The following is a 576,716-nucleotide window of genomic DNA, read 5'->3' as shown; positions in this document are numbered from 1 at the left end:
GTGTCAGCTATTCTGGTATAGCAACAGAAAGTAGACCAGACACTTATTTGAAAACATTTGATCATTTTTATAAAGCCCTTTTTGACGTATATCTATATATCTATATCTATATTAACATATTGCCAGAATGCTAGCATTAGGATTTGGACGTCTCTGGGGGCCATGTTCAGTTTACTATGCTATTATTCCTGTTTCTGTTACTGTTACTACCATGGGATAAAATATGATTGTATACCATGAACTAGACACCATGCTAACTGCTTTCCTTTCTTTTTCTCAATTTGTCTGCAAGCCAAGTATTAAGCTGTGGAAAGAACTTCCTTGGACAGGCTTGTGACTAAGCTGATGTTCTCTGATAAATGACAATAATTTATCATAAAACTGAGTAACGATTGACGCAACTCTGCATTACCATTCCTAGTACTGACTTGTACATGCCTACAAGTTAAACTTTAGAAAAATGTCATAAAACCTATAGTCTTATGGTTAGGAATTGCATTTAGAAAAAATCCAGCAGCGTTTACAAGTGGTTAGAACAAAGGCATATAGCTACTGGGTTCAAGTAGTTTCAGTCATTGAGGCCAATGCTAATAGGTTTATGGTTCCTACCCCTAAATGAAAGCTAACTGTATCCAGCTTATAAAGTGTATGACTTGAACCCTTGAACACGATACTGTAAAATGTATAACCTAACCTTTGCCAGGGATGGTGGCATACAACTGTAATCCAGTACTTGGGAGGCTGAGACAGGAGATGGCAGGTTTGAGGACAGCCTCACCGAGTAGTAAGACTCTCATTAGCCTAGCAAGGCCCTGTGTCAAAAATAAAAATAAAATAAGGCTAGGAGTGTATCTTGGAGGTAGAATACCCCTGGGTTCCATCCCAGCGCGCGCACACACACACACACACACACGCTGGGGTAGTGGCGCACGCTTGTAATCCCAGTACTTGGGAGGCTGAGACAGAAGGATTGTGGTTTGCGGACAGCCTCAGCTACTTAGTGAGGCCCTTCACAACTCAATGAAACCCTATTTCAAAATAAGGAATAAAAATAGGGCTGGGGGTGTAGCTTGAAGGTAGAATGCCTCTGGATTCCATCCCTAGAACTGCAAAAAAAAAAAAAAAAAAAAAAAAAAAAAGCATAATCTTGTTCAAGTGGGACTGTCAGAAAAGTCCGGGTTAATGACTAGACCAAAAATCTATCACTGCTGTTCAGAAAGCTAAATGGCACCTATTTAGTATACTTTTTGGTATTGGGGACTGAACCCAGGGGTATTCCACTTCTGAGCTACACTCCTAGCACCTTTTACTTTGGAACAAAATCTTGCTAAATTGATGGAGCTGACTTTGAACCTGCAATCCTCCTGTCTTGGTCCCCCAAGTGCTGAGATTATACGTGGATGTCACCAGGCCCAGCCTACTGCATTCTTGTCGTTAACTGTTTAAGGCCACACCTCACGTGCTGCAAACACTCCCAAGGACAGCTCTGCTGTATCTAACACAGGACCCACAAAATGACCACTTGGTATCTAAGACTGCTAAGGATTAGAAGGGTTAGACTCTTGAACACTTGGTTGAGCCTATGAGCTATTATAACTTAATCAGGGCTATTTTAAGAGGGGATATCATTAAGATATGTTTAGTTTTAAAACTTAAACTTGAATACAGAAATACTTTGGCCCAGCAGTTCACAGCCTAATTGAACTCCAGTAGTATATGAAAATTATCACAGGAACTCATTAATCCATTTGAACACTGCTTTCTTTCTTTGTTTCTTTGTTTTTCTTTCTTGTGGTACTGAGGGTAGAACCCAGGGGCTTTTCTACCTCCGGGCTATATTCCAAGACCTTTTTTTATACTTTATTTGGAAACAGGGTCTCACTAAGTTGCTGAGAGCCTAAGTAGCTGAGGCTGGCTTCTAACCTGTGTGACCCTTCTGTCTCAGCCTCCCAAGCACTGGGATTACAAGTATGTGCCACCATACCCGGCTTAAGCACTGATTCCTGTAGACTAAGAATAACCCACAAACCCTACCAAATATAGATATATATGACAGTGAAGAGTAATAGGTTTGATTTAAAAGAATCACTTAATTCACTATGTTTTTGGTCATTCTGTGTTTTATTATTAGGTACTAACTACTGTCATGCTGGTCTATGAAATTCTGACATACCTAACATGGTCAAGCCCTGCTCCATTAGCTTGAAGAATTTAGTAAGTGCTTATGAAACATTTGTGCGTGTGGTACTGGGGATTGAACACAGGGCTTCTGAGCTACGTTCCATCCTATTTTTTTTTTTTTAACATGAAATAGGGTCTCACTAGTTGTTAAGGCTGGCTTTGAACCTGAGATTGTCCTGTCTCAGCCTCCTAAGTACTAGGATTGCAGGTGTGCATCACCACACCTTGCACTCATGGGACGCATCTAACACACAAACACTTCTGTTCATGTAGGATTAAAGCTCCGAAAGAGCTGCTGGCAGTTTTATACATGAGTTAAGTCTCCCCAAAGATATGTGAAGACTTCATTAGTCGGTGTTGAATTGCTGTGACCAAAATACCTGACAAGAAAAACTTAAGAGGAGGAAAGGCTTAGCTCCTGGTATCAAAGGCCCAGTCCACGGTCAGCTCCAAGGAAGAAAGATGACAGAAAGGCTACTCAGCTCACAGCAGCTGAGAAGCAGAGAAAATGACAGGGGTCAAGGAAAGACATAGTGCTCAAGGCCACCCCCCAGTGACCCACTCCCCCAGCCATGCCCCACCTCTGAACTTTGCTGCACAGTGGATTAGGCTGTGTGTGTGTGTGTGTGTGTGTGTGTGTGTGTGTGTGTGTGTGTGTTATACTGGGAATAGAACCCAGGGGCATTCTACCTCCAAGCGACACCCCCAGCCCCATTTTTAATTCTTCATTTTGAAACAGGGTCTCACTGAGTTGCAAAGGGCCTACGTTAGCTGAGGTTGGCTTCGAACCTGCACAATCCTCCTGTCTCAGCCTCCCAAATGCTGGGATTACAAGTGTGTGCCACCACACCCAGCTGGGATTAAGTTTTCAACACATGAGCCTTTTGGGAGTCATTCTAGATGGAAAGTATAACAAGGACTTAGGCAATAAAAATAAAACTAATTAGTTAATAATGCTGATGAAACCTTCCAGTAATGATAGCCTACAAGTAACTAAGGTCAGCAACCTAAATGTAAAAAGCAAGCACTGCTACATTTCACATTTAACTTGGTTATAATAAGAGTATGTAAATCAAGCCAGGCATGGTGGCAAACTCTTGTAATCTCATGGTTCACAGACAGCCTCAGCTACTTAGTAAGGCCCTTTGAGAGAGAGAGAGAGAGAGAGAGAGAGAGAGAGAGAGAGAGAGAGAGAGAGAGAGAGAGGCTGTAAATCAATAAAGTGGGTGGTCATTTCTGAAACTCAACACTTATCTGGCTTTTAATTTGTAAATACTAAGTTATTTATATAGTACTTTTCAAAAATTTTTTGCACAATAGGGTCTCAAAGATGGAACATTACTATCGTTCTTTTTAAGGAATTTATTTAGCTAGGTGTGGTGGCACATGCTTGTAATCCCAGCGCTTGGGAGGCTGAGACAGGAGGATCGCACAGGTTAGAACCCAGCCTCAGCTACTGAGTGAGGATCTCAGCAACTGAGACCTTGGTTCCAAATAAAATAAAAAATAAGTCTGGGAGAATAGCCCGGAGGTAGAAAAGCCCCTGGGTTCCACCCCTAGTACCACAAAATAAAATAAAATATAATAAAATCTATTTCAAAGATGAGAAAACTAACCATGTGAAAGATTTATCTAAGATTATGGTATAGTTACAAAAGCTTAAGTTATTGAAAGCTCACTGTAAAAAAATGAGTATGGGTTATGTTCTTTAAAAGTGCCATGCAAAATGTACTTTGACTCCTGGATTCCAAGTAAGGAAAACCAGAAACATTTCTATTATATTTGGTACTAGGGATTGAACCTAGAAACATTCTACCTCCAAGATATGACCCCAGCTCAATTTTATTTATTTGGAAAAAGGGTCTCACTAGGTTTCTGAGTGCCTCACTAGTTGTCCAGGCTGGCTTTCAATCTGTGATTTTTCTAAACCTCCCAAGTTCGGGGATTATAAACATGTGCCACTATGCCTGGCCTAGCCAGAAACATTTATCGTCATCTTAAACAACCCAAAAACTCTACTTTGATTTAATCAAGCAATACAGCATCATGACTATATAGTATTAAACTGACAATATGGTATTAAGTGTTGAATACTGTCATTTTCAGATATTGCAAAATAAGAAATTCCCTTTTAAGGGTTGGCATTTCAAGCTGGGAAGAGTAGTACATGCCTGTAGTCCCAGTACTTAGGAGGCAAGAGGAGGATCACACGTTCAAGGCCAGCACGTGGTAACTTTGCCCCCAATTCAAAACAAAAAGGGCTAGGGATATAGCTCAGAGGTAGAATGCCCTTAGGTTCAATACTTAATACACAAGCACACGTACACACACACAATTTCAACTTTGAAACATGGTCTCATTAAGTTGCAGAGGGCCTAGGCAGCTGAAGTTGGCCTTGAACCTGTGATCTGAAGTACTGGGATTACAAGTGTGCACTATCATACCTGTCTTTAATGATTTTTATAACTAAATAATCATTTTACTTAATTAAACAAACAGGTCACAGAAGACAGAGTCAGGTTTTAGATCCTTAATTCTAAGAGACATACTATTTATAAACTGCACACACTCAAAGAAATATTAACTGGAAAGTAAATTCCAGCTTTCTGATATAGCATAAATTACAACTATGATGGTAGGAAGAACTTTAGTAACTTTTAAGTCTATAGAATCCTACAAAGGTTAGTATCATAGGAATTTAGAAGTCATTATTCTGGGCGGTAAGAACAGTCAGAAGTACTCACATGTACCAGTCAGATGACTTTTAGCTGGCTGAAATCTAAGGTGGTGTGACACGAGTCTGCAATTCCTTTTTATATTTTCTTCACATGGTTGAAGGAGGCACTGGCTCTTGTTTTTCTCTATAGCTACTTTCTCATATAAAACTTGTTCTTACCCTGTGTGGTGGTACATGCCTATAATCCTAATACTTGAGAAGCTGAGGAGGACTGCAAGTTTGAGGACAGTCTCTGCAACTTAGGGAGGCCCTGTTTCACAATAAAAAATAGAGCTGGGAGGTACACCTCAGAGCTAATATATCCCTGGGCTCAATCCCCAGAATAGACCAAAACCAAACAAAAATCCCCAAACCTGTCCCCTTATCCCAAACTCTTACCTGCAAAACAAAAATATTCATTCTTCTCATATGACTTAGAGTTGCCTACTACCTAATACACTCGGTGGAGCTGCATGCTCTGGAGAGGCCTGTTCATTTGGCCATCCAAGCACATTCAACCAGCTAACAAACCAACCAACCAACCAGCACTTACAGATCATCAACTAGGAAGATAATTCAGTTTTACAATAATGAAGACAAAACTACAAAGTTAAAGAATTACCATAACTTTTATTTTTGCTTAGTTTTATTAAAAAAATAAATATGTCATAAAGCTTTTCTTTAAGGGAGGAAAAAAGGTTTCATAAAATCAAATAAGCAATGGTAAGGTGTCTTAACTTGAAAAAAATTGGGGATCACTGGTTTACAAGTTTTAACTGAGTGAAAGGACAACTGCCACAGTTGCCTGTTTCATGCCAATGGCAGCAAACAACAGGATCAACCAGGGCAAAATAAATAACCGTGTGGAAGCCCTGCTCAAACAGACAAACTCACTGAGACATCAGTATAGTTATTATTTTGCTTTAAACAACACAGACGTTCCTGAAAAGTTTTGGGTAAATAAACACAAACATACTAGGAGAGCTTGGTATCTGAAGGAATTCTGTGGTGAAACCTTTTGTGAACAATCACTTCCACATTAGTAAATCCAGGTATCCAGTGAAACATACCTAGCTGCTACCTCTTTGAACTGAGGCAATAGCATTTTCTCCTAACGGTGCTCAGCTGGGCCAGTGGCACAATTTCCAAGTTTGTGTTTCCATTAAATGAGTAGTGTAAGGTAGGGAGTCGGCCAGGAGACCCAGCTGTACCTGGCAAAGCAGACACAGGGCTGGGAGTATAACTGGAACAATGATTTCGACTCAACAAATCCTTTTGAAAATCTACCTTGTGCAAAACACATACTTAACCTAATCAATTTGGTTGTGATGTACTTTCTTTCTCTCAACCCTTCAGTCACGGGCTAGGTCTAGAAACCCAATAATCCTCAAGACTGGCTTTAACCAAATTAGCTGCCCAACTCCTTCAAACCAAGGTGGATCACAATAGAAGAGACTGAGTTTTCCAATGCTCAAGTTAAACAGCATAAAGAATCGTGTTTGATAACTAGTTAATGAAAAAATTTGCTGGTGACAAAAACTTTCAAAAAAAAAAAACCTCTTTAAACTTCTAGACAAAACTCTGGATTCTCAGATAAACTCTACAGAACAGTTGAAGTCACTGATGGTCTCTGGTTGGGTGATGTATTTCAGTCCTGCTGACTGAAATAATTTTTCACCTACCAAAATTCCATGTACTTATACTACATCAAAGCAGTGATGCTTTGGATAGAAAATGAGCACGGTAGTATCAGTTCCAGTGAGTTTTATCAGTGTAAGTAAATAAGACTCATTTTGTTCACAGCCTCTATGTGATTTGGCTAAACTTCTACCAGACCCAAGCAGTATTTAGTTAGGCTGTTTGGTTTCTTTTCTTTTTTTCAAACACTTCTAATAATATTGCTGCCTATATGTACAAGTGTGAATGAAGAATATGCAATCTTTAGTCTTTTCCACACTGAGTACATTAACAACAATTAGTAGTAAATAATTAAAGAATAAGTGGTCATTTTTAAAATTTTTCTTAAAAAAAAAAAGATTACACTTTCTAAGCACTTAAAAAAATGGGTCTAAAAAGTGCCCTATTACTGCCCAATGCTGTTCCCCACCCAGTCCCACCCATTCAAAACCTGCTACAAATGCTGGATTGTGTTCATATCAAATAATTTAGCAGTACCAAGATTTTTCAAATGGAAACAGTGTTACTGACTTCTTCATACTGGATAACAAAATAAGGGTAACTCTGGTCATCATTAAAAATGACAAATATCTGAGGCTCAAAGAAATTATCCACACAAGAGTCATAGAGATCACTGGTGACGCTGCCAGGATTGACAGGAGGGGGCCTTCTCATGCCATGACTGCCCATTGTGTATCTGCCCGTCAGGACTTTGGCCAAAAACATGAAATGGACTCCTTTGGAGGACTTCTTAGAAAAGTTATGAGAGTAGCTTGCCTTCTTTGCAAAATAACTGCCTTGTCCAAACATTGTAGCATGCTTTCCACAGACTCGAGGGTCAAAGTTGTGCTTGCAGATTCCATCTACCACATCCTGGGATGTTCCATGAAATAAATGTCTCTCATTTATTATTCTGTCACGGCCAAACATTTTCCTGTTCATATATTCCTTTTTCCTAATGCAAAAGTGGATAGGGAATTCAGAAGAAGGAAATAAATCAATTTAGTAAGCATGATGTAGTCATAAACTTCTTTTTATGGCTTCAAGGGGGAAGAAATATTAAAACAGGTGCCACAGCAAAATGCCATCAAAAATCATATTAAAAGCTTAAACTTATCTTTTCCATTCTTTCCTTCCTTCTCCACCAACTTACTCACTTTTCTCTGCCATTCCAAATCTAGTTCTATTTTACCTCCTCAGGATCCTGTCCTTTCCTAATTTCTCCAATCTGCATGTTTCTTTATTCTGATATTCCTCAAATCTGCATGTATTCCCTTTGTACTACATTAATTTGTTGATTTGAGGGGCAGCAGAGTAGAAAGAATAACACTGGCACTAGACTGCCCACATTCAAATTCTAGCTTCATTATCCTTTTTTTTTGCAGTAATGGAGACGAAACCCAGTTGAATTCTACCTCCAAGCTACATCCTCAGCCTGAGTTTTTATTCTTTATTTTAAAACAGGGTCTCACTGAGTTGCAAAGGACCTAAGTGTTAGCTAACGCTGTCCGTGAACGGCAATCCTCCTGTCTCAAGTCTCCCAAATGCTGGGATTACAAGTGTGTGCCACCATACCCAGCTAGCTTCATTATCTTATTAGCTGCATGATCAATGCCAAGTTAACAAGCTTTTCTATGACTCACTCTTAGACTTTATTTATTTATTTATTTATTTATTTATTTATTTATTTATTTATTTATTTACTGTACTAGGGATGGAACCCAGGGGCATTCTACTTCTGAGCTACACTCCCAGTCCTATTTTTATTCTTTATTTTGAAACAGGGTCACACTAAGTTGTGGGAGGGCCTAAGTAGTTGAGGCAGGTCATGAACCCAGATCCTCCAGTCTCAGCCTCCCAAATGCTGGGATTACAAAGCATGCACCACCACACCCGGTTAATTTAGACTTTATTTAAAAAATAAAAGGGCTGGGGTATAGCTTGGATATAGAAATGCCCTTAGGTTCAATATCCAGTACAAAAAAAAAAAAAAAAGGGAGCAGCAAATTGTAATAATTCTATTTGTATGTTTGTAATGAGGACTATATATATATGAGATAATATATGCAAGTATTTATTATGTTCTACATTTGACATTAGCTACATTAAGATAAACTCTCCTGGAATGTTTCACATCTCTGACTCACCTTTTATATTTCTCCCAAAGAAACTGGTTTTGTACTCTCAGTATTTGCAAAATTCTATATTTAAACTCAGGCACAGTCTTATGGAAAAGATTGTAAATGATTCGGTAACTTTTATCCTCTGCAGATACAGGCACTTGGATGAAGTCCTGAGATGGGTGCATATAAATCCAAGTTTCAGGGTAAAAGTTTGCTGAGGTGACTCCATCGGGGCAGATGATTTGTGACGATGAACTTGCTTCAAGAGGTGGAGGAGCCTGAGTGGGAACCCCACCGAGTGTCCTAAAATAGAGAAGGAACATTAGTGTAAAACACTCAGAAATAAGTATGTTTCACATTAAAGTACTCTACAACACTATAAAAGTCTAACTTTCACAACTTAAACACTTGTTTAGAAAACAGTATTTTTTGAGAAAAATAAATCTTACAGCAAAACTGCCTATATAGATAACCTATTATTAGCTTCTTCCTGGCCTCCTCCCTGTGGAGAAACTCTGGAATGCACTGCTGCAAGGCAAACAAGCAAGAGCCAATTTACAAATATCTTTACTTCTGAATCCTCCTGGAGTTCTCTTGTTTATACAGGTAAAGAATCTTTGTTTTAGGGGAGCAAAGATAATATGTATGCTTTCTTCAGAGAAAAGATAATATATATGCTTTCTTCAAACTGCTGATACTAAGAAGAAAACATATTATCATTAAAGGCTGTGTGGGATGGGAAACAGTTGGGCAGGTGGAGAAAAGAGAGCTTATTTCTGTATAAGAAACAAAAATTCTGAAGTAGAATTTGAACACTGACAGATACTCGCTATTTCCTTCATTTTCTAAGACCACAAGTAATAGAATCATCAATTCTATTCAAATGTTATAGCTTGGTATGATTAAGATGGAGCTAATTACTATAACCTCTAGATACCAGAATGCATATTGCTGAACCTTAGATTCAATTTACTTTGAAAGATGAGCTTAGAGAAGCAGCAGCTTTGGCAAGTTACTTCTTAGCCTGATTAAATATTTAAAGTTAATATTTTTTATCTGTGTTCAAAACAGAGAAAAGGAGCTGGGCACAGCGGCGCCTGCCTGTAATCCCAGTATTTGGGAGGCTGACTGAGACAAGAGAATTAGGGTTGAGGCCAGCCTTGGCAACTTAGTAAGATCTTCAACAACTCAGCAAGACCCTGTTTCAAAGTAAAAAATTAAAAGGGCTGGAGTGTAACTTGGAGGTTGGATGTCCCTGAGTTCAATCAGCAGTACTGAGAGGGAAAAAAAAAAAAAAGAAAGAAAGAAAAAGAAAAAGAAAAAGAAAAAGGGAAGAAGTAGAGAATAAGGAAATCCTAACCCTGAGACCCAGTTTCAGAGCCAGGGCAGTGTAACACTCATCATCAGCACAGAGTGGTCACAAAGAACCAACGCTGTCTGCCAAGATGGATTAAGAAATTTCAATTTTCAACAGTTTTGTGACATAGAGGTTACAACTGTGTGTGACCATGCATCTAACTTCTAAAGAGTATATCCTATTATCACCCTCTCTATAAAATTATAGTCACCTAATACTAAGTACATACCAGGAGGTAGGCATTTTATACACAGTTTTGCTATTACTCATAATAGCTTTGCAAGATGGCTTGGTTGTCCTCATTTTACAAATAAAAAAACTGAGGTTCAGAGAAGTTGAGTAGTTTGACCTAGCATAGCTGGCAAAGAACAGAGACAGGATTTGTGGGGTTTGTTTGTTTTTTTTTGTGGTACTGGGGATGGAACCCAGGGTCCTTCTACCTCTGAGCTACACTCCTAGACCTATTTTATATTTTTATTTGGAAACAGGGTCTTACTGAGGTGCTGAGAGCCTCACTACATACCTAAGGCTGGCTTTAAACCCATGCAATCCTCCTGTCTCAGCCTCCCAAGTACTGGGATTACAAGCATGTACCACCACACCCACCACAGAGACAGGATTTGAAGTACAGTTTCTAAATTCATATTCTTTCCACTTCTATATACTTCAAAATTTGTACTTTAAAAAAGGCTAAAAATGATAGGTGGGATACGAGGATCCCAACTCTAGTTTGCCTTACTTTTACTATTAGTATCACTACTACTACTTAAACTACTTCATCACAGTCTGTTTTTAAACAAGAGATGGCTTGTTAAGCTTAAAGCTATAGAGGCCTGATTGCTTTCTCTCTTAAGTAGTTGTGCCTTCGATTTAATGTGCCACGGAGTCCCTTTGTGAGACAGAGTTCTGAGTGAGTAGATCTAAGGGTTGCTAAATACCCCAGGTGTGTGAATTTCAAGTGCAGGTTTAAAGTGGTGCTGTTTTCTCCAACCTGTATGACAGAAGGCATACAGTTCTTAGCCTCTGGGGCATTTTCTCAGAGCCTTGACAGATTCCTTTGGAGCCTTAGTACAGGTACATTTTTTCTGTACAATGGCATTTTTACTGGAATATTTTTCTGAAGAGAAGTCACACTGCTATATTCAGATTTTCAAAGGTCTGTAACTCCTTAAAAAGCCACTGCTATTCTAAAAGAATAACAGGAAAGCATAGAATATAAGTCCTTTATTTTTAGCCCCTCCCTCTATTCCTGCTTTGCAAAGAGGTTAGGTCCCAGCCCCACCAGGTGTTCCATTATTGTCAAGGGTTGAAGTTACCAACAAAGGTTTCTGGGTTGAGGAAGGAAGGGAAGATTCTGCCCAAGACCAGCTTTACAGTCTCACCCTAAACTGAAAACCTAACACTGACAAGAATAAAAAAATAAGGCTGGGGGCATAGCTCTGGCAGTAGAATGCCCCTGTGTTCAACCCCCAGTTAGGCAAAGAGAGAGAGAGAGACAGACAGACAGAGATAGATGAAACCCAGGGGGCATTCTACTTCTGAGACACCTCCAGTCCTATTTTTGATTCTTTATTTTTAAACAGGGTCTCACTGAGTTGTAAAGGGCCTCATTAAGTGGCTGAGGCTGCCCACGAACCCAGATCCTCCTGCCTCAGCTTCTCAAATGCTGGGATTACAAGGGAGCACCACCTCGCTCGGCAAAAGATAATATCTTAATCAGATTAAAACAGATGCATATCCATGTGTCTGATGGGCTTCTACATTCTAACTGCCAAGGGCTTATAAAAATTATATAACTCTAAGCTAAGTTGCAAATTTGCCTTTACTTTCTAGAAATGTTGTTTATATTTGCTCATAGTATTTCCATGATATACCACATGCTTCACAATCCTGTGAAGCATTCTCTAGGCAAAGTCCCAGGGTATGGAGTTGGTCCTCCAGGACCTCTGAAAAATGGATTTTTAGAATCCATGGTCACTTTTCACCACTCTCCTTCTTTCCCTTTACCATTTTAAGAGATGTTTCCTAAACCAATTTCAGTAATGAATAAAAATTAGTTTGTTTTGGCCGGGTGTGGTGGCGCACGCTTGTAATCTCAGCATTTGCGAAGCTGAGACAGAAGGATTGCGATTCGTGGACAGCCTCAGCTACTTAGTGAGGCCCTTTACAACTCAGTGAGACCCTGTTTCAAAATAAAGAATAAAAATAGGGCTGGAGGTGTCGCTCAGAGGTAAAATGTCCGAGTTTCACCCCCAAGTATCCCACCCACCCACACACACAGAGTTCATTTTATCCTTTTGGAAGAGAAGAAACTGTTAGGCCTTCTTATCACTTTTCAGATGCAAGAAATTGGAACCCCAACCCCCAGATGTGAGATTTGTAATTTATGCAACCTTGGCTCAAGTATTAAATTATTAAAGAATAAGTTCCTTTAAAGGAAAAAAAACAGCCATATTAAAAAGTGACAGAGGAGCCAGGTGTGGGGGACACACTTGTAATCCCAGCATTCAGGAGGCTGAGACAGGAGGATCACGGTTCGCGGACAGCCTCAGCTATTTAGTGAGGCCCTCCGCAACTTAGTGAGACCATGTTTCAAAATAAAGAAAACAAAAATTAGGGAAGGGGGTATAGCTTGGAGGTAGAATGCCCTTGGGTTCAATCCCCAGACCTGCCCCACCCCCCAAAAAAATTAAACAGGGGTTGGGGTAGAGCCTGGAGGTAGAAGCCTCTGGATTCCATCCCTACTACCACCTAAAAAAAAAAAAGAAAGAAAAAAAGAAAAAAATGCATTCTTAGAAGTATAGTAGATGTTTGTTTTATAAGAAATACCTTACTTAGAAAATGAGACTGCATATTATTTGAAAAGGTAAATTTTCCAACTGAAATCCACTCGAAGAAGAAAGAATGGAGACCATCACCTTGCAAGACTCTGGCCAATTGCCCTGACTGTTTATCTGGGCTGGAAAAGTCTTGAAACAGGGAAGGGTCTGTCTTGGAAAAAGATTTTCATGCAGAAGAAAATTCAGTCATTCATCTAGGGTACAAATGCAAACTCTATGCCTCATTCCAAACATAATTACTTTTAGTTGTAGAAAAATGTTACCTCTGCTTCTCAGTTAAAGAAAATCCAACAGGATATTTATTCTCTTAGGGTTGAGTTATTTGTAGCTTATTTGATTTATTGAAGAATTTAATAAAAAACAAATAATTCAGAATTTCATATTCTAGAGGTAATAACCAAGATTGTGTGTGTGTGTGGGGGGGTGCTGGAGTGTGGGGACTAAACCAGGAGTGTTCTAGCTCTGGTTACATCTCCTGCCCTTTTTCATTGTGAAACAGGGTCTAGCTAAGTTGTTGAGTAGTGGCAATGAACCTGTGGATCCTCCTGTCTCCATCTCCCAAGGACTAAGATTACAGGCGTATGCCACCAGGCCCGGTCCAATTTAGTCTTTTAATTTAAAATCCTACTGCCTGAGCATTCAGAAATACATTTACATAAAATTAGAGTAAAGATAAGACTTTGCAATGAACACTTACTGTAAATATGGAAGCAGTATAAAACAGGAACGGAAGAGAGGCCTTCTTTTTATTTCTCTCCTAAAGAATGAGTTGTGAAGAATGTAGTGGTTGTTCCACATCATAAATCGGACCTCTTTCAGACCTCGAGAGTTGGCTTCTTCAATCAATCGAATAACAGACTACAGAGCAGAAAACAGAAGATAAACAAAGGTTAATAAACAACTGTCATGAAAAATGAAAACATAACTTAAGGAAAAAGAAGGTTAACCTCACTATTTACAGAGGAATTTTGATAAAACTACAGTGACTCAAATTAATTCCCTTTATATGTAGGATTGTTTTCCCTTCAGTGCAGAGTAGAATGGTGCTTCCTGTTCAGAAGAACAAGGATATCCACTTATAAAAAATATGTGACTCAGCGAACTACTCTATTATATATATGTATGTATGTATGCACATATGTATGTATACATACATATATATACACACACACACTGTGTGTGTGTGTGTGTGTGTGTGTGTGTGTGTGTGTGTGTGTGTTACTGGGGGTGGAACCCAGGGGCTTTCTACCTCCAGGCTATACTCCCAGACCTATTTTATACTTTATTTGGAAACAGGGTCTCACTAAGTTGCTGAGAGCCTCACCAAGTAGCTGAGGCTGACCTTGAACCTGTGCGATCCTCCTGTCTCAGCTTCCCAAGCTCTCCTCTATTGTATTTTTAACCTAACCCTCCAGACTTTTCTGGTTTTTATTTTTTCCTTTTCTTTTCTTCCTTTATATTAGGATTAAACCCAGAGGCATTCTGCCTTCAAGCTATACCCTCAGTCCTTTTTATTTTAAAACAGGTCTTGTTAAGTTGTGGAGAGTCTCTTAAGTTGCCGAGGCTGGACTTGAACCCACAATGCCTGTCTTAGCCTCTCAAGTACTGGGATTACAGAAGTGCACCACTGTGTCTTGACTTCTGGTTTACATTTCTTAATAGAATTTTCAGAGGGTAAGTTAAAGATGTAGTGTAGAAAGTTCAAAACAATTAAGTTTTAAACCTCTGAGAGGAAAATACAAGGATAGTCCAAATTTTCTGAGAATAATTTTAAACAGCTCTCTTTCTGTTTGGAAGGTATACACTAGTGCTTACTTAAAAGAAAGAGAAAGCTGAACATGGTGACCCACACTTGTAATTGAGATGCTGAGATAGGAGGATTGCAAGTTCGTGGCCAGTATCAACTACTTCATGAGGACTTTGGCAACTTAAGTTTGTCCCTCTTTCAAAATAAAGAATAAAAAACAGGGTTGGAGGTGTAACCTGGAGGTGGAATGTCTCCAAGTTCAATACCCAGTACCATACAATCACAAAGTAAAAAAATTTTAGTTCAATAGTGTGTTTTATAGCAGTTAACATACTAGATCATATTCTTTTGGTAATGTCTTTAAAAAGACACTAGATAAGTTAGATATATTCTGCCCTTTTGTGATATTTAATCAAGTTGAAGAAGTAAGATCTTTGGAATGTGAAATTAATCTCCAAAGTCCATTTCAGGATGTTTGACTCCAATCTGTCACTCACAGGCAATGTAAAGCATCATCATTTACAAACTGCTTTGTAACACTGATAAGCTAGTTTCACCACCTTAGACTAAGGGTGTATGTGCACAAAGGACAAAATCCTAAATAAATGATTTGCCTGACCTCAGCTTAATAAACAGTTTCAAATACTTCTTCTGAGGATCTGAGGCTGATTTTTCCATTAAGTTTCTGAAATGCTAAGTATAAACACATGATCCAACCTCCATAAGCTTAGGAGCCAGACAAAGCCAAAAGTTAACACTAGTTCTCGTCTCATGAAGCTTATTCTAAACGTGGCACTGAGCCTAACTGCTTCATTTCTATAGTATAAGACTCTGGGGAAAGCCTTTTAGTGTTCTGATAATAGTGGTATTATATTTATGGATTTCAGATTAATGAAATACATTCTCAGAAAAATAAAGAAAGCAAAGTTTCACCTGTATCAGCAAGACTCACTTTTATATCCATTAAGTCCTTTAATTATGATTTGTAGTTCTCCCTAGTCATTTCTAAAAGGAAGAATAATAGAGCACAGAAATATAAAAAATTTAAATGTATGTTTAAATAAAGAACATGTAAATACCTCAGGATACTCTCTCCATCCAAAGTGGTCTCTACAGAAGTATTTCCAAACTGTGTGGTAAACAGAGTTGACATTGCTAGAGGGTGGTGTGGATAGCCTTCGTAGTTGGTCGAATTCAGTTGTTTCATACACATTCATGGCATTCAAATCTGCCCAAAATTCGTGTCCTCTAAAAAGACCCAAAAAAACCCCTGCTAAATAAAACTATTCAAACATCTCATTAGATATTAAAAATAACCTAGTAGAGCCTGTTGCTGAATTTTCAAAACTTGCTTCACTTGGAATAAAAGAAGATTGGTTATTTCCTCAGCACCCATTCCCTACATACCTTTCTTAACAAGAGCAACATTTCCAGGTCATAATGTTAATAAAAGAATTGATATGAACTCAATGGTATTACTGGAACTAACCAATATAATCCCACCTTCTCTTTTGCAGTGGGATGAGCCAAACCCTGGTTTTGGCTTATCAGAAAGTCAGTGGCAAGATGAAGCTGATTTAGAAACCAGACAGAGAAACAAATTTCTCAAACCAGTGTAATAGTGTATGTACACTGGTAATCTCAGTACTTGGGAGACTGAGACAGAAGGATCACAGGTTTGAGGCCAGCCTCAGTACAACTAAGCAAGGCCCTGTCTCCAATAGATACACAGATAGACAGACAGACAGACATATAGATAGGACTGGGGGTGTAGCTCAGAGGTAGAATGCCCTTGGGTACAATTTCCAATATGGAAAAAAAAAAAAAAGAAATTTCTATTGACACAGGCTTTGTTCAGGGTTACCTGGGACAATATAGAAAAATGCACTGTGCTTGGGAGGCAGAGACAGGAGGATCGCACAGGTTCGAAGCCAGCCATGCTGGTTTAAGAGACTCTGTTTCCAAAAATTAAAAAGTATAAAATAGGGCTGGGAGTATAGCCCGGAGGTAAAAGGGTTTCCAGGAACCCCAGCACCACAAATAAATAAATAAATAAATAAATAAATAAATAAATAAATAAATGAAAAATGCAGTTGCCAGATGAAAGGCATGAAAAAAGAAAAGAAAAATGAAATGACTCCAGATGAAGTCAGTACTCCTAATCCATTCAACATCAATACTATGTTTGATCTTCTGAGTGGAAAAAAATATTGGATTACTATGAGGAGTACGAGAATTTTTTTTTTTGGTCATTTTGCTATCTGGTCTATGGCTGCTGAATCAACCCCTTAAAAGCATCTCCATATTGTTGGTGGGGGGAAATGTCCTACTATGCAAACCAGACTCATTTAAAAACTTAACTTGAGCCCGGCGTGGTGGCATACGCTTGCAATCCCAGGATTCGGGAAGCTAAGAAAGAGGATCATGGTTTGTGGGCAGCCTCAGCTACTTAGTGAGGCCCTTTGCAACTCAGTGAGACCCTGTTTCAAAATAAAGAATAAAAAATAGGGCTGGGGGTGCCGTATCCACAATACCACGAAAAAAAATCAACTTAATTTGTAATGTGGTCTAAGTAAAACAAGTATGCTTACTTTTTTTTTTGTGTGTGTGGTACTGGGGGTGGAACCCAGAAGGCTTTCTACTTCCGGGCTATACTCCCAGACCCATTTTATATTTTAATTGGAAAGAGGGTCTCACTTAAGTTGCTGAGAGCCTCACTAAGTAGCTGAGGCTGGCTTCGAACCTGCGCGATCCTCCTGTCTCAGCCTCCCAAGCGCGGGGATTACAAGCATGCGCCACCACGCCCGGCTAGTATGCTTACTTTTTAATGAAACTTTATCATCTAATATTTGAAATACTTAAAACATCATTCGAAGTAACTGGCAAAATGTCCACTTTTCTCTTCTTTCAAGTCCTTTTATATGTATGTTTGAAACCTTCCTTAATATAAAAAATTAAATACATCAAAAAATAATATCATAGATGTCAGCAGAACTAAGTTCCTGAATATCTTCCTTCATACTTTCCCATTTCTACTGTACATTTCTAAAAGATGTCTAAAAATTATAAGACATTCCAGATCCAGTGGCATTCAGAACAACTGGTACATATGAAATTCAGGTGTTGAGCCAGATTTTTTCCAATAATTAACTTATTTCCTTGCTGTAAATTAGGATTCTGAAAAGGATATTAATTTTTATTTATTTGTCTTGTTGGTACAGCATTTTCCAAACTATGTTCTTGGTAATCCTGACTCAAGGACAGTTAATAAATATTTTGTACAGGAAAAACTCTATGGTCAAATGTTTGAAAAATTCAGGTTAAATACAGGCTAAATAATGTACTTAGTGTAGTCTCTTCTTAGTCCCTTTAATAAGGCTAAGGAAGATGGTGAAGTAGTTTCATGAGGGTTAGAAGAGTATCCTTCCAAACCCAGGACAATGTTCTCCCTTTCCTCCATGAATACCTATTAACAGCTGACAAATGTCAAGGAAAATCCACTTTTCATACTCCATCCTAACGTTAGTAATTTGTGAATCAGGTTCTTTTATTTTTTTTAATCATTTCAAGCCATAACCCATTGGTGCCAAGAAGGAAGTAACTTGTTAAAAGTAGTGCATTATTTAAAAAATTCCTAAAGATTTCCCCCCGAGCCCCAATTTCTTGCTTAGAAAGAGTACTAAATAATAGGATGTGATCTTAAAAGCAACATATAATTTTAATGAAGCATGAAATAGGAATTACAAAAGATATAGTTTAAAATCACATCTAGTCACTGTTTTGTTTTAAATAAATAGTAATTTAAAAGAAAAATGTTAGCCGGGCGTTGTGGGCACGCTTGTAATCCCTGCACTTGGGAGGCTGAGACAGGAGGATCGCACAGGTTCGAAGCCAGCCTCAGCTGTTTAGTGAGGCTTTCAGCAACTTAGTGAGACCCTGTTTCCAAATAAAATATAAAATAGGACTGGGAGAATAGCCCGGAGGTAGAAAGCCTCTGGGTTCCACCCCCAGTACCACCAAAAATAAATAAATAAATAAATAAGGTAATTCTTTTTAAAAAATAAAAATAAATAAAAGAAAAATGTTTCTGGGAAATCCTAAAAAAAAAATCAACTCTAAAATTGATATTCCAAGACCGAAATTAAACTATCAAGTTGCCTTAATAATCTTCATTTAACTTAAGGAGAATCTTATGTTGTAACTGATTAGAGAAATACAAACCTTTCTTCTTCTTACGACCATTTCAAGTATCTAAATTTAAGCTTACTTTCCAGCAACCATTTGCAATTTTGAGTTTATAAATTCTCAGTATTTCCTTTAAAGAGTTCTTAAACAGCAACTATTATGCTACTGTACAGAAAACAGCCAATGCTTTATGCTATTTAAGTGTCAGATTTTAATATGGACACCATTCTAGCAATTTCTGGGTAAGCCTGTATTATTGAAACTTCACAGATAACAATTTGCATGAGAAAGACATCTACAACTGCAGCTTCTGCTACATTCTCTGCATTTTAGTCCTTTGGGCATTATGAAATTTCTGTGACAAATTCTAATTTACTGCATTCAACTGTTCTTTGGATTGATGTATCGAAGTACTGTTTTAGCTGTATTTGATTTTCAATATGTTTCTCTAGACTTGACAGAGACAAAACAAATTTGAAAAACATTAAATTATCTTTTTATAAAATTAATCTTACCACCTGCTCTCTCTTAAACAGGGAATACTTTAAAAATTCAAAGCCAAGATTTTTTCCTCCACAATTTGCATTAGTATAAATGTGTGCAATTGAGTTGCCAAATGTTCAACATCCACTGTCCTTCTATATCAAACTATTGTTTATTATCAGAAAACAGTAATGAGTCATCTATCTGTGGTAATGATGAGCTGAATTAGGCAACAGGCAAAGAATGAAACATATTCAAAAAAGGAATAATAAATACAATGTAAAACCAAAGAAGAGTTCATTTGCCTATCTAAATTCATCAACAACAAATACTTTCAGGAACTGATAGGACAGAGTATAGATCTGCAACATTATGGAAGAGAAGGTGGTTATTGGTGTCCAGGAATAGATAAAGGACAGGAAAAGAAAGAGGCTTTATCAATCCAAACAGCTTTGTATAAGTTTAAATATTAGGAAACACCAACGGTGAGTAAAGGGTTGTGTGAGAAAAAAGAACTCTCTCTCCCAGCACTTTTGTTTCTCACAAGAGAGCAGCTCAGATACTGAGAAGGAAACCTAAACAGGATACATAAGAGATGAGGAAATGTGAGCTCGGGTATAATGGACAACGTGGGAGATGTCAGGCCAGGAGCTGAGAAGTCAGTCTCACACCCTTAAGGTATAAGGGTGGGAATTTAGAGTATTTAGTGTGGTGGCGCACGCTTGTAATCCCAGCATTCCGGAGCTTGAGACAGCAGGATTGCAACTTGTGGACAACCTGAGCTACTTAGTGAGGCCCTCTGCAACTTACTGAGAACCTGTTTCAAAATAAAGAGTAAAAAATAGGGCAGGGGGTATAGCTCAGAGGTCAAATGCCTCTGGGTTCCATCCCCAGACCCGCCAAAAAAAAAAAAAAAAAAAAAAAAAAAAGTCTCTGTGAAAGCAATAATTCTGGTGGATAAGAATCCTATTTGGCTTAAAGGCATCCCTATTGAGAGATGTCCAGAAAGGAGTATGGAGATAGTTACTACATAGTGGGATTTAGCTTTTACTTAATTTATCATGTGGCTAAATAAATCAGTATTGTTTAACCCAAGATATATATAACCCTATGAGTCACAGAAAAAGAAAATCTTATCAACAGGTTGCTAATTTTTGTTATAAGGGGAAGAACAAACTGCTGAAATATTATCAATTGTTTTTACATGATTCATCAAAAAAAAACCACATACAACTGTAACAATCCAAATAAAAAAATACCCATTCTCATAATTTATATTTTATTTAACAACGATTCTTCTGTTACTCAATAAGTATCTTCACATACTAATTATGCCAACATTTTCTTCTTTTTTTTAGTACTGGGGGTTCAAAGGAGGGATATTCCAAGCCATAGCCCCATTCCTTATTTTGAAACAGTCTTACTAAATTGCTGAGCTGCCTCCAACCCTCCTGTCTCCGCCTCCCAAGTACTAGGATTACAGGCAAACACTATCTTGCTCAGCCCTGGCCAACGCAACCATTGCACAGGGTGACAGAACCCACATTAAGTCAGAAAGTATGCCTCAAACATTATTTCTTTTATATAATACTTTAGATTCAAAAAGAACGTAAAACAGCTGGCATGAGAATAAAAACCAATGAATAGGTGTTGGATAAAAGAGAAATTAGTATACAATTGCCTGCTCATAAAGATGGGTTCTTGGGTTTATGCATTTGGGAACTTGGTGACAAGCATAACTGTCTTAGGCAATTTTTCTCAATTTATAAAGTATTTAAAGTATTTGAAATCAAGAAGGAAATGTGGCAATTTTTTTTTTTTTTTTGGTGGGTTTGGAGATGGAACCCAGAGACATTTGACCTCCAAGCTATACCCCTGCCCTATTTTTTATTCTTTATTTTCAAACAGGGTCTCACTAAGTAGCTGAGGCTGTCCATGAACCATGATCCTCTGGTCTCAGCCTCCCAAATGCTGGGATTACAAGCCTGCGCCACCACTCCTGGCTTGTGGCAATTTTTAAAAGACAAAAGTAAACTGGGCACATGCTTGTAATCCCTGTGACTTCAGAGGTTGAGACTGGAGGATCGCACAGGTTCGAAGCCAGCCTCAGATACTTAGTGGCTCTCAGCAACTTAGTGAGACCCTGTTTCAAAATAAAAAATAAAAAATAGGGCAGCGGGTATAGCTCGGAGGTAGAAAGCCTCTAGATTCCACCCCCAGTACCAATAAATAAATAAATAAATAAATAAATAAATAAATAAGTTAAAAATAAAATAAAAGGCCAAAATAATCTTAAGTAGACACACTGACTGGGCACTGGGCTAAGCACTGGAGATTAGAAGAGGAAAAAGGCAAAATACCACAGAGCACTTGCCTTGTGGGAAGAGCAAACCTTGAATGTGAAATATGGCATAAAGGTGGTCCAGGAACAACTCAGAAGCAAATGGCTTACTTCTTTTGGGAAAAAGTGTCAGGAAGGGTGGTCAAGGGTACCCCGAGTGGATAAAATGTGTACCAGGTTCAGTCACAACCACCAGGCAGGCAATCGGAGGCAAAGCAACACAGGTAGAATGACTAACGTGCAGAAGTCAACTAAGCAAGGCACGAGGAGAGTGCAAGAGAAGCACATGCAGTTCAGAAGCACATGCAGTGCGTGTGGGAGGTCAGGGTGTGTGTTTGTATGAGGGAGGTGATAAGAGATAAGGCTGAAAGAGAGAGGTTGGCTGGGGCCAGATAAGGAAAAGCTTTGAATGCTGAGTTAAGAGGCTAGGACTTGATTTCTGGGGGGCAGGAAAAACTACTGGTGGATTTCCAACAAGGTCCAGACTGTCTTTTAATAAAGGTCACTGCAATGGTGGTGGTATGAAGACTAATTTATTTTGGGCAGGGAAGGAAAGGGAGGTGAGAGGGGGGCAGAGATGCAGTCATCTGTGGGTACTTATTAGCATATTAATATTATTCTGTAGCCGGGCGTAGTGGTGCACACTTGTAATCCAATCCCAGCATTTGGGAGGCTGAAACAAGAGGATCTTGGTTTGCAGACAGCCTCTACTACTACTTAGTGAGGCCCTTTCCAACTCAGACCCTATTTTAAAATAAAGAATAAAAATAGTTGGGCATGATGGCGCACGCTTGTAATCCCCGCACTTGGGAGGCGGAGACAGGAGGATCAAACAGGTTCGAAGCCTGGCTTAAGAGACCCTGTTTCCAATATTCCAATATATATATATATATATTTATGTAAAATAGGTCTGGGAGTATAGCCCGGAGGTAGAAGGGTTTCCAGGAACCCCAGAACCACCAAAAAAATAAAAATAAATAAATAAAAATTCTGTGTTGAGCTATTTATAGATATTAGAATTGCACATGAGAAAGTCAAGATATGGTGGTGTATGTCTGTCATTTCAGTACTTGGGAAGCTGATAGGTGGGTTGAAGGTCAAGGCCAGCCTCATCAATTTAACGAGACCCTGCCTCAAAAAAAAAAAATAATAAATAAAATAGGGCTGCAGGCATAGCTCAGAAGTAGAATAATCCTGGGTTCAGATTCCAAAATAGTAACTACACCTGGGACAAATGATGATACCTAAGAAGGCAACAAAAGGGATGATTTTAAAGGCATTTAAGAGTTAGGATCAAACTGTATTAAGAACAAGTACATGTGGAGAAGAGAGTGCGGAGTCCAGGATGTGTCCCATGTTTTTGATCTGGATGACTGGAGAATGGTGGTGTTAAATAAGACAGGAATAACGTGTTTCAGTGGGAAGATGATGTAAATAAAATATAGAACTCAGACTTTGGCAAAGGTCAAATAAGTATAAAAATTTTTGAACACCACTCTGGTTAGGGTTTTTTTTTTTTTTTTTTTTTTTTTTTGGTGGTACTGGGGGTGGAACCCAGAGGCTTTCTACCTCCAGGCTATACTCCCAGAGCTATTTTATATTTTATTTGGAAACAGGGTCTCACTAAGTTGCTGAGAGCCTCACTAAGTAGCTGAGGCTGGCTTTGAACCTGCGCGATCCTCCTGTCTCGGCCTCCCAAGCGCGGGGATTACAAGCGTGCGCCACCACGCCTGGCTGGTTAGGTTGTGTGTGTGTGTGTATGTGTGTGTGTGTGTTACTGAGGGTGGAACCCAGGGGATTTTCTACCTCCAGGCTATACTCCCAGAGCTATTTTATATTTTATTTGGAAACAGGGTGTCACTAAGTTGCTGAGAGCCTCACTAAGTAGCTGAAGCTGGCTTCGAACCTGTGCGATCCTCCTGTCTCAGCCTCCCAAGTGCAGAGATTACAAGTATGCACCACCACGCCTGGCTCACAGTAGTTAGTTTTAACCAGACTGGTTAGACTTTGGAATCTTGGCTTCCAGCCTGTAAGAGTTAACTGGTTTTTACAAGGATAAACCTGTGACCTCAAACTATTAACACCCACCATAATAAACCAGACTAACTAATCAGGATTAGTAGGCCCTCTTATTTTATGACAATGATATAAGGTGAAAATGTCTCCCCAAATTGAGGGTCATGGTGATAGAATCAAATGCTATAGCTGGGTGTGGTAGTGCATACCTGTAATCCCAGTATTTGGGAGGCTGAGGCAGGAGGGTCACAGGTTTGCAGATAGAGTCCATAAAAACTGAGAAGGCAAGGAGTAAGACTCATCAACCCAGCGAGACCCTGCTTCAAAATAAAGGCTGGAGGTGTAGCTCAGAGGTAGAATGCCTTTGGGCATTGCTCTGTAAACAAACACGCGGCGCAGTTTGGAGGATATTTAGATTCTTCTGCTTTTTGCTACTGGCTTAAAACAGGCTTGACAGATGGGATATGATTGCTGCTACTAAAGAAATTTCATAGACACACAAAAAATAGGTGTATTGTGATACCTGATTCCAGAACTCATTAGGTAATGCTGGAATATCTAGCAGCTTATATTTCCCTTCAAATATGTAACAAGGTAATGAGAATCAAAGCTCATAAATACTCATAAGCTAAAATTGGGAGTTTACATTATCAATCCATATGGGCAGACTGAGAACCAAGTACGGACTCTGAATTAAATTTGACCCCCTCTAAGGAAACACTTAAGTCAACACAGGGTGAAAAGTCTTAGATTATTCTATATAAAACTATTAACATAAAACTTGAGTCATAGCCAGGCCTGGTGGCACACGCTTGTAATTCCAGTGCTTGGGAGGCTGAGACAGGAGGATCACAAATTCATAGGGCAGCCTCAGCTCCTTAGTGAGGGCCCACAACATAGTGAGACTGTTTAAAAAATAAAGAAGCCGGGTGTGGTGGCCCACGCTTGTAATCCCCGCGCTTGGGAGGCAGAGACAGGAGGATCGTGCAGGTTCGAAGTCAGCTGTGCTGGCTTAGGAGACCTTGTTTCCAAATAAAAAGATATAAAATAGGTCTGGGAATGTAGTCCAGAGGTAGAAGGGCTTCCGGGAACCCCAGTACCACCACCAAAAAAAAAATAAATAAATAAATAAAATAATAATAATAAAAAAAGGCTGGGGGTGTAGCTCGGTGGTAGAATGCCCCTGGGTTCCATCCCTAGTACCGCAAAACAACAACCCCAAGTACTTGAATCATAAATTTATCTAATGGTTCTAAATATCTAAAAAAATTTGGGGGGTAGGTAATATTATATTGCTCCATTTTAAGATATAATGCATTTTGGAGTATCAACTCTTTTTTTCTGTGTGTGGTGCTAGAGATTGAAGCCAGAGCACTCTACCTCTGAAATACATCCCCAGCTCTATTTTTTATTTATTTGTTTGTTTGTTTATTTATTTATTATAGCACTGAGGACTGAACCCAGGGGCATTCTACCTCTGAACTATACCCCAAACCTATTTTTTATTCTTTATTTTGAAACAGGGTCTCACTAAGTTGAGAAGGGCCTTGCAAGTTGCTAAGGCTAGCCTGGAACCTGTGATTCTCCCATCTCAGCCTTGCAAGTATGGGGATTACAAGCATTCACCACCATGTCCAGCTTCTATTATATTTTTTACTTATGGTTTCATATGTTGCTGAGAGCCTCACTGAGTTGCTGAGGTTGGATCTGAATCTGATCCTCCTGTCTCAGTCTCCAAAGTACTGGGATTATAGGTGTGCGTCACCATGCCAGTCCTCAGTATCAATTCTTAAACTGGCATGGTGGCACCTACTTGTAATTACAGTACTTGGGAGGCTGAGACAGGAGGATCACAGGTTTGAGGCCAGCCTCAGAAACTAAAGAAACCCTGTTTCAAAATAAAAAGTGCTGGGGTACACATGTAGCTTGAAGGAATAATGTTCCTGGCTTCAACCCTAGAACAAATATTAAAACAAAATTTGTTATTAGACAAAATTCTGGTTGTGTGTCCTATTGCTCTAGACCCTCCTAAGACATCCTGGAAACAGGTGAACTTCTGAGAAGTTGAGTGAGACACTGCCTGGAATCACACTTATCTGCAAGCCAAACTTCATGTCTGATTTACAAGATGTCAGACATTTAATCTGTGATCTTAAAGTCATTCTAGAGCAGGAGAGTGAAATAAAAAAGAGAGAAAAAGAGAAAGAGAAAAGGAAGGCAAGTAAGTTTCCTAAATGAGAGAATATCCTGATTTTAAGCTTTTGTAACTATATATTCTCCAGAAGAAGTAGGGAACTACACACAAACATTAACAGCTCATTTTCAAAATGCTTTGCTATAGATATAGCCACTTAAATTCACCTAAATGTTTTGCTAAACCTCTAATAAATAAGATCATATGTTGAGACCTTTACCCCACCCTCCACCAATGCAACCATTAAAAGCAAATCAAAGCCAGGTGTGGTGGCGCACACCTTGTAATCCCAGCATTCGGGAGGCTGAGACCAGAGGATCGCGGTTCGCGGACAGCCTCAGCTACTTAAGTGAGGCCCTCTGCAACTCAGTGAGACCCTGTTTCAAAATAGAGAATAAAACATAGGGCAGGGGGTGTAACTTGGAAGTCAAATGCCCCTGGGTTCCATCCCCAGAATCACACACACACACACACAAAAAGCAAATCAAAATATCCACTTAAGGAAAGGAACCTAACAAAATATTGGTTAAGTTGGCTTTTTTTTTATACAAAACTATAAATTAAAACACACACACACACACACCCTTTCTAATAAGATCTGGATAGGCATAAACTCTTGGATTTGGATAAGCATAAACACAAATGAAAGTTACACTCAGGAGATCAAAAGATCTCACTGCTATCTATTTATGGAGGCATGGGATTAAATTTTGTACCATGACGATACCAGAGATGTTATACAACCATAACTTTGATCCAAGTTCAATCATATGTCCTGAGATTAGTAGATGGTAACTATAAGCAAAAGACATACTTCTCAACTGTGGACTAATGAGGAAGTAAAAGTTCTACAAAAAAATACTGGAAAAAAAAAGTTTTTTTGAAAATTGTGCTTTAAAAGTCTGTACCACTCCTTGTACTATCTTAAATTATGCAATTATACTTTTTAAAAAATTGAGTAAATATTTCGTTAAGTACTTTAAGCATTTTTGTTAAATAGACAAACATGTCTCCCATGTACTCAAGGAATACTGGTTAAATTTTTTTTTTTTTTCGGTCCTGGGGATGGAACCAAGGGGCATTCTACCTGAGCTACACCCCCAGCCCTAATTTTTATTCTTTATTTTTTGAAACGGTCTCGGTGAGTTGCAAAGGGCCTCATTAAGTAGCTGAGGCTGTCCACGAAACAGAATAATTCAATGAATTATTTAAAGACTAAGATAAATTTGTTTATAAAACTTTCTGACATGAACATAAAAACAATAGTATATGTAAAATACAACAATATGTAAATGATAAAAATGCTCAAACTAAGTTATTTTTAAATAACATTAAGCAATTAACTCATTTGCACACTAAATTAAAAATACTAATAATTAAATACTAATTATAATTACTGTAAAATATCCTTTAATAATCTTTAGTAAGATACAATCTATTGGCTTAGTTTATTTCTAGTTTGCTATTTAAATTATAAATGGCTCCTTTAGCCAGGCGTGGTGGCGTATGCTTGTAATCCCAGCATTTGGGAGGCTGAGACTAGAGGATCACGGTTCACAGACGGCCTCAGCTACTTAGTGAGGTCCTCCACAACTTAGTTAGACCCTGTTTCAAAATAAAGAATAAAAAATTGGGCAGGGGGTGTAGCTCGGGGGTCAAATACCTCTGGGTTACATACCCAGACCCACAAAAAAAAAAAAAAAAAGAAAAGAAAAAAAAAGGGCTCCTTTAAAAATACTTTTATTCAGAATTTTCTCTTATTTAGTAGGCTTGTCTCCCCCCCCCAATTAATCTAATAAAATTAACTGATGAATAAAAGAACTAGAAATATACTCACCAATGGCATTTTTAAAGTATTTGGTACTAAGAACCCAGAGATGAATTAACAGCATTCAGCAGACTACAGATATGATATATACAAACCAACTATATGGAGAAGTCACTGTTAAAATTATTTTTGTGTATATGTGTGTGGTACTAGGGATTGAACCCAGTGGGGTTCTACCTCTAAGCTCCACCCTGCTTTTTCTTTTTTTGGTGGTACTAGGGGTGGAACCCAGAGGCGTTCTACTTCTGGGCTATATTCCCAGAGCTATTTTATATTTTATTTGGAAACAGGGTCTCACTAAGTTGCTGAGAGCCTCACTAAGTAGCTGAGGCTGGCTTTGAACTTGTGCGATCCTCCTGTCTCAGCCTCCCAAGTGCAGGGATTACAAGCATGCGCCACCACAACCGGCTTATTCTTTATTTTGAAACAGGGTCTAAGTTGCAGAGGGCCTCACTAAGTAGCTGAGGCTGGCCACAAACCTGCAATCTTCCTGTTTTATCCTCCCATATACTGGGATTACAGGCATGCATCAACATAACTAATTAAAAAATTCAATTTTATTAGTTAATTTAACTTTTTTTTGTGTGTGTGGTACTGGGGTGGAACCCAGGGGCTTCTCTACCTCTGTGCTATACTCCCAGACCTACTTTATACTTTATTTGGAAACGGTCTAAGTAGCTGAGAGCCTCACTAAGTAGCTGAGGCTGGCTTCAAACCTGTGTGATCCTCCTGTCTCAGCCTCCCAAGCGCTGGGATTACAAGATTGAGCTACCGTGCCCCGCTGTTAATCTAACATTTTAAAAGATAATAAATTAATTGTAGAACACTTTTACATAATGCTGTCTGGCAGCATTTGGATAAACCAAATGTCAGCAAGCAAGTAATGTTCCTTCTATTTCACATATTCTACCCAGATTCAAGAATGTCTTTTATTAAGATAAGTAATTAAATCCTGAAAGGCAAACTTAATATTTCTTGAGAACTTATTTTTATTCTCTCAATGCCTGGAAATGAAAGAGCTAAGCAGGTGACAGAAATCAAAGATGAAAAGCAGCAGGGAACTATTCGGGAAATTTTGTGTTGTTTGCCCTTTCCATACCCTGATCAGCTTCAGGAGCTGCAATAAAGATCCTGAAAGTACAAGCACTACCGTAAGCAAAGTTCACCTTTGGGCTACCACTCTTGCCATTCTTCACTGACTATTCAGTGCTGGCCAAAATTTAGAGCAAAGGACTCCATGGCTATACTGTCAGAGGAGAAGGGATAGTTTAAGAATTCCTTAATTACTTCAGAAAGGAAAAACAAAAAAACAAAAAGATTATGTAATACAGAGAAATTCCTGTTTAGTGTAACCCAAACAAAACATATTTGCTTTGTTATGAGAAGTTTTATTTCAATCAACACAACCCAAAACCTTCCTTAGGCTCAGGAGCAACAGCACCCAAAACTGAAGACTTCTGTTTGCATTAAAACATATTTACAGCTGGTGCGGCGGTGCACACCTGGAATCCCAGTACTTGAGAGGCTGAGACAGGAGGATTGCAGGTTTGAAGCCGACCTCACAAATTAGTAAAACCTTATCTCAAAAATAAGAACTAGTAAGTGCTGGTAGTATATCTCAGAGACAGAATGTCCCAGCAGTTCAACTCCCCAGTACCACAAATACAAAGAAAAAAAACAGAAATTTCAAGCAATTTAGTCGCGAGAGATTCTAATACACTCCTTACGCAACTTTTTATGGTACACATATCTGAAAGTTACTGGTTTCTATAGAAAATAAAAGGGAACAGTCATTCTAACATTCTCACTCCAGAGCTTATCTTTTCACTGTGATGACTACGCAAAGTTTCTTTTAGTGAGTGTTACCAGTAAGTAAATAACATACAAGCAGACAAAGATTGAATAGACAAACACATTTTGTTGTAATGAAAACAAAACTGTTTTGTTAACTCGTCTATGCTTGTCTTAGCAACACTAACTGACTGGGTCAGCAAGGAAAACTGGAAGTTTCACACTTGACAACCTGAAGAGTATTACTACCATCAACTCTCAAACTTTGAGTTCCTGATCAAAGTTTGGTTACATCAAGTCTGCAATACTATCTTCTGCACAGACTATTATTCTCAAAGTTTATTTCAGAACCTTTCACCTATAATTTCAAATTCCCCTACAAGAAGAAAATATCTTTATTAACGTTATCCTTATTAAAAATACGTTCAAGCCGGGTGTGGTGGCACACGCTTGTAATCCCCGCGCTTGGGAGGCGGAGACAGGAGGATTACGCTGGTTCGAAGCCAGCCATGCTGGCTTAAGAGACCCTGTTTTAAAGATATAAAATAGGTCTGGGAGTGTAGCCCGGAGGTAGAAGGGCTTCCAGGAACCCCAGTACCACCAAAAAAAAAAAGATAATTGATGTAAAAATACGTTCAACCAGGCGTGGTAGTGCATGCTTGTAATCCTGATACTTGGGAGGCTGAGACAGGAGGATCCTGGTTCATGGCCAGCCTCAGCTACTTAGAGAAACCCTTTAACTTGGTGAGACCCTGTTTCAAAATAAATAAAAAATTGGGCTGAGAGTGTAGCTCAGAGGTAGAATGCCCCTGGGTTCAATTCCTAGCAACACACACACACACACACACACACACACACACATGCTGCATTCAGCTTTATTTCTGAATTAAGTTTAACACCTGAAGGAAGAAATTTAAATTGGAGTCTGAATACGGTATAATTCCTGCCCCCTAGAAAAGCATTACTGTAAATAATCTAAATACACAGACAACTATATTATAATGTAAGAGCAAGCAATACTTAGTTTTGTTCAAAAAATTTCTTTATATGTAAAGGGTTTTTTGCTCCTATAAATACTGAACTTTAGATATATTCTATTTCTGTGTACTTATGTGTGTTTTTGGTGTTGCAAAGAATAATTTAACCTGAGATTTTAGAATGTTACCTATCAATTTCATATACAGAATGAAACAGAAAACCTTAATCTACAGCCTTCTGATGTCTTTCAAAGATACAAAATCACAACACAATTACCTTAAGACTCTCAGACTTTTAAAGAGAAACCACTACTTTTACAAGTGCCATTTGAGCCAGCCTTTCAGGAAGTTGTGCCAGAATAATTATATATATATATAACTTAAAACTTATATTTATTTTTTTCATTTGTACAAGTGATACATATACATGTACTTAGTTTTCCTTTCACAACTCACAAATAGGAGAACGGTAATTTTTAAAGTTTGCTGACCTAGGTTAAGAGGACCTGTCTTCCTAGTTTCAAAGGACTTGTCTTCCTAGTTTCAATGCAATTCTGAATAATCACCATCAAATAATGCAATATCTAGTGTTATCAAATCAAGAAACAAAAAGCCATAGGAAAAGTGTCACAGTCTCAAATAGCTGGATTTTAATAGCATGACTTGAGTAGTCAATGTTTCTATGTGCTACATACTGCTTCATCCTTTAGAAACAGCCCCTAAGCCTGGAATATGCTAAGGATCACTGACCATGATCATAAATGCACTGAATTTATAAATCTACCTTTGCTTTATGGTAGCATGTAAATACAGACTCTATAAAGTCTAGTTAATAAGAGATAGGGAACAGACTTTTGGAGCACAGCAGAGTTAATCAGTTAAAAGTAGCGTTATTTGTAAGCCTGATAGGTGCAGAATGAAGTTCTTACTGTTTTTAATGTTGACTGGAGTTACTAATGTTCCTTTTTTTTCTTCCTATTTACAATAAAAAGCTTTGGACTCAACTCAATGATAAAATACATAATGTGTCATGCAATTATTTTTAGGAATTGCCTGATACCTTATAGCTACTTCTTCTGATTTAAAAATTATTCATCTTTGATTTTTTGCAAGGTTCATTTTCATTACCACACAGCAGGAAAAGACTGGCCCCAACCTGAAGCCAGGTGACAGCTGCTTCAAAAGTCTAATCTGCTTATTGATGAAAAGCCAGAAAGGGAATAAATGAATGATTGCTATTGATTCCCATGATAGCTCTACACAGACCCAGTAACTTCTCTAGATTAGTATAGATAGAAGCCAATTAGTTTTATTTCATATGTAAATAGCAGCATAAAGAGGTACAAAAAATAATTCACGGGATTGCTTTATCCTAAAACACAAGGCACACATTTTGAAAGTCACTTCAAACACAGTTCTTGCTTATGGAGCTCTTTCTCTTAGGCAAGAATTTTTTAAATAAATTGAAACCCATACAGCTGTGTATATTCAAGAAATACCAAAAAGTCACAAGGCAGAGTAAGTTTCAGCTGTTCTCATCTCCCCGTGTTATCAATAACACATAATGAGTTAGTTCATACATCATCACAGCTGTGCAGGCCTGAGCTAACTTGGCTAATTTAACTATTCTAGTAGAATTCAGTCAGAAGCCTGCTTTAGTTTTACTCTGCAAGTCATATGGACTCTGATAATATATGCTTTCCATTATAATTAATATGTACTTCTCTTTGTCTTTTCACAGTTTCTGTGAAGTTATCTAATGATATTGCTCCTTGGACAACTTAATTTTTCTTTTGTGGTGGTAGGGATTGTACCCAGGGCCATTCTACCTCCAAGTTCTATCCCCAGTCTGTTTTTTTAATTATAAGGCTTTTAATTTTTTTAATTTAATAAGGCTGGCAGTGAACCTGTGATCCTCCTGTCTCAGCATCCCAAATACTGGGATTACAGGCATGCCCCATCATGCCTGGATGAACAGACAGATGGAGGGACGGGGGAGACTGAGACTCCTAAGTGTAACTAGCAAACAAAACGACTCAGCAACTAAGGCTCTGGCAACATTCTAGGCTTAACAAGTAAAACTCCCTCTTTTATTAGTAAGCATTAATTAAAAAAAAAAAAGAACTCTGCCCTCTGAAAAAAATTAACCACAGGTTGAGGGTTTGCGATTTTCTTTACCTCACCCTCTTTTGGCAAATCCAGAATTAAGAGTAATCACTTGTCATAATTTTAACACCAAATGACCTCCAAAATACTGTTTGTAGTTGTCCATTTCTTCTTGACAGGTGGTCATAACTAGAAGATATTCTGGCATGCTTTAAAATAAATGTAATGTAGAGCCAATGGTGATTTGGGTTGCTAGAGACAGATTTGCACTGCCCCCACAATTTCAATTATTCACCACAGCATTCTAGTTAGCAAGGCTTTCTCTAAACTTTTTATTTCTGCCACCCAATATCATCTTCTACTAAGGTAAACTGTTAAGACTGCGCCTTCTGTTTGTGTATGTTTTTTACTGGGGACTGAACCCAGGGGTGTTCTACCTCTAAGCTAAACCCCCAGACCCATTTTATTTTTTATTTTGAAACAGGGTCGCACAAACTTATGATCCTCCTGTCTCAGCCTCCCAAAGTATTGTGATTATAAGTGTGTGCCACCATGCCCAGCTAGACACTTTTTTTTTTTTTTTGTGGGTCTGAGGATGGAACTCAGGGGCATTAGATCTCCAGCAGGGTTTCACTAAGTTGCAGAGGGCCTCACTAAGTAGCTGAGGCTGTCAGCGAACCGTGATCTTCCAGTCTCAGCCTCTCAAATACTGGGATGACAAGCGTGCACCACCACGCCTGGCTGACTGTGTATTCTTAATAACAAAAATACAATATTCAGTGTTGCTTTCTCAATGGCATATTTGGATTTGGAAAATTTTCCAAGGCCCATCCCATTTACAAAAGAAGCCTCAGCATCAAGACGAGGGAGTTTATACATACAACTAATTTCCAGTTGATGCTGGCAATAAACATCTACGGTTGTACAAAAATAGACTGGAAAAGTAAAGGGGACTGTATCATAATTTCATTACAATGAACTAAAATACCATTTATTATTGCTGAAAAGTATCTTGAATGAAGAGCTGAGAAGGGAATTATGAATGTATCTAGTTCAATTTCATTTCCAATTTCACTCATGACAACAAAATGAACATGATGCATCTAATTTAGATTAACTTAGATGTTAAATTCTCACACATTTGCAGAGCAAAATGAAAAATTTATCTGTATAGTTTCAAACTATGAACTAGAGAACCAGAACTATGATCTTTCTCCAAGTTCCACATAATGAAAATACCATGAGTATAGATATAAGTCATTTACCAAGTCATACAAAATACTGAAAACAAGTAGAATAAACAAATGCCATTCACTATCCCCAAATCCAAAGACTACTGTGTCTGACTTGGGCATATACACAGCTGAGCATACACTTCCTGGTTATGTGCAATGTGCACAGATAGACCAGATTTACAGGCCTGACCACAAAGATTAATAGCTTTAGCCAAATAATGTGGTAACCATGTGAACCTGGGCTGCTCCAGCTTGTTTGTGAATCTCTCAGCAAGGCTCAACATGCCGTTATCTGCATCTTGTTGCCAGGAAACACAACATCGCTTTGGAATACAAGGAAAACCAGGTTGCAATGACCACAGGTCAACTTCCTAAATACCTAATTTTTGACATTTTTTTTTATAATATTACAGTTCTCTTGAAGTTTACTGAGAATTGCACTTTGCTAGTAATCAATAGTTCAGACCTTTTTATTTTATCAGAGTAGGACCACTTACAATATAGTAGCAACAATATTATTATAGTAGTAACTCACTCATATCTCATTTTTCCTCTTGTGTCAGATGTTAGTTTACCTCATTTAAAATGATTTGGAAATCATGCACCCAATTCAACTACTTTATAACTAATTCAACAATCATGCATATGGAATAGACATATCCACATCTATGTCTATTCTTCAGCAAAATAATCTTACCAAAGAATAAAATACTCAGTATGCTTCTAAGAATTCCTGGATCTTCTGGGATCAAAATGACTGTCTGGCCTTGTTCATGGTAACAGAATGTAATGTGGTAGACAATAATCCTGCTAGTTTCTTCCTGACCAATTCAAACAGATAGAAACTTAATGTACCAAGATGCTCTTACTCAGTAGACTGGAAATTTGCTTCGTAAGAGTGAAGTGGGAGGTCACTATTCTGTAGAGTTTTGCAATCTGGAGATGGAATGATTAGACTGGCTTTAAGAGTATATAAATTAATTACCCTTCACATAGCAATTAGAATTGCTAGCTCAGGGGCAACAGAGATTTTGGACAATATTTTATTAGAAACATTTCTAAGAAAAAATGAGAAATAGTTTTCTCTTTCAATGCTGGCTTTAAGGAATAAGTTTAAAGAACTCAGCTTTACTATAAGATTTTTATACCCAAACAAGGTAGAATCTCGAATATATTTTATCATCAATATAAAGCACTTATAGTAAGAAAAATTACATTTTTGATATAGCCTTACTTTTATCCCAAGGAGTCTTTATAGTCCTTTGAACTTGGGCTTTAAACTATGCCATCTTGTTCCATACTTCCCTTTTGAAACATGACAAATAAGTTTCCAGTCACATGACAAATAAGTTGCTAAAAAGATACAAGGACTTGGTACTGTATAAATATTGAAATACTAAAAAGAAACCACTTATCCAATACTAAGTGAAAGTAAAAGTTAAAAAACAAATAAACAAACAAGGTTTCTATAATATCAACAATGCCCTGGCACCATGTCAGAATACAGAAGCATCAAAACTAACAGAACTAGACAACTTGTAAATGGTTTATTGCCACCATCTGTTGATTCCCCAGACACCTGGACACTTGGTAAATTAACTTTTCTATGGACAAAGATGACTCTAAGGAAGTTTTCTTCTTGGACTGGCTGGGACACTCAGTATATTTTATCCCCATATGGATCATGCCTCATGCCTACAGCAGGGCACTCATTATTTATAATGCTATCAGGTTGCCTTGATGGTCTTCAAAGTCAGGTAGGATGGCTGGAAGTGCTATATAATTTTAATCCTTACTCTTGGTCATATGCAAAGAGCTACTAACATAGAAATATAAGATCAATACTTACTAAATGGCCATTTTTGCATTATTAACTTTACATGTGGCAAATAGCATTTCACTCATTTTAAATAAAGTTCAATTAAAGAAGAATTCAGATATGAAAATATCAGTTCCCTGGTAGTGAATATTGTTTGGACAGTCATACTTTCCATTCCCAGTATGAATTACATATACATAACATCATGTGTACCAAAACTCAAGAATAGTTTTTATGTAAGTGAAATATTTCCATTAACATAAATCCTCCCTTTACTCATTGTGAAGACTCTTCCAGAATTAAAAAAGAAAAAGAGAAAACCACCTGAATTGTGAAACAATGATTTATAAGGCAAACTTAATTGTAGAATGCTTTAAGGAAACTAACAGAAGAGTTAATATGTTTTAGCATGATTCACAACTACAAGAACTTCTATTTTTTTTGGTTGTACTGGGGGTGGAACACAGGCTTTTTTACCTCCGGGTTATACTCCCAGACCTATTTTATATTTTATTTGGAAACAGGGTCTCCTTTTTTATTTATTTATTTATTTTTCGTGATACTGGGGTTCCTGGAAACCCTTCTACCTCCGGGTTACACTCCCAGATTTATTTTTATATTTTTTTAAATTTGAAAACAGGGTCTCTTAAGCCAGAGAGGCTGGCTTCGAACCATCGCGATCCTCCTGTCTCTGCCTCCAGAGTGCAGGGATTACAAGCGTGCGCCACCATGCCCGGCTCAGGGTCTCCTTCTGAGAGCCTCACTAAGTAGCTGAGGCTGGCTTCAAACCTGTGCGATCCCTCTGTCTCAGCCTCCCAAGCACTGGGATTACAAGTGTGCGCCACACACACACAGTCTACAAGAACTTTTGAATCATTCACAGAAAAAGTTTTTATACCATTTAAAGTGAAAAAGGGTCAGAAAAATCTCCAAAATGATTTTCCTTTAAAAAAAAAATAGCAGCTACTCAACATGCAAAATTTTTAAATTGGACAGACTAGGTATTATAAGATTCACCACAGACTTTCAAAAATAAGTTCTGTTGATTCTCAATATTCAATGTATGTGTCACTTAATCATATATACATTAAGCAGAATGACGGCTGGACTGTTCAAATCATAAAACCTTCATGCATGGGTTAAATAACTTGCATCCACAGACTGTAAAAATCAGGATAGCATAAAGCCAAAGAAATAACAGAGAAGAATAAAACCGGTTACTACTGAAGGAAATGAGTACTAAGTTTTTAGTCTTGTTACCTCCTTTAGATCATTTCATAATAGTTTTATAAGATTTATAATACATACCCATACTTCATTCTCATTCTATCATTTTCTGGGTTACAATAAAATCTTTCCAAGTGCTCCTGAGAATCATTGGATACACTCTGCCACTTCTGAGTAGTTGTCCTCTTGATCTGCCAATGATATGGCAAGACCGTGTGATGCTTCAAACAATCCCTGCCATAAATACAAGTGCCTTGCAGGAAGTCCATGCAAATTTCTATTCCATTCTCTTGGTGAGTGTGGTACTGTAGCTGGGTTACTAGCTCAAAAACAAGGTCAAGAGAAGCTTCCTCACTTTTGTCCTGGAAGAGCTCAGTACTCAACTTATCGCTAGTGTCCAAAATGTACTGAATTGTAAAACTGTTGTCTTGGAAAACCCCTGGAATATAATCCATGACTTTGTCTATGCAGTCAGGACTAGTAGGAATATCACTTGAAACTGGATGCAAAAGGTCAGTCTGGAAGTGCCCTGCTGTAGAATCTGCTACTGTTCCACTGATGGTTTCTGGTGGAAAGCTGTGATCCTGGATTGGAACCACTTGTTCTGGAGCATCAGTGGAAGGATGGGCTTCTGTTATTTGGTCTCCAACATTTGTCCCATCAGGAATCAGGACAGATACATTGTTTTCTGGTGGACATGATGGATTAATTTCCAGGGGTTTTTTCACCATAGGTTCATGTAAGCTGTTTTCATCTCCATTCTGGTCTCTAGACCCAAAAACTCCATCAAGGGAGCCTGATTCTAGCAAAGTGTTTAATATTGGCCTCAACGACCTCAGGGCTCCAGTTCCCAATCTCTTCTGATCCTGCTTTTTCTTAAAACAAGTCTTTAATGGAGAAATCTTCTCAGAAAGTCTCATTTGGCATGAAAAGTCACCAGGAGGAGAGTGAGGCTGCACTACACAGTCTGGCTCAGGTCTGGTAGTTTCCATTTCCATGTTGTAATTTAGCTCCAAACAGTCTTCAGACTCTAAAAATCCTACAAGGAAAGGAAAAAACATGAACATTTACAAACTGAATTGCATTCATTCACTAAAATGTTTTGTGTTAGCCTGGGACTAAGTTGCTGGAATCACTTCTTTTGAGCTATATTTAGCCTTTAGAGATCAATTTTAACTTCTACTGAAATATGATTACTCAAAAAAACCAATGCTATTTAAAAAGCTAAGACAGGTAAAAGATGAGAGTGACTTTTGATAGGTCACTGGCAATTACTTGTGGACTTCAATATAGTTTGTAATTCTGTTGGGGTATGAATTTTTGTTGTAAGGCTAGAGTGGGGCAGGACATAGGAGGAAGAAATAATTCCGTCTAGATGACAGCAAGGAAACCACATCTCAATTCAACTTTGTGGTTCTTTTCACTGTTTAATGTATCATATGTCTTGGGAGTTGGCAAAACTCTGTGTGTGTGTGTGTGTGTGTGTGTGTGTGTGTGTGTGTTTGTGTGTTACTGGGGATTGAACCAGGCGCATTCTATCTCTAAGCTACGCCCCCAGCCTTATACTATTTTTTGAAATTTGAAACAGGGCCTCAGTTAAGTTGCAGTGGCTGGCTTCAAACCTGCAACCTTCCTGTCTCCAGGCTCTCAATTACTGGGATTATAGGCATGCAACAAAATGCTGGGTAAAATCTAGTTTCTTTGTGGGAGGGGGAAAAAAAGTTCATTAAAAGATAAATTTCAAAGTTAAATCATTGAGTGAATTGGGGATGAGAGGACATACACAGGAAACAGGGGCTCTCAACTAAAATGTTTTATGGGAGAAGGCCAGAAGCCTGTTAAGCATTTCCATATTCAGAAAGTTCCAATATTCTTTTGCAACTGCCCCCCCCAAAATTACTACTTCTGATAGAATACAAGTGTTTAACTTTCATAAAAACCACTGCATATTGTTAGAAACCAAGCACAACTCCACAGTAGAGAAAAAGCCTTCTAGTCACTGTCTTCAGAAAATTTACACACGTGCATTTTAAAAAACGATTATAGAAAGTAGCGCAAGAATATAAAACACACCAAATTTCCAGAATGAATGATTAAAAAAGTGCTTTTTTGCAAAAATCACACCCCTTATAAAAACTGAAATCTGAAAACCTACTGAGATTGTGCCAGGTGAGAAAGGGTGATGATGAACAATGAATTCTCTTTTCCCTGTCCAATGAGCTGAAAGAGATCTTTTGATGCAGGGACCCATAATTTAATCAAGTATGCATCCTAGGTGTTCAGCACAGCACCTAGCAAAACGCACACAGTGGGTTTTCCAGAAATATCTTATTGGCTATCTTACTGAAAGAAAGGCTTAAATTAAATGCTTAGTGCTTGCCTGTTTGTGGGTCAAAAACAAAAGAAACAGAAAACATTCTCAAGAAAAAGGACCGCTCAAGATCTAACTGGAGCAATTTATACATCTGTAAAAAGAAAACAGTCCAACTGGGGGGAAAAAAAAAACATCACAAAGCATGGTATAGAAAGAAGCGTTAGCGTTAAGTACAAAAGGAAAAAGGTGGAAGAAGGAGAGTTCGGTGTGAGCTGGCATTGTTAGGGAAAGCTTCACGAAGAAGGAGGGATCTGACACGAGACATAAATCAACTGGAAAGCAGCCAAGCCGGGCGTTATTATTCATCACTCGGTGCTCTTGCCTCAAGGCACAATTGGCACGGATTGTGGTATTCCCTCTCCGCCACACCAACCCGGGCTGGGCCTCCCCCAACGCACGCACACACTAACCACTCCTTTCGCTCCCCATCCTGGCAGAACAGACACCGGGCCAGCTGTATTTACACACACACTCACACGCACGCACGCCTGAGAGGCTTGCCCTCCGTCGAACTCGGAAACAAAACTGGGGAGAAGCCGCAGACAGAGCCGGGCCGGGGAGCCGCGAGAAGCGAGTTCCTCAGTTAGTTGGCACGACCGCGCGCGGCGGCCGCAAGGGCACTGCCCGCGCCCGCGCCGGGTCCGAGCGGCGCCTCCTGCCGGCCGCCCGGCCGCCCGCGCTCCCGCCCCGGGACGTCCCGCCTGGCCGCAGCCGCTCGCCCGCCGCGCGCCGCCCCCCGGCCCCGAGGACCCGGGGCCGCCGAGTGTGGACACCTGCCGGACGCGAGGCGACCAGCACTGCGGGACCCCGCGCACCGGGAGCCCGAACAACCGCCCTCGGCGCCGCCATCCCGGCCGCGTCCCGCAGCGCGGGCGCCCGCGCCTTACCTCAGCGGCGCGGGGACGTCCTGCCTCGGCGTGCTGCGGGCGTCCGGGCTCGGCGGGGCGGCGTCGGGGTCGGGGTCTAGGGGCCGCGGGCCGGGGACGCGGCCGGCCGCGCACGGGCCATCCCGCCGACTAGCGCAGGACGCCGCAGCGCAGGACGCCCGGCTCGCTCGCTGTCACCTCGAGCTCTGCTTTAAGTGGCTTCCGGTCCCTCCTCCCGGAGACGGGGGCGGGGCGTGGAGGGGGCGGGCCCGGAGGTGGGCGGGGCCGGGCGGGGCCCAGGCCGGCGCTCGAGGTGCCCGGAAGGCCGAGGGCCCGCGCCTGCGCACTCGCTCGCTCCCTCGCAGGCTCGCGGGGAGGCGGTGTGGGGCCAAGAGCTCTCCTGCAGTAGCTCTATGGGTCTGGAGCTCCGGGTCTCCGGCTGGCGCCCAGCGTGCTACACCTGCTGGCGGGTGGACTGAGGGTCCCGTGGGTCCCAAGACTCGTGCACAACTCTTCCCAGACAGACGGCTGCGTTCCTTCGGGTTCATACGGGGTTCACACGGGCCATGAATTGAGGAGGAAGCGGCCGCCAGGCGGGGCACCTGCTCCTTGGACGCGGTGCAACCCCAGCACCAGCCCAGCTACGGAGCAGACAGTTGAAGAGCGTCCACCTGCATTTTGAAGCTCGCAGACCCCAGGGCGACTGCCCAGCCTCGGTCAGCGCCTGTCCTCGGACGTGGCAAACTGAGGTTCCTGCTGCCCAACTCTGCTTGCGGTGTGAGGCTGCTCTGTTTTCCGGGACTGTAAAATCCTTGCTGTTCTAACTTCATGTGTTCAGTGGGTTTTCAGTTGTGACCAAACAAACACTATTAAATCCTGATAATCCCTACATCTGAAACAAGTAATCCAAACTCCCTAATAACTCCAGACATGAAAACCTGGGAAGACAGAAGCTAAGAAGAGGTAGCTATGGTTCCCAACCTTTATTACATTGTTATAACCAGATTCAGTGTGACATCTCAGCAGGCTTCTCATTTCAGATGGCTTCAGGGCAGGGAATGAAACTAAAGTGGGACTGTTATGGGCGGAATTCAGAGGTCAATAGGCAAAAGCCAAGCAATTAGGTTTAAAACCATATTAACCCAGGTGTGGTGACGTGCGCCTGTAATCCCAGTATTTGAGATGCTGAGACAGGAGGATCGCAGATTCCAGGCCAGCCTCAGCAACCAAGTGAAATCCTGGTTCAAAATAAAAGAAGGCTGGGTAGCTCAGAGGTGGAAGGCTCCTGGGGTTTCATCCCAAGTAATGCATAAAGGAGGGAGGGAGGGGGAGGAGGAAGAGAAAGCTAGGAATTCTGGAGCAAGAAGACTGTTGGCTTTGTTTCTTGTTTTGTTTTCTGCATGGCTTCTCTACCTTCTCATAGCATGATACTCTTAGGGATACAGGAGGGGGCATTCCAAGAGAACAAGCCTCAACATGCAGCCTTTATTTTGCATCATACTTACTGCTCCACTGAAGCAAATCACGAACCCAGATTGCATCAGGATGTGTGTGTTGGGGGAAGGCAGTATACCAGTCTTGGACATCAGGAGGTATGGGATCACTTATATTAGCGCAGATTACCTTAACCCAATTAGGAATAATTAAAAGTTATTCCAGAACCTGCACAGTGATGTGTGCCTGTAGTCCAAGCTACTGGAGAGACTGAGGCCAGAGAATCTATTGAGCCTAGGCATTCAAGGCCAACCTGGGGGAAAACAATCTAGAATGTAGCCTTTTGGGCTTCTAACTTAAAATCTTTCTTCCTCAGGCCCCAAACTCACTTTTTTTTTTTTTTTTTTTTTTTTACACTCCCAACCCTATCTACTCCCCTAGAGGCAACTGAAAACTCTAGTTCCTCAACCTACTACTGCTTTCTGAAAAGTCAATTGCCTCAAAGTGAAAAACGGCCCCAGGTTCTGGACTCAAAACTTGGATTTCAAGCATGACCTGTGAGAAATAAGGGAATAAGATATTTTATGGAAACAGAAACTGACAGATTAATTGGCCAAGGGGATGATCGGGTGTGGTGGCACGCATTTGTAATCCCAGGACGTGGCGTTCCTGGTATAATTATCCAGCAGGATTTGATGTGTGACCTGGATCAGTGACTACTGTGTCTTTCCCCATGTTTCCCTTTTCTGAATGAGAGTTTTATCAACATCCTCTTCCTTGTTTATGCAAACTTATTAGGTAGTAGTGAGGCAGATAACTTTTCTTTAAATATTGTTTATTGCCGGGTGTGGTGGCACATGCTTGTAATCCCAGTACTTGGGAAGCTGAGAGAAGAGGATGGCAGGTTTGCAGCCAGCCTCAGCTACTTAGTGAGGCCCTCAACAACTTAGAGAGACCCTGTTTCTGTTTCCAAATAAAATATAAAATAGGTCTGGGAGTATAACCTGGAGGTAGAAAAGCCTGGGTTCCACCCCTAGTACCACGGGAAAAAAGAAAAAGAAATAAGATGGCAAAATTTTATTTCCAAGTACTGTTTTTGCTGCTAATTTATATTATTCTTATCACTAGATTTGCCTTAGTATAACTGAACGGTTTATTAGAATGATCTCAATGAACAATTTATTTAATTTTGCATATTGTGGTCCTGGGGATTGAACCCAGGGACATTCTGCCTCCGAGCTACACCCCCAGCTCTAATTTTTATTCTTTATTTTGAAACAGGGTCTCACTGAGTGGCAAAGGGCCTCACTAAGGAGTTGTGGCTGTCTGCAAACTGAGATCCTCCTGTCTCAGCCTCCCAAATGCTGGGATTACAAGCATGTGCCAACACACTCGTCTTATTTTCATTTTGAAACAGGGTTTCACTAGGTTGATGAGACTCTTACTACTTGCTTAGGCTGTCCTTGAATCTGTAATTTCCCGTTTTAGCCTCCAAAGTACTGGAATTATAGGTTTGCATTACCACGCCCAGGAAAGTTTTTGTTGCTGTTCTTAGCTTAGTTGTTTTTTGTTGTTGTTGTTTTGTCTTTTTGTAACTGGGGATTGAACCCAGAGTGCTGCACTTAAAGGTACAGCTTTGCCACTGAGCTACATCCTATCCCCTCGATGAACAGTTTAGTCATTTGATAGCCAAGACTTCTGTCTTGAATTTTCAAGTGACACAAGGCCTCAACTTTTCCTTTTATTTAACAGTAAATGTTATCAAGTATCAATATCAATATTGCTTTCTGTTTTCACAATTATTAGTAGTAGCTAATTTCCCAGCATCCTTCTGCTGGAAAGATAATTATTTTTGGTTACCACACCAAAAAGAAAACAGAGACCATCATGACTAAGCACTGTGAGAGACATAAGATTTGAAAACAAATTACGACTTTTAGCGTGGCTGGACTGAGACCATGTGGAGAATACGGACAACTTGCATAGATGGTGGGCAGCAACTCCTTATCTGAGAGTACTAAATTCAAGCTATAATGTTTTGTATGACTGTGGGCTTTAGCGTAATTAATTAATTAATTAATTTGGTGGTACTGGGATTCCTGGAAACCCTTCTACCTCCGGGCTACACTCCCAGACCTATTTTATATTTTTTATTTGGAAACAGGGTCTCTCAAGCCAGCGAGGCTGGTTTCAAACCAGCACGATCCTCCTGTCTCTGCCTCCCAAGCGCGGGGATTACAACCATGCGCCACTACGGTCGGCAGGGCAATTTATTCTTTACTCAAAAAAGTTCATTTATGCATGTAGCTAATATATCTAAAGTAGAAGAAAAGTCAAACTGTTATTATCTAGGCAATTAATTTGCTATTGTTTTTATTTATTTATTTATTTATTTTGGTGGTACTGGGGGTAGAACTCAGAGGCTTTCTACCTCTGGGCTATACTCCCAGACCTATTTTATACTTTATTTGGAGACAGGTTCTCACTAAGTTGCTGAGAGCCTCACTAAGTAGCTGAGGCTGGCTTCGAACCTGTGCAATCCTCCTGTCTCAGCCTCCCAAGTGCTGGGTTTACAAGCATGCGCCACCACTTCCAGCTTTGGAATATTCAGTTTGAAGACCACTTCCACCTTTTAAAACTACTGGTCAGGTATAATTTCCTCTCTCTTGAAACTCTTTTTTTCTCTATTTATGGTGAGGGACAGAGTGCCTCTATCTGGAAATGATGAGGATAGAAAGCGGAGTAGAAAGTGAAACAGATAAAATATGAATAGGATAAATTATGCTGGCTGTGGCGGCACATGCTTGTAATCCCAGAGCTTGGCAGGCTGAGACAGGAGGATCCCACAGGTTCGAAGCCAGCCTCAGCTACTTAGTGAGGCTCTCAGCAACTTAGTGAGACCCTGTTTCCAAATAAAATATAAAAAAGGTCTGGGAGTGTAGCCTGGAAGTAGAAAACCCCCTGTGTTCCACCCCCAGTACCACACACACACAAAATATATATGAATAGGATAAGTTATAGAATGCTTAAGCAAGTTCACAGACTATTCTGGTTATGTGAGATTTACATTTGTAAATTGCCTAATCATCTGCCGAATGGCTTATTTTCATAAGATCGAGAAAGTCAAATGTGGTCTTTAATTTCCTCCTGTTTGGGGCTGATTGTGTTCTTCTCACTACACATATTCAAAGTGCTGTCTGTATAAGTGGTTTGAGAAAATTCCCTCAGAGAAGTCCCCAGATGTTTTTCCTCAATTGATTCAACACACACATCAGGTATATATGTGCCAGGCACTAATTATGTAATGGTCACTAAAACAGTCTCTGTCCTCGGTCAGTTTATTATAATGAAGTTTGTGAACAGACCAGACTACACAAAGTCACCTGGAAAGCCTGGGACAGATTCCCTAGCCCCACCCTAAACCTCAGGAACCAGAATCTCAGAGAGCAAGGCCAGGAATTCTGCTCTTTGAAATTCCCTAGATACTGGTACTTTAAGAACTCAAGTGTCTTTTAGAATGCTTTAGGGTAGGGAGGGGGCAGCCTAGGGGTGTGGCCAAACAGGAAAACAAATACACGGTGGTGGTAAGTGTCTTACTAGAGGTTCACCTGGAGGTGGTAAGAACTTGGAGGGAGCAGGGCATCGTAGCCCACGCGTGTAATCCCAGTACTTGAGAGGCTGAGACAGGAGGATCACACAGGTTGGAAGCCAGCCTCACCTACTTAGGCTCTCAGCAACTTAGCGAGACCCCGTTTCTTTTAAAATATAAGATAGGTATGGGAGTGTATTTCAGAGGTAGAAAGCCCCTGGGTTCCATCCCCCAGAACTACCAGAAAAAAAAAAGAAAAAAAATATATATTTCCCTCCATATATATATATACATATATATATGGAGGAAGAAGTCAAGCCAAATTATCAGAAGGGAGGATTACCAGCTTCAGATCTTAAGTATCTAGAAATATGATTCCTTAGAATATTAGGACACTCCATTGTTTTTATTTGAAGTATATCTTAATCCAACACAAACTAATAACAAGAAACCCTCTTTTTTTTTAAAAGTGAATTCCCAAGTAATATTAAAGATCTTGAAAATCACATGCAGAGATCACCTCTTCTACTTGTGTGAGTTTATCCTAAGGATACAGCTTAGATTATGTGTATGATTTTGGCTACATGACTAATAAGTAGGGTCTGAATGTCCCTTTTCACTCAGTCCTATCCAGTTTTCTGTGGGACAGCTTTCCTTTCTCCACTTTTTATATTGTCATGAGACATTCTGGGTCATAAATAGTTTGTTTTACTGTGTAGCCTCAGCAAGCCAATACTCTCTATCTTTGTAATAAAGACTTTTTTTTTTCCAGCACAGTAATAGAATTTAGAAATTGAATTCCTTGGTAGCCGTGGCCAGCCACACTGCTCAGGCTCTTGTACACAGGTTAAGTTTTCATGTGATGTCCAAACTCAGTGTGGCAAGTCTGGCAGAGTGGCGAGATCTTTCTGATGCCCACCGCCTGTTATCTCTGACTTCTCCACCGAGAATTAGCATCGAACCATAGGTTTTTTCAGCCGGGGCGTGGTGGTGCAATCCCAGCATTCGGGAGGCTGAGACTGGAGGAAGATCGCGGTTTGTAGACAGGCTCAGCTACTTAGTGAGGCCCTCTGCAACTCAGTGAGACCCTGTTTCAAAATAAAGAATAAAAAATAGGACAGGGGGTATAGCTCAGAGGTTGAATGCTTCTGGGTTTTATCCCCAGAACCCCCCCACCCCCCAAAATAGGTTTTTCAGTGTGGTGTGCACGTGGGTGTACACTGTATATCTGGTTCCAGTCTCTGTGTAAGACTAATCAAGAGTTTCTCAGGTGAGGCCCATACATAGGGACTGTATCTTTTTATTTTTGTTTATCTGCCTCCTAGTAGGGCACAGGTGATCAATGGCTCTGTTTATTCATTCACACATATTTACTGAACATTTGTGTTCTAGGCACGATTTTTCCTCTGTTGCAATGCTGGGGATTGAACCCATGTTCTATGTATTTCTTTTTTTCTTTTTTTTTTTTTTTGGTGGTACTAGGGTTCCTGGAAGCCCTTCTACCTCCGGGCTACACTCCCAGACCTATTTTTACATTTTTATTTGGAAACAGGGTCTCTTAAGCCAGCGCACGCGGCTGGCTTTGAACCTGCGCGATCCTCCTGTCTCTGCCTCCCAAGCGCGGGGATTATAAACGTGCGCCACCACGCCCGGCTCCTGTATTTCTAAATGTCGGAAACATGGCACAGAAAAAAGGAAAAGGTCAATTCTTCCCAACGTTCTTTTAATTTTTTTTTTTTTTTAAATTTGGTAGTACTGGGGATGGAACCCAGGGGCATTCTACCTCCTAGCTATACTTCCAGCCCTACTTTTTTGTTCTTTATTTTGAAACAGGGTCTCATTGAGTTGCGAAGGGCCTCACTAAGTAGCCGAGGCTCTCCGAGAACCAGTATCCTCCTGTCTCAGCCTCCCGAATGCTGAGATTACAAACATGAGCCACCATGCCAGGCTTTCTTGCCAACATTCTAAAGGGGGGACAGGGGCCGTAGATGGTGACAAAAGCTATAGAAATAAAACATTGTGAGGGCAGGACAACCACATACTTAAACAAAAACACACTGAGAACAATAGTCACAGTTATGTTAGAACAGTGCAGATAAAGACAAAACTGTCCTAAATCCTACATAAGGTCAACATTAGTGAGATCTATGGGAAAGGGAAGCTTAGTAAGCAATTGGGTAAGAAGACTAGAGTTAGGGGAAACGTTAGAGCTGCTTGTTACCATAACCAGAACTGTTTCTGTTTCTAAACCTACATAGCAAACACATTGGTTCCTCCATTTGACATGTAGGTCAATAAGGAGGGCTGGTCGGACAAGTGGCACACACTGTAATCCCAGTACTTGGTAGGCTGAGACCAGAGGATTAAAGGTTCGAGGACAGCCTTGGCAACCTTGCGAGGCTATTCCAAAATAAAAAATAGAAAGGGATCAGGAATGGTGGTGCATGCCTATAATCCCAGTATTTTGGAGACGAGATAAGAGAATCACAGGCTCAAGGCCAGCCTCAGCAACTTAGTGAGATCCTATTTCCAAAAAAGTTAAAGTTGGGGGTGTAGCTCAGAGGTAGAATGCCCTTAGGTTCTATCCCGAGCAACAACAATAACAACAACAAAAAAAAAAAAAAAAAAAGAAAGAAAAGAAAAGAAAGGAAAAGAAAATAGAAAGAAAAGAAAAGAAAATAGAAGGGCTTAATGTGTCTTTGTGTGTGGTACTGGGATAGAACCCAGAGGCATTTGACCTTCAAGCTATACCCCCAGCCCTATTTTTTATTCTTTATTTTGAAACAGAGTCTCACTGAGTTGCAAAAGGCCTCACTAAGTAGCTGAGGCTGTCCTTGAACCACCATCCTTGAACCACCAACGGGCCAGTCTCAATCTCCCAAATGCTGGGATTACAAGCATGCACCACCACGCCCCGATAAATGTGCGTCCTTTAAAGGAAGAGTAGTGGGCTGTGTTGTATATTTGCATAAGAAGGAGATGTAGTCTCCTAAAACCTGGAAGTGAGGCGAGTTGTTCCTGTGTGTTGTTATTCTGTAACTGAAAGCAGGGCATTCACCTCTTGGTGAGTACAAAGCCAAGGAGCACAACCAACAGTTGAAAATAAAGCAAGGTGCGGGGCGTGGTGGCGCCCACTTGTAATCTCAGCATTTGGGAGACTGAGTCAGGAGAATCGAGGTTCAGGGTTCGTGGTTCCTGGACAGCCACAGCTATTTAGTGAGGCCCTTTGCAATTCAATGAGACCCTGTTTCAAAATAAAAAAATAATAATAATTAAAAAGGGCTAGGGGTGTACCTCGGAGGTAGAATGCCACTGGGTACCTCAAAAAAAAAAAAAAAAAAAAAAGCAAGGTTTATTACTTGCTGCAAATAAGGAGCACACCGGGGTTAATTCCCACAGCAGTTTCTCTATGAGCAAACAAAGCAAAGGCCTTTTATTAGGGAAACTTGTGCGTATTCAAACAGGAAGGGCATGGCATCACGCCTAGAAGAACACGCTCTGTTCAAAGTCGTGTCTCTCTGCACCGCATGTTCAAAAAATGGCATGTGGGATTGCCTCGAGGTGGAGAATTTTAGTATTATAACAAGCAAAGTTTACTCATAGTTCCCATAAAGGGGTGGGCAAAAGTGAATCAGGCTAGTTTCTTGTTAAGCTTCTCTTGAGAGTTTTATCTGAGACAAATGCCCATGTTAGAGGCACATTTAAAGGGGCAACAGCTCTTACCCAGCAGAGATGATTGTTTCTGAATATACCTGCCTAGAAGCTAGCAATTTTATATTTCTCAGGTACAAGCAAACAGTAATCCCCATAAACATGAGCTGATTTAAAGTTCCCATTACCTGCCAGGCGTGGTGGCGCACGCTTGTAATCCAGCATTTGGAGGCTGAGACAGGAGGATCACGATTCACTGGCCAGCCTCAGCTACTTATCCCTTGCAATTCGAAGAGACCCTGTTTCAAAATAAAGAATTAAAAAAAGGGCTGGGGGCATAGCTTGGAGGTAGAATGTCCTTGGGTCCCATCTCAGTACTGCCAAAAAAAAAAAAAAAAAAAAAAAATCATTACCTAACTGACTTGACAGCCCCCTTCAGGAAGCTGACTGAACAAGAAATGACTGAGAGGGTAAAGAAGCCAGACAGTTGACATTTGTATGCTATGTAGGTTAAAAAGAAAGAAAATCAGCCAGGTCAAGCATATTGAAATATGAAAATAAAAAACTGATGCAGACTTAGGTGAGTTTCTAGTATGTAAGCTAAATCTGGCTTTAAAACAAAAACTTATAGTATCGATTCGAGTTCCCATTATTTACTGGCTTCTTGCCTGTGGGCTTTAAAAGAAGCAGCTGTCTCTTATTTTCAAATGCAAAACAGATGGAAATGTACTGTACAGGGGAAGTCTATAATAATCAAAAGAAAATATCTGCTATTTATTGTATGCATTATCTTGACTTCATCACCTGCCTGAGAAACTTTGGTTTTTTTTTTTTTTTTTTTTTTTTTCATTTTCTTAAGAGCTAGCTAAATTTGAAGTCAAGGTTCAGTAAGTAGGGCATGGTGGTGCACACTTGTAATCCCAGTGCTTGGGAAGTTGAGACAGGAGGATCATGGGTTTGCAGACAGCTACAGCAATTTAGTGAGGCCCTCTTCAACTTAATGAGAATCTGTTTCAAAATAAAAAATAAAATAAGCCTGGGGGTGTAGCTCCGAGGTAGGATGCCCCTGGGTTCAGTCTCTAGTAACACACACACACACACACACACACACACACACACACGGATAAGGATCCAAATTGCTCTTTCTCCATGATCGGTGAATATGTTGACATTGACACTAAGGTAATCCTTTAGTTAGAAAGGTTTGTAAAGTTACTAAAAATAATTTTTCTTTGGTTAAAAACAGCTCTCTCAAGCCAGGTGTTGTGGCACATGCTTATAATCCCAGTACTTGGGATGGTCACTGAAAGTGATGCCAGGCTTTAGGTTGGGAGCCAAGGACTATATTGGGAGTAGACATAAACCAGAAACCAACCCTCCCAGAGCGAATGCTTCTCCTTCAGCCCCCCTCAGGTGCTCCCACTGGGTTGGTATAGGTTACTCAGGATTGCCATTGGCCTTAGCCTTTTGCCAAAAGCAAATGTGAATACTCTTTGGAGCAAGGTAATATTCTTTCAGACCTCAAACTATTTCTACAGTTATCCAAATGCAACATTTGGTATTCAATGAAGAATAACCTAGCCCGGGCGTGGTGGCGCACACTCGTAATCCCAGTATTCGGGAGGCTGAGACCAGAGGATCGCGGTTCGCAGACAGCCTCAGCTACTTAGCAAGGCCCTCTGCAACTCAGTGAGACCTGGTTTTAAAATAAAGAATAAAAAATAGGGCAGGGGGTTTAGCTCGGAGGTCAAATGCCCAAACCCGTAAAAAAAAAAAAAAACAACTTAGTAAACATTCACAAAATGACATAGAAGCCAAATCGAGGTCCTCCTACTGGGCAAAAAGAGGGCAATTTGAGTGACAGAATAATTATGGTAATTTATTTATAAAATACCAAATCAGAAGGAAATTCATGAGTCTACAAAAATACTCAGAAAGGGAGAGAAGGCACAGAAGATAAAAAGCTTTTCTTTAGAGAAGAATGTCAGCTGATAAATGTGGACAGATTCATAGAACTAGAAAATCATTTTGCAACCACAAAATAATTGATAAGAAAAGGATTATCAATGAATGCTAATACTTCTAGGTGAAAGGCTGGAAAATATTAATATAGTCTCCAAGTATATCCTTATACAGAGCTTATTAGTAACAGAGAAAGATGATCTGACACACTATATTAAATGATTGAACTTAAACAATTGAACTAAGACAATTATGTGCCTTCTGATATTAATGAACAGGAGAACAAATCATTATTGATCTAGTATTGTTGCCAAGATTATTTAATCTAAATCTAATTATGAAAGAGCAATCAGACAAATCCAAATAGTAGGACATTTTACAGAACTCTATAAAAAATACCAATGTTATGAAAGAGGGAAAAAAGGCAATGGAATTATTCTAGATTAAGAAAACCAAAGGCTATGTCTAATCTCTATTTAATACTGGATATTTAAGAATGCATAATGGATGTTATTCAGACAATTGGAAAATTTGCATATGTACTGAATATTAGATATGATGTGAATGTTAAATTTCTTGAGCAGGAGAGAGGTATTCAGATTATGTAGAAGAATGTCCTTGCTTTTTAAAGAGAGATATACCTGATGAAATATTTAAAGGATGAAGCATCATTTTATCCATAGACTTTCAAATGGCTCAGTAATGTTATATCTTTATATACATATGCATATATATTCATACATATGTATATAGCCCTCACTTTGCCCAAGTATAGAAATCACATTGTAATATAGGATAATAAAAATAACCATGCAAAGAGAAACTGTGCAAAGTAATATTAATAATTGATGGGAAAAGTTACAATTGTTCTGTGACCCTAAAACCTTTGCCAAAACATTAACAACTCTCTTATCTTTAGTTATAAATGTAGAAAAATGAAAAAATAAAATTAATTTTTATTTAATACACCATCATTTAAAGTACTGGAAATGTTGAGGACGTGTTTAATTTCTTTGTGTAAAGCTTACCATGAGTAGTTTGAACAGTGATGCTTCTGATCATAAAACCTCCCATATGGTTCAAGCATCTTTCCTATGCCTTCACAGATTGTCATACTCCTTTCTAAGTTTGGATTAACTTGCACTATTTTATTTTTTGCACTTTCAATGTTGTGAAATATCTCTAAAGAGTTCTTTTAATTCTATCACCCCGTCTATGTTTGCTGATGTCACTTCCTCTAGGCATCTTTATTCTTCTTGTGACAACCAGTGTCCTCATTAATGCTGTAAATCCACTTTCATATTTAGAGTCTTCTTTTCTTTCCTTTTCTTATCTTTTTTGCAGTACTGGAGATGGAACCCAGGGACATTCTGCCTCCAAGCTACATCCCCCAGTTCTATTTTTTTTTTTTAAAACAGGGTCTCACTGAGTTGCGAAGGGCATTGCTAAGTAGCTGAGGCTGTCCGCAAAACGCTATCCTCCGGTCTCAGCCTCCTGAATGCTGGGATTACAAGCGTGCACCACCACGCCCGGCCATTTTTTTTCCCTTTTCTTTTCACTCCAGTTCTCTCATTCATCAATTAATTCATTCTTTTATTTTCCTCTTTCTTTTCTCTTCCTTTTGTCGTGGTATTGGGTATTGAACGTAAGGGCATTCTAACTCTGTGCTATACCCCAGCTCTTTTAATTTTTTATTTTCAAAAAGAGTCTTGCTAAATTGCTGAGGCTGGGCTAGAACTTGCAGTCCCATCAAAGCTTTTCAAGTACTGGGATTACAGGCATGTGCCACCATACATGACATATTTATAGTCATTTCACTGATGATATGCCAACATGTCCTCAAGTAGCTATTTATTTTATAACACCATTTATATTTGGACTTTACTTATAGCATTTTTTGTTTTTTTTTCTGCACATTCATCTTTTTTTGGTAAATTTCCTGTTTCAAATACTTCTGTTTATAAATATCACATGACAGCCAGGTGTGGTGGCAAACATTTATAATCCCAGTACTTGGGGGGCTGAGACAGGAGGATCACATTTTTATAGCCAACCTCAGCAACTTAGTGAAGCCCTCTGCAACTTAGTGAGACCCTGTTTCAAACAAAAAAAAGTAGGGTTAGGAGTATAGCTCTGAGGTAGAATGCCCATGAGTTCAATCCATAGTACCAGGAAAAAAAATCACATGATATGATTTTAATCACTGGGAGACACAAAGCAACACAACTATATGCTTTGCAGTCTGTGCATGAACTGAATAACAGAGGTGCAGTGACCAGTCACTGACAAACTTTGAAAGATGTAACTGGTCATGTCACTGACCATAATATGTATTCATTAATTACGTAGTGATTTGCAGTCAGAAGTTCTAGCAGCAAAGTTTGTACTTGATACAATTACAATTAGCATAGACTGGTGACTGAAATTTGAATTATGTTGATGAATACTCAGTCCCAGCCAACACTCAGTCACTGCTATGACCCAATAAGCCTGACCACACAATTTAGAGGAAGGAATATTTATTTGCTCACTGTTTTTAGAGATTTCAAGGTTCAGTCCATGTCAGGCCGGTCTGTGGAACCCAAGGCTTAGTGGCGGTAAGCAGAGAGAGGGAGAGAACAAGACTCTGCTCTCACATTATGGAGGTTGGAAGCAGAGAAGGAAGGAGAGAACCATATTTAATCCCCAGTGCTACAACCCCAAAGACTCCTTCTTAGCAACCAACCCCTGCTTCCAATATTGATGTCTTGTTTCCATGAAGGTTAGGGGGACATTCTAAATCTAAACCATTATATATAGAAATGTGTGTTACTCTTGATAAAAGGCTTGTAGTGCCTATTGTACTATTCTTGCATATTTTCTATAAATTTTAAATTTATCATAATAAAAGTTGGGGGTTTAAGGAGGAAGCAGATCATGAGATAAAAGAATGCAACAAAATATTTAGAGAAACAACAGACAATGAAAACAGACCAACAGGGAATTCAGAGACTAGTAAATGCTATGGATTCCAACTGCCTGGGCTTAAATCTCACTTTACTCACTAGCCATATGAACTTTGACATGTTTTGTATTCTCTCTGAATCTGTTTCTTTCTTTTTCTTTTTCTTTTTCTTTTTTTTTTTTTTTGTGTGTGGTATTGGGGATGGAACCCAGGGGCATTCTACCTCTGAGTGACATCCCCAGCCCTATTTTTTATTCTTTCTTTCTTTCTTTCTTTATTTATTTATTTATTTATTTATCTATTTTGGTGGAGCTGAGGTTCCTGGAAACCCTTCTACCTCCCAGACCTATTTTATATTTTTATTTGGAAACAGGGTCTCTTAAGCCAGCAAGGCTGGCTTCGAACCAGCGCAATCCTCCTGTCTCCGTCTCCCAAGTGCGGGGATTACAAGGGTGCACCACCATGCCCGGCTTTATTCTTTATTTTGAAACAGGGTCTCACTAAGTTGCAAAGGGCCTCATTAAATAGCCGAGGCTGGCTGCAAACCGTGATCCTCCTGTCTCACCCTCTCAAATGCTGGGATTACAAGTGTATGCTACCATGCCTGGCTGAATCGCTTTCTTTTAAAAAAAGTAGTGGTAATTATATTTTGTATCTCAAAGGATAAAAATAGAAAATTAGATAAATTTCACATATGATGAAGCACTTAGAACAGAAGTAATTTCATTGTAAATGCAAGCCATTACATGTTTGTTAATAAGGGGAGATTTTAATGTTTTTATATACTGATAGAAATAGAGAATAGAGAAGCAAAAGATAGAAGGAATAATTAATAGTGTATGGTTAAGAAAGTGGGGGAGAGGGATGGGATCTAAGAGAGAGATAGAGGAGTTTGTCTTACACTAAATATTTACCATTTTTATTTTAAGAGGAGAGAAAGAGACTAGGGTGGGCACAGGTGTGGGCAGGATGGTACAGTGCAAGGGAGGAGGAGTTAACAGTATAATGACATATATTCTTCCAATAAATAATAGATGAGATATTTTCTGAGAGTCAGAAACACAATAGCAGATTACACGTTGAGAAGAAAGTGGAAGGCTTGAAATGGCCTTTGCAGACTGTAAACAATGGCAGCGTTGAGGGCCCAGAGTGAGTGACCTTAAACTTATGGTCTTATCAACCTGCTCTGTAGTGTTTCTTAGTTGCTGTGCTCAGCGCCTTGGTGTAGGTGTGGAAGAACATGGGCTGTTGAGTCCATCAAACTTAAGGTTTATCCAGACTGATATGAGGAAAAACAAAGAGACAGAAAATTATGGCATCGGCACAAGTATTACTGAAAGTGTGAACTGTGCCATCTAATCTGCGAGGGAATTTAAAAAGGCAGGAGAGGGTTGGTCATGAGAGAGAAGGTAAAAGGGGCCATAGATGGGAAAAGGGTCCTCCGGAGTTCATGGTAAAGGTCCTTGTGGGAAATGTTTAATAAGTAAGTTAGCCATTTTTTAAAGTGGAGAGCAATGTACCTTGAGCACAGGATGGTTAGTTGGGGCTCTTTCTATTTTAGTTTTGGCCAAGGCTGTAAAGCCAGAGAGAAAACAGCAGGTTAAAAGTGAAGACTGTACTGCTCATGCAACATGCAAAGGGAGCGTGAGACTGGTTAATCCATTCCCCACCTGCACTACAGCTGAAACTTTTTTTTTAAGAATGATTAGAGTGCCTTGGTTTTTTCGCCTTCTCTCCTAAAATCAAGTGAAAAGGATGCTTCAAGGGAAGTACTTGAAGAACTCTGGAATTACCTCCAGAGTATGAAGAGCATTAAGGACTGGCAGGACTAGCTCTGAGTTAATCATAAAGGCAAGAGGTGCCCAGAGCCACCTTCACACCGGCCAGCAGAGGCCGGGCAGGTGAGGGCTAGGCCTCCAGAGGAGCCCGCCTGGAGCTATTTCAGAGTCCAGAACCAGCCTGAGGGAGAACATGGCCATAGGGGAGGGAGAGGCACCAGATGGCAAGGGGCTGACAAGGACATTAAAGTGGCCAGCAAGGAAAACATTGCTTCCATCATGGATGTCCAGTTGGGTGTTCCAAGTGGGATTATCTCCCCAAAATGCACAAAAACACCCAATGAGAGAAAGAGTAAGCAGTGGGATTCTGCAGTAACAGAAGCAGACATAAGAGATGGTATCTATGCCCCATCAAGTGAGACCTAAACGATCTCACCCAAGAGGACGTGGAGGTAGTCAGGTTTGTGTGATGGAGAGGATAGAGCAAGAAGAGGAAAGAGAAGCAGCCCTCTGTATTGCCCTCCCTCCTCAGGCATTCCCAGCCTGCTTTCTATGCAAGGTGGGGGTGGAGTTCAAATTTTATGATGAGTGAGGTTCAAATTTTATTGAGCATTTTAATTACTGAGTAGAGACTATTCTTATGGTTGAGAGTTACCAGGGGAAATTTTTACAGCCTTCTGTAAATATTTTCATTCGGATGCTCTGCAGGTACATGAAGTTTACTGCACCTAAAAACTTAAGTCTATCCTCCTAGCGCCACCTTCTTTCCCCAAACCTATCTCCTCTTGAATTTCCTTTCTGTGTACACTCCTAAACTTCTGAGGAGAGTTGTCTGCTTATGTGGCCTCAGAGCACTCACCTCTCCCGTGTCCTCCAGTTTGCCTCCAGTGTCCTTCCTATTCCTGGGTAAGGCCTCTAGTGACCCAGGTGGTAACTGACCCAACAGTCCCTCAACTCACCCTCAGGCTCATTTCTCAGCAGCATTCAGGCGGCACGTCCCTCAATGGCCCAGTCTCCTCTCTCCACCTCTGTATATTACACACATTATTTTTCCTTTTTTATTTCCTTACAACCTCCTCTTTTCAACCAATCTCTGAAATATGAAGTTCCTCTGACACATCTTTAAATACTATGTTGCCGGGGGTGGTGGCGCACACTTGTAATCCCCGCTCTTGGGAGGCGGAGACAGGAGGATCGCGCAGATTCGAAGCCAGCCGCGCTGGCTTAAGAGACCCTGTTTTGAAATAAAAATATAAAATAGGTCTGGGAGTGTAGCCCGGAGGTAGAAGGGCTTCTAGGAACCCCAGTACCACCACCAAAAAAAAAAAAAAAAAAAAAAAATGCTATCCGTGTATGCTGATGGACCGTATCTCTAAATAGGCTCCAGACTTGTCAATGTGATTACGAACCTGACCTCTCGTCTGCTTGTTGTCTCTGCGCATCTCAAACCTAACCTACCCTCGACAAAACTCTTCAAAGTCTTCAAAGCTTCCATCCTTATCTGGAATTTCCAAGTTTTTCTAGCTCAGTAAGTGGCTCTCCAATTTACTCAAGTCAGAAACCTTTTTTCTCTCATCTCCTACCTCAACCGTCTGTAAGTCCTACAGTTGTCTACAATAAATCTCAAATCTATCTACATCTCTTTGAGCCCCTTCCACTAGATTCTGCAATGGCCTTCATACAGATGGCTCTGATCTCTACCAAGAGCAGGAGTAAGTCAGTCTTTTTTTTTTTTTTTGGTGGTACCAGGGATGGAACCCAGGGGCATTCTACTTCCGAGCTACATTCCCAGCCTTAATTTTTTTCTTTATTTTGAAGCAGGGTCTCACTGAACTGCAGAGGGTCTCACTAAGTAGCTGAGGCGGGCCATCTACTTGTGATCCTCCTGTCTCAGCCTCCCAGGTATTGAGATTACAAACTAGCGCCACCCCGCCCAGCTTGAGAGTAAATCTTTAAGACTGTGTCCCATGAGGTCACACATGGATTGGCTTCTGCTATCACTCTAAGCTCATCTTATTCTGTTCTCTTCTTTGCCCACAGAATTTAAACCTAATGTCCTTTCAGTTTCTGGGACCAGCCCAGCTCTTTCCCACCTCAGGGCTTTGAGTAAACTGTTCCCTTTTCTTTGAACACTCTCTGGCTCTTGCTTTTAGCCTCATCTGATTACACTTGACACTTAGTACAGGAATTGGCATATAGTAGTATTTGTTGAGTGAGTGTAACAAATACACCTGACTGGAAAAGTCTGTCAACAACCCCCTGCACAGCAAGAAGGACAATCACTATATACCAGAAAATCCCTGTTAGAAAAACAGGTTTTTGTGGATACTGAAGACTGGTGTTCCCTTCCCTTCAGGAGCCTTTATCCCATTGGGCAAATTAAAAAAAATATTAAAAGAACAATATTTATTTATTTACTTTGTGCAGTACTGGGGATTGAACCCAGGGAGATTTTACCTCCGAGCCACACACCCCCCAGCCCTATTTTTTTTATTCTTCATTTTGAAACAGGGTCTCACTGAGTTGGAGAGGGCCTCACTAAATAGCTGAGGCTGGCCACCAACTGTGATCCTCCTATCTCTGCCTCTCAAATGCTGGGATTACAAGCATGCGCCACCACGTCTGGATAAAAAAAAACAATATTTAGATAGCAGGAGGACAATGTAAATGCTTGCAGAAAAATGAATAATACAAATCATGAATAAATATTAAATATTTAGGCAGAAGTGGTATAGAATAGGAAGCAGGACAAATTGCCAAATGATTTGACTATGGTTCCCAACATTTTTATTATGCTTATTTTATTATGCTTTGCTCACCAGGAAACCAGATGTGAAAAAAAACAAAAATTAAAAAAAAAACCATGTGTCTAAGCCGGGTAGAGGCCCCTGGGTTCAATCCCCAGGACTACAAAAATAAAATAAGATAAAGAATAAAAAAAGGGCTGAAGGTGTAGCACAGAGGTAGAAAGCCCCTGGGTTTCATCCTTAGTATTGCAAAAAACAGGAAACAAAAAAAACCCAAAACATGTATCTACTAAACAAATTGCATTTACTAAGAAATAACTTGCCATTTTAACCATATGTAATTCACATATAGACATATCTATACCATTTAATTAAGATATTTAATTAACATGTTATAAAAATGCGAGCCCAAATTGGAGCCAGGTAGACTTGCTTGTCTTGATAGAATTTTCACTGGGCTTTTTGAAATATTAAAAATTTTACCAGTTTTCAACCGGTATTGCATTCAAAACTTTAGCCAGTGATTTATCTTTTTTCCTTTATGAACATCTTCTCATGGCCTTTTGCAAATTAGTTCCTATGAGTGTATTGGAGGAACTATGTTATCATAGCGGTATTTTGTGTGTGTATGTGTGTTTTTTTTTGTTTGTTTTGTTTTTTTTTTTTTGGTGGTACTGGGGTTCCTGGAAGCCCTTCTATCTCCGGGCTACACTCCCAGACCTATTTTATATTTTTACTTGGAAACATAGTCTCTTAAGCCAGTGCTGCTGGCTTCAAACCTGTCTCCGCCTCCCAAGCGCGGGGATTACAAGCGTGCGCACCACCACACCGGGCAACATCATAGTGGTATTTTGAAAATAAGGTAATTGAGGTTCTGATGGTCTAACAGGAGTAAAAATACAAGCCTGGTATGGTGGCGCACGCTTGTAATCCCAGCATTTGGGAGGGTGAGACAGGAGGATCTGGTTCGCAGACAGCCTTAGCTACTTAGTGAGGCCCTGTGCAACTCAGAGAGACCCTGTTTCAATATAAAGAATAAAAAAGAAAAATAGGGCTGGGGGAGTAGCTTGGAGGTAGAATGCTCCTAAGTTTCATCCCCAGTACCGCAAAAAAAAAAAAAAAAAGAGTATAAATATAGGGGGAGTGGTGGCAAATGCCTGTAATCCTAGTACTTGGGAGATTGGGAGGCTAAGATAGGAGGATTGCAGGTTCAAGGACAGCCTCTGCAATGTAGCGAGATGCTCTGCAACTTAATGAGAACCTATTTTAAAAAAACATAGAGCTGGAGGTGGTGGCGCATGCTTGTAATCCCCGCGCTTGGGAGGCAGAGACAGGAGGATCTTGCGGGTTTGAAGCCAGCCGCGCACGCTGGCTTAGGAGACCTTGTTTCCAAATAAAAATGTAAAAATAGGTCTGGGAGTGTAGCCTGCAGGTAGAAGGGCTTCCAGGAACCCCAGTACCACCTAAATAAATAAATAAATAAATAAATAATAGAGCCGGGCGTGGTGGCGAACGTTTGTAATCCCGCTTGGGAGGCTGAGACTGGAGGATCACGTAGGTTCGAAGCCAGCCTCAGCTGTCTTAAGAGACCCTGTTTCCAAATAAAATATAAAATAAGTCTGGGAGTGTAGCCCGGAGGTAGAAGGCCCCTGGGTTCCATTCCCAGTACCACCAAAAAAAAAAAAAAAAAAAAGAAAAAGAAAAAAAAATAGAGCTGGAGGTGTAGCTTGGAGGTAGAATGCCCATGGGTTTAATCCCCAACACCACAAACACACACACAAAGAGTGAAAATACAAAGCAGATAGCTCTGTCATGGAAGATGCTCTCATGGAATCTAACACGCCTCCTCTCCTCTCAAGGGATTGTCATGTAGCAGTAGAGGGAGAAATGAAGAGGAAAGAAACGAACTAAACTTTTTAATGAAACTACTGGGTATCCTTTCATCCTGCCTATATGATAGAAGGTAATACTACATACTAGTCAAAACTAATTTAACCACAAAATTCTCAGTTCTTCCTCTGTACTGGTTATATAATTTTAATCACTTAAGACACCAGACGTTGTCGAGAAGTAATTTTGTCAAGGGAGAGAGAAATATGTAAATATTTTATGTACATAGAACGAACACTAATCCATGTGCTTTAAAAATGCCTGAAATAATCAAACTAATGATACTTTTCAAGCTGTCACTTGGAGAGTGTTTCCTAAAAACTGACCATTACAAACAAAATCAGTGTTTCTATAAAGGTATTCAAGATATGCAAGCAATTAGTGTTGAATACGTGCTAAAGAAGAGGGGTGCTAATCACATAGTTATTGAGAAACTTAACACCGGAACTTGAGAGATTTCAATTCATAATTTTGCTTACAGGTGCAGAATCTTTTATATTTTTATAGCTTCTGTGTGGGAAGCAAGCTGTAGTGGAGTTGGTGGCGGTTTTATCTTACTAGACAGATGCTTGATAGATCAAGCGTTTGGGGTACGTAATACATCTCAAGAGGGATCTAAATTTCACTTTCTTTTTCCTGTCAAAATGTTCACAAACTAGCCAGGCGTGGTGGCGCACTTGTAATCCCAGCATTCGGGAGGCTGAGACCGGAGGATCGCGGTTCGCGGACAGCCTCAGCTACTTAGTGAGGCCCTCTGCAACTCAGTGAGACCCGGTTTCAAAATAAAGAATAAAAAATAGGGCAGGGGCTGTAGCTCGGATGTCGAATGCCCCTGGGTTCCATCCCCAGACCCGCCCAAAACAAAAAAAAAAAAAAAGTTCACTAACACCCCCGTCTTAGGATCATAAGGGATTTCGCAAATGAGTATTATTTCCCTTCACATTTTAACCACAGACAAGGCCACACTACACTGACTTTCCTGAGGTTATATGATCTCCACAAAGCAGCAAGATCCCCCTCCTCCAATGAGGTATAAACAAACTTTTAATTTTGTTGTGGTAAAATATGTATAACATAAAAGATACCATCTTAGTCATTTTAAGTAGACAATTCAGTGGCATTAGTAACATTTACAATAGTGTGCAACCCCTACCACTAGTTCTAGAATGTTCCCAATATTCCAAACAGAAAATGTCACCAGGCCCATTATTTGGAAATGGTCCCCTTTCTTCACTGTTCACTCCTAATCATCTCACATTGTTTATCTGTTTTCAAGCATGGGATTATATACATGGGGGATCCTGGATAAACATTTGTTAAATGGATAAACTATTTAATGAACAAACACTTATTCAATATGTTCCAGCCACCAAGTGTGTGTGTGTGTGTGTGTGTGTGTGTGTGTGTGTGTGTGTGTAACCCAGGGGCATTCTACCTCTGAGCTAAACTCCCAGCCCAATTTTTTATTCTTTATTTTGAAACCAGGTCTCACTGAGTTGCGGAGGGCCTCACTAAGTAGCTGAGGCTGTCCGCGAACCGCGATCCTCCGGCCTCAGCCTCCCAAATGCTGGGATCACAAGCGTGCACCACCACGCTGGCTCTCACAAAGTGAAATGGGGTTTCTTGAGAAGAAACACGGCGTTTCCTATGGTTGATGGTGTTGTTCACGCATCAAATCTTTATTGATTTGCCGTCTACTTGTTCTACCTATTTTTTTTTTTTTTGAGAAATACTGAAATCTGTCACTTACAGTTGTTGATTTGTCTCTCCTTGCAGTTCAGGGGGTTTTCATTCTGTGGATTTTGAAGCTCTGCCGTTACGGGTGATCAAGCACCCTCCCCTCTGGCTGCTCAGAAGTCACCCGTCTTCCAGGCCTGTGTGAGAAGTAGGGATCACATGGCTTAAACTTCCTAGTAATTCTATGATGAGGCTTCTTTGCAATTTTGCCCTGTGTCTTTTATCATTCAGCAGCAGTCTCAAGACTAACCGTACCCAGTTTTCTGAATCTTTTTTTCTTTATGGTACTCTCCTTTTTGGAAATACTCTTCCAGCTTCAGCTGCCACCACCTCCTGAAATTCTAACCTCTGTCTCTCCAGCTCAGCAAACCTGGTGGCTTAGCCTGGTCATGCCACACCCATCAACATCTGGAAGGTGGCAGGTGAGAAGGTGGGAGCTCTGGAGAGCTCATCTCATTCGTCTCCCTTCCCTTAGAGCTCAGAGCCCACGGCTACCTGTTGCCCAGGGAGGGCTCATGAGTAAGAGTTCAGCCTCACTAAATGGTAAAAGTGGTGCACATTAAACAACAGTAAGGGCAATTTTACACTTTTTTTTGGGGGGGGGGACTGGGGATGGAACCCAGGGGCATTTTACCTCCGAGCTACACTCTCAGCCCTACTTTTTTATTTTTTATTTTGAAACAGGGTCTCACTGTGTTGCAAAGGGCCTCACTAAGTAGCTGAGGCTGTCCGAGAACCGCCATCCTCCTGTCTCAGCCTCCCAATGCCGGGATTACAAACCTGCACCACCACACTCAACTAATTTTACAGATATTGAAGAGGCACACCAAGCTTGCTTTAAATGTTAATCTAAAGTCAGGCGTGGTCGTGCACGCTTGTAATCCTGGCATTCCGGAGGCTGAGATAGGAGGAGGATGGGCTTCTTGAAGACAGCCTCAGCTACTTAGTGAGGCTCTCGGCAACTTAGCTAGACCCTGTTTCCAAATAAAATATAAAATAGGTCTGGGAGTATAGCCTGGAGGTAGAAGGCCTCTGGGTTCCATCCCCAGTACCACAAAATAAATAAATAAATAAATAAATAAATAAATAAATAAATAAATATAAAAAATAGGGTTGGGGGTGTAGTTCATACCCCTGGGCTGCATCCCCTGTACTGCAAAAAAAAAAAAAAAAAAAAAGTTAATCTATTTCATCCTTTTTGTTTTTGTTTTCAGTGGGCTGTTTTTAAAGTGCTGGTGTTACTCTTTGTAGAGAACATTTGTTGTAACATATAACAAAGTCCGGGGAGTTCAACGTTGCAGTTCTGGAGCTTATTTCTCCAGAAAAATAGGCCCCCAGCAGGTTCCAGCATCCTAGGGGTGTGATGCACGTTCTGGATCAATCTCCAGTGGAGAAGATGGAAGTCTGTGGAGGGGTCCCTCAAAGACTCCAGTTACTAGGTAAAATAGAAATGGTTTTACTTTCACACTTTGGCCATGTAACCTACCTCTCAGAATGAATTCTGACAATCTTTTTTTTCTTTTCTTTTCTTTTTTTTTTTTTTTTTTCAGTACTGGGGATGAAACCCAGGGGCATTCTATCTCTAAGCTACACCCCCTAGCCCTATTTTTTATTCTTTATTTTGAAACAGGGTCTCACTGAGTTGCAAAGGGCTTCACTAAGTAGCTGAGGCTGGCCCTGAACCTGGATCCTTCTGTCTCATCCTCCCGAATGCTGGGATTACAAGCGTGCATCACCACGCCCAGCTTTTTTATTTTTTTAAATTCTGACAATCTATAGGAAAAAAATAAAAAACTAACAAAGCAAAGATTCACTGCAGCATTATTTGTTGTGTGGTAGACAATGAGATAATAATTAAGATATGATGGAGCCACTAAATCTAAATTATAGGGACCATATGATGGTGTGGAATATGCTTCTGAGTTGGTAGTAATTAAAAGTAGCAGAAAGCAGTCTCTGCAACTATTCACAACGGCTAGAAGGAAGCAGACAAAAAGTTTAACCTGCTGAGGTGACAAGATTGTAGGCAAGACTTTTTTTCCACAAAGGTTTACTGTGTAATAGATATAGAATATTTATGTAATAAAAATTCTACTTTTAGAGTGGAGAAGAAATAGGACGTTGTGACCTTTTTCTATTCTGCATCTCATTGGAGGCTCCAGCCTTTCATTAAAATGCAAAAGGCAAATCATCTTCATGTTTGGAATTTTCTGATAAATTTATTATTAGAAGCTTAAACTGAATATAATTGGTATTCATTATGGAAGGATCTATGTGCAGATAGGTAGCTTTTATATTAATCTAGTAAACTTGGAAGACCACAGGGAGGAAGGCATGCCAATCATAGTGTATACTCATTAAGTTTTTAAAATTATAGGATATTATGCAGGGCATTTGAAAAGTCAGGAAGCATAAGAGAAACTGATATTATACAATTATGATATTCATATTTTTAAAACACTCAATATATTTTGTTTTCAACTACATTTCAGGTGAGGATAGCTTATTTATTTATTTATTTATTTATTTATTGTACTGGGGATGCAACCCAGGGGCCTTCTACCTCCGAGCTACACCTCCAGACCTGTTTTATATTTTATTTGGAAACAGGGGCTCACTTAAGTTGCCAACAGCCTCACTAAGCTGCTGAAGTGGGTTTTGAACCCGGATCATCCTGTCTCAGCCCTCCCAAGACTGAGATTCCAAGCGTACACCACCACACCTGGCGAAAGAGCTAATTTTTTTTGTTTTTTTGTAATGGGAAGAAAGCCAGGCACATTATGCCTCCAAGCTACACCCTCAGCCTAATTTTTTATTCTTTATTTTGAAACAGGGTCTCACTGAGTTGCAGAGGGCCTCACTAAATAGCTGAGGCTATCTGTGAACCGCGATCCTTCTGTCTCAGCCTCCCAACTGCTGGAATTACAAGTGTGTGCCCCGGCTTTTGAAATAGCTACGTTTAAAAGAGTGCATTTAGAAGCCAGGCGTGGTGGTGCACACTTGTAATCCCAGTCCTTGGGAGGCGGAAACAGGAGGATCACGGTTTGAGGACAGCCTCAGCTACTTGGTGAGGCCCTCCACAACTTAGTAAGATCCTGTTTCAAAATAAAGAATAAAAAATAGGAGTGGGGGAATGTTGCTCGGAGGTAAAATGCCCCTGGTTTCCATCCCCAGTACTGGGGAAAAAAAAAAAAAAAAAGAATAAAGAGTAGGGCTGGAGGTGTAGCTCAGTACTGCTAAAAAAAAAAAAAGTGCTTACATTTAGTTGTTAATTTGAAAAAGGTATAAATGAACAATCTAATCTATGTTTTCAGGCTTTTGGATCCTTTTAGTGTTCTTATTTTACTTTTTCACATTAACAATTGGATGTATTGCATTTTATTTAGAGATATTTTGCCTGAAAAGAGGTCTGGGGGTTGAAGGAAAAACACTCGGCAGATTAAGCATTGTATCTGCCTCGACAAATAGAAAAGCCAGAATCTAGTCTTACATGCTGGGGTGGGGGTGGGGGGTTGAAAGGGTCGAGCAGGGAAGGAGGAGGAGAGGAGGAAGAAGAGGAAGAGGAGAGGAGGAATAGGAGGAAGAGGAGAGGAGGAAGAGGAAGAGGAGGAGGAATGGGAAGAGGAGGAGAAAGAAGAAGAGGAGGAGGAGAAAGAGGAGGAGAAAGAGGAAGAGGAGGAGGAAGAGGAGAAATAGGAGGAAGAAGAGGAAGAGGAGGAAGGGGAAGAGGAGGAGGAATGGGAAGGGGAGGAAGGGGAAGAGGAGGAGGAGGAGGAAGAGGAGAAATAGGAGGAGGAAGAGGAAGAGGGGGAAGGGGAAGAGGAGGAGGAAAAAGAGGAAGAGGAGGAAGAAGAGGAGGGGGAAGAGGAGGAGGAAGAGGAGGAGGAGCTACTGTTGTTCTAGTCACTCTGTGGCTGTCCTGAGTGGGGAAAGCTAGGTGTCAGCATTAGTTCTGGAATGAGTTTCGGGCTCTCTGATAGATGGGATGGGTTGGGGCAGTGGGCAGGTGGCAGTAAAACAATCATGTGCCCTCCAGTTTCTCTGAGAACAGCTTTCTTAGTTTTTCCGTGTGTGTGTGTGTGTGTGTGTGTGTGTGTGTGTGTGTGTGTGTGTGTTGTGGGAGTGGTAGCAGAGGCAGGGGCGTGAGGAAGGAGAACAATTTAGGATAATGAGGCTGTTCAGTGTGGGAGCACACAGCAGAAAATATTCTGGTGCCGGAGAGAAAGAACAGGAAGGGCTGGTGTGTGTGTGTGTGTGTGTGTGTGTGTGTGTGTGTGTGTGTGTGTGTGATGTATGAGTTTCTCTTTTTAGATCCTTTCATTCAGGAGGCATCTCCCTGGAGACGGGAAATGGTAGGAGTCCCCTGGGGGTGCTGTCAGCTCCTTGGGGAGCTCCTGGGGAAAGCCACAAGAACTAGAAAAAGGAAACAGCCAGCTCCGGGGGCAGAGGCAGGCCTGGGAGGAGACCCTGGCCTGAACAGTGGAGAAGTTCCCTGACCTGATTCCCCCCCTCCTTACCTCACTGCCTGCTTAGGAAGGATAGCTGAGGATGCTCCTCACACAGCGTTCCTGTTCACCACCTTTGCTTTTGGCAAATCCACAGCCCCTCAGCCTCCAAACAGGGCCCTCCTGGGATGCCGCCATGGGTGGGGAGCTGATAGGGTCCCTCCCAGGGGCATTAGAAATCCTACCTCTGGTCAAAAACTCCACCTATTCCTTTGGTCCTCTCCCAGAAGACAGAGGTAGCCTGTGGGGTTGAAATGCCGCCCATGCATTAGCAGCTGCCTTTGCTACTTTTTTTCACTGCAAGTATGAAGTAATCCATCTGTGCTTTGGTTTCTGTGGACCTATTTATATCACTTGCTGGAGCAGGTATGCTCTGCGTTGATAAAAACAAAGCCCTAATAAACATTTGGAACACACACTTTTTCTTTAAAGGCTATTATTGTATAGCCTCTGGAAATGCCGCTTATTTACTACAAGAAACTTTTTTTTTTTTTTTCTGAAATTCTGTGCCAGGCTCAGAAACACTGTATTGGTGTTTTCCTAAACTTGGTCCTGTAATTGCTGTTACAGTTAATATCACGATTTTAACAGGCCATCGGTTTTTAAGGCAGATTTCTGGCTAGCATTTAATGTGTTTTGCCTTTGTTGTATTTATTTTTATAATAAACTTCTGTTTGTGGCCACGGATATGGGTTTTCCCTTTGTGTTGTGATAAAGTACTTTAAAAATAAATGGAGTCAGAAATAAAAGGTCTGGTTTAATAAAAAAAAAAGTTGCAATGCTATATACAAATGGTAGTAAAAGCAGAACCGAAAATGTGGAGAGCCCAGCTTGCACTTATCATACATCATCTTGATAAAGTTTTCAAAACAAACTCTTCAAAAGTGGTACTTCTAGCCGGGCATGGTGGCGCACGCTTGTAATCCCAGCATTCCGGAGGCTGAGACAGGAGGATGGTGGTTCGCAGCCGCTACTTAGTGATGGCTACTTAGTGAGGCCCTTTGCAACTCAGTGAGACCCTGTTTCAAAATAAAGAATAAAGCCGGATGTGGTGGCGCACCCTTGTAATCCTTGCTCTTGGGAGGCGGAGACAGGAGGATCGCGCAGGTTCCAAGCCAGTTGCGCTGTCTTAAGAGACCCTGTTTCCACATAAAAAAAAGTATAAAATAGGTCTGGGAGCGTAGCCCGGAGGTAGAAGGGCTTCCAGGAACCTCAGTACCATCAAAAAAAAAAGAATAAAAAATTGGGCTGGGGGTGTCACTCGGAGGTAGAATGCTCCTGGATTCCATCCCCAGTAATCCCTCCAAAAAAAAAAAAAAAAAGAAAGAAAAGAAAAGAAAAAAAGTGGCACTTCTCACTTCTACAGAGAATAACCAGATTTGTTTATTTTTGTTTTTAAATAGTTTTCACAGACCTGTTGCTTTTGTAAATATAATAAAAATGAATTACTACAAAATTATCCTGTGCTTGGGCCTAAGAGCAACTGTGGTTATAAAGTTTTTATGAGAGCCAGGCGTGGTGGTGCATGCTTGTAATCCCAGCATTTGAGAGTCTGAGACAGGAGGGTCGTGGTTCATGGACAGCCTCAGCTACTACTTAGTGAGGCCCTTTGCAACTCAGTGAGACCGAGACCCTGTTTCAAAATAAAGAATAAAAAATAGGGCTGGGGTGTAGCTCGGAGATAGAATGCCCCTGGGTTCCATCCCCAGTACCAGTACCACAAAATAAAATAAAGTTGTTATGAAAACATTTCCTTCCTCCCTCACTCCCTCCCTTCCCTCCCTCTTTCTTTCTCTCTCTCTTTCTCTTTATTCTTTCTTTCTTTCTTTCTTTCTTTCTTTCTTTCTTTCTTTCTTTCTTTCTTTCTTTCTTTCTTTCTTTCTTTCTTTCTTTCTTTCCTTCTTTCCTTTCTTTCCTTTCTTTCCTTTCTTTCTTCCTTCTACCGGGGATGGAACCTAGGGGCATTCTACCTCTGAGCTACACCCCTGGCCCTATTTTTTAGTCTTTTTAGTTTTTGAAACAGGGTGTCACTGAGTTGCAAAGGGCCTCGCTAAGTAGCTGAGACTGTCCCTGAATGTGATTCTCTGGTCTCTGCCTCCCGAATGCTGCTGGGATTACAAGGGTGCACCACCTTGCCCGGCTGAAAAAGTTTCTAAATGCTTAATTTGTTTCTGCCCTTATCTTGCCACAGACCTCCAACAACCTCCAGGCCCCATCACATTTTGAAGACTGAGCAGCCTGATGAAAACCAGGACACCCTTCACGGTGATTTCATTTTGAGTGACACCTAGACATTCTCTCATTTCTCATTTACTGAACAGAGTACCTACTATGTGCAATATATTACACGAAGCCCCAGGAGAGGGGATAGCAAAGAGTAAACAGACAATAAGGGATAATATGTGAGTTATAAAAGAGAAAAAATAGAAAAATTTAAAAACCCCGAGAAATTTATAATGTAATACAAGATATATATTGCAAGATATATGTTGCAAAACAAAAGCTTGATACTAACCCTGAGTGAGATTCTAAATATATTAGAAGTTTAATAAGATAGAAACAGTGCTTGCTCTGTCCCACCCCCGTGCATCTCTCTTTCCTAAGGCCTCCGTGAGCCATCTGCAAGTCAAGTGGGTGCTGCTGTCCCTGGATTAAGCAGGAGAGAATGGTTCATTAGCCAGGAATGTCAGGAGTGCTAGGATCCCTCTGAGAGAGGCCTTTAACACCCCTCATGACACGGAACTAACCCAGGAAGTTTTGTTTTCTGATTTTTCACAGGCCCATCAAAAAGGCAAATAGGACCATAAGAATTCATGATTCATGTTAGCCAGAATTTGCAACTGTAAATTAAGAAGATAGCACTTCTATGATTCTTCCTCTTCCTGGGTTGTCTCTGACTACAAATGCTCTTTTTTTGGGTCTTTTTTGTAGTTTTTTTTTCTTCTAACACTATTATTATTATTATTATTATTATTATTATTATTATTATTATTGTGTGGGGGTCTGGGATGGAACCCAGGGGCATTCAAACTCCAAGCTACACCCCCAGCCCTATTTTTTATTCTTTATTTTGAAACAGGGTGTCACTGAGTTGCAGAGGATCCACTAAGTAGCTGAGGCTATCCGCAAACCACAATCCTCTGGTCTCAGCCTCCCAAATGCTGGGATTACAAACGTGCGCCACCACACCCAGTTAACACGTATTAATTGTGCAAATTAACGGAGCCCACTATGACCTTTCCATACACGCATATATTGTGCATTGAACTTGACGTTTTCCCTTCTGCCTCTCTTTCCCCCTCTCTCTCCTCCCCCCAGCCCCTTTGACATCCTTAATGGTCTTTAATTTTACTTCATTTATTTATTTGTCTAGTTTCTACATAGGAGAGAATGCATGGGACACTTCTCTTTCTGTGCCTTTCTGTACCGTCCGTTTTCCTATAAATCACAGGATCTCGTGCTGGGCGTGGTGGCGCACGCTTGTAATCCCCGCGCTTGGGAGGCAGAGACAGGAGGATCGCGCAGGTTCGAAGCTAGCCCCACGCGCTGGCTTAGGAGACCCTGTTTCCAAATAAAAATGCAAAAATAGGTCTGGGAGTGTAGCCCGGAGGTAGAAGGGCTTCCAGGAACCCCAGTACCACCAAAAAAAAAAAAAAAATCACAGGATCTCATGCTTCTTGGCGACTGAATAACATACTTCATTGCGTCTGTATACCGCATTTTTTTTCTCCATTCGTCTGTGGATGGGCACCTAGGTTCACTCCACATTTTGGCTCCTGTGAGTAATATTGCAATAAACATGGAAACGTGGGTGTGACTTTTGTATGTTGACTTTATTTCCTTCAGATAAATACCCGGATGCGTTATAGCAAGATCATACGGTGGTTCTATTTTATTTTATTTTCCTCCATACTACTACCCATGGTGTTGTACCACTGCTGATCCACCAGCAGTGGAGATGGGGTTTTCCACTCTGCATCCTTGCCAGCATTTGTTATTATTATTATTATTTAAAGATAGCCATTCTAACTGGGGTGAGATGGAATTTCAATGTAGTTTTGATCTGCATCTTCTTGATGACTAAAGATATCGAGCATCTCTTTATATATTTATTGGCCATTTGTCCTTTTTCTTTTGAGAAGTATCGATTCCGGTCATTGGCTCTTTTTATATTAGGATATTTGTTTCTCGGTTATGTTTTTCAAGTTCTTTTAAATTTTGATGTAATCCGACTTGCCAATTCTTGCTTTTGTTTTCTGAGCTTTTGGAGTCCTATCCAGGAAATCATGCAGTTGGTCTTAGTGAACAAATCTGCACATTTGAACCAGGCTGGAAGTTCCCCAGGCTCTTGTGCTCTTCAGAGAACAAAGGTTCCTGGAGTTGACTCGAAATGGAACTACCTGCGGATGAGTGTGAAGTAGAAGACAAGCTACTGGGCCTTGGAAATGGTTCATGAGCTGAACTCTGGAAAATAATGAGACTATTGAAAAATTTTTTGAATTTAAAGGAAATTTGTGTGCGACAGGAAGTATTATTTGGGTTATGAAACAAAAGGAAGGTCTGATGCAAATTTACCTGCAAGAAATGAGTAATTTGGTAGAAGGTATTAAAACATTTGTATGCAAAGTTAATAAAATGTGAACAGACTTCAAAGGGGTGACAAGGTCAGTTGTCAAATTCATTTATTCATTCCCTCCAAAAAATATCTGTTGAGTGCCTACTGTATGCTAGGTGCTGGGTAAATGTCGCAGATCAACGCAAAAGGCCCCCAAAGGAGCAACAAAACCTTTCTGCTTACATAGAAGACCAAGAAAGCCAAGTTAATTAAATATATAGCAAATTAAACGCCAACACCTGCATTAGTTTTGATGCCATCTGACCACAGAGAAAAAGAAAGAGGGTCTGGGATGTAAGGTAGTGTGCAGAGAGATTTCTATTTTAATAAGGGGTCTGGCAAAGCCTCACTGAGAGGTTCTATTAAAGAAAAGTCAGAAAGGAGTACAGAGAGTAAACCTGGTGGTACGGGGAAGAACCTAGGCAGAGGGCAGGGCACTAACAGTGACCCTGAGGGAGGGACAGGCCTAGAGGGTTCCAGGAACAAACAAAAGGCCGGGGTGAAGGAAGAACAAAGAGCCAGTGAGAAGCTGTAGGAAATGAGCTCAGGGAGTCCCACAGGGATCAAGAGATGTGAGAAAGTCCTTGTAGGTCACCGTGGGGACTTTGGCTTTGTGTAGAGTGGGATGGGTAGCCACGGGGGGGATTTTGAGAAGCAGAAGGATAATGCCCTTACATTTTAAGCGAATTGCTGGCTGCTGGACTGAGAATGGACTTGGAGAAGCAGGAGTAAACAAGGAAACCAGTGAGAGGCTAATGCCACAAGTGAGCAGGAGTCATGGCAGCAGCGAGGGGGTGGGGAGTGGAGAGGACACTAGTCCTACAGGGGTCTGCTCTTTTTAACCCCCCTCCTGCCCCCAGCTTCAGTCAGCCTATAAGCATACGTGCATCAGGCTCCAGAGCACAAGAGGTACTCCATAAAGATCTAAGGGATGAAAGACTGAGCACAGCACACCTCCCCTACTAGAAGAGGAGAAGACTTTGGGCTGTGTGTTGGGTGGTGAGAGCTCAGTTTGAGCCATGTTGAGTTGGAGATAATTCATCAGTAAATCAAAAGGAATAGTATCAAAACCATGACATTTACCAAGAGAACACCAAGAGAACCAGCGCAAAGAGGAATAAGAAGAGGGTCCAGGCCGGAGAGCTGGGGTCCGCCAACGTGCCCGTGCTGTGGACGCGCTAGCAAGACAGCAAAGGGCAGAGTCAGGTGGGATGGCAAAGGGCAAGGTCAGAGATAAGGCATACGTGTTGTTCTAGAATGTGCGTGAGCATCTCTATGAACGCTGCGCGGGGCCCAATAAGCTGAAGGCTAAGAAGGAGCTTGGACTGAGCAGCACAGAGGGCCTGGAGGCTTTGACAAGAGGGCTTTGGTGGAGGGAAGGCTTTGGTGGTGGACAGCCTGATGGGAGCAGCCTCTACCCAGGGCAGGAGCTGGGCAGCCCAAACCAGAGGCAACCCTTCCCAAGAGTTTTGATAGAAGAGAAGGACGAAGAGTAAAATCAAGACAGATTTATTTGTCCCAAGTTCTGTGGGCTGGTGAGAAAGATGGAAAGAGAAAAAAGGATGCCGCAGAACAAAGGAGAATGACTGGTGAAGTGTCCTTGGCCAGCCCAGATTAACCGAGGAGCAGTAGCATCTAGAGCGCACCCAAGAGGGGTTTGGCTCTTTGCAAGATTTATACAGAGTAGCAATGAAGAAGGCTGGCTTTGGAAGCATTATGTTGGCGGGTGGTAGATGTGTTGGTGGCAGCTTGCTGAAATTCTCTTCTGATTGTTTTCTTTTTCTCAGGGGAGTAGGAATCAAGGTTCTCAGCCTACTCTGGGGACCGGAGGTTTGAAGAGAGAGGGGAGCGGTGACACCTTCTAGGAGGGGACAGACGTAAAAGGGCCCGAGACGTGGTGCAGCTTCTCAGGAGGTAGTAAGGGCGACCTTGAGGTTCACGGGCATGGTTTGTGTCGCGTTCTGCTGTTTGCAAAGTATCGTATCACCTCATCTGTGTCCTACCTGAGAGGAAGGCAGGACAGGAGTTATTGGCTCCTCTTTACGGATGAGGAAATCCGTGCTCCGAGAGAGATGCCACGACTTGCCAAGGTCACCTAACTGGTTCGTGAGGAGCAGTGTGACCCGGTTCCTGTGACACTTGGTTCAGTTATTTCACTCTCTGTGCTGCCCAGGGGCTGCCGATGGTATGGGAGCAGAGATAAAAGATTGTTCTGAGTCAGGGAGTGGCTGGGATTTCAGGTGAAGAGGAACAGGCAAGGTGTGTCCTGTGGGCCAGGAACTGGGGAAAAAACTTGTAAGGAGTGTTTGATAGAGATGGAGTAGACCAATTTGGTTGATTATCGAAGGCAGAGAGAGAGAAAGAAAGAAAGAGAGCCAATATTTAAAAACTCAGAAAACTTTCCCTGAAAATCCAGATCTCTAGTGTCTGCTGAATAAAGGACATCACCCAGAATTTCTCGTGGCCGTGGCTGGCTTGCTTCTTCTTTAAACAGGACATTTGCTTCTGTTTGCTAGCCTTCGGCACTCCTTGCTGTTATATAGGGCCCGTGTTAAACACTTCCATTACTTTCTCAGCCCTTCTAAAATGTTTCAGTCCTGGTCCAATTTTAGCAACACGATGGCTAAATCTGGATCATAGGTCATATGGCTGAATCATAGCTCCAAGCTGAGGAATGTGGTCTTCATAGGAAATAGAGTCTTTAATAATTTTTGAGCAGAGCAGTTAAGGTTTAAAACGGATCTTTCTCAAAGAACTCTGACTTTTGTCTTTTTGTTTTTGGGTCCTGAGGATTGAACCTGAGGGTATTCTACCTCTGAGCTATACTCCTAGTCCTATTCTATTCTGTTATTTTATTAATGCTTTTTTTTTTTTTTGCAGGTCTAGGGATGGATCCCAGAGACATTCAACCTTCAAGCTACACCCCCTGTTCTATTTATTTTTTATTTTAAAACAGGGTCTTAGTAAGTTGCGGAGGGCCTCACTAAGTAGCTTGAGGCTGTCTGCGAACCACCATCCTCCAGTCTCAGCCTCCCAAATGCTGGGATTACAAGCATGTGCCACTATGCCTGGCTCATTAATTTTTTTTGTGTGTGTGTGTGGTACTGGGGATGGAACCCAAGGGGATTCTACCTCTGAGCTACACCCCCAGGCCTATTTTTATTCTTTATTTTGAAACAGGGTCTCACTGGGTGGCAAAGGGCCTCACTAAGTAGTAGCTGAGGCTGTCCTCGAACCACAGTCTTCTTGTCTCAGCCTCCCAAGTGCTGGGATTACAAGAGTATGCCACCATGCCTGGCTATTGTTTTGTTTTGAAACAAGATCTTGCTAGGTCACTGAAAATCCCACTAAATTTCAGAGGCTGGCCTTGAACCTGCAATCCTCCTGCCTCAGTCTCCCACATACTGGGATTACAGGTGTTTACCACCACACCTGGCTTGATTCTGAGTTTTATTTGAAGCTGGAAATGAAATGAGGAGACCAGAAGCAGAAGGCTGGTTGAGGTGACTGCAGATCTCATTGCCAGCAACATAAACTGAATGGATCCCCCCCAAATTTAGACACTGAAACTTAGTTTCCAGTATGATGGTATTAAGAGCTGGGCTTTTTAGAGGTGATCACATCCTGAAGGTAGGACCCTCACGAATAGGATTGCAGCCTTACAAGAGAGGTTGAAGGGAGCATCCTGGGCCTCTCACCCTTCTGCCTCAGCCCTGCAAAGACACAGCACTGACTCCCTCTGAAAGAGGCCGAGACAGGCCCTTGTTAGACACCAGACCCGGACCTCACAGCCTTCAGAACTGGGAGAAATAAATTTCCAGGCTTTATAAATTTTCCAGTCTCAGGTATTTTATCGCAGAAGCACAGACAGACTGTGGCACCTGGGCAGGAGGGAGCTGGGGCCTCCGGCCGTTGTAGAGAGTAAGGGGCCGGGCTGCCTCTTAGACAGTAAGATGGGTGCAGGGGCTAGCAGGAGGCAAACCTGAATTGGAAATGCATGGTCCTCTGGTGAGGTCGGTACAGGCTCAGTGCCATGAAAGGCATTTGAGGTAGAGAAACAAGGGAGGGAGCCCTAGACAGGGCACATAGCAGAAAGGGATCCACCAGAGAGGCTGAGCTGGCTCAGGCCCAGTGGTATACACCTGTATACCCACTGTCCCAGTACTTGGGAGGCCAAGACAGAAGGATCCCAGGTTTAAAACCAGCCTCAACGACTTAGCAAGGCTCTTAGCAACCTAGTGAGACCCTGTTTTCAAATAAAAAATAAAACAGGACTGGGTGGGGGTGCTGGCACATGCTTGTAATCTCAACATTTGGGAGGCTGAGACGGAAGGATCACGGTTCACTGCTAGCCTCAGTTACTTAGGCCCTTTGCAACTCAGTGAAACCCTGTTTCAAAATTAAAAAAAAAAAATAGGGCTAGGGATGTAGCTCAGAGGTAGAATGCCCCCGGGTTTCATCCCCAGTACTAAAAGAGAGAGAAAAAAAAATAGGGCTAGGAGTATAGCCCAGAGGTAGAATGGATTCAACCCCTGGCAACACCTCACCCCCCCACACACAAAAAAAGAGGACGAGCTGGTTCTGGCCTGGCATGTAAAGGTTGACCTGGGTCATCCCTGTGAAATGAAAACAGTGAGACCATGGGTACGGACATTTAGAAAGAAGATTCAGCAGGACCCTGGTGACCAAGAGAAAGGGTGTCTGAGGGAGAAAGGAAAAAATAATTCTAAGGCTTCTAACTTGGAAGTAATATAAATAATGGTGTTTTTATTAGGCAAGTGAAGAGAGAGAAGATGTATGTGTGTATGTGTGTGGGGGGTACTGAAGACTGAACTCAAGGACAGTCTACCTCTGAGTTATACCCCCAGCCCTATTTTTTATTTTCATTTTGAAACAAGGTCTCGCTAGGTTGATGAGAATCTTACTTCTTGCCGATGCTGTCCTTGAACCTACGATCCTCCTATCTCAGCCTCCCACATACTGGGATTACAGGCGTGCTCCACCACGCCTGGCTAGAAAGATGTCTTTAAGTATCTGAGATACGAGGGAGGTACCATCAGGAAGGTGAGTTTAAGGTGGGACTGAGGGCGAAAGCTAGAGTGGGATACTGTCTACACAGAGGTGAACGATGACGGCGGAAGAAGCGGAGGAAGACTGGGAGCTGGAGAGTAAATCCTTGCGCACATTTATACTTTGGGAGTCCTTGAGAGTGTCAGAGCAACGATCCGAGATGGAGGAAGAGACACAGTTAGCTCCATGCTGGTCAGGCGCAAGGGGAGATCTTCACTTAGGTTACAGCCTGCAAAGACCAGAGCAAATGAGAAAGGGGAACCCTGAGGAGGGTGTTCTCCCCAGAGAAGATGCCCTCATTCATTCATTCATTCATCCCACAAACATTTACCCATAACCTGACCCTTACCCAGCCCCCGAACAAACTGTGATACACAAAACCAAGACCCTATCTGTGTGGAGCTTGTCTTTTGTCTGTACTGGAGACGACAAGACGCTGCACAAATGTTGATTGTGGTCGAAGCTATAAATAAAAATGAAGCAGGGTGAGTGGGTAGAGAGAGGCAGAGGGGTCCAGAAAGTCCTCTCTGAGGAGGTGGCATTTAAACAGAGTCCTGAAGGAAGGAAGGGAGTGGGTTATGGCTTTCTGGGGGAGAGCATTCCAGGCAGAGGGGAGAGCAAGGGCCAGGCTGAATCTGGCACATGCTCGCTGGGCGTGGAAAGTGCAGGGCTGGAGAGCTGGGGGAGGGGAGACAGGGCCCGGTCAGAAAGCCTCCCCCCCCCCTCTGGGAGATGCTGAGGGCTTCAGGGGTCCATCAGAGGGCTGAAGTCACACACTGATGTTCTGCTGCTTCTGCCTTTAAGGGACCACTCAGGCTGATGTGTGCTTCAGACTGTTTCTGGGTTTCAGGGAGGGGAAGGAGCACCAGCCAGCAGCGGGAGGGTCCAGCAGTAGTGGAGGGAAGAGATGGAGCTTTGGAGCTTCAGCATGGGGAAAAGAGAGAATGAAGCCATCCAAGCAAGACCTTGCAGAGGCTACCCAGAGCCAGAGGAGGAGGGAAACTGCTACACAAAGGGGTAAAATCCCACACTCGGGCTGTTTACAAGCGCCAAGTACCAAGAAGACAATTGCCCTGGCCTTCATTTAGGCCACTTTTGTTTCTTTCTTGCAGATCCCTGTGGAATGGCTGCTGATATCAGAGGGAGGTGAAGCGGTCAATGCCGAAAGAAGGCTCTCTGGGGGAGGAAACTTTTTTTTTTTGGTGGTACTGGAGGTGGAACCCAGGGGCTTTCTACCTCCGGGTTATACTCCCAGACCTGTTTTTTTTTTTTTTTTTTTTTTTTTTTTCGGGTCTGAAGATGGAACAACCCAGGGACATTCGACCAGGGGCATTCTACAGCCCCTGCCCTATTTTTTATTCTTTATTTTGAAACCAGGTCTCACTGAGTTGCAGAGGGCCTCACTAAGTAGCTGAGGCTGTCCACGAACTGCAATCCTCTGTTCTCAGCCTCCCAAATGCTGGGATTACAAGCGTGTACCACCACGGCTGGCTGACCTGTTTTATTTTTTATTTTTATTTTTTTTTGTGGTACTGGGGTTCCTGGAAGCCTTTGTACCTCTGGGCTACACTCCCAGACCTATTTTATACTTTTTTATTTGGAAACAGGGTCTCTTAAGCTAGCGCAGCTGGCTGGCTTTGAACTTGGGTGATCCTCCTGTCTCCGCCTCCCAAGTGCAGGGATTACAAGCGTGCGCCACCACGCCCGGCTGTCCTGTTTTATATTTTATATGGAAACAGGGTCTCATTAAGTTGCTGAGAGCCTCACTAAGTAGCTGAGGCTGCCTTCAAACCTGTGTGATCCTCCTGTCTCAGCCTCCCAAGCGTGGGGATTACAAGAGTGCGCCACCACGCCCGGCTGGGAGAGGCAACTTGATTTTGTGTTTCCTGTCTGTGACAAAGTGTGGATCTCTGCAGACTTCAGGCTGAGGTGTAGAACGGAAGGTTCCTTACTTCACAGTAATTGCAATTTTAAGAGACACCTCAAACCGGGCATGTTGGCCCACGTTTGGTATCCCAGCATTTGGGAGGCTGAGATGGGAGGATTGAGGTTCTCAGACAGCCTCAGTTACTACTTAGTGAGGCCCTTTGCAACTCAGTGAGAACTTGTTTCAAAATAAAGAATAAAAAATAGGACTTGGGGCATATCTTAGAGGTAGAATGCCCCTGGGGTCCAGCTCCAGGACAGAAAAAAAAAAAAAAAGACACCCTTCTCCTGGACTCTGGTCGTGGAGATGCGGTGGCCCTGCAGGCCTCACTCTTTCCTACTCTCCACACTAGGTACCTTGATCCATTTGGCTGTCCAGTCGGCACACTGGTGCTAAGTCAGGGCTCAAAGCACTGTTTGGATCATGTCAGGGCTCTTTTCAAAACCCTTCAGGGCATGCCGCTTCTGCTCGGACCCAGCCTACCTGCACGTCCTGTTGGTTTCCTCCTTGTTTTGGAACCAGCCAGGGTGGCACTGCTTGCTTTTCTCTAAACAGGCATCACCTTTTCTATGTTTGTCTTTGCTTCTGCACTTCCCCACTCTCCTTCCAGTCCTTCTCTGCCTGTAGAAGACCTCCTTGCCCTTTGAGACCCGGCTCTAATACCACTTCCTCCATAAAATCCTTCAAGAGTGATCATCCTCCTTAAAATCCATCTATAACCTGCACTGTTTTCAGGGCCCTTGGCTAGATTGTTTTTGCATTGGGGTCATCTGTGTGTTGGCCTGACTCTCTCCTCCCTCCCCACGGTAGACTGATGCCGCACGAGAGCAAAGCCTCCCTTTCCTTCTTGCTTGTATCATCCGAGGTCCTTAGCACAGGCCTTGAACATCTCAGGCAGCCAACAAACACTAAATCCATTGGGTTGCTTTCCAGATGAGACAGACAAGAGTTCTGAAAGAAATCAGAATGTGGGAAGAGAGACTTGTGCTCGTGAATGCCGGAATGTGCCGCCGGTATAAGCAGAGGGGCAGCCAGGGAGATGGTCAGGGCGTGGGGGCAGCCAGTCACGTGGGCCAGGCCACGAAGGAGGCACAGCTGGAGGCACAGCACCGCAAGGTCACCCTCCCACAGGTGGCCCCCAGCCTAGATGTGCTGCTCAGGGGCCCCCAGACTGCAGAAGTTCTGGGCACCGCTCCTACTTGAGACAGTCTACTCTCTTCCTGCTGTCTGTGCCTCCATCTGCTTGGGGAGCCCCTCGCCAGTCATTTATATCTGACAGCGGCTGAGCAGAACATCTGGCTCCTCCACTCTCTAAATCCTCGCGCTATTCCCTGGCTTTGCGGGTCTCTGTCCACCAGCCCAGCGTTCCTTCCCCTTTGCTTCTTCATACTCTTTAACTGTTGGTCACCGTGAAATCACCCCAAGTCTGTGACCTGCACCTAACTCTCAACATAACTTGGCAAGCTAGACTCTCAATCCCCAAGCAAACATTTCAGCTGTTAGAGCATGAAAGGACTGTTACAATGACTTCATTCATTTGCCCTCCAACTAGGCTGAGGTGCAGAATCAGCTGCATAGCGTTTCAACACCCACCTTTGGAATCCTGATCGAGTGGGTTGTGCTGAGACCCAGAATCTGGATTTTTTTTAATTTTAATTTTTTTATGTGTGGTACTGAGGAGGAACCCAGGGCCTTGTACTTGCTAGGCAAGCACTCTACCCCTGTTCTCTCTTTTTTTTTTTTCATTTTGAGATAGCATCTCACAAAGTAACTATGCGCTAGCCTTGACCCTGTGATCCTCCTGTTTTAATCCTGTAATAACTAGGATTACAAGTGTACGCCATTGTGCCTGGCGGGAATCTGGATTTTAACACACTCCTGGGTGGTTCTTACACAGCCTTGGATTGCTTATATATATAATCTCTGCACTCAACTTAGGGATGTGGACTCAGAGGTCAGAGCACCCAGTGGCTAGCGCAAGGTCAGGCTGCTGGTGTTACTTTCCTTAACCCTTCACAAGGTAAGTGATTTCATATGGTCCTCCAGCGCCCTAGGAGGCTGGCGTCTCTAGAGAGTCACCCTCATTTTCTAGAAGAAGGAAAGGAGCTACAGAGCAGGCAAGCATTCTACTTGTCTCAGGGCTTGCTGGCAGTGGACAGAACAGAACTCCTGCCCAGATTTCTTGAGCCCCACTCCTGCCATGTATTCACTGAAAAAAAGAAATGAAGGTCCAAAGCTGGACGTGGTGGTGCACACTTGTAATCCCAGTACTTGGGAGGCTGAGACAGGAAGATCGCTATTCGCAGACAGCGTCAGCTACTTAGTGAAGCTCTTTGCAACTCAGTGAGACCCTGCTTCAAAATAAGGAATAAAAAATAGGAATGAGTGTATAGCTCAGAGATAAATGGCCCTGGGTTCCATCCCCAGTACTACAAAAAATATAGAATAAAAAATAGGGCTGGGAGTGTAGCTCAGAAGTAGAATGCCCCTGGGTTCAATCCCCAGTTCTGAAAAAAAAAAAAAAAAAAAGAAGGTCCTGAGTGCCCAAGTAGGAGGTGGAGGTACTCTGAACCAAAGACACTCTGAACCAAACTCCAGTTAGGTGTGACTCTCCACTGTTTGCTGTAGGCTAAAGGAAATGAGCCGTGTGCAAAGGCTCTTTCTCAAGAACACTCTTGTTTCAAGACTTACAAGCTTTATAATAACTGCTTAAGATTTTTAAATAGATTTTTAATCACGAAAATGTTCAAATATACAAAATAAAAAACAACAGAATAACCCCATTTGCCCAAATTTTAGAAGAGCAATCCTATTTACCCTAATAGAAAACCTCTACTTATTCAATATCCAGATTCAATAATGATCACAATTTTGCTGCATTTTACTTCGCCCGGTTATTATTATTATTATTATTATTATTATTATTATTAATTTGGCTGAAGTTCTTGAATTTAAAGATCTAAAACAAACCCGGAGCCAGACATGGTGGCGTACACTGGTAATCCCAGGGTTTGCGGACAGCGGCTGAAACAGAGGATACAGTTTTTGGGCCAGCCTCAACTACTTAGTGAGGCCCTGCACAACTTAGTGAGACCCTGTTTCCAAATAAAGACTCAAAAATAGGGCTAGGGAGCCGGGCGTGGTGGTGCACGCTTGTAATCCCAGCATTTGGGAGGCTGAGACTGGAGGATCGCGGTTCATGGACAGCCTCAGCTACTTAGTGAGGCCCTCCGCAACTTAGTGCGACCCTGTTTCAAAAATAAAGAATAAAAAAAATAGGGCAGGGGACGTAGCTTAGAGGTCAAAGGCCCCTGGGTTTCATCCCCAAACCTGCCAAAAAAAAAAAAAAAAAGAAAGAAAGAAGAAAGAAGAAAGAAAGAAAGAAAGAAAGAAAGAAAGAAAGAAAGAAAGAAAGAAAGAAAGAAAGAAAATGGGCTTAGGGGTGTAGCTTGAAGGCAGAATGCCCCTAGGTTCCATCCCCAGTACTGCAAAACATAAAATAAATCCAAGCATCATGTCATCTCTTGCCTCTTCAGGATGCATGTTGGTGGGTAAAGTGCTGTGTCTTTGCAAGAGGAGCCCTGAGCCACCTCTCTCCCCACCCTGCCCAGGAACAAAGGTCTGTGTGGCACACTCTGGCCCCGGTATGGGTTCTCCATCATCCTGCTGGCAGACAGATTTCAGGACCCATCCATGCCCTCGGACACCCTGGAGTACTGATTTAATCCAGTTTCAGTTTGCCAGTTGCTAAACAGTATCACTGTGCTGTCAGTAGCTCCTCCTCCTCCTCCTTCTTCTTTTCTGGTACTAGGAATTGAACTTAGGGGCATTCTACTTCCCAGCCCTTTATTTTGTTTTTGTTTTTATTTTATTTATTTATCTGTTTGTGTGTGTGTGTGTGTGTGTGTGTGTGTGTATGTATGTGTGTGTTTGTGTGTCTGTGTGAGACTGAGAAGAACTAAACTCAGGGGCATTCTACTTCTGAGCTATACCCCTAGCCTTTTCTTTCTTTTTTTTTTTTTGCAGTACTGGGGATGGAACCCAGGGGCATTCTACCTTTGAGCTACACCCCCTAATTTTTATTCGTTATTTTGGTGGTACTGGGGGTGGAAACCAGGGGCTTTTCTACCTTCGGGCTATACTCCCCGACCTATTTTATATTTTATTTGGAAACAGGGTCTCACTAAGTTGCTGAGAGCCTCACTAAGTAGCTGAGACTGGCTTTGAACCTGCACGATCCTCCTGTCTCAGCCTCCCAAGTGCAGGGATTACAAGTGTGTGCCACCACGCCCGACTCTTTTATTCGTTATTTTGAAACAGGGTCTCACTGAGTTGCAAAGGGCCTCACTAAGTAGCTGAGGCTGTCCTCAAACTGTGATCCTCCTGTCTCAGCCTCCCAAATGCTGGGATTACAAGCATGCGCCACTACACCTGGCTATTCTTTATTTTTTGAAATAGGGTCTCACTAAGTTGAGGAAGGCCTCACTAAGTAGCTGAGGCTAGTCCGAAGCCAGATCCTCCTGTCTCAGCCTCTCACATACTGGGATTACAAGGGTGCACCAACATGCTCAGCTTTTTTATTTAATTTAATTTATTTATTAATTTATTTGTTTATTTATTTATTTGGTGGTACTGGGGGTGGAACCCAGAGACTTTCTACCTCTGGGCTATACTTCCAGACCTATTTTTTATATTTTTTATTTGGAAACAGGGTCTCACTAAGTTGCTGAGAGCCTCACTAAGTAGCTGAGGCTTGCTTTGAACTTGTGCGATCCTCCTGTCTCAGCCTCCCAGGCGCAGGGATTACAAGCGTGCGCCACCACGCCTGGCTTCCTTTATTCTATTTTTGTTTGTATTCTATTATACTTATTTGTTTGTTTGTTCATTTATTTATTTATTCTGTGACATTATGGATTGAACTCAGGGGTATTTCACCTTTGAGCTACACCCTTAGCCCTATTTTATTTTTTTGCTTTGAAATGGGATCTCACAGCCGGGCGAGGTGGCACAAGCTTGTAATCCCAGGCTAGGACAGGAGAATAGCGCAGGTTCGAAGCCAGCCTCAGCTACTTAGAGAGGGTGTCAAAAACATAGTGAGACCCTGTTTCCAAATAAAATATAAAATAGGTCTGGGAGTATAGCCCAGAAGTAGAAGGCCCCTGGGTTCCATCCCCAGTGCCCCCCCCACCCACACAATAGGATCTCACTATTACAGGTTCAGCCTTTTGTTTTCAAACAGGGACTCCATAGGTTGCTGAGCGTCTCATGTCGTCCTTAAACACTGCGATCCTCCTATCTCCGCCTCCCAAGTGTGCCTCCACACCTGGCTCTCACAGGTCTTTAAAGACTGCCACACAAGGAATTAGGGAAGCAGCCCCCAAACAGCAGTTCCTGATTCCCAGCTCACAGTGGGTCGGCAGGTGATCTCCTCTTCACGGTAAGATACAGACTGTAAGTAAGATACAGACTTCTCTTCCTGTGGCCGCACAACTGAAACGCAGTCACTGATGGAAGAAGGAGCGGCCACAGTGTTGAACATGCAGCAGGCAAGAAAGGGTGGTTATTATATAGGATGCTAAACCTTTGCCCGCTGCAGGGTGCCTGCTGGTTGCATTGTGCTGGGATGCCACCTCTGCAGGAAGGAGGGTGTGGGGAGGCCCCGCTGTGGCTCCCTTCACTCCGTGCCACCAGCCATTCCCATCACTACTACAACAGTACAGTCAAATGCTAGAGCTGGGGACCCCAGTGTTAAACAGGTTCCTCTACAGCCTATGACCTGTTGGTCGGTATTGCCTCAACGCCATGTGTAGAAACCTCTAAGTCGGCCTGGCCAGCACCCCTACCTCCTTGCCTGCTAGGGAGATGTTCTTAGGATGCTCCAGAAGAACAAGCCATGCAGAGTCTTGAGATTCATTCTGCTGACACATTACTGAAAGGTTGAAAATAGAGTTAGGGAGTTTAGGAGGGAGGTAAAAACACCACCCAAGTTATCAGAGACCGCTGCTTTATTCGGACCCAATCCAGCACCCTCCGGGGAGTCACCTGGCCGTGGGAGAAGGGACCGACAGGCCACGCGTCTGGAGAGATGCGTATAGTTCTGATTGGCAGGCTGAGTCACATGGTGGATTAGAGGCACCGATGTTTTATAGGCATGGCGATTCTCTCGCGACATCTGTTGTCTCGCGATCTCAAGAATGTCTTGCGACACCTGTAGTCTCCCGATATCTCCGTTTCCGGCTTCCGGGGTTCTGCCTCCTGTTCTCGCTGCAAGATCACATGGGGGAGGGGAGGGACACGACTTGTCAATTACCAACCTTGGGTGTTTCCCACTCATATTTCTGGGACAGTGCATATGTGTCCTAAAATGCTTTTGGGAAACAGGAATTGCCAAGCCTGGTTTTCACAAACAGCTACTAGTCTCCACTTTTAGTTCAAGTACTGGACTACTTCTTAGCTCCATGAAGACATTAGTCCTGGACTCTGCCACCAACAGCCTGAGATCTGATACCCCCTGAGTCACCTAATTGGATTCTTCTCCCAGGACCACATTTCTACCTTCATGTGGGTAAACTGGGACTGAGACAATCAGTGCAATAGTTATTTTTTAATGCAGAAGGGAATTGATGTCATTTGACACCTAGATGCATACCCCAAATTGAAAATAAACTACAGGTAGCACCATTTATAGAGTTTACGCTATGTCTTTAATGATGCTAGAACCACCACTGAAAAAAACCACACAACCAAAAAATTTATTTGATTAGGCAATTATTATTATTATTATTATTTTCAAAGGATTGTTCAACTAGGATTTCTACCATGTCACGACAAAGAACAAGTACTACTTGTTAAATTTACCTTATGTGGCTCAGGGTACAGACTGAGGTGAGGTCAAATGAGGTACTTAGGACTCACTCTCGGGGCCATGCAACTTTCAGTCACACAACCCTGACAGTGAGCACTTCCTTAAGTTTTGTCCCTTAGTCTCAAACACAATGTAGACCGGGGCCAGCTAAGGACATAATAGTCACCTTGTTAAATTGAAGTCTGGGAGATTACAATTCAGTCCATTTGGGGTGAGGCTCAGGAGTCCTTTTAGAAAGCTCCCCCAGGCAATCCTGATATTCAGCCAGGTAGGAGATCCACTAACATAGTATTTAGAAAACTACACTTAAAAAGTGACCCTGTCTAAAATTTAGCCTGCTTACCTCTAAGAAAAAGTATTGAGTTAAATTCTGAGTTTTCCCCATGTAAAAGGTATTTTAGAATTTTGATCTGTGTTAGAATTGTGCTTAGCTGTTAGCAATATAAAATCCTATCAATGGCTTAGGCAAATAGGATTTTAAGTCTGGGCATAGGTTACTGCTGGTATTGGTCTGCATCTCTGTGATTCTCTTATAAGACTTTCCTCAAGTGTGTTTGCCTCAGGGCTGCCTAATGGCAGCTGTAGTTCCAGGGATCATCTAAGATCACAAAGGAAGACTGTCAGGGAAGAAGAATTAGAAGCAACTGCCACTCATCTCTGTCTTCTGGAATCAAGAGAGTAAAAGCCTTCCCAGAAACCACCTCTTCCCAGTGGACCTCTGGTAAGTCTCATCGGCTGACTGGGTCACATGGTCCCTGCTGTTGCAAGGGAGGCTGGGAAATCAGGAAACTGCCTTATCACCATGGTTTAGACTGGTGTTTTCAGACTAGCAAGTACTGGAGTTCCCTGGAGAGCGTGTTAAGACAGAGCGTGCTAAGACACAGGTTGCTGGGACCCACCCCTAGAGAGGCTGATTCAATAGAACTGTATTAGGACCCGAAAATGTGTATTACTTAAAGCTTCCAATTGACGCCGCTGGTCTCAGGAAAACAATTTGAGAACACTGACTCCCATTAATGCTGTTCCACCCAGGTGATGCATCAGAAATATCTGGAGAGCATTTTATTTTTCTCATTTTATTTATTTATCTTTTTAGTATTGGTGCGTTGTAGTCTCTTATCATAAATAATGAAGTTCAGCCGGGCGTGGTGGTGCACGCTTGTAATCCTAGTATTCGGGAGGCTGAGACCAGAGGATCGTGGTTCGCAGACAGCCTCAGCTACTTAGTGGGGCCCTCCACAACTTAGTGAGACGCTGTTTCAAAATAAAGAATAAAAATAGGGCAGGGGGTGTAGCTCGGAGGTCGAATGCCCCTGAGTTCCATCCCCAGACCCACAAAATAAATAAATAAATAAGTAAATAAATGAATAAATAAATAATGAGGTTCAGAATACATGCACACAGCACTTCCCGTAGCTTCCTCTGCATTCCTTCTTCTCCATGCATGATATCCAGATTAGCACTGATAATTTCATGTCTGAAATTATCAGTAGCTGAGCCAGCCTCAGCTACTGAGCGAGGCTCTCGGCAACTGAGTGAGACCCAGTTTCCAAATAAAGTATAAAATAGGTCTGGGAGTATAGCCCGGAGGTAGAAAAGCCCCTGGGTTCCACCCCCACTACCATAAAAAAAAAACAAGAACTCGATTGTGTGTACTTCACATAATTTTGTAATCCATTCATCTGTTGATGGAAAGCAAGGTTGGTTCCATGATTTGGCTACTGTGAATTGTGTTGTTATAAACATGGCTACGCATGTATCACTATAGTATTCTGATTGCAATTTCTTTGGAAAAGATACCCACGAGTGGTATAGCTGGATTGTATAGTAGTTCAATTCCCAGTTTTCTTTCTTTCTTTCTTTCTTTCTTTCTTTCTTTCTTTCTTTCTTTCTTTCTTTCTTTTTTTCTTTCTTTTTTTTTTTGGTGGTACTGGGGTTCCTGGAAGCCCTTCTACCTCTGGGCTACACTCCCAGACCTATTTTATATTTTTGAAACACGGTCTCCTAAGCCAGCGCGGCTGGCTTCGAACCTGCGCGATCCTCCTGTCTCCGCCGTGGTGGTGCACACCGTGGTGGCGCACGCTTGTAATCCCCGTGTTTTGGAGGCGCGGGGATTACAAGCGTGCGCCAACACGCCCGGCTAATTCCCAGTTTTCTGAGGAAAATTCACACTGATCTCCATAGCAGCTGAACTAATTTGCAATCCTACCAACAGTGTATAAGAGTTCCTATTTCCCCATATCCTCCCCAGTGGTGTGTGTGTGTGTGTGTGTGTGTGTGTGTGTGTGTGTGTGTGTTACTGTGTATGTGGTGTGTGGTTCTGGGGATTGAACTGAAAGGCATCTACCTCCAAGCTACACTCCAAACTCTATTTTGTTATTTTGAAACAGGACTTTACTAGGTTGATTGCTGAGGCTGTCCTTGAACCTGTGATCCTCCTATCGCACCCTCCAAAGTACTGTAATGTCCACCACCACACCCAGCATTTTTGTACTCTTGATGGTTGCCATTCTAATTGGGGTTAGTTGGAATCTTAGCATAGTTTTGATTCACATCTCCCTGATTGCTAATGATGTTGAACATTTTAAAAAATATATTTATTGGTCATTTGTAATTCTCTTCTCGTGAAATATCTATTTAGTTCAATTGCCAATTTATTGATTGGCTTTTTTTTAGTGTTAAATCTTTTAAGTTCTTTGTATATTCTAGATATTAATCCTCAATCAGAGGAGTGACTGGCAGAGATCTCCCATTCTATTCTATAGGATTGTTCTTTAGATTCTCTTTTTTTTTTTCTCTTTTTTTTTGTGGTATTGGTGATGGAACCGAGGGGCATTCTACTTCCAAGCTGCACCCCTAGCCCTATTTTTTATTCTTTTGTTTTGTTTTGTTTTGTTTTGTTTTGTTGTGGGTCTGGGGATGGAACCCAGGGCCATTCGAACTCCGAGCTACACCCCTTGCCCTATGTTTTATTCTTTATTTTGAAACCGGGTCTCACTGAGTTGTAGAGGGCCTCACTAAGTGGCTAAGGCTGTCCAAGAACCGCGATCCTCCTGTCTCAGCCTCCCAAATGCTGGATTACGAGCGTGAGCCACCACGCCAACTTCGCTCTTTAGACTCCTGATGATTTCCTTTGTTGCACAAAGAAAATTTTTTAGTTTGATGCCATTCCATTTATTCGTATTTCAATTTCCTGCGCTTAGTGATCTTGTTGAGGAAGTTTCTACAAGTGCCTATATGTTAGAGCACTGGTCCTGGGCCCTCCTGTAGTAATTTTAAAGCCTTTGGTCTAATTTCGAGGTCTTTGATCCATATTTAGTTAACTCTTGTGCAGGGTGAGAGGTTGAGGTTTAATTTAATTTAATTTAATTTTTTTTTTTTTTTTTTTTTTTACAAATAGTTAACCTGTTTCCCCAACACCATTTATTGAAAAGGCTGTCTTTTCTCCAGCATATATTTTTGGCACCTTTTCCAAAAATCAGCTGGTTGTAAGTATGTGGATTTATTTCTGTATCTTCTATTCAGTTCCATTGGTCTATATGTCTGTTTTTATGCCAGTTCCATGCTGTTTTCATTACTATAGCTTTGTAGTATAGTATCTTTGAAGTCAGGTATTGATCATGATGCCTCCCACATGGTTCTTATTGCTAAGAATGGCTTGGCTATTTTGGGTCTTTTGTTTTTCCATATGAATTTTAGGACTGATGTTTCTAGTTCTGTGAAAAATTACATTGGTGTTTTGATAGGGATTACACTGACTGTGTAGATCACTTTGGTAGAATGGCCATTTTGATAATAATTCTTTTTTTTTTTTTGTACTGGGGATGGAACCCAGGGGCATTCTACCTCTGAGCTACACCCTCAGTCGTAGTTTTTATTCTTTATTTTGAAACAGGGTCTCACTAAGTTGCGGAGGGCCTCACTAAGTAGCTAAGGCTGGCCACGAACCTGCAACTCTCCTGTCTCAGCCTCCCAAGTACTGGGGTTATAAGTGTACACGCACCACCATGTCCGACTTTGATAATATTTATTCTGCCTACCCAAGAGCATGGGAGGTCCTTCCATTTCCCAGGATCTTAATTTTCTTTCTTTGTATTTTATAATTTTCATTGGAGAGGTCTTTTACCTGTTTGGTTAGATTGATTCTTAGGTATTTTATTTTTTGAGTTCCTGCTCTTAGATGTTCTGAGTTAATTTGTCAATGGGGCCCAGACATCCTTATGGAAAAAAAGCTCTAACAGCTTACTTGTTGATGGGAACCACTGTTTTAGACCAATCACGATCCTGTGTCTGGGGCTGTTGCAAATTCTGTTAGTAGGGAGTAAAAAGGAAGGATAATAGGTCTGCAGCAAGATTGTTATTCCCAAACTTCTCTAAATTTTTAAAACACTTGGGAATCTTTTATTTATTTATTTATTTATTTATTGTACTGGGGCTGAAACCCAGGGGCTTTTCTACCTCCAGGCTATACTCCTGGACCTTTTTTATACTTATTTGTGAACAGGGTCTAACTAAGTTGCTGAGAGCCTCACTCAGTAGAGGCTGGCTTCAAACCTCTGTGATCCTCCTGTTCAACCTCCCAAGCGCGGGGATTACAAGTGTGCGCCACCACGCCCGACAGGAATCTTTTTATTTTTTATGGTACTAGGGGTTAAACCCAGAGGCATTCTATTTTTGAGCTACACTCCCAGCCCAATTTTATTTCTTATTTGGAAATAGAGTCTTGCTAGGTTAATGAGAGTCTCACTGCATGCTAAATCTGTCCTTGAACCTGTGGACCTGTGATCCTCCTGTCTCAGCCTCCCAAGTACTGAGATTACAGGCACGCATCACCATGCCCAGCCGGAATCTTTTAAGAATTTTCAAATTTAGTACATGTCCCAGACAATTCAATCACAGTCTCCAGGGGTGGGGCAGAGGCATTATTAGTCTTTGAGGCTCCCCAGGTAATTCCAATGTTCAGGTCACACTTGCGAAGCCCGGAGTTAGGAGAAGAGTGTCATGAAAATGATACATTTGAAAAGCATTTTTAAAAAGGAAGATGTGAAGTGATGTTACTTTGATTAGAAATGAGGAATCTGAAGATCTATGTAATTATCGTTTTCAAGTATGTGAGAATAATTCACAAAGAGCGCTGTTTCCCTCTGTGCTGAAGGACAGCAAGAACAAAACGGGACCAACCCAGGCAGAGCCCTTGGGTTAGATGCAAAGAGGAATTTCCTAGCTGCAAATTGTTATAAGGCGACGCAGTGTGGTAAAGACTGTGCAATCCTGTCATTTAAGAGCCATAAAAATAGTGTAGATTTGCATCTGTTAGAATGTGTAATGTCATTCTTTCTGAAGGTGAAGAGGTGGATGAAATGACCTGTCTAGCTCTCTTCTTTGAAAATTTCCTATTTTACTCCACTTTATTTTACATCTCAACTTAAAAGACAGACCTCTGCATTAACAATTCAAAGAAAACATAACCTTTGCCTGCTAAGCCGCTTGAATAGATAAAATATCTGACAGCGAGTAATAGATTGAGATGCCGGGAGCTCAAACTGCTTAGATCTCTAAAAGTCCATTTTGAGCTTCTGGATGACAAGCATATTGCCAAATAGAGAGAGCCATTCACATTTGATTCGAATAGGTTCCTGTGTTTGAAATATAAATGCTGTGCTTAAGGATGAAGTCTGTGTTTGAGCCCTGCCCTACCCCCAAACCAGAATAGCTGTTTTCATACCACATAAGAAAAACACGTGTGTTGTGCGTTTAAATATTAGCTACCATTTAACTGTGTTCTCCTTTGTGCATGAAAAGGTCACTGGCGACTAGGAGTAGTACATTCCCTCTGAATTATCTTTATTGTCTTTTGCAAGGCTGGTAATAGACTTAGCTGCGCCATACCTAACCTCATTAACAGGAATGTCTGGGGTGAAGGGTCGATTCCTGCCCTCAGGAACTCAGATCAGAGGGGTCCTTGGCTTCCGTGGCAGAAAAGAATTTCAGCACATGTTAGAGACAAAGACAAAAGTTTATTTAGAAAAGTGGAGGATTCCCATTCAAGGGAGAACACAGGTCATCTCAAGAGAACAATGCCTTTGGGTCTCACAGATCTTTTTCATAGGGACCCCGCGAGAGTGTGGGTAGGGGTGCACAGCAGGAATGGTGGTCTGGATTTCCTCAGAATCCTCAGGGTCCTGACATCCAATCAGTGGATGGCGCCTGAGTTTGCCCAAGTGTCAGACCTTCTTTAAGGATCCTTTGTTTACCAAACATCTTAGAAACTTTTGGTAGAGAGATAGGCCTTTAGGATTAAAAGTGAGGGCCTTTTGGGGATGTTTGCCTACAGAAAAAATAGACCTTATAGGGTAAAGTTAAGGATCATCATGAACTTTTTAGTCTCCTAGTTGCAGTCTCTTTTCCTTGTTTGTCTCCTTTCTACCTAATACTTTTATTTCTCTTATCCTACCTCAGTAACGCACATTAGTACAACCGCTAGGGTTTCAGTTGCTGAGGAAATAATAGGGGTTCGTCAACAAAGCGAACCACACTTGTGGATTTAGGCTGAAGATTCCATAAAGGAATTAAGAGAAGGTTTAGAAATATTTCTCCCCTTCAGTCCAGCGGCTCCCAAACTTTGCCACACATAAGAATCACTTTGAGGACCAAAAACATACCTTGGTAAAAAGATAGTCTCTTCAACAAATGGTGTTGGCAAAACTGGCTAACCATATTCAAGAAAATGGAAATAAACCCCACTTTCTCACCCTGCACAAGACTCAATTCAAGACAAATCAAAGACCTGGAAATCAGACCAGAGACCTTGCAGCTCCTTGAAGAGGGCATAGGTCCTACACTTCAACAGATAGGCACGGGTAAAAAACTTTCTCAACAAGACCCCAAAGGCACAAGAAATTAAAGGGAGGATCAATACATGGGATTGCATGAAACTGAAGAGCCTCTGTGCAGCAAAGGAAACTATCAAGAACCTCAACAGAGAGCCAACAAAATGGGAGAAAATTTTGGCAACTATTCCTCATATAATGGACTAATATCTAGAATATCTAGAGAACTCAAGAAACTCACCCCTAAGAAAATAAATAACCCAACCAAAAATGGAAAAATGAACTAAATAGACTTAACAAAAGAAGAAATTCAAATGGTCAATAAATGTATGAAAAAAATGTTCAACATCATCATCAATCAGAGAGATGCAAATCAAACTACCCTGAGATTTTACCTAACTCCAACTACAATGGTAATCATTAAAAACACAAACAACAACAAATGTTGGCAAGGATGTGGAGAAGTGGGAGCTCTAATACATTGCTGGTGGGACTGCAAATTAGTGCAACCATTTTGGAAAATAGTATGGAGGATATTCTGAAGAATGAAAACAAACCTACCCTATGATCCAGCAATACCACTTCTGGGTGTCTAATCCAAAGAATGGAAGCCAAACTACCAAACTAATGTATGCATATCTATGTTCATAGCGGCACAATTCACAATTGCCAAATTGTGAAACCAGCCAAGATGTTTATCAACAGATGAATGGATTACAAAACTATGGGATATATACACAATGGAATTTTATTCAGCCATAAAGAAGAACAAAATTCCATCACTTATAGGGAAATAGATGGAACTGGAGAACATTATGCTAAGTGAGATTAGTCAGTCATAAAAAATAAAAAATCGCTGTCCTACCTAATATTCAGAAGCTAGGGAGAAAAAGGGTCATAGGAGAAACTCTAGGTAAGTAGGATCACAGGACAAAGTTTAGATAAAGAAAGAGAAATCATAGATGAGCAAATAAGGCAACCTAACTTATTTAGGGGGATGGGAAGGGGGAAGAAGGAAATTCCCTAATGTACATGATGTATGTTCATAAACATATTAAAGTCAATCACTAAGCCAAACATGAGAAGGAGGGAGAAGAGAGGGAATGGGATAGGAATTGGGGAAGGGCTAAATGAGTGATGTGTGCATGTATGCCTCTACCATTCTGTACACCATTAAGATGTACGACTACAATGCACTAATAAAAAGCTTAAAAAAATCACTTTGATGTTAATTAAATCAGAATGATTGAATATGGAAACCAGGCATTCATATTTTAAAAGACCTCCCCAGATGATTCTTTTTTTTTTTTGGTGGTACTAGGGGTGGAACCCAGAGGCTTTCTACCTCCAGGCTATACCCCCAGACCTTTTTTATATTTTATTTGGAAACAGGGTCTCACTAAATTGCTGAGAGCCTCACTAAGTAGCTGAGGCTGGCTTCGAATCTGTGTGATCTTCCTGTCTCAGACTCCCAAGGGTGGGGATTACAAGCGTGTGCCACCACGCCCGGCTTCAGATGATTCTAATGTGCAGCAAAGTTTGAGAATCACTGCCTTGGTCACTTTCATTATGGGATGTAGAATCTCTTATAGAAAAAAATTTCTCTTAGGTTTCACATGCAAAAGTAAGTGTAGGAATAAGGAAAATTTCCTGCTTGTTGACTGTGATAAAGATTAACTGTCCTTGAATATTCACCCTGCTTCGTAATTCCTCCGTCATAAGAGAACCTTTAATGCTTAGCTGGCTACACAGCTGTGCAGAATAAAAACTACTCTTCCTAGGCTCCTTTGCAGTAGGGCACGGCCATATGTCTTAATTCTAGTTTGTGGGATTAAGCGAAAGCGGCACATTTTCCTGGATGATGCCCAAAGGAACAGTGTGTATACTTCTTCCCTTCCACCTTCTTGCTGGCCGGCATGCAAACGTAGTAGATGAAGCTCATTGGGCAATTGGACAATGAGAGGATTTTGGGAGGATGAAAACCATAGAAAAAGAAAAGAAACAATGTAGAACTGGGTGTGGTGGCGCATGTCTGGAATTCCAGTACTTGGAGGGCTAAGATCAGAGAATTGCAGGTTCGAGATCAGCCTTAGCAAATGGGCCAGACCCTGTTTCAAAACAAACCAAACAGCCAGGCTTGGTGGCACATACTTGTGATCCCAGTACTTGGGAGGCTGAGACAGGAGGATCACAAGTTAACAGCCAGCCTCAGCTACTTAGTGAGACCTGTTTCAAAATAAAAAATAAAATTAGGGCTGAGGGCATAGCTCGGAGGTAGAATGCCCTTGAGTTCATTCCCAGTACACAAAATACACACACAGTAGGAGGAACCTGGTTTCCAGGTCTGAGCTTGATAACAGCCTTCCACTGACTGTTGTGAGTATCATAAATGGATGAAACAAAGCTGGGTGTGGTGTCCTATGCTTGTAATCCCTGTAATCCCAGCGCTCAGGAGGCTGAGACAGGAGGCTTGCACAGGTTCGAAGCCAGCCTCAGCTACTTAGTGAGGCTCTCAGCAACTTAGTGAGGCTCTCAGCAACTTAGTGAGACCCTGTTTCCAAATAAAGTTGAAAAAAGAGGTCTGGGAGTATAGCCCAGAGGTAGAAAAGCCCTTAGGTTCCACCCCCAGTAACACACACACACACACACACACACACACACACACACACACACTGGGTGAAACAGTGTTTATGGTATTGTTTCTGTTCATTACATTTTGAACCTAATTTAGTGTGTGTGTGGGAGGGTTACTGGGGATTGAATCTAGGGGCATTCTACCTCTGAGCTCCACCTCAACTTGATTTTCTATCTTTTATTATTTATTTATTTATTTGTTTTTTTGTGTGTGGTACTAGGGGTGGAACCCAGGGGCCTTCTACTTCAGGGCTACACCCTCAGCTCTATTTTATACTTTATTTGGAAACAGGGTCTCACTAAGTAGCTGAGGTTGGCTTTGAACCTGTGCTATCCTCCTGTCTCAGCCTTCCAAGCGCTGGGATTACAAGCGTGCACCACCACGCCCAGCTCCGATTTTATATTCTTTATTTTGAAACAGGAACTCACAAAGTTGCAGAGGGCCCCACAAAGTGGCTGAGGTTGGCCTCGAATCTGTGATATCCTCCTTTCTTAGCCTCCCAAAGACTGGGATTATGAATGTGTGCCATAATGTGTGACATTTGATCCTAATTCTAAAGAAAACAAGAAGTAAAATTTTATAAACTACTTCATATAGTAAAAGGATATTGACTGAGAGTCAAGACCTAGATTTTAGGCCTCCAGTCACTACATGCTAAGAGCAAGGCCCAGGGCATGTGTCTAACCTCTGTCTTTAGCCTCTTCCTTTATCAAGCTCCATTTCTAACACCTGGTGGTCTTGAGTCTTTCCTGTTGAAGTAATACATCCTCAGAAGGGTTCTGGCATTAGCCTGTACTCTCTGAACTGGCAAAAGCCTGATGAAATACCCTCAGGAGCATCCCATCCTGCTGGGCCAGAGAAAGGCCTCATATTGCATTGAATTCTAAGAACCACATTCTATCTTCTCTGAAGAACCCTGCAAAGAGACAGTGGGTGCGCTCTGTCGGTTTCAATCGGAGCCTCTGGTTCAGACTATGTCCTTCCTTGCTGATGGGTGTGAGCGAGAACAATAAAACACTTTTCAAGTTGTTGCCTTTCAAAATTACCTTCCTAACACCATAACAAAAACAAAACACACAAACAAATGGTCCCAATGATAGATCAACTCAAAACAAATGTAAGTGTAGGAGGGGAAAGGCATTTGTTCCTAACTTGCACCTCGCTGATGGGAAAGTCAAGGCCGCAGGTCTAGATAGCTTGCCCACAGTTCTGCTTTCAGTGGTACTGATGCGGGACTCCCCTTCCTCAACCAATGTAACACGTTGAGGCCTCTGATTTTTCAACCTAATCCCTACATCTTTTCACCCAGATTTCACATTGTGAGGGGGAAGATGACACCTCATACACACCATAGTTTCTTTGGATTCAGTGAAACAACCTGTCAAATTAAACCACAAGCACGTACTGAACAAGTCACATCTCAATACGCCACCTTTACCTGAGAGAATAACTCTGATCACACAGAAGGCTGATGTTTCCACAATCTTTTGTTGGAAAGTTGGCAGGCCTCTGGCTCAGGATCTGGCTCTTTTCCTGTCCCTAGGCTCATTTCATTGGCAGTTGCTACTGCTGCCCACTCCACAAACTCCTCTTGCTTCTTTACAACCACATCTGACCCATCAGGAGATCAGCCACTCCTGACCAGGGTCATCACCACCATCCTGGTCCAAGCCGCCACTACATTTCCTCTCTCCTGGATCACTGCCATGGCTTCCCAACCAGCCCCTTGATTTCCTGAGTCTGATCTCCATATACCAGGCAAAGTCATGCTTTGAAACATGAGCAGATAATGCCATGCTGCCCTGGAACCCCAGTGGTTTTCCATAAACACCAGAGCCCATGGGTGACCTCTGTGGCACTCTCAGCGCTCTCTCTCTCTCTCTCTCTCTCTCTCTCTGCTACTGGGGATGGAACCCAGGGGCATCTACCTCTGAGTTATACTCCCAGTCTTATTTTTATTTTTTAGTTTGAAACAGGGTCTCACTAAGTTGCTGAGCCCTGCTCATGAAGTTGCTGAGGTTGGGTTTGAACCTGCAATCCTCCTGTCTCAGCCTCCCAAATATCAGGATTACAGGTGTGTACCACCATGCCCACTCGTCGTGCTCATTCTGCTCCTGCTGTAGTGGTGTTCTTGTGAAGACCCTTGAGCCCCTCAGTGCATGCACCTCAGGGTACCTCAGGGCCTTTGTTATAACTGGTCCTTCTGCCAGAAATATATTCCTTTGGCAGAAAATTCTGAAACATGCAGTTTTGTAGATCCTGGATAAGGAATCGCAAATATAAAGCTAGATGCCAGGACATAAAGGGGCCCCTGAAAGTTGGGGTCCTTGAAATGTAAATTTCACTCACTTCATAGTAAACTCTCCTCCTTTCTTCTCTCATGTGCTTGGTATATTCCCTCCTTCAAAGCTTGATCGATTGTGTGTGTGTGTGCGCACGCGCATGTTACTGGATGTTGAATCCAGAGGCATTCTGTCTTCAAGCTACACCGCCAGCCCCATTTTATTTTTTATTTGAAAACAGGGTCTTGTTAGGTTGCTGAGAGTCTCACTATTTGCTGAGGCTGTTCTTGAACCCATGATCCTCCTGTTTCAGTCTCCCAAGTACTGGAATTTCAGGCACGCACTACCATACCCAGCTTCAAATCTTGATTTTCATCTTTTCTTTCTAATTGCTGTGGCCTTTATACAAATCTGCAACCTGTTCTTCCTTACCTTGGCTTTTCCCCTCCATTGACGCTTAACCATCTTCTAACATACTATGTAATTAGCTTGTATAATTTATCTCCACAAACTTTTTTGAAATATAAGTTCCAGGATTCAGGCCCTCTCTCAGGCCTAGCACAAAGCAAGTATTCAAAGTATTCAATAAAAAGTTGTATAAAGGAGATATATATATATATATATATATATATATATATATATATATGTGTGTGTGTGTGTGTGTGTGTGTGTGTGTGTACATAACACACACACACACACACACACACACACACACACACACACCCCACTTTCTCTCTCTCTTTTTCTCTCCCTCTCTGTCTTCCATGAGTAGATTTAAGGTGTGTCCGCCAGTTGCTATGGGGAAGGCTGTGTCCGGGTTGTAGGTCTTTTCTGGAGCCAGCAGAGAGGCTGGCTCAAGAGAACATTGTAGGAGTGGGGCAGAGTAGTGTTGTAAACTAGGAGGGAAGGAGGGAGAGACTCTTCTGAAGTTACATTTTGTTCTTACCTCCCACAAGTTGGCTTGCTCATATCTTTCCATTACAGAGAGTAGGCCTTTTTTTTTTTTTCCTCCCAACACTTCACTGAACAAGTGTCGGAGGATACTTGAAGTTTCCTGGAATTGAGTCATCCCATACAATTTCAAATATTTTAAGTATGAAATGAAAGAAAAACTCCAGCTCCTTTCTTATGGTTCTACCACACTCCTTTGGAAACAATAGAAGAGGAAGGGCAGTCAGCCTGGGGAAGGAGGCTGAGCCCAAGGCAACAGGTGAGCCCCAAGGTCCCAGGGCTCTCCCCACAGGCTTGCCTCATGCAAGGAGCAGCCTGTGGCCTGCACGGATCCTGTCCTGGCCGCAGCAGGCACTGTTGATTCATGTTACTGTATTTTCTTTTTAAGGCTACCATGGGACATCCTGGCTATTCTTTAAATAAACAATCTTATTTAATCTGAATTTATCTGAAAAAATATTATAAGGGAAAATTTGAATACCCATAAGCCTGTGGCCCTATTGTGGCAACAACTAAAGATATACATTTAATAATGACTTGTGTATTTGATATAAGTGAAATTTTTGGTCTTCTAGCACAGGGCTCTCATCTTGCAGAAAGTGGAAGTATAAGATATGTATGAAGATGTGTTTCAGGATCCAGCTGTGAGTAATAGGGTCCTACAAATAGCTAAGATAATAATATCTTAGATAAGATAGAACTTTCTTGTAAAAGAGACCTCTAGAAGCCAGCCCAGGTATAGCTCCCACTTCAAGGCCATCAGGGACCGCAGGCCTCCAGCTCCCCGTCTATTGTTCTTGGGCTGACAGTGAGATCTGCTGGAGCTTCCCACACTAAGCAGCTGGCCAATGAGAGAGGGCGGGAGAAGTGTGTGCCCCTTCCCTAAGGACTATGCCTGCCACATCTACATTTGCATCTTTTTGTCTTCTTATATCTGATTGGTCAGAACTTTGCCATAGGTCCACATTCAGCTGCAAGGGAAGCTGGGAAAGATACATTTTACAGCTGAGTCTATTGCACCCAGAGGAAATTTAAGTTTTGTTATAAATAAGGAAGAGTAGGATCATTATTGGGAAGCCATCTGCAGTCTGTTTCTTCTTCCTTTCTGTATTGATCAGGGTTCACTAGAGTAAAAGAACTCACAGAACACATATGTGGTAAAAGGGTATCTATCAAATCAGTTTACAGTCCAAAGCGGTGTAGTCTCGGGTTTTTGACTGCTTGAGGAGAGCTGGAGGAACCAGCAGCTGGTTCCTTGGTTAAGTGGTCCAAGAGTTGGAATCTCAGAAGCAGAGCTGATTCAGTCCCAGTCCAGGATGGAAAGGGCAGGAAAACTCTTCAGACAAACTATGGTGAAGGTTCAGTTGGAAGAGCTGATGGCCGATGGCTCAGAAAAGAGCAGGAGCACCTTCTTCAGGAAGAACCACACAGTCTTTTATCCAGGTCCTGTGCCCGCCAGGACCATGCTACATCGGGGTGGGATTTCCCTTTCAGTCTGCTCTTCCTAAGCCAGTCATCTCTTCAACATACCCAAAGTCACATCATCTTAGGTCTTTCATGATCTAGTCACGATGACAATTCAGACTAACCATCGCACATTTTAACTCTGAGCCTGTGGTTCATAACTGAGTACCTCTGATACTCTAAACACTATATAAGAAAGTTTATTTATATATTATCGGATTCAATCTTACATAGTCAATAAAATGCCACAAGATGAGAATCAATGGGCAGCTAGAATTATTAAACTAAGTAGGGTGAAATAACAGCTCAGGAAATGGGCTCAAAACGTGATTCATTTTCAACCACAGTTATCTCAGCCGATCTACAAAGGTAAGCAAATAAAAACTCGGAAAGGTCTTTAAAATTTTGTTGTACTTTCAGATAGTGACATCTTTATGTAAATTATTTAGTATCAAGTTTTTTATTATTGTGCTTGTTTATATTGTGAATTTTATAAAGATAGACATGTAAGAAAATATGATTAAGCCAGGCATGGTGGCCCACGCTTGTAATCCTAGCATTTGGGAGGCTGAGACAGAAGGATCGCTGTTCAAGGACAGCCTCAACTACTTAGGCCCTCTGCAACTTAGTGAGACCCTGTTTCAAAATAAAGAATAAAAAATAGGACTGAAGGTGTCGTTCGGAGGTAGCCCCTGGGTTCCATCCCCAGTACCACACACACAAAAAAGAAAATATGATTAAATTCTTAAATCTGATCTATTAAAGAATTATTTAAATTCTCAGAAAGATACTATTTAAAATATATATAGTTTTATTAAATGTTTAAAGTGTTTCAGAGAATAAGCTAAAGTAAATGCATAATTATGGTTTGAAAAGTCTAAAGGAATTTGGTTGATTATGTAGGAGATATTGACTGTTAAAAAAATTCCCACTCATTACATTTATGAATGAACTGAGCCTTACTTAATGATTGTTACAGAACAAGTGAAAGGTGTTACAATTAATTGATGAAAATATGTTATTTAGTATGCATTATGCTTAATGGCTTAAGTAAATAAGCTTTTAACATAAAAACCTGTAATAGAATATATACTAACTAAAAACCCAGATAATTGAGATTATTTCTTTGCACACACGAAGTATATTCTGTCATTAAAATACACACACACACACACACACACACACACACACACACACTGGGCGTGGTGGTGCACGCTTGTAATTCCCCCCACTTGGGAGGCTGCTAAGACAGGAGGATCCCACAGGTTTGAAGCCAGCCTCAGTTACTTAGTGAGACTCTTTTCAAATAAAATATAAAATAGGTCTGGGAGTATAGCGTGGAAGCAAAAGCCCCTGGGTTCCACCCCTAGTACCACACACACACACACACACACACACACACACACACACACGTGTGTGTGTGTGTGCATATTTTTCCTAGATGTTACAAAGAAAGTGAGGTACCAAGTAGTTAAGTAATTTGCCTCGTGTCCACATGGGTCCCACAGCTGGGATTCAGATTGAGACAGAACTCCCCCTTCTCTCAGGTAAGGCTGCAGTTCTATTTCTAGGAGGGGCTCCAGGCACTCCTGGTTCAGGCAAGCTGTCTCTCACTCTGGCTAGAGTCAAGGTAACCTCGCTCAAGACCTCTACCATTAGAACCTCAAACACCCCACGTGGATGTGACAGAAACCAATGCCATATTTGTGTTGTTTTTCAATCAACTTGTTTTAATTAAAAATCACCATATATACATATAAAGAATTCAACTAAAAACTCAGCAAGTACATCTGTGAACAGTAAGTTCTAATTCTCTTCCCACTTTAAATCTCTGCAATTCTTCTCTGCAGAGGCAGCCACAGTAAATAATTTCCAAAAATAGTGCATCTTTCCAGAAATAGTTCATGCACATACTAAGACATTCATAGCCATGCATACATACTCCTTCCTTTTAAATGTCTGTTGCCTGTTCTGCTAGTTGAATATATATATGTGTGTGTGTGTGTGTGTGTGTGTGTGTGTGTGTGTGTATTTTTTTTTTTTACCATGAGTACATATTGTCTTTCAAAAACAAATAGATAATTTGCCCAATTCACACAGTTGGGTGGGGAAGCATCTTTCTAACTCTGTTCCTTATATCACAAGACACAAACTGCTCAAGGTGATTGTCTCGGCACACCCAGACCCACACCGCTCTAGGGACTGCTTGCTGATAATGTCAATCCTGAGCTGCAGGCGTTGTAACTGGGGGCTTGTGCCTGGATGTGCCTTCCAGTCCTTTACGTGTGATCATCCCTCCTCCTCTCTGGTGCCCTGTTCTCCGCACACAGTTGGATCAGCAATGAAGGCTGAGGCAACAGTGACTCATTTCAGGTTTTCAGACCTTTCTGAGGTGAGTTTGCTTAAGCTCTTTTGCAATAATAGTTGTGTAATAACTTTGAAGAGTGTGAAGCCCTGGAACCAGGCTTGAAAACCAGGAAGCCAAGAAATTCCTGTTAAAGATCAGTGGGAGAACCTGGAATTAGCAAGAAAGTTCAGGAAAATGGTGGTCATGCGAGGATCTCAGAAATTTCCAGTTTCCTGGACAGTAGCAATAACCAGTTAGGCTGGTAAATGTGGGTACCGCGTTTTGAGCATCAACCTCCCACTTCCATCAATTCTGCTATATCCCAGAACGATTCCACCATTATTTGCTTATTATTTTCCTTTCGATATCATTCTTCTTTAAGTTAAATGTATTAGGCGCTTGTCCACACAACAGTCAGAATGACCTTTTAGAAGGGCAGGTCAGATCTCACTACCCTCTGCTCTAGCTGCTTCTTGTCTGATTTAGAATAAAGCTGTGTCTGCATGGATCTGTGTGATCTGAGCCCTCCACGTGTCCTCTTTGCCCGACTCCTAGACTTTCCATCTCCTCTGGCTTGGCTTCACCCACTTTGACCTCCTTGCTGTGAAGCCAGCGCGCCGAGCTCATTGGCAGCACAGAATCCTGGTACTCACTGTCAGCTCTACCTGAAAGGCTGCCCCTCTCCATGGATAGCCTCGTGTCTTACTATGTGTTTAACACATTCAGAGCTCTACTCAAATATCTCTTTCTCAGAGTGGACCATCTGACAAGCCTACTGTTACATGACCCCCATCCACTCTTTTTCTAAGAAGTCATTACAATATTATATTGTAGAAGTCATTACAATATTATATAGTTAGTAATTCCTTTAATTATTATGTTTCCCTGACTAAGATATGAACCTTAGGAGATTTGGAGCTCTACTTATTTAGTTCAATCCTATATTCCTAGAATTTAGCATAGAGCCTAGCACCTAGGAAGTACTAATAAATAACTGTTGAGGGCCAGGTGTGGTGGTGCACACTTGTAATCCCAGCGCTCGGGAGGCGGAGACAGGAGGATCGCAGTTTGTGGCCAGCCTCATCTACTTGATGAGAGGCCCTTTGCAACTCAGTGAGACCCTGTTTCAAAATAAAGAATAAAAAAATAGCATTTGGAATGTGGCTCAAAGGTATAATGCTTCAGGTTTCACCCCCAGTATCACAAAACAACAACAACAACAACAGAAAAACATTGTTGAGTGGATGGATAGACATAAGGAAGATTTCATTGCCTAATAACAGTGTACTCTACTCTCTAACTAGAGAGGCTTTACAAATAAAGAGAATAAAGCCGGGCGTGGTGGCGCATGCTTGTAATCCCAGCGCTTGGGAGGCTTGGGAGGCTGAGACAGGAGGATCGCACAGGTTCGAAGCCAGCCTCAACTACTTAGTGAGGCTCTCAGCAACTTAGTGAGACCCTGTTTCCAAAGAAAATATAAAATATATCTTATATTTTTCAGGGAATATAGCCTGGAGATAGAAAAGCCCCTGGATTCCACCCCCAGTACCACCAAAACAAACAAACAAACAAACAAACAAACAAACAAACAACAACAAAAAAAGAGAATAAATTGATTAGTCAATAAAAGTTATAGAAAAAGCTAACTAGTCTTTTTGGGGATAAAAAGAATATAACCACTCAGCACAATTATACAATTAATTAATTATGCCAAAATGCATTAAAATGCAAATAATTTGGAGAAAATCACCTCTTTTTATATTGAGGGTGGAACTAGGCATGCTAGGTAAGAGCTTTACAATTCCACTGAGCCATACCTCCAGCCCAAGAGAATAATCTTTCTTTTCTTTTTCTTTTTCTTTTTTTTTTTTTTTGTGTGTGATACTAGGGATGGAACCCAGGGGCATTCTACCTTTGAGCTATACCCCCAGCCCTATTTTTTATTCTTTATTTTGAAACAGGGTCTCACTGAGTTGCAAATGGCCATACTAAGTAGCTGAGGCTGTCCATGAACCACGATCCTCCTGTCTCAGCCTCCCAAAATGTGAGATTACAAGCATGCGCCACCACGCCTAGCTTAGAAAATCACTATTTATTTATTTATTTATTTATTTATTTATTTATTTATTGGTACTGAGAATGGAACCCAGGGTCTTTCCTACCTCTGGGGTATACTCCTAGATCTATTTTATACTTTATTTGGAAATAGGGTCTCACTCAATTGCTGAGAGCCTCACTAAGTAGCTGAGGCTGGCTTCAAACCTGTGACATTCTCCTGTCTCAGCCTCCCAAGTGCTGGGATTACAAGCGTGCGCCACCACACCCGGCAGAAAATCACTTTTAAAAACACCTAAAAGTATAGTTGAGTTTTCTTTTGATTTTTCACTGAGAAAGAAATTTCTTCTTTTCTTTTATTTTTTATTTTTTGAGGTACTGGGGGTGGAAACTAGAGGCTTTCTACCTCCGGGCTATACTACCAGACCTTTTTTATATTTTATTTGGAAACAGGGTCTCACTAAGTTGCTGAAAGCCTCACTAAGTAGATGAAAGCTAGCTTCGAACCTTTGTGATCCTCCTTTCTCAGTCTCAGAAATTCCTAATCTAAAGAAGAAAACTGTTATAAGATAGTGCTGGGCTCCGTGGTACTGCCTGTAATCCCAGTACTTAAGAGACTGAGATAGGAAGATTGCAGGTTCAAGGCCAGCCTCAGCAACTTAGCAATACCCTGTTTCAAAGTAAAAAGCTCAGAGGTGGAATGGCGCTGGGTTCAATCCCCAGTACCCAAAATAAAAAACAAAATAGAAAAAGCAAGAAACAAAGTACTGCTATACAAATAACATGGCTGTCTCTCTCAGATGCTTTGTGTTAAGTGAAAAATGCCAGACTCAAAAAGCTATATTCTATGTGATTATAATTATATAACCATATGGCAAAACCATATGGACAGAAGATTGAGCTGAAGGTGGGAGAAGGGTTAACTGTAAAGGGCACAGTGAGGTTTTCTGCAGGGAATGGAATATTATGTATTTTAACTGTGATGCTGCTTGACTATATGCATTTGTGAAAATTCATAAAACTTTGTATTAAAAAGAATGAAAAAAAAATTTTTTTGTGGTACTAAGGACTGAGCCCAGGGGCATTGTACCTCTGAGCTATATCCCCAGCCCTATTTTTATTTTTATTTGAAACAGGATCTCACTACTTGCTGAGGTTGTCTTGGAAACTGGGCTCTTCCTGTCTCAGCTTCCCAAGTATTGGGATTACAAGTGTGCACCACCATGCATTGCAAAAGGGTCATGAAAATACCACAATAAACTGGACTTTTAAAAAAATAAATTAAAAAGTAAGAAAACTGGAAAATTGTTTAAAACAATCATGACAAATGATTCATATTGTTAATACATAAATAGTGCAAAAATTGATAAGATAAACACTTGCTTGTTTGTTTTGGAAGTACTGGAGATTGAACCCAAGAGCATTCTATCTCCAAGCTACACCCCCAGCCCTATTTTTTTAATTTTTTGTGGTCCTGGGGGTGGAACCCAGGGCTTTTCTATCTCTGGGCTATACTCCCAGACCTATTTTATACTTTACTTGGAATCAGGGTCTCACTAAGTAGCTGAGAGCCTCACTAAGAAGCTGAGGCTGGCTTTGAACCTGCGTGATCCTCCTGTCTCAGCCTCCCAAGCGCGGTGATTACAAGTGTGTGCCACCACGCCTGACTAGTGTTTTTATTTTTAAAACAGTGCCTCACTGAGTTGTGAAGGGCCTCGCTAAGTATCTGAGTCTATCCTTGAACTTGCGATCCTCTGAATGCTCCTGGGATTACAAGTGTGTGCCACCATGCCTGGCCGCCCAACCCAATTTTTTATTTATTGGAAACAGGGTCTCACTAGGTTTCTGAGAGCCTCTGTGTTGCTGAGGCTGGCTTTGAACCTGTGATCCTCCCGTCTCAGCCTCCCAAGCGCTGGGATTACAAGTGTTCACCACCACGCCCGACTCCAGCCCTATTTTTTAATCTTTATTTTGAAACAGGGTCTCACTGATTTGCAGAGGGCCTTACTAAGCATCTGAGGCTGGCTGTGAAACCTGAGATCCTCCTGTCTCAGCCTCCAGAATGCTGGGATTACAAGTGTGCGCCACCATGTCCGGCTCCGCTTCTCACCTTTAAATGTGGTTATTAGAAAATATAAAGTCACACATACATGGCTCCCTTGTTTGTAATATGGTCAACAAAGCTTTAAAATGTATTTTCAGCCTAGCCTTTGAACTTCATTTCCTCTTTCCTGTTTGCATATGAATAAATAATATAGATCCTCCCTTCACCCCCAAGATAAGATAAAACGCTATTCATCTCAGGATGAATAATTCCTCTGGCAGCAGTATCTTTTGTCTGTTGCAATTTATGGTTAAGTGCTCTTCGCCATTAAGCAGGATTCACATGCTGCCAATCTGTGAAGCTGCGTTAACCAGTGATCCCATTTGGCTGCTGCACAGGAGTCACATAGGCGCCCCAACTGAGTGGGCATTTCTTTTCCCCGTGGATCCAGAGGCGGCTCCACCCGTTATCATCAACCTCTGGCTTTCTCTGCCTTCCTATCTCACCGTGCATGTGGCGGTGCTTTTCTATTCCCGGTCACTTTGTAGTCATAAAATGGCTGCTTCACCTCCAGCCATAAATCTGCATTCTACCTAGGGAGGTAAAAAAGAAAGGAGCAAGGAGAAAGGGAGACTGTTATAATCAGAAAGCAAAAATTTGCAGAAATCTTCAGCAGACTTTCACTCGTATCTCATTGGCTAGTACTGTGTCAGATGTTATCCGGGTTGGCCACAGAGAGATTAAGATATAATTTTTTTTGGGGGGGGGTTTGCTGTTGTTTGTGGTTCTTGTTAACTTTTTTTTTTGCTACACACAACGCTGCAAGGATATATTAGTAAGGAAAAGGAGTTCCTAGTAATGCCTGCCACAACTTTGATTTTCTTTATCAAAATTTATTTCCCCTGGACAGTGCTGGATATTCACTGAAAATTGTTACTATTTTTGCTTCCCCCTCCCCAGCATCCAAAGGGACTTTGTTTCTCCTATAAACACAGTTTTTTTTTTATTTCTGGCAAGGAATATAATAGTTTATCACATTTTGGATTTTCTTAATTATATTACATTCCATTCTTGCCTCAGGGGTCTATTCGTTTATTGCACACAACGCCTGGAGTCTAAAAGCTTTGCAGAGCCTGAATTTTTGAGAACCTGAAAAAAAAAATCTGGTTCTAAATACACAAAGAGAACAGTGATATAAAAATTAATTAAATATTTAGTTAAGTGTCTACAAAACATATAGTTTGCTGCACTAATGATTATATTTAGTATTCACAAAATGTTATTTTATTAGAAATATATTTATAGATTATGGGATCACTTTCTTGAGTATGCACAATGTATGCAGAAACCTTAGCTAATCAATAATTAAGTGATTTATTCCTAGTTTTAGTGGAGATCTTTCAGGCCTCCCCATATCCTTTCCAGTCAGATTATCCCTCTAGCCCATAACAGTTCCTATACTTCTAGGCTAATGAGTTGAGAATGGACAAGTTTGAGCCATTCTCAATAAAGCATGAATAGAAGTGGTCTGGCCTCCTTGTCCCTTGTAGATATCAGTAAAGAAAAATATGGCTATATATCTAATTTTATGCATACATATTTATATATGCATATATTTACGTACGTACATATATAATATATAAAATATATATGCATATATTAATGGACAGTATACGGTTGTACATACAGTTGTACAGTTGTACAGTATAGAGTTGGATAGTTGCACATGTACAGTTGTACAGTGTACATTGTACCATTGTACAGTTGTACAGTGGGACAGTTGGAAAGTTGGACAGTAGTACAGTGTACAGTTGTACAGTGTACAGTTGTACAGTAGGACATGTGTACAGTTGTACAGTTGTACATACAGTTGTACATTTGGACAGTTGTACAGTTGTACATACAGTTGTACATACAGTTGTACATACAGTTGTACAGTTGTACAGTATACAGTTGTACAGTTGTGCAGTTGGACAGTTGGATCAGACAATTGTAAATAGAGTTGTACAGTTGTATAGTGTACAGTATACCAGTATACAGTTGTATAGTGTACAGTGTACCAGGGTACAGTTGTACAGTGTACACTATACAGTTGTACAGTTGGACAGTGTATACTTATACAGTTGCACAGTGTACAGTGTACAGTGTACAGTTGGACAGTTGTACATTTGTACAGTTGTACATTCAATTGTACACTTGGACATTTGTATAGTTGTACATACAGTTATACAGTTACATATTTGTACAGTTGTACATATAGTTGTACAGTGTACAGTTGGACAATTGTACAGTTGTACATACAGTTGTACAGTTGTACAGTTGGACGGTGTGCAGTTGGACAGTTGGATCAGATAATTGTACATAGAGTTGTACAGTTGTACAGTGTACAGTTGTAATACAGTTGTACACTTGTACATTTGTACAGTTGTACAGATCTACAGTGTACAGCTGTACAGTTGGACACTTGGAAAGTGTACAGTTGGACACTTGGACAGTTGTACAGTGTACAGTTGGAGAGTTGGACAGTTGGACAGTGTACAGTTGTACATACAGTTGTACAGTTGTATAGATCTACAGTGTACAGTTGTACAGTTGGACACTTGTACAGTGTACAGTTGGACACTTGGCAGTTGTACAGTGTACAGTTGGACAGTTGGACAATTGGACAGTATACAGTTGTACATACAGTTGTACAGTTGTATAGATCTACAGTGTACAGTTGTACAGTTGGACACTTGTACAGTGTACAGTTGAACAGTGTACAGTTGTACATACAGTTGCACAGTTGTAAAGTTGTACAGTGTACAGTTAGATATTTTTAGAATTGTACAGTTGTACAGTTGTACATATAGTTGTACATACAGTTGAAGAGTGTACATTTGTACAGTTGTACAGTGTACAGTTGTAGTCATACATTTAGACAGTTGTTCAGTGTAGAGTTGTACATTTGTACAGTGTAGAGTTTTACAGTTGTACAGTTGGACATTTGTACAGTTGTACAGTGTACACTTGTACAGTATAGAGTTGGACAGTTGGACAGATGGACAGTTGTACAGTTGTACAGTGTACAGTTATAGATTTGTACATACAGTTGTACATACAGTTGTACAGTGTACAGTTGGACAGCCATACATTTGGACAGTTGTACAGTGTAGAGTTGTACATTTGGACAGTTGTACAGTGTAGTTGTACATTTGGACAGTTGTACATACAATTGTACAGTTGTACAGTTGCACGGTGTACAGTTGTATAGTTGTACAGTATACAATTGTACAGTTGGACTGTTGGACAGTTGTACAGCCATACATTTGGACAGTTGTACAGTTTAGAGTTGTACATTTGGACAGTGTAGAGTTGTACATTTGGACAGGTGTACAGTGTAGTTGGACAGTTGTACAGTTGTACATACAATTGTACAGTTGTACAGTTGCACAGTGTACAGTTTGACAGTTGGACAGTGTACAGTTGTACAGTTATACATGTGTACAGTTGTATAGTAGTACATACAGTTGTACATTTGGACAGTTGTACATACAGTTGGACAGTTGCACATTTGTACAATTGTACATACAGTTGGGCAGTTATACAATGTACAGTTGTACATACAATTGTACAATTGTGCAGTTGGACAGTTGGACAGTTGCACAGTATAAAGTTGTACAGTTGCACAGTTGTACATTTGGAAAGTTGTACAGTTGTGCATATAGTTGTACAATTGTACAGTTGTACAGTTGCACAGTGTATAGTTGTATAGTTGTACAGTTGTATAGTTGCACAGTGTAAAGTTGTATAGTTGCACAGTTGTACAGTATACAGTTGTACAGTTGTAACTTGTACAATTGAACATTTGGACAGTTTGACAGATGTACACACAGTTGCACATTTGTACAGTTGTACATACAGTTGTACAGTTGTATAGTTGGACAGTTTTACAGTTGGACAGTTGGATTAGACAGTTGTACAGTTGTACATTCAGTTGTACAGTTATACAGTTGTACAGTTGTAGTTGGACATTTGTACAGTTGGACAGTGTACATTTGTACAATTGTACAGTGTAGGGTTGAACCAGTTGTACAGTTGTATAGTTGTACAGTGTACAGTTCTACAGTGTACAGTTGTACAGTTGTACAGTTGTACATTTTTATAGTTGTACAGTTGTATACTTGGACATTTGGACAGTTGTACAGTGTACAGTTGTATAGTATACAGTTATACAGTGTAGAGTTGTACAGTTGTAAAGTATACAATTGGACAATTGGATAGTTGGACAGTTGGACAGTGTACAGTTGGAGAGTGTACAGCTGGACAGTTGTACAGTTGGACAGTGGACAGTTGTACAGTTGGACAGTGTACAGTTTTACAGTTGTACAGTGTAAAGTTGTAGTTGTACAGTTGTACAGTTGTAGTTGTACAGTTGTACAGCTGTATAGTTGTACAGTGGTACTGTTGGATACTTGTACAGTGTACAGTTAAACAGTTGGACATTTGGACAGTTGGACAGTGTACATTTGTACAATTTTACAGTGTAGGGTTGAACCAGTTGTACAACTGAGTAGTTGTACAGTGTACAGTTCTACAGTGTACAGTTGTACAGTTGGATTTGGATAGGTTTACAGTTGTACAATTGAACATTTGAACATTTGGACAGTGTACAATTGTAGAATTATACAGTTGTACAGTTGTACAGTAGACAGTTGGACAGTTATACAGTGTACAGTTGTAGAGTTGGACAGTTGGACAATGTACAGTTGTACAGTGTACAGTTGTACAATTATAGAGTTGTACAGTTGTACAGTTGTACAATTATAGAGTTGTACAGTTGTACACAGAGTTGTACAGTTGTGCAGTGTACAATTGTACAGTTGTACAGTGTACAGTTGGACAGTTGTACTGTTTTACAGTTGTATAGTGTACAGTGGGACATTTGTACATTTGTACAGTTGGACAGTGTACAGTTGTACAGTTGGACATTTGGACAGTTGGACATTTGGACAGTTGGACAGTGTACAGTTGTACAGTTGGACATTTGTACAGTTGGACAGTTCTACAGTTGGACTTTTGTACAGTTGTACAGTGTACAATTGTAGAGTTGTAGCGTATACAGTTGTACAGTTGTACAGTAGTACAGTGTACAGTTGTAAAGTTGTACAGTGAAAATCTGGACAATTTTACAATTGAACAGTTGGACAGTGTACAGTTGTATAGTTGTACAGTTGTACATTTGGATAGTATACAGTTGGACAGTTGGACAGTGTAGAGTTGGACAGTTGGACAGTGTCAGTTGTTCAGTTGTACATTTGTAGTTATACCTTTGGACAGTTGGACAGTGTACAGTTGGACATTTGGATAGTTGTACAGTGTACAGTTGTACTGTTGGACAGTGGGACACTTGGACAGTGTACAGTTATACATACAGTTGTAAAGTTGTACAGTATACAGTTGTACTTTGGACATTTATACACTTGGATAGTTGGGCAGTGTACAGTTGTACATTTTTACAGTGTACAGTTTTGCAGTTGTACTGTTGTACAGTTGGACAGTGTACAGTTGTACAATTATACAGTGAAGAGTGGTACAGTGTACAGTTTACAGCTCTACTTTTGGACAGTTGTATAGTTGTACAGTTGTACAGTTGCACATTTGTACAGTTGTCCAGTTCGCTAGTTGGATAGTTGTACAGTGTACAATTGGACAGTTGGACAGTAGTAGAGTGTCCAGTTATACAGTTGTACAGTTGTACAGTTGGTCAGTTGGACACTGTATAGTTGGACAGTTGGACAGTGTACAATTGGACAGTTGTACATTCAATTGTACAGTGTACAGTTGGACATTTGTACATTTGTATAGTGTACCATTGTACAGTGTACCATTGTACAGGTTACAGTTGTACAGTATGCAGTTGTACAATTGTACAGTGTACAGGTATATGGTTGTACAGTGTACAGTTGTAAAGTTGTACATATAGTTGTACAATTGTATAGTTGCAAGTGTACAGTTGTATAGTGTACCATTGTAAAGTTGTAGTTTTACAGTGTACACTTGTACAGTTGGACAGTTTGACAGTGTACACTTGTACAGTTGTACAGTGTAGTTGTTCAGTTGTACAGTTGGACAGTGTACAGTTGGACAGTTGGACAGTTGTTCAGTTGTACAGTTGGACACTGTACAGTTGTACAGTATACAGTTGTGCAGTTGTACAGTTTTACGGTTATACATTATACAGTTATACAGTGTACAGTTGTACAGTTGTACATACAGTTGTACAATTGTACATTTGTACAGTGTACAATTGTACATACAGTTGTACAATTGTACATTTGTACAGTGTACAGTTGTACAGTTGTGCAATTGTACAGTTGGACAGTTACACAGTGTATAGTTTCACAGTTGTACAGTATACAGTGTACAGTTGGGCAGTTGCACATTTGTACAGTTGTACATTTGTATATACAGTTGTACATTTGGACAGTTGTACAGTTGTACATACAGTTGGACAATTGCACATTTGTACAGTTTTATATACAGTTGTACAGGTGGACAGGTGGACAGTTGGATAGTGTGCAGTTGTATAATTGGACAGTTGTACAGTTGTACAGCTGGACAGTTGTTCAGTTGTACAGTTGGACACAGAGTTGTACAATTAGACAGTTGTACAGTGTCCAGTTGTACAGTGTCCAGTTGTACATCTGGACAATTGTACATTGTACTGTTGTACATTGTACTGTTGTACAGTATACAGTTGAACCGTTGGCAGTTGGACAGTTGTACAGTGTACAGTTGTATAGTTGTACATACAGTTGTACAGTGTACAGTTTGACAGTTGTACATATAGCTGTACAGTTGGACAGTTGCACAGTGTACAGTTGTACAGTGGACAGTTGGACAGTTGGACTGTGTACAGTTTGAATCAGGGCCATAACCTCAGATCAAGATCCATGGAAGGATGAATAATTTGAAGGGCATTTACTGGGTGGTGACTTGGGCAGGTGGAATGTGGCTAGAGGTGTTGGGTCGCTGGAGGTGTGACCTTGGGGACTATATCTGTCTCTGGTCCCTTCCTGTCTCTGCCTCTCTGTCTCTGTGTCTGTCTGTCTTTCTCTCTCTCTGCTTTTGGGCATCATTATGTGAGGATGTTTTATCTCTACCACATGCCCTGTGTCTGCAGTTTCTGCCTTGGAGCCAGTAGACCATAGAGTGAAACCTCTGATACCTCCAAAACCATGAGCTTCAATAAATCTTTACTCCTCTAAGTCATGCTTGTCAGGTATTTTGGTTAGAGCAATGGAAATGTAGACTAAAACAGCAGTATCTTCATAAGCTGTCTCTTCATATGCAAAAGAATGAATTTAGACCTTTACCTTACACCACATGCAAAAATTCACTCAAAATGCATTAAAGACCTAAATGAAAACCTTAAACTCCTAGAAAAAAAAAAAAAAACCCAAGGGGAAAACCTCAGAACATTGGATTTGGCAATAATTTCAGGGATATGACACCAGAAACAAAGGCAAAAAAAAAAAAAAAAAAAAGTAGGCAAAGAGGGCTAGGCCGTAATTGAAAACTTCTGCACGCAAAGGAAGATGATAGTGGTAGAAGGTAATCTATGGAGTGGGATAAAAATTTGCAAATTTTATAGATGATAAAAGATTAATATCTGGAATGTATACAAAACATTTTACAACTCAAACAACAATAACAAACCTCACAAATAATCTATATTTTTAAGAGGGCAGAAGACCAGGCACAGTGGTGCACACCTGTAATCCCAGTACTTGGAAGGCCAAGACAGGAGTACCACAGGCTTGAGGCCAGCCTCAGCAACTTAGTGAAGCCCTGTTTCAAATGAATAAAGTTGATCTGGACTTGTAGCTCAGAGCTAGAATTTGTCTGGGTTCAATCCCCAGTGCATGCACGTGCGCGTGCGCGCGCGCGCACACACACACACACACACACACACACACACACACACACACGGCAGATAATTTGAATATACAGTTCTCCAAAGAAGATATACAAATGGCCAACAAAGATATGCAAAGTTGCTCAATATCACTAAGCATAAGATAAACACAAATTAAACCAGAGTGAGTTATGACTTCACACCTGTCAGAGTGACCACTATCAAAACAACAACATAAGTGCTTGTGAGGATGCAGAGAAATCGGAACCCTTGCACACTGTTGATGAGAATGTAAAATTGTGCAGCTGTTATGAAAAACGTGGAAGTTACTACAAATAAATTAAAAAGAGAATCATTGTTAGGTCATGGTGGCACATACTTGTAATTCTAGTACTTGGGAGGCTGAGACAGGAGGATTGCAGGTTCACGGCAAATGGCTCAGCAACTTAGTGAGGCCCTGTTTCAAAATATAGAATAAAATAGGGCTGGGAGTATAGCTTAGAGGCAGAATGCCCCATGATTCAAGCCTCATTCACACACACACACACACACACACACACACACACACACACACACCCATAGTATGATCCAGCCGTTCTGCTTCTGGGTACAGATTCAAAAGAATGCAAAGCAGGGTCTCAGAGAAATATTTGCATATCCGTCACTGTACCATTCATTAGAGCCAAGAGGTGTAAGCAACCCAAACCAAATGTCCACTGACAGATTAATGGATAAAGAAAACATGGTATATAAGGCAATGTTACGCTGCCTCTAAAAAGAAGGAAATTTGTCATCTGCTGCAAAAGGGCTAAAACTTGAGGACATTATACTAAGAGAAATAAGCCAGTCTCCAAAGGACAAAATAGTGTGTGATTGTACTCCTGTGAAGTACCTACACTAGACAAAATCATAGAAACTGAAAGCTGAAAGGAGATTGTCAAAGGCCGGTGTGTGTGTGTGTGTGTGTGTGTGTGTGTGTGTGTGTGTGAATGTTTAGTGGGCGTAGTTTCAGTTTTGCAAGATGAAAGAGTTCTAAAGATCAGTTGCACAACAATGTAAATATACTTAACAGCACTGAACTATATACACTTAAAATGGTTAAATTGCGAAAATTAATGTTACACTTTCTATTTCGATGAAATTAATAGAAAACACAACTATGGTTTATTCTAGTTTGAAAGCATACATGTATATGTATATATGCAATTATTGGCAGTGTACACACAGAATTATTAAAACAAAATACTTGGATTATGGAAAATATTTCCCCCTTCTTTTATTTCTTACAAATTTAAATAGAACTGGAATGTTTATGCATTAAGTACTGAGAAAGGTCTCCATATCTGGGGGAGGGAGGGGGTGTCAAATGTGGGGCTTGTTTTGGCCCCAGCAGGCTAGCAGCAATCAATAGTATGGGCAAACTTTGACCCAGAACCAGCTGCCGCCCTGGGGGCTGTCCCTCCAGGAGCAGAGATCTCTTACTGTACAAAGGAGCAGGGTTCTGTTTATTCTCAGAGATTGGCATCCTGCCTGCCCCTCCCTTGCTGGTTGTGTAGGGAAAGTTCTCTATTTTGTACTTTCCTCCGGCGCTATGGGGAACAAATCACATCCTCTGGCGGGAAGCAGAGGCCCTGGCCGGGGAAGCTCAGAGGGCCCAGCCTTGAAACTGAATCATGAGCAGGCTGCGGCCAAGTCATGTGAACACGGAGCCCTGGGGTTACTAAGCACAGGCAGCCGTGCTCGCCCTGTGTCCCTGGTGAAGTGTTTCAGCCCCAGCAACAAGCTGTACGGTCGGTCGGTTGTGTGGAAACAGCTCTTTTCCTTGCTGTTCCCCGGGCTGAGCACGCACCCTGCCTCTGGTGATAGCCTGGTAATTACCTCGTGATCAGCATGCCCCAGAGTGCTGGTGTTTCCCTCACCCCATCCCTTCTGGGAGGAGTAACTGAGACTGGGTGCGGTCTGAATCAGGCGCCGGACAGTCATTCAGAGAGGGGCCTTGCACTTGGCTTGCAGTTGAAAGCTTTCCGGAATTGTTTAATGACCATTTTCCCTCTACTGCTGTCTCCTGCAATTTTCCTCACGCAGAGCTGAGGCCGAAAAGCCAGTCATGACATTCCCGGAGTGGTCAGGAATGGTTTGGGTGGATCTGAGTTTTCCTCCCTCCCAGAGGCCCATCCCCACCCTGCCCAGCGCATACCAGCTGTGGCAGGGTGCTGAGGAGAGGAGGCCCCTAAGATAGAGGGACTTGGAGACTGGACAGGAAAGCCAACAGCTGCCTCGGGATGCACAGAAGCTCTCAGAAGTGAAAACATGTGGCCTTCTTTCTCCTTGGGCCTTGGAAAACCAAGTGATAAAATAGCAGAGTAGCACAAGTGAAATATCCCCTTGAGCACTATCGAGTGTAATATTAATTGCAGATTCTGGGAAGAGTCAGTTTGATTTTCAATGACTTCTTGCTTACAAAAAAAAAAAAAAAAGATAATACATGGAAGCAATGAAACAGATTAAGTAAGTCCTCGTGTAGGAAAAGTCCAAGCTCCCATGTGCTTTCTGTTGTTTTTAAGCCTCTTGACTGTGCTTAAGATTAAGGTTCTAATCTAGTTTCCATAATTGGACATTGTTACAACCGACCTCTATTAGTGATTAGGAAGACCGTGTAAATGTCAGATCAGTAGTATAGAAATTAAGTACAGATTTGCCCTACGGCAACTTTTCTTTTATTGTTGTTAATAGTACGGTGAGCAGTCAAGAAATGATTGTTCAAAATCTAATTATGCAAATGGAATCTGTCGCTGTGTGATTCGAAAGGATTGCTTTGTAGAAAAGTAAATCTGTAGTCATCTATAGCAAATATTTACTTCATTTCCAGTCTCCTACCTGGCCAGAGACTTCACAGAATGAAGATGACTCTCAGTCAAAGCAAACTTGTGAGTGACAGCGCTATGGAGGTTTCTGACTACCTCCCGTCCACCCAGCTGTTGAAGGAGGGATTCCCTGCCCTGAATACTACAAGATGACTGAACACACTGCACCCAACACTGGATAGATGAGAATGAAGGAAGTTTATTTGCCATGTACATGCAGCCTGGGGGCAGGATACTGCATACCACATGGGGTCACATGGGGGTTGCACTCAGAGGCTAGTGGTTCAGCATGGACCATGGAAAGTGGTTCTTGTAACCAGAGGTGGGGGCGTGAACCCTGCTTCCCATGGTAGGATGAAACTAGCTAGCAGGGAAATGCCTTTCCCAGTGGGGAGGGGTCATGTCTGGCAAGAGCAAATAACTCACAGCTAGGCTTTTGGGGCTCCAAATTACAGAAGCTAGCCAGGCGTGGTGACGCACGCTTGTAATCCCAGTACTTGGGAGGCTGAGGCGAGGATCTCAGGTTCGTGGTCGGCCTCAGCTACTTGTGAGGCCCTCTGTAACTTAGTGAGACCCAGTTTCAAAATAAAGGAAAAAAGTCGAGTTCGGGGGTAGCTCAGAGGTAGAATGCCCCTGGGTTCGATCTCAGTACTACAAAAAAAAGGAAGGAAGGAAGGAAGGAAAGAGACAGACAGAGAGAAAGGAAAAAGAGAGAAAGAAAAGAGAAAGAAAGAAAAAAGAAAGGAAGGAAGGAAAGAAGGAAGGAGGGAAGGAAGGAAGGAAGGAAGGAAGGAAGGAAGCTGGCTTGATATCTTAGCATTTCATGGATCCCCAAAAGCTTAGCTAGCAAGGCCTCAGAAGTCCCAGGGAGTTGAGCCAGATCCCTGAGGACATGAGACACCGGCTCAGCCACTGTCTATACTGCCCATCCACACTCAGGAGGCCTGCACGTGCCCACGGTGTCCAGGGTCTCAGGCTGCCTGCGAACATCTAGTCCCAAACCAAGGCCAGGCCCAGGCTGCAGCTCCAGCTTCCATTCTGGCTCCTAGAGGTGCCTAGGTCCTCACAAAGTCTCCTGTGTTCGTCAGCTTTCTGACACTATAACTAATACCGGACATAACCAACTTATAAAGAAAAGAGGTTTGCGTTGGCTCATGAGTTAGAGGTTTCAGTCCACGACTTACTGTGCCAGCTGCTTTGGGCCTGTGGAAAGGCAGCAGATCTTGGTGTTGTGGAGCTGCTAACCTCTTGGCTGAAATGTAAGAGCGAGCAGGGAGGGGCCTGGGGATACACTCTACCCTATAATGACAGGCCCCTAGTGATGACGGAAAGACCTCCAAATATGCCTCTCATTGTAAAGTTCCACCATCTCTCCAAGATGCAAAGCTGGAGACCCAGCCTTTAACACACAGCCTTCAGGGAACATTCTGGATCCACAATTTAGTGCCTCCATTAGAAAAGACTTCTATCTGCCCAGGACAGGCAAAAAGGAGGAGTATGGCCCCAGTGTAGCCTTGGGCTATTTGTACTGAATCAGGAAAAGAAGAGAAGGGGTGGCCTGATTTTTTGTTTGTTTGTTTGTTTGTTTTTAAGTTTCAGATGCTGTCAGATTGTTTTTATTTTATTTATTTATTTATTTTTGCAGTACTGAGGATTGAACTCAGGGCCTTCTACCTCCGAGCTATACCCCTAGCCCTATTTTTTTTTTTTTTTTTTTTTAGTACTGGGGATGGGACCCAGAGGCTTTCTACCTCCGGGCTATACTCCCAGACCTTTTTTATATTTTATTTGGAAACAGGGTCTCACTAAGTTGCTGAAAGCCTCACTAAGTAGCTGAGGCTGGATTTGAACCCGTGCGATCCTCCTGTCTCAGCCTTCCAAGCGCGGGGATTATAAGCGTGCGCCACCACGCTCGGCTACCTAGCCCTATTTTTTATTCTTTGTTTTGAAACAGAGTCTCACTAAGGTGCACAGGGCCTCACTAACTAGCTGAGGTTGGCCATGAACCTGAGATTCTCCTGTCTCAGCCTCCCAAGTACTGGGATTAAAAGCGTGTGCCACAGCTGGGTGTGGTGGCGCATGCTTGTAATCCCCGTGCTTGGGAGGTGGAGACAGGAGAATCGCGCAGGTTCGAAGCCAGCCACGCGCTGGCTTAGGAGACCCCCGTTTCCAAATAAAAATGTAAAAATAGATCTGGGAGTATAGCCCGGAGGTAGAAGGACTTCCAGGAACCCCAGTACCGCCACCAAAAAAAAAAAAAAAAAAAAAAAAAAAAGCGTGTGCCACCACGCCTGGTCTGATTCTTGACTGCACAGAACCTGAATTCTCCGGGCTGGGTCGGGAGTGGGGAAGGGAAGGCAAACTAGGATATATGTGGCTCTGGGGCTAAATGTTAGTGCAGGGGGACGCATACGCTCACACAGGAAATTAGCTGCAGTCATCAGGGCAGACAGATTTCACAGAAAACATGGTGCTTGGCTAGAGCTTTAAGGATGGGTTAGATGCATGCTCATGGAAACCAGTTCTGATTGGGAGAGACAAGCATTTGAGGAGGGAAATAAACTAAGAAAATTCTTACTTATGTTTAAAGACTGTCCAATTCATTTGTTCAGTATATACATGTTAAGGGTTTGCATGGATACGGGCTGTCAAGGATATTGGTAAGAGAGACATTGCGGAGGTGTGTGTCTTCTGGTGGGTGCTGGTTGGATAGTCTGGTCTAAGTTGGAGATGAGCTATGGGCAGCAGCAGTCCCAAGAGGGGCTCAAATGTGCACGAAATCTTCAAGGAAGTGGAACAATTCCAGAGATACAATAGAAAGGATGAAACTATATTTAATTTGTGATTTTAATTGTTGAAAACATTTTAAATGGACCACACTTTTGATATTCTCCTCAGCAGGCATTTTTAATGTACCAGAACCCTTAAAAAAAAAAAAGAAGTACCCTTTGTGTTCCTGAACCCCTGTGGTACTGCTATCCACGGGCTGGCTGCTCTCAGGGCTCACCTCAGATGCTCCTCAGTGCATGCTGAGTGCTTCCATCCTTTGCTCCTGGGCGCTTCAGCTTGTTCTGTCCTGTAGACTTAGTGCTCAGTGCTCCTTGGTACTTAATACTTCAGCCAAAAGAGTTGGTCCAGTGTGTACAGCAGACACAGAGAGAAAAATGAGCCTCTATATTACTGAAGGGCGCGCTATGTTCTTTCCAGGACAGGGTGGTCATTTTCAGTCTGTCCAGCACAAGTGTGTACCCCTGAAGATATTTATCAGAGACTTGTTTCACCTCTTGTTCTTGGCAACCAAAGCACCCAGACGCATGCCAACATGTCCTCGGGTTTGTTCTAATTTTGTATCCCAAATGGCCTCCGAGAGTAAAGATAAAGGTGTATTCTTTGGCTCCTGGAAATTCATTATGACTTAATTGCTTCTTCTGTAATGAATTGCTGCTTAATACTAGTATTTATTTGAGATACACCAAATACTTTAGCTTGTAGACTATAAAGAGAAAGAAATTTCACTGTATCATTAGGAATCAACAGTAATAAAAAAACAAAGGAAAACTTTAAAGAGAAGAGAGAAGAAAAAAATATTTCTCAGATACAATTATCCCAATTGACAGCAACTAAACCCAAAAGCTATAATATAAAATGGTTAAAATTCCCATGGCAAGAAATGAACTTGTCCCAAAATAAATGACTGTACAGACAAGCCCAAAGCATTCTAGCACAACCAAATTAATAGTTTGGTATTCTGGGGGTAGATGTGCATAAACATCACATTAGCCATTCTGAGAACTGTTTGCAGAGTTTAAAGGCAACTGTGACTACTTTCATGATGACCCATGGACAGTGTGAGTCTCAGATCTGGACATCAGGAAATCTTTAAGTGCGTGCTAGATCAGTTAGGAGAGAATTGTGCTGACCCTAGAAGCGATTATGAGTTCAGTTGACACCTCAGAAGGAAAATGAAATCTTCAAAGCTTGTTAATGACTCACTAAGGCATACAGTGTTCTGGACAGGGGTCACTGGTCTGCACATTCTCACAGGAGGTGTGACGTCTCAAAAGTGTTCTTTCAGACTGGAGATGATTCGGGAAATGAGTATGTGAGAATCATAAGACTAAGACAAATCACCTATTACATATTGAAGAAATTCTGATAACATTTCTGAACTGTGGCTTTCTTTGGCTCTCTGAGTTGCTCTGGAATGGTAATTTGTACCCAAAACCTACCAAGTAGCTCTATCCTAAAGGTCTAGAAGATATAAGCCTTAGATATAGCACAAAAACATGGGATTAGCAGGTACTAGAGGTACCAGATGTTGAAGCGACACAGACTTACCACCAGTCTAGTTTTGGCCCTAGGTCTATCGGCCAAATACTGCTTTGTTCTCTGTGATAGTTTGGATCTTGTGTGTCCCCCAAAGCTCATGTGTTGGAAGCCTGGTCCTCAGTCCAGCCATATGCAAAGGTGGGGCTTTGGGGAAGCAACTGGACTTCTCCAAGAGGGCTCTGAGCTCATCAATGAATTAATAATTTGGTGGCCTTATTGGGATCTGGTGGAAATGGTAGAATGTGGGACCTAGTTGAAGGAGTAGCTCTTTGGCAGAGTGCCCTTGGGAACTATATTTTGTCCCTAGTTTGTTCTCTCTCTCTCTCTCCTTCTCAGCTGCCATGAGCCGAGCAACTCTTCCCTACCACACGGTTCTGCCATGATGTTCTGTTTCGCTACAGGCCAGGGGCAATGAAGCTGGCTGACTGAAGACTGAAACCACTGAATCTGTGAGCCAAAAGAAACCCTTCCTTTAAGTTTTTTTTCCCCCTTCAGGTATTTTCTCCAAGGTACAAAGAGTAGACTAGCACTCTCCATTTTGGCTAGATGAGCATTTGATGGGGAGATTCTTGCCCCTTGACCCACTCTACCCAGGACTAGAAAGTGCTATAGATTTCGTCTTTTTCTCTCACTCATAAAAATGTGTTCTGTGGGACTTTAAGCAGCTATAGAGAGAGGAATTTTGACACCCAATATTGTAGAGGGTTTGACTCAAAACCTGGGATGGGGGGCAGTCTCCTGAAGCCTCAGGGGACTCATACCTGGTTCTGAGTCTGACCTTTGGCCCCACAGCCTCAGCAGCCTGGACTGGGAGGGAGATGGGGAAGAGAGACCTGGAGCCATCATGTCCTCAAGACTCAGATAGAAAATCAGCACCCATTTATTTATTTAGAGTGAGAAGACCCTCAGATTCAGGTGAGCACATTTCATATATTTTTTAAATGGTTCTCTAATATTTATGTAGCCTTTCTTCCAAGGAACTATGAATACATTTAAATAACGACTTGCCACAACACCCTTGTTTTTTTTTTTTTTTTTTTTTTTTTTTTTTTTTTTTTTTTTGGGTTAGACAATGCTCAGTAGAGCCTTTTATTTTAGGGAAGATAACATTTTAACTGACAGTGTTTTCCAATAATAGCCAATACAGAAGTTTTGGTTCCTGTAAATACTATTCATATATACTACACAGAAACTACAATCTATAATCTAAAAGATTCCTAGAAACATATCTATCACCATTAAAATATTTATTGATATTTTATTCCCCTTTGGCTGTAAAATATTGCTGTACAAGGGAGAGCAATTTAGTTATAGCAATGATTTAATATATTTTATAATAATGCAAGAAATTATGAATGCTATAAAGCTTCATAAATGGTCTTCCAAGTCAAGAATAACATAACCTACATATACAGAGATTTTTCTAGAGCTTCTTACTTAAATTTATATTTTTATAAAGTTTTATAATTCATCATGTTATTACTAGTGAGATAATTATTCCAAGTTCTAAAAAATAAAATATTTTGTTAAGGAAATTATTTCAATCTCTAGTACATAAACATCTAAGCTTATTTTTCCAAATTCTATGAAAATATTAAAGCCATAATATTAATGGGATTCTAGATGAACTAAAAACTGAATATTCATCACATTTCAGATTATTAGAAAAACTTAGGTATATCAGATTATTGAAAAGAAATGTATTATTTTTAAGGACATACGTGATTACTTTGAACAGAGAATAAAGGAATGTTATTTTCTCTATTAGCAATCATCATTGAGATATTACAAGACACTCAGTATTGAATATTCAAAAACAGCATCCTAGTGTGTAATGCTAATCAATGTGAAGCAAAACACAAATTTTCCATGATTTAACATAATAAAAGGATATACAATTATTATATATGTAATATCTATCATGTATAATATACACTCTATTATATACATTAAATTTATAATTATATATAATTATTATTTTTTACTAGTGAGAAGTCTAAAGCTATGTTTCTAATCTGCAGGAGGCACACCTCTCCTAGAGGTAATTTAGAGAACCACCTTCGTCCAGCACTTAAGTTGTCATTGTTATATACATCAAGCTAGGGGAAAGGAAAAAAACACAGAAAGTAAGTTGAAAGTTGACACAGATGAGGCTTTGAAAATGTATATGTCACTTCTACTTACACCCAATGTTATAATGTGCACTCAACTAAAACAAAGGATGAGAAATATTATTCAGCCATGGGCTCAGAAAGTAGAAAGGAAAAGGTTTGATGAATAGCTAGATATTCTCTGCCATGAAGATTAATATGACAGTTTACCTTAAGTTTAAGAAACTTACAATCTATCTTGACAAATTGTCAGATAAGTAGATATATTTTGATTTAACTTTAATAAATATGTTTAGAAAAATAATAAAAGAACATTCAACTTTTTGTGTGCAGTTTGGAAGGTTGGTAGTGGAGGAGTGTACGAGAAAGAGTTTATAGAGAGTTTCTTGAACTCAGTTTTGATAAAACATTAAATTTTCACCAATTGGACAATAGACTTTCAAATCATAGAAGAAAAAAATAAATATTATGGTAAATGAATTATTCATTATGATACATAAAATGGTTTATATTCTTGGAATATATAAACAACACTCTGCCTTCAATTAGTTTTTGTCAGAAAATAAAATTGTTATTTTGCTTTAATTTGGAGATGAATTTAGTTAACATATTTATTTGTTACTTTAAAAGAATATTCTTTTTTTTTTTTTTTTTTTTTTTTTTTTTTTTTTTTTTTTTTTTTTTTTTTTAGTAAACATCTTTGAACATAAATATTTACTCAAGTTAACTAAGTCAGATGTAGTAGCATATGGTTTACTTAAGGTTGCTGAAATTATGTGTAAAAGAGGTATATGAAATAAAATTTTGATGATATTCTGAAGCCAAAATGATAGATTTCTGACCAAATTTTACAAATTTACAATTTTCCAATTTTACAAATTTTACAATTTTAGCTCTTCCTCCTTCTCCTCCTCTTCCTTCTCCTCCTCCTCTTCCTCCTCCTCCTCCTCCTTCTTCTTCCTCTTCTTCTCCTTCCTCTTCCTTCTTCTTCTTCCTTCTCCTCCTTCTCCTTCTCCTTCTCCTTCTTCTCATTCTTCTTGGTACTTGGAATTGAAACCAGGGTCAGTCTATCTCCAAGCCACACACTAGATCTTTTTATGTTTTTATTTTGAAAAAGTGGATCACTAAGTTGCTGAGAATGGCCTTGAACTTGTGACTCTCCTGTCTCAATTAATCTTCTTTTTTTTTTTTTTTTTTTTTTTTTTTTTTTTTTTTAATTTAATAACTGTTTTATTTATTTTTTTTTTAATTTTATTTTATTTTATTTTTTTTTTATTTTTTTTTAACAATTTTTTTTATTGAACATAAATAGTATACATTTACACTATATTTGGTGCCCTCTCCCCCCGCCCCCGTTTTCTCCCCCCCCCCACCAATGGTTGGCCAGGTTAACCATGTCTTATTCATAATTTTACACATGTTCAGGTGAAGATGCTCCTTAATCAAGATCGGCCTTTCTCCTCTCCTATCTTTCCATTAAAACTTAGCTAGTATTTCCCCTCTAATATCTGGGGTCCTACTGGTATCCTTTGTGTTTTCTAGTTTGGGCATATTAGAGGAAACATGTGTATCTTCTCCTTCTGTGCTTGGCTGATCTCACTTAACATGTTGCTTTCCAGGGCTTTCCATCTTCTTGCAAATGATAAAATTTTGTTCTTCTTTATGGCTGAATAGAATTCCATTGTGTGTATTTCCCACAGTTTTGCTATCCATTCATCTGTTGATGGTGATCTGGGTTGGATCCATATTTTGGCTGTTACAAATTGTGCTGCTATGAACATAGGTATGCATATGTTGCTGTATTTCTCTGAATTCAACCCTTTTGGAAAGATACCCAGGAGTGGTATAGCTGGATCATATGGTGGATCTATTCCCACCTTTCTTAGGAATCTCCACACAGATCTCCATAGTGGCTGAACTAGTTTGCACTCCCACCAACAGTGTAAAAGAGTTCCTCTTTCCCCACATCCTCGCCAGCATTTGTTGTTGTTTGATTTCTTTATGCTTGCTACTCTCACTGGGGTTAGATGGAATCTCAGTGTAGTTTTGATTTGCATCTCCCTGATGGCCAGTGATGAAGAACATCTTTTCATGTATCTATTAGCCCTTTGTATCTCTTCTTTTGTGAAGTGTCTATTTAGTTCATTTGCCCATTTCTTGATTGGGTTGTTTGTTTTGTTGGTGTAGAGCCTTTTGAGCTCTTTGTATACTCTGGATATTAGCCCCCTATCAGAATGGTGGCTGGTAAAGATCCTTTCCCATTCTGTAGGCTTCCTCTTTAGGTTATTGATAGTTTCCTTTGATGAGAAGAAACTTTTTAGTTTAATGTTATCCCACTTGTTTATTCTTGCTTTAATTTCCTGAGCTTTGGAGGTTTTGTTGAGAAAGTTACTGCCTGTGCCAATATGTTGTAGTGTTGAACCTATGTTCTCCTCTACTAACTTCACCGTCTCAGGTCTAATTTCTAAGTCTTTGATCCATCTTGAATTGATTCCTGTGTTAGGTGAGATATAGGGGTTTAGCTTCATCTTTTTACAAATGGCTAGCCAGTTCTCCCAGCACCACTTGTTGAAAAGGCTGTCTTTTCTCCAGCGTATGTGTTTGGCCCCTTTGTCAAAGATTAATTGACTAAAGATGTGTGGGTTTGTTTCTGTATCTTCTATTCTAATCCACTGGTCAGTATATCTGTTTTTGTGCCAGTACCATGCTGTTTTTACTACTATTGCTCTATAGTATAGTTTGAAGTCTGGGATTGTAATGCCTCCTGCGTGTTTCTTGTTATTGAGAATTGCTTTGGCTATTCTAGGTCTTTTCTTTCTCCATATGAAGTTCATGATTGATTTTTCTAGGTCTCTGAAGAATGTCACTGGTATTTTAATGGGAATTGCATTGAACCTATAGATCAGTTTTGGCAGAATGGCCATTTTGATGATATTTATTCTGCCTATCCATGAGCACGGGAGATCTTTCCATCTTCCAAGGTCTTCTTCTATTTCTTTTTTTAATGTTTTATAGTTTTTGTTGTAGAGGTCTTTTACATCTTGGGTTAGGTTTATTCCTAGGTATTTTATTGGTTTTGAGGTTATAGTGAATGGAATTGTTGTTTTTGTTTCCTTCATTGTGGATTCGTTGTTGGCATAAAGAAAGGCCACTGATTTCTTTAGGTTGATTTTGTAACCTGCGACTTTGCCGAATTTGTCGATCAGCTCCAGAAGTCTTTTGGTTGAGTTCTTTGGGTCTTCCAGGTAAAGGATCATGTCATCTGCGAATAAGGATAATTTCACTTCCTCTCTTCCTATGTGGATTCCTTTGATTTCCTTCTCTTGTCTGATTGCTGCAGCAAGAGTCTCAAGGACTATATTGAAAAGGAGAGGTGAAAGTGGGCATCCTTGTCTTGTTCCTGACTGTAGCGGAAATTCTTGCAGTTTTTCCCCATTCAATATAATGTTGGCTTTGGGTTTGCAGTATATTGCCTTGATGATGTTGAAGTACTTTCCTTCTATCCCAATTTTTTGCAGTGTTTTTAACATAAATGGGTGTTGGATTTTGTCGAATGCTTTTTCAGCATCTATTGCTATGATGATGTGGTTTTTGTTCTTGGTTCTATTTATGTGGTGAATAACATGTATTGATTTGCGTATGTTGAACCAGCCTTGTTTTTCTGGGCTGAAACCGACTTGGTCGTGATGAATTATTCTCTTGATATAGTTTTGAATGCGTATAGCTAGTATTTTGTTTAGAATTTTTGCATCTATGTTCATTAAGGATATTGGTCTGTAGTTTTCCTTTCTTGAGGTATCTTTATTTGGTTTGGGGATTAATGTGATACTGGCCTCATAGAAGGAATTTGGAAGAGTTCCATCTCTTTCAATTTCCCGGAACGTGTTATGAAGTATTGGTGTTAGTTGTTCACTGAAGGTTTTGTAGAATTCAGCTGGGAACCCATCTGGGCCTGGGCTTTTCTTTGGTGGAAGAATTTTTATTGCCGTTTCTATTTCTTTGGTTGTTATTGGTTGGTTTAGGCTTGCTATGTCCTCTTGGTTGAGTGTAGGAAGGTTAACTGTGTTTAGAAATCTGTCAATTTCATCCAGGTTTTCAAATCTATTGGAGTATAAATTTTTAAAGTAGTTTCTGATAATGTTTTGAATTTCTTCACTATCAGTGGTGATATCTCCTTTTTCATTTCTAATTTTGGTAATTTGAGTTGATTCTCTTTTTCTTTTGGTTAGGTTGGCCAGGGGTTTATCAATTCTATTAATCTTTTCAAAGAACCAGCTTTTTGTTTTATTGATTCTTTGAATTGTTTTTTTGTTCTCTATTTCATTTATTTCTGCTCTAATTTTGATGATTTCTCGTCTTCTGCTGGCTTTGGGAATGGATTGTTGCAGAATTTCTAGATCCTTGAGTTGTTTCATTAGGTTCTTTACTTGGTGGTTCTCCATCCTTTTTATGTGGGCACTCAATGCGATAAACTTTCCTCTTAGTACTGCCTTCATGGTGTCCCATAGGTTTTGGTGGGTTGTGTCTCTGTTTTCGTTTGTTTCCATAAATTTCTTTATTTCTTCCCTAATTTCTGCTCTTACCCATTCGTCATTTAGTAGTGTATCATTCATTCTCCATGAATTTGAATACTTTCTTTCGAGTTTCCTGTTGTTGATTTCTACTTTTATTCCATTGTGGTCTGAAAAGATGCATGGGATTATATTACATTTTTTGAATTTGCTGGTATTTTCTTTGTGTCCCAGGATGTGATCTATTTTGGAGAAGGTTCCATGGGCTGCTGAGAAGAAAGTGTATTCTGTAGTTCCTGGTTGAAATACTCTGAAAACGTCTATTAGGTCCATTTGGTTTATGGTTTCCTTTAGTTCTAAAGCATCTTTACTCATCTTTTGCCTCGAAGATCGATCCAGTGGTGTGAGAGGCGTATTAAAGTCTCCCAGAATTATTGTGTTTGGGTCTACTTGGGATCTTATGTCCAGAAGGGTTTGTTTTACGAATGTGGTTGCACCCACATTTGGGGCATAAATATTTACTATCATTATATCTTCTTGGTGTATTGTTCCTTTTAATAAAAGGAAGTGCCCTGATTTGTCTCTTTTGATGTGTTTTATTTTAAAGTCTGTTTTGTTGGATATCAGGGTTGCTACCCCTGCTCTTTTTCGGTCACTGGTGGCATGGTATATCTTTTTCCATCCTTTCACCTTCAACCTGTGAATGTCTTTGGCTGTGAGGTGAGTTTCTTGCAGACAGCATATGTTTGGATTATGTTTCCTAATCCACATTGCCAGTCTATGTCTTTTGATTGGTGAGTTAAGTCCTTTGACATTAAGTGATATTATTGAAATATGCTTTTTGTTTTCTGTCATTTTGTGTTCTGTCTACTCTTGGGTGTTGTGATCTTTCTTCTTTACTTAAATGGCCCACTTATTAACTTCCTCGCTTCTCTGATTCTGGAGTCTGCTTCTTTTTTCTTCCTTATGATTTATTTCTTTAAGAATTTTCTCTAGTGTTGGCTTTGAATTCATGAATTTTTTGAGATTCTGTTTATCCTGAAAGACTTTGACTTCCCCATTGATCTTGAATAGTAGTTTTGCTGGGTAGATTAATTTGGGCTGGAAGTTATGTTCTTCCAGGGTCTGAATCACGTCATACCAGTCTCTCCTAGCATTCCTGACCTGGGTTGTATAGTCTGGGGTGATTCTTATTGTTTTGCCTCTATATGTCACCTGTCCTTTTGTTCTCACTGCTTTTAAGATTCCTTCCTTGGCCTCTATGCTGGTCAATTTGGTTATTATGTGGCGTGGAGTGGTTTTTCTTTGGTCCTGTCTCAGTGGAGTTCTGTATGCCTCCTGTACTTGAAGATTCAAGTCTCTTTCCATATTTGGAAAATTCTCTGAGATTATTTCCTTGAAGATATTACATATGCCCTTGGTCTGTACCTCTATCCCTTCCTCAATGCCTATTATCCGTAAATTAGGGCGCTTCATATTATCCCATAATTGCTGGATGTTTAGGTTTTGTTGCTGTAAAGATTTCTGTATATCGCTGACTGTGTTTTCGGTTTGGGATGTACTGTCTTCTAATATTGATATTCTGTTTTCCATTTCATCTAATCTTCCAGAGTTTCTTTCTATTGCTGTCTTCATTTCACTTATTGCCTCTTTCATTTCATTCCAGACCTCTTTCTGATTCTTTTTTAGTGTTTCTATTTCACCTTTAACCTCCTCTATACTTGTTTTAAAACCTTTCATCATATTGAACAACAAGATTCTGAACTCCCCTTCTTGCATTTCTAGTAGGTCAGTATTCGTGATTTCTGCTGTCTCTTCATAACTCCTGGTTCTCATATTTATAGTGTTCTCTGTCCTGTTTTTCTGATTTCTACCCATCGTTCGTGAGTAATGTGTTTAGTCAAATCTTAATATTAGGAGTTTAGGAGTATCGGCCAGTCAGCAGAGCCTTTCCAGTGTTGAAAGTGGGTGATGTGGGAGGAGCTGGGGTGATGGGTAAAGGAGTCAGATTAGGTGGAGGATATGTTAGGTTGAGAAGGACTTTAAGTATGATAAAGTAATAACTTGCTATGAATGAGAGAGAGTTAACTACTAGGACTCTTGTTGTTAGTAGAGTAGTTATGGATATAAAAAATACTTTGAGTTTTAAACCATGAGGTATATTATGGGGAAAAGTTTTGGGGGAGAAATGTATGTAGGTTAGTGTGGGAAGGTTTGTAAATAGGGATGCTGGTAGGAGCAGACAGACATAAAAAAAAAAAAAAAAAAAAAAAAAAAAAAGAATCCCCTCAAGATACCAAGACTATTATGTAATCCAAGAAAAAGGAAGGTAAACCAATCAAAGGAGGAGAATGAAAGAAAAGGAAGGAAAAGGGAAGAAAGAGGAAAAAGGAAGAGGAATAAAATAAAAGGAACTAGCAGCCGTGTGAAATAAAAAAATAAGGCATACTATCCAATGTATATATATATAAAACAACAAGTTAAAGTAAGAGAAGTTTGGATTAAAAGAAGAAAAAAAAAGAAAAAAAAAGAAAACAGCAATAACCATACTAAAACAAAAGCACTTTAAAAGCAAAAGAAAACATAACATCCACATTAAAAGTAAAACAAACAGTCCTACTTATTTACGCATATGGGGTCAGGTCCATATAATATGTGTGTATCTGATTGCTTGGTAGCTTTCAGGATACCGTCCAATGTCTCTTAGTTTTCTTTGTACTCTATTTTTATCTTCTTAAGTCACTCTGGGTGTTTGGACACCTTTTTCTCCTTTAGCTGCTTTAGGTTTATGTGTCCGGGTGTCTGGTTTCACTGTTATTTGATTCTGTACAGTTCACAGATTCTGCGAAATTCTAACCTGTGGTCAGCACATCTGCACTCACCACCCTCGCCTCCAGCCTGTGCTTCCCTACAGCAGGGGTGGAGAGTGACTAAAGTGTAATTGGCACTTCCCCCTGAGGTCCTGAGCAGATTTTGTGGCCCGATGGATTTTCTTGTGTCTCTGGAAATTCCAGCTGGGCTAGCCAGGTGTGGTCCCAAGATGTGCCCTGGGCAAATGAATGCTGGTTCCTGGGTGGCCACACTTACTGCCAGAGCTCTGCCTATTCCAAGAGTGCAGGCTGGATGCCCTGTTAATACTGGACCCTAGTGAGAGTGGGTGCAGCTGTCTATTGCTGCTGGTATGTTCTTCCAAGGTGTATTGAGCTGTGTTCTCACTTAGAACTAAGCATCTGGCTACCAGGAGGTTGGGAATACCCCGCGGTGGGCCAGGAGTGTAGGGTAGGTGCTCAAGGGTCCAGTGTGCGGTGTCCAGCAATGGTCTCTGCGTCCCGCGGGACGTAGAGGCTGGGGGTGCCCCAAGGAGATTTCCGGGTCTCCCAGTGCTTTTGCAGCCTGGAGGGTAGGCTCTGGCAAGGTGGCAGGGGTTAGCCACAGAAGCAGGCTCCAATTTAGGAGGGCAGTGTACAGGCACTGATTACTAGTAGGGGACAGGCAGGATGCGCGAGGAGAGTGCTCTGAGGCTTGAGCCCGTGGTGGGGGTTTGAGACTGCGACTCCGCACACGCTAGGACCCCAGTTACTAGGGCGCCCTCAGGTACCTGTCTTGGTGCAGGAATCCGTGTGAGTCTCTGTGCCGATGTGATCCGGTCGCTGGTGGACAGACAGAGTTCTGGTGGGTGCTGCTCGCTGCTTAGGATGCGGTCCTAAGTCCGTTTTTATTCCCGGATTATCTTGCCGTGGAAATATCGGGCAGGCAGCTCCTTGGACAGCTGCCAAAGCAGCCCGCGGCTCAGCGTTCCGGTCCGCGGTCAGATTGTATCTGACAACACCCTTGTAAATAGATTGTTGGAACTTACAAGTGAAGAAATTGGGACAAAAGAAAGAATGAAGGGTAATCAAGGCAAACTTGTCAGGAAAACAAAACAAAACTCAAAACAAAAAAGTTTTAATTTCTGCACTGCTTGACCCCAGGAAAATAAGTGGAGGTAGGATTGTCAAATGGTTAGGGCTGCAGACTCAGGAGCCCTGGGTTCAAGTATGTCACCATGTCTTTGGTTCAAGTATGTCACCACGTCTCAGGCAGGGTACAATGCCTCTCGGTGCCTCTGCTCTGCCACCTAAGATGGGAAGTAATAGTAGTTAAATGAGCTGACAGAGGCAGAGCGCCTTGGACAATGCTGGCGCTTAGCAGGCAATTAGGAAGTGCCAGCTGTTATTATTGTTCTGAGCTCCATAAATTGTCATTTTCCTCATTCTCAGAAAATGAGATCACAGTTAAGCATTGCTAACTAGTCAGGGCTCAGCTTGACGCTGTGGAGATAAAGCCGGCGCTGGGGCTCCCGGGAGGATGAGGCCTTTCCAGAATCAGTGCTGGTAGTACTCAACACATGTTAAGCTACAAGGAGATCAGAAAAATAAGACCACATAGTAGTCCAGTCATCCCAAGGCAGTGGGACACCTTTACAAACACGTTGCGTTAGAGACGCCAGGCTGCTCATCTGTTTTTCTTCTTAGCATCCATCCAAGAAGGAGCATGAGGTATTATGAAGGCTGAGTCCTCTTCTGAGATGTTGCTAAAAAAAAGTTAGGAATCCAAGACTGCTAATTAAAATGAATTCTACTTATGTGTATATATTCGGTCCTAATGAGTGGAGAAATGGCAATGAAATGATTAGAGAGTGAAAATATTTTCTCCGAGTAAAAACAAAAGCTGGAGAGGCTGTACACTCTCACATGCTTCTCTTCAACTGTGGCTGAATAGAAAGGAATCAGCTTCCAGTCCGGTGAGATGGGAAATCAGAACAGAGGCTTCCGTGTGATTGGCTCCTGCCATCCAGGCAGGGCAGGCTGAACACCTGTGAGTAACAGACGCCAGGTGTGGGAGGCCTTGAAAGAGAAGCCACAAGAGCATTTCCACATGAGTCCAGCGCAGAAGAGAAGCACAAGAGACCATGAGAGGACTTGGATTTCGAGCCAGAGTAACGCAAATATGCGAAGCCCGGGGTGAGGGTCACAAGAGCCAAGCTGTATCCTAATCGCTTATTCTTCCAAGATCCCACTTAACGAATAATGTGTGCGGATGAGTGTGTTCAGATTCCGCTCTTTTGATGGAGATGATTGTCTTGAGAAAGAGAGAGATGAAAGAGATATGGAGGAAGTCTGAATGCTTCAGTGTTTGGGATTTTCAAAAACACAAGCGGCCCAGCAGGACTTCCTGCAGAAGCAAATCCCAGACTGCTTGTCATTGGACCCAGTTTTAAACAGCATGAAGAGGTTGGGCACTGGGTCTTCTAGGACTGGAGATCGTAGTCTGAGGATCTGCTGATTAAAACCTACCTGCAAACACATTTTTGATGATCCACACTGGGTTAATTTATTTATTTATTTTTTTGCGGGACTGGGGATGGAACCCAGGGGCATTCTACCTCCAAGCTACACCCCCTGCCCTATTTTTTATTCTTTGTTTTGAAACAGGGTCTCACTGAGTTGCAGGGGGCCACACTAAATAGCTGAGGCTGTCCCCAGATGGTGATCCTCCAGTCTCAGCCTCACGAATGCTGGGATTACAAGTGTGCGCCACCATGCCCGGTGTCCACACAGGGTTTAAACATATTTTTGAACTCCAGCTCTCTAAAACGAAGGAGGGGGGGGAGAAAGAGAGAGAGAGAGAGAGAGAGAGAGAGAGAGAGAGAGAGAGAGAGAATGTGTGTATTACTGGGGATGGAACCCAGGGGCTTTCTACCCCCAGGCTACAATCCCAGACCTATTTTATATTTTATTTGGAAACAGGGTCTCACTAAGTTGCTGAGAGCCTCACTAAGTAGCTGAGGCTGGCTTCAAACCTGAGTGATCCTCCTGTCTTAGCCTCCCAAGTGCTGGGATTATAAATCTGCACTACCACGCCCAGCTAAAACGAAGATTTAAAAAAATTTTTAATTTCTGAGCTGGGCATGGTGGCGCAAGCTTGTAATCCCAGCATTCAGGAGGCTGAGACAGGAGGATCATGGTTCACAGACAGCCTCAGCTACTTAGTGAGGCCCTTTGCAATTCAGTGAGACCCTGTTTCAAAAAAAATAAAAAGACTAAAAAATAGGGCTGGGGGTGTAGCTTGGAGGTACAATGGCCCTGGGTTCCATCCACAGTACTGCAAAAAATAAAAAAAATAAAAAAATTCAATTTCTGGCTTCTGACAGTCTGGCAATTTGTACCAAGAGTTGGCAGTACTGAGGAGAAGTACTGTCTGGCCCCTCTGCGGTCAGCACAGCCCTGCTGGCTCTGCTCCACGCACCTGCATTCCCCAAGGGCTCTTGCTTGTCTAGGACCTGAGGGCTCAGGCTTGCCCGAGTTACTCATGTTGGTGGAAGCATCTTGGTGGTGGGGAATAATAAGACCTCTGGGATATCTCTTTCAGTGAGAAAGAGAGAAAGAAAAAGGAGAAGAAGGAGGAAGAGGAAAAGAAAGGGAGAAAAAGAAAAAAGAAAGAGAAAGACGTTGAAGGCAGAGGTGAGGCAGATAGGAGTAATATGGAATCTCTCGAGGAATGTTCATGGGCAGGTTTTTGCTCACACAGCTATAAGGGTGTACACATCTGGTTATGTACCGACATCCTGAACTTTGCCAAGGCCGAGGACCCAGTCTCATTGATCACCGTGCTCCCAGTTCAGCAAAGTGCATGGCATAAAGTTGTTGCCTAATAAATATTTAAAGAGTGAATAAAAGGTCAGATGACTGGAATGTTCTCCACCTTCAAACTGAGCATGAGAAAGTACTTGCTGTTATAAAAAGAGTAATTCGGTTTCCTGGATCCGTCTCTCCTCAGTACAAACCCAAACCTCATTCATTCGTTCTACTGATCTTTTTGGCTCTAGGAACCTTCAGCATCGACCACCAATAAACTGGAGAGGAAAATTAGTGGGCCACCTCTGGAGTCCTCCCAACACATAAAACAAGCTTCAGAAGAAACGAGCCAAGGATCTATCCACTGACAACCAGCTGCACACCTGGAGGAGTACCAGGGACAGTCACCTGCATCTCTGAACAACAAGGAGTATATAAATAAGCTCACACCTGGCTTCCACACGCTCAGTGAATAATTCTGTGTGAAGCAGGTGCTTTGACTGCAAAGGGAGCTCTTGCAACGTTCCAAGGCACTTACTCAGCCAGATTTTCCCAAGCATCCTGATGAGAACAACTACAAATATCAGCTGTTCATAAATCCTGCTATAAAGCAGGATTCCAAACTCAGTCACCTCCAGGGCCCGGGAAGTCAACAGAGGCATCTACTCCTGGTGCACGCAACTAGAGCTGATGTAGGAATCAGGGGCCTGTGTTGCCAGGTCTTTCAGCTTTTCAAGAGAAGCCAGAATTGCAGATGTATATAGACATTTCACAATTAAACAAAACAAAACAGGCTGAATAGATCAGCTGACAGAGTCCAGAGCTCTCAAGTTTTTGACATCTTCTCTTCGTTTCAGCCAGGTAGGGAATAGGGGTCCCCTGTGAAGGCATCTCTGTGCTCTAGGACCTGCAGCAGAAGACTCTCTCCACTCCCCCCATGATGAAGGGCCCTGGAAATCCCCGAAAAGAAGCCCTGATTTTTGTTGATCTTGGGTTTATTTTTATTTTTTGTTTATTTACTTTTTTTGCAATACTGGTGATGGAACCCAGGGACATTCTACCTCTGAGCTACACCCCCAGTCCTGTTTTTTCTTCTTTATTTTGAAACAGGGTCACGCTGAGTTGCAAAGGGCTTCACTAAGTAGCTGAGGCTGTCCATGAACCACGATCCTCCAGTCTCAGCCTCCCAAATGCTGAGATTATAAGCGTTGCCACCACGCCTGGCTTTGGGTTTCTTTCTTTCTTTCTTTCTTTCTTTCTTTCCTTCCTTCCTTCCTTCCTTCCTTCCTTCCTTCCTTCCTTTCTTTCTTTCTTTCTTTCTTTCTTTCTTTCTTTCTTTCTCTTTCTTTCCTTCCTTCCTTCCTTCCTTCCTTCCTTCCTTCCTTCCTCCCTTCCTTCCTTCCTTCTTTAATTTTTTTTCTTTCTTTTGCAGTACTGGGGATGGAACCAGGGGCATTCTACACCCCCAGCCCTATTTTTTAGTCCTTTTTTTATCTTTGAAACAGGGTCTCACTGAGTTGCGAAGGGTCTCATTAAGTAGTAGCTGAGGCTGTCTATGAACAGCGATTCTTACGTCTCTGCTTCCCGAATGCTGGGATTACAAGCTTGCACCACCACGCCCAGCGGGTTTATTCTTAAATAGGCATTTTGGAATCTTTACAAAAACAGGCACCATGTAAATGTAAAACAGTGAACTCACAGTGTCCACGTGGCAGTGACTGAGAGCCTTAGCACGGACCCCTGCAGCAGTCGAGTCTGCCGTATATACTCATCTATGTGTGTGTACATGTGCGTGAGCATGCCTATGCATTTTTTTTTTACCACTAGCTAATTGATATTTGTTTTAAGAATGCTTTTTTATTTCTAATTGGGTTTAAGCAGACTTTTTTCATCACGACCATGGGATGGAAAGGCATACTTTGCCCAGAGCTATTTTGTTTTGAGTGTGAGGAAATGAGAAAACTTTTCAGCCTTTGATCCCTGGACCAGATTATTTTCTGTCTCACAGTGAGGTCACAGACAGGACATGGGAAGGGAACAAATGCTGAGAACCTGCCCTGGCCTAAACCGAGACGGTTGAGGCCCCTCTGGCTCCTTGTCTTTTATTTCTTAATAATAATGGAAATAAGGACAAGGTTATTATCTCTTTCATTCTCTTGCATGTTATGCTTTGTGGAGGGGGGGGGAACTGGGACTAAAAGTCACAGTTTGAAATTTTCATTGATAAAATGGAGATATTAGTAGCTAACTTGCAGGAATTCTGTGGACACTAATTTTTTGGGAACAGTAACATCTATAAAACACCTGGAAGAGTGCCCGGTGTATAAAAGAACTCAAAAGGTCCTAGGTGGTATTATCACTAATATTTTCTACTCTCATTTATGCTCTGTCACCTTGATACTCCAAGTGTGACTGGGATCAGCAGTGCCAGTGTCTCTGGCTGCTTGCTGGAAATACAACAGCTCAGATGTCCTGAAAGACATTCTTCCCAGATGTACTGAATCCAAATAGGCATTATAGCAAGATCCTGGGGGACTCAGGTGCCTAGTCACTCTGGACATACACTGCTGTATAAAATATACTTTGTACTTAGATATTTTCATATTTTAAATGTTCTTAAATATAATCTACTGTTCCAAAATTTGAATTATTTTGTACCATCTGTATAGTATTTCCTACATCTGTGTTTCATCCACACCATTATTTACTTAATATGTATTTTGAATATTCTTCATTTAAAAAGAAAAACTTGTTTGTTCTGAAAAGAAAACAACATTGTGGGTTTTAAAGCCTAGCTATATTTGTGTCCACTATACTTTGAAATAAATAACAAACTCATTAAGTTAAAGATGTAACTTGTATACCATTGACTCATCTGGGTGTCAGTGTGATACGCACACTATCTTTGAGGCCACTCTCCCAGGAGACTCTCTGTTTACAAGGAGTTTGTGCCGAGTTATTCAACAAAGCAAAGACTCTTTCTGCAAGCTGAATGATCATGACTTGGTTTTTCTATTTTCTCAGTTCAAACCCAAACTATGTGATGTAACAGAAAAGATTTTACCAGTATCACAGACCAGATGTTAACTTCCTAGCACAGAGTCAACCCAGTTACTTTCCTTCCTTTTTCCTTTTTTTTTTTTTTTTTTTTTTTTTTGTGGTTCTGGGGATGGAACCCAGGGGTTTTCTACCTCCGGGCTACACTACCAGACCTATTTTATATTTTATTTGGAAACAGGGTCTCACTAAGTTGCTGAGAGCCTCACTAAGTAGCTGAGGCTGGCCTCGAACCTGGATCCTCCTGTCTCAGCCTCCTAAGTACTGGGTTTACAAGTGTGCGCCACCACGCCCAGCTCCTTCCTGTTTTCTTAACTTCCATCTATATCTATTGAACAATGGCTACATGCCAGGCCTTGTGCTCAGCAGGAGAGGTGGAGTTGAGAGAGACAGTGCCCCTTCTTGGTCTGCTGCAATGGGCTCTATGCTTTCAACACACGAGCTTTTCTGGTGAACACTCCAGACCCGAATCACAACACCAAAGGATTTGCAAGGGGAAGAGGAAAGGGCATACTAAAATGGAAATAGGGCCAGGGCAAAGCTGCAGACCAAGCGTTAGACAAATCTCCCAGAGTTCCGCTTTACATGTGATGTCAAACAGATGGATATCTCCCTCATTAGGTCATTTAGAACAAAAACTCTAACATACATGTTTGTATGTGAGAATGGTACATCTGCATGTTCAAAGAAACACATAAAGGAGTCAAGGCCAAGTAGTTGCTGCAATTACGCTCCTAGTTATACATCCAAGAGAAATAAAAGTACATTTCTACACAAAAGAAATTGTTCACAAGTGTCCATAGCATCATTTTTTATCATAGCCCCAAAGTGGAAACAACCCAAGGGTCCATCAGCTGATGAATAAATAAATAAAATATACATCATTTGGCAATAAAAACAAATGGAGAGTTAGCTGGGCACCATGGAGCACTCTTGTAATCCCATCTAATTTGGAGGTTAAGGCAGGAGGATCAAAAGTTTGAGGCCAGTCTGGGCAGCTTGCTTAGATTGTCTCAAAATAAAATAATAGCCGGATGTGGTGGCGCACGCTTGTAATCCCAGCATTTGGGAGGCTGAGACTGGAGGATCGTGGTTCGCAGACAGCCTCAGCTATTTAGTGAGGCCCTCTGCAACTCAGTGATACCTGGTTTCAAAAAAAAAAATAGGGCAGGGGGTGTAGCTTTGAGGTAGAATGCCCCTGGGTTCCATCCCCAGACCCACACACAAAAAATAAATAAAATAAGCAGGTATGGTGGCACACACTTGCAATCCCAGTACCTGGGAGGCTGAGAAAGGAGGATTGCAGGTTCAAAGCCAGCCTCAGCAACATAGCAAGGCTCTCAGAAACCTAGTGAGATCCTGTTTCCAAATAAAGAAAAAAAAAATTGGGCTGAGAGGCTGGGCATGGTGGTGCACGCTTGCAATCCCAGCATTCAGGAGGCAGAGATGTGGGATCACAGTTGAGGACAGCCTCAGCTACTTAGTGAGGCCCTTTGCAACTCAGTGAGACCATGTTTCAAAAATAAAAAGACTAAAAAATAGAGCTGGGGGTGTAGCTCAGAGGTATAAAGGCCCTGGGTTCCATCCCCAGTACCGCAAAAAAAAAAAAAAAAAAAAAAAGGGAAAAAAAAAGGAAAAAAAAAAACGGGCTGGGTGTGTAGCTTGGAGGTAGAATGCCTCTAGGTTCAATCCCTAGTACCAAAAAATAATTAATTAATTAAGTAAGTAAGTAAGTAAATAAATAAATAACATAAAAGGCCTGGTGATATAACTCAGGGGTAGAGTGCTTGCCTACTATGTGTGAGGCCCTGGGTTCAATCCCTAAACATGTCCCCCAAAGAATATTGATACATGCTACAAATATGAATGAATACTGAAATGCTCTGTTAAATAAAAGAAGCGGGTAAAAGGGCACATATTGTAATATTGTTCAATCTATAGCACAAGAAAAAAGTTCTGAAATTGATTATGGTTATGGCTGTACATCTCCCTGAATAGACAAAAAACCTTTGAATTTTACACTGTAAATACCTGCATTGTGTAGTATGTTAGTTACATCTCAATAAACCTTTTTTTAGGTGGGGGTTACTGGGGATTGAACCCAGAGGCATTCTATTTCTGAGCTACATGCCCTGACTTTCTTTTATTTATTATGCAACGGGATCTAGCTAAGTTGCTGAGAGTTTCACTCAGTTGCCAAGGCTGACTTTGAACCTGCGATCCTCCTATCTCAGCATCCCAAGTCCTGGTATTACAGGTATACACCATGATACCTAGCAAGGCTATTTTTTGAACAGTGGTAGATAACATTCTTATAGCACAGTTCTAAATGCTAACTTATTTGTTTCAGTACCCAGTGAGATAGGTACCATGTCAAGAAGTAAAGCTACTATACTCTGGCAATCCCCAGAAGAGATGGCCCATGGCCACATAGCCAGTCAGGGTCAGGGCTGTGAGGGAGACCAGGGGCTAGCTGTGGCACATACATACTTGGTTTTCACCCTGCACTGTCAAACCTTGGAGGCTTTTAAAAGCTTCAGTTTTAGATTAGATGAACCTGGTTTTAGATCTCAGCCTGGTAACTTATGAGCCAAGTGGTCCTGGGGAAGCCACTGAACTCGGGTTTCTCATTTGTTCAATGGAGATAATAATAATGCACAGTTTAGATGTCCGGTGAGATCTTCTCATATGAAATGCGGGCACTGGTGGGAGAACTGAAAAGCACGCACAAACCAAAGCAGCAGGCAGCCGAACACCGGGGTGATGCGAAGTGTCTGCTCGTTGCTTCTGCGAGCAGGATTTTGTTTTCCATCTGGAAAAGGCCTAGTAAGCCAGGGTCTGGCATGCTGCCTTTTACATAACATAACTTAAAGTTTTAAATGATGATAAAAATATTTGCCACACGCACTAAGCATTGGAGGTGTTGAGGATCTGTTTTTTTGTTATATGAAAATAAGCAAAGTGTGGGATGGAGAAAGAAATGTGTCACTTCCCCAGTGCTGGCCTGTAAGGACAGAGTGACCTTCCACAGGAAGAAAAATGCCAGTAATTTCCAAACTAATCTAATTTTAAGTTTCTGGGCTTTTTTTCTTTCTTCATGTAGAGACATACTTATTCTTGGATGAAAAATTAAAAAACAAACAAACCAAAAAACCCTCTGCGGCATGAGTGATTAATGAAGTCATGTCTTTCTGGCAAATGTACCCTGCACCGGGCCACAGAGCTCATTTGCAAAGGCAGGGTAGCCAGTCAAAGTCAAAGCCACTGAGCTTCTCTGAGTATCCGGAATATTTCTTTGAGCACAGTTTGTGACCAGAATTATTATTTTTAAAATTTTGGCATTGGTGCATTTGGCTATGGTGTGATTCAGTCCATTCTTTCATCTCCTATGACTTTCCTCCTGGCTCTCGGTGAACCTGCTCTGACTTGCCACAGCGGGACACATACCACCTTCCCTTCTGTTGTCCGGGTCACCTTTGAGTCCTCCCCCCTCCCCCCTCCCCCCTCCCCCCGCAGGCTTCCTCCAAAGGTATCTTTAATCTTTTCACTCTTTGTTCTTAGCCACTCTTCACCCAAGCCGGGGCCTGGACTACCACTGTAGTCTTTTACATCATTCCTTCGCTTCTACCCTGCTTCCCTACAGCCAATTCTGCAGAGCAACTGGAGGAATCTTTAGTAAAAAGATCAGTCAGGTCCATCTCCTGCCTAAAAGCTATCTTTGGTAGAAATCCAAATGTACAACTTGAATATAAAATGATGTTAAACATCATTAAGCGTCAGGGTAGGTCAAATTAAAGTTACAACGAGATACTACAAAACACCCGCAGAATGGCTAATATTGAAAGCACTAAACACCAACAGTATCAAATGTTGGTGAGGATGGAGAAAAACTAGAGCTTGTATACACTGCTAGTGGAAGGGAATATATACTGAGTTTGGGACAATACTTGGCAATAGCTAATAAAGCTAAATACATGCTTACTCTAACCCAGGGATTCTACTCCTGGGTATATACCCAATGTTTGTGTAATGTCCGTGTTCAACAAAAGATGCTGAAGCATATTTGCACTGGGGGTGTAGGATGTGTACTTAGCATGCGTGAGGCTCTCAGTCTCCAGGACAGCAACAGCAATAACAGCAATAGGAGGAGGAGGGGGAGGAGGGGGAGGAGGAAGAGAGGAAAAAGGAGGAGGAGGAAAGGAGAAAAGAAGGAGACGGAAGGAAGGAAGGAAGGAAGGAAGGAAGGAAGGATGGAAAGTCTTTATAATAGACAATGACTGACAACAATCCAAATCTCTGTCAATGGTACAATACATAAATACATAACAAAATTCAACAAGCAATACAAAGAGTGAACTATCACAAATACAAAAACATGAATGAATCACCAAGCTGCTGTAAGTGTGTACTGTGTGGCCCTGTTTATAAATGTTCAAGCACAGGGAAACTAATGGGCAGGGGTAGAGGCCCAAATCCTGGGACTTTACCTTTGCTAAGGACTGGCGAGATGGAGAAGGGATGGGAGGGGCATTCTGAGGTGTGGAAGAGTTCTGTATCTTGAACAGGGCTGTGCGGGTGATTCACGAATAGTGGGTGTGCACGTGTGTGTGTGTGTCACGTTGTACACTTTTGTGCACGTTACAATATACACGTCTTACTTCAGTTACAAAAGTCAAGGGTGCCTGTGCACTTGCAGTAGAGCCTCTCACCCTATCACACCAGTTCCCCCGGCCTGTCCTCGTCTCACACTGGCTTCCTCCTTGTTCTTTATGTTCTCTGACACAGGGCTGCCCTTCTGGCCTCAGGCACACATGCCACTCTCTATCCAGTACCCCATTTTACTTCCTTGAAAGCTTCTACCATCAATTTAAATGATCGTATTTGATTCCTTAGTTATCTCCTGATTTCCCCCTTCAGAATGTGGCTTGTGGTTGTAGAGACCTTGTCTGTTTTATTCACTCTATCCCCAGTACCCAGGATTGGGCAACAGTGGGACTCAGATATTTGTTCTATAAGTTCATGGTATCTTCAAATATTTATTGAAATGAATGCTTCTGAGTGTTCATAATATATTGAAATCCAGAACTGCATCTCAGATGAAAGTATAGCTATTATGGCCATTCTGTAAATATCCTACCTAGCAAATATGTTTATTAACTTTCTTTATAAATACTTATTAAGCATTCACTACAAGCAAGGTATTAGTTTAGCCAGTTTTTTTCTGGGGAGGGAGGATAATGAAGGAGAATTAAAAACATAAAAGAGGGGAGTAGTAACCATGTCTGAAAGTTGGCCCGGGAGCGGAGGAAGGTCACTACTTCCTGTGAGACTGAGAGAGAGGCATGCGTGGGGATGGTGATAAGTTTGTTGGTGAAGAAGTGGAAAACTTTGAGAGTTCTTCTATTTCCTCTGAAGCAGAGTAAGTTGGGGGCTGGAGAAATGTCAGCGTCCTGGCTGCTTCTGCTCCGGCCACCGTTCTTCAGCGTGTGGCACCTACCCAGCCCACGCCAGCGGGAGACTTCAGGACTCAGCAGCGAGACCATGAACCAGGGAGCTGGCGGTCTTGTAAGATGTGATCAGTGGCAAGATGATGGGGGTCAGGAAGGAGGGCGAAGGCTGTGGAGTCTGCAGGAATCCGAGAGACAGCGGAAGAGCGAGAGGCTTTCGTGTATCAGCCAGGCTGAGATGGCAGAGTGTCGCCTTCTTTGCAAGCACAGATTAAAAACGTTTTGATCCAAAATCTAGACAGTCATAACCTGGGCCTTGGGAGAAAGCAGAGAGTCAGGTGGGAAGGTGTGTTGTTCTGAATGTCTTATTCGGGAGGAGGCTGGCAATTAACTACTGGCTTTGTTAGAAAATATAAATTTAAGTCTTTAGAACCACCAAGCGACTAGAAATAGAGTGTGTAGCCGGGTGTGGTGGCGCACGCTTGTAATCCCAGCATTCGGGAGGCTGAGACCGGAGGATCGCAGTTCACCGACAGCCTCAGCTACTTAGTGAGGCCCTCTGCAACTCAGTGAGACCCGGTTTCAAAATAAAGAATAAAAAATAGGGCAGGGGTGTAGCTCGGAGGTCGAATGCCCCTGGGTTCCATCCCCAGACCCGCAAAAAAAAAAAAAAAAAAAAAAAAAAAAGAAATAGAGTGTGTAACTTACAAACTTGTTGAAAATGAAAAGGATTTAGAAGAACTCAACAATCCAAAAGAAGACAGAAAGGGAAAGGGGGGAGAACAAATTCGTAAATAGGGAATCTAAAATGTCAGTATTAAGCCGGGCTTGGTGGTACATGCTTGTAATCCTAGTATTCAGGAGGCGGAGACCAGAGGATCGCGGTTCGTGGACAGCCTCAGCTACTTAGCAAGTTCCTTGTCCACTACCTTGCAAGTTAGTGGGACCCTGTTTCAAAAATAAAGAATAGAGCCAGGCGTGGTGGCGCACCCTTGGAATCCTAGCACTTTTAAGGCTGAGACAGAAGGATCGCACAGGTTCAAAGCTAGGCTTGGCTACTTAGTGAGGCTCTCAGCAACTTAGTGAGACCCTGTTTCCAAATAAAGTATATAAAAAAAAATAGGTCTGAGAGTATATCCCAGAGGTAGAAAAGCTCCAAGCTCCTGGGTTCTACCCTCAGAACCTCCCCCCCCAAAAAAAAACAAATAAATAAAAAGAAAGAAAGAACAGAGCCGGGCATGGTGGTACACACTTGTAATCCCAGCATTTGGGAGGCTGAGACTGGAGGATAGCGGTTCATGGACAGGCTCGGCTACTTAGTGAGGCCCTCTGCAACTTAGTGAGACCCTGTTTCAAAATAAAGAATAAAAAATAGGGCAGGGGGAGTAGCTCGGAGGTCGAATGCCCCTGGGTTTCATCCCCAGACACACACACACACACACACACACACACACACACACACACACACACAGAATAAAAACAAAATTAGGGCTGGAGGTGTCACTCAGAGGTAGAATGCCCCTGGTTCCATCCCCAGTACTGCAATAAAAAAAAAAAAAATGTCAGCACTAAACCGAGCATGGTGGCACCTGCTTGTAATCCCAGCATTCGGGAGGCTGAGAAAGGGGGATCACAGTTTGCGGCCAGCTACTTAGTGAGGCCCTTTGCAACTCAGTGAGACCTTGTTTCAAAATAAAGAATAAAAAAATAGGGCTGGGGGTGTAGCTTGGAGATAAAATGCTCCTGGGTTCCATCTCCAGTACCACAAAAAAAAAAAATTAAACTATTTTTGGAAAGGACTTTTTACAGATAATAAAACTAGTTACCACCACAGGACAACCATAAATATGTTTGCCCTTAGAAACAGCTTTGGTGGGAACCCTGGGGACTGGCCCATTCAGTGCTATTCCAATCTTCTGTCAACAGAGGTGAAGGCTATGTTTCCAGTTTCCCAGGCAGCAAGATGCCCTACGTGGTGAGTTTCTGCCTAGCAGAAATTGGGAGACAAAAGCAAATGTGGTGTGTGTGGTGGTGACCAGAAGGTCCTCCGGTGGTAGGAAGGGAGGGGCTTCTCGTCTCTGCTGATGCCTGCTACAGGGGATCTGGAGTCCTGGGCCCAGTCCTGGAGGGCTGGGTGGCAGGCAGGGGCTGGCTGTGGGGTGTCTGTAGGATATTGCTTGTTTGTGAAGCTCATAGTCTGGGTATTGTTTAAGCTTGGTTGCCTAGCCTTGCAGGATTTGTGCCAGCTACCTTGAACTCTATAATAATCCTTTTCTGCTTAGGCAAGTGGGTGTGTATCATCATATGTTACGATATGTGCTGTGCTGGCTCTATAAGCTTGCATGGGATTCTGAGATGGATTGGAGAAATCCTTACAGGCTTCCTACAGAGGGCGATGGGTGCAGTGTGAGCTGAAATATGTGTTGGAATCATGCTGGGGGAGGAGCAGAAGGGAGAAGGAGCAGATTGTGCAAAGTGGGGGCTAGGAGACGCAGAAATCAGATTCAGAATGTCCCTGGCACGGGGAGATAAATGCATAACGATGCTGTAGTGGCATGGGGGAATCACAGAGGCCTTGCATGCCCACCTGCACAATGGTGTTTTGTCTGCTCAGGACCTTGGCTCTGTCTCCTCTGATCTGCCCGTTTCCCAGCTTCAGGCACACACATTTCTCCAATCAGATGATTCTGCTGAGATAGCCAATCACGGTGTCCTCCTCCTTGATGACTGGGCCGTCTCCTACTCTAGGTCTGACCGCTCACCACTCATGGTAGCTATTCCCATGACCATGGTGACTTGTCTAACATGAGCATGTGAGTCAATCCAGGTCTTTTAGAGTCCTTTCTGGGAATATTATTATTTTTTTATTTTTGCAGTACTGGGTATTGAACCCAGGGGCATTCTACCTCCAAGCTATACCCCCAGCCCTATTTTTTTATTATTTGGAAATAGGGTCTCACTAAGTTGTGGAGGGCCTCAGTAGCTGAGGCTGGCTTTGAACATGTGTGATCCTCCTGTCTCAGCCTCTCAAGTACTGGGATTACAAGAGTGTGCCACCATTTCTGACTCTTTATGGGGATTTTAAAATCTAGGATTAGGCTGGGCATGGTGGCACATGCTTGTAATCCCAGATCTTGGGAGGCTGAGACAAGAGGATCGCACAGGTTTGAAGCCAGCCTCAGCTACTTAGTGAGGCTTTCAGCAATTTAGTGAGACCCTGTTTCCAAGTAAAGTATAAAATAGGTCTGGGAGCATATAGCCTGGTGGTAGAAAAGCCCCTGGGTTCCACCCCCAGTACCACACACACACACACACACACACACACACACACACACACACACACACCCAGGATTAGCCAGGTGTAGTTGCACTTGCCTGTAATCCCAGTACTTGGTAGGATGAAACAGGAGGATCACAGGTTCAAGAACAATCACAGCAAGTAGTAAGACTTCCATCAACCAAATGAGACCCTGTTTCAAAATAAAAGTAAAATAGGGCTGGGGGGTTGTAGCTCAGAGGTAGAATGCCCCTGGGTTTAATCCCTGTATCACATACTAAATAAATAAATAAATAAATAAAAATAAAACCCAGCACTAACTGGGTATCGTGATGTATAACTGTAATCTCAGTGCTTGGGAGGCTGAGACAGGAAGAACTCAGTTTCACGGACAACCTCAGTAACTAGTGAGACTCTTGTCAAACTATCATGATGCCATTTTAAAAACAAACAAATAAGTAAACAAAAACAAATAGGGCTGGGCATGGTGGTGCATACCCTTAACTCCAGTACTTGAGAGGCCGAGACAGGAAGATAGCAGTTTTGAGGACAGTCTTGGCAACATTACTGAGACTCTCAGCAACCTAGTGAGACCATGTTTCAAAAACTAAACTAAAATAAAATAGAACTAGAGGTGTATCTTATAGGTAGAATGCCCCTGGGTTCAATCTCCAGTACAATAAAAATGATAACTTAGATAAAATAGGGTCAGAGGTATAGCTCAGAGGTAGAACTCCCCTGGGTTCAATCCCTAGCACCCGCCCACACACATACACACAAAATCCAGGATTTGTTTGCAGGGATGCAGATTATGTTGGTCACTTTCTGCCCCCATTTAAAGAGGAAGCCTCTGTGGTGAAAGATAATTAAGTCAAGTTAAAAATAAAAAGGAGGCAGGGCGTGGTGGCTCACGTTTGTAATCCCAGCGTTTGGGAGGCTGAAACCGGAGGGAGGATCGTGGTTCTCAGACAGCCTCAGCTACTTAGTGAGGCCCTCTGCAACTTGATGAAACCCTGTTTCAAAATGAAGAATAAAAAATAGGGCAGGGGGTATAGCTCGGAGGTCAACTGCCCCTGGGTTCCATCTCTAGAACCACGAAAAAAAGGGAGGAAATGAGAGATGAGAGATGAAAGAACAGAGGAAAAAAATAAGCAGAGAGAGAGAGAGAGAGAGAGAGAGAGAGAGAGAGAGAGAGGAAGGAAGGAAGGAAAAAAGGAAAGAAGGAGGGAAGGGAGGGAAGGAGGGAGGGAGACTGAATTTGAGTAAGGAGAAATTGCAGGAGGCAGGCCCTGATCTCTTCTCAGCTGCCCCAGCTCTTCTAGCCCTATGTCATGCTGACCGAAGCCTGACCAGTACCCCCACTTATAATCAAGTTGCTTATATAATTTGTTTATACATATCTGAGTCAATGTTTTTCCTCCTCTCCTTCTTTTGTTCGCTTTGGTTCGCATTAAATATTCCATTGAATTTAAATATCTGTATTTATTTAGCCATTCGGTTACTTCTGATACATCAAGCACCTTGGTTGGGATCTGGCCGAGGAAGCGAGGAGGGAGGTGGAGACGGGACTTGCTGGCTCCAGGAATGATATGAAGAAGGAACCGGGAGAGAATGCTCTCAGCACACCACAGGATTCATAAATAACCCAGTTTGGCTGCAGCTGAAACCTAGTGGGAAGAGAAATAGCTGCACAAATAGTCTCTACTCCCAGCACGCTCGTGGGAGGGTACCTGAGAATGAAATGAGGTGTGTGCAGATGCGTGAGAATTATTGCTAAAAAAAGAATTGAGAAGTTGTCATGCACAAAATCTTGGGACAGCCACACGCAAACTCCAGCATGCTCTGCTAAGAGCTACATATGAGAGGTGCGGGGAAGACTCACCATCCCCACAGCCAGCTGGACCAGCTCTCCAGACCTCAGCGTGAAGGAAGCTACAGAAAATCACCCTGAGGTGCTACTGGCAGATTGGAGAGGTGGGAGAACTGAATTTTATTTTATTTTATTTATTTATTGTTTTGTTTTGTTTTTTTGGTGGTACTGGGGGTAGAACCCAGAGGCCTTCTACCTCTGGGCTATACTCCCAGACCTATTTTATATTTTTATTTGGAAACAGGGTCTCGCTAAGTTGCTGAAAGCCTCACTAAGTAGCTGAGGCTGACTTCAAACCTGTGCAATCCTCATGTCTCAGCCTCCTGAGCGCGGGGATTACAAGTGTGCGCCAACACGCCCGGCTCGAGAACTGAAGAACTGAATTTTATACAACTGCCAATTTTTTTCTTTTTCTTTTTCTTTTTCTTTTTCTTTTTCTTTTTCTTTTTCTTTTTCTTTTTCTTTTTCTTTTTCTTTTTCTTTTTCTTTTCTTCTTCCTTTTCTTTTTCTTTTACTTTTTCTTTTCATTTCATTTCTTTTCCTTTCCTTTCCTTTCCTTTCTTTCTTCTCTCTCTTTCTCTCTCTCTCTCTCTCTCTCTCTCTCTCTCTCTCTCTCTCTCTCTCTCTTTCTTTCTTTCATTGTTTTTGGTGTTTCTAGGGATGGAACCCTGGGGCATTCTGCCTCTGAGCGACACCGCCAGCCTGATTTTTAATTCTTTATTTTGAAACTGGGTCTCACTGAGTTGCAGAGAGCCTCACTAAATAATAGCTGAGGCTGTCCTTGAAACAGGATCCTCCTGTTTTAGCCTCCCAAATGCTGGGATTACAAGCCTGCTCCACCACGCCCAACCTCCTCTGGTTTTCTGAGGAGAGATTTTCCTGGTCCCTCATCTCAGATTTTATAGACGTAAAGGAGGCATCACAATCAATGAAGTAAAGCTTTATTTAATAAATAATATTGAGACAAGTGTTTGCATGTTTAGGAAAGAAAGAAGTACATCCTTGTCTTTCTGTGCATTATAGAAAATGCAACAAATCACACTATAAAAGATTAGAGGACAAGCCGGGCGTGGTGGCACACGTTTGTATTCCCAGTACTTGGGAGGCTGAGACAGGAGGATCGCACAGGTTCAAAGCCAGCCTCAGCTAATTAGTGAGACCTTGAGACCCTGTTTAAAGAGACTTTGTAGTGCCGGGCGTGGTGGCGCACGCTTGTAATCCCCATGCTTGGGAGGTGGAGACAGGAGGATCGCGCAGGTTCGAAGCCAGCCACGCGCGCTGGCTTAGGAGACCCTGTTTCCAAATAAAAATGTAAAAATAAGTCTGGGAGTGTAGCCCGGAGGTAGAAGGGCTTTCAGGAACCCCAGTACCACCAAAAAAAAAAAAAAAAAAAAAAAAAAGAGAGAGAGAGACTTTGTAGTGAGAGGCAGTTAGTTAAAGGGTAAGAGGGTGCTTTCTAAGTTTTTTTGGAAGAAATTGTTATTATTATTTCTTTTTCTTTTTTTTTTTTTTTGCGGGTCTGAGGATGGAACCCAGAGGCATTTGACTTCTGAGCTACACCCCCTGCCCTATTTTTTATTCTTTATTTTGAAACAGAGTCTCACTAAGTTGCAGAGGGCCTCACTAAGTATTGTTGGAAGAAATTAAAAAATGGAAAGATGAATACGCTTGACCACAAAGACATTATAAATTGCTGGAGGTGTCTAAGTAAGTAACAGGCTAGTTAAGTTCTCAGTGAACTTAGAAAAAAATTTTGCAGTACTACAAAACACAAGAGGTTATTAGCTTCAATGCTCATGTGAATAAATGAAAATCAGGCAGAATACAATTTCTGAGCATTTATGTCAGGTACGTGTCGGATATTTTGCAAACATCTAGGTGGACAACTCCAGGTGACAGGGGACGAAGCTGAGGGCTGGGGGTATGTAGGTGCTCCCTGGTAATGGACCTGCTTGGCCTATGGGATACCCGTTCCTTTTGGCCCACCTCAGCCAGAGTCATAACAAGACCTTGATTTCCTTCAGGCAGCTACACGGTATCCTCAATGGCCCTGTGTCAGGGAAGCTGTCTCCTCCTCAAGGCAGCAGGTGGGTCCTAAACGATCTCTGTGCGACATGTCAGTGTGAGATGGAAGATGAGGTTCCAGTGATTGGGTTTAGGAATGAACACGCGGCAAAGTCTGGCTCATGAAATGAGAAGGAGAAATTGTGCAAGGGGCTTTTGAGCAGTGATTTGGCAGTCATATAAACACACAGCATGCCAGGCGTGGTGGCGCACGCTTGTAATCCCCGCGCTTGGGAGGCGGAGACAGGAGGATCGTGCAGGTTCGAAGCCAGCCGTGCTGGCGTAAGAGACCCTGTTTCAAAAATATAAAATAGGTCTGAGAGTGTAGCCCGGAAGAAGGGCTTCCAGGAACCCCAGTACCACCAAAAAAATAAATAAATTTAAAAAAAATAAATAAACACACAGCAGCTCTCCTGCTACTGCGAACAGCTCCTGTGTATGGATTTAATGCCTGGAAGAGTCTTGGACATCTCAGGATTACATGGGTAGGGGGGAGCCACGCCACCTCCAGGAAGAAGACCCAAACCTTAATCATACTCCCCTGCCCTAGGAGGCTGTAGATGGGGCTTCAAGTTAGAGGAGGCCGCACATTTCCTTACTAGTCCTGTGAAGATGGAGTGCTCCATTACCCACACTCCCAAAGGCCCAACAGAGCAAATGGATTGAAGACCAGAGACTTGAACCCACAGAGCACACAATTCTAAATGGGAACGAATAGTGATTGACACATGGGAAAAATGTTCAACCTCGTTAAGTAAGCAAAGAAAGGTAAATCAAGCAAGATTGAGACCCCACTTCAAAAACACACATACAAACTAGTACATAAAGAGACAAACAAGAATAACAACTTCAGACACACACACACGCACACACACACACACACGCACACACACACTCACACACAGAGCCAGGCATGGTGGTGCACGCTTGTAATCCCAGTACTTGGGATGTTGAGACAGGAGGATCACAGGTTTTCCGCCAGCGTCAGCTACTTAATGAGGCTCTCTGCAACTTAGTGAGACCCAGTTTCAAAAAAAGAATAAAAACAGGGCTGGGGGTATAGCTTGGATATGGAATTCCCCTGAGTTCAATCTCCATTACTTCAAAAACAAAAACAACACTATTACATAAACAAAGTTCTTCTTTTTTTTTTTTTAGTGGTAAGTTCTTTCATGCTTTGATGACATTTGAGAATGTCAACTCTTGTGGTGCTTTAAAAACACCAGCAGAGCTGGGCGTGGTGGCACACACTTGTAATCACAGTGCTTAGGAGGCTGAGACAGGGGGATCATAAATTCATGGCCAGCCTCAGCTGCTTCATGAGGACCTCTGCAACTCAGTGAGACCCTGTTTCAAAATAGAGAATAAAAAATAGGTCTGGGAGTGTAGCTTGGAAGTAGAATGTCCTTGGGTTCCATCCCCAGTACTGCAATAATAATAATAATAATAATAATAATAATAATAATATAATAATAATAATAATAAATAAAAACACCAGCAGAAGCCGGGTGTTTTGTAGTATGCTTGTAATCCTGGTACTTGGGAGGCTGAGACAGGAGTATCATAGGTTCACAGCTAGCCTCAGCTGCTTAGCGAGGCCCTCTGCAACTTAGTGAGACCCTGTTTCAAAATAAAGAATAAAAAAATAGGTCTGGGAGTGTAGCTCAGTGGTAGAACGCCCCTGGGTTCAATCTCCAGTACCACTAAATAAATAAGTAAATAAATAAAAATAAAATAAAATAAAAGCACCAGCATTAGCTGCAATTTACTGACTTGCAGAGCACTCAGTCTGTGGCAAGCACTGTGCAAAGCCAGTGAGTGGATTTAACCATTAGTCCGGTGAAACAGATGTGGTTATTTTCAGTTTAAAGACAAGGTTTAGAGAGACCCACCGGCCTGCTGAGGTCTCACAGAGCCCCACCACTCTAGAGGTGAACAGAATGCATGTCCTGTGTGCTGATGGAATAGGGGCACAAAAAAATTTTAGAAAAAGTTTTAATAGAATTTGGAATTGTACATCCAAAAAGTAAATAAATAAAAACTTTAATCATAGGGAAGCATCCAACATCAGCCTTCCCTACAACACACTTTTGGCTGGCTGTTGTATTTATTTTGGCAGAGGTGGGTGGCACCACACTCTCTGATCATTGCTGAGGGCTTCTGAGGTCTCCCACAGCCTATGAAGTCAGAATTCAATGTGATTAGACTCCAAAGCCTGTACCCATAACAGACCACAGGGATGCAACTTACAAAGAAATTCAACAGGTTAAACCAATGACCTAAAAAACATTTATATTTTTAATCTATTAAACTAAATATCATGACACATTGAAAAAGCTCTAGGAATAAATGCAGAGTTCTTTACAATAGTAAAAAATTTGAAATTAATACAAATGTTTAACTATAGGGACCTTGTTAATTAAATAATATGATGTAACCATTAAAAATAATTTTTATGGAGACATTATAATAAAGTAGGAAACTGATTATATTATGCAATGTCAAGTGGAAAAATTGACACATAAAATAATCTATTAAGAGCCAGGCGTGGTGGTGCACGCTTGTAATCCCCGCGTTTGGGAGGCGGAGACAGGAGGATGGCGCAGGTTCGAAGCCAACTGCGCTGGTGTAAGAGACCCTGTTTCAAAAATATAAAATAGGTCTGGGAGTTTAGCCCGGAGGTAGAAGGGCTTCCAGGAACCCCAGTACCACCAAAAATAAAATAAAATAAAATAAAAAATAATCTATTAAAAGTAGTCAGGCCGGCCATGGTGGCGTACGTTTGCAATCCCAGTGCTTGGGAGGTTGAGACAGGAGGATCACATAGGTTCAAAGCCAGCCTCAGCTACTTAGTGAGGCTCTCAGCAGCTTAGTGAGAACCTGTTTCCAAATAAAGTATAAATGAGGCCAGAATTGGAGCCAGCGAGGCCGGGACTGGAGCCTTTGAGGCTGGGATCAGAGCCTGCCTCACGGTGAGGCCTGGACCGGGGTCTGCCCCACAGCAAAGGGCCAGCAGGTCCCTGTAACTGCGGTCAGGAAGCACTAGAAGCTGCTGCTGCTTCACATCATCTCTCTGCAGCTTTCCAGATCCAAGTGACCTCTATTAAAAAAATTGGTTGTGAATGAATCATCTCATCAAAGTTACTCACCTTCTGGCTTTCCGGATTTCAGTAAGTGGGAATCTGTGGAAAATAGAGGAAGGACTTCCAAGGAAGAAAAAAACTATAATTGATCGGATGTGGAGAAATAGAAGCTCTAATACATTATTGGTGGGATTGCAAATTAATGCAACCACTTTGGAAAACAGCATGGAAGATTCTCAGAAGAATGATAACGAGCTTACCATATGATCCAGCAATACCACTTCTGGGTATCTACCCAAAATAATAAAAAACCAAAATACCAAACAAATGCATGAGTAGCCATGTTCATAGCTGCACAGTTCACCACTGTCAAACTATGGAACCAGCCAAGATGTCCTTCAACAGATGAGGGGATTACAAAACTATGGGATACGTACACAATGGAATTTTATCCATCAATAAAGGAGAACAAAATTATGGCATTTACAGGGAAATGTCACAATAAATAAGAAATCAGATGCTTCCCTAATATGTGAAAACTAGGGAGAAATGGGTAACAGGAGGAACTCTAGATGAAGAAGGGACCCTATAGAGGAGCAATGAAGGTGACCTATCTGAGGGGATGTGAGGGGAGAAGAGGGAAACTCTTTAAAGCACATGATGTACTTAAAAATATCAAAGTCAATTATGAAACCAAGCATGGGAAGGAGGGAGAGGGAGGGAAGGGAATAGGGATTGGGTAAGGGCTAATTGGGTTATGTGTGCTTGTATATCTTCACAAGTTTCTTACCCCCATTAAGATGTATGACTACAATGCACCAATAAAAATTATTTTTAAAAATAAAGTATAAAATAGGTCTGGTAATATAGCCCGGAAGTAGAAAAGCCCCTGCGTTCTACCCCCAGTACCACACACACACACACACACACACACACACACACACACACACACAAAAAAAAAAAAAAAGTAGTCAGGCCTAGCTGGGTGTGGTGGCACATGCTTGTAATCCCAGTACTCGGGAGCCTGAGACAGGAGGATTGTGATTTGTGGCCAGCCTCAGCTACTTAGTGAGGCTCTTTGTATCTCAATGAGACCCTTTTTCAAAATAAAGAATAAAAAAATAGTGCTGGGCGTGTAGCTCAGAGGCAGAATGCCCCTGGTTTCCATTCCCAGTACCATAAAAACAAAACATAGCCAGGCCTGTGAAATAGAAAAAATTTAAGCATGCAGAAAAAAGTGCAGAGAAGAAACACACTTTAAAATATCAACGGGAATCAGGCGTGGTGGTACACACTTGTAATCCTAGCATTCAGGAGGCTGAGACAGGAGGATTGTGGTTTGAGGACAGCCTTAGCTACTTAATGAGGCATCTGCAACTCAGTGAGGCCCTGCTTCAAAATAAAGAATAAAAATAGGGCAGGGGGTGTAGCTCAGAGGTTGAATGCCCCTAGGTTCCAACCATAGACCCGCTAAATAAATAAATAAATAATAAAACAAAATATCAACAGGGACTAGATTTTGGTAGTAATGATTTTCTTTAATTGCTTATATTTTCTTTCTTTTTTTTCTTGTGGTACTGGGGATGGAACCCAGGGGCATTCTATCTCAGAGCTATACCCCCAGCCCTATTTTTTATTCTTTATTTTGAAACAGGGTCTTACTAAGTTGCGGAGGGCCTCACTAAGTAGCTGAGGCTAGTCGCGAGCCTGGATCCTCCTGTCTCAGTCTCCCAAATGCTGGGATTACAAACATGTGCCATCACTCCTGACTTAATCTCTTATATTTTCTGTACTGTTTTCCTGTTATGAGTAGTACTTTGAGAGTAGAAATAATCCTAAAAGTCTTTATTTTAAAAATGGCATGAAGGTCTTGGGAGGGGTCTTTATTGAGATGATAGAAGTTACTGGGGATGGATAGGTTTCCACATGAAGATGCAAGACTGTGATTCCTCCATGTTTAAACAAGGGCTGAGAGCAAGGGGCTGAACATAGCACCCCCCACACCACCGAAGTCTGGCATCACGCCCCACTGTGAGCTCATGCTATCCAATAGCTGGTTCAGGAAGCGTGGCCATCATAGACTTGCTCAAAATTTATACACACATGAAGCATTTGGGTAGATTTTATAGGATTCTAGGTCACTAAACCCAGAAATATCCATGTGGGTACAGAACTCTCTGAAGCTCTAAGGAGCTCAGTAACAAAAGAAAGTATTATAATGGAATAAGCCTATAAAGTTCATTATGATGGCTTATTAAAGTGCATGTCCTCTTCTTGGTCTACATTGCCCCATGGCCTCTCCTGGGTATCTTTCAGTCATCTCCAAAATACACATGTTCACCTGGTCTGGTCAGGTCCTCTGTCTGTCCTTTTCTCTGTACCCTTCCTTCCCTGAACAATCTCACCTACTCTATTAGTAGTTCCTAATATCCTCTATTGTATCAATCCCTCTGTATTGCAATCCCTCTTTTACAGCCCCTAAAATGACTTGGAAATAGGTTCAATATAAACATTTTCATTTGTCTTCATTTTTGAGTAACAGATGGCTCTTGGCAATAATAATCAATGAACCTGCTTTTAAAATGAGGTCCTTTGGTGACCTTTCATCAACCTGTCTGGAAAGTGATAATTTAGTGTGTGTGTGCGTGCGTGCGTGTGTGTGTGTGTGTGTGTGTGTGTGTGTGTGATGCTGGGGATTGAACCCAGGGGCATTCTACCTCCAAGCTACACCCCCAGCCCTATTTTTAATTCTTTTTTTCTTAAACAGAGTCTCACTAAGTTGTGGAGGGCCTCACTAAGTAGCAGAGGCTGGCCATGAACCTGTGATACTCCTGTCTCAGCCTCCCAAGTACCAGGATTACAAGCGTGTGCTACCATGCCTGGCATAATTTAGTCTTAAGATAATGCCAATTGTCTCTTGTGTTCACTGTGCTTCTCCTGAAGAAATTTCAATAGTTTTAGCAGTTTTCAAGTCCACATAGTCCTTCCAAAAGTTCTTGGAGAAATGCCACATGCTGAAGAAGGTACGTGAAGGACCCAGCTACTCCATGCTTCCCAGAGGAGGGATGGGGTGACCTCCGCTGAGTAGGAATCCACCCCCAGGATGAATGCAGGTATAAATGGCTGAGTAACTTGAACTTTACAAGTAAACCTTGCTTTTCATCATAAATGGCTTGTATCACCTTTGAGAATCAAGACACTCCATTGTCATCCCATCAGAAGATCTGTTCCATAGTCTGGCAGCCACTTCTTTCTCTTTCCCTCTGTTAGAATCACTCTTAACTCTTTTAGCAGTTTTTTTCTCAGATGTGCAAGCTGTTAGGTATGGTTCCATCCCTTAGTCCTGCCCTTATTGTGCTTGTCCAGAAGACAGATGGTCATTTTAGCTTAACCAATATTTTTAATACTTTTTTTTTTTTTTTGCGGTGCTGGGAATGGAACTCAGGGGCATTCTACCTCCAAGCTACACCCTCAGCCCTATTTTTTATACTCTTTCTTTTGAAACAGGCTACTGAATTGCAAAGGGCCTCACTAAATAGCTGAGGCTGTCCACGAACTGTGAGCCTCCTGTCTCAGCCTCCCAAATGCTGAGACTGTATGTTCAACCAATATTTTTGGGTGTCAACTATGTAAAAAAAAAAAAAAAAAAAAAGCTGTGCTGGGCCCTAAGGTGTGTGAGATAAATGAGACAAGATCTTCAAAAGAATTCTGAGCCAGGCATGGTGGCGCATGCTTGTAATCCCAGTGCTTGGGAGGCTGAGACAGGAGGATCGCACAGGTTCGAAGCCAGCCTCAGCTACTTAGTGAGGCTCTCGGCAATTTAGTGAGACCCTGTTTCTAAATAAAGTATAAAATAGGTCTGGGAGTATAGCCCGGAGGTAGAAAAGCCCCTGGGTTCCACTCCCAGTACCACCAAAAAAAAAAAAAAAAAAAAAAAGCAATTCTGCCTCTTTCCTCTGGTTTCAAGTCTGCCTCCAGCTCTCAGCCATTAATGCCAAACACACTGCTCTGTGGCTAGAGTTCAGGGTCAAAACCGGTAAGGGCGGGTGCTGGCAAGTTCTCTTCCCAATTTTTATTGCAACTTTAACTCACCAGTATAAAGTTAGGTAGTAAAAACAAAAACAAACCTGAACTCAAGATTTAACATTCCAAATGTTCCCCAGCTATTCCATCCTGATAGATCAGATATTCCCTTAGATCAGATATTCCCTACCTGCTTCCTTTCCATTTAGCAGCCTCCTCAGGCAGTAACACGACTTAAAGCCACATAAATCATTATTTTCACTTGACAATGGGCTTTCTGGGTTGTGAAGTTAAAAAGACGGAGACGCCTCACGAGCAGAACTAGCCTATTGTTATTTGTTTCCTCTTTATGGCCACTCTGAAAGTTTGATGATAATTCTTCATTATTATCAAATGCTGACGTTGATCTTAGCCTTTAGACATAATTTTTGTTTCAAGTTGCAAACAATGAGGACCAGACACTGTTCTGCATTCATTAATAGCCTTGGGTTTTCCTCCACCCAGTGAAAGCACCTAATCCACAGAAAATGCACAGGGCCAGTGCTGTCCACTGTAATTGTGGGGAGGGTCCATGGAGCAAATACCCAGCCCATCCAGAGCCATGAACTCCTACTCCTCACCACAGCTGTGCCATCTGCAGCGTGAGGCTGGACCCACTCTGAGCTCTCACCACCTCCTCTAGAACATCAATGGGCTGAGTTGAAAGCACACTCGTTCCCTATGCAAAGAGCTGGCTACATATGGCTCCCAACAGCTTCCGAGGCGTGCAAAATGTGCAGATGGCCAACGCACAATGAAGCCAGGGTTGATGCTGAGACGAATGATTAACCCTGGGGATTCATAAAAGCCACATGAGGTTTCTATGGAAAAACAGCCTCTCTTAGAACTGGTAACCAGAACTGATGTTAGACTTGAGAAACTGTGGTTTAGTAGAAGTTAATGGCTCTTAGAACTTTACTTTAAAAATAATTATTCTCGTTGAAAACAAACATCTGAAAACTGACCAAATTGTAGCCGGCATATTAACACTAATATCAATCTTTTCTCCAAGGCTCCTGCCACACCTGGACCACGTCGTCCCCAGCTGATGTGGTACAAGAAAACTAGAGACTGAGCCTCCTTAATGAACAGCTACATGAGTCTTTTTAAGGAAGGAAAAAAATAGGTAGAATTTAAGAATAAGAACTATACAATAAGTTAGAATACATTTTCAAATACTTAATATGTCCACTATATATATATATATATATATATATATATATATATATACACACACACAATAGATTTTGCAACACATATTACCAGACCTTTTTTTTTTAAAATAAGATTATTGACTTCAGACCAATTTATAGGATTAAGATGCTTAGCTTTTTGAAGCATATATAGATCTAAACGCTGTTCAGATTTTGAATCAGAATTCTCCATGTGAAGATACAAAGCTGATGGGATGGGCATCTGAGGGTGCTTATCCAGGGGAATACTGTGTTACTTGAGCAATTGGGTATCAGTTGAAGTAGGAGACTGAGGGTCCACGGAGGTAACTGAGGTGCTGGGGAGGTAGCTGAGGATGCAGTCTCTAGGTAAGCCATCCAGACTTTCTGGGAGGCAGTAGTGTTTGGACAGCAGTAGACGCCGAGAGAATGGAGGAGATGTCCAAAGAGACTGCAGGGAAGGAAGGGTGAGGTTGATTCCTAGGTGTGGCCCCTAGGAAGATAGAGGGGCATAAGGATGCTAAGAAGCTAGGAGGGAGCTGCATGGGGGTCTAGGACCAACAGTGCCATGTCACACCAGCACTGAAAGAGTTTTTCAGTGATTTGGAGGCATCGGGGGCCAGTGGAGAGGGGAGAGGAATGAAGCCAGCCGTGAGAAAGAAGGCACAAGTCCAGTCTGACAGTGAAGGACAACGGATGGGGGACTGAAGGAATGATTAGGTCAGATCAGTGTTTCCTAGTCCTGGCTGTACCTTAGACTCACTTGAGGAGCTTTTCTGGCGATGGTAACGATGATGATACTGATGATTGGCACCTGGGTCCCACTGTGGAGATTCCGCTTTGACTTCATGAGACGCAGCCTGGGCAGCACAGATGTTTTAAGCTCTCCTCAGGTGATCCTAATGAGTAGACAGATCTGGGGCCAACTGGGATAGGAAGACTCTATTTTTGTGATACTGGGGTGGGGGTGGAACCCAGGGGCTTTCTACCTCCGGGCTATACCCCCAGCCCTATTTTTCTTTTATAATTTATTTGGAAACAGGGTCTCGCTAAGTTTGCTGAGAGCCTCACTAAGTAGCTGAGGCTGACTTCGAACCTGGGCCATCCTCCTGTCTCAGCCTCTCAAGCGCTGGTATTACAAGCATGCACTACCATGCCCAGCTTGAAGACTCTCTTTTTTTTCTTTCTTTTCTTTTCTTTTCTTTTCTTTCTTTTCTTTTCTTTTTTTTTTTTTTGTGGTACTGGGGTTCCTGGAAACCCTTCTACTTTCGGACAACAATCCCAGACCTATTTTTATACTTTTTTTTTGGAAACAGGGTCTCTTAAGCCAGCGCGGGTGGCTTCGAACCTGCGGGATCCTCCTGTCTCTGCCTCCCAAGCGCGGGGATTACAAGCGTGCGCCACCATGCTTGGCTCGATGACTCTTTCTTTTAAAGGTGAAGAGTGGATTGAGCTATTTGCTATCTGCTGAAGAACAGGCCTGGGAGGAGTGGCAGCTGAACGTCAGTGAAGGCAAAGGCTGAAGTAATGGATGTGATGGCCCCCTGGGACTGAGGCCAGGACCTAGTCAGCCCAGGTGGAGGATGAGCCTTGGGCAGAGGAGGAGACTGCCCCTGTGGCAGGACAAAGGGGGCACAGGGACCTATGGAGCCAGGACTGAGTTCCCTGGCAAGAAGCCATGTTCCAGGGCACCCTTGTGAATCAGCTAGATAATAGAGAGGGAAGGGAGGGGGGTGAGGAGGACCAGACCTCTGCAAGGCTAAGTGCTTGGTTTAGTTAGAGACCCTGCTCAGGTGATGTTGGCAGAGTGCAAAGCTGATGGTTCTCTGAGTTTCTTTACTCACGAACTTTACATTTTTCATGTAATGTTGTTAGGAGGAGTCAAAGCTGAAAAACTCAAGACCCTGGGAAGCACTGGGCTTGGTTGGGGGGTGTTGGCAAATTAATCAGTGAAATCCCTTCTAAATAGTTACATTCTCTAACTCTATGAAAAATGAACAAAGAAAAGCCTTTGATAGAAAAACTGATGTCTATAATAAAATATTCTACATACATGTATGTGTGTATGGTAATGGGCATTGAACCCAGGGGCATTCTACCACTGAGCAACCTCCCCAGACCTATTTTATTATTTTATTTTATTGTGGTACTAGGAATTGAACCCAGGGGTATTCTACCTCTAAGCTACACTCCCACCCCTACTTTTTATTTTGAAACAGGTTCTCACTAAGTTGTAGAGGGCCTCACTAAGTAGCTGAGGCCAGTGAACCTGTGATTCTTGTGTCTCAGCTTCCCAAGTATGGAGATTATAAGCATGGGCCACCACTCCTGGCTTGTTATTTATTTATTTATTTATTTATTTATTTATTTATTTATTTATTATGTGTTTATTTACTTGTGGTACTGGGGATTGAACCCAGGGGCATTGTACCTCCAAGCTACACCCAGGCCTATTTTTTTTTTTAAAGAGTCTCACTAAGAGAGTCTTACTTGCGGAGGGCCTCACTTAGTAGCTGAAGCCAATTATTTTATTTTTTGAAACAGGGTCTTACTAAGTTGCTGAAGGTCTTGCTAAATTGTTGAGGCTGGCCTCGCTTGTAACTTTGCCATAGTTGCCCCAGGGCAATCTGTGGCTGTACCCTGACGTTATTCTCAAACTTAGACCTCCTATCTCTACTCCCAGGAATCTAGCCAAAGATATAATCAGAGGTGTAGACAAATATTTATATTGCTACACTTATAATTGTGGACAAAACCAAACAAATAGATGCACTATGAATGTCATCATATCAAGAAGTGGTTAAACATTTTCCCCCTCTGTGATATTGGGGGATTGAACCCAGGGGCATTCTACCTTCAAGCTAAACCTCATCCCTATTCTTTATTCTTTATTTTGTTTTTTGTTTTATTATTATTATTATTATTATTATTATTATTAGTGGTACTGGGAGTGGAACCCAGAGGCTTTCTACATCCAGGCTATACCCCCACACCTATTTTTTATATTTTATTTGGAAACAGGGTCTCACTAGGTTGCTGAGAGCCTCACTAAGTAGCTGAGGCTGTCTTCGAACCTGTGCGTTCCTCCTGTCTCGGCCTCCCAAGCGCGGGGATTACAAGCATGCACCACCATGCCCGGCTTATTCTTTATTTTGAAACAGTCTCACTAAGGTGCAGAAGGCCTCACTAAGTAGCTGAAGCTGGCTGTGAACCTGCGATTCTCCTGTCTCAGCCTCTCAAACACTAGAATTACAAGCGTGTGGCACCATGCCTGGTGTAGTTAAACATTTGTGATTGAAGTTATTTGATGACATATTACACATCTGCTAGAATTTAAGTAGCAAAAAACATTTAATGACAAAATATTTCTAGTTTAGTTTTAAATAAAATCACACACACATGGGCATTTGGTCACCCTTTAGTAGTAGAAACATAGCTGTTTATCTTTCTGCATTTTATCATGAATATATGCTTATTTTCCAATCACAAGAAATATGATTGTAAAATAAATGAAAAATGAAAGTTAGTTTTTAGCAGAGGAACAGACACAAAAGGCTGGCAGTAAAGAAAGTGGTCACCAGCAGGATGATGGTTTGTAAACTAAGGTGTATTTATAGGGCTCCTCTCCACTGAGAGCCTGTTATAGTTAGATATAAAATGTCTGCTCAAGAAGCTGGGTGTGGTAGCACACGCTTGTAATCCCAGCATTCAGGAGGCTGAGACCGGAGAATCGCAGTTTGCGGACAGCCTCAGCTACTTAGTGAAGCCTTTTGCAACTCAGTGAGACCCTGTCTGCTCAAGAGATAATTTATTAATGTTTGGAGATGATGTCATTGGGATCTTATAAACAGATAAATCCATTGTAATGGATTTACCTGAGTGGTACCTGGTAGGCCAGTAGGGCATGGCTGAAGGAGGTGGTCCCTGGGGTGCATCCTTGGGGATTATATTTGGTTCCTCCTCTCTCTCTCTTGCTTCTGCCTCCATAATGTGAGCACAGCCCATGTGCTCACTCTTTCTCCACTTCCTGCCGCCATGCCCTGAGATTTGTGGTCGCAGGCCACACGTGGACTGAACCTAAAACTGTAAGAAAAGAAATCTTCTTTCCTCTAGATTTACGTGGTCAGTCTTTTAGATTGTAGCTGTAAGAATGTTAACAGATACAAAGCCACATCTGGCTCCTGATCCTGGCTCCTTTGTACTGGAATGCCCCTGGTTGCCAGGCCCTGGAGTCAGCTCTGGCTCATTTCGCCCCCCTCTCAGGACCCTGCTGCCTGTGGGGATGTATCCACTGGCCTCCTGACTGTTTTAACTGGATTCTGCTGCTGTTTCTTACTTGTTTGGAGACTCTCCTGCTCCACAGTTCATAAAAGCTGACCTTCCTGCATCACAAAGGGTGTGGCCCCAGACACCAGCTTTGCTCATCAAACACTGTCCTCCTGACCACCAGGCTGCTTCTGCTTGGGCAACCAGAGTCCTCACTGGTCATTTTTTTTTTGGGGGGGGGCCATCAAGGAAAATACTATCTCAAGCTAGGCATGGTGGTCCTTGTTTGTAATCCCAGACTTGGAAGGCTGAGACAGGAGGGTTGCAGGTTCGAAGCCAGCCTCAGCAGCTTAGTGAGGCTCTCAGCAACTTAGTGAGACCTTGTTTCCAAATAAAATATAAGATAGGTTTGGGAGTGTAACCTGGAGGTAGAAGGCCCCTGGGTTCCATCCCCAGTACCACACACACACACAGAAAGAAAAAGAAAAGAAAAGAAAAATACCACCTCCTTTCTTGAGACCAAGAGCTGTAAGGAAATTATAAGCTGATACATCATGCAGCCAACTTGCACTCAAGGACAGTATTCACATTGTCTGCACGGAGCGAGAAGGCTTCCAACACAGGCGGAGGCCCCTGAGAGGTGACCAGCAGCAAATGTTAGAGATGCAGCTGGAGCCTCTGGATTCTGCAGCCAGGAGCCACCGTTTATTTATTTCTCCTCTTTTTGCCCTTTCTTTTTGACCTCTTATCTCTATTAAAATATTTTTTTTCTGTTGGTCATTTTTTCTTAAATCTACTTAGGAAGGGGTTTTCTGTCACTTGTGATTGAGGGAGTTCTGACTCTAATGGTTACCTTCCCTTGGACTTGGTAGCCTGGGTTTCAGAAGGAAACATTTGTTTTTATATGCCAAGCAAGGCTGGACTCCAGAGACACTCTTGACTTAGGGGTGTAGCTTTTGATTGAACTTTTTTTTCCATCTGTGTCTGAATAGTTTCTGTTCTTATTAACTGGAAATTTCTCTCCTCCTTACCAAATAAGGGAGTGAGATCAGACATATATCATTTAATATCTTACAGGCACTAGTAATTAAATTTGAAAGCATTTTAAGTGACATGGGAAAATATGCATAATATATGACCTCAATTATTTTAAGTATCTAATAGTCAATCATAGAAAAATACTAGAAGAAAATATATAAAAATATTCACAGTGGTTATATCTGAACAATAGGATTATGGGTGATTTATACATTACAGTCTCTAATTTTATAAATGGACACAATTATTTTGTGATTAGAATATAATAAGTTTTTAAAGTAAATACACAGGTTATGATACATTGGTCTAAAAGCCAATTTTGTAGACATCAAAAAAAATGTTTTAGAGATTTTTAGTGACAATGAGAAATGCTCATCATAGAATCATTGGAAAAGTACTCAAAGCTATATATGGCACTGGTTATAGATGTATACATAGATATATGGGACTGACTATAAAAAATTCAAAATATTAACAGAAATTATCTCTGGGTTGTGAGAGCACAGTTAATTTCTGTTTTCTTCTTTGTATATGTTTATGTTTTCCAACTCTGAGAGTCAGAATTTTTTTGTGTGTGTGGTACTGAGGATGAAACCCAGAGGCTTTCCACCTCCGAGCTATACTCCCAGACCTATTTTTATATTTTTATTTGGAAACAGGGTCTCACTAAGTTGTTGAGAGCCTCAAGGACAGTATTCACATTGTCTGCACGGAGCGAGAAGGCTTCCAACACACCTATGTGATCCTCCTGTCTCAGCCTCCCAAGCATGGGGATTTCAAGCGTGTGCCACCATGCCTGGCTAGAAATCTTTTATAATTAAAATTCTATCGGTCAGAGTTCTCCAGAGAAACAAAACAGATAGGATACAATTAATTGATAGGACTAATTAATTGTGGGAATTGTCTCATTTGATTTTGGAAGCCGCAAAGTCCCACAGTCTGCTTTCTACTCAATATAGGACCAGGAAAGTTGGTAACGTAGCTCTTGTCCAAGCTCCAAAACCCCAGAACCAGAAAGGCCAACAATGTAAGGCCCAGCCCAAGCTTGAGGCCATAGCCAGAGTTGCTAAGTACAGGTTTGCTCTTCCTCAACCTTTTGTTTTATTAGGGCCCTTGACAAATTGGCCCTCCTTGTTCCTGGCATTGATAAGAGTAGGTCTGGGATGTGTGTGTGTGTGTGTGTGTGTGTGTGTGTGTGTGTGTTACTGGGGATTGAAGCCAGGGGCATTCTATCTCTGAGCTACACCCCCAGCCCTATTTTTTTTTTTTTGAAACAAGATCTTGCTAAAGTGCTGAGAACCTCGCTAAATTGCTGAGGCTGGCTGCAAACCTACAACTCTCCTGTCTCAGCCTCTCAAGTACTAGGATTACAAGTGTGTTCCACCATGTTCGACTTGTATCTTCTTTACTCTGTTGATTCAAATGCTAATCTCTTCCAGAAACATCTACACAGACACACCAAGAAATAATATTTTACCAGCTATCTGGGCATACTTTAGTTCACTCAAGTTGACATATGAAGTTAATCATCATAATAATGAAATGTTACTCTGGCGGAGATTAGGTCTTAACTCTTCCTTCTCCTACCTCTCTGATAAGAGGATGCTGAATACCTTTCATTCTTTCCACAGGCCAGGAGCTAAAAGCCCCTCTGTCTTTGCTTGAGGAAGTAGTATATGGGGGCTGCTGATACTGGATAGAGACTAAGGCCTTTTGAACTTTCACCAGAGATAACTCTGTCTTCCTGCAACCAAGTTCCCCAATTTAGCTGCACGCACACACACACATTTATTTATTTACAAAGAATTAAAGCAGAATTTCTCAGAAAGGGAGGAACTAAGCCTGGGAATGTAGCAAAAGAAAAAATATTTACATAACATATTTTGGCTATAAACCAAACCATGTGTCTTTTACTTTGCTAAGCGTTTTGCATACATTTTCTCAATAAATCTTTACAAAATCCTTGTAAAAGAGGTTTTCACCATTTCCTCTAACTTCTATAAGTTAGCAAAGTGGAGCCTTAGAAAGACCTAATAACTACCAACCTCATACAACTAATAAGTGGTCGACCTGAAATTTGAGTCAAGGCATTCTACTCACAGGTCTATGGTTTATCTCACATGTTCTTATAACAAGTTGTGATTATATACATTGATTTTTCTATTAACTGCTGTGCTTTCTTAGTTGAGAATTGGTGAAACCCTTGCAAAGAGTGGCTAAGGGAAGAGTCTCAGTTCCTTTTCGTGGATGATCATCAGTGTAACACTCATATTTGATAGACAATCGAATTAAGACATTTTTGGATCAAAAATTAAAAAAAATAACTTTAGCTGGGCGTGGTGGCGCACACTTGTAATCCCAGCATTTGGGAGTCTGAGACCAGAGGATCGCGGTTCATGGACAGCCTCAGCTACTTAGTGAGGCCCTCTGCAACTCAGTGAGACCCTCTTTCAAAATAAAGAATACAAAATAGGGCTGGGGGTGTAGCTCGGAGGTTGAATGTCCCTGGGTTCCATCCCCAGACCCGTAAAAAAAAAAAAAAAAACAAAACAAAAAATAAACCTTAGTAAAAGTTGTACTTATCTGTGCCTGATTGGAACTTGGAATTTATATAGTATTGTTCGGTCATGTGTGGTTTCAAGTACTTCTTCTACCAGCTACTGCATAAATCTGAGTGATGTTTATCCATTGATATAAATGTATTTTTATATTTCGTACACCCTAGTGTGCTTGCTGTAAAGCTCTGGGTCTATTTTCCTGTTTCCTCTCATTTTGTTCTTCATGGTTTGTACCTTCATAGCTTTTGTTGTTTAGGGGGCAACACTGAAGTTTAAGATTTACCTGGAAAAGTTATCTCTGTTTTTTCATAATTATTGCCAGTGTGGTACTACTTTGTGGGGCCTCTGGAGTCCCCAGGGTTTAACCTCCTGACCATTCGGTTCTGCATGAGTGGTGAGTCCATCCCAAGAAGCCGGGACGGGCCAGAGAGTCAGCAGGGGCCAGAGAGGAGCCCTTGGGCAGAAGGAGATCCCGGGGTTCCCCTGGGAGCTAAGGGCTGAAGACAAGTAAAGTGGTGAGAAACGGAGAAAGAAGGCCAGATGTGGCAGTTTAGGGGCCACATCTGGAGCATCAGAAGAGATGCAGGGGTGCAGTTCAGGTTGCAATATGGTCAGGAATGAGTAGGAAGCGGGCCTGGGAAGCCCCTTCCTTCCTTCCTTCCTTCCTTTCCTTCCTTCCTTCCTTCCTTCCTTTCCTTCCTTCCTTCCTTCCCTCCCTCCCTCCCTCCCTCCCTCCCTCCCTCCCTCCCTCCTTCCTTCCTTCCTTCCTTCCTTCCTTCCTTCCTTCCTTCCTTCCTTCCTCTCTTTCCCTTTCTTTCTTTCTTTCTTTCTTTCTTTCTTTCTTTCTTTCTTTCTTTCTTTCTTTCTTTCATTTTGCAGTAATAGGGTTGGAACCCAGGGACATTCTACCTCCAAGCTACATCCCCAGCCTTATTTTTTATTCTTTATTTTGAAACAAGGCCTCATTGAGTTGCAAGGGACCTCACTAAGTAGCTGAGGCTGTCTGTGAACTGTGATCCTACTGGAATGGAACCCAGTGGCATTTGACCTCTGAGCTACACCCCCTGCCCTGTTTTTTAATCTTTATTTTGAAACAGGGTCTCATTAAGTTGCGGAGAGCCTCACTAAGTAGCTGAGGCTGTCTGCGAACCTCGATCCTCCAGTCTCAGCCTCCCGAATGCTGGGATTACAAGTGTGCGCCACCACGCCTGGCTCACACAGCTATTCTTGTGTCAGATTAGACAGACAGATATTTCTTTTTTTATTTTTTAAATTTATTTATATTATTTTATTTTTTATTGAAAGTAAATGTTATACATTTAATCTGTATTTGGTGCCCTTCCCCCTCATTTTCCCTTCCCCCCTCATTTTCCCTCCCCCCCCTCCCGACTATTAATACCCAGGGTAACCTTGCTATATTCATACTTTTACACCTATTCGGAAGTAGCCCTTCATTAATCAAGTTCAGCCTCCTCCCTCTCCTTGCTTTCCATTCAAACTTTGCTGAGATTTCCCTTCCATTATCTGACAGCCAGATATTTCTGATTCCAAAGACCTCTATGCTCTCTGCATAGGAGACAGAAGAGGGAAATAAATAAAGGAAACTATAGAAAGGGCCTAGAGAAAGCAGTTGGAGTTGGAATGAAAAATATGAGTTAGTGAGACAAAGAAACATATCTTGCTCAGATGCAAAGAAGAGGGAATAAGAAAATAATGTAAAAGGGACTAGAATTTAATGTCATTTGATTTCCTGGGTACAGATAGCCTAGGCAGCGGACACAGGTGTCCAGTAAGTTTCCTAGATCACCGGTGACTCTGTTGGTCTCTATTGGTGTCACAGTGATGGAAGCACAGCCTCCTCTTTTCTGTTCCCTTCTTGTGTCTGGTTTTGAGCATTCCCCAAGTGTGTCCTAGCATGATTTTCAAATCATTCCCTCCATGACTATGAACCTGCACACACTCTTCCTCCCCTCTGGAGGTCCTTTCCTTACTTGTGAGCATAGAGATGACCCTGCTAGTTAGAGCCGGGCAAGTGAAACGAATACTTAGATTTAATAAATTTCACTGAAAAATCTGGACATATGCGTTTTATCCACTAGGTTATTGTTAGAGAACGTTGACTAGGGTGTGTGAAATAGAGGAATTTAAAAATAGAGTCCTAAAAGATGAGCAACAAATTACAACTGGTTTTTGCATCACTGAAGCCATTCCAATTGAAATTCGTGACCTACTTTTTTTTACGCTCTGTTGCCATAGCGCTTGGGTTAAATGTGTAACAAAAGAAAATTGATTTCTGGTGTAAATCTTAATTTTTACTGTGCCCTGCGGTGCTGCATGAATGATACATGTGTGGTAAATCTCACATTGGGAAGGTTCCAGGGGGAGTCTTGAGAGTTAAAGTATTATGGCCTCTATCAGTGGTTATTAAGAGAATATATTTTCCAAGATATGTATCATTTTCTAAAGAAGAAAGTGACTTTATGGATGTCTTTAGGCTCAGAGGAAACAGGCTCTTCTGACTGCTTCAGAAGCAGTTCCCAGTCTACGTGGGTCACATCAGTATTTCCTAAAAAGGAAAACAATATTTGTCAAGGAGAATGTAAGCTTCAAGTTCAAAGACAAATGCTTGTCCCCCAAATGTTTTAATGCCTCATCTGGCTTAAAATACAACTCCACGGTAAAGTGCACATTTGCAATTTTCAAGACCTTATCTTCATAAAAAATAACCTATGGAGTGGTGGGTAGGCAAATGGGGAGTTGAGAGGGGGCCTGACCCAAACTAAGAGCCAAAGTTCCCCAGCATTCCCTGCAAAAGAAAACATTTCTTTCTGAAATAGGAAGGTTTTTTTCATTGTACCTTACTTTCCCCCTCCCCCCGGTATGTATTTAAGTATCCTTAAACCTGAGAGTGTATGAAAGCAGATTAAACCCCAGGCCTGTTGTGTTTGCCTACACAGTATTTGGCATTGATTCTATTTGTCAATCTGTCTAAATTTATTTATGGCAGTTTGAGTGTCTTTGGAAAAGTGACCTTATTAGCTGTACTGCCCTCCCCCAGCGCCTCATGTCCTAAATCTGGCACAATTCTCTCACCCAGGTTACTTGTCTGACATTTGCTTTTGTTTCCTTTGCTTTTAATGTTTTAGGAGAGGGGCAATATATAAATTGATGAATTATGTTGAGTATAGTTTTTTTTTTTTTTTTTTTTTTTTTGGTGGTACTGGGGTTCCTGGAAGCCCATCTATCTCCGAACTACACTCCCAGACCTATTTTATTTTTGGAAACAGGGTCTCCTAAGCCAGCACGGCTGGCTTCGAACCTGCGCGATCCTCCTGTCTCTGCCTCCCAAGCGCGGGGATTACAAGCATGCGCCACCACGTCCGGCCGAGTATAGTTATTAATTTACATATTCATTTGTATGTAGAACTGGTTTATATTATTTATCTTAGTATATTTCAAATCTGTTTTGTTTTCATTTTTGAGACAGGTGTTTGCTTTATTGTAGGTGATGGGGTCTCTCTCAGGCCTACAGAAAGAAATGACGAGACCCCGGGGCTTTAATTTCCACCTTCTTTTTTTTTTTGTGATACTGGGGGCTTTTCTACCTCTGGGCTACAGCCCCAGCCCTATTTTATAATTTATTTAGAAACAAGGTCTCATTAAGGTGCTGAGAGCCTCACTCAGTAGCTGAGACTGGCTTTGAACCTGTGCGATCCTCCTGTCTCAGCCTCCCAAGCACTGGGATTACAAGTGTGCGCCACCACGCCCGGCTTTAATTTCCACCTTCTAACTTATGGCTGCTAGGGAATTACGGTTTATGCTTTGCACCTATTCTCAGCTTGTTTGACTGTTTCTGCACGTCTCTTTGTCTCTTTCTGGGGTTTTCCATTCAAATTCTCTGACACAGAAAGTGCAGTGGGCAGAGCCTAGGCCTGCGAGCTGAGGTTTGCCTCTGGGGTGGACACAGGGTCCTGTCTGTACAAGGCTGCTCTACTAGGAGCTGCAGCATGGCCTGGCGCTGCCTGGCTGCTTGCTGTAATGGAGTCTCCTTGGAATCAGAGACTCCATCCTCTGCTGCAGAGGTGACCAGAACTCATTTCCAGCTAAGAGCACATTTCCTGGTGTTATATTGCCTGTCTTTGCAGCTTGACTCCACTACTTACCAGCTGTGGGAGCTTAAGAGAGCTACTTTATTAATCTATGCTTCAGGTTCTTTATCTGATAAACGAGGATACTAATAGCACATGCTTCAGTGGGTTGCGATAAGGATGAGATCAGACATTCATGAGAAGGACTCAGTGCAGAGCTGGACATTTAACAAGGAATCAGTAAGTGTTGGTTATTATAATCTTTTTTTTTTTTTTTTTTTTTTTGCGGGTCTGGGGATGGAACCCAGGGGCATTTGACCATGAGCTGCACCCCCTGCCCTATTTTTCTTTTTTTTGTTCTTTATTTTGAAACAGGGTCTCACTAAGTTGTAGAGGGCCTCACTAAGTAGCTGAGGCTGTCCGCAAACCACAATCCTCTGGTCACAGCCTCCCAAATGCTGGAATTACAAGCGTGCGCCACCACGTCTGGCTAGTTATTATAATCTTAATAATCATGATCGCTATTTGGTTACTTACAAGGGTCTAATATAGTACCTTTTATGTAATAGCTTCTCAATAAATACTAGCAGGATAAATATATGAACTAATAAAATAATCACACATTACTGTCTGAAAAATGTAGTTTGAGTGAGTGAATCATCTCTCAGGTGATAACTGAATAGATTATATCTAGAGTCTAATGTAAGTTGTTCATCTTTCAAAATTATTTCCATAATGAGATTTGCATCTCAAATGGTATTTAAAACGGAGGAACTAATTTTTTTCCCCATCCTTAGAGTATCCCTGGATGGCCCATCCAATTTTCTTTACAAGGTCCCAGTGAAAAACTGACAGTGGCTTTCTTTATTGGCTAGGCAACTTTCAGTTTCTGCCATAGAAAAGCATATTAATTCTTTTTTTAATATATTTTTATTGGTGCATTGTAGTCAAACATCTCAATGGAATACAAGACTTGGGAGGATATACAAGCACATATCATCCAATTAGCCTTTATCCAATCCCCATCCCATTCCCTCCCCCTCCCTCGTTCCCATGCTTGATTTAGTGATTGACTTTGATGTACTTTAGAGAGTTTCCATCTTCCCCCCTCCCAACCCCTCTGATAGGTAACCTTAATTGCTCCTCTATATGGCCTTCTTCAAGTAAAGTTCCTCCTATTGCTCATTTCTCCCTGGTTTTCACATATTAGGGAAAGCATCTGATTTTTTATTTTTTTTGTGACATTTTCCTGTGGATGCCACCCTTCAGGCTCCATCCTTGCCTCAAAGGCCCTGGCATCAGCCTTGCTGCATGGCAGGCTCCAATACTGGACTTGCTGGCCCTGCCACCAGCCTTGACGCTCAGCAGGCTCCAATCCTGGCCTCCAAGGTACCAGCACCAGCCTCACATTACAGCAGGCTCTAATCCTGGCCTCACAGGCCTCGGCACTGGTCTCACCACTTGGCAAGCTCCAATCCTGGCCTCGAAGGCCCTGGCACCAGCCTTGCCTCACAGCAGGCTCCATCCCAGCCTCACAGGCCCTGGCACCAGCCTTGCCGCTTGGCAGGCTCCGATCCTGGCTTGCAGGCCCCCACACCGGCCTCACTGCTCAGCAGTCTCTGGTCCCAGCCTTGCGGGCCCCAGCACCGGCCTCACTGCTTGGCAGACTCCAATCCTGGCCTCGAAGTTACCAGCACTGGCTTTACCTCATGGCAGGCTCCAATCTCGGACTTGCAGGCCCTGGCACCACCACTTGGTAGTCTCCTATCCCAGCCTTGGAGGCCCTAGCACTGGCCTTAGTGTGTGGCGGGCTCCAGTCTCTGTTACTTTGGGCAGGTCATCTACAGATGTTCCCTTTTTTATTCCATTTTTTTTTTAAAGTAGGAGAAAACAGTACATGTCTTTTGCAAAAGCTGAAAGCCCAAATACCTAGTGGCAATGAATTTTGTCTCCCCTCTGAGGGCAGAAGTGCGGGCTCTGCTGCTCCAAGTGCACCCCAGCCTCCAACGCTGTGCAGAGGAGCTTGGCAGCCATGAGCACTGATGTCTCCGGGAATGTGCAGGGTGGCAGTCCGACCCCGCTATGCAGGGGCTCCCTCTTATATGCCCCAAACACTTTTCCCACGTAGCATGTTGTCCAGAATTCCCAAGCATGTGGGGCAGGGGCAGTCTACTTTTGAGGAGATTTTCTCAAAAGTTCAAGGTGGATTGGACTGGATCTGTCTGCCCCTCCTAGACACTGGTCACCGCCACTACCCCCACGCTGCCACCATCAACGCCATCTCAGTTCTCTCCCAAACACCTTTCCCACACAGCATGTTGTCCAGAATCCCCAAGCACGTGTGGCAGTAGCAGTCTACCTTTGGGGAGATTTCTTCAAAAGTTCAAGGTGGATTGGATTGAAACTCTGCCTCTCCCAAATACTGGCCCCTGCCACCACTGCTGCTGCTGACACCGCCATCCCAATTCTCCCCTGAGCACCTTCCTTACATAGTATGTTGTCCAGAGTTACTAAGCAGGTGTAGCAGGAGCAGTCCACCTTTGGGAAGATTTCTTCAAAAGTTCAAGGTGGATTGGATAGAATTTGTCTGCCTCTCCCTAATACTGGCCACCACTGCTGCCATCTTGGCCCCTCTTCAATATTTTTTTAATAAAAGAAAACAGTACATGTCTTTTGCAGAGGTTGTGAGCCCAAACACTCAGCAGCAATGGATTCTATCTCCCCTCCAAGAGCAGAGGCCCACAGCCTCACTGTGTAGAGCAAGATCTGCTGTTCTGAGTGCACCACAGCCCCCTGCGCAGCGTAGAGGAGCGCAGCAGCCAGGAGCAATGAGTCCCCCGGGGTGCGCAGTTGGGCATCCCACCTGGCACTGCTGGGCTCCCTCCAACATGTCCCAAACATTTTTCTTACAGAGTATGTTGTTAAGAATTACCGAGCATGCATGGCTGAAGCAGTCTACTCGCTAATCTCTTCTGGGATGTTCTTCCAAAAATCACTTTTCTTGCATGGCGGGCACCTCGCTGTCATCTTGCCTCTAATTCCGCCATTATCCACTCTCTCTCCTATATTCTAGATAGGAAGTCATGACTGGAAATGTGTCCATTTGTTGTTCTGATCAGATATTAAACCAAAATCTGTTGTCCAGGGCTTCTCAAAGGAATGCTTGTCCTATTTGGCGGCCACCATCTTGCCCCACCCCCATATTAATTCTTAACTTGACAGAACTATTTCCACAAAGCCATCAGCAGTATATTTGATTTTTTTCTTAAAAAAAAATAATCCTGATGATTTTTATCCCTTTTAGTATTATAGTTTCCCAATTTTTATCTGTTTATATCTCTGGCTTATAAATATTCAGAAGGTAATCTAGTTATAGAGATAGATCTAAAAAGTTGTTTATGAATTGGTTATAGAGAGAAGGAAAATAAGAAATAAGTATTGAATCCTAGCATCTTAGCCAAAGCAAATGAGTGAAAAAGGATGAGATTTATTAAGAAAGGAAAAACTAGGAAAGAAGAATGTTAAAAGAGAATTAAGGGATTCTTCTCCCATCCTTCCTCAACATATAATAAAAGAAAAAGCTTTATTTATTTTTTCTTTTTTGGTACTGGAAATGGAACCCAGGGATGTTCTATCTCTGAGCTATACCCCCAGCCCTGTTGTTTTTTTTAAATTCTTTTTTTTAATTCTTTATTTTTGAAACAGGGTCTCACTGAGTTGCAAAGGGGCCTCACTAAGTAGCTGAGGCTGTCTGAGAACCATGATCCTCTGGCCTCCACCTCTCCAATGCTGGGATTACAGGTGTGCGCCACCACACTTGTAATAAAAAACAGCCACCGTTTTTATTCATTATTTTGAAACAAGGTCTCACTAAGTTGCAGAAGGCCTCACTAAGTAACCGAAGCTGTCTGTGAACCTTCTTGTCTCAGCCTCCCAAGTATTGGAATTACAAATGTGCACTACCACGCCAAGCTAAGAAAAAACATTTTTACATCAAAATAAAAAAAACCCCGACAAATCAGATATTTTATCTTATTTTTTGTGGTGCTGGAGATGGAACCCAGAGGCTTTCTACCTTTGGGCTACACTCCCAGACCTATTTTCTATTTTATTTGCAAACAGGGTCTCACTAAGTTGCTGAGAGCCTCACTGAGTAGCTGAGGCTGGCATCGAACCTGCACAATCCTCCTGTCTCAGCCTCCCAAGTACTGGGATTACAAGCAGGCGCCCCCACGCCTGGCTCAAATCAGATATTTTAAAATAAATATAAATATTTTTGTTTCCTGAAAAATATACAATTTGAATCCTTATTTTGTGGTAAATTAGTGAAAATGTCTGACATTTAGGAATATTTGCTATAGATAATGGATTTATGTTTCGGAAAAAGTCATTCTGGTCCCACTGTAGAGAATACATTGAAAAAGACTGAAAGGAGAAAACTCAATTAGGATGGAAGCTATGCAGGGCGATTAAAATTTGGATGGGTGAAGGAGAAAGATATCTACAATTGATAGGGACGCCAAAAGCTGAGGAAATTTTGCCTGATGGGGTGTTCTTGGTAAATGCAGAAAAAGGAAGCATGTGTTGAGAATGATGTGGCTGAGTCTTTTTTTTTTCTTAAGGAAAAAGTGATAATTTTATGAATCCAAAATGTCATCTAGCTATCTCAATAGGTATATTCAATCTTTCTGAGCTTCCAGCCTAGCCCACTAAGTTGCAAAGGGGCCTCACTAAGCAGCTGAGGCTGTCGAGAACCATGATCCTCCGGCCTCCATCTCCCCAATCCTAGGATTAAGTGTGTGCTACCACACTTGTAATAAAAAAAAAAAAGTAGGATTATCTTTGCTTAGTGTTTTACTAAGCATGGCTTTGGAGGCCACACTACTCTAAAGGTTTAGTTAAAATAGCAGCAATTTCTCAACACATTAGACGCGTTAAAAACTATCCTCACTGTGAGATCCTCCTGAGGATCTCATGAGAGCCTCAAAAGCAAGAGTGCTGTTTTTATCACAAAGGTGACACCGTGCCCCAGACTAATGTTGCCCTCCCCTTCTCCATTTCCTGGGACAATGGTATGCCTGGAGCGGGATTATTGAAGGTATGTAGTGAAACAGTGGATGCGTGCAACTTCTCCCTGTTCTCCTGCAGTGTCCCCCAACACACACACTGCTGCACCTCCTCAATCCTCCTGCAGTGGTCCTGGTCACTGCTGCATCTCCTCCTCATCCTCCTGCAGAGCCTGCCCTGGGTACCGATGCTTCTCCTCTCTGTCCTCCTGCAGTAGCCTCCCCCATGTGCCTCCTCCTCATCCTCCAGTAGTGATCCCTGAAACTGCTGCACCTCCTCCCTGGCCTCCTGCATTGCTCTTCCTGGACACTGCTGCGCCTCTCCCCCATCCTATTGCAGTGCTCCCCTGGATACCAATTCACCTCCTCCCTTTCCTCCTGCAGTGCTTCCCCTGGACACTGTTGTACGTCCTCCTGCTCCTCTTGCAGTGTTCGCCCTGAGCACCACGGCATCTTCGTTCCCATCCTCCTGCAATGCTCCCTCTGCATATCGCTGCATCTCCTCCTGATCCTCCTCCCGGTCCTCTTGCAATGCTTCCCTGGCACCGCCGCACCTCCCTCTCGTCTTTCTGCAGTACCCTCAGGCACACGGAGGGTACTGACCATAAACTCCTTCAATTAATGAGTGTTACAAAATATTTTTTTTATTTTGGAATTCTGGAGAGCTCAAACGCGTAAATCTGTGTTAAATTGTGAAATGGGACGTCAATAAAGTTTTTTGATTAAAAAAAAAAAAACAACCCAGCTACTAAAACTACAAATCCCTCCTTCTTTACCCTCGCAGTACGGATCACGTGGCTGCCGGGAACACGGAAGTCTAGCACGCTGACCAATCACGCGGGGAGCCAGCGCGGGGTCGGCCAATCCCGGGGCGCGTTCTGCAGGGCCCGCCTCCGCGCTGCGCTGACGGACGCCAGCGGGTGGGGCGGCTCTCGCCAGCGCGTCCGCCGCCTGCAGCTCTCTCCTCTCCGCCATGGCTCCCAAGGGCGGCTCTAAGCAGCAGTCGGAGGAGGACTTGCTGTTGCAGGACTTCAGCCGCAACCTCTCGGCCAAGTCCTCCGCGCTCTTCTTCGGGAACGCCTTCATCGTGTCCGCCATCCCCATCTGTGAGCGCCGGGCGGGACGTGGCGGGACATGGCGGGTCTGCCCGGGAGGGGCGCTGGGCCGGCGGCGGCCTCGGGGCCGGGTCCAGGCTGGCGGCGGCGCTGGCGGGAGCTCTGGCCCTGCTTGGCAGGCCGTATCCCGGGACAGAATTCTGGTTCCAGGGTGGCGGGGACACCCGGGGGGCTTCTGGTTCATCGTGGCCTATTCTGGGATGGCGCCCAGGTCCTCATGCAGACAGGGTCAGGGACGGCGGGGTGGCAGCTCGTGCGGCGGCGGAGCGGGTCTGCCGTCCTTTTCCACACCGCCTTCGTTTGCGGTTTAGAGAACAAACTTTATTGTAGGTGTAAACGAGGTGAGGCCCACCGCGTCACAGTCGCCGAATCAGGGCTGTATCCCTCCGTGAGGCTCTTGCGGCCCAGCATCTTAGTCCTGTTTGCAAGAAGATGGAGGCTAGACCGGTGCCAGGGGTCAGCGACCCACCTTGCTTAGGCTATAATAATGCCCTGAGAGCATTTTTAGAATTCACGTATGAATGGGAAAGTGCAGCTATGGCCAGAGTCGTTTTTAGAGCTCAGGGTTCCCGAAGTTGACTCTCCAGGCCCCTAAACTCCTGCACGGTTGGTTGTTGGGCAGTCAAATCCAAGTGTATTTTCTTTTTCGGATTTATAAAACCCAGCCGGCTTTTAACCTGCTGTGGAGCCTGGTAGTTGACTGGCGGGACAAAGCCCTGCCTTGACTTCGGGTTACCGCCACGTCAGCAAATGAACTAATGGCATGGGTTTGCACGTGGCTTTTTGAAATGACCTATGTTTTGCATAACAGCCCCCCCCCAAGAATGAAATTTGTGATTTACTTGAGCCAGAGTTTATTTTCACTTTAGAAGAGGCAGAAATCTCATCTCAACTAGTAATAGGAAGGCTGAGTCTTCTGAAACGGGAGAATTCTGACCAAGACTTTTTACTGGCTATCGACCTGTAAAGATCCTGAGGTACTAGATGCTGCGTTGAACCAGTGGTTTAGCTATAATTAATTCAGCAGGCATTTGTGATGGAGTAGTAATGCTTTTTTTCTTTTTTTAATCCCGCCCCACTTTTATCTTCATTCAGGGCTCTATTGGCGAATATGGCATATGGATCTTATTCAGTCCGCTGTTCTGTATAGTGTGATGACCCTAGTAAGCACTTACTTGGTAGCCTTTGCGTACAAGAATGTAAAGTTTGTTCTCAAGCACAAGTAAGTATATTCAAGTGAAAATATGTATGTTTTTATAGTAGGATGGCTTCCTAAAAATTGGTTGTTCTTGTTACTTTCAATAAGCACTACTTTGAAATGTGTGTATATATATATATATATATATATATTTTGGGGGAAGGAAGGCACCTTGATTCTTGGGAAGAATTGTTAACTATCTGAAGCAGAGACAATGATTCACCTTATACCACAATGGAAGTCGATTTTGAGGATTGGAATGAGAATATTTAAGCACTGCCTTAGTCATGGGGTTCATCAGAGAAAAAACATGGAAACTAACATTTCAGAAGCCCAATGGAGGTCCTTCAGGAATTTGCTCTGAGCCATTATTTACTATTTCTGGAAACAAAGAAATGGTCTTTATTATTATTATTATTAAACTTTGCCATTTTCAGTGCTAATTATGTTTTTGTTATAAGTGTATTAAATGTAAAGAACTACCATATTTCCTCTTATTTTAAAGTTAATTATTATGAAACATGTATTATTTTGGGTACAAGGGATTGAACCCAGGTACAGTCTACCTCCAAGCTATATCACCAGCCCTACTTTTTATTCTTTATTTTGAAACAGTGTCTCACTAAGTTGCTGAGGGCCTCACTAGATAGTTGAGGCTGGTACAAATACAGGTACTAACCTGTGATCCTCCTGTCTCAGCCTCCCAAGTACTGGGATTACAAGCATGTGCCACCACACCCAGCTACATACTACTACTACTACTACTACTATTGTTATTATTATTGCTGTATTGAGGATGGAACCCAGAAACATTATACTTCTCAAGTTACACCTTCAGCCCTGTTTTTAATTCTTTCTTTTGAAACAGGGTCTCACTGAGTTGCAAAGGGTCTCGCTAAGTAGTAGCTGAGACTATCCTCAACTGCGATCCTCCTGTCTCAGCCTCCCAAGTACTGGGATTACAGGTGTGTGCCACCATGCCTACTTGGAAATACTTTCTTCAGAGGCAATTGGAATTTTTCTGAGACTTGAATTGCCAGCACTGCTTTGCATATGCATTATCATTGCCTTTCCATAGGATCTACTCTAGTTTGGACACTACTCATGCTTACATTAGCAGTTTCTCTCTAGGCTACCCCACTGTGCACTGCCTAAGGTGTGTTAATTTGTAATTTTACATCATCCAGGTTTATCCCTGTGTCACAGGGTGCAGAGTGTGTTCTTTCTTACCTGACATGCTTTTTGTTGTGCCATCTTCTAAGCTCATCAGGCCTTCTTTCTAATATATAACCAGCCAGATTCTTTTAGTCTCTTGGAGTTCAGGTCTTTGCTTTCTTTCTCCCTTCATCTTTCAGAACTGGGCCTTAGCTCTTCTGACTTAGCCTTCACATCATCCTTTGAATGTGTTTTGCGACTCCTCCCACTTAGGAATGTCTCCCTCCCCCTAGACCTAGGAAACTTTTCCAGAGAAATCCTTCCTGCCTTTGAGCATTCCTTTCCCTTCCTCATCCCTGTGTTAGGCTACTAGTGGTGACAAGCAATAGCAATATATTGAGATGATCTCATTTATTATTAAGCTGAAAGTGGTCTCGGCAGCTTCTCTGCTGTCATTGGATGCACAAGAGTTCAGGTTTCATGGCTGCACTTCTGATAGACCAGCAGAACAATGAGGTCAACTCCGTTGTCTTTCTGTTTAGCAGTTTCTTTACCAGCTGCCATTCCAGGATCCAGCCCATCTCGAGAAGCCCTCAGGAGCGAGATCTTCTACGACCTGACCTTTATGGTCCCCTGAGAACTCAGCTCCTTTGGGATTTACCATTTTAACTTGTTCTACACACCATTTTCGTTCATCTCCTTGCAGTCAAAATCACACTCTTTTTACCCTCTTGTTATTACCTTAGGTTTCTTAAGGGCCATAGCTGTTGTCTTGATTTTATACTCTTTACAATAGTTCATGTTACATTCCAATCAGTAAAGTTGCAGTGACCTACTAGACTTTCAGGGTGAAAATTTTTTGGTCATACTTTTGGTTTGCTAGATGTTGCCTCTGACATTAAAGTTCCTGCAGATTTGCAAGATCGTAAGGCTCAAAGGCCCAGTGGAATGCTGTGGAGGTAGAGGAAGATGGCTTCAGAGGCTATAGTCTGGATCCAGAGCAGCTCTGCAGGTCTTAAAAGACATGATCTTAAATGTGTATTTTGCTCATGTAGACTTCAGATGCCTGAGCTGGAAAATAGAGATCCTGATGGTACCTCAGAGGGTGGGAAGGATTGTGATCACAACACAGTATCTGATGGTCAATACATGTTTATGTGAAGGTTGGAGAGGAGAGGCCTTAGGAATTGTTTTTAAAGGATTGCATGATTTAAACAGTGTTTCCAAGATGTTTTAAGAAATTGAGTGTATAGTATTTTTAAATTTTGAAAAAATTCTGACTGATGTAAAAAATAAGAATTACATAGCTGATGTTATGGGTTATCTCAGGTGGCTGGGTGCTAGGCCACTGGGGTGACCTTTATCTTGTTTTAAAATGTGCAGCAGTCAATGAGGTTTATTTCGAAGAGCCCTAAGACAGAGGGGAGGGCTCTCTCTGTGAGTTCAGTAATCCCGTAGTGTGGTTATTGTGCTTTGGGTAGGTAATTATAGAGTTCTAGACCTAGAAGAGAAATGACTTAGTTATCTGTTTACGGGTCTTTCAGGAAGATTTGTCATGTAGACAGTTGATTGATTGTCCTGAAGATGCTTAGAGAAAAGTAACTTTTTTTTCCCCCCGGTACTGAGGATGGAACTCAGGTGCATTCTACCTCCGAGCTACACCCCCAGCCCTATTTTTTATTCTTTATTATTTTGAAACAGGGTCTCACTGAGTTGCAGAGGGCCTCACTACTAAGTAGCTGAGGCTGGCCGTGAACCTGATCCTTCTGTCACAGCCTCCCAAATGCTGGGATTACAAGCGTGCGTCACCATGCCCAGCTTCCTATTTTTTATTCTTTATTTTGAAACAGGGTCTCACTGAGTTGCAGAGGGATGCACTAAGTAGCTGAGGCTGCCCTTGAACCTCAATCTTTCTGTCTCAGCCTCCCAAATGCTGGGATTACAAGCTTGTGCTATCACGCCGAGCTGAGAAAAGTAACTTTTGAGGAAAGCATATCCCTGCATCCTGGCACCCTGACAGCTGTGCATGCACTTTTGATGTTTGGCCAGGAAGCTTCAGTTCTTGAGTGCAAGAGCTGGAGATGGTGATGTAGATAAAAGCAGCTGCAGTTGTGCTTCCTTGTGTTCCAGAGCTCTTGTGGTTGTATCAGTATGGAAATTGACTGCCTTGAATGATGTTGGGTTTTCTTTTGTGGAACCCATCCTGATTTCTCACAGGTTTCCTTGTACACTGACCAGAGCTAAATAGAGCATAGTCGTGAGAGACTAATTGCTTGCAGGTTTCTGTGGTGGGGCTGGTAGGTAATTATAGGTAGGTCAGTTACTACTTTTTCTTGCATATTTACAACAAACTAGTTGCTTTTATGTTATGAAAATATGAAAAATATACTGTGTTGAATTTAAATGTCATGGTGTATGGATGGCTTTTTATATTTCATCATAGTTTAATTTTATCCTCTTTCACTGAAAACCCTGTCTAATGAAATTCAGCTATAGGTGTGTGTGTGTGTGTGTGTGTGTGGTGCTGGAGCGATTGAACCCAGGGACATTCTGCCCTCAGGCTAAACTCCCTGGCCTGTTTTATTTTTTATTTGGAAACAGGATAAGTTTTAATAAGTTTCTGAGGCTGGCTCCGAACCTGCAATCCTCTTGTTTCAGCCTGCAGCCTACCAAACACTGGGATTACAGGCGTGCACCACTATGCCCTGCTAGCTGTAGATTTTTTTTTTTTTTTTTTTTTTTTGCAGTACTTGAGATGGAACCCAGGGGCATTCTGCCTCTGAACTACACCTCTAGCCCTATTTTTTATTCTTTATTTTGAAACAGGGTCTCACTGAGTTGCAAAGGGCCTCACTGAGAGGCTGAGGCTGTCCTTGAACTTCATTCCTCCTGTCTCAGCCTCCCAAATGCTGGGATTACAAGCGGGCACCACCATGCGCGGCTTAGCTGTACATTTTTGGATGAGTGAACATTTAATTTTTTTCTGGATCTGACTTAGTACTGAAGAGTCTGATCTGAGTACTTGAGTAACACTTGAATCTTTTTGGCTGATTCCATATTAACTTTTGGTGCAAACCTGTAAATGAGTGATTGATTTAAAAGTGGTATGGTAAGTCTCTGACCATATTGTGTTATTTGTTTTAATGAAATCCCTTTTGGAGTAGAGTTGAAAGTAACTTTTAGGATATTACAGCTGTTATTTCTTCTTTATTAAATCAAAATTTCTTTCCTATAGTTTACTTGGAATTGAAATCATGTCATTAATTGGTGCTTTATGAACTTTGTTGAATAGTTAAATTATAGGTTAAAAGTAGTTATAATGATTTTAATAATTATGCTAATAGCATTTGACATTTCTATTCATATTCAATACATAACTTTGGGAAATTCTCTCCTTTAAGCAGAAATCAGAGCACATAACTAATAAACCACCTTTTGGGAGTTCAGTAACTAGTAAATCACATCTTAGAAGTCTCTTGAGCTCCTCTTGGCTAGTACAGTGTAATAAACTTGGAACTTTCTGTCCAGTTTATTTTCTTGAATTGTAAAGTACCATTCAGTTGCCGGTGCAAAATATGAGAACAGTGTGTTTTTGGGAGAGGGTGACACCTCCTCTGGAGCCCATGGAAATGTTTTTCTTCTTTTCTTTCCAGAGTAGCGCAGAAGAGGGAGGATGCTGTTTCCAAAGAAGTGACTCGAAAGCTCTCTGAGGCTGATAACAGAAAGATGTCTCGGAAGGAGAAGGATGAAAGGTTTGCCTCCTTAGTGGTAACTGTAAAAGGATGGGGGAGTCCTTTGGAAAAATAAGCTTTTAGCTTCTGCTTAGGGAATGTAGATAATGAAATTGAGTAATGGAAATAATAATAGCTGACTGTATAGAGTTTTTATTACCACCAGATACTCTTCTTTGAGCTGTACACAGTTGATTTCTTCTTTTAAAGAAAGAGGGTAGGTGTGCTGTTATCTCCACTGTACACTTGAGGAAACTAAGGTACAGAAAACTGAGGGAACTTGCCCAAGGTTGTAGATTAGCACATGGTGATCCATGATAATGCTGGCAGTCAGACTTAAACGTCTGTACACACATTGTTCTTCTGAAAAGTTTGTACCCACATTGTTCTTCTGAAACTTGGGAGGTCTTGGAGCTTTGTCCTGTCAAGTCTCTGCCTATTGATACCTGTGTGACCTTGAGCATGTCACCTAATTCCTCTCAGCCTGAGGGTTTACTTTGTTTTACATGTTAGCATTTCTGGGTGGGACTTTTTTTTTTTTTTTTTTTTTTGCTGTACTGGAGATGGAACCCAGGGGCAGTCTATCTCCCTATTTTTTATTCTTTCTTTTGAAACAAGGTCTCACTGAGTTGTCAAAGGCCTCACTAAGTAACTAAGGTTGTCCATCTAAACGTGATCCTTCTGTCTCAGCCTCCCAAATGCTGGGATTACAAGCATGTGCCACCAGGCCTGGCTCTCTGCGTGGGATATTTCTGACCCTAAGTTTCCAAAGGGACATCCAGTTAGTTGGGAAGTAGGTGCATTGTTTGGGGAAAAAAGAAGGAACTGAGGTTATCTTTTCTTGCCTGGTTCTATTTTTTTTTTAGCCTCACTTTCCTTTTTATTTTCTGTCATCTATACTTAGAAGGCTTATTAAAGAATCTTACAGTTTAGGTGCTTTTTACCACTTTTTTTTTTTAACCACTCTTTCCAGAAAGACTTTTGTGAAGACATATAAAATTAAAACAAAATAAGATATAAGATCAGAATCCATCCTATAGGAAGCAAAGGCATTTGAACAAACACCTTGGAGTTAGTTTTTTTTAAAAGCCTTTGAGTGCTAAACTTAAAGTTCCTCAGCATGTGGGGAAGCATCTGAGGTCACACAGCTTTCATTGTCTGATGAGAAGCACTGTGTAAGCCCTTCTGAAAAGAAACTTTCCTGGCACTGAATCTTGGAAGGACTTTATCAAGTGCATCCTTATTTAAGGGACACTGAGTAACTTAATGAACAATGTCTTCTCCAGTGGGTTTGGAAAGGCTCCAAAACACAGATGAAATGATGATCTCCTGTGGGTCCTTTATAGAACTAAAGGCACAGTGTTGAAGTCATGACAACGGAGGCCTTTTTGCAGGGAGCAGCTGTACTGAGGTCTGCTTGCAAAGCTTTCTGATTGCATATTTTTGCATAGAAACAGGTTAGAGACTCTAGAACACTCTTTAAACAAATCTTTTTGATGAATTACGTTGTTTGGAACTGTGTGTCTCAAACTGTGTGTCTCAAACTTGGGTAACTACATATCATAGTTACCCAAATTTCAAAATGCTTGTAGGTTTCAGTTGATGAGCATATTGTGAATGACAAGTGCATCTCATCTGCCCACTGCAGACTTGCCTGGTTTGGTCTGGCCTTTGTTCTTGATCTGGAGACAAGTCTCAGCATCTCTCTCAGTGTGGTGTTCAGGGAATCATTACTAGTGGATCAGACTTGGGGTTAGATGTCATTTGCCGAGTCAGGTATTTCCCTTTTTTTTTTTTTGGTACTGGAGATTGAATCCAGGGGCATTTTTTTTTTCTTTAACTACTGAGCTATATCCTCAGCTCAATTTTTATATTTACATATTTATTTACTTATTTATTGTGGTACTAGGGCTGGAACCTGGGGCCTTCTGCCTCCGGGCTATGCTCCCAGACCTATTTTATATTTTTATTTGGAAATGGGGTCTCACTGAGGTGCCAAGACTCTTACGTAGCTAAGGCTGGCTTCAAACCCATGGTTTCCTGTCTCAGCCTTACAAGTACAAATGTGCGCCACCACGTGGGCTGGGTCAGCTATTTCAAAGTAGTATGAGGGAGTTCATGGATGTAAATTGAGACAGACACAAGGTTATAGCATTTCTCTTTTTGTCATCAGTGGAAATTTGTGCTGTTAGTATTTCTTTCACAAAAACCATAGTGTATAGTTTTACCCAGGTCTGTATTCATGATTGACCCAGATGACTGGGTCCAGAGACTCACTAACATTTGGCAAGTTTACGTCTCTGAGAAGTTCCTTCCAAGAGCTTGACCTAAGGAAAGGCTAAGCAGCTCTTTGCTTAAATGTATATCTTTCAAAGCTTCACCTACAGTCATTTGGAGTATATACTCCATGCTACTTTGAAAGTCCTTTAAAACACCCATTGACCCAAGAATGCAAATAAGCAGAGAGCTGGCGATTTATTACATTTGTTCCAGAGTGTGAATGTCATTATTTTTATTTACTGATAGTCTGTCATTTAGCATTATCTGATTGTGACAGTTGCTGTTTGTTCTCAGCCTTTTCCTTGTAGGAACCTCTCCCTGGGAGATGGCTCCTTGGGAAGTGTTGTCCCAAGCTAGATTTCTGTGTATGAAGCTTTAGTAGACTCATTGGCAGTGAGGGGACTTGGGAGTTCAAAGTAACCAGCAGATGGGTGGACCAGAAAAAGTTCTGCAGGCTGTCAGACAGTCCTGACTTGTGTACACCCATGTAACCCACATGGCTATATTGGAAGCTAGGGTAACCTGATGGGTTGGGCCTTTTTTCAAGACTATTTTGAAAATCTGATTCAGGACGTGGCAGAAGGCAGTTGGGGAGAAGTGCTGTGTTGGTGGGAGGGTTATTTCATCAGCAGGGTAAAGGCATGCTAGTTGCTTACTCAAGGAACCTGTTTTCACTGAGTGTCTGCCAGAGTTAAGAACATACAATGGGTCTGAGGGTTTCCACCATTGAATGGTGTTGAGATTGTGCCTCTTACTGATTGTGCCTCTTACTGTGCTTGATTTCTTTTGTTAATATAGGAATGATAAAATACGTGGGGCATGCTGGTGTATGTGTGTAATTTTGTAATTTGCGAGACTGAGACTGGAGGTTCACAGGTTTGAGGTCAGCCTCTGCAATTTAGTGAGACTCTTTTTCAAAAAGGAAAAAAGGACGGGGCTAGGGGTGTAGCTCAGAGATAGGATGCCCTTGGTTCAATCTCTAGTACCCAAAAAGGTAAACTATATTTCCTCTACTTTCAAGTCATACAAATTTTTGAATTTACATTTTAATGACTTTGAAATCACATGGAGTTTTCCAGGTGATGGCTGCAGTTAATGTAATGCCCTTCCCTTCTCCCAAACTTAATTAGAAGCCTAAGTTAGAATCGAGGAAAAAGGGCATGTATGTTAGAGACTACAGACTTTTTTATCTTGAGGATAAGGTGATAGTGCCCTACATTCATCCGTTCCAGACAACCTTGTCGACCTTGAATTAGAATACTTGATGAAGAAAGTGTGTCAGTTACGATGACGATGACTGTGGTGTGTTCTGTCCTGAGTGTGGGGTGGGAGGGGACAGTAGTCATCTGACTGTAGACAAGGATATCTATTTTGGAGACAAAGCATCTTTAGTAGTGGCTTTTAATCTTACTAATGATTCACAGTAAAAATAATATAGCTGGCCTTTTGCTCAAATAACTCATATATTCATACATGCAAATGTTTCACAAAATAATAATTACCCTAATGAATATGGTATAGTCTTCATATTTTTCTGTTCTTCCTGTTTCATTAAAGAAAAACGTGCTGGTTTCAGCCCCACTCAGTTATTTCTTCTGGGCATTTGATCCACTGAGTTCATTTCATATTCCACTAAAGTGTCACAACTTACCCTTTAAAAACTGCTTTACGAAGTTAATTAAGCAAGAGGAATAAAGTCAGCCTTATTCAGAGGCACACTGGAAATTCCCTCTTGTCTGTGTGAAAAGATAATAAAAAAGGCTGATAAGTTTAAAAAAAGATAAAATATAAAAAATAAAATGTTAGTACAAGTAAAACAGAATAAAAAGAAAAAAGGGTTTATGAGAGTTAAAAATTCTCGTAAAGGTCATGCAGATTTATTGCTTTGAGTATAGACCGTCAGCTGTGGCTTGCTTCAGTGAGACCACAATTGGTTGTGTTGCTGGTTGCTTGTTAAGGTGTGAAATTGAAGGCTGAGCTTCTTTGGCCGTAGCCAGGGTGCAGCCAGAGACACTACTGAGGGTCATCAGGTTCCTGGCGATCCAGATCGAGTTTTAGGTGAGGACCTGCTGAAAGGTGCCTGTTCGGCTGCCGGTGAACTCATGGCAGTTGCAGTCGACCCTCCCTCTGTAGCCCTGGCCACCTGGGAAGGTGGCACATACCCAGCAACTGTTCTTTCTCAGCACCAGTAAGGGGAGCAAAATAACTTAGAGTGGAAGAAAGGGGATAATGCCGACGAGGTCAGTGTCAGAAATGAGTTCTCGTCCTTGAGCACCTGAGGAAAAACTTACTTGCAATGAAAAGTTAACCTACATACATTGGGTTACCTACATGTGGAATATAAAGTTATGTATCATATTCATAAGTTTGACTTGTTTCTGTGTCACTAGAATCTTGTGGAAGAAGAATGAAGTCGCTGATTATGAAGCTACAACGTTTTCCATCTTCTATAACAACACTCTGTTCCTGGTCTTGGTCATTGTTGCCTCCTTCTTTATACTGAAGAACTTCAACCCCACAGTGTATCCTTTTGTAGGTTGGTTCGCCTTATTGGAAGCCTAGAAACAGGTGTTGGCTTTGTTTTGACTTGTGTGAGTTCTTTAGTGGAATCAATCCAATAAAAAGCACTGACTTTAGGTAAGTTTTTGGACACGAAGAAAGTAGTTTTGTTTTATTTATTTGTTTGTTTGTTTGTTTATTTATTTGGTGGTACAGGAGTGGAACCCAGGTGCTTTCTACCTCCGGGGTATACTCCTAGACCTATTTTATATTTTATTTGGAAACAGGGTCTCACTAAGTTGCTGAGAGCCTCACTGAGTAGCTGAGGCTGGCTTTGAACCTGTGTGGTCCTTGGCAGGGGTTATAAGCTTGTGCAACCACACCCAACTTAAGAAAACATTTTTTTTTTTTTTTTTTTTTTTTTTTGGTACTGAGGGTGGAACCCAGAGGCTTTCTACCTCCGGGCTATACTCCCAGACCTATTTTTTGTTGTTGTTGTTGTTTTTTTTTTTTTTTGGTGGCACTGGGGTTCCTGGAAGCCCTTCTACCTCTGGGCTACACTCCCAGACCTATATTTACATTTTTATTTGGAAACAGGGTCTCCTAAGCCAGCACGCGTGGCTGGCTTCGAACCTGCGCGATTCTCCTCTGCGTCTCTGCCTCCCAAGTGCAGGGATTACAAGCGTGTGCCACCACGCCTGGCGCCCAGACCTATTTTTAAAATATTTTTTATTTGGAAACAGGGTCTCACTAAGTTGCTGAGAGCCTCACTAAGTAGCTGAGGCTGGCTTCGAACCTGTGTGATCCTCCTGTCTCAGCCTTCCAAGCGCAGGGATTACAAGCATGCGCCACCATGCCCGGCTAAGAAAACAGTTTTGGTTTAAAAATCTTTGTTTGTAAATTATGACTTTATGATAAGTAACAAATATTATAAAGCAGTCTTCTGTTATGTATGTGATTATATATACCTGCCTACTTAAAAAAGTTCCAAGGAGGCAAAACAAACTTGCCTTTGATAGCTCCTGGCATAAGCCCATATGCTGCTGTTATTTTGGGGCTCTGGGGTTGGGTGGGTGGCCACTGTAAATAGGCACAGTTCATATAATATCTTCATAGTGTGTCAAGCTGCTTTTAAATTGAGCTTTTGGGCAAAGTCATCGTCTCTTGTTAAGGTAGTGTTTTAAAGCTGTTATCCAGCAGCGTGCAGCTCAGCCCTTAACAGGTCGGGATTATGAGTATCAGCGCTCTCCAGCTGGTGTCTTTGGGAATGCTGGCGTGGTAGGCTGAGAACAAGAACAGCTGTGCACTTTCAGAACCTCCTTGCTCTAGGAGCCAGCTGTAGCAGGAGCCTGCTCCTTTGCTGTTGGGGACCAGGACAGGGCTCCCTGCATGCTCTTATATCATCTCTTCTCTTGAAGGCTCAAGTGTTTTAGGTTTGTCTCAAGTGTTTTGCTTTTAAAACAGGAATATAGTTCCTGTGAATATTTTTTATTCTTTGTAGCCTCCTGCTTTGTAAATTATGTGTAGGAACAGTGGGACCGCTGCACATCACTGTGATTATACTGTCAGAAAGGAAACTATATTCCAGAGAGATGGGTTCTTTAAGTTTCATTGAAAAATAATTATAGTTTTTCCTTAACATTAAATTCTCACAGGAACTACATTTTGTCCATCAGCGCTTCGTCAGGACTTATCGCCCTCCTGTCCACGGGTTCCAAGTAGACCGTGTCAGCTCAGCCCCCCAGCAGTGTGTGCTGGGTGGCCCGTGGCGTATGGAAAAGAAGCAGGGTGGTCAGGAGTGGGAAACACACAAGACGTTTTTATAGTCTGGAGTTTGAGGGTTTAAAAAATGCAACAGAACATAATTCAGTGTTTGTTTATTGGCTCTTTTTGACAGATTGTTGAAATTAAATGAATTGAAAGGGAAACTCAGAGTACCAGGACATTTATTAAAAGACAAGAAGTCTCGCAATGTGCTATAATCACAAGAGGAGAAAATAACTTGTTTCCTTGATCTGTCAGAGGTCACAGTAACCTGGGCTGAGCTGTTATTATTTATAATAGTAGCAAGAAGTTAATAACTGGTTCTCTTTGTTCCAAGCACAATATTACAACTTTTTTTTTTAACCATAAATATCAGAATGAATCTTCTTCCTGGGTGATTGAACAGAAGCCTTGTGTTTACAAGCCTCTGAACTTGTGATTTGTAATAACTCAAAAGTTAAAACTGTGGTTTCTCCAACTTGGTGAAAAGAAACTTGTGGAAAGTTTTTATTTTTTTTTTCCCTTTAAAAGAAGAAAGACAGCCAAGGTATTGACCTAAAAATAGTGCCTAGGCCTGTGAGAGCTGGGCTGTGGGGTCAAAGCACACACTGCTTAGCTGTGTGGCGGTGGCCCTGGGTGGCTGGAAGGTCAGCTTGACCTGCCGTGTTGGCTCGACTTGTCACTGGACCCAGTATTTTCCTTGTCCAGTGTCTCCTGCCACTGGAAGAAAAGTGAGAGAGGAAACCTCTTCTGGGTATTGGCATATAAAAAACGAATGTAATTTTGTGAACTCAGTTCTGGAATTCTAAGAACTCTGAGGAATTTGTAGCGGTTTAAGTGCTTGTCAGCACTTTTCCATTAGGTCTTTCATAAAGTTGGGTCTTTAGTTCACAGGTTCCTATCGATTGTGAACAAAATAGTGATCTCTTCAGCTCGTGGAGGTCCAGCTGAGAGCAGTCTCGCATCTTAGTATCTGTACCAGTGTGTGTACAGAGTGAATTTTCAGTTTGTACCATGACTGAAAAGGTTTGGGGAGCTCTTCATTATCACTTATGACATCTGGTTCATATTCTTACTAGATTTTGACTACATCTGATATTTCTTAAAAAGAGTACCTCAAAGGAAACATATTCCTAATCTTAAGCCAGGCGTGGTGGTGCATGCCTGTAATCTCAGCTACACTGGAGCCAGTTTGAAACCAGCCTGAGCAACTTAGACCTTGTTTCAAAATAAAATAAAAAGGGCTGGAGATGTGGCTCAGTGTTAGAGCAAAAAAGTGGTATTACTGTAACTATGTAAAGAGGTATTCAGCAGGAGTTGAGTTTCTACTTCCACACAGTTGGATGTGATGGTGGGCAGCGTCTGAGACCTTGAAAGGAAGATGGGGCAGGAGCCCGTTTGTACAGTGCCCCAGATCATGTCTGCAGTTGAGGATCACTTCTCTTTACTGCATATAGAAGTATGCAGTTCTTTGCTGTCTTGTTAGAGTGTCATGTGGAGTGAAAAGTCAGAAGAGATTCGTTGCCAAGTGCACAATTAGGTAACACATAAGAGGTTTGTTTTTCTTTCTTTTTTTCTGTACTATTGATTTAAAAACAGGTGTTTGGCTGGTGGCATGGAGTTTGTACATTTACTTATCCGATGAAATGATTACTGTTTGTGACCAGAACTGGGCCAAACGCTTGCTCAGTGGCTGGTAAGCACTTGCCTCTAGATGGCAGGGCCCGTCTGGATGGGAAGAAGCTGCCACCATTCTCAGTACAGTACAGTGTGGATTTCAGCCTCATATTCCTAATAGACTGTTTGAATCAGACCAGAGTTGGCAGGAAAGCGATTGTACAGCATTTTTCGGTCTCAGATATTTCTTACGCATTCTGTTTTTAGTACCAACAATACTCTGGGTTTTTATACTACTAGATGATTTCTGCACATGAGATTATATATTTATAGTTCATCTGTTTGCATTAAGGACGTACTGTACCAGTACTTTACTCCTGGGAAATGCAGAACCTTTCTCCCAGTGTTCTCCCCCTCATCAAAAAGAGCTGTGTTGCACATGGAATTATGGGCTAACTCAGACTTAGGCAGTAAAAAATTGCCGTAGAAGTTTCATCTTAAAAAGATTCTATATCCAGTTAGTAGAATAAAAGGGATTCTGTTGTAATTGGAATTCAAAGTTTACATTCCTGTTTTTACACTCATGATAGGTATTTATAACTAAATAAAATTTCTGGATTGAAGTTTACAGGTTGTCCTATTTGGTGTACTATTGCAGTTTGACAGGATAATTTTAAACAAAGTTTGAAGTTAACTGAAATAATGGATGTTGAATTTATATTCAAAATTCTTAAAAGTTTTGCTTAACAAGTGTGATTAAATTTGCTTTTTAAAATCTGAGTTTTCTCTAGACTCCTTTATGAGAACCATATGCATGAGTACATCGTCTTTATTACTTTCTCTTCTGTCAGTGGTCATTTTAATTTCCCACAGTCAGCTGCGTTTTCGTGGTTGCTGATTGGATGTCGGAGGCACGGACAGGCTGGTGCAGGTCGTCTGGTGCTCGCCGTGCCTCCTGCCACTCTTTGTTTTCGTGTGCCTGTCAGTCGATAAGGAAGGATGCTGTCATACACCCATCTACATGTCTGGGAAAAAGCAGTTTACAGATACATCTGCTTGGGCAGGAGGGCTGCCTCCAACCTCTGTGGACTCCCAGGCAGGGTCGTTAACAGAAGATTGGGATGATCTTTTGACTAGTTGCTTCGATTTTCAGGAAGGTGGTTAGAGTCCAACCTCTCATTGGCCTTCATGAGTTTTCACTGAATTTTGATTTTTTTTTCTCTTGCCCAATCCTTGAATTTGCATTCGTACTCAAGTCCTTTAACTTAAAAATTCTCAAAATTCATAAAATTACTTCTGCATAAAACTTTAAAGTTTAAAAGAAAAAAATTCTTAAAGAAGCATTGGTTTAGAAACAGTCTGGGTTCTGAGCTATTTCTGTTGTCAGTGAGTGTGTGGGTTTGGGCAGGATCATTCTCCTGGCCCACTCTTTGGTCAAAGATGTGTCTCCACAGATGGCAACTTCCCTTGAACCTGGGCCATCTGCCGCTTGACTTTTGGCACTGCAGTATGAAGATGAAGTGTTGGTTCTTGAAATGGGAAGCCCACACAAAGTTTCTAGTTTGCATATTTCCTGCCAGAGATTTCAGTATAGGGATGGCTGTTACCCAGGACACTGTAACTCTTCAGAGTATGTTCTCTGCCAGGGGATTCTTTCCAGAAGACAAAAGAAAAATCAGAGGGCATGGGATTTTTTTCTGAAGGATATAATTGTGAAACGTACTGTCTGCTTTATTTACCTTAGCAGATGATTTTTGTGTGTGTATAAACCAATAGGCTTGTTATTGGTGTTGGGTCTGCAGTGTCTTCTAAGTATGCCTGAGTGTTTTAACCTTAGTGCAGAGTGTTCTAAGATCCCAGTAAGAAAGTAACTAATGCTGTTCTCCATTTGTAAGCGTAACCCATAGGGTACAGGCAGTCATAGCCTTTTTGATGACTGCTATTTCTGTAAGGAATTCAGTGTGGCTTAGCTGTCAGCATAACTTACTTAAGTGATTGCCTATTTCATGGTGACATTTTATATCTGTGAAGAACATCTACATATCTTTTATAATTAAAACTCAGATAAATATCTTGAGTTGCACAAAATGCTTTTATTACTCTAAGCAAATCAGTTAAGTTGCATTTCCCATTAGACAGCACCTCGGCTCATTTATACATACAGTAGTTCACTGGATTTAATACACAGTGGACAACTGAAAAAATAATCCATTTCCATTGTTAGTCTGATATTTATGGACTCACACACACAAAAAAACCTCAAATTTCCTATTAGACTATAGGTAGTGGAATAAAAGAAATATTTCTTGGTATCTCCCTCTAGCATTTTACGATTTAGAATTGAATAGTGAAACATCTGGAAATAGCTTTTGAAGATACTTTTTTTCTGTAACTCTTAGCAATTTCTATATGGAGAACTTATTGACATGGTAGTTAAATTTAGAATTTTAACTAAATAGAGTTAAAGGACCACCCTCGTCCCTGCAAAAAGAAAAACCATGTTTTCTCCATTTTCACAGACACCCACATAGTACATTCTTGGGTTTTCCTCAAGTGGGATGTTACAGAGGGCAGGGCTAGCGGTGCCTCAGATTCGAGTGAGCCACCAAGGCTGAGCCCCTTTAATCCATGCAGCGCTTTCATGCATATAGTATAACGCATATAGTATGATTATAGAATTAGGGACTTCTTGAGCACTTTGCTTTTCCCTGGGCTGAGAAGTTCACCCAGTGTATTCTGAGTAGGAACATTTTTCACAAAGCCTTTGATTTGCTTTGCTTTCATATTTGTAACTTCTCAGAGATACCAAGCAGTACATTGTAAAATCCCAGTACCAAACTGGACATTTGCCTTTCTGGGCATTTTACAGGTTTACTTCTAAAACTAAGCAGGTGTATATTTATTTCTAAAGCCCAAATATTTAAACTCAGAGATTGTACCTACAAGCAATTGAAAGTATAAAATAGGTTTTAGTAAAGTGTGTAAAAAATGAAGAGTGAATTGCAGATACATTTTATTTAAAGCCAGATTCTCATAGCAGTGTATCCTTCCCTCATAAATTAGCCATAATGTCTCTAGTTACAGTCTTCCGTTTACCATCTTCTACATATATAAGTGGACATAGCATTAGAATCTTAATGGACCTGAATAAATTGTAGCACAAGGCCAACCAACAGTAAGTACTTAAAAGGTCATGAAAGCAAATACCTAGGAATACTATTTTTGTTCAGTGACAAGTGAAGTACAGCTTGGTAATATGAATGCAAAGTGAGGAAAACAAAGTCAAATCGTTTCTGCTTATTCTCCCAAGCAAGACTTCTGAGTGAAGATATCCTACTGTTTCTTATGCAATCCGTATTGCATCTGGATTTTGTTCTTTTGAAAAAATAAATCTGTACAACCTTCTCTTAAGTTACCAAATGCCCGAAGGTAATACATCTTAAGCCCCGCTCTCTTTCCATTGCACAAGCATGAGGCGTATGGAGCAAGGTAAGGATAAGGGACTCCAGTCCAAGATAAGAAAATAGAACAGATTCTGGTTGTGAGTTTTCAGATGTGCTTGCAACTCAGGTGCGCAGTGGTAGCGACAGCAGACACCTCGGAGGATCCAGGGACACTAGAGGTGGAGCAGCAGGCTGCGACGTGACCGGAGGCTAGTGACACTTTCCATACGGGGTATGGAGCGCTATTTACCCATGCAGCTTCTGTGGCTCATGCATTGCTTTATGATCTGTAGTCCTTTTTGCTGTAGGGCTTGTTACGCAGTATGTTATCAATCTCGTTTACCACATGGGATGTCATCTTTGGGAGGACCTGGGGTGGGGGAAAAACAAAGGATGTGGTTCTCTTGAGCATTTTTTTTTTTTGTGAGCAGTCTTCAGCAGTCATTTACACTCACATAGGTTCACAACCATAGGGGGTGTCGGCCCCTCACCGGCCCACAAGCTCTTTGACACCAAGGATGTTACTATCAGAATAAACCAAGGCAGAAGTGGAGGCTCAGAAATTTAGAGCAGCTCTTTAGTAGAAATAGAATTTGAGCCACATAGGTAATTTAAAATTGTGTGTGTGTGCCGGGCCTGGTGGCGCATGCTTGTAATCCCCGCGCTCGGGAGGCGGAGACAGGAGGATCGTGCAAGTTAAGAGACCCTGTTTCCAAGTAAAAATATGAAAAATAGGTCTGGGAGTGTAGCCCGGAGGTAGAAGGGTTTCCAGGAACTCCAGTACCACCAATATATATATATATATATATATATATATATATATATATATATATATATACACATATATATATATATATATATATATATATGTGTGTGTGTGTGTGTGTGTGTGTGTGTGTGTGTGTGTGTGTGTGTGTGTATCCTGCTAGAACCCAGGAGCATTCTACCCTTAAGCTACTTCCCCAGCCTTGATGTATGTATATACTGGGGATGGACCCCAGGGAAAGCCACACCCCTAGCCCTTTTCTTTCTTTTCTTCCTTTCCTTCCTATCTTACTATTTTTCTTCCTTTTCTTCTTTTCCAGGTCTGGGGATGGAACCCAGGGGCATTCAACCTTCAAGCTACACCTCCTGCCCTATTTCTATTATTATTTATTTATTTGCAGTACTGGAGATGGAACCCAGGGGCATTTGACCTCTGAGCTACACCCCCAGCCCTATTTTTTTATTCTTTATTTTGTAACAGGGTCTCACTAAGTTACGGAGGACCTCACTAAGTAGCTGAGGCTGTCTGCAAGCCGCATCTTCCTGTCTCAGCCTCCCAAATGCTGGGATTGCAAACATGCGCCACCATGCCCAGCTTATTCTTTATTTTTATATTATTTTAGGTTTTTTTTTTCTTTTTTTTTGTGGTACTGAGGGTGGAACCCAGAGGCTTTCTACCTCCGAGCTATCCTCCCAGACCCATTTTATATTTTATCTGGAAACAGGGTCTCACTGAGTTGCTGAGAGCCTCACTAAGTAGCTGAGGCTGGCTTCGAACCTGTGCGATCCTCCCGTCTCAGCCTCCCAAGCGTAGGGATTACAAGCGTGTACCACCACGCCCGGCTTTATTCTTTATTTTGAAACAGGGTCTCATTAAGTTGGGGAGGGCCTCAATAAGTAGCTGAGGCTGTCCGCAAACCGTGATCTTCCAGTCTTAGCCTCCCGAATGCTGGGATTACAATTGTGCACCACCACGCCTGGCTATTCTTTATTTAGAAACAGGGTCTCACTGAGTTGCAAAGGGTCTCACTAAGTAGCTAAGGCTGTTTGTGAACTGCGATCTTACTGTCTCAGCCTCCCAAATGCTGGGATTATATGCGTGTGCCACCATGCTTGGCTTTTATTTTTATTTGGAAACGGTGTCTCACTAAGTTCCTGAGAACTTCCCTAAATTGCTGAGACTGCCTTTGAATCTGCAAACCTCCCGTCTCATCCAAGTACTGATGTTGCAGGTATGGTGTGGCGGCGCACTCTTGTAATCCCAGCATTTGGGAGGCTGAGACAGGATTGCGGTTTCTTGGACAGCCTCAGCTATTTAGTGCGGCCCTTTGCAACTCAGTGAGACCCTGTTTCAAAATAAAGAATAAGAAATAGGGCTGGAGCTGTAGCTTGGAGGTAGAATGCCCCTGGGTTCCATCCCCAGTACTGTGGAAAAAAAAAAAAAGATTTGGGGGCATCTCTGGATCCTCTTTGTTGAGGGCTGGGATAGAGGTCTTGGGGGGCTGTGCATGAATCTGCTTGTTGAAGCTGTGGGAAAAAATCTCACCCAGAGCCTGCACTGCCTGAAGAGGGCCAAGGGAACAGAGCATGCCCCGAGACACGGACAGAGACTGACTTTCTCTGTTTGTCTGACCCTGTGTGGAGGCCGTGGTGGAGTGCAGTTATGACGACCAGTTCTGGGGTTTCAGCCTCGCCCTTCCTTTGCTGCAACCCCACTGGCCAAGGTGACCCTGTCTTCTCAGCGCTATCCTCAGAAGCCTTGGGGTTTGGCAGAATGCTGGAACTTTTGGTTCTGGTTAGTGTTTTGCTGTCCAGAGCTGAAGGAGGAGTTTGGTTTGCCTCTGGCCCTGTGGTCTCACGGGCTCTGCACAGCCGTAGTGTTCTTTTAAAAAATCAGATTGCGACAGTGAGGCTGAAACTTAGACACTGGATTTCTTGGGAGTCTTGTAAGTACAGTGGGCCAGCTGTTTGGAGAGAAAACATTCTTCATTCTTTACCCCATACCACATGTCAAGTAGAAAAGAGATATACACATTTAAAATATTTATACTATAAAATAATCTGTATGGAACATGAAAAAATATATAGCTATAGTACTGGAAGGCCAACATTTTCAAGAGCAGCCATATTTTTCCAAAGTTTTATATGAATCACTCGGTTTCTAAAGTGTTGGTGACAATTTTTCAGCATTTTGAGCTACTGTGTAGATGAACAGACTCCCCTCCCTGTGAGACTTTGGTGTTACATTGCCTAAAGGATTGGGAGTGAGGGTGGTCTGGTAGTGTCTGTGGGGTGGGGAAGGCCACCCTGGATAGAGACCACCTTGGATCTGAACCTGGGGAGGGAGCAGGGTTTTCCTGGACCAGGGTGATGGTTACTCTGGAGGCAGAGGATGGATCACTATTAACCCTGGGAATCTGAGCTGTTCCTGGAGATTAGGGTTCCAGGGAGAGAGGTGTGTGGGGCGCAGGGGAGGGAGAAAGAGAAGGAGTTTGAGGCTGCTGGTGGGGGGCGATTCTATTCCAGGGGAAGTGGCAGGTGGGGGCCTGTGCAGGCTTGGTGAGCTGTGGTTTCTCCCCACTCTCCTATCTGTTAAGGCTCTGGCTTACAAGCACCCTCCAGCCTTTGTGGGTTTGAGGTGCGTTCCATCCCAGCCTACCAGAAGTTTTCTTTCATACACCTAGCATCTAGCAGTCCATGCTTTCTATCTATCCTGCAGCCAGTCCCACCTCAGCCACCTGGTCTACATCTCCACATCTAGGCCCAGCTGGTCCAGGACACATGCCCCCACGTTGGCGCATGTCAGCTGGGCGTGGTGTGGCACACGCTTGTCATCCCAGTACTTGGGAGGCTGAGACCGGAGGATTGCAGGTTCGCGGCCAGCCTCGCTGCTTAGTGAGAACCTCCATAACTTGGTCAGATCCTGTTTCAAAATAATAAAATAGGGCTGGGGGAGTAGCTCTGGTGGTAGAAGGCCCTGGGTCTTTAAAATTAAAAAAAAAAAAAAAAAAGGGAAGCATGTCCTTCTTCTTAAAACCCCACAAAGGATTCCTGCCCCAGAGTATGAACTGGCCCCTATGTCCAGGCAGGACATGCCCTGCCCTCTGCTGCCCACACACTGGCCACACTGGCCCGAGATGGGCCAGGTGAAGATAGCCAGCTTCACCCCAGCTCAGGGCCTTCGAGCTGCCTGTCCCTGGGCTTCTCACAGGCTTTCACAAAGCATGCAGATGAAGGCGAAGGTCTCCAATCAGCCTCCCAGAGGGGCCTTTTGCAAGGACATTTACAGTAGGCTGGCCTGTTTCTCAATTGTATTACACCATCCTACTTATTGACTTAATAGCTCTTTTCATAGTCTGAAGTGTGTTTCTTGGAACATAAGCCACTTGGAGGTGGGCAGCATCCTTCCTGAGTGCTGTGGCAAGGCTGGGCTGGGTACAGCAGGCCTGTGAGGGTGTCAGGAGCTAGATCTCTCCGTTCCCTCTGAGTCAGCCTGCGAGCAGTTTGAGGGAAGGGCCCTGTTCTTGCTATCATAGTGCTCCTGCTGCCAGCCTGGTGCCGCAGGGAATACGTGCTCTGTAAGAACTAATGGAATTGAAGTCACTGTACTGAACTTTAGTTCTTTAGTGTACAAACTGTTCCCCGTTCGTTCAGCATCGCGCAGCCTTATCTTTTCCCTGTCCATAACCAAAGATAAGAGAGGTTAGGGCGTCTCCTAAGAGGGGGCAATCTTCATGATGAGACAGGGACCCCAAAGAACCCAGGAGGAACTGTGGGCCTGGAGGGATTTTGGAAGCAGAGAGATGAAGTTGATTATCCTGCTCTATAGCTCTAAAAAAGCAGTGGTGGGACAGGCGGCCTATACCATCTATTCCCGGGCATATTCTGGGCTACTTTTTAAAAGGGTACTTAAACACTCTAATCAAGCTTGTCCCTTTGGGGAGAAGCAGCAGGATAATGCTTGTGCTACAGGAATAGGTAGTTAGGGAGAAGCTTGGATACAGTTCTGTTTCTCAGTGAGCAGGAGAGATACATCCCCTGCCTGTTTTAGCAGTAGTGGCCATAGCCAGAGAAGTGAGCAGGCTCATTTCTGGGCCTGCAGCAAGGCCCAGGGTGGGGCAGGCTCAGGACTGCCATGTGGCTTTTGGGGGGGGGGGCAGTCATAACACACCAACCTCACCCCTTCCCCAGGAGGCCAGGAACATCCCCTGTCGCCTACCTTCCCTTCCTTCCTGCCCCCTCTGCATTATTTGTGTGCAGAGGATGGCTGCAGCCTGTATCCATGCCTGGACCCCACACAGGGCACCCTTCCACAGCTGGGACAGGCAAGGGAGGGGGATGGGCCTCCTCAGTTTGCTCCTTGGGAGATGTGATCCTGGAAGTCCCAAGTAGCATTTAAAGCTCTTTTCTCTTAAAACGTGGAAACATTCATTCAGCCGATGTTTCTTCAGTAATAACTAAGGGCCATGTAGTATTGCTGGGAACTGGAAAGTCAATGGAGAAACGAGAGACACAGGCCTGACTTCAGCGGGGTGCCAGTCTAGCAGGAGACAGGCAGGCAGAACACATTCATTCTCCTCAGTGTTAGGATGGGGAAGGGAAACAAGCTGCTGTGAGATCAGAAAGGAGGGGCTTGGCACACAGTAGGTCTCCAGGAAACATCCGAGGAAGGCGCAGATGGATGATGTGTGCCATGTCCTGTGACTTATATTTCACAAAGGCCATTCAGCCAGCTATTCTGGGAAGGCCTGGGAGCTGTTGCCAGGTGTAACATTGGAACGCACCGTCCCCCAGAAACGAGGCAGGCTGAGAACAGAGCTTTGGGAACATGACCTGTTTGTTACTAAGCAGAACACAGCCCTGGTCTGTAACTGTGAACATGTTCTGCTGCTTCTCGGGGCCTCAGTGTCAACCCCACCACTGGGATGAAGGTGGAAGAGACAGGAATCTGCTGGAGACATCCGCAGAGACCTTGACATTCCCTGGAGTTTTGGGAAAGGGCCATAGCACTTGCCTGAATGGCACCGAGGTTTTCAATGAGTTGCTCAGGAGTGGACGATCCCAGGAGCACGGAACTCACGCCCTCGTTTCTCAGGCACCATGCTGGGAAGAGAGAAGAGCCCCGGTCAGGGTGTCAAAGCACTTGTGATTATTGACTAAGTTTACAGGCACCAGCAACAGCTATGTTTGTGGCATCTAAGATGCATTAACTCTTTTAGCCAGGCGTGGTGGTCTCTTGTAATCCCCGTACTGGGAGGCTGAGATAGGAAGATCGCAGGTTGAAAGCCAGCCTCAATAACTAAGGGAGGCTGCCAGTAACTTAGTGAGACCCTGTTTCCAAATGATAAAAAGGGCTGGGGTGTAGCTCAGAGGTAGAATTCCCCTAAGTTCAACCCCTGGTATCGTGTGTGTGTGTGTGTGTGTGTGTGTGTGTGTGTGTGTGTGTGTGTGTGCGCGCGCCTGTGCGTGTAGGTGGTGTTCTCAGGGATTACAAATCTGAGCATTTGAACATTTGGACTCTGGTCTTAGGGCTCTGGTGCCTTTCTCATGAGGCTCTGCCGTAAGTACTGGGTGTTCAGTTCCACTGCCTCCCCGAGGAACACATTCTCTCCTGGATTTCCATCCTATTCATGGTCTTGCTTTTTTTCTCTGTTGCTTAAAGTCCTCTAGAAACCAGTGTCTGGTTCCTTCATCCCATTTACCAGCCAAGTTCTCTGAATCTCCTGGGTTGATTATCTAAATCACTCCCTCACCAACCCTTAAATCTTACCCCCCCCCCACTCTTCCCTCTTTCTGCTCTGGGTACAAAATAAGATAAAAAGAAAAAAAAAAACCTAAAACCCTTATTGAGGTAGAATTTGCATACCAAAAATTTATGTAATTTTTAAGTGTATGTTACTTTTTAGTAAATCACTTTTTGTGTGTGTGTGGTACTCGGGATGGAACCCAGGAGACATTCTACCTCCGAGCTACACCCCCAGCCCTATTTTTATTCTTTATTTTGAAACAGGGTCTCACTGAGTTGCAAAGGGCCTCACTAAGTAGCTGAGGCTGTCCGTTAACCGCAATCCTCCTGTCTCAGCTTCCTAAATGCTGGGATTATAAGTGTGCGCCACCACGCCTGGCTTCTACCATCACTTTTTAGTGTGCAACCATCACCATTTCTGTGTGTGTGTGACTGAGAATTGAGCCCTGGGGCATTCTACCTCCAAGCTACACCCCCAGCCCTATTTTTATTTTTATTTTGAAGCAGGGTCTCACTAGGTTGATGAGAGTCTCACTACTTGCTGAGATCCTCCTCGAACATGTGAACCTCCTGTCTCTCTCTACCACTGAGATCATAATTTTTAATTCAGTTCTAGAACATTTCTATCACCCCAGTGAGAACTCTCCTGCCCATAAGTAGTTGTGTTCTATCCCTACTCCAGCCCCGCATGACCACTAATTGACATTTGGCCTCTAGATTTTTCTGGACATTGTCTAAGTAGAATCATACAAACTGTGGTCTTTTGTGCTGGCTTCTTTCACTGAACTCACATATATTCTCTAGTTTCTTCTATGTCTTTGTGTGTGTGTGTGTGTGTGTGTGTGTGTGTGTATGTGTGTGTTTGTGTGTGTGTGTGTGTGTGTGAGAGAGAGAGAGAGAGATTTTTTTATTGCTGAGTAGCATGCACATAGTAGGCACTTACTAGACGTTTATTGAATTAACACAGGCAAGGATGATCACTGGATGTCTCTGGCACCTCTTCAGCCCTGTTTGTCAAGGTCCCGCTGTCTTTCAACTGCTACCCTTGAATGCCCTGGCCTTTTAAGGCAATCGCTAAATCTTTTTGCATGAGCAAAATACGTGCTCTATAAAGGCACTGACCCAGTGATCCAGGCTTTTTTGTTGTTGTTGTTATATTATCTCCTGCTTTGCACCTAGGATTTTTTGGCCCTAGTGGGAGTTCTGAATGTAATAAGGGGATCTGGGCAAATTACTGCCCATACCTGATGGCAGTAGCAGCTGGTTCCCTCAGGGGCTGCAGGGCGCAGGACCCAGCGGGCAGAGCTGGGCAGCTCTGTGGTGACACGTGCTGTGATTCTGGATAATCAGCATCCTTAGCATCTAGAGGGCCTGCCCTCTCCACCGCAGGTGCTGGCTGGGTGCAGGTGCTGCTTGGGAGCCAGCACACGACAGGCTCAGGCAAGCACTCTCCTCCCCAGATCAAAGCTAATGTGGCTGAAAATCATTTCCCTTTTGGTTCTGAGAGTTGTGTGGTTAAAAACAAAACTACTTGTTTATAAAGAAAGTAGAAAAAATGATAGGCAAGAAAGACATCTAGGGGTATCAAGGGAAGAAAGAAAAAAACACGTTTTAATTTAAACTCCCACTCAGTACAGAGGATGTTTAGTGTATATCTAACATCCAGGGAAAGTCTAAATTTTGTGAAGATTTCCTCTATTTTCCTATCTCTTTCAGAGCTAAATTTAATACCGTTGGTTGTCCCTTGATCTTCACAGGGGATAGGTTCCACCCCACCCCCACCCTCAGAATTTCCCAATCCCAGACACTGGAGTCTCTTATAGAAAGTGACCTGGCATTTGCTCGCGGATGCTCCTGTGCACTTGACGTCGTCTCTAGATTGCTTTTACATAACACAGTGTAAATGAGTAGTTGAATCTGGGATCTGGAGAGCTGACCAGACTCAACTCCTGTTACCACCTAAAAACAGATCTATGACTGTGTTGAAAATGTGTTTCTCTTTGTGCATGTTCCTCTGACCACACGTGGTGGCCAGGAGGGAGTGGGGAGGATTTCAAGTCCACGAAATGTCTAATTCTTTGCCAAAAAAGAAGACGTCGTCATCGTCATTACAGTGAGCACCCTCACACTCTTTGCTTTACATATATTATTTCCTTTTACTCAGATTGTGTGTGTGTGTGTGTGTGTGTGTGTGTGTGTGTGTGTGTGTTACTGGGGGTGGAACCCAGGGGCTTTCTACCTCCGGGCTATACTCCCAGACCTATTTTATACTTTATTTGGAAACAGGGTCTCACTAAGTTGCTGAGAGCCTCAGTAAGTAGCTGAGGCTGGTTTCAAACCTGTGCGATCCTCCTGTCTCAGCCTCCCAAATGCGGGGATTACAAGCGTGCGCCACCACGCCCGGCAAAGATGGAAATTTAAAAAAATATATTTTTGCGGTACTGGGGATGGAACTCGGGCATTCTACCTCTGAGCTACACCCCAACCCTATTTTTTATTCTTTATTTTGAAACAAGGTCTCACTGAATTGCAAAGGGCCTAAGTAGCTGAGGCTGTCCGCGAAATGTGATCCTCTGGTCTCAGCCTCCCAAATGCTGGGATTACAAGCGTGTGCCACCATGCCTGGCTCTCAGTAAGGTTTTAAGATATGTTATTATATCCATTTTACAGATGATGATATTGATACCAGGTTAAGTAATTTGCCTATGGTCAAATAGCTAATGCGTTTAAGCTGTAGTGTTGCTAACTAATCACAATCCATGATTTTTTTTCTTTTTTTTTTTTTTGGTGGTATTGGGGTTCCTGGAAGCCCTTCTACCTCCGGGCTACACTCCCAGACCTATTTTTACAGTTTTATTTGGAAACAGGGTCTCCTAAGCCAGTGCGTGCGGCTGGCTTCGAACCTGCGCGTTCCTCCTGTCTCTGCCTCCCAAGCGCGGGGATTACAAGCGTGCGCCACCACGCCCGGCTACAATCCATGATTTTTAAAGAAATGAATAAAGCAACAGTCACAAATATTTCGAGGCATATGATACCTCCTCCCTGTGCTTCCACCTCATTTCCATTTTTCTGTTACTGTATCAAGGGAAGCTGTGTATGGCTTTACATTTTTCTCACTTCCATCCTCAAAAGGGTCAAACTACCAACAGGTATCTTATTAACTTACTTTATTGGCATAAGTCTTATCATGAGCTTTCATCTCATTGGGTCACTATATCTGATCTGCTCCAATTCCTTAATCCATAGGGTTTTATTTTCTGGAACCAACACCCATTTTATTCCTGTCTTAGTTACTTTGTGAGCTCTAGCAAATCCTCCACTGCCGGCTAAGATAGGGCTGCTAACAGCAGGGTTGTTTTGATGACTTGAGGAGATAAGACAAGGAGTCTGAAGTATTTATCACACTTGTAAGGGAACTGAAAATCTAAATGCTTTTCTGTCCAATGTAGCCATTAACCACTTGTGGCTGTTGAGCATGTGAGATGTGATGTGTCTACCTCAACTGAAATATGCTGTTAGTGTAAAATTCATTTTTGAAGAGAATATAAATAAATAAAGAGTTTTAAAAAAATCTCAAATTTTATGTTTATCACTTGCTGAAGTAATATTTGGGGTATTAAATAAAATTCATTACTAAAATAAATCTCACCTGTAATTTATTATTAAAATAAATCTTGCCGGGCGTGGTGGCTCATGCTTGTAATCCCCACGCTTGGGAGGCTAAGACAGGAGGATCGCACAGGTTCGAAGCCAGCCTCAGCTACTTAGTGAGGCTCTCAGCAACTTAGTGAAACCCTGTTTCCAAACAAAAAATAGAGAATAGATCTGGGAGTATAGCCCAGATGTAGAAACCCTCTGGCTTCCACCCCAGTACCACAAAAATTTTAAAAAAATATATAAAAATAAATCTCACCTGTTTCCTTTTTCCTTTTTTTTTTTTTTTTCTGGTACTGGGGTTCCTGGAAGCCCTTCTACCTCTGGGCTACACTCCCAGACCTATTTTATATCTTTTTATTTGGAAACAGGGTCTCCTAAGCCAGCGTGGCTGACATTGAACCTGCGCAATCCTCCTATCTCTGCCTCTCAAGCACGGGGATTACAAGCGTGCGCCACCAAGCCCGGCACCTTTTTACGTATCTAAATATAGCTGCTAGAAAATTTGAAATTAAGTGTATGGCCCATATTTTCCTCTCACTGGAGCGTGCCAGGCAGAACATGTGGTTTTCGGTTGTTTCCTGTGACCATGACCTTTCATGAGAACAGCAATTTCATGGACCTCAGCAGGTTTCCAGGCTGAACCACTCCTCTAGGATTGCCTCTCCATGTGGCAGCAGCTTGGCCTTTGTCACAGGCCTGTTTATTTCTCAACCTCTACCAACCCTGGCTTGGCTTCAACGGGGAAGGACGTGCTAGCCAGGAGAAATGAGTGTCTACTGGGTTCACCTCTTGTGAAGCTGTGTGTGGCTTTACAGACATGTTCCCGTTTAAACCAAGTAATCAGGGAGAGGGGAAAGAAGTAAGGAAAAGTGTCTTAGCACACAGAAAATTCTGGGGAACCTTGACTAACTCACTTCATGTTGTATTTGCTGGGAGTTTATGCTTCTGAGATCAGCCTGCCCCTACAACAGACATTTTATCATGACAGGGTGTGGACTCACAAAAAGTGGATTTTTTTTATGATCTCAGAAAAAGCATCCCCACCCTAAGTGACGTCCTTACCCACGGCCAGCTGAGGTAGTGTGCATCCCAGCCGCTCTGCGATGGGGGACAGGTCCTTTAGCTTGTTCTGCTGTTTCCTTCCTTCCTCACTCACGATTCTTTCCTTTAGCCACTGGTAGCACTGGGGATAAGAGTAACAAGGACATTAATGTCATTGTCTGATAGGGGAGCAATGGAGGATTGTTCAGTAAGGCATAAGACCCTCCACGCGAATTCCTGGGTCGTCTTGACTCTGACCTGTAAGTTTCACAGTGATACAGATGCTTATGTCTTCCAAGGAAATGTCCTGGTCTTGCTCTTTGTGTATTGATTCAGGACAGATTGATTTTGACCAACTGTTACCATTCAAACTGAGCAGTATGCACAAAAGTTCTTTTTTTTTTTTTTTGGTACTAGGGGTGGAACCCAGGGGCTTTTTACCTCCGGGCTATACTCCCAGACCTATTTTATATTTTGGAAACAGGGTCTCACTAAGTTGCTGAGAGCCTCACTAAGTAGCTAAGGCTGGCTTCGAACCTGTGCGATCCTCCTGTCTCAGCCTCCCAAGTGCGGGGATTACAAGCATGCACCACCACGCCCGGCTTTTGCACAAAAGTTCTTAAGACTAACATTGACAGAGAAACAATTGCATCCTAGTTGGCTAAGTGGAAGAAATGTTTCTTACTAGAATAACCTAGCTTTAGAATGTAGTTTTAAAAATTTTACATTTTACCAAGGTCATTTCTTTTTGTTAAGAAATTGGGTGGCATGCTTCCTGCTCCAAGAAAACCATTGTCTTACATTTTGTTCTCTCTCTTGACTGCAGTCCACTCCTAATCCCTTCTCATTGTAGAGATTTATTATTGTTTCTTGTACTTCCTAGCGGCAGAGTAGTATTAACCAACCGATAGATATCAAGTACATCAGGAACAATTTCTAACATTTTCAGCTGGATGAAGACCTTTTGAAATATGTATTACCTATTGTATAACTATTAAAACTTAAAAAGCAAAGAAATTCAAGATAAACCTATTCTTTAAAAGCTATGGGAAGAAGAAGCTGGGTGTGGAACCTGAGAGGCTGAGACAAGAGGATCACAGATTTGAGTTTAGCCTCTGCAACTCAATGAGAGGCCCTGTTTCTAAATAAAAAATAAAAAAGGTGAAGAGTAAAGCTCAGAGGTAGAATGCCCCTGGGTTCAACCTCCAGTATCATAACCAACAAACCCTGTGAGAAGAGGCTGACCCTGATCTGTAGACTGTAAAGTGAGCCTAAGTCCTTAAATATAAACAGTCTTTGAGAATTCTCAGTACCCTACTTTCTGGAAGTCTCTTATTATGAAATAGGGAATAGTAGTCTCTTGCATACAAAGCCACCACTAAGTAGCAACACCCCAAGGAAAGGAATATTTGTAAGAATGCTAGTCTTTTGTGAAAATAATAAAAACCTGTGATTCTGTGTGACAACATGGATGTTGTTGCATGCATTTGTGACACAGCTGCCAGCACTGACCTCTACCTCGCCAGAGGCAACTGAGAGCTCTGCCTTTGCAGGCAGCAATCAGCACCCCACCCACAGGATAAAGGAGAGAATTTCCAAAGCAAAGGGTAACCACATTATGTTTTGTTGTGATTTTTGGAATAATTTTGCAGATGTGAAAAAGAGAAGGGCGAGCTGCCCCAGTTTTTCCGCCTCCTAGATCTCAAAGGCTTTGGGTCTGGCTCCTCGCTTGGGAGTTGGCTTGGAGAAATGGCCAAGAGTTTTCCCAACCTCAGCTCTTGCAAGCGTTGGCTTCTACCAGAGGAAGGGTGGCCCAGAGCATCTCTCCAGGAGTGATGGCTGGTGCCAGTGATGATGTGTGATGCTTAGGAACAATGAGCAGGCGAGCCGGCTGGGCAGCCTTCCTGGACCAGGGCCCTACTTGCCAGCTTATTTTGTGTCCTCGATGGGAAAAACATCATCCGTCCTCTCTTAAGTTTCATAACATCTTTCCAGGGATCAGTACCTGAATGTTACTCAAACAGAAAGGCAAAAAAAAAATTGGAATCTGATAGACGAGTGCTTTTCAACAATGGCTTTTCATTGTGACTAGACCGGTTTCTGAGGTTTCAATATATGCACATAGAGAAAGGTTGCTTTATTTACCAATCTTATTAAACTCTTATTTTTGAAATATCGGATTGTTAAGAAAAGGGGAACACCGGGAGAGCCCATTGCTGAGGACCTGGTCGACCCAAGTCAGACAGGGCCCGGAGGACCTGTGCCATGATGGGTGCCATCTGCAAGTGGTGCCTTGGTTCTGACCAGGGGGGTTGGGTGGATGGGCAGAGGAACGGCAGAACCAAGAAGAAGGGAAGGCTGAGGATGAGGACTGGTCCATCAGGCACGACAAGTACATGAGACATCTGTAGAGATGTTGAGTAGACTCAGAGGAGCGGTGCTGTGCACTTAGTGTAGTCAGAGCCTATGACACGGATTCAGCAGTCATGGTGCCCGAAGAGGCTGCCTGGGACATCCCCCTGGACACTACCACTTTCTCAAGGAGCCCTGGATGAGTTGTTTTTTTTTATCCTTCAATTGTTGTTCAATGCTTACACAAAATATTAGCATCTTCTTTTATTGATAAAAGCCAAATGTGAAATATGAACCATTTTAATGTTCTATTTTGGGAGAAGTGAAAGGTGCCAGCCATCTCTCTTCCGCTATTAGCATCCTCACTCATTCCTATGGCCACCCTGATATTTGTGTTTTTTATTTTTTATTTTTGCTTTTATTTTTTTGCTTTGGTAGCTCTACTCAAGTGGCTTTCCTGAGTGCCACACATATCACTCAGGTTGATACTTTAGAGCTCTGAGTCCATAGAGCTCCTAAAAATTATACTTTGTGATCTGCCGTCTTTCATTTATTGAGAGCTCTTAATGTTTCTTGTTAAGGCTGTGCCGGGAGATGGCAAGTTGATTTTATGAAAACAGAAATATTTCCCAAGTTACTTTTGGGCTTAGCCACCTTCAAACATTATGTATGGGCTTTTTTTTTTTTCTTTCTCTTTTTGTTAGTGCGTTTGTGAAAACTTTTTCAGCTATTTGCAGTCTTTTCCTCCAAAGGACAATGGAGGTTAGACAATCATACACTCCAAATATAGTACGGTTACATCCTTTAAAGATCTGGGTTTAGAGTAGGACAAAGATTGTCTTTTGGGGAGATAATTCACTGAGAGTCAGGAGACCTGGGTTCTTGTTTTGACTTTATCTGTTATGATTGCATGGCCTTAAGTTACTACTTAATGTCTTTAAGCATCAATTTCTGCATCTGGAAAAGTTCTACTCTCATATATAATTAAGGTGAGAGCAGATACCCAGCATCGATGGAAGTACTTTGAGTTTTCAGAAAGCCTGTGAAAGAACAGATCGATTATCCCCACTCTATGAGGGGTCGGCTTGGGCTTTTTAAACTTTATGATGGTATGAGAATAGACTCAAGACAACCTTCTGTTTTTCACATTCAGTATGATATTTTATAAATCACACGAGATATTTAACACTTGAGTAAAAAGTAGGCTTTGTATGAGATGATTTTGCACAACTGGCTAATCTAAGTGTTTTGATCACATTTAAGGTAGGCTGGGTTGAAGTATGGTGCTTGGGAGGCTACAGGTATTAAATGCATTTTGAGGCTTAGGAGAGGTTCAGTTTCAAATGGGCTCACCAGGACGTAACTCCACTGTGAGTCAGCAGCATTCCTACAGCAATTTAGCTGCGATAGATTGAAGCCATTCATATCCATGTTCTTTGTGAGGATAAAAGAAGAGGAATGAAAACACCCTGGTTCTTGGCACACAGAAGGTGCTCAGTAAAGTCACAATTCTTAATGTTTTCTTTTCTTCTTCACTACCTTCTCTTTTTCTATGTTCTTCCCTAAGGTGCTTTTAGTTTTTCTCAGCTGACTTGTTTTAGGTTTGGCTCAGAATAATCTTCAGTTTTGGGGAGCAAAACCTATTTAATATTCTGGGATAATTTTGTTCCATGATCATACAAAACTATTAACAGGGTCTTATCATCAGCTTTAAGAGGGATTTATATTGTGTTACATTAGAGAGCAAACAAGCTAAAAGTTTAGTTTACAGGCAGAAAGGACAAGGAACAAGCCAGGCCCTGAGCAGGTTTAGTTTAGGGAGGCCCGTGGAGGCTGCAGTTCCACTGACTATGGAGTTAGTAGTTCAGGATTGACTCAAACCATTGTCCTGTGAACCGAGTGCTGACATCAGACATGCGCTTCCTCTTAGGAGGCCTTTGGCTTGTCTGAATTGTTAAGATGTCTGTATTCTCTCTCCCTTGACAATACAGGGTAATTTGTGATTCTAATGGTACTACACATTCTCTTAAGTTTTTAAACAAGAGACATGTTGTTACTAATAAGGAAAGATGTTTGGAGTGTTCTCCAATAAATTAATCATCAAGATGTCCTGGAGGTAGTTTGTTTCTATGGTCTCCAATACCTTTATGCTTCAGAGCAGAATTTAAGCTACAAGACTCAAAAGTCAGTGCCCATCTCTACAAATGCCTGTCAGAGTCACCGCGGTAGAGGCTTTGCACTGAACCTGTCCCTGAGGCCCTCCCTCCTTCCCCCGGCCCTCAAACCACATGCAGCCACAGCTGCTTGCCGCATGGACTGGGTCTCTGTGGCTCAAATTTTGTTTTGTTAAGGAAAAGAAAATTAGGTCCAAAATTGAAAGAGAATTTAAAATTTTGTCAGTTTCAAACAAGGAATGAAATGCTTTCTTGAACAGGAATAAGTAACAATATAGGGATTTGAGAACTCCAAGTCCAACCAGGTTGCTGGACACTCCAGTTCCCAGAAGAGAATTCTCTGTGCAGGCAGATGATGAAGAGACTTTGGAGAAGCTGCCAGAGGCCATGGCCTGGCCAGGCCACCGTGTGCGGAGCTGGGGAGCCGCACACTGTCCTGGAGCAGTCTGCCCATTTCCCCCTTTCCATCCCTCCCAAGATTCTTCCAGAAGTTGAAAAATACCTTCAGCGAGGCCCTGGAGCTCTCAGGCACTCCATTTCCATATTTTCCTGAGATGATTCCACAGGCCAGTGGAGACCACGTCATGGCACCAACTCCTGCAGAAGGAGGACACAGGGGAGTTGCCGTGCAGACCCGGATCAACAGTGTGTGGTGTTCAGCTAGAACTTGGTTGGTAATAGGGAAAAGCTGGCCACAGAAGGCGGCGAATACCAGCATACATCTTCCCATTACAATTTGTGTCTCATTCTTTTATAAACCAATTAAGCCTGCACTGTTCGTTCTTGGGAGTGAGCCATTTAAACAAGCTTAAAAATGTGGCTTATGGCTTATCCATGATCTTTTGATGCTCATGGACAGAGAGGTCAGCCCTTCTACTTGCACAAACATTCAGTGCTTCCAGTACTTGGGAGGCTAAGATAGGAGGATGGCAGGTTTGTAGTCAGCCTCAGCAAGTTAGCAAGGCCCACAGTAACTTAGTCAGACCCTGCTGCAAAAATAAAAAAATAAAATAGGGCTACGGGTATAGCTCCAAGGTAGAATGCCTCTGTGTTCAATCCCCAATAACACACACACACACACACACACACACACACACACACACACACGTGAACAATGCCTACCACAGAGTGAATGCTCAGTAGGTGAAAGCAGTAAGAATGATTATTATTACTGTTGTTAATTTTTATCTCTTTTTCCTTACCCAGCATTTTCTTGCATTTTTTAGGAAAAAAGTTCTCTCTGGAAACATTTTTGGTATACAAGCCTGAAAATGTGGATGATGATGATGATGATGATGATGATGATGACGATGATTTGTGGGTCTGGGGATGGAACCCAGGGGCATTCAACCTCCGAGCTACACCCCCTGCCTTATTTTTTATTCTTTATTTTGAAACCAGGTCTCACTGAGTTGCGGAGGGCCTTACTAAGTAGCTGAGGCTGTCCGTGAACCGCAATCCTCCAGTCTCAGCCTCCCGAATGCTGGGATTACAAGCGTGCGCCATCACTCCCGGCTTTTATTCACGTTTTTCTGATGTACAAATTTCTTGTGTTTATATTGTACATATGTGTATTTTATCCCCTCTTTGAAAGCATTACTTCCACACAAACATGGATGGCCTGGCCGGTTAGTTGTTGAGTTCCCTATCTCTAATTCAGTGCCAGGTGTAGTGGGGGATTTATATAGGTGTGTATATCTATAAATTTTTGGAAAGGCGATTATAGAAAATGCACTCAAAGATGCAAGCTAGGGCTAGAGCAAGCACCCTGAAAAAGTGAGTTTGTCTATTTATTGGTTCTTTCTTTCATTGTTCATACATATTTTGAACACTTACTGAGCTCGGCGGAGCTGCCAGTCACAATGTACAACCCTCCGTGACCTTTCATCAGTGATACCCTGTAGACTAAATTTGATTTGTTTTAAGCTCTGGGATGCATGGCTCTTATAATCCCTATATTAATTAGAAGCATTTAGGAAAGCATTTTACTAACACTTTTTTTTCCGAATCACTGATTCTCCCATTGTTAAAAACACTCGCTAGATGCAATTTTGAAGATTACCTATTTTATGGTAGAGCTCTGGCAGTTGGACTTCCACCTTCTCTCTCTGGAATAGATGGTACTCAGCTTGTTCACAGACTGGCGGGATCATATTGAACTGCCTTGCTACAGAATAGGCTTCCTAGGGAGAAATGAGATTGCAACTGAATTTATACTGATGAGCATGAAGGCCTCGCTGTGATTCATTTGCATGTGAAATGTTCATTTCAGTGAGGTCAGTACAAACCCAGGCACGTGCGTGGGATGCCAAGTAATGAGCAAAGTGTGACTGTCAGCTTCACTCAGCACCATCCTGAATGTGGGGAATCATTATTATTCTTTGGGAGGATTTAAACCATGTCCAGTCCAAGGCAAATTAAATGTGAATTGTGGACTATCATAAAGAAAATGTAGTTCAACCATTTTTAGGCTCCTAAAAGGATAAAATTTAGAATAAATATAAAGGGATATTTAATTAGTGTATTATAAACAGAATTATCATTAATATAGTCTTTTTTAAATAAGAAAACTAGAGTATTCTGTTTATACAGCTCATTAGCTGGGAAATTCACTCCTGCCATCAAAGAATGGGCTAAAATCCAATTCCCACTGGAGACCTTATCTCTCTCTGTTGTATTCGGAACTGATGAGATCCAGCCCCCAATTTCCACCTCACTGATGATAGAATCAATCATATACTTCCAGTGCCATAGTGATTGTGGGAGGAGTTTGCAAAAGATCTCGCAACCTACACATGGCATCTGAAAAACAGCAGTAGGTTACGGGGGGCCCATTTGAAAGCAGACGCTAACTTACCATGATCTCCATGGCACTCCACCTCGAGGTACCCCAGTACATCGCCATGCCTTGGTTTATCACATGTGTCATGGCTCGAACAATTTCTGTGGAAGCCAAACAGCACTTCATGAGTTTTTCTACCTTTCAAAGTGATACGGGATTTACTCGTTTGATAACCACGATTATCTCCACCTTGGTGTCAACATAATAGTCTAACGTGCAATATTGGTGGTTTACAGGTTGACCAGACTTCTGGATAAACTGATATTCCATTTTCAGTCTGCAGCAACAATATACTAAACGGTATTAAAAGTATTTCTGGTACTTGTATTGCTTGCTGGTTCTGGGTCTGATAAAAGAACACATGATGAATCTTTTTCTGAACCCAAGTACCTTGCTCACTAAAGTGAGAAGTGAGGGAGAGCATTTGTTTTGACTTTGCAGAATGTAAGGTCGTTGAGGATGAAGGCCCGTCCTTCTCTGTCTGTTGGATTTGCAGGGCCTCACACCGAGTAGCTGTTTAATACAGATGACTCACTAACAATGTGTTTAGCAGAAAGATAAACATATTAAATGCTGAACAAACAGCTGAAGCCACACAGGCTCCGTAGCTGCAGCAACACGCCCTGTCCTTGACCACTCTGAGCCACATTTTGTTCTAAGACACCCTTGTAACTGATTTTGCCAGGGCCTGCTGGCAGCCCACCCTGCTTGCTCATCAGCCTCTTTCAGCTTGACATCACATTTCCTAAACAGGAAAACAAATCCCCTCCCAGGGGGGTGGAGCCTGGCTGATCCTCTCTGGCCCCAGCCAGATGTGATACAGAACTAGGAACATGCAGGGCCTCCAGTTCAACTGAGGGAAAATTACAGGCAGGGGTTGGATTTCTTCTACAAAGCAAGTCAGCTGGACTCCCAGGGTGCCAGGTCATTTGACATTCTCGAGGGGTCACCAGCCTTGGGCTTCTCTCTGTCCAGGTCATACCAGTAGGTTAAAATATCCTTCAGAAGAACTGAATCTTTGTCTTAAAGTAGAGTTGGGGAAGGTTTATTCTTGTTTTTATTTCTCATGAGCCAACACTATCACAAATGATGAGGGACAGAATCTGGAATGAGAAGGCTGGTGTCAGGCTCTCAGTTTCTTTGTTGTTTGGCTTATGGCAGCTATTTTAAGTTGTCTTTGTTTTCTTTGTTTGGGAGATGGGAATGCTTTCATTCATTATTGTCTGCCCAACAGAAGTAGAATTTGGTTTATAAGCTAAATATTTTCCTTCTTGGAAAAAAACTCCTAAATATCAGGTTATATACAGAAAACTAAACTATGAAGTTTCTTTTCTCTTTGTGAAACAAATGTGATTAAAAAAAAGTTGTAAGAAAAAAATTTTTTTTTCTCTTGACATACAGATGGACACATGCCTCTGATAGGCCTTTCTGGAAGCTGAAAATTATTATTTGAATCATTTCCCCATCTTGTGGCACCAGGTCCCTTTCTCTTTGCAAACTGTTTCATTCAGAGCTGGAAGTTCATCTCATCAATAGGATTTATTAGGTATCTGCTGTTGTGGGTTCTGAAGATGCTGTGGTAAGCCAAACATGTTGGTAAACACCAAAGAAGGCCAGAGAGAATACATAGGACTCGGGATGCTCCCCTTGTTTCTGGCTCTGAAGTCAAGTAAGAAGGGTGGGGAGCACTGTACAGTGGCTTGTCCACATGAGTCCCTGAAGGCCGTGGCCAGGGCAGTGGAGGTGGAGTTGCAGTGTGACCCTTCCTGCACCTTCACTCACTTTTTCAACACACTTGTAGAAAAAAAAAATCCAGTATTTGCCGGGTACTGTGCCAGTTGCTGGGGTCATCGCAAGCAAAGCAGACACAGAGTTCCCAGATTCAGGGAGTTCAGAGTCGAATGGGAAAGAAGGGGAAGTCAATAAGTAATCACAAAATGGGAAGTGCTGTAAAGAAAACAAAAGAGGGCTCACACAGGAATGGAAGGGAAGACCTTGCTGGTGGTCAGGGCCAGTAAGGTCTCACCGAGCAGTTATGTTTGGGCATTAAAAGGAGCCAGTCATGTGAAGAACACCGGGAGAGAAGTTTAGGAAGATGGACCAGCACATGCAGAGGTCTTAGGAAGAGCTTAGTGAATTCCAGCAACTGGGAGGAAGCCATGTAGCAGGCGCCTAGTAAGGAGGACAAAGGTATGAGGTAAAGTCGGTAGAAGGTGACCATGTTGTTTGTATGTTATTCAGTGTCTAATGTTTTGTAGACAAAGGAATGACATATCCTATTATATACTTAAACAGAAATGAGCAAGGGTGAGGATAAGGTTCCTTCTACTGGGACTGAGAAAAAGCCCTTCACCTTGGGTGATGGAGAACCTTACCCATAAACCATTTCACCTTGGGTGATGGAGAACCTTACCCATAAACCATTTCACCTTGGGTGATGGAGAACCTCACCCATAAACCATTTCACCTTGGGTGATGGAGAACCTCACCCATAAACCATTTCACCTTGGGTGATGGAGAACCTCACCCATAAACCATTTCACCTTGGGTGATGGAGAACCTTACCCATAAACCATTTCACCTTGGGTGATGGAGAACCTTACCCATGAACCACCACATGGGCAGATACTATCTTCAAACATCTCAAAGGAGCCAGGTGTAAAAGCTTAAGGGGCTTTCCAGCTTTGGAACAGGAGCGGAGCACTATGCCCATGTGTTTCATGTAGGTACCAATGGGAAATATTCCAATATGGCAGAAGCAGCAGAGCCTCACTGAGCTGTGGTACAGACTAGCAATAAATGCCCCAGATACGTAAAACCCGAGGGGGAAGGTTTTCAGATCAACTCTAAAACTCACCACGTGGAAGATGCTGCTGCCATTTCTACTCTTCAAATGGACCGCTCCCATCCAAGGACTAAGCAGGCCTGACCCTGCTTAGCTTCCGAACTCAGACGAGATGGGGTGCGTTCAGGGTAGTAAATGGACTCGCCCTCTGGAGCATATTCTCTTCTTCTAACACAGTCTCCTCTCTTAAATCTGTCCAGTCACTTTTATGCTTATCCTGTCTGGGTCTCTTGAAGGTAATCTTTCTTTCGGAAGACAGGAACCTAGGAAACCCCTGCTCGGTTACAATCTTATCCCAGCTTACATTTCTGAACACCAGTTCTGCCTGTGCTGTGGAGAAGCCATAGTGAAGGGGAGGCAGGGAGATCCGGAAGGAACCTCAGTGTTCCAGCAAGAGGAGGGGAGGACTTGGCATAGGATGATGGTAGCAGAGACAGAGACTGAGTGTGGCGAGTTAGAGATGAGGAAGGATCAAGTCCACCTCCCAGTTGTCTGGCCATTACAGAGATGAGGGAGGAACAGGATTTTACAGGATCATCAAGGGTCTTCATTTGACGTGAGAAAAATGGAGATGCCTCTGAGATGCTAGAGGAGAGAGATCTGGTTCATACAGTTGTATACATGGGGTGGGGAGCAATGTGGGTGGGATGTGGTATATATACTACTGCCAGTCTGTATTGGATTGTATTCATGGTGATGGATGAACCTACCTAAGGGAAGTCTGTAGAGAAAAAGGAGAAGAGGTCTCTCTGCGAGCGGGAGTGGGGGGTGTTACAGGGTAGAGAGAGAGGACAATGTGCCTCCTGCTGGGAAATCAGGAGCCAGAGGGAGGGACATTTCAGAGTCAAGAACAGAGGGTGCTTCAGGAAGGAGCGTGGCCACAGGGTGAAATGCTGCAAACATCCAAGTCAGAGGGATGCAAGCCGAGCATCCACTGGGTATGGCCAGACACAGGGAGGTGGCTGCAGCCTGGGAGGGGAGCGGTTCTGGTGTCAGTGCGGTGGGCCAAGGCCAGGCTGGAGCGATGGCAGAATGGTGGGTCAGGGGGCTTCAGAGATCAGAGTTGCCAGTGAAGAGCAGGGCAGTGGTTGGCGGGGTGTTTGGGATCAACGGAGATCTCATCTTTATTGTAGAGATGAGAGACGAGAGAGTACACCTGTGCGCCTTAGGGGTGACTTGGAAAGAAGAAGTCATGACAAAGGGGCCACGAGGAAGGTGAGGAGGGCTCCACAGGAGGAGCCCGAGGAGGGCAAAGTGCCCAACTCGGACTCTAGAACCCATCGTGGGAGACCCGGGGGCTCGCGATGGTGTCCAGGCTCCTTAAGTGTGACCAGGTGAAAGGAGACGGCGGGAGGGTGAGGTGCAGGCCCCAGCCCTCCCCAGGGCCCTTCGTCCTTACTGCTCGTTTGTCTTTTGACTCTACCGAGAAGCTTGGTGGATTAGGAAAGCTCTTGTCCTCGGAGAGGCTGCAGCTGGAAGTTCATATTGTCCCCAGACTAAAATTTAATTTCATTCATATTAAATTAGCTCTTTTTTCCCCCTCTCTATTTTTCATATCAGAGGAAAATTCCCTGATTGTTTAGCTAGCTAACAGGAGACAGTCATGCTGATAGCTGAGGTGGCTTTTTACATGCTTCTAATATGTCAGGACACTAGAGGGCGGCATTGTTGAAAGAAAAACCAACAGGGCCTAGATAATAACACTGTGCCACAGAACTGCGTTTTTTTTTTTAAAAGTATCTCAGACAGAGCAACAATTCTGCGTGCACAAGAAACGTTAGAGACATCATTTAGCGCACCGCATTCACGGGTCTCTGCGAAAAGACACGCAGACCAACGTAGTTAAATCCGCGACCTCAGGACCTAACCTGAGCCCCTGCCCAGACTCCCCACTCTAACAGAAGGCTCAGCCCGGAGGGTACCCAGCCCCGCCTCACCCTAGCAACACCTGTGGTGGGTGTGGGCTTTAGAAACCAGCCATGTTGAGCTCACGGTTGTTCTGTTGTGTCAGAGTCTTGGGGTGAGGCCCCAGCCTTTGTATTCAGAAACAGCCGAGATGATTCTCGTGTATAGCCAGAGTTGGGAGTTGGAGTTTCGAACCACCACGCTTGTTTACAGCAATGGCCTCGCAGTGCAGCCCCCAGGGCCGCACCTGGGCTCTTGTTACAAATGCAAATCCTATAGTCCCACTACAGACCTAGCAGACTACAAATTCTGGGTGTGGGACCTGGCAGTCTGTGCTTTAACCAGGCCTCCTGCAATTCTGATACACCCTCAAGTTTGAGAACCACCTTTTTACACCCTCCGCAAGTGAGCCATTCCAGGGTAAACTTCCTCCTCTACTTCCTCTTCTGCCTTCATCTGACCTAATGCTTCCCACTTGACGGTAACCTTTACTTTGGTTATTTGCCTTAGTACTTGTGCAGTCACTATGATACGCGCACACACATATGTACACACACTTCCGAATGGATCAGAAAGCCCTAGGGAACCTGATAAAAATACAGAGGTCTGGGTCCTAGCCTCCTTCAGTGACCTGGGATGAGGCCTTTAAATTATTATTTTTATTAATTTTTAGTTCTCAATCTCAAAAGTTTGACGAAAGCTGTCAAAGCTATGTAAAGACTGCTACATTCTCCTTCTGCACTCTTTTCCAGGTTGAATCCTCATTCTCTAACCCTGTGACGCCCCCCAGGGCCACAGGCAGCTGCTGTCTGTTTCCTGAGTCCTCGGCGTACAGCGTGCCCTGGGTAGAGGCCATAAGTCAGTGTGCTTCTCTGGGTCCTCCATTCCCGTCCGTACAGTGAGGGCGGGATCGAGCCAATGAAATTCCTTCAAAGCCTGATGGGAGATGATGTGTGTAGATCCTTGTGAATCCGAAAGAGTAGCACAGCCTGGGTCACAAGTAAGCAGAATGTGGGCTTGGCTGCTCACTCTCAGACCCAGATTTTGACTGAATGTCAAAAGTGACAGGCTTCTTTCAGTGATGCAGCTTACTTAAAAATAAGCATCTTATGCTAAGGGAATTGATACTACTTTTTTTTTTTTTTTTGCGGTACTAGGGATGGAACCCAGGGGCATTCTACCTCCTAGCTATACCCCCAGCCCTATTTTTTATTCTTTATTTTGAAACAGGGACTCACTGAGTTGCAAAGAGTTTCACTAAGTAGCCGAGGCTGTCCTCAAACCGCGATCCTCCTGTCTCAGCCTCCCAAATGCTGGGATTACAAGAATGCGCCACCACGCCTGGCTAAAGTATTTACATTTTTAAATTGGATCTCATATAAAAAAAAAAGTGGTAGCTCATATAAAACTTTAAATGGGAAATGTCCCTGGAACTTTGAAAGTCGTAAGCAAACAGTTACACTTTATGAAGACTAAACTCTAAGGCCTAAAGATACAAATATATAGAAATTAGTATTTTGATGAAATACACTCAAATGAATAGGGACACAGAGACAAAATGATAAAACCGAAAAAAAAATCTTCAGGATAATGCAATGTAATTTCTTACAGTCCTTGCACATTAAAAATAAATCAATCCTACTCGCTGTATAGGTTTCTTGTCTTGCCTATACTGGCTTTTGATCTCTCCCCTCCCTTTGATTCATCTTCTTCCTTGTTGGTGGACAACGCCCTCTTGGAGCAGAGGGTGGGAGTTCACAGGGAAGCTCATACATTTAGTCTTTCCCCTCTCACTGGTGTTCTGTGTTGAGAAGAACTCTATATAGTTTAGAAATCAAAGGAAGGTAATGGAGATGGCTTTGTGCAGGACGCTCACCTGGTTGGATGGCTCTCTTCTCTTATGGGAGCCAGCGACTGTGGTTCCTGCTAGTATATTTGGTATGTAGTCAGTTAAGCCCCATGAGTTCTATCGTAGAACATGGCCAAGATGCTTTGGCCCAGAAAATTATCAAAGCAGGTGTTACCAATGGCTCATCGCGGCCTAGATTACCAATGGCTCCTCACTGCATAGATGATATTTCCATGAACATCTGATTTTGAATAACCTGATATTCCCCAGTGAATATACCAGATGGGTAATCGACAAAATGTATGCAGAAATATATATAAGAAAATTAACCTACCAAGTAGGTGTATTTGATAGAACCAATTTATCCTAATTTTAGAATAGCTAAGTGAAACCCTTCTTGTATATCAGAAATAATTATGGCAGAAGGTAATCCTGGTGTGTGACAGTAAAACCTAATGAGCAGCACGTAGATATGATAGAAGTTATAAATTATCCTCATTTAACTATATTTAAAAGGTCTAAATACTTTATATTCAAGAATTATAAGCTTTTTATTTTGACCCTCTTGAGCTTTGAGTTGCAGGGTTTTTTTCCCCTGAGAAGTGAGTGTGTCTAACTTCTTGGAGTATCAATCAATTAGGGTTCCTATTTTTAGTGGAGTAGGACATTGAAAACCCAATTGAAAGTCCTTAAAACTGTTAAAGAGACGTATGGGCTTTGTTAGCGGGAGCCTGGTTACATTTGCTTGAGGAACAGTTGTTCTTACAAGTCACACTCTTTCCTAGCTTTCTGCTCTACTGTCCGGATCCGGAGAGTGGTTTCCTTGGGACATTAGCGCAGTGTGGGTAGCTTCTGAGGCTCTGCTTCCATCTGAAGATTCAGCAGCGTCCTTTGCCTCATCATTCCAGTCAAGACCCCTGAGATTTACTGAAATGGGCTGCTTCACATGAAGCAGTGACTTGACCAAAGGCAAAGAAAAAGATTCTGGCTTACAACCCAGAATCTACCCCAGAACTGAGGGCCAGCAGGGGAGAGGGAGCCAGCTTGTCTTGGGGTAGGAGTCATCATGCACATGAAAATCTGGATAGCTAAGAAGCCAGAGTGGCGGATGTACAGACAGCTGACAATGTCCACCATGCTTGTCTGGGTCTCATGGGCCGTGCCAGGGAGCTGGGTTCCTGGGCTACACAGCTGCAGAGGGACACACAGGGAGGGGGTTGACTCGACTGAGTATTTGCTGGGTGCTGGCTCTGTGCTGGGAGTTTTTCCAACATCATTGCATTTATGTCTTACTATGGTATTATGAAGTAGTATTATCATATTCTTATTTCGTGTTTGAATAAATCAAGACTCAGAAAGATGACAGCTTAATGAAGTCAGTTTTGAATTGTCCCTCTATACCCAACCCTGCCTTCCAATCCCGTGTTCAAACAAAATGAAGTAAAATATCTTTTCCACTCCCCCCCCCCATTTGTATTTCATGCCTACTTTTTAAATTATGTCACTTGCAGCACATAGAGGGTTAACAACATTTGTATGAACCAAAGAAACCAGTCTTTGGGCATGTCAAAAGGAAATGCTATTAGGCACAACACTAGCTAAAAAAACAGTCTTCCAAATGTTCATTGAGCTGCTAAAAGCAAATTTAGTCAAACCAAACGGTTCTACATGGCACCTAATATTTTTATGCCCATTATCAGTGGAACAGTTATTTTTATACTTGGGAACATCTGTCACTGAATTAACAGATACCTGACTCAAGTCTTAAATTTCTGGTCTTTACAATTGTGTGAAATATCATCCTCATCGGTCAGACAGACAGATGTGGAATCCTGACAGATAGCTTCTTTTTCGATTATCCTGTCTGGAGCTTTTTATTTATACAAGTGTCTATGCATCAGCTTCTTGGGACAGGCTTTTAACTTTATTTTAAAAGGAATGCTATCTGGTGGATGGTAGAATAAAGGAAACAACTTGGCAGAGATTGATAAGAAGGAAAGCGTATTGACCCTAATGAGATTTTCTCCTGGCAAATCCAGTTTCATGCTCCAATAGGAAGCAATCTTTATTGCTCCTTCCATTCTGGTTCTGCCAGGAAGGTGTCTGGAAGGAGCCATCTTAATCTTAACGATATTATTAAGCCCTTTACCCCTACATCTAATGGAACCTGCTGGCAGCCTCAGATCCATTGGATTCTTAGGTCTGATCAGGTACTTATCTTTGGCCAGGTATCTGGTACTAACTGAAAAGAAGCTTTTAAAGTTGATGTGGCAGAGGCTGGCCTGGCTCTGTGGGTCGGCCCTGGGAGGCCTGTGCTCCTTCTTGTACGAGGTGCATTGTTCCATGGATATCTTCTGGGATCTGAGCCCTTAGTCTCTTTCCCTGGGGACTTCCTTCTTCCCTTTTGGAGACTCTTCCCCACCCACACCCAGAGATGGCTGTTTTCCCTTGTTCTCTCCATTAGACTTTTCTTTTTTTGCTAAGGAAGGACTTAGCCATCTTTTTCACGGTAAAGCAGAGCTTCTATTACAGGATCCACTGCAGTGGCACAAAAGCAGCATCAGGCAGCTTTGCCTTTATGATAAGAATGCATTTAAACTTTCTGTTCTATACCATAATATAGCTGTAAAGCAATGATGATACTTTTTCTTTACAAGGCTTTGAGTAAGACTGGCATAGAAGGACAGTGTCTCATATGTACTCTGGCTGGTCCAGCTTCCCTCTCGCCTCCCATACCCCCTCTGTACACACAGCACACTTTCTTGTACTTTGGGGAAATACATCATCAGTGTAAAAAAAAAGAAAAAGAAAAAAAGACATTCTGCCCTGGCTGGTACCATACACTGAAAGGATGCAGCATTATTTCTGTGGAACTCCTGCGAGAGTGGGGGCTTGAATTTTAATCACAAAGAAATATTTGAAAAAAACCCAATTGAGGGACATTCTACAAACTTACTGGCCAATGGTCTCCTACAGTAGCGAAGTTATGAAAGATGAAGACAGACTGAGGAACTGATGCATCGTAATGAAGACTGGTCACATATGGTGACTAACTGCATAATTGAGACCAGAAAGGGTATTGTGGAGGAACATGAATAGGATCTGAGGCTCATTTCATACTGTATATATGATATTAGGAAGCCAATGATGACTTCCTAATTTTGATAATCATACAATGGTCATGGAAGATGTTACTATTTGGGTGAATCTGGGTAAGAAGTATTTAGGATTTGGGGGGGTATGATTTTTATTACTTTTTATGTCTGAAATGATATTATTGAGAGGCTTAAAATAGATAAAATATATACAATAGATAAAAATATTTAAAAGATGATAATAAATAGGCTAGTGATGTTCTCTTCCTATCCTGCAGTGGATTACCTAGCATAGCTTGCTTTGGCAGTCACTTCTGAGGGAAGGGAGTTGACTCCACATTAGGGTGCTTAGGTAGGAAGTGGTGGAGAGGGCACTGAGAGCCCGGTGAGAATCTAGTCCTGGACTCTGGGCTGGGGAAACTAGCACTGGTTGTACGTTTCTGAACCTCAAGGGCTGTGTCTGGACTTTGACAGTCAGCATCAGAGGCTACGGGGATGCCCATCTCCAGGCTCTCGCTTGCCATCGCAGAGGGGCTGCGGCACCGTGAGGGGCTTACAGAAATGAACCCTCTTGGGGTTGAGTCAGCGAGCCCTCAGAACATGGGGTTAAATCTTATCATAACTCCAGGATCTTCCAGGGAAGTGACAGTTCCCACAGAAGAAAGAACACTCGAGTCACAGACCGGTAGCCCAGAACACCAAGCAGCTCTGCTCTCACCTGGCAGCTGGGCTGAGCAGAAGCAGCCCTGTCTCCCACCTGCTTATTAACTAAAAACAACTGAACGGGAAAGAAGAAGTGAAAATTCCCTTTCTTCACAGACTTGTTTTGAGGAGGTGTGATAGGCTTCAAGCCCATGGTCACGTGGTTGCTGTTTGGTATCTTACTCAGGCTGGGATTGAACCTCTCTGTCTTCACTGTCAGATGAAGAGTCAAAAGAGGGGAGGAGAAGAAAAAAAAAAGCTATTCATTGAAAATAGCTAAACCACTTTGAATATTAGCATGTCCTTTCTCAGGATCTTCCCTTCTAATCAAGACTTTATGGAATGAGGTTGGGAATCTTTTTTTTTTTTTTTTTTTTTTTTGGTGGTGGTACTGGGGTTCCTGGAAACTCTTCTACCTCTGGGCTACACTCCCAGACCTATTTTTATACTTTTTAAAAATTGGAAACAGGGTCTCTTAAGCCAGTGTGGCTGGCTTTGAACCTGAGATCCTCCTGTCTCTGCCTCCCAAGCGCAGGGATTACAAGCGTGCGCCACCATTCTTGGCGGGAATCTTTTTTTTTTAATGCTAGAAAATACTTACCTTTTAATTATTATTATTATTATTATTATTATTATTATTATTATTATTATTATTTGGTGGATCATATTGAAAATGGCATACATTCAGACTGTGCTTGGTGTCCTCTCCCACCCTTCACCTTCCCTCCCCCCTCCCAACAATGAGTGTCCAGGTTGACCATGCTACCTTCATTCACACTGTTACACATATTTGAATGTAGCTCATCCACAAATCAACCTTAGCCTTCTCCTTCTCCTATCCTTCCATTCTAGCTTTGCTGAGGTTTCCCCTCCATTATCTGAAGTCCCTCTGGTATCCCCAATGCTCCCTAGTTGGGCATATTAGAGAAAATATATGTCCCTTCTCTTTCTGTGCTTGGCTGATCTCACTTAATATAATGTTCTCCAGGTCTTTCCATCTTCTTGCAAATGACATGATTTTGTTCTTCTTTATTGCTGAGTAGAATTCCATTGTGTGTATTTCCCATGATTTTGCAATCCATTCATCTGTCAATGGAGACCTGGGTTGGTTACATATTTTGACTATTGTGAATTGTTCTGCTATGAACACGGGCATGCATATATTACTGTAGTTCTCTGATTTCAACCCCTTTAGAAAGATAGCCAGATCCTATGGCAGATCAATTCAAGGTTGGGAACCTTTGATTTCCAATGAAAGCACAAAATGAAGCACCATAGGACTACACTGTGGCTTGCAGAATATAGTTCCTTTAAAGCCAGCTCTTTTGGTATTTTTGGCAGCCTTTGCAATCTTAACTTTTTTTTTTTTTGAGGTACTAGGGATTGAACCCAGGGGAATTCTACCTCCCAGCCCTATTTTTTATTCTGTATTTTGAAACAGGGTCTCACTGAGTTGGACCTCACTAAGTAGCTAAGGCTGTCCTCGAACCGTGATCCTTCTGTCTCAGCCTTCCAATTGCCGGGAATACACGCACACACCACCACTCCCAGCTGCAATCTTTTTTCAGTATGTACTTGTGGAGGTGATTTTTCCAAAGCTCCCATTCTTACATTGGAAAAAAAAAAATCCAAAGAAAGACATTATTTTGTTACCCAGGGCTCTGTTCCTAACACACGCAGATCAGAGTGGTCCACATCCAGAAGGTGGTGTGGCTCTATTAACTCCAGAAATGGCTCTCAACAGGCCTAACAGACTCTTTGAGTCTGAGTCAGGAACCTGAGCCATTGTGTCAACACAGCGTGGCAACTTCCATCATGGGACTTAGCTGTGTTACTTATGCCTTGCTGAGGAAGGTGAATTTTATATGCATGCGCATTATATGGGCTCTAGAAAAGGGCATCTATTGCTTTGCCCCAACTGTAAGGTAGGTGCATGTCTACAGTGTGAACTCATTCAGACAAGAGAAACTCACCTGGGTATATAGTCTGACTGGTGGCAAAGTCAGAATTGGAATCTATGTCCCGCTAATGCCCAGTCTACTCTTCAGAAATACTGAAGAGGAGGCTCTCAGTGTACGGAAACTTGGAGCTGAACCATCAACAGAAAGAACTTGAAGTGAATCAACCTCCCCCCTCCCATTGTTGATTCTTAGGATGAATGAAATGAGATTCTCTTTTTACAACATGACAGATTCTGCAAAAGATAAAGTATAAATAAACATTTTTGGTGAGTTCCTGGTTAAAAAGGAAATAAACTGCTTTAATAAAATTGGAACACAATTTTAATTCTTGGCCCTGAGCTTGGTAGAGTTTGGCTCACCTTCTTGGATATGAAAATCATATTCTCCAAATTAATTTCTTAAAAACTCAGCTGTCTCAGCCTTTCAAGTCAGGAGATTAAATTGATCTGATGGCCACCAGAGGCCCTAGGAGGAACCCAGCCAGAGTCATAAATGAGGTGCATCAAATGATTTTGATTTGATGTACTGATCCTCAGGGACAACTCTACCATCAAAGAGCCATCCCTCTTCACTTCTGCCTCTCTTAGGTATCACACAGTCAGGCTTCTGGAGAGCCATGTGGCACCTAGATGCTGCTGTCAATAAGAAATGGGATGTAAGGGTCCCATTTCTTGTCCTGAGGCTACTGAACAATGTCTGTCTTCCTCAGCATCACCTTGAAACATGTTGACCTAGACCAGCTATCAGAATCTTTGTAGCCGTTAGGAAACCTAGAGAGGTTTTAAAGTGGAAAAACTGAGGTTGTTTCTATTAAACTTTAGTATTCCATTCATTCAGTCTCTCAAACCCTTGTCCACGCATTCATCCAATCAACCACCTGTTCATTCAGTAAATACTTATGGAGCACCTACTGCATGCCTGGGATTCTGTGAGACTGGAAATCACATTTACAGAACTGTGTGGTCAAATTCAGGAGCTGCTAGTTATATATGTGCTGATCCAAATGACGGTGTGCACAATAGATTTCAATGATCTAGTATGAAAAGAGAATGTCAACCATCTCCTTAATAGTCTTATACTGACATGTTGAAAAAGTAGTTTTTGAAATATAGAGTTAAGTAAAATAAACATAGTTAATCTCATTGACTTCTTTTTATTTTTTAAAATGTGGCTAATGCAAAATTTAAATGGCCTAGGTGTCATGTATTGTATTCTCTTGGGCAATGCTTTTGTACTTGCAGAAGATCTCTTCCTGTGATTATATTACTAATTAGATATAATACTCATTAAATATTACGATTATTTTTGGGGACAGGTTGAGGGCATCTTTCAGGGAAGATAACGAAAAAACAAAGGCGGATGAGCTTATCTGTTGGGATTAAATGATATTTCTAGATTTTAGGTGATTAAATTTGTGTTCTGGCCGGGCATGGTGGCGCACGCTTGTAATCCCCGCGCTTGGGAGGCTGAGACAGGAGGATCACACAGGCTCGAAGCCAGCCTCAGCTACTTAGTGAGGCGTTCAGCAACTTAGTGAGACCCTGTTTCCAAAATAAAAAAGGTCTGGGAGTATAGCCCGGAGGTAGAAGGCCTCTGGGTTCCACCCCCAGTACCACCAAAAAAAAAAAAAAAAAATTTGTGTTCTGAAAATTTTACAGTGTTCTGTAGATAAAATATTAACAATGTGGGATGCTGCAATATTTTCTGCTTTCTGGCATTTCCTGAGTTACCATTAGATAACTAGACATCCCAGGCTCTTGAATATTCATAGATTTTTGTTTGTACATGGTAACACTAAAAAAAAAAAAAAGCTTATAAGAAGTAAATACTTACAGAATGGGTTGTCTGACCTCATATTTCTAACTTTGGTTTTTACCACTCTTTGTGTGTGTGTGTGTGTGTGTGTGTGTGTGTGTGTGTGTGTATGTGCTACTGGGGGTGGAACCCAGGGGCTTTTCTACCTTTCTGGGCTATACTCCCAGACGTATTTTATATTTTATTTGGAAACAGGGTCTCTCTAAGTTGCTGAGAGCCTCACTAAGTAGCTGAGGCTGGCTTCGAACCTGCGCGATCCTCCTGTCTCAGCCTCCCAAGTGCAGGGATTACAAGCGTGCGCCACCACGCCTGGCTCTTTACCACTCTTTTTGAAATTAAGACATTTGAGTCACTTTAGATCTATACTAGCCTGCAAGAAAATAATAAATAATTTGAACTATAATTAGTATGGGAATAATGCTTAATGACCCAGGAATTCTAAGAGCTTAACTAATTTTGTCAATAAACTTAAATAAAAAGTAAGAAGGCTCAGCCGGGCGTGATGGATGCTTGTAATCCCCGCGCTTGGGAGGCTGAGACAGGAGGATTACTCAGGTTTGAAGCCAGCCTCAGCTTCTTAGTGAGGCTCTCAGCAACTTAGTGAGACCCTGTTTCCAGATAAAATACAAATATAGGTCTGGGAGTGTAGCCCAAAGGTAAAAAGCCTCTGGTTCCATCCCTGGCACCACAAAAAAGAAGAAGAAAAAAAGTAAGAAGACTCAATTTTTAAGTATTTTAAAATAAAAAATTAATAAGAATTTAATTTAACCGAAAAACCCTATCACATTATCCAATCAACCAATTTTGAGAGCTGTATAAATAAACACGAGTCTTGCTCCTCTTTTTGCTGTATCTGCAAATGGCGTGCAGTTTGCGCCTCCTTTCCCAGTCGTGCTCAACCGCTTCCTCCCCAAAGCACGGAAATTAGCCTGGCATTTGGGAATGACAGAAACCAAACCCAGCGCCTCCTAGCATGGGTCCTTGGGCACACACATGCTCCATCCACCTCCAGCATGACGTCAGTTGCCCTGAACTTCCTTTGTCCCGTGATCTCAAGAGAAGATTGTGAAATACACATTGGGTCTTAGGAAAGTGAGAAGAGCCTGAGTTTCTCAGAGCACAAGACACTATCAGTAATTCTACTGGGAGGGATACGGCGTCATCAAAAAAAAGAAACAGGATGTGGGGCTGGTTTTTTTCTAGGATTGGAAAACATGCCATCGTTGCCAGATATCGTAGCAGAGACAGATGGCATGGCAGATGCTGTGAACGAAAAACGACTTACTACTAGGTGAGCTAGAAAAAAAATCAACAAGAAGGACAGAGGAAAGAGTACACAGGCTTGTCTCTGCTGTCAGGAACATCTCCCAGCGTCCTAAAATGTTGAGTCATGTTTGTTCAGTGGTTGAAGATTGCAAACGAAATATCCCAGCGCATTCGCCACTGACTGTATGTAGACTTTGTTGCTGTTCTCTTAATAGAATTGCTTTTTGTCATTGATTTTCTAGAGAAGAATGGGAGGCCATGACTAATTTGATATAGGATGCTGATATATTGGGGAGAAGATACTGCAGCTGAACGGGCTGCTGATTGATATAAGGAACTAGATGAAAGTCATCTTGGTTTAACTTAGGAATACTTCAAATTTAACCTTGCTTCCTAGTACACATCACATGAATGGGGATGGCATTTCAGTCACTTTTTTTTTTTTTTTTTTGGTGGTACTGGGGTTCCTGGAAGCCCTTCGACCTCCGGGCTACATTCCCAGACCTATTTTTATACTTTTTTAATTTTTGGAAACAGGGTCTCTTAAGCCAGTGGGGCTGGCTTCCAACCTGCGCGATCCTCCTGTCTCTGCCTCCCAAGCGCGGGGATTACAAGCGTGTACCACCACACCTGGCTTTCAATCACGTTTAAATGGAAGGTATTTAAAATATGTCTTGGATGTATGCAATGTGGACGTATACATTACTGTTGCTACTGGCATGAATCTAGTATCTCTCCCCAAGTTGTGAATTTTTCTATCCTGGGTAATCGTTGATGGGGATGGGCATGGGCTGCCGTGGGCTGGCTCTAGATTGAAAAGTGCTCAGGTCCTGTGTTTAAAATAAATGCCTCAGAAAAAATTGTATTTTAGATTGTATCGTGACTCCATGGAGTTGATGAGGAATGGCTAAAATCAATAAAAATGATCTACAAGTATTGAAGGTGTGTTGTTTTATATATGTAGGCATAATGCATAAAAATTAAACAATATGTGCTTGGCAATCACTATTGCATCACATTTATATTCAATAGGAATGGATGCAATAAACATTCAATAGGAATGGAGCCTAAAACAGCCAATGTGAGTTGTCAAAACAGAAATACGTGAATGATATTAAAGATTTCTCTGCCGTTGAGAGGGGAAAAAAGGTGCTGGACAGTATCTGATGATGGTTTCATTACTATATACAGAGAGGTTGAATAATAATTAAAGCTTTTACAGTAACATTGACTAACAAAGAGTTCCTGAAGAGTTTTCAAGGATAATTTTTATTTTATATAACATTTACCTTACGTACTGTTTTTGAAAATGTTAAGGAGGTCTATCTCCTAAAGTACACCTCATTGAAAATGTGCAACTATCATTTACATACGTACAATTTACAAAACTATTGCAAAAATGAGTCTTAACAACATAAAATCCAGAAGTAGCTAAGACACTATTCTGTTTCCCATCTTTTGAGGAGCAAACACACCTAAGTCCACCTGGCAATCACTAGATCTTTATTTCCTGTTTCTTTTTTCTATTTTCCAAATTAGCGTTTTCTTTCATTAGAGTAAAGCAAAAACAAAAACAAAAACAAGAAAAAAACCAACAACAACCAAATAGTAAAGAAAGTGTTTCAGAGACTAGCATCAAACTCCAGTGTGTCCATTGGGTTTACCTTGGAACAAGTAAGTGCAGTAAGTTTGTGGGTAACATTTTCTGGAAGCTGGGGAAACTCACATGGAAGCCATTTCAGTCTGAACGTGAGAACTGCCCATGGAACGTCCTTGCTAAGTCCTCTAAAGAGACCAAGCCTCAGAGGTTGGCCAGCCTGCTGAGGCAACTTCTCATTAGAGGGTGGTGGACAGCAGGCTCCTTCTAGTACAAACTGAGCCTGCCACAAATGCCATGTCCCTTGACTTTATCAACAAGTGGTGAATCTCCATTGCTTGATACCCTTCATTATGCTTCTGAATGTGGACAGTGACTCATTTTATTATTTATTATTATTTTTTTTGCAGCACTGGGGATGTAACCCAGGGGCATTCTATCTCCAAGATATAACCCCTATTTTTTTTTTTTTTTGTGTGTGTGTGTGTGGTACTAAGGATGGAACCCAGGGGCATTCTACCTCCAAGTTACACCCCAAGTCCCAATTTTTTATTCTTTATTTTGAAACAGGGTCTCACTGAGTTGCAAAGGGCCTCACTAAGTAGTAGCTGAAGCTGGCTTCGAACCACGATCCTCCTGTCTCAGCCTCCCAAATGTTGGGATTACAAGCGTGCGCCACAACGCCCGGCTTCCCTATTTTTTATTCCTTCCTTCCTCCCTTCCTTCCTTTCTTTGCAGTACTGGGGATGGAACCCAGGGACATTCTATCTCCGAGCTACACTCCCAGCCCTATTTTTTATTCTTTATTTCAAAACAGGGTCTCACTGAGTTGCAAAGAGCCTCACTAAGTAGCTGAGGCTGTCTATGAACTGTGATCATCCTGTCTCAGCTTCCCAAATGCTGGGATTACAAGCGTGTGCCACCATGCCCGGCTTATTCTTTATTTTGAAACAGGGTCTCACTAAGTTGTGGAGGGACCCAATAAGTAGCTGAGGTTGGCCACAAACCTGGGACCTTCCTGACTCAGCCTCCCAAGTACTCATTTTAAAATGGACTCCTATTTTGCTTTATGGAATTTTATGTAAGAAACTTGGAAAGGGTGAATTTTCTCTGATTACGGCAGTAGACAAGGCTGCAGTTACAAACTCTAAGCTCCTGTCTTTTTTTTTTTAATATCTCTTCTAATTAATTTTACCATATAATCAGTGTTTCTATAAGAGACACAATTATCTTCTCATGTATTTGCATAGTTTAAGACTTTTCTCCTTCTTACACACACACACACACACACACACACACACACACACTGCAAATTATGTTTCCTTTTTGAGATACTTCTACAATATATATCACAAAAATTTAAGGCAGGGGTAGGATGAGGAAAAAATTTAAAACTTTTTGCATGGTTTGCTACTCTGTACACACATATGACATGATTGCAAAGGACACCATTGCAAAGAAGGAACAAGAAACTAATCAGTAGGCACCGAAAATGTGAAGCAGCTTCTGTCTTTTACAGATCTCATGAATAGGCATTTTACTTGACACTTTTGCTGACTAGCTTAATTCACTGAAAAATTTCTGACATTTTATCTTTGCAGTAGACATATCTAAGCTAATAAAATGTTTATGATTTGCTATATCAAACATCTAATCCTTACTTAAACAAAGATAAACATTCTTATGTCATTTCCATGGAAAATTTCCAATACTGTTACTGTTGTATAGTAAATTCCCAATTTACCCAGAATCAAGGAAGCAGAAAACTCTAGGAGAAAATTACACACACAGGCACACACAAAGACACACACACATACACACACACACACACACACACACACACACCCCTCTGGAGTTAGAGAAGAGACAAATTCCAAAGTAAAGAGTTTCTATAACATTTTTTATGGTCAGAAAGGCAACCCAGAAAAATTCATGTGTACTTAGCTCATTTACAATTTTCTCTGAATTCTACAACCTATAGCGAAAAGAAATCTTCCCAGCACTTGATTTCTTTTAAGATCTTCAATTCTCTTTTTTCGTAATACTGGGGATTGAACCCAAGGGGTGCTTTTTACATCTGAGTTATACCCCTAGTTCTTTTTCATTTTGAATCAGGGTCCTGCTAAGTTGCTGAGGCAGGCCTTGAACCTGTGATCCTCCTGTCTCAGCTACTCAAGAACTGGGATTACAGGTGTGTGCCATTGCACCTGGCTCTGAATTGCCTTTCAAATGATCAAAGACAAAGTTACTTTCAGTGCAATTTTATGTGAATTACACTATTATAATTCTTTTAGAATTGATAATTCATGATATATTGTAAAATTCAAATAATCAAAACATTCATTTTTCCTCTTTTTCCTAAATATCTCCATTCTCAGTCCAGGTAAGTGATAATCCATATGATTTATTATAATATCAACTAATTGAAACATACTTTTAAATTATCCTCTCAAATCATCTTTCTCAATCATCCTAGGTTTGGTAACAAATGTACACTGGAGAACATCTGGCTTTAGGAATGTTCTGAAAACTTCCAGAAGGAAAAGCTTGAATTACGGTTTTCTAACAGTTGTAACAAAAAGGAGCTAGAATATCATAGTTCCTTGAGGATCAACACCCAAACTTAAATGAAGAGTTCTGTTTCTCTGGCTGAATAGTATTCCATTGTGTAGGAATATGCACACACAAAACCCAATTCAAAATGGAACGAAGACCTAAATATAAGATCTGAAAAGACAAAACTGGTAGAAGAAAACACTAGGGAAGCAGTGTATGACATTGGTCCAGGGAAGAATGTTTTTTATTGGAAAAATGGAATCTTATTTTGAGTGGTCGCATCTATCATGCCTAGGCTCATGGCACCACTTAGCATTGTTATTAAAGTTTAAAACTAATCAGACTTAGAGTCATCATAAGATAGGAAGTGCCTCAAAGGACTCACTTGAAGATAATGATCGTTGGGTTCCAAACTCCCCCTCCAATTAATTTTATTGTTTTAGTTGATGAAACCACAAAAGCAAAATGAACCTGGAAAAATGAGCCCTGTAGCCAGCAGAAGCCACAAACCTAACACTCTTGGCAGTTAAAGGAAAAAGAAGACCCAGTATGCATGGCATTGGCTTTCAGGTAAATACCGAGGCCAAAGGTATCGATCAGAAAGTTTCTTATTTTTCAGATTCAATCAGATTTGTCTGAATATATTTCATTCCTATGGAGCATAGAATAAGCCTTCAAGCTAGAACCAATCGTTGTGAAATCCTCTGTTAAATTTATTCACTCACCTTCCATGGGGGTGTTGCTGTCAGGACGGTTTGCAAAGACGACATCCACATACTCCAACTGCAGCCTCTGGAGGGAGCCCTTTAGTCCTGGGGGGGCAGGAGTTGGAATAAAACAGTAGAAAGTCCAAATATGAGTAATATTAGCAAGAACTAACCTTTGGTTCCCTTTAAGAATTTACTTACGCCAGGCATGGTGGCACACACTTATAATTGGGAGGCTGAGACAGGAAGATGGAAGGTTCACAGCCAGCCTCAGGTACCTAATGAAGCCCTCCAATTCAAAAAATAGGGCTGGAGATGTAACTAGGAGGTTAGAATGCCCTTCGTTTCAATCCCCAGTACCCCCAAAAATTACTTAAAAACAACAACAAAAACAGCAGCAGCAATAAAAACAACACTGGGTTAGTTTAAAAAAATACACCAAAAGGGGCAGAGCAAAATGGTAACATAAGACCCTTCAGTGATCACTTTTCTGCAGAAGCATGAATTTGAACAGTTATTCATGCATGAAATTACTTTCACAAGAGCTAAATAAACCAGGGGAGAGATAGATCACAGTACTTGTTTTTACCATAATAATAAGAAAAGATGCTGAAGGAGGCAGGAAGAAAAGAGTTATTGCATCATCTTCCCCTTGCCTCATGCAGGGAAGCAGGAAGGGGGAGGGGAAGGGAGGGGAGAGGAGGGGAGGGGAGGGGAGGGAGAGAGAGAGAGAGAGAGAGAGAGAGAGAGAGAGAGAGAGACTGACTTATTGTTTCATTTCAAAGCTGGGAAGGAATGGAGTGTAGGCCTTAAACTTGGAGTCCAGTACCAGGCACACCATGGTAAAACCCAATACCCAGCAGCACCTATCCCAGGCCAGTGCTCATGGACAGGGCCTCTGGATCTACCTACAACTTTAGTGAGATGGGCTTGGGTCCCAGCCTGCTCACTGCCACTGTGGCAGGAACTGGAAGTGTACTGTCCCCGAGGGTGTGAGCTCAGGGTGACTCAGCTCAGCATCAGCCTCATCCTGGAACTGCCTTTACCATTTCTCCCCCAACCTTAGGCAGCACAACTCAGAGAAATATTTTACCTGCTCATAAGGCATGGCAGGGGCATAAATGCAGGATTTTAACTTGGAACTTAGCACCAGGCCTGTGCTAAGTGAAACTCAACTGTAGGCAGAACTGTATAGACCCTGCCCCAGGCTAATGTTTTCAGCCAAGATAGAAACCTGCAGCCCCAGTGAGATGGACTTGTGTTCCAGTCTCCCCTCTGGCTGGATGCAATAGTGTTGGGTCCCTCTAGACCACACCAACAAGCAGGCCATACATAACATATGTACCTTGATACAATTTTCAGGTACAGCATATACAGGTAGAGCAACATTCTACCTCTATAGCACTGACCTTGTCAAGTTCAGAGCTCCAGGTATGACCCAGCATTTGGTATGTGGGGCTGGATCCTTCATGGTGATGCCCAGAATCAGTTTCTGACCACAGCCAGTGACTGTAGATGAGGTACTTGGGCCCACCCTGGCCCCAGAACTGGCTGTGATCAGGCACTGTAGGATTCTGCTCAGCACTAGACCTCACCATGGAGAATCCAGCCCTATGTACCACCATTCTGCTGGGGGTACAGGTTTCTTCGTGTGCTGTACATGATGGGCTGGGGAAGTACCTAAAGAGAGTAGCTTAACCCAGTCCCCCAGTCCATCGTGTACAGCACACCAACTGCTGGTTTGCAACAAACAGGCTAGGGGCACCTTCTATTGCTGAAATAGAGAAATACACCAACTGTGGACTAGTGATGAACCTGAGGTTAGGCCACCATCTAGTGTTGAAATAGTGGCAGTGACACAGGCTCAGAGAACATATACACAACCTATTTGGAATTTCTATAAACACAGGTACAAAAAAAAAAAAGCCAAATTAAAAATACTGGAATAAATGCCTAATTCTTCAATGCTAGGACATTGTCATGTACCAGTAAGCATCAAAACCGTTTAGAGAACCATAACACAAAAACTAAGGTGACAGAAACCAATCATATAGTGATGATGTATGTGATCTCTCAGAGAGAGAATTCAAATAGCTGTTTTAAGGAAATCAATGAATTTTAAGACAACACAGAGAAGTAATCCAGTAATTTATTTAAAAAATCTATCAGAGATATTGAAATAATTAAAATAAAAAACCTGGAGCTGAAAAGTATACAAACAAAATTAAAATGAGATAGAAGACATCAATAGCAGAATTGGTCAAATAGAAGAATCATTGTGCTCAAAGACAGGCTATTTGAAAAGACACAAAGAAAAAAAGAAAAAAGCATGAAAGTAATGAAGAAAGCTTATGGGAACTTTGGGACAGTATTAAAAGAACAAATTTCAGGCTATTTGGGTTCACGAAGGACTTGAGAATGCTTAGAGTGGAAGATTTGTTCAAAGAGATACTAGAACACTTGCTAAACACAAAGAAAGATACAATATCCAGGGAGGTTGTAAGTCATCAATCAGATTCAATTCAATCAAATTTACCCTGACATAATCAAGCTCTCAAAGGTTAAAAGATAAAGAGGATTCTGAAAGAAGCAAGAGAAAAGAAACAATGCATGAGTGTTCTAGTTAATCTGACAACAGACTTCTCAGGAGAAATCTTCTATGCCAGGAGGAAGTGGGATGATATATTCACAGTGCAAAAGGGGAAAAACTGCCAACCACGAATACTGTACCCAGCAAAGCAATCTTTCAGAAGCAAAGAGACATAAAGACATTGCAAGACAAACAAAAGCTAAAAGAATTAATCACCACCAGACCTATCTTACAAGAAATGCAAGAGTGTTCTTTAATATGAAAAAGACCCCAGTGAATGAGAGGAAAACATCACTGGTAAATTAACTATAGATACAAATTTAGAATACTCTAATATTATAAAATGGTATATAAAATATTTATATCTTCTGTATCAGAACTAAAATTCAAATAATTAAACTAATAACTATATTATATGTTAAGAAATTGGCAATATGTAATTCACAAACATATCAAAGTCAATCAGTAAGCCAAACATAAAGAGAAGGGAGGGGGAGGGAATGGGGTGGGTATTGGGAAAGGGCTAAATGAGTGATGTGTGCATGTATGCCTCTACCACCTTGTACCTCATTAAGATATATGACTACAATGCGCCAATAAAAAACTAAAAAGATGCTGTGAGGCAAGGCCAGTGCTGGGGCCTCTGAGGCTGGGATCGGAGCCTGCCGAGAGGTGAGGCCAGTGTCGGGGCCAGGAAGGCTGGGATCGGAGCCTGCCATGAGGCAAGGTTGGTGCTGGGGCCTAGGAGGCTGGGATTGGAGCCTGCCAGGGGAGAGGCCGGTGCCAGAACCAGCGAGGCCGGGATTGGAGCCTGTCATGAGGCAAGGCTGTGCTGGGGCCTCCAAGGCTGGGATTGGAGCCTGCTGAGGGGTAAGGCCAGTGTCAGGGTCAGTGAGGCTGGGATTGGAGCTTGCCGAGGGATGAAGCTGGTGCTGGGGCCAGTGAGGCCAGGATTGGGGCCTGCCATGAGGCAAGGCCGGCGCTGGGGCCTTGGAGGCCAGAATCGGAGCCTGCCGAGGAGTGAGGCCGGTGCTGGGGCCAGTGAGGCTGGGATCAGGGCCTGCCATGAGGCAAGGCCAGTGCTGGGGCCTCTAAGGCCAGGATTGGAGCCTGCTGAGGGGTGGGGCCGGTGTTGGGGTCAGCAAGGCCAGGATCAGTGCCTGCCATGTGGAGAGGCCATAGCTGGAGACGGCGAGGCTGGGATAGGAGCTTGCCTTAAGGCAAGGCTGGTGCTGGGACCTCTGAGGCCGGGATTGGAGCCTGCCATGAGGCAAGGCCAGTGCTGGAGCCAGCGAGGCCAGGATCAGAGTCTGCTGGGTGGCCAGGCCAGTGCTGGGGCCTTCAAGAGTGGGATCAGAACTTGCAATGTGGCATACACAGAGAAATATCACAGAAAATAAAAAAAATCAGATGCTTTCCCTAATATGCAAAAACTAGGAAGAAATGGGTAATAGGAGGAAATCTAGTTGAAGAAAGGGCCTTATGGAGGTGCAATTAAGGTGACCAATCAGAGGGGATGGGATGGGGGAAGATGGAATCTCTTTAAAATACATGATGTACGTAAACAAATATATCAAAGTTAATCACTAAATCAAGCATGGGATTGAGGAAGGGGGCGGGAGTGGGATGGAGATTGGATAAAGGCTAATTGGATGATGTGTGCTTGTATATCCTCACAAGTCTTGTATTCCATTGTGATGTTTGACTACAATGCACCAATAAAAATATATTAAAAAAAACTAAAAAGAGAGGCAAAATAAAAAGATATAAATTGGGACATCAAAAATTCAAAATGTAGCCAGGTATAGCAGTGAGGCCCTCCACAACTTAGTGAGATCCTGTTTTAAATTAAAGAATAAAAAAAAAACAGGTTAGAGTTGTAGCTTGGAGACAGAATGCCCTGGTTTCAATCCCCAGTACTGGAAAAAAAAATTCAAAATGTGGGAAGAAATAGAATGCAAATGTAAAATTTTAAATTTTCTTTCTCTTTCATTTTTTCTTATCCTGTTGACAAACCAAAGAGGTAAAAGATCTCTACAATGGAAACTATTTAAACATTGATTGAAGAAATTGATGGGTTAAAAGAATCAATATTGTTAAAATATTCATCTTACCCATAGTGATCTACAGGTTCAATACAATCCCTATCAAAATGACATTATTCACAGAACTAGAAAAAAATCCTAAAATTCATTCGGAGCCACAAAATGAATGTAGTCATATAGCCAAAGCAATGTTGAGCATGAAGAACAAAGCAGGAGGCATTCACTACTGGACTTCAAGATATGTTTGTTATGGCTTGGACATGAAGTGTCCCCCCAAAGCTCATGTGTTGAAGGCTTGGTCCCAGTACAGCAGTGTTTTGAGGTGGGGCTTTTGGAAGGTGATTGGATCATGAGGGCTGTAGCCTCCTCAGTGGATTCATCCACTGACATGGTCATAATTTAATGGGATATTGGGAAGTGGTGGAAACTTAGCAGGTGAGGCTCAGTTTATCCTCGGAGATGTTTTCTTGACAGCTGTATCTTGCTCTTGGTGTCTCTGCTTCCTCATGACCATGAGTGGGCTTCTGTACTCCACCACTGTCTTCCATGATGTTCTGTCTCTCCAAAGGTCCAAAGTGATGAGGCCAAGTGACTATAAACTGAAAACCTCTGAAACCATGAGCCAAAGTGAATTTTTTCTTCTTTGTGTCAATTTTATCAGGTATTTTATCAGAGCAACAAAAAACTGACTGACATGATACTATAAAGCTACATAAATTAAAAATAGCATGGTATCAGCATAAAAAAAGACACATAGACCAATTGAATAGAAGAGAAAACGTAGAAGTAAATCCACATATCTATAGCCAACCAATATTCAACACAGTGCTAGGTACACACACTGGGGGGACATTCTTTCCAGTAAATGGTTTTCAGAAAATTGTTCACTTGCATAGAAGGAAACTAGACCCCTATCTCTTACCATATGCAAAGTATCAACTCAAAATGAATTAGAGACTGAAATGTAAGACCTGAAACTATGAAACTGCTAGAAGAAACTTAAAAAAAAAAGCTTTACAACATTGAAATGGGCAAGAATTTATTTCAGATAAGACCTCAAGCAAAACCAAAGTAGACCAATGAGATTGTGTTAAACTAAAAAGATTGCAAAGGAAACAACCAATATAGTAAATAGTCAGCCTACACAATGAAAGAAAATATATGCAAATATACATCTGGTAAAGGTTAGTGTCCAGCATCTATAAGAAACTCAAACAACTCAATAGTACATCACCATCATCATCATCATCGTCAACCAGTTAAAAAATGGGCAATCAGCCTAGATAGATATTTCTTAAAAGAAAGTATACAAATGGCCAGTAGGTATACAAAAAATACTCAGTATCTCTAATTATCATGAAATTGCAAATCAAAACCACAATGAGATATTGGATCACTTCTGTTGGCATAGCTGTTATCAAAAAGACAAAAGAGAAACTCTGGCAAGGATAAGGAGAAAAAGAAACCCTTAAACGTTATTTGTGGAGATGTAAATTACTGCAGCTGTTAAGGAAAATAGTATGAAGTTTCCTCAAAACATATTAAAATAGAACTGCCATGTGATCCAGCAATCCCACTGCTGGGTATGTATGTCAAAGACATGTACATGTCTATGCTCATCACAGCACCGCACCATAGCTAAGATATGAAAACAACCTAAGTATCCTTCAGTGATGAATGAGTAAAGAAAATATGGTACATAGATCGACATATAGAAGTAGAACATTATTCTTCCGTAAAAGAACGAAATCCTGTCATTTGTAACAATATGAATGGAACTGGAAGTTATTGTGTTAAATGAAATAAGCCAGACACAAAAAGACAAATACCACGTGCTCTCACTCATAATGGAATCTGATAAAGTTGCCCTCATAGAGGGGAGGGTGATAGTGTTTACCAGAGGCTGGTGAGAGCCCTGGGGAAGTGGGGATGGGAAAGGTTGGTTAATGGGTTCTAAGTTACTGTTAGAGAGGAGAAATAAGTTCTGGTGTTCTGACATACACTAGGGTTCATTAATAATGATAATATCCTGTATATTTCAATGAAAGGATTTTTATTTTTATTTTTTGGTGGTACTAGGGTTTCTGCAAGCCCTTCTACCTTCGGGCTATACTCCCAGACCTATTTTTATATTTTATTTGGAAACAGGGTCTCTTAAGCCAGCGCAGCTGGCTTCGAACCTGCGCGATCCTCCTGTCTCCACCTCCCAAGTGCGGGGATTACAAGCGTGTGCCACCATGCCCGGCCAATGAAAGGATTTTAAAGATTTTTTTTTTTAACCACAGAGAAATGATAAGAGAGGAACTCAATATGCTTACCTTGATTTGAACATTACACAATATATACAGGTGTCGACACGTCACCTGGTACCTCATATATATGAACACTTGTTATATGTCAACTTTAAAATTTTTTAAAATAAAAATTCATTGAACATGGCAGTGTGTTGTTGTTTGGGTCTCAGAATATTTAAAAAATATATTAAAGGCTGACTTGCTCCCTGAAAGGAAATTCTGCAGTCTCTCTCAAGGTCGCTCACACTCTCAGGGGAAATACGTGCAGAGTAACTCTCTTCCACAGTGACTTGTGTGACACTATCCAGAAACTAGGCTTAGAATAAAAGTCAGTTCTCTTCAAGAGGATTTATTTTTCTTCTTAAAAATGAAATTAATGTTTACATTTTGAATTACTTAATGGCCTCAGAGCGGGATGGAGATATAGTTGTACATTAAAACCATTAAAATGGTACAAATCAGAAATAAATGACTGGCTTGACCTCAGAAATAGATGACTGGCTTAACCTCATTTATGTGCACATGAGTTTTTTTATTTTTATTTTTGATATTGGAGATTGAACCAGGGGTATTCTACTTTGGAGCTACATCCCCATATCCACCCTAACCACTCTTTAAAAAAATTTTTTTTGAAACAGAGTCTTGCTAAGTTGTTCAGGCTGGCCTTGAACCTGTGATACTCCTGTCTCAGTCTCCCAAATACTGGGATTACAGGTATGTACCACCATGCCCAGCTATACATGGATTTTGTGTGTGTGTGTGTATGTGGTACTGGGGTTCCTGGAAACCCTTCTACCTCCGGGCTATATCCCAGACCTATTTTATACTTTTTTATTTGGAAACGGGGTCTCTTAAGCCAGCACGGCTGGCTTCAAACCTGTGCGATCCTCCTGTCTCAGACTCCCAAGTGCGGGGATTACAAGCGTGCGCCACCACGCTCAGTTTATACATGGATTTTTAAAGTATTACAAAAGCCAGGCGTGGTGGTGCACACTTGTAATCCTCATGCTTAGGCGGCGGAGACAGGAGGATCGTGCAGGTTCGAAGCCAGCCTCTGGTTTAAGAGACCCTGTTTCCGAATAAAAAAGTATAAAAATAGGTCTGGGAGTGTAACCCGGAGGTACAAGGGTTTCCAGGAACCCTAGTACCACCAAAAAATAATAATAATAAAAAAAAGTATTACAAAAAAGGTGAGAAAATAAAGGCTTTGCTCAACATTTTATTAATTCTGTAAAAATTTATGGAAGCTAAAATATAGAGCTTAACTCTATTATTTCTATCACTCTCAATTTTGGGGGGAAGAAATAAAAACACTAGAAGCCATAAAGACTTAAGAGGTAATTTAAAGGAAAGAGTAAGAATTTAGAAAAAAAAAAAGTCATGAGCCAGTCCTAGTCATGTTCCTAAGAGTACTCAGAAAAAAAATTAATTAATTTCGGTGAAATTAATACTTCCCTAAAATAGAATGTATTATATACAATGCCATGCGACAAAAGGAGGGCAATGTTCAAGAATCATTTTTATCTCATTTGCATGAGGCACAGCATTTCCTTATCAGCTCCTTTAATTCCTCAGGAAGACCGGAGGTTTTTCTCTTTTTATTATAAGCATAAAATTAATTGCCTGTTAAATGAGGCCCTTATAAATTTAAATTTGGCTCATTTAAATTTGATTTTCAAACTGGCTTAGAGGACAGCCACAATTACTTTTCTGACAGGAAAATGGAGTGCTTGAATTTAGTTCTGGAAATATTTTCCATTCATTGAGAGAGGATTGTCTAGGATGGCACTCGTTAAAAGCTTTGATGAAGAGATTAGAGCAGACAGGTGTTATGAGGTCTAACGCCTGCTCTTCCAAAACTGCTATGACTGTTAAGATTGGGAATACCAGCTATCTCAAGGGGCTGCTTGGAATTAAATTTACCTTAAAAAGTACCATAATGTTAGCCACCCTGGGGAATAACTGTATATAGAAAGAAGGTAAGGGATAGTCGAGCAGGGTATCACAGGGTTGGAACATTGGTGTTCTGCACCCTAACCCTAGCATGCTTCTGTGTGTGTGTGTGTGTGTGTGTGTGTGTGTGTGTGTGTATCACAAAAAGGTGAGAAAATAAAAGCTTTGCTCAACATTTTACTAATTCTGTAAAAATTTATGGAACCTAAAAAAACAGAGCTGAACGCTATTATTTCTATCGCTCTCCATTATTGAATGGAGAGCATGAAATGTGAATGTGTGTTACTTCTCTAATCTGCAGTGAAGTTGATGATGTTTGCCACCTTTATGATTGCTGCTTGAGAGAATACTGTATAAGACATTTGATAGAAATGTAATGTGGTGATTGTACCATGGTGTTCATGTCTAAAAAGTGTCTTCAGAGGTGGAAAAAACAAACTAAATGTCAAAATTTGGGCCTAGACCCTTTGGTGTTGGAGAGATGAATTAGTGACAGTCCTAACTCGTACAGGCTGAGAGTGAGTAGGAGAAGCAGCTATAACAAACTGGTACTATTGTAGCAGAATTCTGCGACTGGGCATTTTATAGATGAGACTCGACTTAACTCATTTACTATTCCATGACACATGGAGTCACATTTGATCCTGAAACTGTGCCGGAGTCTGGGGTATAAAGATACACATTCACAGTCTTTCTTCCCCAGGAGCTACAGGGCACATCAAGGGCACCAATGGGCCGTGTCCATTGTTCAAGGTCATAATGTCTACCTGTAAGCAATGGCGTGGACTGGAGTCATAGGTCAGTCTCATTGTATTTGGTCATTCCTCACCTCTCACTTCTTTCTCTGGAAGCACTCTTTCTTGAAATTTAAGTGAAATTCAAGTATATTAATATAAGGCTACAGAACATGGTATGCTGTACCAGGCCAGAGATCCCCACTTTGAGGTGGAGAGAAAGAAGATTGTACCCTCAAGAGACACTGGCCATATGTTTTTTATTTTATTCTATGTGAGACTCAAAAATATTGGCAAGGGGCAGGGGGTGGTGGGGCTCTAAGTAGTGGAGATCAAGCAGGGGAGATGATGTGGTTATGTTCCCAATTTTTTTTTTTTTTTTTTTGGTGGTACTGGAGATGGAACCCAGGGGCCTTCTACCTCCGGGCTATACTCCCAGACCTATTTTATATTTTATTTGGAAACAGGGTCTTTTAAGCCAGCGAGGCTGTCTTCAAACCTGCACAATCCTCCTGTCTGATCCTCCCAAGTGCAGGGATTACAAGCGTGCGCCACCACGCCCTGCATGTTCCCGATTTGAACTGAGGGTTCTGCCTCCTGAGGACTTGTAGGTACCAGCATGAACACAGGGACCAAGGAGATGACCACAAGGAATCAAGCTTGGACCAATTCATGTAAGTAGAAACAGAAGGACTGGCTGGTGTTATGGATATAGGTATGAGGTTAGAGGAATCAAGAGGACACCTAGATTTGGAGCCTGAGAAGCAAGGTGCCTGCTACTCTAAGATGGGGAATTGGGGGACATCAGATCACAGGTGGTGGCAGGAACCATGTTAGGTATGAACACCATACCTATCGTCCATATTGGGGCTCTTGGCAACTGGGTGGGCCAGTCAGCCATTCAGAAGAGATGAGGCATGGGGTTTGAGATCCAGGTAACCAGCTCGAGATGGTGGGAATGACCTTGTGATGGCTCTCAGCCTCTCTGAGCCTCAGCTTGCTGAAGAAGTGGAGCCAGATAACCTTTCTACTTTGTCCTTTGAGTGACTGCCAACCAAATCAGGCTGCCCTGCATCTTCCTATTTGGATGCTTTTAATCTCGTAGAAATAGGTAAATCATAGGAATTATGAAGACATGGTCAACAAGTATTTCCTTAAGAGCCATTTAGGATTTTGCTCCAGTAGACAAGCAGTCATGGTTTACTTCCATTTAACAAATGTTTTGTTGAGTGCTGGATTGAGGCCAGGTATTGTTTCAAGTTTAAGTAGACATGCAAAAATGCATTAACCTTGGCTCCAGGTGGGCAGCTGGACCTAAGGAGGTAAGTGCTTCAGAACCGGGAGTGTCCTTGGCACCAGCCCAGTGTCTGTCAGAGGAGGTCTAGGGGGAGCAGGAGGAAGAGTCCCTGCCTTTGAGGAGATATCTAGACATCAACTGGCAATTCCTCAAAATTTCACAGGATAACTATGTAAAGAAGAAAATAGCTTCCAAGAGACTATGGTAATGAGATCTAGGTCCATTTTATTTTTTAGGGTCTAAAGCTTAACAGGAATCGTATTGTTTGGGAGGTAAACTTTAATTTCAGACTATTGTATAGATTTCTAAAGAAATATTCTATTTCAGACTTTAGGCAGATTGGCACTGTAAGAGGTGAACACGTGGGGTGCTCAGTGCTGCAGGTTTAACTGTAGAAACAAGGAAATTAGTAGTTTGGACATTTTGCAAGGGTTCTATTCAAATACAATGTGTTATCACCTCTTAAACTACTACAAGCTTCCCATCTAGCTTGGAAAAATGTTGCCTTAAATAGGAACAGTTTCCCTATAAAATGTCCAAATTCTTTCTTCCTTTTTTATTTCTTTTCTTTTCTTTTTTTCTTTTTTTCTTTTTTTCTTTTTTTTTTTTTTGGTGGTACTGAAAATTGAACCCAGGGGCATTCTACCTCCTCAGCCCTATTTTTTGTTCTTTATTTAGAAATAGGGTCTTACTAAGTGGCAGAAGGCTCCAATAAGTAGCTGAGGCTGGATGCAAACCTGCGATTTTCCTGTCTCAGCCTCACAAGTACTGGGATTATAAACATGTGCCACCATGCCTGGCTCCAAATTCTTTTTAGAAGCCCTCTCAGTCAATAATTTATGATACACCTGTATTTAATTTTAAAAGGCTGTGCTGTATTAAAATCATATATGTGGCTGGACTTCCCATTATGAAACAAAATTATTATGGGGGTAAGGGGTGCAAATCTATGACCATGATATGCTGAAAAGGAATCCCACTGAAATTTAATATTCAATTGTGGAGTAATAAATTATCTTTTCTTCTAGAGCTCAACATAAGGTTTATTTAACATTGGCCACTCACTAAAAAGTCTCAAGCCAACCTTTCTCAGTTTATTTTCCTCTCTTGCTCCTATAATGATGGTTTGTATTTTGAATCACACAACCAAACTGCTGTTTACTCAAAAGACAAAAGATTTAGACACAGCTTTTGATCCTAAAACCATACGATTTAGCCGGGCGTGGTGGCGCATGCTTGTAATCTCTGTGCTTGGGAGGTGGAGACAGGAAGATCTCACAGGTTCGAAGCCAGCCTTGCTGGCTTAAGAGACCCTGTTTCCAAAATTAAAAAAAGTATAAAATAGGTCTGGGAGTGTAGCCTGGAGGTAAAAGGGTTTCTGGGAACCCCAGTACCACCACACAACAACAACAACAACAACATACGATCTATTTATTTTTTAGGCTAACTTAACAAACTATTCCTATTCCTTTATGTTAGGCACTAAATGAATTTGATCAGCCAGATTCTGACACTGGCGTAAATCAGGGCTTAATTGTATTTTTGTGGAAGGCCTGAATAAATAAGTAGCATTTTAGAGCCTGAAAGGAACTTGGGATTCTAAATGGGTGTAATAAACCGATTAGTAAAATTTTTTCTTCCTCCCTGTGAATCTAGAGAGAACATTATACTAGCTGGATCTAAGTCAAAGATTTGGGGCACATAGAAAAGGCCTTTCAAGTGAATGTTTTAAAAACTACCTTGTGCATAAGTCAAGCTCATTTTATACTCTGTGAATTAATCCAGGTGCCAAGGTCATCCAGTACACAGGTGGCCTAAGTTCTACATGAAGCAGGCTTTGTCTCAGCCTGCAAAGTGTTTCTCAAACTTAAAGTGCTTGTGAGTCTCTGATACTGAATAAAGTCACTTTCATCACAGAAAAAACAAGGATAATTCTTCATAAACCTCTTCAAACTTTATTTTGGGTTTAAAAATCTCATGTCTCTGCTTTCCTGCAAAATTCATTTAAATCTCTAATTTCAGCCTGACTAGAAATATCCTTTGGGGTGACTCTCTTATACTCAGGAGTCCTTGTCTTTCGCTGAAACTGTGAAGTGTAAAACAATACCAATAATAATAACATAATAAGTGATCTCTATCTCAAAAGTTTGAAAATCATGAAGTATTTTTTAATCTGGGTGTACTAGGATTCTAGCTGGTCCATCCATTTTCTGAGCTTAGTTCCTAAGAAAACCCCTGACTTAATTAAAGGAAGAAGAGACTTTAGGTTTTCTATTAAGTTGTATGAGGCTTGAAGAGAACTGATTTAAAACAGAGAATTCTGAGATTATGCACACACGGGTGAGCATGGGAGCAAGAGAGATGTGATGGAGAAGAGTACCAGAGCTTCTCCCCTCTTTTTCTCTTTGATTTTATAGTTTTTTTTATGCCAGTGTGAGAGATTTTCTGAAAATCTCTCTCTCTCTCTCTCTCTCTCTCTCTCTCTCTCTCTCTCTCTCTCTCTCTCTCTCCTTTCTGATCAAAATGAAAAGAAAGAAACCCAGGCTTTCTCAGGCAGCACAAGGTGAGTTCAGCGGGAGGCTGCGAGGTGACTGGGGTTGTTGGTCCCTGATAATTAATTCTAGCTGAGGACACAGTTGTGGGGCAGGCGTTGGATCTGGAAGGCCAAGTGTGGAGGGCAGGTTGGGGTGGACAATGGTGCCAAACTGGACACTCCATCTGGAGACAAGATTCTGTTTGGGAGGGCACATTGGAAGCTTTGTCTAGGGTAGGAGGGGCTGTTCCTCATGGCCACTTCTGCAGGCTGCCCTCTTCATGTGCGGCTAGAAGCTGCACTAAGGTGAACAAGGGTGATGGCAGTGATAGAAATGACCTTTATTGCTATTATGTGACAGACACCATGCACCATGTGAAATATCTGATCCCAGTCCTCGCAGAGTCAGGAATAGCTGGAGTGCCGCCTCTTCCTTGGCATCTGCGTGTGATCCCCACACAAGAAACTGGCTAAGCTTAAAGAAAGCAGAGCCCCGAGGAAAAGTGTTGTCTCTGGCCAAAGTACTCCCCCACTCTTAGATATTCTTTCATAACTATTATTCTTTTGGTAATGATTCTTTTAACTTTCTACACAAATGGCTCCAGTGATGTAAGATCAGGACTGTGGGTGAAACTGAGTCCGTGGAAAATAAATTTTCTAGTAATTTGTCTAAGCCTATAACTGCCCTTGGCTTTGTTCAAGATGTAATTCTAGTCAGAATTCAGATACTGTGGAAGCATTCCTGCTACAGCAATTACAAATGCAGAATTCCTCCCTATCTTTGACCTTCATTCTAATCATTACAATAGAGCTGAGGGCTAGGAGGAATCTTGACCTTTGCACCTAGTGATAGCACTGCCTGGAAACAGGGCAATACCACCTGGTTAAAATAGTTATGACAGAACAAAAGACATATAATAAAAACTTCATGTTGTTTTTTGGGCCCTGTCTACTAAAATATATTTTAAGTGTTTAATAGGGTGAAGCGTTCAGACAGCAGATGGTATTACAGACAAAGTTCAGCAGACATTCATCGAAATCCTCTAAATCATCATAAATGTACACGGATTTTCCTATGCCAACTACATGTATGAAAGCTGGAATCTCGGACTTTGTCCCCATTCAACTCAAAGGAGGTTGCTAGATAGAGAAGGACATTGGACTAATAAAAGGTTCCAAAAGGGTTAAAGAAAACTCTTAAAAACTGAATTCTTCAAGTGATTTTGGGTGTGATATTTGTTCCTCTGGAATTTGCCCACTAAAAGCCTCTGCAGCTTCAAGGCCAAGGCAAGGCCAAAGAGGCTGACTTAAAGCACAAGACCCACCTGCAGGGTCATAGAACTGATTTCAATCACAAAGACCTGTGATGTCACAGGCCTTACTTTTGTCTTGTTCAGGGTTGGTGATTTACATGTATATTTCACTATTGTTTTTTGGGTGTTTGCACTTTTCTACTAGGGAATCACGGGGAAATAGGGAAATATAAAAAATATTTTGTCTAGAATAAAGTGGTCAATTGCACAAGAGGCATTTGTCTGTGTCAATCCAGATTTTTTCCCGGAGAGGAATCTCCACGTTTTGCGCCGTGAACAGGAACTTAAAGGAGTTTATTTCATAAAAGGGAAAAAATTGCTGCAGATATGTGGCTGCAGAACAACAACCGAACCTTTGCCCACCTTTCTGAGAAAACTCGGTCCCGAACGGACTCAGTGGCCATATTCAGTGCTGGATTTATTATTCCCGATTGAGCCAGTCTGTCGCACTGGAGAGTGCTTTATAGTTGAGAAGGCAGAGGCTGAGTGGGGCTAGGTATCTTGTACCAAGTTGTCCAACTCATTAATGACACAGAACTAGAACAGAGGTCTGACTGATTTCAAAACCCACGTGCCTACAAATATAATCAAAATAGTTGGTGAGAAATACCAAACTCATATGAAAACATTAGAAACAATGGAATTCTATAATTGTTGTCGTTGGTGATGTGTGTGTGTGTGTGTGTGTGTGTGTGTGCGCGCGCGCTCTTTCTGAGATCTGGCTTCCAAAGTATTTATTTATTTACTTTATTTTTTATTTTTTTTTTGCGGGTCTGGGGATGAAACCCAGGGGCATTCGATCTCTGAGCTACACCCCCTGCCCTATTTTTTATTATTTTATTTTGAAGCAGGGTCTCACTGAGTTGCAAAGAGCCTCACTAAGTAGCCAAGGCTGTCCGTGAACCGCGATCCTCTGGTCCTAGCCTCCTGAATGCTGGGATTACAAGCGTGCGCCACCATGCCTGGCTTTATTTTTTAATTTTAATTTTAATTTTGGTACTGGGAATTGAACCCAGAGGCATTCTACCTCTGAGCTACACCCCCAACTCCCTTTTTAAAATTTTATTTTGAAGCAGGGTCTTGGTAGGCTGCTGAGAGTTGCCCTAAGTTTGCTGAGGCTATCTTCAAACCTGTGCTCATCCTGTCTCAGCCTCCCAAGTGTTGAGATTACAATTGTATGCCACTGCACTCAGCTGAAAGTCTCTATTTAAATGGTTGAACACTGAAGCTATTTATTTTTCCTATTGCTAGTCTATGATATTTCAGAGCAGTCTTGTTTATAGGTCAAAAAATATCTTCAACTTCCAAAATGGGATGAAAATCTTCAAATTAAGTGTTATTGTTTAGATTAGGTTCACGGAGAAAAAACTCACAATAAAATGACAGCCTGGGAGCTGGGCATGGTGGCACATGCTTCTAATCCCTGCGCTTGGGAGGCGGAGATAGGAGGATCGTGCAGGTTCGGAGCCAGCTTTGCTGGTTTAAGAGACCCTGTTTCCAAAATTTAAAAAGTATAAAAAAATAGGTCTGGGAGTGTAGCCCGGAGGTAGAAGGACTTCCAGGAACCCCAGTACCACACACACACACACACACACACACACACACAAAAAAAAGACAACCTCAACCTGGGAGACAACATATGCAACACAAAACCTACAGTGAATAAGCATCATGGCTAGTATATAAAGAGCCTCTGCAAGTCAATAAGACCAAACAACTCAAATGGCAAATAGCCTAAACACAGAGAGCTAATTCTCAGAAAAAGAAGCATAAAGTTACAAAAAGAAGCTCAGACTCATGAATAAATGAGCAGATAATTAAAACCATCTCATTTAACAGATTGGTAGATTATTTTTAGAAAAAAATTTTTTGTGTTAGAACATGCTGTATTCTTTGAACAATAATACCCTTCTAGGATCTATCCAATTTATGGAAAGATGCTCACTTACATAACTCTTTGTCATACTTTGTCAAATTGGAAATACCCCATAAGCCATTGTGTGTGTGTGTAAAATACATTTTAATTCAGAAAATAGAAAATGGCAAGGTTTAGGTTAATAGGTTAATATAGGTTAGTATAGCCTGATTCTATCATTTTAGCACATATTATTCTTACATTTTTGGTTTTGTTTTTGTTTTAGAAGTACTGTGGATTGAACTCTGAGCATTCTGCCTCTGAGCTACACTTCCAGCCCTATTTTATTTTTTATTTTGAAACAGGGTCTTGCTAAATTGCTAAGGCTGGCCTTGAACCTGTGAATCTCCTGTCTCAGCCTCCTAGGAACAAGCCTATTTGACTGTGTTCTTTCCCCTTCCAATACATTTTAAATCTATTTGGTTGATACAGTTCCTTGAACCAGGAGCCCAGAAACAAAAATAAAATGAAAGCAGTGCCTACCTTCAATAATGTGCTTTCTTGATAATCCTCTTTCTGTTTCAGCTCTGGAAAGAGAAAGAGGAAATGATTTTGAGTTGGGTGGGCTTTTTTTCTTCTCAATTTTCTGTTTCAGAATGCAGAACAATAGTAATTCTTTCTTAATATGAAGTGCTAATTTTATACCCTATTCTCAGCAAAATCTTCACCATGGAATCTGAAGGAGTAAAGAAGGCTTGTGGGTAAGCACACTGCGTGAACCTTTGCTTCAGAGACCCCAGGAACTAAGCTAACCGTGGCTGTCACCAAGCCATTCTCATCCCTCAGCTCCAGGCTCAAGTTAATAATTCATCCAGGTGACCTGCTCCACATAGAATTTGATACACAGTTCAGCCTTCACCAGGCTCCCAACCAATCTGAAGAAGATGAAAGCCTTGACATAAATTTGTGAGTTTTAGATGGCCAGACTGTTAAACATATTAACTTTTCTGAGAAAGGAAACACATTTTGAAAGTGACTTACTTCTCTCTCTCTCTCTCTCTCTCTCTCTCTCTCTCTCTCTCTCTCTCTCTCTCTTTTGCCATACCAAGGGTTGAATCCAGAGGCATTTCATTTCTGAGCCACACCCCCAGCCCTATTTTTATTCTTTATTTTGAAACAGGGTCTCACTAAGTTGCGGAGGACCTCACTAAGTAGCCAAGGCTGTCCAAAAACTTGCAATCCTCCTGTCTCAGCCTCCCAACTACTGGGATTACAAGTGTGCACCATTACACCCGGTTCAAAGCTATTTTTCCTTAAAATGTGATAAACCAAGTTTTACTTAAGACAAACCTAAATGATAGGGACTTTTGTTACCATCCTCCCAGTCCCTGGATGATTTTTGAGCTCTGGCCATTATAAAGGAATATGTTTGTTGAAATTTAAAGTACTGATATGATGTTTCTTCATCATCAATACTTGGGGCAGCCTCTTTTGAAACACAGTAGTTAACTACTCACCTTGTGCATGTTCTCTATTCTGTGTCTGTTGCAAATAAGTAAAGTAGTATGTAGGACTCTAAGATATAATGGTTCTTGCCAGTTGTCTTATTTCCTGTTTGTTTCTGTGCTACAGGCAAGGTTTTTACACTGCCATAGAAGCTCCAAGTATAGGCTCCATAACGGAGTCGAAGCACAGGCGGTGGGAGCTTATATTACTCAGGAACACCATTTTGCCTTACCTTTATACAAACTACAAGAGGAATAAAAATCTACATAATATCTTCCTGTCTTCATATAATCATAAACAGGCTCAAGGATAGCAATACAATAAGAGTATGTGTGTATGTGTACGTTGTGATGAGAAGGTTCCTAAAGAGGGACTGGCCTCTGCCTCCTATATTTTTTAAGCTATTCCCTATCAATTCTTCATGGAAAATGAGGTTGTGTTTGTTTCCAGCCATTCTTGGGATTTCTATGAGAAGCACAGTGCCAACATCTGCTCTATTGCATGGAAAAGCTTGTTGGTTTTTACATGTTTGTCAAAGAGACCAGCCTTCTGGTTCCTGCTGAATAATGTAAGTGCCAGTTCCAACAGGGGCAGGTTGGCCACTGGGCCAGCTCGCCCCGTGAAATCTGTTTGTTCTGCATCCCACAACAGAGAGAGGATTTCTCTTCTGTGTGGACTGATGGTGAGTGACCCAGGCGTAGCTTCGTGTGCTTCTACGAGATGCACCTTTTATCAGCAATTTCAGAGCCCTTTGTAGGAAATGACCAGAGACTTATATGTGGAGCCAGGCAAGATATGTTTTTATTTCCACGTTCCATGAAAGTCTCTGAGTTTTAGCAGATTTGAGTAGCTTTTATTCTGTGATGCTTTGTGCCTATTTTTGTTCCCTGAAACCTGAAGCCTATTTTGGAAAGGGTTCTTGGAATGATGTTGGTATTGGAGAAATCCACAAGAATCCCTTAGTACCAAGTGACCATGTGCTTTGCACTAAATTTCTTTGGGAGTATCTTGCTAAAATTGAATCCTAGAATTATGCATCTTTTCTTAGCATGAGAAAAAAAATACTCTCCCTAAGCCAATTAATTTCAGGATAAATTAATGTAAAAGTTGCCTAATAGAATAAACAATACAATAGCACAAACAACACGTTTTTTCCTGTCCAGTAGGAAAAATAAAAAGCATTTAACTTACTTTCCACCCCAGTAGAGTTTGGTTGTTATGACCAGGCTGGACCTCCTGCAGGTCAAACAGAGATGGAGAAATAGTAAATACATTGCAGGTTACTAAACAGTCATGTTATTATTATAGAATGTGTCATTACATCTCACATTTAAGAAAGAGACAAAGATGTATTTGTTAATTCGGGTGGCTAAAATGTAAGACAAAGAGCAGTGACTGGTAGTCAGCCCTAGGGGAAGGGGAGGGAGGGGTGCCTTTTGCTGGAGGAACAGAAAGAAGAGTGCAGGAAGGAGGTGGGGAACAGGCAGCAGGTGTGCGTGGCCGGTGCGTGGCGTAGGCGGGTGGGGTCAGTGTGCAGGGTCTGCTGCGGTGTGTGGGAATGTAAGCAGAAGGACCTAGAGGATGGGTTGCTTTGGTAGCTCAAACGAACAAGCACCAATTAGCACTTATTTGGCATCTGGCATAACACTGGTTGCCTGCTTTGGACTCTCCCTGGAAGGAAGTTCACTCCGTGCCAAGGACCATGGACACCAGTGGCTCTGAGTTATTGTCCTGTCCAGTTGTCACATTTATAGGTCAGAACTGACAACCTAGGAATCTGAATGACGAGAGTCAAATCTAATAGCCACTGTGTATGTATTTTCTTTATTAAATGAAAATGTCACTTTAGGAAGACAGTCCTAAAATCCTTAACTCCAGGGTCTACCATGCGGCCTCTAAGGAAATGAAATGTATAAACCTTGTCAGCAAATTTGTAACCCTCTCAAAGCCACACCTCAGGGCAGGAAATACAAGCGTAGTGTCGTGATTATAGAATAAGAAATATGTCTTGAGAACTACAGGGATGTAACTTCAAACTGGGAGGCAGATCTCAGTGTAATTTAGTTTCTCTAGGTATGCAAGTCAATTGAGATTCAAAGGTTAAGATCAAACTTGGGAGTGCTGGAAACAAGGCATTTATAATTCCATGAGCTGTAGTCGATGCCTCTCGGGCTCTAAGGTATAAAAGCCTGACATGATTAATGATAACCAACGGGGAATGACAGCGACAAATCCGGCAATTTGGTTGCAACAAGAAACATTTGTTGAAAATGTCAGCAACCCCATCCCACTGAAGTTAATTCCCTGAAAAGTAATTTGAGTCAGAGTAATGGAAGGTCTACTGATATATGCACCTGGAGATTACATACCCCAGAAGGGCTGATGCACTTTCCAAGTTAATCCATCAACCTCACCATGCCTATTATTATAATAGCAATCAGACATAGGGGAGCTGGGTCTCCTTTAGCAAACACTTTCCACCTTCAACAAAGAGCTGGATGGGATATTAGAAAAAAAAATGAATGCAGCTCTTTCAATTATTCAGAGCAGTTGGGCCTGCCACTGCTGCATCTTCTGTCCAAACACCACCATAGACTTATTTCCCCAAAGGTAGGCTTGCTTTTATTTATTTATTTATTTATTTATTTATTTATTTATTTATTTTTGTGGTAATAGGGATGGAACCCAGGGGCATTCTACCTCCAAGCTACACCCCAGTCCTATTTTCTATTCTTTCTTTCTTTCTTTCTTTCTTTCTTTCTTTCTTTCTTTCTTTCTTTCTTTCTTCCTTCCTTCCTTCCTTCCTTTCTTTCTCTCTCTCTCTCTCTCTCTCTCTCTCTCTCTCTCTCTCTCTCTCTCTCTCCTTCTTTCTTTCTTGCTTTCTTGCTTTCTTGCTTTCTTTCACGGTACTGGGGATGGAACCCAGGGGCATTCTATCTCCAAGCTACACTCCCAGCCCTATTTTTTATTATTTATTTTGAAACTGGGTCTCACTGATTTGCAAGGGGCCTAAGTAGCTGAGGCTGACTGCAAACCATGATCCTCCTCCACTCTCAGCTTTCCAAATGCTGGAATTACAAATGCAGGCCACCATGCCCAGCCTTCTATTCTTTATTTTGAAACAGGGTCTCACTAAGTAGCTGGGGCTGTCCATGAACCGCGATCCTCCTGTCTCAGCCTCCCGAATGCTGGGATTACAAGCGTGCACCACCACGCCCGGCTGGTAGGCTTTCTGAAGAATGTTTGGCCTACATGGGTGCACACGCTAACATTTAGGTTCAGACAGAAACCATAGACGGCAGCCCGGCCATTCATCACTGACTCCCAAGGGAGGCTGTTAGAGCACCTCTTCTGAGTGGTTGCAGAGGATGGTGTATTATACAGGGCTACACACACCTTGTCTCACTTTATCAGTATCATGAATGGTCATGCCATCTGTTTTATAGGTGGGTAAATGAAAATCAGAGAAGTGCAGCCACCACCTTGGATAAAACAGCCAGTGAGCGGCAGCTCGGAGTGAGAAGCCAAGCGGGTCTGCAGAAGCAGCTTTTACAGGCTCAGTGCTAGGAAGACACTGTTCCTCTTCCCTCTGATCCCCGGGGGACCGCTGTGACCCATAGAGATGTTCTATAACATGGGAAGAGCTCGAGTTTCTGTTTGCAAAACTGAGAGGCACCTGGTGAAATAGGCACGCTCCTCTAGATCTCACTTGTGTAGCAAGTTCTGTAACCACAAGGGAGGGACGGTTTGCCGTCCTCTGAGTGCAGCTGGGCGGGTGCTCCCCAGTCCCCTCAGGTGTCTGCTGCACCTGCAGCCTCAGCGCCCTATTATTGGACTTGATGCCAAGGTGTTTGTTACAGTGGAATTGCGCCCTCCCTCCCCCCCAAAAAAAGATTTGTTAAATTCCTAAGCCTTGATACCTCACAATGGGAGCTGATACCTCACAATGGGAGTTTATGCAGCTATAACTGGCTATGTTAGATGAGGTCATAGGGGAGCAGGGTGGACCCCAAGGCTGATGACTGGTGTCCTTGTGGGAAGACAGACATGGGAAGGGAGGAGGCTGTGTGTGACGGAGGCGGAGGCTCCTGGCAGCCACCGGAAGCCAGGAGAAAGCCAGGGAAGATTTTGCTGGAGTCTCAGAGGGAACATGGCCCTGCCAGCATCTTAACTTTGGGCTTCTGCCATCCAGATCTGAGTAAAATTAATTTCGGTTGTTTTAAGTCACTCAGTTTGTGGTGCTTTGTTGCAGCAGTGCTGGGAGATGGATGGAGTCCATCAGGCAGGGGTGGGGGAACCAACGTTCTGAGTGGGTACTAAAGTATCTTGGGCGGGGGCAGGACTGGGAGGCATGTGAATACTTTTCCTAGTTGAGGTGGAATAGAGTTTTCTCTAAGCACCTTATAATCCCCTGGAGTGGGAGAAGAGAAAGGGGAGGAGAAAGTAGGTCACCACTCCTTTTTTGATCAGACCTTTATAAACGTCTGGTTTTCCATTTCTATAAGGGCCTCTGTTCCTACCAAACATTGATCTCAAAGTGAGAAGAAAGCAGCCCTAAAAATGCAGGGGTTTCAATACCACCCGCAGGATTCCCTTCTAGAGGGGATTCCAACTATATAGGAAAAGACATTAAAAAAAAAAAAAAGACTGAGCTGAGGCCGTCGAAAGTGTCCAACTTTCCTAGACTTAATTTTAGAAAACATACTTACTCTGTAGTGTGTATGTTTTCGTACTACATAGTGGTTAGAAACCAAGCTCTCTGCCTGGTTTTCTCCACTAACCCAATAGCCCTGGTATTTATTTGGCCAGCAGCAGACATCATTCCAGAGCAGATGAGAATTCCTAACATGTCCTGTGATCTTCGCTGGTCTTTGCTGACTCTATACTCTTGCCGGGGTACAGTGACCGCGTGCCCGGCACCACAATGAAGTGCGGGATTGCCACCATCCCTAGAGAGGCCATGGTGGCCCTTGTTACTGCTTGCTTTAACGACAGAAAGTGACAGGATGGGATGGTTAAGCACCCGCCCTCACGTTTCTTGGAGGGCTCCCTCAAGGACAGCAAAAGAGGCACTTTGCTGAATACCCAGGTACTAGGGCTCCCAGGCTCACAGGACAGAGGCTGGCTGACCATGTTCAGACAGGAAAGCTTGGGGGGGTCCGTGCCTAAGGCTTCTTGGTTCAGTGTTTCTTTGTATCCAGAGTTTCTAATAAAGTGAGTGGTGAACATAAATATGTAGGAATAGACAATCAGCTTCCGGCAGCTCACCTCCTTCAAATTACCACCAATAGCAGTCAAAGCCATGGAAATGTCACTTACTCCTATACACAAATATCCCAGGAACGTTCCTGCTTTCTCCTCTCCTCAACCCCACAATTCATTGTGATCAACAGACTAGTCAGTCATTTTTGAGGCACAGGTAATGAACTTGTTGGCATTTATTTCCAAACCACTATAAATCATTTATTTACCAAGAGTTGATTTTTGGGGGCAATCTTTTGAAAAGTCAGGTGTCATACAATTTTATTTTCCCTTCTCTGACATAAAATAAGAAGTTATTTAGAAGGCAAACAAATGGTTATGGTACATACAGTACCTCCATCCTTTCTTCTTGATGATGCTCCCCAGAATCACCTCAGCCCTGGAAGGGGAAACAGACAGTATCTTAGATGCAGTGTCCTGGGATACAGGAGTCACTGTGGTCACCAGAGATGCTCCTCATGTGAGCTCGTAGTGCCGACACAGCCCCCAAAATAGCAGCCGCTCTCGGCTGGTCCCGCCGTCCTGCTGTTTCTGCTTGTGCCTGCAGAATCCTGTTCCAAGGCATTCCAGAAGTACCTGCCAAATCCTAACACCCCGGCAGGAGACCGCCTGCTGTCCCAATGCTAAGACATAGCAGAGACATTTGGCGGTTGTTTCTGAGCCACTGAGCCCGGATATAAATGGCCTGCTTGGTGCAGTCCAGCAGGAGTCAAGGTTTTCCTTCTCACTGCTGAGGAAGGAGTCAGTTGTGACCAGCAAGGACAAAGACACCTCACGCTGTGTAGAGAAAAATGTTGGCTCCCAGGAGACCTTGAGGATAAAGAAAGAACCCATGTGTGGGTTTAGACATCCCCCAGGCCAGGCAGATGCAGTGGTCCCCATGAGACCATCCTAGGATCCAGTGACAAACTTTGTCATAGTAACCAGCCGTAAAGAGACATAACAAGGTGTCCTCTCTGCCCCTAAGTCTGGGTTAGGAGGGCGCCCAGAAGGTACCCCAATTGTCTTCTCTCTTTCCTCTTCCTCCAACCTGGACCTGAGATTGAAGGAACTAAAGCTTTGTCCTGAGGAGTATCTCTGGTGACTGGGTTGATGCAGGGCTGAAGGAATTCAAGATGTGGTTATGGATTAAGGAAATGAGCTTTCAAGGCTGGTTCTGGGCTTGGCTAAGCCACTTGTTTGTTCATTTATTTGTCTAGCTAATATCGAGGGTCTCCGGGCCCGCCACCCTGGCGCCCATCACCTCTGCCCCTTGAAGGCACGTGGCAGCTGCTTTCCAGTCCCACCTTCCTTCAGCCCATTTTTCACATAGGGATGGTGTGGGTGGGCAGACAGGGCCAGAGGCGGTCAACATCCCCAGTTGCAGAGATGGGAAGAGGGCAGGGAAGAATTGGGCCAGGGCGGCATCTCCATCGACTTACTTTCCAGCTGCGTAGACCTCAGCAGTATCAAAGAGATTAACTCCACTTTCATAGGCGATGGTCATCAGCCGCTCAGCTACCTGCAGAGACACAAAGGGGATGAAGAAATAACACCTAGCATGTTCTCCCAGCTCAAGAAGCTGCTTCAGATATTTACATGTTTTTTAGGAGCACCAGCTCTCATGAAATACTCTTTACTTTTCTCTTTTGTTGTGAAAAGAAAAGAAAAAAGGCTCCGGCAGGGGTTGAGGTGAGATGAGAACCTGGACACAGGTGGCAGAGGGCTGAAGGCGGGTCCAGACTGCTTGCCCAGAACAGAGGGTGGACAGATCTGTGCTGGGAAGACCTGGCTTGAAAACATACTCTGCGGCATCTAATCTTTCTGACAAAGAGAGTTGTTTGGGTAATGGGTGATCCATTACCCAAGTCCTTTCTCCAGCCCAATAGGTTCTGGCAGCTAGATGTCTGCTGACCTGAGAGCTTGTGACTTTTTTTGCTGGAGGCTTTGAGGCCCAGGCTGGTGAACTAAGCTCACACAGAGCCGTGACTGCTTAAGACTCCTCTCAGCTGCAGTCCAGCTCAATCGCAGGCACCAGTGAGTGGCTGCTGAATCAACAGAGAGGAGGGTGAGCGCTCTGACTCAGCAGGGACCAGCTTCCCTCCGCTGAGCCTGCAAACAGGGCTCAGAGCACCTTGTTCTATGTCTGTGCTGCCTAACACAGCACGGGTGCCACACCAGAGCAGAGGCATGGCTGCGAACAGTGGCTTAAGCGATGGCTGCGGAGGGATGGTGGTAAAACACCATGGAGAAGTGCTGTTTTTTTTTTTTTTTTCATTTTGCTGAGTGATTTATTAGTCGTCTGAAAAAATTACACACCTCACAAATGGCAGTTGAATTTCCCAGTATGGGTTTTGACCATGGGCTAACGTGCTGCGTTAGCATTTCCCAGGTCAACGACTCTTCTGTGGTTTTGAAAATTGGCCTATCAAGAAAATTGTTAGGCTGGCAAAATGGGATCCACACCGATCCTTAGCATAATGGTAACAGAAAGTCATTGCTGCTTTTAATTTGCTACCATTACAATGGTGATCCTAACCAGAGGTTAAAAGTTAAGAGGCATATAGCTTTTCCTATTATGACTACCTTGTGTTTTATTTATTTATTTATTTTTGGTGGTACTAGGAGTGGAAATCAGAGGCTTTCTACCTCTGGGCTATACTCCCAGACTTTTTTTTAATATTTTATTTGGAAACAGGGTCTCACTAAGTTGCTGAAAGCCTCACTAAGTAGCTGAGGCTGGCTTCGAACCCGTGCGATCTTCCTGTCTCAGCCTTCCAAGCGCAAGAATTACAAGTGTGTGCCACCACGCCTGGCTTACCTTGTGTTTTAGAAATTCTTGTGCCTGAGTGGTATATTATCCTTGTGCCATGGCATTTGACATATTGGTGAATTATTATTGGGAAAGGTAGACAATTGTATTTTATCTATAGAGAAATCTTAAGATGGGATGGAGAATTCTGGATGGATGTGGGATTAACTGCTGGTGGAGATGCTCCCGGATGGATCCTGAAGACCTCGATTTTAAGGTGGGCCTGGGGAGCTGGCTCTTTACAGGGAGCAGATGCTATGATGGCAGAGCCAGGAGTAGGGGTATGGCACTTAGAGTTGGCCCTGCTGCTCTGAAAGGGAAGACGTTTTTGCCTCTTCCCTCTGGGCACCACAACAGGCGGTAGGTAATACATGTGGTAGAGACAGTTGGCTGTCAACTTCAGACCTTCCTCCTGCTTGCTGCCTATAGATCTGACTTACAGCTTTCAGCCTGTGTTCCCTTCCTGTGGATCCAGCTCTGTGCCTCCACACACTCCTACCTGATGCCATCGCAGATCTTGCAGGAGACTGTGATGTGCTGCCCAGGGCCTCCTTCGGGATGGAAGGGCTTATCCTCTGCTGCTGGAAATGTTGCCATCAAATGGTCTTCAGCTGTCAGCCCTCTCTAAAAATCGTACTTGGCTAGAGTCACCTTGCCCAAGGTCAGACCTGCTTCCAGGTCAGCCTCAGTCCAGTGAGGTCAGTACAGGGATATAAAGGCTCAGTCCTTTTGCCCCACCTTGGGACAACTTTGGGACCATTTCAGCTTCAGAGCTTCTTATGGGGCTGGCTGGTCACTGTGGGACTGCATCATGCCATCTTCTCTGCCTGGCCCTACTTCCTGCTCTGCACTGAACCAATCCAAAGAGTACTTCCAAGTGACCGTCTGGCATGCAGAGTCTGTTTTGCACGAATCAAGCCCTTTTGGGTGACTTGTGCTTATTACTGGGAGCAGGCACTTGGACAGTGATCTCTCGCCTACTGGGGACATTAGGAACTGTGCGGAGAAGTCTCCACTGCCCCAAGCTTCTGCGTAGGAACAGTACTGTAGTAAAAACTGCCTCAGTAAAAGGCTTGTTCTGGGCCGGGCACTTTAAGGCACCATCTCATTAATCTTAACTGGGTCCTGCTGAGTGGAGGTTCCTATTGACAGTGGCATCTGTTCGTAAATGCAAGTGTTAGTAGACTGAGTTAGTCGATGGCAGAGTAGGATGGGATCCCACTGAGCACACCTGCTCAGATTCACTGCCCCGACCCCTCTGTGGTCTTGTAGGTTTGTGTTGAAGGATCAGAGGGCCCGGAGGGTGTGATCTGCAGGAGGGTTGCTATTCAATACCCACCCATGCACCTCACTTTGGCTAGGGAGGTATTCCTTAAAGCCAGAGACAAAAATGTCATTTTGGCAAGCACTGTTTTGAGCGTGTGAACAATGATCTAAAGAAATTTTAGAGCAAATATAATAAATTATAGCCTCCATTTGTCAAGATCCTGCTCTCTGCCAGTCAGAACTGCAGGAATGTCTGATGTGCAGAATGAGCTAATCCTTTCGATAGACTTTAGGGTCGGGATTATTACCCCACTTTGCATAGGAGAAACTGAGGTCCAGAGAGTTGGATTAAGTTGCCAAATCAGGGTGGCTGACTGGCCCGGCTTGCTCAGGACTATGTTTCTGTCATGTGGGTGCTTCAGTGCTAAAGCTGAGAAAATCCTGGGCAAACCAGGACCCACTGGACATCCCAGTTGGGGCAAAGAATGAATGAATGAATGAATGAATAAGTGCAACAAGAGCAATGTAATCTTTCCATAAAGTAACTAATATTAATTCTAAATAGTTTCATTCTCTAACCACTGAACCCACACATACAATAGATTGACAGTCTCAAAGGTTATTAATAGTCAAAATGTAAAAAATGCGAGAAGTAAGATAAAACTGAGGATAACCTCTGAGTCAGCCTTAACCATTTCCTGTGATGTAAACCTTGTCCCCATACAGTGTCAGAACCCCCGGAAGAGTGCTCTTATTGTACAGCTCTCTCAAAAATTTTCTTTTCATCAACAGAGTTGAAAGTAAAAGTAACTTACCTCATCTGAAATCTGACCTCCAAATGTCACCCATGTTCCTAGAAAAGATTAAACATTTGCACATTATTCATAGACATTTTTTAAAATATTGTGCACAATAAGAAGAAACGCTTACAGCAGGGCTATCCCAATAATGCACAGTCGGTCACAAAGGAGTCTGGCCCCGGGGCCCGGGATCCAGGGCTGTCCAGTCTCCTTCCAGGGACTCTGCAAGCCTCCGGAAGATGGCGTCTTCTCTTCACTCAAAGCAATTGCATATGCTTATGAAAGTCCTGTTCTGAAAGTTCCCTTTTCTGCTACAGGCCCTGGTGCACAGAAGGCAGTGCTGTCAGGCCCCACTTTGACCACATCCCCATTCCGGCTCTCACTTGGCTAAAAAGGCTTTGAGCGGGAATCTGCCCTTCCTTGTCACTAACAAAACAGGGCTCTGTTTATTTCCTGTAATCTCTCAGACGTCCTTCTGGTCTCCACTTATGAGACATATGATGTGACACTCATGCCCCTTCTGTGGTATGACCTGCTCCCCCAGAATGGAACTCTCCCCGGGGTTGAGTCAGAGGGGGCAGATCTGGAGGAGGATGGGGAAGGAGGAAACCAGCAGCGAAGATTTGCCTGTGTGAAGCAAGAGAAGGCAGCCAGGTCCCATGCACCTCATTCCCTCTCTTCCTGCTTTACCCACTTAAAAAATACTTTTATTAATAGCGCATTGTAACTATACACTACAGTGAGCTTCAAAGTGGTACAAACACAGGTGCGCACAGCACGTGGCATATTTCCTTCCTCATGCACGGCCTTGAGCCCCGATTACATGCAGGCAAAGCCACTGCCCCCTGCGCTGGGGACAGGAGCAGGCGGCAACTTTCCCACCTGCCAGGGGTTCCCAGTTCCCAGTCCCTCCTTGCAAGTGCTCTGATCAAGGCTGATGGATGCAGGGCAGCAGGGGAGGGCGTGCTCTGGCCGGACTGGAGGGCCTCTCAAGACTTCCTATAGGAGGGACACCTTGGAGGCGTCTCAGGAGTTAAGTGAGTGAAGACTGGAGGGGTGGGTGTTTTGGGCAGCAGAAGGATGGGCAGGGTGAGGGGGAGCTACGGGGCTCTTAGGCCAAGTGATGAAGGCAGGGAGCAGGGTGTGGGTGGGGGAGCGCCAAGAAAAGCTGTTGGATGCTTCTATTTTACAGTCATAATGGTCATAACTAGCACCATAGAATATCTTCTAAATCCCAGACTCTGTAGGCTAAGAAATTTTCCTCTAATCATTCTGACAAACTTACAAGGGAATTTAGTTATTAATTTTATTATTTTTAAAAATGTTTTTCAAGGGGAGTCTAACATTTCCCCAACCCCACTCGGATGCTAGGGCTTCCCACACGTGCCCGGCTTCCAGGCTGCCGTCCTTTAAACCACCTGTGCTGCTCCATGGGAATATCTCCAAATTAACTACAACGTTTGGGTCTTGTACTCCACAAAGCATGTTGATGTAATTTTACCTTTTCTCTTAGTTACTAGAGAATAAAAACAAAGGTAGGGCATAAAGTAATTTGGCAGCTGGGGGGTACAGAGTGCTTGCCTAGTATGTGTGAGGCCTTGGGTTCCATCCCCAGTACCACACAACCAAAACAAATAGCTTTAATTTTAATTCTATATCTCTGTTAAGCTCTACATCTCAAGAGATTGCAAAAAAAAAAAAAGGGTGGGCTATTTTGGGGCTTGTTTCGTTTAACCAAAGTGGAGGTGATCCATTTGGCATTTTAATACATTTTTTAATTAGTTACTAGCTTTAAACACTTAAAGACACCGGGCGTGGTGGTGCACGCTTGTAATCCCAGTGCTTGGGAGGCTGAGACAGGAGGATCGCATGGTTTCGAAGCCAGCCTCAGCTACTTATTAGGGCTCTCAGCAACTTACTAAGACCCTGTTTCCAAATAAAGTATAAAAAATAGGTCTGGGAGTAGAGCCTGGAGGTAGAAAAGCCCCTGGGTTCTGTCCCCAGTACCTAAATAAATAAATAAATAAATAAACAAACACTTAGAATATTTTGCTTAAAATTTTTTTTTTAATTTCCATCTGGCATGGTGGTGCACACTTGTAATCCCAGGATTTGGGAGGCTGAGACAGGAGGATCACAGGTTCACAGACAGCCTCAGCTACTTAGTGAGGCCCTTTGCAATTCAGTGAGACCTTGTTTCAAAATAAAGAATAAAAAATAGGGTTGATGGTATAGCTCAGAAGTAGAATGTCTCTGAGTTCCATCCCCAGTACCGCAAAAAAATTTTTTTTAATTTCTATCTTTTCTTGACAGCAGAGGGTCAGTGCCTGTGCAAGGTGGACATGCCTGTGTCTGGGGGATCAGAGCAGTGTGTGAAGGGCTGTGCCCTCCCGGTTAGTTAAAGCCCCTCACATCTTCCTGCTATAATTCCTAACACTGAAATCAAGTGGCAATTATTTTACTGCCATATGTTTATTGCCACTTTTTTTAACTGTAAAGTTAAAAGGAAGATGAATTTGCACATCTCCTAAAAAATAGAAGTATCTTAAGGGAAAAAAAAAGGAGTGCACTTTCTCATTGTTGGATGGGAAAAAGTACCCAAACAAAGAACGTTTGCACAGAAAAATTACATCTAATGGCACCACAATAAAACCAGCCATGACTGGTACACAGAAAAGACGGGAGTTGCAAAGTTAATGGACTGAAGAAATGGCAAGTGTTTGTTTTTGAATGGGAATGAAATAAGTGAGCTGCTGTGAAATGCGGCTCTCATTAAGTGAAAAAATTGCCTGGGCGTCAAAACCTTTTTGCAGACAGCACATTTATGAGAGAGTCTCTTTTGAGTTCTGCAAAAATTATGTGTCCAGAGCATAAGCACATATTTGCAAATGTTAGTCTAACCAGCGACTTTGCAGCCCAGCCGGTTAAAAATATGGTTGAGAGCTTTCAGGACAAGTTAAATTATTGGTGGCATTTTCTATAGCAGCAGAAGAGAACCCAGATATAAATAACAGTGCATTCACTGTATTTATTTGTGATCTGGTAAGAATTTTGAAGGAGGCAAAGAATTTTTGGATGAGAAGCCCAGGAAAGGGATCAAGAAACAGCTTACTTTGTGGGATAAAAAAAAAAGTTTTAGATCTTTTAGGAGTAAAATCTCTGAATTCACGAAGTTATTACTATAGGTGGTGCTCTCAGAATGGGTGTGGGCTGTCAAGCTGCAGACCAGAGACAGCACTATTTTGTAAGAACACTGTACCTAAGCCCACTGATTTCCTTGTTTATCAGGAATTGCTTTGGGATACAGACCTGAAGTGGACAAGCCATGAATTCAGTTAATAGTACCACAACTTAGCCATTCTTCTGTCTTCAAGCAAAATCAGGTCAGCGTTTGCTGAATGAATTTGTGGTTTACTTGTGCTGTGCTTGCTGAAGAGGCTTTTTAACTGTTCATGTCATCAATAGGAATAATATTCCTACCTTTATAGCACTCTGTATCTAACTCATCTGTATCTTTTTTTGTATGGGTGGTACTGAGGATTGAACTCAGAGACATTTTATTTACAAACTACATTCCCAGAACCATTTTTTTTTTTTTTTGGTGGCACTGGGGTTGCTGGAAGCCTTTCTACCTCCGGGCTACACTCCCAGATCTATTTTATACTTTTTATTTTTGGAAACAGGGTCTCCTAAGCCAGCGCGGCTGGCTTCGAACCTGAGCGATCCTCCTGTCTCCGCCTCTCAAGCGCGGGGATTACAAGCGTGTGCCACCACGCCTGGCCCATTTTTTTTTTTTAAATTAGGAAACAGAGTGTTGCTAAATTCCTGAGGTCTTTGCTAAATTGCTGAGGTTGGCCTCAAACCTGCGATCATCCTGTCTCAGCCTCCCAAGTAGTGGAACCACAGGATTGTACCATCATTCCTGGTGTCTTTTAAATATTTGTTTACAGTGGAATTCATAAATGCAGATGTGCCTCAGCTTACAAAAGGGTTATTTCCTGAAAAATTCAATCCGTAATTTGAAAATATTATAAGTAAAAATGCATCTAATACACCTACCTGCCATATATCATAGCTTAGCAACATGGTGCCCGATAGAGTATTGGTGGCTGTCCTGTTCTTTGTGATTGTGAAGCTGCCTGAGAGCTTTGGTTTCTGGTCACTGCTCAGTATCACCAGAGTATTATATTGCAAATTGCTAGCCCAGGAAAAAGCTGAAATTTAAAATTTGAAGTATGGGGCTGTGGATGAAAAGTATAGAACAGAAATAGGTTCATATTAGATGGTTGGTGAGGGTTAAATTGAATTGCTATTTATTTATTTATTATTTATTTTGTGGTACAGGGTATTGAACCCAGGAGCATTCTGCTTCTGAGCTGTACCTTCAGGCCCCTCCCTATTTTTTTTGCAGTACTAGGGGTGGAACCCAGGGGCTATACCCGCAGCCCTATTTTTTATTCTTTATTTTGAAACAGGGTCTCACTGAGTTGCAAAGGGCCTCACTAAGTAGCTGAGGATGTCTGCAAACCTCTATCTTCCTGCCTCAGCCTCCCAAATGCTGAGATTACAAGTGTGCGCCACCACGCCCAGCTTCCCTCAGCCCTTTTTATTTTTTATTTTGAGATAGAGTTTCTTGAAGTTGCTAAGAGCCTTGCTACATTGCTGAGGCTGGCGTCAAACCTGTGATCTTCCTGTCTCAGCTTTCCAAGTACTGGGATTATCAGTGTGTGCCACTATGTCTGGCTTGAATTGTCCTTTTGACTGTCATTAATCTTTATTCTTTAGTTTGAAACAAGGTGTTACTGAGTTGCTGAGGGCCTCACTAAGTAACTGAGGCTGTCTGCAAACCTGATCCTCTTATCTCAGATTTCCAAATGCTGGTAGTACACCACTGAGAGCCAATATCCAGAATATACAAAGAGCTCAAAAGACTACACTAGCAAAACAAATAACCCTATCAAGAAATGGGCAACTGAACTGAATAGACACTTCACAAAAGAAGAGATAAAAATGGCCAATAGATACACGAAGAGATGTTCAACATCATTAGCCATCAGGGAGATGCAAATCAAAGCTATGCTGAGATTCCATCAGAGATTCTCCACTCTGAGTGACAAGCATAAAGAACTCAAATAACAACAAATGCTGGCGAGGATGTGGGGAAAGAGGAACTCTCTTATACTGTTGGGTGGGTGTGCAAACTAGTTCAGCTGTTATGGAGATCAGTGTGAAGATTCCTTAGAAAACTGGAAATGGATCCACCATATGATCTGGCTATACCACTCCTGGGTATCTTTTCAAAGGGGTTGAAATCAGAGAACTACAGTAACATAAGGATACCCATGTTCATAGCAGCACAATCTGTAATAGCCCAAATATGGAACCAACCTAGGTTTCCATCAACAGATGAATGTATTGCAAAATTATAGGAAATACACACAATGGAATTCTACTCAGCAATAAAGAAGAACAAAATCATGTCATTTGCAAGAAGACGGAAAGACCTGGAGAACATTATGTTAAGTGAGATCAGCCAAACAGAAAGAGAAGGGACATATGTTTTCTCTAATATGCTCAAACTAGGGAGTATTAGGAATACCAGAGGGACTCCAGATAATGGAGGGGAACCTCATCAAAGCTAGAATGGAAACATAGGAGAGGAAGAAGGCTGAGGTTGTTTAATGAAGGAGCTATATCCAAATTTGTGTAAAATATAAATATAGCATGGTTAACCTGGACACCCATTATTGAGAGGGGGAAAGGGGAAGGAGGGAGGGTACCAAGCATAGTCTGAATGTATGCCATTTTCAATATGTTCCACATAAAAATAAAAACAAAACAAGTGTGTGCCACCACGCCTGGCTCTGTTATTAATCTTTACTTTTATTTTTATTTATTTATTTTTATTTATTTATTTTTTTGGTGGTACTGGGGTTCCTGGAAGCCTTTCTACCTCTGGGCTACACGCCCAGACCTATTTTTACTTGGAAACAGGGTCTCCTAAGCCAGCGCGCACGGCTGGCTTCGAACCTGCACGATCCTCCTGTCTCTGCCTCTCAAGCACGGGGATTACAAGCGTGCGCCACCACGCCCGGCTGTTATTAATCTTTAAAGCATTGGGATAATCTCCAAACAAATGTATTTCAATTGGTAGAGAAACGAATAATGCTCTTCAGTGATCCTCGCTTCTGCTGGTCTCAAGATGGTTGTGACGTGTCTCCTGGTCCCTGGTCACCCAGCCATGCCCTGTTCCTGGAGAAGGGCCAGGGGATGGTTCTCTGGCTGCAAGGCCTCCAGCAAGGAGGGCGTGGGCGACTCAGCTTAGGCAGAAACTCGGACCACCCTGGGGAAAAGTGTCACAAATATGATGTGTTCCTTCTTGCTGTTGAGGGAGGGCTGGTGGCCCGCAGGACAGGAGACGGGAACCCTTCTGCTGTGGTTTTATTCTCCACCATGCCCTCTCCAGAAGAGCCCAGGCAGTTCATTAGTTAACATGATTCCTGAAACCCCTCTCTGAATATGTGCTTAGTCCTCTTTCTTCCTCTAATGAGAGCATGTCTCCCTGAGATGCAGGATGGCGTATGATTGCACTGTGAAATCTCCAATTAGTGGGATGGGACTTCAGAGATGACTTCACCACTCTGACACCTGTTGTTTCTAAGCTTTTAAAAGCAGAGGGAGTATACAGCCAATCCGTGAACTGTTACTGTGTCTTCTGATGAAACTCCTTCTACCACCCTGGAGCACATGCTTTGAAAATCTCTGATGGATTCTTTGGAATACACCTGCCATAGAAAATGACTGGTGAAACACAAAAAGAAAAGAAGAAAACTGCCTGCTACACACGCACACACGCACAGTCACACACACTCACACACACATGCACACAGAGACACAGGCACCCCGTCTTTGTTAGTTACCTTTTGGTGGCTTGTGGGGTAATTGTTTCTTGTTTATTCACTCAAGAAACATACGTAGCTAAATCACCTCCTTGCTTTGAGCAGGAAAAGGCATTTAGACATTTAGGTGTAATAATGTCCATTGCAAAACTAGAAAATTAACACTGTTAGAGTACTAGTAACTAAACTATAGACCTTTAAAAAAAATTTTTTTTTTTTTTTTGCTGTCCTTTATTCTATTCTGGGAACTTATGTAGGATCCAGCATTGCGTTCCTTCTGAATCTCCCATGACAACCCATGACAGTTCCTCAAGCTTTCTTTGTCTATCATGACCTTGACACTCTTAAGAGTAATGATCAATTACTTAGTAAAATGTTCCTTGATTTAGTTCTGAATCATTTTAACACCGTAGATTTTGTGAGTTCCTTATCTCTCTCATAAGTTGGCTTGCTTATGGCTTGAATATACACTCATATTTACAGCTATGAAGAAGAGAATAAATATATGTAACTGTAATATTTGTTATGTCACAGTTAATATTCCTTTACTCTACTGGGGATGGAACCCAGAGGCAGTCTACCTCTGAGCTATACCCCCAGCACTATTTTTTAATTCTTTATTTTGAAACAGGGTCTCACGGAGCTGCAAAGGGCCTCACTAAGTAGCTTAGGCTGGTCACGAACCACGATCTTCCTGTTTCAGCCTCCAAAATGCCTGACTTATTCAACAATTGTTTACTGAGTTCAATTTTATTCACATGTACTAAATGATCAGGATACAATAGTGAGCGGGACTGGTAATTATTTCCTCCCTCTTGGAACAGATTTATGGGGAAAGACATTATGAAAACTAAGTTAGATATACTGTATTTGAAAATGTAAGCTTCATAAATAAATACAATTAAAATACATAGTATCAGTGGGTGAATGTTATTCAACAATTTTTTTGTGTGTGTGTGGTACTGGGGATGGAACCCAGGGGCATTTCTATGAACAAGAGAGTCATTTCTATGAACATAGAACATATGAAATGTCTGGAGTTGGTCTTGAATTTCAGACAGGGTATGCCAATAAGGCTCACTAAGAAAGTAGCGTTTGAGCCGGGTGAGGTGATGCACGTTTGTAATCCCAGCATTTGGGAGGCTGAGACAGGAGGATTGAGGTTCAAGGTCAGCCTTGAACTTACTACTTAGTGAGGCCCTTTGAAACTCAATGAGACCCTGTTTCATAATAAAGAATAAAAAAATAGGGCTAAGTAAGGGTGTAGTTAGGAGGTAGAATGTCCCTGGGCTCTGGGTCCCATCCATAGTACCTAAAAAAAAAAAGAAAAAGAAAAGAAAAAGAAAGTAGCTTTTGAAAAGTGAAATAGTTCACCCTGTGCCTTGTAGAGGAATAGCACTGCAGGTGGGCCTGGGAAGTGAGGCTTGCTTGGCATGTCCATAGACAAGGAAGCCAGTGTGTCCAGAGGGGAGAAGGTGGGGTACCAGGGTCTTGGGGGCCAGACATGTGGGGTCATCTTAGTCATGGGGAGGACTTGGGAGTGACCGATGATAGGTTTTGGATGGAGAAGTGACACACTCAGGAGCCCTCATCTGTTTTTATTTTTTGTGGTGCTGGGACCTCACCCAGGGCCTCACACATGGGAGGTATGCGCCCCACCCCAGCCCTTGAGCCTCTCTCAGAAAGCACCCTGGTGCTGAGGACAGGCAGAGGCTGAGCAGGTACAACAGGAGGCACCATGGTTGGGTTCTGGCTGGCGCGAGTGAGGGGGCTTGAGTGGCTGCTGTTGGATAGATTTTGAAGGCAAGACAATAGGGTTTGTGGCTTCAAAGAATGTAGGGTGTGAGAGGAGATAAAACTTCTAGAACGCTGGAGTGGGAGGTTGGATAAGACTGAGAGCCAATATGGATTTGCTGATTGTAAGTTTTGTCAACAAGACGTGTTAGTAGAGGCAGGGTTGACCACATGTGGTCATGATTGAGAGGAGTTTCATTTAGAATTATTTAGAGGTTATAACAGGCTAATTCCTCTATTAATTCACTAAAGATTTAAGTGAATCTTAAATCTTGCCCCAGATCTTGCCCACAGTGGGCAAATTAACATGGATAGTATCTTGTTTGCACAGTTACCCTAGAGGGGGGTATAGCAGCAGGCAGGAGAGCCCCCCAAATTGCATATCCAACAGGGAGCAGAGCCTGAGCCCGAGCCAGAGTTAATGTGGCCGCAGGACACTGGTCTTTGGACACCCCTTGAAGTCCCCGAGCCTGCCACTGCCTGAGAAGCGTTTTCTCCTACGGATGCAGGCTGAGCCTTCCACATACTCGCAGGTGCAAATCCTTCTCATCCTCAGGACCCAGAACGGCCCCTCGAGCCAGCCCTGCTAGCCCAGTCCCCAGCACTAGCTCTCAAGTGTCCCCTCCGGCCTGGCTGGATCATGAGGCCACTTGACATCTCTGTTCCATTCATCTCAACCCTGAGAAACCCCTAACCTCCTGACTTCTAGTTTCTTTATACACGAAAGTAGGGCCTTTCAGCATCCCTCTTTCCTGTAATGTCATAGTGGTTGAACTTTGAAGGGAGAAGTCATCTATTCACTTTCCTTCCACTTTGAGAAAACTGCTGTTTCCATACTGACTACGCTGTCCTGTAACTACACAGTATGTTTAGGCCTATGAAATCCCCATCAGGTGGCACCTGTCTGTCCTGAGGGCAGGAGCCACGTTCAAATTATATTTGAATTTTTAGCCATTCAAGTGGAAGCTAGCACATGGTCTGCGCTTAACAATTGTACGGTCAGCGCAGGCTTGTAATCCCAGCGTTTGGGAGACTGAGACAGGAGGATCGCACAGGTTTGAAACCAGCCTCAGGTACTTAGTGAGGCTCTCAGCAACTTAGTGAGACCCTGTTTCCAAATAAAAATATAAACTAGATCTGGGAGTATAGCCTGGAGGTAGAAAGCCCCTCCAGTACTGCAATATATATATATATATATATATATATATATATATATATATATATATATATATATATCAATCACAGGCATAGCCGGGTGTGGTGGTGCACACTTGTAATCCCAGTACTTGGGAGGCTGAGACAGGAGGATTGCAAGTTTGAAGCCAGCCTCAGCAGCTTAGTGAGGCCCTCCGTAACTTAGAGAGACCCTGTTTCCAAATAAAATATAAAATAGGTCTGGGGGTTTAGCTTGGAGGTAGAAGGCCCCTGGGTCTCATTCCCAGGACAACAATAATAAATAAATAAATAAATTATAAAATTGTTGGGCATGGTGGCACATGCTTATAAGTAATCCCAGCATTCGGGAGCCTGAGACAGAAAGATCACAGTTCGCGAACAGCCTCAGCTACTTAGTGAGGCCCTTTGCAACTCAGTGAGACCTTGTTTTAAAGTAAAGAATAAAAAATAGGGGTGGAGGTATAGCTCAGAAGTAGAATGTCCCTGGGTTCCATCCCCAGGACTGCAATAAATAAATAAATAAATAAATAAATAAATACATAAATAATTAATTAAAACACAGGCATTCTATTCTTTTTCTTTCTTTCTTTTCTTTTCTTTTTTTTTTTTTTTGCAGGCCTGGGGATGGAACCCAGGGGCATTTGACCTCCCAGATACACCCCTTGCCCTATTTTTTTTCTGTATTTTGAAACAGGTCTCACCAAGTTGCGGAGAGCCTCACTAAATAGCTGAGGCTGTCCGTGAACCACGATCCTCAGGTCTCAGCCTCCCAAATGCTGGGATTATAAGCATGCCCAAACACGCCCAGCTCCATTCTATTCTAATAAAAAATAAAAAAGGCTCTCTACCCATGAGCATTTGCAGAATGCAGGTTGTCCCTTCCCTATCTTAAATAGGAGGTTTTCAATGTGGCTGCACATTTAAATATCCTTGGGAGCTTCAAATGCTGCTACTGACCTGGTCCTTTATCAGACCCATTAGGTCAGAGTCTTGGGAGTGGAACCCCAGCATGAGTATTTCTCCAAGATCCTCAGGTAATTGCAACTGACACCCTGGTTGAGGAGCCCAGTTCCAGGGTTTTCTCACACTGACAGTACCTCATCTGTCTTCACACCCTGACTTGACTTTCTTGTTCTTGTACAAGTTTAAGTGACATGATAAAAGGTCAAATAACTAGAAAGTGACAGAGTAGGGCTGGGATTTAGGTCCAGCAGTCACATCCTCCTGCTTCCTTAGTCCAGCGTACTCTTCTTCCAAGAGAGGGAGATGAGCAAGTTCAAAGCAAAACAAACAAGCCGGGCGCAGTGGTGTACCCCTGTGATCCCGGTACTTGGGAGGCCGAGACAGGAGGATCACAGGTTCACGGCCAGCCTCAGCAACTTAGTGAGTGAGACCCTGTTTCAAAATAAAAAATAAAAAGGGGCTGGGGGTGTAGTTTGGAGGTAGAATGCCCCTGGGTTCAATCCCCAGTACAAAACAACAAACAAACAAACAAACCCAGAAACAAAATTTCTAGAAATATGGCCTGGGGAGAAGCCTCCGGTGATGGGGTTGGGATAGACAGACAGTGTCAGTGGCGAGGGCATGGAGTGGGACTCCTTTCTGCAGGGGAAGGTGGGCGGTCCTGCCACTCACTACAGGGGTGGTGATGGAGATAATAATCCACTCAGGACTTTTAGGAGGATTTGGTGAGATCTGGCAAGTGCTTAATAGCCTCTACAATAGCACTGGTTTTAAGCCCCATCCTCAGCTCCACGAATCGTATGCACGAGAAACTCCCAGGATCCTCACTCAGAGATTTTGATTCTGTGGATTGGAGGTGCAGCCAGGTTATCTGTATATTTAGCAAACACCCCAGGTGACCTGGAGGCCCAAATGGCACATCTGGTGTGGCCACAACAGAGAAGTGGGGCGCAGACCCGTGTCTGACCCCTGGGTGCAGCCAGTGGTGCAGCGCAGTGTCCCCCTGTTCTGGCTGGCACCTGTCAATGTTTTCCACAGAGCCTGGCCTTTATTTTTGGATCCAAGCTGCAGCTCGATCTTTCCTTTTTGGCTTCTCGCTTGTTACTAATGAGCAGCTGGCCAGAGCTAACAAACGTGATCGCAGCTTCGCCGTTTTTTTCTTTTCCCTTCTACTCTGATTTTACCTTTTCTTGCAAGAACCAATGATACCGCCCCGGCTGTCAGGGAGTGAGCGTGGGGTTCTCTCACCTGCACTTTACAAAAAGCTTGAAATAGCAGTAGGCTTGGACAAGGACGTGGTCAAGTGCGTGTAGAATTGAAGCAGACCTTTTGGGCTAGGGAAGTAATCCCATTTACAGGTAAGTAACACACACACACACACACACACATACACACACACACACGCACGCACGCACACACATTTTTAAAGGACTAAATATTATTTAAAACCCTTTCCGCTACTTAGAGTTTCTATATAAGAACACAGCAAAATTGGAAACTACAGCCAAATGAGAAAGACATCCTCATCCTACACCATATGGACGCGCTGTGTTTTTCTAGATTCTTCAGTGCCAGGTGAGTTCTGTCTGTCAGCGACCCTACGGCAACTTGGCAGGGTCCGAAACCCTCCACCTATTCTCCAGCTGAGAGTCAAGGTGGCAGAGAAGTGACTTGCCTCAGACATTTGTTGGCGGGCTGTCCAAAACACAGTCTCTCTGGAGCCCTGTGCTGGTTTCTGGTGACGATATGCCTCACCTCCCCAGCCCACCCCAGTCTCTGCCCAGCCTCTACCTGCACCAGCATGGTAACTTGCCTTAGGAATCTGCCTGGACCTCAAACCCTTAATGATTCCAGCCAGGGCTGGGGGATGGGTGGCAGTGGGGCGTGCTATGATGCGGGGGAGCCTGGGTAGCCTGGTATTGGCAGAGCCGTGGGTTAGGTGGGGCTGAGGGGTGCTGGCTGGGCCTCCCAGAATCCTCATGGAGAGGTGGATCCTGGCCTTCTGAGGACCGTTAGGCTCGAGGCTTTGAAATGTACAGATAGTTAATACTTTCCTTCTCTCTCTCTCTCTCTCTTTCTCTCTCTCTCCCCTTTCTCCCTTCCTTCTGCTTTCCTTCCTTCTTTTCTTTTCTTTCTTTTTCTTGTTCTTTCACTGGGAATTGAACCCAGGGGCATTCTACCTCCAGGTTACACCCCCAGACCTATTTTGTATTATTTATTTTTTTATTTTTTTGGTGGTACTGGGGTTCCTGGAAGCCCTTCTACCTCCAGGCTACACTCCCAGACTTATTTTATATTTGGAAACAGGGTCTCTTAAGCCAGCGAGGCTGGCTCGGAACCAGTGCGATCCTCCTGTCTCCGCCTCCCAAGCACGGGGATTAGAAGCGTGCGCCACCACGCCCGGCTGTATTCTTTATTTTTGAAAGAGTCTCACTAATTCCGAGGGCCTCACTAAGTAGCTGAGGCTGGCTATGAACCTGCAATCTTCCTGTCTCAGCCTCCCGAGTACTGGAATTACAAGCGTGCGCCCCCGTGGTCGGCTTCTTTTTTAAAGATTTTTGTATTCAGGGTCCAAGAGATACTGCTAGCTTCATTTTGTTTTAAGATTTGTTTCTGGAACCGTTATATTGCTTCTTCATCTTCTGCCTTGTACCGTTTATAGACGAGGAAATGGTTTTGGAAATGAGATGAATGAGGGGGACGTGAGGTTTTGAACTTTAGAGGAGGTAGTCTTGTGTTGTAAAGCAGATTACCAGGGGACTGTATGAGCATGACAAAGTAATGAAATTTCAGTATACCAGATCTTCCCCAGAACAAGCACCTTCTCTCTCCTAGCTTGGATGTTAGAATTAATGGTGCCTAATGATTTAAATCCATGGCAGCTTCATCTCCTGACATTTTCTTATCTATGGTATGCCTCCTGGATTGATTGAATAAGCACCTTGCGCCTGTTAGGAACGTTTAAAATAAAACAAAGCCCCCAAATCCTTATGTACATTTTTTTCCTCTATGTATTTTAACTTTTTTGGCTTATGTTATTAAAGTGAATATTATTTGGTAATCAGAAGCAAAATTTATTTTAAACATTTTATGGTGGAAAATCCACTCATAAACAAGGGTTTCAGCAAATGGCAGCTCTTCCATGTGTGTGTGTGTGTGTGTGTGTGTGTGTGTGTGTGTGTGTGTTTTACTAGGGACAGAACCCAGGGGCATTTTATTTTGAAACAGGGTCTAAGTCTCTGAGGGCCTAAGTTGCTGAGGCTGGTTATGAACCTGCGATTCTCCTCTCTCAGCTTTCCAAGTATTTGGGATTATAGACATATGACATTGTGCCTGGCTAGTGTTTAGTTTGTTAGTAATTTGTCCTAACTTTCTTGGTAACAATTTCTTTTATTTTCTTGTACTGACAAATATTAAAAATTATTTCTGGGATTTCCAGGAAGATGGGCACGGAGAAAAGTGGGGTTTATGAGCCCCGCTAACAGCCAATCTCTATTACTACAAAATCAGCGCCTTTCATAGTCAGAAAACACCATCAGCAGAGAAACAAAAAATGTAATTACAAGGGACAGAGAAAAAGAGGGCTGGAAAAACGAGACACCAGAAAGAAACCAGATCACAGTGCTGCAGCTGGAGCCGTGGCGCGGAGTGGTGGGTGCCATCTTTCCTTGAAGCACCAGGCCCCAGAGAGGAGGGGAACTCAGAACGGAGCTCAGAGCCACAGAGGAGATACGCCGGCCTCATGCCCAAGGACGCGGCAGCAGTGCCTTACTGCTGGCGGCAGCGGTGAATTCACTGGACGGCTCCAGACCAGCGCACTCAACAGCCCACCAGGCTCCAGAGAGGAGTGGTGGACAGCGAGCCGAGGTGAGCCGCTGCGGAACAGCCGGGTGGGATTCGGCAGAATTTTAGGCACAGGGAGCATCTAAAGCTCCCAGTGGCTGGGCTGAGCACATTCCGCAGGGACTCAGAGTGGAGCGCAAAACCAGAGAAGAAATACGCCAGCCTCACGGCCGAGGGTGTGGCAGCGGCGCCATATTGCCACTGGCGGCAGCAGCAGTGAATTCACCAAGTCCACTACAGTTCCATCGGCGTACTCAACTACAGTGAGTCAAATTGCGGCCCCTAGAGAAGAAATCTCAGTACAGCACTCCCAGGGACTTGACCCAGTGGGGGAGTGGTGGTGGCAGAGATATCACACCATAGTCACAACTCCACGCAGGAGAACGCCCAATCTGGCACCCCCCATGGTCTAAAGCAGCCTCGATTGACTCCCTGGTCTGAGACTCTGCCATACAACCTAGTAAAGGAGTAGTGGGGACTGAGATACCACAGACTCGAAATCCAGAGCACCTTAAGTGAAGTCTTAGTGACCCAAGGGAAGAACCCAGAGAAGGCACAAACTTCCGAAATCATGGGTAGAGGACTAACAATGGAGCAATGAATGCCCATAACCCCACAACATCAGAACCCGATAAAACAGAAATTCAAAGATTTCTAGAAGATCAAATCAGGAAAATAACTGTAGAAATAATAGAGGTGTTTCGAAAAGAATTCAGAGAGAGCCAAAAAGAGATAAAGGATGCAATTAATGAAGTAAAGGCCTCAATTCAAAGTACAAACAACCGATTAGACCCCATGGAGAATAGAATCTCGCTCTTAGAAGATGATCACTCCAAAAATGAACACATAGTTTCTAATCTAGAAAAAAAAACCGACAGCAGGAATCTGACATTGAAGAAATATGGGCCCATTTTAAGAGAGCTAACCTAAGAATAATTGGAATAGAGGAGGGAAAAGAAGGTGAAACCAAAGGGATCAACAATCTCTTCAAGGAAGTAATAGCAGAAAATTTTCCAAACATAGAGCAACAGGTTGATACACAGGTCCAGGAAACTTATAGAACTCCCTTTAGACAGGATTGGAGAAGAGGATCCCCACGCCACATAATTGTCAAAATGACCAATGTGGAAGCCAAGCAGAGAATCTTAAAGGCAACAAAAACAAAGGGCCAAGTGACATTCAGAGGCAAAACAATTAGAATAACTCCAGACTTCCCAAACCAAGTCATGAGAGCCAGAAGGGCTTGGAGTAACATATTCCAAACTCTGAAAGAAAACAACTTCCAGCCAAAAATTTCCTACCCAGCAAAACTTTCTATCAAATTAGATGGAGAAATAAGAAGCTTCCATGACAAACAGAAACTGAAGGAATTTATGTCTTCAAAACCAGCGCTAGAGAAAATACTCAAAGAGATTAACTACAAAGAAGAATTAGGTAACACACACTAGAACCAGAGAAACAAGATTTTCCATCCAACAGACAACTAAGATTGGTTATCTGTGGAGATTCATTATTTATTTTAGTCTTTTACCTATCTCTAAATTGTATTATTTGCTTTTATTGTTGCTAATTTTTAGGATTTCTAGTTGGAATATTAATATACCTTCAGATATAGCATTTGGAAATATTTTATCCCATTCTATCAGTAACTTTTAACTCTGTCTACAGTGTCTTTGGATATACAATATTTTTTTTTAATTTTTAGGGAATTTGTTTACCCTTCTGTTGCCTGTGCCATTTAAATCATAACCAAGAAATCACTGCCAATTTCAATGTTGTGAGGTTTAATGACCCAGATTTTCTTCTAAAAGTTTATAGTCTTAAGATTTATATTTAGGTCTTTTATCTATTTTGAGTTAATATTTGTATATGGTGTTAGGTAAGGGTCCAATTTTATTCTTTTTCATGTAATTATTATTTTTCAACAATATTTAGTTAAAAGATTAGTATTTCCTCCACCAAATGTTCGTGGAAACCTTGTCAAAAATAACTTGACAATATATGAAAGAATTTATCTCTAGGCTTTTATTTAACTCCAATGGTTTATATATCTGCCTTTATAACGGTACTACACTGTTTTAATTATTGTACCTTTATATGGTTTGAAGTCAGAAAATATATATCTTCTAGCTTTGTTCTTTTTCAAGATTGTTTTGTGTATCTAGAGTCCATATTCCACATTAGGATAGATTTTTTCTGAAAAATAAATAAATAAATGTATGATAGCTTCATTAAAAAAAAAGAAAAGAAAAAAATATTCTCTGGTAAGAAAGAAAGCAAAAAGAAATATTGAAATGCTATCTTTAAGTCATCAAAAGCTTTGTATCAGACAAATGAACTGTAGATGTCAACCACTAAGCCAAGCATGGGAAGGAGGGATGGGGAGGAAACGGGGTGGGGATTGGGTAGGGGTAATTGGGTGATGTGTGCATGTATGTCTACAAGTTTTTTTTTTATCCCATTATGATGTATGAATACAGTGCACCAATAAAAAATAAATTAAAAAATTAAAATAAATAAATAAATTATTTCTTACAACATAGTTTATGGGATACTTAAAATCAATGCATATCACTGATGAGCCTTATGCTCTTCTCTGAAGAACTCTTGAATGTGTAGAGCAGTTATTGCAGATAAAATAACACAGTCAGACAACTATTGTGGGACTCCAGGTCTAAATGCAATCCTGATTCTAAAATTCAAGTATTTTCTTTCTTTTTCTCCTTTCTTTCTTTCTTTCTTTCTTTCTTTCTTTCTTTCTTTCTTTCTTTCTTTCTTTCTCTCTCTTTCTTTCTTTCTTTCTTTCTTTCTTTCTTTCTTTCTTTCTTTCTTTCTTCCTTTCTTTCTGGTTGTACTGGGCTTCCTGGAAGGCCTTCTACCTCCAGGCTATACTCCCAGACCTATTTTTATATTTTTATCGGAAACAGGGTCTTTTAAGCCGTCTCCGCCTCCCAAGCGTGGGGATTACAAGCATGTGCCACCACGCCCGGCTTAAATTCAAATATTTTCAATATCTTCTTCATGTCTTCTTCTAAAATCTGTTAAGCTGGGTGTGGTGGCACATGCTTGTAATCCCAGTGCTTGGGAGGCTGAGACAGGAGGATCGCACAGGTTCGAAGCCAGCCTCAGCTACTGAGTGATGCTCTTAGAAACTTAATGAAACCCTGTTTCCAAATAAAATATGAAATAGGTCTGGGAGTATAGCCCGGAGGTAGAAAAGCCCCTGGTTTCCACCCCCAGTAGCACACACACAGAAAAAAATCTGTTGCCAAGATTTAAAATCCATTTTCCCCTTGTGAATTCTTAGCATAGTTTCTGGAATAGAGTATGTGCTCAAATATATAGTTTTATTTCTTTTTGGATTTATCTTTTGCCTTCCCATAGTGATTGACTATGAATAAGAACTCAGGAAAAACAGTGCTGTCAAGAAGTTTGAAAGTCAATGTGATCTCCTTCACACTTTCTTCTGTCTCTGAAAGTTCATGTCAAATCTTCATCTTTGTGTGAGAATGTGTGTGTGTGTGTGTGTGTGTGTGTGTGTGTGTGTGTGTGTGTGTCTTGGTGAGTTGCTCTACTCCAAACTTAATAATTTGAATAACTGTATGTAAAAACACAATGTGTATTCACAGGGCTGTCAAGATCTGCTAGAAAATAAATTTTAATTTCATGATAAGGCAAAGGAACTTTTTAGGACAAACAAGACAATACATTAAAAGTAGAAGAAAAAAAGAAAATTTTCTCATAAAAATCCTTTCAAATTCTCTTTCATGGGTTGTGAACTTAGTGATGTTTAGGATATTAAATATTATTATGGAAAACTCAAAGTAGGAGTACAAAAGAATTTTTTTACTTTAAGACTAAGACATTTTTGAAAGGTAGAAGGATGAAACTGAGGGAATACACAACTTAGCAAAAGCCTAAAAATAAAAAAATGTTCCCAACATATTACTCTCAAATCAATTCAGTTCTCGTGTTCTCCTGAAGATTTATGAATTTACATGCAAGGATTAGTTTATTTCATCTGTCCTGACAGATACCAACTGTTAATGACTTCTGCCTTTCAGAAAAATCTATAATCTCCTTTTCCTAATGGAAAAATATTTGCTGTGTCAAGTGGATGGGGTATTTTTCAGCACACACACACCAATGTATAGATTATTTTTTCTGTCAAGATTTTGTATTTTATTTATTTAATTGATTGATTGATTGATTTTTTGTGTGTGATGCTGGGTATTGAGCCCAGGGGCATTTTATCTTTGAGTTATACCCCTAGCCCTATTTTACTTTATATTTTCAAACAGGTCTACACTAAGTTGCTAAGGGTCTCTAAGTTGCTGAGGCTGGCCTCAAACCTTCAATCCTCTTATTTCGGCATCCCAAGTACTGTGCTTACCGGCATGTGCCACCATACGTGGCTTATCATAGACTCTTTTATGTACCTACTCTTTGTCAATTTTCTAACTAAAGATAGAGACTTTACCTTTCTAGTAATTAAATGGAGAAATTTAACATGTCAAAGGCGAAAATGAAGCATTCCATCATAAAACTATGTTGATACATCTTTCATCCAAGGAGGTTGCATTTAATTCAAACCCCACAGAGTCATTCTCCTTTAAATAATATTCTACACTGGAAGTTTAATTATGGTACAGGAGAAGCACAGAGTAGCTCCCGGCAGGCCGATGGGCAAGAAGCTTTTATCATGGACCCTGGTGTTCCCAGCCAGGCTGTTAGGTTAGGGTTAGGGTTAGGGTTAGGGTTAGGATCCAGGAGATGGCATTCCAACCACAGAGTCCTGATAGCACATGAATAGAGTGAAATTTCCTGGGATACTACATAGAAAGTTACCCAGACATTTGCTTAACCAGAGATATCAAAGAATATAAATGTTGTCTTTTTATCTCAGCGGTATTTTGGATTGTCCTCAGACACAAAAGCAGGCCTTCCTGAGACATTTTCAAAACTACTAATACCTGGGGATGAGCACTGCATCCCCAGAGACTATATAAAGCCAGGCATGTGGAAGGTACTCATGGAGTGTTTTATGAATGAATGAATTCAAGAACAGCAGAGGAGAAATGATCAGCAGAGAAGCAATGTTCAGTGAGCTCATTTATTGCCTGCTGATCCTCTTTTTATTAATTTATTGCCTGGAAATGAGTTAATCAGGATGAATCCATCTGTGGTTTTTATTTGAGTTAGTGGTCTGGGTATTCACCAGCTGCACATCCCAGTGCACACTGGGAGAACATCTGGAGGGTGTAGGGGAAGTAAGTGGGCATGGATTCACGGAGTCATTAGAGTAGGATAATGCCAGCTTAAGTCAATGATGGCATCAGTTTCTCCTGCTGCCTTCAGGAGTCCTGACTATGGGAAGCCAGGGAGGTGTCCCAAAAAATACTCCCGGGGAGCAGAACTGGCTGCCAATATCTCATCTTGGATCATTTTGTGATTGGCCAAGACCTTAGGAATTGGTTGCTATAAAAAAAATAGAACTTTCTGTTAATTAGTAAAGGGGCACTGACAGGGTGGAGAATGTACCATCAAAGAACCTGTTGTGCACTTGGCAGGAGGTTGGGGGAGAGCTGAAGGTCCCCTCTGAGAGGACAAGATCCTACCTATCTTGTTGGACATGGTCTCTCCAACACCAGAACAGAATTCTGTTTTACATGCCAACTATCTCCCAGGTTCTAGGCAGCACATTATAAAATTATTTCTTTTGTTTTATAACAATCCTGAAAGGTAGATTTTTCCCCCTTTCTTTTCAGATACACCTGAAATGAAGTCCATGGGCAGTGAGTTCCCTTTAAGACTTAGCTCAAGCCTAAAATGGACAATAATACCTACTCTGGAAATTAAGTGAGATGATGATATTACCAACTAACACTATTTTTTTCTTCTTTAGAACCTACATAGTGCCAGGCACTATGATAATGCATTTTACCAACATTAGCTCATTGAAAACTCCTGACCACTCTGACTTGACTTCTTTGGTTGGTATGTGGCTGGGTCAGGAAGTGGACCAAGGCAGCCTGACTCCCTAACTCAGGCTCTTAAAGGTTTCCATTTTGTATGCTGTTGTCCACAGCAGCACTCCACATAGGGGAGCTCAGGACACTTTCCTTTCCTTCTTATCTCCAATGGCATCTCCCCAAGGCATCAGAAGCTCCAGAGAAGATTAATGACTTCTCCAGAGACCTTGGGGAAAGCCAAAGATTAGAACGAATCAGTTCTAATGACACAACCACCTTATCAAACAACCTCAGGAAAACTTATTATTTATTAGGGGTTATTCTCAAGTGACACATAAATCGATCCAAACATTCAAAAAATGCTGCAAAATTTCCAATTTTAATTGGGGACCAAAGCTAAGTCCTGCTACTTGCTTCTTGCACTGGTCAACAACATAGCCACTGAGGAATAAGTAACACAGTTGTGGAGACCTGGCTTCTTTCTGTTCCTAAAAGGGTTTTTGCCTCTGCCTGGTTAGGATGACTTTGGAGGACTGATATACTTTTACAGCAGGATTCTGGCTTAGTTGGTTTGAGGAGAGGCCCATGTATAGGCACCTTTAAAAAGTTACCCCTGTGACTTTGATGGGCAGCCAAAGCTAACAAGATATGGTAGAACTGGACACAGCAACTCCACGAGCTTCCAGGACAGTTGGAAGCCTAAGAGAATCAGAAGACAGTAAGCTCTGGGATGAGCAGGTAAGGAACCAGTTAGCACAAAGGTGCCCTTGTCCCCAAACTGGAGATCATAATGCCTGGCAGGGCCTTCAGCCTGAATACACAGCTACGGAGAGTTTCTTCAAGATCTTCTCTTTGGTGACTTGCCCTTCGTTTTATTAGAACCATTAACCTTCTGCAAAAATCCCTGTGGCAGCGAATGACTGTATTAAAAATAGCTAAGTGGGATGTATAAAAAAAGTATGGAATAAAAAGAATATCAGCAGCCCCGCTTTCTGGGACAGGATTACAGGGGCCAGCTATGGCTGGGTGTATGGGGGATGCAGCGGCTTAACAGAGCCCGTCAGAAAGCAGCATCCAGCCCAGCCCTGGGTGAGAGGCGAGGAGGATGCTCACAAAAGACTGCCCTGATCAAACAGCCAGATTCCCACTAATTTTTCCACATCTGGCTGCACTGAGTCCAGCAATGCTTCCCCCCACGCCCTGAGAAGAGGTGGTCACTTCCTTGTCCGTCTGTCCTGTTTCTGCTTCTCCCACCTCTGCTATTCATTACTGTTTAACTGTGCCCTTCCTTGCTGGCTTTTTTACTGGGTTGCTTCCTCCCCTACAGTCGCCGAGTTTTCTTCTTCCACAAGGCTAACGTGACCTTTCCTGACTGTAGCTAGGGAGTCCTTGCATATGATCCCACAGCATCATGCTGCACTGCCATCCATCCATCCATCCATCCATCCACATCCATCCATTTATGATGCATTCATTCATTCCATTAGTGAGCATACAGAAAACATCTTCTCTGCTCTTGCATGTGTTTGAACTAAAAATCCAGCAGGAAATAGACTAGAAAGGCAATCAGCGGCCGGCACCATTTTAAAGTTCAGGGGGTCCTTGGGGGCGCATGGCTGGCAGACCCGAGGCGGCCTGAGATCAGGTCCCCACTGTGGTCTGAGGGCAGATGCCTGCCCATCTTTTCTCCCGATTCTCCAGCATGGAATCTGCTGTGTCTTTGTTCTTTGTGCAGCCCAGTAACTTGTTAATGGTGGGTGTTGAGCACAGATTCCAAGCTTTTGGAATTCCAAGCAATTGGACAACTGAGTTGGTCAAAGGAAGGGGGCCTCTGGGCTGTTTCTTCAGTCAGGGTGGAGCAGAGTGTTGCAGAGGAGAAGATGGGAATGTGGGCGGTGAGATCAACTCGGAGAGGAAGAGGAGAAACGAAGCCAAGTCCTGCAGAAAGCTCTTTTTGAGTCCCAGTCGGCAGAGCCACGTGAGGCCCTTTTGCCTTTTCGTTTCTTTCTCTTCTGCCTCAGGAAACCCCCTGTTAGACTGTCAACTCTGGTTAGTGTCTGTGCATTACTCCATCACCCATTTCCTATAATGGTTACATGTTGGGTAGTTCCTTCCTCCTCTCATTTTAATTAGCTGTCAGATATAAAATGAGCACTAGTGGTATTTTCTGCTTCTCACTCGGACATGCCCCTTTGCATACTTTCATTATCCAGGTATTAGGATGAAGCTATTATTTGTAAATGAACCTCAGCTCTCACAGATCCTTCAAGATTATTGGGAATATGTCTGGGAGATAACATATTAAAAAACCAAAGCGTGCATACTGGCCGTGCAAAGGATAATCTGTTGACCAGGTAAACGGAGGCAGTTTCATGAGTTGACCCACTAAGTTGAGCATAGCTCCTGCCTCAGAGAAGGCTGGGAGAGGAAAAGTCTTCTACCATGGCTACTAATGCTCAGATAAGTGATGAGGGGGGAGGGTTTACAGGATCCAGGAGAAATCTATATATATTTTTTCAGACTCTTCATGGCGATCATCTGTTTATTATAGTCAGCCATCATTATCCCTCTTTAAGTAGAATTATTTAAATTTCTTTTGAGAATCAGCCCTCTCCCTACTCCCAGAATACTGTCTGGGTGGGTTTATGCCCTTCCCCAGCTTGAAGTGGTTCTTGGTTGACTGAAGTCCTTTAGCTATTGGTTCAGGAAGGAATGCATACGCCAGCCAGAGCCAATGGGATGAGGGGTCTGGAGTTGCTGCAGCCATCTTGCCACTCTCAGGGCAGCTGAGATGGGAACCAACCTTGCAGAACTCAGTCTGATCCTTGGATCAACCTGTGTGGGTTCACTGTCTACCTGAACGTCTGCCACGTGAGCTCAGAAACTTCTGTTTTTACATTAAGATGATGCTCTTGCATTGCCAGGAGCTGAGGTTTTCTGTTTACTTTGGAAAGTTTTGGATTAATTCATACTCAGTACATGTTGAAAGAAGTGACGTTGTATTTCCAACATCATCCAGCGGAGGGCCCTAAGGAACAAGTGGAGATGTCTACATAATAGACTGTGTGGACCCACAGGGGTGGGGTCAGCCTCAGGCACCTCTGGGCACACCCCTACCCTGCTGGGGAATGGCACCCCAAGCAAATCCCTTATTTTATTATTAGTATTAGTATTAGTATTAGTATTTTTGCCTCACTGTTAGGAGAGCTCAATTGCTTTGCTCATTGAAATTACCAGGCTTCCTTTTCTTTCTTTCTTTTCTTTTTCTTCCTTGCTTCTTTTTTTTCCCCTGCATAGGGCTTAGGAAAATCATCTCCATATGCAAGTGGAGCACACAGGGTGAACTCAGGGTGAACCACATGAATCGCTGCCTATGCTCATGACACGTGCCTTAGCTGAAGTTTAGAATCCAGGAGCTCCAGGGCCAGGCGACCTCTCAGGGCAGCGTGTGAAGCAGGACAAGGTGTCAGGAGGTGGCTGCCCAAGGGCCAGGTGTCAGTGTCCATTGCATCCTCACTCTGGGATCTCTCCTAGCAGAGCACACCTGGCCATGGGTGGAGACCAGGCTCTGGACTCTACTCAGTCACCGCCCACCCCAACTCTGGAGAGGGATGCCAGGACTCACGCATCCTCCAGCAGGTCTAGTTTGAAGCCAGCTGCCAACCAGAGTGATGCAGAGCCCGCTCAATGCCCACTCCACCAACTGAGAGAGCTGGAAGGGCTGGCACATGTGGTGCTGCGGTTCTCCGTGAGAAGAAAGCTACAGTCCAGGAGGAAGTGCTGTGGGTATTGGAAGAGGCAGGCTGTGTGTAGTTGAGGGTGCAGGGAGATGGGTGATGGGGGGGGGCGAGGCCGTGAGAGCAGGGATAAGGGCAGGAAATGGGGGTCTGTAATCTCTACCGCTGTCCTTGGACAAGGCACACCCATTCTTCCTGCCTCTGTTTCCCTCCACTGTAAAAGAGCAAGGATTCATCCTCTCATGACATGCTCTTTAGTGACACCATGTAGATACATTGCTGTTGGTTCCAGCAAATTGTCCTCATCGAGGCCTAGGGAGGACCTTCCTTCCCCAGGGCCTGGCAGTTTTTGACCATTTGTCTGATTTTTGAATCGCAGGAGAGCAAACGAGGACTGCTTGTCCCTTCACAGCTGCCCAGAGGGAGAGGGGCTGTGCATGCACACTGTTTTGGGGTTCGCCCCTTTGGGTAGACCCTTCTGTCCCCTCCCAAGTCTACTTCTCAGCTCCACCCGGACACTGTGGAACACGGGCCTGCCATTCCAGCACCCCAGCTGTATCTTTGCTCCCAAAGGGCTCTGAGAGCAAAGGCGTAGGTCAGCAGCCGTTGATGATTCAGCTGGCAACCAGGTGATCAGCAGTTCTTATGAAGGACGTCATCCATTAAAACCGCTCAGAATCCCATTTTGTAAAACTACCAGTGCCTGATCATAGTCGCTGTGCACCCATCATGGCATTGATTCAAGTTAGGCTTTCCAGGAAGAGCGACAAGCCTCAACCTCTCCTGTGTGTTTGAAATTCATGCGCCACTTAAATTCTGTGGGTACTTTGGTCTTAAGATCGTTCATTCTGTTGGCGTTGTGCAGAAAAATTGGTAAACACTTTAAGGAAAGAAATTGCGCTTTTAAAATGGTCTCTCAAAGTGTCTGCAGGCACTTTATAAATACCCACGGCTGTTGTTGCTATAAAAGGTGAGGTGGCTAGTTTACAGCGGCCTTAGCAACAAAAACAAGAACCACGAAGGGTGTCATAAAAATAATACTATCCATGTTAAATATTTAATGTCATGTTCTCCCGATGTCAAAATATTTAGCACAGCGAGGCCTCTCTAAGCGGGGGGGAGAAGAGCCAGCAGCATGCTCTGCACACACGCAATGCTGTAAAGATGCCCTGGCACTTCTTAAGTCTCTGCCCTTGCTCACAGAGATTCCAAGTTGGCAATATTGCCTCTGTAGGTTCACTGGGCCCATCCAGGGGTGCACTGGTAGCCTAGGGGACCATTAGGGGGCATTGAATAAAAATAAGGGGGTGGTGGTAGGAGTGCCCGAAGGGAAACTGAGAAATTTTTTTTTTATAACAGGGTGGTAAGCCAATAAGTTTGGGAATCTACCTGGAGGCGCCCTTGGCTAGGGGTGGTCCTGAAGACAAGACTGGGCCCTGATGGCAAAAGCAGAATGGCAGGGGTAGAGGTGAGTTTCATGTGCCAGGTCCAGCGGCCTTCCCAGATGCTGGCTCCAGAGAAGCTGGAGGCCAGCCCTGAGCTGCAGAGTTTCCTCTTGGGAGGCTCCTGTTGGGATGGAAATGCCTTTGGCAATGGCCACCCAAGTAGCAGGAACCCTGGCTGCTGCACCTGCCTCACCAGGGGCCAGGACACAGCTCCTCCATCTCCTCTCCGCTGTTCAGGACAATGGGCTGCACCCTAACATCATCTCAGACTGCGAGTGCAGCCCTGTTTCTGGAATGCTTCATTCAGAAGGGCTGGCAGAGACTGCCTCCATCTTTAAAAGCCATAGGTGAAGCTGGATGTGGTGGTACATGTTTGTGATCCCGGTACTTGGGAGGCTGAGACAAGAGGATTGCAGTGTCAGCAGCTTAGTGAGATCCTGTTTCAAAATAAAAGTAAGAAAATAAAATAGTACTGGGGCTGTAGCTCAGAGGTAGAACACCCTTGGTTTTAAACCCTAGTTCCAAAAAGAAAAAGCCACAGGTAATTCCAACTTGTAGCCAGCGTTGAGAAGAATCAGCTCTGGAGACACTAAGTGTGGGTTCTCCAAAGCATTAGGTCTTTTATGTTATGGCTTTATTCTTTCAAGGATAAAGCATGAAGGGCTGCCTAAAGAACTCAGACCAGGGCTTGAGAGATGGTTTGTGTTGTCTAGGAGGATAAGCCTTGGGCACGTGGAAAGCCGGGCCAAGACAGGGTGCCTATCTCTGCTCCACCACCTACATCCAGACCATCCATGTCTGCCAGGGCTGCAGGAGACATGAGACCCCCTCCCTCTGAGGACCACCCAGAAAACTCTGGGATGGTGGTATTTACTCGAAGTTCATATATTCTCAGGTGAAAAAATGAGCAGGGAACCACACGTCCCTTGTCTGCATCGTTTCCTTTATCCCGTATCATTTCTTACAGATACGTGACTGACTATTCGGCTCCCCACATACACCTATGTGATGTGTTAAGGAAAATCAGCAAAATGCCTTGTTAGGGTTAGTGACTAGAGAAACAGAATCAACAGGGTGTGTGCATGTGTGTGTAGAGAGAGAGAGAGAGGGGTTGATTATAAGGAACTGGCTCCCATGATTACGGAGGCTATGAAATCTCAAGAACCGTGGCTGGCAAGCTGGGGGTCTGGAAGCAGGCAGGCTGGAGACCCAGGAAGAGCTGATGTTTGTTTCAGTATGATGGCCAGAGAAGCTTGGCACACCAGCTCAAGCGGTCTGGTGGGAGGGGTTCCCTCTTTTTCACAGGATGGCAACCTTTTGATTTCATTCAGGACCTCCTTGAAGGGTTGGATGTGACCTGCCACATAAGGCAGAGCAATCCGCTTTAAATGTTAACTCCATATACACGGCCATGGCCACTCCCGGATGATGTTGGGCCAACTATCTGGGTACCTCCTGGTCCAGGCAAGTCAACACATACAATGAACCACGGCTGGCCTTCTTTCTTGCAGGTGTCTCATCTGCCAGGAAACAGGTCCACCTGGAGGCCCTTCCAGGTACCTGTAGGAGAGCTGCCCCCTCTGGAGCACTGTTTCTCTGGGAAGGATGAGACTGGTCCCCGATCCTAATGCATTTTTTTTTTAGGTACTGGGGATGGAACCCAGGGGCATTCTACCTCCAAGCTACACCCCCAGCCCTATTTTTTAATTCTTTATTTTGAAATAGGGTCTCACTTAGTTGCAAAGGGCCTTACTAAGTAGCTGAGGCTGTCCACAAACCACGGTCCTCCAGTCTCAGCCTCCCAAATGCTGGGATTACAAGCGTGCAAAACCATGCCTAACTTCTAATGCAAGTTTTTGTGGAGGGCTGAGTGTGGACAGATGCCTGTTTTGGACTTTAGAGGTGAGAGCTGAGCCACGGCAGCTCTGGGCCCCCACCTAGCCTAGACTCCACTTCACTGTGTATTCAACTTCCTGGCCCAATTTTAGAATATTTCCTGATCTTTGGCCTCTCTCTCCCGTTTACACAAATTTTTCACTTATCAAAATAAAATTTGGAGCTGGCGTGGTGGTGTATGTCTGTAATCCCAGTACTTAGGAAGCGGAGGCAGTAGGATCCCATGTTGGACAGGAGGATCCCATGTTTGATAGGAGGATCCCATGTTCAAAGCCAATCTCAGCCATTTAGCAAGACCCTCAGCAACTCAGGGAGACCCTATTTTAAAGGTAAAATAGATAAGAAAAAAACTAAAAAAAAAGGGGGGTTAGGTGCGTAGCTTGGAAGACCCTGGGTTCAATTTCCAGTACCAAAACAAAAACAAAAACAAAAACAAAGGTTGGCAGAGCAAGTAATTCTTAGTTGCGACTTCTCTGGTAGAAAAAAAAGCCAGAATTGTTAATTGTTAGCTTTAACTATGACCTTTAAAGTATTTCAATAAGCCACGTGTGGTGGCCCATGCTTATAATCTCAGCATTCAGGAGGCTGAGACTGGAGGACCGTGGTTCGTGGACAGCCTCAGCTACTTAGTGAGGCCCTCTGCAAGTCAGTGAGACCCTGTTTCAAAATAAAGAATAAAAAATAGGGCAGGGGGTGTAGCTCGGAGGTCGAATGCCCCCTGGGTTTCATCCCCTGACTTGCAAAAAACAAAAAAGTATTTCAATAAAAGACATCTGTAGTCTTTTGATTGCCTGGAGGGTCTGTTGCTGTTTCTTTTCTGCAGTGCTGGGGATCAAATCCAGAGCCTCCCAAATGCGAAGCAGGTGCTCTACCCCTGAGCTGCACTCCTGGTCCTGCCTGGGGAAATTTTTTTTCAAGATTACTATTGATAATTGTACATATATAAATGGTATTATTTGAACCGTTTATACTTAGTGTCAATCTTAACTATCATTGCCTGTATGTAAAACTACAATTTAGTTTTCATGTTGTGTATACTATTGATCCTAAAAGTTTATGTCGAGACTCTTTGATATTTTCTAGAAACAGAAATACAGGTTTTGAAAATTATTCTCTACTTTCCTAATCTTTCACCATTTATATCACTTTACTGTGATATTTAAAATGTTTACTAAATATTGGCTAGAAGTAATGATGACAGACACCTCTGGCTCATTCATAATAGCAAAGCAAAGTTTTATTTTCTTTTGCCTGGGGAAGTTTTAATCTCAATTTCCAAAGCCTCAGCTGAATGCGGCCACGACTGAGCTGATTCGGCAAGCCTACAGCGGAAAGCCAACCCTGCCTGGACTGACAGCGGGGTCTGTGGAGCCTGACAAATGATCTCAGGCAGCTGCATTATTTTGTTTTGTGAATGTTTTGTCTTCTGTGGTTTACAGAGGCGCTCAGAGACGTTCTCAGAGAGTGCTCATTGGAGTGTCAGGCTTTGTTACCTGTTTTGAATGAAGCCAGTCAGCACCATGAACGGCCCTACTTCCTCCCGTTTTTCACAGGTGTCTTATCAAACGTACTCAGGCTCAGAGAAGTTGAAGCTCAACTGAGGACTCTCCTGAGTCAAGCCTGTTTCAAAGTTCACTAAAATGCCTGCAGCTCATACACGCTGAATTGAAAAAAATAGAGAGAGAGCCGGGTGTGGTGGCACACACTTGTAATCCCCATACTTGGGAGGCTGAGACGGGAGGATCACACAAGTTCGAAGCCAGCCTCAGCTACTTAGTGAGGCCCTCAGCAACTTTGTGAGACCCTGTTTCCAAACAAAAAATATAAAATAGGTCTGGGAGTACAGCCCGGAAGTAGAAAGCCTCTGGGTTACATTTCCAGTACCATCAAAAAAAAAAATACACACACACACACACACACACACACACACACACACACTGCAGGCTGCCCTCTGGGGGCTCCTTTTCATGTGGCATCTGAGGGGTGCTTGAGTGTGTTGTAAGTCTCCAGCACTTTCAGCTGAGCTTTTTTTTTTTTTTTTTTCTTTTAAGCTGGTATGGGAATGGAACCCAGGGGCATTCGAAATCTGAGCTACACCCCCTGCCCTATTATTTATTCTTTATTTTGTTTTTTTTTATTTTTATTTTTTGGTGGTATTGGGGTTCCTGGAAGCCCTTCTACTTCTGGGCTACACTCCCAGACCTATTTTTACATTTTTAAATTTGGAAACAGGGTCTCCTAAGCCAGCGCGCGTGGCTGGCTTTGAACCTGCGCGATCCTCCTGTCTCAGCCTCCCAAGCACGGGGATTACAAGCGTGTGCCACCACGCCCAGCTATTTATTCTTTATTTTGAAACAGGGTCTCACTAGGTTGCAGAGGGCCTCACTAAGTAGTAGCTGAGGCTTTCCATGAACCACGATCCTCTGGTCTCAGCCTCCCGAATGCTGCGATTACAAGTGTGCGCCACCACGCCCGGCTTCTATACACTTATTGAACTTATTGATTGAGGTATTTGCCATCATAGTTACCAACCCCGAGATAATTGGTCAATGAATTTTCAGGCTATTTCTTCACTTACATTTTCTTAACTCATGATGTTTTAAAGATTCTATTTGTAGGTAGTTTCTTCCAATCACGAACACTGAATAATTGCTATCGTTTACCATAAAGTAGATCCTTAAAAAACGAAGGGGCAGACTGCCCCCCACAGTGAGCCTCCAGGGTCTCCCAAATACAAGTAAATAGTAACGAGATCAGAGCCCTAAATGAAGCAAATTTCCTTAGCCTTCTGGTGAACGAAGATCACCTTCTCCTCTCAGGTCGGCTGGTGGGGATGGTGCGGGTGGCCCTCAGTGTCTTGAAATACCCCCAGCAGCTGGGCGCCTCACACCCTCAGACCCCGTGCTGGATCACCTGCCCAAGGCCTGTCCTCACCCTGTCTCATGGTCACCCCCCAGTGCTGATTTTGCCATACTTTTTGCCCTTCTACAACCCCGATTTTAAACATTCACCTTACCAACCACCTCCTGCTTTCCCTACAACCAACTACGCTAATGTTCATACTCTTCCAACCTTCCTTGGGTCTTTTTGGGACATACAGTTCATCGATACCAACCACCTTTCACTGTCCCACAGTGGTTAGCTCCTGGCTCTTTCCCCCAGCTCTAGTCCTTATTTTCCTCCTAACTCAGTGACATTCCAAGGTCCACCATTGTAATAACTGTCTTCCAGAAAGCCACGGCTCCTTTGCCTTCTCCTTTCAATCTTATAACAGCTATGCTGGGGACTGCATGGCGGAAACCCACAACCACAGAGATGGCCTCGCTGCAAGTTCATTAGCGTGATGTTTCAGCAGGTGCACGGCGTGGTCTGGCCACCATGATGCACCCGGGTTGAGTCACACTCCTGCCCCCCAACCCAAGTCCCCAGTCTCTTATCTTCCAGCTCCCCCAACATGATGCCCCAAGTACTTACCAAGACCCAAGCAAGAAACTCTGAGTCCTGATTTCCCAAGATTCCTAGAATAAAAAATAAACACATAGTCATTTATTCCGCACATAAATCTATCCATGTTTAACTATGAATGTGGTATCTTTATTTTTTTATTTTTCTTGTGTGGTACTGAGGATTGAGCCCAGGGCCATTCTACAGCTGAGATACAACTCCAGGCTTTTCTTAAATAAGATTTTTATTCTGAAACGGTCTCACTAAGTTACTGAGTTTCGCTAAGTTGCTGAGGCTGGCCTCTAACCTGCAATCCGCCTCTCTCAGCCTCCCAAATAGTGAGATTGCCAGGGTATGCCACTGAGCCCAGCCTGTGGCAGCTTTCTCCATATGTTCATTGATGACGGCAGAGCCAGTTGGGCCTTGGGAAGCTCAAAGTCTATCCAGCTCAGCATAAGAATAAAATACCACATTTTCAGTATCTAATCATCTGTTAATTAACTAGTTTACATATTTGATGAGTTCCTCTGTCCTAGAATGTTAGCTTACCTCATTCCCCTTCACCTACCAAGCCTTCAGTATTGCCACAGAGCCTGATACATGTAGTCCCTGAATAAATTTCTGTGGGCCGATTGACAGACAAGCCAACTTCTAAAGCAAATGCCATTTCTAAGAGAAACATGTAACACTCGCTCTTAGGTCATCCTAACTATATCTGATTTTCATTTTCCTGTGGCACTGAAGATGGAACCCAGGGGCATTCTACCTCCGAGCTCCACCCTCAGCCCTATTTTTTATTCTTTATTTTGAAACAGGGTCTCACTGAGTTGCAAAGGGCCTCACTAAGTAGCCGAGGCTGTCCTCGAACCACGATCCTCCTGTCTTAGCCTCCCGAATGCTGGGATTACAAACATGTGCCACCATGCCCGGCTCTATATCTTATTTTTTATATAATGCTACAAAAAATCACCACAGCAAGGGCAGGTAATTCTTTTAAAATCATTCTTCTTTCCTTCGCAACATATTTTGTTCTCATCCCCAAAAGTTCAAGGAAAAGCAACAGAGCTTTGCTTTCTAAATAGAGCTAGGGACTGCCAGTGTTCGCCTTCTTATATATCTTTGTGGGAACCCAGATTCGGCCCATTTTAGTGCAGGGTCCCAACAAAGAGGCAAAGCTGAAACAACTAACGTCGGAGAACAGCGCATCCCTGAGTCTCAAACTAGATGCATTCTTTAGAATGTAGTTTTCCTACCTGACTTGACCTCAGACAAAAGAGCGCACAAACCCCTCCAATACCCCATTCACCTCCAGCTTTGGCTCCTTTGCAGTTAGCAACTAGTGTCTCATTTTTTCGTTACAGTTCTCACTCCTGCTCTTTGTGGTTGTCTATGGCTGCCATCTGAGCAGCACATGTAATCTTGTAGTGTTGTCAAAAGCGAATCACAACGCAGAGCTGGTGACCTGGGGTTTTGACCCATTGTCACACATGCTGAGTGACCTTGGGGAAATGGCTCCCTCTCTCTGGGGCTCAAGTTCTTCACTGGAAAGATGGGCTGTCGATGCCACTCATCCAGTCTCACTGCTGTGGGGCAGAATGGGATAATGTATGCTAAGGTGGTACCCAGTAAACAAATCCAAGGAGTAATGATTTTTGGTGTTTTCTAACTTTGCTGAGTCTCTAACAGACATGGTGCTACATTTCCCGTCTTAATTGGACATTTCTAACTAAAATAAACAGTTACATAAAGGCATGTCTGAAAAACATCTAAGCTACTAGTAGGAGAAAAATCATTGGACTTTTCCCATGAAAGTAATTTTCTTAAGATGTTGTTCTTTTAGTTGTTCCCTGGAAATCTACAGGCTGTGGAAACAGAAGATCTTCCTTTTATATTTGAAAAGTCTACCGATTTTGAACGACAGGAATCTGGAGTCAAAGCTTTATAGTGGGGCTAATAATTAATTATAATAATAATAATACTAATAATAGTGATAATAATGAAATCCAAACAAAACACAAACAAAAACATAACCAGGTAGAGAAACTCAACATTGATGAATTGGTAAATATTTAATGAGAAGTCACCATGTCCCTAGGCAGTATTCAAGGTTGTGGGGATACAGAGAGGAACAAGGCCCAGCCCTCAACCCTTAAGGAACCTGAAGTCCAGTAAGGGACAGGAAAAGCAAACACGTCCCGTCAGAGCAGGGGCGTGTCCCACCATGGAGATCTTTGGGAGCACAGGGCAGGGAGAAGGGGGTTAGCTTGGGCTTGTATGTGTACAACTTTGTGCTTGTCATGAGGAAAAGGATCCAGAGAAGGGTTTTCATATGATTTCAGTATCTGTCCATGATTCTGAGAATAATAGGGAGGAGTAAATCTATACAGAAAACTATACAAGGCAAGACAGTTCTAAGGATAAGGTTTCAGGGTTCAGAGATTTTTTTCAAGCAAACTAAAAAAAAAAAAAAGAAAAAATAGGGCCAACTTGTGTCACTGAGCACTCCTGAGCAACAGCCCAGCTCTGTGGTAGTGAGATCTGCCCTATTTTTCCTACAACAGCAACTTAAGAAGATAATGATCACTCAGCTATGTATGGGTCTAGAAGACCGACTTTGAGAACTGTCAGCAAAAACAAACTGCAAAGTAGCAAGAAGTAAATGTGGCCAATTTTTTTTTTTTTGCCACTGCTGTTTAAACATGCAGGGCAGCTTTTCTGAATCAAAAGCCTGAGCAAATTTTGAAATGGAAGGAAAGTTCAATTACAGACAAATAACCATAGGGTGGTGCCAGGTTCCCACCTTGAGCCTTGGTGTTTTTATTTTCTTTAACTCTATAAGTCCTTTTGTGCTTTCTCTAACCATTCCTCTTCTAGAGGGAATGCTTACAAATTTATGTGGTCATTTTTGTAAGTGAGAGGCATTTTCCGTGCCAGAGAGGTATCTGGGTCTTTCAGTGTCTGGGTGGAGGTTTGTCAGCAAAGCTTGTAAGACATAAAGCTTGTAAGACATCGACAATGATGGTACCATTCACTCTGAAGACAGGAACAGTAGGAGAAACTGGTGGGGTGTAGGGCACCCTAGCCTAACTGGACTAGGTACATCTTTCTGCTTCCAGCCATGTCTGCACAACACAAGCAGAGGTGCAGCATTGTCTAGCTGCTCTGATCCTGTAAAATCTGCTGGGTAATGGACGCCAGAATGCTTGACACACGTGAACTAATGAGTCCACGCTGTGTCCTTCAGTAGCTTGTTTGTATGGCTAAAACATCAGTGACCAGGTTTACCAGTTGTCTGGGCTGTCACACGTCCCCTGACACCTTCATCTCAGCCATGTGGAACTTCACCACAAACACTCCCTCATCTTGTGTGACATGGTACAGCAAAACAACTCATATCATTGCATTTCTTAGTACATCAGCATTCACACGAGTGAGGCTACATAAAAAAAAATCTATAAACACATCAAATTTCCAATTAGACTGAATTCCTTTCTTTCCCATTTGGCTCAAAATAGTCTTGCTGCTTAGGTTTACCTATTTTATCTGTGTCAGATACACCAGAAGTCTCACTGTGATCATTTTTAGTATCTGCTCCTGTTCAGCTGAAAAATAAAAGCTCCTCTTTCCCAGGCGAACCTGAAATGCTTTGCGGCTAATATTAGAAATACATGACATCAATATGGGGGTATGGGACACTTGCTTTTGTCAGTCAAATTTTGGAAATCCTAATTCTTAGGGCTTCAGAAGGGTTGTCTAGGGGAAGGCTGTAGCATCTGGGGACTCAAAGGCCATCCTTATCCTTTCCTTGGGGGGCAGGCTGCCCACTCAGTGAATTCATGGCTGAGCTTAATTCATTAATTTATTAATTAATTAATTTTATTTTTTGCGGGTCTGAGGATGGAACCCAGGGGCATTCAACCGAGCTATAACCTCTACCCTATTTTTTATTCTTTATTTTTGAAACAGGGTCTCGCTAAGCTGCAGAGGACCTCACTAAGTAGCTGAGGCTGTCTGCGAACCGCGATTCTCCAGTCTCAGCCTCCCAAATGCTGAGATACAAGCATTACTAGCTGAGCTACTTTTACAGCAATGGTTAGTTCCATGGCAGAGCATTAGATAAATATAATTCCTAGCATCGCCTAATGGAGCAGCCAGCAGGCTCTCTGCTTATAAGGCAACCATGGCGCAGTGACAACTAGAATCAAGCGTCTCTTCTCTGCAGTGTCCAATGCCACTCTCAGGCTTACGGTTCTCTTACAAATGAAAGATGCTAAAAGCAGAAGTTTAGCAACTCAGATGTGTTGTTTTAATTTGCTTATGTGTGTGTGTGTGTGTGTGTGTGTGTGTGTGTGTGTCTTACACACTATTCATAGTTTTAAACCACTAGGAAGAGAGGAGGAGTTACATAAAATATATGCCCTGCATTTGACCAAGAAAGAAGCATATTGCATAGGACAGAATTCCTGAATCAAAGGTTAACACAGCAGGGTGGACTGGAGGGTGTGGAAGGGCTCCTGTGGCCCTGTAGGCAGGGGCAGGAACACTTTGGTCTCTGACCCTCTAAAGCACTCTGCCTTGGCCTGCCTCACTTGGAAATCACTCATCAAATCTGGGCTTCATGGCTTCTTTTTTTGTTTTTGCTTTTTAACAAATAGGTGCTTAAACTTTCTTGAAAAACCCCAAACCAAAAGTGTGTTCATTTATCATTCAGCTGGTTTTGATGGTTGTCTGAAGATGGATATTCTGACACCATGAAGGTAACTACAAATAGTAATTACGTTTAAAATTTTCATTATGAAGATCAAATACAAAAAATATAAACACAGCACCAGTCTTAGCATGTTTCCATGTCCAGTAAATGCAAGTTGCCTTCTGCCTTTCTGATTTCTTAGGAAAAGAGCTGTCTCAAATACTCAACCAAGTGAGCACCATACTGAGTCCGGTAGGAGGCCACTTCTGTGCCTTGTAAGACCCACCCCCCCCAATCCTCTCAGAGGATTCCAGCCCAGTTGGGTTTGGGTTCAGACCATGCAAACATCCTGAATCTGTTATATGTGAGTTGTAACTTATTTTGCTAGAGTCATTAAAAAAGCAGGAACTAGGATATGAAGATAAAAGAGTTGAAAAGGGGGAGGCACTTGAATAAATTCGGTATAGAAGGATTGTGCCTCAATATCATCAAAAGGCTATGTATGTCAACCCATAGCAAACATACCAAATGGAGAGAAACTGAAACTATTTCCTCTGAGATTAGGAACAAGATAAGGGTGTCCACTTTTATCCAATGCAGCACTAGAAATTTTAGCCAGAGCAATGAGGCAAGTAAAAGAAATAAGAGGGATGCAAATAGGAAAGGAGGAAGTCTAATTATATCTGTTTGCTGATGATATGATTCTATACTTAGGAAGCCCTTAAACACTCAACCAAAAGACTTTTAGAAAGAGATAAACAAATTTAGTAAAGTATTGGGGTAAAAAACCAGCATACAGAAATCAATAGTTTTCTACACATCAATAATGAACTGGCTTGAGAAAGAAATCAGAAAAGCAATCATATTCACAATAGCTTCAAAGAAAAAATAGCCAGGACTAAACCTAACTAAGGAGGCAAAAGACCTCTACAACGAAAATTACAAAAGATGGAGGGAAGAAGCTAAAGAAGACAATAGATGGTAGAAAGACCTCCTATGTTCATGGATTGGGAGAATTAATATTGTTAAAGGAGCTATATTACTCAACGTGATTTGCAGATTCGATGAAATCCCCATCAAAACACCAGTGACTTTCTTCACAGAACTAGAAAAAACAATTCTAAAATTCATTTGGAAGCACAATAAAACATAAGCAGGCAAAGCAATTGAGCAAAGAGAACAATACTGTAGGCTTCACAACATCTGATTTCAAAACATACTTGAAAGCCATAGTTAAAAAAAAAGCATGGAGACTTCTGGGAAGATGGCAACTGAGAAAAGCAGCATTTATGAGTCCTGTTAACACTTAATCTCTATTGCCACAAAATCAGAGCTTTTCATAACCAGAAAACACTATCAGCAGAGATGCAAACACAAGGGACAGAGAAAAAGAAGACTAGAAGAACACCCAGAGACCAGAAAAGAAACCAGCCTGCATTGTGGCAGCAGATCCACCCCAGAGCCATCTTGCCTCACAGCATCAGGCTCCAGAGAGGAAAGGTAAACAAGGAGCTGAAGTGAGCAGCTGTGGATCATTCAGGTGTAATTCAGCAGTTCTTTTAGCACAAAAAATGTCTAAAACTCCCAGTGGCCAAGCTCATCACACCTTCCAGGGACTCAGAACGGAGCACAAAACCAGAAAAGAAATACTCCAGCCTCACAGCCGAGGGCATGGCAGCGGCAAGTTTACCACACCAGTGATAGCTCCAGATCAGCGCACACAACAACCATAAGTGAAATTGAGGCCCCTAAAGGAGAAATCCCAGCACTGCATCTCCAGGGACTTGCACAGCTTTGATAATCTCCCTGGGTCTGAGATTTTACAGTCCAACCCAGTAAAGGAGTAGTGGTGACAAAGATACCACTCCCTAGTCGCAGCTCCCCATGGGAAAACGTCCAGCTTGGGACCCCCATGGTCTTGGCGCAGCCTCGATTAACTTCCTGGGTCTGAGCTTTGTGATGCAACCCAGTAAAGGAGTAGTGGCAGCTGAGACTGCCACAAAATCGAGATCCAGAGCACACTAAGTGAAGTCGTAGTGGCCCAGGGAAGATACCAGAGAATGCACAAACTTCTGAAATCATGGAAAAGAGGAACAGCAATAGAGCAATGAATGCCCACAACACCACAATATCAGAACCTGATAACAGAGAAATTCAGAGATCTCCAGAAGATCAAATCAGGAATATAACTGTAGAAAAAATACAGGACCTTTGAAAAAAATTTAGAGAGGGTCTAAAAGAAATAAAGGATGCAATCATTGAGGTAAAGGCATCAATTCAAACTATAAACATTCTATTAGACCACATGGAGAATAGAATCTCGCTGCTAGAAGATGATCACTCCAAAATCAAACACAAAATTTATAACTTAGAAAAAAAAATCCGACAGCAGGAATTTGACATTGAAGAAATATGGGCCCATTTTAAGAGAGCTAACCTAAGAATAATGGGAATAGAGGAGGGAATAGAAAGTGAAACCAAAGAGATCAATAATCTCTTCAAAGAGGTATTAGCAGAAAATTTTCCAAACATAGAGCAAGAGGTCGATACACAGGTCCAGGAAACTTATAGAACTCCCGTTAGACAGGATCAGAGAAAAGGTTCCCCATGCCACACATTTGTCAAAATGACCAATGTGGAAGCCAAGGAGAGAATCTTAAAGGCAGCAAAAACAAAAGGCCAAGTGACATTCAGAGGCAAACCAATTAGAACCACTCCAGACTTCCCAAACCAAGTCATGAAAGCCAGAAGGGCTTGGAGTAATATATTCTAAACTCTGAAAGAAAACAACTTCCAGCCAAAAATTTCCTACCCAGCAAAACTATCTATCAAATTAGATGGGGAAATAAGAAGCTTACATGGCAAGCAGAAACTGAAGGAATTTATGTCTTCAAAACCAGCGCTAGGGAAAATACTCAAAGATATTAACTACAAAGAAGAAATAGGTAATACACACCAGAACCAGAGAAACAAGATTTTCCATCCAGCAGACAACTAAGCAAAGAAGAATAAATAGTATTTCAAACAGAAATAAAATCTTAACATGTTAGGAATTAAAAGTTATCTCTCAATAATCACACTGAATGTAAATGGCCTCAATTCCCTAATAAATAGACATAAAGTGGCAAAATGGATTAAAAACCAGAATCCATCCATCTGCTAATTATAAGAAACACACTTTACAAGTAAAGATAGTAACAAACTCAAGGTAAAGGGCTGGAGCAAGGCAATTCATGTTAAGTAGCCATCCTAACAAATGTGAAGTAGTATTTTGCTGTAGTTTTTTATTTGTATTTTCTTAATAATTAGTTATATTATGATAATGATGAGTGATATTTATGTGTTTATTGGTCATACAAAAATCTTTGGAGATTCATTATCTATTTTAGTCTTTTATCTTTTTTTTTTTTGGTGGTACTGGGGTTCCTGGAAGCCCTTCTACCTTAGGGCTATACTCCCAGACCTATTTTATATTTTTATTTGGAAACAGGGTCTCTTAAAGCCAGCATGGCTGGCTTCGAACCTGCGCGATCCTCCTGTGTCCGCTTCCCAAGCACGGGGATTACAAGCGGGTGCCACTACACCCGGCTAGTCTTTTACCTTTTTCTAAATTGTATTGTTTGCTTTTATTATTGCTAATTTTGGGGATTTCTATTTGGAGTATTAATATACCTTCAGATATAGCATTTGGAAATATTTAAAAGTTATCAGTACCTTTTAATTCTGTTTACATTGTCTTTGGATGTACAATAGTTTTTTTTAATTTTTTATGAAGTTTGTTTATTCTTTTGTTACCTGTGTCTTTGGAATCATATCCAAGAAATCACTGCCAATTTCAATGTTGTCAAGTTTTATGACCCAGGTTTTCTTCTAAAAGTTTATAGTCTTAAGATTTACATGTAGGTCTTTTATCTATTTTGAGTTAATATTTGTATATGGTGTTAGGTAAGGGTCCAATTTTATTCTTTTTCATTTAATTATTATTTTTCAACAGTATTTAGTGAAAAGATTATTATTTCCTTCACCCAATGTTCTTGGAAACCTTGTCAAAAATAACTTGACCATATATAAAAAATTTATTTCTAGGCTTTTTATTTTATTCCAGTGGTCTATATATCTGCCTTAATAGCAGTACTATACTGTTTAGATTATTGTAGCTTTATACGGTTTGAAATCAGAAGAAAAATAAATATAAACAAACAAAAAAGAAGTTAAGACCACAGTGGTTTTCTTGATTAGAACTTGGTAGAATTTTGTAGAAAAACTCTAATGTTTATTTGCTCATTTGTAAGAAATCTAAATAAAGATTTATAAATGCAAAAAAGCATGGCATTGACATAAAAATAGGCATATAGACCAATGGAACAGAATAGCAAACTTCAAAATAAGTCCACACATATACAGCCAACTAATTCTCAACAAGTTTCCAAAAACATAACACTGAAAAAAAGACAACCTCTTCAACAGAACAAGAGGAAAACTGGACATCTACATGTATGACATTGAGGCATGGTTCCTATCTCACCCTGTACAAAGACCAACTCAAAATGGACCACAGACTTCAAGGTAAGAGCTGCAACTTTGAAAGTAGTAGAGGAAAACAACAGTGACATCCTGACCAGGACCCAATCACTCAGGAAACAAAGGCAAGAACAGACAAGTGGAAGACTGCTTTATGCAGTCTCAGAAGTAATGAGAAGACAGGAGCCTGGGAACCTGGGATAGTTTCAAGATGGCCGTTTTCCAGAGGGGCCAGCCATATGATTCTAGGGTTGTAATGTTCAGACCTCCAATCCTCCTACGCTCCAACTCCCACCCTGCCTCTGAAAAAGACAAAGGGGCAGGAATGACCAATGACATAATGATGCGTTCATAAAACCCCCAAAAGCAGAGTTCAGAGGGCTCCTGGGTTTCTGCACAGGTGGAGCATCAGGGGAGTGTGGGAGTTCTTATATCACTCCTTCCATACCTGACTCTGAGCGTCTCTTCTATCCATGGTTACTGGGGTTGTTTCTGTCTATAAAAAACAGGTAATGGTAAGTAAAGTACTTCCCTGAGTTTCATGAGCAGCACTAACAAATAATTATACAAGAGAAGGGGGTTGTGGGAACGTCTGATTTGTTGCCAAGTTGGGCATAAGTCATGGGTGACCTGGGGACCTGCAGCTGCTGTGTGTCTGAAGTGGAGTGGTCGGTGGGGCTCTCCTTTACTCCGGGTGGGCTCTGCACCACCTGGTTAGTGTTAGACTTGAACTGAATTGCAGGCCATCTGGCTGGTGCAGAAGAATTAGATGGGGAGAAGCCCACATTTGCTCTCAGCTGTGTTTTGTGTTGAATGTTGAAAGCATGGTAGGAGAAAACAGTTCCCCCTAACCAGATATATGGGTGCATTGGTGGGAGAATGAAGGAAGAGAGCCCCCAAGGGAGAGCACATGTCTTGCCCCTTCTGAGTTGTGTCTAGAACCTGCTTTCTTAAGTAAAGATCACCCACATGCTTGGTATTTTCAAAGCTAAGAAGAGAGAATCTAAAGGTTTCCCAGCTGTCTTCACCTAGTGGCAATGATTTATTTGCCAACTTGATATTCCAAAGAAGGTGAAGCCCCTCTGGCATCCTTTTTGTAATGAGAGCCATGATGGGTTTCCACTGTAATGAGTCGCGCAGCTTTCAAAGGCCAAATAAAGCAGAAAGCATCTGAGCAGGAGCTTCATGCTCCGTGCCTTTCTGAGTCTGTTTTCTGCGGGCCAATCTCTTGCTTTCCCTTAAGAAAGCACTCAGCAGCCTGGTGGAGATTGAGGCCTGGGGGGAGGATGATATTTGATTATGTACTTAATCAAAGGCAAATGCTTTTAGCCAGAAGGTGTGGATTTGCCTTTCATTTCCCTGACAGGAGAACAGAATGTTAATGTGGTTTTTCTCTGTGTGCCCATCTCTTTTACATGTGCTGTCAGAATGCCAGGTGGTTGGTGCATAGTATACCTACTGTTTACAGGGCGTTCCTCCTCCATTCTGAGCTCTGCGGGGTCAGTACCCCTGCACACTCCCACACCTAACACAATGCTGGGTGCTTAGTAAGTGTTCAGTGATGCTCTGAGGCCATTGTTGATCTGTATCCTGCTCCCGTGTGACACCCCTGGTGGCCAGCAGGGCAAATGCCTCTATCACTTCCTCTCAGCAAAACCTTGGGAAATGTATAGAACCTCCTGTGCCCCATCTGCTCCCCGAGGATAATAATAGAAACGACCTCACAGGCTGCTTGTGAAGATTCCATATGAGGATGGAAGCATTTAAGATAGTGCCTGGCATATGGTAAACACACTCTAAGTGCAAGCTGTTACCAGAGGAGCATGGCTTTGAAGCCAAGGTCTGCTCCTGGTAGCTATGGGCATCTTCCTCCATCTCCCACAGGGATCTTTTTTTTTTTTTTTTTTTTTTTTTTTTAAAGCCAGTTCCTGTCCTCTTTGAGAGGAGGAACCTGGTAAAAATCCCAGTCTTTCATTCTTCTTTTGAGCAGCGTAGGTGTTAGAGCTCCATCTCATTTCACAAGAGGCCAGAGCTGGTGAACCTGCTCAGCAGGATGTGTTTATCCATACTCAGACCCTTCCTCTGGCCCCTTGCCCCTCCAGGTCACTGTGGTCACGGTTCCAAAGTGGAAGGTAGAACAAGTCCCAGTGCTCAAGTATTTACAGACTCGGAGCCTGAGCCTGGGGACAGGGGAGGAATCGAGACCAAGGACTCCTTCCATGTTCAGCTTTGACATTACTCTGGATCGCTAGTCCAGCGCTTTGAGCCACCTGCAGGTCCTCATTCAAATCTTCAATGCATACCTCAAATTCAGAATGTCAATCTGTGGGTCCCCCAGCCCTGAAAAAGCAACCAGACCCAAACCCAGAGATCTATTTGTCTTCCCTCTTTCCATTGGCTTCTACAACCAATCAGTTAATAAATCCTGAAGGGGAGCCTATATCTATTCCTCTCTCCACCTGACTTTCCCTTTGTCACTCCAGGCTGACCCTAGGACTATGGCCCCTACCTGCTCTCCTGCTCTGGGTTCTTCCTGTTTATTTCTGCTCAGCGGCATCATCTTCTTTTTGTCTGTAGTAACTATTGTTTATGCCTGGTTTTCTTTTCTCAAATTACAGAGTACTTGATGTTAGGAGCCAAAAAATTTATCTTAACTTCCTCGTAATACTTAGCACCATGGAGATACCAGCGACCATTTTATTAACTAAACGAATGATCAAATAACAAGGTCTGAGAAGTCTTTCGTACTTCCCTGATGTGAACTTCCAGAGTTAGACATTATTTTAGTCTTATTCCTTTTGTGTTTAAATTGACTACTAAAGTCGGGTGTGGTGGCTCACACTTGTAATCTCCGCGCTTGGGAGGCTGAGACAGGAGGATCGCACGGGTTCAAAGTCAGCCTCAGCTACTTAGTTAGCCTCTCAGCAACTTAATGAGACCCTGTTTTCAAATAAAATATAAAATAGGTCTGGGAGGATAGCCCAGAGGTAGAAAAGCTCCTGTGTTCCACCCCCAGTACCACACACACACAAAATAAAATAAATTGACTACTAAAATTGACTGTCTTCTTTAACATCGTAATGAATAAGGCAATAAAAAGAAACGCAAGGCATGAAGATTAGAAAGCAATAAATAAAACTATCTCCCCTTGTAGACAACATGATTTTCTGTGTAGAAAAATCCCAGAGTATCTAAAAAAAATTCCTAGAACCAATAAGTGAGTTTAGCAATGTTTTAGGATATAAAGTCAATAAGAACCAATAAGTGAGTTTAGCAATGTTTTAGGATATAAAGTCAATAAATAAAAACTAACAGTATTCTTAGCAATGAATGAACAACTGAAATTTGAATTTAAATGAACAGCAATATTTATAATAGCATCTACAAATGAAACACATTTATAAATCTATCAAAATATAGACAAGATCTGCATGGTAAAAACTGCAAAATATTAAAGAAAGAAATAGAAGAGGATCTAACTAAATGGAGAAACACATCATGTTCGTGGACTGCAAGACTCAATGCTGTTAAGATATAGATTCCCCTCATTTTGACCTATGGATTAAATAGAATCCAAATTTAAATACTAACAAAATGCTTTATATATATATTAAGAAGGTGGTCCTAAAATTTATATGAAAGGGTGAAGGAACTAGAATATCTAATTTGAAAAAGAAGAACAATGTTGGAGGAGTCCTACTACTTGATGTAAAGATTTAATATGAAGCTACAGAAATGAAGGCAGTGCGGTATTGTCAAAAGAAATGAGGCTTGTATAACTGGAACAGAACAGACAGGCCAGAAAGAGCCCTACACGGGCTAAACAGGCAAGACAATACAAAGGAGGAAGGTTAGTCTTTTCAACAAATGGTGCTGGAACAAATGGAACAATTATCCACATGTTAAAAAAACTGAACTTTGACACAAACTTCATATCTTGAATGCAAATTAATTAAAAATGGGTCAAAAACCTAAATGTAAAAATAAAAAAACTATGAAACTTTTAGGAGAAAATTTATATGATTTTGGATTTGGCAAGAAAGTTTTGGATATGATACCAAAAAGATAATCCGTAAAAATGTAAAAATATAAAAATGTATAAAATTAAAAAATTTTAAACTTCGTTATATGAAGAACACTGTTAAAAGATTAAAAGGATAAGATAGCCGGGCGTGGTGGCGCACGCTTGTAATCCCCGCGCATGGGAGGCTGAGACAGAAGGATTGCACAGGTCTGAAACCAGCCTCAGCTACTCAGTGAGGGTCTCAGCAACTTAGCGAGACCCTGTTTCCAAATAAAATATAAAAAAGGTCTGGGAGTATAGCCTGGAGGTAGAAAGCCTCTGGGTTCCACCCCCAGTACTACCAAAAAAAAAAAAAAAAGTATAAGATACGTAGTGGAAGAAAATAGTCTAAAAAATAAAAAATAAAAAGTGACTAGAGTTCTGAATGGACATTTCACCAAAGAAAACATTTAGTAGCAAATAATGAAAAAATGTTCATCAAGATATTACAAAAACGTTGAGCCGGGCTGAGACCAGAGGATCACGGTTCACAGACAGCCTCAGCTATTTAGTGAGGCCCTCTGCAACTCAGTGAGACCCGGTTTCAAAATAAAGAATAAAAAAATAGGGCAGGGGGTGTGACTCAAAGGTAGAATGTCCCTGGGTTCCACCTCCAGACCCGCAAAACGAAACAAAAAAAATTGAAACCATAATGATCACTATGTAATCACTATGTAATGTGATGGACTGTTACTTATTAGAATACTTAAATTAATAAGAGAAAAGAAAAAATAAGACCCAAGAAAGACAAACACAAATACACAAAATCAAGTGATGATAAAAAAAAAATTGCAGAGCAAAATGAATCTCATACATTACTGGTAGAAATGCAGAATGGTACAGCCCACTTTGGAAATACAGTTTGATGGTTTCCTTTAAAGTTAAATACACTGGTGTGTATGACTCAGCAATTCTGCTCTTAGGTATTTACTCAAGTGAATTGAAAACTCCTTTTGACACACACACACACAAATGTACTCAAATATTTATAGCAGCTTTACTCATAATCGCCCCAAACTGGAAAGCACCCAGATACACATCATCTGATGAATGGGTAAACAAATTAGGGTACATTCATACCACGGAACACTACTCAGCAATAAAAAAAATATGAACTATTGATTCGTGAGTCACACAATAATTTGAATGATCTCAAATGCGTTTTGATACGTGAAAGAAGCTAAACCCGAAAGGTGATGTACTGAACGATTCCACTTATATGACATTCTGGAAAAGACAAAGCAAGAGGGAGAGAAAACAGGTAAGTAGGTACCAGGGTTTGGAAACAGGGAAGGAGGTTGCATACAAAGAAGGAATTGGGGGACATTTGCAGCTGTTCTAGATGGTTTCACGGTGGCATGGTTTTGTGCAGTGATTAAAACTCTTAACAATTGTAAAAACACAAAAAGTGAATTTTACTCTGTGCCAATTTGAAAGTATCTACCAGGATGCCAGGGGAACAGGAGATGCATCCCAGGCTGTGAGTAATGAGTTCATTCATCACAAATGAATGATATGAGACACTGGAGGAGGCAGGGACCTGAGGACCTGACTTAACCTTGTAAAAGAGTCTTTTGACTGAATACTTAAGGACAAAAACAACTATACATAAATACCTACTCCACTTTGCAGACTTATTTCTCCCAGGGTTATGAGTTAGCAATTCTGAAGTTAAGGTTGAATATAAGGGTTGACCCAAAATTGTAGTGGAAATTTTTTGCATACTAGACCCAGAAACTGAACAAAAACAGAAGAAAATGGAGGACTTAATGAAAACAACAGCCTTTTATTACACTTAACTTCACCTATAAACACTCTCATGTGACCAGGACATTGGTTTTTGTTTCTCTAATTTGGCAGGTGTCTACTCAGTGGTTACTAAGATACATCAAAAGCTGGGAGTCGACTTTGAGGTCCATTAATGCTCCTTCTCACCAAAGTAAATAAGGAAAGCCCCCGCTGGTGGTGAAGGAAAGGACATGGGTGGGCCACAATGGTGCTTTGAGCCCTGTTATAGGGCCAGTAGGATTAGGCTGGAGTTTTGGTTTTAGTTTATCCTCATCTCACCCTTTACTTTGGTTTTATTTTTCTTGTTTTTTTTTTTTAAATTGTTTTTCAAAAGTGATGAACTAGCTGGGCATGGGGGTGCACACTTGCAATCCCAGTACTTGGGAGACTGAGACAGGAGGTTGGAGGCTAGCGTTAGCTACTTAGTGAGGCTCTCACAACTTAGTGAGAACCTGTTTCATACTGAAAAGAATAAAATAGGGCTGGGGTGTAGCTTCGAGGTAGAATACCCCTGGGTTTAATCACTAATAACCCCCATCCCCGCCTGCACACACACACACAGAGAGAGAGAGAGAGAGAGAGAGAGAGAGAGAGAGAGAGAGAGAGAGAGAGAGAGAAGGAGGTGAAATGGCATCTCATCCAGTGGTGACCTGGGGAGGTTGTTCGTCTGGAGACGAGGACCCCAGCAGCAGGGAGAGGACCTCCTCCCAACTTTCTCCGGTACTGAGGGAAAGCCCTTTCAGGCACAGGGAAAAGAGGGAGGAGAGAGATCACTTCTGTGAAATTACAAGACACCAGACGAATACATTCTTTAGGATCTTAAGCAAAAATCTTACTGAAATTCTCTTGAAAATGAAATCAAATCTTCCTTTCCTCAGGCCAGCATGAATTTTCACTAATGCAAATACACTCTTAAAATTGACTGTAGGCATTTTTTAAATTAATCACTGCATGACAGCTATAGACTCCTGTGAAATAATCTCGCTTTATACATTGATGAATTAATCCATCCCAGGAAATTAAAGTAATAAATCCCAGCTGGTTAAAATCACTACCAGTACTTTATCCGAATCGAATGACTTAAGTGGTCCTAAGTAAGATTTAGATGACAGGATTTCACAGGACACAGCCCAATATCAGTGGCAGAGTAGCTGTGGATCTGAGGATTCTTTGATGTAGCTCTAAAGAAGTCAATATCCCACTCTGGTCTCTTTGTATAAGGAGAAGGAAAATCACTGTCAAAAGTAGGTGCTGCCTATTAAATGGCAGTAAGAAAAAGCTGCTCGTTTTAGTAAAAACCCCAATTATACTTGAGTTTTGGCAAATGTGATCCCCAAATGGACAACAAAGTAAAGCTTTGCATCTAGTTTATGTCTACTAGGATGCCTAGCCAAGTTGAAGCTTGTCTTTGTCTTTTAAAGTGAAAAAGTTACAGCCACTCAGAACCTATTTTTGTTTGTTTTTCATTTAATAAGTAAAGATAAACACATTCTGGTTATTGTGCCTGTTCTTAAACTCAACCTTTTAACAATGGCAACACCTGGCCCAGTACTTGGGAGGCTGAGACAGGAAAATTGCAGGTTTGAGGACAGCCTCAGCAATATAGCAAGAGTCTTAGCAGACTAGCAAGCTCCTGTTTCTAAAAAAAAAAATAAAAAGGGCCGAGGTATAGTTTAGAGGTAGGATATCCCCGGGTTCAATCTGTAGTACCACAAATAATAATGATGATGTTAATAACAACAATAACAATAATAATGGTAACATCTATAGTAGGTGTATAGAGCACTCACCATGTGTGGCACCAACCTACCCGCATTACACTAGCCATGGGTGTGAGCACACATGACCTCCTGAGCAGGCACTCCTGCGCCCAGTGTACACTCGAGGAGGTAGAAGCTGGGAGGTTAGTAACTGGCTGTGGTTCCAAGCACCTACCAAGTACAACCAGGCATCAGAGCCCAAGGGTCTGCTGCTCCCCTCTTTCCTATTGCCTGCCTACCTGAAATGACTCAATCACACAGGAAAGCTCAGAGGCCCTGAGACCCTGGATAGGGCCCCTGTCTGGTTTGGCCACGTTTTTTTTTTTTTTTTTTTTTTCCAGTACTGGGGATGGAGCCAGGGGCATTCTATCTCCGAGCTACACCCCCAGCCCTATTTTTTTTTAATTCTTTATTTTGAAACAGGGTCTCACTGAAGTAGCTGAGGCTGGCCATGAACCGCGATCCTCCTGTCTCAGCCTTGAGAACGCTGGAATTACAAGTGTGCATCATCACGCCTGCTCATGGTTTGGCCATTTTTTTTAGCTTAGGGAAGGGGAAAAATATAAGTTGCCGCAGCTCTGGTTCATCACACATGCCCCTGGCAGTGCCTCCCCTGTGTTCCCTCCTCCCCGGGGCCTTTCTGCAGTCTCTGTGATTGATATCTCCGCAGTGGTGGGAGTCTGTGAACTGCCACTCATCTCTCTCCCCTCCTGATCAGCCCTCAGCCAGAAAAAACAGGGTAAGAAAATACAGCAGAAGAAAATCTTCAGCTCGAATTGGTTCAAAACTCATCAGACCTGATTTCACCCTGGATTTTTGTGGTTTTTGGAAAGGAAAAAAAAATGAAGTCATTTGTGTGCTCTGCCGAAAGGAGATGGACGAGCAGGTTTCTAGAGGAGATTGTGTTTACAACCCGTGGAGCTGGGGTTTCGGGCTTGCAGAAGGGGATGGGAAGGAGAGCTTGAAAGAATTGTGATGGCCTTGTCTGCTAAGCGAAGCTGGATCAATAGTGATTTCCCGGACAGTTCAATGAGTAACTTGGAACTAAGGGCAAGGAGCTAGGGACACAAACTGGAGTCAATCGCATCTCCAGGGTCATGCAATACATATTTATCAACAACTTGCTAGAAGGCAGCCACTGTTTTAGGTGCAGGGCTACAGCAGGGACCACAACACACCTCATTCCTGATCCCGGGAGACTTGCATTTTGGTAGAGACACACAGCAAACTAGCAAGTGCACCAGCGGCTGCTGAGAATGACAGGCGCGCTGAAACACAGAAACAGGACAACAGCAAGGGAAGGCGGGCGGGGCAGCTCTGGGAGATGACTTTCCGCAGAGATCAGGAATGAGCAGGAAAGACCTTCGGGAAGAGAGTTCCAGGCACAGATACAAGGTCCAGAGGCGGGATGGGAAAGGAAGGAGGTGAGCCTGGTGAGGTTCAGTGTGTGAAGGAGAGCTGAAGAATAACAGATACGATGTGGGTTTAAAATAGGGCTGGGGGTGCAGCTCGGAGGTAGAATGCCCCTGGGTTCCATCCCCAGTATGCAAAAAAAAAAAAAAAAAAAAAAAAAAAAAGGTTGCAGCTGGCAAACAGCTGCCTCTTCTCCATCAAAGCAGAAGGAATGGTCCAAAAGTTGCTATAGATTGTGATCTAAAAGCAAACAAAAAATTGAGCTATAAACAAGAGAGGACTGGCCTGTAGCACCTTGAGAAAAGGATCGACCCTCTGTAGATTAGGACGACCTGTACTTCGGGCCAGATCACACCTTTCTGCATGGGGTAGGTCTGTGGCGTCTGAGACCTAGGGTCACCTTGTTGCACAACTCTGGATGTGTGTCGTATTCTATGTGTAAATCCTCCCTTTCCCAGTCTACAGTCCAGTGGCCTTGTCTTGGGCTTTCTGCTTCCCCTGTCTGTACTCCTTTCCTTTTAAATGTCATTCTCCTGGGCATCTTTCAAAGGGACTGAAATCAGAATATTATAGTAATATATGCATATTCATGTTCATAGCAGCACAATTCACAATAGCCAAATTATGGAACCAACCTAGGTGTCCATCAACAGATGGACAAAATGTATGGGAAATACACACAATGGAACCCTACTCAGCAATAAAGAGGAACAAAATAACGTCATTTGCACTAAATTGTGTAAGGCTTCACTGAGTAGCTGAGACTGGCTGCAAACTTGCGATCCTCCTGTCTCAGCCTCCCAAATACTGAGACTGCAGGCGTGTGCCACCATGCCTGGCTGCTCATAGACTTCTTGAGGATGGACTTCGTGTGTCATCTGGTTTCTGGGCCCTAGGCAACCCAGGCTCAGGCTGACTGACTGGCCAGGTTGCCAGGCAGGGTCATAAGAGCCATGTCTACCTTGACTATGTTGGGCTGTGGCCCCACCACGCTGGTTGAATCAATGCTATGACAAGTTCTTCCCTTTCTATCATCCTATATCCATTACAACTTTATCTCATCAATTTTATAAATATTACTGTCTAAATTTTTACCAATTTATGACGCATTTAGGACAGATTTGCTATTTCAAAATGCAAAATTCACCAGGTGTGGTGGTACCACACTTGTAATTCCACCATTTGGGAGGCTGGAGGATCCGGGTTCGCAGCTAGCCTCGGCTTCTTAAGTGAGGCCCTTTGCAACTCAGTGAGACCCTGTTTCAAAATAAAGAACAATAAAAAAAAAAACCAGGGCTGGGGGTTTGCTTGGAGGTAGAATGCCCCTGGGTTCCATCCCCAGTCACACACACACACACACACACACACACACACACACACACACACACACAATGCAAATACTCCAACTAGGATTAAGCCTATTCATTCACACAGCAGGCCTTGACTGTGCATCTGTTCTGCACCACACAGCTACACTCTGACCAGCACTGACACTAAGACAGGAGATGGTTTCCAAAGGTCTCCCTTCTCTCCCATACATTTAATGAAGAGTTCCAAGTCAAGATCTGAGGCTTCTACTTTTAATACTCTACCTAAAAGAAGAAACTTAAAGATTGGCAGTTAGGTTTATGCACAAAAATATGGATTATGATAATTATAACAAGGAAAGGAAGAAAACCGTCTAATAATAGATGACTCAAATTAAGTCTCATCAATATGATGGATTATTATGTAACTATTTAAAATTACATTAAAAAGAATTTTATTAGCACAAGAAAATGCTTTCATTATTATGGTAAATGAAAAAAAGCACGATAGGAAAGTGTTGCATTCCATAATGTGCATGACGTGCTTTCACGAACATATCAAGTCAATCACAAGCCAAACATGAGAAGGAGGGAGGCAGGAGGAAGTGGAGTGGGAGTTGGGAGGGGCTAAATGAGTGGTGTGTGCATGTGTGCCTCTACTATCTTGTACCCCAATAAGATGTATGATGACAATTCATCAATAAAAAAAATTTTTTAAAAAGTGTTGCAGTATGACCCGTTAAAATGCATAGAAAAAGGCAGGTGTGGCAGTACATACTTGTAATCCCAGTACTTGGGAGGCTGAGGCAGGAGGATCACAGGTTTGAGACCAGCCTCAGCAACTTGTGAGGCCTTAACAACTTAGTGAGGCCTCTCTTAAAATAAGCAAGAAAATAGGGCTGGGGGTGTAGCTCAGAGGTAGAATGTCTCTGGGTTCAATCCCCAGTAACACATGCACACACATGCACATGCTTATGCATAGGGAAAAAAACCTAGAAAGAAACTCACTCAAAATATAAATAGTCCTTCTAGGTGGTAAGATAATGGCTGGTTATTAGCTCCTGCATATTTTGTTAGCTTTTTTATTTTTTCTGAGCATGCTTTTGCTTAAAGATGAGAAAAAGAATATAGCAGCACCCCTAGTTGCTGGGACTTGATGCATAAAGAAATGGAATGGGAAGGGCAAGGGCAGCCTTGCGGCAGGCAGGACCAGCACTTGGGAGGCTGGGCGGAGGCCAGGCCTTTGGGGACGCTGGCTCCTGCAAGTGGTGACAGGAAGGGAAGAATGGGTGCCCGGAGGTAGGACGGAGTGTTTTGGAAAGGCTTCATTTCGCCCATGCCCAGCCTTAGATGGGACAGTGATTTCCCCAGATTTGGACAAGTGGAACCCAAGCTTTGCTTTCAGATTGACTCCCCTGGTATGCTTCTCACATGGAGAGGGAGAGGGAGCCCCTCCCTTCAGTGAACTCCTATTTCTTGTTGCCATTTTGGGGAGACCCACTTGAGGCTCTGTTGAGTAATTGATCTGGCAACGTTAACTTACCACTCATTACCAGGAGTTGAACTTTCTAGACATATTGAAGTGTATGAGTGAAATCTCTTGAGCGTCTCTTCTGAATTTTAAGTTCCACTTTTTCATGGCTGATACCTTTCTCATTTCCCCAAACAGACTCAGCATCAAAGCTACAAAATTATTTTGCATAAGGTGATTTCTGGCCACTTTTCCTCCCTCGTCCCCTACCACCCAAAGAAAAAGAATTTAAGTGAAACTTAATGCTATGAGGAGACATTGGAAGCTGTAGCAGGATTCTCTGGTTTTAAGATAGCTCCACCAGTTACTCGCCTCAGGACGGACCAGCTTAAACACAGCCAGCCACCTCCCTAAGTCCCAGTGTCTTGATGTACAAAATGTGCTTAGCTACAGTGCTGCCTTGAGCTGCTGGTAGGTGTGGTGGAGGTGAGCGTAGATAAAGCACTATGTGAAATGGCTTGCAGCACTCCAGAGTTCTTACAAATGGTGGTTATTACCATGATAATAACTGTTGGGATTAATAGTTTCAGAACCGGCTGTAAAGGCTGAAGCAAGTGCGTAACAGACAATCGATCATTTGTGAGCTCTGAAGGGGAAAAATAGCCTTTGGCTCCATGGATGATGGACAGACCGACTTCATAGTAAAATCAATTCATTTGCTGTAAGAAGTGGGTAGAAATATTCTGTGTAGCCAGGTACGTGCAAAGAAGGACTAAGCAATAGTCTGTTCACATCTTAAAATGGACATCTTAGTTCTCATGACACAGGGCTGAGAGACTTAAAATATTGTCTCTCTAGAAAGCTTTCCTCAATGCCCAACGTGCAGTAGACACTCAAAAACGTTATCTGTTACATTTAATGCTGTAGGATTAGCTATGATCCAATGCGCACTAATTTATGTGACCTGTCAGAGTGTTAACTGAAGGGTTTCTAGGAAGCTTTGAGCCAGTTTTGTGGCCCTGGCCAATTCACTTATTTGTCAATATAGTGTGCATATTTAACCTTACTCTTGGCTCCATTTGAGTTTTTCTTGACCGCAGTTGTATGTGGTATGAATAAATGGATGAATGGAGAGATGAATGGATAAACAAAATCAAACTTGTCAAAAATTAGTCTTTCAGCTGGATAAATAGTGCTCAAGAATTGGTCATTTTCTCCACAATTTCACAGAAAAACTCTTGTCCACACTAACTCATTCCTTGACTTTTATCTACATTTAGACTTGAGTGAAAATACTAATTCCCTTTGTTGACACTGAATGGGTCTAAATGTTCATGACCACAACTAGAAGGAGCACCAAAGAAGCCAGCCCACTACGTTGGTTTAGAACAAGTCTTACAGGCCCAGATCTACTTGCCAGCCTGCCCTCTTTCTGTTTATGTCTTTCTTTCTGTGGAATAACATGAAAGAAGCTGAGAGGATTGCATGCCGGGTTCAGTCATTGTTACTGGAGTGTTTGGCATTCAAACTCCAGTACCTTATGTTGGTGGAGTGTTTGGTATTCAAACATACGGACAGCCTTCCCTTTTAAAACTCCAGGATACACCATATGATCCGGCTATACCACTCCTGGGTATCTTCTCAAAGGGGTTGAAACCAGAGAACTACAGTAACACATGCATACCCATGTTCATAGCAGCACAATTCGTAATAGACAAAATATGGAACCAACCTAGGTCTCCATCAACAAATTATGGGAAATACACACAATGGAATTCTACTCAGCAAAAGAAGAACAAAATCATGTCATTTGCAAGAAAGATGGAAAGACCTGGAGAACATTATGTTAAGTGAGATCAGTCAAGCACAGAAAGAGAAGGGACATATGTTTTCTCTAATATGCCCAAACTAGGGAGTATTAGGGATACCAGAGGGACTCCAGATAATGGAAGGGAAATCTCAGCAAAGCTAGAAAGGAAGAGTAGGAGAGGAAGAAGGCTGAGGTTGATTAATGGAGGAGCTACATTTAATATGTGTATAAGTGTGAATGTAGCATGGTCAACCTGGACACTCATTGTTGGGAGGGGGAGAAAGTAGAAGCGGGGTGGAGGAGAGGGCACCAAGCACTGTGTGAATGTATACTATTTTCAATATGATCCACATAAAAACAAAATAAAATATATTAAAAACCCTCCAGGATATGCAAAGTTTCTCCACAGAGATCGTTTGCTGTATGAACTGTGCCTTGTTACTTAGAAGGACATGTTTTAAAAATAAAGTGAAGAATCCTAAACCTGGAAGTGGGTTATGGGAATTTTGGTTGCATCTAGTTAGAGACCAGGCATCTTGATTAGTTGGTCCAGGTCAGGGTCCGGCTACACCTGTTGCATGGTGCTCAGTTATGAGTGTGATGTCCCCCCCCACCTACTTTGGGTGCTAAAATTATGTGGTCATCCTATTCTAATGCAGTTAGTAGTCATATGTGCTTGACTTTCACATGGAAAGAAAGATAAAACATCCTTCTCCTGGATAGAGGAAGAGGAAGGAAAGTTAGAAGTAGGTGTCAGGCTGAATGTGATAGTGCATGCTTGTAATCACAGCATTTGGGAGGCTGAGACAGGGGGAACATGGTTCAAGGACAGCCTCAGCTACTTAGTGAGGCCCTCTGCAACTCAGCGAGACCCTGTTTCAAAATAAAGAATAAAAAATAGGACTGGGAGTATAGCTTGGATGTAGAAATACCCTGGGTTCCATCCCCAGTACTGCAAAAAAAAAAAAAATAAATATCAAGACTAAAAATAGGGCTGTGGGCATAGCTCTGAGGTAGAATGCCCCTGGGTTCCATCCCCAGTACTACCAAAAAAAAAAAAAAAAAAAAAGTAGGTGTCAGGCTCACTCTTTCCCAATTCCTCCCACCTGACCATGTGGTTGAACCTCTCCAGAGAGATTAGAAATGATCAACGAGTCTTGTGGGAGTTTCAGGCTGGGCACCAGCTCCCTGGCCCTAGGGTGTGGCTAGAATTCCATGCCTTGGATTGAAGCTCCCAGCTAGCATCAGCTGCACAGAGCCGCAGGATCACCAGGCTTCTCTTGCTCAGCCTGGATGTTTCCTGTGCGTTCTCCCACTCCCTGGTGCCATATTGAGAAGAAGGAAAAAGGAGGGAAGAGAGATCTCTGATGGAGAGTTTGCCCATTTAAATCAGGAGAGGGAATTACCTTCACATGAGATTATTTAAAATGCTTTTCCATCTGCCCTCAGCAAGAACAAAACTTTAGAGAAAAATAAGATCAGTTATAAGAAACAAAAGATGTCTTTCCCCCTGCCCTTTACATTCAAGTAGTAGGGGTAAATATTATTCCATTCACACTTATATTTTCAGAGTTCAGCACAGGGCAAGGGCAGAATAAATCCTCAACAAATGTTGCTGGATGGATATTCTAATTGCAAATAATAAAAAGGACAATAAAACCCTAGACCATTTGAGTATAATCATACAGAAATATTAAAAACACTTCTTGAAATAATATTTGTGGATATTGTTAACATAATATGGAAGGAAAAAACCAACAAAAGAATTTAGAGAATCATCTTTGCCAAGTACTGAGCTTTGGACAGTGATCTGTCTCCCTGTAGTATAATATTATGAGCTGGTCTCAAATAGCACAAGGATTTAGGCTCCCTTTATGGCATTTTACATAGGCTGCTGCTAGAGGCGAGCTAATAGATTATAGTCTCTATTGATCTTACACAGACAGGGAAATCCCAGTGTCCCAATCTTTACCAGTTGAGCAAAATATGCATTTTGAATAATTAGATATCATCACCTTATCCGATCTGCAAAGAGAGAAAAATATTCTCTATATTTATTAATAAAATAGCAAATGTTTACTTATTATAGTTATTAATATTACTCAAAATAAATATTTTCAGTGAGAATACTGGTGGGCCAACCTATGTATTTATGAAGAGAGATTGTGCAAACTTTCAGAATAGAAAAGATATTATTTGGCTAACTTATAAATATACTATTTCTATATTTAGAGATATTAGATTCTGGCAGGACTTAATATTAGTCTCCAGGGATTATGAAACACTATGATTATTGCATTTCTTAGCATGTTCCCACCCACAATGCTTTCTCTTTTCTCATTTGAAGTCAAATTACAATTTGCTTTTCCAAACACTTTTCTAACTAGTATACAAAATAAAATAAAAAGTCTTTGGGGGAAGACTTTGCCCTTTTCTCTTAATAGGGCCTTAACAAGCAGTGACTCTTTTACAAATGCAGAAAGAAACATGTTCTAGAATGACTTCTAAGTTTAATCAGACTCATTTTGGAGAAAGTACTTTGAAAAGTTCTTTATATGCCTTTGTTACCTTCTGGGGAAGGGGAAACCAATTCCCCTGAGTATCTAGCGTCTTGGAATACTGAACCATTCTCTGAAGGAAGAGTGGGTTCCATTAGAGGAAGTAGAAATCTGAACTCAGATCCTCATGGAATCTTTTCTGTGGATTAATTGAGTGAACCTGGACAGTGATGGGTCTAAGCATCCCCGTTCAATTCCGAGATGCACCTGCTAGATAAGGCCCTCTTAACTTGAACTCACCGCCTATCAAAAGAAAAAGAAAAAAAAAAAAGGACAATCAAGGCCCAATTCAGCGAGTGATTCATTAAGTGCATTTTCAAAGTCAAGGGCTAGTCCAATCAGAGAGCATCAGATGTAGAGCTGCTGATGAAACCTAGCTGGCAGCTGGTTTTCCAGGACTGTGTGACTTGCACATACTCCTGTGCATAAAGCAGAACTAATATCCAAAAATGCGGTGGATGTGTGGTAGGAAGAAGAATCAGCACTAAAGGGCACTTTCTGAATTATGTTTCCATATGTTCTATTTCAGCTTGATGTTTCCTGATTATTTACTGGAAGTCCTGTCATTTAACTAAAGATATATATCTATATCTATATCTATAGTGGTACTGGGGATGAAAACCAGGGGCATTCTACCGCTGAGCTACACCCCCAGCCCTATTTTTTTATTCTTTACTTTTGAAACAGGGTCTCACTGAGTTGCAAAGGGCCTCACTAAGTAGCTGAGGCTGTCCTCGAATTGCAATCCTCCCGAATCTCAGCCTCCCGAATGCTGGGATTGCAAGCGTGCGCCACCACGGCTGGCCAATTAAATATATTTTACAGAGCAATAATGACTGAGTCCAAGATCCAGAAACTTTGGGATTGAGCCACTCACAAATAAGAGCTACTCAACATGCCCCTGGCCTGATACACACACACACACACACACACACACACACACACACACACACACACACACACAGAGAAGGCACTTTCCGTAACAGGAAACCTTAAAGGTCAGTAAGTTCCTTTCTGTGCAGTCAGCCATCGAGACTGACTGAGTGGCCTGTGAGTACCCCCACACCAGGATCTGGAGGCCTGGAGGTGGGGAAGATAAGAAAACGAATTATTCTATGACTCGGCAAGGAATAACAGAGCTGAGCAGGAGGTGGAATGGGAGCAAAGATGTGGGTGAGGAGCCATTTGCTGACATTTGGTGGAGGCTTCTCAGGAAGGGGGGATCTGAGCTGAGACTCAAGAAGAATGGGGGGGGGTAGTGCCCCGAGCAGAGGAAAAAGCCTGAGCAGACAGCTGCTTCAAACAAGAAGGCTCATCGTGATTGGCAGATGGACAGTGGTCAGAGGAGCTGGGGATCTTGAAGCCAAGTTAGGAAAACTGAATGGTACCATGGCAAGAAGGGTTTGAATGTCACATTGACTTAGAATGTAACCTATGGATGATCTAGATGGTACTTCTAGAGTATTTAATACTTCTAGAGTATTAAAGCAGGGATTGCACACTATCTGATTTGCATTTGAGAGGGATACTGGTACAGCATGGAGGGTGGATTGGAGGGAGAGACGTCCATTAGGAGGCGTTTCAGAAGTCTGCAGAAGAAAGTATCAGACTCTAAAGGACCATGCTGCCTGCAATTGACAAGGGTTCCCTGGGTGACCAGGGCACAGAGGCTATTATCTCTGCAGACTGCAGTGTTTACAGGCTCTAAAACACTGCAGTGTGCTTGGAAAATGAAGGGGACCGACCCAGGAAACGCCCTCAGGAAATGTAGACATATTTTAGCATTAACATCAAACGGTGGTAATCTTTTCTTTTTTGCCTATATCACTGACAGCTTATCGTTTTCCCTAAGGCCCTGAAACAAGGGAAAAACTCACACTTTGGAATCACAGGGAGAATTAATTGTGGATCAATCCCAGCTCTGAGGTACTTGGAACCGTGATCCTGTAGACAGGAGCCCCTGATGATGGAGGTGTTTGGGGAGCGGGCTGCTGCCTGTGTGGGGGGAGTGCAGAGCAGGGGAAGGCACTGGAAATGACCGGGTGATGGTGGTCCAAACCCTGAGGCAGCGTCCTGGCTGATGAGGGGCAGTCGTTTAATATTGCTGGAGTGGAGGATGCGGACTGCTTTACAGTTGAATGTTTTGTATTTTTTTGCTTTTAGCGATGGAACATTCTCCCTGCCCACCTCTTCAATTTCCCTTCCCGTTCTGACCTTTCCAGGCAGATTTGACACGTGGAGAATGGCTTCCAGCAGCAGTGGGAGGTGTGCTCAGGACCGTTCAGCACGAGTTTCCATCCCTTCCGGGCAGTCCCGCTCTCGCGGGCTATGGTGTCAGGATTCTGTGGGCTGCACGCATCTTCCTGGGATGCTTTTGCCAGGTACTGTCAATGCCAACTGCCTGGATTGTCATTCAGTCTCTTCAGACTATAATTTGTCTTCCAGGAAGACTAAAAACCCTCTGCAGGGACTAAAAAATCCCTTTCGCAGGAGTTTTCAGCCCATGTTTGCGAGAGCCCTATTGTATGGTCACATCCCATTGACATGCTGTGACAAAATATCTCAGAGAAACAACTTAAAAGGAGAAAAGATCTACGTGAGTCCACGTGACTTTACTCTATGGCTTTGGGTCCGTGGAAAGGCCCGTGACATCAGGAAGGAAGCACCTGGCAAAGGAAATCTGTCCACCTGTGGTGGCCAGTAATCAAAGACAGAGAGGAAGGGCCCCGACCCAGTATCCCTTCAAAGCCACGCCCCTCCAGTAACTTAGATTCTTCCCACTAGGTCACACCTCCTACAAGTGCCACCACCTCCCAGTAACATCGTGAGTGGCAACCAAGCCCTTAACACCTGGGTCTCTGGGAGATTTTTAAGATCTAAACCATACCAAACCTTCATTCTTAATGAGAGAGCTGAAGAAACATACATGAAAAAACACCCCTTAATCGCCCCCCATACACACATACAATGAATGTGGTAATGATTTCCAAAGATGAGGATGGATATAGAAAAAGGAATGTGTAAAATGAAAAACATAGCATCTCCATTGTACCTTGCCGTAGGATGGGTCCCTGAGGGTTGAGGGGTTGAGGGGTGTGTGTGCGCGTGTGTGTGTGTGTTACTGGGGATTGAACCTTGTGGCATTCTACCTTCCAGCCATACCCCCAGCCCTATTTTGTTATTTTAATTTGAAATAAATAATTTGGATTTTTTTTTTTTTTTTTTTTTTTTTTTTTTTTTTTTTTTTTTTTTTTGCTGGTACTGGGCTTCCTGGAAACCCTTCTACCTCTGGGTTACAGTCCCAGACCTTTTTTTTTTTTTTTTTTAAATTTGGAAACAGGGTCTCTTAAGCCAGAGAGGCTGGCTTCGAACCTGCGTGATCATCCTCTCTTCGCCTCCCAAGCGCAGGGATTACAAGCGTGTGTCACCATGCCCAGCTAATAATTTGAAATAATTTTACGAGGCTGGCCTTGAACCTTTGATCCTTCTATCTCATCCTCCCAAGTCCTGAGATGACAGGCTTGTGCCACCATGGGTGAGGTTTCCTTTTTATTTTTTATTTTGAAATGGTCTCATGAGGCTGCTAAGAGTTTCACTAAAATGCTGAGGCTGGTTTTGAACCTGCCATCCTCCTGTCTCAACCTCTCAAGTACTGGGATTATAGGTATGTACTACCACACTCGGTTGGGTAGGGTTCTTAATACACCAAAGCCAGGGAGCTTTAAGTGTCTCTCTGAAAGGAAAGGGGATGGAAACGTGGGCATCTTCACAGGCTGTCAAGCCAAGCAGGGACAGCTCCCCAGGAGCCAGGGAGCCTCCACACTTCACATCAGATAGAGGCATTGAAACATCAATGACCCCATTACTTCAAAAAGGCGCCTAATTCCAGTGTGAGCCATTCCCAAGATCTTTCCTCCAGCCTATGTAAACTAAACACAGGCAGTTCAGACCTTTGCAGAGTCAACAGAGTCAACCCAGGTCCTTTCTTTCTTTCTTCCTTTCTTTCCTTCTTTCTTTTTTTCTTTCTTTCTTTTCTTTCTTCCTTCCTTCCTTTCTTTTTCCTTCTTTCTCTCTTGTACTGAGGATTGAACCTAGGGGCATTCTACTCTGAGCTATAACCCCTGTCCTATTTTTTAGTCTTTATTTTGAAACAGGGTCTCATTAAATATCTGAGACTGGCAGTGAGCCTGCGATCCTCCCATCTCAGCCTCCCAAGTACTGGGATTACAAGCACATGCCAACACGCCCAGCTTCTCACGGAAGTTCTTAATACACCTCACCTCATTTGCTCCTGAGAAACAACCAGCAACCTAGTTGGGACCTCCTCCATTTCTTAGAGAGGTACACTGAATCATAGGCAGTGTGAGTGACTGGAGTTTCCACCTTGTCAGTCCTGTGAGGATTCTACCAGGCAGTTCTGCAGTGACACCCGGGCCTTGTTCCTGATGGCCTGGTGCTATTTCTCTTGCGGCGATCTCTACCCCTCGTGCACACGTCAATATATTCTAGTAAATACTGCCAGATCAGGAGCCAGCCGCCGAGCCATCCCAAATGTTTTATCATTCTTACCATATGTGTTTAGATGTGTCATTACGTCGCCTGTCCTCATTAAGATGATAGGAATCCGAGCTGAAGATGCGGGTGTGCGGGCGCGGGAGCCACTAAAATAGGATCCCCACGGGGCCTCAGCTCCCCACCTATGTGCTGTTTCTCTTTGAGCGATTATGTGCCTGCTGTCCACCCCCGTTTTTAGAATAATTAATTGTCACTGGAAATGTTGAAAATTGAGTATTTCTGTCAAATCTATACCCAGGCAGATAACTGAAAAAACCTGAGGTAGTTATTAAATTGTGTATCTGCCAGAAAAGTTCAGACCTTCTCACTGTTCATTGGCCCTGGAGGTGGAGGCAGGGAGTGGGGTCACCGGAGGCAGAGAGTAATAAAAGTTAAAATACTGAAAAGTTTATCTGCTGGACTGAAAGTGCTGTGTGGTAGCTGAGTGTAGTGGCACGCACCTGTAATCCGAGTACTGGAGAGGCTGAGACAGGAGGATTGCAGGTTTGAGACCAGTTTTAGCAACTTAACAAGATCCTCAGAAACTTAGTGAGAGACCCTCTTTCAAAATAAAAAGTTGGATGGGCATTGTAACTTTTTATAAGCATGGTAAAAAAAAAGTAGGCACATGTGTGATCCCAGCCTTTGGGAGGCTGAAACAGAAAGATCGTGGTTCACAGACAGTCTCAGCTAATACTTAGTGAGGCCCTTCACAACTCAGTGAGACCTTGTTACAAAATAAAGAATAAAAAATAGGGCTGGGGGTGTAACTTGGAGGTACAATGCCCCTGGGTTCCATCCCCAGTACAAGAAAGAAAGAAAGAAAGAAAGAAAGAAAGAAAGAAAGAAAGAAAGAAAGAAAAAGGAAAGGAAAGGAAAGAAAAGAAAAGTAGGCCCTGAGTATAGCTTGGAGGTAGAGTGTCCCTGGGCTCAATCCATAGTACCAAGAAAGAGAGAGAAAGATGAAATAAAGAAAGAAAGAAAGAAAGAAAGAAAGAAAGAAAGAAAGAAAGAAAGGGAAAGGAAAGGAAAGAAAAGGAAAGTAGGCCCTAAGTATAGCTTGGAGGTAGAGTGTCCCTGGGCTCAATCCATAGTACCAAGAAAGAGACAGAGAGATGAAAGAAAGAAAGAACGAAATAAATAAATAAAGAAAGAAAGAAAGAAAGAAAGAAGGAAAGAAGAAAAGAAAAGGAAAGGAAAGGAAAGGAAAGGAAAGGAAAGGAAAGGAAAGGAGGCCCTGAGTATAGCTTGGAGGTAGAGTGTCCCTGGGCTCAATCCACAGTACTAAGAAAAAGAGAGAGAGAGATGAAAGAAAGAAAAAAAGAAAGAAAGAAGAAAGAAAGGAAGAAGGAAGGAATAAAGGAAGAAAGGAAAGAAAGAAGGAAGAAAGAAGATGCACCTTCGGCAACTGAAGCCACATCTAGGCAGAACTTGGTGAGGAATGATCACTTCCTCCTGGCTGGAAAAATTGATTTTAAGGGTGGGAGGGTGGCTGACGTGCTGGCTTTTTATAGTTTTCCATTGTTTTTTTATGGTTTTAATTAAGAATTTAATCAAAATACAGTTTCCCTTTTGTTTTTAGAATTTCCATGATTTATATGTGCAAAAAGATTTATCTGAATTAGCTCTACCTACCTACAAATAGCAAGAGGAGAGCTAGCTGTGTGTCAAAATTCATCTGGGCCCTGTCCATCTATTAGGATGATTAGAAGTGAGTTCAAAGAAGAAAGACAAGCTGGGCGTGGTGGCGCACGCTTGTAATCCCCGCCCTTGAGAGGCTGAGACAGGAGGATCGCGCAGGTTCGAAGCCAGCCTCAGCTACTGAGTGAGGCTCTCAGCTACTGAGTGAGGCTCTCAGCAACTTAGTGAGACCCTGTTTCCAAATAAAATATAAAAAAGGTCTGGGACTATAGCCCGGAGGTGAAAAGCCTCTGGGTTCCACCCCCAGTATCACCAAAACAATAACAACAACAACAAAACAAACAAAGAAGAAAAACAAACAAGTATGGTAAATGAGAATGCGTGCCAGCCTTTTAAAAGCAGCTAGAACAAGGCTGACCCAGCAAGAGGGCTTTACCAGGACCATCTGGGACCACTGTGTGCTTCAACTTAGTACTTGTCACTGGTACAGCATCCCTAAACATCTTTGAAGTGATAATAATCTAGTCTAATTTGATTCTTCTGCAGAAGCACCACCCCTGGGCCAGGTGGAGGTCTCTGTGAAGGGAATAGGGCTGAAGTAGGGGGAGGAGGCTGCCCTCCAGGCCCGTGGGGCTTCAGTCTCTTTTGTCTCATGTCTGCCCCTCATGCTTGCTAATTCAGATGCTCCAAACACCATTTTCAGAATAGAAACTTAAACCCCAAAGAGCAAGTTTCCTGAGGTTAACCATTCTGCTTTGGGGATGTTTACTATGAAAGAATCCATTATTTTCTTGGTAGGGGAAAAAAACACAATAAAAATGGTAGCATCCGGCTTCCTTTAGAAAACAATACATTGGCCCTGGTGGCCTTCACAGATCACAATGCTTGGTTTTGAGACTTCAAGTTACCGTCGTGGTTGAGAATGTATTGATTAAGTTCACAGAGAGAGGAAGAAGACGTTTGTCTTGATGAATGACAATCAGACCGTGGATGGGGAGCATTTGGGTTTGAGAGAACGATCACAACACCCATGGGATTAAAGAGCGCACGTCCATTCGTCCAACATTTTGAAGAAAGAAGCTTAAAGAAACTAGTGTAGGAAAGTTCTCCTTCATAGCTGCATCTTATATAAAATAGAAAGGCGTGGCACTAATGAGGGTTTGCATTTAAAACATCTCACAAATCACTGTCCTTGGCTCTTTAGGAATATTTTCCTGTTGGCAGTGAGCTGCTTCCCAAACACTGGATGATTGACGTATAATTATTACGTTCATTTATATAGCCTGGGTCATGTCCAAGTTTCATTGAACGCTGTAGCAGGAACTCCTACTGTACTCTCTCTTCGATTTGAAGAGAACAGAATAAAGCTGGCCAAAAAAACCGTGCACAGAATGGAGATTGTTTGGTGGTCCAAGGCGCAGTGCAGGGCCTAGGCTAGGAGGTGACTGGCGGCTGCACAGACCAGCATGGGAGGTAAAGATGCTCCACTCCTCCGTGCACTTCGCCCTCAGAACTTTCCTCCTCTTCAGTCCCACAGCTAGTCTTTCCTGGGTCCCCTTAGGGTCGTGGTTGACGCCCGGCTGTGGAGGCCTCCCTGCTGCTCCTCACCTGAGAAAGGAGTCTCCCCACATCCTCTTTGCCAAGTCGGCACTGTCGGAACTCCTCCTATCATAGCTCTGCCTCTGCTCCCACTTCTGGTCCTGCCTTTGAAAACAGACTCCCCGCCCATGGGCCCATGTTTAGAAAATGGCAGAAGCAGCATTTGTCTTATTCTTGCTTCCTCAGGACTGCTGAGCTCCATTCTAGGAGATTCCAGGAGTGATGGTGACTAATATAAAGGAGTGTGCATTATCCTTGGAATAAGCCAAATCTCATCTCTGTAAAACCACAACGAGCTGGGCGTGGTGGCGCACGCTTGTAATCCCTGCGCTTGGGGGGCGGAGACAGGAGGATCGCGCAGGTTTGAAGCCAGCTGTGCTGGCTTAAGAGACCCTGTTTCCAAATAAAAATATAAAAATAGGTCTGGGAGTGTAGCCTGGAGGTCGAAGGGCTTCCAGGAACTCCAGTACCACCACCAATAATAATAATAATAATAAAATAAAACCACAACAAAACATGTATATAGCACATATCCCATTGGAGCCCACCATATTCATTATTCTCATTTAAAGTGGCAGGGTGGGTGTCATTCTTGTTCCATGGATGTCTGATTAACGCTCCAGAGATGCATTTGTGAAGCAGAAATAGGAGAACAGAGTCAGGCTTCAAACCTGGGCCATTCCACCCCCAGGCTTGCGTTCTCTCCTGAGGTGCTAGTTGCCTCTCTAGCTGCAGAAGAAAAGGTAGTACAGCTAACAAAAAGCCTTTTATTTATTTATTTTTTTATCTTTAGTATCTTCTTTCTGGTGCTGCTGTGGCAACCACTCTCAGCTTGGCAGTTCAGGACAGGTTCCAATTTGTGCAGATGAATAGATTAATCACAGATTGCCTAACTAGATCTAGCTATTTTATTTTGAACATCCTGTCTTCGATGCTCCCTAGTAAGAGGAAATGCAAAGAGAAATAAGACCTTACCACAGCTTCTGTCACATGCTGCCTGTTAGTGAACTCGTAAGCATTTATTGAAAGTGGACTGTGTCTGCTGCTATGGCTGGGAAGGGTAGGAAACATGACCCTCCTGCTGCAAAAGGATGCCCTGTGAATTGACAGGCAAGAATAGGGACTTGAAATGGGTATTACAAAAAGCAGAGCCAGTGGGGAAGACATGTTGGAGAATACAATGTGGCTGCCGGGGGAGGGTTAGTAAGAGAAGGCTCCACAGAGGATGTGGGACCTAGTGGTGAGGTGGGATTTGAGCAGCCTTCAGGGATGAAGAAAGGCAGCCACAGGGAGAGGACCGGGCCAGAGGAGGTGTGCAGGGCAGGTGGGCAGGTGTTCAGGGCTGCTCAGGCAAGTGGGATGTGCATAAGGAGTAAACACTTCAGAGGGACCATAAAAGAATGCCTATTACAAATAATTCAGCCTTGGCTACCAGACGGGGGCTGCATCCCTCTGAGCTTTCTCCTTGGGCGCCTAGGCAATGGGGGACCACAGTTGGGCCTGCTGCAGCCTATCCAGAGCCCAGCCCCTCTTTTGGAAGTGTTCCTTCAACTCCTTTCTATGTCTTTCTAACCTTCTGGATATTCAAAGCAGCATTTTACTTTTTAAAGATAACGAGCTATAATGAATGGAAATAAAAATCAGCAGCCCCTCTCCTTTACCATCCCCGTCACCTGCATCATGTGCTCCAGTAATAAACACTAATATTTATCCAGTGCTTGTTGCAGACTAAATATTGTTTTGTGTACTTTATAGGCAGCATCCCGTTTAATTAAGTTGTCTTATGAGGTAGGAAATATTACTGTTGTTATTTTGCTGAAGAGCGACTGAGGCACGGCAGGGTAAGTAACTGGAGGGACGCGTGTTTTTGGAGTGAGTGTTTCCCTGGGGTGGGGCGCCTCTTCCCCAGTGGACCACGTTGCCTCTCAGCTGTCCCTCCTTCCATGCTGTACATCTCATCATCTGGAATGTCCTCTCCTCTTTGCTGCTGAACTTCTGCTCTGCCTTTATACCCCAGGCTAAAATACAGCCCATTAACTGGTGCTTCCAAGCAAGATCAGTTGTGCTGTCTGTCTTTCTGTGTGCACAATCCTGGCTTCTGTCTCTGTAACTGTACCTGCATTTTGCTGTAATTTCCCCCTCTATAGGCGCATCTGTGCAGTAGATTGTGAACACCTGTTCTCTCCATATCTTACGCAAGGTGTCTTGAGGCAGTAAGGACTCAAGAAGACATTTTGAGGTGAACGAGGGTATGTCAATGGAGCCTGACCCTGAAGGTGACACCAGGGAGATGTTTTTCATAACAATTATGAAAAACTTGACTCAGGTGTGGGATTCTTGTTTTATTTATTTATTTATTTATTTATTTATTTTTTGCGGTACTGGGGATGGAACCTGGGGGCATTCTACGTCTGAGCTACGCCCCACCCCGATTTTTTATTCTTTATTTTGAAACAGGGTCTCACTAAGTTGCAGAGGGCCTCACTAAGTAGCTGAGGCTGTCCTCGAATCACAATCTTCCTGTCTCAGCCTCACGAATGCCGGGATTACAAGAGTGCATCACCATGTTTGCCTTTTAAATCTGAAAACAAACAAACCAACCAACCAACCAACCAACCAACCAGCCAACCAACTAACCACTGTCTGGTAAGAGCAGTCTAAGTAGTTCAGACAGGTGTCCAGTTAACATCAGAACCAGGAACTGAATGGAATAAGGTACACCCATTTGAAGGCATCAGAGGGGTGATAGCAGAACTGAGCTGAGATCTAGGAGATAGTGAATGTCAGGGCAGTAAGCATGGACTGGAAACTGCTTGGTCCTGGCAGTGGTGGCTACTGCTAACTCTCAAAGGAGAAGGTTGACAAGCTGAGTAGCACTTTTGACATCCTTTCTAGGCCCAGAGGACACAATTTAAGTCCTGGTAAGGACTGAAGGTGATGATTGCAAGGTACTATATAAACTCCTTACATCTTGATTTAGGACTTGAATAGTTAAATCCTAGAAGGGTGGATTAGAAATACACTGAGTCCTCAAGGGACTGAAACCAAGCTTTGAACTATCCCAAGTCCTGAAGCTGGATCAACATCACCTGGGGCTTCCAGACCCCTGGTAGAAGAGCAGGAAAGCTCTAGGCCTGGATGACTTCACTAGTGAATTCTACCAAATATTTCAGGGAGAAACAACATCCATCTCATACAAACTCCCAGAAAAGAGAAAAAGAATACTCCTACTTCATCACACGGGGCCAACATGGGCCTGATAGCAATACTGTATCAGGACATTATGAGAAAGCAAAGTTGCTATCCAATCTCACTTCTGAACACAGATGCCAAGAGCATAAACAACACAGCAAACTGCATCTAGCAAAATATCAAAAGGATCATGTCTCATGACCCAGTTGGATTTACATCAGGAAAGCAAGGATGGCTTAACAGTTGGTAACACAAGAAGGGAACAATCATGTTGTCATTACTACAAGTGTACCCAAAGTATTTGCTTGTATTAACATTCCCACAGGATTCAAACAAACTTGGAAAACTAGGAATAGGACTTCCCTAATCTGATAAGGAGATTTTAAAAAGTTCTACAGTAAATATCCTATACTTGATGGTAAAATATTGAAATCTTTGTTCCCTTTTGAGATTGAAAACAAGAAAAAGATGCTCATTATTATTATTATTAAATTCACTATTGTACTGATTGAGCCAGTACAGTAAGGCTAGAAATAAAAAGAAGGCCTGAGGATGAGAAATGAATAAATGAATGGTAACCTTAAGCCCATAATAGGAGACTACTGAATCAGGTTGGTATGCAAATTGGCCTTTTACAATAGACACAGAATCTAAGAAGAATTGTTTTAAACACTTGTTTTGGGGAGGATTTATTCATTCCATGATCAGATACTTGTTTGATTGCCTTTCAGCCACTGCTCCAGCCCTGGAGGATGCAGCAGTGAACAAGGCAAAGGTGCCTTCCTTCTGGCTAGAGAAACTGACAGTAAGTAGCCAGATAAAAACACCACACACAGACATACCCTGCATAAAGCCATTTTGGTCAGTGACGGGCCACATACACCAGGGGGCCATGAGATTATACTGCCAGTGGCATCGTGGCCATCTTGGTTTATGTGCATATGCTCTATAATATTAACAATAGGTGTATTAGAATATCTCCATCATTAAACAGCACATGTCTATAGTTCCAAAAGATACAGAGAGAATGATGTCACACAGTGGCTGGGAAGGGAGCTGACTGCAGATGCTAGATGAGACATCCTCTCCGAGGAGGTAGAAATAAATGGGTGGTGGCCTGAATGAGTGCTCGTGTTACCCACCAGGAACACTTCAATTCTTTTCTCTAAATGAATCAATCTATTTTTTATGAGAATAATAGGCACTACCTGTTGTAGTTTGCTTTTTTATCTTTGTGGCCAAAATACATGATAAGAACAAGTTAGAGGAGGAAAAGTTTATTTGGCTCACTGTTTCAGAGGTACAGTCCATAGCTGGTTGGCTTCAAGGCAGAGACATCATGGAGGCAGGGCATGGGAAAAGAAAACTGCTCAGGTCAGCCAGGAAGCAGCCAAGAGCAGATACAGTCTCCAAAACCAGGCCCTCAGTGACCCACCTCCTCCAGTCATGTCCCATCTCTGAACCTGGCTGCATTGCCTAACACATAGGTTTTAGGGAACATTTTAAATCCAAATCATAGCACTGCCCTTAATAACAAAGCACCTATCTGCAAGGTATTTTTATGTCTAGAAATCATAAAGATTCTTCTTTTAATTATCCATTGGGCATCTATGGAGTAGAGAGGCTGTGATATTTATTAATAATTATTCTGTTTGTTTGCCCTTTCTCTTCTCCCATGAGCCATTACTCTCTGTCCTTTTGCTCAGTTCACCTATACCATGTGACTTTTTGGAAAGGGAAATGCTGTTGGGGCTAGTTTACTTCCAGAGAGCTCTGGTATAAAAATGACTGGCTCAGTCAGAGTCTGAGGAAAGCCTGGGATCTCTTCTGTCAGAATCATCTATATACTAAGTGCTCTTCCCCCATGATCAGTGCGTGCCTGGAATCCTCATGCTCTGGCCAGGAATTCCTCCTCCCACATCTTGAGGAGGTATTACACCCAGGACGGAGCAGTTTCAAAGACAGCTACTTGGCAGAGATGAATAAATGGAGGGCTTTTCTTGAATTGGGTGTGTTCATTTAGCCTTCTCAGAGCAGTGGAATTTATTTCCAAAGAGCCTCTCTTTTCTGAGTTCTTATAAAATTTCCAAAATCACAAAACAATATTTTTTTTAAGTACTGGAGGTTAAACCAAGGGTTTTTTTTTTAACCTCTGAGATACACCCCAAATATTTTTATAGTTTTAAATTTCAAAACAGAGTATCTCTGAGTTGCTCAGGTTCTCCCTATGTTGCCGAGGCTGGGCCTCTTCCCATCTCAGCTTCCCAAGTGTGGGGATTACAGACACGTGCCACCATGCCTGGTATAAACAAAAGAGTCCTAAAACATAAAAGGAAAATGTCCACCTTCAGGACAGGGGAGCCAGTGAAGGAGACATTGAGACCCTCTAAACCATGTTAGGAATTTATCCAATCAAGTTATGGCTAATGTAACCTAGATGTGATCATCTTTATAAATGGGGAGACCAACTCTGAGGGCTTAAGGTTAAGAAACTTTCCCAAGGCCACGACAGCAGAGAATGACAGGCTGAGACTTCATCTGAGTATTCAAATTCCTGAGACTCTGCCATGTCATCTTCTTGACTTTTAGGGTCTGCTCACAGGAAGGTTATTCCTACTGTCTATATTCCTGAAGAAAGTGTGGAAGTATCTTCCTTTCAAGGTGAATGAGTATCAGATGCTGCAGACCAGTCTAAACCTTAAGCTGACCTAACAGCATTCTCCAGATTTACACATTAACAGATTGCTCTTGTTCTGAAAAAGGTTGCCACCGAGGCGTGTGGGGAAAGCATCATCGATCACTGTAAAGAGAGGTAACAAAGAAAAATGGAGTTTCTTGACTGCTAAGGGAAAGAGTTCAAACGCCTTCCTTTTTAAGAGTCTAATCAAATGCACCTTTGATTTAAAACCTTTCATTGTATGAACATGTTGATCTGGAAGTCATGAGCATGCAGCCTTAAAAAATCTACAGCCTTAAAAAATATCTACAGGGTCCGGGATTGGAGTCTGCCGAGGGGTTAGGCCAGTGCTGGGGCCAGCGGCCAGCATCAGAGCCTTCCGTGAGGCAAGGCCGCTATTGAGGTCTCCGAGGCTGGGATTGGAGCCTGCCGAGGGGTTAGGCCGGTGCTGGGGCCAGCGAGGCTGGGATCAGAGCCTGCCATGAGGCAAGGCTGGTTCCGGGGTCTCGGAGGCCGGGATCGGAGCCTGCCGAGGGGTTAGGCCAGTGCTGGGGCCAGCGGCTGGCATCGGAGCCTTCTGTGAAGCAAGGCCACTACTGAGGCCTCCGAGGCCTGGATCGGAGCCTGCTGAGGGGTTAGGCCGATGCCGGGGCCATCGGCTAGCATCGGAGCCTGCCGTGAGGAAGGCCAGTGCTGGGGCCTCTGAGGCCGGGATTGGAGCCAGCTGAGGGGTTAGGCCAGTGTCGGGGCCAGCGAGACCAGAATTGGGGCCTCCCATGAGGCAAGGCCACTGCTTGAGCCAGTGAGGTCTGGATCAGTCCACTGGGTAGCCAGGCCACAACTGGGGCTGTCAAGAGTGGGATCGGTATTTGCAACACGGCATGCACAGAGAAATATCGCAGAAAATTAAAACCAGATGCTTCCCCTAATCAGCAATAACTAGGAGGAAAGGGGCAACAGGAAGTGGTCGAGCTATAGAAACAGCCCTATAGTGAAGCAATTAAGGTGACCAATCAGAGGGTATGGAATAGGGGAGGATGGAGCCTCTTTAAAAAGCAGGAGGTACATAAACATATGTATCAAAGTTAATCACCAAACAAGCATGGGATTGAGGGAGGGGGAGGGAATGGGATGGGGACTGGATGAGGGCTAATTGGATGATGTGTGCTTGTATATCCTCTCAAGTCTTGTATTCCAATGTGATGTATGATTACAATGCACCAATAAAAATAAATTTAAAAAAATCTACAGGGTTCCCCCTCTTCCACCACACTCAAAAGCACGTCTAGATTACTAAGAGTTGGCCTCTTGTACACACAACAGAAACCCAGATCCCCTGGCTCTTCACTCCTGAGACCTGCAAACGTGGTCACTGGTCTAGCCTGATGCATGGCCATGCTTGGGCATACTTATTGCAACAGAGACCTTTGGTCTCAGCTAGAGACGCTCCTACAGTCCTTCATTTCTGGACAGAAAAAACCAAATATGTGAGTGCTTAGTTCCCCACAGCTGTCATTATTGCTTTCTTTGCCTAAATTCCACTTGGTGAGGTGTTACATACTTTGTCCTAAACATCTGTGTAGAGCAGGGATCAACAACATTTTCCTATACATAGTTTAAACTTTGTAGGACATATGGCTTCTGTCACAAACATTCAACTCTGCAAGAAAGCAGCCGTAGGTAATATGTAAGTTCTTGGGTGTGGCCATGCTCCAATAAAACTTTATTTACAAAAACAGATGGCGAGCCATTTTTGGACCCCTGGCTATGGTTTGCCAGTGACTGGTAGGTACGGAATAATCATTTTCCTGAGTCTATAAATTGGTTCTCAATATGTGACGTGCAGACCAACCACATTGGCACTACCTGGGAGACCGTCAGGATGCAAATAATCAAACCTTGGCACATATCAAAATCTCCTGGCAGTCTTGTTAAACACAGAATGTTGGGACCCCATTCCAGCATTTCTGATCAAGCAGGATTAGGCTGGATCTTCCTTACAGGTTCTCAGATGATACAAAGACTACAGCTTCAGGACCAAATGTTGAGAACCCCTGGCATGAGCAGTGCTGCCTGAAGCTGGGATCTGAGAGAGGCAGTATGGTCAGAAGAACTCCACAGGGGCAGGAGCCGGGGCAGCAGGTGCGGCCACGAGAGTGAGTTCAGCTTGTCTCTGGTTGGCTCCTTGCTGGGGCAAGGGCTGGAGACCAAGGTAGCCAGAGGAGCTGAGGTCACAGCAAGACCAGTAGCACCTGGAGCCGGTGTTGAGGGGAAGCTCTGCAGAGAGCAGAGCTGCCAGAGGATCAACAAGGTTTTGATTCTTTTTCTGCAGCTGCTGCTGGTTGGGCTGAACATATCTGCTTGCATCTAAGCCAAGGAGAGATAGAGGGACTCTCCAAGCCAAGAGAGAACATGGAGAGAGTCTACTGCACCACTGGCTCCACTTCTTCATTGTGGCATCAGGTCTGTCCCTTCGGATCGACTTATTAGGCATGTGGTTAGTGGGCAGTGGTCTTTGGTGACACATCTGGGGACATGGAAGAGGAACCTTCTAGACCATCTCCACCAGACCAGCGGTCACCTGCCAATATTTCCAACTCCTCGGTGCCAAGAGAGTCAAGATTCTTTAATCATGAACTGCCCTGATGTGGAAGGACAGGTGTGTACAAGCTGGAGGCTGGTATGTGCAGAGCTTGGATGCTGAGCCTTGGACTCCCGCAGGCTGGCCAGGGGTTTGCCTGCCAGCCAGCTGGAGATGATTTGAACCTTGAGAGGAGCTGCCACAGGATGAGAGGCAGGTGGAACATGTCTGGGGTTTTCTACCCAGAAGGATACACATGGTCACAATTATTTCCATAAATACTTGTTCACACAGCATTTGGAAATTTACCTCGACTCCCTGTACTGTGGTTTTGGCCAGAGAAAGCCCATGTGGTAACCTGCTCTCATGACACAGATGCAGCTCTGAGAGGGGCCCACGCTAGGACTCTCCACGGGGTCAGACCCCAGGGCAACAGCTCACGGCCAACGGGTGTTAGCACGCATGGTGCTGGAAGAGTATTAGAAGGTTTGGGGATCAACTAGGAAGACGCAGGACCTTTCTGGCTGCACTACTCTTTGTCCTTTTAAAAGCCTCTCACAGCCCAACCTTCCAAGAACTCTGAACACAATTTAACTCCTGGTCCCTGTTAGAAGTTTGGCTCAAATTTGATTTTAGAAGCATTTTTTTAAAGTTAGGATTAAGTCAGATACAAGGTTCTACTGGATCTGTAGGACGCCAACCCTGGTTACCATATCTGAATTCTAATGAACAGTTGTCAGGTGACCTTGTGACACCCTCCTCAGGTTTCATGAACAAACTGTCTAGATTTTCCCCAGGCACAGACAACAGAGTGACACCTTGATCACAAGTCATTTATACCTTTTTACAAAAAATGAAATTCAATATAAATATTGCTTACAAGTTTTAAGATTAATAAGTAGAACCTGAACTTAGAGCAAGAGTTTCAATCGTGCAGTAACAGACATGGGGTGAGTCTTCCTTACCATTTAATTTAGTCTTGATTTTATTCTTCACTAAAAATAGTTTTTTTGTTTATAATGTGTTCAGTTAAGAATAGAGATCCATATACTGCAGGCATCAAAGATTTTTTTTTTCCCTGTTTCAGGGTTTAGGGTTGTTTGGTCTGAAACACTGACTCACCTAAATGGCTTCAAAGTATCTCCTACTTCTTAAATACATTTATATAGTTAATAGTAATATATATATATTTTTTTTTCTGAATTGTTGAATCCAGATCTGCTTCATGATTTTGCTTTTCACTTTTTCTTTTTTTTTTTTTTTTGCAGTACTGAGGATGGAACCCAGGGGCATTCTACCTCTGAGCTACACCCCCAGCCCTATTTTTTCTTTCTTTTCAAATAGGGTCTCACTAAGTTGTGGGTGGTCTAGGTAGCTGAGGCTGGTCACAAATCTGCCATTCTCCTGACTCAGCCTCCCAAGTGCTGGGATTACAGCTTGCGCCACCACGCCGGGCTCATTTTACTTTTAAAATGTGTTAAAAATGAGAATCAATCTTAAATATCAATAGCTAGAACTTAACAGTAGGGAAATGGTTAAGGATCTTATACAGCAGCTATTGATGGGCTCTAGGCAGCTACCAAAAATGTTTTGAAATACTAGCTAATGGGCAAGCTCTGGGCAAGGGATAAAGAGGTAGAAGTCTACACTGTCAGCTGAGAACAAGAGACCACGCTGACTTCCAGCACTGCTCCCCAGCCATGCTGGTCTCTGTCCCCTCCCTTCCGCCTTCCCCTTGTCTTGCCTTGGAGCTGTGCATCCACTCCCTGGGCCCTGGGATGCTTTGGTGCCCACCCACGTCCCTCCCCTGCAGGCCCCTAGGACCTCAGTCCTGTGTCAATCAACCTGTCTGTCTGGTCCCCGCCAGCTTCTTAGAATACATGGAACTTTGCAGTTTTATTTTGTTTTCTTTTGTTTTGTTGCGGTACTGGGGATGGAACCCAGGGGCATTCTACCTGTGAGCCACACCCCCAGCCCCATTTTTTTATTCTTTATTTTGAAACAGGGTCTCACTGAGTTGTAAAGGGCCTCACTAGTAGCTGAGGCTGGCCGTGAACCTGAATCCTCCTGTCTCAGCCTCCCATATGCTGAGATTACAAGCGTGCGCCACCATGTCCAGCTAACTTTGCATTTTAAAAAGGAGAATCTGCAGTTTTGTGGAGCTTGTAGAGTAGCATGCTAGTTCCCTTCAAAAAAAAAAAAAAATTAAGCCCACTTGAGCATGGTGGCACATGTCTGTAACCCAGTACTTGGGAGGCTGAGACAGAATAATAGTGGATTTGAAGTCAACTTCAGAAACTCAGCAAGACCCTATTTCAAAATATTAAAAAATAATCTGAGTGTGGTGGTACATGCTTGTAATCCCAATACTTGGGAAGCTGAGACAGGAGAATCGAAAGTTCACAACCAGGGCTCAGATACTTAGTGAGGCCCTCTGCAACTTAATGAGACCCTGTTTCCAAATAAAGAATAAAAAAATGGGGCTGGGGGTGTAGCTTGGAGGCAGAATTCCCCTAGGTTCAATCCCCAGTACCATATAAATAAATAAATAAATAAATAAACAAACAAATAGGTTTGGAAGTATAGCTTAGAGTCATATCTGGGCTAAATGTCCCTGGGTTCAATTCTGGATATATATATATATATTATATATATTATATATATATTATATATGCCATAGCCTCTAAGGTCAGCAAAGAATAGACTTGACATGGAAGGGAAGCTGGGCCCTGTGGCCTTGACTCCTGACCTCTCCTATGTGCTCCATTATGTGGAATAGCCACCCTTACCTGGCGAGGGAGTCCCAGATTGCGAGTCCTTCGATTTGGTAAAGGAGTCAGTAGATTTCCAGGACAGTGAGGTGACTTTAACAAATGTCCCATGTCTAATGAGTGAAGTGGATCTAATCTGACATTACTATTAATGATGGTGGCAGAAGCTTTTCAACTTCCCGCTGCTTGGAAGTTTGGAGGTAGTCAGACAGCCACATAACTTTCACGAAGCCTGAAAAGGTGATTAACTCTTGAATAATTTTATAAGCAGAAAAACTACCTCTAAAATACTGAGATCTCATCTGCAGAATAAAAAGTACGCCAAATCTCATCTGCAAGCCAGGCGTGGTGGCGCATGCCTGTAATCCCTGAGCTTGGGAGGCTGAGACAGGAGGATCGCACAGGTTTGAAGCCAGCCTCAGCTACTTAGTGAGGCTCTCAGCAACTTAGACCCTATTTCCAAAAAAATATAAAATAGGTCTGGGAGTATAGTCTGGAGGTAAAAAGCCCCTGGGTTGCACCCCTAGTACCACTAAAAACATGGTCATTTTAATTTACAGATACACTTAGCTAGTCACAGAGAAATGGCTATTTATATGAGAATGAATAAACTTCTGAAAAGATCTAACATTTTGAAAAGTTTCAAGAATTTCCTTTGCTATGTTATTTCAAAGGTCATTCTCTAGTCTTGGCTAAAATATTATTATCTAAATGTTTCTTTGCTGTCATTTGTTTTTTATTTCACTGTCCCTTGTGCCATCTCTGAATTTTTAATTTAATTTTGAATCCATTTAAACATGCTTTTTTGAAAGGTGCATTAAAATGATCAATTTTATTTTAGGCTCTATCTTTAATGTGGATTTTTTGTTTTTCTCCCATCCAAGTAGGTCCTCCTTTTGTCTGAAGGAGACTGAAGCTAGATCTTTTTCTGATAGCCCTCTCAGACTAACGTCCTTACAGAGGGCCCTGGAGGCCTTTGTTCCAGCCAGGCATTTAGAGATTAGAAGAGGGCGCTGGGAATGCAGAGGGTGAACTGGACAGTTTCCCTGGGGAGGGGAGCCTTTTCCTCTTCATTCCCAACTCTGAGCTCCTCAGAGCCCACAGTGCTCAAAGGTGATGCTTTCCTGTAGGCCACTGCTGGGTACCGGCCTTGGCAGACATGAGATGTAAGCAGAGACTCATTTAGGCAAGTCAACTTACACAAATCCTGCTGAGATTAAATTCATGAGGAGGCTGGTCAGGAGGAAAGCCCCATGCAAATAGTTTTAAGCTTTCTTGTTTTCTTTTCCTTCCCACAGTGCCAAGGGTTGGACAAGTGTTAAAGGAGGCAGGAGATGTTCCTTGTACCTGAGGCTCCTTGCTCTGTGCTCAGCACTAGCTGAACAACATCTGCCTGGTAAACCCATTGACAGGCACGTTATCCTGTTCCAAGCCAGTTTTGAAGCAGTGGAAATTTTCTGAGGGGGACCAAACTACATCTAAGAGAAGAAAGTGAAGGATGTCTTACACTGTACTCCTGTGCCAGAGTATACAGATGAAACTGGAATCCTGTCCAACATTTCTGAAGCCATCTTCCCCAGCACCTAGCGGCTCTGCCCACCACAGACCACACCGCTGCCGCTGCCTCCAGAGATGCGCCCCTTCCTTCCTGCTCATTTAGTTTGACACTTTACTTTCTGACTTCTTCCTAATTCCATCACCCTGGACATAGGTTTTGTTTTGTTTTGTTTTGTTTTTTTGTACTCTGTTTTTCCTTTGTGCATGGCTCCAAGAGCAAATTATTTCTAGAACAACCTTTGGTTTGCAATCCAGGAGTTTGGTTGGGGGCTTAGGACTTGCTGAGAAGTGAAGGAAGGAGGAGAGTCACGAAGCTGGAGGGAATCGGCCTTTCCCCAAATCTCTCTTTTTCCATGGGGCTGGAGAGTGAAGGAGATTCAGGCAGAGAGTTCATTTCAGAAGTCTTTTCAAAAAGTTAACTATGATCTTTGTAGTTGCTTCATAAAACCTTATACATAGCTGGGTGTGGTGGCACATGCTTATAATCCCAGCACTTGGGAGGCTGAATCAGGAGGATCGCAGGTTCAAGGCCAGCCTTACCGACTTAATGAGGTTCTCTGCAATTTAGTGAGACCCCAATTTCCAAGTAAATAATAAAAAAAATAGGGCTGGGTATGTAGCTCCAAGGTAGAATGCCCCTGGGTTCAATCCCCAGTTCCACAATAAATAAATTTAAAAAAACTATAGAAGCCAGAGGAGGCCTAGCAAATGGCATATTGGCTTGAATCCCTCAGAGTTTCAGTCTCCTTCCAAACAGATCCCATTCAGCTCTACATTATCTATCCTCAGCAAAAGGTCAACACTTTTATTTATTTGCAGAACAGCAACAACAAAAAATGTCTAACCTTATAACCCTTTAAACAGCCTCTTCAAAGAAGATACAAACCAAGCTCAAATGCGCAACACTTCCAGAAGCAAATCTATGCCGGGGCTTGTCTATCCTGAAAACAAACCACCCAAGTATTAAACACCCTTCAAAAGACATCTTGTCTCGTTGTCAGAACAGGAAAACTCAGAGCGGCCTGAGGGTGACAGACGGCGGCTCCCCAGCCAGCGTCTGGAAACCTGGCTGTCTCAAAGTGGCAGAACTGCTCAAAACCAGCTCAGGGGCGGGACGCACAGCTAGAACCCACCCATCATTGCGATGCCTATCAGGCTGGCAAGAGAATCGAGCTGGGACTCAGCTTTCCTTTTTGGCTAACGTACTGAGATCTGCAAACCTCTTTCCGCAGAACAGAAGCTCTGAGGGTTTATTTTTTCCTGACTTGAGCCAGAGCACATGGAAAAGCGCTTGCGGTCTAACTTTGCCAACCATCCGGCTGGGCCGGGGAGAGTTTGTATTCACAGTGACGTTTGTTGCTGGGAAGAAAAAGAAGTGGCGTATAGGGTGACCAACTGTCCCAGTTTTCCCAGGAGTGAGGAATTTCCCAGAATGTGGGACTTTCAGTGCAAAACCGGAATAGTTCAAATCAGGGTGGTTATTCAGCCCCAAAGCAGATTGAAGAGGCCTCGAGTGTCTTGCTAAACAGCATGGGTGTCATTCTCAGAGCTCCCGGCAGCAGAATTATAAGGATTCATCTTTACCCCTGATGAAAATCCCCAAGCAGGTGTCTCTCACTGTGTTCTCTCACGAATGTGTATTTCCTACTTTCCTAAGTAAATTTCTGTCTATGCCATTGGAAAAAAGAAAAGAAAAAAGAAAGTTCCCAAGCAGATTACCCATCCATTTATATAAAGTTGTAATATAAGAAAATGGTGAATGGTTAGAGGAGAGGTGCCAGCTTGCCCCAGCCCTGTGATGAGGAGAGTCTTGTGAATGGCCTACTCCTTGTGCCTGCCTGTAGCAGTGCTTTATGAGGGGACCCTGCACCCCCTAACCCAGACCTATACCCTCAGAAAGACCTGCAAAGGTCTTACTCATCACATGACAGTTAGCATCTTATCAGAGATTAAAGATTAGTAACCTGCTTACAGAACAAAGAATGTTTAGATTTCGAAGATGCCCCCCAAAATCTTCCAGCCAGGGTCTCAGAGGCCTGCCTTGTGTCCATCGGGCTGTATTCAAACACCAGACGATGGTCCTCAGACCTACTAAGGCAGGTCAGGCTGCACTTCCAGACACACTCCCCACCTCGAAAACTATGAAGACTATTATTATTATTATTACTTGGTATTGGGATTGAACCCAGGGATGTTCTACCTCTGAGCTATACTCCCAACCCTTTTTAATTTAATTTTTTATTTGAAACAGGGTCTTGCTAAGTTGCTGAGGTTGGCCTTAAACCTGTGATCTTCTTGTCTCAGCCTCCCAGGTACTAAAATTACAGGCATGCATGCCCAGCAAAGGTTACTTTTTACTCAGGCTCTTTGTACACCATAGGTGGACAGCTCTTCTCCTCCTGGTTAGTTCAGGATCCTAATGTGACTGATCACAGTGCCAGAACCCACAGGCAGCTTGAAGCTGCCTCCCTGTGGCAACTCAATGCTTCAGGCAAGGAACAGCTACTGAGTAGGGACCAGGACCATTCACAAGACTCCACCAAGCACCAGGGACCACACCAGGCATTCTTACCTGGTTCCCAGAAGCACACAGAACACGAAATGATTGGAGACAGCACTAACCAGCGTGCCCTGCGCTCTGAAATCACCTTGGCAATGCTCATGCGGTTCCCTCAGCCTAAGTGCTCTTCCCCCTTTTGCGGAATCTCTCTCCTCCAGCCAACGAGTGCTGATATTAGCGCCTGGCTGCAAAACTTCCCAACCTGAACCCTTCTTCCGCGCGGTACCAGCTCTTCTGTATGGCTTCTTCTGACATTAACTTTTTTCACACCTGGCTGATAAAACTGTATGTATGTATGTATGTATGTATGTATGTATGTATTTTGTGGTACTGGGGATGGAGCCCAGGGGCATTCTACCTCTAAACTACACCCCCAGCCCTATTTTGCTTTCTTTCTTTCTTTCTTTCTTTCTTTCTTTCTTTCTTTCTTTCTTTCTTTCTTTCTTTCTTTCTTTCTTTCTTTCTTTTCTTTCTTTCTGGTGCTAGAGATTGAACCCAGAGGCATTCTACCTCAGAGCTACACCCACAGCCTGATTTTTTTTATTCTTTATTTTTGAAACAGGGTCTTACTAAGTTCTAAAGGGCTTCACTAAGTAGCTGAGGCTGTCTGCGAACCCAGATCCTCCTGTCTCAGCCTCCCAAGTACTGGGATTACAAGCGTGTGCCACCATGCCCAGCTTCCTTCCTCCTCTCTCTCTCTCCCTCTCTCTCTCTCTCTCTCTCTCTCTCTCTCTCTCTCTCTCTCCCTCCCTCCCTCCCTCCCTCCCTCCCTCCCTCTCTCTCTCTCTCTCTCTCCCTCCCTCCCTCCCTCTCTCGTGGTATTGGGGATTGAACCCAGAGGCATTCTACTTCTGAGCTATACCAGCAGTCCTATATTTATTCTTCATTTTGAAATAGGTCTTTGTCTCTCAAATGCTGGAATTATAAGCATATGCCACCACACCTGGCTTGTATTCTTTATTTTTGAAACAGGGTCTCACTAAGTTGCAGAGGGCTTCACTAAGAAGCTGAGGCTGTCTGTGAACCTGCGATCCTCCTGTCTCAGCCTCCCAAGTACTGGGATTTCAAGCGTGCGCCACTCAACTTTATTTGAGACTGATGTCTCCCCTGGAGCTTTGCATTTCTCAAGAACAGGGCCCTTATCTATTAGTGTGTTTGCATCTCTAGCATCTTGCCTCATTCCCGAACCTATTTGATGTGGAAAGCATGTGTTTTTTAAAAATATATGTACCACTTAACATCACCTAATGTGATGCACATTTCCCTGTCCTATTTGTCTTATCTGTTCTCCCAACTCAGGGTGGGGATTTTGTTGCAGTTGCTGATTGCTACGTGCCCAGTGCTTGAAGCAGAGCTTGCAGATGTGATGGGGCCTAGTAAAAACCAGTCCAATGAACCAAACTTAGGATGGGGACAGGAAGCCAACTCTTCCCAGCAGGATTGTCACTGCCTCTGTGTGCTACCATGGAATGATCATCCACAGCCTTTCCCAGAGGGATCAGGTGAAAAACAAGTCAGCATATCTCCCTTACACTGTTCCTAGGACTGATTCGCCACAGGCCCCACAGGAAGCATGATCCCTGGAGGCCAGGGCTTCCATGGCTCTGGGGATGGAAACTCAAAGGCATGGCCGACTCTCAGGACTGGGGGACGCTCCTCTTTCTCCATTCTTATCCTCTGTTCCAGGCTCTGTGGAGGCTGGTGTGGCTCTTGACCCACAGAGGGGGCAGGGGGCAGGGTCCACACCAGGCCAGAGCTCTGAGAGGAGATTGACAGGCCAGCCTGAGGGAGGAGGTTTCCCAGAACCCCCCCCCCCAACTGTACACACACAGTTCAATGCCCAAATTGAAGGGACAAAACCCTGGGGCAAGCAAGATCAGGAGCCCTTGTCCGAAACTGTGCTGAAGGTGTGAAGATGTCGCCTTTCTCCCTGGGTGGACAGAAGGGTGCTAGCAGCTTCTCAGAACAGCAGCTCCCACTCCCTCCTATCTGGGACCCAGCAGGCGTCCTCCTGGACAGACTCAGGCAAAAGCAATCTCCACTTCTGGGCCCCGCAGAGCTGAGTTTGTGGTCTCTGCGTCTCTCCTGGCGCCTGTTCCCACAACCTGCTTACAGCAAATTTATTTTCCTCCTCATCAGCTTTGTTTGCTTTCCCCTCTCTCAGATGTGTTCTGAAGATGACGGCTCTCTGCAGGCTCACGGGAATCATCTCGCTCCCAAAGCCCTCCGGCTAATCTCCACGCCCACCCACTCCTTCTAGGGCAGGTCCCTGGACACCGCCATGAATATTCACACTGACGGCACCTCCCTCCAGGCATCACTGGGGACCAGCCATCCCTGTCTGAAGAAGAGTTGGGGCTAGTATAAAAATAGGGAGTTGTGCGGGAAGAAATGGACAAGTCCTTCTTGGCACTCACCACAGGCTCAGCTTCTCTAGGCGTCTTCCCCAAGCCTGCCTTTCCTTTCTTACCAAGAACCTGACGGGCCAAGTCCTGGACCACAGGGCTCCTGTCTCCTTGCTACCCTCTCTCCCTTGAGCCCTCAGGCATTGCCCCTGTACTGGGCCTCTTCCCATCTCCCCACTGGCTTCTCTTTTCTTTTCTGAGGGTGAGAAAGGAGGAGCAGACAGGTAGAAGTGGGGGGCTGCAGGGAGGCCCTGGTTCACCCTGCTGCTGGGGAGTCCCTGCCTCACATAAAGCAGAGGCCTGGCAGGGGCTCCTGGGCCTTTGCCTTTGAAGTGTTCTCTCCTGGTCCCAGTAGGGCTGAACCATCATCAGCTTATTTGCTTTTTCCTGACCCAGCACTCCTCCTTATATTTCTGCCAGCGGCACCCTGGTTTTCCTGAAGTTGAGTAGCTTGGCTAAGGTCAAAGCAGAATCCACCAGGGCAGAGCTGAGCAGGGAGCCTCTTCGTTCCCTGTACTCACCTTTTGAATGTGTGTGTGTGTGTGTGTGTGTGTGTGTGTGTGTGTGTGTGTGTGGTGAAGGCAGATGGAGGCTGGGCACACTGGACCGAATGGTACTACTTGGTGCTGGGAATTAGCTCTTAGTACTGGTGCACCTTCTGGAAAATGATGTTTGATGAGTTAACACTTGCCATGTGTAAGCTGTCAAGAACACACCAAGCTCCTCAAGCAAACAAAGTCCTGGCAGGATCTGGTTCGCTGCTGCCATAGCTCAGAATTCATGGCAGAATTTTCCAGGAGTCAAAAATCAGCCCTCCTGTTACTACTCCTAAAGAAACATGCACAACAGAGTCACAGAATCAACGTTCAAAAGCAGAAGGCTTTCCAAAGACATGCTCATCTATTTCCGAAGAAATAGAAGATCTTTTCTTCAAAAACAAAGGCATCTCCATTTCATATTAATTTTCATTTTATGACACCCTCTTTATCCCCATTTTGCATTAACTTCTGTCTCCAAGAATTTTGAAAACTCTCAGCCCACAGCGCTATATCCTGATGAGATTGGAAAGATGATAAAGTGTTGGTTTAAACCAGCTAATTGTGCAGAGTTGCAAACCCAAGTCCTTGCCAGTCAGGGCCCGGGGCAGATGACACCAGGGATAATTATCTGCTCGCTTTCCAGGCTTCTGTTGGTGGCACACTGCTTTTGAAAAAAGTAAAAAATGTGCTCTGCTGAGCGACTTTCAGTCTCAGGTATTTGTTTTCATCACCAACTCTCATTTTCTCTGAGAAAACGGAGACCCAGAGAGGCTAAGCGAGCTTCGTAAGGCCACCCAGCTGGCAGGCACCTGGGTACCGCCTTCTGAGCTGGTGATGTTTAAGACTGAACCCACCCAGTGTTTGCAGCTCTGTGAGGGAGATGCTGTCCTTCCCAACACTCATGAAGAAGCTGGGGCCAGAGAGGTTAGGCGACTGGCCACTGAGGGCAGAGCCCAGAGCCCAGCTCTGGTGCTTTGGTTCCTCTCCATGCTTCCTTCTCCTGAATCTTTGAGGAGCTGCCCCATGTTCTCCCAGGACAGAAAACAGACCCATAAGATTCCCTGCTCTGACCAAAACCTAGAATTAAGGTAAATCATTCCTGCGCTTACTTGCCAAGGCCTAACACAGTTGGGCAGAAAGGCCCAGGGGTTGGGGGTAGGAGTGATGTTCAGGAAGATGTCACACTTAAGCATTTGGTGTTCCTGTTACTGAGGCCATGTACTGTCTCCCAGAGACACACAAAAAGTAGAAACATTTCATCACACAGCCTGACAACATAGTGCATCCTAAAAACTTAGTGCGCGTGTTTTACTGAAATGCTTGTGTTGCACGTCACGCCTGGTGTTTTACGCTAAGAGAGTGGACTCGTAGGATATAAACACTCAAATGGTACTTTGGCTTTTGTAACCTGCATTTCTCATTTCTCTTGTTTTTATTTATTTATTTATTTATTTTTCAGTACTGGGGATGGAACTCAGGAGCATTGTACCTCCGAGCTACACCCCCAACCCTATTTGTTAAGTCTTTTTATTTTTGAAACAGGGTCTCACTGAGTTGCAAAGGGCCTCGCTAAGTAGCTGAGGCTGTCCGAGAACTGAGATCCTCCTGTCTCAGCCTCCCGAATGCTGGGATTACAAGCGTGTGCCACCATGCCTGGCTCATTTCTCTCTTTTAAAAGGCAAGTTCTCTTCCTGACTCCAAGGCCTGGACTCCTGCTTCCCCAAAGCCTCTCCAAATTGTTCTGTACGGAAAATAAAAATGAGATTAAGCTCTGCACTTAAGGACCAGCTGCAGCAGGTTGATTAAATCTGTCCACATCATACATACGCTGGCTCTGGAAATTTCCAAGTCTTTTGTGGTGTTCTCCCCCACTCGGCTGTAATTGTTTTTCAGGAGATAAAATTGCTTTGTGGACTCGCCCAATTCTGCTGGGATGAAATAACGAGAGAAGACAGCTTCAGCTGCTCAGCAGCCCAGGACCTCGGGTTTGGCCTGTGAAGCCCAGGGCTCCTGTGTTTTCCAAGGCAGGAGGCTACGGACTGATCAGCTGCTGCCCTTTGTAACCATGCAGAGCTTAGCTTCCCTATCTACTCACTATGTCCAGTCTGCTGATCCTACGCTGGCCGCGGTAGCCAGAGTCTCCTATGACGCCAGCCAAGGGATACTTGCAATGCAAGGGGCTCGCCCAGTCACAGCTCCAGGTCTCTGGAGCACTTTCAAGCATTCACAAGCCACACTCAAATATTTTCTCACAGTCTAATCTTGACATTCTCTGCCTGTAAAGCATCCTATACTCCGGCTGCATCAAATTTAATTTATCCCCAAAACATCATGCTTTTTTTTTTTTTTTTGCTAATGTCTTTTCTTAAAAGACCTACTTCTACCCAGAAAACTCCTAGTCATCTGTTGAAACCCAGTTCAAAGGCTCATAAGTAACATCTCGCTCTTACTTTGCATGTGATGTACCAGGAGTTGTCCTGAGCTCCTACACTCTGAACAAAGTGTAGTGCCCATTCCACCAGCAGTGGCATGGTCCAGACGCTTGCTAGAAAGGCAAATTCTAGAGGCTTATCCTGGACCTACTGAGTCAGAAAGTCTGGAGCGAAGCCCAGCAATCTGTGTTTTAACAAAAATTCCCCAGGTGAATTTGATGCACTCTCAGATTTGAGAACCACCGCTTTGACTTCCTCCTGAACACAACCCGGTGAAGTAGCTAACATTATCCTCACTTTAGAGCGGAGTCCACTGAGGCACAGAGATCGAGACACAAACCCAAAGCTACCCTCTAGACCCAAAGCCACACTCCCTTTCTCCCCCATGTGCTACTCTCTTAGGATTTTGTTTTCTCCATGTACACATTTCTCTTTACTCTAAATTGCTCTCCTTTCTATATTACCCAGCATGCTATATCCAATCTCCCTGTTCACATCCTATTAAACAGTAAATACCTGTGAGTCTCTGCTTTGCCTGAGACCAGCGAGGGCCTCCAGGGCAGGGAGGCTGCAGGCGACCTGGGATGAGGCACGTGGCCAAGGAAATTTTGCTCATAATCAATGAAAAATGAAAGAATCACAAGATCTTATAAACACTGTGCAGCGATAAAATAGTTTGAAACCGTTTTCAGTGTCTCTAGGGAGCAAAGGTTTGTGGATTCGCCACACTCACTTATCACTTCTGGTTGTTAAAGTAGTTTTCATGAGGGAAAGGCAGAGACGCTGCTTATGTTAGATGTAGAGTTAAACTGGCCATTGTAGTTCATGCCAACACCTGTAGTTCATGGCTATCCTGCGTATTTATTAATTGGCATTTACTAAAAGGAACTGATATTGTAGTGAATTCAAGCTATAATTCTAGTGCCCTACCCACCATGGGAAAAATGTACTTTGAGCCTCTCCTTTTGGATTATATTTCTATAATTTTTCAAAACCTGTTAGCAATTCTTTTTAGAGACATCCTGTTTTTCTCTAAATAAAAACATGTCTCAGGACTTGAAACATCCATATCAAACATGCAAGACTACTTCAAGTGGAAGACAGGCGCACTGACCTGCTGAGGGTGTTTCAGCAGAAGGGGAATGCTGGGTCTGGTTGGTTTCTGCCCAGTCGGCACTGTCGAACTTCTCCTCTCTGCCTTTACCCTCATGATAATCCTGGGGTGGGCACTGTTGACCCCATCTTTTTCAGGCAAGGAAACTGAAGCTCAGGAAGTTAACGTGCAGAGGGGTGGTAAGTGATGAGTCTGGGCTCTGAGCCTGGGCCTGCGCCTCCCAAGGCCACACTGCTCTCCAACGGTTTCCTCGATCATTAGAGGGGATGCTGGGAGACAAGGTCTGATTCTTTTCTTCTGGAGGTTGAGGTCAACCCTCTGACTTCTGTATCACATGGCTCTCCCTCTCCATTGACTCTGTTCAGCCCTGCACACCCATTTCTACTAGATGTGTTTTGAATGAGCAAATACCATTCTAAGACCGTCATCCTTCGCAGCACTCTGTGGCATTTTAAACATGTCCTCAGAGGGCTTAATCTCATAATCCTGACACTGCACTTTTGGCATTACTGATTATTTCAGTGTTTAATAGAAAAGTGTTTTCAGGCAGAATAATACATTTCACAACACATATGCCCCTTGACTTACAGTGAAGTGACATCCTGATAAACTCAACTGAAGTTGAAAATATCAGAAGTTGCAAATGCATTTACCACACCCAGCCTACTGAACACCAGAGTAGCAATACAGGACTTGGTTTTCACCTTCATGATTAGGAGGCTGAATGGCCACTAGGCTCGCCACTCTGCCCAGTGTCATGAGAAAGTGTCTTCCTGCACATCGTCAGCCTGGGAAAAGCTCAAGAGTGGAAATCTGATGTATAGTTTCTCCTGAATGCAGATTGCTCTTGCACCATTGAAAAGTTGAAAAATCACAAGTTGAGCCCTCTTACATCAGGGACAATCTGTGGTTTATAAGAAACTGTGCTTTATGAACACACTGTGCGTGTCTAATAACTTTGTTTGGAAGAGTTCTTGTCTTGGTGTGCTCTGCTGCTCCCCGCGACTCAATCCCACGCATCCTCCTTCCTTGAAGGGCCTCAGCAATTGACCCAGTCTGAGTGAGTCAATGCCTCCTCCTCACAGAGGCACAGGACCACAGGCAGCTGACTCCCCTCCCCCAAGCCTTTCCTGTGAGACTACAATGAGATCATTTCTATCCAAAGAATAGCTTGACTTAAGCTCCGTTTTGTAAAACCATTTTGTAAAGTTAGCATTTCTTGGAAAATGCATTTCTGAGTTAGCATTTCGTGTCAACCCCTCCTCTGGCAATAACATGAAGATTGTGATGTTATGCTCCCACCGACTGGAGCACAGCACAGGCGCTTCACGTTAGGAATAAAAGACCCAGAAGGTTCCTGCCATTTTTTGTTCCTGCATGCCTGACTTTACTGGTGGCAGCATCCCTTTCTGTAGAAAGTAAAATTGCTTTGCCAAGTGACTTTTGAACGTGTATTTTTTCTTAAAAGGCCATGAAAATTTATTTCTAACACTCTTAGTGCCAAAGGTTGCCAAACAGACTGTCAAAACTGGAGGCAGAGCTGTTGGAACTGCAGCCCAAGGCACCAACTGCCCAGGGGGTAGACAGTAAAAGTGTTATATTGGCCCTGTTTATTTTGCATAAAATTCAGTATAATTTATTTTTGCCAAAATGAAAGCAATTCTGATGACACTTAGGGTCTTCTTTATAAACTGACTTGCTTGTGAAGTGTTTTTATCTAAAAGGTCACATGCTGTGCTGTGACACTGGGAACCACTTGAGAATTGACAAAAGTGTTGTTCAGATCATGTAAGATAAGTGAAAGTGAAGGTTTGACATAAATTTGACGTAAGAAGAAACTACAATTCTTCTTTTTATATTAAATGACATTTGTTTAAAGTTAGATCAAATTAAGTACATGGCTCATTGGTGGCTGAGTTAAACACAAGATGCTGGGTGGATTCTGATTTCTGAATGGAAAAAGAAAGCTTAAAAAAGCTCTTACTCTCCTTAATCGAAAAATGAGCTTAAAGCACACATCTATGGTAGCCAGGTTTGGTGGAGAAAATAGGCTGGCAGCTTGCCTTGTTTCTTCCTTATTCATATCTTCTCTCTCTTAAAAATAATTTGTAAGTTTACCACCCCAGCTGTGAACTTTTGATCCACCTGGGGCTGGAGAGAGGGAGGACAGAGGCACTCTGTAGGGAGGAGGGGGAACGCTGGGCCCTCTTACACCTTCACAGTGTTGCTACAGCCATTTCTACATAGCAGTTTTTCAAGGAAGATGAAAAGCCTCTTCAAAATCACCAGCCACTGAAATAGAACCAGCGACAATTTTGAATGATCAGTTTTGGGGTGGGGGTGGAGGAAGGTTGCTTCTTCATCTTCTCCGCACAGCTTCTTCTAGAAGCAAAGGACTTGTGTGGAGGTGGTCAAACACCTGATATGACATTCACAGGGAAGAGAGATTGTTAAAGGCTCAGAAATTCATGCAAAGGACTCATGTGACTAACACAAAAATCTTCAAAATGTTCTCACCTAAATTCAAAAATTGAATCGAACTGCTCAGGTTTGAGATTGGCCACAAGAATATAGCTCCATCCTTTACTCTCACATTTCCTACAAGACCCCAGGGACTAGGTCCTCCCTTCTGTTCACCGTATGCTTAGCCTTAGTAGCTAAATAAAATTATCCTTGGGAGCTGTGTGGTTTAATTTAAATGCACCAATTCTTTAAAATGAGACATATGTAACCTATAAACTGCATGGAATGTCACAGCAAGCCAAGCAGTTTCCCTGTTTGAATGTTATTAAAACAAAATTAAGATGCAGAGATACACGGTCCTCCTCCTAACTAGGGACCAAATCCAAATTACATCTCTGATCCAGGGTTCAGGTGGGATGCAGTAGTCTGGCTGTAGGCTGGAGGGCTGCTCTGGCCAATTACAGGGATGGAGTGCTGGGAATTCTCTATTCCCAATGAGAAGTTTTTCCTCAAATGACCTTAGAGGCTCTTATGACAGTCTACAGGCATGCTCATTTTGTGGGATCATCATGGCCGACTTTTTCAAACCCTGTGACCTTAGGAGGCAGAAATTCAGTCTTCTGTTTTCCAATTATTTAACATGATTATTGAGCAGCTACTCTAGGTCAGCCCTCTTATAGCTGCTAGAGGCATATGGTCTGTAAGGCCTTCACTATCCCTACCAATAAGGGGCAGTCCCATGGCTCCAGGGGACACAGAAGACAAACAGGCAGATGCATCCATCCATTCCCCCCACTGTCTTTCAGAACTTCTTGTTTTTGTTCATTTGTCCAGTTTATTCCCCTTTCATCCTATGGTTGGCCTTAAACATGATGGGAGAAGAGAGACACAAATCTCAAAACAGAAACCATGTACTACAAATGTTTGTCATTTTCCATCTTCAGTATTCTTAAAAATGAGGACTTCTGGGAAGATGGTGACTGAGGGAGCAGCACGTATCAGTCCTGCTGGCACTCTCTATTGCCATGAAAACAGCATCTTGACAAAAGAAACGATATAAATTTGAACAGAGCACCGAGAATTAAAAGGTGGTGAGAGCTGATCATAGAGCAGAAAAGTATCCCACCTACCACCATGGCTGCAGCCACAGGGGCCTGGTGGCCCCATCTTGCTTCATTGTGCTGGGACTGCTGGCACTGTGGCCTCTAGAGACCCCTAGCAAAAAAGGCAATGACTTGAAATGAAGTAAGAGGCTGCAGCTCCTCAGAATTGTAAGCAGTTGGGTCCTTCTGACTGAACACTGGATATGACATGCAGCGGTGGCAGCTGAGCTGCCTGCAGCTGAGCTGTGTCCTGCAGAGATCTAGAGCAGTGATCAACAACACCATATGTGAATCAGCCGTCCCCATGGAAAACTGCCCAGCACAGCCTCAGGGACTCATGCAGCAAGCGATAGACTTTCTGGGTCTAAGACTTTGCAGTTCATCCTGGTGAAGTTGGGGATGAAGTCTACTGTTGAACCCAGCAGAGGTGCAGATTAGCAGACAGCCCCCAGGCCAATCAGGCAAAAGTCCTACAGTCCCCAGGTCTCAGATCCTAGCAGGGCCTCCAGAGATTACCACAGACCACCCAATTGTGGTGGACAGGGATAAGTCAGACCAACCCAGCTCTAGCTTTGAAAATGAGGACTCCTAGGTATACACTGGGGCTGGTCCTAGCAGCACCCACCACCTACATGGCAGGGAGAGATGCAGACTCAGGATTGGTGGAAAGTGTGAAGACCTGTTCTTAACACTAGATCGAGCCCCAGTGGTACCTGCTGCCTGCATAGACTGAGAGAAACTCAGAGACAGGTCCTTTTTGGGAGCTCAGAGACCCAGGCTTGCAGCAGGAAGGGTGCCGGTGGCACTCAGTGCCCGCATAGAGAGACACCAGGCCAGGGTCCCAATCATAAAATGAGACCAAAATGTGGGGTTATCAACTGACATAATTACTATAGGTTACAGAGCAAATGAGAGTGTTTGGAAGATGCTCGAGAATCTGTTATAGAGTGTGAACCTTGATTGGCTGAAAGAATTCCTTCAGACCCAGGAGGACTGCAGAGGCCAAGTCTACCCAGTATTCATATATTTGTATTGGTTGTGGTTTTTGTTATTTGTGTGTGTGTGTGTGTGTGTGTGTGTGTGTGTGTGCTTGCTTCCCCATCCCTTTTACAAGCTTCTTTCTTTATGCATATCTACTCTCATCTCTTCATCCCTTTTCTTTGTTTTCTTCTTACCTTTCTTCTTTTTCTTTTCATTGTCTTGCATTAAATCCACTTTATATCACTCTACTAAATACTCTGCATTGGTTACTAGAATTATACTACATGTTCACTATTTCTAAGCTCTACTATATATTACCTTACCAAATTCAAACTCTCATTCTTTTTATTTTCTTTTGTGGTACTGGGGGTTGAACCCAGGTGCTTTTATACCTCCAGGCTATACTCCCAGACCTATTTTATACTTTATTGGGAACAGGGTCTCACTAAGTTGCTGAGAGCCTCACTAAGTAGCTGAGGCTGGCTTAGAACCTGTGCGATCCTCCTGTCTCAGTCTCCCAAGTGCTGGGATTACAAGCGTGCACCACCACGCCTGGCTTTCAAACTCTTATTCTAGTCTATGCTATCTGCTGCTTTACCCTATTATTGCATTTACTACTTCATCACCTTCCTCCTCACTTAACTTTCACCACTGAATACAAGACAATTTGCCCTTGTATATACAGTTGACACCTACAGAGTGAAAGAAAGCTATCAAAAGCAACAAAGATACAAACTTAAGAAACCTGAAATCCTGAGAAGGAGGAATAGCAAGAAAGCATGTGCTCCCACAACCACACAATAACAGAACCTGGTAACACAGAATTGCAGAGATCACCAAAAAGACAAATCAGAAATTTAACAGTAAAAATGGTTAATAAATAGAATTTATTATAAATCCTATAAATCCTATAAATTTATTATAAATTATATAAATAAGTTAAAATAGGATTTTAAAAAAGAATTTAGAGAGAGCCTGAAAGAAATAAAGAAACAAAAAATTGGACACCCTGAACAGGAATCAGAAAGCTCTAATGGAAGTAAAGGATCCAATCATTGAAGTGAAGGCATCAGTACAAACTATAAGATGCCCTTCAATGGATGAGTGGATTTCAAAACTATGGGATATGTATACAATGGAATTTTGCCCAGCCACAAGGGAGAACAAAATTATGGCATTTACAGTGAAATGTCACAAAAAATAAGAAATCAGATGCTTTTCTTAATGTGCAAAATATTAGGGAGAAATGAGTAACAGGAGGAACTCTAGATAAAGAAGGGACCCTGTAGAGGAGCAATGAAGGTGACATATCTGAGGGGATAAGAGGGAGGATAAGGGAAACTTTTAAAAGCACATGATGTACTTAAACATATGAAAGTCAACCAAGAAGCCAAAAGCATGGGTAGGAGGGAGGGGGAGGGAAGGGGTTAGAGATTGGGTAAAGGCTGATTGGGTGATGTGTGCTTGTATATCTCCACAAGTTTTTTATCCCATTGAGATGTATGACTACAATTCACCAATAAAAATTTATAAAAAAAAAAAACACAAAAAACAATGGATTAGACCACATGGGAAATAGAAATCTCACTCTTAGAAGATGATCATTCCAAAAATGAATATATAGTATATAATTTAGAAAAACAAATTGACAGCATGAATTGGACATCGAAGAGATATAGGCCCATCTTAAAAGAAATAACCTAAGAATAATAGACACAGAGGAGGGAATAGAAGGTGAAACCAAAGGGAATAACAATCTTTTCAAAGAAGTAATTTAGAAAATTTTACAAACACAGAAAAAGAGTTTGATACATAGGTACAGGAAACTTATAGAACCCTCTTTAGACAGGATCAGAGAAAAAGTTCACCACACCACTTAAGAGTCAAACTGACTAATGTAGAAGCCAAAGAGAGAATCTTAAAGGCAACAAAAGCAAATGACCAAGTGATATTCAGAGGAAAAACAATTAGAATCACTCCAGACTTCCCAAACCAAGTCATAAAAACCAGGAAGGCCTGGAGAAACATATTTCAAATTCTGAAAAGAAAACAATAACAAAAAGTAACAACTTGCAGCCAAAAGTTCCTGCCCAGCAAAACTATCTCAAATTTGACAGGAAAATAAAAATCTTCTATGACAAACAGAGCTGAAAGATTTTATGTCTTCCAACCCAGCACTAGAGAAAATATTTAAAGAGATTAACTGCAAAGAAGAAATAAGCAATAAATGTCAGAACCATAGGAACAATAATTTCCATCAAACAAACAACTAAGCAAAGAAGAACAAATACTACTTCAAACAGAAGTTAAGACTCAAAATGTTAGGAATTAAAAATATATCTCAATCAATAATCACGCTGAACATAAATGAACTCAACTCCTCAATAAGAAGATATAAGGTGGCAAAATGGATTAAAAACCAGAATCCATCCATATGCTGCCTGCAATAAACGTACCTTACAAGTAAAGATAGTCACAAACTAAAGGTGAAGGGCTGGAGCAAGGTAATCCATGCCAACTGAATTTGAAGACAAGCAGGAGTAGCAACTATGATATCAGATAAATTAGACTTCAAGCCCAAGCTTATCAGAAGAGATAAAGCAGGTCTTTTTTTTTTTTTTTTTTTTTACCGGTAAAAGTAACAACCCAGCAGGTGTGGTGGCACACGCTTGTAATCCCCACGCTTGGGAGGCAGAGACAGGAGGATCGTGCAGGTTCAAAGCCAGCCTTGTTGCTTAAGAGACCCTGTTTCCAAAATAAAAATATAAAATAGGTCTGGGAGTGTAGCCTGGAGGTATAAGGGTTTCCAGGAACCCCAGTACCACCACCACCACACACAAAAAAGTAACAACCCAGCAAGAGAAAATAACAATAGTCAACATTTATGTCCCAAATGTAGGTGCAGCCACTTTCATAAAACAAACTGTTTGTGACATTAGGACACACATAGATTCCAATACAATAATCCTGGGAGACTTCAACACTCTTTTCACACTTCTACACCAATATTTTAGGCAAAAGTTCAGTATAGATGCCTCAGACCTAAAGAACACCATAAACCAAATGGGTCTATTAGACACATGCATAATACTCCATCCAACTATAACAGAGTTCTCAGCTGCTCATGGAAACATCTCCAAAAAATAGACCATATCTTGGGTCACAAAGTAAGCACTAGCAATTGAAAAAAATGTGACATACTCCCCTGAGTCTTTTCAGACCAAATGGAATGAAACTAGAAATCAACTAAAAGAAGACACAGAGTAATCACATAAACACGTGGAGTCTGAACACCACACTGCTGAATGAGGAATAGGTCATCAAAGAAGTAAGGGGTGAAATTAAGAAATTCCTATAAACAAATGAAAATAGAGACAGAGCATAATCAAAACTTCTGGGACACCTCGAAGGCAATATTAAGAGGAATATTTGTAGCACTGAGTGCCCACATAAGAAGAACAAAAAAATCACCAGATAAATAACATAATGACACATTTCAAAGCCCTTGAAAAACAGGAACAGTCTAACCCCAAAGGCAGTAAAAGACAGTACATTATTAAAATCAGAGCAGAAATAAATAAAGTAGAGAACATAAAAAATACAGAAAATCAACAAAACCAAAATCTATTTTCTTGAAAAAATAAATAAGATAGACAAACCACTAGCTAACCCAATCAAAAGAAAGAGAGAATCAATCCTAATTACTAAAATAAGAGATGAAAAAGGACAGCATGAAATTCTGGAAGATTATCATAAACTATTTTGAAAAACTATACTTCAACAAAATGAAAAACTTAGAAGACATTGACAATTTTCTAGACACATAAAACCTTCCTAAATTGAACCAAGAAGATATAGAAAATTTAAACTGACCAAAAGCAATCAAGAGATTGAGACAGCCATAAAGAGCCTACCATCAAACAAAAGACCAGGACCAGATGTGTTCCTAAGTGAATTTTATAAAACCTTTAAAGAAAAGTTAATCCCAATATTCCTCAATATATTCTGTGAAATAGATAAAAATGAGACTCTCCAAATACATTTTATGTATGAAGCCAAATCAAATTAATACCAAAACCAAATAAAGATAGCTGAAGAAAAGAAAACTATAGGCCTATATCATTGATTAGACACAAAAAAATAAACAAAATACTATAACACATTCAAAATCACATCAAGAAAATCATATATCATGACCAAGTAAGATTCATCCTAAGAATACAAGGTTGGTTCAATATATGAAAAACAATCCATGTAATTCATTACATAACCAGAACCCAAAACAAAAATCCCATGATCATTTCAATAGATGCTGAAAAGCATTTGAAAAAATATCCAACATCCATTTATGCTAAAAGCACTGCATAAAATCAGAATAGAAGAAACATACCTCAACATCATAAAGGCAATATACAATAGGCCCACAGCCAACATCATATCAAACAGGGAAAAACTGCAAGAATTTCCCCTAAAAACAGGAAGAAGACAAATATGATCATTATCATCACTTTTTTTTCAGTACTGGAGATAGATCCCAGGGGCATTCTATCTCTGAGCTACACCCAGCCCTATTTTTTATTTTGAAACAGGTCTAACTGAGTTGCAAAGGGCCTCACTAAGTAGCTGAGGCTGTCCTTGAACTGCAATACTCCCAAATGCGGAGATTATAGGCGTGAGCCACCATGCCCGGCTACCACTTGTTTTCAATATAATACTTGAGACTCTAGTCAGAGCAATAAAGCAAGAGAAGGAAATCAAAAGAGTACAAATAGGAAAAGAAGAACTAAAAGGATTCCTATTTGCAGATGACATGATACTATACATAGAAGACCTCACAAACTCAACCAAAAAGCTTATCATATCTGGATACAAAATCAGTCATGTGTGTGTGTGTGTGTGTGTGTGTGTGTGTGTGTGTTACTGATGGTGAAACCCAGAGGCTTTTCTACCTCCAGGCTATACTCCCAGACCTATTTTATACTTTATTTGGAAACAGGGTCTTGTTAAGTTGCCCAAGAGCCTAAGTAGCTGAAGCTGGCTTTGAACCTGTGTGATCCTCCTGTCTCAGCCTCCCAAGCTGAGAGTACAAGTGTGTGCCACCACGCTCAGCCAAAATCAATCTTAAAAAAATCAGAAGATTTCCTGTATGCCAACCATAAATTCACTGAAAAGAAAATCCAGAAAACACTTCCACTCAGTATATCCCACAAAAAATAAAATTCTTAGAAATAAATCTAACCAAGTAGGTAAAAGACTTCTACAAAGAAAATTATAAAATATTTATTTATTTATTTATTTATTTATTTATTTATTTATTTATTTTTTTAGGACTTGGTGGCACACACCTATAATCCCAGCACTTGAGAGGCTGAGATAAGAGGGTCACAGGTTCAGGGCCAGCCTGAGCAACTTATCAAGACCCTGTTTCAAAATTAAGAAGTAGAAAGAAAAAAAGGGTGGACCTAGGGTTGGAGCTCAGAGTTAGAATGCCTCATTCAATCCCCAGTACCAAAAAGAAGAAAAAAAAATGGAGTACATAGATATGGGACTAAATTCCTGCTTTGTCATTTACTAGCTGTGGGGTATTAGATAAATTGCTTAACTTTTTGGATAGCTTGTTTCCTAAAGCATAGTTAATCCTTTTTCCGGCAAAAGGTTGTCATCAGGATTAAATATATCACGATGTAAAAGGCCTAACCTAAAGAAGATGGTGAACAGCAGTGAGTTCCCTGCTATGCTTCTGTTGATTTCACTGAGGAAAACCAAATACTTCAGCATCGGTTTATTTTCAAACTAGGTCTCTCTCACCAACCAAAGTTTGTATTTCTTTTGTTTTTGTTTTTGTTTTTGTTTTTGTTTTTGTTTGTGGTACTAGGGATGGAACCCAGGGGCATTCTACATCCGAGCTACACATCCAGCCCTATTTTTTATTCTTTATTTTTATTTTATTATTATTATTTAATGGTACCGGGGTTCCTGGAAGCCCTTCTAACCTCCGGGCTATACTCCCAGACCTATTTTTTTAATATTTTTATTTGGAAACAGGGTCACTTAAGCCAGCGTGGCTGGCTTCAAACCTGTGTGATCCGCCTGTCTCCGCCTCCCAAGTGCAGGGATTACAAGCACGAGCCACTACGCCCGGCTTTATTCTTTATTTTAAAACAAGGTCTCACTGAATTCCAAAGGGCCTCACTAAGTAGTAGCTGAGGCTGTCCTCAAACCTCCCATCTCAGCCTCCCAATTGCTGGGACTACAAGCCTGCGCCACCACGCCCGGCTTCAAAGTTTGTATTTGTTTATACCATCTTTACTTACAAGCATGCAGTGGCTATCAGAAAGCAGAAAAGTCACCATGCATGGTAGTGCACACCAGCAATCTCAGTACTTGAGAGGCTGAGACTGGAGGATTGCAGGTTCAAGGCCAACCTACAGTAATTTTTTTTTTTTATTGGTGCACTGTATTCATACATCATAGTAGGATACATACTTTTGTAGACATACATGCACACTTTTCCCAGTCAGCCCCCACCCAATCCCCACCCCATTCTCTCCCTATCCCTCCCTCCCATGCTTGGCTTAGTAGTTGACATCTAGTATTATGGCAATTTATCTAAAATTAAAAATGATAATCTCACATAACAGTTTCATTTGTCTGATACTAAGCTTTTGATGACTTAAAGATAACATTTCAATATTTCTTTTTGCTTTCTTTCTTACCAGAGAATATTTTTTTCTATTTTTTAGGTGAAACTATCATATATATTATATATTTATTTTTCAGAAAAAAATCTATCCTAATATGGAATATGGAGTCTAGGTACCCAAAACGATCTTGAAAAAGAACAAAGCTAGAAGATATATATTTTCTGATTTCAAACCATATAAAGCTACAATAATTGAAACAGTGTAGTACTATTCTAAAGGCAGATATATAAACCATTGGAGTTAAATAAAAGCCTAGAGCTAAATTCTTCCATATATTGTCAAGTTATTTTTGACAAGGTTTCCATGAACATTTGGTGGTGGAAATGATAATCTTTTAACTAAATATTGTTAAAAAATAATAATTACATGAAAAAGAATAAAATTGGACCCTTACCTAATCCCATATACAAATATTAACTCAAAATAGATAATAGACCTAAATATAAATCTTAAGACTATAAACTTTTAGGAGAAAATCTGGGTCATAAAACCTCACAGCATTGAAATTGGCAGTGATTTCTTGGTTATGATTTCAATGGCACAGGCAACAGAGGAGTATACAGACTCCCTAAAAAAAAAAAATTGTATATCCAAAGACAGTGTAAACAGAGTTAACAGTTACTAATAGAATGGGATAAAATATTTCCAATTGCTATATCTGAAGGTATATTAATATTCCAACTAGAAATCCTAAAAATTAACAACAATAAAGGCAAACAATACCATTTAGAGATAGGTAAAAGACTAACATAAATAATGAATCTCCACAGATAACCAATCTTAATTGTCTGTTGGATGGAAACTCTTGTTTCTCTGGTTCTGGTATGTGTTACCTATTTCTTCTTTGTAGTTGATCTCTTTGAGTATTTTCTCTAGTGCTGGTTTTGAAGACAAAAATTCCTTCAGTTTCTGTTTGTCATGGAAGCTTCTTATTTTTCCATCTAATTTGATAGAAAGTTTTGCTGGGTAGGAAATTTTTGGCTGGAAGTTGTTTTCTTTCAGAGTTTGGAATATGTTACTCCAAGCCCTTCTGGCTCTCATGACTTGGTTTGGGAAGTCTGGAGTGATTCTAATTGGTTTGCCTCTGAATGTCACTTGGCCCTTTGCTTTTGTTGCCTTTAAGATTCTCTGCTTGGCTTCCACATTGGTCATTTTGACAATTATGTGGCGTGGGGATCCTCTTCTTCGATCCTGTCTAAAGGGAGTTCTATAAGTTTTCTGGACCTGTGTATCAACCTCTTGCTCTATGTTTGGAAAATTTTCTGCTATTACTTCCTTGAAGAGATTGTTGATCCCTTTGGTTTCACTTTCTTTTCCCTCCTCTATTCCAATTATTCTTAGGTTAGCTCTCTTAAAATGGGCCCATATTTCTTCAATGTCAGATTCCTGCTGTCGGATATTTTTTTCTAGATTAGAAACTATGCGTTCATTTTTGGATTGCTCATCTTCTAAGAGCGAGATTCTGTTCTCCATGTGTTCTAATCGGTTGTTTGTGCTTTGAATTGAGGCCTTTACTTCATTAATTGCATCCTTTATCTCTTTTTGGCTCTCTCTGAGTTCTTTTCGAAGCACCTCTATTATTTCTACAGTTATTTTCCTGATTTGATCTTCTAGAAATCTCTGATTTTCTGTTTTATCGGGTTCTGATGTTGTGGGGTTGTGGGCATTAATTGCTCCAGTATTATTCCTCTTTCCCATGATTTCGGATGTTTGTGCCTTCTCTGGGTTCTTCCCTTGGGTCACTAGGACTTCCCTTAAGGTGTTCTGGATCTCGAGTCAGTAGTATCTCGGACCCCACTACTCCTTTACTGGGTTTTATCACAGAGTCTCCAACCCAGAGAGTCGATAGAGGCTGCTTTAGACTGTGGGGGGTGCCAGGTTGCACGTTCTCCTATGGTGTGCCACCGCCCCTCCCCCACTGGGTCAAGTCCCAGGGAGTACAGTACTGGGATTTCTCCTCTGTGGCCCGCAATTTGACTCACTGTTCTTGAGTACGCAGATGTAGCTGTACTGGCCTCGCTGAATTCGCTGCTGCTGCCGCCGGTGTTAATATGGCGCCCTAAAATATTTATTTATTTATTTATTTATTTATTTATTTATTTATTTATTTTTGGTGGTACTGGGGTTCCTGGAAGCCCTTCTACCTACGAGCTATACTCCCAGACCTATTTCATACTTTTTTTTTTATTTTTGGAAACAGGGTCTTTTAAGCCAGCGTGGCTGGCTTCGAACCTGCACGATCCTCCTGTCTCCGCCTCCCAACTGCGGGGATTAAAAGCGTGCGCCATCATGCTCGGCCAGAAAATTATAAAACATTGAAAAAAGGAATTGAAGAAGACCTTAGAAGATGAAAAGATCCTCCATGTTCTTGGTAGCCAAAAAAAAAAAAAAAAAAAAAAAATTATCAAAATGACTATTCTTTCCAAAGTGATCTACAGATTCAGTGAATACCCATTAAATTACCAAGGTCATTCCTTATAGACATAGAAAAATCAGTTCTTAAATTCATTTGGAACAACAAACAAACCAGAATAGCCAAAGTAGTTCTCAAGAATAAGAACCATGCAGTAGGCATCACAATATCTAACTTAAAACTATGCTACAAAGCCATAGTAATAAAAAAAAAACATGTTATTGGCACAAAACAGACACATAGACCAATGCAGTAGAATAGAAGACTCAGAAACAAATCTGCACATTAACAGCCAATTGATTTTGACAAAGGGGCCAAAAATATACACTGGAAAAAAATATAGCCTCTTCAACAAATGGTGTTAGCAAAACTGATTAACAATATGCAGGGGATGGAAATAAACCTCACTTTTTCACCCTACAAGAGTCAATTCAAGGTGGGCCAAAGACTTGAAAATCAGACTAGACACCTTTTAGCTCTTTGAAGAGGGCATAGGTCCAACACTTCAACACAGAGGCACAAGCAAAAACTTTCTCAACAAGACCCCCAAAACACAAGAAATTAAAAGGAGGATCAATGCATGGGATTGCATTAAACTGAAGAGCATCTGTACAGCAAAGGAAACTATCAAGAACCTCAACAGAGAGCAGACAGAATGGGAGAAAATTTTTGTATACTATTCCTCCGATAGAGGACTAATATCTAGAATATACAGAAAACTCAAGAAACTTACCACTAAGAAAACAAATAACCCAATCAAAGAACGGGCAAGTGAACTAAATAGAGACTTCACAAAAAATAAATTAAAATGTTCAATAAATGTATGAAAAGATGTTCAATATCTTTATCAATCAGAGAGATGCAAATCAAAACTATTCTGAGATTTCACCTAACTCCAACTAAAATGGCAATCATTAAAAACACAAACAACAACAACAAATGCTAGTGGGGATGTGAAGAAGTGGGAACTCTAATACACTGTTGATGGCATTGCAAATTAGTGCAACCACTTTGGAAAACAGTATGGAGAATTCTCAGAAGAATGAGAATGAACCTACCAAATGACCCAGCAATACCACTTCTGGGTTTCTACCCCCAAAGATGGAAACCAAGCTACCAAACTAATGCATGTGTATCTTTGCTCATAGCTGCATAATTCCCAGTTACCCAACTATGGAACCAGCCAAGATGCCCATTAACAGATGAATGGATTACAAAATTATGGGATATGTACACAATAGAATTTTACTCAGCCATAAAGAAGAACAAAATTATGTCATTTATGGGGAAATGGATGGAACTGGAGAACATTATGCTAAGTGAGATTAGTCAGTCACAAAAAGTAAGAAATTGTATGCTCTCCCTAATATACAGAAACTAGAGAGAAAAAGGTCATAGGAGGAGCTCTAGACGAAGGAGGGAGGGGAAGGGATGGGATTGAAATTGGGGAAGAGCTAAATGAGTGACATGTGCCTGTATGGCTCTATCATCTTGTACTCCATTAAGATGTATGACTACAATACACCAATTAAAAATTTTTTTCAATATTTTTAAATGCCTTATTGCATACATATTACATACGTTGGAACATTTGTGCATCAGTCATAGTATATTTTGGTCCTTTCTGAGGGCCAAGAACGTGTACTTTGTTTTATTCACTTTTATGTCCATGGACAAAGCATAGAGCAAAATATCAAATATGCTCAATAAAGACAAAAATGTGGGAGGAGCTCAGCATTTTATCTCTGTGTCTTAAGCTTTCTAAACAGCGTGTCCACCCCTAAGCCATAATGTCCACCCCTCAGCCTTTTGGAACAGCGAGTCCATTCCCCAATCCAGAGAGTGTTTATTCCTCGGCCTTTTTGCCGAACAATTTCCTCTCTGTGATTTTTCAAAACTTGTTTGCCTGCCTCATTCTGATCAGCATCAATTTGGATTGTATGAGGTTGTAAATCCTGGAAGTTGGAACCTTGTCTATTTGAATTCATTTTGAAAAGCCTGCAACCAGAGCCAAATGTTTTCAACATAAAGAGCAATTATGAATAGAAATTCAAGATGAAAGAGGATCCATCCTGAAAAAAAAAAAAAAGATTTGATTTGTCCTGGTCCAAGTACCTTCCCAAATCCCCACAGACAAAAGGGCAAGAAACACACCCAGCAGGGACCCAGAGTAAAAGGTAAATGAAGAGAAAAATCTGCATTTGAAAGCATGTTAGCATTGTCCTACAACTGTAGAAAATAAGGTGCAGAACAGAAAACACTAGAAAGGAGGTACAAAGCTTCCCCAATTTCAATTTAGGGGATTAAATGTGTTAAAATGGTAACATTTTGTGGGGCTAAAGGCACAGTGGCAATTAGCCAATCCCTCAGGTCAGCTGGGAGATGAACCTCTCACAGTGTCACCAATCCTATTTCACCCCTGGTTCTCTGTGCCAGGCCCCTTACATGTCCCATTGTTCAGTATCTCCAACACTTAGGAGGCAAACACGATGATTACCACTGTATTAGTCCATTTTCCATTACTGTAACAAAATACCCTGAGCTGATGATGCATAAAAGAAAGAGGTATAAGTAGCTCACAATTTTGGAGGCTGGAACTCCAGGATCAAGTGCTTCAGCCTCTGGTGAAGGCCCCTTGGGTGTGTCACAATGGCAGAGGCAGGAAGCTGGAGAGTGATTCTGGGCCACTCCCTCTCTCAAGAACTAGCTGGGGTCCCTGAGGACCACCTTAACCTCTTCCTCTACCTTAATCTCCTGAGCAGGGCCTCCAGTGCCTCCTGCCTCCCAGGAGATGCCATCTCATTTTCTTTTTTTGTGTTGGAGATTGAACCCAGGGACATTCTGCACCAAGATATACCCTGGCCCTTTTTATTCTTTATTTTGGAACAAAGTCTCATCAAGTTGCTGAGGGTTTTGCTAAATTGCTGAAGCTGGCCTTGAACCTGCAATCCTCCTATCTCAGCCTCCCAAGTACTGGGATTACATGCACGCACCATCGCACCCAGCTGAGATGTCACCTTGGAAAGGTTTCACCAGCTCCACATTGCCACACTGATAGCCGAGCCTCCAACCTATGCATGCCCAGAGGACAAGACACATCCAAATCATAGACACATCATCCCTAGTTTTCCCATTTTATAAGTGAAAAACCTAAAAGTTAGGGAAACTGGTGTCACACTGTGAGTAATGGAGTCAGAATTCAAACCCAGGCCATGTTAGTCCAAAGCTTTACTCTCAACTCCTTTACCACACCATGTGGCTTTGGGACAGTGCCCTGTGTCTGGGGCAGCGGCCATTTGGGGGAAACGCTGCATCTGTGCTTCCTGTTCCCCACTCAGGTGCAAGTCTCTCCTGTTGAACCTCATTTTTAGAGAGAACAACCCCTCCTGTCCCGTCCCTAAAGCTCCGACCTGCAGAGCCCTGGGAAAGAACACACTAACGCCGAGTCTGTTGATGATGCTTCCTCTTTAATGCTTCCCCTTCAATGCACACAGCAGGCAAATATATATCAGTCTCATAACCCCTCCCTCATCACTCCACCAACCCCAAGCTTAGGCGGGCTGGCGCTGCATCACTGATCATTCATACGTCGCCTGATAGGGCTCACTGCGCAGGCTCAGGGCACCGCCAGCCTCGTGAGCCTCGTGACTTGGCAACATGCCTAGGCGCCATCTTGAGCCACCGCCCCATCCCGGTCTAGCCGAGCGGCCCCAACACCCTCCCTCACGAGTAATGGGTTGAGTTGATAAGTAGCTTCAATGTTATTTTTTTCCTGGACACCATTCCTCCTATACTCTCTCCTTGACACCTGGTCCCTGACACTCAGAATAAAGGTACTTTAAATGAAATATTTATTTGAACTATTTCCCACTCATATGGCTGTGTTTGCCCTGCAACTTCAGACCACACAGAGCTATCGCTGTTCCGTGCTGAGGGGCCACCTGCTCGGGATTACCTCGTACTCTGTATCCTTACAAGCTGATGGTCACTTGATGTTCATCAAAGGACTTGGTTTCGAGCTTAGCTGAGGTCTAAAGGTGGAATTTCTGACATGAGAAATGGACTTATCCTAACTGGATCTGAGGACTTTACCCTGCTGTTTAAATACAGTCCATTCATATCACACACACACACACACACACACACACACACACACACACACACCTCCATTGTGTTGCGCCAAGAGGATTCTGCAAGTTGGGAATCTTGACTGTACAAGAGAGGAAGCCCTGGGAGCTGATGAACAGCTTGCCTCTGAAACATCCTTCCAGTGGCAATTCTGTGCCCTCTTTGGCAGGCCACTCTGGCAGTCTCTCTTGGAATTATAAGAATTAGTAGGTAAGGACTAAAAGGTTTTGAGAGAGTGCTAAGTATTGTAGAATGGAAAGGAAATAAAAAATTATTCAATTATCAAGTAGGTAAGCACAGTGTGTCTAAACTACTGAGCTGGATTGGCAGCTTGTCACTTCTATGAGCGAGGAGGATAGAAATGGTAGAATGGAGCATCATGGGGTCTTGTCTTAAAACATTCTCGTCTTTTGTCTTAAAGAATGTGAGTTAATGTTGAGATTCTGCACTATTTGGCACAGTTGTCCTATAAACATCCCCAACTATTATAAATTTGATTGCTAGAATATGGAGTTTGCAGATGTCTTAAAACTTACTCCTGCACTGAGCAATATGCTTGATCAGATTTAAATGGATTGTTTCTTAATAAGTATGATAAAATGCTACATGAAAGTATTTTGGGCTGGATGTGGTGGCGTATGTTTGTAATCCCAGCGTTTGGGAGGCTGAGACAGGAGAATCACGGTTAGCGGACAGCCTCAGCTATTTAGTGAGGCCCTTGGCAACTCAGTGAGACCTTGTTTCAAAAATTAAAAGAATTAAAAAAAAAATAGGGCCGGGGATGTAGCTCAGAGGTATAATGCCCTTCCACCCCCAGTACCAAAAAAAAAAAAAAAGAAAAGAAAAGAAAGTATTTTCAACTAAGAGCATAATTGGTTTGGGCTGGGCATGTAGTCAGAGTAGTAAGAAATAAATTGCAAAACTAAGTACTCAAAACACTCAAATCTTCAAAGTTAAACTTGATAAGGCATAACCAGTCATCAAACTATGGCATTTGACGAAGTGTTTTTTTTTAAAACAACAACAACAACAACAACAGGAATTTACCTAGCACCCAATAGTGTTATTAATTTCAAATGTGATCTTAGACTCAATTATTTTCTCGGGGACAATGTCATTGTTTCTCCAGCTGTAATGTAATTAGCTCCACGTAGCCCTTCCCACTTGAGTGCCAGCTACACAAACACACCTCACGGCTCTTGTCTGCTTCCGCCTCCTCTGGAAAGCTCTGAGAACTGTGCCGGGCTTATCAGGATTGACTGCTAGTCTCAGAGTTATTAGTTTCTAATGAATTTACCAACAGAAAACCATACTATGCACAAGTTACTCGAATTTTTGTTTGAGAATACCATTCTAAGTAGTATTTTCTTTTTGAGGAGCCAGGAGATGCCGAGTTAAATGCAATGATCTAGAGAGTAAATCTTTCCTTCTTTTACTTAATGAGAATAACTGCAATGGGAGCAAACATGATAAAAGAATTTACCACCAAGCATTAGTCCTCAATTAGTCCTCATGTTCACCTACAAAGTACTACTACTACTACTATTATCATCTGCAATCTTCAGAGCCATAAAAAGAGAGCTTAGGTATGGTTATGAAACTGTAAAGGATCAACACCGGGCAACGTATCTTAGCAGTTCTGCTCCTAAACGCAACACACAATGCCTGGACCACAGCAAGAACAGCAAGGCTGCGTGCTTGCTGGGTCTGCGTCCACGCGAGCACAGCAGACTACAGTTTCCTTTGCGCTCAGCAGTTCCTCGGCTCCTCTTTCCTAGCTGTGCAACTGTTTCTGACCGCAGAAACAACAGTAATCAAAGGCTGATTTAGAAATTTTAAAAATCACACTGCAATTCGGAAAAGTTAGAAAGTATGGAGGAGCAAAAATAACTGCAAATCATCCTTAGCACTAGACTTTTTTTTTTATGGTACTGGGGATGGAAACCAGGGGCATTCTACCTCTGAGCTACACCTCTTGCCCTATTTTTTAGTCTTTATTTATTTATTTGGTGGTACTGGGGTTCCTAGAAGCCCTTCTACCTCCAGGCTACACTCCCAGACCTATTTTTATATATTTTTTTAAATTTGGAAACAGTGTCTCTTAAGCCAGAGAGGCTGGCTTCGAACCTGCGTGATCCTCCTGTCTTCGCCTCACAAGCACGGGGATTACAAGCATGCGCCACCATGCCTGGCTAGTCTTTTTTTTTTTTTTTTTTTTTTTTTGAAACAGGATCTCACTGAGGTGTGAAAGGCCTCACTAAGTAGCTGAGGCTGTCCGTCAACCATGATCCTCCGGTCTCAGCCTCCTGAATGCTGGAATTACTAGCATGTGCCACCACGCCCGGCTAACACTAAACATTTCTGAGGATATATATAGAGAGAGAAAGAGAGAGAGAGAGTTAGATGTATAAATAGATTTAAAAAGGTGTAGATAAATATAGATTTAGGTATAAATAAGCTCTGTGGTAGTATGTCTTTATTTACTATCGTATTTCCTGTTCTTGGAATAAATGTTTGACATAGGGAAAGGGCTCAATAACGTTTGTTCATTTTTTCACCCATTTATTTTGAGCCTCCTCTGTGCCAGGCTTGTTCTTGATCATAGAGTTTGGCAGTGGGTAAGAGATAGCAGTCCCTTCCCTCAGGGAGCTCGTGTGGCTTAAAATAGACAAATAACCAAATTGCACGTGTGTGTGGATGTCTACACTCTTCACACACTTAGGTGAGGTGGTGATAAGTAAGTGTCATGAGGACAAGCGGCAGGGGAGGACCTGGGGCGGGGGCTGTAGGCAGTGGAGAGCTAGTGACGTTGACCACGATGAGATCTAAGGTTGGTGAAGGAGGAGCCCCCAGCTTAACTGGGGAGAGGCGAGCAGGCTGATGTGAGCACCAGGGCAGGAGGTACTGCGGGGCTTGGTATGTAGCTTTTCTGTCACTGTGACCAAAGTACCTGACAAGCACAACTTAAAGAAGGAAAAGTTTTATTTGGGCTTAAGGTTATGTGGTCTGATGGATCCAAAGCAGAAACTGTGGTGGTAAGGCGTGGCAGAGGAATGCTACCACAAATACTTGGGTTTTTAATACAGTTAGAAATCAGTCCAGGTGCAATTTTGTATTCTGCTTTTTAAGGAATTAAGTTATAGCTATGTGTAGTACTTGGGAGCCTGAGACAGGAAGATCGAAGGTTCAAGGCCAGCCTGGGCAACTTGGCCCTGTCTCAAAATAAAATAAAAAAAAAAGCACTTCAGAGTTCAATCAAAAAAAAGAATGATCTCAAAACTTTGGCTTCTTTTTTGACTGAAAGGATTGGAAAAGTTAATTGTCACCAGTTGGGAGAAGAAGGCTAAATAAAGGCAGGCTGGGTGAGGATGTGGGATCAGAAGTTTGTTTTGAAATGCGAAAAATATGAGCTCCAAGGAGAGGGGATAAGTGGGTGGCTGGGGTACAAATCTAGCACCCAGAAAAAGCCCAGGATGGATACAGTGATGCAAATATTGAACTTCAAAATTTAATGATTTTATTAATAAATATTAATGTACTATTTTTACTGAACAATATATTCTGAACACTTTACATGTGGCCAAATAAAATTATATATGTTGAAAACTGAACATTAGTCAAATATTTAAGGTTAAGAACAGCCCTGGAAAAATAGATTAAATAATGCTCACACATACCTCTGAGTACAGTCATTCTGACACTCATTTACAAATGAGGAAACGGAGGTTTTAGGGGGGTAAAAAATGACATTCAAAGTCCCCTCCAGGGCTAGGGAGGGTTGGATATAAGCTTGTGTTTCTGGGGCTCTTTCTACCAAACAGCACTGCCTTTGATTAAGAAAAGAAAAACATTCCTTATGTTACTTACCTGGAACTATAACTATCTATAGAAAGTTTACTGCAGAAAATATCTGTGAAGTAGCTCTAGATGCTGCCCCCAAATATACTGTGATGCCACACTGCCTATTTGCCTTCTATGATGGTGTGCAACTTTACTTAATCCGATCATTTACAGATGGCCTGGATTCCCATAATGATGTTTGCCCACCATGGTGACTGTTTCCTCAGCATTACGTGAGCAAAACATTCCTGGGCCTCGATTTTCTCGCTCACTTTTGTCCTCCTGCATCCTGGTTTAAGGTCACTGATCTTTCTAAGCTGAGACAATAAGAAGTCACTGATCAGAGATGATGAACTGGAAGGACATTACTGCTTACTCATAGAGCTTCACCATTTTGCAATCTTTTTAAAGAACCCAGTGGCCCTGGGCTATGGGAGTAGCATGAGATCATTGCAAACTCTCTTAGAGTCATGAGAGTTTGGCCATGACCCTCTGGGGGCCATGATAGCAGGGGTTTCTGGTGAGGGAGCTGAGGAGAGGAGAAAAAAGGCAAAGACTTAGGAAAAAACGCGCTAGCTCACACAATGAGCTATCCAGACGAGTGGTCACAGGCAAAACTGGTACATTTCTTCTGTAGTGCAGGGGCTCATGCTCATTTCTAATGAGTACCAACAAAATGACTCAGAAGCTTGATTTTAGAAGGAGGTCTGCTGTTACTATATGCTCCTCTTTGGGTCACTCACGATCAATAAACCCAATATTTGTCTGCTTAAAAATAAATAGCTTTCTCTAAATCATACAGAACCCCTTTGTACACTGTCAGATGTGCTGTTCTGACAATACTCATATTTTTTTGCATTGTAGTTCTACAGCTCTTTGTTGATAAACTTTATAAGTCTGTGGTCTAAAGCAAGAGCCAGCTCTCCTGATTCTTGAGGGCTTTGTATCCATGAGTCTCCCTTCAAAGTGCTTTAAATACCAACTCATTCATATTCATCAAAACCATGTTTCACTGATACAGAATTGAGCGGTGTTTTGCACCGATGGCTACACTGATGGGAAAAGAGGGAGCTAGAGGTCCAGTGAGGGTTCAGCTCAGTCTCCCTTAGAAAGCAACAGGGGGGAAACAAGAACAACAACAACAACAACAAAAAAAAACCTCTGTCACTGTGACCAAAGTACCTGGCACAAATAACATAGAGAAAAAAAATTTATTTGTCTCATGGTCTCAGAGGTATAGTTAATAGTTGGCTGACTCCAAGACAGAAATATCATGGTGTTGTGGCACAGCCGAGGGAAGCTGGGTTCAATTCAGTTTCTTCAGGAAGCAGAAAGACAGAAAGTGATTCGTGGCTCCAAGGTCATAGCACCAGTGAAAAAGCAAGGAGACCAGAAGTGACTAGTAGTCCCAAGGTCATGCCACCAGTGACGTACCTCCTCTAGCCACACCCCACCTGCCTAAGTTAGCTTCCAGTAAATCCATTAAAATTATTAAGCCTTCAGTGGACTTATCCACTGATGAGATTAGAGCCTGACTTTATTATTTTACCTCTGAACATTTTTGCATTGCCAATAAAGGAGCTTTTCCAGGGGACGTTCTATATGCAAACCAAAACATCCTATCAGAGATGACTAATTGTAACAATTTCCACAGACAGATGAGTGTTTTCTAATTTGTATGAAAATCTCCAGCCTTTCCCAGGAGGCCCCGAGGAAATGGCCAGGATCCAAGTCTCCGCAGGGTGGTTTGCAGGGACTGGCAGCAGTGTGAGAGATGGGAGGCCACCTCCGGAGAGGAGGCTGGGGCCGCCAGCCTTGGCTTCCGGGAGCCCTTTCCCTGAGCCCTGCTCTCCCAGAGCTCAGCTCCTTCTCTCCTGTCTCCTTCCTTCCCTGGCACGAGACCCTCCTGTAACCTCCTAGGAGAAAGGGAGCTTACCTTGCCCTGAACAGCCGTTGGCTAATGGCGGGTCAGAAGAGACCAACTCAAATTACATCCTGACTTTAGCTTTGTTGTGCTGGTAGTGATTTAAGTGGAGAGGTGAAATGGGGGTAATCAAGAAAAAATTGAAGCTTCATAAAGCGATCTTCATGAGAGACGCATGGGGGATCAGAGATGGGCAGGATTCGCTGGTCTAAACCTGTGCTGTCTAATGGCCACTGCCAACCACATGCAGCTATTGTTTACTTAGAAGCTGGTGAGTGCAACCAAGAAACCAAAATTTTAATATTATTGAATTTTAATTAATTTTTTTGGTACTAGGTATTGAATCCAGGGGCATTCTACCTCTGAGCTACCTCTGAGCTACATCTCCAACCCTATTTTATTTTTTTCTTTTTCTTTCTTTTTTTTTTTTTTTTGGTGGTACTGGGGTTCCTGGAAGCCCTTCTACCTCCGGGCTACACTCCCAGACCTATTTTATATTTTTGAAACAGGGTCTCTTACGCCAGCGCGGCTGGCTTCGAACCTGCGTGATCCTCCTGTCTCCGCTTCCCAAGCGCGGGGATTACAAGCGTGCGCCACCACGCCCGGCTCAACCCTATTTTATTTTTACTTGGAAACAAAGTCTCACTAGGTTGATAAAGGTCTCACTACTTGCTGAGGCTGTCTTTGAACTACTCTCCCAAGGACTACTAGGATTGCAAGCATGTGCCACCACACTCAGCAATTAATCTGAATTTAGAATATCTAGAACATCTTAGAAATGTTAATATTTCATTCATAAATTCTATGAAGTCAGGCATGGTGGCGCACGCTTGTAATCCCAGCATTTGGGAGGTTGAGACAGGAGGATTGTGGTTCATGGACAGCCTCAACTACTTAGTGAGGTCCTTTGCAACTCAGTGAGACCCTGTTTCAAAATAAAGAATAAAACAAAATAGGGCTGGGGGTATAGTTCTAAGGTAGAATGCCCCGGGGTTCCATCCCCAGTACTGCAAAAAAAAAAAATTCTATGCATTCACAAACATATCAAGGTCAATCACTAAGCCAAACATGAGAAGAAGGGAGAGAGGAGGGAATTGGGTGAGAATTGAGGAAGGGCTAAATGAGTGATATGTGCATGTATGCCTCTACCATCCTATACCTCATTAAGATGTATGACTACAATGCACCAATTTAAAAAAAAATGAAGTTGCTTAAAAGAAGATTTCAGTAAAAAAGAGAATAAAAAAATTTATAAAAAATATAGACTAGGTATTTCTGATAATACTGTGGCATCCAAATTGAATGTTTCTGAAGTATAGAATACCATATTTACCCAGCAGATTTTGAAGATTTTGTATGAAAACAGAAAGTAAAATACCTCAATAATTTTTATATTATGTATTGATATGATCCACTATGAACCATATGCTATATGATTACATACTGAGATATTATACATATGGTAGTTTAAATGAAATGTATTATTATAATTAATTTTACCTGTTTTTTACTTTTTCTGATATAGCTACTCAAAAATTTAAAATTACATGTATAGCTCCAGTATATTTCTATTGAACATGGCCGCTATAGTACATCTTCTAATTTACTAAAATCTTTTACTAAAACTTTTGAAACAGTATTCCAAGTATCGAATAGGTTTTGGTGAACTTTTTTTGGGGGGGGTGGTATTGGAGTTCCTGGAAGCCTTTTACCTCCAGGCTACACTCCCAGACCTATTTTATTTTATTTTATTTTATTTTATTTTATTTTATTGGAAACAGGGTCTCTTAAGCCAGTGCAGCTAGCTTCAAACCTGCGTGATCCTCTTGTCTCTGCCTCCCAAGCACGGGGATTACAAGCGTGCGCCACCACGCCCGGCTTTGGTGAACTTTTAATAGGTGAATTTTCATAATCAAAATGTAAGACTCATATTATATACAACACAGAGTCAATAGGTTTGTGAAACATTACATGGTCATACAAAACACAAGGAGTAGCCGGGTGTGGTGGCGCACGCTTGTAATCCCAGCAATAGGGAGACTGAGACCAGAGGATCGTGGTTCAAGGACAACCTCAGCTACTTAGTGAGGCCCTTTGCAACTCAGTGAGACCCGGTTTCAAAATAAAGAATAAAAAAATAGGGCTGGGGGAGTAGCAAAGAGGTAGAATGTCCCTGGGTTCCATCCCCAGTATCACAAAACAACAACAACAATAACAAAACAACACACACAAGGAGTAGAACTCTTGAGGGTCTCAGAAATAGTGTTTTAATAGCTCAAAATGTATGATTCTCTTTTCTACTTGTGTCTCCAGTTGAAAGTTTCCATCCACACAGCATGAACCCCATTCTCCAGCCAGCAAAGGGCTTCACTGTGAAACCTTTCATTAAGAGATGGCATACATCTATTCATATTTGGTAAGAAAATCCAGTTTCAGAATGAGGGTGTGGGTGGGTGGAGGGTGAAGGACACATTCACGTATATTCCTATTTCACTGTGATTTGGTCATAGAGATTTTGTTTTTCCACTTCCATCTAAATAAAACACCCACCACATCACAACACAGCAGAGGCATCCTGCCAGTTGAGTGGGATGTTCAAGGAAGCCCCTACTACTGAGAAAGCCAAAAGACAGAGGGATTCCTCTCTGCACCTGCTCTGACACAGCGGTTCCTCTTCTGTACCCTGGTCCTTTTTCTGTAGGAGGTCATCACTGCTGGAAGGTTCAGAGAAACATCGCCCTTCCAGCCCTTCTTTTCTAAGCTGCTAAAAGACACTTCTGCAGAAACTTGTCAGTAAGGGAAATTTATTTAGGAACCCCAAGCAACTTGTGCTGCAGTTTCTTATAATATTTGCACAGGAAGCCCAGAGACAAGGAGCTTGGATAACTCCTTAATTTCTAAATCTGAAAAACAGAAAACTCGAGTTTATATAAAAAAAACACCGTGTGAAAATTAGACAGCTTGGGTTTAATTAGTACCTGACTGCTGATACTAGCCCCTCCATGTGACTCTGTTGTTCCCCCAGCAACTTAGACAGATGATTCCCAAAGGAATGATGTAAACTAGAAATTAAGTGTGTTCCCTGAAGAGATAATAGTATTTTAAAAATTAAAATGAACTTTCAGTTTTTGTTAATGTGGTCACCATCTTAGTCTTTTTTTTGTTAATGTGGTCACCATCTTAGTCTGACATATCTTTTTTGGAACTCAGCTTTGCAGAGTGAAATATTTTGATGTTTATCTCCACCCCGCTATAAGTCATGTGTGAAGACCAATTTCTGTGGATTTCTTCTCAATGATCACTAACTTGCTTCCAAGGTCTCATTTCAATATCAGAAAACTATTGAAAATTAGAATGATGTGTTTTTTATAAACATATAAATCTTTCAAATCTGCATTTATTTCTTTAAAAATGATTGGCACTAGTATGAATGTACTCTTAAATATCTCAGATTGCACTGTGGATTCATGTGTGAGCTACATTATTAATCCTTAGCCTGAAACGTGAGTCCCTCTAATCAGGTCTAACAGACCCTGAAATGTCAGTCATTTGATGATATTTCAAACGTGCTACCCCAGGCAGTCAGTGAGGAGTGCCTTAAATCTCTCTCATCTGACACTACCGATGAATAACAGCTGGGAAAACGCACTAGATTCTCGAGTAGAAACCTTTCATTTCATATGTGTATTATGTGCACACTAGTATTCTTAAGGGCTTAAGTGATGCTCGACGGAAATTTAAATACAAAATGATGCAGTCAAGTTGGATACATCGCAAGTTATAGAGCCATTGTGTTTCCAGAACAAAATTGGGGCAGCTGAATGAATATTCTCTAGCTGGTCTTCTTTGGAGGGCGGGTGGGGGACTTGGCTTGACTAAACAGAATTGGCGAGGTTATCTCAGTTTTTTAATAGAGACAAAAGCTGAAATGTACCTTTGGGCAGAATGAAAAAGCAAGATAATGACCCATCTTTATCTTACCCTTGGGACTCCCTTCTAGTCCTACTTAACCTTCCTCACTACATCTTAAGGAAAGGGTAGTTGGTGTTTGTGCCAGGTGATCTGAGACTCCATTATAGCAGCCTCTAACATCCCCTGACCCCATCCCTACCCCTGGTACTCAACCCCTTTTGAAATCCCTTTCTTTAATTATGAGTTTGACCCATGGACTTGCTTCTAGCAAATAGAGTTAGCAGAAGTGAGGGGATGTCACGTCTCAGACTGGGGTATCAAAAGGCTGGCTTCCTTCTTTTCCACCACTTCTGCAGAAGCTGCTAGGAGCCGGCCTGTGGTTTTGAGTGGCTCCCTAGAGAGTCCCATGTGTAAGAATTGAGGGAGGCTCCTGGCAGCAGCCAGAGAGACCAAGACCTAGTGACCACAAGTGAGTTTGGAAGTGGACCTTCCCCAGTGAGGCCTGGAGATGTCCACAGTCCAGGCCAACTCTTGACTGTGGTGGTATGGCAGTTCTGAGCCAGAGGACCCAACCTGGGCTGAGCCACACTTGGAGGCCCCATCCCAGCAACTACAAGTTTATGTGCTGTGGCTCTGAGATCCTATCATATCCTATCTGTAGGAAGATGGAAATTTGGCTCCTGGGCACCCATAAACACATGCATGAGACCCCAGAAAGCATGATCCTTCCTCCCAGAGCCTGCATTCTAGCCAGGAAAATTGAAAACAAATTCATCCTTGGAATGAGTGAAATCAAACTCACCCTAGAATTCTTCCCCCAAATAAACAATAAGCTGCTTCAATTCTTCTCTGGAATGAGACGTAGAAACAGATAAATTGCACAATGTGTTTACTCATGTGTACTTTCATTGCACGCTGCGTTCAGCAGGTGCTGGATCAGAAACTCTGTGAGTCTCCTTTTCCCAGTGATAAAAATGAAAAGATGATCTCTACCCTGATAATGTTTGTCTTGAGGTGAAAGAAATGAATTTTAGTCACGAATAAAATGAAGCTTTGAAGTTGAATTTTAAGGTATTTTTTTATTTTGATCCTAGATTCTGTAGGCTTGTCATAAGATTGCAAATTTAAAAATGCCCTCTCTTTTTCAAGTGTAATCTTGATCCAAGGAAAAACTCAAGTTTGCTAAGACTCAAAATTCTATGCCCACACAGGAAACCTTTGAGCCCACAGCTCATAGGCAGGCATGACCTAACTCGTGTCTCCTGCAACTTCATCTGTCAGATTTGTGAGCCCTTCCCTGGTGCAGGCAGCAAGGAGAGGGGCACAGAAAGCAGACCTCCCATCATATCTGGAAACCAGCGAGTCAGTCACCCAGTAGCTTGCTCTGTTGGTGCTGCAGTACATGTATCTTTCCCACCGGGGTACAAGCTCCCCAACAATCAGATCCGCTGCTGGCTCATAATTTTGGTTATTGTTCACCTACGGTGAGCTCCAAAGTGAATTCAAATAGCAGCCAAAATTCAAGCACTGTGATTAGCAGCAGTATTGTTACTCCTAAACATCTTCTAGATTATGAAAATTAAATTAGATAAATAATTAAGTTGATCTAATTAAGTTAGATAAATAACTATAGCTCTTTGGGTTGTAGCCAATGTGTCTGGCATTTTACTCCGAAGTAGGTAAACCACACATCAGTTTCATAAAAATGACATCTCACAGTAACATGTAGGATGCCTAATACTGGCCAAAGAGATGTCAAGCTGTTATTTTCATATCTGCAGAAGGCATACAACGAGACAACTTCATAGCATCTCACTTTGACAGATAGAACTCTTTTTTTTTTTTAAGGATGTGTGCTCTTTTTTCTAATCACAATTCTGGATCATTATCTATTATTCTGCCATAGGCTCACATTATAAAACACCAAACAACAGGCGAAATGCTGGTGACGAGCACCAAAGTGAAAGCTCTTGACTGAGGTATCACGGTGTTAATTGGAAATAAGTGTTCCCAAGCCTAGAAATGCCCACATGAGAATCCGGCCCAGGAAATATCTGGATTTTTTTTAATTTTATTTAGAAAATAACTTTGAGTTTTTAGTATATTCAAGCTGTGGCCCTTGGCTGCATTTAGGGGCGAGCAGATGTGCAGGTACACAATTCAGCACCACATGAGGAGTGCAGTGATTGGGCAGAGGCAGAGGGATGCAAATGCTGGGGAGGAAGAGGGCAGGGCCGGTTCCCAGGAATACACAGGGCTTCCAGGCCAAAGATGAAGGAGCAAGGAGCATCCTGGGTTGTGGCAAGAGGAAAGAAAGCCCAGGGCCATGGAGAAGATGTGTGTGTCCAGGTGCTATAGTTTGGACTTGGATTGTCCCCCAAAGGTGTTAAGGGCTCAGACCCCAGCCCGTGGCACTACTGAGAGCCTGTGGAACCATTAAAAGATGGGGCCTAATGGAAGGAATTTAGGGCATTGGCCTTTGAAGGGTATATTGCAACCCTGTCCCTCATCTCTTTTTGCTTCCTGGCCACCACTTGGTTGCCACCTGTTTCTGCTGTGATGTGTTGCACTTTGCTGTGCCATGAGATGGGTGCTGGGCAACCACGAACTGAAACCAAGAGTCAAAGAAACCTTTCCTCCTTTCATGTGGAGTCTCACAAGTATTTTGTCACAGCAATGGAAAGCTGACTGACACTAGGGTCCACAAGAAACCAAAGGTGGCGCATGCCAGCAGGAGAGAGGTCACAGAGCACTTTGTCATGCAAAGCTGTTGACTGGGGTTTTATCTTCTAAGCAAGCAAGCAAGCAATGTGATCTGATTTGTTTCTGGAAAACCATTTTAACAGCAGGCTCCAAGCATGCATTCAGGAACAGGGACAGAGTCAGAGCAGTGGTCACAGAACTAAGTGAGGAAGTCTGGAAGTGGAAGGAATTCCAGATTCAAGGTCAGCGGTCACGTTGAAGGACACCTGATTTCACAGAAGTTCTGATGGGTGCTGTGGGCAGTGTCCACGGGCCAGAAAAGGGTAGGTAGGATTTGAAGGAGGAGGCCAAGAGAGGAAGCTAGGACTGTGATTTCTCATTAGGGTTGATTTCTATTTATATAGAAAAAAGTTAAATGAAAAAGAAAAAAAACTCAAAGGAAAATGGAGGATTAGACTCACATTTATAGGGCAGCTTTTAGATGCTGGGCACGGTGCCAAGCAACATCATGCACATTTTCTCATCTAATTCCGCCGCAGCTACGGTGTGCTGGAACTGCTGTCCCTGCTTTCACAGATGCAGAAACGGAGGTGCTGCAGATCATGGGCCTCGTGGTAATCTCAGGGAAGAGCAGGTTTCCACTGGGTTTGCCTGACTCTGAAGCCAATGCTGCAGGTAAGATCCAATAGGAAGGAGGTCTCTGGTCCAGCCAGTGCTGGTACTGAAGACCCCAGCACTGTCCCATAGGCACGGAGTTACCCTGAGGGAAGCCTGCTGGCCAGCAGAGGCTGCTTTCTAAGGACTTATCCACAATCTCACAATCTGACTTTGCTTTTTCATTTCCCTGACTGTGATGCCACACCTGGGACGGGTCTTTTTTTTTTTATCTCTAAAAGAATAATGGAACATATTCACCATGCCAAAATAATCTCTGGATGGAACAGAATTTTTTTTTTTTTTCGGGTCTGGGGATGGAACCCAGGGGCATTCGACCTTCGAGTTACATCTCCTGCCTTATTTTTTATTCTTTATTTTGAAACCGGGTCTCAATGATTTGCAGAGGGCCTCACTAAGTAACTGAGGCTGTCCGCGAACTGCAATCCCCCGATCTCAGCCTCCCAAATGCTGGGATTATAAGCATGCACCACCACGCCCGGCTGGTACAGAATTTTAATGCCAAAAAAATAATAAAAAGAAAAAGAAAAAAGAAGCCACAAAAGTGTTAGAAAAAATTTAAGGAAAAAAAATGTAGAGAAAATTTGAGATTTCAAAAAAACAATAATTTAAAGGGCCTTTCACAATGACACACCCTAAAATCCTGCTATGTTTTATCATGTGTGTTAAAATTAAATGTTTCTGAGAAAATATTGTTTGTATCTCGCCTGACATACAAAAAGATAATTTTCTAACACATCAATAGAAGAAGATCCACAACTCAATTGAAAAATGAACACATACATAGAAAGTAGAGGGGAAAAAAGAAACAAAAGTGAGGGAGATTTAAACCCTTAAAAAATGCAAATTAAAATGTCATTCACATACCATTTTTCACTAGTTAGGTTAAACAATATCCACAAGGCCTGGGGAAATAAATAGACACCATCAAGTACCATTGGTAGGAATGTTTACGAAAGCCCCTTATTTCAGAGTGGAGCTATGCATTTTATGGATTTATGGATTAATATGGATTTTATTTTTTTATTTTTTGTGGTACTGGGGATGGAACCCAGGGGCATTCTACCTTTGAGCTATATCCCCAGCCCTATTTTTTATTCTTTATTTTGAAACAGTGTCTCACTGAGTTGCAAAGGCCTCACTAAGTAGCTGAGACCGGTCTGTGAATGGGATCCTCCTGTCTCAACCTCCCACATGCTGTACAAGCGTGCGCCACCATGCCCGGCTTATTATTTTAAATTTTAAATGGACATTTCATTTAACCACGCAGTTCTACTTCTAGACATTTCTTCTACGAATATGTGCACATCTCTATATAAAAAGTCATGTATCGTGTTATTCAGTGCAGCTATTGTATGTGCACAGAAAATAACTAGGACAACCTTAATACTCATTGATAGAGAACTTCCAGTTAATTATAGTATAATTATACTAAGAATATTCTTCTAAAATGAATGAGGCAGATACGTATTGACATGGCCTCATTTCCCAAGATATATTACTAAGAAGAAAATCAACATGAAGGACAATTTGTATAGCACATTACCATTTTATAAGGCAAATAGGTACACATGCTCCTGTGTGCAATACTCATTTATACTTGTTTGTGCGTGGATTATTAGTATTCACAGAAAATTGATTACGGTCCTTATAAGGTGGAGAAGCTAAAGACAGCTACAGGAAGAGGTTTACTTGTCACTGCATTTCCTTTTCTACTGTTTTAATTTTTTTTTATTGTGTGTGCATTTATTCCATCTTCAAAAATAAAAGTAGTATTGTAAGATAGGACAAAAGTGAGAAATGATGCATATGGAGGTAGGATTACAGGCATACCACTCAGACAAATTTTAACTCTACTCCCATTCTATCTTAGGCTGGTTTTGAGGTTCCCTGAGGCCAGCACCACAGAGTGTTGGTGAAGGGACCCAGGGAAAGAAGGAATTTTTTTTTTTTTTTTTTTTTTTTGTGTGTGTGTGTGTGTGTGTGGTACTGGGGGCGAAACCCAGGGGTTTTTCTACCTCCGGGCTATACTCCTAGACCTATTTTTTATACTTAATTTGGAAACAGAGTCTCACTAAGCTGCTAAGAGCCTCACTAAGTAGCTAAGGCTGGCTTAGAACCGTGCAATGCTCCTGTCTCAGCCTCCCAAACGCTGGGATTACAAGCGTGAGCCACCACACCCAGCCTAAGGAATTTTGAGAACAATTTTACACCTATATTTCTGGTCAAACTTGCGTATGGAAACTAGGAAAATGAACAACTAATCATAGAATACAGGGTCAACACTGGTCATCTCAGGGGAGGGCACAAATCAGACAAGGTACTGTGTCATTATAGCCCTGAACCTAAGGAAAAAGTGATTAACCACAATTTTACTCATAACTTAAAATTTTTACCCAATGAGTTTGTGTCACATTGCCATATTTTCTGAAAGAAAGAAAACAAAAACCACCTCTGTTGTCAGCGTGGTTGGACTACTGACAGAAACCACTGCATTTCGAGGACAGGTAGAATTTTATAGAGTACGGAGGCTGTGACTCCATTTGGTAGGTGAGGGCATTCTTCACAGTAGATGCCCAGACTGGAAAAGCTAAGCTTCTGCAGCAAATGGCAGGAGTGGCTGGGGCTACCCATTGCCCTGGGAGGAGCCCGTGGAGGACCAGCTCCATGTCCCCGCAATGCTTAGCCTATGGGTAAGTTCAGCACAGCCGAGAAGGGCAGTGAGACTTGTGTAAAGGACTTCACTCCATGAAAAGACACTGGATGATGAAGCCTGGTGGGAACAGTTTGGAGGGAGGGATCCTGTGTGAAAGCAGCACTTGGTACTCAACTATTTAGGCCTGACTTCTTAACTCACCTGTAGTTTCATTAGTGTTTTGAATTTTCAAACACAATTCAAATATAGGAATGCTTAGGATCCATAACTGAGAATTTAACATACAAAGCCCAGAATAATCCCTTTTTGTAATCAACTCATGTTAATTTAAAAACCTGCATACTAGTCACAGCTTATTTGTGTGTCCATCTTATCAAGAGGTATAGCCCATCCAGAAGACCAGGTCAAATCAGGGTGCACAATTCCACACAGTGAGCTAGAGGTTGGCAGTTATGGTCCTGGTACATCCTTGCCACAGACCCTCAGCCCAACTCCTTCTGCAAGGGCAGCAGGAACTTCCAGGCTACTGCTCACATCTATGTAGACCTACAGCCTTCTCTTCATGCTTATCTGGCTTAATGGGTTTCAGAACACACGACTATTTGGAAAAGTTAACCTCCTTCTGCTGAAATGTGGCCCAGTAGAACTCATCAACACCAGGGGTTCCAGGTGTCTGTATTTCAAGGACAAGCAAATGTTCTAAAAGAATGTGGAGTTAGATGTATAGTTGCTAACTTTTATTTTGCCCAAGTAGGACATCGGCAAGCATGCAAAAATTTTTAAAAATGTTCACAACTATATGCTATCATCAGGGTTTCATACATGAAAGAAAAAAAAAACAATTTTTAACACCACAAAAAAGTGAAATAAAATGCTCTCTTTAAAGTTTACTTCAAAAATCATATATATGAGCTGAGCGTGGTGGTGCATGCTTGTAATCCCAGCATTTGGGAGGCTGAGACAGAAAGTCTCAGTTTGTAAACAGCCTCAGCTACTACTTAGCGAGGCTCTTTGGAACTCAGTGAGACCCTGTTTCAAAATAAAGAATAAATAATAGGGCTGGGGGTGTAGCTCAGAGGTAGAATGCCCTGGGTTCCATCCCCAGTTGGTACTGCAAAAAAAAAAAAAAAATCATATGTATGTTCTCAAAGAATTATGTTAGAACTATGTATGTGTCTCTATGTAGAATATTTTAATTACCTTAAGAAATAAGAAGGTATTATTTTATCTACACTGATTTAAAAAAAAAAAGACTCTTTGGTTCCAATTTTTTAGTCTTCTTCCTGAACCGGTGCAGACCTCTGCCCTGTGATTGGTACTTCTGATCTCTACACCATCACCCCTGTTTCTCTTCTTCTATTCAACCCTGCTTTGCTTTTTTTCTGAATACCATGCCCAAACAGGACCAAGTTTTTAATCCTCAGAATATCCACAGGGTAAATGGTGCTGTTAAGTGTTTCAAAAAGTATCTTGGGATGGTTTCAAAGAACTGGCTAAAAAATATTTGCTTACAAGGCTCAGTCAATCACTTTGAGGCTTCTGAGAATAGGCTTCCAATGACTGTGTAGAAGTGGACCAGCAGTCCTCTCCAGGGATGACTGGGACCAGACCCACAGTGCTACCCATCAATGTCTTCCCAGCCTAAGGTGAGGATTACAGTCTCCCTGGCCCTGCACACAGCAGCTTGTTTGGTTTTGTTTAAGCTGTTTTTAAAAGAGATCAGGGTCATACTATCAGAGAAGCACCAAAATAGTAACAGAAATAGGAATGCCAGGGGGGTTGCTGCAAACCTGGAGACCCCAAAGTGTGGCCAGGGGGGACAGAGAGGAGCTGAGGCTTACCAAAGCACCAAAGGTCAATGGAAAAGACACAGTGACCACAGATGACATGCTGGGAGCCCTGGACACTCAGCAGGGTTTTCTTTGCTTGTACCAAGATCAGCATTGTCTTAGGGCCTGGAAGGGATGATCACTGCCTGGGTCTCGGATGAAATGTGACTGGTGACAACTGGGCACAGGACATCTCAGTTGTCCTTTTGATCCCATCTTTCTTCGTTAAGGAAAAAAGTCTGCAGGTAAAATGTCAAAAGAAGTGGCTCGAAGTGGAACTGAGAGACCCAGGAAGGGGCAGCAGAGAACAGCCATGTGTCTTTTTGGGAAAGCTTCCTTTGAAGTTTTTTGGAAAACTCCCATGAGCGAGAGACACCGATGCTGGAAACTGCCCAGGCTCTGTGAGAAATCATGCCACGCAGAATGCCTGCAAGGTGCACCTGTGAATCCTTTCCTGAGTTTTTTTTTTTAAATAAGAAGAAATGAGCCCTGGAAACTTTAGGTAAGGCTGATATTGATTCCTGTGGAGAAAGAGGTGGAGACGTCGCTACCCACCAGCATGGATTCCATGCTGACCGTACGCAGCTAGTCCTGTTTTCTCCCTTTTCATTGTTTCTCCCTCCTTTTATGAAAGTGGAAGATAGAATATAGTTTGCAATCTTAAATTTGCAAAGAAAATGAGATTTGAAGTTTTTCTGTAGGATTTTCTTTCAAAAATTTAATCTAATTATTTTTAGTAATGCCAGAGACATTTTATGGTCTTGGAGTCATTTTGGAATTAAACTTGGTTGCATTCAGGATTCCCCTGGAGCTGTTCATCACAGCTGAGTGTGTGCAAATGCAGGCATTGGATGAGAAAAGCATTTGTTTCTGTATCTTAGTCTTGCCTGATCTGGATACCTTTGAAATGTGGAATTGATGGGACACAAGGAAGAGTTGCTGCTGAGTCCATGTCTTCCAAGTATCCTGTCTGGTCCTCCACCATCTCCGACTGTGTGGTCCACGCCACCCTCTTCACTGGTGTTCCTTCTGGCCACAGTCAGATGGCTTTATCCTCAGTTATTTCTCTTTCCCAGTTAAATTCCTGCCGGGGGCACTGGGAGTTCACCTGCTCTCCTGTCTGGCTCTGTGTGCTCCCTGTAGATCATTTTGCTTAAGAGCTCCTTGGATATCACCTCTGTGGTACAGCTCCATCTCATCTCAAGCCACGGCAGGCCCTTCCCTCTTTCTCTTACATCTCTAGAGGTAGAGAGATCAGTCATTCCCAGCCTCTTCTTTGACTTGACCTGTGGCTTTAGGCAGGGGCCCTTTTCCCCACCCCTAGAATCTAATGCTCATGCCATTTCCCACTTTCTCTGTCCTTTACCCAGCTCAGATTATTTAATTTTTTGTCTATATACATGGGTGGAAAGGGCAGGGGAAGATGGGAACTGCCTGGCTGATCTCAAGGTGTTTCAACTTCTTGCCTTACCTCTTGACTTTTTTTTTTTTTTTTGAGGTCAAAAAGTTTATTCCCACCCCCACCTCACCCTTAAGTTCTACTACCTCTTTAATTTTTTTATTTTTTTGTAGTGCTGGGGATTGAATCCAGAGTCATGCTACCTCTGAGCTACACCTACAGTCGGATTTTTTATTCTTTATTTTGAAACAGGTTCTCACTAAGTTGTAGAGGGCCTCACTAAGTAGCTGAGGCTGGCCATGAACCAGAATCCTCCTGTCTCAGCCTCCTTGAGATATTGAAAATCTCAAATGAACTGGCTGGATATGAGATAGTCATCAGCCCCCTCTCCCACAAAAAAGCAAAACAAAGAAGGTTTATTTAAACCTTTACATAACATCCTGCTCAGAAAACAACACTGTAGAATATTTGGATAATACAGAAAAGTAGGCTTCTTTCCCTTTTAGATACCAGATGTCTAGACATAACAGACTGGTAGACCAGAGACATGATACAAACATCCAACACCTCCATTCCATTGAGGCCAAGACTTCCTGAGACTGAAACCATGTGGCCTGTAGCTGAGTGAACAATTTACTCAAAGCTTATTGACTTATAGATCAACTTCTCCCTGGAGGAGGTTTCTAATGTTGCTGTGCAGCACACTTCTGAGCTATACTACATTCTGTTTAACAGCTTTATTAATGATTTTGCTGTGAACAGAAACAGTGATTATTGAATTTGTAGATGACAGACGGACTGCAACAATGACCTAAGCCTAGCCTGATGAAACTCAGCTCTATAATAATATATTATAATGTCAGAACTGCAGGATGAGGCAACCATGCTAAATAAAAGAGGAGCATCATATTTATATTCTAAAAGACTTAACCCTGGTAGCAATATGCATCAAGAAAGAGACACAATGGTTGAGAAATCTAGTGGTCTTCCATTGTCTATAAGAAGTATTTGTCTCATTGAAGTTTGCCCTAGAAAATAACATGTTCCTCCAATTCAACTTCCAAGCTGCTGCTATAACTCCACCTCAGAATCACTCCATAGCTTTTCCCTGCCTCTCACACAGATCCTGAGCTCTATTTTAGGGTGCACTAAGCCCTAGCTGATCCATTTGTACCTATCCAGCCTTGATTTTCTTTGTACTTTCTTCCTCTGGGCTCTCCCATTCTAAACTGCATGCAGCGCTCTCATAGTTTACACTTGTTTATTCTCTTATTTCTTTTTTACTTTGTCCTTGCCCAACTTTTCACCTCTGCTATGAAATATGGGGACGTATGGATGGGAAGGAATGTGGCCTATGGGCAGAATTCAAGGGGGTACCTGGGTGTAGGGAGCTAGTTCCATGGAGTCAGGAGCTCAAGGACATGAGAACTGAGATGGGAGTCACAGGCAGAGAACCAAGCTCTGCTGAAGCCAGGACAAAAATGCCAGATGGATGGGTGCCAGGAAGAGCCATGCGAGCTGTGGAGGAGTCTGAAAAGAGAAAGCTCCGCAGGAAGTCAACTCCACAATAGAGTTGACCCTGGACCCACAGAGCCTGGTTATCTCCAGTTATTTCTTCACATTTATACTTCCCCTGCTAGCCTGACTGACTATGCTCATCTGTGTAAGTTGGGGTCTAGCCTGTGTAACCCAGGGTCTAACCCAGAGTGCTGCATCTGTATCAGCAATATTGCACCTGTGACATAGAATACATTATAAATACATTAATAAAATAAATAGTATGTCTAACTGGTCAAGTATGGCTTAGAAATAATATTTATTAATATATGTTGATAGTTGCATGGAGAAATCAAGACATTCTGATCTATTCCATTATGAGAGAATCATAATGTATTTTTTAAAAAATACATCATTGAGTAGAAGATGCTTTTCAGTCATGTTTTGAGTCAATCATACCTACTCAACTGCAAGGCAGATCCTGGGTACCCAACATAGGCACTCCTGATGATTTGAGAAAGATTTATCTGACTTAGAAGTCTCCTGTTCAAAAGAAATAAAACACCTGATGTTAACACAGAATCTTTCCCCTATCTTCCAAACTCTGGATGAGCTAAGTTTCTGCCACAGAAATCTGCTGTTTTATTATTGGCCTCAAATGCACCTTTACCAGATTTTTAAAAATGTTTAATTTGGTGGGGTCAACTTTATTTTTTGGTGCCGGAGACGGAACCCAGGACCTCACATGTGCAAAGCATGCACTATGTAACCAAATACATCCCCAGCCCTTGCTGGAGTAATTATGAGGCACTTCAATCTTAAGAGCCTGGGTAATAGAGTCAGACAAAACTGGCCTTGGGTGCCAGCTTTTCCACTAATCCGCCAATGAGATCTTGGAACAGTTCCTCTGACCCTTGTTCCCTCATTTGTAAGACAGGAATAATAGCAGTACCTATCTCATGCAGTTTCCATAGGGATTAAATGAGACAAGGTGAGTGATGTACTTATATAGCGCATAATGAATCCGAGGTTAATGGCAGCTGCTATCCTTTGCACTATTGGGAACACTCTGGCAGAAGAAGCTTGGTGCTGTGACTTGGAGAACTGTACCCTCATCAGCCCCTGTGTGGAGGAGGAAAGGGAGGGAGACCTGAAGAGACAGAAGGGTCTGAACATCTGAGCATGACTGTAGTGCAGTCAATAAGAAAGCAAGTTCCTAGGGGTCGCATCCTGGATTCCAGAAGGGTTCAGACTAAGGCTCTTGGTGCAGGGGCTCCTGATGCTTTCTACCACTCAAGTCTGCTATAGGCTAGCCTAAAAAATACCAGCTGAATGAGTGGATGACAACACGATGAAGAGCCATTGCAAAAGAGTGTGACTGTGAGTATCTAGCACAACAGTCAGCTAGAAAACCTCTCAGAAGTAGGGTGGCTTCTGGCTGCAGTCTCCCACTGAGCACCAGACCTGAACTTAAGAACTCCATCTCCCAGATGAAAGGATGACACCAAATTATGATCCTCAGCACAAAAGAGGTGCTCAATAGTATCTACCAAGGTATTCATGAGAAATAAGCCCTCCTCTGAGAAGCCTGTTCACCCACCACCTTCAGTAAAATATCACGGACTCATGGGAAATATATACTGGCAATGTTTTCCTGGAGATGGATGGAAATTCTAGAGCAAGGTCTTAATGAAGTCACTTTGTTCTTACCTATTATGCTTCCTAATTTAAGTGCATTGCAATAGAGACCAATTTGGAAAATACAGCTTGGCCTACAAAGGCCTGAGACTACCCAACTCTTGCCAAGGACAGGATGAACCTGAAATATTTAAATGAAAATAAATGTCTGTCTATTCAGCTCAAAAATATTCTGATATAATAACATCTCAATTATATTTTCATTTTTTATTAGTTCTGATTCACATATATGATTGGGCCCTGAAAACACATGTAATATTTCATATAATATTTCTGTAAAATGTGTGTTGTTCTGACAAAATGAGAAGACATGTTTAAAAAAAAGCAAGATAAGTTGTTCTTAATAACTGTTTTATGTGATATGTCCTTGGCTTTATGAAGTAATAGCAATTAATAAGTGAAGGTATTAAAAACAAAGCATGTTACATGTTTAAAGTGCTCTAAAAGAATCACAAGAACTGTATTTTTTGTAATACCTGACACAAAGTGTTTTCCATAATGGTTTTCTTTTTGGTTGTTCCAAAAGCAGCATGAGTAGGGAAGAGGCAGCCTTGGGCTAGAAATGCAAATTCTTGTTTTTTTTTTTTTTTTTTTTGGTGGTACTGGGGTTCCTGGAAGCCCTCCTTCCTCCGGGCTACACTCCCAGACCTATTTTATATTTTTGAAACAGGGTCTCTTACGCCAGCACGGCTGGCTTCGAACCTGCGCGATCCTCCTGTCTCCGCCTCCCAAGCGCGGGGATTACAAGCGTGCGCCACCACGCCCGGCCAAATTCTTGTTATTATAAAAGTGTAGAAAGGTTGTTTGGGACCAAGAGGAGTCAAGTTCTGCCCTAGCTACAATAACAGGAGCTGGATACGGAGTTGCCACATGGACTGTTCCTAAAGCCATCCCAATACCATACAACCAGCCATTTCCATGGCAACTCCACCTCCAACCACACAAAAGAAAACTCGAATTCCTTCTTCAGAGTGACACAGATCTCATATAGATCAGGGGATTTGTTTAAAAAATACTTCTGTAATGCTATTTTTAATGACGGAAAGATAAGCTTAAGAAATGAGAATCATGTGCAGGCAGAAAAAGATGAACCAAGCCCATAAATGGTGGAGTTACACACTTTTGCAGTTTATGATGGCTGGAAGGTCTGCTGTAATGATATAAATAAACATGAACCTGTGTACAACATGGGTTAGAAGAGATGGGTAATGAATGTGTCGTTTTCTTCCTGAACATCAAGGGAACACAAGTGTTTCTTCTTTCTGCTTCTTTGAAGGACATTTGCAACCCACTCCCATCATTGGTCCTCAGCAACTGCCATTTTATCTAAAGAATCTTCTGGAAACCAACCATGTATACATATCACCAGTGTGAAGGAAAGAAGGAATTCTTTTGCTACATAAGTAAGCCCGAGTCATTTTAAACAATTAAGAAGGATTTGTCAGGCCGGATGTGGTGGTGCATACTTGTAATTCTAACATTTGGGAGGCTGAGACAGGAGGATTACGGAGAGCCTCAGCTACTTAGTGAGGCCCTTTGCAACTCAGTGAGATCATGTTTCAAAATAAATAAAAATAGGACTGGGGATGTAGCTTGGAGGTAGAATGGCCCGGCTTTCCATTCCCTATACCGCAAAAAAAAAAAAAAAAAAAAAGAAGGATTTAATAATGGAGGGGCACATCTGCAGCTAAGATGCAGGCCCTGCTGATCTGGGCAAGAGCAGAGGCCTGTGGGAAGAGGCCACCAGTGGATATAGACTCACCTTCCTGGAAAAATAATTAAGAATGCAGGCTTCCTCTTTCCACATTGATCGCATGATCTTTTAATAAAAGAAAAACTTATATTTCATGCTCTAAATATCTTCCTCCACAGGGAGTCTCCCCAGATATGTGGGCTTAAAACCCTGATATGAACTAAGCAAGTAGACTCATTAAGGCAGAGATCTCGGAGCCTTAGAAGCACTTGGAGTGGTGGGCAAGTTCTGGGTCCCTTAATATTTCTAGAGGAAATTTTTCTTTCACATTTCTAGAGGAAATTTTATTAGAAACCAGTGTTTCTATTAAATATTAAAGTATTCTGTAGAGGCAAGTGAAGAAACAAGAGTTGGAATTTTTTCTTTTTGTGTGTGTGTGCATGTCTATGGTACTGGGGATGGAACCCATGGGCATTCTACCTCCGAACTACATCCCCAGCCCTATTATTAATTTTTATTTGGAAACAGAGTCTCACTACGTTGCAGAGTACCTCACTAAGTAGCTGAGGCTGGCTGCAAACCTGGATCCTTCTGTCTCAGTCTCCCAAATTCTGGGACTACAAGCGTGTGCCACCACACCCAGCTGGATGTTTGATTTAATGCCATTCTGATGCCCGTTTTCCATTGGCCTGCCTTGCTGCATACTGTCTGCCCACTGTCTCAGTGGGTTCCACACCCACAACTTCAACCAACCTTGAATGGAAAATATTTGAAAAAAAAATGCATCTGTACTGAAGGAGTATAGACTTTTCTTATCATTATTTCTTAGAGAATATAGTGTGACAGCTATTTACATAGCATTTATGTTGTATTAGGTATTATAGGTATTATAAGTAATCTAGAGATGACATAAAGCATACAGGAGAATGTGAGTAGGTTATATGCAAATACTATATATGCACATATATTATATGCGATATGTGAGCAGCCACAGGTTTTGCTATCTATGAGGGGCCCTGGAACCAGTCCTCCACAGATATGGGTGCACAGCTATACATATTTTGAGTTGAATTCCATCTAATGTTCATTTAACACACTGAAATTCAACACAGTGCACTGGGTCAGAAAAAGAAAAGGAAGAAAACCCTCTACACAACAACCAAAAGAAAAAGAAAACACAAAATCAAAAAATATCTGGAAGAACATGCAACGTGAAATAAAGACCATTTTCAAGGATGTTACAAAAAAGCACGAATTATGGATGTCAATAAAATAGGATATCACTTCTCCTCTCTTTTTCCTTCAGCCTCACCATCTCTCATGGGACTAAACTCTTCCTGAGAGAAAAGAAACACGTCTTACACACTCCATTTCTCCTCTGCTTCCTTCCTGGTCTTTTTTACTCTCTGTAGTTTCTCTCCTGGCCAATTTTTTCCCTCTGGAGATGCAGATTAGCTTTGTAAATAACCCAGGGTAACTATAGCTTAGGTATCTTAAATATTTAACTTCCTATCTAAAATTTTAGTTGAGCCATTGGATAATTAGCATATCACTTCAAGGAGATTCTGGAAGATCCTTGGACCTGCGATGGTATTTTTATATACTTTTACATTGCATTACATTGCATTTACATTGCATTAACTTTGCATTGCAATATTATTTACTAAAGCGATCATTGTACTTCTTCCCAGCAAATCAAAGAGGCATGTGGGTGCAGAATATGACTACGTGTTTCAGCTCCAGAAGGAACGGCTTTGTGAAAAATATGTGGGCTGGTTGATACTTAAAAATTATTTGCAAGGTTATCATAAGTCATTTGCCTTATTGCCATTTTTTCACCCCTTCCTTTTCCTGCTCTTTTTCTCTTTCTTTCTTCTCTCCCCCTTAGGTGGGATGGTAAGTGAGTCATTTTTTTTTTAGTCATTTCCTTATAAAGTAGCAGAGTTACGGCATTGAGATAGAGAAGAAGGAAGAGAGAAAAGAAAGCTCTTACTGCATGTATTAATGGATGGATACACACACACCTACAGTCCTGGTGCACACACACATAATCCATTACTTAAGTGAAAGACAATCAAAAGGCTGTTTTTCTCTGCAATTTTTTTCATCTAAAAGCAGCTGAGACATAGTAAGCCAAGTTTCTGCCACAGCAAAATTTTATAACCAAGTTCTAAATGCTCGAAAATAGAAAGGCACAATGGAAACCCTTGCACGATCTTAATTACACTGTCACCAGACACATGTTAGAATGTGCATATAAATGTTCCTTTTTAATCCTGTGAATTAGTCCTGTAGCTGTCTAGAATTATACTTCTCACATCTGACATATCAATCCTACCTCTGAGCAGAATAATTATTCCAGGTCCCCCTGATTACAGTTGGTTCTTTCAGTCAAGATTCTAGAAATATCTCCCTGAAGATAAAAAAAACAACACCAAGTATGTATGGGGATAATAGAAAAATGATCATTGACATAGCTAACCTGAGCTGAGCCGTGCTTTGCTCTGTGGTCATCATGCCCTAACCACCCTGTCCCACCCCAGTGCGATCAAAACTGCCACCACCATCTTGTGGTCACGCCTCATCTCCCTGCAGATCTGCTCTGCTCTGCCTCAGCCTTCCCTGTGCCTGGGCACTTGCCTCTGTGGACTTCATCCTCAGGTTCACCTGCTTTCTGGTTTCTGTCAGGTTTCTAGAGTCGAAAGAGAATGAAGTCTGGGTAGCACGTTATGCTCCTGGCTCTGTCTTTTAGGGCCATGGGGTGGCCTACCTCCATGTTACCCTACCTCTGTTACCCTACCTCCTGGCAGGGGCCTCTCTCGCCTTCAGCTGCTGGCAATTGTTCCTTCTTTTCATTCCTGCAGATGCAAGAGCTGCTTCACTGTCCCCAGGAGGTGTTCCATCCTTTGACAAGTGTCCTTCTTCACTCCATCTACACTCTGGTCCTGAGTCCCTTTACCAAACCCTCTCCATGACTTCAAGCACACCTTCTACTTTCTGGACCCTGAATAATACAGTACAATCATTTCCATTTTATGGACTAAAATATATGGTAGCATGGATATGTTGTGAACTTGTCCAAAATCACACAGCTAGTAAATGCCAGAGTCCAGATTTGAACGGCGCCCTTGCCATGGCCAGGTCTCAACCAACATGGCGGAAGGTTCGTGACAGACTCGCCATTGTGCTGGTTTTCTGCAGAGATGTCCAGGACAAGCTTTGGCTTCCATTCTAAGAAAGGAGCTGGCCTGACTTCACCACTGTTTGGCTGGAAGATGTGGGGATTTTTTTTAAGCCTCTTGGGTTCTATGTGCCTTAATTTCATCAGCTATAAACTGGGGAAAACAAGACTTGTTTAACTTATGGCCTAGGAGTCTTATAAAAATAAATTAAGATGACCTAACTGAGGGCAATGGGAAGGAGAAAGAGAGAAATTTCCTAATGTGCATGATGTACACTCACAAGCATATCAAAGTCAATCACTAAGCCAAACATGAGGAGGGAGGGAGGAGAAAATGGGGTGGAAAGTGGGGAAGGGCTAAATGAGTGATGTGTGCATGTGTGCCTATATCATCTCGTACTCCATTAAGATGTATGACTACAATGTACCGAGAAAAAAGGAAATGAGATAATAAATGTGAAAGGAACTTAAAAAGATGTGAATGTTGTGTAAACATTAAGTTATCTTAGGTTATATTATTTGCAATGGTATTAAGTTTAGTAGGTTTAAATACCATTTTCTTTGTCAGGGTATCTACTGTTATTTGCCCATGGTTAGACTATGAATATGTTCTAAACATTAAGACCCATCCTGCATATTCATCTATTTTAGTAAGAAAACTAGTTGGGTATGGTGGTACATGCCTGTAATTGCAGTACTAGGGAAGCTGAGACAGAAGGGTTTCAGGTCTAAGGCCAGCAGAATTCAGTAACTGAGAGAAACCCTTTCTCAAAATAAAAAATAAAATGGGCTGGGGACACATCTCAGAGGTAGAATACCCCTGAGTACAATCCCTCATACCACAAAATAAAAGTAAGAAAATTTTGTTCATTATTGACAATATTTTGTGTAATAAGACATAGTAATAACTTTGGAAAATAAAGTAACAGATATAAAGCTATATTTTGTTAAATGATTTTTATCTCACATGAAGAGGAAATAAGAAACTTTTTTCTTAGATTGGGTACATTTATGCTGTAGTTCAAATATAAATACACAATAGTTGTGGTTGTAATAAAAATAAAATAAAAGCTTCTTAAGGGATAGTGAGATGGGTTCTACTCCTGCTCATCAGTCAAGTAAATGATTTTGACCATATTCTGACACAGGTTTGGAAACGAGAACCAGTACTTGAATCTGCAAACTCTCCAACTGAGAAAAATTCCAGGACACTGGGTGAGCTGGGTGCTTTTGCTGTGAAGGAGAAAACAGGTGGCTCTCAGGGAACATCATATCACCGGCAGAGGCAGAGCTGGAACTCCCGAATGTGCCTGGTCCAGCCCACTCTGCTTATACGTCTGTGTGGTGACCTCCTTTCCCATGGAGGAGGCTGGCCGGCCACAGCATCAGGAGGGGAAAAAGACACAGCTCTGCTGAAGAACCTCTGGCCATCCTTCTGACTCATTCTCTGATGGGTGTAATATCATTCATTATTCAATGACTCAATTTTCCTATTGACAAATCATATACCTACTTCCTGCCTCATGCCCACAAGATTCTAGATTATTTAGAGACCTCCCCCAAAGAGGAAAAAATGTTGGTAAGAATGATGAAGGAAGCCGGGCATGATGGCACACACCTGTAATCCCAGCATTTGAGAGGCTGAGACAGGAGGATCGGGATTCATGGACAGCCTCAGCTACTTAGTGAGGACCTTTGTAACTCAGTGAGACCCTGTTTAAAAATAAAGAATAAAAAATATGACCAAGGTTGTAGCTCAGAGGTAGAATGCCCCAAGATCCCAGCTCCAGTACCAAAAAAGAAGGAGGAGGAGGAGGAGGAGGAGGAGGAGGAGGAGGAGGAGGAGGAGGAGGAGGAGAATGGAGTTACCTATGTGCTTGTCACTTATTCTTAATTTGTGACCAACTTTAATCAGATAAGAGGCACTTGGCATTTAGCATCCTGGATGTGTAAGATTCTGGCCCAGGCCATGCAGGCTGCTCATCTGGGGTTATCCTACTATCCAGGCTGGGCAGGCACACTGAGGGGGCGGGTCCCCAGGATCAGACATCTGGGCGACCTTGCACAGCTTTCTCCCTTCAGCTTCCATGTACTCACCTCTAAAATGAATATAGATAATAGCATTGATCTCACAAAGATATTGGGAGTTTTAAATGAGAATAACTGTGGACACACAGCCATGTGCCTGCCACATGGTGCTGGCCAGCTTCCCTTTGTACCTTTCAACACGGGCCTTGATATATTTTCTATATTAATTACATTTCGGCCTTTCTATGCCACCTCCAGCTCTGGCCCCCAAGTGCTCTGAACTGTGCCAGTAAATGGCGGGAGCTCAACATATATTGGTTGAATGAAGCAAGAGGAAGTAGAAGATGGGGTTCCCGCCATCCAGGACGTAAGATATTTATATACCAGGTAACTAGTATCTACGTTCGGCAGAAAATAAGTGGCATATGAGAGATGTGTAGAGATTTGAGAGGACACTTCTGCCAGATGAGAAAGCTACCTGGAGAGGGGGGCTTTGAGCTCAAATCAAATGGAGCTGTGCTCAAAAGTGAATTTTCCTCAAACACTGACTCCCTCTGTGTTTTCCAGGCTTGAACTGGATGTTATACCGTGGTGTTAGCTGTATTTGTTTCCTTTCGTGGCTGCACCCAATGGCCATACATTTGGTGGCATAAAGTAACATAAACTTCCTGACAGTTGTGGAGGCCAGAATCCCCAAATCAGCCTCAGGGCTACCCACAGTAGAGATGTAGGCAAGGCCGGCTGCTGCAGGAGCCTCTGGGAGAGGGCCACACTTGTGCCTGTTCATCTCCTATAGCAGATTTCTCACTTCTCAGCCTCTTCTCCGGAGCTCTTCAAGGCTGGGAGCATAACATCTTCAAAACTCAAGCTGTCCTGCTTCACCTCTGCAGCCCACCCCTCTCCCCCCTGGCTTTATCTCCATAAGAATGCTGATGATTACACTAAGACGCACGGATCATCCAGGATAATCCTCTCATCTCAACATCTTTAATTTAATCACATCTACAAAGTCCTTTCTGTCACTGACAGTCACAAGTGCCAGGGGTTAGGAGCTGGATCTCTTTGGGGCCCATTAGTCAGCCTGACACAGTGTCTGCTGGAAAGGAGAGAGAGGAAGCGCTGTCCCAACACTCGGCTTTTTGCCCAGCCTATCTTAATAATGAACCTATCAAATGCATCTGGGATTAATAAGACATATGCCCATCCAATCAGCCTGTACCCCTGAGCTTACAATAATCTATTTCTTAATAGTAGAATTTGACCATTCAACAACACATAGAACTCATCTCATTATTATGAGATATTTGACATATCCACCATAGGCTGTTATACACACATACTTTGGGGAAATTTTATTGATTTTAGAACATTAAAGGTCCCCTTTCTGGTATTCTCAATAGTTCATGTTTTGTGTTATTTTAAACCTTTGGGAACTTTTCTTCTGCCAGATGAAGATGTAGCCTTATTTTCTGCCTGAAGTTTGATACCCACATCTCCTAACAGAAAAAATGTTCTGTGTGAACGTGGCCCCCATACCTGCCGCCTGCTTCCCTCAGTGAAGACATCCACACTGCTAGCTGCCACGTAAACCCAATATAACACTGCAATTGTGCCTGCCACCAAGCTCTGCCCATTCCGACAGCACCAGGTTCCCATAGTTACTAATGCACTTCAAGGGGGTAGAGGAAGCCCAGAGCAGCTTAAAATTACAGATAACAACAGAAATCTAAGAAACACAAATAAAGCAGGTGATGAAGAGATGCCCTAACATTGATGGTTGCCCTGTGTGGACATGGAGCCTTGACTTCTTCAAGGACAACTGTCAACAGGCTGCAGAGCCTCCAACCCCCAACCCACCACCCAGTGAGTCCTTTAACATTTTAATATTTAAATACTCAAAAGTGTGCAATGGAGCCCAACATGGTGGCACACTCTTGTAATCTCAACATTTGGGAGGCTGAGGCAGGAGGAGGCCCTTTACAACTCAATGAAACCCTGTTTCAAAATAAAGAACAAAAAAATAGGGCTGAGGGTGTAGCTCGGAGGTAGAATGTCCCTGGGTTCTATCCCCAGTACTGCAAATAAATAAATAAATGAATGAATAAATAAATAAATAAATACAATGGCAACATTAATAGTCAATAAATGAGGCTAGGGAAAGATGTAGGAATGGTAAGACATGCTGTGTCCCTTAACCCTGCACATGGGAGTTGGAATAAAATGCTAAAGTGCAAAACCGGGCATGGTGGCTCACACTTATAATCCCAGCATTCGGGAGGCTGAGACAGGAGGATCGCAGTTCTCAGACAGCCTCAGCTACTTAGTAAGGCCCTTTGCAACTCAGTGAGACCCTGTTTCAAAATAAAGAATAAAATTTAGGGTTGGGGGTGTAGCTCAGAGGTAAAATGCCCCTGGGGTCTATTCCCGGTACTGAAAAAAAAAAATTCTAAAGGGCACCTTTGTCTCTTCTCTGTCTTCCTAGCATCCTTCCTACTAGACCCATGCTAAAGGGCACGTAGTGACTCCCATGACTCTCTTCATCGCTCAGGTGGTGCTGAATTCCTTATCTAGAGGCCTGAGCATCTCTGACCTGGGACTGCTATGTGCCTGCGTCTTGTCCTCTCCCTCCACTTCAGCCAGCCTGAGTCTTGCCCCACCCACAGCGTACCTGCTCTCTCCCTCACCCGCCACCTGTGCTTCAACACCTGACTCAAGCCCACCCCCTCCGCGGAGCCCCCTTGATAACTGATCGGAACTGATCTTCTCTGTTCCTCACAGTGCAAACTCCTGCCCTAACTTATAACCGTCACTTGGTTTTATTTCTCCCCACTCACTACTTTTGATTCCTCTTTTGATCTGTTTTTCCAGTGAGCGGCAACTTCCATCCAAGTGATCTTGGCTCCATTCCATAATTTTTCAATCACTTCCTTTCTTAAAATACTTTCTAAGACTCAGCCCTGTCCCTCTTAAACTGCTGGTCTCATATTTAATTCACAGCTCCCTTCTTGTCCCAGCCCTGGTCCTACCCGAGTCCAGATGCTATTAGCACAGAAGAATGGAGGAAGAAAAGGGTCTTCTGTCCCTCAGAACCCATTCCCTGTTTTCCCTTTTTCATTTTTCTCTGGTGTTGGTCTCGGAGAATGAGATGAGGGAAATAGTCTTTCTCTGCTCTGCTTAAGGAGCATTCTGGTCCCTCCCCTTCATGTTGAGGTCCTAATGGTACCCTGGCTTGTTTTCTTGGCACAGAGCAGGTGGATTCCACAAGCAGTTCTCAGAAGGTAGGGCTTTTTGACATGAACCTGTTAGCTCTGGGCTGCTGGCTTCTTCCCAGGGCCTCTGATACTTGCTCTCTGCACCACTCAGAAGTCTGCAGCCTGGACTCCTATCTCTTAGGGACCAGTGTCCAGGACCTGCCAGTCCCATTGGGATCCTGCCTTCCTACCCCTTCATACTTACTACTCCAATCGCAAGCAACACCAGCCACCTCTCTCCTGACCCTTCCTCCCCATAGGCAGCTGCCAGTGCCTTGAAGTTATCAAGATGGCCTTCTATCATCAGCTTTGACTTTGAGGAACACCAACGATTACTGCGATCCTTTTGGAGGTCCCTTCTTGGCTTTCAGGTGAAGAGAGAAATGCCACATCCTTCACATGGATCAGCAGAGGAGAAAGGCCACTGAACCATCTCACAAGGAGGCATCTCCTCCTCCATCAGTTAGCCTTTCCATATTAATTTGGGGCAGTGAACGGTGGGCACAGTGCCAGGACTGAGTGCCATCGCTCAGCAAGCCCTCTGGGAAGTGGTTGGCATCTATATTTGGCTGTTATGTGAACAATAGGAAACACTGCACAAAGTACCCAGCTTTCTCTTTAGTCCCTAGGATTAGGCCTGGTCTTCTGCCCCTGCATTCTTGGGTGGTTGGAACGTGATAATGATTCTGTTCATGAAGACTGCAGCAATATTGGAGATGCCAGTCTTTTCTTTGCTCCTCCTTTGGCAAACACGGGCCAGCTATCACCTGTTTCTCTGAGGCCAACCCCAAGGATTGTATAAATTGTGATCCATGGCTTATGGTACTCTATTTAATACATTGTAATTTTAGTGAGCAATATATTTTATCTCACATGGTCATTTAAGTAGATTCTACCATGTGCTATCCACACAACTTACTCCCCTGGCTTGGATGGAGCACAAGAAACTACACAAGTCTAGGCCCCAGGATCTCCACCCTGGTAGCCTGCAGTGGCTACCACTGCCCCATAAGAACCGGGTCTGCTGAGTCCTTGGTAGAGAGAACTGTAGCCTCATTTGGCTGAACAGAGCTGGCTCTACATGGCACTGGGTACCAATCAATTCTGTAGATTGGAGGATAGCACCATGAGGACAGCCTCAGCTACTTAATGAGAACTTGCTTCAAAATAAAGAATAAAAAAATAGGGCTGGGGATATATCTTGGAGGTCAAATGCCCCCAGTTTCCATCCCCTGTACCGGTTTAAAAAAAAACAAAACAGACTTCCGGGAAGATGGCGACCGAGAAAAGCGGGGCTTAAGAGTCCCGCTAACAACCAATCTCCATTACCACAAAAAGAGCGCCTTTCATAGCCAGAAAACACCATCACCAGAAAAACAAAAAAACCACCAGGCTCCAGAGAGAAAGCGGACTGAGAACAGAGCTCAGGGCCACAGAGGAGACACACGCGCCCGAGGACGCGGCAGCAGCGCCATACTGCCGGCGGCAGCGGCGAACTCAGCGGACGGCTACAGCAAGCCGAGGTGAGCCGATGAGGAACAGCCAGGCAGGATCTTTCCGCGCAGACAGCATTTAAAGCTCCCAGCGGCTGAACTCAGCACACGCTGCAGGGATTCAGAGTGGAAATCAAAACCAGAGAAGAAAAAATACGCCAGCCTCATGGCCGAGGGCGTGGCAGAGGCGCCATATTGCCACCGGCGGCGGCAGCAGCAGTGAATTCACCGAGTCCAGTACAGCTACATCTACGTACTCAAGAACAGTGAGTCAAATTGCGGGCCAAAGAGGAGAAATCCCAATATTGTGCCTCCTGGGACTTGACCCAGTGAGGGAGGGGCGGTGGCAGAGATATCACACCATAGGAGAGCGTGCAACCTGGCACCCCCCATAGTTTAAAGCAGCCTCTATCGACTCCATGGGTCGGAGACTCTGTGATACAACCCAGTAAAGGAGTAGTAGGGTCTGAGATAATACAGACTCGAGATCCAGAGCACCTTAAGTGAAGCCATAGTGACCCAAGGGAAGAACCCAGAGAAGGCACAAACCTCCGAAATCATGGGAAAGAGGAATAACACTGAAGTAATGAATGTGCACAACCCCACAACATCAGAACCTGATAAAACAGAAAATCAGAGATTTCTAGAAGATCAAATCAGGAAAATAACTGTAGAAATAATAGAGGTGCTTCGAAAAGATCTCAGAGAGAGCCAAAAAGAGATAAAGGATGCAATTAATGAAGTAAAGGCCTCCATTCAAAGCACAAACAACCGATTAGAACACATGGAGAACAGAATCTCGCTCTTAGAAGATGAGCAATCCAAAAATGAATGCATAGTTTCTAATCTAGAAAAAGATATCCAACAGCAGGAATCTGACATTGAAGAAATATGGGCCCATCTTAAGAGAGCTAACCTAAGAATAATTGGAATAGAGGAGGGAAAAGAAAGTGATACCAAAGGGATCAACAATCTCTTCAAGGAAGTAATAGCAGAAAATTTTCCAAATATAGAGCAAGAGGTTGATACACAGATCCAGGAAACTTATAGAACTCCCTTTAGACAGGATCCGAGAAGAGGATCCCCACGCCATATAATTGTCAAAATGACCAATGTGGAAGCCAAGCAGAGAATCTTAAAGGCAACAAAAACAAAGGGCCAACTGACATTCAGAGGCAAACCAATTAGAATCACTCCAGACTTCCCAAACCAAGTCATGAGAGCCAGAAGGGCTTGGAGTAACATATTCCAAACTCTGAAAGAAAACAACTTCCAGCCAAAAATTTCCTACCCAGCAAAACTTTCTATCAAATTAGATGGAGAAATAAGAAGCTTCCATGACAAACAGAAACTGAAGGAATTTATGTCTTCAAAACCAGCGCTAGAGAAAATACTCAAAGAGATTAACTACAAAGAAGAAATAGGTAACACTCACCAGAACCAGAGAAACAAGAGTTTCCATCCAACAGACAACTAAGATTGGTTATCTGTGGAGATTCATTATTTATGTTAGTCTTTTACCTATCTCTAAATTGTATTGTTTGCCTTTATTGTTGTTAATTTTTAGGATTTCTAGTTGGAATATTAATATTCCTTCAGATATAGCATTTGGAAATATTTTATCAATTCTATTAGTAACTTTTAACTCTGTTTACATTGTCTTTGGATATACAATATTTTCTTTTATTTTTTAGGGAGTTTGTATATTCTTCTGTTGCCTGTGCCATTGAAATCATATCCAAGAAATCACTGCCAATTTCAATGTTGTGAGGTTTTATGACCCAGATTTTCTCCTAAAAGTTTATAGTCTTAAGATTTATATTTAGGTCTTTTATCTAGTTTGAGTTAATACTTGTATGTGGGATTAGGTAAGGGTCCAATCTTATTCTTTTCCATGTAATTATTATTTTTCAACAATATTAGTTAAAAGATTATTATTTCCACCACCAAATCTTCATGGAAACCTTGTCAAAAATAACTTGACAATATAGGGAAGAAGTTAGCTCTAGGCTTGTATTTAACTCCAATGGTCTATATATCTGCCTTTAGAACAGTACTACACTGTTTCAATTATTGTAGCTTTATATGGTTTGAAATCAGAAAATATACATCTTCTAGCTTTGTTTTTGCTTCGAGATTGTTTTGGGTATCTAGAGTCCATATTCCATATCAGGATAGATTTTTTTCTGAAAAATAAATATATGATAGTTTCACCTAAAAAAAAAGAAAAAAATATTCTCTGGTAAGAAAGAAAGCAAAAAGAAATATTGAAATGTTATCTTTAAGTCATCAAAAGCTTGGTATCAGACAAATGAAACTGTTATGTGAGATTATCATTTTTAATTTTGGATAAATTGCTATAATACTAGATGTCAACCACTAAGCCAAGCATGGGAGGGAGGGATGGGGAGAGAATGGGGTGGGGATCGGATGGGGGCTGACTGGGCGATGTGTGCATGTATGTCTACAAAAGTTTGTATCCCACTATGATGTATGAATACAGTGCACCAATAAAATAAAATTAAAAAAAAAATAAAAAATAAAATAAATAAAAAAATAAAAAAAAAACAAAACAAACCCTCAAACCATCTTAAAATTCAGATCTCTAGTGTCGGGGAAATAAAACATCTTATGACTGAATGTTTGCCCTTTACTTAAAAATTTTTTCATTGTGACTCAGAAGAGAGTCATAAAAAATTAGGTAAGACAAGGAAAGAAACGTATATTTCTAATAAATGTCCTGATGAAATGTGGACAGTTGTGGGTTGCATTCTCTTTAGAAGGTAAAAATAAGCAATGGACTCTCAACTAACGAGGAAAAATAACTCAAAGCGAAAATCTGAAAGTTAATAAATTTTCGGCAGATGTGTATGTGCCAGTTTTTCTTTCGATATTTCATGTATCTTAAATTCTACCATTCCATCAGTTGAAAACCATATACCCGCTTAATAGTAGATGTTCAGATCAGAGACATGGCTACCAAAATCCTACAGGTCAACTGTAAGATGCTTTCTAACATTAACCTGATAAAATTAAAATGTCAAAATGTCCAAATCAGTGCTGTGCTAAGCCCTTTATCTAATCCTCTTAGCACTCTGTAAGATAGACTGTCATCGTCTACATCTTACTGATGAAAATCTCACCCAGCAGCACAGAGGGTGTGCATGGCAGCTCTGGGCTCAGCTCCAGGCTAAGCACCACAGTGGCCAGCCCAGGTTTGAAGCTCTGAAGGTGAGAGAATTTTGTTTTCATCCTCACTGTCCATCTGCCAACCCTTCTATCCCCACCTCCCCAGTCCATGCCCCATCATCCCGAGGAGTGTGACAGTCGCAATCTCCTGTTTGGCCTCTAACCCTGCCACCTGTCTCCAACAAGAAAACCTAGCAGTCTACAAAGCCTAAGTTGGACCATGACAATCCCCAGCCCCAAATCCCATGATGGCTCCATCTGGCCCATAGTAAAGGACCAAGTCCTGGCTAGTGGCTCTCTCCTTCTCTGGCCCACTTCAACCTCAGTGTGCTCCTTACTGCTCCTCAAATGTGCAGCACACTCAGGGCCTGTACACTCCACTCCCCCACCTGGATCCACCTCCCACGGGCGCTCAAGGCTCATTCTCACGTTCTTCCAGTCTGTGACTGAAAGTTGTCAAGACAAGTCCCTGTACACCCTCTTTATAAGAGTGCCCTTGATGACCTTCCACACTGCAGAAGCTGCATAGAACTATTACTTTTAGTTATCATGGCAGAATAACTTTGGAGCTAGCAAGGATAGGCCATGCTCTTCAGCAGCCAAGGTCAAACATAAATAGAACTCCTCTTGCCAACAAAAGGGAGAGCCATTCTGAATGTAAGAAGGCAAGTCTGGTAGAGGACTAAACTTGCGCTGTAATCCAAGGCCCAATACAACCCCATGACAGCCTTTGAAGTTTATGAAAACTAGACTATTCATCCATCCAATAAAACTCTATTATCACTTACTATATACCAAATGTCTGCAATGAGACTGGGAATTGCTAAAATGAGAATATCATGAAGGAAAATAAAACACTAAAAACAGACCTGTTGCAGAGCTATCCTATGCTCAAAGAACCTCATTTTTTCTTGTCCCCTTGTCACACAATACCATTGTGTGACGGTATTAGTGACAACTCTATCCTGGTATTAATTACAATAGGTAACAATTGGCACTATACATATGTTATCTCATGCAGTCATCTGTGATGCTGTGAGTCAAGACAAAGATGCTGTGAGTCAAGACAAAGCCGGTGAGGATGCCATGGTACCTTAACTACCGTGTGTCACTCCCTCCACACCTAGCCCAGGGATGTGTGAGCATCTTCAACACACATACTCTATATTAGTGATGGACTAAATCCATGTGATGAATGCTTTCTGAAAAAAAAAAAACACCTTCAAATTATGTTACCTCTTTGAACTAGATATGAATTTGCCTATTAACACTTGAAGATGCACTTACTCCTTCCTTGAGACAGATTTTTAACAGCTTAAATTGCTCAAAACAAAAACAAAAATCCCACAATGGCTGCTAAGCTTTCCATTAGCCTGGACTGTGGGATTAGCTTCCAGCTCCTTAGTACAAGCTCTGTGTGCCTCTGTGATCCCCAGGTCTGCCCCTGCCCTAGTTTTCTGGGCACAGTAATGATGGGGATACCAAGTGTATGGACCTTGGCATTATATTATGCCAACAAGAGAAGGTAAGATCTTGCCTGGAAATGTCATCAGCCAATATTTGGTTTCCTTTAATCCCAAGTCGCTATAGGCACAAACATATGCTGGTCACTGTGAAGGACAGTAGGCCAAAAGGTACCTGAACTTAGAATCGAAACCAAAAGTCCACTATTATCTGCTGCATGATATGTTATTTGGTTGTTTTTGTGTGTGTATGCTGCAGTTGCCATAACTGAAAATGGGCATGACACTACTTCCTAAGCCCTTCCACTATTTTCTCAAGGATGAAGATAATACTAATAAAACCTTTCCAATATCCTGATTTTAATGTTACAAAGGCACTTAGCATAAGGAATATTTTACTGGCAGAGTGTTAATTCAGATAGTTTGACAATTAGCATTTGCTTTTGTCAAACCCTGTTCCCAAGATATTTCTATCTCAAAATAACGATAGACCAGGTTGATATCCTTAGCAGGAATAAGTAACAAGCAAAATTATAAACTAACATTTGGTTAATGCTTCTACTTCTGAAGCTAATTTTTATTAAAGTAAGGTCAAATATTTTGATCGGTAGTATTGTCATGTAATGTATGGCTTTCTCGCTAATGAAATGGAAGGATACTTATTAAACTCATTATATTTGCTTCATCGGTGGTCACCAACGACCTGTAATCATGCAGACTTCATTAGTGGAACAAACACAAAACTTATCTATCATCAACATTAACCAATGCTGTGATTGTTTTATTTGCATTAGGCTAACAGGAACATTAATCTAGTTAGAATACAGATTCCACTAACAATCATTTGGAAGCTAGCAAGGACAGGTCATGTACTCAACACACTACTAGAGGGACTGATGTAAACTACTGACTAAATACACCATCCTCTTGTCTTTATGGAGATGATTGTACCAAGTTAGAAATGTATGGGGAATTACCTGGCCCTGTGAGGGGTGCTACAGCAGAGTCCTTGATGATTTGTTTTGTTTTGTTTTGTGGTACTGGGGATGAACCCAGGGACATTCTACCTCCGAGCGACACCCCTAATCCTATTTTTCAGTCTTGTTAGTTTTTGAAACAGGGCTTTACTGAGTTGCGAAGGGCCTTGCTAAGTAGCTGGGGCTGTCTGCAAACTGCGATTCTCCGGTCTCCACCTTCCGAATGCAGGGATTATGAGCGTACACCACCATGCCTGGCTGATGATGTTTTAGAATGATCTCCTCCATAAAATAAGGAAAAATTAAAATCCTCTTTAACGACACTAGCCAGAGAAAATCAGTTTCAATATTTTAGTGGAAGTACTTGTATTCTATTTTCTATGTATATATCGGTTTTATTTTCACAATATTGAAAACTTATGCCTTTAGTAATCTATTACTTGTTCATTAATTGTAAACATGGTATTAAACATTTTTCAGTGAAAAAAAAAGAATGTTAATACCATAAAAGCTGTAGTGTATTTGTGTACAGGGTTGACCACTGTGATAGTAATGAGTGTGCTTTGACTATACTTTGAAAACATCTTAATCATATTTTAGTTAAAAATACAAGTAGTTAAGTAATGCTTTTTCTTCTTTTTTGTTTTTGTTGTTGTTTTAAGGGAATCTAATCAGTTTTGTAGAGAGAAATAAGGAAGAATAGTATGGTCAATGTTGTTTCAGCTAGCATCACCCTGAGCACCTTTCTCAAGTAAAAGCAATTGATTTTAGCAATTGAAAAAAAAAAAAAAAAAAAGGACTTCCGGGAAGATGGCGACCGAGAAAAGCGGGGCTTAAGAGTCCCGCTAACAACCAATCTCCATTACCACAAAAAGAGCGCCTTTCATAGCCAGAAAACACCATCACCAGAAAAACAAAAAAAACCACCAGGCTCCAGAGAGAAAGTGGACTGAGAACAGAGCTCAGGGCCACAGAGGAGACACACGAGCCCGAGGACGCAGCAGCAGCGCCATACTGCCGGCGGCAGCGGCGAACTCAAGGGATGGCTACAGCAAGCCAGGTGAGCCGCTGCGGAACAGCCAGGCGGGATCTTTCGGCGCAGACAGCATTTAAAGCTCCCAGTGGCTGAGCTCAGCACACGCTGCAGGGATTCAGAGTGGAAATCAAAACCAGAGAAGAAAAAATACGCCAGCCTCATGGCCGAGGGCGTGGCAGAGGCGCCATATTGCCACCGGCGGCGGCAGCAGCAGTGAATTCACCGAGTCCAGTACAGCTACATCTGCGTACTCAAGAACAGTGAGTCAAATTGTGGGCCACAGAGGAGAAATCCCAGTATTGTGCCTCCTGGGACTTGACCCAGTGAGGGAGTGGTGGTGGCAGAGATATCACACCATAGGAGAACGTGCAACCTGGCACCCCCCATAGTTTAAAGCAGCCTCTATCGACTCCCTGGGTCGGAGACTCTGTGATACAACCCAGTAAAGGAGTAGTGGGGTCTGAGATAATACAGACTCGAGATCCAGAGCACCTTAAGTGAAGCCATAGTGACCCAAGGGAAGAACCCAGAGAAGGCACAAACCTCCGAAATCATGGGAAAGAGGAATAACACTGGAGTAATGAATGTGCACAACCCCACAACATCAGAACCTGATAAAACAGAAAATCAGAGATTTCTAGAAGATCAAATCAGGAAAATAACTGTAGAAATAATAGAGGTGCTTCGAAAAGATCTCAGAGAGAGCCAAAAAGAGATAAAGGATGCAATTAATGAAGTAAAGGCCTCCATTCAAAGCACAAACAACCGATTAGAACACATGGAGAACAGAATCTCACTCTTAGAAGATGAGCAATCCAAAAATGAATGCATAGTTTCTAATTAGAAAAAAATATCCGACAGCAGGAATCTGACATTGAAGAAATATGGGCCCATCTTAAGAGAACTAACCTAAGAATAATTGGAATACAGGAGGGAAAAGAAAGTGATACCAAAGGGATCAACAATCTCTTCAAGGAAGTAATAGCAGAAAATTTTCCAAATATAGAGCAAGAGGTTGATACACAGATCCAGGAAACTTATAGAACTCCCTTTAGACAGGATCGGAGAAGAGGATCCCCACGCCATATAATTGTCAAAATGACCAATGTGGAAGCCAAGCAGAGAATCTTAAAGGCAACAAAAACAAAGGGCCAACTGACATTCAGAGGCAAACCAATTAGAATCACTCCAGACTTCCCAAACCAAGTCATGAGAGCCAGAAGGGCTTGGAGTAACATATTCCAAACTCTGAAAGAAAACAACTTCCAGCCAAAAATTTCCTACCCAGCAAAACTTTCTATCAAATTAGATGGAGAAATAAGAAGCTTCCATGACAAACAGAAACTGAAGGAATTTATGTCTTCAAAACCAGCGCTAGAGAAAATACTCAAAGAGATTAACTACAAAGAAGAAATAGGTAACACTCACCAGAACCAGAGAAACAAGAGTTTCCATCCAACAGACAACTAAGATTGGTTATCTGTGGAGATTCATTATTTATGTTAGTCTTTTACCTATCTCTAAGTTGTATTGTTTGCCTTTATTGTTGTTAATTTTTAGGATTTCTAGTTGGAATATTAATATACCTTCAGATATAGCATTTGGAAATATTTTATCCAATTCTATTAGTAACTTTTAACTCTGTTTACATTGTCTTTGGATATACAATATTTTCTTTTATTTTTTAGGGAGTTTGTATATTCTTCTGTTGCCTGTGCCATTGAAATCATATCCGAGAAATCACTGCCAATTTCAATGTTGTGAGGTTTTATGACCCAGATTTTCTCCTAAAAGTTTATAGTCTTAAGATTTATATTTAGGTCTTTTATCTATTTTGAGTTAATACTTGTATATGGGATTAGGTAAAGGTCCAATTTTATTCTTTTCCATGTAATTATTATTTTTCAACAATATTTAGTTAAAAGATTATTATTTCCACCACCAAATGTTTGTGGAAACCTTGTCAAAAATAACTTGACAATATAGGGAAGAATTTAGCTCTAGGCTTGTATTTAACTCCAATGGTCTATATATCTGCCTTTAGAACAGTACTACACTGTTTCAATTATTGTAGCTTTATATGGTTTGAAATCAGAAAATATATATCTGCTAGCTTTGTTCTTTTTCAAGATCGTTTTGGGTATCTAGAATTCATATTCCATATTAGGATAGATTTTTTTCTGAAAAATAAATATATAAATATATGATAGTTTCACCTAAAAAAACAGAAAAAAATATGCTCTAGTAAGAAAGAAAGCAAAAAGAAATATTGAAATGCTATCTTTAAATCATCAAACACTTGGTATCAGACAAATGAAACTGTTATGTGAGATTATCATTTTTAATTTTGGATAAATTGCTATAATACTAGATGTCAACCACTAAGCCAAGCATGGGAAGGAGGGATGGGGAGAGAATGGGGTGGGGATCGGGTGGGGGCTGACTGGGCGATGTGTGCATGTATGTCTACAAAAGTTTGTATCCCACTATGATGTATGAATACAGTGCACCAATAAAATAAAATTAAAAAAAAAAAGAATGATCTCCTCCACCATTACATTCTCACCCACGCTTAGCTCCATGATGCAGGGTGGTTGCACAATTCATAATCAACAAAGCCCCAAAGGAGCCATGTCCTCATTTTCCTATCACTCAATCACTGTGTCTCCTATAGCCTCTGGGGAACACAATTTGGCCACAAGAGACTGAATTATAGTCCAAGACTGAGTTTTAACTCTTGGTTCCTCTGATTTACAATTTCTTAGTGAATCTGTTTCCTAACTTGCTTCAATTTGAACCACTAATATTTTCCTCCAAACAAGATGCAATCTGATACTTTTTGCTCACGTGCCAAGTGAGGGCATGTAGATTTAAAGGTTTTGGATCAAGAGTCTAATCTTCAAAGCTCAATATTCTAGGCAGTGATGGAGGAGCAGCAGGTCTTTGGAGAGGGATGGAACACCACCTTCCTTCATGGGTGCATAAAGCAGCTTTGCAGAAGGAAATGGCATTTGATTTAAGACTTTAGAAATTTTGTGGCAGGATATGTAGAAAATTTATTAGTAAGAATAAAAGCTGCTTTGTGATTAAAATAAAATAACCTAACGGCTTCAAGGGAATCATGTTTAATAGAAAGGTTCAGAAAAAGAATTCCACATTCTGGCAAGAAGCTCCTTCTTCCTCCTCCACAGCACTGCTCTGCCAGCCTTAATGAAACAAGCCAACATGGGACTCTAGGAAGGGTTGCACTCGGTTCTGTGATGTCCACAGAGCCTCACAGGTGCTGTGCTTCAGGATGGAAGATGCATTGCTGCATTCCCAGGACCTCAAGTGCTAGGGAGGAGTTAGCTTGCTATATCTCACTGATCAGTCGTGAAATATGAAGGCAGATATATTTTTTGAACTATGGGTATTTTAACTAAAGCTTGATGCTGCTTGATCTTTATTTGTGCCCATTGCTTTTTCTAATAATGCCCTCCCCACTTCAAATCCTAATGAGGATCTGAATTAGGAGGAGCAGACTCAGGCAGCAGATGCCAGCATAGTGACTGCCAAGGCTGGACCTGTTTAATCTGTACCACATCGGGGCCACACACTGTGAATGGGAGTTTTTATTTCTGATTCAAAACCCAAGCATACCCTTGAAGAGAGAAAACCCTGATGCCTTGCTAGTGATCACTTTTCCTTTTTCAGTCTTGCTGCACCTGAGAAAGTCTTATTTCATTTTGAAACAGGGTCTTGCTAGGTTACTGAGAGTCACCCTGTGTTCCTGAGGCTGTCCTTACACCTGCAATTCTCCTGTTTTATCTGCCTCCCAAGTACTGGGATTACAGACATGTGCTACCACATCCAACTGGCAAGCCTTAAATTCTAGAGAAAATAGTTCTAGATACCTTGAACTCTCTCTTCCCTTTTATAATGTGTTTGCACGTTATGAATGGCAGGCTATAAAACAGTCCATGACAGATGTCTGTCCTTGAGCCCTATGAACATATTGACTTCTGTTCTAAAAGGGACTTTGTAGATGCAACTAAGGGAAGGATCTTGAAATGGGGAAATTATCCTGGGTTATCCAGGTGGGCGTGGTATTATCCTAGCAGTCTTTGAGGTGGGAGGGTGCAAGAGAGAAAAGAGAAAAGTGAAGACAAACAGAAGTTGGAGTGATCTGCTTTCAAATGGAGGAAGGATTCAGGAGCCAAGGAGTGCAGCTGAAAAAGGCAAAGAAATGAATTTCTGCTCTGATGCCAGAAGAAGAAACACAGCCCTGCTGCCACTGATTTTAGACATTTTGGTTATTATTTATTTATTTATTTATTTATTTATTTATTGTATTGGGATTGAACCCAAGGACATCCTACCTCTGAGATGCACCCACAACCCTTTTTATTTTTTTTGTTTTGAAACAAGATGTTCCTGGGTTGCTGAGGGTCTTACTAAATTGCTGGTCTGGCTAAAGGCAGGTCTCAAAACCAAGATTCTCCCGTCTCTGGCTGGGATCGCAGTTATATACCACCACTCCCTGATTTTAGGCTTCTCCCCTTTGGAAATATGAAAATGTTAGGTAGAAAAAGGAGGAGAGGGAAGGTAGGGCTCACTCCATCTCTGGTGACTGACAACCCTTCCCGGGAGCCTCCTTCATAGCGAGCCATTACTTTCTCAAATCTAAAAAGAACCACTTGTAACTAGCCCAAAGTTTACAACTTTGAAACATGTGCAGAGCACTAAGTCCAGGAGTTTCCACTTAGGTACTGATGGGGAAATTACAACATGGAGAAAGCGAGGCAGATCAGATTCTTTAAACAGAGGAACTGTCAGGAACTGCCTCTAATACATAATACATGACAGGAAGGTTTCAGACCCCAAACAAAAACCACTATATGAAGGACGCCATTACGTGTGTGTGTGTGTGTGTGTGTGTGTGTGTGTGTGTGTGTGTGTGTGTGTTTTACTGGGGATTGAATCCTAGGGCATTCTACCTGAGATATACCCCTGGCCTTATTTTATGTTTTATTTTGAAACAGGGTCTTGCTAAGTTGATGAGGCTGGCTTCCAACTTCTAAGCCTCCAGTCTCAGCCTCCCAAGTACTGGGATTCCAGGCATGCGCCGCCACACCACCAGGCTATGCAATTGCCATTTTTCACTTGGAAAACAGACCACTCCTGACACTTTCTCTGGAGCATAACTCCTCCCTTCTCACCCCTCCCTTGTCTTCCTCTCTTAATACAGTTCCTAAATAAACCTTTTCTGCTTATCCTATTTCTGTCTCCTCTCTCAAATCTTTCTTCAGGGGAGGAAAAAAAGAGCAAATTCCATTATTCTAATGAAAAAATAAATATGCTGTTTGAAGGCACTAACTGTGGTGATTTGTTATAGAAGCCATAGGAAACGAACATAGTATGAACCTTCCAGCTTTGTCTTTTAAGGCTGTTTGCTGTGTCTCCTTTTAAATCACTCCCTGGTCTGACACGGGACCAGAGAATGCTCTGCTGAAGCTCTCAGGAAATTTCCAGTTGACTTTGGAATCCTTGGGCAAAGGTCCACTTGCTTCTTGGTGAAGAAATTGTTGTTTTGTATGGGCCAAGATTCCAGACTTCTGACTTTCAGAAGACTACTGGGGAAATGGTATTTGAAAGTGAAGCCTTGAATCTCTTCCTTGGAAATGGAATATAAGTCATTACTGAATGAGGAGTTATACATTAGACCCGGAGTCTCCCAACTCCCTCTTTCTATTTGTGTCTCTTTATAGCAGTAGTTTATTTATTTTCCCTTCATTAAAATGTAACAAATATGTTTTCCATCAAGATGAAAGCCCTCTGGAACTGGACTGCTAAAATTTCTCCTGAGCATTTTGTTTCTTAAGTAAATGCAAAGGCACCAGAAGCGTTTGTGCATAAAGAGGTAGGAAATGGAGAAATAGTGAATCAAAAGGTCTATTTTCATCAAAAGCCCCAAAGGAAACCTTTGCAGGTCCTTCAGTTGAGAGAGAAGCAGCATCCATTAAAACCATGTTATTTTCTCAGTTGATTTTTATAATGAGCTTGTTGTGGTCTCAGGCCAAAGACACTAAAACCAAAAATCCAGTAACATGAAAATCTAAAGCAAGAACACACAGGGCCAGAAGTATAGCTCAGTGGTAGAGCACTTGCCCAGCACATGCAAGACCCCGGGTTCCATCCCCAGCACTGCAAATAAAAATAACGTCAAAACTGATTTCAAAAAAGTGGAAAAGAGGGTGCTTATTAGCATGTGTTCCTCAGAGGGGAAGAGAAACTTGCTTTTCTTATATAAGCGCTCTGGTAAACCAGATGGGCCTTCCAGTAGATGTAAACTCATCATGAAGTTTTCCACACTTGAGCCCCCTCAGGGCCACTCTCTTGGAAGATGTTAATTACCAGTATAGAAGACTGTTCCTGTTAATAATACTGGTCATGTACAGCTGCTTTTATACTTAAACCTGCTTGAGCAAAAAAGAAAAAAATCTTCTCTATAGGAGTATATCAAAAAGCAAGAGAGCTATTTTACAAGCTGTTAGTTTTCCTATCTGAATACCCTATCATCATTGAAAATGATGTATCAAATTTGACCTTTCTGTATTTTTTGACCTTTCTGTAAATTTGACCCAAGAAATTGTCACCATTATAACCTTCAGAGTTGATCTCATGAGTTGCTTATGTTATAGCATACTAATTCCCCACTACCCAATAAATTGGTTACTATATATACATTCATTTATTTATTTATTTATTTATTTATTTATTTATTTGCAGTACTGGTGATGAAATCCAGGGGCATTCTACCTTCAAGCTATACCCCCAGCCCTATTTTTTTAATCCTTTATTTGTTGAAACAGAGTTTCACTGAGTTGCAAAGGGCCTCACTAAGTAACTGAGGCTGTCTGAAAACCGCGATGATCCTCCTGCCTCAGCCTCCCAAATGCTGGGATAACAAGCATGCGCCACTATGCCTGGCTTCAATATATTTTTAATGTTTAAATTTGTCAAAGATTGGCTAAAACATTAAGAACAGTTTCCCTCCTAAAATAGCAAGCGTGACCAGGAATGCAAATAAAGGTCCAGAGGACGCTTCTGTTATCAGGGAATCTTGCTGGATTCTTCACAAGCCTTTGCTTGGAAATGTACCCAACACAGACGGCTTCAAGGAGAGGGTGTCTTTATTGTGCACCGGGTTTCAAGGAGACGTAATCGCCATTAGGAACTGGAAAATGAAATGGAGGAGGAAAGGACTAGAAGCTTTCTGTAAACGAGGAAACAGAGTCCTCGTAATGGATTTTGAGCACTGGAAGCACCAGAGGCAGGAAATCACAGCTGGCGTCTTTCCATCTCGGTGGTGATCAGGCCACGGTACTTCCCCTGCAGAGCAGCTTTCAAGGAGCTGAGTGGACCGCAAGGACTTTAACAGTGAGACATGTCACCTCTCAGGTGGCTCAGCAGTGGAACAGTCAGGCCAGCTCAGCAGGTGTGCAGACCAGAGTGGAGGAGCACCTCCCTGGGTGTCAGAAGAGGCTGGGATGCCTCCCCTCACCCCCTCTCCATCTTCTATCCTCCTTCTCTCCTCACCTGGACTGCCAGGGTTCAGACAATAGACAAGAATTCTAAAACCCTCATCTTAGCACTTTCTCCGTGGACTTCAAGTCTTAATGAATGATTCTGATTCTTAGAAAGACGAGCCAATTTTTCCCCCATGACTGCCGTGAAAGGAGCTTACGCAATTTCTTCAGAGGCCTTTATAAGTAGTTGCTGCTCAGTGCAATTGGAAAAACAGGACAGATTTCTCACGAGGGCTGGACCAGATGGCCTGTGCGAGTCTCTCCCAGTCTTTCCTAGCTGTTGATCCCAAGGAAGAAAATATCACTGCTGGGCTTCTGTTTTGGTTTCCATTCTGGGTAGCAGAAAACCAACCTACAATGAGGAGTTTTTAATGCCTTTTGGCTCTGACTTCTGGGAGCAAGCTTTCCAAAGACGCCTCAAAACGCAGGAGGACAGTTTTAAGTCCAGATGAAGATTTGCTGTCCAGTGTTGACACACAGCTGTCTCCTCGGCCGTGCTCATGGGTTTGAAGGTCTCCTTCTGAGATACCAGTGCCTTATATACTGTGACGCTCAGCACACAAGCACCTAGAAGTTAATTTATGTCCAGCTTCAGCACATGTACCAGCAGAAAGCTGCCGGGGGAGCACTTGGGGTCTTTATGGCTCTGTGGGGGACAGAGAAAACTGGTGTGGCTTTTCAGTACACCACAGGGCTGTACTGATAAAAGTTGGGGCAGCAGACTGTGCATATGTAGGGAAGGGAATTGGCTTTTCTTTTTACTCTTTTCTTGGGGGGCCGGATACTAGGGATTAAACCCAGGGGCATTCTACCTCTAAGCGCTAAGCTATACCTCCAGCCCAATTTTATTTTTATTTTTTTTAATTAATTTATTTATTTTTGCAGTACTGGGGATGGAACCCAAGGGGCATTCCACCTCCAAGTTATATCCCCAGCCCTATTTTTTTATCCTTTATATTGAAACAGGGTCTCACTGAGTTGCGAAGGGCCTCATTAAGTAGTAGCTGAGGCTGTCTGCGAACTACAATCCTCCTGTCTCAGCCTTCGGATTGCTGGGATTATAAGCGTGTGCCACCGCGCTCAGCTTATTTTTATTTTGAAACAGGGACTTGCTAAGTTGATGAGAGTCTTACTACGCACCGAGGCTGTTCTTGAACCTGCGATCCCCCTATCTCAGCCTCCCAAATACTGGTATTACAAGTGTGTGCCGCTACGCCCTGTTAGGGAATTGGCTTTTCTAGAAGCCTCTCAGGCACTGTGCTTTTTTCCTTTGTTAAAAAATGGAGCATAACCAAGAAGCTGCAAAAGAAAATGCAAATGAGTGGGGGAATTCTGTTCTTAGAGTCAGGACACCTGAGTTTGGGGGGACCTCCTCTTTCCTCTCTTGGTAACTCTGGCCAAGAAACTATATTCTGTATAAACCAACATATCTGCACAAACCAATACCTGACCTGCCCTCAGGGATAGCCATCCTAACCCCTAGCTATCCAGAGTGTATTGATAATTCTCAATAATGAAATGGAGGTTTAAAAACTTCTGCCTTTAATTTGTCAGTCACAATCACTCTCTTTTCTAATTCTAGAAAAAGAAGAAAATTGGTGAAACGCTTTCCTTAAGCATCCAACATGATTAACTTGCAACGTTGAATCTTTTGACTACTTCCAGTTGCCATTTATCTGGATGGCTCTGAAATTCCTAAAGGAGAAGTATGAACTTGTGCTTGTGAATTCAATTCTTCTCACAGGGGGCTTTCTCTCCAAAAAGAAGTTTTAAAGAATTCTCAGCCTGGTGTGGTGACGCACACTTGTAATCCCAGTACTTGGGAGGTTGAGACAGAATGATTACAGGTTCAAGCCCAGCCTCAGCTACTTAGTGAGGCCCTCCACAACTTAGTGAGACCCCGTTTCAAAATGAAGAATAAAATAGGGCTGGGGGTGTAGCTCAGAGGTAGAAAAAAGCCCTGGGTTCCATCCCTATTATCACAAAAAGAGAAAGGAAAAAAAAAAAAAGAATTCTCAAAGAAATCAAGAGCCCTATATCTTCATCAGATTTCATCTATCCAAAATCTCATACTGTTCATGAATTGATTATCCTAAGAAGAGACTATGAGTTTGACGAAATGGATTTGAAAAATCAAAGGGAAACTTAGGAATCTGATTTTCCTTTTGAATGTGATTTTTATCCTCTTCGAGAACATTTCTCAAATTACCATAAATTGAAGTGTTTGAAGAAATTTATTTTTTTAAAAAAAGAATTTTAATAAAAAGAGGGCACTTCTAGAGAAGGACATTGAGTGGACCTAGGATTAAGAAACCAATTGGTACAACAACCTAATTGGAGATTGCAGCTGGAAAAGGAGGTGTTTCTATATGTGCAAATACACAGCCCTGTAAATCCCCCTCTCCCTGGGACCATGAAACTGGAACAACATTTGCCTACCAACTTCCAGGAGGCTCCCTCGCCTCCTACCATGTTCTCACCATCCCTTGGATGCCAGACTCCTGGCTGGTGCCTTGCAGAGGTGGGATAAACTCCATGGGATTGACTCAGCATCTAATTTTTAGGAAGCCTTCACCACCTTCCCACTTTCACCCATTTTCATAATTTTGCTTTAGGCAGAGAGGAAAGTCCGCACCTATGGGTGTCAGTGGAAACGATGATGATATTTGTTACCAAAAAATTTAAAAAAGTAATTTTAAAACTTGGCATTTTAAATAACCAAGCTGCTCTCTTCTTTGGACTTAAATCAAATATTTCTATTTGAAACATAGCCACAAAGCTGGCTCTGCTCCTCATCTACAGCCTACCCCTTTCCTCCCACTTTCCCCATACGGAGACTCACATGTGTGTGTGCACAGGCATGTACGCGTGCGTGCGTGCGCGCACACACACACAGTGCCTTTTACGTAATCGGGTGGCAAGATTGATCTTTCCCTTGAATTGCTTTGATTCAAAATCTGCCCACCATTCGTGGGAGGTAAAAAGTGGTTGATGTGGTGTGTGCTTTAGCAAAGAGGCTGCCACCAAACTGGCAAGGGAGAGGATCTGGTGTCTGGTCTAAGCCTTTCCTATATAGTCTTGATTTTTATTTTTATGGGAAAGAAAGAGTGCTATGGGATTCAACATAATTCTTTTATATTTGGGGAAAATAACTGTCAGATTAATCCTTGTTTAACCAAACTTTATAACTAGACATCCTGCTCAAAAACCCTCAATGGTTTCTCCATTGCTGGATGTTTACCTCCTGTCTAAATGGCTCACCCTGACCCCCAGGGTGCCACCGCTGATGTCTTTGCAAAGCTAATAAGATTCTCTTTCCCTGCATCTCTGCACAAATCCTCTGGGGGGGGGGCAATTTTTAAAAGATTACATATTATCAGATTCCATTTATTTAATATTCTTAAAAAAGCAAACTTATGGAAATGGCTTGCAGATTGGTAACTAACAAGGATTAAAGATCAGGGAGAAGATAGTAGATGTGGCTTTAAATGGGATAGCATGAAGGATCCTGTGGATTATGGAAAAATTCTGGTATTTTTGTTGCAGGGGTAGTTAAGCAAATCTGTACATAGGATAAAATCTTATAGGTACACAAATACATACAAATAAAAACACATGTGTAACTAGTGAAATCTCACTGAACTCTTTGGACTGTATCAGTGTCAGTTTTCTAGTTTTGACACCATGCAACTTATTATCCCTGCAGAAACATGAAATTTAAGGGTACACAGAAATTCTCTGTGCATTTATTTTTCGTAAATTCTTTTGAATCCATAATTATTTTTAAAAATTCAGTGATAAAAATATATTTAACCCTAAAAAGGAAGAACTGAAGTTTTTAATAAAATTTAAAGATTATTATTTAGGAAATATTTCTTTTTGTAAAGAAATCTCTTAAAATTTTTTAAAGCATGTTTTATGTAATTATATGGCACAAGATTATACCGTCAAAGATGTATATGTTTGTTTATTTGTCTGTTTGCGGTACTTGGAATAGAACCCAGGAGTGTTCTACCTCCAAACTATACTCTCCACCTTATTTTTTATTCTTTATTTTGAAACAGGGCCTCACTGAGTCGCAAAGTGCCTCACTAAGTAGTTGAGGCTGGCTGTGAACCGCGATCCTCCTGTCTCAGCTTCCCAAATGCTGGGGTTACAAGTGTGCACCACCATGCTCAGCTAAAGATGTGTATGTTTAAACAACATTTTTCTCCATGAAATTGGGCCCATCAATACTCAAATTGTTCTGAAACTAAAATAACAATTTCAAAAAGGAGAGGAGGGAGCTTGTCAGTACAAATGTGCTCTGACATGGTAAAAGCTCTGCCCACATCAAACATTAGTAGCTGAATCGTTCAAAAAAATTATCTTAAAGCAAAGCAAACACAGAAACAACAACAAAAGGACAAGCAAAAAACAAACACACCTTGATTAACTAGTGTTCTCGGTGTTTTGCCCTTTTTAGTATGTAAGTTTTGTGTATGTAGTGAAACTAACATGGTGTGATAAATTCTGAGACCAAGAGAAAAACAAAAGCAAAGCTAAAATAGGAGGATTGCAGGTTTGAGGACAGCCACAGCAACTTAGCAAGGCCCTCAGCAACTTAGAAGCTGTTTCAAAATAAAACAAGCTGGCGTATAGCTTGGAGGTAGAATGAGCCTGAATTGAATCCCCAGTATTTAAAAAAAAAACAAAAAATAAAAAACTAAAACAAAGGAACTCTTAAGCATTAACAAAGCACAACTCTAAATAAACTCCAAGAAATAAAGTGGTCCTGTGTCATTTACATCCAGGATGTCCCCAGGAAAAATATCAGGTAGACTCTTGTTCCCTTGGGCTCACAGTAACATTTGAGTAGAAGAATGTTCTAGTGTGTTTTTTCTATCTTTAGCCTTGAGATAGTAGTCAAATTTGTGCAAAATTCTTGCACAGTGATAGTGAAAAGAGAGTAATGGCTTTGAGCATTATCCTCGCAGAATTCAGATGTTTTGTATAAATGTATATTGACTATTTCTGAAATCGTGATTTCATGAGTTCTTGGTTAATGGATGGTCATCGTAGGCTTTGACATCAGTTAGGACTTAAAGATCATAAGGGCTTATGTAAGCAAAAGGCATTCTACTTATTTATCAGTGTCATGAGTAGATCCTCAACCACTAGGCAGCATCTAATATCAGAACTGGACCTGAAAGAAGTCCCTGGGTAATGAAATGGGTAAAATGGGTAGCAGATGTGGGCATAATTATTCATATGTAATCATTAGTCCTGGAGCTAAAGTGGAGTTGGTAGCCTCAAAGTAGATAAACTAAGTTGGCCCAGGTATGACTATCATCACCCGGCATATAGACTTCATAAGAATATGCCACCATAGAAAATTGTGTTCTTATTTATGGTTTGTTTCTCCAACCTAAATGTAAGTGCCCAGCCTTGTTTGTGCTCTGTACCTTGTGATTCCAGTTCTGGCACAGTTTTTGGCATAGACTAGGTGCTCAGTAAATATCTGTGACCTGGAAAAGTGTTTCCTCACTAGACAACACTGCTGGTTGACAGTTTTTGATCAGTAGACACTTCAGATCCTGATGAAAACTGTCAACCTCTCCTCTGAAAAATGCACAATCAGAAGACAATGTTTTCTACCTCTCAGGGGCTTCGTGGATACCTTAGAAGCTCTGCATATGGAACCACCTTCAAGGATGAGAACACAATTATCATCACAATCATCCACCAACTCTCCATCCCAGGTCTTCAGGGCAGCCCATTCTCCAGACTGCTTCCCAAGGCGATTCCTTCTCCATTCCACACGTTATTTCTTATTTTCTGCTATTGATTTTCCTTAACAAATAGTACCTATGCATATTACATGTTAGGGACAACAATGTAAAAAAGGACAATTAAGCTAATAAAAATATGTCCATCATTTTTGATGAAGTGTATAGTTGGTCTCTCTCATCCCTCCCCCCAAATCCTAAAAAAGCTTGGTCTATATTTGTCATTAATGTCATTGATATCATTCATAAAGATCATACTGAGTAGACTTGAAGGAGAAGGGTAAGTCGTGTCTACACATACTCCACCTGACTGTCATAGAAGGAGGGTCCAGAATAAGAAGGGAGAGTGAAAGAGACCTCTTATTTAATCACCACAAGTAATAAATAACTCAAAGCATACCTAAAACCCCACATGGTTAACCTTTTGTCAGAGAAGACCTGTTCTTGCCTGTCATAAGACACCCAAGTGAATCTTGCTCGTGCACTGTGTTATTTGGGAAGACAGAGCTAGTTATCATCCACTGTGAGTTGATCTGTATTGACAGAAAAATCTGAATGGAAAGGTCCTGGCTCCCCCACAGACGTCATGGACAAACTCTTTCAACACAACCATCCAGAGGCAACTAGGAAACTGCTGCCACAAGAGATTGGATTATTTCTTCTGGCTTACAAAAAGATAGTTTATAGTGCTCTAAAATGCTGGAGGCCTGCCTCCATGCAAACCACCTTCTGTGATCTACTTGAACCCTGGAGCCTCCTGTTCCAGGGCCCCTGCCCAGGAAGACAGCGGCTCACGTCTACCTCAGCAGCTGAACAGTATGCAGAGCAGAGCACTCCCAGGGCAGGGGAGGGGTGCGCCACCAGCAGCCATAGAAAATACCAATGCACCAGAGACTGCAGTCACACGCAGACATTGTCATTGCAGGGTCCCCTCCTCGTGGCGGGAATCTCAGGGAAAGCAGAGGCACTCACAATGTGGACACTTCAACGACTGGATTAGACTCAGGCTGCTTCTGTTTGTACTGCAGCTGGAGCAAAGAGCTTCAGCTATGGATTGTTTTGCTTTTCCCTACCCAAAGGCTTTCTTTCTCAATGGCTCAAAAGGATATCCAAACCACAGAGTTTAATGTACCTGCAATGGGAAGTGTTCCCGTAACTCAGCAAGCAAACTTTCCTCGGGGGCAACTTTCATACAAGTAGGTTTAAATGCCTATTTCAGCAACCCACCTGGGAAACACAGTCTTAAGTGTGCGTGGTTCTAACTGTACTAAGTTCATCCTATCCTGAAACCTTGTTTTAGGACAAAAGAAAGATGATGGATAGTTAAATGTAAGTTACTAGCAAAATTGTGTCTGCAATTGGGATGAAAGTGTTTAGAAGATGTTAGGAGCTTTCTCTTCTACCTCTACAAACATCTTTAGGAAGTAGAAGCACAGTAGTTTAAAGAAATGGAGTCAAGAAGGCTTGGTGTAAACCCAGTATGATGAGATAAGAATCAATTCATTGAAAAATAAAACTTTGACTTATCAAAGTTATGTCTTCTCTGTTAAAGATCATTAGCTTTACCAGGAAGATTTCCAACTTTGGACAACAACTTGAAAGAGTGTGCTTTAACTTTTATGAGAAAACTAATAGAATTGCAACAATTGACTTTTTCTCCTTATTTTACAGTCACCTCTATATTTTATTCAAAGTGGTGATTTAGATTTAAATATGGCAGTGTTCCATCTAATTTACCACGATAGGTGTTTCTTCTGCAATGAAACTTTCTCCAAAGCTTTGCATAGCATTTGTTTCCTTGGTCTTTCAAAGGAAAAGCCAGCGAGGAGCACTAGATAGTATAATCGCAGAAACTACATCTGCACCATGAAACAGGACAAGCACGCTTGCTCCCAGAACACTATCCTGATCTCAACATCACCTCCGCATTTGCATGTTTTCTTCTACAGACTGGAATGTATACAGCTCCTCAGCTGCTCATAATGCTCAGAATCTATAAAATGGGCCACATTTCGGGGAAAAAAATTATACACACGCGCGCGCAACCACCTCGGGCCTTTCCATCTTTCTTAAGAGCTATTTTAGAAACACCTGAGAATTCTAAATTAAGCAACCCACCCATGAGCAAGTCACTTTTCCAAAGCTATGCACCGCCCCCACTGCACTGCACCTGTTCAGAGCCCCGGAGCCCCGGGCAAAGGGAATCTGACGTCCATACCTATATTTCATGCCAGTCTGCTTTGCGGTGGACTCTTTGAGAGAAATGTGGTGCTGAGGGGTGAAGGTCCCCAGGCTGCGGGCGATGATTGCGACTGTGCGGAATTTGGCCCGCGCTGCGTTCACCACATTGGGGGCGGTGGAGCTCTGCTTGCTGAGAAGTCGGTCCTCGCCGTTCCGACTCTTCAAATTGTGCTCTGTGCAGGCTATGGAGACTTGCATTGCTTCCCCGGGCAGCGCACGGTCCCTCTCAGAACCCCGCAACACAGTCAGTCAGGCGAGGCTGGATAGATGGGCTGGGGGTCTCTGCGCGTCTTTAACCCCTGCTGGGGGTGCAGTCAAAGGATTCCCAGCGGCTGACTGGACAGCCCGTGACAGGCGTGGCTGCGGTGCAGGAGTCCCGGGCACCCAGAGAAGTCAACAGCCAGCCCCTGAAGTTGCCACCGCAGCTGGAGCGCGGCTCCTGCTCCAGGATCTTCTCTCGCAGTAATCTCCGCTGATTAAACAGGCAAATCCATGCAGTCGGAGGCTGTTGAGGAAGCCGAGAGCTGAGCATTCAGGGTGACTGCACACCGCCCTGTCGGGAGCCAGTCCGCGGCGCCTAATGCGGGCTCGCTTCTGGGCGCTGGCTCAGATCAACGCAGGCATACCGCAAGATGCGCCGCCAGCACCCTCTGGACCACAGGCAGGATGCTCTTCTGGCGCACCGAGCATCCCAGGAAGCAGCTAATCGCGACCCGTGGTCTCCATCCACTCCAGCTGCCAGCTCCCTCCCTCCCCCGGTCCTCAAGACCCCTCCCCAGTCATTCTCGGGAGAAAGCCCAGGTCGTTGAGCGCTCCCTGGTTCGGGTTTGCAGCTGCCTAGAAGAACAGGCAGGTCCCTTTAAAAAGCTCCTAGCCTTTGTGTGCTGTGGAAGGCGAGGTTCACTTTCAGCAGACTCCTGCTGGAGCGGAATCAGAAGGGCTGCTCCATAAAGGGGGCTCTGCTCAGACAGACCAAACCCTGCTGCAGCACCACAGTCGGAACTGGGGGGAGGCAAAGAGAGGGTGTTTCTGCCAGGGAATATGCCAGCGAATTAACACGTGAATACTCTGTGACTGGCTTGCTAAAAACACTGTTTGAAATCCCTGTTATTAACCTTGTCAGGGTTCATCTCCCCTCCACACAGTATTTCTTAAGCAGATAAGTTTGAAGTTTCCTGAAAAGCCAGAGTGCAGACTATTTGAAATCAAGTCTGCTAACTTATTGCAAAATCTATTCTGAAATCCAGAGGAGAATCAAGGATGCCCCCCCGGGGGGGGGCAGCTGCTCTGCACCATTCAGGAAGGGGCTGTAGCAGGTGAGCAGTAGGGTCCACTTTACCACCCAGAAAGGCCCAGGAGGGTGACAGGAGCCACATACACTGGGGAAGCACTATCCTAAGTTCAGGGACGGACAGCAAGACATCGCTGTGCACCCTCACGAGAAAGGAACATTCTCTGATTTCATACCAGGTGCAAAGCAGGTGCCGATGAATGTGGTTGGACCACACTAAGTGCAAATTGGCTGATACTTCGCCTTTCCATTTGGATTGCATTGGAAACCAAACGTCTCTCTTATAAATTTATTCACAAGCAAGCTATGGCTTCTGTCATCTTTCTAAGTGTGGTGCCCAACAGACATGGAGGTCAAGAAACATCATCTAAATCAACAACATTGGTAGATGCTATCCCTGTACTAGGAGACAGAAACCAACATGGAGAGAAAAGTGAAGCACGAGGCTTGTTATCAAGAAGCAGGCATTCCAGGTGGGAAGGACCAAGCGGGTTAATTAACAGCGTGGGATGGCAAGTGCTCCAGACACTAAGGGCAGTGGAGTGAAGCTGGAGAGGGGTTTCAAGAGCCTAGAGAAAGCCCTTCACTCTGATCCATCCCCACACCTCCTGGTAGGTACTGAATTCTGCTTTTCACTGGGCACAAAGAGGGCTAAGACAGTGGCCTGCCCCAAGGAGGGCAGGAGACCCAGGTGGACCTCCGAGAAGTGGGTGAGCATGCAGAATGAGTGGGATTTGATTAGCAGCAGAGGAGGGAGGCATCCTTTCCAGCGCTGGAGGGTTGAGAACATTCTGGCTGTGTGTATTGAGAATAATGGCTTACCATCAATAATAATAATGGTCTGTAGCCAGGCGTGGTGGCACACGCTTGTGATCCCAGCATTTGGGAGGCTGAGACAGGAGGATAGAGGTTCAAGGACAACCTCAGCTACTTAGTGAGGACTTTTGCAACTCAGTGAGACTCTGTTTCAAAATAAAGAATAAAAAATAGGGCTGGGGGTGTAGCTCAGAGATAGAATGCCCCTGGGTTCCATCCCCAGTACCAAAAATAAATAAATAAATAAATAAATAATAGTCTGACCACTTCTTCCCAACCACATTAAGTTGCAAGAATGAAAATTTTTCAAGGAGACTCTGTGCCCGAGTTGAATTCTATTTAAGGAGCCAGGCATGGTGGCGCACGCTTGTAATCCCAGCATTTGGGAGGCTGAGACCAGAGGATCGCGGTTCACAGACAGCCTCAGCTACTTAGTGAGGTCCTTTGCAACTCAGTGAGACCCGGTTTCAAAATAAAGAATAAAAAATAGGACAGGGGGTGTAGCTCGGAGGTTGAATGCCTCTGGGTTCCACCCCCAGACCCACAAAAAAGAAAAAAAAATTCTATTTAAGACATGAATCTTAACATTTATAACCTGCAGATGAGATTTAAACCACATTTCGGAATCTCAGCCTTTATCTTCCACATCCTTCTCTCTCTTTACTTTAAAAAATAAGTATGTTCACTGTGTGAATGTATGCCTTTTCCAATATGATCCACATAAAAATAAAAATAAAATAAATCTTTGAAAAAAATAAGTATGTTGATTAATGTTCAGTGATGGAGAAACAATCTTAGGATGAGTGAGGGTGGTAGAAAGGGGGATATGAACCCAGGACACTTTCTTTGTATCCTCACTTCCAGGGAAGAACACTGGAAGCATATCTTCATTCCCTGGAATAAACAACAGTGGGCAGAGAGGAAGCAGATCACGGGAACCTTTATTTTTACACTCTAAGCCGGCTCATTGGAGATGATCAATGTGGATCGGGAAAGGAATCAAAATGAGAAGAGGAAGAAGTGGGAGGAATCAGAAAGAACAGCTCAGAGAAGGGGAAAAATAAAGCAGTCTAGGGGGTGAGACACAGTGCCACGCTGGCCACCCTGCCAGAGGGGTGAGGAGCCCGTGGCCTCAGTGTGGGCGCTGCGGACGGGGAGCCGATGAGGAAGCGGCTCCGGGCCAGCCCAGAGTGCTGCCAACTCCACTGGGAGGCTGAGGACTTTGAAGGGAAGGAGGTCTGGACATTGTTAGCCAAAGTGGCTTCCAGCTTTGCCAGAGAACTAGCAAAGCGGTACTTGAAAGCAGAGCCAAGACCAGGCCAGGGAATAGGTTATCAGAATAAAGCATGCAAAGCAGTGGGGCTCTGAGTCACTCTTTATCCCCCACAGGACCTCGCAGAGTGCCTGGAGCCTGGAGCAGGCCCTAGTTCTATAAATAATTGAGAAAGGGAGATAGAGAAACAAAGAGAGGAAGAGGGAGGCAGAGAGGGAGGAAGGTGGAGGGGGAGATACCTCTTCTCAATAAACTTGAATCTCTCAAAACAAAAGCCAAAGACAATCCTGTGCATCCCAGTTCGAGCCGAGCCGGCTCACTTAAAAGGAACCAGCAACTGTCCCACATTCATGGCCTATGTCTCTTGTGTGTGGACGAGTGGCCCAGCCTTCAGGGCATACCTCAAAGAGCATCAAAGGGTTGAGACCAGTGGGCGCTCACAGTGCAAGTCCCCTTCTTGCTGCCTGCAGTGTGGCTCTTCAGATCTGACGCCGCCCGGGCCCCTGACAGGCAGCCGCAGCTCGGTGGCTTCCCCGGCTGTCCTCTCTCTTCCCGGCAGTAATGGAGCAGTCAGTCTCAGGAGCCCGGAAATTAGATAACAGTCGGCCATGAAGATGCTCACTCCTAATAAGTTTGTGCTAACAGGCTGTGTGCTAATTAAGCTGGAGAAATTCAACTTGGAACATGTATCTTTTCACTGCCACATAGTAGGATTTAGAGGAATCTGTGCCGCTATCATTTCAGGTTTAAATAAGACCCACAAATACATAGAGAGAGATAGATGTAAATGTATATATAGATATAGTCATGGGCTAGGTAGTGTTCCCCCCAAATTAATATATTGAAACCCTAATTCCCTAATACCTTGGAAAGTGACAATATTTGGAGATCGGGTCTTTGAAGAGGTAATTGAATTAAAATGAAGCCTTTAATTTTAATTAAAATGAAGTGAGTCCTAACCTAATATGACTCTAGGCCTTCTAAGAAGAAGAGGTCAGGACACAGCCATGTAAAAGCACAGAGAAGACTGCTACCCACACCTAGGCCGAGGAGAGTCTTCCGAGGAAGCCAACCCTGCCAGCGCCTTGACCTCAGATTTCCGGCCTCCAAGATGTGGGAAAGTGAATTGTTGTTAAAGTTCCCCCAGTCTGTGGTACTTTGTCATGGCAGTCCCAACAAATTATATATATATATATATATATATATATATATATATATATATATAATTTTTTGTTCGTATTTTAATTCTTATATTCTTGATTGTGAGAAACCATTGGAAGTCACCAAAGGAGATGCTTCTAAAAGTCACAATTAGATCTTGAAAAATGTCATTATCCCATAACTCTTTATGTTCTAACTTGCTATTACCAACTGTTCCAAAGACAGGCTCTAGAAACAATTCACCTGTTCTTCCCTATAAAGGCAGAAGGACTTCACAGGGCAATCAGTGGAAGAAGTCATGGTTTCCACGCATTGGTAGTCCTTTCCTGTGATCTCATTCTGCCAATTATCCTTTTAAGGGTTCCCTTCATCCTGCCCAGCAGAAAACAGCGCTGGGGAAGGGAGGTGGGAGAGCTACCCCAAAGACAGGCTGCTCTGCATCTCCCCTGACCTCGGGGGTCACTCTCTATGCTCCTTTCCTCTCAGTTGAAGTATGAGGGCGCATACATTTATTTATAAGAACCTGTCTTCTTCCATAGATGCCTTAAGGCATGGAGGTTGCAACATTGCATAAAGCCAAATTATCTCTTCCTCTTCTTTGGCATTAATGTCAGCCAGACTGGGTTACCATGGCAGACTGTTTAAGAGTAGACAACAGGGTACAAACTCACATCCTAATGCCTTGCTCTGCTGCTCATCTTAGAGTCTCCATGGAAACTCCAGCAACTTTAGGGTGTGGTTCAGTTGGGCTTGAGTGTGAATCTCAGCTCTCTTCTGTCTCTGCCTTCTCCTGTGCCGTTGGGCGGGATGCTTGCACCCCTAAGTCTCAGCATCCTAATAGAGATGAAACAAGGCAAAGCCTAGCTCTCAACAGGAGCTGCTGCCATTTTGAGCTCCACTGTATAGATGAGGAAGCATGAGATGCAGAGAAACTAAGTAACTCACCCAAGGTGGTACTGGGAAGAACAGGATTCCCCTTGAGGCAGCTGGATCCAGAGACCTGGTTCCTAACCACTCTGCATGGTGCCCCTCACCATAAGACTTCCTATCTAGAAAGGCTTTAAATACTGTCACTTTATAAATAAGTAACATATTACTACATTTATTTTTATTATTGTTAAATTTATTTTAAATAGTTCTAATTTAAAATAAATCCTATTCTTATTATGAGTGATAGAAAAACGTTCAATTTTAGAAAGTCTAAAATTTTCAAAAGAATAAAATCATCCATGCTGGGTAGTTTTTTGAGTATGTTTTTTAAAAATCAACCTTTTCAAATACATCATGATTCTTTAGTCCTCTTGCTCCAAGGAGATTTATTTTACCCCAATTACTGATTGATTCCATTTCTTACTAGTGAAGTCAAAACGAAAAAAAATTTTTTTTACTGAGCCCACTTAGAATTCATGGTTTTGATTCCATTTGAAACCACATCCAGCAGGGGCCAGAAAACATTCAATTATTCAGCTAGGCAAATCCAGATTTATCCAAAGCAGAAGAGAATCTGCTAATATTGGAAGGATTTTAAACAAGTAAGTGTACAGATGGCAAGCCACTTTATGTGCCTATCATGTGTGATTAAAAGAATTGTTAGGGTGAGAGTTTTGCTATTTATCAGAAATTCTTAAAATGTGGGTTTTTGGAGAGCAATTTATTATATTCTGACACATTGAACAAATACTGAAAATTAGCATGGGCCCACATTTACATAGGCCCAGCTTTTATAATACCAGAGAAAAAACAAAACTGAGAGGGCAAATTGGAAATTCTCAAGGCTCTGCTGAATAGAAGCTTTCAGATGTCTACCGCCCTGCTTCTCTGGAAAAACAGGCTCATCAGAGAACCCCTCACCCAGGAAGCCTGGAGCACAGGCTCAACCCAAATGCTCTCACACTACCAGGCACTTGTCCAGAACCAGAGCATCGTCAATCAAAGGAAATGTAAGCCTTTCAATAACCTGTTAAAATGTGTGTTGAGCTGCTGATAACTGTCTCCTTGGTTTGAAATTCTGACATGTCTGATGCATCCACGGACCTCTAATATTTACCCACTGCTGTTGACACTCACGGCAAGGTTTTCCTGTTATAGGAAAACAGGCAGGGAAAATGGACAGAAGCGCTTAAAAATCATCTTGCAACTTCAGCAAAGGAAAAACCATGCACCAAAGATTTGATGAACTATGATTTCTATGATAGTAAACTATCATTTTATGGCAATTTAAGTCTAAAATATTATGCATAGAATGAAGGAGGGAAGGAAAGAAGAAAATATTTTTGAATACCTGCTATTTTCCAGGAATTGGGCTAACACATCCTTCATCTCATACCAGAGGAAGGAGGAAGGAGAAGAAAACTAAGAACGAGAAGAACAAGAATGAGGAAGAAGAGGAGAACAACAACAAGACAGCGATGACCAGCCGACTTAATTATTAACCGTGTAAATTAATTGCACTCAAAACTAAGTAACTATAGGTGGTGTTACATACATTCATTTTTATTCTCGAAAAACTGAACTAGGTCAAACTCTGGAAAAGCTCTTAATGGGAAGCCAAACTTGCTGAAAACATATTCAACAATAGGGCTGAAAACATATTCAACCTCCAAGTCTCCAAATACTAGGTTCCTACCAAATCCCATTTGCTTCAGTTCACATTTGTCCTTCTACTTAGCATGAGAAAAGCCATTATTTCACATGCTCTTTTATTTCATAATAGCAACATATTTTTATTTAAAAGGCATATTTTCTTGTTCCTTTTTTATTTTATTCATATTTGAAGTGGGAATGTTACAAAAGGAGCAGGTCCAAGATTCTATAAGGTTCCTTTTTATTTCAGTCCTTCCCTTTGGCAGATCATAGAGCTAACATTGGGAACCGCCCTCAGCCTTTCATCTCATTTAAAAGGAAACTCATCCTGGGAACATACATACCTGGCTCTCGATCATTTAATACCTGTAGGATGAATATTATAAAAAAGACAAGTGCTACTGAGCACCCGAGGTAGCTGCAAGAACGCATGTGCACTCAGACATGTGTTAGTATGAATGTAAGTAGGTCCAGCCATGATGGAAGATGGCGTGGAGGTTCCTCATAGAATACCACATGATCCAGAGGTCCCACTTCTGCTTTATATCCAAAAGAAATGAAATAAGTGTGAAGATATGGAAACAACCTATGTAGCAATCAGTGGATCAATGAGTGAAGAGAACATGGTAGATACACAACAGAATATTATTTAGCCTTAAAATAAAGGAAATACTGCCATTTGCAGTAATGTAGATAAGCCTGGAGGATAGTCTGCTAAATTAAACAAGCAAGGCACAGAAAGAAATATACTGCATAATCTCACTTACATGTGAAATCTAAAATAGCCCAATTCATAGATGCTGAGAGTAGACTGTTGGTCACCTGGGGCTAGGGGAAAAGGAGAAAAGTGGAGAGGTTGGTCTCAGGAAACAGAATTTTAGTTATGAAACACAAATAAGTTATATAGATTTACCATACTACATGGTGACTATAGTAAACAATATGGTATGCTTACTAAGAGCATAGATCTTTAGTATTATAGAAAAAGAAAGAAAGGAGGGAGGAAGGGAAGAAGAGAAAGAGGAGAAAAGGAAGAAAGAAATGAAAGAAGGAAGTGGTAACTATGTGAGATTGATATGTTAATCAGCTTAGCTATAGTGATTACTTCAAGATGTATACATGTATCAAATCACCATATATATATTTGTATATATATATATATATATATATAAGACTTTTGTCAACTGCATCTCAACAAAGCTAGAAAAAACAGAAAACATTAAATAACTTGACCAGTATTACAGAAGAGAGTCTAAACCGAACCCAGATAGCTCTAAATTTAAGAGCTCAAACTCTAAAACATCTAGAAGAAAACAGGAGAAATCTTTGTAATCTTGGATTAGGCAAAGATATCACACCAAAGCACAGTCCATAAAAAGAAAAAAGAATAATAACTGGGAATTCTTAAAAATAAAAACTGCTCTCCATCAAAATATATCACTAAATATATTAAGAGATAAGCCATAGACTGTTAAATAAATCATTTGAAAAAATATATCTATCGGATTCTTACCAAGGATCTGTATCCAGAATATTTAAAGGACACTATAGCTCAATAAAAAGAAAAAGGTATATATCCCAACTGAAAAAATTCTATTAAAAATCTTAAAATATTCTAATAGAAATTTTACTTAAGAGAATAGATGTATATCTAGTAAGTACACTGAAAGAAGCTCAGCCTCATTAGGCATTAAGAAAATATAAATTAAAACTATAATGAGACTCCTCTACACATGCACTGAATGGCTCTCATGAAAAAAACAATACCAAGAGCCAGAACGTGAAGAAACCAGAAAATTCTTTTGCTGGTAAGACTATAAAACAGTACATTCACTATAAGAAATAGTTTGGCAACTTCATTAGAAGCGTAACAAAATATATTATCTGGCCAGGAGATTCTACATCTGGACATAAAAACATATAAAGACAGAGACATGAATGTCCATAACAGCATTAGTTGTAATAACCAAAACCAATAATTTATCCAAATGTTTGTCAAATGATAAACGGATAAACATAATGTTCTATTCGAGGGATTTTATTCAGGATACATTCAGTAACATGAATCATCCTGAAAAAATATTATGCTGGGTCAAAGCAACTACATATTATAACAGAAAGGACTGCGTATTACGTACAGTCATGTGCCACGTGACATTTCAAAGATGAATCGCATATGTGATGGTGGGCCATTAACATCCTAACGGAACTGAAAAATTCCTATCACCTACTGGCATCCTAGTTGTCCTAAGTACTGCAATGGACTTTGTATGTTTGTGGTAATACCCGAGGAAACAAACCTACCGTGCTGCCAACCCTATAAAGTATAGCGCATGCAGCCCTTGATTTTCTGAGTCTGGCTGATCTCACTGAAGCATGATACTCTCCATTTTCCTGTAAATGATACAATTTTGTTCTTTATGGCTGAGTAAACTTCGTTGTGCATATGCACCGCCTTTTCTTTATCCACTCCTCTGTTGATGGACACCTAGCTTGGTTCCATAGTGCGGCTATTGTGAATTGTGTTGCTATCAACATGGATATGCATGTATCACTACAGTGCTCTGGCTTTAATTTATCTTTGGGGAAGATACCAAGGAGTAGGTATCTAACTGGGTCATTTGGTAGTTCCATTTCTAGTCTTTTGAGGAACCCTCATATTAATCATAGTGGTTGTGCTAATTTACAATCTCATTAACACAAAAGAAAAAAAAATGATCTCATGAAAATTTAGGAGGAGACCAGTAGAGTAGAGGAAGAGAACTGGGGAAGAAAGGAGAGGAAAAAAAGCGGGGCTATGGGGGAGGAAACAGACTAAATAACGTTCTGTTTCAAAATAAGGAATAAAAAATAGGACAAGGGGGTGTAGCTCGGAGGTTCCATTCCCAGGCCCGCAAAAATAAAATATAAAGAGCCGGGCGTGGTGGCGTACACTTGTTATCCCCGTGCTTGGGAGGTGGAGACAGGAGGATGGCGCAGGTTCAAAGCCGGCTGCACTGGTTTAAGAGACCCTGTTTCCAAGTAAAAATATATATTTAAAAAAATAGGTCTGGGAGTGTAGCCCGGAGGTAGAAGGGCTTCCAGGAACCCCAGTACCACCAAAAGCAAATAAATAAATAAATAAATAAATAAATAAATAAATAAATAAATATTAAAATTAAAATAAAAAATTAAAGTGTGCTCCTAGGTGACAGGAGGATCACAGGCAATACACACACACACACACACACACACACACACACGCACGCACACACGCACGCACACACGCACACACAGTAATAATAATAATGATAATAATAAATAAAGTGTGCTCCTCCTACTTGTAAAAATATTACTGTTAATATTTTCCACCATATCATGCCAGTAGCGGCCTCCTGCCTCCCTTGTTCTCCACGCCTCTCAGTTGTTTCAGGTGGCCACACAGTGAAGTCAGTATACTCCAGTATGTTTGCATAAGGACAAACTCACCTAATGACGCATTTCTTACAACGTATTCCAGCCACTAAGTGTCACATGCATGACTATAATTTCCTTTTTATGCGATTTCTTAGAAAAGATACTTTATGGAGACAGAAAACAAATTAGTGCTCACCTGGACTGGGAATGAGAACAGGGTTAGCTGCAAACAGGCATGAGAGTTTTTTGAGGTTATGGGAACATTATAAAACTGAATTTTTATCATAGTTGTACAATTCTGCAAATTTACTAAAATCTTTGATTCCTACATTTATTTGAGGTGAATTTTATGTCAATAAAGCTATTAACACACACATACACACATGCACACGTACACACACACACACACACACACACACACACACACACACACACACAATGTGATTTTGCTGAGAGAAAAGGTTTCCTTTGCTAAGCCCCCAGATTTCCCTTACAAACTGGAAGCAGAAGCTGGAGGTCTGAACATAGAATCCTCTACTAGCGGTAGCTGTAGGAGAGAGCAGTCAGAGGTATGAGAAGGCTGGAGTGGAGTTTTGAGGCTGGCTCAGAGCAGTGAGTTTCGTGGCTGTGTGCTCCCAGAAGGGTCTGTGTTCTCCATCAAACTATAACAATAACAGTCAAACTATAAGAATAACAGTCAAACTATAAGAATTTCTGGCCAGGTTGAGGATGAGTCTGAGGGCATCCAGAGAGACCCCGCTAGGGTACCACCGGGCTCTGGATGGACTACAGGGATGGCAGCTCAGCTGGAGTGGAAGCTGGCCACAGAGGCACTCACTCCATCAGCCACTGCTTGCATCAGGAGCAACCAAGTAAGCCAAGACCAATGGAGCCCCGGGGCATCACAGAGGCCACGGCACTCAGAGAGGGACACTGCGGCAGCCCAAGGTGTGCAGCCAGAGATACTGAAGATAGCAGAATGTCTCCAGAAGCTAGGCCAGACAGCTCAGGGACATACGGACACCAGGCAGGCAAAAAATAGCTCAGAGAAAGGCATGAGGACAGGGAAAATGACAGAAGCCAGCTCTGGCAGGAACGTCCATAGTTACCCAAAGCTACTGCTTTGATAGTGGACAGGTTACCTTTGCACAGGTGCTTGAGGGCATTTGCTGTTTTCTACCCTTGGCATAGCTAGCAGCCTTACAACAAGATGAGGACAGTCCCAAAGAACCTTCTCCTCTTGCTGCCCATGGTTGGACAACTAATGCAAGATATGGAAAGCTCTTGGGAGCTGTGGGTCACAGCCTTTGAGCTCAGGCCTCCAAAGCTGACCAGCCAGGAAGAGCATTGCATGTCTCTCAGTAATCTACTCTCCTCGTCTCTCTTCTGCCTTATCAGATTTGGAAGACCTCCAGGTGGACCAGGTGCCCAGAGAGAGCGGCTGGGGCACTCTCTTGCCATGGGGATCTTCCCCCTTTGAGCCGAGGCAGACCCCCCCAGCCTCCCAGCTTCTGTAGGGGAGCCAGTTGGTTGCAGTGATTTGCTCTGGGTTAAACCTCGGGTGTTTCTATGTCCATTGCCAGATCGATGAACTCATTTGCAACTCTGTAAGTGACCTTCCAAAGTAAGACATCATTAAGCAAAAACCAATGAGAAACAAAGTCATTCCATCTCTCTGCTATCTGCCTGGATTGCCTTTATATTACACAGATAAACTAGTTATTTAGGCCCAGTCCTTCCTCATCCTACAGCACAGCCCATTTGTAGCAACACGGTTGCTTGTTATAAAAGCTTCTGTGAGGAGAAAAAGAAAGAGAGAATATTTGGATTCCTAATGTGTTTGGCTCCAGGGTTTTTCTTTTAATTGAGTAGGAGTTATTTAATGATCCGCAGAGGTAAATGAGAAAGTATGTACCTTCAAGCAAATGATTGACTGATTTAAATTTCCCTGTAATCATTTTTAATTGCTATCTGTCTTCTGAAACTCAAAAGGCTGCCATGTGGAGGAGAGAGGACATTCACAAGTGTTGTTACATAGGACAGAAACAGGGCCAAGGAGAACTGGCTGCAGGCGGGGTGGGCATATAACGAGATCTGTTGGTCGTGTGGGCTGCCCACCTGAAGATGTGGTGTGCTTGCTGTCACGGGAGGCATTCAAATCGTGGCCACAGGTCTAGGTATCAGTATATGACACAGGATTATGGGAGGATTGGCTTCTCTGGGTGGTAGTTGTGTTAGCTGGGTCCTTTGAGGTTGTAAGAAGCTGTGTGCCACCATGACATGGATCAATTCTGTGACCTGCCCTGACTTCTCTCTTCTGAAAACAGCACCCTTGGGCTCAGGTGGGGAGATCCCACTCCTAGGATCCTGGTGGGTGCAGGTGACCCAGCACATCAGTGAGAGGGCCTTTTCCCAGATCATAGTGATTGGCCCAGAGATGGTTGTTCAATTCTAAGCTGTCCATTTATATTCTTGCAGATTCTATGGGAAACAAAACTCTTGCTCTTCTGTCTTGGAGTGAGCTAGGCCAGTGACTTGGCTATTTGATCTCTGTTTCCACTGCTTCCAGGGCTACAAAACAAACTAACTGTATGCCTCCTAGTCAAAGAGTAAAACAAGAAGAATCTAAGCACACCATCCATACCATCCATGTGATACCTCCCGTCCGGTAAGCTGTGGCACTCACACTGGCTGTGGAAGACCATCTTTGAGTCAGGTACCAAGCCCAAATAGAATTCCCGATGACCGCAGCAATACCACCGTGCTCACTTTAGTGGAAACCTCAGTCCTACAGAACATTCTAATTTCCATTTGATGAAAGGATATTGTAGATATGGAAGCTGTCCTCAGAACGGGGCTCTTCGGGCAAACTATCCCAGATCTCTCCCTGGAAAATCTCCAAGTCTTTTATTTATTTATTTATTTATTTATTTATTTATTTATTTATTTATTTACGGGTCTGGGGCTGAAACCCAGGGGCATTTGATCTCCAAGCTACACCCCCTGCCTGTTTTTTATTCTTTATTTTGAAACAGGGTCTCATTAAGTTACAGAGGGCCTCACTAAGTAGCTGAGGCTATCCACGAACCAGAATCCTCTGGTCTCAGCCTCCGGAATGCTGGGATTACAAGTGTGCACCACCAAGCCCGGCTCCAAGTCCTTTATAATCCTAGGTTTCTATTTAGAATTCTCTTTCAATGGTTTTTACTGGGATTTGTATTAGTATAGAGATTGGTTGACTGATTGATATAGAAGGCTGCCAAGCAGAAAGCCTCATGACTATGTTCCTTTCTCCATCTACTACACAATACCTGCCTCACCAAGAGTTTGAGCACCACTTTTTCTCAAGGTGGACACCAAATTTGGGACCACCCAGGGGCACAGTGATGTGGCAAGTCATTGCAGGAGAAACTCCTGGGTTGCCTGAGGAAAGTTCAGTGCAGACTGTTGACAAGCCACAATGACAGCATCTCTGCAGAAGAGCACAGGTGTCCCCAACAGGCAGGGAAAGCTCCGTTCCTCAGGCCTATCTCGGTGGGATCTGTCTTTATCCTCAGGCTGGAGAGGCAATCAGAAGGCGTGGTGACCAGAATTTTGATGCAGAGCGGGCTGTATTAGGGCCACCTGACATGACCTTCAGTGGACATAATCAGCCCACAAGGAAGGATCTGAGAGAATAAATAGGCTTGCTCCCTCCCTCCCTGCCTGCCAGTTTCCCATCAATTGCCTGAGCTACTGGAAGCCAAAGGTCTCAGGAGTAAAGGGCATGTTCTTAGAGCAGGAAGCATTGTAGGAAAGGGTAGGAGTCGATCTGGAGGGAAAATAAAAAACATTCAGCACAGGCAAAAAAAAAAAAAAAAAAAACAATGACAGAAGCTACTGCTTCTCTCAAGGGAGCAAAAATAGCTCAATACAATACAGCTCAGAGATAAGTCTTTATTTCAATAGGCAAATCCAGTGCTACTTTTGACATACAACATGTAGCCTGGCCAGCCAGTGAGCATCCACTCACGTTTGTTTTCCCCTTAAGCAAACAGTTACCAAACATCAACCACCCTTTGGACACTGTTCTAGGTGCTAGAAACAACAGAATCATAAACAAGACTCGCCTTTCCCTTAAGTAGCTTGCAGACTAACGAAAAGGCGGGGGGGGGAGACAGACAGACAGACAGACAGCTAACCACAACCAGAGCAGAATGAAATTTGTGCTTCAAAAAATCCAGGTGAGCTGGGCATGGTGGCATACACTAGTCATCCCAGTACTTGGGAAGCTGAGACAGGAGGATCGCAGGCTTGCGGCCAGCCTCAGCTCCTTAGTGAGGCCCTCCGCAACTTAGTAAGATCCTGTTTCAAAATTAAGAATAAAAAATAGGGCTGGGGGTGTAGCTCAGAGGTAGAATGCCCCTGGGTTCAATCCCCAGTACCACACACACAAAAGAAAGAACCCTAAAGGCCAACTTATATCACCCCATTCAAGGGACAAAGGGGACCCTGCTGATACCACATCTTTTCAGGATGAGCGTCACATACACTTTTTCAAAGATTTATTTTGAGCATCATGATCTCTAGCAATTCCATCTCATGCCTTGAGTTGGTGCCAAATTTGTTTCCATGACAGTAATATCTGTAGTGCATTGATCCCTAATGTGCCACATTAAATCACTTCAACCTAATGATATTTACGGCCTCGAACTGTAAATAAGATCTGCCTTCTAGCACCCTGGCGGATAACAGAAATAGCTCAACACCAACGATTTCAGACGGAGGAGCAAGAATGAAAGTGGTTTGTTGGAACAAAGTAGCCTATAAATAGTCAGAAGGGGACAGGCAGGCCACGTTGCTGAAAGGCCCTTCAGCTAATGGGCTCAATGCTCCATAAATCAGTGAGCGTGCAGAGAGGGCCAGCCTGTCACCCACACAGTCACCGCGGCAGGGAAAAGAGAAGGAACCTGCTAATTAATCTCTACCTTCAGCCTCCATGACAAAGCTCCCGGCAGCTTCCTTTTATCTGGGCAATTGGTATTAAAAATAAAAAGACAGAAATCAGTCCATTTGCTTTATGGGCTATATTGTCTAACCCCAAGGCCAAATCAGAAAGTGCTTTTGGATTGTGCTGTTACAGGAGATGGAAGGACAGGGAAGCGATTAATTCACACCAACCATCACACAGCCGGTGCTGGCGGGGACAGAAAGAAAGCCCAAGTCTCTCTCCGCACACTCTGCAACAGACACGTCTTCTTTGGGGTTAAGAAAACAGAACCAGAGCCGGATGTGGTGGCGCACGCTTGTAATCCCAGCACTTGGGAGGCAGAGGCAGGAGGATTGCACAAGTTTGAAGCCAGCCTCAGCTACTGAGTGAGGATCTCAGCAACTTAGTGAGACCATTTCAAAATAAAGTATAAAAAAATAGGTCTGGGAGTATAGCCCAGAGGTAGAAAAGCCCCTGGGTTCCACCCCCAGTACCACAAAAAGAAAAGAAAAAGTAAAGAAAGAAAACAGAACCAAAGGAAAGGCCACGTTTCTGATAGTGAGCCTTTGCAACTGCATATAAAATACTGTGAGCTTTCTGCAGAATCCACAGGGAGAACCAAGCATGTTGACACACGCTTGTGATCCCACTATTTGGGAGGCTGAGACAGGAGGATTGCAGGTTCACAGCCAGCTTCAGCAACTTAATGAGGCCCGCTGCAACTTAGTGGAGACCCTGTTTTAAAATATACAAAATAAGCTGGGCGTGATGGTGCATGCTTGTAATCCCAGTATTAGGGAAGCTGAAACAGGAAGATTTCAATTCGTGGACAGCCTCAGCTGCTCCTTAGTGAGGCCCTTTGCAACTCAGCGAGACTCTGTTCCACAAAAAAGAATTAAAAATAGGACTGAGGGTGTAGCTCTATTTTTTATTTTTTATTTTTGAAATGGTCTCACTAAGTTGCAGTAGAATACACCTGGGTTGTTTCATCCCTTGTGTGTGTGTGTGTGTGTGTGTGTGTGTGTGTGTGTGTGTGTGTGTGTGTGTGTGTATATATATATATATATATATATATATATATATATATATATGTGCACTTTTAAAATAAAATAGGGTTGGGGTATAGCTCAGAGGTAGAGTGCCCCTGGGTTTCATCCCCAGTACTACTAAAAAATAAAAAATAGAACAGCGGGACTTCATTAAGCCCTGGAGGAACTGCAGAAACCTTGAGGAAGAAGCCAGTTCTGCAAACATTAACCCTGAACTGAGCAGTGGCCACCTGGCAGCTGCTATGACCACTCTGGAGACCCTCTCTGCCTCAGTGTGGTGAGCGCAGCAACATCCCAACACGGTCATTCCCCCAGCATCCTGGGAAAGAGCTTCAGCGAGGAGTCTGCGCGGAGCAGAAGGCCCATCCCTATAGCCAGAGCCCGAGCCGGAGGGACATCATGTGTCCAGTGCTGAGCAGACTGAGAAGTGGTCCCACTGAGGACGGGCAGCAGCATAAGGACTCGCTCAGCTCAATATTCCAGGTTATTCACATAAACTACCTCTGGCACCTCCTCACTGCTTTTTTTTTAACATTTTATATTTTTCAGAGACATAATGACAGCTATTTGTCAACTCTTTTCACAAATATCTCTTGTTACATAGAAATCTGAAGCTCTCTGACTGCAGAGGGTATTGTATCTACATGCAGCAACCTCCAGAGGCAGGGATAAAGAAGAACATATCTACCTTTCTCTCTCTTTAAGAGAGATCTCATTGACTACTTTTTTTTCAGTACTAGGGACAGAACCTAGGGGCATTATACCTCCCCAGCCCTATTTTTTATTTTTTATTTTTGAAATGGTCTCACTAAGTTGCAGAAGGCCTCACTAAGTAGCTGAGGCTGTCTGCAAACCCAGATCTTCCTGTCTCAGCCTCCCGAATGCTGGGATTACAAGTGTGTGCCACCACGCCCGACTCACATGTCTACTTCTAAACCAGTAACAGGGCTGGGGCACAAGCCTTTATATTTGGCCTGGATCGATGATTCTTAAACTTGAGCGTGTGTCGGGATCACTGGGAGGCTTCAGCTGGATGACTGGTGCCCATTTCTAAAGGTTCCCATTTTGAGATGGATCTGCACACAGGATGAAGTGGCTTAGACTTTGTCATCAAAGGGAAGAAACTGAGCCTCCCCTGAAACTCATGGATGCTTGCAAAGTGAGGAGCAGAGTCAGAGTTCTGATGGAAATGCAGGGGGTAGATATGTGATGGATGCAATCAGCCGAGGCTTCTGGCTTGGCGGCCTCTAGGCTTACTGGTTAGTAGCTCTCAGCCTTTCTGCTTTGGGCTGGATTGGAACTGGGGCAGAATTGATGCAAGACATGACCAAAGGCTCACCAGCCCTGGGCCCAAAAGACCTGTGTTGAGTGGGTGGTCGCCAGGGTACACAGCACCCCACCCAGGGGAGCCTTTGTGGTCAGAGTCTTGGGGACAGCATCCCCATCCGCTGAAATAGCACAGTAAAGATCAAAACAGAAATATGAGCTGCTCACTTTGAACCATTCCTTTAAATTGAAATAAGGCAGACTTGGTAAGCATACATCTGACCCCACAGCCAGCCTGTTATGTGTCTTCTGTGTATTTGCAGTGACACCCAAGTACTTAATCACAATTATGCTGTGCATGGGGCCAAATATCACTGCTGTATGAGAACACAAACCACTCGATGCTCTATTAATTCGTTCTTTACTGGGCCAGTCTTCACAAGATCACCACTGTTTCAAGAACAGTTTTGAATCTCCTTAGCCAAGGGTTTAATTGCAGGCTGTGTGAGGAAAGAGTGCTCAGGGTCATTTAACAGAATACAGAGGTGAAGTCCTTGATGGGTGAGCTTCCTTTCTCAACTAAACCAGTGAGCCTTGCATAAACACCTACTAACAGAGGTGTATTGACAATCTGTTGAAGCTGTGTGCGGTGATACATGCCTGTAATCCCAGTACTTGGGAGGCTGAGACAGGAGGATTGCGGTTCAAGGCCAGCCTCATCAACTTATCGAGGTCTTCAACAATTTAATGATACCACCTTTCAAACTAAACAATAGAATGGGGCTGAGGGTGTAGCTCAGAGGTAATTTCCCTAGATTCAATCCCTAATATCAAAAACAAAAGAAAGTGCCAGGTGTGGTGGCGCACGCTTGTAATCCCCATGCTTGGGAGGCAGAGACAGGAGGATCTCACGGATTCGAAGCCAGCCTCGCTGGCTTGAGAGACCTTGTTTCCAAATAAAAAATATAAAAAATAGGTCTGGGAGTGTAGCCTGGAGGTAGAAGGGTTCCATCCCCAGTACCACCAAAGGAAAGAAAGAAAGAAAGAAAGAAAGAAAGAAAGAAAGAAAGAAAGAAAGAAAGAAAGAGAGGGGGGGAGGGAGAGAGGGGGAGGGAGGGAGGGAGGGAGGAAGGAAGGAAGGAAGAAAGGAAGGAAGGAAGGAAGAAAGAAAGAAAGAAAGAAAGAAAGAAAGAAAGAAAGAAAGAAAGAAAGAGCTGTTGATTCTCTCCTAAGCAGCCAGCCTCCCATAGTAAGAGTGTTATTTTCCTGGCCCTGGGGAATGGCACTGGTGGCAGTATGAGGGAATCTTGGGCCCTCAGCTTCCCACAGCCCCCATCAGATCCCCGAGTATTTGCTCCATGTGTTTGAAGTTTTGAGGAGCTTCCAGTCTGTGTGCCAAAAGCTTACTTTGAAGACAGCTCAGTAACTCCGTGTATTATTGAAAGAAGAGAAAGCACATTGCATCGCATCCTAATACCGTCTTTCAACCAAAGGGTATCAGCTGCTGGAAACAGAGCCCGTCAGAGACAAATCCATTTGCTATGCTTTTCTCCTGTAGACAGACTTAGGCAGAACTGAAAACTCTCAAAGAATAAGCAACAAAAGAATAAAATTGTTGGTTTCTCAAACGTACACAGTATTGCTCTTCTTCCCACTCACCAGGCAAACAAGAGAGGCAACGACACCGACGAGAGGAAGAAGAAAAGACACCACTCTCCTTGAGGGATCTGTGCTGGTGCCTGCCGCTGAGCATGTTCAGGGGACAGACCGCATGTGTACCACCTGGCACCTGGCAAAAGGTGCTGCAGCCACGTCACTGACTCTGAGTCCTCACCTGTATGGCCCAGTGATGCCTCTGGTAGGAGGAGTCAGGTGTCTCACATACCCTGCCCAGCATGTCAGACCTTTCCATTTCCTGAGGACCATCACAGCCCCCCCAAAAAATAGCCCCAACTCACCAGCAACGAGGAAACTAGAACCATCACCAAAGCGTGCCAGAATAGGGGTACAGAGTGGTCAGGCCTAGGGTCGTGGCTTCCTTCTCGGGTGCTAACTGAAAGATACAAGCCCTGTCGAGAAGCACACCAATAGAAATCTGGGCTTCTTGCTGTTGGGCTGTGTATTTATATTGTAGATTATGGGAATGTATTTTTTTAGACAGTATAAATCCACCTACTAAGTAGGTGGGAATCCCCTTCTACCTCATCCCTGAAGCCCCCCTCCCACCATTCATGGTGGGATGCTCTTCCAGGCTCAGATCCAGAAGTGTGGACAGATGGGCAAAGGCCACCAGCTCTTCTGGAACTCGGTGTTCTCCAGCAACTCTGTGAAGCTTCGGCTCTATCTCTACATTTCTGCGAGGAACGTAATACATAGTCAAGTAGTCCATACAATTTCTGTAGTCTTAGAACTTTTTATTACATCCCTCCCTACTAAGTTTAGCCCTGATGTTAATCTGCTCTCTCCTTATTATTCATTCACCTTATACCGTACTCTGATCTGTCATGTATTTCTTTTAACTATCTTATATATTAGTAATGAAGACAATTAAGAGCACTTTCAAGTGATTTGTGTTGCAGGGTTTGGGCCTAGGTTTCTTGTTTAGAATTTAAAACGTATTTTATTGTAGAAATTACTTAACGCCTCTGCCTCACTAAAGCTGTGACTCCTAGCATTGGTTTCTTACCGGGAACATAGTAAACTATTCATCAGTGATCCAGACTCTTCATTGAGCTAGATATCCAGTTTGAGTTTCTGTTTTTCATAAAGATCCCTCTACCCCAGGTGCCCTCTAGCTTCTTAGGCATGAATCAAAGAATAATGTGAAATAAAACCTACTTAAGAAAAAATTATGGAGATAAAAGTAAATATTAAAAATAAACAAGCTGGGCACGGTGGCCCACACTTGTAATCCCAGCATTTGGGAGGCTGAGACTGAAAGATTGCTATTTGTGGACAGCCGCAGATACTTAGTAAAGCTCTTTGCAACTCAGTGAGACCCCGTTTCAAATTAAAGAATAAAAAATAGGGCAGGGGGTATAGCTCGGAGGTCGAATGCCCCTGGGTTCCATCCCCAGACCCACAAAAAATAAAAATAATAAACAGCTCCCTAACACATTCATAGAATTACCTGTCAATTTCTAGCAAGATCATTAGTCCTTAAAAACCATTCTAGTTTAATGACCCAAAAATATTAACCTGCTGATGGCTTGTGTGTTCAAAGAGAGCTGACTGTGACATTTGTCAACCTCTCTTCCCCAGATTGTCTTGGCTCCTATAGCCAAAAGGGCAAAAATCCTCTTCCAACATCACCTCCTGAGCCCACCCACTCACGGATGAGGGCAGCCCTCCCAGACCTGGATGCAGACAGAGAGTCAAAGCCATCATCTCTCCCAGGAATCTAATAGCTACAGACTCGGGGGTAAGTGACAGAATGGCTCCTCACTGATGGGTAGGACCTCTGCATCCAGAAGCTACGCCACACACTCGGGGAGACCATAGTTTTCAGAGTGGGGGCACAAAGAGCTTGTTGAATGACTAGCTGTAACTAGTTGAATGACTAGCTGGAACTGAGGGTTCTGGGAACAAAGAACCATATGGTGCACAATAGCAGGAGGAGGAACAGGAGGAGCCCACGGAAGAAGAGAAGAGAAAACAATGAGATTCCTTTCTCCCCAACACAAGCTGGCCTTGGAAACATTTGGAAAGTCATCTTGGAGGCAGATGGAACTGGACTCTGACCCCAGGACTTGCCCATTCTGGGGTCTTGCCTCCTGGTGCTCTGGGCTCCCTGCCCAAGACTTTGGCTTTTGTCTCTTTCTTATTTGCTCATTTTCTCTCCCAAACTCGATGAATCCTAACAGCATGCAAATATAGTACAGAGCCTCCAATTTTAGAAAAGATCCCCCAGGCCCCACAGGTCTCTAGCCAACACACCATTCACTCATAGACAAAAGAGTTTGTCCCGATGCCACTCAACCGGCCGTGTCAGGATGGTCAACAATATTCATCTTACCGAATCCAGCAGTCAGTTTTCAGCTCATCTTACCAAGATCTTACAAGGCATATTCTCCCAAAGGTTTGGGCTTCCCTTCCCACAGTGTGAAGCCCGAGCTGAGGTAGCTGCTAAGCTAGAGATGACATTTCCCAGTGCCATCTTGCCATCTTTCCTGTTAGTTTACTTTTCTCCATAACATTTATTGCTACCTAACATTGTATTTTATTTCCTTATTCTTAGACTTCCGAGTGCATCAGAATCATCTAGATATTTGCTAAAAACACAGATTTCTGTCCCAAATCCCCAAGAGTTCAGAAAGTCTTAGATAGTGCCCAGCAATCTGCATTTCACAAGATGATTCTGATCCATGTTGAACTCAGATAGGTCATGGACTCCTAGTCCAGTCAAAGGGGTCCTGCCCTCCCCTGGGGTGGGGGCACCTGGCCACCAGTGGGGTAAATGATGTGTTTTCAAAGAAGAGGTGTTCTCTTAATGGAGGGTTCTTAGCACATGGGATTTCACCTTACCCAGGAAGAAAGAGCCACCTGGTTCTCCAGACCCAAGAGAGTTTCTGAAATATTCTACCTGCATAAAGACTGCTTCTGAAGCCATCAAGTCACTGTGTGACTCAGTGTGTGAGTCTGCCTCTGTGGGCCTCCATTGCCACTTCTATAAAATGAGATTACAGCAAGAGAGGTGTTATCTCTCAACCCCAGGGAGTCGGAACTCAGACATTCCTTCTACAGTGTTTATTCCCATAAGCAACAGCTTGAAATAAGAGGGAGATGCTGAGAAACAGTGGTGTCTGCTACAAAAGGGGTATCTCAGGACAGAGCCCCAGAACCATTAAAGAACTTCCCATGGCATCAAATTGCCAGTTAAAGAAAAGAACTTCAAGGGTTGCACCTTGCAGTACTACCAGGAGTTCTGAACACTGGTCATAGCCATTTCTGAAGTGCTAGGAACCTGGCTACTTACAATTTTGCCACATAAAGACATACAGTAGAAAGAATATCATTGGAGGAGCCTGGATCAGGAATATACAGGCAGAACAATGAAAGCGTCAGTGCTACAATGCCGTTAGTAAACTTCACAAGTGCTCCAAACACTAGCTGCAAGACAGAGGACAGCATGCCATTGTTCCATTGATTATAACTTAGCAAATAATGCAACATTTGCTAAGGTATTCAAGAGACAGAAATTAATATGGGAGAAAGGGGTCTTCTCAAAAGGACGGTACCAATGCAATGTGAAAAGGGAAGATAAAAGAAGAGGAGAAATAGCCACCACCTTGTTTATTTGGAAAATGGTCCATGGGCCACATGCTGTGCTAGAAACTGGAGCTACAGAGTTGGTTAAAATCATTGCCTTCCTCAAGAAATAGAGGGTAGTAGACAATAGCTGAGTAGTTAGTGGTGAGACAAAGGAGACTGTGGAAGCTGGTCATGGTGGTACATGCTTGTCATCCCAGCATTTGGAAGGCTGAGACAGGAGGACTGTAGTTTGCAGACAGCCTCAGCTACTTAGTGGGGCCCTTTGCAACTCTGTGAGACCTGGTTTCAAAATAAAAAACTAAAATAGGGCTGGGGTGTGGCTAGGAAATAGAATGCCCCTAGATTCCATCCCCAGTACTGAAAAAAAAAAAGAGACTATGGTGTAGTCTCCCTGGGAAAGACCAAAGCAGGTTCCCAGAGGAGATCATGGTGAAACTAGCACTTGAAGGACGAGTTAGAGTTTGCCAGAGATGTTAGAGAAAACACACCCACCAGGCACAGAAAATATCACAGGAGTATCTAGGTTGTGTTATTTTGTTAGCATTTTTCTCTTAGCCATTAAGATAGGTCTTGAATACGAATTGGCTTCGTGACTCATTTTGGCCAATGGAAGTGAGGGTGCGCCAGCTTTTCACCTGCTCTTCAAAAGGCCCCCACACTTGCATCACTCTCTGCCCCTGCCACCACCGGGTGGACAAGCCTGGGCTACTCTCTGGACAATGAGCAGCTGCAGGGAACAGAGCCCCAGACAATCCGCAGCTGACCGCAGATGCAGGGCCAGGAGCAGCCTGACCCAGCCAGGATGCCGTGTTTCTCCCTGTCTGTCACACACGTGTGAGCAGTAAGAAATGCTTGCTTCAATTCTGGAGAGGCTCTTTATTTCTCAGTAGATAACTGAAAGAGCTCCTTCCTATCTGAATTTAAAATAATGCTGTTCTCACGCTCAACATCAGCACCACAGATAGACTCAAGCCAAAGGCTATGAAGAAAAAAACAAAACCAACCAACCAAACTAACAAAAAAACATATCATTTGTTGATAAATGTCCGCCACCTCCTCACCTCCCGTTCCTTCCTGATCAAACACAGTAAATGAAACTCAGTTACCTCATCAACACAGCCTTCCAGAAGAACCCACTAAGAGATTTTTAAAAATAATGCTCCTTTCACTCACCCAAATGCACTCTGTAATACATGCACAGAAGAGACTAAGCATAAAATTGGGTTTCTTTTCCCGCCTAAGTTGTCTTTGAGTTCAGGTGCTGCTTGGTTTTGGGTTTCACAGCCTTTTCTTTCACTTTCTGGCTTTGAGTACAAATATACTACGCAAGTTTCCTATGGCTGTATTAAACTAAGGGGAAGTGACCCATTGAGAGAATTTATCATCTGAGTGTCAAACTACTAGGTGCAGTTTTAGAGGTCCCAGGTACAACTACATGTGCAGAGCTGGATCACCATCATCTCTCTATTTATGTATCCTACCGGCCACAATCGTTTCTGTTGATGCTACTCATAGATGCAGATAAAGTTGGTATATAGGACACAGCATTTAATTTTGCTTTTTTCAAATACTACAGTAAAGAAACTTTTTTTTCTTAAAAAATATAAAATGCAGAGATCCTTGGGGGGTAAGGTGGGCAGCCCAGCAGCCCCAGGTGGGTCCTCCAGAGATGGTGGCCTAGGGGCAGGTGTTCTTTAAGTCCAAAATACAGGCAGCCTTTAATGGTTGAAAATGGACTTCTCTCCTAAAGCCTTCAGCAGGAAGCACCTCAAGTTTAGATTTCTGACTTCCAGAACCATCGTGGAATAAATTTGTGTTGTTTTAAGCCGAAGTCTGTTGTAATTTATTACAGCGACCGTGGGAGACTAATAGGCTTAGGACAGCGTGAAGCACAGTGTGGCTGGAACATCTGGGAAGTGTTTAGGAAGCATGCAGGGTTGGCGAGGCGTGGTGGGGGCTTTGGGCAGGGCTGTGGAGGGCAGCCTCCATGGGGACTGTGGTCAAGCCTCTGGGGGCTCGGGGCCACCCTTGGTCAGTATGGTCAGTCGTTGGGATGAGAGGCGAGGCCCTAAATCTGTATGTCACTGTCTCTGATCACTGTGACCCTCTGGGAGTGGTGGTTCTGGCCTCACCTCTGCCTTCCAAGTCTTATGCAAGTTTCTCTCCCAGCTAATAACACAGGAAATGGAGCTCTGGAAAAGGTCATGCCTAGTCTTAAATAGCAACAGGAATGCCAAGGTGACAAAAGACAACATAGCTCTGGGAGTTTCCTTACAAAAGGTCCAGATAGGTCACCCTTCAGCAAAGCTCAAAGCCAGCAAGCTCCACACACAGGCCTGGAGGTTCCAATTAACACTTTAGTTTCTGCAGCTAAAAGGAAACAGGTGTTCGAGGACAATTAAACATCTAGGCAAAACTTTGGGCAGGAAAAATAAATATCAGAACAAACATTGGACTCAAAACAGAAAAAGCAACCTGAAGAAAAGAGATTGTTCAGAAAGGAGAGAAATTGTAACACAAAAATAACCACCATCACTGATTTATTTAGAAGGCTAAAAGAAAATATTGCATCCATGAATTATTAGCGGGATGCTTTAGATAAATAGACACTCAGGAAACTAAAAGGATCTCTTAGAAATTTAAACATAGTCTCTGAAATAAAAACTTAATTGAAGGAATAAAAGGTAAAGTTGAGGAAAGTTTTCATTAAGAAGTATTTATGAAAGAAAGGGTTAGAAATTAGGAGAAAAACTTCAACTAATTAGAAAATCAGAGACAAAGTCTGTCATTGGAATGAGAGAAGTACCAGAATAAGAATTGAGAAAATATAGCAAATGGAAAAAAAAAAAGATATTCCACAAAGTAACTTAAGAACCTTTCCCAGAACTAAGTACATGACTTTGCAGAATGAAGGGCCCTAGCCCAGGGAACACACAGAATAGTGAATTTCAGCCTAACACCAAGTGACTGCGCCATAGAGCTTTAGAACAAAGGAGACTCTGTAAGCTTCTTGAGATTTAAAGACGATATCAACAGCTGGCCAAATACAAGAGTTTATATGTCAGACATGCTTTATGATTTATTTTTGGTACTAGCATTTGAACCCAGAGCATTTAACCTCTGAGCTACACCCCCCAGCCCTTTTTATTTTTTATTTTTATTTTGAAACAGGGTCTTGCTAATTTGCTGAGACTGGCCTCAAACTTGTGCTCTTCTTGTCTTAACCTCCCCAAGTACTGGGATTACGGGAGTGTACCCCTGTATCTGACTACTTCGTACTTCTTTATGGCAGCCTTGGGAGAAGAGAGAGTCCAGAGAACTCTCTTCAAAATTCTGAAGACAAATTATTTCCAGCATAGAACTCAGTCCAGCCAATCCATCAACCAAGGAGCGAATAAAGACATTTTCAGACGTGCAAGGTTTTAAACAGTTTCTAAGCACTTTTTCTAAGACCCTGGAGGGCTTATTTTATTAAAATGAGAGAATTTATACAGAAACAGGAAGAAATGCAATACAAACAAGAAAATTTCCAGCAGAGGCACACACAGTGCTCTCCTGGGCAAGGAGGCAGTGTCGAGGGAGTCCCATGAGGAGGCAGGACTTGGGATTCATGACTGTCTCCCAGCTTGACAATTCTTTCAAGAAAGAGCTCTCCAAGAAGAAAAGAGCTTGTAATCCCAGCACTTGGGAGGCTGAAACAGGAGGATCACAGGTTCTTGGCCAGCCCCAGCTACTTAGTGAGGCCCTCCCCAATTTAGTGAGGCCCTGTTTCAAAATAAAGAATTAAGGAGCTGGTTATGGTGGTGCACACTTGTAATCTCAGTACTTGGGAGGCTGAGACAGGAGGATCACACAGATTTGGAGCCAGCCTCAGCTACTTAGTGAGGTTCTCAGCAATTTAGTGAGACCCTGTTTTCAAATAAAATATAAAAAATAGGTCTGGGACTATAATCCAGAGGTAGAAATCCCCTGGGTTCCATCCCTAGCATCACAAAAAAGTAAAAAAAAAAAAAAAAAATTTAATAAGAATTAAAAAAGGGCTGGTGGTATAACTCGGAGGTAGAATGTCCCTAGGTTCCATTCCAAAGAAAGGAAAGAATGAAAGAATGAAAGAAAGAAAGAAAGAAAGAAAGAAAGAAAGAAAGAAAGAAAGAAAACCAAGTAGGAGAAACCTTCAACCAGAAAAAAGAGACTCCAACTCAGCACCAAAAATCCTGGGAGTCCCAGAACACTGGATGGGGAAGGACAGAGGCCACCAGGGATATTATTTCCAAAAAAAAAAAAAAAAAAAAGACTGGCATTGGCCAAGTACTTGATGTGCTTAACTTTGTAAAATATTCTGTGGAGAAATAATTGAAAGGTATGGAAAGAATTGACCCTCAGTATCAAGAACATTGAGTCGATTGTAACAGGTGGTCTCAGGAAGAAAGCAAAAGGAATAAAAACATAATCCTACTGCACTACTGAAAGTCTTAGCCGACTTCCTGCTGCAGAGGACTTTGACCAATGCTTAGGAAGGACAGTCTGCCTGCACAGCCAGTGAGAAGTGCTGGGGTACTTAGAACTGTTGGGAGCGGCCCAACAGTCAACAAATGATGGGTGGGAGAGGTAGGTCCCTCGCCCTTCTCTTGTGAAGACACTGAGGGTGTGTGCTACGTTGTCTCCCCACGCTGGATTAAGCTCCCACGTGCTTCGTGGTGGCACACCCTTTATAAGCTTCTTTCCTTCTTTACCATTTTCCTGCTATGCTGCCACCTGAATAAACTGGCTGCATGTGAACCCATGCTCAGAGCCTAACCCAGGGACCCAGCTGGTACCCTGCACTGCTACAAATAAAATTTACACAGGAAGAATAATAACAACTCTGAATGCATACTTGACCAAAATTTGGAATGTAATCACATTGAGAGAGTAGGAAAAATAGGCAGGGGAGATGGTAACATAAGCAAGTTTAAGTCCTCACCTACCATGGTAGAAATGTAATAGATTATGTCTCAACACGACAAATGAAAAGAGAGCGCCATTCACATAGAAAGGTACAGAGACCCATATATGCCAGAAGGAACAGCTTAAAGAAGCACACGTGTTCGCCTCTGGGAAAAAGGAGTCAGGAGAAGGGAGACGTGAGAACAAGAAGTTGTATGTCTTGGTATATAAGCCTCTTAATGTTCTTTGACGTCTAATAGTACAATGTCTACACTTTCATTGGGACATTGGAATTATTTATCTTAGTGAAGTTCAAGTACACACAAACAATCACACAGGTCTCGGTGTGATTCCCCTTCAGGTCCCTCCTGCTTCCCCCTCTCCAGTAACAGTGAGGTTGTCAGTGAGACCTTCACACGTGGGCACATCATAATCTGAGCAATTTGAACTGTTTCTTCCATCAGTTCCTCCCTCTCCCCTGCCTACCTCTGTCCTCCTGTACCCTCCCACTAATCTGCTGATCACTCTCTTCAGTTATCTAAAGGCCCCTTTGTTTCCTATTTTTGCTCTAGCTTCCACATAGGAGAGAAAATATTTGACTCTTTACTTACTGGGACTGGCTGACCTCACTTAGCATAATATTCTCTGGTTCCATCTATTTTCCTGCAAATAACATAATTTTGTTGTTCCTTATGGTTGAGTAAATTTTTACTGTGTGTATATACCACATTTTCATTATCTATTCATGTGTTGATGGGCACCTAGGTGGTTCAATAATTTGGCTATTGTGAATTGTGCTACTATCAGCATGAATAAGCATGCATTGCTAAATATAGTACTTTTACTTTTATTTAAAAATTTTTTTATTGGTGCATTATAGTCATACATCTTAAGGGGATAAAAGATGGTGGACACATACATGCACACATCACCTAATCAGCCCTTGCCCAATCCCCACCCCTACTTTTATTTTAATAGCATTACTACTAATATATACTTTCATGATATAATTTAGTGCAGGAAAAAAGAAAGAGAAAAGAACAAAAACAAGAAGGAAGGAAGGAAGGAAGGAAGGAAGGAAGGAAGGAAGGAAGGAAGGAAGGAAGGGAGGGAGGGAGGAAGGAAGGAAGGGGAAAGGAAGAGAGAAAAGAAGTCAAAAGAAAGAGGAAAAGACCAAGGAGACTATCTCTTAAAAATGCCAGAATGCTTTACAATCTATACACCTTGCCTCGGCTGGACTTTAATTCCTTAACCCTAAGGCTCGTGTTAAATCCTAAACTAGGAGAACATATTTTAGAGAGCTGTGAAGTCATAAAACATGCCTATTGTGGGAAACATTTTTAGACAGCGAGAACACCTGCAATTGCTCACTTCAGTTGGAAGTGATCTCGGCAGTACGTCTCCTTCCCTCCCTCCCCAGCAGGATGTCCCTCCTGCAGCTTTCAAATTCACAAAGTACCCATGTCCTGCCATGCTTTGTGTCCCCCTCATCCTTGCAACGGCACTCCCACCCCCTTCCTAGCTAAGCCTCCAGGTGGGGAGAGGCTGACCCTCATAGAAGGAGATGGACTGCTTCTTTGAAGCCTGCATCCTGTGAATGAGACTCTGGACCACGAAAAAAGCCACAAAGGAGGTACACAGTGGGATGTGACCAGCAGCAGGTGCACAGGGGCTGTGCAGACAGGGAGGTGGGGCCTCTGAGAACTGCAAGTGACTCCAGAATAACATTGCCCTGGGCCCAGTGGCTCTGGAAGCCAGGGACACAGTGGGTGGGGTATTCCACTGGGATGGGGTTCACCCATCCCAGAAGAATCGTGGCCCAGAAGGGAGGGGAAAAGGAGAGGAAATGCACCCCGCACAGGGAAATGAAAGATGGGCCTACTTCACATCTGTGCTAAGGAGAGGCCCCACTGGCTATCTGCTAAGAAGCTCCTGATGACAACAAAATAGATTTCCTTAGTAGGCACAGAGGAGTAAAAACAGCTACCTGTGAATTCATCTTTTTAGCCTTACATTGAACATGAAAAAAGAGGCCTTAAAAAGAAAAACCATTTATTATATTTCCAACAGCTACAGAATACCCAAGAAAGGAACGTAATGATTAGATGTCTCCACATAAAGTTGTCATGTATTCCATATGCAATATAGTGTGTGCCTCTGACTGCCAGGGAGATCTGAATAGGAGATAAAATCTTCCAAGCTCATTACAATTTACATAAGCAACATTTCTGATTTAAATACCTGCTTCTTAACTACTTCTGAAACAGCAGTAAAGATCCACTCTGTTTTCCTAACTGTATTGAAACTTGAGGAACCTGAAATTTTTTACTTAATTTTTTTTTTTTTTTTTTTTTTTGTGGGTCTGGGGATGGAACCCAGGGGCATTCAACCTCTGAGCTACACCCACTGCCCTATTTTGTATTCTTTATTTTTTTGAAACAGGACCTCACTAAGTTGCAGAGGGCCTCACTAAGTAGCTGAGGCTGTCTGCGAACTGCGATCCTCAGGTCTCAGCCTCCTGAATGCTGGGATTACAAGCATGCACCACCACGTCCAGCTTAATTAGTTTCTTAACCTGCCTGAAGTCCAGGACTTAGGTGGCATGAAAGCCAAATATCATGGCAGACATTTTTTCACAGTAACAACCTCCTTCTAAGCTCACTAGCTTATAGCTTGAACATTTGTACATAATTTCCCCTCTCGCCATAATGTAAATTTTTCACAATTTTCAATCAGGGACAGGACAGGCCAGTGAGCTGAATCAGTAACACCAAAAACAATTCCAGTTGGGAACATTATTTATATTTTCCCAGGGCCAACTACTGGAAATTGATGAGTAACTACAAATTTTCAGACTCAACAATTAATCTGTAAGAGGCAAAACTGTAACTAAAAACAAGGACCTTTACGGATCTGAAAGCTCTGGGGTAATTGTCGAATCATTTGAATTCCACCAAACCCTCGCCCAGGGACTAAGATGAAAGAAATGGTTTTTCGAGTTTTTCTATTTGCCACTTATTAGGGCTAAGAAGTGCCTTTCAGGCCTCTCTGGGAACTGTTTAAAGTGACCCCACTTCTGCACTCCTGGCTTTGTTCTCCTAGGCACCTGTCCTCAGCTCCCCTTCTCAGGGCCTCTGGTCCCCACACTGCCAGGAAACCTCACATCCATGCACTCAGCAATCAGCCAGCCATTTCCAGTTCCTTCTGCAGTATCCACTCTGAACGCTACACTGGCCAGCATTGTTCTAGGAAAGACAGACAGTGGAGGGACAGAGAGGCCCCAGGCTCTGGTGGTACCTACGGTGATGGGGCCGGGAGACAGGAGGAAACTCGTGAATAACTACAGAGGTGACAGAGGAGGTAACAGGATGGGACTGAGGGTGGGTGCAGCTTGGACTGAACTGTCAGGACAGGCCTCTGAGGATGTGACATTTCATCTGAGGTGTGAGAAAAGAGAAGAAAAGAGCCCCAGGGAAGTGATAGGTGAGATGTTCTACTTGAGGGAGGGCACGCATGCAAAGGCCCTGAGGTGCAAAAAATGCCCACTTTCACAAATCATTATTTTTTACAAGTTATAAAGCAATAAGTATTGTGTGTGTGTGTATATATGTGTGTGTGTGTGTGTGTGTGTGTGTGTGTGTGTGTGTGTGTGTGTGTTAAAAGTCTGGAGTGCTGTCCAAAATGTCAACAGCCATTTTTCTGGGTAGTAAAATTAGGAGCCATTTTTATTCCTTTCTTTATTCTTATAATTTCTAATTCTTCTACAATAAAATGAATTACTTTTTATTGGCAACTATTTTGAAAAGTCCCAGCCAGGTGTGGTGGCGCACGCTTGTAATCCCAGCATTCGGGAAGCTGAGAATGGAGGATCACGGTTCGCAGACAACCTCAGCTACTTAGTGAGGCCCTCTGCAACTCAGTGAGACCCTGTTTCAAAATAAAGATTAAAAAATAGGGCTGGCACCATTCTGATAGGGGGCTAATATCCAGAATATACAAAGAGCTCAAAAGACTCTACACTAGCAAAACAAACAACCCAATCAAGAAATGGGCAAATGAACTAAATAGACACTTCACAAAAGAAGAGATACAAAGGGCCAATAGATACATGAAAAGATGTTCTTCATCACTGGCCATCAGGGAGATGCAAATCAAAACTACACTGAGATTCCATCTAACACTAGTCAGAGTGGCAAGCATAAAGAAATCAAACAACAACAAATGCTGGCGAGGATGTGGGGAAAAAGGAACTCTTTTACACTGTTGGTGGGAATGCAAACTAGTTCAGCCACTATGGAGATCTGTGTGGAGATTCCTAAGAAAGGTGGGAATAGATCCACCATATGATCCAGCTATACCACTACTGGGTATCTTTCCAAAGGGGTTGAATTCAGAGAAATACAGCAACATATGCATATCTATGTTCATAGCAGCACAATTTGTAATAGCCAAAATATGGAACCAACCCAGATCACCATCAACAGATGAATGGATAGCAAAACTGTGGGAAATACACACAATGGAATTCTATTCAGCCATAAAGAAGAACAAAATTATATCATTTGCAGGAAGATGGAAATCCCTGAAGAACATTATGTTAAGTGAGATCAGCCAAGCACAGAAGGAGAAGGTACATATGTTTCCTCTAATATGCCCAAACTAGAAAACACAAAGGATACCAGTGGGACTCCAGATAATGGAGGGGAAATATCAGCAAAGTTTGAATGGAAAGATAGGAGAGGAGGAAGGCTGATCTTGATTAATGAGGGTCTACATCTGAAAATGTGTTAAATTATGAATATGACATGGTTAACCTGGACAACCATTGGTGGGAGGGGGAAAGGGAAAACGGGGGTGGGGGGGAGAGGGCACCAAATATAGTTTAAATGTATACTATTTATGTTCAATAAAAAAATTGTTTAAAAAATAAATAAATAAAAGAAAAAAGACATTAAAAAAATAGGGCTGGGGGTGGAGCTTGGAGGTAGAATGCCCCTGTGTTCCATCTCCAGACCCGCAAAAAAGAAAAGTCCTATGTATCTTCTTAAAAAAATATGAGATCAATTGATAGAAAAAAATGATCACTTATATTAATTTATTCATTTGGTCAATGTTACTTATTTAGGCTTTTAAAATTCAAAATCTGAGACTTCCGGAAAGATGGTGACCGAGAAAAGTGGGGCGTAAGAGCCCCGCTAACAACAAATCTCCATTACCACAAAATCAGCGCCTTTCATAGCCAGAAAACACCATCACCAGTGAAACAAAAAATCACCAGGCTCCAGAGAGAAAGCGGACTGAGAACAGAGCCACAGAGGAGATAGCCAGCCTCACGCCCGAGGACGCGGCAGACGCGGCAGCAGTGCCATACTGCCGGCGGCACCGGCAAATTCACGGGACGGCTACAGCAAGCCGAGGTGAGCCGCTGCAGAACAGCCAGGCGGGATTTCTCCGCGCAGAGAGCATCTAAAGCTCCCAGTGGCTGAGCTCAGCACACGCTGCAGGGATTCAGAGTGGAAATCAAAACCAAGAAGAAAAACACCAGCCCCACAGCTGAGGGCATAGCAGCGGCGCCATATTGCCACCGGCGGCAGCAGCACCGAATTCAGCGAGGCCAGTACAGCTACATCTGCGTACTCAAGAACAGTGAGTCAAATTGCGGGCCACAGAGGAGAAATCCCAGTACTGAACTCCCTGGGAATTGACCCAGTGGGGGAGGGGCGGTGGCAGAGATATCACACCATAGGAGAACGTGCAACCTGGCACCCCCCACAGTCTAAAGCAGCCTCTATCGACTCTCTGGGTCGGAGACTCTGTGATAAAACCCAGTAAAGGAGTAGTGGGGTCTGAGATACTAGTGACTCGAGATCCAGAACACCTTAAGTGAAGTCATAGTGACCCAAGGGAAGAACCCAGAGAAGGCACAAACATCCGAAATCATGGGAAAGAGGAATAATACTGGAGCAATAAATGCCCACAACCCCACAACATCAGAACCCGATAAAACAGAAAATCAGAGATTTCTAGAAGATCAAATCAGGAAAATAACTGTAGAAATAATAGAGGTGCTTCGAAAAGAACTCAGAGAGAGCCAAAAAGAGATAAAGGATGCAATTAATGAAGTAAAGGCCTCAATTCAAAGCACAAACAACCGATTAGAACACATGGAGAACAGAATCTCGCTCTTAGAAGATGAGCAAACCAAAAATAAACGCATAGTTTCTAATCTAGAAAAAAATATCCGACAGCAGGAATCTGATATTGAAGAAATATGGGCCCATTTTAAGAGAGCTAACCTAAGAATAATTGGAATAGAGGAGGGAAAAGAAAGTGAAACCAAAGGGATCAACAATCTCTTCAAGGAAGTAATAGCAGAAAATTTTCCAGACATAGAGCAAGAGGTCGATACACAGGTCCAGGAAACTTATAGAACTCCCTTTAGACAGGATCGGAGAAGAGGATCCCCACGCCACATAATTGTCAAAATGACCAATGTGGAAGCCAAGCAGAGAATCTTAAAGGCAACAAAAGCAAAGGGCCAAGTGACATTCAGAGGCAAACCAATTAGAATCACTCCAGACTTCCCAAACCAAGTTATGAGAGCCAGAAGGGCTTGGAGGAACATATTCCAAACTCTGAAAGAAAACAACTTCCAGCCAAAAATTTTCTACCCGGCAAAACTTTCTATCAAATTAGATGGAAAAATAAGAAGCTTCCATGACAAACAGAAACTGAAGGAATTTATGTCTTCAAAACCAGCACTAGAGAAAATACTCAAAGAGATTAACTACAAAGAAGAAATAGGTAACACACTCCAGAACTAGAGAAACAACATTTTCCATCCAACAGACAACTAAGATTGGTTATCTGTGGAGATTCATTATTTATGTTAGTCTTTTACCTATCTCTAAAGGGTATTGTTTGCCTTTATTGTTGTTAATTTCTAGGATTTCTAGTTGGAATATTAATATACCTTCAGATATAGCATTTGGAAATATTTTATCCCATTCTATTAGTAACTGTTAACTCTGTTTACATTGTCTTTGGATATACAATATTTTTTTTTATTTTTTAGGGAGTTTGTATACTCTTCTGTTGCCTGTGCCATTGAAATCATAACCAAGAAATCACTGCCAATTTCAATGTTGTGAGTTTTAATGACCCAGATTTTCTCCTAAAAGTTTATAGTCTTAAGATTTATATTTAGGTCTATTATCTATTTTGAGTTGATATTTGTATATGGGATTAGGTAAGGGTCCAATTTTAATCTTTTCCATGTAATTATTATTTTTCAATAATATTTAGTTAAAAGATTAATATTTCTACCACCATATGTTCGTAGAAACCTTGTCAAAAATAACTTGACAATATAGGGAAGAATTTAGCTCTAGGCTTTTATTTAACTCCAATGGTTTATATATCTGCCTTTAGAATAGTACTACACTGTTTCAATTATTGTAGCTTTATATGGTTTGAAATCAGAAAATATATATCTTCTAGCTTTGTTCTTTTTCAAGATCGTTTTGGGTACCTAGAGTCCATATTCCATATTAGGATAGATTTTTTTTCTGAAAAATGAATATATAAATATATGATTGTTTCACCTAAAAAATAGAAAAAAAATATTCTCTGGTAAGAAAGAAAGCAAAAAGAAATATTGAAATGTTATCTTTAAGTCATCAAAAGCTTGGTATCAGACAAATGAAACTGTTATGTGAGATTATCATTTTTAATTTTAGATAAATTGCCATAATACTAGATGTCAACTACTAAGCCAAGCATGGGAGGGAGGCATAGGGAGAGAATGGGGTGGGGATTGGGTGGGGGCTGACTGGGAAAAGTGTGCATGTATGTCTACAAAAGTATGTATCCTACTATGATGTATGAATACAGTGCACCAATAAAAAAAATAAAAAAATAAAAATAAAAAAGATTCTTCCAAGAAAAAAAAAATTCAAAATCTGAGATAATTTCAAACACACTCAACTGGAGTTTTCTTTGTTGTCATTTATGAAAATAAATTATTTGGAAATGATTGAAAAAAGCAATTATGTCCAGTGAAGAGTTAAAATTCATAAACTGTTTTGGAGCTATTTCCTTGCTAACTGTACAGAGACAAAGAGCCATCTGTGGGCGTGGGTCCCTTACAAGTGGTCTGTCCCCAGGTTGCCACACACACTCAAGAACAATAGCACCGCAGAGCCATAGAAATGTCCTTTGGCTCAGCTTTTTATTTTACCACGTCCTTCTTTGGTCTTTTCCAGGGTTAGAGAATTCTCAAAGCATTCTGCTGCGTTCATTAATCTCAGAGTGTTGCGACCAACACAGAAGTCACGCATGCCTGATTATAAAGAGATCCTCTGATCTTAGAGGAGGTGTGTAATCCTGAAGAAGGAGCATTGGTCGTTTCAGACAGGTCTGTGCCAGTGACCAGACGCCACCGTGCAGCCCCAAGGCGGGTCTTGTTTTCCTCTTTCCTGAGGTTGGATAACCGTGTCCACTTGACCTATGTGACTCATTGCTGACGCAAATAAAGATCAAGTACTGAGTTGCATGTAAAAACAAGCAAACAACAGCTAGTGCATAGACACAGACACATGGGTGTGTGTGGCCATGTATACATCCAAAAGTGACATGAAAAGACACTCACTTGTATTGGAAAGAGAGTCTATCCCAGTCTCTGGGAATTGTACTGCATCCTTGGTTTGGATGCATTTCAGATATATTTTTTCTAAATTTTAGGACATATTATATAACTTGAAAAACAGTATTGTCCTTTGTTATTTTCCTTGAAATTAGTTATATTTTTGCAAATGGCTAGTCCTGTCAGCCCTAAATCAAAACAGGCTCGTGTTGTAAAAGAATAAAAAAGAGCTTTTCTGTTGCACTCGTTACTCATCGGCAGCGTAACGGCCTACACTTGTTCACACAAAGACCTTAATGGATGACTTTTTAAAGCAACATTGGCCCCAAGCTATACTCAGACTTTAGAAACTATTAAGAAGTATAGAACAGAACAGTTCAAAAATGCTTGGTCATTCCTACAGCTTTATCTATTGTTGGAATTTGTTCTTAGTGTGGTTTATTTCTGTACAATCTCTAGAAGCTCGGAGCTCTGTACTTTTCTCTTTCAATAAGTGTCTATCCCTTATGTCTGGGACACATAGTCCACCATGGTTTGATTTGCCCCAAGGTCAAAATTCTCGCTTGATCACTGCACAGAGTTAATTGAGACTGACATGATGTGTGGATGGAGCTTACAGGACAGGGAGAGAGAGTGCAGGGTGGTCAGGGCTGGGCTGAGGGCTGCGTTCTGATTCATCACCCCAGAACACGGAGGGCTATTCACAGGCCTCAGAGATGAAGGGTTTGTCCCAGTCCCTGGAGTCCTGCTCCAGGAAACTACAGGTGCATGGCTCCCTGCCAAGTGCATATCTGATAGGGGACATTATGATGGTCTGTCTGTGTCCAGCACAGCAGCCTACATTTGCTGTCTTCTGGAGGGAGGAGCAGACATATGGGACCATGACTCCCTTTCCATCAGTAACAAATCCCATAGCAGCCTGAGTCCTGTGCATTTTTCTTAATTTTTTTTATTGGTGCATCATAGTTATACACCTTAATGGAGTACAATATGGTAGAGGCATACCTGCACACATCACTCTCCTGTGCATTTTTTAAATGATAAGAAAATCATCTCTCTGGTTCTGTATCTCTGACATTCAAGTAAGCAAAGTATTGATGACTTTTTAGTTCATTCAAAGCTATTGTGGAAATTCAATGTGTGTGTGTGTGTGTGTGTGTGTGTGTGTGTGTGTGTGTGTGTTACTTAGGATTAATTGAACCCAGGGTCATTCTACCTCCAAGCTACACCTTCCAGCCCTATTTTTTGTTATTGTTTGGAAAGTCTGCTAGGTTTCAGAGGCTGCTCTCAAACCTGCGATCCTCCTATCCCAGCCTACCAAGTACTGGGATTATAAGCCTGTGCTGCCATGCCAGACTTCAATGATGTTTTAAAAGAACAGAAAATTTTCATAGTGGATGAACTGACCCATCAGGATAGGTTATTTTCTTTTCCTTTGTATTGGGGATTGAGCCCAGGGCCTTGCATAGCCTAGGCAAGTGCTCTGCCACTAAGCTGCACCCCCCAGCCCAACAATGGGTCATTTTACTCATGTCTATAAAAAGTCATTTATTAAACTGAGGAAATATAAATGTCTGCCTATTTTACTCCAGTTTCCTGATTGTCTGCCACAAATCATAATGTGTTTAAATCACATCAAGATTTTTGTTATCCTGAACATATTTGGGATTGAGAAGCCAAGAGAACGATCATCATGTCACCTACATTAATAACGCAACTTCTGGGCTGCAGCTTCTACAAGCTCATCAGAACTGGGACCTAACGAGCATCATCTTTGCTGACTCTGAACGGCATCCTCATTTTTCTCTCTGGAGGCAGCCATCTCTGGGAGTATGAAACGAGGGAAAGCCTCAGCATCCTTCCCTGGTATTTGAAATGTCATTTTCATGCCTTCAACAAACAGCAGTCGCCTGGCCTTGACCGTCTAATTCTATCTCTACTGTGTGTTGCCATTGAAAACAAAATGGTTATGATTATACTGTTCTGCTCCCATTCAAATTGAAAATAAACCCCTGGACAAACAGGCCCTTGAGCCTCCAGGCCCTTCACGCAGAACTCTAAAATCACCTGATGGTGGGGCTGCTGAGGGAATGAGCTCAGGCTTTGGGCAAAAAGATCTGCTGCTATACTGCTCTCCTTCCAGATAACCAGGAGCAATGTCCCCAATTCTCTGAGAGTGAATTTCTTCATCTGTGAAATAGAAACCCAGAACCAGAGTCTGGGGCACTAAAGGAGAGAGAGAGAGACCCAATGGCTGTGGGTCTGGGACTAATTAGACCTTGCACTAAGGTATCAAGTGTCACTCCCTCCCTCATCCCGTCCTATTGCTCAGAGAATCTGTTTTGTCTTGATCATGCACAGGGATAGCACTAGATACGATGATTCTGAACAATGATTTTCTTTAATTTTTTATTGGTGCATTATATTCATACATTATATTGGGATAAAAAAAAACTTGTGTGTGCATACATGTACACATCACTGTTGAACAATGATTTTATCATCTGTTATTAATTCTGGTTTTGGCTGAAAACTCAAAAACCAGATACACAAATATATCTGGTCTATTTCCAACCATATCCCCAATGTCTGGAAATGGCCATGAAATATTTAGATTCTTGGGAAACATTTGATGAAAAAATGTAAGCACAGGCCCCAGGCCATCCAAGGTCACTTAGAAACATGGAAGATGCAGGTTCACTCTGGCTCTGGGGGGCGATTCTCAGCAGCCAGTTGTTCTTATTAGCCACAGCCATCTTTAATCTTTATTTCCCATCTACTCTCCTCCCTACAGACACTAGAAAATTCAGTGATTTAATCAACAGCCACTCAGAGCCTCAGATCACCATGAGGTAGGCAGGGTTACCATTCTAAACTAATTGAGTTTGGGCCTCAAAATAAGTAAATTTTATTTCACTGACTTGACTAAATTAAGATATTCAAAATATCGGTAAACTCTAATAGAACTTATGAGGTCTTCTTCTGGCCAGGAGATCTCAAATGTATAGCCACACACTATGTTGTGCAAAGACTTCTCCAGAGCCAGACACAAATTTTCAAAATGTGTTAGGTTTGATGATGGGAACTCATCATTTTTTGTAAGCCAAGATTGGTCGTATGTCAGAAGTTCTATGTGCTTCAGCCTAGTGTGGGGCTGACTACCAGCTGACAAACCCTGATAGCTTCATCTCCCACAGAAGAATGGCATCATGTCCCCTCCCAGGCACCCGTCCTAGATAACCACTGGCACTGGGGCCACTCCAAGCCCAGCCCAGCCTCTCATCCAGAGTCCCTTCTGTCCCTGCTGCTGGAGCCCCGAGCACCCTGTGCATTTTTTCACCTTGGTGCCTTTGATTAAATTGCTGCCCCCATATGGAATCCCTTCTTTTTCCACCACCAACCAGAGCTTGCTGGTCTCTCAAGATGAAACTGAAAGAATACCACCTCTCCTACACTTTCCCTGATCCCTTCCTGCACCCCCATCACCAGGTAAAAAAATCACTCTACCATTTTATGGTTCTCAGTGTCTCTGCCTGGCCTCCACTTGAGTGTTAGTATGACATGCTTTGTTATATTGATTGGACATCCAGGTTCGATTCCTTTGATAGGGTGTAATCTCCACCTGAGAAGAAACCAAATTTATACTATGGATGATACTGGGCACATAGTTTGTTATGGTTCAATGTGAATTGAATTAAACAATGAGTGTGGGTCACAGACTAATTCTCCATGGCTTATTCCTTGCTTGGTGTACAGGTCAAGAGTCTGGGTTTTGTTCGATTCCCACCCCTGCCATTGATTATGTGAGCTACATTCTGTTCATTGCCCAACTTGCATAGCCTCACATTTCTCATCATAAAAAAATGATAGTCCTTGCTTCTCAGAGTTAATATAAAGATTAAATAAGATGATATGTAAAACAGTGCCTAGAAGAAGCACTAAAAAATGACAACAATTACAATTTATTACTTTGAAAATAATTACGACTATCATTAAACAGTCAACTGATAGTGGGTTTACAGAAAAAGTAATAATGCCAGAGGCAGACAGAAGCATAGATGTTTCCAAGGAACACTGTACTTTCTGGAAGACTAGAATTTTAAGATTCTGCTTATGGTGAGCGACAGCCTAATGTGTAGATACAAACAGATTCATCCCAAGATCCTCAGGTGATGAGAATGAATTTTTCAACTTTTACTTCCCATATGCACTGGGAAGATACGACTGGATCTGAGCTTCTGAGAAATTTGTTTTGGCTTCAGTTGAGCTGTGGGAGCTTGTTAAAATAATTTCATTCTGCTGCCATTCCTGAGTCTATGCAGCCTGCGGTTGGACTGAAACCCAATGAATGTCCTATCCTGAGGTGGCCGGTAACCACCTTCTCTGAGCAGACAGGTCTCTCCATTTCCCCAAAAGTGGGGGCAATGATATGAACTTTGCAGACTTTGATATTTTAATGATGTTTTCATTTTATGTCTTGAGTGCCAAAGCACTCTGTTTTCCCACTCACACAACACTCCTAATACGGAATGTGTGAGTTTTCTATGCCACACAATTCTGGACTCCCTGGGGATGCCGACTGGGTGATTTTAGGATTGAATCGATCACATTAGGGCTGAAAGGCATCCACACCTTCTGCCAAGATGGAGAAGAGGCAACAGCTGACAACCCATGGCATCGACTATACAGATAATGCATGTTTGCATATTACCAATACTAGTCACTGTGGGCAATCATTCAAAAAATCAGCTTTGCTGGAAAGCATCAGGAAGTAAGCAAAGATTGGAGACAATTTCTAATCAGTACTGCATTTTGTGGCTCTGCTCCCTGTTCTCCTTCTTTGATTCATGATCCTCAGAATAAGGTGTTTAAGAAGTACAGTTTGATTCTTATTCCTGAGTGATCTCCTTTCTCCTCTCATTTGAGTGAAAGGTGCCCTCAGGTGCCCCCTTTATTTCTGCCCACATACTGAGGACTGTCTCAGATCTCCCCTTGTCTGACATCAAATGCAGCCTGACCCACGATGATTTCATTATCATCACAAAGAACCCCCCCTCTCTTCTACTTTGCGCATCTCTCTCTCTCTCTCTCTCTCTCTCTCTCTCTCTCTCTCTCTCTCTCTCTCTCTCTCTTCACTTTGCATTTGTTCACCTTGCTTCGTGGACCTACTCCTGTGGAAAAGAATACTTAAAGGGCTACCCACCCACTTGTTTTTCCACCTCATGTCGCCTTTGAGCAGGCAAAGAACAAACAGAATTTGAAAATGAAAGGAAGGTCTCTAGAAGGCCAGCACACAGCCTAGAGGGCTAAGGAGCAGGCTCCAGACACGGGCACCTGTGGGTCCAGCCTACAGCCCACTGCAAGGCCCTGTGGGAGTAGAAAGAACCCAGGGCCTGGGTGGGAAGGCCTGTTCCTAGACCCAGGGAGACGGCGTGCTCCTATGAGTTACTGTGGCTTCGGGTGGTCTCTGGACGGGGCCTGGTGGAGAGTGGTGCCATTTTAGTTAACAGAAAGCTGTCAGCCCAGTGCCTGGCACTACTGGTGCTCAATGTCTATTTCATATCTTGCTCGTATTTTGTATTTTGTAAATACCAGGATTTATAGCTGCCTGTGGGAAATGATCCTCCATATTCTCTAGCCCTCTGATTTCTAGAAAGAGCAGAAAGAATCTGGGGAGGATCACCCAGATGTTCAGAATCACTGAGACAATCCAGGACAGTGTGAAAACAAAGGATGAAATCTGAGTACATTGAAATCAGGCCTAAATTCTGTTCCCAAAATAAAACAGAGTGCAACCGGTTCCTCAGAGCAGGAGCAAGCTTCAAGACGGAGCCAGGGAAGGAGGGCACACACGCCCTCCAGCCACCCGCACCCTCAGTTCCACACCCAGGGCTCGGCTATGCCTCAGTTGTTCAATCCAATAACCCAACATGAGCCAGGCGTGGTGGCGCACGCTTGTAATCCCTGCGCTGGGGAGGCTGAGACAGGAGGATCGCACAGGTTCGAAGCCAGCCTCAGCTACTTAGTGAGGCTCTCAGCAACTTAGTGAAACCCTGATTCCAAATAAAATATAAAATAGGTCTGGGATTATAGCCTGGAGGTAGAAAGCCTCTGGGTTCCACTCCCAGTAGCACCAAAAATAAAAAATAAAAAATAATAATAACCCAACATGACTGAACAGGCGCTCGGTGAGCAGCAGGGCTGCGCAAAAAAGGGAATCTGCACCTGCTTCTGATAATTTAGCAATTGGGGAGAAACAGCCATGAAGTAATGTTCTTCTGATTGTTTTCAAGAGATGTTCTCTAGTGTGGAATAAGGAGCTGAGTGGTGAGAAATTGACTTAAGCATCTAAGCCAATCGCTTCCCTTCTGGACATTCCTGAACAAGGGTTACTGTGCCCCCAGTGGTGGGAACCAGGAGTGGGGGCTTTGTGACCTGAGTAAGAAAATAAGGTATGGGAGGTGAACTGGCTTGCAGACACAACACAAGAGTGTTGTTCAATCCCACAGGACATGCTTCCTTATGTCTCTGCTATGGTGAGATTTCTAGACAGCATGTGCTCTCTTCACAGATGAGATCTGATTTAGAATATTTACGAACTAAAATGCATGTGGTTCTCTTTTTGTCTAAAATGTCAAAGCCCTAACATTTGTCACTGATATTTAGGAAATATTTGGACAATCTCTTTTCAAAGTGTTCCCTTTTATCTTAAGGTTCAGGGACTTGGGCTTTGGCTTATTAATGATCACTAGCATTTTTTGAAAAAAAAAAAAAGGAGTCCTTTCAGTATTCTCTCCCTAAGAGATAGCAGTCTCTGCTGTTTTGAATCAACCCCAAACAAGACGTGCATTAACACAAATATGGTCCCTGTGGGCCACCCCTCATGCACTTACTCCGCCTGGAATGTTTACCCTATTCCAACCCCAACCTCCCACATTCCTTCCAGGGCTTCTCTGACTTTTGCCCCCCTTTCCACTAAACCAGAGACTGGGTCTTCTTTTGCACCACTAAGACATACACACCCTCATTCCTACACTGACCACTTCTACTTCTCCACATAAGTATTTGTTAAACATGTTTTGAAGTTTAGAAAACAAAAATCTTATTCCTCTTTTAGCACCTAATGCATGAAGAAACCTGGGTTGCTAGCCACTAAAACCGGGCACGAAAAATCTCTGCGTGCTAAGCATTCCTGTTACTAAGTATTCTTGAAATATAGACCCGAAATAAATTTCCTGTAATTGAGATCTCTCATTAGGTCTGATTGTCATTTCTCATGGGTACAGGAGGTTTCCCTACAGAACCGGAGGTCCACTGTGTGTGTACGGCGTGACCCCACATCCAAAAGGTACAGGCTAATTTGTGGCCAGCGCAATACAAGGGCAGCAGGTCAAGCCCCAGGCTGCTCTGACAGCTGGCTTGAAGCCAGAATTACCAGCCCGTTGTGGTTGCTCACAGGTTGGAATCCAGCTCGCTGACAGCAAGGGCGAGTATCATTCTCTCCTTATTAAAATAAACCCTCACTACACGGAGCACCGCACAGGAATGCCACCCCACCCCAAGTTGTCAAAGATGTTCCTAGCCAAGACTGTTAGTGACTCAGAAAGGGCATTCGGAACTCTAAAAGCTCTTAATGAACTGGCTTCCTGCTCCCCCGTTCTGCTTCCTAGTCTCACAAGACTTCGTTATTTTTAACTCCACATCGCTACAGCTGCACTTTGGAGAGAGCCAGGCAGACATGGAGAGGCAGCCCTGCTCAAAGGGAGAGAAGCATGGCAGAGAGAAAGGAAGGGCATGGCAAAGGACAGCCATGGGGAGGGCCAGGAACACTTCTCAGAGAAGGGGGACCGGAGGCCACTGCAGGAAGGGGAACAGGTGGTGAGACGCCCGTGTCCCAGACACTCCCAGCCCTGAACAAAGCATGGTATGAGAGTTAATCACAGCAAAGCTAAGGAAACTGGAAGTTTTTCCAGTTGGTACTACAAAAAGTATTAAAGGCTACCATCTATTTATTCTGACCTAGTAGAACCTCCAAGGCAATGCTAATTATCCCTCCTTACTTTGAAAGACAATCCCTGGTCTGTATTATTTTAGGGCATTCCCACTAAAGAAGAAAATCCCAAGGCCAAAAGGAGATGAATTGTTGGAGGATATTTTTTTTCCCTCTCTGTGGTTCATCTTAGTATCAGTTTTAACCTCAATCCACCCAAATGAATGGAATTGATGGGCTCTTTGTTTTCTTCTTCCTTAGCAGGAATTGTTCTAGCTGTCCAACTTCTCTGAAGGAAACCTGAGTTATTCTATGAAGGATGCAATGGGCAGTGGGGTGCTTAAATAAAACCAGAAAAGCCCTCGGACCCTTCCCCTTCCCCAGTGTGCCTTTGGTCATTTTCCTGTGGGCACAGCTAACATGGTTCTAGTTTCCAGCAGTCTTAAGAGATGGTATTTCATGTTGCAGCATTAGATTTGTGCCGTTCATGTTCAATTTTTCTATTTCTGAAATATATGTATGTATCATTTGGGTTTCCAACAGAAAACAGATGGCACACTCAAATTAGGCAGTTCAAACAGGTTTATTTGCAAAAGTGTAGAATTTTAAGGGACACCACTCTACCCAGGGTAAGTGGCAATAAGGAGGAGGGAACAGACACAGCACAAGGGGCGAGTCTGCTGCAGAAGGCGCCACGAGTTCACTGTCAAGGACTAACCACCTCTGACCAGGGGACAGGCAGCCTGAGGTGAGCCCCTGCAAGGGCAGCCAACCTCACCCCTGCATCCCCATTCTCATGGCTAGGGTTTCCATTGGCTGGACCAAATGACAAGGCTCCTGTTCATGTGAGCCTCACGGGCCTGTCTCTTGAAGCAGCGAGCAGGTATAAAGGAGAGCAGATCTGAACACACAAACGGAAGATAACTGGTGCCAAATATAAATCTGATCAAAAAATTTGAATCGAACACTACTTCACCTAAGACAGAAGCAGATTCACTATTTGAACTTCTGTTTCCAGTACCTTCCAAGAATAGTATCTGATCCTGCAAATCTACTGCTATACTCTTTGTAAAAAAAAAAAAAATGAGACATAGAAATGCCTGATTATTTCTCTTATGTCAGTCCTTTGTTTTTATTGACATATTTTCCCATATTTTGTCCAAGAAATAAAACACAAAAGAATTGAAATATAAAAAAAATGGAGGACAGCATTGCTAGTCACATAACTGAGAATAAGATACTCAGGAGAAATTAGAGTCCTTTTCTTCTTTTCACGTTTATTGAACAACTGTTATATCCCTACTACCCTGTAATACACGGAGATGTGAAGATAAATATAAACAAAATTGACCTATGTTGCCTTAGTTGAAGGAAGGTTCATCTTGGCTGGTTAGTGACAGTTAAACTGATAGCTCTGGAGCTCACAAAGTTTGGTCCAGAAAGTAGGAAGATCTTCAGCCTTCACCTGCTTCAAGCTCACCCTGATCTGCCTAGACTTGTTCTCTCAGCTCTTCTTCCTCTTCTTCATTGTGCCAATTTGGACCCTTGGGAAAGTTCTCTTTGTGGTTGGGGCGGGGGAAGGTTGCAGGAATCTAAGCCTCACTCCATTACAGAAGAGGACTGACTTTATACCTCATAATGACAGCAAAGTTCTGGGTTCATTCTGATTGGATGCCTTTGATCCAGTCACTGGAGTGAGAAAATGGGATGCTCTGACTAACTCAAGCCCAGAAGAGCCCATCATTTGAGTTGACTGTGGGGCCAATCCAATCTTAACAGTCTGACAATGGAGGAAGGACAGCTCTCCAAGTTGATGGCTATTGGTCAAAGATAATGAGAAATTAATACCAAGCAACTAAGTATTACAAGGAAAGATCTCTATAAATTTTCTAGGAGCCAAAAGGATGAGAGCAACAATTATTCTTTCAAATTGGTTTGGGTGATATTTTTCCTGAATCCTGAAGGATGAACAGTATGGGATGCGTGGTGTTATAAGAAAGAAGGGAGGGTGAGCCTGGCAAGTAAAATAGCACGTACAGATGCACAGAGCCCTGGATAAGCATGATGTGCTGGGAGCAATGGCGAGATCGATTATTTAGATCACAGAGCCTGGGGAACATTCATCTTTCAAAGATGGTGGGAACCAGTTGATGCATGGTAAAGATTGCATGTCCTATCCTTAAAAGCATTAAAGGTCATGTCCAAATTACAAAAAGACAGTGTAGAATAGGAAACATGGGGAATGAGACCTAGAGGAGATCAGAGTCTAAAAGTTAATGGTTCTCTTCAGAGACCACTCAAATCCAGATTAAGAGATAGCATCTGCGTGGAAGGAAAGGAGCACATCGTTGGGGAAGGAAGTCAGGTGTTTAAATCCATTGAACTTGATCAATTGGGCTTGACAACTAACTAATGTATATTGGGAAAAAAGAGAGGAGGATGGTTCTGAGTTCACCTGAGTACCAAAAAGGATGTTCTATCCCATCTCAAATATTTCTATTATTTACCTTTGGATTTTCATGCAAATGCATTTTCATATTTATTTTTACATTTATTACATCATCAAATTATATTACATCTAAAGAATCCACTGGCTTAATTTACATGTGCAAAGAAAAGTAAAATAGTGATGGGATTGGAAGAAAAGTAAAGTAGTGGAATAATTACAGGTGAAATGTTTAAATTAAGACAACCAGAAGGTTACAACAAGGTGGACTTTTAATTTTTTATTGTCTAAGTATTTGAGTAATGAATATAGAAATAAAATAAATATAGCTCAATCTATAAAAATTATGCTCAAAAAATGATTCTTGGAGTTTTTGCCTTCTCTGTCAAAATGTTTATTCTAGGAATCAAGTTCCTTTTATGATTGCCTCCTCAAATGATTTACCCAAAAGTCACTTAAATAATTAACAATTGTCTAGCCATTTAAGAGACATATAATTTTTGTGATGTACGTATTGGCTATTTCACTAAAATATTTTCTCTTTTGTCTGAATACTGCAATTTAGAAACTTAAGAAAATCGATTGACATTTATTTCAAAGAGCTCAACCTAGCCGCCCAATTTAGCTTCCTCTTTCTACTTAAAAGGATGGGGGTGGATAATTTATGTCCATTCTAGACATGTATTTGCAGCTGGAGGGAAAGATGTCTAGAGAGTCAGAGGTCTCTAGCACATCAAATTCAGCTCCTATTTGTGACTTTGGCCTCCTCTGATGCTATCTTTGGTTCTTTTTGTTCAGGGAGAGAACACAAGATAAGTCAGGCAAAGCCCATGCAAACTGGGAAAAACAAAGAAACAACAAAGTCAAAGGTTATCAGTAGCTGGCAGTCCTTCATTTAGGTTTCTATCTACAGGGCAAAATCAGACAAATGAAACTGTTATGTGAGATTATCATTGTTAATTTTGGATAAATTGCTATAATACTAGATGTCAACCACTAAGCCAAGCATGGGAAGGAGGGATGGGGAAGGAATGGGGTGGGGATCGGGTAGGGGCTAACTGGGCGATGTGTGCATGTATGTCTACAAAAGTTTTTTTTTATCCCATTATGATGTTATGATGTATGAATACAGTGCACCAATAAATATATATATATATATATATATAACAACTTTAAAAAATGTTTTATAAGTCATTTCCCTTAACTCACAACAGCTGTAAGAATCTGTGCCCATTTTGTCAGCCTCTGATGGAGCCCATCTGAGATCTTGCCCCACTTACAATAATTGCACTCTGTCTTTCTAAATTGGATTTATTAAAAAAAAAAAAAAAAAAAAAAAAAACGGACTTCCGGGAAGATGGCGACCGAGAAAAGCGGAGCTTAAGAGCCCCGCTAACAACCAATCTCCATTACCACAAAATGAGCGCCTTTCATAGCCAGAAAACACCATCACCAGAGAAACAAAAAAATCACCAGGCTCCAGAGAGAAAGCAGACTGAGAACAGAGCTCAGAGCCACAGAGGAGATACACCAGCCTCACGCCCGAGGACACGGCAGCAGCGCTTTACTGCCGGCGGCAGCGGCAAGTTCACCGGACGGCTACAGCAAGCCGAGGTGAGCTGCTGCAGAACAGCCAGGCGGGATTTCTCGGAGCAGGGAGCTTCTAAAGCTCCCAGTGGCTGAGCTCAGCACACGCTGCAGAGATTCAGAGTGGAAATCATAACCAAGAAGAAATACGCCAGCCTCACGGCCAAGGGCATGGCAGCGGCGCCATATTGCCACCAGTGGCAGCAGCAGCGAATTCACCGAGTCCAGTACAGCTACATCTGCGTACTCAAGAACAGTGAGTCAAATTGCGGGCCACAGAGGAGAAATCCCAGTACTGTACTCCCTGGGACTTGACCCAGTGGGGGAGTGGAGGTGGCAGAGATATCACACCATAGGAGAACGTGCAACCTGGCACCCCCCACTGTCTAAAGCAGTCTCTATCGACTCTCTGGGTCAGAGACTCTGTGATACAACCCAGTAAAGGAGTAGTGGGGTCTGATACTACTGACTCGAGATCCAGAACACCTTAAGTGAAGTCATAGTGACCCAAGGGAAGAACCCAGAGAAGGAACAAACTTCCTAAGTCATGGGAAAGAGGAATAATACTGGAGCAATGAATGCCCACAACCCCACAACATCAGAACCTGATAAAACTGAAAATCAGAGATTTCTAGAAGATCAAATCAGGAAAATAACTGTAGAAATAATAGAGGTGCTTCGAAAAGAACTCAGAGAGAGCCAAAAAGAGATAAAGGATGCAATTAATGAAGTAAAGGCCTCAATTCAAAGCACAAACAACCGATTAGACCACATGGAGAACAAAATCTCGCTCTTAGAAGATGAGCAATCCAAAAATGAATGCATAGTTTCTAATCTAGAAAAAAATATCCGACAGCAGGAATCTGATATTGAAGAAATATGGGCCCATTTTAAGAGAGCTAACCTAAGAATAATTGGAATAGAGGAGGGAAAAGAAAGTGAAACCAAAGGGATCAACAATCTCTTCAAGGAAGTAATAGCAGAAAATTTTCCAGACATAGAGCAAGAGGTTGATACACAGGTCCAGGAAACTTATAGAACTCCCTTTAGACAGGATTGGAGAAGAGGATCCCCACGCCACATAATTGTCAAAATGACCAATGTGGAAGCCAAGCAGAGAATCTTAAAGGCAACAAAAACAAAGGGCCAAGTGACATTCAGAGGCAAGCCAATTAGAAGCACTCCAGACTTCCCAAACCAAGTCATGAGAGTCAGAAGGGCTTGGAGGAACATATTCCAAACTCTGAAAGAAAACAACTTCCATCCCAAAATTTTCTACCCAGCAAAACTTTCTATCAAATTAGATGGAAAAATAAGAAGCTTCCATGACAAACAGAAACTGAAGGAATTTATGTCTTCAAAACCAGTACTAGAGAAAATACTCAAAGAGATTAACTACAAAGAAGAAATAGGTAACACAGATCAGAACCAGAGAAACAACATTTTCCATCCAACAGACAACTAAGATTGGTTATCTGTGGAGATTCATTATTTATGTTAGTCTTTTACCTATCTCTAAATGGTATTGTTTGCCTTTATTGTTGTTAATTTTTAGGATTTCTAGTTGGAATATTAATATACCTTCTGATATAGCATTTGGAAATATTTTATCCCATTCTATTAGTAACTGTTAACTCTGTTTACATTGTCTTTGGATATACAATTTTTTTTATTTTTTAGGGAGTTTGTATACTCTTCTGTTGCCTGTGCCATTGAAATCATATCCAAGAAATCACTGCCAATTTCAATGTTGTGAGGTTTAATGACCCAGATTTTCTTCTAAAAGTTTATAGTCTTAAGATTTATATTTAGGTCTATTATCTATTTTGAGTTAATATTTGTATATGGGATTAGGTAAGGGTCCAATTTTATTCTTTTCCTTGTAATTATTATTTTTCAACAATATTTAGTGTAAAGATTATTATTTCCACCACCAAATGTTCATGGAAACCTTGTCAAAAATAACTTGACAATATAGGGAAGAATTTAGCTCTAGGCTTTTATTTAACTCCAATGGTTTATATATCTGCCTTTAGAATAGTACTACACTGTTTCAATTATTGTAGCTTTATATGGTTTGAAATCAGAAAATATATATCTTCTAGCTTTGTTCTTTTCCAAGATAGTTTTGGGTATCTAGAGTCCATATTCCATATTAGGATAGATTTTTTTTTCTGAAAAATAAATATATAAATATATGATAGTTTCACCTAAAAAAAATAGAAAAAAAATATTCTCTGGTAAGAAAGAAAGTAAAAAGAAATATTGAAATGTTATCTTTAAGTCATCCAAAGCTTGGTATCAGACAAATGAAACTGTTGTGTGAGATTATCATTTTAATTTTGGATAAATTGCTATAATACTAGATGTCAACCACTAAGCCAAGCATTGGAGGGAGGGATGGGGAGAGAATGGGGTGGGGATCGGGTGGGGGCTGACTGGGCGATGTGTGCATGTATGTCTACAAAAGTTTGTATCCCACTATGATGTATGAATACAGTGCACCAATAAAAATTTTAAAAATAAATAAATAAATAAATAAAAATTAAAAAAAAAACATGGGATTTGTGTATGGTTTTTACAAATGGGACCAGACAGTTTGAAAAACAAAACATTACAGAACACTTCAATCCTGTACAAGGAAGATGTTTGCAGACTACACTCACACAAAAGCAGTGCTACTGATCTGAAAAGGAACTGGGCCATGGATGGGAAGTCACTTTCTTTGCCGGACTGGAGGACTAGGGTCTCCAGAATAGACTACCAAGTCCTAAGGTTCTGGCATTTTGAAAGCTGTGAACCCCTTGTGAGGCCGCTGCATGGGGAAGGTGAACCCCCACTCCTGGGCCAGCTGTCACCCAAGGCCTTTCCAGTATGTCCCAGGTCTGATGCTCAGAGGCACCTCTTCTGAGATCCAACCAGCTGGCATTCGATTGTTTCTTTAAGAAAATCCATCTCTTCTTCAAATCCCTAGCAAGAGCAGAACTGCTCAAGTTATGAGCTACACTGAAACCATAGCCAGGGAATCCCCTGGTAGATTTTTGTGAGGTAGGGACATGGTTTGGACAGCGTTTGAAATCCTTAGCCTCACTACCAATGGTAGAACAATATAAGACAGGACTGAGAGCAATGAGGCTTTGCAGTGGTCTGGCTGGATCCAGGCTTAAGAGGTCCCCAGGATGCAAGGGGGGCGGGACTTGGTGCATATTGAATGCACTGGTGGGCAGGGGTATAGAACACCCAGGCTTCTGAGCTTTGCAATCCTTACCTTATGATATTTCTTCCACAGAAATAGGGCTGAGGGAGTGCAAGGAGCAGAATGGGGTGGGGAGATAAAGGAGTGTCGGTTTCCTTTCAGACATGCTGGGTTGAAGAAACTCTGGGTCATCAAGGCAGAAATATCCAGGTGGCGGGTAATAATAGCAATATGGGTCTGGCAGTTAGAAAAGACAGCGGGACACCCACCAAGGGTGTGGACGAGACAGCTGGTGGGGATATAGAGGGAAAAGGAAAGCAGCTGCGCCTGGGGCGCTGGGCAGCACGGATGCTGGGGGTCAGGGATGAAAGAGAACCGCCCAGGCAGAACTCAAAGACAGGGCCAAAGAGACTGTGGTGAGCTGGGAAAATGGTATCCTACACATCAGAGGAGGAGCGCGGAAGGAAGGGAGGGTGCCAAGACTGTGCACCCGGCCTCAAACCTGTCTTCTCTCTTAGGAAGAGCAGACTCTGCTGGTCCAGCACCAGCTCCTGGAGGCGCAGCTGGAGACCAGGTGTAGAAGACAGCAGCCCTCAGACTATCACATGAGGCAACCATGGAGACTGTGGGGAAAGGCAGAAAGACCTGTGGCCCTGTGGTCAGGAGTCCTGGGGTGGTGTGTGTGTGTGCATGCGTGTGTGTGCGTGCGCGCGCGCGCGTGTGTGTGTGTGTGTGTGTGTGTGTGTGTGTGTGTGTGTTGATACTAAAAATTGAACCCAGGGGTATTCTATCTCTGAACTACACCCCGTCTCTTTTTTTTTTTTTTTGAAACAGGGTCTCACTAGGTTGGTAGGGGTCTTGCTAGGGTGCTGAAGCTGTCCTCAAACCTGTGATCGACCTATCTCAGCCTCCTAAGCACTGGGATTACAGGCACAAACCACCACACCCATGAGTCCTGGGTTTTAATTTCATCTCTGTACTTTCTGACTGCATGACCTTGCCCACACTCCCTGGGGTTTTGTTTCCTCCTTTGAGAATAGTGATGTGAAGGTGCTGGGGATGCTCGCTCATGTGCATGAGTATGCGCCCTGCCATCAGCTTCATCAGTATCTACTAGAGCCCAGGTTGGGGGCTGAGCCCAGAGAGCACTGAGGCCAGGGTTGGGGGCTGATCCCAGGGACACTGGGGCCAGGGATGGGGAAAGATGAGCCCACCAGTGTGGAACAGAAAGCAGGGGAAGGCACCCAAGGAGAGAGAGGGTGCACTTTGAAAGACCTCCTAGCTCTGCTTAGAGCTGAGCTGACCTCCCTTGGATGGGTACAGACAGAGAGGAGATATTCTAGTCATGCTAGGCTGCACAGGTAGACAGCTTTATTTCTCATGATTTATGGAGACTGTTTTAAAAACCTGGCCAACTTTTTTCTCAAAGACCTGTGTTCTTGAACCCCTCTCCTCCTGCCTGCCCCCGGCACTTCCTCCATCAATCATCCCTCTTGCCTGCGTCTTCCATCTCTCCTCCATGGAGGCTTCTTCCCTTTGGCCTCCATATGCACTGCAGAGCGTCCATCCTCAAAGAGACATGCTCCCCAGTCTCCTCCCCTACACCAGGAGCTCTGTCTTTTCTCTGCCTTCTCAACAGACCCGTGACCGTCCCTTAGGTTCTAGCTGCACAAAATGTAGAACTCTTTCTGAGGATAGCAGGGAGCCTGGAGCTGCAGTGATCTGATCCAAGCTGGGCCCAGCAGGGACAGACTTCCACCGGCAAAAAATTACATCAGAATGAGAGGTGCTGCCTAAAGGAGGCAGAGGCATGAAGAAAACGGCCGTCCTTCCCACCTACCTAGTTTAAGGCACTTCTTGGCATTGTATACACCAGGGGCAGACTTGAATCCTTGGGGGAACCAGAAACCACATACACAGATGAATCCATTATCATGTATACAGTATAGTAATTATAATGATAATAGCCAGCTCGTGGATAGCAGCTACTAAGTATCACAGCTTGTTCTAGGGTCTGGACATTGCTAACTTATGTAAAACTCACAATAATCTTCTGGGTTTGGCAGCAGCCTTATCCCCACTTTACGGATGAGGGTCATTGAAATATATAACTTGCTCACAAGCTATATTCAAGTTAGATTCAAGTCTGCCCCTGGTGTATACAATGCCTCACATATTTAGTAAAGGGCAGAGGTAGTGGCCAAACCCAGGCAGTCTGAGTGAACATCATCTTACAGAGCTTTTGTACTCACACTTTTTCTCTCTATCATGGTAAGCGTTTTTAAGATTGCCAAAGAAAGTAAAAAAGAAAGAAAAATTAACTCCAGTCCCACCCCTAACGCACAATCATATTAACAGCCAGTGCATTACTCTCTAGTAAAACTTTTCACTTACTAATCTGTCATATATTCCTATCTCTGTCCCATATTGTAGACCCATCTTTTCAAATTCTTGCCTATCAGCTGAGCATGGTGGCACACGCTTGTAATCCCAGCACTTGGGAGGCTGAGACAGGAAGATTGTGGTTCAAGGGAAGCCTCAGCTACTTAGTGAGGCCTTCTGCAACTTGTTTCCAATATAAAAGAATAAAAAGTAGGGCTAGGGGTGTAGCTCGGAGATAGAATGCTCCTGGATTCCCCCCAATGCCACGCACACGCACACCCACACACAAAAAAACCTTTTTGCCTATTAGACATCAAATTTGGTATGCCCTAAGTTGAGTTCAACATCTTCACTCCTGAATAGACCTGTCCTCTTTTAATTAATGAAAAGATTATTCACTAGCTGAAAAAGCCTTGCAGCCATCTTCATTCTAGTTCTCCCCCTCCCCACATGGTCAGCTTGTCAAGCTCAGTGAGGTAACCTCTGCCATGTTTCTTGGGTTCAACTGTTCCTCGTGGGTGACCTACACAACAGAAATGTAAATAGTAAAGGTTGGCAGCCTTTACTAGTTCCTCCATTCATGTCCTCATCTCTCCATGACAATTTAGGATGAGCCTACTACTTGGTGATCTTGACACCTGTCCATATTTGTCCTGCCAGACCCACCAAGCTTGGGGGCTACTTGATTGACAGCCCCCAAGTCAAGCTTTACCAAATTACTCCATAGTAAGGATCTTACAAACCATTCCACTGTCCCAATGTGAACACAAACTTCTCATCCTGGCATCCAGGATTCCTCTAAATGGATTATTTCTCTGCCATGTCAAATTACTTAATCCCTCCCAGTTGCTTTTGATTTCCCTTCCTCAACCTTGTTTCATGTGGCTTCCTCTGCCTAGACTTCTCTCCAGATAATTTACTCCTTAGTTATGGGATGAATCATTTCTCCCCAAAATTCCAAAGTTGAAGTCCTAACCTAGTACATCAGAATGCGACTATATTTGGAAATATGGCCTTTCATGAATTAAGTCAAGGTCTCTGGGCGGGAGCTAATCCAATATTACTAGTATCCTTATAGGAAGAGGAGATTACAATGCAGACATGAGCACACAGTGTGAGAGGGGGTAGGGGAGGACCCAGCAGGAAGCTGGCCTTCGACAAGCCCAGCAGAAACTAACCCTGCTGACACCTTGATCTCAGGCCTCCAGCCCCCACAACTGTGAGAAAATAAATTTTCATTATGTAAGCCATCCAGCCTGTACTGCTTGGTTTTGGTAGACCTAGAAAACTAATGTACCATCTTGAAAGCCTCTCTCTGTTTCTGATTTCTTCTCCATGTGACACTTCCTGTCCTCCTTCTGGGGGGCCCCATTTGCTTATCTGCTTTCTTGTGTGTCCTGGGATCCTGCCCTGACCCCCCGATAGACTATACTTTGCCATCTCTACAGCGATCTTTGTCTGAGCACTGAGACGTGCAAATGGTAGGTATGCAGAAAACACTCATTGTACAAGAAGAAATTCATTGCCAAATATTCATGTAACTTTTCTTGTATTCAACGAAGAAGAAGGTAGATCATTCTATGTGGTGACAAAAATGTTATAAATTCTCTAGGCACTCTCCAGGCTCTAAGCATTTTCCTGTGATACTAGATATCCAAGGAGAGAAGGCTGTTAGACAAATAAAATGAATGTCTACTATTTTTTAATAGTTTAGACATTAAACTATTAAATTTAGTAGGGGAGCTCATGAAAACAGAACTAAAACCAGTAGGATTAGCCGGGCGTGGTGGCGCATGCATGTAATCCCCGCGCTTGGGAGGCTGAGACAGGAGGATTGCACAGTTTCAAAGTCAGCCTCAGCTACACAGTGAGGCTCTCAGCTACCTAGTGAGACCCTGTTTCCAAATAAAATATAAAATAGGTCTGGGAGTGTAGCCTGGAGGTAGAAAGACCCTGGGTTCCACCCCCAGTACCACAAAGAGAAAGGAAGGAAGGAAGGGAGGAAGGAAGGAAGGAAGGAAGGAAGGAAGGAAGGAAGGAAGGAAGGAAGGAAGGATGGAAGAAACAGTAGGATTGAGGAAGAGGGTCAGGAGAGGGAGCGGGGAAGAAGAGGTACTGAGGATTGAAACTGATCAAAGAAGTATGTTCTGTGCATTGCAAATGTGCCACAATGAGATCCACCCTTTCATATAATTATCCTGCATCAGTAAAAGTCCCCTCTTGTTTGGCACTATGGCACGCTTCCAGTTGTGGCTAGGCAGTGTGCTTCCCTGAAGTGAGTGTTGGTTTTAGTCAGATTAATGCAGCGCCGCGCCTGGCCCCATCACCTGTATGTCTGTCATTAGGTGATTTCCACTCTCCAAGTCGGTTCTTTATCAGTAAAGTGGAATGTCCATAACTACTTTATAGGATTGCTATGAGGCCTGACTTGGAAATTGGATCAGAGAACCTCAGTTGGGATCTCAGCTTTCCACCTCTTACCAGCGGGGTACCTGGCTGATTCCTCAGTCCCTCTAAGCCTCAGTTTGCCCATCTATAAAAGTAGAACAGTGACAGTCATAGCACAACCTAATGAAGCTTCTGTGAGGACTGCCCAGGTACCTGGCAAAGCAAGCATTCAAAGTACATCAAGTAACATAATAAATCAGCATTAAAGTTCCAAGTACAAAGCCGGCTACACAGAGAATAAAAAATAGTATTTACTACTGCTACTTGTACCAGAAGGATTTACATCAAAAACACAACTACCATGAGTGAAAAGTTGCTTTTTATTACACTCAATTACAAAGTTTCTAAAAGTGGATTCCAGTAGCCGCAGCAATTTAATCTTCTGAATGAGACCAATTCTGAGCCGTGGCATTGACAGAGTCATATGTGCATTTTCACTTTTAGTGTCCTCTGTTGATGGCTTGGGTGTCTGGGAGCACCTCCCCTGACAGCAGGACTGTGCAGCATGGCCTTTTCCCATGCTGTGGTGGAGAGGGAGGTACAGTGTCGGTGAGACAGGCTCCGCTGCATGTCCTAGACCCTCTGAGGAAGCTCAGCATGGGCCAGTCCCTTCACCTGCTATGTGTAGCTGGCCCTTCACACCCAGTGTTAGAGAAGCCAGGCAAAAAATTTCAGAGAGTGGGCCCAAATCAGGGAATTAGAAAGGATATTTAGGGAGGAAAAAAAACCCTTATTTTTATGTTATAAAGGTTTATTTATATTCTTCTCTTAAAAATGGAAATAAAAAGCATAGTAGAGTATATTTTTATTTATTTATTTTGTTGGTGGTACTGGGGTTCCTGGAAGCCCTTCTACCTCCGGGCTATACTCCCAGACCTATTTTATACTTTTTATTTGAAAACAGGGTCTCCTGAGCCAGCAAGGCTGGCTACGAACCTGCGAACCTGCGTGATCCTCCTGTCTCCGCCTCCCAAGCATAGGGATTACAAGCGTGCGCCACCACGCCCGGCAAGAGTATATTTTTAAAAGTAGCATTTATGTCTACTTTTTGATATCAGCACAGGACTGCACATTTTCTTCGTAAGTCTCTACTATCTTAAAAAATTCTACACATCACACTTATAATAAAAGCTTAGTAAATTTTCTTGGAATTTCAGTGCATCAATAAATTATCTACTACAATGCATTTAATAGAATAAAAGCCTAGATAATATTATTGATTCTGAACCAAAGAGGGTAAACAGAAGTTTATTACAATTTTTTGGTCAAAAAAAGCACATAAGATATAAATTTAGTTAGTTAAAAAATACCTATTCTCAGGCCGGGCATGGTGGCGCACGCTTGTAATCCCCGCGCTTGGGAGGCAGAGACAGGAGGATCGCGCAGATTCGAAGCCAGGCGTGTGCGCTGGCTTAAGACACCCTGTTTCCAAATAAAACACAAAATGGTTGTCTGGGAGTGGAGCCCGGAGAAGGTAGAAGGGCTTCCAGGAACCCCAGTAGCGCACACACACACACACACACAAAATACCTATTCTCTATCTATCATAGGCCGAGTAGATCAAGTACATGGGCTCTCAAAAAGTAAAGATAAATTTGATTTTTCTACCTTTTCAAGACTGAATTGATGAATCATCTCCCAGTCCAATGGGATTTCAAGAACAGAAAACTCTGGAAGAATTCTGCCTCCTTCCCACCACTTTTTTTTTAAACAATAGAGTGGTAAAAAAGGATAAAGCCAGGCTTTCTGACCACCTTTTACCCACCCAGCACTGAAGAAAAATATCCTATCACCTTTATAGAATGGAGTTTCCAGAGTAAAGCCTCAGTGGCATGGGATGCTGGAGCCAGAGGTCACCTTAGAGGTCACTGTAGAACGAACCTCATGGTCTTCAACCCCTGTTGGGGCACATCTACTTGTCTGGGAAGATTTTTCAAAACCACATTTTCCTCTCCTTTAGATCCTGTATGGTCTAGACTGGCATTGGGGACCATATATTCCTATACTCCTCTCCCTATTTGAGAACCAGTAACACAGTGCAGGCCTTCCTCCGACAGGCGAGAGCACTGGTCCACAGGAGTGCAGGGAACTTGCTTACGGTCAGCCTCCTGGAGGGCTGATGGAGTCTCTGCTATTCAAGCACAGGCGCCCCTAGAAAAGGAACATGTTATCACCACACAAAGACGAGGTCGCCGCATTCCTTCAGGAAGGATGGGGAAGAGGCAGCAGGGCCACAGGAACCCCGTTCACTGTGCCATAGAGAAAGGGGCACAAAATAGGAGGCGTGTGAGCCTCAAAACCCCAAGCACTTTTGCTTCCCTTTAAACACAGTGCTGAAGAATGAAACTTTATACCCACTGACATAGATCAAAAGCCTCGTGAGCTGGTCACTTGGATGAGACTGTGCTAAGCCAGATAGCATCCTCCATCAGATAAGCAAACCACATGACAGCCAGACATGACTTCTGTTGCCCTAAAGGATTCTACTTGCAGGGGAGAAGCTGAACATCTTGCATCTGGCAGGGTTATCTAGAAGCTTCTAGAGACGTGAGCTCACTGACAGGTGTCCGCCTCATCAGCAGCCCGCACTACGGGCTTCTCGCTGCCTCTTCACCCTGCACCCCTGCTCCATGCCCTCTGCTCTTCCCGGGCTGCCCTGAGACCAAGAGGCCCGGTAGAAGTGACACATTCTAAGTAGCAGCTCCTCCAGCTCCGCTGGGCCTGGGCCACACCTGACATGTAGGAGGCGCTCACCACCTTTAAGAAGGGCTTGGCAGGTATGTGGGCTCCTGCTTCTCTATTGACACTCTAACTACCTACTGAAGCACTGCGGGTATGTTGGAAGAGCTCATCCTGTTTCTTGGTGAAGAAGTGGCCAAGAGAATTTTCTCTTGTTGAGAACCATAGATCCTGCTAACTAGTTACCCTTCTGATGGCTGTTCTCACAGCTGAAGAGCTCCTCCTGCTGAATTCCCCTCAAGAAGCTGGCTGCAGTGAATAGCTCTGCCTCATGAGCCCTGCATGCGGTCCATGGCAGCAGCTACATAATGCTTCTAATTCCTACCTGGGAACAAACCTCTAAAAATCAATTATCACTGGGAGGGAACAGTGTTTAGTTCCTAAAATCATGTTCAGTAAAGTTGGAGACAAGAAGGCTGGACTTGAGCAATATATTTGTTCCCAAATATGTAATGTATTATTCAGAGTTCTCCAGACAAACAGAACCAGTAGGAAATCTGTAAGTACAGAGATTAGTTCTAGAGAACTGGTTTATGTGGTTATGGAGGCGAGAAACGCCCAGATCTGTTGTATTCAGCTGGTGGCCCAGGAGAGCTGGTGATACGATTCTAGTCCAAGTCCAAGGCCTGAGGACCAGATGAGCCAGTGGGACAAACCCTAGTCTGAGGGCAGAAGGTCACTGTTCTACATTCCAGATCAACTGTCAGGCAGAACGCGAGTCCTGCCTTCCCCTGCTTGTTTCTTCTGCTCTGGTTGGAAAATGGCCACCCACACTAGGAAGGACATCTGTTATATTCAGTCTATCAATCTGAATGCCCATATCATAAGAAACATCTTGACCAACACACCCCAAAGTGATGTTTACCAACTAGGCACCTTATGGCCCTATCAAGTTGTCACGTCAAATTGAGCATCATATGCATTTTATTTTGCATTTTTTCTTGATTACATACAAAGTAACACTGAAAGAGAATTTAGAGTTATTGTTCTCATTCAAAGATGGAAACTGAGGTTCCCAGAGAGGTTAAGAAATTTGGCTCAGAGACTCACAATTGGTAATTGAGCTGGAAATAAAACAGAGATGGGATTTGTCATTTTCTTTCCTGTTGATCACTGGATGATAATTGCTCTCGTTGCCCAAATAATCCAGCACCCACTTCTGTTGTGCTCGACATTTTAAATTAATGTGTTAAAACTAGGAAATACTTCACCTCCAGGGGCTGATTTTCTTTCTTCTTTTCTTTCTTCTCTGCTTGCTACATCTCCATCATGGTCACCTCTCAGATGTGCTTCGGTTAACTCACCAGCCAGCTGAATCACAGCTCTGCTCCCTCCACAGGGCAATCAGGGCTGAGCTTCTTAAGACACAGAGGATGTGCTGAAGTGCTGAGTCCATCACTACAGAACAGTCAGGTTTGGCAGCAGGATCTCGTGGCCGGGGTCTTAAAGTCCCCAGCAGTGGGTCGTGGCATTCACATCTTTTCCAGACTATTCTCTCCCTCCAGAGAAATAACCTTTGCTAGACATCATCAGTTCTTTTGATGATCCACACAGGTCTTTCTCTAGAAGCAAAATGTTTAAGGCCTACCAACAAATAAAACTCCAAAACAGGTTTTCAAAAACACCTACCCTAAAACTCAAGGAGCTTTATATCCAGAGGCAGCAAGGAAGTCGTGTGAGGCGTCCTGGCTAGATAGGAACCACTGGAGCTAAGAAGGCATGTCCAGCTCTTTCTGTGGTTGATAAAACCCAGGCTCACAAAAGACCCAGCCCCTGATATGACCCTGACAACTTTCTGGTTCCTACCCTCATCCTTTGGCCTAAGATTCTTATCTCCTTGTCTGTGTCCTATGTAATTTCGTGGGTCTCAGATAAACCTGTCTTTCCTTGTGACCACTCACCATTGATGACTGGCCTAATGTAAGTGGCCAATCATGTCACAGTCTCAATTTCTGTAAACTGCCATTTGAATTACATAACAAGACGATGCTGAAAAAACTTACCATTATGAAACACCACTGTGCCTCTGTCTGTCGCACCTTCCCAAAGGGAGATGGAGTGTGTTTACTCACAGTGTATGTTTTAATAACAGCTGCTTATGAATCCAGATACCAAGAAACTTGTAAGGTCTATGTGTGAACCCAATGGGCATCAAATGCTCATCTTGCTCCCAGTTCAGGGATCTTTCTCAAGATTTTTTTTTTAATTCTGTGTTTTGTTTTGTTTAATTTACATCCTGAGAATATCCCCCCAAAATACAAAACCCAGTCTACTGTGTCCAAAGTGAAATGAACTTGGAGAGTATTTAGGATATCTTGTTAAATAATCTCCTTCCCTGACACACCCCCATTCTCAAATTCCCTCTACTCCCAGGAAAGTCCTGGTTGGATTGAAGAAATAAATACAAATATCCTAGTACAGCCTTGTGGTTTATAAGGGAGACTTGCAAAATAGGATCCTCCATTAGTTTGGACATTTTTGTTATTGGTTTCAAAATGAATTTTCAAAAACTGTTAAAAGATCATTGTTTATATGCTTAAAGAGTGAAAACCCTAGTGTTTCAGATGTCTGCGATGTGTGAGGAAAATGGAGAGCCCTTGGAATGAGCCTGTGCAACACAAGCGCACATGAGCAGCGAGCTCTTCCTTGTGGTTGGTTTATTAAAGCAGAGGATGTTATGCAAACATAAAGAACTGTCTTCTGGGAGAACATGTTTCACATTCTTGCCCTTTTATCGGTCTTAATGATGTAAAATTTCTGCAAATAAGTGTAGCCACTAAATGAAAAGTATAAATCTCTTTCCTTCTTGCTATCCCAATTTCCCTCAAGGAACTTCTTTCAAGCACTCTGTTTTGTAGTCAGTGCTAATTTTCCCATGGTCAAAAGACCCTGGGGAGAAATTTATATTTAAAATGTACTCATATGGATCAGGGTTGGATTCTTTAGAGAAGCTATGATTCCATGATGTTTATAGGGGAAAGAGGTCAGTTATAAACCATTCTTACTCTCTCAATATACGTTTCTGGAAAGGGTGTCATAGGTCAAAATGATGTAAGTGGGAGAGAGAGCGCATGTTTCTGACTATGATCTGATGCTGGATTTGACAGAAATGGCCCTAAGCAATGTGTTTAATCAACTGTACATTTTATCTTTGTGCAGGTCACCAAGTAGGCACAATGTAATTGGGCAAAAACACAAAAGCCCTGAGCAGAGAGGCCAGCACGGCCTTTGAACTGTGACTCAGGAAGAGTCCCCCAGCCTTGCCTTTCTCCTGCTTACTCCGGGGGGCAGCGGATTATTCTCTTCACCAGTCGGGGAAAGCAATTCAGCTGCTTAGAAAACACATGTGCCTGGATGTGAGGGGAAGGCAAACCCTTGGGAAGCCAGAGAGAAGATGCCCCTGTATGGGCAACCTTGGGCAGTAGAGGGAGGTATGGACTCTTTGAAAATGATTGGGACACCGCACTTACAGTGAGTTTTTAACAGAGACTGGAAGAAAACTCAACTAAAAATACCCAAGTATAGTGGGTGTGGTGGCTCACACTTGTAATCCGGTAATTGGGAGGCTGAGACAGGATGATCATGAAAGATTGAAGCCAGCCTCAACTACTTAGTGAGGTTCTCAGCAACTTAGTAAGACCCTGTTTCCAAACAAAATATAAAATAGGTTTGGGAGTGTAGCCAAGAGGTAGAAGTCCCCTGGTTCCATCCCCAGTACCACAAAAAAAAGAAAAGAAAAAGAAAGCCAGGCATAGTGGCGCACGCTTGTAATCCCCGCGCTTGGGAGGTGGAGACAGGAGGATCGCGCAGGTTCAAAGCCAGCCTCGCTGGCTTAAGAGACCCTGTTTCCAAACAAAAAATATAAAATAGGTCTGGGATTGTAACCCAGGGTAGAGAGGACTCCATCCGCAGTACCACCAAAAAAGAAAGAAAGAAAGAAAGAAAGAAAGAAAGAAAGAAAGAAAGAAAGAAAGAAAGAGAGAAAGACCCAAGTATCCCACAAGGCAAGAACAGAAATTGTTCTGTTAGTCATTCCTAAGGTTTTGCGAGTTTCTTCTTGAAGACAGAACATCATTGTTGTACATAACTGGACTTAAAATCATTGCACATCATTGAATATGGTTTCCACTATATAGAGTGAGTTCAAGAATTTCTCTTAATTTTTTTTCCATCTTCCTTTGGTCCCCAGCATAATAACTGGGTAGGGAAGGGGCCAGGACTGAATGAGCTCTACCTCTTACCTGTCTGTTGTGCTCAGGATACTGACTCAGGTATAACTCACCAGGAAAATATCATTCCCTACAAGATGTTGCTTTTAGGGGCTTATTTATGTCTTGGGACACTACTAGATATAAGTGAATAACATGAAGATTTCTTTAGTGGATACAAGACAATTTAACAATATAATAGCAAATCACATAGTTTTTGCATATAACATAGTATCAGAGTATTTCATAGAACATTCATTCCTTGCCTTATTTATGTAGGAAAATGGATATCAGTCTTTATCAGCATTGCAGAAGTGTGAGTAAATATTTCCTTTTTTTCTTTTTCTTTTTCTCTTTTCTCTTTTTTTTTTTTCTTTTCAGTCCTGGGGATGGAACCCAGGGTCCTTAAGCTACACCCCCGCCCTATTTTTTAATCTTTATTTTGAAACAGAGTTGTACTGAGTTGCAAAGGGCCGCACTAAGTAGCTGAGACTGTCCATGAACCTGCCATCCTCCTGTCTCAGCCTCCCAAATGCTGGGATTACAAATGTGCACCACCATACCCGTCCTCTTTTCCTCAACAGAACTTTTGTATATCAATTTATTTTTTTATATTTAACAAGTATAATTTTAGAAGTGCTATTTGACAAATTTCAGCAGTAACTGTCAACTCTAGAGACATGCTTTGATTTTTGTTTGGTTTTGTTTTGTTTGTGGTAATGGGGATAGAACCCAGGGGCATTCTACCTTCAAGCTACACCCTCAGCCCAATTTTTTATTCTTTTATTTCAAATCAGGATCTCACTGAGTTGCAAAGGGCCTCACTAAGTAGCTGAGGCTGTCTGCAAACTGCGATCCTCCTGTCTCAGCCTCCCAAATGCTGGGATTACAAGCGTGGGCCACCACACTCAGCACTATTGGTCCTTTTAATATAGGCAAAGTGTTATATTGCATAATAAAAGCTAGCAATTCAACAGCAGAAATGAGGGCCTAATATTAAAGGTGTAAGATATTTTATTTCAACCACTATGTAATTGGTAAATAACATAATACAAACATACATTGATGGCTATCATGTCTACCAGTGATTTGAAGAATAAAACCTACAGGCCAACCTACTTAGAAGGCTAAAACTAGTAAAGCCGTATTCAAATTGGTGTTTTATGCTTAGATTTGCAGAGATCCTTTTGACCCATTTTACAAGGTGTGGTGGAGAACTGGGGAGAAGAGACACAGGGCTGAGTACATCTTTCAACAAGAGTTCATAGTAATGTAGCAGCAACGTGGGTGCCTAGGTTACTAAGAAACCAACCTGGAATTCTTATTTACCTGCCTTTCGTTTCTCAGTACAAACATCCACGTTGCAAATGTCTGCATTAGAGATTGAGTGTCTGGTGATTCCACTGTCTTCAGAAGAGAATGGCTTGCTGTTTTCTTACGCTGATGTTCCATCAGCATCACTAATTTCATATGCGTGCTCAATGTCATGAAAAGCAAATGTACTTCTAAATTCCCTCGTTGAGCATATCTTGATGTATGCACGTGATATTGCTTGATACAGAGTAAGTACTGCATGTATATTTACTTGTTGAATGAATAAATGACTGAGGAGCTATGAAAGGTGCTTTGCAAGACTCTGAAGAATAGTTGAAAGGATAAGAGTGGCTGCGCAGAGATACTAAGATATACTTTTATATTTTCACATCTCTAAAATGAAGTGCTTCTCACAATCTTTTAAGTTTTTTAAAATTTAAAGGAATCTTCTTCCTTTTTAAATTATGACCGGCAATGTGTCTCTTTCCTAACAGTAAACAAATCAGGGTTTCATCTTAACAGTGGGAAGTACCTGCAATTCAAAGAGTATGTCCCGTAACTCACAGAGAGAACATGGTTTGCACATCTCCTGGACTTTCAATTATAGAAGAAAGCTCAGAGGGAATTTTTTCAACCCCTCTCATTAAATAGATCTCAAACATGATGATTATTTTGAGGTTACCTGTTACTTTTCAATCTTACTCTGTTAGTATCTCTAGTTCTCCTACACCATTTCTTGGTAGGTCCTTACATTACTGTCTCTTTTCAACTGCATCCTCCGCTCCACTAAAACTGAGTGTGTGCCTCCACAGACCCTGGGACTTCCAGGCAGGAGACATGTGAACCCACTGCGGCCGCACCCCAAGCCCTTACCCTGAGAATCATTTCCAATACCACACTTAAAAGGAAAGCCCAGCATATCATCTGAGCTATGACACGTTCTCATGGCTTTTGCAGTTTCTCATGGTGTATGACTTCTACTTCGAGCACAGGCATTTTCTTTCTCTCTTATGCAAATGTTCTCTGAATAGCAGTATGTGAGACAAAATGAGGGGTGCAGATGGCAGTCAGAAGCCAGGGGGTCCTACAGCCCGTCCCCCTACATCGAGCGCCTTCTTTGCCAGTGAGCACAGCCGAAGGTCCCCTCCCATTCTTTCTCCAGAAGCCTCCCTAGGACCTGGGGTGGGAAGGGCTCCTGAGAGCACAGCCAGCAAGTGCCTCTTTCAGCACGGGTCCTTTATGTTTGAAAGGTAAAGCCGGGAGAGCTCAGAAGAACAAAAGGGGATAAAACCACAATATAAATATGGAGTTAAAGATAAATAAAAATGTTAAATATAACAAAATGTCATTTCCTCCAGAGGGACAAGGAGAAGGACATACAAAAGATCTGCAAGGTGGTCATGATGCTGGTGGATAAAGCAAAACTTCACACTACAGTTTGGTACAGGGCTAACTCAGCGTAAGTGACCTAACGCGAAGTCCCGTTAGCCAGGAAGGCCGCTCCCTTCTCCAGTGTCCTCTGTCCTGCTCACAGAAGCTCTTTTTCCTTTTTCTCTTGAATACCCAGGCTAGACACAGAGCAAAGCTTTCAGCGCAGGCCTGTGACCTGCAGGTGCCACCGGGCAGAGACAGTGTTACACCTGGGTCCACAATAAGCAGCAGAGCCCAGCCTCCAGTCCAGGTTTTAGCATCCCTTTACATCAGAAAATTCTCAGACAGCATTCTCTGTGACAGAAATGTAAAGAGTGATATGGCACTCCTGTTCTTCCTAAGCAAGCACTTGTAATCTGTTTCTATTTAGAGTGCGGGTTAGAATCCTTATCCCTCTTACAGGGCTAGCTAGAGAAAGAGATAGATTAGCTTAAAATAAAAATTCAGCAGTATAAAAAGAATAGAAAGTTTTAGTAGGAAACATTCTGTAATAAAAGACCTGAGTCCTAGATCTAACTCCATCACTAGGTACTGTGTGATCTAGACCAGGGGAAACATCTCCCTCTGTTTGGGTACAGAAAACACTCAGATGAACAAAACAACATAATGTTTCTCTCCCTGAACAAACATCATTAACTCCTCTACAGACCTGTTGTGTTACATTTGCCTTTCTTCTTTTGGGCAAATAAACAGCTCATATACCAGGCTTCTTGCTATTTGCCAGGAAAACAAAATAAATAAGAACAGGGTGTCTCCCTGTAGGCACCTTCAAACCCAGTGAAAAGATGGTCAAGTACACCATTAATTCAGAACAGAGACACACCACAGCCATACATAAGAGGGTGAAACAAGAGAATCCCAGGTTTGAGGTCAGTGTACAGTAAATAACTTAGCAAGTCCATGCTTCAAAGTAAAAAGTAAAACACAGCTGGGGTGTAACTTAGAGGTAGGATGTCCCTGAGTTCAAACCTCAGTACCAAACCCAACCCAACAAAACACAAGCATGGGCAGAAGGAACAGAGGCAGTAGGACACAGGTGGAAATGGTCAACTCTTCTCCAGAGAGAAGACTCCAGTGGCCTCGGAGACTTCCTCGCATGAATACAGAATGATGTGAAGGCCAGGGAGAGGTCAGTATGGAGATCAGTGTAGAAATTCCTCAGAATACTGGAAGGAAAGCACCATATGACCCAGCTATACTGCTCCTCAGTATCTTCCCAAAATACAGTAGTAATGCATGCATATATGTGTTTCTAGAAGAATTCACAGTAGTCATGTTGTGGCGCAGACTCACAGATAACAAAAACGTGGTCTATATATGCAATGGAATTTAATTCAGCCATAAAGAACAATGGAATTATGTCATTTGCAAGTAAGTGGATGGAACTAGAGAGTATTATGTTAAGTGAGATCAGCAAGTCACAGAAAGGGTTAAATGTTTTCTCCCATATGTGGAAGCTAGAGAGAAAATAGAAAATAAAAGATAGAGAGGTCAGTAGAAGAGTAGAAGGGGATGGGGGAAAGAAATGGAAAGGGAGAAGAGAAGAACCAATGAAAGAAACAGCTCAAATGATGCTGTGCTCATCTACGAAGGTCTCACTAGCTGTTATGCACAGGGAGGGCTGGAGGGGGTGGGGTCTGTGTGCATGCCTGTTTACATGGATTTGAACTTCACTAAGATATATCATTGCAAACACCAACAAAAATAAAATAAAAATATTAAAAATGTCTAATGAATATGTATATCTAATGTATTATATATGTATAATGTCTAATGTATTATTCTAATGTCTAATGTATTATTCTAATGTCTAATATATTATTCTAATGTCTAATGTATTTATGAAATGTTTATACACTCATAAATAAATACTAGAAGAATCGGGAAAAAACAAGTTTGGAGAGGGTGTTCCATGTGAACACACTTCGAAAAGTCTAGCGCTTTCTCTTCCCCAGGACGCTCACTGCTCCTTTCCTGCCTCTCTTGTCTAGTTCTATCCAGTGTGGCGCTAGGCAAACTGTCGGCGGGCAGGGGAGGCAGGGCGGGCCATTCTTCATACTTCCAAGATTAACTCACTGTATTTAGGTAATTGATTCTGAAAGGCAGTGCTCCTGCAGCCAGTGGGCTGAGGATCAGTCCGCGATGAGAAGAGTGTGTGGGGCGCTGCAGGCTTGATGCCCGGCATGGACTTATACATTAGTATGCATCGACACCCTCGGTGGAAATCAAGGTGGCAAGCAATGAATCACCTTGAGATCATCAAGGCTGCATCCACGCTAAATGGATCTGCGTGCCCTGGCATCCACACAGCGCTGGGCCTTGATTTATAATTCTGGGTAAAGCTTGCCACTGCTGCAAAAGGGCGATGAGTTAGCAGGGTGGAAGTTGAATTCAAAGTGCTTCTTCATCTAACTGTCTACACCCAGCAAAAAGTTATGGCTGGACATGAACCAACATGTACAAAGACACAGCTCATATATCTCTTCCCCTGATCGTAAGACTCAGCTGGTGCCAGGAATATACTTGTGTAGGAATTAAATCACCAAGATGGAATGCTCTCTCAGTGACTTGAAAAACAGCAGGATGTGCAGGGTAGCATATGATTCTGGTGAGGTACATCCTAACATCTTTTCCATAACAGAGTTTTATATACATGTGGGTTTATCAACCCCACGGCCGTGTAGTAATTTGATACTTTTCAGTCATAACTCTTGCACCTTTACTGTGAGGTTAACATGGGGTGACAATCAGAGCCCCCACTCTAGCTCTGGCTTGGCTCAAGCAAAAGGGACTACGTAAAAAAAATTTAAAACAGCACGTCATAGTTCATTTGCAAATCTGAAGGATAAATCCATAAAAGCAAAAACAACCTTAAGGATTTTGAGTCTGAGATTCTTGCCTTGAACTTTCTGTTATAATCTAGGACTCTTCTTCTGGGTGGTGGAGCTGTTATATAGCTATCCTGTTCAGCGCAGTACCCCACCAGCCTCATGGACACTGAGCACTTGAAATGTGGCTAACACTCTAAGAAACTTTTACTTTAACTTAATTTGATGGTAGTTAATTTTAACAGCCATATGTGACTGGCAGTGTCCATATAGCACGCTATGGACCCCATATTCAAATATTATTGAATAAACTACATGTACACTTGAAAAAATTAAAAGCCATATTCTAAAGTGCCTAGCTATAATACTTCTGCAGTTAGTTACTGATTTCAGAGCACCTAAATTTAGTGAATTCCAGAATTGACTTTGTGGAGCGCTTCTCCTTGTTTTGCTGATCTCATTTCCATCTTAAGTAAATGTCAGAGGGGATTCTGCTTTCTTTGCTGGAAGTTTGAAGCATCGAGTCCAAGGGAGAAGAAGAGCTGTTTTCAAGCCGGAGGAGCAGCACGTGGGTGGCTCTCCCCGGCAGTCCCAAGGTCAAGCTCTTGGGTGGGATGTTTCAGCCCTGGGGTGAGAGTTACTAAACATACTGGGGTGCTGTTGGCAAGTGGCCCCACTTTATGTCATCCCCAGAGATATCTGATGGAACCTCACAGACACTATACATCCAGAAGAGATGTGACCAACTGCCATATCCTTTCTAAGAGACTCCAGCAAGGGTTGGTGGCTCATGCCTGTAATCCCAGTGCTTACCAGGCTGATACAGGAGGATGACAGATTCAAGGACAGCCTCGGCAACATATCAAGACCCTCAGCAACTTAGTGATACCCGCCCTGTTTCAAAACGAACAAAAAAGGGTATAGTTCAGAGTTGGACAGCCTCTGGGTTCAATCCCCAGTAATCTCATGCCCTCCCCAAAAAAAGAGAGATTTCATGTCTTAATAACGTCTGTGGCCAGGCGTAGTGGCGCAGGCTCGTAATCCCAGCATTCGGGAGGCAGAGACCGGAGGATGGCAATTCACAGACAGCCTCAGCTACCCAGCAAGGCCCCTCGCAACTCAGTAATACCCTGTTTCAAAAAATACAAAGACTAAAAAATAGAACTGGGGGTGTAGCTCAGAGGTAGAATGCCCCAGGTAGAACCCAGGTAGAATGCCCCTGGGTTCCATCCCCAGTACCACAAAAAAAAAAAAAAAGTCTGTGATCTAACTTGTGATTCAGCTGAACACACAATGAGAATAAGACAACTGTTCTCTCAAGATCTCCATGAGGGAGGAGGAGATAGAGGACAGTTGGTGCGAGGGTCTGGTTTGAGAGCTGCATATTCTTACTAGTGTCTACTAGTAATATTTCACATTTAACAGATGGTCAAATTTATTAGCCTATCGGCTGCATAATTGACAGCTAAAATTGGTAGAAACATTATATTCACAAAATGTACAAAAGTAAGCAGGTAGAGTGCTGCTGCTATTATATCTTGTCTTACTTGCTTAAAAAAAAAGTAAATGCAGTATAAGTTCTCTTTCTCTTCAATTTGGCCTCAGATGATATTTAGAAATCCATGCTATAATTTCAAGTGATAAAAGCACTTTAGTTGTCAAAGACTGATATGTGACCAACACTGAAAACCAGGCAACCCAAGTGTATTATTATTTTATTATTTTGTTTGTTTATTTATTTATTTATTTATTTATTTCAGTACCAGGGATGGAACCCAGGAGCATTCTACTTCTGAGTGACAGCCCAACCCTAATTTTTTATTCTTTATTTTTGAAACAGGGTCTCACTGAGTTGCAAGGGGCCTCACTAAATAGCTGACACTGTCCACGAACCATGATCCTCCAGTCTCCACCTCCCGAATGCTGAAATTACAAGAGTGCGCCACCATGCTCGGCAAAGTGCATTATTCTAAATGTTCTGAAGTCTTGTGGATTTTTAGAATTCTATCAATATCTAGACCAAAAAATTTCAAAACAGTGTTATGTTTAAGAAAGCTACGAGTAATTTTGTTTTTAATATAGATAGATAAAGCACAGTTATTTTCACAGACAAAAGTTAAAGTGCTTTACCATTAATTCTTCATCCAGTTTCATCTGGACCTTCATAAACAACTTATCTATAATCCAGTCACCGACCGATCACTTTATGTTGTATGAGGGTTTATTGTTTTGCTTACATGGACCAGTTTTCTCAGGTTATGCAGGAACCCATGTGTGGGTAAACTTAAAATACTTTCAAAATGTAGACATGACTGCTTATATTAAAAAAAAATATGAACAGTTAAAATAGTGGTTTGATCTAAAATCAGCATGCAATGAAAAAAACTTGTCATGACCAGAGCCCATTGCAAATGTTCAGAGATGGAAATCAGATGAACAACAGTTTTTCTTGACGTCAGTCCTCCAGGAGAAGAGGGCCAGTGTGCGTGGGAACAAACCATTCCATCTTTCAGTTCAGTCATCAATAAAAGGGCCACGAAAGCCACTGGGAAGCAAGAAACACAAACATGTCGCACAGACCACGGGGTGTTTAAAGGGAAGTAGACAATAGACATGGAGGTGATGATGGGGAGACGTCCTTGATTCTCCGGGGCGTGGTGAGCGCTCCCAGGGAGATGGCGCCTGTACATATACAGCCCTGGCGAGCCCTAGGGGAAATCTCCAGCTGCTTATCCACAGTGTCTATGAGGTCACTCTGAGTTAGTACATTGCTGTGCAGAGATCAGTGCCCCAGGAATACAAAAGGTGCTTCAAAGTCAGAAAAGATGTGATGGCCCAGGGCTCTGGGAGACCTGCTATCTGATGAGAATGAGCATCACCTACGAGGTCTGGGGAAGCACTTGAGAGAAAGAGCCAGGGCACCTGCAGCCTGCTCTCCAAGCATAGCCGACTCAGCCTGACTAGACCGGAGCTTCTCCCTGCTAGGCGCCGCTCCCCCTGCACACACAAGTGCACAGGATGCTGGGAACGCGTCCCAGGCATCTCTCCACCCTCCCGTCCTCCCCTCTCCAGTCTACCGCCCTCATGCCTGGACTATTAAAATTGTCCTCTATCCATTTCCCATTCACAGCTCTTTGAGAAATACCAGTTTAGAATGCCAGTTTAGGATGTCCCTTCTTTCTTCAGAATCCTTCAAGGTTTTTCATGGCTGGCTCCTGAAGCCTCCAGCCATCACTTTCTCTTTCTGCCCCTTAACCTTATCTTCAACACTGTTCTCACCTGGAGGGCTTGGAGGAAGCATGGGGGGGGGGTGGGGAGAGGAGGAGGATGTGGAGAAGAGTAGCCACCTGTTCCTGAATTCTCACATTATACATCTCATAGTTGTTTTCTAGTCTTCTCCACAACTGTACAAAATAGAGACTGTTAATTCTCTTTAACTGATGCAAAAAAAAAAGAAAATGAATGTTCAGAGGGCTAACCAAAATGTGTACTGTGAATTATCACCATGCCTCCCTGCCTCTTCCTCAAATGCTCTCCCAGTCTTAGGCCATTTGTTGAACTCTTATTCATCCTCACGACCCTGTGCATGGTCTGCCACCTTTATGAAGTGGTCCCTGACCTTCAAGAGAGCATTTATCACTCTTTCTCCAATGTTGTGACTGTGTTTTAAACACGGTATTGAGCCTATCACCTTAGCCTCCAGTTGTGTAGTTGCCAAGGCTTCCTGCTCTGCCGGGCTGCTCTTGGGACTTCCTGAGGGAGGGAACTGCGTGTCTCCCTGCTGTGAGCTCAGTGATACCGCCCAGGCATTGCATGTTCTCGGTACTCTGTTGATTTGAACAGTTCTATTATGCAAAGAGCAAACTCCTAGATCAAAAGCTTTCCCTTAACGTCTTATCTAGAACTTAGCAAATCATCTACATGACTATTAGAAAGTTGCTTAACCTCTTGGTGTCTCAGGAAACTTATTTGTAAAATTAATGGAGGGGACATTGTAAATGATCACTGAGACCCAGATTACAAACTCCTCTGCATTTACCCTCTACATGCAAAGGTGTGTGGAAGGTGCCATATAACCAGATCCAAGAGGAAAGAAACATGGCATTTGAACAATTTCGCTTATTGAGTAGCTGATGGAACTTAACTGTATTTATTGGAGAGGGAGACTAACCACCTTATAAATAAGCCACTTTATGAGTTTTTAATGTGTTCCTTATTAAAAATGCATTGCTTTCCATGCTAAATTAAATGTCATTTAAAGCCAATGTTTCCCTTCTTACCTTGGGTCATATGAGATAATATCTCCGCCTATTTTAGTCATGTGATCAGGTAGCACAAGCCACTTGGGATGTAGACTAATGGGGGAAAATATCCTCCTAAACATAGTTAGAATTTTAGAGCAACAAAGAACCAGATCAGATGCTCAAGGGACGAAGGGGGCACCTGCTAATTGAAGCCAATCCCAGCTTCCGGATGCCTGGCCAACCGGCCCCTTCCATTCCTGAGGTCACTGCCCCTGCAGCTCACCTGTCCCTTCCAGGCTGGACCATGAGAGGGTGTGTTGGCCTGGAGCCTTGTGCTCATCTTTTGCCGCCATAGGGTGAGGGGAACAGAGGGGCCGCTCTCACTCTGCCTCCAGCCCCCACCCCGGAGCAGTCACCCTCCGGTGGCAGAGCTGGGCGCCTGGGCTGTGGTACTGGGGCTTTCTCTCTCTCTTTTTTTTTTCCCTACACTTCCTTACCTATCTCATGGCTTTACAATCTCATGATAGACTGATGACTCCAAGATTTATATTTTTAGATCCCGGATATAAATCTCCAGCCCAGAGCTCCAGCCTCTCATCAACTTGACATTTTCCCTGTGTTGTCTAACAGGCTTTTAGACCTGGCATGTCTAGAAACTGAGCTCCTGCACCACCTCCCACCAGGCCCGCTTCCTGCAGTCTTACTCATCCCGTTTGTGGGCACTTCGCTTTCCCCGTTGCCCAGCCAAGAAACCTGGAGTCGTCGTCTTCTTATTTTGTATCATATACCAGACTCAATGTATTCACAAATCCTCTGACTCTACTCTTAAAATAGGTCCAGAATCCAGCAATTTCTCTCCATTTCCACCCTGGTCCAAGCTGTTGTTACTTCTTACCCTGGACCATTATAGTAGCTTCCTAACCAGTTACCCTATTTCTATTTTCCAACCTGTTTTCCAGCTTAGTATCCAGATGAACCTGTTAAAAATAATTTAAAATTATGTCACTCCTCTGATCAGTATCCAGAGAGGTTCCCATCTCACTCAGGCGAAAGCCAGCATCTTTCAAGTGGCCTACAAAGCCCTACATGGTTTGACTCTTATACAATAAACTATTATCTCTGCCCAAAGAAAACCCTGGCCTCTCTCTCTCTCTGGCTTTCAGCTTCTGCAGGTTAACCTCTAAGCTCTTGAATACCCAACCCTATTCAAGTATCTTTACTGACCCAAGGCCTGCGCCATGCTGGGTGATCTATGCTAAGTGTGAGGTTGATGGTGGAAACTTTGGGCCACACAGTGTCACCCTCACCCTCACCTACAGAGGGCCGGAGACGAAGATCAGACACATAGACAGTTGCCGTGTCTCCATGCCTAACACCAGCAAAAACTCTGGAGAGAGGTTCAGATAAGCTTCTGGTAGGCGAGGCTTCGTGCATACTGTCTGACACTGATGCTGGGAGAAACTAGCACGTATCTACAAGACATTATTGGGAGATGGGCGATGGGAGTTGGTGCCTAGGTCCCACTTATTGCTGATCTGTATCCTTCTGCTGTGATAAACCATGCCCACGCGGGCCATGGCTTGGCTGAGATCTATGGGTCTTCCGGAGCCTCGCTGAACGCTTAAACACCTGTCACACCCCACGGTGGTCTTGGAGTCCTCCTGGGTTTGCAGTGCTCCTCTTTCCCTCCCCAGGCTGTTTCTTGCCCTGCTGACATTCCCTGGCTCTGTGCTTGCCTCCGGGCTTCCCTTCACACTGTGCTCCTGCCTGTGGTGCTCTCCCCCCAGAAACCTGCACACCTGTCTTTTTGTCTCCTTCAGACTCCTATTCAAACACTGTCCTCTCCTTTGTTTTCCAGCTACCCTATAAAATAGCCACTGTTTTTTTGGCTCAGATGCGGATCTTCCTTCAGTGCTTTGTGTTCTCCAGAGGATTTATTTATCCCATTCGAAGTGTTGCATATTCCATTTGCTGGCTTTGTTCGTTGTCTGTCTTGCCCTTACTACAAGGAAACCCTCCAAAAAAGAGGGTACTGAGTCCCCAGTGTGTGACTCCAGGAGCACCCTGCCGGGGGCGGAAGGATACTGCTGAATGAAAGGATGAATCCCGTGCCTGGAGGCAAAGAAACAGCCAGCTGGGTCAGAAAATAATAATAATAATAATAATGAATAAATAAATAAATAAATAAATAAATAAATAAATAATAAATGCAGCCACCAAAACAGAAAGGATCAAGATCAATTTGTGATCATATGAAAAAAGAATGCAGGGACACTGTGGAGGGAGAGCCTGGAGGAGCCATCATTGTGCCTGGGAATCCGGCAGGCTGTCTTCCAGTGAACAGCAAAGGCATGTTTGTTATATTCCTGCTTAATAATTCATCTATTCAGCAAATATTTATTGAGTGCTACACTCGTTGTCAGATTCTGAGCATGCAGCAATTAGCCACACAGATAAAAACCCCTCTCTTCCTGGAACGTGCACTCCAGTGGGAAAAGACAGCAAACACAGAGAAAGACAAGCGTGCAGGTGCTGGGGGCGGGGGCGGTAAAGGGAGAAAGCGAACCTGACAAGGAAGCTTTGATTTGGGTTATGCCCTGGGGAAGCAACCTTTACAGGTGCCGTCTTACACTTTGGTCGCCTCTGAAGCAGTCAGCTCCTTTAACCCCATAACCAGTCTCCCAGTGCAGGTGTTAGCACCGCGTGCTGAGTTAGAAAGTGCTGGAAAATCCTAAACGCAGGCCGAATCCTGACCTGGTTCCAGACCCTCCAAGCGCTAAAGCAAACAGCTGTGATTCTTAACCGAGCTGCACGGCCTCCACCCACACCTCATTCTGCCTTTACAAATTAAGAGGGACATCATAGAAGAAAGTGATCGGCAGCAATTGGGTCAAAATCCCTTGTCTAAAAATATCCGACTACCCCACTGAGTGCCCGTGGCTCCAGGACCCAGGCCCCCAGGGCCATAGCTCACCTCCATGCCCTGGGCCCAGCTGGCTCTCCCCCCAACCCCAGCTCATGATGGGCACTGGCCTTGGGGGCTCCCAGGGTGAGGTGAACACATCTGTGTCCTCCTGGCCTTCTGCCCATGCAGTACTCCCAGGCCTAGCTCCTGTGCTCCTGGTGATGTCCTCTGAACCCAGTGAGGGACAGAATGGGAGCTCAAGTAGATCAGGAAGACCAGGGTGCCCTGAGAGCCACCTTGGCTTTGGACCTAGAGTTCCAGAGGAACACATGTAGGCCTCATCAGGGAGCTGTGGGAGACCATGATGCCAGCAGAGACAAGACCAGGGACCTGCAGAGTGACTGTGGTGGCCAGGGCCAGCTCCTGACCCATCTCCCAACCCCAGGCAGGCTCGCAGTCCTGCCACCTTCTCCCTCCCGAAGACTGACCTTCATTCTGCCTGAACTGCTCCAAGTTGAAGAAGACTCAGTGACCAGGACAGGAAAACCTGGCTTGTAGTACCATGCTAGACCCTGCTCTACCAGAGACAAAGTGCTACAAAGGTACCATCCTGTGGGCCAGGAAACTGGAATGCAGACAGAAGGCATGACGGTAAACCCTACTGGGGTTCGCAATGTACTGGGAACATTGCAAGAATGCCCCTAATGACCAGATGTGGTGATGCACGTCTATAAGTCCAGTACTTGGGAGGCTGAGGTGAGAGGGTCGAAGGTTCGAGGACAGCCTCAGCAACTTAACAAAACTCTCAGCAATTCAGCGAGACTCTGTTTCCAAACAGAAATAAAAAAATAAAGCCCAGCATGGTGGCGCACGCTTGTAATCCCAGCATTTGAGAGGCTGAGACCGGAGGATCGTGGTTCACAAACAGCCTCAGCTACTTAGTGAGGCCCTCTGCAACTCAGTGAGACCCTGTTTCAAAATAAAGAATAAAAAATAGGACAGGGGGTATAGCTCGGAGGTCGAATGGCCCTGGGTTCCATCCCCAGACCCGCAAAAAATAAATAGATAAATAAAAATAAATAAAAAATTAAAAAAGGACTAGGGTTATAGTTCAGAGGTAGAATGCCCTGGGCTCAACCCCCAGTACTACAAAGGAAAAAAAGATGCCCTTACTCTTAGGAAGTGCTAAAGTTTCAGGGGGCACGGTGTTCACCACTCACTCTCAAAAGGCTTTGAAAAATAAGTTGGAAGTGGCTGCGGGGTTGTGAGAGCATCAAAAGCAAAACAAATGGGACAAAAATAGCAACCATATACTAAAGGCAGAAGGGCCCAGTGCGTTAAAGGTTGCAGGGTTCTCCTTTTATTATTCTGGCTGCTTTTCTATAAGTCTAAAATTATTTTCAAATAAAAAAAAGGTTGTTTGTTATTGCTTTTGAAGACCTGGCCTTACAAACTACATAGTTGTTCGGAAATAGCTCTATTGCTACCTGGACTTCCACCATTAGAGACTCATTCCTTCCAATAGCGTCGTTTTTCTTTTTTGCGGTACTGAGGATGGAACTCAGGGACATTCTACTGCTGAGATACACCCCCCAGCCCTATATTTATTCTTTATTTTGAAATAGGGTCTCCTTGAGTTGCAAAGGGCCTAAGTAGCCGAGGTTGTCCATGAACCGCGATCCTCCTGTTTCAGCCTCCCAAATGCTGGGATGACAAGCGTGCGCCACCACGCCCCGCTTGGTAGCATACATTTTTAAGACACTCTATTCAAATGGACCTATAGTGGAATCTTGGAAGGAATAATTTATAGCTAGTTCAGGGCAGGCAGAAGATTTATTTACTGGATGGGAGTGAAGGCACAGGTCATGAAACAGCCTGTGATCACTGGAAATGGACCGTAGAAGCCAAGGAAGAAGGCCACCCCTGATCAGACCATGAGCCGAACCCGCAGGGCCACGGCCCGGGAACGCTGGCGGACTTTGGGCTGACCTTCTCCAGTCCACGCAGAGAGCACGCACCCTTCAGACTTTCAGATTTACCTCCGCTCCTGGTCACCTGTCCCACAGGTGCTGGCACCCATGAAGAGCAAAGACACCAACAGAAGACCTCTGACCTCCCACCAGCTCCACTCAGAGGCCTGCAGGGAGCTGAGACTCCCCTGTGCTAGGAAACTTCCAGACAGAGAAAATGTGCCCTATAAAATGCCTAACTGGGTTAGGTTATAATAACATACTTGCTGTGGGATCCAGGTTTCTCAGAACCCCAGGAATACGCTGCCATGCTTCCTCTTTCTCCCTCACTATAGAGGATTCCCTGCTGTCGCAATCAAAACTATGAACACTGAAGTCCTGGTCTGGGACAGTCTGGGTCAATCTGAGGCTGCGGCCCAGGGAGTGTTATGTAGAGCCTTCCTTTTCTTTATGATATAGCGCTCCCTGGTGGCAAGAACAGGCACTGCAGGGAAATTCAGGACTAGTTTTTCTCTTGGGTAAACACATCTTTGGCCTCTGGCTGTTCCTTGCTCAGGAAAATCAGGTTTCAAAATGCCTGCTGTCTTCAGATGAAGTTGCTGCCAACCTCTCTATGAAAAAACACGGTGCATAAAACCTAGTGGTGTTTCCCAGCCCTGAATTTCCAATGTCTTAATTAGGCTACTTAATAAACAAAAGCAGCTTTTGCCCTGGAAAATCACAAGTGGAAACTTCAAAACAGATTGGATCTCTGGCCCCAAATAATACTTCAAGCCGCATTCATCCTTACATCTTAGGGCATTTTCTATCTAAACAGATCCTGTCAAAACATCCTTATTTTAGAATATGTGTTCCATTCAGTAGGAAATAATAAAAGCCTGCCGTTCTGAATAGGCCCCATTGACCACCCCTTTGCCAGCAACCTGTTCGCGTGGATTTTGAGCCCGATCCGTCTCTGTGTTGTCTGTGTCCCCCAGAAATGTTTATGTAGGAGAGACATAGCCAAGGGCTCAGGGGAAATTAGCACAGGCCCTGTGACTGACCCAAATTAGGCCAGTCTAAAATAAATCACGTAGGCATTTCTTAAATACACCCCCCTGCATGGGGGCATTTTTTTTTTCTAGGCTAGAGACGTTCACAGTCACGGCCACAGCTACTCTTCCAGCCGATCTGCATTGCCAAGTTCCCTTGATTTTTTTTTTCACCCAGGCCACAGTCATGCATGGTGAAAGGGTGTGTGAGTGTGTGCATGCGTGTGTTCATGCGTGTGTGCGTGCGTGCGTGCGTGCATGCATTGGTGTGCTGGGAAGCTGGAAATCAGCCTAAAGAAGGTGGAAGAGCCTTTGACTGTGGCCCTAGCCATGGCGGTTCTGGTCCCAGCTGTGTTGTTAGCTGGAAATGCAACTGCAGACTTAGCCGCCCAGCATCTCTGAGTTCTGATTTCCTTCAGCTGTAAGACCAGAATAAGAGCAGAACTATCTCCACAGTCCAAGACTTCCTCCTCCTCTCCCCTTCTTCTATAGCCCACCTACAGCTCAAGGCTGTAGGAAAGCATAGCCCTGGTTGGCAGCTTTATTTCTGAGAAATAACTGCTTCATTCTATGAACTCTGACAAGCCATGGCATTAATAATAATAATAATAATAATAATAATAATAATAGAAATTTGAATCATTATGACTAGAGGAAAATATTTTTGCAGTACTGGGGATGGAACCCATGGGTATTCTAGTATTCTACCTCCAAGCTACAACACAAGCCTTTTTTTTTTTTTTTTTTTTTTTTTTTGGTGGTACTGGGGATGGAACCCTTCTACCTCTGGGCTACACTCCCAGACCTATTTTTTATATTTTATTTGGAAACAGGGTCTCTTAAGATAGAGAGGCTGGCTTCAAAACTGCGCAATCCTCCTGTCTCCACCTCCCAAGTGCGGGGATTACAAGCATGTGCCACCATGCCCCGCTATTTTTTTTTGTTTTCTAGTTTGAAACCCACTGAGTTGCAAAGGGCCTCACTAAGTAGCTGAGGCTGTCCACGAACTGTGATCCTCCTGTCTCACCCTCTCAAATGCTGGGATTACAAGCATGCACCACCACGCCCGGCTTGACTAGGGAATATTTAAAACACAAATAATCCCAGATTGGCCATTGTGGTTTCTATTAAGCTCTATCATTTCTTTCACAGTCTACGTACTTGCTTCTGCTGACTCATTATTTGATGTGCTACCACCTGTGCTACTAAGAGATCCATGGGAAATGGCCCCAGGAACTTTCCAGCTGTGTTTGTAAGAGGATATTGTTGGGGATATTTACTGAACAAAGAAGAACCACAGAATCAACCTCTCTCTCTCTCTCTCTCTCTCTCTCTCTCTCTCTCTCTCTCTCTCTCACACACATCAGGAGGAGTGAGCTTTTGCTGAGAAACCAGCTTGTCTCTACCTCAGGGGCTGTGTGACTAAAATACCTGACAAAAATAACTTAGAAGAAAAAAGCTTTACTTTGGCTCTTGGTTTCAGTGGTTCGGTCCATGGCTGGCTGGCTCCAATGCTCTGGGCCTGCAGTGAGGCAGAACATCATGGTAGAAGATGATGATGCACTTATGGCAGCCAGGAAAGGAAGAAGAGAGAGAGAGAGAGAGAGAGAGAGAGAGAGAGAGAGAGAGAGAGAGAGAGAGAGAGAGATATCTAGGGAGGGAGAAGATAAACCCCTCCAGGGCTTGCCCCCAGGCACCTACTTCCTCCAACAAGCTTCTACCTCCCAATCTTCCATCCCGCCCATCAGTGGGTAATCCACTGATGAGATGGGAGTCTTCGTGGCCCCCTTGAGACTTTGCTGCACTGGGGACCAGGCTTTCAGCCCATGGGTTTTGGGGGGACATTCAAATCCAAACTACATGGACTCTATAATGCAGAAAGGCTTGTGTCCTCTCTGCAGCATGGTGCTGCTGGGAAGTCAGGGCCCCAGCGGCTTCTTGCAATGGCACCAGACATGTGGAGTGTGTTCCCTGTCTGTCCCCCAGCTCTGTGGCCCGGCTTTTCTGGCCCTAGTTTTTTTCCTTCATATTTCAACTTATTTTTTATCTTTCTGAATTATAGATAATTCACCCTTAAACACCTTGAGGACAAGGAAGTCCAAAAACAAATAAACACAAATAAGGGTGTGTGCGACTAAAAGCTTTGATTTCTAGACCAGGATCAGCAACTGATAGTCTGGTGGCCAAATGCAGCTGGCCGTCTATTTTTGGACGGCCCGCAAGCAAAATTAGTTTTTACATTTTTTAATGGTCTGGAAGGGGTGGGGAGTGGAAGAAGCTCTGTGATAGACGAAAATCACATGAAATCTGAATTTTGGTGTCTAAAAATCACTCTATTGGAACACAGCCATGGCCGCTCACTCAGGCACATATGTCACTGTGAATGACTTTGTAACTTGACAACATTGGATTCAGTGGTTCTGACAAAGATAAGTGTGGTCCTCAAGCCTACAATATTTACAGCCTAGCTTTTCACAATAAAAGTTTGCTGACCCTTAAATCAGATTTCATCTTGCATCTATTTGAGTCCTGCCTGCCGATGTTAGGACTATAAGAGCATTTCAAAGCTAAATATTTGCTGCTTCCTAGCTCAGCCTGGGTATTTTTGTGTGTTTTTCGTTTCATAAAACTACCCCCTTGGTGTGCTTTATCATAATTCAGGTATGTGTTTATGGTCAAGCCCAGAGTTTACTGCTATGTAATAGAGACCATTAACTTTCAGCCTCTTAGAAATGACTAAAAGACCCTCTTCAGTGACTAGTTTTTAATCACTAATAAAAAAAGAACTTAGAAACGTCTCTATTTTTGCTGAAAATTTTAAACCAACAGAAGGACCTACGAACCAAGTTGGCGCATATCACAGCACTCTCAAATAATTTTCTCTGGTTTCTTTTCAGTTGACACATGTGTTTGCATATCAAATGTTTCCCCCCCCCTCTCCTGGTCAACTTTAGTTAGAAATAAAACCAAGTCTCCATGGAAACACAACATAATGCTGTCTCACAGATGATCAGGGACCCGAGCAGCTGGTATGGGGCTGAAGGCTGCAATGGCATTTGACCAAATTAGGAAGAGAAAACAACTGACCCTGCTCTTTCAGACCTCAGACTCTTGAAACTCTGTGTGCAGACCCGCGTTGATGTGAATTACAGCACGTTCTTTTAGTCTTTTCTTTTTTTCCGAAAATAATCTATCAATTCGAGTGTTTCAAGTAAGGCACTTTCCTCTCCCCCACCCTTACACTGGTGGACAGGCATGGCAGAATAAATTGGAAGAGAGCCTACGTGTAGTGGTACCTCCTGTGTGTCAGCCATTTATGCCGTGGCTGGATCCATTTCACATCTAAAACTGGCAAGGCCGGAATTCGAACTCTGGTCTACTTAACTCCAAAGTTCATTCTCATTCCACTAAGGGCAGAATATTGTCCTTCAAAAAAAGAAAAAAAACAGAAAAGAGGTCTCCCCATCCCTCTTTTCTGGATGGGGCAGTCAGAATAAAGAAAAATATGCAAATTACTTCTCCCCACAATGGTTCTAGGAAATCAAAGTCAAAAACCATGTCCAGGAGGAACCAAGGGAACTGGTCCTCTTTTCTAAAGCCTCTCCCAAATACTTAAGGGTTTTGTCTTAAACATGAATAATAAATGTCTTCAAAGAAGTGTGTATGCGTGTGTGTGTGTGTGTGTGTGTGTGTGTGTGTGTGTGTGTTACTGCGGATGGAACCCAGGGGCATTTCTACCGCTGAGCTATACCCCCAGCCCTATTTTTTATTCTTTACTTTGAAACAGGGTCTCACTAAGTTGTAGAGGGCCTCACTAAGTAGCTGAGGCTGGCCATGAACCTGCGATCCTCCTGTCCCAGCCTCCAAAGTACTGGGATTACAAGGGTGCGCCACCATGCCCAGCTAAAAGAGAATCTTAAAAAACTACTACAGCAATTTGGGGAAGAGGAAGGAAGAACATGCCAGAAAGATGTGTCAGAGCCTAGCAAGTTCATCATGAATCAAAGCCATGCCATTTCTTGGGGCCAAAACTCAATTTACCTGTGTTTTTCTCTCTTCCAACTCTGATTTAGAAACAACATTCGCCTAAATCTCATGTCTTACTCCTGTGGGATCTCATACGTATCTGCTCACTCAAGAGTCTGCCTTTGTGAGCAGGCCCTGCACCCCCAAGGTCACAGAACCCTGCTCCCCAGGGCTTGCCCCAGACCTGCACTTTCAAACTGTGGAGATCACGGATTCACAGAGGTGCCCAGGAGCAGGCTAGAAGCTCAGCCTCAAGCAGGTACATCAGGCCCCACCTTCAACTGAGCCAGCTTTGCTCTCTCCTTGAAGAAAGGGTCCCTCGGCTCCCTAGTCCTTGGGAAAGCACTGTCCTAGATCTGAACATTGGCGCTGAGCTCTAGATGTGGCAGCAATATTAGAAGTTCTTTTTTGGGGGGTGGTACTGGGGTTCCTGGAAACCCTTCTACTTCTGGGCTACACTCCCAGACCTATTTTTTTAATATACTTTTTTTATTTGGAAACAGGGTCTCTTAAGCCAGCACGGCTGGCTTCGAACCTGCGCGATCCTCCTGTCTCCGCCTCCCAAGCGCGGGGATTACAAGTGTGCGCCACCACGCCCAGCGATGCCATCTGTTCTTAAATGGAACAGTCTATCTTCTCCTTTGCCTGACCTGCATCACACCATCTCCGCTATCAAGGGTCGAGGAGAGTCTGGGGAGGAGGAGGGTGAGTAGGGAAGAGACGGAGGGAGAAGGCTCCTGGCCTTGGTACACAGATTCAGGAAAGGACGTGGGGAGGAGGGGCAGCGCCTCCTGTATCTGTGCCTCTTGGAGGCTCTCAGATTCCTCTTGGACTTCACTCCTAAGGCATAATGGGTAGCCGTCCGAGGCTTCCTTTGAATCTGTAAGAGTTGGCTCCTCCTTTGCACCGGCCCTTTATTACATAAAAAGTCTGTGTGAAATGCTTTGCTCTCCAGAGGGAAGTCATATCACTGCAAATTGCTTTATTAATAAAATTAGCTGATAAATTAGAGCAGTAGCTGCTCTGCTAAAATAGACCTTTAGATTATGAAAAAATGAAGTCATTAAGGACATCTGGTACATGAAAAATAATCTTATCCTGTGAAGTTAACGTTTTGACTTTAGCTAGGACAACTTTTTTTTTTTTTTTTTTTTTTTTTTAGTATTGCTATTAAATCCATGGACATTGTACCTCTGAGCTACATCTCCAGCCCTTTTTATTTTTGATTTTGAAACACGGTCTTGCTAAGTTGCTGAAGGTCTCCATAAGATGCTAAGGCTGGGTTGGAACCTGCATCCTTCTGTCCCAGCCTCCCACGTACTGAGATTGCAGGAGTGTGTCAGCACGCCCACTTAGAACACCATTCTTTACACATGCTAAGCTGCCTTTTCTGTTTTCAGTAGTTATTTCAGTGGGTTTCACTCAGCTTCAGGATGTTTAAAAGCCAGTTGTCTTTCAAGGACACCCTTGCTGCCAGGTCACTTAGCATTTCTTATGGAATGTTGGAACAGTAACTGGTCTGGAAAAGAATGATATTTTACATCACAGAGCAATTTATAAAGATTATACATTCAACCATAATAGGGAAAATTTTCTCCCTTTTTCTAATCTTTCACAGCATAAATAATAGTATTGGAAGGTTAGCACACAACCGGTCATCGATCTTGGGCTACATTGATAAAAAGTGCTGTCATTTCAAGAAGAACGTGAATTACTTTATTAGCCATTAGTAGACCACAGGATTCAGGCTTAGGAAAAAATAACAGCGTTGAAACCCAATTTATAAATTGCCTGGAGAAGAATGGAGTTCCCATTCTTCACGGTGACCTGCTAAGTCACCGACCTACTCAGAGCCAAAGACATTTCGACTAGCAACACATGGTGAGGATCTTCTGCAGGTGCGTGACTGTCCTGTGTAACCCTTTAAGCAAAAAGAAAGCTCACTGAGAGCTCACCAAAGCTCCCCTGCATCCCATGAAGAGGCTCACTGCACTGATTTTCCTTTTGCTTAGCGTGTTTTGTTTTGCTAGTTCAAATCTTATTCCTTTAATAGCAATGGCTTTTGACTTCAGTACAAAATCCTGGTGGGATGAGACTGTAACCGACCGTACCTGTACGTCATGCCGGTCTGTGCCTTGATGGTCTCCTGCCACGAAATTCCATGGACGCATAAAAATCTCTCCAAACACTTCCGTTCTCCGGCTCCACTGGGCCAAAGGGGCCGGCAGGCTGCCGGTGGCTGAGTCTTGGCCACTGTGAGGTGTCGTCTGCATTTGAGAGCTGACTCGCTGGATTTGGGCAGGCCCAGCTTGGGGCTGGGGATGTCTGCACAGGCAGGTTTGTACAGATGCATGTCTCGGATCCCAAGGAGGCGAAACTGGCTTCACAGCACTTAGCTCTAGTGAGCTAGTGAGTAATAGGGTTGTCTGGCTTTGCCATGTCCCTAAAAGGAATCTGCTTGTTTTCTTCCAACCTCCCGTGTTTTGGGGTGTTTTTCTGTTGTTGTTTGGGTTTTATTGTGGATTTTTTTGGTATGCCAGCAGGTTCTTAAATCTCCAGCAGAGCTGCTGAGGCTTGGGCAAAAGAAACCTGGCACAGGCCAGACCCTTTCCTTGTCTCTTTAAAGGTCTCAGAGTCAAACGTAAGCAACTATGTATTGGCCCTAGGGGGAAAAAAAAATACGGGCACTCTTTCCCATGTCTTTCTATTTAGGTAAAAAGAAATATTTTGGTAGGAAATGAGCCAGATTTTCTGTTTTCACGGACCATAAGGCTTTGGGATAATTCATGAGTGTATAATGAGACCTCCCGAAGTCATCAAATTTTCATAATCAAAGAATTTTTTAAACTAGTGGCATGATTCATTTGGGCAAACAAATCCATTAACCTTTCTCTTTTTCAGATGTTGTTGTCAAATGGTAGGAAAAATCAATTTGGTGGCTTTGGAAAGCAAAAGGCCCTCACACAATCATGGTCAGCCAACTCTCGGAAAAGTTCAAGAGCAAGTCCATGGGGGAGGATGACTTCCAAAACAGAGCTGGTGTGACAGGACACGCATGGACAAAGCAAGACGAAACACAGGAATACATGAACTCCGTGAACACTGGACTTCACCCTGATAAGTGTGCAAAAACTAACACAACGGAGCATGAACCTAAAACAGAACTCTAGAACTTCTAGTGAAAACCTGAGAAAATCTTCAGGACCGAGTGCAAAGTGAAGAGTTCTTAGACTCGATGCAAGCCATAAAGGGACAATAAGAATTGGGTCTCATGAACATCAAATACTTTTGCTCTATGGAAGACCGTGTGAAGAAGACTTTAAAATTACAGACTGCAGGGAGAAAGGGACAATTGCAAATATCCAAGAAAGGACTTACATTAAAACATAGAAAAGACTCAAACCCCCAAAATAAAAGCATGATCGGATTAGCAAATGGGTGAAAGATATCAACAGATATTTCACCAAAGAGAATATTTCACAGACAGCAAATAAGTGCATGGGAATACTATTAGCCAATAGAAAGATGTAAATTAAGTTAAATGCACAATGAGATATTACTACACACTTATCAGAGTGGCTAATATTAAAATGATGGTAACATCAAATGCTGGCAAAGATTCAGAGAAACTGAATCACAATTCGCAGGTAGACATATGAAATGGTATAGCAACTCTGGGAGAACGTAGCCCTTTCTTATAAAACTGAACACATCAGACTTATCATGTGACACACAAACCCACTCTTGATATTTATCCCAAATAATGAAAACACATTTATGTTTACACAAAAATCTGCACTCAGATGTTCATTGGCATCCTTAGCCATCACAGCTCAAACTGGAAACCATTCACATTGTCTGTGGTGGGTCAGAGGCTAAACTGTGGTACATCTAAGCATAGAATATTGCTCAGCAATTAAAAAGAAAAAGAATGAACTATTGATAAAAGGCATCAACCTGGGTGGATCTCAAGGCATTTGGGATGAGTAAGAAAAAGCCAGTATTAAAGGTTACAGAAGGTGTGATTTTTCTATTTATATAACATTCTTGAATTGACAAAATTATAAAGACCAATACCAGATTAGTAGTTAGAGGAGTTAGGTAAGAGGAAAGGTAGGTTCTTATGGCTACTGAGGGGTAGGCGAGGCAGGTTGAGACTCTTATGTGTCCTGATTTGGACAATAATCACACCAATCTACACATATGATAAAATCGTAGAGTCTTGTTAGACACATCCACACCAATGTGTGTCTGCAATACCTGTGAAATCTGCAAAAGGCAGCATCTTGCATCGTCACCAGTTCCCTGGTCTTGCTATTGAATATACTTATGTAAGATATCATAATTGGGGAAACTGGATAAAGAGTATATGGGATGTCTCTATTGTTTCTTACAACTGCATGGGAATCAACAACATCTCAAAATAAAAAGTTTAGGAGAAGTCTGGCATGGTGGCATACACTTGTAATCCCACTACTTGGGAGGCTGGGACAGGGTAATCTCAGGTTTGATACTAGCCTAACTAACTTAGTGAGGCCCTCCAAAACTTAGTGAGAGCCTGTTTCAAAATAAAATGATAAAGCAGGGCTGAGATGTAGCTCAGAGAAGTAATGCCTCTGGGTTCCATCCCCAATATCATACCAAAAAAAATTTTGGAAGAAACAAAATCATGGGGTCTTCTTACCATGTGATTCTAGTTGTGGACCTCCTCCTACCATGATTCCTGGACATGAACTGTCCATTCATTCAGGCCAAAGAGTTTTCATGCCCACCCCTAGCCCACTCTGTTCACATGGCTTATCACCCAACCCTACACTGTTACATGTCCCTTAGCACACACCTCCTCTGGCAGTTCTTTCCTGACCACTGGTCCCCAATATGCAATCATTCCTTTAAGTTCTACTTGCAATTATTCAATTCTAAAATATTTACTTCTAACCTATTTCATGAGAATCTTCATACCCCTTATGATTTCTACCAAATTTTTATACATCCTGTGCCGTTATTCATTTCCAGTTTGGAATTAAATTTTCTTTTTAATTGAATAAATTTGTTATGGACTAAAAGTTTATGCCCCTGCCCTAAAATTCATATGTTGAAATCCTCGCCCACAAATATTATGGTTTGGGGAGGTGGAAGTTTGGGGAGATAGAGCTTTGGGGAAGTGAACAAGTCATGAGACCAGAGCCCTCGTGAATAGAATTAGTGCCCTTAAAGAAGAGACTAGAGGCAGCTCATTCTTTCTCCACCTGTGAAGACACCATAAGAAGACGGTGTTCTGTATATTAGGAAGACGGACCTCTCCAAGAAACAGCCTGTTGGCACCCTGAGCCCAGCCCGCCACTCTCCAGAACCATGAGAAGTGAATGTTTGTTGTGTAAGTCATTGCATCTATGGTCATTTGTTACAGTAGCCTAAACAAAGACATTTATATGGAAATACTATGCCATTCCCATTGTGATGTGAAAACCCTTATCACTTCTAACAGAATATAGTCTGCAAAATGTACCAAAAAATTAAGATTTTATTTAAATTGCAGGTGTCCACTGTGTCTGTCCAAAGATAGAACCATAGTCCTACTTCTTTTGCTTTTTATTAAGGAGATGAAAAGATAGTCAAGAGCTCTGTTTGCAATACTTTAGCACAAATTCGAGGCATTTTTTTTTTTTGGTAGAAAAACTGAAACAGGAATATACCATTTTCATGGTAGGAATCAAATTTATTTAATGCCCATCTGTGTACTGATTAAAGTCATCTCCTATCCATCAGTGGAATTTGTACCTACTTTGGAAACCATATACGTATTGCTGTCTGAGTATTAAAATAGTACCTCTTCCTGCAAGTAAACCTCTTAATATTTTACATAGACTATTAGATCTTTGAGAGGAAGACTATCTGATACAAGATTCCACATAGATATATATATTGTAGCTTTGCTTTAGAACACCTGAGGCTTAGCTGTGGCAGGTGGTGAGGTCTCGCTCCTATTTTGGCTGTGGACTCTCTTTTTAAGTCCTGCCGAGTGTGATACACTGGAGATCAGCACTGAACTAAAGCCCCCAGGACATTACCCTTCATCCCGATCTGCACTGGCTGGCTCCAAAGAATCCCCACAGGAGGGAGTGGAGTACAAGCTGCAACATCAGCAACACCTGGGTTCAAGTCCTGCCCCTACAGTGCACACAGGGGTGACCATGGACACTTTCTAAGTCACATTTCCCCCCCCTACGGAAAGTATAGTTCACCATATTACCCAACAGGATTGCTGCAGATTCTTAAAATTATATTCTATTTAATACACTTAGCACATAATAAATCGCTTGATCAATGGTGATTACTGTTATACTACCTGCAGTGCTGTCAGGGTCAGAGGGTCACTGCAGTGCACAACCCCAAGGACTGTCATGCATGTGGTAACCTGTGTGGATTGTGCCCTGGTGTTGTGCGGTGCACAGCACACACAGCTCCGAGCGGCTGACCTGGACAGGCTGAGCAAAGCAATCAACGACTTCCAGAGGACTTTGGTGGTATGGGCTGCGTGGCTACAAAATGGGTATGACTGGCTTTTAAATATGGCTTTCTCTATTCTAAAGAGAAGTGAAGGGCTATTTGAATAAAATCGGTTTCTTCTGCATCTAATAACAACTACCTCCATCATTTAAGCGCCTACTCAGAAAGCAGGTCTGGAAGCTGCAAAGAATCCCATGAAGCCATGCTCACTGGCTCTGCACGCTCCGCCTTCAGCTTCTTCCACTCATTATTTTTCTGGTTTTTGGGACTGGTCAGAGAGGGGACCAGGCGGCTGGGATATGGAAGGGCACCTTGAGAAGGAATCTCAGCTGGGCCTAAACATGTAGAGTTGAGTGCTGTGATGCGCTGCTGAGAGGTCTCATCTCAGAATCATCCCGGACAAACCCGTTTACTACTGCGTCTTCTAGGTACTTAAGACTGAAGAAATCTCGGATTCTAACTAGGGCTAAAGAAACCTTAGAAATCAATGGATTCAGTTTTCTTATTTTACAGAGAAGGAAACAAACATTCCGGTACACTGAAAACATCAAGCAGTTGGTTATTAGAAGGACTCGGATAAAGCTTCCTGGACCACAGGCTCCGAAATCAGGCAGATGGAGGCTTACATCTTTGCCCAACAGTGTTCCACCTGTGAGCCTTCTGGGCCCTCTGAATTTTCACTTCCTTCCTCTAAAGAAAATGGAGAAAATTATACTATCTTTATAGAGTTAAATAAGCTAAGTCAGTTTATATACATGCATACATATACACATACATACATGCTAGTGATACTAGGGTTTGAGCTCAGGGGCATTATACTTCTGAGCTACATCCCCAGCCCATTTTAATTTTTTTTTTAAACAGGGTCTCACTAGGTTGCTGAGATACCACTATTGCCAAGGCTGGCTGCAAACCTGTAATCCTCCTGTCTCAGCCTCCCAAGTACTAGGATTACGGGTGTGTGCCACCACACCCGGCTTCAGTTTATAGATATAACGTGTGTGTGTGTGTGTGTGTGTGTGTGTGTGTGTGTGTGTGTGTACTGGGGGTGGAACCCAGGGGCTTTACTCTCTCCAGGCTATACTCCCAGATGTATTTTATACTTTATTTGGAAACAGGGTCTCACTAAGTTGCTGAGAGTCTCACTAAGTAGCTGAGGCTGGCTTCGAACCTGTGCGATCCTATCTCCGCCTCCAAAGTGCTGGGATTATAAACCTGCACCACCATGCCCAGGATTTAATTTTTTTTAATTTTTTTTATTGGTGCACTGTATTCATACATCATAATGGGATTAAAAAAAAACTTTTGTAGACATACATGCACACATCGCCCAGTTAGCCCCTACCCGATTCCCACCCTGTTCCCTCCCCATCTCTCCTTCCCATGCTTGGCTTAGTGGTTGACATCTAGTATTATAGCAATTTATCCAAAATTAACAATGATAATCTCACATAACAGTTTCATTTGTCTGATACCAAGCTTTTGATGACTTAAAGATAACATTCCAATGTTTCTTTTTTGCTTTCTTTCTTACCTGAGAATATTTTTTTCTTTTTTTTTTTTTAGGTGAAACTATCATACATTTATTTATTTATTTTTCAGAAAAAATCTATCCTAATATGGACTATGGATACCCAAAACGATCTCAAAAAAGAACAAAGCTAGAATTTGTATATTTTCTGATTTCAAACCTTATAAAGCCACAATAATTGAAACAATGTAGTACTGTTATAAAGGCATTGAAGTTAAATAAAAGCCTAGAGATTAATTCTCCCATATATTGTCAAGTTATTTTTGACAAGGTTTCCACGAACATTTGGTGGAGGAAATAATAATCTTTTAACTAAATATTGTTGAAAAATAATAATTACATGAAATAGAATAAAATTGGACCCTTACCTAAAAAATAGATACATGCCCAGGATTTTAAACCTCCAGTTGTATCTGGTTGCCTCTTGAAATGTCACTTCACAGCATAGTAATCATAAATGCTTAGTCACTGGCTAAAGGTCCAAGGCAATATGTTTTAAAAAGCGACCCACTAAAAAGCCTGCAGCTCAGCTATGAAAGGCAAATGAACAGTTGTTCCCTTTGCTGACGTTATGTGTGATAAATTGTTCTCTATGGCTGGGAAACATATAAAACCTAGAGTACCAGCGGCCCATCAATATTTTGAAGAATTGTGTTCTCTGTGGTGTGCTTCTCTAAAATCTCTAAGGAATCTCCCAAGATAAACATCAACTTGCACCAATTTTAGCACCTGGCATTTTCCCAGATTCAAAAGCTAGTTCAAGTAGAATAACAACTGAATTTTGTTGAGGCCACTGTTTTAGCAACCCTGATAGACAGAACACCACCAAAAACCACCAAATGAGCAAATAAAACACTACGGCGCCCAGGGGCACGCACACTGCACACCTCCCGGGAGAGCAACTCAGTTCATAAAACACATGGTCTTTCTCATTCGCGATTTAAGCAAGACTGAATTTCCTCACCTAAGACAGAAAATTAGATGAAGAAAAAAAAAAAAAAAAACAACTGTTAGAGCCAGGCACACAGACAGGAGCAAGAAGAGTTCACAGCAAGGTGGGGCTGCAGAGAGAAAAGTGAAGGCAGGAAATTCAGAAGCCAAAATTCAAAAGTAAAGTAACAAGCCGGGCGTGATGGCGCATGCTTGTACTCCCCGCACTTGGGAGCACTGTGCTTGGGAGACAGAGACAGGAGGATCGTGAAGGTTCGAAGCCAACCTCGCTGGCTTAGGAGACCCTGTTTCCAAATAAAAATATAAAAATAGGTCTGGGAGTGTAGCCCAGAGATAGAAGGGTTTCCAGGAACCCCAGTACCACCAAAATAAAATAAAATATAATAAAGTAACAAAATGAGGCCTCTGGCTTCCAAGGCATATTGGTTTGAATGCCTTCACAGACTCTGAAAACCTTTTCACCCAGTACCACAGCTGACACATTAATCCCAACACTAGGAAGGCAGAGATAAGAAAGTCACATGTTCAAGGCCATGGTCAGCAATTTAGCAAGACCTTCAGCAGCTTACCCAGACCCTATTTCAAAATACAAAATTAAAAGGGTTGGGGTTATACCTCACAGGTAGAATGCCCCTGGATACAGTCCCCAATACCACTAAAAAATAAAAAATAAAATAAACTAGTGTTGTCAAGTTGGTTCCAGGTTTTTAAAGCTCAAATAAAGTCTTGACATTTAGATTAAAAAGTTTCAAGTATGGGGAAAATGACTCACGTGAAAGTTTTCATTCTCGGGCAACAGCAGGTGAATGAGGCCTAGTTGTAAACATTTCCAACTTTTAGGAACATTGCATCCATCCTTACGAGCCTTTTCTCGGGTTGATAGCATCTCGGGGGTGGAGGCAATTACTAGCATGAGGGAAGTGATAAGTTGGGTCCCTCCCCCGCGTGATCTCACAGCAGAACCCTGGAAGCCAGAAGCAGAGATATCGCGAGACTCCAGGTGCCTCGAGACTCCAAACATCGCGATGCTACAGGTGTCACGAGAGAATCGGCATGCCCATAAAACAGCGGTACCTCTGATCCACCACGTGACTCAGCGGGCCGATCCGGACTATGCGCGACTCTCCAGACATGGGGCCCGTCGGTCCCTTCCCCCACGGCCAGCTGACTCTCCGGAGGGTACTAGGGTTGGGGTCTAATAAAACAGCGGTCTCTGATAACCCGGTTGGTGTTTTTACCTCCCTCCTAAGCTCCCTAACACTATTTTCAACCTAACAGGAAGGTCGACTTTGTTCTTGAGCTGCAGACCACAAGCTTCTGTCCATGGCCCACCTGCCTACCACCCAACAAATGAGCAAATAATTGGTGCACATTCTTTCAACCCTCGGGCACCCTTGGAAAAGTTCAGTTGGAATGGGGCATCTGAGTGTGTTGTCTCCTGACCCTCTTTGCTGTCTCTCTACCTCATGCCATAACTAACTCTCCGTGTTTCCAAATACTATATTCACACTTCACATTACACCGGTAAGACTGAATTATAGTCTTATCTTCCCCCCCAAACAATTTAAAATTATTTGGAACCCATCTCTCTGAATATGCATCCCTGGGAATATGAGTCCCCAGAATTGGGACATGATGGATGTGTATTCTTGAACGAATTCTGTTTAATTTTCCAGTTTGATTGCTAGAAAATTTTTAGCATATATATGGTTAATAAAAGAATATCTTTGAACATAAGTTCATTCCCTCCTTTTTTCCCAAACTAATTCTGAATGTTAATTTCATTGAAAATTTACTTAACTGAAAGTACTATAAAAATACATTTAAACATAATACTTTTTTGCTGTTTCTTTTGGATAAATGGCCATCTGGAACATTCAATATTGCAATCAGGTTTTAGCATTTAATATTTGCTCAACAAGCAACTGGTGTTTGGACAATCACATCATTCCAGTAACTAAACTCAGGGACACAGAAAGCTGCTCTTTCTAATGCATCCTGCTCCTGGTGACCTTGTTTATGTTGACCAGCACCTCCTTAGTCCAGAGGTGATTAAATAATTCAACATGGCACATGCTTTGTAATCCCAGCATTCAGGAGGCTGAGACAGGAGGATTGCAGTTCACGGCCAGCCTCAGCTACTTAGTGAGGTCCTTCGCAACTCAGTGAGACCCTATTTTAAAATAAAGAATAAAAAAAATGGGCTGAGGTATACCCTTGAAGTTAGAATGCCCCTGGGTTCCATCCCCAGTATAGAAAAAAAAATGTATTCACATTTTTGTGTGTATTGTGAAAATTTAGAGAATAATTGATTTTTTTATTACAAAATATCTCATTTGAAATACTTTGCTTAAAAAGTCAAACCCTAATGTGCATTTTTAAACTTAATCTTCATATTTCTTTTTTTTTTTTCAGTACTGGAGATGGAACCCAGGGGAATTCTACCTCAAAGCTATGCCCCCAGCCCTATTTTTTATTCTTTATTTTGAAACCAAGTCTCGCTGAGTTGCAAAGGGCCTCACTAAGTAGCCGAGGCTGTCCTCGAACTGTGATCCTCCAATCTCAGCCTCCTGAATGCTGGGATCTGCACACATCTTGATTGAAGGTAGCGACTCAGAAAAGGTATGCTGGTGCATCATTAAAGATGTGCAGTTTTATTTAATGACATCACATGCAAAAACATGTTGTGATATTTAGACTCTGTCCTACTGCTGGAAACAGAGTGAGTGTCATCAAGAATCCAGTAACCAGGTGTGGTGACATGCACTTGTAATCCCGAGGCTTGGGAGGGTGAGACAGGAGAATCACAGGTTTGAGGATAGCCTCAGCAACTTAGTGAGTCCCTGTTTCAGAATTTAAAAATAAAATAGGGCTGGAGGTATAGCTCAGAGGTTCTGGGTTCAATCCTCAATATCATACACACACACACACACACACACACACACACACGTGCGCGCGCGCGCGCGCGCGCGCACGCACGCACGTACGCGCAAATTCTGTAAGTGCATTATTTAAAAAAAACTTGTGTAAGAAACACTTTTATTTTTTATATTTATTTATTTATTTATTTATTTATTTATTTATTTATTTTGTGGGTCTGGGGATGGAACCCAGGGGCATTCAACCTCCAAGCTACACCCCCTGCCCTATTTTTTATTCTTTATTTTGAAACCAGGTCTCACTGAGTTGCAGAGGGCCTAAGTAGCTGAGGCTGTCCGCGAACTGTAATCCTCCAGTCTCAGCCTCCCAAATGCTGGGATTACAAGCATGCACCACCACGCCTGGCTTAAGGAACACTTTTAAAATGAAGGTACTGACTGTTTTGTTTTGCTTTGGGTACTAGAAATTAAACCCAGGGGTTTTCTACCTCCAGGTTACACTCTCATCCCCCTCTTTTTTTTTTTTTTTTTTTTAATTTGGAAACAGGGTCTTGCTAAGTTGCTGAGGTTGGCCTCAAACCTGCAGTCCTCCTATCTCAACCTTTTGGGTCTTGGGATTACAGGTGTACAGCACCACTCCCAGCTGTTTTGTTTTGTTTTGAGATGGAGTCTTTCTATGTTTCCCAGGCTCAGTAAGCTCAAGGGATCCTCCTGCCTCTGTTTCCTGGGTAGCTGGGACTATAGGTGTGCACCTGGCTTAGAAGCTCCTCTTAACACACACCTGACCACTTCTGAACTAGACTGGACCGATGAGCTGTGGACAGGTGCTCCCTGACCCTTGTCTCTATGCGCCTGATCCTGCCTGATGGGCTATCAGCCCTTGTCTCTGGCGCCAGAGTCTGGTTGTGGCTGTTGGCCATGGAAAGAGATAAACTGCCGCTTGGCAGTGACCTTGTCTCACGCCCATGGGGGAGGCAGCCGTATGTGCTACAGGGAGCTCGTCCAGCCATAAGCAATGCTTAGGCCATCAGGGAGAATGCTGAGATCCAAGACGGGAGCTGAGTGTTTTGAGGACTGACTTTAGGAAAGCCGTTCGCCTGTTCATGTCTCCTGTCCCCGCTGGGCTAATATCAGATCACCATCAACAGGTTCCTCAGTCAAGCAGGAAAGTTGAGATCCAAGCAAAGGAGCCAAGACTAAGGAGAAGCCAGGCCAATGGGTCAGGCCTTGATGGGAGATGAAGCTAAAATCATTGTAGTGGCCTCTCCTTGTTAAAGACATGGCCAGACTCACTGAGGCACCTCTGCTCAGCACTGACCACTGCTCAACAGAGCCCACCCAGAGAGCTATTTACCATGCCCAGCTCTCCATCTTCCTAGGCACAATTTCTAACCGCAAATCCCAGCCTCCCTTGAGGCTAGTATGGTCGTGTGACTGAATCCAGTCAACACCACTTCTGCCCGCACCTGCCATTGACCATCTCGGACCTCACCATAACCGTCCTCTTCCCCTCTCTCCTGGCTGCTGGGCTGGTGTCAGTGGTCAGCTGCCAAGCAATTTGAAAGCAGAAGGGAAAGGCGACAGAACTTCCACCAACCCGGGTCCCAGTGAGTGGACTTCCTGCTCCTGACTGGACGCACGTGAGTAAGAAATAAACTTGCACATGTCAAGCCGCTGAGGTGTGAGGACTTAGCAGCCAGGGTTGCCTGCAAGGAGATCAGTGGGCCTCTTCCTGGACAGAGCACTTCCCCAAAGCCCACCACTCTGGAGCCTTTCAGTATCTCAAAAAGAGAGCCAGGTACCTGACCGAGAGCCTGGTTCAATTTCCTGGGGACCAAAGGAATATTTGACAAGTTCCTCTTTGAAATTAGGTTACAGGGTATGTACCAGTGCACACAGAACTCCTGATTTTCTCAGAGTGGCGAGTTTTTCCAGAGCTGGAAGATTACCATCGGATGATATTTCTCCTCCCTACGGAGGGAAACGTGGTGTCCTGTGAGCCAGGCCTCCTCGGAGCTGCACGGCTTCCTTCTCCCACGGAGCTAAGGCACAGGACACAACAGCAAGTATCTCCAGTGGAACGTGGGCACGTGCCATCCCGTGACAACCAGAGGCTCAAACCGGGAAGGTCACGCACAGAGGCTGCTGTGTGACCCTGAGTGAGAGGGCCGCGGCTGGAGCCTGACTCAACCCCAACTTCTGAAACTGAGTCAAATTAACCTAGTAGAAGACGCCATGCTCAGGTGCTTCCCTGAGCCCCTCTGATGGGAAACGCTCAGTGGGAGAGAAGTGAGGAAATAGTAAAGCCCGCAGTCACTGGGCAGCACGGTCCCGACTCCCTCCCCATCTGAGCTGCTTCCCAACACCCTCTGGCTCTTTGCTTGACATTTGGGGCAAGAATCACAATTGGGGCAAGAATCAAGGCCTCAGTCGGGAAGGGAGGGCAGGACTCTGGTATCCTGCAGCGGGAACCTTACAGAGTTATAGAAAGTGATGGTACTCAAGGGACTGCTCAGGACTGCTGGGCAGCTGACCCATGCTAGGGAGGGGCGCTTGGGGCTCAGAGGCCGCCTCTGCCACCTGCTCGCCCCAGCTGTGTGAAGACTTGCTGGCTGACCTTCAGCGGGATCTTTTCTGAGGCTTGGTTTCCTCCTGTAAAGAGGATACAATAAAAACAGGCACCTCATGTGCACGACTCGTTGGGAAGATTTCAATTATATAAATACCAGGAAATGCCTGTGCCTGGTAAGTATTCAACAAACAGCTGCTGACACCAGAAAAAAAAGGGGGGGCAGATATTGTGGCTTTGGGTCAACTCTCCCTAGTCTCCCTAGAGTCCCTGTCCAGCGTCTGAGTAAAAATAAACTGTATCTACCTCTGGGTTCCCTAGAAAAGCAGATTCATCACACCGTGTTCTAGGTGAATTAAAGCCAACATCCCAGATGGTAAGAAAAATGGCATCAGAGCAAACACATAGGAAAGGGTTTACATCAGAGTGTTTTCACAGGACCTTTGGGTCTTGGATCGTGTGTGTGTGTGTGTGTGTGTGTGTGTGTGTGTGTGTGTGTCTTGCTAATGATTAAACCCAAGAGCATTCTACCTCCAAATTACACTCCCAGCCATTTTTGTTTATTTATTTATTTATTCATTTATTTATTGAAACAGGATGTCCCTAGCTTGCTGAGAGTCTTACTAAGTTGCTGAGGCTGGTCTCAAATCAGAAATCCTCCAGTCTCAGTCTCCCAGGTACTGAGATCACAGGTGTATACCACCACACCCAGCTTGGATCTTCTCTAAATCCAAGTCCTAGAAGATGGATAACACAGATGTTGATGAGATGCCAATGCTGGCCTTGAGCCTGAGATCCTTCTGTCTCAGCCTCCTAAGTCCTGGGAGTACAGGTGTGCACCACTGCACCGGGCAAACACAGATCTTTTATTTCTCCACATTGATGATGAGCTTGAGGCTCAAGCAGTGGGAAGGGGAATGATTTTCTGGAATCCATACAACCAGCCATCAACAGAGCCAGGGTTTGTTTGTTTGTTTGTTTGTTTGTTTGTTTGTTTTGTGGTACTGAGGATAGAACTTAGGGGCTTTTCTACCTCCAGGCTATCCTCCCAGACCTATTTTTATACTTTATTTGGAAACAGGACCTCACTAAGTAGCTGAGGTTAGCTTTTAACCTGTGCATCCTCCTGTCTCAGCTTCCCAAGTGCTGAGATTACAAGCATGTGCCACCACACCTGGTCTAGAGCCTGGGTTTAACAAGACATGTCACCAATGTTTGATCCCTGCTAGTCAGCAAGGAGATTAAACTGGGGTATAAGTGAAAATCTTAGAAGAACGAGGCTCTGTGAAGCGGGAAGGAGAGTAGCTTGTCAAGCCTGGTTGGCTGAGGCCTGGGGATTTTCCAGGGCTCAGGGAGCTCATGAAAAGAATCCAGAAAAAGAAAGATCTTGGAGGCAAAATACCAGCAGGGCTGAGGGCATGTCTCAGGAGAAAGAATGCCAATGCTGGCTGGCGTTGACCCATCCTGAGAGCTCAGCCCCGTGCTAAAACTTTCATGGATGGCATTTCACTTCATCCTCCCACTCTGAGAATAGGTTTCTCACCACTTGAGAGGTGAGAAGACGCAGGTCCCAAGTCACACAGGTCAAAGCAGTTAGATCTGGATTGAGACCCAAGTCCACCAGGATTCCTCCTCTCTGCCTAAAAATCCCCACACATCAAACTTGAGACTCCACAATATACAACTAGACTCTGTCCGACTGATCAGCTCTCACCTTCCCTTGTAGTTTCTTCTTAGCGTGGACCTCACGCCCTGCCCCTGCTCTGTGCTGGGTCTCTGCCCAACTTCCCACCTTTGAAATAGTCTCCTCTGCCTGGGTGCTGTGCAGGCGCTCAGGCAGGGAGGGGGCGGCAGCTGTTACAATGCAGAGTTACCCTCTCTTTGCCCTTCATTCTAATGATTAACCTATATAGTAAAAGCCTTAGAGTCAATTGAAGCCTTTAGCCCTAAAACTATATAGAGGCAATCAGTGCCTCTACTTACCTCCTCTCCTCTGTGGCCTGGCCTGGGTGTAGGGAAGGTAAACTCCCTGTGCTGCTTCGAAGCACCCATAGGTGATGAACAACCAATACTTCCCAATACAATAGAGGCAAAGGCCTGGGAGATTCTTGACCCCTGCACTTAGTGCACTGTCTGGAGACAAAGAGGCACCACCTGCCTAAGGAATAAGTTACTAGCCCACTGCCTTGGTAAGGCTGATAAGAAGATACCAATACAAAATCTATTTAAAGGCTGGGGTCCCGAGAAGGAGCCAGAGTCCCATTTTCGGACTCTCCAGCATGTGGGCCAGTATGCTGCTTTTTCCTTCTCTTCTCTATTTCCTACTGATTTTGTAATAAAGATTTGTTAAAGCTCAAAAAAAGAAAGAAAGAAAGAAAGAAGGAAGGAAAGAAAGAAAGAAAGAAAGAAAGAAAGAAAGAAAGAAAGAAAGAAAGAAAGAAAGAAAGAAAGAGTCTCCTCTCCTCCTGTTCTGGTGACGCTCCCAGCTCCAGATGTCAGGACCTTTCCAGGATGTGCACAGTAATCTCGTGAGTAGAACAGCCTTCCATCTTCGTTTCACACTTCCATGGGTCTGTGCCTTTGGTGTTCCCTGACATGGGGGCCTTCTCTGACCCACCCCAAGCCCAGGCTCTGCAAGCAAGTCCAGATCTAACCACTCCTGCTGGGAAACTCACTCCTTTCCGGGAGTTTTCTGAACTTCTTTTCCACAGCCCTTCTTATTTAAGTACATGTCTTATCTCTCCAAGGCAGGATACAACTAGATGGTGCGCTCATTCATTGTGTTGCCTATAGGGCTTTCTACAAACAAGAGCCTCGGCCAATAGCTGCTGCTGGCTACTCGCCTATCAATCTCAGGCTTGAGACTTCACAGGACTATCCTCTTGCATAAACTCAGCCAGAGTCCTCTTGACCCCTGGATCACCAGCTGCCCTTCTGGCAGGAACCGACTCCATCAAAAGTCACCTGGGAGAATTGCCTGTGTTTGATAGAACTAGGCAGAAGTGAACACTTTCTAGAAAGGCAAGCAGTTTTGATAACAGAGAGAGAGGAAATGCCAGAAGTGTGGCTCAGTATAACCGCTGCCCTAAATAATTAGGAACGTTCATCAAGATGGTAGAAATCACCATCAGAAGGCTAGAGCTAAATTCTCATTCACATGTTTACATATCCCACTAAATGTCCCCAGTCATTTCAAACTAATAGGTTCAGTCAGCTTTGCTTTGAAATGTTAGTACTGATAGTATTTAGATGCTCTTTCTGTATCCTAACCCCAACCCACTCTTCCACAGGAGGATGGTGGTCCCTGGAACCCTCGAAAAGCCTTCAGAAGAGTGTATGATGCTCTCTCATGAATACCAGTGGAGTACATCAGAAGGCTCAGATCTCAAGGGCAAATTGAAGTACACATCTGTGCCACACATGTTTAGAGCCACTCAGCCTTAATTACCTTTATATGCCTTTAATACACCATTCCTGATATGGGTTTTAATCTAAATTCTTATCGTAGAGCGTGTAAAAACAAGGATTATTATTTCAAATCACTTGAATATTAACTCATTAATTTCTTCTCAGTTCTCTACAAGTTTTAGTGCCCTTCTACAGTAAAAAAAAAAGTCTGATGTTAATTAACTTACCCAACAATTGGTTTAACTATAAAACTCTTTGCTAAAGATTCCAGATAAACACTTCATCATATAGAGAAAATAATGAAATAGACTGGATATTTCCCATCGGAAAGTTGATCGCCAATGGGAATAAACATTTGCCAATGGGATATTGCCAATGGAAAAATTTATAGATAAAAAATAGAGCTGGAGGTGTAGCTCAGAGGTAGAGTGCCCCTGGATTCAATCTCCAATATCATAAAAATGAGCAAATAAATATGTATATATGTGTACATATCTACATAGAATACATCATCCTAATGGATGAATGTAAAGATACTTCCAGAAATAAAGCCTAAGAAAATAACCAGAAGCTTTTTTTAATCTGATATGGAGATGATTATTGTATTGTTATTCATAATAATGTTAAACAGTAAGCAAAAAAAAAAAAAGGCTAAGTAATAATATAGTCATAGATGCAGCCCTTAGAAATTTTTAAATGATTTTTAAGATAGTAAAGTAGCCGGGCATGGCGGCTCACACTTGTAAGCTCAGCATTCAGGAGGCAGAGACCGGAGGATCACAGTTCACAGACAGCCTCAGCTACTTAGCGAGGCCCTTCACAACTCAGTGAGCTCCTGTTATAAAAATATTTTAAAATGACTAAAAAATAGGGCTGGGGATGTAGCTTGGAGGTAAAATGCCCTGGGTTCCATCCCCAGTACTGCAAAAAAAAAAAAATAGTAAAGTAGATGAATATAGTAGTGAGTGAAAAAAAATATAATAGGGTGTGAGTCCAAATTTAAAAGTTGGGCAAATGCACCAAAATAGTAACAGTAGTTGACTTTTCTTTACATTTTTTTCTATTTTCAAAATGTTCTACAAAGTCCTAAGGCTACTTTTGCAATCAGAAAATGATTATTCAACAACAATGAGTAAATTCATTTTAAAAATCATATTCAGTAGGGCACAGTAGCACACGCCTGTAATCTCAGTACTTGAGAGGCTGAGACAGGACGATCGCAGGCCTGAGGCAGCCAGCCTCAACAATGTAGAGAGGCTTTCAGCAACTTACCAAGACTCCATTTCAAAATAAAAATAAAATAGGTCCAGGGGTGTATCTTGGAGGTAGAATTGCCCTGGTTTTAATCCCTAGTAACACACACACACACACACACACACACACACACACACACACACAATCATGTTCACAATTACACAGGAACTAAGAGGAAAAGCTGATTTTTCACCTCCAACTCCAGCGGACTTTTGCACCACTCTCCCTTGGCGCACAGGGGAGTGAGCTGCTCTGCACGACATCCATATCACAGTCGTCAGACCCCTCTGCAGCAGACAACAAATCAGTACAAATCAAATTATGTCAGGCTGTTTCATTGAAGAATCCTACAGAGTCACAGCCCAGAAAGGGAATCAGAACTACTTATATCAAAAGATGTGCAATCACAGCCCCATGTCCACTTTCTGCAATTTTATTTCTTAAATACACCAGGATTGATGAACACCTACACACACACACATATCTAATGTTCTTTTTAATCAATTAATACCATCCTTTGTTTCAAGTATAGATTATCATAGAATCTGGGCATAAAAAACTCAAATTCCACCTGAACTATAATTAACCTGCTGCCAAATATTTTAATTCTATCTTCCCAGAAAGGACATCAGAGTCCTCTAGCAATTCCTTATTGATTGTCATTAACTAAACATCCACAAAATTCTCGCCAGTGATGAGCATGTAATATCTTTAAGTATTCTTCAATGAGCTTCCTATTCTATAATGTTTCACAGATGGGAAAATTTTTAACATTATCCTAGTTAATCATATTTGCCTTTTATATACAGGTCTTATACCAGTATTGGGAAGAGACATCAAAATGTATTAAGGTGCCGGTATTGGGAAATTGCTTTGATAATTTCCAAAGTGTAAAATACAGTCAGAGCCTAGGTGCTATGCAGGCACTCAGGCAGGGAGGGGGCTGCAGCTGTTACGATGCAGAGTTTCTCTCTGTCTTTGCCCTTCATTCTAATGATTAACCTATAGTAAAGGCCTTAAAGTCAACTGAAGCCGTTAGCCCTAAAATTACAATAGAGGCAACCAGTGCCTCTGTTTACCTCCTCTCCTCTGTGATCCGGCCTGAACATAGGAAAGGTAAACTTTGTGTGGGGCATCAAAGCACCCTAGTTGATGAGCAACTAATACTGCCTAATACAATAGAGCGAGGGCCAGGTAGATTATTGACCCTTGTACTTAGTAAGTGCACTGTCTGGAGACAAAGAGGCACCACCTGGCTAAGGAATAAATAACTAGTCCATTGCCTTGGTATTAATGACACCAGTACAAAATCTATTTAAAGGTTGGGGTCCCCAAAAGGGGCCAGAGTTCCATTTTCGCGCTCTCCAGCATGCAGGTCAGCATGCTGCTTTTTCCTTCTCTATTTCCTGCTGCTCTATTTCCTAATTTTGTAATTTGTTAAAGCTGCACTGAGCTGACTATTAGTTTTCATTTTTCTATTCAACAAACCTTAGTGGAATAAGAAAAAGAACCCCCACCATTCAAACTGTAACAGGTCTCTACCAAAGACATTTATTTCCCTTGAGTCACACACTTGGAAGAAAACACCATACCAAAAACTTTGCTGTAACTTCTTGATTTAGACAGGAGGGTGTCTTAGAGAACCGGGCATTAAAATTTGAAAAGATGACACCACCGGCCAGCCATCGTCATTGTCCTGCAATCTAAAGGACTTGAAAAGAGGCAAATAGTTTCTTGGGGTGTGAAAAGAAAAGGAGCAGGCAAGGAGCAGAATTAGTTTTCTGACAGATGCAGACATAAAACTCTGTAGCAGATTCATCTAATTTATAATTACTCAGTTCCAACTCTACACCCTAGATTCTTCCTGGAAACAAACATGTTGCAAAAAAATACAGAAGAATTGATTTTTTTTAATATTTGATGATGCTTAGGAAGACAGGGCCTTCACTTTTTTTGGTAACACACTCTATAAGAAAGGGGCACACAAGTGTATTGCATATCCATAAATACCATTGCCACACAGATCGCCATGGAAGACAATTCTCGGTCGTGACTCATCAAAACTTCTCTCACTACAGGGCAAGTCGTTATTGATTCAGTAAAACAGAAAAGAGCAGATATTCGATTTTCCCCAAAAGTTGCTCTTTCGATCTGTTATCTTAATTAATATCCCATTCTGACTTGATAAATGTCTTTTCGATATCAGATAAAAGAGCAAGAATTTTGTGGCCCAGCATCAGACTCCTTGAAGGGAAACCTCGGCTCTACAATAAGTCATGGTGCTAGGGAAGAACGCTAGTCAAGTGGTGCAGTCAAGAATGCTAGGCAAGGCGGCACTACCAAATCTTCCCTTTGCCATTTAACTCCTTTGCCCCAGAGGCTCTTTCCTAACAGCCATAAAGTCTAAGGATGTGGGATTTACGTAAGGGCTGAGATGTGAACTATGTAATGAGATGCATTCCAACACTGACAGGTTCGCCCAGCCTTCTTTGAAAGAGACTCCTCCTGGGGGCCTTTATCACACACCTCCACCCCACGTGTGGGCATAAGGGGCTGTGTACATAAGGGGCATAAGGTGTGTGTACAAGGGGCTTGAGACAGGCCACTCCAGTCACGAATACTAGTGCGTCCCCCAGAGCGTTTCTAGAAACTTTATTCTCTTTTACTTTTTAAATGGTGATGTTTGAAGAGTGTGGCTTAGAATTGGAAATACCTGTTTGATTACTGCCTTGGAGAGGGAACTTTGAAGGCAAGTTGAGGCATTTTGAAGTATAAGTTTTTACTCTACTCCAGTAGTTGACCCAATTGCTATAGTATTCCTGTATTGTCTTATTGAAATTGGGTATATAAAAACAGGAGTTCTCAGATCACACTGAATGCTTTGATAAATAAACCTTGCAGAATTTATACACTGCCACAAAGCTTCTACAAAATACGTTTTCCTGCTTTGACCATTTTATTAGAATGGTGGGGTTTTTTCATTTCTAATGGATTTGTATTGCCATTTAATGAAAACAGCTATGGTTGGCTTGATTTTCACTATAATTTACCTTGAAAAAACATCTTTAATTCCTTTGAGAATTTTTTTTTTTGCAAAAATCACAGAAAACACACATCCTTAGATTTCAGGGCTCCTGACACTTTATTTGGTACATTTTGCCTTATTACTTTTGTATTTTGTAAAGTTCTCTTTCCTCTGGATTATTTGAAGCCCAGGCTAAGGAAAGAATAGAAAGACGATCTGGGGATTTGCCTTTTCCTCCAGAGGTTTTCTGTCTTAGACATGGATCTCGTACCCTGTAGTGACAGTCAAGGTTTTCTACACTGTCCCCCTAATACCAGCCTGAACCTTCACTCAACAGGTCTATATGACTCAACTGTTTGTTTTTCAACAAGGCACTGTGTCCTTGGTGACAAGTCCTTCCCTCACCCCTGAGTGTTCAAGGTAAGGGAAATGCAGAAAGACTGAAAGTAAGTCCCCTTCCTTGGGAGGAGGGTATTTTCCTACATACCCTGAATCCTCCCCTGATTTTTACTCAAGACAAAAAAAATCTCAGTTTTCTTTCTTTCCTGTCAGCTTTTGAGTTCCAATGCCTCGTGCCAAGGGTGTCTTTGTGAGTAACAATCCAGACGGCATTATTTACCACTACAAAATTCCTGCCCTTTGCAGTTACACATTCTGAAGTGCCAGTCATCTATCTGAAAGGCAGTCAGAGCCCTTAAGACAGCCAGGCATGGTGGCGCATGCTTGTAATCCCAGTACTTAGGAGGCTGAAGCAGGAGGACACCAGGTTTGAAGCCAGCGTCAGCAACTTAGCAAAACCCTCAGCAACTTAGTGAGACCCTGTTTCAATATAGATAGATAGATAGATAGATAGATGATAGATAGATAGATAGATAGATAGATAGATAGATAGATGACTAGAGGCTCAGAGGTAGAATGTCTCTGGGTACCAAAAAAAAAAAAAAAAAAAAAAAGATTTCACAGGATGGGATGCAAAGCATCCCGGCTCCAGAGCATGAGCAGGTGGCTCACGTAGGCAGCTCACCTGGTGCTTACCTGTGCGGCATGCCGGTGGTGCAGGCGGTGGTCTGCTCGCTGGACAGGTCGCACAGCTTCAGGTACCAGTTCATCTCCACCTCGCGCAGGGCGGCCAGCTGCCGCGCCCTGAGCTGGCTTTGGCCCGAGGGGCTGAGGCTGCTGTCCTTAACATTTTCTGAAGCTTTCTTCGGAGATTTGTCCTTTCCCCCTCCAGGAAATGCAGACTGCTTCCTTAACTTGGTGTTATCTTCCGAGATCTGACTCCCAGCTGCCCCGCTCCGGGCTGCCAGCATCTTGGACGCTCCTGTCGGTCTCCCAGAGAGGACTTAAGTCACTGTCATCCAAGTAATTTGATGTGATTTTTCTGCCCCTGTCCCCTCCTCTCCCGGGCCCCCAGCTCGGCTACCACTTAACCTTATCCTGCCGCAGCTGTAACTGAGCCTGCGGGGCCAGGAGGAAAGGACATCTCTCACGTTTCCTGATGAAGACTCGAAGCTGCACTGCCTGTGGTCGCTTGGAACACGGAAATTTTAAAAACCAACTCCCAGTGACCTCGCAGTACTGAAGGATGCGGTGCTCTTTCTTCTGCAAAGTTAGGACTTACACTTCATTCGGCAACTTTGAACCCGACAGCATCAGGGTTAGGTAAATTATACTTGACGATAAAATGAAAGCCGGAGACTCATCATCAGCCCTTCTTAATTAGAGTCCCCTTGGAGTTTTGAAAGTTTTAATGTGAGTTTCCTCAAATAAGGTTAGCAACATCAATGAAAGGGGAGGGTTATTCTTTTTGTGTAAGCCTTAAAATAAAATGTTAAATTTATTCCATATTCCTAAGGGAGCAGAAGGCTCTTTGAATGTCAGTGAAGCACGTAATATACATCAAGTACTCTGATTCCTAGTGTGAGAGGTAAGGCCGCCATAATACTAGGCTAAATGACCTCCCATGCTGCTGACAGATGGAAGGCCTGTGAAATGTCTTATAATTACAGAGGCGGAGGCCAAAGTAGAGGTGGAAAAAGAGAAGAGTGAGAGGGAATGGTGAGAACCTCTGTGTGTGTGTGTGTGTGTGTGTGTGTGTGTGTGTGTGTGTGTGTAAGCTAGGGAGACATTCAGAAGTTAGGCAACATCAGAGAGATGAGCAGAGTCTCTAGAGCTGAGTCCAAAGACTGGGGGCAATTAGGAAAGGGGATGAAGTCATAAAGACTGCAATAGTAGCAATAATGCCAGCAGGGCGTGGTGGCCCACACTTGTAATCCCAGCATTCAGGAGGCTGAGACAGGAGGATCGGGGTTCACCCACAGCCTCAGCTGCTTAGTGAGGCCCTTAGCAACCCAGTTAGACACTGTTTTAAAATAAAGAATAAAGCCAGGCATGGTGGCGCACACTTGTAATCCCCGTGGCTTGGGAGGCTGAGACAGGAGGATCACGCAGGTTCGAAGCCAGCCTCACTGGCTTAAGAGACCCTGTTTCCAAATAAAATATAGAAGAGGGTCTGGGAGTGTAGCCCGAGAAGGGTTCCATACCCAGTACCACAAAAAATAAAGAAGGAAAGAAGGAAAGAAAGAGAGAGAGAGAGAGAATGAGAGAGAGAGAGAGAATGAATAAAATTAGGGCTGGGTGTGTGGCTCGGGGGTAAAATGCCCCTGGGTTCCATCCCCAGTGCCACACACACAAAAAAAGAAATAATGCTAAGAACATATACAAAATCACCAATTCCAATCTTAAAGATTTGCGGGGTGAGGGTGTGGGAGGGAAGATCTGGTCGGGAGGGTAATGAGAGTTGTATGCATGTATTTTTCTAACACTCCATACCCTGTTATGATGTAAAATTACAATGCACCCAATAAAAAATTTTCAAAGTAAAAAAGATGCCTAGCAGTGCTCCAGACATGCCCACAGACCTCACCTCTGTTCTAGGTCAGGAGATAATGAAATGGGCCCCCAAAGGCATGTACCATCAAGTGGTTGGTGGTAAGTCGATGGCTTGGAGCTGGTGGTGAACAGAAGTAGTAAAAGGGATCAGACTCTGTGTGTAGATTTGATGGTAAAGGGGGTAAAATCTCCTAGTAGATGGGTACCAGAAAAACAATATTAAGTTCTGGGGGTTGTTTTGTGTAGGTATAGTAATCAGAACAGTGCTGGTTACTTATTATAAACCTTTAATAAAATGTGTGAAACACAATGCCTACCAATACTGACACACCACGGCATACCTGTATCCGTAGTAACCACATGGCACTAACATTCAAACTTTGGGCTTATGCTTCCTCTTTAAAACTCTGAAAAAATTAACTATCAGCTTAAACACTTTTAGTACACATTTCCCTCATAAATTAAGTCGTTTCAAAGGATGTGATGTCTGGCACGTTGTACTATTATTTTAAAATAAGGTTGCTACATCACTATCCTAAATGAATCCAATGGAATTTAAATCCCATAGTTATTTGATATCTATCATCGTCCATTTAAAAAATTCATGAACAAGCTCTTCTTGGGCAGTTGGAAATTTTACATTCTTCCTATTTTCCTGAACTAGTTTTCAGTCTATTTCTCTCCCCCAAGATATAGCATTTGTATACTTGAAAATATTTTCCAGACGACTCTATCAAATACTTCTCTGCAACAAAAACATGAATATAACTTTTTTTATTTTGATTTTTATGTTTATTATGTTTTGTAATGTTTTGAGGCTTGAGTTAAATGATAGCTATTATTAGATCTAATTGATTAATAACAGATTTTATAAACTTTGATAAATTTTTGCTTAACTTAAAAAGTAAATGTTATTGGTAATATATCTTAATGACCTAGCTGTGCCTTGGGATTTTTTTTATGAATTATGTCATGTGTCGATAGAAGAATGTTATTTATTAAGAGAATGAGATGGGAATCGATATCAATTCTATTACCTTTTTATTTTTTTCATTTTTAAAGACACATGTTCTAAGCAGCCTTGTTTGGTTAACACATCAATTGTCATGGAAGCCTTTTTATCATAATAAAATCATTAAGTTTTAAAAATGTGTCTTCTCTGAGTGTGTATGTGTGTTACTGGGGATTGAACCCAGGGACGTTCTACCTCCAAGCTCTACCCCCAGCCCTTTTTTATTTTCTTATTTGGAAACAAGGCCTCACTAGGCTACTGAGAGTCTCACTAGGTTGCTGAGACTGTCCTTAAACCTTTGTTCCTCTTGCCTCAGCCTCCCAAGAATTGGATTACAGGTGTGCACCACCCACCCCGCTTCCTCTGATATATATTTAAAAGTCACATTGATTTTATTTTAAAACGCTATATTGATGACATGCCCACCATCAACTCTGAGATGGGGCTTTAGAAGGCTATGCCTCAGGAGTGCAGTGATCAGATCTATGTGTTAAAAAGATTACTCTGGCTTCTATTCTGAGAATAAACCACAGGGACCAGGGGAGGGAGAAAGGAGGGCAACTCAGGGCCACTGCAGTGAAGGCGGTGAGAGGTGACCATGGCTTAGAGCAGGTGCGAGAGTGAAGGGAAAAGGGCCAAACCATGTGTACATTTTGAAGGGAACGAAGATAGAATTCCTGTACCAGGGAAGTAGTAAGAAAGGAATAGAGGAGTTGAGTATGACCACAAGGACTTTGGCCTGAGCCACTCCAGAGGCTTGTGTGGATGTGCCTACCTAGCAACACAGTCAAAGGCTGTGTTGACTTGCAGGTTCACGATTTTCGATACTCTTCATTTCTTCCCAAAGATCCATGTTCCATCCACTATTGCTTCCTACTGTCTGAAGAACTTCCCATAACACCATGTATCTATATAAGCAACAATCTATCTTCTCTGAAAACACCTTTATTTCACCTTCTTTTTTTTTTTTTTTGGGGGGGGGTAATGGGGTTCCTGGAAACCCTTCTACCTCCGGGCTACACTCCCAGACCTATTTTATATATATATTTTAAATTTGGAAACAGGGTCTCTAAAGCCAGCGGGGCTGGCTTCAAACCGCCTCCCAAGCGCGAGGATTCCAAGGGTGCGCCACCACGCCCTGCACCTTCATTCTTAAAGGCTATTTCCACTGGGTTTTTTTCCTCCCTCTTTCAAAAGTTTAGAGGTTTTTGTTTGTTTGTTTTCTTCCAGCCTTTATTTTTTTCTAGTAAGAAGTCAGTGATCAGTTAAGTCACCTAAAAGGAGCAGCAGTGGGCCTGGCTCTCCAGAGCCAATATTTTATTTAGGAATAGCAAGAAAGTGTCTTCTGGGATATGTGTCCATGGGAATATCCAGGAAGGTGAAAGGGGAAATGAGGACGGCTACAGAAGCTGTTTTGAAACAAATATCCTTGGATATCAGGATCGATAAAAGGGTGGCCTGGGCCCCAGGCTGGATAGGCGCTCACAGAGCAGATGTGCACCTGGAAATGTTATGTGCAAGATGGTGGTTTTTGAAGGGTCTTCTATGATAGTTCTTGTTATCAAGCAAATAATCTGTGTGGACCACCCTCTTTATCCTCCCAGCTCCCCTTCTTTGAGGGTTTGACATAAATGAATCCATTTTGATTTTGACAACTTTCACATCTCCTTATATGCAATGTGTTGATTTGCTGCTAACAATTTTCAATATTTCCTCTTGCTCTTTGGTTCTGATTGGTTTGACTATGATGTGCCTGGGTTTTCCTTGTAGTCATTCCACTTGGGATTTTCTCAGCTTCTTATATGTCTCTCACCAAATTTGAGAAGGGCGTGGCCAACATGTTTTCCTAGTCCTCTCCGCTGGGACTCCAGCAACACATGTTTAGTGCTTTTGATGTCATTCCTCATGTGTTTGATGCTCTTTTTCGTTAGAGAGGGTAATTGTGTGGATCTGTCTTCAAGCTTGTTCAGCTATCTCCATTCTTCTAAATCCATCTCTTACCAACCTTTAAAATTTTACATAGTATATAAATAAGCTCTAGAATTTTCATTTGGTTCTATTCTATAGTTTCTAGTACACTGACAAGACTCCTTATCTTTCAATTTACCTCACTGAGTGTAATAATAGTATCTGACTTAAAATACTGATCTGATCTTTCTCTCTCTAGTCAGTTCTAAGTTTTATCCAGTCCACTTACTTGGCAGATAAATTTCCTCCAAGAAAAGGGAAGGATAGAAAGGGGAATCTGTCCTGATTTCATGCCTCCCTTTCCCCAAAGCTTCCCGTGGTTCCCTTGTGCCAGACAGTAATGTTTAAACACAATCAACTGGTGTTAAAGGACAATCTGCCACCAGCCTACCTGTTCAGCTTCACATCCGCTGCCATTCTGCACAAAGCATGTGTCCAACTATGTTGGTTGACTCCTGGGCTGCTTCGCTGATTTCCCATTGTTCCTCTCACTTCATCAAGAAAGCTTTCTACCTACCTAATTCCCATTCCTCGTCGAAATCCCAGGCTGCCCCAGGCCTCCTCTGACCTGAGTGTTGTGGGAGCTTTCCTTTGCCACGCCTCTCCTCCCTTTTTCTGAGCTAACAGCTCATCAGTCGCATGGACCTGTTGGATCTTTTCCCCTCAACAAGATTTCTTAAAGGTCAAAGTCAGGGCCAGGAATGGTTTACACACATATCCCGGATTGCACTTTCCTGTCATTTCTGAATACAGTCTTTGCTTTGGAGAGCCGCTGCTCATTTGAGTTGACAGATAAAATGACTTAAGGAAAGGTTTGATTCTGTTTGATTTCTAGGAACTTCTATTTAAATCATAAGAAAAAGCCAGGCATGGTGGCTCACTCCTGAAATCCCAGTTGAGACAGGAGGATAGCAGGTTTGAGACCTGCCTCTGCAACTTAGTGAGATTAGACTCTCAGCAACCTAGGGAGATCCTGTTTCAAAACAAAATTAAAAAGGCCTGGGGGTGTAGCTGAGAGGTAGAACGTACCTGGGTTCAATATCCAGTTCCAAAAATAAATAAATAGTAAGAGAGAAAGCTTAGAGCATCCAGGCATGGAGTTGGGAACAAACTTTGATGACATTGCATAATGTCCCCCTTTCCCTTCCCTCAAGCCACAGGGATGGGAGGCGGGGTGCAGGATGGCAGGGTCTCCTTTAGTACTGAGATGCTGCTGGGCCCCACCTGCCCTGCACCCATGGGGGCAGCTAAGTGGGTAGAAAGCAGTGTGAGGAAGAGATGAGACCTGCCACCAAGGTGACATGAAATGTCCTGTGAAATTGGGACACTATTAATAGTCACACAGGGACATCCTCCCAAGCTGGCAATGTCCCCTGAATCCAAGGGGCATCGGCGTCCTGCGCCAACCCCACATGAAGTGGGGCAGCATTCAGTGTTCCTGTAGCAGTGGTCCCTGCCACGAGAGCCAGGCAGGAGCCGGAGGAAGCTGGCTGCCAGCCAGGCTGGTGACGTGTGGGAGAGAAGTCTCCTGCTGGAGTCAGACAAGCAGTCCTGAAGCCCTGAAATGTGGGTCTACATGGAGTGGGAGGCGTGGGCTTCTCCCGCGGTCAGGATGATATGAAGACCCCCTAGACCCTTGGATTGCCCCACAAGGAAGGGGGACCAAGAGAGAACCTGAAATGCACTATGTTGACATTCAAAAGCGAGTCTCTTGAGTTGGCAACAATAATGTTCTGCCCTCACTGGGAATGAAGTTTTCCTGAGCTGAACACAGAGGGATAGGGCTGTTTTTGTACCCCTGACTGTCATGGCTGGAAAATGTTAAGTTATCCCAAAGCTCGTCCCAAGACTGTCTGCAAGTTTATTTCTCTGATCTTGATAGAACCTGGGTCCTTCGGGCCACTCCCAGGTGAGTGAATCCCACACACCTGCAGACACAGCCTAGAGGAAATCCTGGGGATCAGGACTGCCCAGTCCCAGCATGGAAATGATCCTAGCAGAGCCTTTCCATAAAATCCCCTGTTTCCAGCCAAAACCATGCTAATGCTCATGCCGTTACAGACACTAACACCATGCAATAACAGATCTGCACATGTAACCATCTGCACATGTATTCTTATTTAATCTGCCATTTGTAGATGAGGAAATGGAAGACCAGAAAGGTCTGGTGACTTCTCCACGGGAGCAGCTCCAAGGACCACATCCAGGTGTTGTACTTGTACTGAGTGGCACTGAGTGGCCCCTCTGCCCACTCAGGGTCCACACCCAGAGGCACGCGGAAACACCTTCACCACAAAGATGACCTGCGTCCCCTCAAGCCAGGAGTGAACGCCCTGCCCGCTGCCTCTCTTCCGAGGACAATCCCTGTCACTCCTGCTTTGCCACGCAGAGTCCCTTGTCCACAGTCTCACCTACCCACAGCAACCAGCGTTGTTACAGTGGAACGAAACCCCTTCTGATAAGTTGTCAGAGGGCATCAAGAGCCATTCCAATGTCCACATCTCCCACTTCATTTCCTCTCCCCACGGAGGTGCTGTGTCATCTAGCCCCATCACACGAGAAGGGTGAGCACATACAAGAAGATATTTTTTAGGAGACCATATTCACATAACTTTTTTTTTTTTTTTTTTGCAGTACTGGGGATGGAACCCAAGGACATTCTACCTCCAAATTCTACCTCCAACCCTGTTTTTTAGTCTTTATTTTGAAACAGGGTCTCACTGAGCTGCAAAGGGCCTCACTAGGTAGCTGAGGCTGGCCTCAAACCACAATCCTCCTGTCTCAACCTCTCGAATGCTGGGATTACAAGCGTGCGCTACTACGCCCGTCTTTCCATAACCTTTTTAATGATGTATTGCAATGATTTTTCTACTTTATTATTAGTTATTGATGGGTATCTCCTACTTTGTCTAACTTATAGATTAAACTTCATTATAGGTATTCATATGAACAGATATATTTTTCATATATCTATATATGAAAAAAACATATTATTGATAGTGTTTAGGACTCTCCAAGGTTTCCAGCAATTCATGGGGTCTTGGAGCATACCTCCCTGGATAAGAGAGGACTGCTGTGTTAATAAATAGCACCCTGGCCATCTGCTCCACACACACTTTGGATTTTTTTTTTCTCACCTAATGCAAGGCTGGCTTCTTCTATCTTCTATCTTATTAATTTGCTTATTTATTTATTTATTTATTTATTTATTTATTTATTTATTTATGCTGGGGATTAAACCCAGGAACATACTACCTCAGAGCTATACCCCAGCCCTTTTTATTTTTATTTTTATTTTATTTTATTTTAATTTTTTTTTTTTTTTGGTACTAGGAGTAGAACCCAGAGGCTTTCTACCTCCAGGCTATACGCCCAGCCCTATTTTATATTTTATTTTGAAACAGGGTCTCACTAAGTTGCTGAGAGCCTCAGTAAGTAGCTGAGGCTGGCTTCAAACCTGTGCGATCCTCTTGTCTCAGCCTCCCAAGCGTGGGGTTTACAAGCGTGTGCCACCATGCCCGGCTTTATTTTTTATTTTGAAATAGAGTCTTGATAAGTTGCAGAAGCCCTTGCTAAGTTTCCGAGGCTGTCCTCAAACCTACAATTTTTTGTCTCAACCTCCCAAATACTGGAATCACACATCCAGTTGGTCTTGCCTTTTAAATGTGCCCCCCTGAGGGAAGCCACTATATTCCCACAGCATTTCTGCTGTATTAAGATGCTATGCAGTTCTTTTAGATCATCATCAATGAAGGAAAATACAGTTCATTCCAGTATGTTATATTTATTTTTATTTCATTTATTTATGGGAAGGTTAGTTGGGATTAAACCCAAGGGCATTCTACCTCCAAGCTATACCCTTCTGACCTAACCTATTTTTATTTTTATTCTTAAAACAGGTTCTCCACCAGGTTGATGGGAGTCTCACTATTTGATAAGGCTGTCCTTAACCCTGCAATTCTCCAATTTCAGCCTCCCAAGTACTGGAATTGCAAACAAGCATGCAACACCACATCAGGCTCCCAGGAGGTTTTAGCACATCGTTATTTATAAAGCATATTGCAATCCTCTCCAAAAATGTTCAAATGTTTGGAAAACAAAGAAAACACATCAAAACTTACAGCAAAATGTATGCTGAGCTGACACTGGGCCTTTCCTGCCATCACTGCTGTGAGGAAACATCAAGAAAGGGAAAAAAAAAGTAGCCTCTATGAGCGTTGAGCAGCCTCTGCCAGCAATCCAGAGACTGAGAAACCACACACTCTCCTTGGAAGGAGAAGGGCTAGCCATGATCCCAAAAGGGAAATGCAGAGCATGTGTAAAACAGGACGTAATTCTCTTGTTTTTCTTTATTAAGCTGGGCAAGTTCTGAGAATGGTTGACAGCCAGGATAATTACATTTCATAATTTCATAAAAAGCCTTTGGTACGTCAGATCGCTGATAAGCCCAGCTCAACCAGTGCCCTTCGTTGCTATAATTTACTCAAACTTCTTCTTTTGAAACTTTAAAGATGCTCATTAGGAGACTTGAACATTTCCAGTTCAAAGCAACACTTTGGGGTTCTCGTATCTAGGTCCACCCCCTCCCTCAGGGTTTCCTCGCTGTGATGGTTTGGTTCTAATTTCTATTTTTATTCCAGGGTCATGATGCCAGTCCCAGGACTGATCCCAGTTCAGCCAGTCTCTAACCATCCAAGTAATTTGCCAAGGCTGTGTTGATTCAGGATGAACTCAAAAGTTTCTTCAGCCTTATGTTAAAAAAAAAAAACAAACGCCGGGTGTGGTGGTGCACGCTTGTAATCCCCACGCTTGGGAGGCTGAGACAAGAGGATCGCACAGGTTCGAAGCCAGCCTCAGCTACTTACTGAGGCTCTCAGCAACTTAGTGAGACCCTGTTTCCAAACAAATATATAAAATAGATCTGGGAGTATGGCCCGGAAGTAGAAAGCTCCTGGGTTCCACTCCCAGTACCACCAAACAAACAAACAATGGCCCATATTTCCAGCAGTTCCACCCTTCATACACTGACAGGACCTTGTTACTTGGTAGAAAAAGAAGCAACTCCACTTCTTGCCTATTTCTTACTATTCTATGTAAGATTTAAATTATACGTGTTCAAAATGCCTTTCACTGATATCATCTAATATAAGCACTTTGCGTGAGAGAGCCTCACTAATAAAACCCACACATGTTATTAATGAGAAAGCAGCAGCAGAAGTGAAAACGATATATGTTAAGAAAAGGAAACAAGTTTCTAATGAGAAGGGAGCCTGAGAGTCCACTTAAATCAGGGAAGGCCGATGGTGCTCAGAAGACATCAGACAGAGCTGAATGGACCCAAGATCAGCCACACGTGAGCTTGTAAGCCAAGCAGGCTGTCTGTTCTCTCTGTGTCCCTATGTCCCCATTGGCACGAGGAGAAACACAGATTCAGTATTTCTATGACGATGATGGGTACTGAATATGAAGCCCCCGAGACTGACTCGTCAATAAACGTCTTGACATTTGTGGTTATCTTATTTCCACTTGAACATCTCGAGTGTTTTTCAGATGTATCAAAGCACCTGCACGTGCTTTGTTTATTTAACTGCAATCAATGCACTTAGAAGCATTTACCCCAATTCCTTTCTGACTCTGATCTAGACGAGATGCTTTTTACTGTGATTTCCCAGAACAAAGAAGTTCAGGTCATGTCATCGGGGAGCGCTTTGTTCCGTAAAGTCTGTGACCTAATTTAGGACATGCTCGGCACAGGCTGTTGCATGACAGAATACTGGAAACCCAAAGGTCCTTCTATAAATAGGTAACCACAGCAGATGAGTAGGGACAATAGGATAGCAGACCCAGCCCCTCCAGCAATGAGGTAGCAGGAGGTTCCCTGCCCCCCATGGGCCGCCGCCCCCAGAACTGCTTGCCTACGGCACTTCCATAGTCCCTGGGGTGAGGGGACCCTGGGAACACTACATGTGGTTTCCTAAATACCCAAGTTGTTCTATACTCCATTTGGTTTGAAGATACTGCTTACTCTTTCTTCCTCCCACTTATCACTACACAGATACCTTGAAACTTGGTTTTATTTTACAAAATTCATCTCAACTATCACTTCTTCTAGGACGCATGCCCGACCCCTCCAGAGAGAGCTTCCAATTTATCTCTGCACAGGCTTCTCCTGCTGGACACGTCACAGTGAATGCACCCGGGGACGCTCAGGTCCACCACCCCTACTGACCCATGAGCTCCTTGGGGAAGACAGTTCTGCTCATCACCCAGCACCCCACCAGGAATACCAAGGGGCTTGGTAAATGTGTTTTTGGTAAAGTAAGACAGAATAAAGTAAACAATTCAGTGATGGATTAACTAAATAATACATCCAATGTCCTTTTAAAAATGACCTCTGGAAGCTAGCCAGACAAACCTAACTTTATAAAGTTTATATAACAATAACAGTACTTGAAGTTGATTGACAGCTCTGTGGGAGGCAACTGGGCTGATTTCATATGAAGAGATGGGAGGGTGGAGGACCAGCAGGACATAAGCATCCGAAGAACAAGTTTTGTTACATTGGCTCCTATAGTTATGTTAGCCAATATCACAAACCCCATGAGCCAGAAGGTCATCTCCATCTTGTCCTTAACTCTGGCCAGGTCCTTTCTTAGATGACTAGGTCTGATAAAAAGGGCAAAAAGTTGGAGTAGGTCCAAAGAAGTAAAACAAAATTATTAAGATCTAAAAATGGAAGTGATAGAAACATTAAAGATAGTAGAGAGACAATTTTACATACAGGAATTATCCTAACAAATCAGGAATTTTGGGGAAATGTTAGTTTGTAGGAAAATTGTTTAAAATATAAAAAAAAAATTTTTAAATTAACCTGAGTAGAATAGGAGATCAGATCATTAAACATCCATATTTGATAAATGAAATGCAGAATTATGTTTAAAGATACACTTTTTGAAACAATTAGATTATAGACTCTACATTCAAATTCAGCAGAGCATGATGGCACACAACTGTAATCCCATTTCCTGGGAGGCTGAGACAGGAGAATCACAGGTTTGAGGCCAGCCTCAGCAACTTATCAAGGCCCTCCACAATTTAGTGAGAACTTGTTTCAAAATTAAAAAATAAAATAGTTGCCAGGCATAGTAACATATGCTTGTAATCCCAATACTTGAAAGGCTGAGACTGGAGGATCACAGGTTTGCATCCAGCCTCAGCTACTTAGTGAGGCTTTCCACAACTTTCGTGAGACCCTGTTTCAAAAATAAAGAATGAAAAAAATAGGGCTGGGTTGGGGGGCATAGCTCGGAGGTAGAATGTCCTTGAGTTTAATTCCCAGTATGGCAATAAATAAATAAATAAATAATCTAGGACTGGGAATGCAGCCCAGAGGCAGAATGCCCTAGGTTCTATCCCTAGAACCAAAAAAAAGGAAAGAAAAAGAAAAGAATTAAATTTTAATAAGTATACAAATGTATAAATATATGTATAGATAAAAGCCTGCAAGAAAATACAGCAAACTGTTGGCAATAATAACCTCTAAGAGTTTGCAATGTATTTATTTTTTCCACTTTGCTCATCTGTATTTTCTGTTTTCTAAATAGCCACATGTAGTTATCTAATTTTTCTTCATCAGAGTTAAAATGATGGTAGAAATCGACATGAGTTAGCATTAGATTTAATCAGGAAATCTCTATAAACTTGGTTTCCTGGGAGCATAAAATAAATTTATGGGTGAGTTCAACATAAATCCAAGGGTAGATTAGGGTGAACACATGGAGAGTCTATAAGGCCGGGTTATAGTCATCTTTACACTGCAAGCAATATGGGACAGTGAAATGTTTTTGGTCACAGAGTGACCTAAACACAGTTATAACTTAGAAAGGTAGTTCAGGGGTAAAATGAAGGCTGGTGACTAACTGGATTGGATGGAAAGAGGAGAGAGAAAACCTGCTGTTTGCACCATAAGGTTGAAGCCTGAGACCCGGGGCTGACTGTGACAGTCAGGACAGGCAGAGGGAGCAGGGAAGGAGGAAAACAAGAGGAAGGTGCAGAGTATGACTGCTGTCTGCTCCTGGAAACTTGACCTGGATCCTTCTCAGAGTACACACACACACAAAAATAAAAGAGTGCTTGTACATGTGAAGTTTACACAGTTATTGTAAGCTTCAGATTTTCTGGGCTAATATTAGATTTCAGAGGCCAAATTCAACAGAGCATCTCTGAATCCACATAAGTTTCTAGAATTTTGAGATGAATAAATAGAATTGTTGTTGGTGTTCTGTTTTGATAGTGTCAAATTTTCCTTTTGACCGTGAAGAATTCCTGGTGTGAGACCCAGAGAAATATTTGCCTGAAAATCAGGATCAACCATAGAGAAAGTAATTCCTTTCATCCTGTGAGCATCTAAAGCTGGAAAGGCATTAAAGAATCACAGAGCCTCAAAAAGGAGCAAAGGAAAATGAGAAGCATATGATTTTTAATCTTTGCACTGGCATTTTAGTATAACTCTTCACTGATTTATTCACTGCTCTTTTCCAAAGAGCAGGCTTGTTTTATCTCTTTAATATATTCATACTTGCTTATAATTTCAGATCAGCTCTTTTAAGCTTTATTCTGAGATGGATTTCAGTGAGAAAACACTGAACCTAAGGCTGATGTGTCTTCTTACTGACTTCATGATCTCCTTGCTAGACTGGAGACGCAGCACAGTGAACCTTCAATTCTGAAAAATTACTGACTTTTAAGGGCATGTGGTTTAGTCAGCACTCTCACTGCTGTGACCCAAAAAACTTGACCACACAACTTAAAGGAAGGAAGATACATCCACTCACAGTTCTGGAGATTTCAGGGGTTTAGTTCATTTTAGGCTGGGTGACATCTGTAGAGCTCGGGTCCTGTGCAAGAGGCATAACAAGAGAACAGGGGCTCTGCTCTCACACCATGGAGGCCGAAAACAAGAGAAAGCAAGCATGGGGGATTCAAAGGCACAAGCACAGCCCCCAAAGTCATGCCTTCAGTGATCCACTTCCTTTAGCCTCATCCCACCAGCACAGGTAACAACCAAAAACTCCATTCCAAAAGATTTATCCACTGATGCGACACAACCCTCATTACATTAACTCTGAACATCAATACATGAGCTCTTTCAGGAACATTCTATATGTAAACCATAATGGCATGTGATTGATTAAAGTAGGTAAGACCAGACTATATTCTGAGATACAGAAACCTATGAGAAAGAGGGTTCAATTAGAAGAGCCTGTTCGTTTGTAAGAACTACAGGAGATTTCTGCTCCAGAGAAGCAAACGATTGATGTTCTGTTGAAATACCATTTCATTTTGATATCCTGTGAGCCAATGACTTACTTGCCACCCAACAGTGTAAAAAAAGACAGCCTCAGGTGTCCATCAACAGATGAATGAATTACAAAATTATGGGAAATTCATACAATGGAATTCTACTCATCAATAAAGAAGAACAAAATTATGTCATTTGCAAAATGAAAGAACTGGAGAGCATTGTCTTAAATGAGATTAGCCAATCACAGATAGTGAAGGGTCATATGTTTTTTCTAATATGTGTAAGCTAGGGAGTAACTGGGATACCAGAGGGACTTCAGATAATGGAGAAGAAACCTCAGCAGAGTCAGGGAGTAGGTCTAAAGGGAGGAGGAGGAGAAGAAGAAGAAGAAGAAGAAGAAGAAGAAGAAGAAGAAGAAGAAGAAGAAGAAGAAGAAGAAGAAGAGGAGGAGGAGGAGGAGGAGGAGGAGGAGGAGGAGGAGGAGGAGGAGGAGGAGGAGGAGGAGGAGGAAGAGGAGGAGAAGAAGAAGAAGAAGAAGAAGAAGAAGAAGAAGAAGAAGGAGGAGGAGGAGGAGGAGGAGGAGGAGGAGGAGGAGGAGGAGGAAGACGACGACTGAGGTTCATTAATGGAAATACTACCATTGACTATGTGTATATATGTGAATATACCAATGTCAATCTCAGTATTCTGTATTGGGAAGGAAGGAAATGGGGAGGGGAGGATCGGCGCAAAGAACAATGTGCATGTATGTCATTGTCAATATGATTTACATTATGATGTGAGACTATAATGCATCATTAAATACACATTTTTTAAAAGCCTGATGTAAGACTTAAAAAGACTCAGGGTACATTTTCTCTCTAACTTTTCCAGGGGAAAAAGGGGCAAGCTTTCAAACCTACAGAGATTTTCAAGCTTAAATTGCTAATATCTTCCAGCCCCCTTTATACAAGCCAAGCAGATGTATGGAGAAAATGGACCTAGTCAACTGGATTTGAATAGAGCCATTTTCTTAAATGAAAGAAATGGGACCACTCAACCTATGCCATGAATATATCAGTCTCCAGCTGAGATGTCGGAGAGAAGTGTTACCCCAATGATGGGGTAGATGTCATAAAAGTCATTATGAAATATGTCCTAGAACATGGAGCTTGTGGTTCCTGTGATTCCAGACCTGTTCTTTCATGCTACTTCTTAACAGACACAGTGCAGTGGGGACACAGTGGCACAGTTCTGTGGGTGAGGAGCACCATCACCTGTTGAGGTCTGCACAACCGCCTGACAAAACCAGAGAACTTCCAATGAATCTGCAACATGTAGCGCTGAGCAGATATGGAGGGGCGTAACTACTCCTCTTGCCCCTGCTAGCCCAATTTGGTAATTTTGAGCCTTATTGGCTCATATAATGCTTCCGAGCTTGTGAACCCCTCATGCATTGTATAATGATTGGCTACAAGTTATGTGCTTTGCGCATGCAAAACTGACCTTTAGCATGATAGGTTAGAATAGTTTCCTGTTGGAAATCCCCCTTGTGGTCATTTGCTTTAAATTGGGTTGCCTGAGAAAAATAAATGAGATCCTGCTTGACTTGATTCCCAGCTCATGTGTTTCTGTTCAGGCCGTCAGCACTCACCTTCCTCTCAGCCCCACCACTGACGGGCTGGACCCGTCAATCACCCATACCCCCATTATCCTGGAAGACCCAGTTTTTCTAGGCAAAAAAAAGCAAGCACAGATCTGCTCTAAATGTCTGAACTTATCTCCCTCCCACTCACCCCATATCTATAGTACATTTTTCACTCTTCTACATTTTTACAGATCCAAAAGCCATCCTATAGTTCTTGTGGGAAATAATGCCATCAAATGACAATATCAGCACAATATCAGTAAATGCTCATCCCTTACAAAACACTGCACCAGAACTAGGTAGCTGAACAGGGTAAAGAGCATGGTGTCACGGTCTTGCTAGGCTCCCACCCTCTCCCTTCAGCTCTCTGGTTGACTCCAGCCACACATTCCGCCCCCATAAAGAACATTTCACAGCCCTTGCTGCACCTGAACTTACAGGGAACATGGACACCAGAGAGTTGCTGGGGCGCCCTCTACAAGAAGGACTTTCACTTCTTTTTCTCACTGGGGGTATGTATATCCTCAAGAGGAAACCACAGGAAACCACAGTAGACTCCAGGGAAAGTGGCCTCCCACACTGCTGCTACTCAAGACCTGGCTGAAAGCACCAAGGAAACTCTCCAGCTTCATAGACAGACAGGCCAAACTCACAGGGAAGGGTGTCCATTGAGAGCTCTGCACTAGGGACACCTTGGACCCATCAATTATGTGTTGTGAGAAGCTCTCTGATGCCCACTGCAGTATCCAGTAGCATCCCTGAGGTCAATCACTGCATGCCAATAGCTCTAGTTTCTCAATCATGACAAACCAAGATATCCCTAAACATGGCCAGTGTGCCTGGGTTTGCAAATCAGAATTAGGCAAAAGGGGGTTGTAGCTTAGCTAACCAAATATTTGCCTTCTTGGAATATCTTTTGTGCTACTATAACTCAAGAGGGTGTTGTGGACACAGTACATGCAACAACATTTGGGATGCCAGGATGCAGATGCGGTGTTGGCCATCATGCTCAAGATTGGGTACCACAATGAAAGGCACACTTCATCCCAGTGTTGCCAGAGCCATGCACAGCTGCTCAGGCCAGGCACTGCACCTTCTAGGAGGCGCCATGCACATAAACCGCAGCAGGAGTGGAGCCTCTGCAATCGTGCGAGGAAGCAGCCCCGGATGTCGCAATGTTCCAGCCATCTGTCTTCTGTCTGCTTAGAAGGAAGAAGGAATAATCAAGCTAGTAAACACTATATAAATGGGTCAGGAAATCATGAATCACAGTCTCAGCTTTAAAACGGGATACCACTTCCAGATGGCACCACATTCTCAAAAGTTAACATGGAGCTTGAAATCTGAAAAATCTTGTAAAAACTGAAGTTCTTTTTTTACCATTTCTGTGCCATTGCCAGGACTCTGCAGGGTTACTTAAAAGCTGGTGGAGCTATGCAGTGGAGTGAGCTTGGACTTCACACAAGGAGATTTAGTGTGCACCCCCGCGTCGCTAACACCTAACAGGTGTTTCTGGCCTCCCATAAGTCACTTAACCCCAGGCTCTGCTTTCTAGTGATAACTTGGACATGGTGCTAACTACTCTTACCCCAGCATGCTGTGAGGATTAACAAGGATCTAAGATAAGGCGTGTATGTGTGCATGGTAAAAGGCAAACCACAGTACAGCTGCTCAAGGTGCCAGGGAACTGCTGTTAACCTGATGGCATGTGACTGTCTCAAAGGGATGTAAAAGGTTATTTTTTTTTGTTTTTGTTTTTGTTTTGCGATACTGGGGGTGGAACCCAGGGACATTCTACCTCCAAGCAATACTCCCAGCTCTATTTTTTATTCTTTATTTTGAAACCAGGTCTCACTGAGTTGCAGAGGGCCTCACTAAGTAGCTGAGGCTGTCCACGAACCATGAACCTCCTGTCTCAGCCTCCCAAATGCTGGGATTACAAGCGTGCATCACCACGCCCGGCAAAAGTGTTCATTTTTAACATTTTTTGGAAATCCTTTCAGCCATGTAATTTTAAGCACAACTATTCACACTTTATGTTATTCTATGCTAATAGATTGTAAAGTTATTCAGACTTTGTATTATTCTGTGCTAATTGGAGACTAAACAAATAATCTGATGGCATATTGAAAGAAAATGGCACTTTATAAGACCTTCATCAACATTTACTCAAAAGAATACACAATTGCCTGCCTTTAGCCTAAGAATGCTTTTATAATTAGAAAAGTAAATATGTGATAATTTTGAATTTTTTAAAAGAAGATAATCATTATAATACCACCCTCTCCAAAGAAACACTGTTAACACATCTTCACCCATTCTTTTTCTAGTTGTTTTCTTTTCCTAGCGTGTTATATATTGTTGAGATGATACACTCAACACTGTCTTTTCTCTATTTAAAAAAATCAAAGACATTTAGAGCCCTAGAAATATTTTAACTGGATTTTAGGTTTCCAGGGAGTCGGTTCACTAGCACACTACAGATTAGGCCATCTCTGAAGGGTTCTCTATGCTTGGGACTCTTCAACATGACTATCATCATAGATTAGAAATCTGAAATTAATGGAGTCATTATCTGGACCCTTAGCTTTATTGCAGCAGCAACTCCATTTTTTAAAAATGTAAGTTTAAAGTATGTAACCTAAGGAGTCTACGTAGAGTCCTTTTTTCCTCTCTCTTTCCTTGATAGGTAGAATTCTTGGAAGTTACTAACATAGATAATATCTGCATTAAAACTAGACAGAAACCAGGCATGATGGCACACACCTATAATTCCAGTATTTGGGAGGATAAGATGGTGAGACAGGAGAATCACAGGTTTATCTACGTAACAAGATCCTCAGTAGCTTAGAAGATCCTGTTTCAAAGTTTAAAAAGAAAAAAAAAAATTAAAGGGTTGTGAGTATAGCTCAGAGGTAGAATGCCTTTGGGTTCAATCTTCAATACAGAAAAAAAAAAAAAAAAACTAGGAAGAAAATAAAGATACAGCTCTGACCTAGAAGGCTGTGACACTTTGGACTGTGAAGAGAGAATAAATAACATCTTTCATTGGTCTCTGTCCCAGGAGGTTTTGCGTTATTAAATATAACTGCTTGAACAAATGGTACCTCTCCTCTTGGGAGAATTGATCTTGTTCTGCTACTCCCAAGGCAAGCTTCACAAAGCCAATTAGTCAAACAGCCTGCATCAGATGAAACCCTCTCCTGACAACTCTGGAAGCTGGGCCTCAGAATCTCTCTAGTCAACTCCCCTACCTAGAACACAAAGCCAAGCAACAGGGGCCTTTCGGCCTGTCCGAGGGCAGATGGACACACAGCCTGGGAGGACCATGGTGGCTGGCTCTCAGTCTTCAATTTCAAGTTTTTCTTACCATTGTAGCCTCTGTTGCAGTGGCTCTTACAACCAGCCTTACTTGCTTTGGTCCAGGCTCCTCTGGACCATGATGTCCCCAAAATTCAACTCTAAAATCCTAGCCCCCAAAATGGCCTACCAGGGGATTTTATTCCAAAATTTCTTTTACAGGTCAGGTCCAGGGAAAGACTGGCTCAAAGTAACAGCAGATTTCTAACAAGCTGGGACTCAGGACTTCCGAGTCTTAGTCCAGAGCTCTCTCAGCAGAAACTCTCCCCTTCTCTCTCCCAATCTGACCCTTGGAGTTGAAGGGTGAGGGAGAACCCTCCTAGGAAAGAATCAGCATCTTTATAACTGTCTGCTACAGGTGTAGAGAATTGCTAGATCCATGAGAACGCCAAGCGTTTGCAGATACTCAACTAAAGGACAGAAATTTCATAGAATTTAATTTGTGGTACAATTTTTTTTATTAATAGATTGAGTCATTGTTTTAAAAAAAGTATGATATGAGCCAGGCATGGTGGCACATGCTTGTAATCCCAGAATTTGGGAGGCTGAGACGAGAGGACCACGGTTCGCAGACAGCCTCAGCTAGTTAGTGAACCCCTTTGCAACTCAGTGAGACCCTATTTCAAAATAAAGAATGAGCCGGGCATGGTGGCGCATGCTTTGTAATCCCCGTGCTTGGGAGGCAGAGACAGGAGGATCGCTCAGGTTCGAAGCCAGCCGTGCTGGCTTAAGAGACCCTGTTTCCAAAAATAAAAAAGTATAAAATAGGTCTGGGAGAGTAGCCCGGATGTAGAAGGGCTTCGAGGAACCCCAGTACCACCAAAAATAAATAAATAAATAAATAAATAAATAAATAAATAAATAAAATAATAAAATAATAAAGAATGAAAAAAATAGGGCTGGGGGTATAGTTTGGAGGTAGAATGTCCCAGGTTCCATCCCCAGTACAGTGAAATATATATATTTGATACATCCCCCAAATAATAGCTGAATTACAAAGCTACAAAGAAGAGAAAATTTGTTTTTATTTTTGTTTTTTTTCTTTTTAATATATTTTTATTGGTGCATTGAAGTCACACATCTTAATGGAATAAAAAAACTTGTGGAGATATACAAGCACACATCACCCAACTAGCCCTTATCCAATTCCCATCCCATTCCCTCCCCCTGCCTTCTTCCCATGCTTGATTTAGTGATTGACTTTGATATGTTTGTTGAAGTACATCATGTGCTTTAGAGAGTTTCCATCTTCCCCCCTCCAATCCCCTCAGATAGGGCACCTTAATTGCTCTTCTACAGGGCCTTTCTTCAACTAGAGTTTCTCCTATTACCCATTTCTTCCTAGTTTTTGCATATTAGGGAAAGCATTTGATTTCTTATTTTTTGTGACATTTCCCTGTAAATGCCATAATTTTGTTCTCCATTATAGCTGGGTAAAATTCCATTGTGTACATATCCCATAGTTTTGTAATCCACTCATCTGTTGATGGTTATCTCGGCTGGTCCCATACTTTGGGAATGATGAACTGTGGAGCTATGAACATAGATACTCGTGCATTGGTTTGGTAGTTTGGTTTTCTTTTTTTTTTTTTGGGGTGGGGGGATACTCATAGGTGGTATTGCTGGGTCATATATTAAGTTCGTTTTAATTCAAGAAGAGAAAATTTAATCAAGAACTTCTAGTGCTTGCTTTTAGAAATAATTCAAAGATAAATAAATAGAAAGTCTTACTTTATTCAACTAATAGTATAAATCTTTCAGTAAGCCCCTCCATGCTGCCAGTAACAGAAAAAAAATGAGTATCTTTGATCTGCTTTTACAATGTGAAGAATAAATACAACCCTGACCTGAAGGAATTATTGTAGCTTCAAGTAAACAAATTTGAGCTTTAAAAAAGAAAAAAAAAGTTGTATTAATGTGCTTGCAAATTGCTCCTTGAAACACTGAGTGTTTATTATATATTATAATAGACATTCATTTGTGATAATAAAAACATTTTAATGGAAAGAAAATGGAAGAATAATGGGTCTAGGATTTTGTTTACTTATTATTTTATTTTTTTTTAATTTTATTTGGTACAGGGAATTGAACCCAGGGGCAATTTACCTCCAAGCTACACTCCCCTCCCTTTTTATTATTTTATTTTGAAACAGGGTACTGCTCAGTTGCTGAGGCTAGCCTTGAACCTGCGATCCTCCTGTCTCAGTCTCCTGAATACTGGGATTACAAGCATGCACCAACACACTGGCTAGGCTTTCATGTCAGCTATAAGTCAGCTAATAAAAAACTGACTAGTTTTTATTAGATGGTTCCTATTGTCTGAATAAAATAAGCTACTTCATTTTCATATCGTATACAGAATTTACTCAACTGCAAGTCTAGGGTGAGCATGGTGGGTCCCTTCCTTGAGTGGAACTTGAGATCCTGAGGTGTACCCAGGATCACAGAGCTAATTAACCCAGAGCCAGACGCAGGGCCCACATCGCCTGACTACCCAGAAAGTATGAGGCTAAACATTCCCACAGAGCATCTTCTATCACCAATTTATATAATTTAATAATGACTCACTTCTTAGCCCTTAAATATCATGCTGTAAGGCAGAGAGAATGAAGGCCTGAATAAGAAGTTGGATAGGACAGAGTCTGGACTCCAATTCCAGTGTCTATAAGTTTGGTTAAAGGTAGGGGAGCTATTTTGAGATACCTGAGTCTTTTGAGCCCCCATTTTCTCATCCAAAAATAAAATGATTTATGCCTACATTAAGAAGATTAATATAAGATTAATATAAGACTCTAAGACATTGTGTGCATGCGTGCATGTGTACATTGTGTGTGTGTGTGTGTGTGTGTGTGTGTATGAAAGCTCTTTTCTTTTTTTTTATTTATTCTTTTTTATTTTTGCAGTACTGGGGGTGGAATCCAGGGGCATTCTACCTCCGAGTTACACCCTCAGCCCTATTTTTTATTCTTTATTTTTTGAACCAGGGTTTCACTGAGTTGTAGCTGAAGCTGTCTGCAAACCGCGATCCTCTGGTCTCAGCTTTCCAAATACCGAGACTATAAACGTGTGCCATTATACCTGGCTTAGGGAAGTTCTTTTGACTTTTGAAATCTGCTGGCTTTCTGATCTGTATAAATTGACTCATTCATTCATCAAGTATTTGTTAAACACCTTCTGTATGTCACACATGGTTCTGGATGCTAGGGATACAACAGAGAGCCCCATGGACAATCCCCGCCTTCCTGAGGCTCTCCTTCTGAAAAAAAGAAGACAAGAAATAAGAATGCCCTGAAGTAGACCATGTCATTTCAGAAGGTACAGTTGCTAAGACAAAGGAGAGCAGGGCAAGGGAGGCGTGGTGGCGCACTTGTAACCCCAGTACTTGGCTGAGACAGGAGGCTAACAAGAGGCTGAGACAGGAGGATAACGGGTTCACAGACAGCCTCAGCTACTGAGTGAGGCCCTCTGCAACTTAGTGAGACCTTGTTTTAAAATAAAGAATAAAAGCCAGGCGTGATGGTGCACACTTGTAATCCCAGCATTTGGGAGGCTGAGACAGGAGGACTGCGGTTCACAGACAGCTTCTTAGTGAGGCCCTTTGCAACTCAGTGAGACCCTGTTCCAAAATAAAGAATAAAAAATAGGACTGGCGGTATAGCTCAGAGGTAGAATGCCCCTGGGTTCCATCCCTAGTACTGCAAAAAATTTAAAAGAAAAAGAGGCAAAGAGCATGGTGGTCTATTGGAAAGCTTTGGAGGAGGGAGGTTTGTTACCTGAAACACAGTATTAATGAAGTCCACTCTGAGTGATTTGGAGTTGGTGGATAAGTACTCTCACTTCTTTTCTTTATTGTATGTCAGTTCTGAGATGTGTTCTATAGAGAGCCAGGGGTGTAGCCCAGGAGTAGAAGCGTGCCTAGCACACACAAAGCCCTAAGTTTTTTCCCAGCAACACAGAAAACAAATAAGTAAACAAATAAATAAAAAGATATGTTCTTCACAGTGCCTCAGGGTACCCCAAGGGGGACAGCATTCCACTCGTGATTCTTCTCCCCCCAGGTTACTTTACAATGACTCAGCGACACATTTTGCAGCAGTATCTAAGTCAATATTCACAGAGATATTATCATGGGCAGGCTCTGCTAAGCACTTGATGTGCAGTATTTCACTATACTCTTCTCTTAACTCTACCAGTATTTATAATGAATGAGGATGTTGAGACCAGAAAGGATAAAAGTCTCAGAGATAGTAAGTGATGTGACCTGGGCATTGTATATGTCTTTAAACTGTCTTTTTTACTGATTACACTTTTGGCCCTCTTCCAATGACTGTGTGCAACTGTCTTCCTGGCTGGAATGCGAATCCCTCAGGGTGAGGCTCATGTTTTTATTCTTCCACAGATCCCCATTATCATCCCGAGGGAAAAGAGGGACAGTAAAACCCCATGTCCCTGAATGCCCCCTCTCTGCTCCCAAAATCCTAGCCAAGAGAACAGTGAGAGGAAGCCAAGACCCAGATTCCAGACACAAACTACCCTGAAGGCCACTGGCTTTCTCTCTGGCATCAGCTAGTGTTCACTGTAGAAAGCTACTCTCCTAAGTGCACCAGGACCATTGCCCCTGGGGATACTGATCAGACAAGAAACTAAGCCAGCTGATGATGTCACCGCCCTTGCACCCTGACACATAAAACCCCTCTCTGAGTGGGGACGGGAGTGGAACCGAGGGCACAGTGGAAAAGATACATGTCACTCATCCAGCCAGCTGCGGCCAGGCGCTTTTCCCAATAAAGCATACATCTCGCACCTTCTGTGGCCTGTCTGCAACCCACCCCACTGCCCTGGTGTAACTGGGCTGTGGGGATCTTTTCCCCTCACTGGAGACAGATTTCAGTGCTGGGTCACAGCAAGAAATGAACAAGTACTTGGTGATTTTCCAAACGGACCAATGGAATTCTAACTCTTGCCAAAGAAGACCTTATGAGTCACCCGGCCCAACCTCGGATTTTATATACCACTCTGACAGGGAAATGGTCACTGCCTGCAAATAGGCAAACAGATGGTAGAGTATTGTTTCTTCTTTTTTCTTTAGCTCTGTGCTTTCCTGAGAAGCCATGGGTAGGTTGCTGGCAGCTGGCCCATCTTTACATCATAGATTCCATGATTTTCTGGGAGGTCAGTTATGCAGACCACTTCCTTCTGTCTCTTGGTTGCATTGACCCCAAACCAGCCTCAGTTCAGCAGACACTTGATACTGTGTAGTGATAGGGACCCGACATTATTAAGTGATCAAGCTTCTAAGTCTGACCAATATCACACGAGACCATATCACGCTGCTTTTAAAATGCAACATTAATGTGTTAAGGTCAAAGCTATGTATCCATTACTGGCCTCTAAATTAGATGTCTGAGAAAAGATTACAGTTTGAAAATAAACTGAGACAATTTGTGAAAAAATTAGGTCACTGTTATCTTTTCCCATGCTTCTAGGCTTGGAAATGTTTTCAGACTGTGCTGTGATGGGTAGCATTACATTATAGGCAGGAAATACGGCAGATATGTTATGTAATCACCATTAGAGTTCATCCATCCATAAGTGATTCATCCTATCTTTTCTTTAATACTGTAAAATTACCATATGTTTACCCATTCATATGCCAGTAGAGCAGGCAACTACAGAAACCTAAAAGGAGAAAAATATTAAAGTAGAACAGAAGCACCTCCTGATGTACAAGTTTTATTTATTTGAGTTATCACAGGTTATTTGAGTCCCTGTGTTTGCAGGATGCTGGACAGGAACACTTCTTCCATACTCCTGACTACTTCCATCCCAAGGGAGCTCAATTAGCGTGACACCCTCAGCCTTTCTCCACTGCTCCACTCACTGTTGTAGGGACATGGACTGGCAGCTGCGCTCAGACACCGTACCCATCATTTCTTTGGGAAGTGAGCTGTCTGCAGGGTGTAGGGTTTTTTTTTCTCTTGCTTTTCCACAATCCAAGTTTTCCATAATGGGGTGGGGCTCCTCGTTATGGGGAGGCCCACCCCAGTCCTGCACTCCTTGTGACTGGATGGGTACATCTACATAATCTTTGAGGTCAGATATATCAGCAAATCCACTTGAACCTCCATGTAAGTTACTGTCTCAGCTCAGCATTTAGCATGATATTTTGACTTCTTGTTTGCTACTCTTTGAACCGTGTTCTGTTTTATCATAAACCCAAAAAGAAAGGAAGGTTATCATTTGTTTGGCACATTCTCGATGACTAGGACACTTAACAGGCAAGACATTAAAAATTCTCACACCTTAGCCGGGCATAGTGGTGCACACTTGTAATCTCGGCACTTAGGAGGCTGAGACTGGAGGATCGCACAGGTTCGAAGCCAGCCTCAGCTACTTAGTGAGGCTCTCAGCAACTTAGTGAGACCCTGTTTCCAAATAAATATAAAATAGGTCTCGGAGTATAGCCTAGAGGTAGAAAGCCTCTGGGTTCCACCCCCAGTACCACCAAATAATAATAATAATAATAATAATAATAATAATAATAATATAAAAATAATTATTTTTATAAAAATAAAAATTATCACACCAAAAATTGGGTAAAGGTATGGAAATGAGGGTGGGAAATATGGTTGTGCAGAGGGGCTTTCAGTCAGACAGGGAAATATGGTTGTGAGCCTTAGACTGTAGTGGGTGGGCAAGGCTTTTTTTTAAATTTATTTTTAATTGGTGCATTGTAATCATATATCACACTGGAGTACAAGATTTGAGAGGATATACAAGCACACATCATCCAATTAGCCCTCATCCAACCTCCATCCCATTCCCTCTCCCTCTGTCGATCCCATGCTTGTTTGGTGATTAACTTTGAGACATTTGTTTATGTACCTCCTGCATTTTAAAGAGGCTCCATCCTCCCCTATCCCATACCCTCTGATTGGTCACCTTAGTTGCTTCACTATAGGGCCCTTTCTATAGCTCGACCTCTTCCTGTTGCCCCTTTCCTCCTAGTTTTTGCTGATTAGGGGAAGCATCTGATTTTTATTTTCTGCGATATTTCTCTGTGCATGCTGCGTTGCAAGTACCAATCCCACTCTTGACGGCTCCAGTAGTGGCCTGGCTACCCAGTGGACTGATCCAGACCTCGCTGGCTCAAGCAGCGGCCTTGCCTCATGGGAGGCCCCGATTCTGGTCTCACTGGCCCCGACACCAGCCTAACCCCTCAGCTGGCTCCGATCCCGGCCTCAGAGGCCCCAGCACCGGCCTTGCCTCACAGTGAGCTCCAATGACGACCTCCCTGACCCCAGCCCCGGTCTAACCCCTCGGCAGGCTCCAATCCGGCCTCAGAGGCCTCAGTAGCGGCCTTGCCTCACGGCAGGCTCCGATGCTGGCCACTGGCCCCAGCATTGCCTAATCTCTTGGCAGGCTCCGATCCCAGCCTTGGAGGCCCCAGCACCGGCCTGGGCAAGGCTTTTTGATCTTGGTATTTGTAGAAGTTTAAGTCTGTATTTCCTGTCCTGGCCTAGGCTAAAAGGCTCTAAGTCAATAGCATGCTGTGTTGATCTTGGTGTGTGACTGTGGGTGATGGTGCATTTGTCCACAGACCAGATTTTTCTATAGAGGCAAGCCATCTTGGATTCCGTAGTGGTGTTTAAAATACCCTTTAGAATGACATTTATTAGAAAGTTGGACTGTGTTTAAGAAAAGTATGATTTAGTCACAGCCTTGGACTAAAATAGAACATAAACATGATAACAGTTCTTCTTAGAAAATTTAGGGGGCCTTTTTTATTTGTGGTGCTGGGGATTGTACCCAGGGTCTTGTGCATGCTAGACACCTGCTCTACCACTGAGTTTCACCACAGTTAATAACTTTAAAAACCAATAAAAATCAATTGTTTTAGGCATGGTTGTTATGGTTTGAATATAACATGTCCCGCTGGAAAAGCTCATGTATTAGCAGTGCACAGAATATGAGAAATGAATTGATTGAATTAGGGGTCTAATCTGATCAGTGTATAAATCCACTAAGAGATTAATAATTTAAATGGATTTATTGGGTGGTAACTTAAGCAGGTCAGGTGGGGTTAGAGGAGGTAGCCACTGGGATTGCAGCTTTGGGGATTATATCTGTCCCTGTCCATTTCCCATCTCTCTCATATCTCGCTCTCTCTCTCTCTTTCTGTCTGTCTCACTCTACTTCTAGCTCTCATTGTGTTGAGCTTTCCTCTGCCACACCGTGCTGCCATGATGTCTACCTTGGAGTTGACTAACTATGGACCATACCTCACTTTTCCTCTTCCTCTATGTTTTTCATGCCATATATTTTGGTCACGCCAACATAAAAGTGGTCTAAAATAGTGGTAGTACACACCTGTAATCCCAGCTACTTACAAAGCTGAAGCAGGAGGATTATAAGTTGGAGGTGATCCTGTATAACTTAGGAAGACTCTGTCTCAACAAAGGGCAAGGATGTCTTGGGATGCAGCTCAGTGGCAGAGCACTTGCCTAGCTTGCATGAGGCTCTAGATTTAACCTACAGTATTGAAAAAAAAAAAGCTAACTATGTTTAGCCTCCTCTGAATCTTGATTACACTGACCCCAAACATCTCAGAGTTCAGCCACCTGATACTGTACAGTGATATTCAGAAAATATTTATTGAGCATCCATCATGTGTCAGATCTCCACTAAAAAGAAGAAATATAGAAAAGAACAACCCTGAGTACCCCAAGCTCAATGTGCTCCCTTCCAAAGGCCATAGCAATACAAGATGGCAAATGCCATCATCAGAGTAGCCATGGGGTACCACAGCCCCTAGGAAGAGACCTGGTGCCAGCATTGTGCAGAGAAGCTGATTAGAAAGTTCTACAGGGAAGCCATACATGACTTGAGTTCTCAAGGGCCAGAGGGAGGGACTGAAAAAAGAGGGACAGAGAAGGGAGAAATGGTCCAGGAAAGGAAGCGGCCATTTCTCAGAGGAGATAAATTCAGTGGTATGTAATCTGGCTGGAGGAATGGGAGGTCACAAAAGGTCAGAGAAGAGTGTCAAGGGAAAAAAAAGATAAATAGGGAACAGGAACAAAATAAGCAGCCTTGCTAGGGAATTTAGTCAAGAAGTGGCAGAAATAGACATGCATTTAGAAAGATGGCATTCACTATAGTGTAAGAAACAAAGTAAAGGAGGCAACCCAGAGAGGAGGAGTTGGCTGTAGCGATCCAAGCAAATGTGCTGCTGGCCCCAGTGAGCACAGTGGTCGGTGCATCTATTCTTTGACTCCTTTACTTCCTCTGCATCTGTCCATCCATTCAATAGATATTATCCGAGTGCCTATAATATTCACCAGGCACTGTTCTTAGGTATTAGGGATACAGCAATAAGCAATGCAGAAAGAGAAAAACAATGAACAGAAAATAAGTATTATAGAGAGAAGTAGGGTAAAAAAACAACGATCTCTGGGGCCCAAGAGAGCTGATGTATTTGTGCATAAAGATGAAAGGACCAGGCTGAGAGCTTTGTTGAGCTGGGAATTGTTAGAAATTCATGGATAATCGCTGGCCTGCGTATGCTGTATATAGGGCTTTTGGAAGTAGATGACAGTGGGGAAAAAAGGAAATGTTAGTGGTTCCTAGACTTCTGATTTCAGGGACTACATGGCCCAGAAGTGCCACCAATAGCCAGAAGAGTAGAGGAGAGTTCACTGTCCACATTGGCGTTCAGAATCCCCAGCTCATGGGGCTGGGAGAAGCAGATGTGGGAGGCAGCTGGCTAGTCGTGATGCTAATATCTGTCAATTTTCTCTGTTACAACCACCAATAAAACTAGCTGCCAGTTATTGGATGTTGACTCTGTGCCAGGCTTTGTGATCAGAGAGCAAAAATAACTTACCCAAGATTGTAGAGCAAGAAAGAACCTATTGATTGTGTGTGTGTGTGTGTGTGTGTGTGTGTGTGTGTGTGTGTGTGTGTGGTATTGAGGGTGAAACCCAGGGGCTTTTCTACCTCTGGGCTATACTCCCAGACCTTTTGTAAAATATTTTATTTGGAAACAGGGTCTCACTTAGTTGCTGAGAGCCTCACTAAGTAGTTGAGGCTGGCTTCGAACCTGTGCAATCCTCCTGTCTCAGTCTCCCAAGCTCTGAGATTACAAGCGTGCACCACCATGCCCAGCAAGAACCTATTGATTCTAAACTATATGTTTCTAAAGTCTTTGCTTTTAGTCGATTTTCTCTTCTGTTTTTAAGTAGTTCTAAGACTAACATACCAAAGTCCATCACTATATCTTGGTCTTCCCTAAGGAGAGAATTTTGGTATACACATGGATAGCAAGTCACCTATTTCTTCTGTAGCTATCATCCATGTGTTTCCCCCTTGTTATCCTGGTTATGTATTAAGGCCAGGGTTTTCAGACAGGTTCAACAACTATACAAGCTGCTATCTTTCAAAAATCTTCTACAAGCTGGATGCAATCCTGGTACTTGGGAGGCTGAGACAGGAGGATTGCATGTTTAAGACCAGACTCAGCAACTTAGCAAGACCTTCAGCAAGTTGGTAAGACTCTATTTCAAAATAAAAAATAAAATAGGGCTGGAGGTGTAGCTCAATGGTAGAATGCCCTTATGTTCAATTCCCTTGTACTAAAAAAAAAAAAAATCTATGAAGCTTAATGTGGTTATTTTTTGTGTACATCATTTGAAATTTTCTCTGAATACCTCTGTCTATTTTAGGCCATTTGATTTTATTTTCTGGTGTGATACAAATGGTTAGCTAAACACAGAGATTTGGGCTCCTTTTCATCACATAGAGCTGTTGGCAAGCATGGCTTCCTGTCCAGGGACCCCATGACCCAGCTCACCTGCCTTTACATAGAGTCACATGATGACTTGTAGCTAATACAATGCGAGCAAAAATGACCTGCGTCACCTTGGGCCTTGAGGGCCAAGTGCCTGCACCCATAGGCCTTCTTCTCCCTCAGCGGGAACCTAATAAAGCTCACATGGAGGCTGGCTGTATCAAAAGATGCAGGGAACTTGGATTGCTGGGCAAAGCAAGATTCCAACAGGAAACAGCTGGCACACTCAGAGAGCAAAGAGTTTAAAAGCAGGCACCACTGACATGAGTGGGCAAAGTTAAAGGATTCCACAGAGGATGCTGAAGCACTTGGCACTGAACAGAGGGAAGCCAGGATCATGCTCAGCCTGAAAAGAGAAGGGGCAAGATCCACACAGGGCAGCTGGGGAGCTGTCGCCACATGAGAATGCTTTGGGGTTGGAATAGCAAAGACGCTGCTGACCTCTCTCTTGCCTCTAGTGGCCTACTGGTGCCTCCCATCTGCAAAAACCACTGGAAGCCATGGGCAAGGGAGTTTGAGAGGCAGTCCAAAGAGGCCGGAGTAGAGAGAGCCAGAATGGGCGAGTAAAACAAATCCGGTAGCTCCCCTGAGCCGGTGTCGCCGGGGGCCACCCAGTAACCCCCTTGTCTTAGAGTATGTCACTGTTGGGCCCTTAAGTCTCTAAGATTTAGGGGTTGCTCATTCCAGCAGCTAACCTACTCAAATTCGTCTAGTCTATTCAAATGTGTACGTTATGCCTTGTATATCCAAACATGTTCTCCAAAAGCATCAAGGAAAATAAATAACAATCCTCTACAAATGTAAATAAATGAAGTTCACAGAGACTTTTGCACACACTGTTAATAATTCCACCTTGGGGATTATAAATACTTACTCTGTAGATATACCAAACAACCGCTGTTTATAATGGCCGCTTAAAAGTGGAGACCCTGTGCGGTCAGGGTAAGAACAAAGGTAGGTAGATGGAGGGAGGAATGAAAGGATGGATAGATTAACGGAGGGAGGAATAGATGGATAGATGGAGTGCTGTTGGAGTGTGAAAGAGTAAGGGAAATGATGAACAGCCAGAATCAAGAAAACAAGATGTGGGTTTAGGGAATGACAGAAGGGCCAGGGGTTGGGTTGAAAGGCTGTGGGTAGGAAGGGAACAAGTGACAACCATTGAAGTAGAAGATGAAAACTTTCTGGAGGGTCTTCGATGTCAGGCCAAGGCACTAGACCCACGCTTTCGCAGACAGTGGAGAGCCACTGGGAGGTGAGGAGCAGGGAAGAGTAGAGATCTGAGCCATTTTTAAGATTCATCTGATTGTTGGCATATCTTAACCTTTTTGATAATATATTTGCTTTCTATCAGCAATTTTTCTTTGCCTTAACACAAGGAATTAGTCTTTTATGGTGTGGGTTTGAGCAGCCCATGGCATAAACATTTCTCATACCAAGAGAGCACAGTCCTACACAACTGTAAGGCAGCCCTGAGTAAAGTGTTGTTTTGAATTTTTTTTACTTCAAGCAATTAATCTGTATGCTATGCCCTAAGACAGCAACCATATCATTTTGATGCAACAGCCTGAAATTAATTCTGAGCTGCTCCCCAAGGCCTAGCATGAGTTCCTGGCAAGTGTTCATCCACAGTAGGGAATCTTACATGCAGATGCTAGATGAGATTCTCTTACAAAGCAATGCGTGTGGACAAAGATTTCAGTCATTTTTCTCACTAGAAATGATTTTAAAATGATACACTCATTCAATCAACATATCTCTCAATATTATGAAAAATGTTTCAGTGGTTGATAGGTAATTAGTTACAAAGAGTAAAATAATACTACAAATTAAACTCTCATTTTTCGACAATCATATGATATTTATTTCAACTTCCATAAGCCAGTGTCTATAACAATACATGTTTACCAAATCAATAAGTGATGTGTTCTCACTATTTTACATAAGTGCTGTATTTAAAATTGGAAAGTTTTAACATTAGCCTTAGATGTGCAAATTGAATTGATGCTTTGTTTTAACAACATTTGTTTTCTCAATTATTTATTTTCTAAACCAATTGCTGATCAAAAGAACCATTGCAAAGAACACAAATCTGATGAGACAGTATTACTGAGCAACATGGTATGAAAGGAGGTAATGGAGTCTTTAATATTATCCAAATAAATTTCTGAAATTATCTTTCTAGAGAACATATATTCAATAATCAACGTGCCAGAAAATAAATGGATTATACTATGATTGACTTTGTTTGTGTGTGTGTGTGTGTGTGTGTGTGTGTGTGTGTGTGTGTGTGGTACTGGGGTTCCTGGAAGCCCTTCTACCTCCGGGCTACACTCCCAGACCTATTTTATATTTTTATTTAAAAACAGGGTCTCTTAAGCCAGCGCAGATGACTTCGAACCTGCGCGATCCTCCTGTCTCCGCCTCCCAAGCGCGGGGATTACAAGCGTGCGCCACCACGCCTGGCCTGATTGACTTTTTTATTGATAGAGGTGCTCTATCAGTGAGCTACATCCTCTGCCCTTTTATCTTTTATTTTTAAACAGGCTTTAGATAGGTTACTGTTCACTGATCTCAACCCTGTAATCCTCCTATCTCAGCCTCCAAGAGAGATTGAAATATTTTAAAAAATCAAAGTAAACCAAGTCACTAAAAATGAGCCATCTTTTAGCTTTTTAAAAAATATCAAGATGGACCAGTGAGAATGCTCAAACTATATGCATAACTGAAAAAGAAATTGACTCACAGGTTTTTATTTTCTAATATTCCTACACTTTGACAAATCATCCTCTTCCAAAGTGCATCATTGTGAATGAAGGACAAAAAAGTAGATGTATAAAATGAATGAATGAATGACCAAAAGAATGCAATGTTCCTGCTCTTCATACGGTCATATAGATTCTCATCTAATGATTTGGAAGACTGCCATGCAAAGCGCTGTGTAAGTCCAGAGAGGGACAAATGGTCAGATGCTTGCCCAGGAAGCACTGGGAAATCACTGAGCCTCCAACACATGGGACTACTCCTGAGGTTTGCTGAACCTTTACATAAACTTTCTATCTAAGTTGTTGGAAGCTTAGCCCTTTATTTGGTCTGGACTGATCATTCTCTTATTTTTGTGTGTGTGCTTTCATTATAGTCTAGCCTCATGTCATAATGTCAATCATGTTGACAATGACATATATGTGCATGCTCTGATCATTCTTTTAAAATGAGTAAATAAGTTCCCGATCAACTTGTCCTGCTAAGCTGGTCCTCATGGTTCCATTTTCTATTCCTACAAGCTCCTGTGAGTCTCTGCCCAGTTTTGTTAAGATTTACAAAGATTCACAAACATTATTAACTTCTGAAGAGCTCTTTCTGATCTCGTTGGATTTCTAGAGTCAAATACACACATGCATTTTTGGTTTATCAGCAACTCACATTTAATTCATATACACATAAATGCATACAGGTCACTTTTAAAGTTTCATATCTTAAAGATTGGAGCCAAGATTGGAGCCGGGCGTGGTGGCGCACGCTTGTAATCCCCGCAATTGGGAGGCGGAGACGGGAGGATTGCAGGTTCAGAGCCAGCCGCACTGGCTTAAGAGACCCTGTTTCCAAATAAAAAAGTATAAAAATAGGTCTGGGAGCGTAGCCCGGAGGTAGAAGGGTTTCCAGGAACCCCAGTACCACCAAAAGAAAGAAAAAAAAAAAAAAACAAAACGATTGGAAACACTTGTATAAAATTTATGTATAGGTATTAAATTCCGATTAATTTCACATAGTCAGAGGGCAAATATATATTATTTAATGTATTCTTAAAGATCTTATATTCTAGTTCCTGTCCTATGTAAACATTTGTGGGGTTTGGGGTTTTTTGTTTTTGTGGGTGGGGTTGCCATCAAGGTCTTCTCTTAACTGCTGTGCTGAAATCTTAACTTTGTTTTTATTTTTCAAGAAGAGAAATGTTTTGATATTCAGACAATATGCCTCTTCATTTCCTTCAAGAAAGTCTGAGACAGATGAGCCCTACCTCCCCTCTGGGAGAAACTTGCCTATTCCCTTATGAGTTCAAGAAAAACTGGGTGTTTTGGTTTTTTTTTTTTTTTTTTTTTTGACATTTCAGTTCCTTCAATATTATCTTTATGCCAGAATCCTTTGAAACATAAAGTGTCTTCCAAGAATTCCCCAAACTCCCTGCTCCAAAGGGATATTTTTAGCTGTAAGTCTTACCTTGGTCAGAGAAAAGATATCTTTTCCAGAAAAGCTGTCTATTCCAGAAAAGCTGTCAATTCCAAACATGTATTATCAGAATATAGAGAAATAGGTCTCATTGAGACCTTCCTAAATTATTTTGTTTAATGTAGAATTCTGGTTCAAATGTCCATGATTTAAGAACAAAAACATATTCAAGCCAGGTAAATTGGTGCACACCTATAATCCCAGTACTTGGGAAGATAAGATTGAAGGATCAAAGTTTCAAGGCCAGCCTCAGCAACTTAGTGAGATCCTGTTTCAAAATAAAAAGGACTAGAGGTGTAACTAAGAGGTAGGATGCTCCTGACCTCAATCCCCAGTACCAAAATTAAAAAAGGAAATTTAAAACATATTCAAGAGCCAATTTTTCTCTATTTATTTGTTTGTGTGTTTGTTTGTTTGTTTGTTTGTTTTGTGTGTGGTACTGGGGTTCCTGGAAACCCGTCTACCTCTGGGCTACACTCCCAGACCTTTTTTTTTTTTGGAAACAGGGTCTCCTAAGCCAGTGCATCTGGCTTCAAACCTGCGTGATCCTCCTGTCTCCACCCCCCCCCAAGCACAGGGATTACAAGTGTGCGCCACCACACCCGGCATTCTCTATTACTTTAGATAAATCATTCCTATCATATCCTCAACTATATAGTCCTAATACCAAAGTGTTATAACATGTTTAAATAAAATAGTTTATTATTTCAATAGAAGTATTCTAATTCATGCTAAATAGTATCTTACAGAATGATATTTCGTGTACCATGCTAAGACTGTATCACTAGAATCCAAATCCACAATATTTCCCCAAGTCCATCAGGTAGCTACTGCAGGGTGGCCAGGAAGGAAATGTTGAACTATGTCACCACTGCAGGCTCAAAAGACTCGTGCAACCAGAATTCTAGTCATCCAGAACGGTTGACACCATGGTATTGTTCAGCTCACTGTTCACAGAAGCAGAAGTCAGTTGGATACTCCTATCGATGGTGGGCACTCTCCCACCAACGGTTTCATCCGTGTTCCTCTTTGGCCTCAGCAAAATAATAAAACACTTGGGAGCAAATATGCAACCTAACAAACCGTAGCTGGATGCCAAGATTGCAAATATTTCCACAGCCACTTTGAATTTGCCTTTAGTGCTCAGGTAAGCAGGGACAAAAGAGATCCAGACAATAAAGAAGACCAGCATCCCAAAAGTGATACATTTTCCTTCGTAATAATTATCTGGCAACTGGCGAGCCACAAAGGTTGTAAGAAAGCAGAGCAAGGCCAGGAAGACATCCATCCCAAACATACAGCATAAAAATTCTATGGAGCCTTCATTGCACTCCAGAATGATCTTTATGACTTGAGTTTCCATGTTCTTGTATACTCTTGGGGGTTCCAACTCCAAGTAGGCTATGCATATACCAATCTCAACTAGAACAGAGATTAGCACGATGATTTTTCGATAAAGGGGGTGCATGGAAATAAATCGGGTTTTGGATACGGAAATTCTATATGCAAAAAACAGTGAAATAGTCTTTCCAAGAATGCAAGATAGGCAAAGAGAAAAGCCCAGTGCCAGGGTGACCTGGCGGGCTTTGCAGGACCATTCGTATGGCATGCCCACAAAAAGCAGGGACGACAGCACCGTGACAATGAGAGAGAGCTGAATGAGGAAGCTCAGCTCACGGTCGTTGGCATTCACCAAGGGAGTGTGCCTGTACACCACATACACAACCATGATGCCCAAGACCATAAGGGCCCCCCAAATGGACAGAGCGACAAGGGTGAATCCCAAGGCCTCATCATAAGCAAGAAATTCCACTTCTCTCAGTACACACTTGTTCTTTTGTGCATTTGACCAATAATCTTCAGAACACTGCACACACTCATTTTGACCTATTGAACAAAGAACAGAGATTTAACAAAACCCAATCCATGTATCTATCTATAGCTATATATTCTCAAGAGAAGTAGTAATAAAATGGCATTTGATGAATGTACAGGTAATATTACACATTGCAAATTATTTTCAACTTTAGAAAGCTAATCTCCCATCTCAATTTCAGTTCTGCATTGTTCTTTTCCAGGAACTTTTTTTTCCTTTTTTCCTCCAACTATCTATTGAGGAATACAGTGTGTATCTTTACAAAGCCAAGAACAATTTATGAATGCAAAACTTGAAGCTACTGGGTCATCCTGATCAAGAGGACTATGACAGGGATAAGGTTAGTTTAAATGCTGGTGCTTTCAGTCTTCCATTAAATACCACCCCTACAGAAGAAAATTTTGTCCTTGTCTATTCAGTTTTTTCCCATCCTCCAGATGTAGATTTCAGGTACAGGCAGAGAAGACTGAGATTAAGAGGAGAAATAAAAGAAATAATCGTGTCGCCTGGGTCTGAAAATCATTTGAGGCATTTATCTGGATGGAGACTCTAAGAAAAGATGTTGGAATACAAGTGAAAGCTATTTGAGATGAGTTTATGGTAAAGTATTAAATGGATCTCTTTGATAGGCTTTGAATGATAAATTTGGTAAAATTTGGTCAGGAATGATGGCACACACCTGTAATTCCAGTATTTGGGAGGCTAAGACAAGAGAATCACAGGTTCAAAGCCAGCCTCAGCAACTTAGTGAGGCTTTCAGCAACTTAGCAAGACCTTGTTTCCAAATAAAAAACAAATAGGCTGAGGGAGCAGCTTGGCGGTACAATGTCCCTGTATTCAATCCCCAACACTACCATGAAAGAAAAAGAAAAGAAAAAGATGCAGGTAAAATTGGAGTTCTCTTTTAAACACTTCTAACTGTTGGGTTAGATTCTCTAATTCCATGCAGAGATGGGGCCACATGAGGTCCAGGGGTATGTTCAGGTTACTTGCATTTGCCTTCCATTTGGGAAATATATATTCAAAATTCTCTTTTAAACAAATTTTACTAAAGGTCACTTGACCAAAAAAAGTACAATTTGTATTCAATTTAACAGAAGGTAGAAATAAAAATAAACCTGTTTCAACATGCTTTACAAGACAAAGCACACCAAGCTCAACACAAATTCTACTCATAAAGAGCAGCATTTTTGTGAGCTGAAGTGAGGAGTTCATATAGTGGTGGTTACAGAATTCATGTGCTTAACACAGTTTTAGTACTTACAACCTTAAGCCAATTTTTTAAGGATGAAATTCTAGAGTTTATAATTCTAAATTAGAGCTAATTCAGTAAAATTTAGAACTGTAAGTCACCTTTTCTTCAATAAATGAATATAACTGTTTAATCAATTTCAGAAACATATGTCAGACTTTATTAATTTAATTATTCATCTTTCACATTTTATATATTTTGTCTTATATTTTCATGATTAACTTCATGGCTGTAGGCCTTTTCCCAATCGTAGCAGCTTTAGAACTGGAATCCAATACTATGGGTTTTTGGCTTTTCATACTGCACAGAATATCCTATAATTTGATGGAGTTTAATGGTTTTTGTTCACAGCGACTTGTAAAGAAGATATCCAAGAGCCCCTTTGTCAAAAATGTTTCATCTCATTGCACTTTCATATTGGTGAGGAAATGACCATCTTTACCTGGGTTCTCTGACACGTGTCCATCAGGACATGGGATGCAGTCGAAGCAGCATATTGGCTCCCCTTGACGAACCCCTTTCCGGGTGCCAGGAGGGCACACATCGGTGCACACTGAGTGGGGAAGCTAGGAAAGGCAAGCACAGTGGACATGACAGAGCCTTGTGTCTACTCTGTGAGGATGAGCAAGTTCCTGTTTAGATCTCCACAAAAGCTTTGTTTGTGATGGCCTTGGAAACCCATGACTACCTGGACCAAGGTAATAGAGTAAAAACATGAGGAGTCTAGAGAAGCCTTTTGCTAAGGGCAGTCATGTGGTTAATTCTAGCAGGGTAAAATGAATTCTAAAGCTAGTTCTTCCTAATCGTGGGTATCCAGGCAAGGCTTCATGTCCCTGAGACAGTTTGGCATGTTTGCTTCTATTTTGAAGGACCTGTGATCCCAAGAACTATCTTGAGAACTCCAAAAATATATCTTCCCTAGCAAGGTCATTCCAGTACCATCCAAAAGTCAAAGATGTGTCATGAACACTTAGTAGGAACATAAAGAAGAATAAAAGCTCTATTCCACTAGATAATTTGGGAAGGCAAAAATAAAAAGCAGACTAGGAATAAGGTTGAAATATTTTCTGGCTAAATGAATTTAGGGATTTCAGTAGTAAGCCTCTCTTCGTATTCTCCAAAGATATGCACACTGAAATTCAAAATAAATGCAATGTTCATAAATCAGTTTATATCTTAATCTACTGGGAAACTTTCCTCTTTAAAAAAGAGAGAGAGCTGGGCGTGGTGGCGCACGCTTGTAATCCCCGCACTTAGGAGGTGGAGACAGGAGGATCGCGCAGGTTCAAAGCTAGCCACGCTGGCTTAAGAGACCCTGTTTCCAAATAAAATATAAAATAGGTCTGGGACTGTAGCCCGGAGGTAGAAGGGTTCCATCCCCCGTACTACCACCAAAAAATAAAATAAAAAAATAAAAAAGAGAGAGAAAAAGTACTTTCCATTAAGCAAAAATTGGAAAGTAAATAATCAGACTTACATTTATTTTGTAAGTTGAAATAATTATATGTTTAGTTTTTCAAGGTAAATGTGAATTGGATAACATAGAAAATATTGAAATCTCTGAGCTAAGTTAGGGTATGGAGCATTAAAGAATATGTGTACATAATAGGCTTCTTGTAAGTTTTAGATAAACAGTAGATAGATGATAACTAGAAAATAGATGGTAGATAGATGATACATAGATGATAGATATAAAATTATACTTGAGAGCACTTTGAAGAATAGCTATTACAGAAGGGAGTGACAAGGAATCCTCAAATTTTGAATGATGAACAAAAAATCACCATAGAATGAAATAAACTTTCTCTTTTTTTTTTTTTTTGGCAGGTCTAGAGATGGAACCCAGGGACATTCGACCTCCAAGCTACATCCCCTGCCCTATTTTTTATTCTTTATTTTGAAACAGGGTCTCACTAAGTTACAGAGGGCCTCACTAAATAGCTGAGGCTGTCCGCTAACAGTGATCCTCCTGTCTCACCCTCCCAAATGCTGGGATTACAAGCGTGTGCCACCACACCTGGCTCAACTTCCTCTTTCTTGATCCAGTCTTTTGGAAAACACACTCCACATACCTTTCTTTTTTCTTTTTTTTTCTTTTTTTTTTTTTTTTTTTTTGGTGATGGTGGTATTGGGGTTCCTGGAAATCCTTCTACCTTCGGGCTACACTTCCAGACCTATTTTATATTTTTATTTGGAAACAGGGTCACTTAAGCCAGCATGGCTGGCTTCGAACCAGTGCAATCCTCCTGTCTCTGCCTCTCAAGCTCCAGGATTACAAGCGTGCGCCACCACACCCGGCACATACATACCTTTCTTTAAAAGTCCTCATGAACGCCGGGCGTGGTGGCGCACGCTTGTAATCCTCGCGCTTGGGAGGCGGAGACAGGAGGATCGCGCAGGTTCGAAGCCAGCCGTGCTGGCGTAAGAGACCCTGTTTCAAAAAATATAAAATAGGTCTGGGAGTGTAGCCCAGAGGAAGGAGGGCTTCCAGGAACCCCAGTACCACCAAAAAATAAATAAATAAATAAATAAATAAATAAATAAATAAATAAAAAATAAAAGTCCTCATGAACAATGAGATAACCCCACTATTGGGTATATATTTAAAGGAAATGAAGCTAGATGGTGAAGAGACATCTGTACTCCCATGTCGATTGAAGCACTATTATGTGGAGTATATACACATTTCTTCCAGAAAAAAAGAATGGAATCTTGTCATTTGTGACAACATGGAAGGAAATGAACATCACTTAACATCATTATGTTACATGAAATAAGCCAGGCTCAGAAAGACAAGTACCTCACGATCTCATTCATATATGGAAGCTAAGTTGATCACATAGGAATTGAATGTAGAATGGTGGGTAGAAGAAGTGGGGAAGGGGTTGTTCTAAGTTACAGTTAGATAGGAGCAAGAAGTTCTGGTGTGCTATTGCATGGCAGAGTGGTTATAGCTAAATTAGGGTATGGAGCATTAAAGAAATATGTGTACATAATAGGCTTCTTATAAGTTTTAGATAAACAGATGATAGATAACTAGAACATAGGTAGATGGTACTTACTATTATTCCAGAAAGTTTAAAAAAATCTTGAATGTTTTTACCATAAAGAAATGAGAAATATTTGAGGAGATGGATGAGTTTAACCAAACTTATGTTACATAAATGAATACATGCATCAAAACATCACATAAGCCAGGCGTGGTGGCGCACGCTTGTAATCCCTGCGCTTGGGAGGCGGAGACAGGAGGATCACGCAGGTTCGAAGCCAGCCATGCTGGCTTTAAGAGACTCTGTTACTGGCTTTAAGAGACTCTGTTACCACCGGGTGTGGTGGCGCACGCTTGTAATCCCAGAGCTTGGGAGGCAGAGACAGGAGGATCGCGCAGGTTCAAAGCCGAAGCCAGCCTCGCGCGCTGGCTTAGGAGACCCTGTTTCCAAAATGAAAATGTCAAAATAGGTCTGGGAGTATAGCCCGGAGGTAGAAGGGCTACCAGGAACCCCAGTACCACACACAAAAAAAATAATCACATAATACCCCATAAATATATACAATTTCTATATTTCACATGTCAGTTAAAGATTAAATCTTAAAAAAGAAATTTAAAGATACATAATGAGTGTAAAACTAGAAGAAATAAAGAAATCAGTGATGTGTACATGTATGTACACAAGTTTTTTTACCCCAACATGATGTATGAATATAATGCACCAATAAAAAATTAAAAAAGAAAGAAAGAAAAGAAACTTAAGAAAGCTGCAAAACCATATCAGAAATTAAGATAAAAGCACCAGGGTGTGTTTAGCATTTAGGGACAAATACCTGAGAGAAGCAAGTGAGAGGAAGAGAGACTTAGCCAGGCTCGGTAGCACACGCCGACAGCCCTGAGGATTTCAGGGAGGCTGAGATGGGAGGATAGCAGATTCAAAGTCAGCCTCGGCAGCTTCGTGAGGCTTTCAGCAACTTAGCAACACTGTGTTTCCAAATAAAAAGTAAAAGAGGTCTTGAGTGTAGGTCAGAGATACGATGTTCCTAGGTTCAATTCCCAGCACTACCTTACATACATACATACATACATACATACATACATACATACGTAGTTTGTTTTGGTTCATAGATTCAGAGGTTTTAATTCAAGGTCAGCCTGCTATGTTGCTTTAGGCTAAAGGTAGAGAAAGAACATCATGGTAGCAGAAAGGAGAGGGAGAAAGAGAGAAAGGGAGGGAGAAGAGAGGGAGGAGAGGAGAGGGGAGGAGAGGGGAGGAGAAGGGAGGAGAAGGGAGGAGAGGGGAGGAGAGGGGAGGAGAGGGGAGTAGAGAGGAGGAGAGAGGAGGAGAGGGGGAGTCCCCAAGGTCACATTCTTAGGGATCTACTTCTTCCAACATGCCCCACCTGCTTCTGTTTCTCAGTCACCTCCCAGGAGTCCATTCCAACTATTAATTCAGCGAATGGGTTAATCCATTCATGAGGTCAAAGCCCTCATGATCCAACCATTTCCTAAACACCCACCTCTGGGCATGGCTGCCTTGGGGACAAGCCTTCAACACAGCAGCCTCTGGAGGATACTCCAGATCTAAACTTCCAGACAAATGGTCCAAAAAAGAACATATTTCTATAAAAACACAACAAGAGTCATTGAATAAAGGTGGAAAAAGCCGGGCGTGGTGGTGCACGCTTGTAATCCCCACGCTTGGGAGGCGGAGACAGGAGGATCACGCAGGTTCCGAAGCCAGCTGCACTGGCGTAAGAGACCCTGTTTCCAAATAAAATAGTATAAAATAGGTCTGGGAGTGTAGCCCGGAGGTGGAAGGGCTTCCAGGAACCCCAGTACCACCAAAAAAAAAAAAAAGAAGAAGAAGAAAAAAAGGTGGAAAAAGAGCAGAGAGAGTAAAAAATGAGATACTGAATAAAGGCAAAACTAATGAGAAAGAAAGTGAATGAAATGAAAGCCAAAGGTCAAACCCAAACATGATTGCAGTACTTAAGTAAAACAAAATAATAAAACTAATATTTAAGGCTCCCCCAAAAAAATTTGAAAAAATAGGAGGTTTGGCTCTGTCTATATAGAAAAGGTGCGTACCACACTTAGAAAAACTGATTTGGAATTTGGAAATAACTCCAAGGTGTTGAACATTCCATTAGTGCCTGAAACAACATAGAAAGGCAACTCTCTCTCTATAGAAACAAAATAAAAGTTCGGAGCAACTAACCCTTGATGATCTGGTGTTCCAAAATATTGTCGAATTCTTTTTGAAAACAAGTTCAAATTTATTTGGTGTGAATGTGTACTTCCCAACCTTCACAAAGGCGACTTTTCCATTGTCATCTAATTGCCAGTTTAGAATATCATAGTATCCATCTACATCTCCATTCTTATCAAACTTCATAGTCTTTCCATCGTGTGTTGTAAACTTAGTTGTCTTTATGTAGAACATTAGCTAGAAAGTTAAAAGAAAAAAATTTCAAATGTAATTGTCCAAACCAGGCGTGGTGGCGCACGCTTGTAATCCCCACGCTTGGGAGGCTGAGACAGGAGGATCGCGCAGGTCCGAGGCCAGCCTCAGCTACTTAGTGAGGCTCTCAGCAACTTAGTGAGACCCTGTTTCCAAATAAAGTATAAAATAGGTCTGGGAGTATAGCCCAGAAAGGTAGAAAGCCTCTCTCTGTTCCACCCCCAGTACCAACAAAAATAAATACATAAGTAATTAATTACAAATTTTAATTGTCTAGAAAACAGAACTAATTCTTAGCTGCACCCTCATCAATGGATGCTTAAATGTGTGGGTAAATGCATGGTAGTGCATGCTTGTAATCCCAGAACTTGGGAGACGTCTCAGTTGCAGGTTCAAGCACAGCCTCAGCAATGTAGCAAGGCTCTCAAGCAACCTGGTGCAACCCTGTTTCAAAACACAAGCATTTTTAAAAAGGTTGTGGGTATAGCTCGTAGGCAGAATGACCCTGGGTTCAATCCCCAGTACCCCTCCCTGCAAAAAAAAAATAATATGATGATGAAAAATAGGACATTTTCAGAGTCTCAAAATATTGTTCCACAAAATAGTTATTAATTCCAAAGAGAAATATGGTGACTTCACAGTGGAAAAATCATAGTGATGTCATGGTAATTAAGTGGCCAAAGTAAATATCACCAAGAAAGATATTTCACATCTATATCGCATCATATAACTCCTCGATGAGGCATGGCAAAGGGCACAATATCAGTTCTATGCTATTCTTGCCCAAAATGGTAAACCTCAACCTGATCGTGAAAAAAAAAAAAAGTTAGACAACCCCAAAGAAAAAACATGCTAAGAATATCTGACCAGTGCTTGTCAAAAGGAGACCCAAAAGTAAATGCAATGGACGATCACTTTGAAAGTAAAAGTAGAAGCGAAGAGGCGCGGCTCCGGCCAGTGTGGACTCTGCTTGGCGTGCAAACCATTTAGTTGCAGTAGAGTAGACGAGGGAGGCTCAGGGACAGAAGGGGTGAGAGCCAGAGGCGCTGGCCCACGTCCTGGAGGGCTGGCAGTGCCAGGCCAGGAGTGGCCTGCCTTCCCTTTGCAATAAGAGAGGAGGCAGCAAAGGACGCGGCGGGAAGCCAGGAAGCCTTCTGTGGGAGGGACATTCTGTCAAGACCACGCAGGCCACCATGTCGCAGCAAAGGGGTGGAGCAGCTGTGAGAGCCAGTCTCCAAGGGGACCTCAGTATCTCCACCTCCCGGCACGCATGTGTCAAGGGGACGCTCCCACATGGCCAAATACCACGTCTTCCAGTGCCCCTTGAAGCTACGGATGACCACAGAGAAAGCTGGCTGATGGGAAGTGAGGAGGGGTGAATGCTATTCCCAGCAATGATCCTCAGTGGAGGAGTCTACAAGTCTGCCCCTTCCCTGATCACTGCTTAGAACACGGACGTGATGTCTGGAGCCAAGGAGCCATCTCAGAGGCGAGGCGATGCACCATGTTGTGGCTGACGAAGCAATAAGACGGAAGAAACCTGGGTCCCTGAGCCTCGCTTTCAGTCCTAGAATGCTTATCTTTACATTTAATTTGTGTTGAAAAAAATACCTATCTTGTTGAAGGCACTGTTTGGGGATATTTTCTATCATTCACAAAAACCTAATAATAACTCTGTTACAAATAGGAACTTAAAAATGTGCCTTTAGGCCAAGCACGGTGGTTCATACCTATAATCCCAGTCATGGGGATGCTGAGACAGGAGGATCCCAAATTTGAGGCCAGCCTTAGCACCTTTAGTGAGACTTTCAGCAACCTAGTGAGACCTTGTTACAAAACAAAAGATAAAAAGGGCTGGGGGTGTAGCTCAGAGATAGAACATATCTGAGTTCTACTAGTCACACACACACACACACACACACACACACACACACACACACAAATGTACCTTTAGACAACACAAGCAAATTATTATTTTCAGTGGGCCCATGATAAAAATCCTGCCTATTTAGTACACAGGCAAATCAATAGTTTTATAGCATGAAATCTTATTATTGTCAAGTTATGTCATGAACTTACCTGCCAAGGTTCAAAGTCAGGTAAATATGCACAAGTGTTTCCGGGAATAAAGGGCCCCTGTCCTTCTTCACATCTACTTAGACGATCCAGCGCATAGGCCATGGTGTACACAGCTTGTCTGATGTTGTTTGTAATCCTCAGCTGGGACATATCCAGATAGGTATTTTCAAGATCTTCCAGCTTCTCCTCTCCGGTACAGAGCTGATCGGACATGGCATATACTCTATCTTCTTTTCCGGTCATATTAACTCTGTGGTCAATGTTGTAGGGCACGCTACTATTGGGCCATGTACAGTTAAAAGCAGTTTGCCAGAATTCAATGGTGAGGACATCAGTGGGATCCTTGCTAGGATGGACATCATAGAGGAATTCTTTTAATCCTGGGATATCTGTTCTTGGTATGGCAAATCCAATACTTCCACCAAAATATGGGAAGTACTCAGGCTTTGCAAGGAGGGCGGAGGTGATCCAAGCTTCACTAGCTATCCATGTTCGGTCCGTAATGTTATGGAAAACCATTTCCAGCAGAAAAGGGCTGAGGTCAAAGTCAGAGGCATACAGCACAATGACCCTGGCAGTGGAGCTCTTTACAGCAGCAACGGCAGTTTGCATTTTCTCATAGGAGTAGATCTTGGGAAGGGTTTCAGAGAACGCAACACAGAGGTTGGCACTCTCCATAAGTTCCTTAAACTTCTTCACTCCGTATTTCCCGTAATCATCATCGGCTGCGATGGTGCCTACCCAGACCCAGCCAAAGTGCTGGATGAGTCTCAGCATGGCCTCGGACTGGAAATTATCACTGCCTATGGTACGGACGTAGGATGGAAACTGGAATTTATCACTAAGAATTGAGCTGGTAGAGGCATAGCCCACCTATGAAGGAAGATATTTATGGGATTGTTAGAAAAGCACAATTTCAGTTGGGGTGTGGTGGTACAAATCTCTAATCTCAGTACTTGGGAGGTTGAAACAGGAAGATCATAGATTCTAGATCTGTTTCAAAATAAATAAAAAGGGCTGAGGGTATATAGCTCAGAGATAGAACACCCTCAGGCTCAATACCCAGTATCACAAAAGAAAAAAATTTCAGAATATGTGTTTGGAGAGAGAGGAATTTCGCCGTTCTTCTCCCTTTATTCTCGTATCCTCCCACAGACGAAAGGACTTTCGACTGTGCTCCCCGCTTGATGGGTGGGGACTGTTGGTCCCCTCTCTGACCCTTTCCCTACCCACCCAGTGGGGTTAGAGGAGCCAGTTATTGGATGATTACACTCAGTCATTATAAAAGGTGGAGGAAAGTGACCGTAGGAACAGTCTGGCTCTCATGAAGGGATCAGCAGAGCCATGGAGTTACTATATAGACGATCCTACTGGAGGGGATGTGGCAATAGCACGAGAGGTGTGGTGGAGAGCACGACCAGCGCTCTAAGCTGGGAGTCAGTACGACTGACCAACAGTTCCCCCACCACTTTGCACAGGCGGAGTCGCAGCACTGGAAGGGAGGTCATCTGCCCCTCCCGTTATGCTCCACTGAGGACAACTCCCAGCTATTGGGTCCTTTGTCAAATCTAATATCTCATGTGTGACTCACAGTTCACTTGGTAGACCCAGTTCCTCTCTCTTTCCTCTCTTCTTCTCTCCCCTCCCCCTCCACATCTTCTCTTTCCTTGTCTCCCTCTCCTAGGACTTCTAAGTAAACAGGTACTGAGACTCAGCTCAAGAAAGGTGGCAAATGTGCTACTTCAACCTCGGGTCTCAGCCATGCTCTTCCCACAATAACCAGACACCCTCATTTTATCTGCACATAAATGAAGGGCACTGCATTCCTCATCTGGTCAGTGATGCTGGTATGCACTTCCATCAGTGGATACTTAGGAATGGAGTTCAGGTTGACCAAGAACTCCCCACATCCTACCTGCAATGCAGCGATAGCTGACCCTCAATCGTACTGACTCCCAGCTTAGAGCGCTGGTCGTGCTCTCCACCACACCTCTCGTGCTATTGCCACATCCCCTCCAGTAGGATCGTCTATATAGTAACTCCATGGCTCTGCTGATCCCTTCATGAGGGCCAGACTGTTCCTACGGTCACTTTCCTCCACCTTTTATTTTTCTCTTGATCCGCTGGCTAAAGTTTACATTCTTTCTAACCACCAGCAGCAACATCATGGACGCCATATGTAGAAAGAATCTGTTTAAGAAGCAGAGATATGCCAGGCTTGGTGGCTCACGCTTGTAATCCCCACGCTTGGGAGGCTGAGACAGGAGGATCGCACAGGTTCGAAGCCAGCCTCAGCTACTTAGTGAGGCTCTCGGCAATTTAGTGAGACCCTGTTTCCAAATGAAGTATAAAATAGGTCTGGGAGTATAGCCCGGAGGTAGAAAAGCCCCTGGGTTCCATCCCCAGTACCACCAAAAAAAATAAATAAATAAAAAGCAGAGATACCTATTTCTAATTCTGCTACATAACTTACCAGCTTACAGTCTTATACTTAAATTTGACTAACTTAGACCTCTAGAGCCTTGGTTTCTTCATTAGTGAAAGTTGGGTAGTGATGATCTAGAGCTCAAAGTTTAATATATGAGATAAAAAAATGTAAAGGTTTTGGTCACACAAATGAGTTGTTTTTTTTTTAACTTCTTTCCAATTTTACTGCAGACCTCTAAGGGAGATCTCTTTGAGGTTTCTAGCTCATGTTTTCCGTGCCCCCGCCCCATGTTGGTGGACATGGAGTTCACAGGAGCAAGTTTGTTTGAGCTTCATGAAGCCCACACCCAGCCACAGCCCAGCCACCCGCCCATCCTCCTACTTCTACCTCTCGGTACTCTCCGGCTCTTCCTACACTCCTGTTTGCACCTGTATAAGAAATATTATGTAGATGATATTTTTGATAATTATCTCAAATTCCCCCAGGACTCCCAGAACACAAATAAGCCTGATCATCATTCACAGTAATCAGTTCTCCTGATGATACTTTACTGAGATCTCCTTAGAAATCGTTACAGAGATGTATTTGTTTTTCTTCTGTAATCCATTCTTTCTCTTTTTTTTGGTGGTACTGGTGGGGTGGAACCCAGAGGCTTTCTACCTCCGGGCTATACTCCCAGACCTTTTTTTTATATTTTATTTGGAAACAGGGTCTCACTAAGTTGCTGAGAGCCTCACTAAGTAGCTGAGGCTGGCTTCGAACCCTTGCGATTCTCCTGTCTCAGCCTCCCAAGCACGGGGATTACAAGCGTGCGCCACCATGCCTGGCCCATTCTTTCTAATATCATCTATTCCAGGGTCAAAATGTAAAATTCCCCAACCTCTATCCATCTTATAAAGTTCCCCAGCCCATTTCAGCATGTCAGCCTCTGAGCAAATAGAGTCATGAATAAAAACCACTCGGAGAGACAAAAAAATAAAGTGAGTGTCTTGTGCCATCTACCCTGAAACCAAGAAGTATTCAGGTATTGCCGATGCCTGCTACACACCATGCTACAGAGTGCTGTACCAGGCGAGTTGTCAGTGTTCAAACCACTGGATCACTAGATCCAGAATGAAGGCAGGATGCTAAAGAACAGGGAGGCGTCTGGGTAGGTGTTGGTCCATCCCGGCTAAGGTCTGAGTAAACTGTATCAGGCAGCAGCATCACCACCATCCCTGCTGGACTCTGACTTAGCCCCGCCTCCACTAAGCACCTCCTCATTCCCTGCAACCACCACATATTTGTATTCCTCTATAAATTAATACCCTGCACAATATTCTGGGGTACCTGAGGTAAAAAGTATAACCCAAAAATTCTTGAAGCAGCAATTGATAAGGACGATCCACCCGATCCCACAATTCCTGCCAGGTAGGCTCCAGTGCTGTTTCTAATGTGGGGTTGGTTCTCTTCCTGCCCTGTGAGGAAGACCATCGCCGACTCCATTGTTTTGGAGATGGTAGAACAGGTATCGAAGATCTGATAGCCTAGGGTGGTGTTGGGCAAAATATCCTTCCTCCCATTAATCTCCTTGATTGTATGGATCATGGTTTTCATCCAGCGGAAGCCCCGAAAGTTAAACCTGGAAAGGAAACAGCTTTGTGAGGCGTCAGTCAGTGTGTGGGTCTCTGGAAGGAAAAGAAACCTTTGGTTGGTGGGTGATAACAGCATTTTGCAAAATACCAGCAGCACCTCAGCTGCCTGAACGCGTCAATTTTTCATAAATGATATTACAAACTTGAAATATTCAAGTATGAATCATACTCGTTGTTGATTGGGTGGGTAGGTCGGAAAGCAATTTTTGGATGTTTTCTTGCCCTATATATTGTTTATATGCTAAAATCCTTTTAAACTGACAGCTGTCTCTTTTCACAAAAACATTTTTCTTCTCATATTTCTTTCCCTCAAACCAGGCACCCAATAACCCTTGAGTATGTTTTTTCGGCTAACTGGGCAGTGCCTTGTGCCATATCATTCTTCTCTATTTCTTCTCTCATCTTACCTTCTTCTTAACCTTAACAGTTATAAAGAGTATGTAAAAATGTGATAGGAGTGCATAAAAGTACTAAATAGATTTATATATAATATGGCTTCAGTTACACAGTTTTTCCTGCCCTGATGCTATCAATAATGCTGAGAGCATTACTCTT

General features: G+C 42.5%; 4 protein-coding genes across 8 annotated transcripts in view; 1 reads left to right on the top strand and 3 right to left on the bottom strand.

Annotated features, from left to right (window-relative positions):
* Positions 1-7,081: 7,081 nt before the first annotated feature.
* On the bottom strand, positions 7,082-37,841 carry TIPARP (TCDD inducible poly(ADP-ribose) polymerase; the record flags this gene model as incomplete). Its single annotated transcript, XM_080695920.1, has 5 exons — positions 7,082-7,529; positions 8,722-9,000; positions 13,592-13,752; positions 15,721-15,889; positions 36,925-37,841. 5 exons carry the CDS (start codon positions 37,839-37,841, stop codon positions 7,082-7,084), a joined length of 1,974 nt encoding a protein of 657 aa, XP_080552046.1.
* Positions 37,842-175,758: 137,917 nt separating this feature from the next.
* On the top strand, positions 175,759-188,608 carry SSR3 (signal sequence receptor subunit 3; the record flags this gene model as incomplete). Its single annotated transcript, XM_080696325.1, has 5 exons — positions 175,759-175,891; positions 176,996-177,122; positions 181,907-182,005; positions 186,655-186,786; positions 188,419-188,608. 5 exons carry the CDS (start codon positions 175,759-175,761, stop codon positions 188,483-188,485), a joined length of 558 nt encoding a protein of 185 aa, XP_080552451.1. The 3' UTR covers positions 188,486-188,608.
* A 5,259-nt stretch (positions 188,609-193,867) lies between these two features.
* KCNAB1 (potassium voltage-gated channel subfamily A regulatory beta subunit 1) lies at positions 193,868-527,513 on the bottom strand (the record flags this gene model as incomplete). 5 transcript variants are annotated; one of them, XM_080696894.1, is made up of 14 exons in its annotated part: positions 193,868-193,957; positions 199,367-199,455; positions 204,818-204,938; positions 209,825-209,919; positions 211,385-211,505; positions 212,180-212,265; positions 232,481-232,567; positions 249,620-249,663; positions 251,774-251,818; positions 256,179-256,223; positions 257,266-257,345; positions 260,717-260,754; positions 291,901-291,944; positions 527,239-527,513. In XM_080696894.1, the coding sequence occupies 14 exons, from the start codon at positions 527,511-527,513 to the stop codon at positions 193,868-193,870; spliced, it is 1,260 nt and encodes a 419-aa protein (XP_080553020.1). The 5 variants fall into 5 exon arrangements, with proteins under 5 accessions (XP_080553020.1, XP_080553021.1, XP_080553022.1 ...); XM_080696895.1 differs by lacking the exon at positions 527,239-527,513 and adding an exon at positions 506,188-506,429; XM_080696896.1 differs by lacking the exon at positions 527,239-527,513 and adding an exon at positions 420,664-420,884.
* A 34,830-nt stretch (positions 527,514-562,343) lies between these two features.
* The window catches only part of LOC308263011 (vomeronasal type-2 receptor 1-like), a gene marked incomplete at both ends in the record, with an annotated part of 19,103 nt that continues 4,730 nt past the window's right edge, over positions 562,344-576,716 (bottom strand). Inside the window, 5 exons of the mRNA XM_080695843.1 lie at positions 562,344-563,306; positions 564,978-565,133; positions 569,778-570,005; positions 572,100-572,972; positions 575,857-576,148. Of these exons, the coding sequence (XP_080551969.1) occupies positions 562,344-563,306; positions 564,978-565,133; positions 569,778-570,005; positions 572,100-572,972; positions 575,857-576,148 (2,512 nt within the window). The remainder of the gene's footprint in view (positions 563,307-564,977; positions 565,134-569,777; positions 570,006-572,099; positions 572,973-575,856; positions 576,149-576,716) is intronic.

This window comes from Muscardinus avellanarius, assembly GCF_963383645.1.
Source record: "Muscardinus avellanarius genome assembly, chromosome: 5".
Classification (NCBI taxonomy): Eukaryota; Metazoa; Chordata; class Mammalia; order Rodentia; family Gliridae; genus Muscardinus; species Muscardinus avellanarius.
Note: the sequence above shows the minus strand (reverse complement) of the source record. Positions and strands in the feature narration are given on the sequence as shown.